General features: G+C 39.2%; 4 protein-coding genes and 4 non-coding genes across 9 annotated transcripts; 2 read left to right on the top strand and 6 right to left on the bottom strand.

Moving 5' to 3' along the window:
* The first annotated feature begins 7,280 nt into the window (after positions 1–7,280).
* On the top strand, positions 7,281–10,523 carry MRPS24 (mitochondrial ribosomal protein S24). Its single transcript, XM_049781898.1, has 2 exons — positions 7,281–7,512; positions 10,094–10,523. The coding sequence occupies exons 1-2, from the start codon at positions 7,287–7,289 to the stop codon at positions 10,375–10,377; spliced, it is 510 nt and encodes a 169-aa protein (XP_049637855.1). The 5' UTR covers positions 7,281–7,286; the 3' UTR covers positions 10,378–10,523.
* A 70,836-nt stretch (positions 10,524–81,359) lies between these two features.
* On the top strand, positions 81,360–83,476 carry LOC126020415 (set1/Ash2 histone methyltransferase complex subunit ASH2-like). Its single transcript, XM_049781886.1, is given in 5 exon segments — positions 81,360–81,457; positions 81,459–81,541; positions 81,544–81,701; positions 81,703–82,850; positions 82,852–83,476. Coding segments are annotated over 5 exon segments (1,557 nt in total). The 5' UTR covers positions 81,360–81,374; the 3' UTR covers positions 82,937–83,476.
* A 49,039-nt stretch (positions 83,477–132,515) lies between these two features.
* LOC126021103 (small nucleolar RNA SNORA51) lies at positions 132,516–132,648 on the bottom strand. Its single transcript, XR_007499715.1, has one exon. It is a non-coding gene; the product is annotated as a small nucleolar RNA SNORA51 (small nucleolar RNA).
* Positions 132,649–143,413: 10,765 nt separating this feature from the next.
* Positions 143,414–143,788, bottom strand: PRR15 (proline rich 15). The gene has a single exon (XM_049781900.1). The coding sequence runs from the start codon at positions 143,786–143,788 to the stop codon at positions 143,414–143,416; it is 375 nt and encodes a 124-aa protein (XP_049637857.1).
* Positions 143,789–166,308: 22,520 nt separating this feature from the next.
* CHN2 (chimerin 2) lies at positions 166,309–497,007 on the bottom strand. Of its 2 annotated transcripts, XM_049781874.1 has the most exons (13): positions 496,768–497,007; positions 314,173–314,211; positions 306,169–306,224; positions 278,068–278,099; positions 275,537–275,650; positions 273,692–273,977; positions 201,571–201,648; positions 181,168–181,252; positions 176,515–176,688; positions 174,387–174,464; positions 173,354–173,491; positions 171,053–171,158; positions 166,309–168,170 (listed from the first exon to the last, which is right to left on the bottom strand). In XM_049781874.1, exons 1-13 carry the CDS (start codon positions 496,814–496,816, stop codon positions 167,999–168,001), a joined length of 1,407 nt encoding a protein of 468 aa, XP_049637831.1. In that variant the 5' UTR covers positions 496,817–497,007; the 3' UTR covers positions 166,309–167,998. The 2 variants fall into 2 exon arrangements, with proteins under 2 accessions (XP_049637831.1, XP_049637832.1); XM_049781875.1 differs by lacking the exons at positions 176,515–176,688; positions 273,692–273,977; positions 275,537–275,650; ... (2 more) ...; positions 314,173–314,211; positions 496,768–497,007 and having other exon boundaries at positions 201,571–201,897.
* On the bottom strand, positions 177,535–177,641 carry LOC126021404 (U6 spliceosomal RNA). The gene has a single exon (XR_007499922.1). It is a non-coding gene; the product is annotated as a U6 spliceosomal RNA (small nuclear RNA).
* LOC126021001 (U7 small nuclear RNA) lies at positions 261,915–261,976 on the bottom strand. Its single transcript, XR_007499629.1, has one exon. It is a non-coding gene; the product is annotated as a U7 small nuclear RNA (small nuclear RNA).
* On the bottom strand, positions 288,390–288,553 carry LOC126021710 (U1 spliceosomal RNA). The gene has a single exon (XR_007500200.1). It is a non-coding gene; the product is annotated as a U1 spliceosomal RNA (small nuclear RNA).
* Positions 497,008–526,737: the final 29,730 nt, after the last annotated feature.

Here is a 526,737-nt window from a genome sequence, read left to right as displayed (position 1 = left end):
CCTTCCCTCCCTCTCCCACCCCCCCTCTCCCCTTCTCTCCCTCTCCTCTCTCCCTCCCCTCTTCTCTCTCCCACTTTCCCTCTCATTTTCTGCCTTTGGAACCAGGCTCCCTTGATGGCATCTAAGGTCTACCTGCTACAATTTGATCCAGAAGTTTGGCTCCTCATTTACTGTTTCTCTAACTGGAATCTTTATGTGTACCAGCATTTATCAAGAGACAGTTTCAAATTGAGCTGCATAACACAGCCTCAACCCTGCCACTTGTTCTGGGAATCTCTATATGGTTCTTTGAACCTTGCTTGTTTTTGCATGTGTGTGATCCTTATCATTCCTGGGAAACCTTCCTAAAGCAGTCTTCTTGGGGGGGGGGGGGGGTGTGGTTCAGGAATACACTGCTTGCTGCCATTTTTGTTCTTAAAATTGTCCCTCTGTTCAGAAAACCTGGCTCTTTACATATAAAAGTAGACAAAAAAAAAAAAGTACAAGAATTTTGAAAGCCTGATTTTAATGAATTTAGGGGAAATTTTCTCTTCTGAAACCAAAAAGATAACTGTAATCCTCCATATGTCTTTTTGACTCACTAAGTAGCACAAATATTAAGGTGGTATATCACAAATGAAAGTATCAAAACCATGAAGCAAATTACGTTCTCCTCTAGCACCCTAGTGTATAAAAATGTATCCATGATATTTCTGGGCCCCAAGGACATGCACTAGAAGAATTGATGAATATTATCTGAATTCTTTTAAAAATTGAGTCAAGCCATTCCAGAAATCTGAAATGGAAGCCAGTCAACCATGTTGTCCTAAGGTTCGTGATGATGGAGACTAGATGCAACTCAGTAGCAGAGTACCATGTATGAAATGCTGTGTTTGATCACAGTTAAAAAGTCAGGGGCCAAATCACAGTGGGTTGAGTGTTTGCCTTGCACTTGGCCAACCTGGTGTTTGATCCTTGGCATTCTGCATGGTCCCCCAGTGCCTGCCAGTAGTAATTTCTGACCTTGGAGCTCAGGAGCAACTCCTGAGTGCCTCTGTGGGGTGTGGCCCAAAGGCCAGGAAATAAGAAATTCAGCACTTTAGTTTAGATGTAACAGATTTGTAGGCAATTGTGCCTACAAAACTGCCCTGAAAGACCGAGCAACCTGGACTTTCTGGAACTACTTATGTAGTGGTCATCATCATTGCTCTTTGGTGCAGGAACAGGAAAAATTGCTGAATAGTTTTTCCAGAAAGAATCAGTATTGGTGCTTGCCTCAACCTCCTTTAGAAATTTGCCATCATGGGGCCGAAGCGATAGTGCAGCAGTAGGGAGTTTGCCTTGCATGTGACTGACCCAAGATGAACCTGGGTTCAATCCCTGGCATCCCATATGGTCCCCCGAGCCAGGAGCGATTTTTGAATGCATAGCAGGAGTAACCCCTGAGCATGTGTGCCCCCCCCAAAAGAAAGAAAGAAAGAAAGAAAGAAAAATTTGCCATCAGTTCCTAAAGTCAGCTGTTCTTGTGATTTAAATTTCCATAAAATCTTTGCCTTTCTTAGCACTTTCCTAACAGTCCTGAAGGTTGTGCTAAGTGTTTCTCTACCCAGTCTTGGATGACCACAGCCAGAGGATCCTTTTATGTCAGACCTAAAGTTTTTTTTAAAAGATGTCTTATAGTCTGAGAGACCCCAGCATTCATCATAGGGCTACTGGGCAACTGACTGGAGCCAGCTCAGTGACTGGAAATGTAAGGACACCCTGTTGCACACAGATGATTCAGTTACTCTGAAGAGTGAACCATGTCTACATTCTTGGTTCATAATTAAGCTTGAAAGCTTAATGCTTAATGTTTTCCTGGGTGGACTTGAAGTAACAGGCCTGAACATGCGGGAACCTCATCCTGTATCTGCTTTCGAATCCCAGAATTGCTTCTCTCTAGTTTTATAGCTGTTGAGAAAGGTCTCCCAATTTCTCTTATGCTCTGGTTCCCTCCCATGCTTGTTTGGTAAGTGCTTAAAGAATGGTTTGGTAGGAGTCTGCCTGTGCTTGGAACCAGCAATGCATAGAGGCATGTCTTCCAGTCTGCACACCAGTGAGGTAGGGTTAAAAAAAACTGCCTGCCTTCTACCCTGGTTTTGGACATTTTAACATGCCAAACAGGATTTATCTTGTAGTTTAGTATTCTTCATTAATGCCACAACCACTTATAGTAATAGTATCAAGTAACGCCATGTGGTTAGTGCTGCCTTAGAATTATGTGAACACATGGGGCCGCAGAGAGAGCATGGAGGTAGGATGTTTGCTTTGCATGCAGAAGGACAGTGGTTCAAATCCCGGCATCCCATATGGTCCCCTAAGCCTGCCTGCCAGGAGCGATTTCTGACTGTAGAACCAGGAGTAACCCCTGAGCACTCCCGGGTATGACCCAAAAGCCAAAAAACAAAAACAAAATAAAAATTACGTGAACACAATAACTAGCAAAGTCCGTATGGAGAAATATGCACTAAAGTAAACCTAATGTTGTAGTCTCCTCAGATGTAAATTCTTCTAGTAAATATCTCTATAAGACAAAAAAAAAAAGTTTTGGTCAATTTCTGACTTCCTGTAACTTCAAGAAAATGACATCCAAATGTGGCTTTATGTGGACTGCCAAGTACAGAGGAGAGAATCATGTAGTCTTCATACTGGATTTGGCATTTTGCCACTCCCATCACCCCTCGAAACTCATACCCGGGACTCCATGACTTCATCTGTGCTATTGTCTGCCTAGAGTTTCCTGTCCTTGATCCCGGCCAATTCTAGAAGGTACTTCTTCAAGCTTCTGATGGCAGCTTCACCTCATTCCACTTGAGGGAACCTCCAGCTTTAAATGCTCCAATCATGGTCCCGGCCTTACTTTGGTTTATTTACTATCCTTTACCCTGAGCTCACTGCAGAAGGCAGAGCACCTTTAGTCTTTATGTCCAGATCTAATGAAGTGTCTGAAAACTGAGTCTCATTGCTGCAGCATACACTAGGGTGTAAGGTAGGTTGTTTGTGTGTATTATTTGTCCCTGGATGTGGCTGCTAAGGATGTCTCTCTGGATCAGTCCTGAGCCATCTTTGTCCACCAAGAAGCAGGGCTTTCCCTTTCCTACTCAATTCTGAAAACATGCATCCCCAACCTGTGATACCATGCAGAGCCAGATAATGGAATGAGCACATGCTCTGAACAAGAAGGCTAATTCGGAACCCTAAAGTGAGTTTCTGAGATTTCTTCCTCAGATCTGTAAACCTGGGGGAGAAGTGTTTCCTGTCCAGGGAAAAGCCAAGTGTGTAGCTGACACACTGACAAATGAAAAATTACAGAGAAAATATTCCCATTCAGAATTTTCCACTATTAGTTGAGAAGTGAAACTACTTGTATTAATGTATTAAGATGCCACCTTGCCTTAATAAATATCAATGCACTTGTATGATTTCCCATGCACCCTCTTGACATCCTTCCCAAGTCAACCAACAAACCCATTTTGCAACAAGACATGATATAAATAAAAATGATAAAAGGTAGGTAACAGTATGTAAAATATGTAGGTTATTTTGGGATTTCTTGGGATATGGCATACAGAAGAGACTTGAAAAATTTTATTATTGCCCACCGTCCTGGCCCAGGACAGGTTATTTGCGGGTGTAGAGGGGTCCCAGCCTGAAAAGAGAATGGGGGGAAAGAAGAGGAGACCAAGTAAAGTGTCTTATCAAGGCCTCGGTTTATTGATCAGTACAGGGTCTTTTTAAGCACAGTTATACAGGGGGTGGAAAGAAGGCAGGATGGAACAGCCTGCGTTACAGTCTCTTCAGGGAGCATCCTGTGGGTGATCTTTACATGCCATCTTTACACAGGAACCATTTCACTCTAAGTGAAGCTTCAAAGATGTCTCAAGCTTCCTGGAATGTGCGACTGATAGAATGCTTCGGCATTTCCTTGAGCTCTTGGACTAGTTAATAGTGAATGCCTTAGGTTACGTATTCAGGCCACACAGACTAGCTTGTCCTGCTGAATTTCATATTAGGGTTTGGTCTCTGGCAGCCCACTTCCTGGATGGAGAAACTTGAATCTCAACTACAGTATATTCTGATTACTCTCCTCTGCCACTTTTGCTAAAAGTAAGCCTTTTGCTAAAAGACAACCCTTTCTTTATTGAAGACAATATTCTGTGAGTTTTTATGAACTCCTGGTGGCTGGTTCATCTCCCTAGTAAGATAAAGATATCAGAGATCTGATCTTTAAATAAACAAAGTAATTATTCTCTGTTGCTTTTACCAGGCAGTTTCCAAGGTAATGTTCACAATTAACATTGCCTGCATATGAGAAAACCAGCCCCAGGGTTGTCATCACTTGTCTAAGTTACATAGCCAAGGAGCAGAAATTTAGATACCATCTCATATTTCCACTATGGAACAGATTATACAATAGCAAATAATGGAAACAAATTTATCAGTGTAAAGTGATAAATTTTATTTCAAAAAGTAAAACAGTCCTTTAGTAAAAGTTGAGCGTTCTTAATATTGGGAAAGTATTGTGGATTGGAGATTTCATTCTGTGTCTTTTGGCTTTGGGGCCATACACAGTAGTGCCCAGAGGCTTTATTTCTTTTCCCCTTTTATGGGGGAAAAAGGTTCATTTCATATCTGTAGGTGGTCAGTTCATTCCTGGCTCTACACTCAGGATCACTCCTGGCAGGCTTGGGATCATATTGGTTGCTGGTGATCAGACCTGGGTCAGCTGTTTGGAAGGCAAGCTATCTACCCACTGTACTATCAGGTCTTAACCCTCACTCATTTTCTTTTTTTTTTTTTTTTTTTTTTTGTGGTTTTTGGGTCACACCCGGCAGTGCTCAGGGGTTACTCCTGGCTCCATGCTCAGAAATTGCTCCTGGCAGGCACAGGGGACCATATGGGACGCTGGGATTCGAACCGATGACCTCTTGCATGAAAGGCAAACACTTTACCTCCATGCTATCTCTCCAGCCCCATCATTTTCTTAACCAATATGCAGAATAGCTGGAAATCACAGTTCTAAAATTTGGAAAACAATAGAGTATGCAGGAAAGATGCAAACGGTTTACTAGGGTTTTCTTTCTTTTCTTTTTGAGAACTTCGTGTGGTTGGAGAGATTAAGGAAAGTAGACAAGCCAAGAGATTTGTATGTTTTATTCCTTTTTGTCCATCCCCATTATGATCTTGGGTAATTCATCCACCTCTGTATCCATTGACATCTTCCCATAGGAACTTATAGCAGTTTGCAAACAGAATTAGGATAAACAGTATGATTTTTTTTAAGGCTAACTTGTCATGTCACATGATTTAGCCTAGCAGGGCTAATTATAAAAGTTGTGTCATAAACAAATCACACTTTATAGAATTGAGGTTCATGTATATCCAGACTGTCACACCTGCAGCTATCCTGAGTCCATGTGGTTGGTGGATGTTGTATGTACTTCCTGGGTCAGGACTGTAGTCTGCATCATGTGGACAACTAAGTCCACATTAAGCCCCATACGGCAGGTGCCATACTCCTTATCACATCCCACTTGATCTGCATGGAGGTAAATTCCTGCTATGCAGGGTTTCCATGAGCTGTGGTTCTCAGACTGAGGTTCATCGTAAAATAAGTTCCAACTGCTGCCAGATCCTTTATTTTGTCACAGAAAATAATTTTAAAAGACAGGGAAGAATACAAATTTTTTAAAGGTAGGATAAAAGTTTAAGGACCAGTGTATGACCAGAGAGATATGAGAGCCCCTAAAATAAGAGATTAGAAAGGACCAGCGAGAACTGGATAAAGGACTGTTGTGCATACAGGAGCCCTGGATTTGAGCTCTGGCTCTGCTCGATTCCAGAGCACTGCAGGAGTGAGCCCTTAGTCATTCAAAAAATGACTTGAGTCAGGGAGTAGCTCTCAATCACTGCTGATGTGGCCTCAAAACAAAGACTAACCATAATAAAAGATTTTACGCACCTAAAGATACAACTCCAGTATGGAGTGCTCTGAGTTAGTTTGGGTAGCTGATTATTTGTAAGTCATTTTCAAGCTGCCTCTGCTTGGGTTATGGGCCATTGCTAAGGAGGCAAAGAAGAGGCCTTTTCTCTTCATTTTCAATCTTGTTCTCGCTTGTGAATTATTTCCAAATAGCTTCTCACTTCATTCTTTACCCTGCTCCTTTTCAGATTGAGCATTTTTTCTCCAAACATTCTCCACCTCTTTTTGATTTTCTGGCTCTTCCTGCTTAAGCTCTTTGTCTACCTGCCCCCAAATATTTTTCAATGGTGAGTTTTGAAAATAAAAGTTCCAGTTATTTTTCCCCTTCTCCGTTAATGATTTATGGGTAACAATTACAGTGACAACAGTGGTTAGAATGGTACAGGCCCTGTGATAACCAGATAGTTACATCTAGCCCTCTATGCTAGGGAAGTTACAAGTGATGCTTCCCTCGCCTAAACTCAGTAGTTGGATGCAAAATATTTTTCTTCTTCATTTGTGAATAAAGGGAAAAAGGATTTGGTTATGAAGACTGGGGTGGGGGTGGGCTATTAGTATGATTTCAAGTCGCGTGCCTTGCATAAGGCTTCCCTTAGTAGCATGCAGCACCTTGCTGTCCTGCAGTGTTGCCAAACAAGCAAAAGGCTCCTGAAGCCATATAATTCAGCCATTTCAGTTTTTAATAAAGAAATCTATTTATTTCATTTTTAATATGTAAACATATTTCAGTACCATGATTACAAGCATGTTTCATTTCTAAAACCTGGGAAAGCAACGAGATTTTGAAGTAGGCCAGGACCTGAGCAGGGTGGAGAGGCAGGGGTAAACGTCACGGCATGACGAGGAAGGCCCGTGCAAAGCCTGCAGCTGGGGCCGCGGTTGATGGGACAGCCCGGGCCCCACCCGCCACGTACGTCAACCCCGTGGCCCCGCCTTCGAGGAGAGGCCCCACCTCCGCACGGGACCGGACTTCCGCCCCAAAGCCCCGTCTCCTCCGAAGAGACCCCTCCCCCTCCCGCCTCCTGAGTCCCCGACTTCCGTCCAAGTCTCCCGCCTGCGCAGGAGAGGTCCCGCTTCCGCTTGAGACCGAACTTCCGACCCGAAGCCCCGCCCCTCCCTGAGGCCCCGCCCCTCCGGAGAGAGCTCCCCGACTTCCGCCCGAGAGGCCCCGCCCGACGCACGGCACGCTCGCCCCGCCCCGGCCCGTCGTCCGAACCGGCGCCGGTCGGAGCGGCGCGGCCCAGCGGCCTCCGAGGCTCCGTGTCGGCCGTTCGCGCGCGGCTCCATGGCGGGGGTCGCGGCGCTCGCGCTCCGCCGGGCGCTGGCGTCGCTGGCGCCGCGCGGGCGGAGCCTGCCGGGCGGCCCGCGCGCCTTGCACGCGTCGGCGGCCTGCGCCAAGAACCGGGCGGCGCGGGTGCGCGTGTCCAAGGGGGAGCGCGCCGTGTCGTACGAGGAGGCGCACGCGCCGCACCACGTGGCGCACCGCAAGGGCTGGCTGTCGGCGCACACAGGTGCGTGGGGGGGGAGACGGGGGCCCCGAGCCGCGGGCGGGCTCCCGGGAAGTTGAGCCTTCCCCGGGCGGCGCTTTGGCGGGTTTTCGTCCGCAGGGATCCGTCGTCGCTCAGTCCATCGCCACGAAGCAGGAACACGTCTGCCACAAAACTCTTTTTCTTACACATGTACGATACTAAATTCTATGTTGCACATGCATGATGCAAAATTCCACGTTACACATGCATGATGCAAAATTCCATATTACAAATGCTTATTACAAAATACTGTGCCTGAAAGCCCACTTCTGTGTTTCCTAGAGGAGTTTCCTTCAGCAATTTTTTCCCCTTTTGGTTTTTGGGTCCCACCTAGCGGCGCTCGGGGGTTTACTCCTGGTTCTGTGCGCAGAACTTAACTCCTGGCAGGCTCTGGGGACCATGTGGGATGCCAGAGATCTAACCAGGTCTGCAGTGTACAAGGAAAACGCCCTCCCTACTCGCTGTGCCCCTACCGCTTCGGGCTCCTAATTCAGTATTTTGGTGGCTTCTTGCCCCTGGACAACTTGACACCCATCGCAGAGGAGTGAGGTTCCTGGGTGGGTGCTGTCACCGAGGGAAGTGTCAGTGAGATTTGGGTCTGATGTAAGTCTGGTTGAAGCCTGTGTGCACAGACACTCATTTCACACCAGCCACACGAAGCAAGCAGTCTTTACACTGTGTCTGAAATCCACTGGCTCTGTTCCGTGGGTTTCACTGGTGCACCGTGGACTAGGGTTGGAGCAAAGAATTCCTATTTGCGGGGAAGGAAAGTCCATTCTAACCTTTCCCTCAAAGACAAAAATTTCAGAAGATAAACAGTGAAGTAAAACAAGACTTTGGGGGAATAAAGGGAAGGAAAGTCAGGGAGATTTAGATATGTATATGCTCAGAAGTATACCGGTTGGGCAGAGATAGTTAGGGCACTTATCTTACACTTGGCCAACCCCAGGCTCCATTCTCAGCATCCCATCTGGTCCCCTGAGCATCACCAGGTATGATTGCTGAGTAAGTACAATGCCAGGAGAGCCTGAGCAGTGCCTGAGTACCACCATGTGTGGCCCACAAACAAAAGAGAACTCTAGCTTATCCAGAATGGAAAGAGTAAGTACACTTTTTAATAGAAGAGCAGATTGGGACAGCATCTGCTGGTCCTAGATTGCGTGACACACACACCATTTGCCTGTCATGATATGAAAGTACACATCCTAGATTGCCTCTCACACACACACACAGCAATTGATGGTCTTTTGATATTCTTTGTATGACCTTTGTTCTGTGTTGGAGCCTTTCCTATCCTAGATTGCCTGACACACACACACACACACACACAAACACTTAGAGCACTTGATGGTCTTTTGATATTGTTTGTATGACACACACACACACACACACAGCAGTTGATGGTCTTTTGATATTCTTTGTATGACCTTTGTTCTGTGTTGGAGCCTTTCCTACCAGGGGATCTAGCCACTTCTCACAGGAATCCATCTCTGGTTAGTCCTGAAATTCTGCATTTCAGTTCTGTTCAATTCAGTTCTGGGATCCTGAAATCGGTCTTTTTTGTGTCAGAAACCTCCAAGCCTTTTTGGAGTAGTTTTGATTTCAGACACTGTTCTTCCCAGTGTACATTTCCAGGGCCCCTCCCTTACCTGCTTGCAACAGCTTTTATGGAAATTACTGCAAATTAATATTATGGGTCTGTTCACTATAAGTGCGCTTGGATGTTTAAGATCAGGGGTCTCAAACTCAATTTACCTAGGGGCCGCAGGAGGCAAAGTCGGGGTGATCCTTGAGTGCAAAGTCAGTAGTAAGCCTTGAACATTGGGGGCTGTGACCCAAACAACTAAAACAAAACAAAACAAAAAAAGATTCCTCTAGGGCAGGGCCACAAAATGTTGTACGGACCCGCGGGCCGTGAGTTTGAGACCCCTGTTTAAGATGATTATCAAGAATTTAAAATACAGTTTCTCTTTTTTTCAGAACCTTACTGAGGCCTTAGGGTGGGCAATAGAAACTCTTACCAAAAAAGGGCCCAGAGAGATAGCACAGCGGCGTTTGCCTTGCTGATCCAGGACCAAAGGTGGTCGGTTTGAATTCCGGTGTCCCATATGGTCCCTCGTGCCTGCCAGGAGCTATTTCTGAGCAGACAGCCAGGAGTAACCCCTGAGCATCGCCGGGTGTGGCCCAAAAACCAAAAAAAAAAGGCAAGGGGCTTGGGGGAGGGTCCCCAAGACTCACTTTGAGATAGTTCTGATTGGTGAGGCAGCTCTTAGTCTCAGAAGTAGTTGTGGCCTCGTTTTACTGGCTCAGAGGGTACCCAGCAGTTGAGATGGGAAAGGGGTAGAAATGGAGAATTTTGTGCCCTGGATAAGACTTATAAAACATGTATGTGGTACCTACACCACAAGTTTGGTTTGGGAAAAATACTTTCAACTTGAAAGTGTTGTTATTCCACTGATAGAAGAAGAGAGAAGATGTGGGTAGATGTGGTATTGACTGCATAGTGCTCTTAGAGGTTATTACTGGAATTTTTGACATCTTTCTGGTGCCCATTTGTCTGCAGGTAACCTAGATGGAGAGGACCATGCTGCTGAGCGGACTGTGGAAGATGTTTTCCTCCGAAAGTTCATGATGGGAACCTTCCCAGGCTGCTTGGCGGACCAGCTCGTTATAAAGCGCAGAGCCAACCAGCTGGAAATCTGTGCCCTGGTCCTTAGACAGTTGCCTGCACACAAGTTCTACTTCCTTGTGGGCTACAGTGAGACGTTGCTGTCCTACTTTTACAAGTGTCCTGTTCGCCTACACCTCCAGACTGTACCCTCAAAGGTTGTGTATAAGTATATATAAAAAGATCGACCTTATTTGTATCAGCTTTGGTCTCAAAGGATAGAAACATGGGTAACGAGTCAAGTGAAAATGAGGGAAGCTTGTCCATTTGGACTACTGAGGCTTTATTTTAAAAGCTGCTGCTTAATAAATAGATTCTATATGATCTCTTGCCTCTCCGTGCCGCTTGAGTCTTTGACTAGAATAGAGTTTCTTTTTAATTGCTTCCAAGGCTCCTACAAGACCCGTCAACTGCCTCAAGTTTAGGTAATAGGTATGCTGGTGGGGGCTCCTGGGTGACTTACATGAAATGTGAGGAGAGTCGGCAGCCTCTTGTCCTTTCTCTTGTCCTCTGCCACCTGGGAATGGCTGGGGAATCCTAGGATTGATGAGAGTTATCTGTGAGCTTGGGTTTTTGTAGGAAAAGAAAGTTCTGGGCTGGAGAGATAGCATGGAGGTAAGGCATTTGCCTCCCATGCAGAAGGACGGTGGTTCGAATCCTGGCGTCCCATATGGTCCCCCAATCCTGCCAGGGGCGATTTCTGAACATAGAGTCAGGAGTAGCCCCTGAGCGCTGCCGAATGTGACCCAAAAACCCAAAAAAAAAAAAAAAAAAAAAAAAAACACGACCTTCCCCAGACTATTTATAGGTCTATCACCTTTCACAGAGAGAATTTCAGGAGACAATTGTGACTTAAAAACAGATTTTATTTTCAAGTCCTGAGGAGTGGGAGGGAGAAAATGATGTGATCAAGAGAAGTTTTCCAGAGTAGGGAGCCCAGAACACATTGCAGTGTTAAAATGTAAGTACATATGTCAAGAAGGGAAATTGTGTGTGGACAACGTTTACCCAGGCAACATATGTGCTTAGGCAGCAAGCTTGGGTTTCCTTTATTCAGGTTGGCTTGTATAGGATTTCCCCCAACCTGCTCCATTTAGGTTTTCTATCCAGGTAAGTGTTCAATGCTAGGGTGGTTGCTAAGGGAAAAGAGTTGGGAACAGGCGATGGTCTTTGATATTGTATACCTGGCCATTGTTCCTGATGCAGCTTCTCTCTTAGAGGATCTCTGGGGGTGTCCAGCCTTCTCCAGAGAAGCTGTAGCACCAGGTGAAGGTTTCATCAGGCCTTCGTTCCTGTGTCCACAAGGTGGGTCCTGGTACCCTTAGGACTAGTGACAAAACCTCAGTCACTGAATCTTATCAAAACTTCTTCACATCCTATCTACCCACATACTGATTAAGGAATTCCACCTGACCCTGAAGCATAACTGTTCCTGACCATCAACCTGATGCTTAACCTTACCTTGATTCTGACCAGTAGAAATTCAGATCTTGATTTTTTTGATGAAAAAGTTTAATACGAAGCTTTGAACAAGTCTATAATGTGCTATTTGATACATTTACATTTGATGACCATTAATAATCAGCATCTCCAGCATAACAATTTTTTGTTTTTAGGAGTTGGAATTTCAGTTCTAATCTCACCAAGGTTGATGATTATACACTTAGCTGAATATTTTATCTCAAGGGCTTATTTGCTTCTTACTGTGTTTGTACCTTTAAACAACATGTTTCTTCGTACTTTGGTGCCATCACTGATTGTTTTTATAAGTTTGGTGTTTTAAATGACATATATTAGTGATACTATACAGTCATTGTCTTTGACTAATTTCACTTAACATAATGTACTATTCATTTGGTCACAACAGTCCTTTTCAAGGGTTAGTAATCTTTAAATGTTTGTAGAGATATACTTAACAAAATATATTTGAATTAAAACATAACATGTTAATTTATCTCGTTTCTATATATAATCACATTTTCCCTATCCATTCAAGATTACTCAGGTTGTTTGCATATCTTGACATTATAATACTGTGAGAAACACAGGAGTGCATATATCTCATCAACATTTCTATTCAGGGGCTAGAGAGACTGTACAATGGGTACAGTGTCTGACCTGGTTTTGATTTATCCTATAGTCCTCTGAACACAACCTTTGACAAAGGTTCCTTTGACTATTACTCAGAAGTATAATCACTGGATCATATAACAGACTTATATTTGATTTCTTTAATATTCTTTTCCATCAAGACTATCAACCTGTACTCTCACCTGTTGTGTCCTAGAGTACCCTTTTCTCCACATCTTCACCAATATTTACATTTGTGTGGTTTTGCTCTTACTGGTGAGGAGTTAATCCATCATAGTTTTAATGAGTATTTCCCTGCTGAACACTATTTCCATTGTTGGCCTTTTGAATATATTTTTTTTTTTAGAAAAATGTCACTTCTGGGGCTGGTGAGGTGGCGCTAGAGGTAAGGTGTCTGCCTTGCAAGGCTAGCCAAGGAAGGACTGACCTTGGTTATCCCCTTCCCTGCCCCCCCCTCGTCCCATATGGTCCCCCCAGGCCAGGGGCAATTTCTGAGCTCTTAGCCAGGAGTAACCCCTGAGCATCAAACGGGTGTGGCCCCAAAACCAAAAAAAAAAAAAACCTGAAAACAAATGCAAACGAATAAATGACTTATCAGACTTGTGGACATAGCAAAAGTAGTAGTAAGAGGGAAATTTAAGAGCAATACAGCCATATCTCAAGAAATAAGATAATTATTTTTTAAATCTAGCCTCATGGGCAACGGGAAAATAGCTCAAAGGGTTGCAGTGAATACTTTCTGTGGGGGAGACCCAGGCTCGTTCTCTGGGAAAATTTCTTCTGCACGACTGGGAACAATCCCAAAGCACTGAACATCTACAAATGTTTCTCAAAATCTAAAATTTTGAAAAATATATTTTAACTACACATATCAGTAAATAGCTAGAAAAAGAATAATAATAAAGCGAAAACTCAGTAAAATCAAAGCTTAAATAAATGAAGCTTTTTTATCCAAAAGATCAATGAGATCAAGAGCCTGTTCTTTTTCATTTTCATTTTGAGCAAAGTGGATTGCATGTCTTTTTCTTTTTTCCCTCACTTTGCCTTTAGTCCGAGCGTGCAAAGTGTCTCCCACCTGACGCCACTCGTGACCTTAGTTACTGGCGAAAGGCTCCGTTACTCCTGGCGCCGTGCTCAGGGCTCTGCAGACGTTCTGCGTTCTCGAGGCTGTGGCTCCACAGCGCTCTCTGGTGGTGCTGTGTGTCGTTGCACCATCCCATAGCCAGGGTCTAGTCTCTGCTCGAGAGCGGCCCCTGGTGGTCACGGGCCGTTCGTGCGCGTTCCGAAGGCGCTCTTTCCCAGAGTTCCACGCGGTCCCTCCTCACCGCCCACATTTTGCAGAGGCCCGCCCCTTCCACACTGCGTGGCCAATCACGACCGGCGACGCCTCGTTGGCCCGGCCTGCTCTCGGGACAGTCTCTGCGCTCCTCCGCACTGTTCGCGCTGGATAAGGCCCGCCCCTCCAAGCGGCTCAGCCAATCACAGCCGTCGGGGGCGGGGTCGATTTCTCTCCCGCCCCTTCGGCTTTCCCGCCACAGTCCGCGGTGCCCGGGCTCTTTTGTGGCTCTGTGCTCTGGCAGGCCTTCCATTGGTGTGCTAGGGACGGGTTGGGGCGCCTGTAGCGTGCGGGGTCGAGCTTGTCCTGCGCCATTGCAGGCTCCGGGCCATCTTTCCCGCGCGTGTGTCCGCACGGTGGACTTTCCCGCCCCTTCTGTTTGTGTGATGCGTGCTCCACATGCTCTCATGCATGATGTTGGTGTGTGCGTGCTCACCCAGCTCTGAGCCACGACTTTTATCCCCCCAATATTTTTTTTCTCTCTCTTTTTTTTTTTTTTTTTTGGTGGTTTTTGGGTCACACCCAGCAGTGCTCAGGGGTTATTTCTGGCTCCAGGCTCAGAAATTGCTCCTGGCAGGCACGGGGGACCCTATGGGACGCCGGGATTCGAACCGATGACCTCCTGCATGAAAGGCAAACACCTTACCTCCATGCTATCTCTCCGGCCCCTCCCCCCAATATTTTTAAAAAGAAAGTGTCTATATGTTTTATTACATCAATATATTAATGACGAATATATTGATGTTGATAATTATTTTAAAATCATCATGTATAATATATAATATTTGTATTTACTTGTACTATTAATAAGTAATATTAATTTTTATGATATATGTATTTTAAGTATATTATTAATAATTATATTAATTTTATATTGTTATATATGATACGTGCATTTTAATTAATAACTGATATGTTGATGTTGCTAATTATTTTATGATCGTTATAATATTTATGTGTTTTAATTAATAACTACTATATTGATGTTGATAATTATATTTTTATAATTATATATAATATTCATATGTATTTTAAATAAAGCCCGTCTTCTCCTGACTCTGCTCGAGAATCGCTGTTCTCCAGGTGTCATGGGGGGTGTATCTGGGATGGAGCAGCTTCTAGAACTGGCCATTGCATCGTCTCATACTAGGTGGCCGCCCCCCAGCATGCTCAATTGTGGCCGCTTGGCCCCACTTTTAAGAGGAGCTGAGTAGGGGCTGGAGCGCAACGGGTAGGGCATTTGCCTTGCACGCAGCCCATGGGGTGCGATCTCTGGCATCCCGTATGATCCCCTAGCTTGCCAGCTGCCCTCCTTCCCTCCATAAAAGAGCTGAGCGAGTTTTCACGGAATTGGGACTCTAACGAATTTTTTAAATGATAATTTAAGCACCATGACTACAGACATGTTCATTGTTGGGTTTTAGCCATAAAATGCACACGCACCCTTCACCAGTGCAACTTTCCTGCCACCAGTGCCCCAGGTGTCCCTCTCCCAAGCCCTGCCTGTCTTTGACACTGGCATTGTATCTCCCTATCATTGTTCTGACAGGTTTGTGATTTGAGGCCATGGTGTCTGGCGTGATGCTTTGCTATCAGCTGTCTAGCTTGCTCCTTTTCGTGCCTTTCTTTTTTCCTTTTGGTTTTTCGGTCGCACCCAGTGGCAGTGGCGCTCAGGGGTTACTCCTGGCTCTGCACTCAGAAATCGCTCCTGGTAGGCTGGGGAGGGGGGGAACCACATGGGATGCCTATTATTGAACCTGGGCTAGGCAAATGTCCTACCTTCTGTGCTATTGCTCCAGCTCCTAATTCGCCTTTTTCTTTCTTCTGGATCCCTGAGCACACTGTTGATTTTTTTATTTGCTTGCTTATTTGTTTGTTTTTGGACCACACCTGGTGGTGCTTGGGGTTACTCATGGCCCTGCACTCAGGCATCACTCTTGGGGGCCTTGGGATACCATATATAGGATGCCAGAGAATCCGACACGGATCAGCCACATGCAAAGCAAGTGCCCTACTCTTTGCTATAGCTCCATCCCCGAAATACTTTATTTGGACAATTATGATTGCCTCATGTTCTGTACTCTGTGAACCACTTACTTCTGCAGAATAATAGTGGAATCTATTTATTTAATTCTCAGTCTGTGCAGTCTGTTTCTTTCCTTTATCGTTATGAAGATGTCACAAGCAAACTCTAAACTGTTGCCCTCCAGACCTCAGTGATGCCACTTGTTTAGAGCTTGTAAAATAAATCCACATGCCATATCTCCAATCCCAGGTGAGCTGGTCCGAGCAGGGTCATATGTGAATTAATAAATCAAGCCAGTCAGGAGAGAACCATGGAGTCGGGTGGCTTCTTGCTTTGTGGTCTCTCTGGGCCTGCCAAACTGACCTTCCTTTATTCTACCAGTACAGATTCAACCAGGAGGAGGAGGGACAAGTGGATCCAGGTGGACTTTTACCAGAGCTTGGTGAAAAGAAAGAGGAAGTTAGGGAATGCCTTTGCCTTGGGTAAAAGCAGAGTCTATACTAACTCAGCAAATATATAATTTAGCTCAGCAAGTATATATTTTTCTGCCTCTATTTATACACATACGCAGTGGCTTCTTATCTTTATGTTTACTGACCTTTGACTTCGTTTCCTCTTTAGTTTCTTTTGAACAAAGGGAATGAACCTGCCCACATGCGGAAACTCTGCTTGATCATGGCCTGTGTCTCTGTGTAGGCATGTTTGTTCCCCACCTAATCTCTTATTCATGGATAACTATGTTTTAGATGATCATCCTAGAAAGTGGTCTATGATCTTTTATACACTTCTGTTTTATGTGATGGCTGCAGAGGTAGTTTAAGAGGTGATCACTTGCAAAGCAAGCAGTGGCTAGAATGATCCCCCAACAGTGATCATTGCCAGAATTACTTATTTCTTTGGTTTTACTGCTTGTATTTTGTGTGAACCTCAGGGACATGTCAGCTGCTGCGAGTGATGTTTGATGCTGTACATGTGCATGGATGGAAAGGGTGGTAGTTTGGTTAGGACAGTGACCTGAAAGCTACTCAGGGCTGTGGTGTTTGGAGATTGCTCAGTAGGGTGCATGCAGTTTTAGGGATAATACGAGTTTCTTTCTTTAAAACTTTTTAATTAAGAACCATGATTTATAATCCTGTAAGGATTACAGGCAGACCCTACCAGGAGAAGAGCCAGTCATGATTAAAGACACAAGATAAGGGTGGGATAAAAAAGATACAGGATGTTTGCCCAGACAGTAAGTCATAAGGGTTGATCACAGAGAGATCCCAACTGATCTGTTTGCTCAGTCAAACGAGAATTTACAACCTAACCTTGGACAAGCCAGCACATACCTTTATCAGCTCTATACTCTTTCCACTGGACGCAAGCTAGATAATCTCACTGCATGCTGCAGGTGGGCATGACTCTGGCAGCCTCTGCAGACGGTCAGATCTCACCTGGGAGCTCACCCTTTATTCCCCAGTAGAGACCCCAGTTGCTCAAATATGTCTCTGCCTCTTCTATTCTGCCACCTTTTAATAGTCATTAATAGTTGAGTTCTAGGCATATAATAATTTGATACCAATCCCACCACCAGTGTCAACTTCCCTCCACCAGTGTTCCCATTCTCCATCCCAAATTATCCCCCTACATCCTCATCACTTTCTGTTGCCTTAACAGGCCATTACAAAATTTGATGGTTGCAGCTTAGATCTCAGGTTTTCAGTGTGCTTTGGATGTATAGGTATACCACACTTTTACATCATCATATAACCAAAGCCCAGCCCCTATTTATTTATCATTTTTCTGTCTCATCTTCCTTTCTCCCTTAATTTCTTTCTCTACCCATTTCCTTTATAAAATCTGGAGTCAAGAAGATCTAGGCTTCTTCCTCTTTACTCCATCACATTTCCTCATCCAGTTATTCTTTATACCACAGCTAAGTGAAATCATTCTGTGTTCTCTTTTCTACTTCTGGCTTACTTCACTCAACAGGAAAATGATATATTCCAGTACGAAGTAGGTTGCAACAAACTGCTTGATTCCATTGTTTCTTGTAGCTGCACGCTGGTTACAGGTTTCTATGTGTGTGAGACATCTATTCCAGCCATGGTGCTGTGCAGTGACACCTAGTAATGTGCATGGTTGTGTGCAGTGCATCTGGTGCAGCCTAAGTGTCTTCAGGTGCCTTAGCTGACTCTTTTTTTTTCTTTTTTTTTTAAATTTTTTTTCTTTTTAATTATGAGAACAAAAGATGCAAAGAAAGAGGACAAGGTAAAGTTACAGTGGAAGGACAATCACCCATAACATAATTCTCAGAAGAAGCCCCCTTGTTGATATCTTAACTTTGAACTTTCAGCCAAAGAACGTTAAGATAAATAAAACAGAATCCATGTACAATTACTTTGTCCCTCAAGTCCCCAGATTGTAACACATTATAATATTTCTTAACAGCACACAAGGCAATCTAAAGCCATAAAACTTACATAACTCCTTAAACATTAGAGGCATAGTATTTTTTATGTTTCCATGTACATGCATATTAGCTTAAGTTAACCTCAAATTTTAAGTGGGTTTTTTTTTAAGGATTAGAGTCAAAGGAGCACAGTAAAAACGGTGTTAGAGTGGCAATTATTGTTTGCATAGGCCCACCGAAATATGAGAGGCATGGAAAGGAATAACCTTGGCCTAAATACAAAGAGATCCTACCCCTGAAGTTTCCTGGCATAAGACCAACTCTAGGCTCCAGGCAAGTTATCGTCCAATCCAAGACATTGTTCGTAATGCCAACACACTTTTCACACAGTCTCTGTTCTTGGTATCATATTTCTGTATTAAAGATCCTGGAATCTGCATATCCTACATTGAAGTCATGATGTGGAGCGTCTTCTCGTTTCACCTCACCATTAAAGGGCAATGCAGGGAGCCCTGTCTGTAAGCAGGTCATTGTTGTTGTTAACTCTTCTCAGTGTTAAAGGAAGTCTCTTTTGAGCAGGTTGATGTCTGAGCAGTGGTAGGGTCTTCCGTGGTAGAGGATTGCTTCCAGGTGATGTTATAGACAAACCTCACCATTAAGGGGCAATACAGCAAGCCCTGTCCAGTAAGCAGGTCATTGTTCTTGTTAGGTCTTCTCAGTGTTAAGGGAAGTCTCTTTTGAGTAGATCGATGTCAGAGCATTAGCTGACTCTTGATTCTTTTTCTGTCATTGTAGGTTCTTATTTTGGAGTTGTGAATTGATACCATGAAAAGAGATCAGAGCTCCTAAGTTTTGATGTGCGACCCTTGCTTGCCTGCTGTTCTAATGAGTGTGATCTCTTTTGGCTAATGTCACCAGACAAAGTTATTTCATTCCTTCCATTCCATGACATAGGTATATCAAGGGAGAAGTCCTAAAAGAGCATGTAGTATTTGAGGGGAGCAACTACTTCTAAGATTGTATTTATATTGAGAGCATGAGATAGCTAAGATTTCACAGTGGCCCATGTGCAATAAAAAGGCACTGCAATGAGAGGCAGTGGGTAGGTGATAAACTTGGTGAGGCCCCGTGTGACAGAAAGGCTGAGGGATTGTAGTTTTACAGGTCAGCTTTTCCTGGATTAGATAATGACGATGGTTAATTGTCAGATGGAGAGTGGCTTGTCCTCACATTCTGCTCTGCCTCCACAGAGTGACTGACTTCATTGTAGGAGCATAGTCCATTTTTATGGGCTTCTTTAGACCTTTCTTTGTGCAGTCGTCACCCAGGGCTCTTGGATATATGTCCTGGGCAGTGACCCCTTCAGACATTATTCTATCCTGCTCTTTCATTCATGCCTTGACCATGGCCACAGGTTTTCAGCAACACCATTAAGTGCCTGTTTTCTAGGTTTTACTGTCTAACTTCAGAATCTGGACATTTATTCATGGCTTCTGCACACCATTAACCTATGTAACTTCTCCTAGCTCTGCCACAATACCAGTCACTTCCAGTTCCCAGAGTGCCTGAGGCGGAGGTGCTATGCTGAGCTGAGTCCTTCATGCAGTACAGGCTTGTCATGTCACGTACATACTCTTCTCATCACCTAGAAAATTTTTCTTTGCCTTCAACTGTGTTTAATCTTTTCTAGTGGCTAACTCTTTGAATCATGAATTCAGTTTCTCTCTCTTTTATTTTATTTTTTTTTTTTGGCTTTTGAGCCACACCCGTTGACACTCAGAGGTTATTCTTGGCTCTGCACTCAGAAATTGCTCCTGGCTTGGGGGACCATACGGGACACCAGGGGATCAAACTGCAGTTCGTCCTAGGCCAGTGGTCAGCAACCTTTTTTTTTTTTTTCAACTGAGCCAAATCTCACCAAAACCACGATTGAAATTGATTTTGAGAGCCATTTCTTTCTCTCTCTCTCTTTCTCTCTCTCTCTCTCTTTTTTTTTTTTTTTTTTTTTTTTGGTTTTTGGGTCACACTCGGCAATGCTCAGGGGTTATTCCTGGCTCTATGCTCAGGAATCGCCCCCGGCAGGCTCGGTGGACCATATGGGATGCTGGGATTCGAACCAGCGACCTTCCGCATGCAAGGCAAACGCCTTACAGCTGTGCTATCTCTCCGGCCCCCCTGTTGTTGTTTTTTGTTTGTTTTGTTTTGTTTTTTTTTTGGTTTTTGGGTCATACCCAGCAGCGCTCAGGGGTTGCTCCTGGCTCTATGCTCAGAAATCGCTCCTGCCAGGCTCAGGGGACCATATGAGATGCCGGGATTGGAACCACTGACCTTCTGCATGAGAGGCAAACGCCTTATCTCCATGCTATCTCTCCCCCCCCCCCCCGCCACATTTTAAAAACCGAAAATACCTAGGACAGTACACACAGAAAGTCACGCTCCCTGATACCACATGACCCGACTGGAGCTGTGTGACCCACGGCCAGGGCTGCACACAGGGCGTGCACTGACAGAGGCTAGGAGCAGAGTCCTGAAAGAGCCACATGTGGGGGAGCCCGCAGGTTGCTATTTAGCTCAGGCAAAGCAGACGCCTTAACCCTTGCACCACCGGCCCCAGTTTCTCTCTCTTTTAAAAAATGTCCCGGTGTCCCATATGGTCCCCCGTGCCTGCCAGGAGCTATTTCTGAGCAGACAGCCAGGAGTAACCCCTGAGCACTGGCGGATGTGGCCCAGAAACCAAAAAAAATTTTATTGTTTGTTTGTTTGTTTTTTTGGGCCACACCTAGTGGCACTCAGGGATTACTCCTGGCTCTGTACTCAGAAATCACTCCTGGCTCAGGGGACCATATGGGATGCCTGAAACTGAGCCAGCCTTTGTCCTTTATCCATGTGAAAGGCAAACACCCTACCACTGTGCTACCACTCTGGCCAAGTTTTTAAAGATTTTTGTTTTGGGGCCATACCCAAAAACACTCAGGGGTTGTCCCTGACTCTGAGCTCAGAAATTAATCCAGGCAGGTTTAAGGGATAATATGGGATGCTACAGATTGGACCCGGGTTGGCCACATGTAAGGCAAACACTGTGTGTTTGCTGTGCCATATCTCCACCCCAAGTTTTTCAATTTTAATATGTATTTTATATACATGTGTAACATACTTATAACTTGATGCATACTTCTTAGCTGTTTCCTGATTGTTTATTTATATCACTGTAAAACAGGGGTCTCAAACTTGTGGACTGTGGGCCGTTTCCCTCTGTACAACATTTTGTGGCCCACAGCCGGCCTTCAAATATTGCAGTATTCGCGATTATTCGCTTACTGAATAATCGCAATAAAAATCTCACTAGTGACCTGTGCCTGTCTGCCTGTGTTTCTGAATCCCTGAAAATTTCCTCAGAGGCTTAGGCAGTGTACCCCCCAAAAACTGTCAACTAGAGACAGCAGAAGAGCGAAGCCGCTTCACTTTGCTTCACAGCCGCGTACTCTTTCTAACCAATAAACCCCACCACAACACGCAGGAAAAAACCACACTACAAGTGTGACAATGGGGAAAACTCGCATTCAAACACCATCCACAGAGAAAGAAGACAGAAACTCAGATGACCTAATAAATTCCAACCACCTAATTAACCTCTCAGATAAGGAGTTTAGAATAGAAATATGGAAGATGTTCGTAGAACTCAAAAAAAGCATAGATCGATCTGAACAGAACACAAAGACAGAAATCAGAAAACTCCAAACTGAAATAACAGATCTGAAAAACATGGTTGCTCAACTGAAAACCTCAATGGATAGCCACCCCAACAGGGTATCAGCAGCTGAGGAGAGAATTGGAGTACTGGAAGATGTGATGCAGAAAAACTCAACACACAGAAGAAATTAGAAAAGAACCTTAAGACAACAAACAAGCAATGGAAAAAGTACTCAAGGAATGCTAACAGATGAAAATAGAAGTCTTTGATAAACTCAACAGAAACAACATAAGAATCATTCCAGTCCCAGAAACCCAGGAAGAAGATCTCCAGGAAGAATCAACTGTCAAAGACATCATCAAAGAGATACTCCCAGAGTTAAAAACTACATGCAATCAAATTCTGCATGCCCGAAGAGTACCAGCTAAAAGAGACCCAAAGAATAACACCCCAAGACACATCCTCGTTACAATGACAAATCCCATAGATAGAGATAGAATACTGAAAGCAGCAAGATCAAAAAGGGAAATTACATTCAAAGGAGGATCCCCAAAACTTACCGCAGACATGTCAAAAGAAACTCTCAAGGCCAGAAGACAGTGGTGGGATATTGTGACAAGACTAAATGAAATGAATGCCTCACCGAGAATACTGCACCCAGCCCGACTCACGTTCAGGTTTGAAGGAAGAATACATAGCTTCATGGATAAACAACAGCTCAGAAACTTCACAGATAATAAACCAGCCTTAAAGGAGAAACTGACAGGTCTACTCTAAGACAAGAGAGATGAACAAACACAGCAAACTTATCTACGAAAATGACATTAAATCATATGACAATCATCTCCCTCAATGTCCATGGACTAAATTCACCAATTAAAAGACACAGAGTGGCAAAATGGGTCAAAAAGATGAATCCAACCTTCTGCTGCCTACAAAAAACACATCTGAATAGTCAGAACAAACATAGACTCAAAATCAAAGGCTGGAGGAAAATCATCTAAGCAAACAACACCCTCAAAAAAGCTGGGGTGGCCATATTAATATCTGATGACACCAACTTTATACTCAGAAAAGTGGTAAGGGACAAAGATGGACACTATGTACTAATCAAGGGATATGTGCAACAGGAAGAAATTAGACTATTAAACATATATGCACCCAATGAGAACCAGAAAATTATCTAATATAATTACTGACAAATCTGAAAGAAGAAATCAAAATAACACAATAATTGTGGGAGACCTCAACATGGCTCTATCAACACTTGATAGATCAACAGGACAGAAACCCAACAAAAACATACTAGCCTGAAAAGAGTAATGGAAGAAAGAGGACTAGTAGATATATACAGGACACTCCATCCCAAAAAACCTGGATACACATTCTTTTCCAATGTACATGGGTCATTCTCCAGAATAGACTACATGCTGACACATAAAACATACCTCCATAAAATCAAGAGGATAGAAATCTTGCAGGCTACCTTTGCTGACCACAAGGCTCTGAAATTAGTTGTGAACTACAAAGCCACACAGAAGAAAAACTTTGACAATTGGAAATTAAACACCCTCTACTGAACAACCAGTGGGTCCGAGATGAAATTAAAGAGGAAATAAAAACTTTCCTGGAAACAAATGATAATGAAGACACAAACTGCCAGAATCTTTGGGACACAGCAAAAGCGGTCCTGAGAGGAAAATTTATAGCTCTACAAGCACACATCAGGAAGGAAGAAGGGGCATACCTGAATAACTTAATGAAGCAGCTCAAAAAATTAAAAAATGACCAACAAAAGGAACCAAAAACAGGGAGACAGAAGGAAATAACAAAGCTTAAAGCAGAATTCAATGAAGTGGAAAACCAAAAAACAATCCGAAAGATCAACGAAAGCAGAAGTTGGTTCTTTGAAAAAAATAAGCAAATTGATAGACCATTGGCAAAACTCACAAAGAAGGAGAGAGAGAGAAATCTGATAACCCATATTAGAAATAAAAAGGGGGAGATCACGACAGATATTGCAGAGATCCAAAGGGTAATCAGAGACTACTTTGAGAAACTTTATGCTACTAAACATGAGAACCTAGAAGAAATGGAAAAATTCTTGGACACTTATTACCTTCCACATTGAAGTAAGGAAGATGCAGCATATCTAAAGACCCCCATCACTACAGAGGAAATTGAAACTGTAATCAAACATCTGCCCAAAAAGAAAAGCCCAGGCCCAAATGGATTTACTAATGAATTTTTTCAAATCTTTCAAGAGGAGCTACTCCCAATACTAGCCAAGCTCTTCCATGACATTGAAAAAACGGGAACACTCCCAAACAGCTTTTATGAAGCCAACATGACCTTAATACGAAAACCAGACAGAGACACTGCCAAAAAAGAAAATTACAGACCAATATCCCTGATGAATGCTGATGCAAAGATCTTCAACAAAATCCTGGCAAATAGGATCCAGTGCATCATCAAGAAGATCATACACTACAACCAAGTAGGTTTCATCCCAGGAATGCAAGAATGGTTTAACACCTGTAAATCTATCAACATCATACACAATATCAACAAGAAGAAAAATGAAAATCACATGACCATATCAATAGACGCAGAGAAGCATTTGATAAGTTCCAACACCCATTCTTGATCAAAACTCTCAGCAAGATGGGAATGGAAGGAACCTTTCTCAATCTAGTTGAAACCATCTACCACAAGACAATGGCAAATATTATCCTCAGTGGAGAAAAACTAAAAGCCTTTCCTCTAAATTCTGGTACGAGACAAGGCTGTCTGCTCTCACCACTCCTCTTCAACATAGTTGAACTGTAAGTTCTTGCTATAGCGATCAGGCAAGAAAAAGATATCAAGGGAATCCAGATAGGAAAGGAAGAAGTCAAGCTCTCATTGTTTGCAGACGACATGATACTCTACTTAGAAAACCCTAAAGACTCTACCAAAAAGCTTCTAGAAACAATAGATTCATATAGCAAGGTGGCAGGCTACAAAATCAACCTACAGAAATCAATGGCCTTTTTATACACCAATAATGAGAGGGAAGAGATGGAATTCAGGAAGGCAATCTCATTCACAATAGTGCCACACAAACTCAAATATCTTGGAGTCAACTTGACCAAAGACGTGAAGGACCTATACAAAGAAAACTATAAAGCCCTGCTCCAAGAAATAAGAGAGGACACATGGAAAAGGAAACACATACTGTGCTCATGGCTTGGCAGGATTAACATCATTAAAATGGCAATACTCCCCAAAGCATTATACAGATTTAATGCGATCTTCTTAAAAATACCCATGACATTCTTCAAAGAAGTGGATCAAACACTTATGAAGTTCATCTGGAACAATAAACACCCTCGAAATAGCTAAAGCACTCCTAGGAAAAGGAAAATGGAGGCATTACTTTCCCCAACTTTAAACTGTACTACAAAGCAATAGTTATCAAAACAGCATGGTATTGGAATAAAGACAGACCCTCAGATCAGTGGAATAGGCTTGAGTTCTCAGAGAATGTTCCCCAGACATACAATTACCTAAGTTTTGACAAAGGAGCAAGAAATCCTAGGGTTATATCCAAAATATACAGGGCACTGACAGAACTTTACAAGAAAAAAACATCTAATCCCATCAAAAAATGGGGAGAAGAAATGAACAGACACTTTGATAAAAAGGATATACAAATGGCCAAAAGGCACAAGAAAAAATGTTCCTCGTCACTAATCATCAGGGAGATGCTAATCAAAACAACGATGAGATACCACCTCACAGCATAGAGATTGGTGCACATCACAAAGAATGAGAACAATCAGTGCTGGCGGGGATGTGGAGAGAAAGGAATCTGGAAATTGAGCTCCCATTGAACCCAGCTATTCCATTCCTAGGGATATATCCTAAGAACACAGAATACGATACAAAAACACCTTCCTTACACCTATATTTATTGCAGCACTATTCACAATAGCCAGGCTCTGGAAACAACCAAGATGCTCTTCAACAGACGAATGGCTAAAGAAACTATGGTACATATACACAATGAAATATTATGCAGCTGTCAGAGAGATGAAGTCATGAAATTTTCCTATACATGGATGTACATGGAATCTATCATGCTGAGTGAAATAAGTCAGAGGGAGAGAGAGACACAGAATAGTCTCACTCATCTATGGGTTTTAAGAAAAATAAAAGTCATTTTTGTAACAATCCTCAGAGACAATGAGAGGAGGGCTGGAACTTCCAGCTCACTTCATGAAGCTCACCTCAAAGAGTGGTGAATATGTTATAAAAATAACTACACAGAGAACTACCATAATCATGTAAATGAATGATGGAATTGGAAAGCCTGTCTGGAGTACAGGTGGGTGTGGGGTGGGATGGAGGGAGATTTGGGACATTGGTGGTGGGAATGTTACACTGGTGAAGGAGGGGTTCTTTACATGACTGAAACCTAATCACAATCATTTATGTAATCAAGATGTTTAAATAAAGAAAAAAATGAAAAAACTACACTACTCAAAAAAAGATTAAGCAAAAAAAAATTAAAAAATAAATTAATTAAAAAATGCTGAAAATGGGCTGAGTCCTTCTAGTGGCTATCAGACTCAGTTTGAGAGAGGACATGAAAAAGGTAATCGAAACACCATAACAATACAAAAATAAATGTCAAATTAAATATCCAGTGAGCCCTACAGCAATAAAGAGAAGCACCACACAATAGTAAAAAAAAAATCGCACTAGTAATCAAAAAATGCATTAAATATTCACATACCCTGAGTAGTTTCGTTCGGGGTATGCAAATGTTTAATGTGATTTTTTTCTTACTAATGAGATTTTTTATTGTGAATATTCAGTAGGTGAATAATTGCAAATACTTTGCACCGAATGCAGACATCATTTCCGCTGCTCCTGCCTGCTAGCAGTCCCTTGCATTATCGGAGGCTTAAGGGAGAGAAGGGAGAGAAGTTTATTACAGAATTAGATTTTGTCATATTTTCATCATGACTTCATCGAAGCCTGCAGTGAAGAGAAAGATTGATGATGAGCACAGACAATTTCAGGAAAAGTGGGAGACACAGTATTTCTTTGTTGAGCACAGGGGCATCCCCACATGTCTTATTTTCTCAGAGAAAGTTTCAGTGCACAAGGAATACAACTTGAAATGCCATTATTCAACTAAATATGCTGAGGAATGAGCAAAATATCAAGGAAATGAGAGAACCAAGTGGGTTGCCAGTCTTAGAGCATGTCTAATGAGTCAACAAGATTTCTTCAAGAAAGCAACCAAAGAGAATGTTGCAGCAGTCAAAGTTAGTTATATGGTTAGTGAGATGATTGCTAAGGCAAGGAAACCATTCACAGAAGGAGAGTTTGTTAAAAAAAATGCATGTTACAGGCTGCAAGTATTATCTGTTCAGAAAAGAAAGGTCAGTTTAGCAAAACCAGCCTTTCTGCCAACACTGTAGCAGAGTACATTTCTGACATGTCAAGTGACATTTCTCATAAACTGTGTGAGAAAGCCAAATGTTTTGATGCATACTCAGTTGCTCTTGACGAGGGCACAGATATAACAGACACTGCGCAGCTCACAATTTATGTTCGTGGTGTTGATTGCAATTTTGAATTGACAGACGAGCTGCTCACGATAATTTCAATGCATGGCCAGACCACTGCTAATGAGATATTTTGGCATCTGTGTGATGCCATTGAGAATGTAGGTTTGCCATGGAAGAGGTTTGTTGGAATAATAACCGATGAAGTACCATCCATGACAAGGAGGAAAAATGGACTGGTGGCACTTGTTCAAAAAAAACTTGAAGAGGAGGGTGTAGAGAAGGCCATTGCTCTTCACTGCATTATCCATCAACAGGCCCTTTGCAGTAAATGCCTGCCGTGTGACAATGTGATGTCTGTTGTGAAATACATCAACCAGATCAGTTCCAGGGGCTTAAAGCACAGGAGGTTCCGTGCTTTTATAGAGGAAATGAAGTCAGAATACGGAGATGTGCTCTAGTTCACCAAGGTACATTGGCTCAGCAGGGGAAATGTCCTGAAAGGATTGTTTGAGTTGAGAGAAGAAGTGAAAGCCTTCATGGAGAAGGATGGGAATGCTGTTTCTGAATTGAGTGATCACAAATGTCTTATGGACTTAGCTTTTCTTGTTGATATCACACATAAACTGAATGTACTAAACAAGATGTTACAAGGCCCTGGGCAGCTTATCAGTGCTGTCTATGACAACGTGAGAGCATTCTCCACAAAACTTGTGTTATGGAAATCCCAGCTCTCTCAGACAAACCTTTGCCATTTCCCAGCATGCAAGGAACTTGTGGATGCAGGCATACCATTCAGTGGTGAGAAATATGTTGATGCTATTTTTAAGCTAGAGAAGGAATTTGATCACAGATTTGCAGACTTCAAAAAGCACAGAGCCACTTCCAAATTTTTGTGGACCCCTTTTCCTTTGATGTGCAAGATGCCCCTCCTGAGCTTCAAATGGAGCTCATTGACCTGCAATGCAATTCTGATCTCAAAGCCAAGTTCAGGGAGATTAGTGGAAAAGTAGACATGCATGGGCAATTTTTGAGAGAATTGCCCCCAGCTTCCCTGAGCTTTCCCGAATGCGCACCATGTGCCCTTTAGGGAGCATATATTTGTGTGAAAAGTTATTCTCCACGGTGAACTTCAATAAGTCAAAGTACAGGTCTAGACTTAATGATGATCATCTTCAAGCCATACTGAGGGTCTCAACTGCTTCCTCTCTAAAGCCAAATGTGGTTCAGATTTGTGAGAAGTGCTGTCAAGTTTCTGGCAGCAAGGAATAGACAAAAGATGTCATGTTCAGAAGAACTGTTCATGATCTTCACTCAATGTTCTATTCATGTTCAGAGGAAATAATTAAAACTGTTAATAATGACGTTTGAGGACTCTTATTTGTGAAATCCCTTATGTGGCCCTGCCTCATCCCAACTTTGCCTCCTACGGCCCCCAGGTAAATTGAGTTTGAGACCCCTGCTGTAAAACATGAGAAGGGGTTTAGATTCAATAAATCCACCACTTGCATCTTTAAGGAGTGTCTCATCTCCTTTAACCAGTTTCTGCAGCTACATCATTGATCTCTGGCCAATACCTAAGTAAGGCAAAGGTGTTGTTGAGGTGCCACAGACACTGGCTCCCAGTTGGTCTGCAAATGTTACTTTAGTTGGGGAAGGAGCATCATTAACTGAGGATCCTGGAAAACTTGAATACATTTTTTAATTTTAATCTTTTTTTTTTTTTTGCATGGGATGTGTTATCTGTGGCATTGGAGTTTGACATTGGGAACACTAGTCTGTGTGTTATGACATATCTTGGGTACAAAACATCTTTGTGTTTTATTCTAGTTTAACATTCCTCTTTCACACCTCTCACTTTTTACTGAGCACCTCTGATGACTCCAGGGATTGTGACAGATGAGGTCTCTTGAGGTTCAGGGTTTGGTTATGAAATACATCAAGTCTATAGGAGAAAGGGCTCTGTAGGGGAGCCTTCCTTCTGGTTCGATAATGTTGCATACCCAGCACAACACAGCGGGCTTCAATACCATGTGTCATGAAGGAGTTCATCATTTCAGAATACAGTCTCTTCTCTTTTTTTTTTTTTTTGGGTCACACACGGCAGTGCTCAGGGATTATTCCTGGCTCCAGGCTCAGAAATTGTTCCTGGCAGGCACAGGGGACCATATAGGATGCCGGGATTTGAACCGATGACCTCCTGCATGAAAGGCAAATGCCTTAACTCCATGCTATCTCTCCGGCCCTGAACACAGTCTCTTCTTAATGAGAACTGGGCCAAAGAATGGAAAGGAAAACAGTATAAGGTGAGTGGACAAGACAAGAGAAACCCACCTATGTGGCCTTTCAAGGGGTACACATGGCCAGGGTGTTCTTGAGAAGGTTAGGGGGGGTCCTAGTTAGTTGGAGGGGCTTTTTAGTGATGAAGCCAGTCTAAGCATACAGATATTAGTTCTACATGGACTCATGGCTCCTGTCTCCCTATGCCCAACACAATGTAGGTTCCCAAAGGGTCTATTTGGTTTAATTTTCTATTTCAAGAAGTGTTTTTCATCCAGTGAACTAAGTCTGATTATTCCTTTATGAGACATATATCTGCCAACCTTTGGTTTTATGTCCTCCTTGACAGTCATGGTGAAATGATTTTTCCTCCTTATTTTTCCTCTCTATTACCATAATTTTCATATTATAAGACATACTTTCCCCCCCCCAAAGTGCATCTTTTTGCTTTTTTGTTTTGGGCCACACCAGTGATGCTCAGGGTTACTCCTGGCTATGAGTTCAGAAATCACTCCTGGCTTGGCGGACCATATGAGACTCTGGGGGATTGAACCGCTGTCCATCCTACTTTAGCGCATGCAAGACAAACATCCTACTTTTTGTGCCACTGCTCCGGCCCCCCCCCAAAATGCATCTTACAGAGCGAATGCCACCTGGGGCTGAAGACTGAGTCCAGGGAAGGAGAGCATCTAAAAACTAGGTGCGTCTTATGGTCAGGTGTGTCTTATAGAGCAAAATATACAGTATTTCATGGTCTGAGTATTAACTGTGACACTAGAGATAAGCATTTGCTGTGATTTCTATTTTAAAGCATAGTATGATTAAACTTTGAAAGTCTCATTGCAGGAACCCCTGGAAAGAGAGCAAGGTGCTTGCAATGTTTATTTGTCAGCAGCTTCTCAAGAATTATCTCCGAGAACTCAATGCCAACAATGGGCATTATTTGTACCAGCCTTCAGGAAGTGTGGTTCCAGAAGAAGGTATCAGGATTATTCTGTAGAAGATTATTTTTATACTACCTGCATTTCATTCCATTCTTAGCATAGTCTCCTGTTTCCCATTCTATATTGCTACATGTGGTTGTTGTTGTATAGACTGCTGTCTGTTTTTTTTTGTTTTGTTTTGTTTTATTTTGTTTTGTTTTTTTTTTGTTTGCCACTCCTGTAGATGTTGAGGGGTATCTCCAGGCTCTGCATACAGAGTGCTTGGGGAACCTTATGGGATAGAGTGTGAGTTAGCCACATGCAAGGCAAGCATCCTTCCTGTTGTACCATCTCTCCAGCCCATTTTTGCCATTATTTAGGTGATTTGGGAACTACCTCCTAAAAACTCTATATTCAGTCACAAATCTGGTCAATAGAGTCTCATTGTCTTGCACTGTTGTAGCTGAGGTATAGGTGGGGAGTTACACACATGAATAATCTAAACTTACTGCATACACCCACCTGTACACATAGTACGTGTGTACTCATGCACACAGTTTTTGGATTTGTACCAGGTGGTTCTGAATCATTATGAGAGGCGGTAATTGGTAATTGACTTGCTATTGACATCTGCCCTTTCATTTTTCATTTCTCATGGATGGTAGATCAGAGCTATTCATATAGAAACATACCCCTGAAAAACCCACCTTGTACTATGCACTGTATCCATGATCTCATCCATGCAGCCATAAAGCTAGAATTTAGGAGTAGCAGAGAAGCATAGAATATTCTCTGTCGAGATTATGTACTGATGTGCTGCTGTTTCCTATGGAAGTTGTTCCATATATTCTGCTTATGGAGTTGGAGGAGAGGATGCATCATGCATTTGATCTTAATACTTTTTTTTTTTTAATTTTGGGGCCACTACTTCAGTGCTGCATCTCTGAATTATTTTATTTCCTGGCAAAGTCTGCATTCCTTCCAGCAGTGAATGAGAGTCCCTTGCTATCTAGATTTCCACCAGCATTGGTTGTTCTTGTTTTCTGCGTGTGTGGTGGTGCCTGTGTGAGGAGGAAGTCTCATGCCCCAATACCAGAACAGTGGAGAGATGCAAGTCTGAAAGCAAAGGCTGATGCAGAAAATAATCCACACTCAGTGAAGGGGATAAAAAGATTCAGGAATTCCAACACACAGGCCTTTCAATCCTAAGAAGTAGGTAGTTCAGTGAAGTAAAGCTGGAAATGCAAGAGTGTTTTCCCGAGACCCAGGGTCTTTATTAGGAAGTGCCAGACCACATCCTGGGGTGGAGAATAAGGAGAGACCTGGTTAATCCAACATTGTGGCGTGAGATTATATCTTATTGTTTTGATTTGCATGTCCTTGATGATTAATGACATGGAGCATTTTTATGTGCATTTTGGCCATTTGTATTTCTTCTTGGAGAAAGTTTCTGTTCATCTTTACTTCCCATTTTTTTTTGTTGTTGTTGTTGGGGAGAGGCAGGGGTATGGGCCACACCTGAAAATGTATGGGGTACTTCTGATTTTGCTTTCAGAAATTGCAGAAAATTTTATGGGTTTCTGGGGATTCTACCACATGCAAGGCAAATGCCCTACCCTCTGTGCTATCACTCTGGCCCCTTTACTTATTTTTTGATGAAATTGGATTTTTTTTAGTAGTTTTACCAGTGCCTTACATATCTTGAACCTTATCAGTTGGGTATTGGGTAAATAATTTATCCCCATTCTTTGTTGTTGTTGTTTTTAGCTAAACCCAGCAGTGATGAAGGGACTATTCCTGGCTTTGCACTTAGAAATTACTCCTGGCAGACTCAGGGACCATATGAGATGTCAGGAATTGAGCCTGGGTCAGTTGCATGCAAAACAAACATCCTTTTCACTACCAGTGATTGGCAAGCTGCGGCTTGAGAGCCACATGCAGCTCTTTACACTATTTATTTATTTATTTATTTATTTATTTATTTATTTATTTATTTATTTATTTATTTATTTATTTATTTATTTATTTATTGGTTTTGGGTCACACCCAACTCTTCTGTGTGCCAGGCGGCTGCTCCAGGAGTCAGGATTCTGCTCCTAGCCTCTGTCAGTGCACACCCTGTGTGGTTTTCAAAATAAATTTCAATCATGGTTTTGGCGAGATTTGGCTCAGTTGAAAAAAAAAGGTTGCCCACCACTGCACTATACTGTCACCCTGGCCCCAATTTCTCTCATTCTGTCCTTTGTCTTTGTATCTTGGTCTTTGTTTCCTTTGAGATGCAGAAACTTTTTAGTTTCACGTTGTTCCATCTGTTTATCTTTGTTGCCACTTGCTTGGTCAGTGGTGTTTCATCCTTGAAGATGCCTTTAGCTTCAATGTCATGGATGTCTTGGTCTTGCCTATGTTTTCCCTCTTTGTATCTTAATGGTTTCAAAGGTTTGATATCAAGGTCTTTAATCCATTTTGTTTTGACTTTTGTGTGCAGCATTAGAAAGAGGTCTGAGTTTTTTTGTTTTTGTTTTTATGTGTAGCTGACCATTTTCCCCAACACAGCCTGTTGAAGAGGTTTTCCTTGCTTTATATTTTTGACTCCTAAATTGAAGGTATATCTATTAATGGTGTGGCTCAGGATACTCAGTTCTATTCTAGCCCATTAATTTGAGGATGTCTTTATTTTAATACCATGTTTGAATTACTACTACTACTTTGTAGTACAGTTTGAAGTTGGGGAAAGTGATGTCTCCCATCTTCTATTTTTCAAGGATTGCTTTAGCTATTTGGGAGATGGAGTGGGGGTACTTGTTCCATATAAATTTTAGGAGTGTTTAATGTATTTCTATGAAAAACGTTATGGATATTCTTATAGGGACTGCATTGAACATGTACAGTGCTTCGGGAAGTATTATCATTTTAGTGATGTCAGTCTTCACAATCCATGAGCAGAGTATCTATTTGTATTTCCTCATCCTCTTTTATTTCTTGAAGTAGTGTTTTGTAGTTGTCTTTGGTCTTTTACCTCTTTTGTTAGGATGGTTACAAGGTACTTGTTTTTCTGAGTATGAATGAGAGTGAGATTGTTGTAAATGTACTTTATTTATCTTTTGTTTTGTTTTTGGGTCACACCTGGTGGTGCTCAGTGGTTACTTCCGGCAGACTCAGGGGATCATAGGAGATGATGTGGATTTCTGGAACCCCAATGATTATTATTTGTTTCTGTTGAATTTATCCTAAAGTTTTACTGTTGCTTGTTCATTTATTTTGAAAATTTTTCCAACTTCTGTTCATTTATTTTAAGACTCTTCCATTTTTTGCTGTTGTATGGAAGTGTTATGTAGCTGTCTCATCTTCAAGCATACTGATTTTGTCCTTAGAGTTGTTACTTTTCTGGTAAGGCCTTCCAGTGTTTTTCATTCCACCTACCAAGTTTTCCAGTTCTATAATTTATGTTTAAAATTTCCTCATTTATACTTTCATAATTTTTTTTTATTCCTATTAGCTATCTGTTCCATGGTTTGAGTTCTTGAACATTCTATAATACTAAAGTCTTTAATATACTTAACAAACTTAACATCCTTTCTATTAAAGTTCTTATCAGAGAAGCTTTTATATGTGGCTGATAACAGTTGGGGCTTCAGAACTACCATAATCATTCACTAAACATGGTTGGGCTCTGCATTGTTTTCTCATTTGCAGTATACAGTTGCAGTATAGTGATGCTTTTTATGTGTTGCAGTGTAGCTCATTGACTGGAAGAAATTCGAGGCCATGGAGCAAAGCAGAGAAGTTATGCTCTTCTTGGGCACACTGACTTGAGTGTAAGAAAGTCACAAAGAGAACTCTGACGCTAGTCTGTCTGCCTCAGTTTCTTGGGATTGTATCAATTAGAATTTTTTTTTTTTTTTTGGTTTTGGACCACATCCAGTGACACTAAAGGGTTGCTCCTGGCTCTGTTCTCAGAAGTCACTCCTGCAAGCTCAGGAGACCAGGTGGGATACTGAGGATTGAATCTGGGTCAGCTGTATGCAAGTCAAATATCATACCTGCTGTGCTATCACTCTGGTTTTCAGGCTTTCAAGATGGAACTGAGACAATGCTATTATTTTCCGTTGATGTGTGATGCAGAGCTTATTTTTCTCTCCATGCCTTTTGGCCATCTGCATACTTTCTTTGAAGAAGTTTCTGTTCACCTCTTCCTCCCATTTTTTTAAAAATTTTTTTCTTGTAAAGTTCTTCTAGGGATTTATATATCTTGGTTATAAGAGAGCATATCTCAGGTGGCTTAAGATATCAAGACATCACCAAGCATTTGGGGTGGTATATTCACGGTGCAAGGAATTCCCTCCCCCAAGTTTCTTTTCTGATTCTTTTTCCTTTTTTTGCCTCAAAAAGTGACAATTATTCAAATGTGGGAAAAAAGGGGAAAAAAAGGACAAGGTGTTCTTCTCTCCCCACTCCTCCTTTCAGGCCTCCAAGGACAGGTCAGGGCTAGTTAGGAGGGCAACCTTCCAGATAAGGTTGGTAACGTTGAGTAGCATCTCCTCAATGGATATATTGTAGAAGGTCTCACTATCTTGAAGAGTTCTCTTGTCTTCTGTCCTATGTTGATAGCTACATCTTTTATACCTAAAATGTCCACCATGACCAGTTCTATGAATATAGGTTTCCTTGATAGTGGAATGATCATAATTGATGACTAAAGAAACCTACCGCCTATTGATGACTATGGCTTATGATCAAAAAGAAGTAAGTCAGCTTCAATACATTAAGAGGCTTGTCTAGGCCTGGAGGCAGCCAAAAGCAGGCAGAGGAAATTAAACATCTTTTCTCATCCAAAGACCTGAGGTATGTAAGATTTTCTCCCATGCTGCTCTATAGAGAGTTTCTGACATCACCGGATGCAGCTTCTGGTTTACCTTCAGACACAGGAACTCAGGCTGACAGAGGAAGAGGACCTGCCTTCTTTTGGAAAGGAGTTTGCCTAGCTCACTGGATCTTTAAGCACACAAAGCACTCGAATTAAACAACCCTCCATCTCTGTGTACAGGTGTATTGTCCAAAGGGCCCACTTCTTCTAACTGTATCTCTTTTTTATATCTGCTTCTAGGAAAATTCTAAACTGCTACAGCCCACTCCTGGACTAGCTGTGGCTTCTCTTTTGCTATGGGGCCACATTCTAACGACTTCAAGGGCTATTCCTTTGGCTCAGCCTAACCTGCCAAGTCCTAGTTTTCATAACTTTAACTCTTCCTGCCATGCTGCTTTTTGGTTACAATGCTAACTCTTCTCAGTCTTGGCAGGCCTGAGATCATGTATAATGCAGAAATGCACAAAGCACATTGACTCTCCTATAAACATTTTCCTTAATGCATTTTCATTTAAATTCACTTTTTTAGAAAACTCAATTTGTTGATAACTACTATTAAAAGCAACATTTAAGTGTTTAAGTAGAAGAGTAACTTAAGAAATAATTCCAAACATGAGATTCAATTTATCTCTGCAAGAATATTTTTTTGACTAAGTTTCCAAGACAGGTAAAGGATTTATACCCTTTATTTTTCTATGTAAAAGAGATCAGTATATAGGGCTGGAGGGGTGGCGCAGCGGTAAGGCCTTGCCCGAGCTAGCCGAGGACGGATCACAGTTCCATCCCCCGGTGTCCCATATGGTTCCCCAAGCCAGGAGTGATTTCTGAGCACATAGCGAGGAGTAACCCTTGAGCATCACTGGGTGTGGCCCAAAATCCAAAGAAACAAAAATAGACAGCAGTGTTTGTAATCCCTCCCCAATCCCCCTTAATCTAGCTCTTCTCTATCCCTTATTATGTGTACTACATGTAAATGTTACATCAAATTTCTCATTATTTCCTTAAATAGGCTATGATGGATTTCTATTTTTGGTGTGTCTTGGGGCAATAGCTTGCAATGCTCAGAAAATCACTCCTGGCAGTACTTGGATGACTATTTGCGGTGTCAGGAAATGAATACAGGTCCACTAAATCCAAGAGAAATACCTTACTAGCTCTCTGGCCCCATGCTATTCTATTTTTCAGTGATTCAGCTCAAATTTCTGCCTTTACCTAAGATAGAACTGTTCAGCACTGGCTGCTCATTATCATCAACTGGAGAACATTTTTTAAGTGCTGCTTATTTATTTTAAATGCACTTTTTTTTTTTTTTTTGGCCACACCCGGCGGTGCTCAGGGGTTACTCCTGGCTGTCTGCTCAGAAATAGCTCCTGGCAGGCACAGGGGACCATATGGGACACCGGGATTCGAACCAGCCACCTTTGGTCCTGGATTGGCTGCTTGCAAGGCAAACGCTGCTGTGCTGTCTCTCCGGGCCCACACTTTTTATTTTTTTAAATTTTGGGCCACACCCGGTGAAGCTCAGTGGTTACTCCTCTCTTTGCACTCAAGAATCAATCTTGAGGGGCCGGGCGGTGGCGCTAAAGGTAAGGTGCCTGCCTTACCTGCACTAGCCTAGGACGGACCGCGGTTCGATCCCCCGGCGTCCCATATGGTCCCCCAAGCCAGGAGCGACTTCTGAGCGCATAGCCAGGAGTAACCCCTGAGCGTCACCGGGTGTGGCCCAAAAAAACCAAAAAAAAAAAAAAAAAAAAAAAAAAAAGAATCAATCTTGATAGTTTGAGGGGACCATATGGGTTGCTGGGGATCAAATCCATGTCAGTTACATGCAAGCAAGCACCCTACCTGCTGTGGTATCACTCTGGCTCCTAAATGTACAATTTTTTAGTGATTGTTGATTTACAGCAGTTATAGAGAATACATAAAGTTTCTGTATCCCGTCCACCAACTTCCTGTAATATTAGCATCTTATGTTAATAAGTATATTGATTTGCTTTGAAATTGACTTTGTCCCATTAGTAGTTAAGCCAGAGCCTTCATTTGGATTTAACCAGTTTTCCCATTAATATAATTTCTCTGTTCAAAGATCCAAACTAGACAGTCATATTGTATTTACTTGAGGTGCCTCTTTAGACTCTGCCAAGCAGTGAAAACCCAACCTTGCCTTGTTTTGTAACATCTTGACATTTTAATGGACACTAATCTGGTATTTTATAGAGTAGCTCACAGGTTAGTTTGATATTTTCTCATGATTAAAGTGTTATAATTGGAGTTGAGGGTTGGGGAAAAAACACAGGAGAAACAGCCTGAACACCTTGTTGCGTCATCTTAGGAGACATGTGACTGTAACGTGATACTTTTCTAGTCACATTCACCTTGATGATCTGGTTAAGGTGATGGCTGCCCATGTTTCCATATAAATTTACTGCTTTTTATACTTAGTAGTCAACAAGTCCCTAAGTCCAGCCTGTGCTGGACTTAGAGAGGGAATTAAGTTTCATAGAGAAAGCAGTGGATATTTTTAAATGAGGGGTTTGTTAAAACAATGATAGTAGCTTATAAATACTTAGAAGGGAATACATAAGACTGCAAATACTGTATTTTGTAAGGTTTTACTATATGATTTAAATATTCTTCTGTGGGTCTTGCTTAGAGTAATGTTTACTTTGCAACTGCAACTCAGAGGTGATTTTCTATTGTTTAATTTTTTTCTACATTTATTACCTGGAATTTTTTCTAAATAAAGATTTCTCTTCCTCTTTGTTCATTTAACTTACTTAATGACCCAATTATGTATTAATCAGTGTGAACTCCTGGGCATTTGCTCTAATTTTGGGTCAAAACCCATATTCTTCTTATTTATTTGTTACTCAAATTATTCTAGCTTTTGGGCTGGAGCAATAGCACAGCGTGTTCACTTTAAAAGCCAATCCATGTTTGATCCCCATATGGTCATATAGTCCCCCCGAGCACCACCAGGTAGTGAGCACAGAGAAAGGAGCACAGAACCAAGAGTAATTCCTGAGTGCTGCTGGGTTTGGCCCCAAAACAAACAAAACGAAACAAAAATTCCAGCTTTGACCTGTGGGGTCTCTGAGGGTTGGCTCTTAAAGCATTCTGTCATACAGTTCTTACCTCTCTTTCCTCATCCTTATCCAAATGTTTTTGTAAACAGCACTTGCCCATTTTCTGGTGTGATAAAAAAGTTTCAAGTCCATCTGTACTTGCCCTATTGTCCTCTGATGGAGACTGGTGCTTAAAAACTAGGCTACAATTTCAAGGTTGTTCATTGTTACCGTGTCTCTCTTGTAGGCCCACTCAGTAAACAGAAGCAGGAAATATTCACTCACCCAGAAGCACCTGAAGATTTGCATTTATGTATGTTTCACCCTGCTATGTGTAAAAACCAACATAAATTCATACTCACAACTTCCCTGTTACCAAGCACCAAAGACACTTTATTCTAACCTGCCTAGGAACATTTTGAATGTCCTTGTCTGAGCTCCAATCTAGGACAATTAAGGCAGAAAGTGTGGAGGTCCTGCAACCATTGCAAAACTCCTGAGGTGATTTTAATGTTCAACCAAGGGTGAGAACCACAAACCTAGTGGCCTTTCCCATTTGTCAGTTTACAAATAGTAAATAGGCCTATTTACTGACCTAACTGACTTTGTTCCATCTTCCCCAGGCTATTACCTCCATCTCCCCACAAGTCATGATGATGGTTTGTTCCAGTATGTGGACTCAGTCTGGTCACATTGGCACTGCTTTTACATGTTGTTTTTAATTCAATAGACAATGACTCCTTTAAGAACAGCTGACAGTAGCAGACAAGGTAGCTACTTAACATCAGAGCTGCCAGACAGGGAGAATGAATATTAAGTGGAATCCTAGAAAGGAGACTGACTGTTCCTGGTAACTCATGAACGAGTCAATCTTTCCCCTGAGTATTTCTCAGAGACTAATCACTGAGATATCTATTGATTTTGCAAGACAAAGGAGAAGCTCAAAATTAGGGTGTGATTGTTGCTCTTAATTGATTGTGAAATCTGGCTTATGTAAAAATTAATACATGTGTAAAATTCAGCCTGTGGAGAAATGCTAAGACTTGTTCCACAAAGGAGGAAGAGCTAGATGCCTACTTCTAGAGTTGCTAAGATTAAGATGTTAATGTCAGTTCTGAATGCCATCTGCTCAGTTCCAAGACAACAGAGATTAAAATAAAATTGTAAAGTTACATGCATTGATTTATGAGACATTCATAGACTGGTTACAGGCCTGGAGCATTGTAGGAACTCTAGCTCTAATAGAGCTTTCTAGTTGGTAGAAATTTTCCACTGAAACTAGATAGTTTCAACAAAACTTGGATATGTAATTAAGTCATTGTGATTACAAACTAGTATACAAGTGCAAAATGATTGGCATTAAAGGGATAGCAACAACAAAATAGACTTAGAGAAATTAAGTATCTATTCAAGAATCTTTTGTTTGAAACACTTTTCCCCCAACTTTTTTTTATTGTGGCCAAAGTGAATCACAAATCTTACACAATGATATTTAAGGTACACAGTGACAATAAATGAGGGCCTTTCCACCACCAGTGTTGTCCTCCCTTTATCCCTGTTCCCAAGTATATATCCCTTATCTCCCTCCTTTATCCCCCAGAATGCTAGTGTAACTAAAAGCATATATGTTAACACTATTGTAAACCATTTTTTTTTGCAGTTCCAGATATGTTTATTAGTGGTTTCTTACAGGTTTAGAGTCAAAGGAGCACTGTAAAAACAATATTAGCGTGGCATTTACCATTTGCATGGACCCACCAAAGTATGGGGGTCATGGAAAGAAAAAACTTTGGCCTAAGTACAAGGAGACCCTACCCCTGAAGTTTCCTGACATAAGACCATTTCTAGGCTCCAGGCAAACTAGTTTGTCCAATCCCGGTCATTGTCTGTAGTGTCCATACAGTTATATTTTTCACAGTCTCTGTTGTTGGTATCATGTTTCTGTATTGAAGATCCTGGAATCTGTATATCCTACATTGAAGTCAGGATGGTGCAGGGTGGTGTCTAATTTCAACTCACAGTTAAAGGGCAATGCAGAAAGCCCTGTCTAGTAAGCAGGTCATTGTTGTTGTTTAAATCTTCTCAGTGTTAAGGGAAGACTCTTTTGAGAAAATCGATGTCAGAGCAGCAGTAGGGTCTTCCCTGGTAGAGGATTGCTTCCAGGTGATGTCATAAACAAAGTTGGATGTTTCATAGATGACTTCCCTGGTTCAGGGGTGACTGGAATATGCCCAAACCTCTGAGGCTTGTGCCAGGTCATCATGTCAATGTTCAGGGTGTAAGGTTCCATTGCACCACAAGATTTGTGTGTTCCTATCTCTATTAGATAAGAACTTATTTATATGTATAGTATTTTCCATTTTTATGTGCCCATGCAAACAAAGAATAATGTCACCTAGCATTATCAGCACATAAGGGGGCCGCAAGAACAAGTCCAACAATCCCGTGACCTGGTTCAAACATAGGCATTAAACTGACAGACTCTTTCACCAAAATTTCTTATTGAACAGTTCACAAAGAGAAAAAGAGATAAAAAGTGGGGAAAATAAACAATTTAACTTAAGACAGTGGACACAATTGTCACCGTTTAAGAAAATTTGTGTGTTCCCATATCTATAAGATAAGAATGTGTTTGTATATAATTTCCCATTTTAATGTGCCTATGCAATAGAAGAACAATATCACATGGGGAGATTGGTGCCTATGGGGATACTAGAACAAGTCCAACAATCCAATTGACTTGGTTCTTATATAAATGTTAAATGGAGGGACACTTCTGCAAACTTTCTTATTTAGCAAATAACAAAGGAAAGGAAAAATAGAGAGGGACTCTTTCACCAAAATACCTTATTGAACAGTTCACAAAGAGGAGAAAAGGTAAAAAGTGGGGAAAATAAACCCCACCTTTAAGAGGAAAACTTAGAGTTGTGCAGGGGACACATCGACTCCCACTGCACAGGCCTGATTGATGGTTCAATGATGGTTCAAAGTTGGATTGAACTCAAGAACTTTTATGTGCTCTAGGCCCTTGCTTTTACACTGAGCTACTGTTCCAGCCTGATTCTGTGTACTTCTTTTGTTTTTGTTTTTGGGTCATACCCAGCAGCGCTCAGGGGTTCCTTCTGGCTCTATGCTCAGAAATCGCTCCTGGCAGGCTTGGGGGACTACATGGGATGCTGCCATTTGAACCACCATCCTTCTGCATGCAAGGCAAATGCCTTACTTCCATGTTATCTCTCTGGCCCCGATTCTGTGTACTTCTAATGATGAATATTCTTACCATAAAATTCAGCAGAGTGCTAATTTAGGGACTTCATGTTATTTATTTCAGTTTTCTATATTGACTATACAGCAAATGATGCGGTATTCATTTGGTGGGTGAATTTTGACCACTTTAACAACTATATGCATAATTTCTATTCCTGGTCATTAACTTGTAGAAAATAATTAGCTTTATTTTTCTTTCTGGTAGTGCCAAGGCATATTTAAGGCCAAATTTTCTTTTTAAAAATGTTCCCTAATTTTTATTATAACACAGTGATTTACCAAGTTGGTTATACTGCAGTTGTTCCAGGCATTAAATATACAAACACAGGGGCCGGGCGGTGGCGCTCAAGGTAAGGTGCCTGCCTTACCTGCGCTAGCCTAGGAGACGGACCGCGGTTCGATCCCCCGGCGTCCCATATGGTCCCCCAAGCCAGGAGCGACTTCTGAGCGCATAACCAGGAGTAACCCCTGAGCGTCACCGGGTGTGGCCCAAAAACCAAAAACCAAAAAAAAAAAAAAAATATACAAACACAAATCCCACCACTAGCATGACCTTCTCTTCACTAGTGTCACCAATATCCAACCTATTATTATAGCCTATCTTCATGCAGGCACAAACTAATATACTTTATATTGCTTGTTACAACACAGAGAAAAAATGGAATTATCAAAGCTTAGATAAACACAGATCAATTTGAAATTTCTGTATTACTATGTAGGTTCACTGAGGTTGATATATTACTATGTAACTTTCCCATCATATTTCCTGTGATGCTATTGGCTGACACTACTATAAGATATTGAAGTATCTGGAGCCAGAGGGATAACATAGCAGGTAGAGCATTTGTCTTGCATGTGCTGACCTTGGTTCGATCCCTGGCATCCCATATGGTCCCCTGAGCCAGCAAGGAGTGCTTTCTGAGTGCAGAGCCAGGAGTACCCCCTGAATGCTGCTGGGTGTGGCCCAAAAACAAAACAAAAAACAAGATATTGAAGTGTATAGGATATACACATCTGAAACAAATCCCACCTGGCTTGGGAGTTTGATAAGGTTAAGTCACAGAGCTGACCCGTTTCTGTCAGAGGATGGTGTTTGGCTGTTGTAATTCATACAGAAAAGGGAATCTGTTTCTATCCCACCCCAACCCCTTTCTGATAATGCTAGAGAGGTATCAGCCAGGAATGGAGTAACTGGGAAGTATCAGAGGCCATTATTTTCTTTTAGAGGCTGGAGGGATAACTGACCATGGTCAGATTTTCCATGAGGTATATTGCCTTAGGCTCATGACACTTTTAGGGACAAAGAAATTTTGGTTTCTTTTCAAAAGTGAAGAAATAAGTAATAAAAGTTGTCATAAAATATATTAAACATTAATTTTAGTGCTTTGAGAACACTTGCATTATACCACATCAGTAAGGAAACAGACCAGAATAACTCAAGATAACAAACACTCCACAGATGGAGGCAAGGGATAAAATTTTCAACAACACACCTTTCTGCAGCCATAGCTTCAAATCCCTCCCCAATTGCCTACTGTAAGAAAGACAGTGCGAGGGACCGGAGAGATAGCATGAAGGTAGTGTGTTTGCCTTGCATGCAGAAGGATGATCATTCGAATCCCAGTATCTCATATGGTCTCCCAAACCTGCCAGGGGCGATTTGAGTGTAGATCCAGGAGTATCTCTTGAGTGCAGCAGGATGTGACCCAAAAAACTAAAAACAAACAAACAAAGAAAGTGTGAGAGAGACTGTACAGTGGTTAGCCTGCTGGATCCCTGGAATGTGATCACCCACACCCTATCAGGAGTGATTCCTGCTAGCCAATAAATCCCACACAACAATACAACACCACACAACAAGCATGACAATAGGAAAACAACACAGGCCAACGCCATGCATATAGAAATAAGATGGCATCTATGATGACCCGAAAAGTGCCAACCACATATTTAGAAGTAATTCCTGAATCAGTAAGTCCTGGACATAGCTGGGTGTGCCCCTCCCTCACTAAATCATAAATAAGTCAGACAGTAAACATCTTTTAAACTAAAGTTCATGAGTTTTGAGAAATACACTTTATATTCATGAACAACCTGGTTTTGAACTGCATGGGTTTTCTTATAAATAAGGCAATCTTTCAATATGGATGAATAGAGTACAGTAAGGAAATGAATGTTCTCTTATGAGGTTTTCAACGTTTTCTTTTTTTCTAGGTCACTTATTTGTAGTGCCTAATATATATGACTCAAGAAATATGTGATAATGTACTATAATGTTACCCAGAGGGCTCAGCTTGACAGTATGATATTAGTACAGTTTGGGGGCAATCAAAGTTACACATCAAAATTGTTTGTCATGAGGTGGGTACCCTTACTCTGGTGATTTTCAAGGGGCGTAGAAACTTTTTACCATAATCAATATATAAGCTCCAAATCTTTGTCTTTCTTATGGAACCTCTCCCCCATTCCTCTAGCCTCTAGAAATAATTGATCTCCTCTCTGTCTCTAAAGTTTAGTATTATTCAGAATGTCATATATTGGCATCATACATCATATTTCATATATTGGCATCATATATGAGTTTTTGAATGTGGATCAAATATGTGTGCTTAGGTGCATTTTGTATTGTGCACAGCAATATCTTTTGTGTGCAGCAATACCTTATAGGATTGAGTAATATTACAGTATATAGACATAGTCTGTTAATTTATTTACTATTCAGGCATTTAGGTTGTTTCCAGTTTGAAACAATTACAAGTCAAAATTACAAAATCAGAAACATATAGCCTTTTATTTCACCTGCAAGAATACAGTGCTTGTACATAAATCTAAATATACCTAGGAGCAGGACTTTTAGTTGTGGTGTTACTAGTGGTTCTTCAAAGATGTCAACTTCCTAATCTCCAAAACATGTGGATATTTTATGTTATTTGGCAAAGAGGAAAAAGATTAAAGAAAGATAATCCACTGACCTTGAGATAAGATTTATTTTGGCCAAATTTAGTCTCAAACATCCTTACAAATGAATAATATTTTCTGAAGTGTTTAAAAACATGATAAGAAAGTAAGAGAAATGTGATGTTGCTGATGTGAGGAGACAGGAAATAGATCACAGACCAGAAATACAAGTAGCCTTTAGAGATTGGAGAAATCATGGGGAAAGATTCTCCTCTGGCCTCCATAAATGAAAATAGCTTGGCCAACACTTGATTTTTGTTTAATAAAACTCATATTAGACTTACACAGTTCCACAAAATTGTTAATGAATTTATATTATTTTCTTTTTTAAAATGTTTTTATTTTTTATTATGAGATCAAAGATGCAAAGAAAGAGGACAAGGTAAAGTTACAGTATGAAGACAATCACCCATAAACAGAATTCTCAGAAGAAATCCCCTTGCTGACACCTTAATTTTGAACTTTCAGTCAAAGAGCATTAAGAAAAGTAAAACAAACCCATGCACAATTACTTTGTCCCTCAAGTCCCCAGATTGTAGTACATTATAACATTTCTTAGCATTACACAAAGCAATCTAAAGCCACAATATTTATGTAACTCCTTTAACATTGAAGGCATAGTAACATTGAAGGCATATTTTTTCTACTATTATATTTATTAGTAGATTTGTTACTGAAACAATAGGAACTTAATGCAGCAGGTCATGTAATAAGTATATATTTAATTTAATGAGAAATTATCCAGTTGTTCTCTAAATTGGTTGTATCATTTTGTGACCTTGCCAGCAATGTGAGACTTCCTATTGATCCAATCGTACTTAGCACTTTATATTACCTTTTATTTGTTATTGTTGGATGACATTGGGTAGTGCTTACCTCTTCTGGCTTTATGCTCAGGTACAATTTTGGCAGTGCTCAGGGGACCATATGCCCTGCTGGGGATCCAACCAAAGTTAGCTGAGTAGAAGACAAGCATTCTACCTGCTGAACTATCACTCCAACTGCCCCAGTACCTTATTTAAAAAAAAAATTAGCCAGGGCTGGAGTGGTGGTGCAAGCAGTAAGACGTCTACCTTGTGCATACTAGCCTAGGAGGAACCACTGTTCGATCCCCTGGCATCCCATATGGTCCCCAAAGCCAGGAGCAATTTCTAAGCACATAGCCAGGAGTAACCCCTGAGCATCACCAGGTGTGGCAAAAAAAAAAAAAAAAAAAAAGAATTAGCCATTATAAGGGAAGTAAAAATAAAAATAAACAAGGATAATTCTGTTAAACTAGAAGATTTGTATACAGAGATGGAATTATTAAGACAAAATTATTATTAAGACAAAAAGACTTAGAAAAAATCCTGCTGATCATCAATGATTGTTTATCAGGGCAATCCAAATCGTAAAGACAATGAGCTGTTGCCCTCAACTTGTAAGAATGAAAACTGTGTGTTCCCTTTAGCTGATGATCTCAAAATATAAATCTAGAGATGATAGAAAACTATAGGTTCCATAGTAGATTTATACACATGTATTCATTAACTTATTTAAATTGATTTAAAATATTTTGTAACTTGAGGGACCAAAGTTAGAATAGTGGGTTGGGAGCTTGCTTTGCATGCGGCCCACTCAAGTTCATTTCTCTGAGCCCCCGAGGAGTGATCCCTGAGCTCAGATCCATGAGTAAGCTCTGAATACCATCAGGTGTGGCCATCAAGCCTAAATAAGTAAATAAATAAAATGTTTTGGAACTTGTGAGTTTAGCCTCACATCTCTATATCTATACATTTTACTACTCTAGTCATCAGATCCAGACCACCCCACAACCAGAAAGACTCCTCTCCCCTTCTACTTTTCCTGTCAAAATCTCAGTTCTTATTTTTGTTCTAAGTAGAGTGTCTTTTAATTTTAGCCTGTGTTACTTTTACCATGCAGAAACGTTTAAATTTGTAGTCTCATTTGTTAATTTTTTTTCTGTTGTTTTTGTCAATGGATGCATACTTTTGAAGACAACTTTGAGGTCTAAATCCAGGAGCATTCTGCCTTAAAAGTTCTTGAGAAGAAAAAAGAGAAGAGAAACGTCTCTCTGAAAATATTTTGATATGATGGAGAATCTCGAGTAATTACCAACTTTTAATGCCCTGTCTTTCTCAATGCAGCACTGGATGTGGCCCTCTATTCAACAAAATAGTTGAATTTCAGAGATACACAAATAGTGTTTCAGTCTATATTATGTCTCAAATGTTGCTTAGGTCACATTGAACACTAGAGCATTACACATTATTTATTTGAAACTAAGGTTGTACTGGGCATCTTTATTTTTATTTGCTACATTTGACAACTGTAGATGTAGGGCTGAGAGAAGGAATTGAGAATGGCTCTCCCAGTGTGAAGAGTTGCTCCTGTTAGATAGGGAGAGCATTTGGGGATGTGTCAATATAGACTGGGTCTTGGATTGAAACATGTTAAGTTTGAAATACATCATAGACTTCTAAGAGAATATGGTTGAATAAAAGCATGAGAACTTTAGGTAGGAGCTATACATTTAGCAATAACCAATGTGTAGGAGATATTTGAGGCTTTGAGACCCAGTGAGATATGCTAGGAAGTAAGTATGCTAGAAAGCAGGGAAGAGGTACAGAGACTGATCCATGTTTAGAAACCATCTGAGAGACAAAAATAATAGATTCTCAGGCATTGGACCCTTATTTCCTGTATCTTTTTTTATTTTTATTTATTTTTGGTTTTTGGGTCACACCCAGCAGCGCTCAGTGGTTACTCCTGGCTCTAAGCTCAGAAATTGCTCCTGGCAGGCTCGGGGGACCATACAGGATGCCGGAATTCGAACCACTGACCTTCTGCATGCAAGACAAAGGCCCTATCTCCATGCTATCTCTCCAGCCCCATCTTTTTTATTTTTAAGGCCTACCCTACTGTACTCAGGACTCTGCACTTATGTTTTTGTTTTTTGTTTTTGTTTTTTGGGTCACACCCGGCAGCACTCAGGGGTTACTCCTGGCTCTAAGCTCAGAAAATGCTCCTGGCAGGCTCAGGGGACCATATGGGATGCTGGAACTCAAACCACCATCCTTCTGTACATATATATATCTTAGGAATACACACTTTCACATAAGCTATTTTGGGGGGCCACACCTGTTGGGGCTAAAGGTTACTCCTGGCTCTGAGTTCAGAAATCACTCCTGGTGGCTCAGGGGACTATATGGGATTCTGGGGATCAAACTTGGGTTGGCCATGTGCAAGGCAAATGTCCTACTTCCAGCCCCCATATAAGCTATTTACAAACTAACACCTAGAAAGTGCTTAATACACATGAGTTTAATAAATAACTATTTAATAGCCCATTTCCTAAGTGATTGGAATTAGTGTGAGAAGTATACTTTTCATTAATTCAGCAAAGATAAATGCCTACTGTTTGCTTGACATGATTTGGGTAGTGGGGAAATGGCAGTGAGGTTGAAAGGGACAATCAGCAAACTAAAGAAAATGCATGCTGGGTCAATTAGAGTTCCACAGCTGAAACTATAGGGGAGAAATGCAGTGTTTCTGGAAGGTATCCCATAGAAGGTGACACTTGAGGGAATAAAAAATGACGAATTCCAGGAAAAGGGAAGAGCATTTACAAATGTCCTGGTGTGGCAGCTGACTTGTTATTGTCATTATTATTGTTAGTATTATTATTGGTGTATTACATTATTTTTTGGAAGGGGCCACACCCAATGAAGCTCAGGGGTTACTCCTGGATATGCGCTCAAAAATTACTCCTGGCTTGGGGGGACCATATGGGACGCTGGGGGATTGAACCACGGTCCATCCTAGGCTAGCATGAGCAAGGCAGACACCTTACTAGTGCCACCGCTCCAGCCTATTACATTATTTATGTTATGATTGGCATTATTTTTAGTTGCTATTGATAACCCTTGTTGTAGCTGATGGAGGCATAAGTTGCTGCTTTTCCATCTCTGCTTTAGCCTGAGTATAAGGAAAAGGGGCCTTATTTAAATTCCTAACAGCTTTACTTTCCCCCTTCCCACTTAGTGTGGTAAAGTAAACTGGGAGTTTGAAACCCCAGTGGTTCTTGCAACTGGAGGGACTGTACATTGGGCATGGTGCTTACCTTGCTCATAGTTAACCAGAATTTGATGCCCATCCCCCAATATAGTCCCTGGAGCTCCACCATAGGTGATAATATTGAGTACAGAGCCAGGAGTAAGCCTTGAGTACAGCCACGTGTGACACCCAAAACCAAAACCTAAAAGAAAATGAAAGAAAAAGTTTAATTGTTTCTGTTCTCTCCTAGGTCACTCATAGTCTAGTGACAAAGTCCCATATCACTGCAAAAGGTGACATAACATTGACACAAACTCGATTTCTGAGAATATCTGGGCTGCTTCAGAGCAAAAGATTCAGGTTTTTTCAGTTAGAACGGTTAATGTGCTCCTTGGCACAGAGACATAAAAAACAAATTCTAAAGGTCAGTTGGGTTGTGTCATTTTTTGGGGGGTTGTGTCATTTTTACATATAGAACAAGAGATGACTAACTGGAAATTTATTCCACTTACAGGTCTTATGCACCCAGGAACCCCTGAGCAGAAAGTGTAGAGAAGGGCAGCAAGTGATTTGGAGAGGAGTTGCAAAGCTGGGGTTGCTGCTTGTCCATTACCATGACTTTACTCCCAGAGACAGGAGTCTTTGGAGTGTGGGCTGACCTCTGTCCCCTACAGACTTCAAGATCTTTCTGTTTTGTTTTATTTTCCTATGAGGGAGGCAACACTGAAATCATAGGTACTTGATATAGCCAAGTCACTAAAAGTAACAGTAAAAGAAAGACATGACCTTGGGAATGTTTAAATCGCACGTTTCTTTGCTCCCCAAGTATTTATTAATGACAGAGAATTAAAACAGAGCTCACAACATGGATAACAGTGAACAGCATCAGGGTCTAGAGATAACTTCATTTAAAAGTAGTGAGTGCCAACCTCCTTATGGATCACACAGACTGACATTAACTTAAAGCTCTGCTCTGTGGAGCTCTGAGAGAGAGACCGTAAGTGGCTCAGTGGCTCATAATACCCAGGCCTGAAATAATGCCAACCTGTAGTAGAAATTCAATAGAAATTTCAGTAGGGTACCTTTTATCAATGAGGGAAACCAAGGCCAGAATATCATGCTGCACCAGCAAGGATGGATGATGAAGAAATATCTTAGTCTGTTCTTCATGACATGAGGTGTATAAGCCAGTCTGCGCCCTTTTGTTCTTACCTTAGCACTGAACCTGGGTAAAAGAAAATGAGTCAAGGAGAAAGGACAGATTCCCAAGCTTAGGTACTAGGACACATATGAAGGGAGAACCCTATTCTCCCCCTCCCCTGGCCCCCCCATCAGTGCAGACAGCGTTTTTTAGTAGAATTGCACTCTCATGGTCCCTGCCACATTACTGCTTGCATCTTCTTCTTGATGCCATCACTAAGAGTCCCACTAAAGGCTAACTTTAGGGGATACTATCCAGGGGTCTAATGTGTGGTCTCATTTTAAGTAATCTGAAAATGAAGAAAAGATTCGAATAGATGATTGCTGAGGTTTCTTTCAGTTCCTTTAGCTCTCAAAGGAGAGGTAAGTGGGAGGAAATGTACCCCTTCCTTCTATTGTCTACTTCTCTGTGGTAAAAGCCAGTACCAGCCATGCAAATTCACTGTGTCTGACCCTGTAAAGTTCTCTAGTTCATCTTACTTCTTTCTGTAACGTCTTTTGTTTTCTCTGGCCCACAATGAACTTGGAGTTTCTGCAAACTTTGAAAAGGCTTGAAACAACCTTATTTTGAAAATTGCTGTCAGGGAGGAAGCGTGGGAAGAAAGATGAGAAAGAAAAGGCCTTGTTCCCACACACCAAGCACATGAGGAGCAACCTCCACCTGGGACTGGGGCAACGTGAGTGAGAGGGCAAAAGAGGCCTTATTGATGGGAAGGAAACAGAGAGGGCAGTGCACTGAAGCCAGGCTCTGGCCAGACTTGCTACTTTGGATCCCCCCTTCCTCCCCATGGGCAGACACATGACACCCCGCCGAGGTTTTCATGACATTTGGGTTAGTGGGAACCCACATCCCTCTGGGGTTAGTGGGGGCGGTGAGGGCGCTTCTCTCTGCCTTCCCATGGAAACTATGCCTCCAGGATCCCTGAGGGTGGAAATGAAGGACACAGGACAGCAGGTGCTTGGGGATATGCCCCCCCCAGCACCCCCAGCCAGCCATGAAACCCAAAACCAACTCCTATCCACTCTCATTAATATGCAACTAGGGCACTGGGGCCTTGCTGCACAGGTTTCTGCACACAGAGCCTTGGAGCTTTCCCAGTGGTCCAGAAATGATGGCCAGCAGGTGTCTTCTGGTCTTAAATGTTTTCTCCTTTGTGTTCTGTCCCAGAAAGCTCTCACCTCCTCCTTTTCTTTTTTTCTCCTCTTTCCCACCCCTTTATTCCTCCAAAATAACCCCCTTTCCCTTTATCTACTCTTTATCATCTCTCTCTTTAATCTTTAATCTTCCTCTGCCATTCTGTTTAAGGAGGTGCAATGACTAGGGACCATGATGAGCGGTCACGATGATGGATCACCCATCATCTTAGACACTGGGGAATCTTTGAACAACTCTGACAGAATGGCCCCTTGAGCATCTTCAAGTATGGCCCAAAAACTGAGGGAAAAAGATCACATTTCCTTTGTGTTTATTCTGACTAATGGTTTTTTCTTCCCTGGAGATAGTATGGGTTGTTCTTTCTCTCGTTCTTTCTCTCTCTCTTTCTCTCAATCTTTCTCCTTTTCTCTCTATTTCACTCTCTCTTTATTCAGATATGTATATGAAGCAAGGCACTGTGGGATCATAATTAAATCTGGACTGATTTCATGGGACTTAGAGAGGAAGTTAGCTAGACACCTTTCAAAGATGCTACTCAGCACTTGGAAAGAAAGGAAGGGTCAGAAAACGGAGTGCCTCAACGGAATCAATAAAGTGCATATCTGTATAAAAGTAGCAAAAAACAGAAAACTTTTTTATAATGCCTTCACTTCTAGGTTTGTATTTATAATAATGCATTAGCAATTGCTATATTATATGTGTAACTTTAATTTATAAACTGCATATGTTTCATATTGTTTTTCCAATTATTAATTAAAATATTTTAGGGGGCTGGAGCAGTGGCTCAGTGGTAGAAGATAATGTAGAATCTTACCTAGATTAATTATATTAATTATATCTCAAACAAGTCAGTATTATTTATCATGTTTTATCTTAACATATAATGAAACATTTATTGAGCATTTTATATCTACCAGCCATTATGTTAATTAACAGCTTTATGTATTACTAAAATATTGAAATTGCCATATGGCAAGATCTTGGCAATTTCATTTGGTTCTGTACAAATTTTTGTTTCATTTAATATTAATAATAACCATGAATAAATAGAATTTTGTAAAGAAAAAAAAGTAGCAAAAATATAACAGAGAGAAATGAGAAAAGACCCCCGGCTAACATCATGTACGAAGGTAAAATCCAAATGAATTAAAGACCTTGATATCAGACCTGATACCATAAGGTATATAGAACAACACGTAGGTAAAACACTCTGTGACATTGAGACTAAAGGTATCTTTTTTTTTTTTTTTTTTTTTTTTGTCACACCCGGCAGTACTCAGGGGTTTCTCCTGGCTCCATGCTCAGAAGTCGCTCCTGGCAGGCACGGGGGACCATATGGGACGCCGGGATTCAACCTGATGACCTTCTGCATGAAACGCAAACGCCTTACCTCCATGCGATCTTTCCGGCCCCGAGACTAAAGGTATCTTTAAGAAGGAAACAGCACTCTCCAAACAAGTGGGAGCAGAGATAAGTAGATGGGAATATATTAAGCTGAGAAGCTTCTGCACCTCAAAGGAAATAGTGCCCAGGATACAAGAGCCACCCACTGAGTTGGAGAAACTATTTTTCCAATACCCATCAGATATCCAAATATACAAGGGATTGACAGAACTTTACAAGAAAAAAAAATCTAATCCCATCATAAAATGGGGAGAAGCTGGGACGGGAGAGATAGCATGGAGGTAAGGTGTTTGCCTTACATGCAGAAGGACGGTGGTTTGAATCCGGTATCCCATATGATCCTCCGAGCCTGCCAGGAGCGATTTCTTTTTTTTTTTTTAAATTTTTATTTTGATCATAGTGGTTTACATAGTGTTGACAATAATATTTTAGGTACATATTTACATAAAATCAGGGGGGATTCCCATCACCAAATTGTCGATTTCTGAGTGTGGAGCCAGGAGTAATCCCTGAGCACTGCCGGGTGTGATTCAAAAAAAAAATGGGGAGAAGAAATGAACAGACACTTTGCAAAGAAGAAATACAAATAGCCAAAATACACATGAAAAAATGCTCCACATCACTAATCATCAGGGAGATGCAAATCAAAACAACTATGAGGTACCATTTCACACCACAGAGATTGGTGCACATCACAAAGAATGAGAACAAGCAGTGCGGGAAAGAATGTGGAGAGAAAGGAACTCTTATTCACTGCAAATGGGAATGCCATCTAGTTCAACTTTTATGGAAAGCGATATGGAGATTCCTCCAAAACCGGGAAATTGAGTTCCCATACGATCCAGCTACACCACTCCTAGGGATATACCCTGGGAACACAAAAATCAGTACAAAAATCCCTTCTTCACACCTATATTTATTGCAGCAATATTTACAATAGCCAGACTCTGGAAACAACCAAGATGGTTGGTTATCAAGAATAGGTGTTGGACCTTATCAAATGCTTTCTCTGTGTCTATTGATATGATTATGTGATTTTTATATCTCTTGTTGTTGATGTTGTGTTTTATGTTGACACATTTACGGATATTAAACCATCTTTGTTTAACTGGGATGAAACCTACCTGATCATAGTGAATGATTTTGATGAGTCATTGGATCCTATTTGCCAGGATTTTATTGAGAATCTTTGCATCTGTGTTCATCAGGGATATTTTTTCTGTAATTTTCTTTTATGGCAGCATCTCTGTCTGGTTTTGGTATCAAGGTGATAATGTCTTCATAAAAGCTGTTTGGAAGTCTTCCTGATTTTTTAATTTCATGAAAGAGTCTTGCCAGGTTTGGTAGTCGTTCCTCTTGAAAGGTTTGAGAGAATTCATTAGTGAATCCATCTGAGCCTGTGCTTTTGTTTCTACACAGGCATTTGATTACCGCTTTAATATCCTCAATAGTGATGGGGGTGTTTAGATATGCTACATCCTCCTTATTCAACCATGGAAGATTATAAGAGTCTAAGAATTAATCCATTTTTTCCAGGTTCTCATGTTTAGTGGCATAGAATTTCTCAAAATAGTCTCTGATTATTCTTTGAATATCTGCAATATCTGCAGTTATCTCCCCCTTTTCATTTCTGATTCGAGTTATCAAGTTTCTCTCTTTTTGTGAGTTTTGCGAATGGTCTATCAATCTTGTTTATTTTTTCAATGAACTAATTTTTGCTTTTATTGATCTTTTGGATTGTTTTTTGGGTTTCCACTTCTTTGATTTCTGCTCTCAACTTCATTATTTTCTTCTGTCTTCCTATTTTTGACTCCTTTTGTTGATCATTTTCTAATTGTATAAGCTGTGTCATTATTCAGGTATGTCCCTTCTTCCTCCTTGATATGTGCCTGCAAAGCTATAAATTTTCCTCCCCATACCACTTTTGCTGTGTCCCATAGGTTCTGATAGTTTGTGTCTTCATTGTTATTTTTTCCAGGAAAGTTTTGATTTCCTCAAGAACCCACTGGTTATTCAGTATTAGCTGTTTAGTTTCCAGTTAAAGTTTTTTTTTCTGTGTTCCTTTGTAGTTTACATCTAAGTTCAGAGCCTTGTGGTCAGCGAAGGTAGCCTGCAAACTTTCTATCCTCTTGATTTTATGGAGGTATGTTTTATGTGCCAGCATGTGGTCTATCCTGAAGAATGAACCATGTATACTAAAGAAGAATGTGTATCCAGGTTTCTAAGGATAGAGTTATATATATATATATACATACATATATATATATATATGTATGTATATATATATATATCTACTAGGCCTCTTTCTTACATTTCTCTTTTCAGGGCCAGTATATTTTTGTTGGGTTTCAGTTTGGTTGACCTATCAAGTGTTGACAGAGCCATGTTGAGGTCTCCCACAATTATTGTATTATTATTTATGTCTTTTTTCTTTTTTTTCTTTTTTTTTGGGGGGGGTCACACCCAGCTGTGCTCAGGGGTTACTCCTGGCTCTATGCTCAGAAATTGCTCCTGGCAGGCTAGGGGGACCATAAAGAATGCCGAGATTGGAACCACCATTTGCCTTCTGTATGCAAGGCAAATGCCCTACCTCCATGCTATCTCTCCAGCCACTAATATCCTCTTTCAAATTTGTCAATAATTGTATTAGATATTGTGCTGGTCTCTCATTGGGTGCATATATGTTTAGTAGTGCGATTTTTTCCTGTTGCACATATCCCTTGATTAGTATGAAGTGTCCATCTTTACACATTTTCTGAGTCTAAAGTTTGTGTCATCTGATATTAATATGGCCATCCTGGATTTTTAAGGGTGGTGTTTGATTGGATGACCTCTGGGACTCCAATGATAATTATGTAGTTTCTTTTGAGTTTATCAAAGACTTCTATTTTCATATGTTCACATTCTTTGAGTACTTTTTCCATTGTATGATCATTTTTCTTTTTTTTTTTTTTTTTTTTTTTGGTTTTTTGGGCCACACCCTGTGACGCTCAGGGGTTACTCCTGGCTATGTGCTCAGAAGTTGCTCCTGGCTTCTTGGGGGACCATATGGGACGCCGGGGGATCGAACCGTGGTCCGTCCTAGGCTAGCGCAGGCAAGGCAGGCACCTTACCTCCAGTGCCACCGCCCGGCCCCATGATCATTTTTCTTAAGGTTCTTTTCCAATCTCTTCTGCTGTATGGAGTTGTTCTGCATTTCATCTTCCAGTTCACTGATTCTGTCCTTGGCTACTGTTACCCTGTTAGAGAGGTTTTCCATTGAGGTTTTCAGTTCAACTACCATGTTTTTCAGATCTGTTATTTCATTTTGGAGTTTTCTGATTTCTATCTTTGTGTTCTGTTTGACTAGAGCTATTTTTTCTTTGATCTCCGTGAGGATCCTCCATATTTCTATTCTAAACTCCTTATCTGAGGGATTAATCAGACGGTTGGTATTTTTTGTGTGTCATCAGAGCTATCATCTTCATTCTCTGTGCATGGTGTTTGCCTGCGAGGTTTCCCCATTGACAAGCTTGTAGTGTGATCTTTTTTCTGTGTGTTATGTTGTGGTTCATTAGTTAGAAAAAGTGCGTAGCTGTGAAGCAAAATGGAGCTGCCACGCTCTTCTGGAGCCTTTTGGAGACAGTTTTTTTCTGGGCCTTTCTTGGCCTTTTCAGGAGATTTTCAGGAGGCAGAAGAGTAGAAAACATGCAAAGGCAACAGGTCCCCCACAGTATCTCCCAGTTGCAAAGCTCACTGCAAGGGCAGACCCCTTCCACTTTCACAGGCAAAGAGCTACCTTTCCGCTTGGGCGCCTCTAGTAGCCAATTTTTATTCGATCTTTCTTGGCCTTTCTGCTTGGACGCCTCTTGGAGCTTTTTTGCTGGCGCTTCTGGCCCTCTCAGAAGAGTTTCAGGAGACAGAAGAGTAGAGAACCACGAAAAGGTGATACATCCCTCACAGTCTCTCCCAGTTGTCACAAATTTCTTTTTTAATATTATCTTTATTTAAGCACCTTGATTACAAACATGATTGTAGTTGGGTTTCAGTCATAATAAGGACACCCCCTTTACCATTGCAACAGTCCCATCACCCATGTCCCCAACTCCCTCCTCTGCTCCACTTGTATTTAAGACAGGCATTCTACTTCTCTCACTCATTGACATTGTCACCATATTTGTCAGTGTAGTTATTTCTCTAACTGCACTTACCACTCTTTGTGGTGAGCATAACATGAGCCAGTCCTTCAAACCTCATCTCTATTGTTTCTGGGAATTATTACAATGTCTTTTATTTTTCTTAAAACCCATAGATGAGTGAGACTATTCTGTGTATGTGTATCTCTCTCTCTGACTTTTTTCACTCAGCATGGTAGTTTTCATTTCTATCCATGTATTGGAAAATTTCATGACTTCATCTTTCCTGACAGCAGCATAATATTCCATTGTGTATATGTACCATAGTTTCTTTAGCCATTTATCTGTTGAAGGGATCTTCCTAAGATGAGAAGGAACTGGAAAGAGACTGCTGGCTAGTCTGATTTTTGAGGATGTTCACAGAGACCAGTCTATAAAGGCTTTACAAAGTCTGTGCACAAACTTGAATGACTTAACCAGAGATTTGGGTGTGTAAGCTGTCATTTTATTTATTTATTTATTTATTTTTCTTTATTTGGTTTTTGGGCCACACCTGTTGGCACTCAGAAGTTACTCCTGGCAGGCTCAGGGGATCTTATGGGATGCCTGGGATCAAATCCAGGTCGGCCTCATACAAGGCAATGCCCTACCCACAGTGTTATTGCTCTTATCCCTAAACTGTCATTTCTATGAGAGATAACATTGTGTATATTTGAGTAGCTGTTTGCTTTGTTGTATTTGAACAATAAATTTCCTTCCAAAAATGTCATGAGAATTTATATGGATTTTTTAAGCTTATCTCTATAACCAGTAAATAATTTTTAAAAATATTTTTGGGTCACACTTGCAGTGCCTAGGGTAGGCTCCTAGCTCTGCACTCAGGGAATGCTATTGGTGGTGCAAGAGGGACTATATGAGTGCCAGAGATCAAACCCCATCTTCCACATGCAAGGCAAGCACCCTACCAGCTGTACTATGACTCTGGCCAACATTTTTTGTAATTAAAAAAAAAATAACAAGAAAATTAACTTTCTAAACATTCTTCTTAACTTGCTTCTAGACATTTAAAAACTTATTTAAACTCAAAAGTAATTATTGATTTTACTAAGTTCTGGGATCCAAACCATTATAAACCACACACACACACACACACACACACACACACACACACACACACACACACACACACACACACTGAGTGTGGTTCTAATCCTACATGGTGTTTAACTCATGACTATCTTATTCTTAGAGGCTATAATATCTACAACATGGGTTGGGTTATTGAGAGCATTAAAACTAGCTCATGATAAACAGCATCTTGCTGGACACATGTCCACTGCACTTGAGCGAACAATGAAAAATGCTCTTCCTTTCCCTTTCCCTTTCTGCACTCGACCCTGAAAATGAACCCTGAAAATGAACCCGGGCTGCAGACTTTACTTGTGTAAAATGCCACTAGGTGGCACTAATTTGTAGATTCGCCATCTACCTCTATTTCTTAGTCCATCTCAAAGTTGACCTAAGTGCAAGCCATCTAGCCTGGATTCTGTTCTTTTGGCTAAAGTCCCATCATTGAACTATGAATTATTTGGTCTGGAATTATTTTGTTAACAAGGCATAAGATCCATCTAGTTTGGATAAATAGTATAGAATCTAGTTTATGAAAACAAAGAGGCAGAAAAAGAGTTCAGAGAGAAAAGGAAAAGTGAAAGAGAAGCGAAAAAGTAGTTATTGAAGAGGAGAATGATGAATAGAGGGCTAAATAAAAAATTCTGGGAAAAGGAAAGGGAATCATGTTAGTATTTGACTAACTAAAAGAGGGAATGCTCCCTTTTTGTTTCACATGCCTTGAAGTTCAAAGAGATACTTGCTTTTGTAAAAGTTGGCTTTGAGAGCTGAGTTGGCCTGCAGGACTGGCTATTGCGGCCAGCTGTCCAGTGTTTGTATATCAGATCTATGCTAACCCTGGCAAAATATGAGCCAAATCCAGTGACTGGTTAACTGTCAAAGATATTTTCTTCTTCTTTCATTGCAGAGGTAGGATTCAAATATGTGAGAACACAACACAGGATTACAGAAAATTTGGTTCAGTGAAAGAAGATATGCATCAATAATTCTTTTTGTTATTAAATGTGGAGCTGCACATGGGAGTGCATGGGCAGGTGGGGGAGAAGTAGTGACAGGGCTCAAAACTAGGTTACACACATGCAAGGTCGACACTACCATGTAAGCCATACCATTGGCCCTTGATAATTCTGATTCATAGAATATGAACGTTTTCAGGCTCAAGGTTAATTCTTTCAATGAGCTGCTTATGATTGTGGATAGGATATTGCAAAGCAAGATAAAATAAAGATGAAAAAAAAAACAATGATCTTCCAAATGACCCATGATGCTTGGTTTCTCAAAGCATAAAAAAACTGAGATAACAATTTCTGCTTCTGATGCCAATGTTGGCAGATTCCACCTCCTCAGTGCTGTGGATGGAAAAGAATAAGAAGGGTTGAACATTTATTGCATGGTCTAGTGAGGAGAAAAATTAGAAGTAACCCATATATGAATGCGCAACTTGGAGAATATAATGCCTTTACAATCCTATAGCCATATTTTTGCAATTGACTTCACCCTAGAGCATATATTATTATATTGTTTTCTGAGATAAGGGGGAAAGCCTATCTTATTGTACCACTACATGAATAGTCAACCTAATTTCAGGCAGCACCCAGGGCTTACTCTTGGCTCTCTGTTTAGTGGACAGTTCTGGTGATGCTTGAGGGATCATACACAGTACCAGGGATTTAAACAGGATTGGCAGCATACAAGGCAATAACTTTACCCCCTGCACTATCTCTCCATCCCTCTCTTTTGTCATTAATCTTTCTGTTATATTGATAGTACTGTTTGGGTATATAATGTATATTCATGGTCTCAAAAGACCTTTTAGTTGTCAGTTTGCATTTTCTATGCATTTATGACTGTTTGAGTTTGGTGGCAGAGTTTAGATTTAAGTCTGTACTTCGTGTTCCTGAATTGCTGACTTAATCTCTCCAGGCCTCAGTCCTTTCATGTGTTAGGTGGAGCCACATAAAATTCTTGCCTTGTCTATCATCTGTGAGTAGAGGAGATAACAGAAAGGACTTAGTCCAATGCCTGACACAGACAATTAGTGTTATGATTATTATAATAAAAAGTTATTTTACTTTAGCACAATATGTCAAAGGAGCCTTAGTGCATATATTGGATCATGAACATATAAATTAGTGTGCTTTCTCATAGAGCTTAGGTTAATATTGATTCTGAAGGGCAATCCGGAGAGTAGAGATGGGACACTGTTTGATAAAAATTGACGGGAGAACCACAAAACATTGTGCTAGTTGGAAGATAAACATGCCCAAGAAAAGAAGAAAGAAATGTTATCTCATAGCAGGAAAGATGAGCTAAACCCATGGCATGCAAATATGCTTTACAACTACTTCATGGTAAGTAGCCATGGTTTACATGAAAATACATGTTCTGCAGGGACTATAGTTACCTGAATATATTGGAACTCATAAAAGTAAAACTAACTTGAATAGTCAGTCTAAGAATTCTCAGAGGAAAGCAAACATATTTGAAATTCATTTAGAATGAGTTTCAACACTCTTACTAAGTGTAACCATAAAGCATTTTGACCAAATTTTATTGATTCCACATTCAAATATGTTTATTTATTTGTGTTCTAAAGAGAAAAATAGCTTATATTTGGTAAACATTATTGTTCAAGTGAATTTTGCTTTTTGATTTTTTCTTAAAATTGTGGACATCATTGTTTACAAACTGTTTTAGTAGGACAGAAGTCCTACATAAACCCTCCATCTACCTCTTCACCTCTGTAAGAACTTCTTATAAAGGCAATTTCTCAGTTGCTGTTGTCCTTGGGCATTTGTTATTCCCTAGTCTGGTCTTCATATCCAGCATATGAAAAAAATCATTCTGTGTCTGTTCTCACTTCACTTCGTATGATCCTCTTTAGCTCCATACATGTGGCATCAGATTTCATGATTTTATTTTTTTCTTACAATTGAGTAGCATTGCATTGATTTCTAAGTACCACTATTTCCTGATCTTGCCATCTGATCTTGGATATGGGTTATTTCCAGGTTTTGGCTATTGTGATTAGTGATACATGAACAAAGGAATTCAAATGTCTTTTCTAAATAGTCTTTTTTTATTTTAAAGTAGACTTCAAGCAATATTTTTTGAGTTAACTTGGAAATCGAGTATATGTGTTTTTTTCCTGTTTAATTGAAAATAACTCTAGAAAATACTTGCTAGTGGTCAAACCCCAAATGGTTATATGTCATTTTAACTTCTTTTCCAAATCCTTCTTTGTGCTATCTAGATAATCAGGATTCAATTCATTTTTAGTTTGCAGAAATTTTTACAGTCAAAATGTTTCATGGACTCCTCTATGTCATGTGTGGTTTTATTGCATTTCAATAACTTTATTTCCAGTTCAGAGCCATTTCTTCCCCCACTCTGTTCCATGTGCTCTTGAAGGATGAGAGGGGTGGGTGGTAAGGGCAGGACACATAAGACTAGACAAAATCAATCACAAATCTGATTTCTTTGGTCATAATTGACACTTAGACCAATAGTAAAACATCTATTCATAACTGTGACAATAGAAAGAGACCTTGGTTGGGAGTTTGAGCAGAGATTCCTACTGTTTTCTTCTAGATTAGGTGTTGAGAGATGAGAACCTGAATTTAGTTTCTGCTAAACCTCTCAGTGCCTTAGGAGACACTTTATTATTATTTTTAGTTTTTATTGAGACCAATGTGAATTACAAGACTTTCACAGTTGTGTTTTAGGTTCACAGTGAGAGTGAACTAGGGCAATTTCCACCATCAGTGATGACCTCCTGCTGCCACTGATCCCAGCATGCATCCATACCTCCACCCTTAGCCCACTGGACTGCCAATGTAACAGGTCCCTTTTGTGTATAGTTTGTTGCGGTTTGGGTCTTTTGATTCTATTGTCATTAGCCTTGAGTTGGGTATTTAAGCCTGATTATTTTTTATTTCAATTCAATGCTCATGAGACTACTTTCTCCCTTGTTCCATCCACTTTTTTTTCTCGATTTGTAGGAAGACATAGAAATATGAGGCAGAACAAGATAATTCATATTCTATGGTTCTGATTTAAAAAAAAAGAAAGGAAAGTGTACAGGAGCCCCTGTAGGAGACACTTTCGTTTTTGGGGCCACACCCTGTGGCACTCAGGGGTTACTCCTGGCTCTGCACTCAGAAATCCTTCCTGGCAGGCATGGGGGACCATACAGGATGCCAGAAATTGAACTAGTCTGTCCTGAGTTGGCCCATGGAAGGCAAATGCCCTTCTACTGTGATATTGCTCGGGACCCTTTTGAAGCTGATATCTGAAGAAAGAAAAGCACACTGGAGCAATATCTTTCTCTAGATGTTTTATTTAAGGATGTTGCTGTTCCTATCCCCAAATTCCTCCTTACAGAGGATTGTTTTGTAGATGAATGAGATAATCTTCAAGGAAGCATTTAGCACAGCACCTGGCATAGAGATGCTTAGTACATTGTATTTATCTCTATGATTCACTATTCAGAATTCTCTAATGTTCAAGAAGAGAATCACGAAGGGTTTGAAGGTTTGGTAAGAGCCAAGGAACCTGGAAAAGAGGAAAGATGTGGGGCCGGAGAGATAGCATGGAGATAAGGCATTTGCCTTTCATGCAGAAGGACGGTGGTTCGAATCCCGGCATCCCATATGGTCCCCTGTGCCTGCCAAGGGCGATTTCTGAGCATGGAGCCAGGAGTAACCCCTGAGCACTGCCGGGTGTGACCCAAAAAACGAAAAAAAAAAAAAAAAAAAAAGAAAGAGGAAAGATGTGAATTTGAGGCATGGGGGCATCAAGATAGGAATGTGTCATAAGTTCTCGGGGTACACTGAGATGATTTCATGGAGAGGAATAAAGCAATTCAGTCAACTAGACGTGGGACACTACTGGCTAAAGTGCTTGAACTTTGCTCTGGAAGACATTGAGCATCATAATTTCACCAAGGGATCAGGATTAATCTGATAAATCTTCACCTGAAGTCAAGGACCTGGGAAAGAGGTAATTTCTGAAATGACCTAAAGTGATGCAAGTGCAGGTAACTTCTGTCAGATACTTAATGGAAGGAAGAAGAGGGTATGAAGGTGACCGCATACTTGGTTCTTGTAGCCATGACCTGTTTCTTGCAGAGAATAAAATAGCAGCCTTGAAAAACGAAGCGCTCTGAATGATTTTTGGCTTTGCAAAGCGAGAATGGAGATTCCTAGGTATTGGTGTTGTTTGTCCTTACTGGGTGGTTATCAGTTTGCTCTTTCTGCTCTTACCACACCCCATGACTCATTCTGTATGCTGTAGGTGTGTGTTCCTTTTTGAAGCTTTGTAAGCCACTTTCTTGCCAACACAGATCTCCTTTCAAATTATGTATCTGGATTATATTGCTTTACAATGACTTTCAAATTATTTTTATTTATTTAGCATTAGGAGTGTGCCACACCTGGCAGTATGTTCAGGATTTTCTGCACTCAGGGGCTCATATGTGATTCTGGGTATCAATGTAGGTCAAGTTTGTGCAAAGCAAGTTTTTTTTTTACCGGCTGTTCTCCAGCCCTACATATAGTTTTTGTGAAATTGGGAAATTTGTGAAATTAGGGAAATTCTTTTCTCTAATGAAAATTAAAATTAAGCAATTATTTTTTAACTGACATGTGCATTTTATGAAAATGTCCAAGGTAGAACAAAGTTGTCTTTTCAAACTAGTGGCATGGTATTATAGTGAAAGCTCAAAAGGACTGAATTCTAGTTTTATTTCATTCACTGGCCATCTTGGGGCCTGGAAAATCACTCCTACTGTTTCTTCCCCTGAGTTTTCTTATCTATAAAATAAAGTGATTTTGAGTTGTTCTAAATTGGTCCCCAACTCTATATTTTTAAGTAATTATCTGAGTAAGTCATCAGTTGGGGACAATTTTCTAAGAGAATGAATGAAAGCAAAGAATTTTACTGTGTATCACTGAACACTGAGGTACAAAGTGGATTAGTTCAATACATTGAGGTTTACTTAGACCTATTTATTGCAAAGTAGCCTGAGCAGGACAAATTTACCTTTTACATAGAAACTCCACCTTTTATTCTACTGTTACTGGGCCCAGAGTTAAAATAGGGTGCACATTACATATTTTTCCCCATAAGTAAATAAGACAGTAGTTTATGGCACATCATTAATATATCAGGAGGGACCAATGAAGTATCCTGTTAGAAAAGTCCACTTTCACTCTCTGCTCCTTCCAGGTTTAGTACCTTAGAAAGATATTTCTCTCTATTAAATTTTGTTTCCTTAAGAGTAACTGGGAAACAGTAATACAAATCAGATGGAGGATTAAATGATTTAATGGACATGTTTAAATGATTTATGTGGTAATGTATTTACCACATAAAGGACACTTAGAAAAAATTTAATAAATGAGAACCATGAGAGATCTTGGGAGACAGCTCAAAGAGCATGCACGTACAAGGGTTGGAGTTGATACCCTCTACCACACTGTTGGAAGACAGCTATCATGATAGCTCTGAGGAGTGAAAATGTTTGTAGGGAATCCCCACAGTAAGAGGAATACCATGGGAAGACCAGGGCAAATGAACATACATTAATTTCTCCAAGTTAAGAGACAACAGCAAAGGAAGATTGCGAGGGCATCAATAGTTGGCTTCCCATGGTAACAGTTTTGCAAGTGATTTCTGGTCAGTCTGGGTCCATAATATGATGTGGATCTCAGTTTGGTATCTTTCAGGGAAGCTGAAGAGGATGGCAAAGCGGTCAGAACCTGGACACTTCTATCAGCTACCTTCATGGTGCCAAAGTAGAAACCGTTGCCCAGAGCACATGATCGCCGTTTCCTAGAGTCCTTACAGGTCCTCCCAATTATTCTCACATGTGCCAGCCGTCCCCAGGGAGATGAGCAACCCACCAGAGACTGCTCTATTCTGTCTCCAGTAGATGTATACACTAACAGAATTAGTGATAGTGTAGTAGTACTCTTTTTATCAGCAGACTTTTGCAGTGCTAGGTCTTAAATCATGGAACTGGATCTAAATATGTACATCTAGGACCTAGCGATAGTACAGCAGGTAAAATATTGGCCATGCATGCAATAGACTTGGGTTTCAACCCTGGTATCATTTTTGGTCCCCAAATGTGCCAAGAGTAAGCCCTGAGCATGACTGGATATGACCCCCAAAATAAATATTAGAAATATATATTCATATCTCCCAAAATTTCAACCTAAAAGAATTAATAAAGAACTTATCTGTCCTGTGCAGTCCAGATTTCTTGAATTTCTAAATGTCACATATAAAGATGCTCATTTACACTGCTTTTCTTTGTATAAATTATGTTTTCCTCACTTAAACTTAAATATAACATATCACAGGTTATTTCAAGTACTGTTACATTTTACTTTCTCACTTAATGAAAATTTTTCCCCTACAAAGTAATACAGTTTTTTTCAACAAAAAATGCTGGATATACAATAGTAAATAGCAAATAATTAAGTCACATGGGGATATAAGTGCTGGGCAGTTGTCTTGTTTACTCAGTAGCTGTATTAAGATGCTCTAAACTGTAGCCTGGCAGCAGACTGTTCAAAATCCCTTATAAAAATGGCAGCTTTCTAAAAGTTGTGTACTTGAGGTAATTGAAGAGAAACTAAAACTGCTATTATGTCATCTGTGCCTTCTCAACCTCTGATGGCAAGGCACTCATAGATAGTGTGAGAGAAGCAGGACAGACAATAAAGTCAGATAATAGTTATCTTCCAAAGCAAAGGAGAGTTGTTGGTTTAAAATGCTGCTAGTGCAGTCTGCTACATTATTTCTAACCTCTGGAAGACTACCTCAAATAAAAATAACTTCAAACTAAATCTGTTAGTCTCACCCTTGCCAGCACAGTCAAGTTATGCACTTACTATAAAACCCTGGGAGTTGGCATTATACAAAATAGCTAACCAGTCAACCTAAAATGATGATGGAAAGCATTTCAAATTGAATCCCTAATTAATGAGAAAATATAAAACCAATGAGACACAGACACAGCTGTCTCTCTGTGGGGTAAGTATTACTTTATGAGATAACAATGATTTAAGCGCCTTTAGAGATGAGCAGCAAACAAGTAGGGATGAGGCAAAGTCCTAGAGGTCTAGTAGAGCTACATAAGATTGCAATTTAAAAAGTGTGAGAAACTGGGCAGATGCTGAACATCAATCAGACTTCATACAGATGCTGAGCAGGGCCATGAGCTAGTCTATCTCCTGACTCTTGGTCAGGTTGTGACCTTGACTAGAACTCAAAGATGAATTCAAAGGATATAAAAGATGGAACCTGTGAAATGTGAGAACACACTGGCACATAAGAAAAAAGGGGAGTTTCTGAGAAATATATAAAATAGCTTGGTTTGGAAAATAATACACATTTTTGTATTATATATAAAATTATAAGATACGTTGACCAGAAATAGATAAGTATATGTATCTATATATAAAATATATATCAGAAAAAAAAACATTGGAAACAGGTATGGAGAGTCATGAATGAAAGGGGAAGTTAAAAAACAATAGGAAGGGGCCAGAGCAATAGCACAGCAGGTAGGGTGTTTGCCTTGCATGCAGGCCAACCCAGGTTCAAACTCTGGCATCCCTGATTATCTCTGAGCCTGCCAGGAGTAATTTCTGAGCACAGAGCCAGGAATAAAACCTGAGCACCACCAGGTGTGGCACGAAAACAAAATAAAACAAAAGTCAATATGAAAAGAAAAGATGGGAGGCTCAATGGGTTAGGATTTAAAAACGGAATTATATTTAGGGCTAGATATAGGCTGAACACCTGTTTTGCAGGCAGAGCGTCTGGGCTTGACCCCAACACCTGGTGATTCCCTTAAAGCACAGCTGGGAAAGAAACTTGAGTATAGAATCAGGATTATCCCCTGGGATGGCCCAGGTCTGACCCAACTCCAACACTCCTCCAAAAGATCATAAGTCAACACATTCTTCAATAAAAGAATGAAATTTCCTTTTCACACTGCTGGTAGGATTGATAGGAATATTTAGTGCCTGAAAAAACTGTGTTATGATCAAGTTGGTGTTATAATTAGAAAAATAAAACCTTTAAGTTAACAATGAAGAGAATTAAAAGATGGAAAAATCTAATCAATAATGGAAGAAATAAATTCTAGATGTTTTCTTTTTCTGGGGCAGAGGGCTCCACATCTCATGGTGCTCAGGGGTTACTCCTGGATCTGCATCAGGAATCATTCCTGCGGAGCACTGAAGACCAGGTAGAATGCCAGGGATCCAATATTGGTTGGCTATGTCAAGACAGGTGCCTTAATCACTGACCTATCTCTGACCCCAAACTTTAGGTGTTTTCTAAGAATAAAAAGGAAACATTTTAATATTAAAATAAAGATAATAAATATGAAGCTAAATGTAAAGAGATAATTCATGAGTTATAGGTATTTTTTAATTTAATTAAATTAAATTAGTTATTTAATTTTGGTTTTGGGGACACATCCAGGGACAGCTCAGGGATTACTCCTAGCTATGCACTTAGAAATCGCTCCTGGCAGGCTCAGGAGACTATATGGGACACTGGGAATCTAACACAGGTCCATCCTGTGTCAGCTGCATGCAAGGGAAGTGCCCTACCGCTGTGCTATCACTCTGGCCCCATAAGTATGTTTTTAATTATTTATTGGTTTTGGGGCTACATCTGGCAGTGCTCAGGGTTCCTCCTGGCTCTTCACTCAGAAATTGCTCCTGGAAGGCTCAGTGGACCATATGGGATTCCTGGAATCAAACCGAGACCCTCCCAGGTCAGCCGCTTGCAAGGCAAATGCTCTATCGCTGTACTATCTCGCCAGGAGTTATAGGTAATTTTTAGTGAGAAAGATAAAAGAGAATGAAAATTACAAAAGAGAATGAAAACACTCTTGTGATTAAAAAACATTTCACTTATATAGATAAAAACTTTTTGGACAAAAATTTATATTCATAATGGCAAGATGTTTTAAGTAAAAGAATCACCAATTTTGGGGGAATATAAGAGTTATCAAGGCTAATGATAATATAGAGGATCAAGAGAGATAGAAATAGTACAGAGGTACAAGCATTTGCTTCCCACACAGGGTTCAATCTCCAGCACTGCATATAGCCGAGTGGGCTTCATTCAAGAAGTTGAATGTTTTAAGAAAGGCTGCCTTTTCCTCTTCAGAACAACACTTAAATTTAGGTGTGAGAGAGAGAAGATATGAACATATATACTGAGTTTTCACTGTGTAAGTTTGTTATTAATTATTCTAGAAGTTCCTAATACAAGGATATAAAAGTATCCCTTAAAGCATCTTGTTTGGAAAGATAAATCACTAAAATGGCCTATCTCTCACCAACAAATGTGAATGAAATAATAGAATCCTCATTGTCATCCTTCAGTGCAATTTTACCTTCTCTTGGGCAGTTATTAAAAGTTAACAGATAATTTTTCAGTATCAAAATTAACTTTTCGGGCCCAGAGAGATAGCACAGTGGCGTTTGCCTTGCAAGCAGCCGATCTAGGATCAAAGGTGATTGATTCGAATCCCGGTATCCCATATGGTCCCCCATGCCTGCCAGGAGCTATTTCTGAGCAGACAGCCAGGAGTAACCCCTGAGCACCACCGGGTGTAGCCCAAAAACCAAAACAAAACAAAACAAAAAAAGAAATTAACTTTTCAAATTAAAATTTGTTGGATCATTTATTATTATCTAGCATGAAAGCATATGATCTGCATGCTTTATGTATTTTGGAAACTTAAGATTCTTTTTTGGACTCATTGTTGTCACAATAATTGTAAGATTTGTTATTGTCTAATAAATTATTGTGCTTTTGTAAGACTTTTTAGAGTAGAAAGTTTGTTGTGATTATTAGGTTGTTAACATTTTCTATGCCTTTTTTTTTTTGTGGTTTTTGGGTCACACCCGGCAGCACTCACACACCTGGCTCCATGCTCAGAAATTGTTCCTGGCAGGCACAGGGGACCATATGGGACGCCGGAATTCGAACCGATGACCTTCTGCATGAAAGGCAAATGCCTTACCTCCATGCTATCTTTCTGGCCCCTTAAATGACTTTTTTTTTTTTTTTGGTGGGAGCCCAAACCTAGCAGCACTCAGGGGCTACTCATAGCTCTGCACTCAGAAATCACTCCTGGCGGGATCAGGGGACCATATGGGATGCCAGGGAAAAAATCCGGCTTTGTTCCTGGTTGGCCACATGCAAGGCAAATGCCCTACTGCTGTGCTATCACCTCGGCCCCTCAATGACTGTTTTTATTTGCTGAGGTCAGTGTCAAAAGTAAAGAATAATGTGGTAAATAGTCATACTTCATTTTATCATATGCCTATGTAACTTTGACTTTATATATGTATATATACACAAAAATGAAATATGAAACTGTTATACAAAATATAATCATGTGGTTTGTAGCAAGTGGATGAAATTGGAGGGTATTATGCTAAATAAAATAAGTCAGAAAGAGAAAAATATATTAAATGATCTTACTCATCTCTGAAATATAGAAAGTCAGAACAAGAGAATAGACCATCTGGAACAATGGTGACAGTGGGATACAAACCCAATTACCAAATAGTGAGGGAAGATCAAAAAAAGAAGGCCACACTAAAAGGGTAGAAAGTTATGGTGATGGTAAGGTGTGGTAATTTTGCAAATTGATACCATAAATTTTGACAATATTGTAACTAACTATAATAAATAAAAATAATTAATTAAAAATAGGCTGTTTTAACTATTGTATTTCTACTGTTCAGAGGCCAATAAGATTCAGAAGTTCCTTCAGATAACCCATAGGTCTTGATAACAGCAGCAACCATCTTGTCTCCATCCTCAATCTATAAATAGCTATTTCTTTTGATGAACTTGGTTAACCTTTCACTCAGCACATTAGGGAACTCTATCAAGTTATTGGCGCCAGGTGGTCTGAAGAACAATCTTCTTTCTAGACTTTGTTCCCGGAATTGGGAGCTGGGAGCATTAGATATCTAGCTGTAAGCAAGTAAAGCAAGTAAACCAGGACCAGGCCATCAGATTGTTGTCAAATAAAATTTTGTGAGGAACCTAGACCTCTTTCTTAGACCAGCTTCGTGGCTCATAACACTTCTTTATGCCTTATACTTAAGAAATACGGAGTTTACTTTCTCTTCTTTCTTTTTCTTTCTTTCTTTCTTTCTTTCTTTCTTTCTTTTTCTTTCTTTCTTTCTTTCTCTTTTCTTTCTTTCTTTCTTTCTTTCTTTCTTCTTTCTTTCTTTCTTTCTTCTTCTTTCTTTCTTTCTTTCTTTCTTTCTTTCTTTCTTTCTTTCTTTCTTTCTTTCTTTTTCTCTTTCTTTCTTTCTTTCTTTCTTTCTTTCTTTCTTTCTTTCTTCTTCTTTCTTTCTTTCTCTCTTTCTTCTTCTCTTTCTTTCTTTCTTTCTTTCTTTCTTTTCTTTCTTTCTTTCTTTCTTTCTTTTCTTCTTTCTTTCTTTTTTCTTTCTCTTTCTTTCTCTTTTTTTTCTTTCTTTCTTCTTTCTTTCTTTCTTTCTTTCTTTCTTTCTTCTGTCTCTCTCTCTCTCTCTCTCTCTTTCTTTCTTTCTTTCTTTCTTTCTTTCTCTTTCTTTCTTTCTTTCTTTCTTTCTTTCTTTCTTTCTTTCTTTCTTTCTTTCTTCTTTTCTTTCTTTCTTTCTTTCTTTCTTTCTTTCTTTCTTCTTTCTTCTTTCTTTCTTTTTCTCTTTCTTTCTTTCTTTCTTTCTTTCTTTCTTTCTTTCTTCTTTCTTTCTTTCTTTCTTTCTTCTTTCTTTCTTTCTTCTTTCTTTTTTCTTTCTTTCTTTTCTTTCTCTATGAGTTCTCTCATTCTCCTGACATAAAGTTGGTGCCTTTTGAAATAAAGTTCAAAAGGTCCTCACGGTGGAAGCTTCTCATTGTCAGTGTTTTGCTTTCTGTGCAACTAGCAATAAACCCAGTTGGCCAGTAACACTAGGAGTCTATAAGGAGGAAATCATTCATAAATATTTATGTAAAACTGTCAACTGAAATGACTTAAGGAATCTTTTTTTTGTTTTTGTTTTTCAGGCCACACCCGTTTGATGCTCAGGGGTTACTCCCAGCTAAGCGCTCAGAAATTGCCCCTGGCTTGGGGGGACCATATGGGACACCGGGGGATCGAACCAGTCGCGATCTTTCCTAGTGCTAGTGCTTGCAAGGCAGACACCTTACCTCTAGCGCCACTTCGCTGGCCCCAAGAATCATTTTTTAAAGCAAATACACTCTGTATAAAACCTTCAAATAGTAAAAAGTGCATCACAGTCTTATATTTCTTATATTGATGCTGATTGTTTTCCTTTTCTCCAAATACCTTTCTTAGCATATATTTAAATTGTTAATATAATACATTTTTCTTTATTTTTTACAGAGATTATTATAGAAAAAGTTAATTTAGTCTAATTTAACAATGCTTTGAAAAAGTATTTGTCCCTTGAACATTTTCCAAATTCACTAAAATCTAGTATTTGATATCAATTTAGCTTCAGATATTATCTCTACTATATTACATGCCTAAGTAAAAAGAACTAGCAGATCAAATTTATTGGAACATTCTTTTTTGTTTGTTTGATTTGGGTCACATCCGGCAAACACCCTGGCATTTGTGCTTTAGCTCTGGCCCCATTATTTGGTAGTTTGTGGTTTGTTTTGGTCATACCCAGCAATAATCAGGGATTACTCCTGGCTCTGTGCTTAGGGATTACTATTCTGGTGGGCTCAGAGAACCATATAGAATACCGGAGATCTAATACCAGCTGTGTGCAAGGCAAGCACCTTACCTGCTGTACTAGCTCTCTGGCTGCAACTGGAACATTCTTGACTAATGAGAGTTTGCACTCCATACTGCTTCATGGATCTTAGCATATGAGAGCTCAAGGTTTTATCAAAATTGTTATGCAAGACATATCATGTGTTCCTTGGTGGTTTTCCTTCCTGCTCTTTATTTTGGATTGTGAAAGAAACTTTAATATACTGGTGCTTTAAGACTTAAAGAAAACACTTGAATATTCACTAGTATTTAATGGTCTTACATATGGTCCACAATAGCAGACAAAATCAGGGTAGAAGTTAAAATTAAAGTGTTGTGAAGTACTCTGATACGAGTACTTTGAAAACAATCAAATAAACAGAGGATAAAGATTAACAGGCAATTAGTGATTGTGGAAACTTTGATACTATGAAGGGCATAATTATTGCCATCATAGCCTAGAAGAATGAAGCTATAGTAAAATGAACTGTCACTGGGATCAGGCAATTACCTCAAAGAATTTAAAGACAGGGGAAGCAATTGCCAACATAAAATGTGAAAATGCAGCTTCCTTTGTGCAAGGATGTAATACCCTGCATAGCCAGCCAAGTCAGCTGAAGCTTTCATTTCTAGAAACCAGACCTTTCACAAATGAAAGTATGAGTATGACGTAGCATTACATTTAAAAAATGTTAACCTTCAAGTATATCAATATGTTCTGGACACTTTCATGTCAGCACCCATATAATATGTCATTCTAAAATAATGTATCCATAATACCATTTTGTATTAATTTATAATGTTTTCCTTATTAATGAACACCTGGGTTGTTTTCAATTTTCTGTTATGAAACATGGCATCATTGCTATTAGCAATGAGGAAGAGATGTTAATTACTTCTAATATTTGAGAATATTTATTTTTCTAAGTCCTTGCCAACATGATGAACTTTTAAGAATTTTAAATATTTTTTAATTTATATGTAAAAATAATGTCCAGTTACTATTAAGGAATAGTCATTTAATACATTTGGATGTATCTTATATTTGTTGGCCATTTGTACTTCAAATTTTATGGACTTATACATGTAATCTACCCATTTTCTTTGGCTATCTTTAGAACACTAACATTTTGGAAATAACCAAGATAGTTAATATTTAATAAATTGCATGCATACAATTAAAGGGCATTATAAAACATAAAGTCCTCAAATTATAGTTTTAATGATTAAAACCAGTCATTATATGTTAAGATAAAAAATCAGAATATAAAATTGTAAAATGTATTTTGCTAGTTTTGCTTTATTAAATATTGAGAAAAGTCTTGAAAGGTAGAGGAAAGTATTCAATCAGGAGGAGGAAAGAAAGCTGGAAGGTAGTAAAGCATTATACTAAAACTCTATAGTAAAAGTACTCTAAATCATAGTGCCAATGTTATTTTTTTTAAATAGTGACACTGATAGAGGTAAACTAATGGTAGACCTAAAACATTGTATTCCAGAAAGCCAGTCTTCTAATTCACAGTGAAATAAAATTTAAAAAACAAGAAAACATACAAGTCTTTATATGTGATTTGGGAACAAAAATAATTGTTGATGTTAATATTATCTTCATGAATTTTAATATTTTTCATAATTGCTAGAATGAGCATTTACTTACATGGCAATAATTATCAAAAAATTTTCTAGCTTTGTAAAGATAATGCTTTTTAACCCCCCCCCTTTTATTCTGGGCAATAGCCAGTGCTACTCAGGGATTACTCTTGGCTCTGCACTCAGAAATCACTCCTGGCAGTCTCAGAGTATCATAAAGGACACCAGGGATCAAACCCAGAACAGCTGTGTGCAAGGCAAATGTCCTACCCTGTGTGCTATCACTCTGGTCCATCTAATGCTTCTTTTTCAAAAATTGAATACTTAATAGGACCAGAGTCCTAGCATAGTGGTAGGGTGTTTGCCTTGCACATGGTCAATCCAGGACGGACCTGGGTTTGATCCCTGGTGTCCAATATGGTCTCCCAATCCAGGAGAAATTTCTGAGTGCATAAGGCAGAAGTAACCTCTGAGCATCACCTGGTGTGGCCCAAAACAAAGCAAAAAACAAAAAAAAATTATTACTTATTTAAAAACTGTAGTTTACATAGTTAGTTGCTCATAATATTTTGTTTATTAAATTCCATGTTTTCAATCCCATCACCAGGGACAAATTCTATCTGCCATTGTCCCCAGATTCCCATCCACTGCCAAGCTTGCCCCCTTGACAGGCATGGAATAGGTACTTTATTTGCCTGCTTACAATTAAGTGGTAATAAAATGATAAAAAAGAAAACCATAAATTTATTTTGCAAAAATTTATTATATCTTGCAATGAAGTCATTAAGTTATTGTCTGAAAATTTACTAAACTGTTATTGGTTTTGTTTGTTAACCTTAGGTAGCTACCTAAGATAGCTTAAGGTAGCTTTTATGCTACTTTGACATTTAATTTGGTGGTTTTCTACTGAGTTGCCAGTATTGAAAATTTTGGAGGTGTTACACAGTTACTTCCAAGAATTTCAAGTTCTGTGGCTGACAGAGTGATGGCTATAGGTTGTGACTATGGCTACCAGGGCTTCCAGATGTACAGAAAGGTGGGAGGAAGCCTAGCTGCATTCATTTCAAAAAAAGTCCTGGAGATCTTAGCCCAAATACTGGCATACATGGAGTTTTATTCAGGTAGATGCTTCAGCAGAGATCAGTGGAAAAGCAGAGAAGTTGCATCACTGGTGTGGCAGTGATTGTGGGCTGTGGGTACAAATGCCAAGGCTTTGGCAAGGCAGGGTCTTGGACCACCCCTCCTCTCAAGTTTTAGCAGTGAGGTCAGTGTACCCTTGTGTTTTTTTGAAGCTTGATTTTTATCTCTTTTAAGAATAAAACGAGTCTAAAGAGCCAGCTAATGAGTAGATGTGGCCACCTCCTAAGACTTCTGATGCCTTCTTTTCTTCAGTGATACTAGAAAGAGACTTAACTTGAGATGTTGATTCCAGTCAAAGTATGGAATGAACTGACTGTCAGATGGCTGTGTGAGTAGGGGACAGACAGCTAGACTTCATGCATCGGTCGTAGGAAGTCTCTCATAGCCTCGGGGAAATAAAGACAAATGCAAGCGTATTAATTTGGATGTTGGCCCTTGTGGTGACTGCCATGTATTTCTAAGAATTTGCATTTCCACTTTATTTATAGTGACTTTGGCTCTTGTCTGGTAGTCACTATTGAGTGGTTACCCATGGAGCTACTCCAGAGTCTGTGCTCAGGGATCACTCCTGCTGGTGATCAGGGCACCATATGTGGTGCAAGGGATCCCTCATGCAAGAGAAGTGCCTTATCCCTTGTACTAACCCTGACATTTAGATTTACATAAGAATTTAATTATATTCAAATAAATGCAATGCTCTGAATGAGAGTTGTCTTAGCTCCAGAATATAGTGAGAAGACGGAAAGAAACTGGGTGGAGGAGAACATTAATATGAAAGGAAGGGGGTTGGCATCAAGTGGTCTCAGGTGCATTAGTAGAGATAAAAAATAAGACAGTAGTAAATATCTAAAACAAAGTCAATAATACTGGAATCAAGAGACCATAATAATAACAACGACAACAACAATTATCTAAACTTTAAATGGGCCTGTTATATTAGAAGGCTGAGAGGGAAAGGGTGGTGGTTGGGATACACTCTGGGAACATGGTGAACGGAAGTTGACACTGGTGGTGGGATTGGCCCTGATTCATTGTATGTCTGAAATCCAACTATGAAATTACTTTTGTAAGTCACAGTGGTTTTTTAAGAAAACAAAAATAAAAATAATTTAGTTATATGCAGTAGGAGACCTCATTCATAGATAATTTATAGATGATTATTATACTTTGATATTTATAAAGAACAGTCAATTGTTTTTCTGGGAAACTCAAGGTTCCCAGGCTATTTCCAAATTTTCAAATCCTAGTTATCAATGCCGTCACTTCCAGATGTTCTTCCCTAAAGTTTCTGGTTTCCATATCCCTGTTTCTTTTCCGTTCAATGCTCCTGACTTTTTGTTGGGTACCATCTCTCTGGAGGCTAACCACTTCCTTACCAGCCCCTTCCACATTTCCCAGGAAAGAAAGATTATTGGCAAACAGACTTGAAGAACAGAAGTTTTCAGAAAAATCTGCTATGAAGAAATGAAATGCAGGCAGTCGATGGCCAGTATCAGCCTAGACCAGTATTTCTCCAGGAGATGCCAACGGCACCAGAAGCAACAGTTGCGTAATTGGCGAATCATAACATAAGACTAGGGGCCAGCGTATAGGTCATGGGTCACACTGGAAGGGAACAAGATTGGAAGGGGGCCACGTTCAGGAAAAGTTTGAGAAAAAGGATCTGGTCATCATAGTGTTATTCATGCAGCAGCTTTACTACTTGCCAGTGGTGGGTCGCTATCTGCTCCCTGCAAATCAGAGACTCTCCCCCCATCTTTGCTCCTTGCGAGTCTTCACAACTTGCTCTCCAGTTTTACCTCTTATCCATTCCCAGGGAATGCCAGACTACAGCACAGAAATGTGGTTCTCTGTCTGAGGAAGGTAGCTGGTTTAGTGAGGGCGATGGTGCTTTCATGCAGTGATCATTACTGGTGAGCATTCTGCCAGCTCTGCATGCCCACGGGGAACTGATTCAGTGCTTGCCGGGCCGTGCAGTGCTGTCCTGGCAAGATGGTGTTGGGGGCTACCATACGACCATCCCAACGTGATGACAGCTGCTGGTCAAATAGGCTTCCACATGCCAAGAATGTGTTCCAGCCTTTTGAACTATCTTCCTGCCCCAAAGGTAGCCTTTTATTTTTTAATAAAGAAATGTGAACTTTGTTCTAAAAGGTCCCACTCAGATTAAGCATTAGCAGAGTCCCATTAAAATTATAACTAGCAAAAAGGAAAATCTCTTCCTAAGAACTCTATCATGACCCCTTAAAACAAAGGAGAATTAATAGCAAGGACCTGAGAACAGCAGATGCTTCGAAGCCACCAGCTCGAGAGTTCAGAGTCACAGTCTGTGGGAAATGTTGCTCTCACGGAGATTGTCATGAGTGAAGAGCTTTCTACTGTGTAATGAGGGACATCAGACAATAACAGTTCCGGCCCTTTTAGGAAGAATTCTTTGTAAACACCATGCTGTCATAGGAAGCAAAACTTCAATGACTGTGTTTTTGTTTGTAAATTATAATTTATATAGTGTGCATTTTATTTGGGACCACACAGCAGTCCTCAGGGCTTATTCCTGGCTCTGTGCTCAGAGATCACATCTGGTGAGCTTGGACGACGCTCTGCAGTGCCAGGGATTGAACTTGAGTCAGCCACATTCAAGGCAAGGACCCCACTCACTGTACTATTTGTTGCTCTGGCCAAAGTTATATCTACATTTTATTATATGTAATTTAAAAATAGTTATGTAATGTAATTTAATTATGTTCCATTTAACCATCATTATTAGCTTAAGGTGTAGTTTGTTGTAGTTTGGAGTAGTAAGTGGAGTAGTGATAAATATCTTTAATCAATAATATTTGTGATCTGGGTATTTTCTAATGTCTTGACTTTTCAGATGCCTGGGGTATGTTTCATATGAAAATCATCTAATTCTCTCCTGATTAATATGCATATGATTGCATTCCTTTTGCCTCGCCCTTCCTTCATTAATTTCTCTCCACTTCTTTCATTAATTTCTTTTTTGAAAAGAAAATGGCCTAGATGTGCAAAAAGATGTTTTATAAAATATAGAAACTTTTCAAGACACTGATATAGGGATATATGCTTCTAAAACTCTCTAAAATGGCTAAAATATGGGTATCAATCAATTGGACAAACACTAGCTCTTCTAGGGTTAATGTTAGTTTAAAAACTTTTTTTTAAAAAACACCTTTTATCCACTCATTCATTTATTTTTCTCTCATCTCTTCTAACTGAATGTGGTGAGTAAGATTTATGCATGCCTTGATTCTGTCACTAGCACACTTTGCTGTGTACTCACCCACTCCTTATAATTGTGGTCCTTCGCACACATACTCACTGGGGATTGATGTTAGTTATGGAGTTCAGGCACATGATGATTGTAGTGCTTGTGCGTTACACATTAATTGTGTTGTTCACACATGTGTTGATCAAGTGGAGTGCTCATGGGGGGGGTTTTACCCTTTTATGCTGTGATGCTCGGACACACATACCTGGATGCATTGGGACCAGAAATTGATTATAGCACCAAGGATTGCAGATGGCAGAATTGTCAAGATTCCACTCACCTTCCAGCTTTTATTAATTTTTTAATTTTTTAATTATATGTATTTATTTGACTTTTAGGCTACACTCAGTGGTGCTTAGGGGTTACTCCTGGCTCTTTACTCTTGGCTCTTGACTCAGGAATCACTACTGGCAAGCTCAAAGGACCATATGGAATGCTGGGGATCGAACCCTGATTAGCCATGTTCAAGGCAAATACCATATCCACTGTGCTATCGCTTTAGCCCCCTCTTCCAGCTTTTAGATGTTAATTCTTATATTCTGGATCTTGGATGTTTCCAGTACATCCATCGATAGAGTCCAGAGTGATTCCCAACAAGTCATGAATTATTTAAAAACCATAATAACCAATAAATTCTATATTTTTTTCTTTTAGGGCCACATCCAGCAGCACTCAGGGGTTACTCCTGACTCTGCACTCAATAAAGTATTCCTAGCTGGCTCAGGGGACCATATAGGATACTGGGGATCAAACCCAGGTCTGCTGAGTGCAAGGCAAATGTTTTCCCTGCTGTTCTATCTCTTCGCCCCACCCCCCATTAACTATTAATGAGCCTGTGCCTACTAAGTGTCAGTTCTGAATGGAGAGAGCTAGGATTATGAATTCCATAGTTAGGACACACTGTAGTTTTGTTTGTTTGGCCACACCAAATGTGTTCAGAATTCACTTTGAGCTCTGCTTTTAGGAATCACTCCTGGAGAATTTGGGAACCATGTTGTGGGCTCCTTGTCCCTGCAGGGAAACCACAAACGAGGGTTAATTTCTTGGAGGGAATATGGGTTTAGAACATACAAACAAAGAACAGACACAGACAAAGAAAATGGGAAAATTAGTGGAATCAGCTAGCTTCCGTTTATTGTAAAGAGGGCAGATCATTCAAGGCTTGTGGTTACACAGATAACAGCATAAGTTTTTTTCCTTAAGATTCCTCAAGTCGTCTAGCTACATAATAAGCAAAGATTTCCTAACATAACTCTCCCTAGCACCTGGCTACATAGATAACAAATATTGCTTCTCCCACGGGAGAACCCACCGGATGTGTCTAGAATATGTTCTGGCTAAAATATGTTTTTCTCTCAAGGTTACTGGCCTTAGTGTTTGTCACAATGCCTCACGTAACCTTTTAGATTGACCTTAGTAAAGGCAGGCTGCATCCTTGTTCAGGTCTCTTGAGAGACTCCTAGAGACTGTTAGGCCTCAGGCATCTTCTAGAGACTTACTAGGCTTCAGCTCCTCATACCCTGTGGCGTGTCCAGGATGACCATATGTAAGCATCATCCATTGTAATTTAAAAAAAATTATTTTATGAATAACCTAATTATGCAACAACATGATGAGTTCCAAAGAAACAAATATCACAATGCTTCCCACAGTAACTACCACTTCCAGATGCCCAGATGCTCACTGATTCAGTAAGAAAATAAAATACATTTGATCCCACAAGTTTGAAGAGTGATCACCTAATCTGGTGAACTTAAGTGGTGAGAAATTCATTGAATTCTAGTCAAGATTGATGGTGAATTTATATGAATTTATAAATTCATTTAACCAAATTCCTACAAAATTTTGTAGGACATTCAGAGCGTCTGTATATTAATTTTTTGTAGTTTGCATAAGAAAATGTGACTTCAATGAGGCCGGTGAGGTGGCGCTAGAGGTAAGGTGTCTGCCTTGCAAGCGCTAGCCAAGGAAGGACCATGGTTCGATCCCCCAGCATCCCATATGGTCCCCCCAAGCCAGGGGCAATTTATGAGTGTGTAGCCAGGAGTAACCCCTGAGCATCAAAACGGGTGTGGCACCCCCCAAAAAAGCAAAAGCCCAAATCTCTATGTATTTCATGCAGATATTTATTTATAGCATTTAATATGGGTATAATAATATACAATATGTCTAATGTAATAAATAATAGTGCTCCTCTATAAGTATATGCCTCTTCAAGCAACCTTTTCTTTTTTCTTTTCTTAATTTTTATTTTGATCATATTGACTTACATATCTTTCACAGTAGTATTTAGGTAAATATTAACATTGAATCAGGGAAATACCCATCACCAAATTAGTCCTCCCCCCATTCCCAATCCCTTTCTGCAACCCATATCCCCCACCATCACCCCCTGGGCTGCTAGAGTAGGTGGACCCCTCTTTGTCTAGCTTACTATTAGTGATCATATATCTGTTTGGTCCTGGTACCCTCCCTTGTTTCCCCCTCTATTTGAGAGGCGGAGCTAGATAAATCGAGGTATGTGGTTTTGTTTGAAGGAAAGAAAAGCAATAGAATGGGGTAAAAAATAAGTAAATAAATAAAATTTTTAAAAAAATCAAATAAGCTGAAAATGGGCGGAGTCCTTCTAGAGGCTTTCAACCTCAATTTGAGAGAGGACATGAAAAAGGTAATTGAAACACCACAACAATACAGAAAGAAATATCAAATTAAATATCCAGTGAGCACTAGAGCAATAAAGACAAGCACCACACAATAGTCTCAGTCCTGAAATCAAACCATGCCGGGGTGCAAAAAGAAAGAGAAAGAGAAAATAAAATAAAATTGGAGACAGCGACTTCAATATCTATACCAAAATAAAGAAGTCAAAAAAATCACTCAATCCCCGGAGAGATAGCACAGCGGCGTTTGCCTTGCAAGCAGCCAATCCAGGACCAAAGGTGGTTGGTTCGAATCCCGGTGTCCCATATGGTCCCCTGTGCCTGCCAGGAGCTATTTCTGAGCAGACAGCCAGGAGTAACCTCTGAGCAACGCCGGGTGTGGCCCCCCCACAAAGAAAACAAAAAAAAATCAATCAATAAATATATATGTGGATAAAATGATTATTTTGTGATTTTTTTTCTTTTCCCCCGTGCATAGGCACAGTAACTATTGGGGATATTATAGAGGGAATTCCCTTGGTCTAGGAGATACAGGGTTTCTCCACCCCTGAAGTATACTGTCATGGGATTAACTATAGACTCCTTGCATGATCATTTACTCTCCCCCTCAGTCAAGCAACCTTTTTTTGTGACTCCAAATTAGTTGCAATATTTTCTTCCAGTAGAATAGAATTGAACACTCAGATAAATCCTCACTATATGCAGGCAGTTAAATGATAACCAAGAAATCAAGAGCATAAAAGGGAGGAAGAAAAATCTCTTTAATAATTGATATTAGGAAAATTGGTAAGTCACATGTAAAAGATTGGGGTGTACCACTGTCTCACATCATACACAAACGTTAATACATATAGATAAAAACCTTAGACGTGACTTCTGCTAAAGCCCAGCTCCTGGGAGGAAGTAGATCTGGGGCTAAATATTTGACCTGTAGATCTTTCTGGAAAACTTCACTCTTTATGGGATTCAGCAAACAATTATTCATGCAATAACACGTTGACTATAGTTGGAGCACTGCAGCAGATGAGGCTCTGCTCTAAGGATCCCTTCTGGAGGGCTCAGGACCATATTGGGCTTCTGAGGATCAAACCCCGGCTGGCTACATGCAAGGGATGCCAATGTGGCCGATGTGAGTGGTGGTTTGGAGACAGAATCTGCGAATGGAAAAGAGACCCTAATGCAGGAAGGTGCTGGGGATACGATAGAGGCAATGGATACTCAAGCAGGCTTTGTGGATGAGAACAATCGGCAGTTGGGAGAGATCCTGCCTGCCCTTCATGACCAACTACAGTTTTCGTTGCAATGTGTGCCGTCATAGTGGGAATACCTATTTCCTCCGCAAGCAAGCAACTTGAAGGAAATGTGCCGTAGTGCTTTGGCCAACCTGACATGGCAATCTCGAACACAAGATGAGCATCCAAAAACTATGTTTTCCAAGGATAAGGATATCATACCATTTATTGATAAATACTGGGAATGCATGACAACCAGACAGCGACCTGGAAAAAATGACTTGGCCAAATAAAATTGTTAAAATAATGAGTAAAGAAAGAGATGTTTTCTTGGTAAAGGAGCATCCTGATCCTGGGAGTAAGGACCCAGAAGAAGAATATCCAAAATTTGGACTTCTGGATCAGGATCTTAGTAACATTGGTCCTGCTTATGACAATCAAAAACAAAGCAGTGCCATGTCTACTGGTGGAAATCTAAATGGGGGAATTACAGCAGGAAGTAGTGGAAAAGGAAGAGTAGCAAAGCGCAAACAACAGGATGGAGGAACCACAGGGACGGCAAAGAAGGCCCGGAGTGATCCTTTGTTTTCTGCCCAGCGCCTTCCCCCTCATGGTTACCCCTTAGAACACCCATTTAACAAGGATGGCTACCGGTATATTCTAGCTGAGCCTGAACCCCACGCTCCTGATCCTGAGAAACTTGAACTTGGCTGTTGGGCAGGAAAACCTATTCCTGGAGATCTCTACAGAGCCTGCCTGTATGAACGGGTTTTGTTAGCCTTACATGATCGAGCTCCCCAGTTAAAGATCTCTGACAACAGGCTCACCGTGGTTGGAGAGAAAGGCTATTCTATGGTTCGAGCTTCTCACGGTGTTCGGAAAGGCACCTGGTACTTTGAAATCACAGTGGACGAGATGCCTCCTGACACTGCAGCCAGACTTGGTTGGTCCCAGCCGTTAGGTAATCTTCAGGCTCCTTTAGCTTATGATAAATTTAGCTATTCTTGGCGGAGCAAAAAAGGGACCAAGTTTCACCAGTCTATTGGCAAACACTACTCCTCTGGCTATGAGCAGGGAGATGTCCTGGGATTTTACATCAATCTCTCTGAAGACACAGAGACCGCCAAGTCACTGCCTGATACTTACAAAGATGAAGATCTGATAAAATTAAAGAGTTATCTGTATTTTGAGGAAAAAGACTTTGTGGATAAAGCAGAGAAGAGCCTCAAGCAGATGCCACATAGTGAGATAATATTTTATAAAAACGGCGTCAACCAAGGTGTGGCTTACAAAGACATCTTTGAGAGAGTGTACTTTCCCGCCATCTTGCTGTACAAGAGCTGCACAGTTTCCATTAACTTTGGACCATGTTTCAAGTTTCCTCCAAAGGATCTCACTTACCGCCCTATGAGTGACATGGGCCTTGGTGGAGCATACCCTGGCTGATGTCTTATATCACATGGAGACAGAAGTGGATAGGAGGCATAGTCCCCCCTGGGAGCCCTGACCATGACCCTCTTATTTCTGTCTTTGCTGACCTGAAATTTCTGGGAAAAATGAGCAGGACAGGGGGTGGAGGTGTTTTTGAAATATTGCAGATGTTTTATAAAGGATGCTGCACAACAGGGCTTTGAGCAAGTTCAAGGCTGGGCAGGCCTAGGAGAAACCTGTCCTCAACCCACTCCCTACTCTTGGTGGCTGCTCTTACCTTGGTGCCCACTGCCAACAACTGCTGACCCTCACCCCTCCTTCCTTAAGCTTCCTGTGAAACTGGTGCTGTGTGCCACATGTCCCACTAACTAGGACTTGTTATCTTATCGTATTTTCTAAGGTGTGAATCTTGTCTGTAACACATGTAAAACTGTTTCCATCTGTGGTTATTGACTTCATCCTCTCTAATCTCCAACGCTAAAATCAATGACTCCACATTCCAAACTACTCCAAAAACTTATGTGTGGGATTGTGTTAATAATTTGAACACTGGCATCTCTGAAACTATTAGTTCTCTAGAACAGTAATTATGAAAGGAGCATGCTTGTAGCTTTCAGGAAACTCTTTCCAATAAAACTGGTCTTCAAAAAAAAATCTTAGACGTTAGACCTGGTTCATAAAATATATAATATTATATAAAATATAATATAATATATACAATAAAATATAGACAAAACACTCTATTATATTGGCTTCAGGAATTTCTTCAGTATTCAATTCCAGTGGCAGGAAAATAAAGATTAAAACAAACAAGTTTGATATTCTACCAAACTACAAAGCTTCAGTGCTGTGAAAGAGAATATCTCTAAAACAGTGATATATTGCTGAGTGGGAGAAAATATTTACACACCAGACTCCTGTCAAAGAGTTACAATTTAAGATATGAATGGCACCCACAAAACTGGTTAAGAACAAAAATAGTTCAATCAAACACGGGGAGAAGAAATGAATAGACATTTCACTGAAGAAGATATATGGTTGAAAGGTCTAGGAATATATTCATCATCAACGATTATTAGATAAATGCAAATCAAAATGACATTGAGATATCACCTCACATCAGTGAGAATGTTTTATATACAAAAGTCCAGAAATAACAAATGCTGGGAGATGTGGAGAAAAGGAAGCCTCTGTCATTGTTGGTGTGAATGTAAATGAGCATTCCTCTATGAAAAACAGCACAAGCACAGCAAAATAATTAAAAATAGGGGCCAGTGAGGTGACGCTAGAGGTAAGGTGTCTGCCTTACAAGCGCTAGCCAAGGAAGGACCACAGTTCGATCCCGGGCGTCCCATATGGTCCCCCCAAGCCAGGGGCAATTTCTGAGCGCTTATCCAGGAGTAATCCCTGAGCATCAAACGGGTGTGGCCCCAAAAACCAAAAGAAGAAGAAGAAGAAGAAGAAGAAGAAGAAGAAGAAGAAGAAGAAGAAGAAGAAGAAGAAGAAGAAGAAGAAGAAGAAGAAGAAGAAGAAGAAGAAGAAGAAGAAGAAAAATAGAACTAATTACCATATGATCTAGGTACCATAAGATCAAGGTAGATCCACTTTTAGGTGTCTTTCCCAAGAACTCAGAAGCACTGACTCAAAAAGATAAATGCACGTTTCTGCTCATTGTGTCACTAGCCAAGTTCTGTAAGCAACCTATCTGCTCAATGACAGAGGAATAAAGAATTTCTATTTTAATATCACAATAAAATACAGCTCATTTGCAAGACTATATAAAGTCTACTTTTCTTTTAGTAAAATTAACCAGAGGAAGAGACAGACAGAATGATTTATTTCATATGCAGAATATAATAAAACACATTAGGGAAATAACAAAGTCCCCAAGCAACAGAAACAGTGTGAAAACTGGTCTTCAGTAGAAAGCTTGCTGCTGGAGGGCTTGGTGGGATAAGTCAAAGGTTAAGTAACAGAAGAAGAAAAATGGAGGAAGGAAGATGTCACCCTGGTGGAGGACGGGTGCTGAAAGAAGGTAAAAATTGCCTTCCCTAAAGGCATGGTGGGGTGGGAGGTCAAACTGGGGACATTGGTAAAAAGATTAGTATTGGAACATTGTATGCCTGAAACTCAATCATGAATAACTTTGTAACTCACAGTGATCCATTTTTTTTCCCTTCCTATGCTCTCTTTCTCACCATTTTTTTTAATTTTTATTTTGACCAAAGTGGATTACAAATCTTTCACAGTAAATTTTTAGGTACATAGTGACATCGAATCAGGGTCATTTCAACCACCAATGTTGTCCTCCCTCCACCCCTGTTCCCAGAATGCATCCCATATCCCCTTCCTTTACCACCTGGGATGCTAGTATAAGTGGTCCCCTCTGTGTCTAGCATGTTGTAGATTGGGTGTTGATTCTGTTGTCATTGGCTTTGGATTTGGTGTTTAAGTCTGATCATTTTTTTATTTCTACTCAATGTTCATACTACTGTCTGGTCTTGGTACCCTCCATTATTTCCCCCTCAATTTGTGAGGTGGAACAAGATGGTTCAAATTATGTGGCTCTGTTTGAAGGAAAGAAAAAAAATAAAATGGGGCAAAAATCAAACAAGCAAAAAATGGAAGGAGTCCTTCTAGAGGCTATAAATATCAATTTAAGAGAAGAAAGGGAAAAAAACATAACAACAATACTAAAAAAATAAATCAAACAAAAAATTAAAAAAGCACCACAACAATAAAGACACCAACCACACAATAACCACGACCCTGAAATAAAAAAACAAAACAAAGCACAAAAAAAGAAAACCCATGGGAATATAAAAAAGCAAGCAACAAACAACAACAATAGCAAAACCAAAAAAGAAAAAGAAAAAAAAAGTTAATTTGTGCTTCACTTTTTTTTCTTGCATAAGTACAGTAAATATTGGGGAAATTAGAAAGGGAATTCCCTTGGCCTAAGAGATATAGGGTTTCTCCACCCTTGAAGTATACTGTCATGGGAATAACTACAGGCTCCATACATGCTCTTTTACTCTCCCCCTGGTCCTTTGGTGGTGTCTGGAAACTTTCCGCTCCATCGTGGATGATAAAATCCTGCCTCTGTATCTAGAGATGCAATTTTTTAAAAAGCAATTCTATTCACAAGCACATCCAAGAATTATTTTGAAATACAAATAAATACTGTGAAATAAATTTAACAAAGGAGGTAAAGACCTGTATGAAAAATAATATGAGACATATTTAATGGGGGCTGGAAGAATAGCACAGGGTAGTAAGCCCTGAGCACCATCAGTTATGTCTAAAATCAACAAATAAATAAGTAAAACAGAAATCTCAAATAGCTATGGCAATCCTGAAGAAGAGAAAGAAAAGCAAAAGCATTGTGTTATCTGACTTCAAACTATACCACAAAGTGAAAGTAATTAAAACTATATTGAATTGGAACAAATATGGATACATAAATCAATAGGAAATAATTAAAATTCCAGAAATAAATACACATTTGCTGATAGTCTCTTCAACCAGTGTGAGAAAAACTAGCTTATTAGGCAGACACAGGCACAGAATAAAACTAGACTATTTTTCAATGCTAGGTACAAAAATGTTCAAAATGAATTGAAGACCTTGATGTAAAACCCCAAATCATAAAGCGTAAAAGATAGCAGATATGAACCGTTTTATAACATTAACAGTGCTTTTGTGAAATGAGGCTATAACAATGGCAATGAAAATAAAGATGGGCAATTGGAATTAATTGACATTGAATAGAGCATCTAAAAACATAAATAGAAGGAAAGGACAGACCACTGATGAGGTGAGTACATTTGTGTAGTAAACAACTGATAAAACATTAGTATCCAAAATATATAATCAACTCGGAACTTTATAATAACAACAAACTGAATGGCATAACTTAATAGGCAGAAAATTTGTGTAAACATTTCTCCTGAGAGAATATACAGAGAGATTGCTAATAGGCATATGAAAAATACTCATCACCAATAATTATGAAGGAAATTCAAAGTACAGGAATATAATACCTCATAACTGTGAGAGTAACTTTATCAAAGTCAATGATAAGTATTGGAGAGAATAAAGAGAAAATGGCACTCACCCTTGTGCATTGTAAATTTGGGAAGCCATTTTTATAAAATTGAATCACCATTAGACACATTTACAAAACTTTTCATGATTGAGTTTCATTCATGCAATGTCCCAATACCCATCTCTTAACCAGTGCACATTTCCTACCACCAATGTCTAAATTTCCCTCCCTCTCACAAAACCCATCACTACCTGCTTCTATTTTTATTCTATCTTTCTCTTCCTTATTTCCATTTAGGCACAGTGGTTTTCAATATTGCTACTGAAGAGATATCTTGTCATTCTACCTCCTTTCAGCATCTAGTTCTTCTCCAGAGTAATCATTTCTATCTATCATTGTCATAGAGGTTCCTTCTCTGCCCTAATTGCACTACCCCCTCTTTATAGCAAGTATCTTGTGATGGAATGGTCTGCTTGGCCCTTATTTCTATTTTAAATCCATTTTGAAAGGCTGTCTTGAGATTTTCAAAAAGCTAAAGATAGGAGCTACTATATGATTCAGCAACTCCATATTTTGGGTACCTATCTGACTACCCCAATATTTATTGCAATAATATTATAAATGATTTATAAATTACTTATTTGTAAATCATTGATAAATTGATAACTTCTTTTTTTTTGTTTGTTTTTGGGCCACACCCGGTGACGCTCAGGGGTTACTCCTGGCTATGCGCTCAGAAGTCGCTCCTGGCTTGGGGGACCATATGGGACACTGGGGGATCGAACCGCGGTCCGTCCTAGGCTAGCACTGGCAAGGCAGACACCTTACCTCTAGAGCCACCACCCGGCCCCAAATTGATAACTTCTAAAGGTGAAAGTGATTGAAACGTTTATAATAATACTGTGATACCCTTAACAATGGAATACCATTCAGTTTATTTAATAGATGAAACTTTTGCCACAAAATAAATGGAGTTCAGGGGATTATGTGAAAAGAAATAATTCAGAGTTAAAAAAAAAAGGTAAGAATTGGATAGTCTAGGCTGGAGCAATAGCAGCAAATGGGGCATTTTTGCCTTGCATGCAGCCAACTGGATTTGATCCTTGGCATCCCAATGATCGCCCAAGCCTGCCAGAGGTAATTTCTGAGTGCAGAGCCAGGAGTAGCCCCTGGGTGCCAATGGGTGTGGCCTAAAAAACAAAAAACAAGCAAACAAAAAATAGATATTTATTAAATATTTCTCCCAATGACATGAAATTGATGAACAGACAAAATGAAATTAAAAGAGAAATCAGTGAGGGGCCAGAGTGGTGACACAAGCAGTAAGGCCTTGCCCGCCTGCGCTAGCCTAGGATGGACAGTGGTTTGATCCCCTGATGTCCCATATGGTCCCCCAAGTCAGGAGCAATTTCTGAGCACATAGCCAGGAGTAACCCCTGAATATCACCGGGTGTGGCCCAAAACAAAACAGAACAAAACAAAAACAAAACAAAACGAAAAGAAAAGAAAAGAAAAAAAGAAAGAAAAATCAGTATACATTAACAACTTAACTCAAGTAACCTGAGAAGGAGGTGGAAGGGAGAAGACAAGATTGGGGCTACAAAATTGTAGTGACTACCAAATGAACTCTAGGGCCAGTGATAGTACAGTGGGTAAGGTAATTGTCTTGCATGTGACCTACTGGTTGTGATTCCTGGCTTCTCACATGGTTCCCTGAGCCCTGTTGGAGCCCAGCGGTCCCTGATTGCAGGGTCAGGAGTAAGCTTTGAGTACAGATGTATGTAGACCAAAAAAGCACAGGATAGAAACCATATACAGCATGATAAAAATTCTATTTCTGATATCTTGGAAGAGCAAATAATAATCACTATTTTGAAGGGGCAATGAAGAAAAGAGCAAAACCAAGAAGAGTGCAGAACAAGAACACCTCACTTACACTTGTTCTTCTTCCCAGGCCCTTAAGCTAAGATCAGTTGTTCTGTGTAGTCGTTTACTTGGACCTTGAACTTCAGTGCTCAGCAGAGGGTGGGGCAACAGTTATAACCTGGACAGCTCTATGGCTTTGGCAGCCCTGAGTGATTAAGGCACCAGTGTGTTAGAGAGTGTTCCTGTCATAGGCTCAAGGTTATCAGAAAAGGTTCTTTAGGGCCACAGCACAGTCACGTTGTCTTGCAAATCAGCAGATCCAGAACTAGTGTGACCATGGAAAGTGTTCATTTTGTTAAATTATCTTTAATTCCCATTTGGAGCTGAATTTATGTATTCTCTTTGTTTATTGCTTTTTGTTTATTTTGTTTTGGGCCACACCCCGTGACACTCGAGGTTGCTCCTGGCTATGTGCTCAGAAATTGCTCCTGGCTTGGGAGAAGAGGGGATGCCAGGGGATCAAACCCAGGTCTGTCCTGGGTCAGCTTTGTGCAAAGCAAACACCCTATAGCTGTGTTATTGTTTCGGCCCCACATAATTGCTCTTTCAATTAAGGACAATGAGTTCAAAACGCAAAGAATTTACCTTGCATCTTTCTTTTTTGCCTGATACGGACTTACTGCACAGATAAAAATCACACAGCAAAGAAGTAGAGTGAGGCACATAAACAGATCAAAGTTTTTACCCTTCCTCTTTCCATGGATTCATACTAGGAAACTTTAAAAACAAACAAATAAAAACAAATAACAACAAAACAGATAACTCCTGACCAGGAAAAGACAGCAAGTTTGTATCTTCCAGGCTTCAGAAAGACAGAAGAGGTCAGTACTCAGATTCTCAGATTTTCTTCTCGTTTCAACAGTAAGAAACTTCCATTTTCTCATTTTATGCATATCAAAGAAAAATGGTGGTTTTTGAGAGGTCCTAGAAAAAAATGCAGTTCTAGAATAGTGTAAGAATATGAAGAATGGAAAGTTTAATCACCTCAAACCAAACACCTACATTCATACTGAATTTGTAAGAACTTGAGGATTGTTAGTTTTTCAGAAATTATATGGTGGATGAAAACAGTGACAAATGCCAATAACCACTGGTCTAAACTACTTGGTTATCAGAAGATTATGAACATAAATCTAAAAGAACCTACTTATATGCATAAGGTGTTTTTATTCAATAGGTCCTCCTTATTCATGGAGTCCATATTTTTAAAATTCACTTACTTGCTAACATTGTTTTGTGACCACAAGAGTTATGAATAAATAACATAAGTAATTTATTTGAATGATACTTTAGTTATTCACAGAAAATCATAAAGCTGGAAGAAATCTTGAGTTGCTGGACATGTACTCTCTCAGTCGAGGTCAAACAAAGTGAAATGCTTTCTTGTTTTCACTTTCATGTAATAAACAAGTATTCTTTTTAATGACCTATTTAATGACCTATTGTGTGCCATATATATGTGTATATATATATATATTTGTGATATTTCTGGTTAATTAGCCCCTGAATTTCTAAAGTGTTACAGAGTGCAAGATAGCTGTGATGCGCCTTCCAGTGTAAATATAAGTGTTAGATAAGCTCTCTGCAGGCACCAAAAATTGAACCATGGATTTAGGTTAAAGAGTCTCTTTCAACAAAGACAGAGAAAAGGGGTAAGAATTGGTGAGTTGATCAAGATATTTTGACAAGAAACAACAAGAATTTCTTATTTCTGCTAAAACCAGTAGTAATGGTTCAAAATAGCTAATTAAGAAAGTTTGCAACAGTTTTATAGATTAAATTACTTTATTAACAAGAATCAACTTAATGGTTTTGGGTGCATTTTTGTTTGTTTTTTTTGTTTGGGCCATACTCTGTGATGCTCAGTGCTTACTCCTTACTATGCTCAGGAGTCACTCCTACAGGGACTTGGGGCCATGTGGAGTATTGGAGATCAAATACAGGCTGATTGCATACAAGGTGAGCACCCTAGCTTTGGTACAATCAATCTAGCACCAGCTTACTATGTATAAGTTTAGTGTGTAAGTTAGTGTGTTTGTGTATATGTGTGTGTATGAGAGAGAGCTTATCCTAATTCTCTTCAGGCCCTGTTAACCTAATATTTAATGATAAATGCTGTTTGGAGACAAATATTGTCACTAAACAAAGTATATTTTTCTTACTTAGGGTTTAAAAGTCTTATGTTTAGTCTTGTTTTGGTGCAGTAGTTTTGGTCCATCATTTCTTTGCACCAACTTGATAAAGTTGCTTAACTACTGCTTGGAAGAGTGGGAGTATATGGGCTATAATAGTTAGTGAATGTTACTGCCAAACACTTACTTGGAATATAAGTACATTCCGAGCAACATTTTTCACTCCAGAAATCTGTCCAAGAATTTGTTATCTACTTGATAAACCAACATTTGGACATTGAATCAGTCCACATTTCTTGGGCTCTGTCCATATAGCTCTTAACAACACAGACACACTGAGTCAACTTCTACAGACTACCCAGCTGTGATGGCAGAAAATGAACCCAAGCAAACTGGCTCCCCTTTGCCACCACATGAGGGTGGGTCAAGACTTTTGTCAGCTTCATTAATCTTTCTTTTCCTTTTTTTCTTTATTTAAACATCTTGATTACAAATATGATTGTGATTAGGTTTCAGTCATGTAAAGAACACCCCCCTTCACCAGTGCAACATTCCCACCACCAATGTCTCAAATCTCCCTTCATCCCACCTCACCCCCACCTGTACTCTAGACAGGTTTTCCAGTTCCCTCATTCATTCACATGATTATGGTAGTTCTCAGTATAGTTATTTCTATAACTGCTCTCACCACTCTTTTGTGGTGAGCTTCATGAAGTGAGCTGGAAGTTAAGAAAAATAAAAGTCATTTTTGCAACAATCCTCAGAGACCATGAGAGGAGGGCTGGAACTTCCAGCTTCATTAATCTTGCTGCAGCATTTGCTTTCCATGATATCTCAGCATCTTCCTGGTTATCACTTCTACCTTGAATCACAGTGTGACAGATCTTGAATTTGGGAAAGAAGTCATTAAAACACAAATTGACAAGCTCTCATAAAATTATCATTTCTTATTTGATCTGGCCCCAAATTGAATTATAGAAAGGAGTCGTTTGGTGGAAAAGGTATTATTCCTAGCTATAACATATCTAAGTCACCTAGGCAAGTGATTCCACTGAATTTCCTTATTTTCAAAGATTGAGGTTGGACAAAAGTTTTTGTGATTTCAGACTGAGCAAAAGCACAGTGGGTAGGGCATTTGCCTTGCATGAGGCTGACCTGGATTTGATTCTTGACATTTCATGGTATCCAAGCCTGCCAGGATTTCTGAGTGCAGAGCTAGGAGTAACCCAAGTGCCACCAGGTGTATTCCAAAAATAAACAAACAAACAAAATTTGAGATTTCTTTTAGGAAACTAGTTTCTAGCTTCTATGCTTATAGGAACAAAAGAGGTTTAAATTCTGGTCTCCCATATCATGATGTTAAAAAGATTTTGAAGATGTTTTATACCTTGAAAGATGCATAAGATAAGGCAACATTCATATTGCATCTGACAATAGTTACACAATAGTTCTGGTTGTTGCTAGTTTTTCTTCATGTTATCTTCAACTATTTCAATTGTCACAAATTTGTTACTGTATTTTTCATACCATAAGACGCACCTTCCCCCACTTTGGGGAAGTGCTTCTTATGGAGACAATGCCACCTGGAGCTGAAGCCTGAGAGCAGGGGAGGAGAGTATTTAAAAACTATGTGCGTATTATGGGTAGGTGTGTCTTATAGAGCAAAAAATATAGTAATTCATGAATCTAACAAGTGTTATGAGTCCTAATTTTGTCTTAGAAATTAAGGTATTATCCTCATCCATAGGTCATGTAAGGTATGCCATGTCCAGAGTTAAAAGTAACTTAATATTAAAATTATTTATCAAATTTATTAATTAAAATATTTATTACATTTTAGTCAATGAAGTAAATGAGGCAACAAAGATATTTTTCTAAAAATAAAAAGGTTTAAAAATAATTTATATTTAATCATTATTAGCTTATATGATAAAATTAAATAATTTTTACTTGTAAATTTTTCTTCAATTTGGAGTCTGTATTTTCCTTTTCACAAGTTATTTCTCCATCTTCTCTAGATACACTGTGGTAGTTCCAAGCACAAAAGAATTTTTGTAAAATTATTTTATAGAATATTTTGAGAATAAATATTTTTATCTACAAATAATTTATTTTGTAATTCAGATATATATTATAGTATATTAATTAGTACTTATTAAATTACTATTCTTAAATTTAAAAATATCAAAACACAGAGGTTAAGATTTCATCATAAAATTTTTAATTGCTTTGAAAGATAGATATGGATATCAAAATTATATATCTTATGTAACCTTCCTTCTTGTAATAAACTAATAAAAATGTATATAATATTCAATATCTTATTTTGCTTGCAAAATAAACTAAATGCATTTTGTATAAAAATTATGTTTTCTCGGGCCCGGAGAGATAGCACAGTGGCGTTTGCCTTGCAAGCAGCCGATCCAGGACCAAAGGTGGTTTGTTCAAATCCCGGTGTCCCATATGGTCCCCCGTGCCTGCCAGGAGCTATTTCTGAGCAGACAGCCAGGAGTAACCCCTGAGCACTGCCGGGTGTGGCCCAAAAACCAAAAAAAAAAAAATTATGTTTTCTCTGGTGGAGTGTTTCGCCTTCTTTTTCTCCTTCGTCTCTCAAACCGATGATGAGAGCCTCTAGAAGAATTCCACTTATTTTCGGCGTATTAGACTTTTACCCCAGTTTATTACTTTTCTCTTCTTCAAACAAACCACGTAACTTGAACTAGCTAGTCCTGCCCCCCAGTTAGAGGGGGAAATAAGCGAGGCACCAGGACCAAACAGGTGCAAGACTACTAAGTAGTAGGCTAGGTATAGATGGGACCACATATTCTGGCAACCCTGGGGGTGAGGGAAGAGCATATGGGAGGTAGGACAAAAACGGAGGTGTAGGGAGGACAAATTGGTGATGGGAATCCCCCTGATTTTATGTAAATATGTATCTAAAATATTATTGTCAACAATATGTAAGCCACTATGATCAAAATAAAAATTATATTAAAAAAAGGAATGTTCAATAAAAACTTTCTGTTGGTAAAAAAAAATTATGTTTTCTGATATATTTTTATTATGTAATTCTGTTAGGTAAATCCAAACATGAAATTGCCCTGGAATCTATCCAGGTGGAAAATTAATATGTTTTCAAGCTTTTATTCCCCCCCCCCCCCAGAAGGAAAATCATTAATCTCATTGTATTTTTAAATAATTGTAAGTAAGTTAACATTTTGCTAAACAATTTAGCTGATATCTTTCTGCTTCAGGAAGTCAAGATTTTAAATTAAATCTGTGAGTGGAATCTTGTATTGTGTTAAGACTCAATAATAATTGACTTGCCTCACCCAAGTATATAGAGCAGGGAGAAATTCTAACTTATAGATATTTCTCATTCAATATGTACAAAGTAAGTTTGAGAAATAGAAAAGATAAGGTTGTCTTTAACAAACTGTTCATCAACTAAGAATGCATCTGTTCTTGAGATTGTTAAGGTGTGGTTAAAGTTTGAATGATTTGTTCACAGAAAGAATTTTTAAACACATCGAGTAATCTTTGACCTTTGCTATATTGAGCCAACAGAGAGCAAGAGAACTTCTAGTACTTATTTTTTTCCTTCTCAAGAACATCAGTAAATTTGGGAGAAAAAAATGCTTTGAATTCTATTATAATAACATGAAATTAAACTATTAAATTAGTTGCTATATTGGGTCACATGCAGTAGTGCTCATTAGTACCCTCAGTACTTTGATGAGAGGGCTCATTCAGTGCCAAGGATCAAACCCAGATCTCCCACATGACCACTAGACTTTTAAGATATCTCTTCAGTTCTAACATATTGAATTTTGATGAAGAAAATTAGGAAGAATATTAAGTAATCAAACTTTATTTATGACTAGGTATCAGGCTACATTTTGGATAAACCATGAGTTTATTCATTGGCAATGATACTGATGACTATAGTACACTTTTGTTAAACTTTCATTACATGCCTAGGAACCCATGACACAACAGTGAACAGATGAAGTAGTCTCTAACATTATAGAGTTGGGTTTAGTGAAAGGTGTAAATGAACCAATAGTTTATGATATTATTTATGATTATAATAGTTTATGAGAAGCCTAGAAAAGACTTATTAAGGTAGGTAGAAAAAGAAGTGAATAGAAAGTAACAAGGAACAGGAGTCAAGGGACTTGAGTATGAGTACATGAGTGGTGTTAAGGAGTGGTATGGGTATATAAACAAACCAGTGTCAACAGCACTGAAAGCAGCAGATCTGAACTACAACAGCCAACTTCAAAAGGTGCCTATCAAGGAGGACAGGCTGTTTGTGTGCTTGGGAAGAGGAGTGAGCAATGGGTGAAGGGAACTTGACACTGGTGCTAGTAACTAGCTTAAAGTCAACTATAAAACTTTGCAAATATGGTGTCTTAATATTAAACTTTTTTAAATGAACGACATCTTGGAGGGATTTTTACATAGGCCCTGTTCCTGCCTTATCTTTCTGATATTACCCTAAGGGAAGAATTTCTCCCATGAAATTCAGAGTTTTACATTGTTCTATATTTTGCAGACATGGTCAGAGAGAAAAAGAATAAATTAGCTTTAGAATAGGTATTATATTATACCAATAATATGATATTAATATTATAAAATATAAATTATATATACACATTCTCTCAGATATTTCAAAAGCCTGCTATTGCAAATAAATTTCCTTTAACTATACAAAGGGACAGTAATTTTGTTTGCTTTCTTTCCTTCAACTCACATTCACTGAAACAGCATGCTCTTGATATGTGGGGTATAGCATGAATATAACAAGTCTTGTATTTAGGACACTCACATTCTGGTGGAGAGGGGCAGATAATAAAGTAAAGATTGGACAAAAATTTTAGGTAGTGATAAGAATTGTGCTTAGAACTTCAAGAAGATGAAGAGATCTAGATGGCCACTTCATCTATTTATGACTGAAACCCAACTACAATCATATTTGTAATCATGGTGCTTAAATAAAGATTTTATATTTACAAAAAGAAAAAACAATTGAATATGAGGATAAAACATTTCTGAAATTCATTTAGAACGACAAACACTCCAAAACAGCTAGTGAAATTCATGGGAAAAGGAATATGAGAGGCATCATTTTCCCTAAATATAAATTGTATTACAAAGCTATGGTCATTAAAACAGCATGGTATTGAAATAAAGATAGACCCTCAGATCAGTGGAATGGATTTGAGTATTCAGAGAATGTTTCCCAGACATCAAAATGTTGAAAATAATATTTTGATGTCTGCAAGAAACACAATTTAATAGTCAGAAAAATAATAGACTCAAAGTCAAAGTTGAAGAACATTCATTCAAGCAAACACCTGCCTTATAAAGCTTGGGTGGCCATACTAATATAAGACAACACAGACTTTTAACTTAAAAAGGTTCAAAGAGAGGCCAGAGTGATAACACAGCAGCAGAGCATTTGCCTTGCACACGGCACACTTGGGACAGACCTGAGTTCAGTTTCTAGCATCCCATATGGTCCCCTAAGCCTTCTGAGGGCAGAGCCAGGAGTAACCCCTGAGTGCCACTGGTGTGGTCCCAAAACAAAACATAAAGGTTAAAAGAGTCAAAGACGGACATTCTTAATAATCAAAGGATATGTACAACAGGAAGAAGTCACACTCCTAAAGATATATGCACCCAGAGAGGTACAAAATATTTAAAATAATTGCTGATGTATTTGAATAAAGACATCCATAACAATACAATAAGAGTGGGAAACTTCAACACTGCCCTGTCACCCCTGGATAAGTTACCCAAGCTGAAACTCAAGAAGCCTACACTGGCTCTGAAGGAAGAAACAGAAAAGAGTGGCTTGCTAGATATACAGGGATCTCCATCCCCAAAAGCTAAATACACATTCTTTTCCAATGCCCCTGAGACATTCTCTAAGATAGACCACATGCTGAGCCAAAAACCATACCTCTATAAAGTCAAAAGGATAGAAATGGTATCAACTACCTTTTTAGATGGTCACACATTAAAATTATAAGTTACTTACAAATAAACACATAAAAAGAAATTAAACATCTCGAAATTAAACAGCTCGCTACTGAACAACAGGTGGGTTAGAGATAAAATTAAAGAGGAAATCAAAAGATTCCTGGAAACAACTGAGAATGAAGACATGAATGACTAGAATTTGTAGGACACAGCAAAAACAGTATTAAGAGGAAAAACTTTAGCTTTGCAAAAATTCATCAGGAAGGAAAAAAGCCTAAATAAATGACTTACTGGCACAACTTAAAACATTGGAAAATGATCAACAAAATGAACCAAAAATAGGCAAATGAAAAAAAAAAACCAAAACCCAGAGCAGAAATTAATGAGATGGAAGCCCAGAAAGTAACCCAAAAGATCAATGAAAGCAAGAGTTTGTTCTTTAAAAAATAAACAAAAATTAGTCATTAGTAAAATGCACACAAAAAGAAAGAGAAACTTAATAAACTAAATTAGAAATAAAAATGGGTAAATTACTAGATAATACAAAAATTCAAAGGGTAACCAGAGATTACTTTGAGGAACTCTATGCCAGAAAAAGATTCTAGAAGAAATGCATTCATTTTTGGAATTCTATAATTCATAAATTCTTGGACTCCTACATTTCACCCGAGATCAAAGATTATCTGGCACATCTTAACAGACCTATCACTATTGAGAAAATAAAAACCATAATCAAAAGTCTTCCCCCGAAAATAAGCATGGACCCAAATGGATTCACTAGTATACTCTTTCAAACCTGTTAAGAGGACCTACTGCCAATTCTTTTCAGGATCTGCCAGAAATCAAAGAAACAGAAACACTCACAAAAAGTTTTTATAAAGCTAACATCACCCTGATATAAAAAGCAGAGATGCAAAAAAAAAAAAAAAAAAAAGAACTAAAGGCCCATATTACTTTATTTAAAATAATCTTTATTTAAACACTGATTACAAACATGATTGTAGTTGGGTTTCAGTCATAAAAAATACATTCCCCTTCACCAGTGCAACACTCTCACCACCATGTCCACCATTTCCCTCTACACCCATCCCCTGCCTGTATTTGAGACAGGCATTCTACTTCTCTCATTCATTAACATTGTCATGGTAGTTGTTAATGCAATTATTTTTCTAGCTGCACTCACCACTCTTTTGGTAAGATTCATACCATGGCAGGTCCTTCCACCCCTCATCTCTGGGCATTATTACAATAATGTCTTTTATTTTTCTTAAAATACATAGATGAGTGAGACTATTCTGTAATCTCTCTATCCCTCTGACTTATTTCACTCAACATAATAAATCCCAGGTACATCCATGTATAAATTTTTTGTATAAAATTTCATGACTTTATCTCTCCTGATGGCTGCATAATATTCCATTGTGTATATGTACCACAATTTATTTAGTCATTCATCTGTTGAAGGGCATCTTGTTTTTTCCAGATTCTGGCTATTGTAAATAGTGCTGTAATAAATATTGGCATGAGAAAGGCACTTTTGAGTTGTGTTTTTTTGTGTTCTTAGGGTAAATCCCTAGGAATGGTAGAGCTGGATCATATGGGAGCTCAATTTCCAGGTTTTTTTTGAGGAATCTTCATATTTTTCCCATAAAGGTTGGACCAGACAGCATTCCCACCAGCAGTGAATGAGAGTTCCTTACTCTCACATCCGCACCAGCACTGGTTGTTCTTGTTCTTTGTGATGTGTGACAATATCTGTGGCATGAGATAATACCTCATGGTTGTTTGAATTTGCATCTCCCTGATGATTAGTGATATGGAATAATTTTTATGTGCCTTTTGGCCATTTGTATTTATTTTTTGAGAAAGTGTCTGTTCATTTCTTCTCCTCATTTTTTTGACGGGGTTAGATATTTTTTCTTACTAATTTCTGTCAGTACCTTGTATATCTTAGATATTAGCTCTTATCTTATGGGTATTGAGTAAATAGTTTCTCCCATTCTGTAGGTGGCTTTTGCATCCTAGACACTATTTTCTTTGAGGTGCAGAAGCTTCTCCATTTAGTATAGTCCATCTGTTTAGCTCTACTTCCACTTGTTTGGACAGTGCTATTTCCTCCTTGAAGATAGTCTTTAGTCTCAATGTCATGGAGTGTTTTTCCTACATGTTGTTCTATACACATTATTATTATATACATTATATTTATGGTTTTGGGTCTGCTATCAAGGTTTTTAATCCATTTGGATTTGACTATTGTGCATGGTGTTAGATGGAGGTCTGAGTTTGCTTTTTTCAAGTGGCTGACCAGTTGTCCCAACATCACTTGTTGAAGAGGCTTTCCTTGCTTCATTTTGAATTTTTGTCCCTTTATCAAAAATTAATTTATTGTAAGTTTGGGGAACATTCTCTGAATCCTCAGGTTCATTTCACTTATCTGAGGGGTCTATCTTTATTCCAATACCATGCTGTTTTAATGATTATAGCTTTGTGATACAATTTAAAGGGTTGCTCTAGCTATTTGTGGGTGTTTATTATTCCAAATGAATTTCAAAAGTTTTTGATCCACCTTTTTGAAGAATGTGATGAGAGGAATTGCATTAAATCTATACAATGCTTTGGGGGTTATTGACATTGTAATGATGTTAATCCTTCCAATCCATGAGCAGGGTATGTGTCTCCATTTCCTTGTGCTCTCTATTATTTATTAATGCAGGGTTTTGTAGTTTTCTTTGTATAGGTCCTCCACATCTTTAGTTCAGTTGACTCCAAGATATTTGAGTTTGTGTGACACTAATGGGAATGGAATTGTTTTTTTAATGTCTATTTTGTCTCTATCATATTTGGTGTATAAAAAGGTCATTAATTTTTGAATGTTAATTTTATAGCCTGCTACTTTGCTATATGAATATATTGTTTCTGAAAGCTTTTTGATAGAGTTTTTAGGGTTTTCTAAATATAGTATGATGTCATCTGCAAACATTAAGAGCTTGACACCTTCCTTTCCAATCTTAATGCCCTTGATATATTTTTCTTACCTAATTGCTATGGAAAGAACTTCTAGGAGTGGTGAGAGAGGGCAGCCTTTTATTGTACCAGATTTTAGAGGAAAGGCTTTTAGTTTATCTCCATTGAGAATAATATTTGCTATTGGCTTGTGGTAGATCGTTTTGACTATATTGAGAAAAGTTCCTCCCATTCCAATCTTGATGAGATTTTTTTTATCAAGAATGGCTATTGGTCTTTATGGATTGCTTTCTTTGCATCAATATGGTTTTATTTTTCCTTTTATGATATGGTGTATTATGTTGATTGATTTATGTATGTTAAATTATCCTTGCATTCTGGAATGAAACCTACTTGGTCGTTGTGTATGACCTTCTTGACGAGCCGTTGGATTCTTTTTCAGGCCTATATACTTGATGAACACAGATCCAATTATCTTCAACAAAATTCTAGCAAATAGGATCCAATTATTCATTAAAAAAGTCATATGCTATGACCAAGTAGGGTTCATTCGAGAGATACAAGGATGGTTTAACATATGCAAGTCAATCATGTAATACATTATATCAAGAGAAGTAAAAATGAAAATTATATGATCATATCAATATATGAAGAAAAATCATTTGACAAAATCCAATACCCATTCATGATGAAACTCTCAACAAGCTGGGAATGGAAGTAACTTTTCTTAATATAGTCAAGGCTATCTACCACAGCCACATGTCAAATATTTTACTCAATGAGGCAAATTTCAAGGTTACTCCCTTCTCACCACTTCTATTCAACATATTACTGGAAGTATTTACCATAGCAATCAAATAAGAAAAGGATATTAAGGGCATCCAGATAGGAAAGGAAGAAGTCATGCTCTGTTTGCAGATGACATGATATTATACTTAAAAATACTAAAAAGCTACTAAAAGCAATAGACTAATAAAGCAAAATGGTAGTATAAAAAAACTAACACTAAAAACTCATGGCACTTTTATATACAAATAATAAAAGCGAAGAAACAGACATTAAAAAATTCTATTCAGAAGGGCACAGAAGCCATCTTGGGCCATGCAGTTGCCAGCTGCCTGAGACTGGATTTCATCAGCGTTCCTGCTGGTGATCCGGCCTGCTTCAGAGGTGGGTCTGGACGTACACACACTGATTCCTGCTGGTTTCTGCCGGAGGTCAGAGGGGTGCAGAGGCCATCTTGGGTCATGCTGTTTTTAGCTGCCTGAGACTGGATTTCATCAGCGTTGGTGCTAGTGATCCTGCCTGCTTCAGAGTGAGAGACAGAATTGAGGAACTCTGCTGGAACTCAGATGCCAGCACCCCTATCTGCCTGTCTTCTGTGCTATGCTCTATTTTCAGCCTGATTTCATCCTGTATGTGACTCATCTGTGAACGGCTTGCCATCCCTGGAGCCTTCCCTGGAGGTGAGTTTACAAGCCCAGAAAGGGTGGAGCCAGAGGAGCATAGCCACTCCTCTTCGCTTCCCGTCTGTGCACATCATTTAGCCAATGAATACAAACACAACACGTAAACAAAAAACCCACAATACAAGTGTGACAATGGGGAAACAACGCAGGCCAGCACCAGACATAGAGAATGCCGATAGCAACTCTGATGACTTGAACATGACCAACCAACTAGTCAGTCTCTCAGATAAGGAGTTCAGAGTCGCAATATGGAAGATATTCAAATAACTCAAAGAAAGTATAGAAGAGAACACTAATAAGAATCAAGAGCATATGAAGATAGAAATCAGAAAACTCCAAACTGAAATTTCAGGTCAAATAACAGGTCTGAAAAACTCAGTAGATGAATTGAAGAAAAACATGGTTGAGCTTTCCCAGGGGTTAACAGCAGCTGAGTATAGAATCAGTACACTGGAAGATGAGATGAATAACAACTCCATACAGCAGAAGAAATTGGAAAAAAGCCTTAAAGCAAATGATTAAACAATGAAAAAATTACTCAAAGAATGGGAACAGATGAAAATAGAAGTCTATGATAAGCTCAACAGAAACAATTTAAGAATCATTGGAGTCCCAGAGACCCAGGAAGAAAATCTCCAGGAAGAATCAACGGTCAAGAACATCATTAAAGAGAAACTACTAAAGCTAATGAATACATGTGATCAAATCCTGCATGCCCAAAGAGTAATAACTAAAAGAGACCCCAGAAAAAACACCCCAAGACACATCCTAGTCACAATGATGAGTCCCACAGATAGAGACAGAATTCTGAAAGCAGCAAGATCAAAAAGAGAAATTACATTCAAGGGAACATCCTTGAGATTTACTGCAGACCTGTCACCAAAACACTCAAGGCCAGAAGGTAGTGGTGGGACATAGTGACAAAACTCAACGAAATAAATGCTTCGCCTAGAATACATCCAGCAAAACTCACATTCAGGTTTGAAGGAACAATACATGGTTTCACAGACAAACAACAGAAACTTAACAGACTCAAAACCATTCTTAAAAGAAAAACTTAATGGCCTACTTTAAGACAAGACTGATCAACAGACACACCAAACTTTGATATAAAGATGGCACTAACTCCCAGGACAATTCTTTTTCTCAATGTCAATGGACTAAATGCACCAGTTAAGAGAAACAGAGTAACACTGTTTTTTACTAGTTCCCTTGACTCCAATCCTTAAGAAAACCAACCCACTAAAACTTTTGAGGTTAACTTAAACTAGTAAGCATGTGCATGGAACTAGATAAATGTACTTTGCCCTCAATGTTTAAGGAGTTACATAAGTCTAATGTCTTTAGATTATATTGTGTGCTGCTAAGAAATAGTATGTACTACAACTGGGGATTTGAGGGACAAAGTATTGTACATGGATTCATTTTTGTTTTTCTTAATGTTCTTTGGCAGAAAGTTCAAGGCTGGGATATCATCGATGGGACTACCGAGAATTCTGTTTATGGGTGATTGTGCTTCCACTGTAACTTTACCCTGTCCTCTTTCTTTGCATCTTTGTTGTCATAATTAAAATTAAAAAAAAAAAAGAGAGACACAGAGTGGCTAAATGGATCAAAAAACTCAATCCAACCTTCTGCTGCCTACAAAAAATGCACCTGAATAGTCAGAACAAACATAGATTCAAAACAAAAGGCAGGAGGAAAATCATCCAAGCAAACAACACCCATAAAAAAGCTGGAGTGGCCATACTAATATCAGATGATGTAAACTTTATACTAAGGAAAGTTGTAAGGGACAAAGATGGACATTTTGTATTAATCAAGGGATATGTACAGCAGGAAGAAATAACTCTCCTAAACATATATGCACCGAATCCTCATTCCAGCAAAATATTTAATAAAATTGTTGACAAATCTGAAAAATAATATCAATAACAACACAATAATTATGGGGGACCTCAACACGGCATTGTCAACATTTGACAGGTTAACCAGACTGAAACCCAACAAGAATATACTAGACCTAAAAAGAGAAATGGAAGAAAGGGGCCTAGTAGATATATATACAGGACACTCCACCCCCAGAAGCCTGGATACACATTCTTCTCTAATGTACATGGGACATTCTCCAGGATAGACTACATGCTAGCACACAAAACATACCTCCATAATATCAAGAGGATAGAAATTTTGTAGGCTGCCTTCGCTGACCACAAGACCCAGAAATTATATGTGAACTACAAAGGAACACAGAAGAAAAACTTTAATACCTGGAAGTTAAACAACCTCATACTGAATAACCAGTGGGTCTGAGATGAAATCAAAGAGGAAATCAAAACCTTCCTAGATACAAATGACAATGGAGACACAAACTATCAGAGCCTATGGGACACAGCAAAAGTGGTACTGAGAGGAAAATTTATAACTCTGCAAGCACACATCAGGAAAGAAGAAGGGGCATACCTGAATAGCTTAATGACACAGCTCATAGAATTAGAAATTACTCAACAAAAGGACCCAAAAATAAGGAGACAGAAGGAAATAACAAAGCTGAGAGCAGAAATCAATGAAGTGGAAACCAGAAAAACAATCCAAAAGATCAACGAAAGCAGAAGTTGGTTCTTTGAAAAAATAAAAAAGATTGATATACCAGTGGCAAAATTCACAAAGAAAAAGAGAGAAAATTGATAACTCGTATTAGGAATGAAAAAGAAGAGATCACTACTGATATGGTAGAGATCCAAAGGGTAATCAGAAACTACTTTGAGAAACTCTATACCACTAAAAATGAAAACCTGGAAGAAATGGATAAATTTTTTGACTCTTATAATCTTCCACGGTTGAATGAAGGGGATGTAGCATATCTAAACACACCCATCACTATTGAGGAAATTAAGACATTAATCAAATGTCTGCCCAAAAACAAAAGACCAGGCCCAGATGGATTTACTAATGAATTCTTTCAAACCTTTCAAGAGGAACTTCTACCAATCCTGGCAAGACTCTTTCATGAAATTGAAAAAACAGGAACACTTCCAAATAGCTTTTATGAAGCCAACATCACTTTGATACCTAAACCAGACAGAGATGCTACCAAAAAAGAAAATTACAGACCAATATCGTGGATGAATACAGATGCAAAGATCCTCAACAAAATCCTGGCAAATAGGATTCAATGCCTCATTAAGAAGATCATCCACTACAATCAAGTAGGTTTCATCCCAGGAATGCAAGGATGGTTTAACATCCGTAAATCTATCAACATAATACACAACATCAACAAGAAGAAAAATAGAAATCACATGATCATATCAATAGACACAGAGAAAGCATTTGATAAGGTCCAACACCCATTCTTGATCAAAACTCTCAGCAAGATGGGAATGGAAGGAACCTTTCTCAATATAGTTAAGGCCATCTACCACAAGCCAGAGGCAAAAATTGTCCTCAATGGAGAAAAACTAAAAGCCTTCCTCTAAATTCTGGCACAAGGCAAGGCTGTCCTCTCTCACCACTCCTATTCAACATAGCACTGGAAGTACTTGCTATAGCGATTAGGCAAGAAAAAGATATCAAGGGAATCCAGATAGGATAGGAAGAAGTCAAGCTCTCACTGTTTGCAGATGACATGATACTCTACCTAGAAAACCCTAAATTCTCTACAAAAAAGCTTCTAGAAACAATAGACTCATATAGCAAGGTGGCAGGCTACAAAAATAACACACAAAAATCAATGGCCTTTCTATACATCAATAGTAATAAGGAAGAAATGGACATTAATAAAACAACCCCATTCACATTAGTGCCACAAAAACTCAAATATCTTGGAATCAACTTGACTAATAATGTGAAGGACCTATACAAAGAAAACTATACAACTCTGCTCCAAGAAATAAGAGAGGACACACGGAAATGAAAGCACATAACCTGCACTCTCCAAGCAAGTGAAAGCAGAGATTAACAGATGGGAATATATTAAACTGAGAAGCTTCTGCACCTCAAAAGAAATAGCACCCAGGATACAAGAGCCCCCCACTGAGTGTGTTACACCCCACTCAGGAAGGGCACACACATGAAAAGTGTTGCACTCCTGAAAAAGAATTATTTGCCAAAAAGGCCCGCTTAGAGCAGTCAAAATCAGTTTTTTTGCGTGGAGTGTTTGGCCATAATTCTAAAGTGGCTGTAACTATCTCTCTCTTTATTTTTGACCATTATTAAAAATCAGGCCTTAGTAATTCTTTCTAACAAAGGAGGACAGTACAAATCCCGCCAAAAGTCTCCCACTGACCAGCTCTCTTGTGATCTTTGCTACTTTGGCACCAAGATCATGTTTTTTCCCAAAACTTAGCTTTTTCCCAAAACTTTCACCAAAACTCTAAAACATTTCTCTCTTCCCACTTCCCTGAAAATTACCTGTTTTCCCCTACTTACCCAAAACAAAGCAAACCCACAACAAAACTTCTTTTCAACTTCAGTATCGGTTCTTTAATATGCAAATTTTTGCCATGGTCTTTCATTCTGTTTCCCCAACCATCTCCCACTTTCTTTGATGTCAAAAATTACACCCCGCATTCCAAAGCTCAACCCTTAAAAGCTACCCAGCTCAAAAAATAAATTTGTCTTCGTCTTTCTAGACGCAAGTCCCCATGCATTCTGTGTGGTCTCATTCATTTCATATTTCATAATTCATATTTCATATTCACCTCTTCGTGCTCCCACTTGACTTCCAGTGGGAAAATGAACCCACTAAGGTTATGCATAGGGACTTTTTATCCCATTAGGATAAAACAGTCCGCATCAGAGTGGGAGAAACTATTCAATCCATACCCATCAGACAATTTAATTTAATCAGACAGGTTAATCTCCAAAGTATACAAGGCACTGACAGAAATTTACAAGGAAAAAACATCTAATCCCATCAAAAAATGGGGAGAAGAAATGAACAGACACTTTGACAAAGAAGAAATACAAATGGCCAAAAGACACATGAAAAAATGCTCCACATCACTAATCATCAGGGAGATGCAAATCAAAACAACTATGAGGTATCACCTCACACCCCAGAGATTGGCACACATCACAAAGAATGAGAACAAAAAAAAAAAAAAAGAATGAGAACAAGCAGTGTTGGCTGGGATATGGAGAGAAAGGAACTCTTATCCACTGCTGGTGGAAATGCCATCTAGTTCAATCTTTATGGAAAGTAATATGGAGATTCCTCCAAAAACTGGAAATCGAGCTCCCATATGACCCAGCTATCCCACTCCTAGGAATATACCCTAGGAACACAAAAATACAATATAAAAATCCCTTCCTTACACCTATATTCATTGCAGCACTATTTATTATAGCAAGACTCTGGAAACAACCAAGATGCCCTTCAACAGATGAATGGCTAAAGAAACTGTGGTACATATACACAATGGAATAGTATGCAACTGTCAGGATAGATGAAGTCATGAAATTTTCCTATACATTGATGTACATGGAATCTATTGTGCTGAGTGAAATATGTCAGATAGAGAGATAAAGACGCAGAATGGTCTCACTCATCTATGGGTTTTAAGAAAAATGAAAGACATTCTTGCAATAATAACTTTCAGACACAAAAGAGAAAAGAGCTGGAAGTTACAGCTCACCTCATGAAGCTCACCACAAACAGGGATGAGTTTAGTTAGAAAAGTAACAACGTGCCAGACGCCATTTTCAGGGAGGGACTTCAGAGCATAAAAACCGGCTATCCTTTGCAAAAGCTGGCTCCCTGTGTGTGACACCAGGCGGGGAAAATCCGCGAAAGTACACCGGCCCAGTGGGGCTCAGCTGTGAAAGACTGTGAGTGTGACCTGTCTATGTCTGTCTACTGTCCTCTTGCGTGAAACTCTTGCGAGTGGGGCAAAAAGAGCCTCCAGAAACCTCGCTCGCCCAGACGCCATTTTCAGGGAGGGACTTCAGAGCATAAAAACCGGCTATCCTTTGCAAAAGCTGGCTCCCTGTGTGTGACACCAGGCGGGGAAAATCCGCGAAAGTACACCGGCCCAGTGGGGCTCAGCTGTGAAAGACTGTGAGTGTGACCTGTCTATGTCTGTCTACTGTCCTCTTGCGTGAAACTCTTGCGAGTGGGGCAAAAAGAGGCTCAGAGGAGCACGGCTGCTCCGCTTCGCTACGCGGCCGTGCACTCTTTCTAAGGAAAGAACTCCATTGCAACAAGAAGGAAAAATCACACTAAGAACGGCGCTATATCACAGAAGCAAACATTTCTCTCTGGACTGTCTTCTCTGTTACATGCTCGGGCCTAAGATTTGACCCAGTGTGAGGCTTCATCCACGGAGGACTCCCCTCCCTTAGAGGCAAGTCAGCCCATCCAGAAAGGGAGGAGCCAGAGGAGTGTGCTGCCTACATCATATAGACAATGAATACCACTACAACACGTAGAAAAACCCACAATACAAATGTGACAATGGGGAAACAGCGCAGGCCAGCATCAGACATAGAGAATGAAGATGACAATTCTGAGGACCAGATAATGACTGAACAACTAATCAACCTCTCAGATAAGGACTTTAGACTAGCAATATGGAAGGTGCTAAACAGACTCCAAGAAACCATGGATCGAGTTGAACAGAACACTAATAAGAACCAAGAAAATATGAAGGCAGAAATGACAAAACTCCAAACTGAAATAACATGTCAACTAACAGGCCTGAAAAACTCAGTAAACGAAGTGAATGACAAAATGGATAAGCTCTGGGACAGGGTATCAGAAGCTGAGAATAGACTTGGTGCTGTGGAAGATGAGATACATAACAATTCCATACAGCAGGAGAGATTGGACAAAAAACTTAAAGCAAATGAGCAGACAATGGAAAAATTAGTCAAAGAATGGGAACAGACGAAAATAGAAGTCTATGATAAGATCAACAGAAACAACTTAAGAATCATTGGAGTCCCAGAGACCCAGGAAGAAAATTTCCAGGAAGAATCAATGGTCAAGAACATCATTAAAGAGAAACTTCCAGAGCTAAAGAATATATGTGATCAAATCCTGCATGCCCGAAGAGTACCAACCAAAAGAGACCCCAGAAAAACCACCCCAAGACACATCCTAGTCACAATGACAAATCCCACAGATAGAGACAGAATTCTGAAAACAGCAAGATCAAAAGGGGAAATCATGTTCAAGCAAGCTTCCCTGAGATTTACAGCAGACCTGTCACCAGAAACGCTCAATGCCAGAAAGCAGTGGTGGGATATTGTGACAAGACTGAATGAAATGAATGCTTCACCCAGAATACTATACCCAGCAAAACTCACTTTCCGGTTTGATGGAAGAATACATGGTTTCACAGACAAAAAGCAGCTCAGAAACTTCACAGACACAAAACCAGTCTTAAGAGAAAAACTGAAAGACCTAATCTAAGACAAGACTACCCAAAAGACACACCAAATTTTGAAATAAAGATGGCGTTAAATCCCAGGACAATTCTTTCTCTCAACGTCAATGGACTAAATGCACCAGTTAAGAGACACAGAGTGGCTAAATGGATCAAAAAACTCAATCCAACCTTCTGCTGCCTACAAGAAACGCACCTGAATAGTCAGAACAAACATAGACTCAAAATAAAAGGCTGGAGAAAAGTTATCCAAGCAAACAACACCCATAAAAAAGCTGGAGTGGCCATACTAATATCAGATAATGCAAACTTTATACTCAGGAAGGTTGTAAGGGACAAAGACGGACATTTTATATTAATCAAGGGGTACGTAGAGCAGGAAGAATTCACTCTCCTAAACATATATGCACCGAATGAGGGGCCAGCAAAATATTTAATACAACTGCTGACAAATCTGAAAAATAATATCAACAACAACACAATAATTGTGGGGGACCTAAACACGGCTTTGTCAACACTGGACAGGTCAACCAGACTGAAACCCAACAAGAATATACTAGACCTGAGGAGAGAAATGGAAGAAAGAGGCCTAGTGGATATATATAGGACACTCCATCCCCAGAAACCTGGATACACATTCTTCTCCAATGTACATGGTACATTCTCCAGAATAGACTACATGCTGGCACATAAAACATACCTCCATAAGATCAAGAGGATAGAAATTTTGCAGACTACCTTCGCTGACCACAAGGCTCTGAAATTATTTGTGAACTCCAAAGGGACTCAGAAGAAACACTTTAACACCTGGAAGTTAAACAGCCTCATGCTCAATAACCAGTGGGTCCGAGATGAAATCAAGGAGGAAATAAAAAGGTTCCTGGAAACAAATGACAATAAAGACACAAACTCTCAGAACTTATGGGACACAGCAAAAGCAGTACTGAGAGGAAAATTTATAGCTTTGCAAGCACACATCAGGAAGGAAGAAGGAGCTTACCTGAGTAGCTTAATGACACAGCTAATAGAACTAGAAAATGCTCAACAAAAGGACCCAAGAACAGGAAGACAGAAGGAAATAACAAAGCTGAGAGCAGAAATCAACGAAGTGGAAACTCAAAAAACAATCCGAAAGATCAACGAAAGCAGAAGTTGGTTCTTTGAAAAAATAAACAAGATTGATAGACCACTGGCAAACCTAACAAAGAAAGAGAGAGAGAGAAACTTGATAACTCGTATCAGGAATGAAAAAGGAGAGATCACTACTGATATGACAGAGATTCAAAGGGTAATCAGAAACTACTTTGAAAAACTCTACGCCACTAAAAATGAGAACCTGGAAGAAATGGATAAATTCTTGGACTCTTATAATCTTCCACGGTTGAAGGAAGAGGATGTAGCATATCTAAACACCCCCATCACCATTGATGAAATTAAAACAGTAATCAAATGTCTGCCGAAAAACAAAAGCCCAGGTCCAGATGGATTCACTAATGAATTCTATCAAACTTTCCAAGAGGAACTACTGCCAATCTTGGCAAGACTCTTTCATGAAATTGAACAAACAGAAACACTTCCAAATAGCTTTTATGAAGCCAACATCACCTTGATACCTAAACCAGACAGAGACGCTACCAAAAAAGAAAATTACAGACCAATATCACTGATGAATGCAGATGCAAAGATCCTCAACAAAATCCTGGCAAATAGGATTCAATGCCTCGTTAAGAAGATCATCCACTACGATCAAGTAGGTTTCATCCCAGGAATGCAAGGCTGGTTTAACATCCGTAAATCTATCAACATAATACACAACATCAATAACAAGAAAAATAAAAACCACATGATCATATCAATAGATGCAGAGAAAGCATTTGATAAGGTCCAACACCCATTCTTGATCAAAACTCTCAGCAAGATGGGAATGGAGGGAACCTTTCTCAATATAGTGAAGGCCATCTACCACAAGCCAGTGGCAAATATTATCCTCAATGGAGAAAAACTGAAAGCCTTCCCTCTAAATTCTGGCACAAGACAAGGCTGTCCTCTCTCACCACTCCTATTCAACATAGCACTGGAAGTACTTGCTATAGCGATTAGGCAAGAAAAGGATATCAAGGGAATCCAGATAGGAAAGGAAGAAGTCAAGCTCTCACTGTTTGCAGATGACATGATACTCTACTTAGAAAACCCTAAAGACTCTATCAAAAAGCTTCTAGAAACAATAGACTCATATAGCAAGGTGGCAGGCTACAAAATTAACACACAAAAATCAATGGCCTTTCTATACACCAACAGTAATAAAGAAGAAATGGACATTAAGAAAACAACCCCATTCACAATAGTACCACACAAACTCAAATATCTTGGAATCAACTTGACTAAATATGTGAAGGACCTATACAAAGAAAACTATAAAACTCTGCTCCAAGAAATAAGAGAGGACACACGGAAATGGAAACACATACCCTGCTCATGGATTGGCAGGATTAACATCATCAAAATGTCAATACTCCCCAAGGCATTATACAGATTTAATGCCATCCCTCTAAAGATACCCATGACATTCTTCAAAGAAGTGGATCAGACACTTTTGAAATTCATTTGGAACAATAAACACCCTCGAATAGCTAAAGCAATCATTGGGAAAAAGAATATGGGAGGAATTACTTTTCCCAACTTTAAACTGTACTACAAAGCAACAGTTATCAAAACAGCATGGTATTGGAATAAGGATAGGTCCTCAGATCAGTGGAATAGGCTTGAATACTCAGAAAATGTTCCCCAGAGATACAACCATCTAATTATTGATAAAGGAGCAGGAAATCCTAAATGGAGCAGGGAAAGCCTCTTCAACAAGTGGTGTTGGCACAATTGGATAGCCACTTGCAAAAAATTAAACTTAGACCCCCAGCTAACATCATGTACAAAGGTAAAATCCAAATGGATTAAAGACCTCGATATCAGCCCCAAAACCATAAGATATATAGAACAGCACATAGGCAAAACACTCCAGGACATTACAGGCATCTTCAAGGAGGAAACTGCACTCTCCAAGCAAGTGAAAGCAGAGATTAACAGATGGGAATATATTAAGCTGAGAAGCTTCTGCACCTCAAAGGAAATAGTGCCCAGGATACAAGAGCCACCCACTGAGTGGGAGAAACTATTCACCCAATACCCATCAGATAAGGGGCTAATCTCCAAAATATACAAGGCACTGACAGAACTTTACAAGAAAAAAACATCTAACCCCATCAAAAAATGGGGAGAAGAAATGAACAGACACTTTGACAAAGAAGAAATACGCATGGCCAAAAGACACATGAAAAAATGTTCCACATCACTAATCATCAGGGAGATGCAAATCAAAACAACGATGAGATACCACCTCACACCCCAGAGAATGGCACACATCACAAAGAATGAGAATAAACAGTGTTGGCGGGGATGTGGAGAGAAAGGAACTCTTATCCACTGCTGGTGGGAATGCTGTCTAGTTCAACCTTTATGGAAAGCGATATGGAGATTCCTCCAAAAACTGGAAATCGAGCTCCCATACGATCCAGCTATACCACTCCTAGGAATATACCCTAGGAACACAAAAATACAATACAAAAACCCCTTCCTTACACCTATATTCATTGCAGCTCTATTTACCATAGCAAGACTCTGGAAACAACCAAGATGCCCTTCAACAGATGAATGGCTAAAGAAACTGTGGTACATATACACAATGGAATATTATGCAGCTGTCAGGAGAGATGAAGTCATGAAATTTTCCTATACATGGATGTACATGGAATCTATTATGCTGAGTGAAATAAGTCAGAGAGAGAGAGAAAAACGCAGAATGGTCTCACTCATCTATGGGTTTTAAGAAAAATGAAAGACACCCTTGTAATAATAATTTTCAGACACAAAAGAGAAAAGAGCTGGAAGTTCCAGCTCACCTCAGGAAGCTCACCACAAAGAGTGATGAGTTTAGTTAGAGAAATAACTACATTTTGAACTGTCCTAATATTGAGAATGTATGAGGGAAATGTAGAGCCTGTTTAGGGTACAGGCGGGGGTTGGGTGGGGAGGAGGGTGATTTGGGACTTGGGTGATGGGAATGTTGCACTGGTGATGGGTGGTGTTCCTTTTATGACTGAAACCCAAACACAATCATGTATGTAATCAAGGTGTTTAAATAAAAAAAAAATTAAAAAAAAAAAAAAAAAAAAAAAAAAAATAAAAGTAACAACGTTTTGAACTATCCTAATAATGTGAATGTATGAGGGAAATAGAAAGCCTGTCTAGAGTACAGGTGGGGGTTGGGTGGGTAGGAGGGAGATTTGGGACATTGGTGATGGGAATGTTGCACTGGTGATGGGTGGTGTTCTTTACATGACTGAAACCCAAACACAACCATGTATATAATAAATTTGTTAAAAAATTCTAAATGAAGCACAAAAATATTCTATTTACAATTGTGCCACAGAAAATTAAGTACATTGGAGTCAACTTAACTGAAGAAGTAAAAGATGTATACAAAGAAAACAAATGTGTTTCAAGAAACAAAATAAGAAAATGGAAGCATATGTCCTTCTTATAGGTTTGTAAAATTAACATAATTAAAATGGCAATACTTCCCAAAGCATTGTACAGATTTAGTGCAATCCCTAAGGATACCAATGGAATTTTTCAAAGAAGTCGAGCAAACAGTCCTGAAATTAATTTGGATTAATAATTAACCATGAATAACTAAAGAAATTCTTGGCAGAAAGAATATACGAGGCATCTCTTTCTCTAACTTTAAATTGTACTATAAAGCAATAGTCATTAAAACAGCATGGTTGGAATAAAGCAGACTCTCAGGCAGACTTGAGTATTCTGAGACTGACTCACAGTTACACTTCCAATTAGTCTTTGATATAGGGGCAATAAATACATAATAGAGCAAGGAGAGCCTCTTCAATAAGTGTTGTTGGGGGAACGGGTCAATTACATGCAAAAAGGTGAACTCAAACCTCTTTTAATACCATGCACAAATGTCAAATCAAAATAGATCAAATACCTTGGTATCAGACCTAAAACAATACAGTAAGAGAAAATCATAGAGAAAACACTCCATGACATTGAAGTACATAGAAAAAAGCATAGGCAAAACACTCCATGACATTGGTAGTAAAGGCATCTTTAAAGAGAAAACACCAGTCCAAGCAAGTGGAAGCAGAGATAAACAAATGGGTCTACATTAAACTGAGAAGCTTTTATATTTCAAAGGAAAGACTAACTAGGACACAAAGGCTACCACAGTATGGGAGCAACTACTCACCCAATACCAATTTGATAAAGAAATAATATCTACGGGCTAATATGATATAATAAAAGGCTAATAAAATATCTAAGGGCTAACGTACTGTCAGAATTGAGCAAGAAAAAAGTCATCTAATCACATAAAAATGGGAAGAAGAAATGAATGGGTATGTCCTCAAAGAAGAAATACAGATGGCCAAAAGTAATATGAAAAATCCACCACATAACTAATCATTGGGGTGATGAAAATCAAAACAACAGTGAGGTACCATCTCATGCCACAGAAACTGGCACACATCACAAAGAATAAGATCAATTAGTATTGGTGATGAGGGGGAAAAAGGGACTCTCATTCTCTGCTAGTGGGGATGCCCTCTAGATTTAGCCTTCCTGGAAAACAATATGCATATTTATTAAAAAACATAAAATTGAGCTTCCTTATGATCAGTAATACCACTCCTAGGGATATACCCTAGGAACACAAAAACACAATACAAAAATGCTCTCTGCACTTTTATGATCATTGCAGAATGATATATAATGATATATAATAGAGAATCTGGAAGCAACCCAGGTGCCTGACAACAGATCAGTGGCTAAAGAAACTGTGGTACATTTACACAATTGAATACAATGCAGCTTGTAGAAAAAAATAAAGTCATGAAATTTGCTTATGTATGGATGGACATGGACATTATTATGCTGAGGGAAATGAGTCAGAGGAAGAGGGATAAACATCTAATAATCTAACTCATGTTTGGGAGATAATAAAAGTAAAAGACAGTGGGGGATGAGGTGGCGCTAGAGGTACGGTGTTTGCCTTGCAAGCACTAGCCAAGGAAGGACTTCTGTTCAATCCCCCCAAGCCAGGGGCAATTTCTGAGTGCTTAGCCAGGAGTAACCCCTGAGCATCAAACAGGCCCGTAAAACAAAAATACAAAACAAAACAAAAAAGACAGTGGGGGGATGATATCTAAAGACAACATCGATGAGTATTAAGAGGACAAGTCTATGGTAGGAAGCTTGCCACAAGGAGCAAAGAATGCAGTTAGAGTAGAGAAGGGCCTAATACAACAGGGACGTTCATGGCACCCCCTCATTTTTCAGTAGTACTAACCACATTGTCAACAAAGAAAAGAGAGAAAGGGAGGGAGAGGGTAAAGTGGGAGAGAGAGACAGAGTGTGTGAGAGAAAGTAGAGAGAGTGAGAGTGAGGTAAAATGCCTGCCCCAGAGGAAGGCGGTAGAGGATGGATGGGAGGAAAGAGGGCATTAGGGGAAAAAAGAAGGAAACTGTTGACATTGGTGGTAGGAACTGTGCAATGAAAAAGGTTGACTGTAACTTAATTATAAACAACTTTATGGAAAAAAAACTGTATTATAAACCTCCTTGTAATCATGATATTTAAATAAAAATGTATTTAAAGAAATAAAATAAAATAATATTTTTTAACTGAGACAGGATAGTACAGCAGGTAGGGCATTTGCCTTGCACATATCTGACCAAAGTTTGATTCCCCTGTACCACATATTGTTCCCAGAGCCTGCTAAGAGTGATTCCTGAGGACAGAGTCAGGAGTAAGCTCAAACCAGTGCCAATTGTTGCCCCTAAAGGGAAATAAATAAATAAACAGATAAATAAAAAATTTTAACTGAACTTTAAACATTAAATTTTAATGTGTCTACATGCTATACTTTTTCTTTATTTTACATGTTATTTTTTCAATGTACTTTTTTTTAATAAGCAGTAAATAATTGGGTTTTGACTTTCTATATTCTTGACAATCTGTGCTTCATCCAAGTGATAATTCTAGGAAATCCTATTTAGTTCTAAGACCCCTTTACAGGGAGAAGGCTTCCTTCTCCTTATTTTTTCCTTCTCTTAAAATTTTTTATGAACTTGGAAATAAATTCTAAAATTCTTGAGAAAATTCTTTGTGCAAAAATAATTCTTCGTAAAAATTCCTAAATATAAAAATAAATTTTCGCAAAAATGGGTTTTTTTTTTATGAGACCCTTTAGGGAAGGGAGGACTAAAAGTGACCAGTAGGTGCAGCATAGAGCTTTCTGACGTTTTTCAGTCAAATACAGAGGAAACACAGCAGGAATAATCCCAACCTCCTTCATGCCTTGGAATTCTTTCCAGAAGGCACACTCTGCAATTCTGGGTTACTGCCTTTGTTTCCTTCCCTTGTTTTGTGGGTGGCAAGGAGAGTGGGCTGTTGTGACCGCAGAAGCATTCCAAGTGGGTGCTTGTACCCTCAGAGTCTGGGAGTGTCCAGCCAGAGCAGGAGCCACTGATGCAGCATTGGCTTGGGCACTGGTCTCTCTCTCTCTCTCTCTCTCTCTCTCTCTCTCTCTCTCTCTCTGTCTCTCTCTCTTTCTCTCTCTGTCTCTCTCTTTCTCTCTCTCTGTCTCTCTCTCTCTCTCTCTGTCTCTCTCTCTGTCTCTGTCTCTCTCTCTCTCTCTCTCTCTCTCTCTCTCTCTCTCTCTCACTGTTGACTGACAGATGTGGAAGAGGAGCTCTCTGGTTGGGGATGTATCTTAGCCCAGGCTGGGGTCCCTCTCACAGGAAACTAAAAATCTCTGGCATCTGCCACCTTTCACTACCCCTTCTCTCGTTCTTTTTATTGCACACTGACCTCAGATTCACTCCTATCCTGCTTTTGTTTGTTTGGTTTGGGGTCTTGTCTGTTGGGGTTAGTGCCTGATTATATTTAGGGATCTCTTCTGGCATTACTCAGGGAACTGGAATTAAACCTAGGTCTACAGCATGTACAGCACGCCTTACCACCTACTACCTCTCCAGCTCACTTCAGGCTTTATATCTCCTTTATTCCCTTGTCTTCTCTCACATTCTGGGAGATGAGGATAATCTGATTTTAAAGTCAATAACTCTTGACTCTTCAAAGACCCATTATCCAACAAGGTCATATTAAAAGTTTTTGAGGAATGGGACATATCTTTTTGGAGGGTCAAAATTTGACCCATGACAGATAAAAACTCCAGCCCCCAGACAATTTCTCTTTTGAATAGCAAGAAAACCAGTTATTGCTGATATATAAATGCAATGCATGTCCCTCTATTTAGGGAATTGACAATTTTCTAAGACTAGAGAGTCACAACAATAAGTTCTAATTTTTTAAATTTTACTTTCAATTTTACTTTGTAATTTTGGGGGGAAGCCACAGACCTAGTGATGCTCAGGATTTTGAGCTCAAGGAACACAACTATTAGGGCTTGGAAGACCTATAGGATGCCAGAAATAGAACATGGTCAGCCTCTTGCAAGGCAAATGCTTTACCTCGTGTTCTATCTGTCTGGTCCCTAATAAAATAATTAAAAAAATAAGAGACAAAATCAGAATGACATACATGTCTCAAAGCTGCCACCATGTCAGCTCATCAGCTAGCTACATAGATTAATTTTATTATTGAAAGAGATGCAAGACAAACTGCAAAAATTCATTAAGTACTCAAGTCTCACAGCTGAAAATTGAGGTACCCTGGTGGCAGGGCAAGTCCCAGACCTACTGAAGCCTTGACTCCTCACTTTTACTGTCACACCAATAGCACAACTTCATCACTTTCTCACTTTCTTCTGCAGAAACACCTAACTGAAAAACACTCCAGCATTCCAGTTTGGGGGCTGAGAACTATGAGGTCTTCTCAGAATGAGGGCATTCTCCCTCTGTACTTCAGGAAGCCCTGGCAGCCACTGACATATCTCAGATTCCACGGCATAGGAGGCATCTTGACATCTCCAAATATTTCAATACTTATACCCCAGAAGGAACACACAAAATTAGATGTCAAAGTAGCATAGAAGCCACTTCAGATGACCAAACAAAACTGGTAACACTGAATATTCAACTAGCAGCAAATAGGTTAGTAAACTTTCAATGACTTAATGACCCCATCGTGAGATATAACTATTTCCACAAATTTTCTTTTACCGAAATTTTTTTCAATAATTCCATTATCATTTAGTTGTAATAAGAAATATAAAGTAGGGCCTGGAGAGATAGCACAGCGGCGTTTGCCTTGCAAGCAGCCGATCCAGGACCAAAGATGGTTGGTTAGAATCCCGGTGTCCCATATGGTCCCCCGTGCCTGCCAGGAGCTATTTCTGAGCAGACAGCCCGGAGTAACCCCTGAGCACCGCTGGGTGTGGCCCAAAAGAAACCAAAAAAAAAAAAAAAAAGGAAATATAAAGTAAATAATTTCATGGCTGCCTAGGGGGTAGGCTCAGGGATGGATGGAAAATTGGAGACAATGGTGGAAGGAAATTTACACTGGTGGTGGGATGGATGTTGGAACATGGAATGCCAGAAACACATATATTCTGAGAAACTTTGTGAACCACTGTGTTTAAATAAAGGAATAACATTTTAAAATTTGAATAAATTAAATTAAAGGGCATAGCCAAGGAAGTTAAATAATCCAATAGCTATTTATTATAAATACAATTAATAAAAATCTAGGTGGAGAAAAATATTTATGTCTTATGATTAAACCAATGATATGATAGAAAATAGACAAATGATGTGAAAGACCTTTTATATAAGAACTTTAAAAATCAAATATTTTAAAAGATGCTTAATCTTACTCACAAAAAAATGAAATAAAAACTAAAATTACTTGGAACTATATTACAGTTCTTACTATTAGGTAGCAAAAATCACAACTTTGCTAATGTCCCTTTGGTAAGGTCAAGAAGAAAGTTACTCTCCTACATTCCTGACAAACTACAAATTGGTTTAGCCCTTAAACTAGAAAAAATTTTAATTTTTTATTTTTAATTATGAGAACAAAGATGCAAAGAAAGAGGACAAGGTAAAGTTACAGTGGAAGGACAATCACCCATAAACAGAATTCTCAGAAGTCCCCTTGCTGATATCTTTTTTTTTTTTTTTTGGTTTTTGAGTCACACCCGGCAGTGCTCAGGGATTACTCCTGGCTGTCTGCTCAGAAATAGCTCCTGGCAGGCACGGGGGACCATATGGGACACCGGGATTCGAACCAACCACCTTTGGTCCTGGATCGGCTGCTTGCAAGGCAAAACCGCTGTGCTATCTCTCCGGGCCCCCTTGCTGATATCTTAACTTTGAACTTTCAGTCAAAGAACATTAAGTAAAAGAAAACAGAACCCATATACAATTACTTTGTCTCTCATGTCCCCAGATTGTGATACATAATATTTCTTAGCAGCACACAAAGCCCTCTAAAGCCATAAAACTTATGTAACTCCTTAAACATTGAAGGCATAGTACTTTTTTACATTTCCATGCACATGCATACTAGTTTAAGTTAACCTCAAAAGTTTAAGTGGGCTGTTTTTCTTAAAGATTAGAGTCAAAGGAGCACAATAAAAATGGTGTAAACTAGAAATTTTGATGCTATCTATAACTTATTTATTATAAAGTATATAATACTTTGACTCCATAGGTATACATCTGAATTTTATTTTGTAAAATTTTTTTACAAGTGAAAAACAGCCTGTATTCAAATTATCCTGAGTAGGTTGTCTACAGAGAAAACTATTGGAAATTTAGCAAATATTTCACAAGGGGAAGCAAAGAAATATAACTTAAAACGAGAAAAGAACTTACGAAGAATTTCTCATGGAGATCAAATAATTCAAGTCCCCCTTTCATGACCCTGTCCTCTTGTTTTCTCAAATGGTTAAGATCTCTGATCCCAGAGAATGAACAGCCTGCTCTTTCCCTGACTTTGGTTTTTATAATAGTTTTAAACATTTCATGGAAAAGATTGAGAAACACTGACCTATCCTGATCAGGCTGACACAAACATGCTGTGATTAAATCTATTATAACTTTAAAAAAGCCAATAGTTACTGTGCCTATGCAGGGGGATAAAGAAAAGGAGGGGGAAAAAAAAGCACATAACTTTAAAAAAGCATGTTCTCTTAGGTCTGAGCACCTTAGAAAAATATAGGTATATCTATATATAGCTATATATATTTCTCTCTCTCTCTCTCTCTCTCTCTCTCTCTCTATATATATATATATATATATATATATATATATATATATATATATATATATACCCAAACAAACAAGCATGCTCATATATGCTCTCCCTCTTTTTAAAGTATGGCTCTTTTTTTTTTTTTGCAGTAAAATCAGAGGATAATGGATAAAGCAAAGGACTGGAATTGATCCCACACCTTCGGAATTACCACTTTGAGTTACCATGAATTTCTTTGAGTTTCTCATGACCAAAAAGGGGACAACATTAATGTGTTCCAAATCAGTTTTGCTGCCTAACAAACTCCAAAACTTGGTGTCTTGAAACAACTAGTTTTGTACGCAATTCTGTAAGTCATTATTTTGTAGTGTGCTCTCTTAGGTTGTCCAGGTCTCTAAGGAAGCTCGCTCTTCTCTTCTCTTCTCTTCTCTTCTCTTCTCTTCTCTTCTCTTCTCTTCTCTTCTCTTCTCTTCTCTTCTCTTCTCTTCTCTTCTCTTCTCTTCTCTTCTCTTCTCTTCTCTTCTCTTCTCTTCTCTCTCCTCACTCTCTCTCACACACACACACACACATTCTCCTCTCTCCTTGCTCTCTCTTTTCTCTCTCCTCTCTCCTTTCTCCTCTCTGCTTTCTCTCACACTCTCTAATCTTTATCTCCTCTCTCACCCTCTTTGCTTAATCACTCCTCTCTCTCTCATCTATTGTCAGGGCAGGTTGGCTGATGACCTCAGGGTCATAGCTTCATTACTTCTGGTTTCTCTTTCCCTGCCCATTGGAGGATTTGTCTTAGTAGAAGGCAGGTTCCAAGTAGTCAAAGCTTACAAAGCTCCTTGTGACCTAGTCACAACTAAACAGTGTCCTCAACCAAGTTATACGTTGAAGTCCACTGTGACTATATTTGGATTTAGAAATATAAAGATAATAATAAAAAGAAAGAGATATTAGAAAAATTAATTTCATTCACAATTCATAAACTCAAGTACCTTGGAAGCAACTGAAGGGTGAAAGACCTGTAAAAAAAAGAACTACAAAAAAGAAAGAACTACAAAACACTACTTCAGAAAATGAGAGGACTAGGGAAAACTTCTGACTGTGCCTGTCTGCCTGTGTTTCTGAATGCCTGAAGGTCTCCTCAGAGGCCTAGGGAGCGCACCCCCAAAAAACTGCATTTTGAAGCTGCCCAGTGAGTACATTCTGGCTGTGGGGGTCGCCGTCCAATAAGCTGAACTCTCTGGCCTGCGGAGGCTCTGCCCTGCTGTGCCTTTGTTCTCTCTGAGGACTTTAAGGGAAACTTCTCCTGCCTGTGCCTATCTGCCTGTGTTTCTGAATCCCTGAAGCTCTCCTCAGAGGCCTTGGGAGCATACCCCCAAAAAACTGTCAACTAGAGGCAACAGAGGAGCGGCTTCACTCCACTTCATGGCCGCGCACTCTTTCTAACCAATGAACCCCACCACAACACACAGGAAAAATCACACTACAAGCGTGACAATGGGGAAACCTCACAGGCAAACACCATGCACAGAAAATGAAGACGAAAGCTCGGATGACCTAATAAATTTATAGCTCTACGAGCACACATCAGGAAGAAAGAAGGGGCATACCTGAATAACTTAATGACACAGCTCAAAAAATTAGAAAATGACCAACAAAAGGAACCAAAAATAGGGAGACAAAAGAAAATAACAAAGCTGAAAGCAGAACTCAATGAAGTGGAAAACCAAAAAACAATCCGAAAGATCAAAGAAAGCAGAAGTTGGTTCTTTGAAAAAATAAACAAGATTGATAGACCATGGCAAAACTCACAAAGAAAGAGAGAGAGAGAAATCTGATAACCTGTATTAGAAATGAAAGGGGGGGGCAGTGAGGTGGCACTAGAGGTAAGGTGTCTGCCTTGCAAGCGCTAGCCAAGGAAGAACCACAGTTCGATCCCCGGCATCCCATATGGTCCCCCCAAGCCAGGGGCAATTTCTGAGCGCTTAGCCAGGAGTAACCCCTGAGCATCAAATGGGTGTGGCCTGAAAAACAACAACAACAACAACAACAAAAGAAATGAAATGAAAAGGGGGAGATCACGACAGATATTGCAGAGATCCAAAGGGTAATCAGAGACTACTTTGAGAAACTTTATGCTACTAAACATGAGAACCTAGAAGAAATGGAAAAATTCTTGGACACTTATAACTTTCCACATTTAAGTAAGGAGGATGTAGCATATCTAAACACCCCCATCACTACTGAGGAAATTGAAACTGTAATCAAACATCTGCCCAAAAAGAAAAGCCCAGGCCCAGATGGATTTCCTAATGAATTTTTTCAAATTTTTCAAGAGGAGCTACTACCGATCCTAGCCAGGCTCTTCCACAAAATTGAAAAAACAGGAACACTCCCAAACAGCTTTAATGAAGCCAACATCACCTTGATACCAAAACCAGACAGAGATGCTGCCATAAAAGAAAATTACAAACCAATATCCCTGATGAATGCTGATGCAAAGATCTTCAACAAAATCCTGGCAAATAGGATCCCATGCATCATCAAGAAGATCATAAACTACGACCAAGTAGGTTTCATCCCAGGAATGCAAGAACGATTTAACATCCATAAATCTATCAACATCATACACAACATCAACAAGAAGAAAAATAAAAATCACATGATCATATCAATAGATGCAGAGAAAGCATTTGATAAGGTCCAACACCCATTCTTGATCAAAACTCTCAGCAAGATGGGAACGGAAGGAAGCCATCTACCACAAGTCAATGGCAAATATTATCCTCAGTAGAGAAAAACTAAAAGCCTTTTCTCTAAATTCTGATACAAGACAAGGCTTTCCTCTCTCACCACTCCTCTTCAACATAGTATTGGAAGTTCTTGCTATAGCAATCAGGCAAGAAAAAGATATCAAGGAAAGGAAGAAGTCAAGCTCTCATTGTTTGCAGACGACATGATACTCTACTTAAAAAACCCTAAAGACTCTACCAAAAAGCTTCTAGAAACAATAGACTCATATAGCCAGGTGGCAGGCTACAATATTAACACACAGAAATCAATGGCCTTTTTATACACCAATAATGATAAGGAAGAAAGGAAGTCAAGAAGGCAATCCCATTCACAATAGTGCCACACAAACTCAAATATCTTGGAGTCAACTTGACCAAAGACGTGAAGGACCTATACAAAGAAAACTATAAAGCCCTGCTCCAAGAAATAAGAGAAGACACATGGAAATGGAAACACATACCCTGCTCATGGATTGGCAGGATTAACATCATTAAAATGGCAATACTCCCCAAAGCATTATACAGATTTAATGCGATCCCCTTAAAAATACCCATGACATTCTTCAAAGAAGTGGATCAAACACTTATAAAGTTCATCTGGAACAATAAACACCCTAGAATAGCTAAAGCACTCCTAGGGAAAAGGAAAATGGAGGCTTTACTTTCCTCAACTTTAAACTGTACTACAAAGCAATAGTTATCAAAACAGCATGGTATTGGAATGAAGACAGACCCTCAGATCAGTGGAATAGGCTTGAGTTCTCAGACATTGTCTCCCAAACATACAATTACCTAATTTTTGACAAAGGAGCAAGAAATCCTAAGTGGAGCAGGGAAAACCTCTTCAACAAGTGGTGCTGGCAGAACTGGTTAGCCACTTGCAAAAAAGTGAACATAGACCCCCCAGTTAACATCAAGTACGAAGGTAAAATACAAATGGATTAAAGACCTTGATATCATACCTGATACCATAAGGTATATGGAATAACACGTTGGTAAAACACTGCATGACATTGAGACTAAAGGCATCTTCAAGGAGAAAACTGCACTTTCCAAACAAGTGAAAGAAGAGATCAACTGATGGGAATACATTAAACTGAGAAGCTTCTGCACCTCAAAAGAAATAGTGCCCAGGATACAAGAGTCACCCACCGAGTGGGAGAAACTATTCACCCAACACTCATCAGATAAGGGGCTAATATCCAAAATATAAAGGGCACTGACAGAATTTTACAAGAAAAAAACATCTAATCCCATCAAAAAATGGGGAGAAGAAATGAATAGACACAGATAAAAAAGAAATACAAATGGCCAAAAGGCACATGAAAAAATGCTCCTCATCACTAATCATCAGGGAGATGCAAATCAAAACAACGATGAGATACCACCTCACACCACAGAGAATGGCACACATCACAAAGAATGAGATTAAACAGTGCTGGCGGGGATGTGGAGAGAAAGGAACTCTTATCCACTGCTGGTGAAAATGCCATCTAGTCCAATCTCTATGGAAAGCTATATGGAGATTCCTCCAAAAACTGGAAATTGAGCTCCCATTCGACCCAGCTATTCCACTCCTAGGGATATACCCTAGGAACACAAGAATACAATACAAAAACCCCTTCCTCACACCTATATTTATTGCAGCACTATTCACAATAGCCAGGCTCTGGAAACAACCAAGATGTCCTTCAACAGACGAATGGCTAAAGAAACTGTGGTACATATACACAATGGAATATTATGCAGCCATCAGGAGAGATGAAGTCATGAAATTTTCCTATACATGGAATCTATCATGCTGAGTGAAATAAGTCAGAGGGAGAGAGAGAGAGAGACTCAGAATAGTCTCACTCATCTATGGGTTTAAAAATAATAAAAGTCATTTTTACAACAATCCTCAGGGACAATGAGAGGAGGGCTGGAACTTCCAGCTCACTTCATGAAGCTCACCACAAAGAGTAGTGAGTGCAGTTATAGAAATAACTACACAGTGAACTACCATAATCATGTGAATGAATGAGAGATCTGGAAAGCTTGTCTGGAGTACAGGTGGGGGTATGGTGGGATGGAGGGAGATTTGCGACATCGGTGGTGGGTGGTGGGAATGTTGCACTGGTGATGGGGGTGTTCTTTACATGACCAAAACCTAATCACAATCATATATGCAATCAAGATGTTTAAATAAAGGAAAAAAAGAAATAAAGAAAATAAGTCGACTAGAGGAAATCTCTGTGTATTGGGAGGATTAACATAATTAAAATGGCAATATGCCCCACAAAGCATAGTAAAGATCAAAGCAGTGTCTATAAGGACACCTACAACAGTTTTCAAAGACATAGATCAAATACAGTTTTCAAAAACATAGATTAAATACTCCAAAAATTTATGTACAGCAATAAACATCTGCTCCCAAATAGCGAAAACAATTTTGGGGCGGATAAGATGAAGGGGGTATTACCCTTTTCCAAAATCAAACTACAAAGTAGGAGTGATTAAAATGACATAAAGACAGACTCTCAAATCAGTGGAATAGAATTGAATATGCTTATACAGATCCCCAGTTATGTGATAAGTTAATTTTTGATAAAGGAGCAAAAGAGCAAGAAAAGCCTTTTCAAGAAGTGATTGAACAAGTTGGGAAAACTGGTCAGCTATGTGCAAGAAACAGAGTTCAGACTCTTTCTAATACATACAATAAGGTGAAATAAAAATGGATAAAAGACCTTGATATCAAACCCAATACCATAAGGCACATAGAGGAAATCATAGGCACTGGTAGAGCTTAACAGGGAAAAAGAATAAACCCTATCAAAAAATGGGGAGAAAGGATAAAGAGACATTTTCTCAAAAACAATATACAAACGACCAAAAGACACATGGGAAAATGCTTCACATCACTAAAAATCAGGGAGATGCAAATCAAAACAACAATGAGATATTATCTCATACCATAGAGACTGGCACAAATCACAAAGAACAAGAACAACCAGTGCTGGCATGTATGTGTGAGAAAGGGATTCTCATTCACTGGTGGTGGAAATGTATGCTGGTTCAACCATTTTGAAAAACAATATGAATTTTCCTCAAAAAACTAATAATTGAGTTTCCATTTGACCCTGAAATACCTCTCCTAGGAATATACTCTAGGGACACAAAACACAATGCAAAGAAGCCCTCTTGCACCTGCAGCACTTTTCACAATAGCTAGAATCTGGAAACAACTAAAGTGGCACAGATCAGTTAAGAGGGTAATGAAATTATGGCACATCTACACAATGAAATACTATGCAGCTGTTAGAAAAAATGAAGTCATGAAATTTGATTATACCTGGGTAGACATGAAAAGTATTATGCTAAGAGTAAAGAGTTAGAGGGAGAGGGACAGATAGAATGAACACTCATCTGTAGAAAGTGCAGTTAAGATATAGAAGGGACCACTATGACAATAATAGTTGGGAATGATCACTCTGGACAAGAATTTGAAATTGAAATGAAATAGATATTCTTAACACCACTTCAGTTACATATTGCAAACCCTGGTCTAAATTCATAAACAGAGAGAGAGAGAGAGAGAGACAGAGAGACAGAGAGAGACAGAGAGAAAGAGAGAGAGACAGAGAGACAGAAACAGAGAGAGAATAGTATCTGCCATAGGAGCAGCTTGGGAGTGAGACAATGGGAGGTGAACTGGGGAAACTGGTATTGGGAAATAAATACTGGTGAATACTGGAACATTGTATGATCAAAGTTGAACTAACAATTTTTAACTCTGCATCTCATGATGATTTAATAATAACATTTTTTAAAAGAAAATATAAAGATTAGGGGCTGGAGTGATGGCACAGTGGTAGGGCCTTTGCCTTGCATGCCGCTGACCCAGGATGAACCGTGGTTTGATCCCCCGGTGTCCCATATGGTCCCCCAAGCCAGGATAAATTTCTGAGTGCATAGCCAGAAGTAACCCCTGAGTGTCACTGGGTGTGCCCCCCCTGCAAAGTATAAAGATTAAATGAGGTCAGAAAAGTGAAACATTAATTCAATAGGGACTGTATCACTGTATCTACTTTAGAGGAAGAAAAGACACAATGATCTCTCTCTCTCTCTCTCTCTCTCTCTCTCTCTCTCTCTCTCTCTCTCTCTCTCTCCCACCCCTCTCAAGTATAGAGGAAAGAATATGAGAGACACACTGAAAAGGCAAGTGTCTGTAACTCAGGGAGAAAAGTGTCATAAGATAACATTTCTAAAGACTTTTGACCTTGAATTTGTAGCTTTCAGAATCTCAAGAGGATAAATTTCAGATGGTGAAGTCATACAGTCTGTGATACTTGGTTATGGAGATCCATAAGTGGGGTTTGTGTAACAATAATCTCTTACAAGTGTTATTTTCTTTTTGTTGGGGGGCATAACAATAATCTCTACCACATTTTATTGCCCAAAGACTAGCTTCAAGACAGAAGACAATGAATTTATTCAACATCTTGATGGGAAAGTGCTGCAAAGTTATACACCAGGGAGGCCTATATAGAGAAAAGTTACCTCAAAACTTTGACATACACAAGTTTTGCATGATTCACATGAAATACTGAATGTGAAAGTGCTTGCATAATGGCAAGCCCCTTTAGAAATAGTAATTTACAATTAGCATCCTCTGCTTCTTAACTGTGAGCATTTCTTCATAGTAAATTTAAATGGTCTTCAAGGTGTAGGAAACAGTCTAATAAATGAAGTGCTATAATTCTATAACTCTCTAGAGAGAAAAGCATTGTTTAAAAGAGCAAGACTGGATTTTCATAGTTAGACAAGCCTGAAAATAAATATTTGAATGAGTATCCCCCATCATGAGTTCAGGAACAGGAAGTTCCAGGTCTGGATGAATAGTAGAAAGGAAGGATGCAAATCAGGTTACCTCTTCTTTGAGAGATCAAAGGAGAAATGGAACACTGTTGAGTGAGAGAAGAAATAAATGTGGCAATAGCAGCAAATCTTTTTCCCACTGAAGGAACTGCCTGAAAATTATAAAGCCTGGATCTGGGCTTTTGAGTCTTCCTTGGGAAAGACTGATTGTCTGCTGATTTCAATACAGGACTCCAAACAAACAGTTGTAATAACTGTGATTCTTTGGGACAGTTGGTGCTTCCAATTCAGATGTTCTCAGGATCCATGAGACAGTAAAACACACTTCATCAACCTTTCATTGTAAATAGATGTGGGACATTGATTTGGGGTGGAGGCACAGTATTCTCATAAAATGGATCATGCCACTTAGCACTGCATTTATTGAAAAACAAGGTCCTAGTTTAGGCATGACTCTAAAATCCTGAGATATTCCCTCTCCCATCAAAAGGTGATTTAGATTCTATGATCATTCTGGAGCTTCACAAACTTGAAGAGTTAGAATCTTTACACTTTGCTTGTCTCCCATACTCCTCATCTCAGGTATGCAGCCATCTTGGTCTAGAGGCAAAAGGGCAAATTTTCTCAGGTTTGGGAGCATTTTTAACATTTTCAGGTCATTCACAGTATCCAAGATGTAATAAACTCATCAAAATCTAACACCGATTTCCAAACCTTTATTACTCTTATTACACTATGTTGTAATGTGCCACTATGTGATTATAAGTAATTCTAGATTGCCACCCTAAGTTCTCTATATCTCCAGTTTAGTTCTTTATTGTGTACCTAACAGCCACACTATTAACAAAAGAATGAATAAACTCAATACCTACCTTAAAGGAACAACCACAGCCAGGACTTGCATTTATGAAGTGTATGAGATATTTAGGACATCTGTGCCCTCAGCAAATTTTGTTCCAAGGCTCTTATAGAGGAGTATAGCCTGTACTCAACAAATAATTGTTGAGTTGCACTGAAGTTAGAGAGTTCACAGCTGACAATTGTATAGACAAATGAGACAGCTAGATGCCTCCACATTTAGAGGGCGTGATGGGTAATTCTCAACACGATATTCCAAGAGATCATGTCTTTATGTCCTTGTAGACTACAAAGTATTTCCTTCTTTGAAAATTCTTCCTGGGACAGGGACAGTCATTCATGGCAACTGGAGGGGTCAAAACTTCCTTTCAGAACTCTTGTGCCAGTTGGGATCTTTTTTGGGTGATGTCTTTTTTTGGTTGCTGCTTTGGTTCCCTCCCCCCTATAATCACTCCATTATATTTCTGATAATCTGTTTATGGAAACAAAAGTAAACAAAAGGTAATGAAATCATGGCCATGGGGAAAAATGCAAACTTCTGCGCCCTTCTGAAAATAACTGAAGGTATTTACTGCAAGGAACGGTTTGCCAAAGATCTAGAGGGGCTGGGAAAGCTGCCGGAAACTGCCAATGAGTTACCCGAGGCCCATCCTCAATAATCAGTTTGTCAATGGAAGATTCCCACTTGCATTCAAACAGCAGTAGAGAGCTTGAAAGAGAGTACATGGGGATTGAGTCTTTTTCTTTTTAATTAGTTTTTGTTTTCAGCCACATCCTGTGGTGCTCAGAGGTTATTATTATTATTATTATTATAAATTATTATATTGTAAATAATAACAATTATTTTTTGAGGTAGAAGATTGAGGTTACTCTGGGCTTTTTCTGGCTCAATGTTTAGGGATCACTTTGAGTTGTACTCAGGAACTATATGAGGTGCTGGCATTGAACTGTGGTTGGCCACATGCAAGACAAGTGTTCTAACATCAGTACTATCTCTCTGGTCTTGATCGTCATCTTTGATAATTTTTTGGAGAATATCAGAAATATGGGGCATATATGGTCACTTCCTCATTGTAAGGGAATAAAACCTCAGTTATTTTCTTAAATTGCAGAAACAATATTTCCCTCAGAGCCCTAAACTGTCTCAGGCATTGCTGAAATTTACCATTGTGGTTCTCCACCAAACTTGTTAGATTTTCATTTGTCCAACATTTCTTCAGGAGAGCAGACAACACTTGAAATACATCCTAAGACCAAACAATCTTAAGATGAGGAAAGATCCGGTACATAAATGATGACAATACAGAATCTTTTTTGTCTTTGTCACAAACCTTGGTCTGTGTGGTTCTTTCTTTTTCTTCGTCTTCATATCTATCTCTGTCCTTGAGTTTTCAAAAGCTTGACCACCACCATCTAAAATGCAGACTCCTTGGGATTCCCAAAGGAAATATCCTGTTCTTATAGATAGTTATTAAAGGAAACCACGTAAATAATTCCTTCAGGCCATTTCTCAGCCCATTCATTGGAAATAAGAAAACTACTGATATTACTGATAAACTCTGTGGGTTTTTCTCTAATGGTTTTTAGGTACAGTCAGTTCATGCTTTTCCCAAACTCCATAATGTGACATAACCTCAGATATTCACAAGGAAAACGGAGTCAGAAGAAGGGTTTAAAACTCTAGGAAAATTCCATTTGGAGTGGTGAGTCAAGTTGCAGCTGTGTTCTAAACAGCACTGCAAGTCTGCAGTTTATGCAGAGGTTCACTGAGTTCTTGGACCTTGGAAAACCTGTTCTTCAAAGGGTTTCCAGTCAGAGTGGGAGGATGTGTTCTAAGACTAAGGCAGAAAGACAATGTGCTCACTGATCTGAAACAGCCCTGTTGAGCAGGGAGGGAGGAAACTGGAGGAAAAATAGTGAGCTTTTTCCTTGGCATGACCCTTCAAGCTATTGTGATGATTTTGGATTTTTGTCCTTTTTTGTTTGTATTTGTTTTGGGGCCACATTCAGCACTGTTTGGAGCTTGCTCCTGCCTTTGTACTCAAGGATCACTTCTGGCAGGCTTGAGGAGGGACATATGGAGTTCAGGGGATCAAACCTAGATTGACTGTATGCAAGTCAAGTGCCCTACCTTCTGTTGTTTAGCTCTGTCCCTGAATTTTGTCATCAGAGAAAGGAGAGATTTAGGTCAGGTTTCAGTATAAGGAATGATCAAGATCTGAAACTGTAAGCTGTTTTTAATAAAGTTCAGTATAGCTTGGGAAAACATGGTACCTGAGTAGCGGTAAATGCAGAGAGAGAACCAGATAGAAACTCTTTCATTAACCTTGCAAAAGAAAATGATGACTTCAATTTCACCTGAAGAAAGAGAGGAGGTTATTCAAAAGAAAGTATTAAAATACATCCTGGAGAGATCACTTTCATGAAGTGTGAATATGAACTGCAAGACCAACTAGCAGTTTTATGCCTTGTGCAGCTGAACGCTGAAGGAAGAACATTAAGAAAGGAAGGGAATAAGTATCTGACTTGTTTGCAAGCAGGAGATATTTCTCAATAGAGTTTAGTGCTAGAGAGAAGCTTCTTAGGGATGGGTATAAAAAGACAATATACCCATCATGTCTCAGCTCTTTAGGTTTTGGCTAAGGGCTCCAAATCCCCCTGACCATCCTTAATTCCACTGTACTATTCTGACAAAGGACATAGATCAGTGACTGTGGGTGTTAATCAGAAAATACTAAATAGAGCATTATCTCAGGCCTAAAAATACAGACACTAAGTTACACACACAATGTTTAAAATTTACTGGAAGAAAATAACAGTCTACTCTGTTGATGAGATTAAATATAAAAACATTTTTAGCTAGCATCTTTCAAAAATTGGTGACAATTTGGTATTTGTATATAAAAATCTAGTGGGAAAATTTCAATGAAAAGAAAATATTTTTTAAGATAGAAAAATTAGACTGTCATTGAATATTAAGGGCAACTCTTCCTCTCAGAGAAGCCAAGAGCTTCACATGTGTGACACCTCCCTCAATGCATAAGCAGTTCCAAAATTGACGTACAGATTAGAATAGCTCTTCAAGAAAATTGACCTGCAATCTTAAATCTATAAAATAATAGAAAAAGCTTTATTTCTAAACGTCCTCTGGATTTTCTTTAAAGTTATAGAGATCATGTAACAAGCTACAGTTTATCTTCCCACTTCTTCTCACCACACACATATTATGTAAGTAGAATACACTTCTGGTGATATAACAGCTTTTTTAAGGACATGTTTATTAGTTTATGTATTTCTAATACAGCATTTACAACAAATCAATGAATTGAGCTTAATTATGTTTAAGGATGAAGACATGAGAGATTAAGTGAAATAAGTCAAAGATAAATACTGTATGATGATCTTATTTTACATGAAATCTTAAAAACAAACAAGCCAAACTCACAGAAAGAGAAAACAAATTGGTGGTTGGCAGCAACAGCCATGCAAGGGTGGACAATGAGGGAGGTGAATAAAGGTATATTTTTAGTTATAAGCTTAAAGTTCTGGGAATTCAATGTATGCCTGGTGTCTATAGTATACCACGGGGTTGGTATTTCAAAGTTGCTAAGAGAGTATGTTTGCTCATAGATCTTAATGATACTGATGGTGGTGATCATTGTGCAATCTATATAAATAAAATCTTTATATAATACACTTTAAACTAACATGGTGTTATATGCCATTTATTTCTCAATAAGATTGGGGGAAAACAAAAACCTAAAGTATAGCTAGATAGTTCAACTTACAGAGGATCAGAACTAGTAAATAGAAAAGGCAGTATTTAAAATCTAAGCCATTTGACTGTGAAACATGCTGTTTACCTATGATGCTATTATGCTTTCCTACAAGAAATGTTTTTTAAATCCTTTCTCTTAACAAATATTTAATGAGTTTTTATTTTATTTTATTTTATTTGTCCCCCCATTCACAATACAGACCAGGCAAAGGACCTGGTTTGAGGTGTATATGGGAAGCATTTACTGTACCTCCTCTTTCTATACAGTCAGTGTAAAGAACACAGCCTGTGGTAAGCATTGGGAGGCCTTGTCTTTTCTTTTTTACTTCATTTTTTCCTTTATTTAAACATCTTGATTACATAAATGATTGTGATTAGGTTTTAGTCATGTAAAGGTCCCCCCCCTTCACCAGTGCAACATTCCCACCACCAATGTCCCACCAATGTCCCAAATAAGGAATAGTGCTGGCCACAGCAGAAATCCCCCAAAATTAGAATCCTTTCTCTTAAAGAATTTACATTTTGGTGACGGAGACAGTGCAAATAGCTGCTAAGAGATAAGGAGTCTGTGTAGACCCTGAAGAACACAGACCAGAGAGGAATTAACTCTTGTTGAAAGGTTCGGCTAAAGTCAAGGGTAGGAATGATAGTATTTGTTATCAACATTTAGAAGATCTGTGTTTTTTGCAGGTAAGATTATATCTTGGAAAATATCCATAAAGAAGGAGACTAGGTTGTCTGAATTCTACCCAAGAATTTGTCATCTCTATCAAATATGTGGTCTAGTTTTTTTAAGTAAATATAGTGGCTTTGATCTTATAGACATTGCTGCCCAATAGAATTTTGGGATATAAAGTGGGGTTTTTACTGGCAAGAAAATGAAGACCCAAATGAGTTTAGTGATTTGCTTGAAATCATACAGCTATAAGTTAAGCGGGGCTAGTGACTGAACTTCCTGGGAAGCAAGTTTACATCTCTGGGGGAAAATTTTTTTTTACTGAATTTTATTAGTCTATGACAGTTTCATCTCCTCCATTTAGATGGCACAAGTAAGGCTGCTTAGGTGTTTTCCACACAGAGGTATCTGCTTGCTGTTAGGAAAAATGAAGTCATCAAATTTACTTTTACATGGACATGGATATATGGAGAGTTATTGTGCTGCACAAAATGAGTTAAAGAGAGAGGGATAGACATAGAAAGAGCACTCTCATTTATGGGATATAAAATATGGTATGATAATAATACCAAAGACAATAGTTGAGGACCAAGAGGTCCATGACAGAAAGCTTGCCACAGAGTGGGGGAATGTGGTTAGCAGAAAAGAGACTACTATGACAATAATTGTTGGAAATGGTCACTCTGGACAAGAAAAAATGGCAAAGTGTTGGCATATAACCATATTGCAAACCAGTGTTTAAAAGGGAAAAAAGTGTGAGGAGGGGGGGGGAGGGAGAGAGAGAGAGGGAGGGAGGGGGAGAGAGAAAGAGAGAGAGAGAGAGAGAGAGAGAGAGAGAGAGAGAGAGAGAGAGAGAGAGAGAGAGAGAGAGAGAGAGAGAGTCTACCATACAGTCAGGCAGAGGGGAGACCAGAGGCAAGAAACAAATTGTGGGCATTGGTGCTGGGAAATTTACACTGGTGAAGTGATGGATATTGGACATTGTATAGCTGAAACTCAATTGTAAACAACTTTGTAACTGTATCTAATGGTGATTTAAAACTTTTCTATTTTTATTTATTTTTATTTTTTAATACAAGTCTTTATTTTTTGTATACAAGTCTTTATTTAAGAACCATAATTACAATCATGTTTGTAGTTGGGTTTTAGTTATATAAATTTAAAAAAAATCCCCTTCACCAAGCACAACTTTCCCACTACCAATACCCTCCATCTCCCTCCTATCCCATCCCTTGCCTGCCTTCAAGACAGGTATACTATTTCTCTCATTCACTACCATTGTCATAGTAGTTGTCAGTGCAGTCATTTCTTCAACTGAACTCACCACTCTTTATGGCAAGCTTCATATTGTGGGCTGGACCTTACAGCCCTCATCTCTATTGTCTCTGTGTAGTATTACAATAATGTTTTTTACTTTTCTTAAAACCCATTAATGAGAGAGACTAGTTTGTGTCTATATCTATCCTTCTGACTTATTTCACAGAGCATAATAGATTCCATGTTCATCCATGTAAAGGAAATTTTCATGACCTTATCTCTTCTGATGGCTGCATTGTAGTCCATTGTGTATATGTACCACTGTTTCTTTAGCCACTCACTTGTTGTCTGGCACCAGATTCTGGGTATTGCAAATAGTGCTGCACTGAATATAGGTGTGAGGCAGGCATTTTTGAATTGTATTTTTGTGTTCCTAAGGTATATCCCTAGAAGTGGTATAGCTGGATCATATGGGAACTCAATTTCCATTTTTTTGATAAATCTCCACATTAAAACAATTTTTAAATGGTCATAAAGAAAGTGGTGGAAGGTCTTGGACACTTTGATACTTTGGTGGTGATGAGATAAAGTAATGTTGCACTCTCATTCATGAACATTAACACTATTGTAATCATATTTACCTAAATTACAAAATGTAATTAAGAGGGTACATATATTTGATATATGCATATATTAAATATATATTTAATATTTAAGTATATAAATACATGTAATACATGCATGTATATATTTAATATATATCAAGTCTATGTATACATTATATATGTATATTAAAGGTTTACATATTTTAATATATAAAAATACACATAACAAAACTAAATCAAAGCAAAGATATCTGCTCTGGTAGTATGTGAGGGCTGAAGTCCACTGAGAGCAGTAATCTATGCGTGTGGATTCGTGGACTTGTGTTGGTTCATAACTGTAGAAGGGTTGAAAACCACTGGTCTATTTACTGCCTTGGTTCTAATTGCCAGTCTGTACTTTGGCATCCAGGACAGGTGCCAATCTGCAGATATAAAATGGTTGAGGAATTCTGACTGAAAGGAAGCACCCCTTTTTTCTTGCTTATATTAAAGTTTCTTCTGAGCAAGAAAAAAACCCTCTTCACTTCAGTGCAGCTCAATCTGCAAAATTCACCCTTTGTTCATATTTGGTATTAATGTGGCAAAATTATTTGTATTTTAAACCACTTATTCAAAGACTTTAGTGATTAGTGATTTAGGGTCCATCCATGCACAGAGTTTACATCCACAAAGTACATTTCTAGTACGTTTTTCCACATGTGACCTTAGAACTTCTCTTCTAATCGTTGCTATGTCTTTTCCAATAAATTCTAGGGCATGGAAGAAGGGGAGTCCCTTTTCAACACTTACTCCAGTTTAGCTTTTTGATAGAGGCTACTCTTGTTGATTCTCCCTGAGCTCTTTTTATTTCTCTTTAGTTCTTACCTATCCCCTGTTTTTCTAATCGCATGTGTGGATTCTTTATAGAAATTAGTTAGTACATTCTGTTCAACTTTTCAGGTGTTTCTCTTTCCAGGTCAGACTGTCTGATTCATAGCTCCTAAAACTTATTTTTAGAGCATTTCTCCAGAGAAAATACTTTGATTTAGCAAGAGTTAAATGTTAATTGCACATGATAGCAGGGGTCTCTATCCCATGGACTAGCCAATAGCAAATGAAGGGGCATTAAGGATGGATGTTGTCCATTGTATGTTTCTGTTGTCCTGAATTTAAAAGGGCAAGGAGACATCACCCACACATATACTGACATTTGCACACATGTAGCTAATGATGATGGATTAAGTACTAGTACTCATAGTATATTGTTTTTCAGCTCTGGGGAAAGGTAGACCATAAATGTTCTATAGAATGAAAACGTTCTTGAACTTTTTGCAGGGGTGATGGTTTTGGACCACACCCAGTGAGCTGTGCTCAGGAATCACTCCAGGCAGGCTTCAGGATCAAACTCTGGTCTGGGTGGTGTGAGGTTAGAGCTTTACCTGCTGTACTTCCTTTCTGAACCCAATTCTTGCTTTACGAAGATTATTTGAGCCTTTGCCATGCAGGTAACATAGAAAGGAAATGCCAAGAAGAAGTTACTGTGCAAAGAAAAACCTCAGACATGGCAAGGCATTTATGAAATTGTCAATCATATGGATTGTATGTTTTAGGGTGGAAGTAGACCATATTCACTTAGACATTTTTATTAAAAAAATCATTGGTTTAGGAAATTTTATAGGTGCAACATCAATATAATTTGATAATTCTAGGTATCACATTTATCACCAGTGAAAGTCTAATTTTCCATTCATTCTCCACAATCGATCTCCTTTTTTCTGGTTTACTGGTCTATCCCAATATCCCTTCCTTTCAGTAACCATCATTTTGCTATTGTAGTCTACAATTAGTTTTTCTTTGTAGTTTCTTTACTTACTTTGTCTATGTTCCATATAGCAGTGAAAACATTTGGTAGCATAAGTTTAAAATGAGTTTGGAAAAAATTAAATGATAACCTATAGGCCCATGTACCTGGAAGAGATAAGTGCTTGACATCAATAGGAAAGGGGGATGGGGTTTGGGGAGACCCCATGTGGAAGGCCTTCTCCCTAACTTGGGTGTGCTGGGAGCCTTGATAGGTCCCAGCCTTCCCCTCTTCTGCCCCCGGCCTCCAGGCCTTCTGGGGTGGCGGCCCAGGCGGCCAGACAAGGTGGGTGTCGGGAGGTCCCTCCTGGATGGGGTCCCAAGCCTTTCCCCGCTTCCCCCAGCCCTAGGGAGGGAAGGGAACAGGGTGTAGGGCGGGGGCAGATCCCGGCTTCCCGCTCTCTCTCCATCCTCTCTTGAGCTAAAGGCTAGTTCTAGCTGGCATGGGGTTTGGGGAGACCCCATGTGGAAGGCCTTCTCCCTAACTTGGGTGCGCTGGGAGCCTTGATAGGCCCCAGCCTTCCCCTCTTCTACCCCCGGCCTCTAGGCCTTGTGGGGTGGCAGCCCAGGAGGCCAGAAATGGTGGGTCCTAACTTGGAGTGTGCTGAGTTTTGCTCGGTTGCACTAAATTTGTCACTGGCAATTTCTGACCAGTCTACTTATGGAAAACCGCGCGGGGGCTAGCGCCCCTGTGCGCACTGCATGTATTGAGTATTCCTTATCCTTATGTTAAGTTTTGCGTATCCAGAGTGCTCATTTTTTATTCTGACCTTTCCCACACCCCTACAAAGCTCATTTTTACTCCTTGACTCTCTCACCCCCACAAACATCACTAACCCACATTACTCTTTTTAACTTCAGTACTGCACAATCCTAATCACAGACCAAAGCCGTGCATTGTGTGCGACAACCCCAAACTGTTTCAAAAGACAGAAAATGGACACGTATTTCTTTCGAATATTTTGTGTTTTTCTCTCACAGCTATAAGTCTTACTAAATATTGCCTTGTACAGTGATGATTCTAACCACTTTTTATCTTCTCTTTATGAGCTGTTCAACAAGGAATTTTGGTGACAAAGTAATTGTATCTTAATGTTCTTTGGCTGAAAGTTCAAAGTTAAGATATCACCAAGGGGACTTCTGAGAATTATATTATGGGTGATTGTCCTTCCACTGTAACTTTACCTTGTCCTCTTTCTTTGCATCTTTGTTCTCATAATTAAAAATAAAAAAATAAAAAAACACCATGGCAATAGGAATGGGAAAAATATAAGTTGAAACAATATTACAGAATCAGGTGGGTTGACAGATTTTTGGAACTTCCAGGACAAGTTACAATGAAGAACAGATATAAAAATTGTGAAACACAACCTTTGCATGCTGATCTACTCTGAAAAGATATGCTTACTGCAACTTGATTCTAAACATGGATGAGACTAACTGCCCCAGTAGAGCAGAATCACCTAATAGTTGAACCAGATGGTACAATGGTGGCAATGGGTCCAGATGCTTACTATGTTTCGTTAGGCAGGGGCACACCTTGTGGCACTGTGCCCAGAAATCACGCCTAGAAGGCTCAGGGGACCATATGCGATGCCAGGGTCGAACCTTAGTTGACCATGTGCAAGGCAAATACCCTCCCCACTGTGCCAGCACTCCATACCCCTGCTTCTTATATTTCTGTCCCCTTTAAGCCCCTAAATGACCAGTGGTACAACTGGTGTCTTTATTGTAAACAGTGGCATCTATAAAAGAGTTAGCTTCCCCACCAATTGTTCAAATAACGGATCATTCAAAGTTTCAGCTGAAATATAGACATCATTAAATCATTTTATAGATGAGTAAACTAATTTACAGGTCATCTAACACACACACACATCCAAGAATAAGGAGAAAGAGAACTAGGGTCACATAGGGGGTAAAACAATGGCTGTATTAGTTGACTGGCATTGGAAGAAAAGAATAATTTAGGATGCTTATAACCCAGGAACACTTTTCATCGCAGGCACAGGGAAGTCCAGAATGGATCATGTGTTTCATACTCAGCTATTAACTCCATTCTTTTAGCTACTGTCATACTCTTCAAGATACATCTTTCTAGTTATATGACTAGAATTTTTTTTGCCTGTGAGTACAAGCTTGTGAGATATTTAAGATACATATCTGAGTATAAAAATAATGGGCCTTTTTGCCAGATGAGTTTTATAAACAACACTGACATGTGCCCATTATGGTCATCAGCAGCACAATCAATGCTGAATTAGAAGTATAAGTTGATACTAAATAGGAAAGTATAGCTGAAGCCATTGCTGTAACCACCTAGCAGGATAACTTATATTATACAACCTTCACTCATCTCAGTTCATAATTATTATCTCTCTATTTCTAAACAAAAGGCCTGTCACTAAGGTTTGGCATGGTCAGTTTTCATGAAAATGCTATTTCCTTAGTGATGATCTTATGAATATCATTTTTTGTTTGTTTGTTTGCTTTTGGGTCACACTTAGCAGTGCTCAGAAGTTACTCCTGGCTCTCCCCTCAGGAATTTTTCTTGGCAGACTCAGGAGAGCATATAGGATACAAGGCATAAAACCTGGGTCAGCTGGGTGCAAGGCAAGCACCATATCTACTGTACTATTGCTCCCATCCCTGAATGTTATTCTTCCAACATTGCTAATATGCATGACTCTCTTTTGATGAGGGGCTGTTTATGTGACTCACCTTTAGGAAGCTAGGGCCATTGTGCTCTGACAACCCCCAACTCCACGTTTCTGAATCTACAGGATGGGCCCCAATTTGGAGGGAAGATGAGAAAGGGGCCCAGGGCAGGAGGACAGAGTACAGACAAGTGTAACATAGTCACATAGTCAACTTCTTAACTAGGAATCACGTTGTGGGTTGCTCAGTTGTTTCTAGTTAAGGTATTTGCTTGTGCCTTTGATATCCAAAGGCATAATAAACTATTTCTGGTCTCATTTTTTTCCTTGGCATGAAGATTTAGCGTAGGTCAAGAAAGTAAAAGATCAAGTTCTCCTGATCTCACCTATCCGTTAACTTTTTGTATGTTTGTTTAGAGCAGTGCTTCTCAATTATTTTCTGTCATGCCCCCTTAGAAAGAAGAAAACATTTTTCACACCCCTCATGCAACTGTAAATAGTATCTTTATTAAAAAAACTTTAACCTGCAAAACAAAAATATATAAAATAATTTGAGCTGATTTTTTAATCAGAGGTGATGTCTGAATGAATGGCTACAATGAGCACGTTTTGCAATGCATAGCTTTTCGAGGCGGGGTTTGAAGCAGGACACAGCAACTCTCAGCTCCAGAGACATACAGAGACATCAACACGCAGCTTAGCTTGTTTATGACAGTGTTTGGCGAGGTAAAACGCGCCCCCCGGGGGGTGCACCCCTCTATTTGATAAGCACTGGTTTAGAGGCTGGGTAACACTTCCTTAACATACTTATTTCTTTGTGGACAGGAATTAATGCTTGCTTTGCATGGGGCTGCCCCTGGCTCAAACCCAGGCACTGTATTTACCCTTAAGACTTGGGAGTGATCCCCCAGCACAGAGACAGGACTAAGCCCTGATCACTGCTAGGTGTGACTCTCTAAATTTTATTTCCTTAATGAAAATATCATCATAGATAATAAGGAAAAATAGTATGTCCTCTCTTTTGTTCATTAAAGATCCCTCTGGTCACTAGATATTACTGTCATATTTCAAATTTGAAAATCAGCAGATAAGGACTTTTTCTTTCATAACATTAATTCATATCATTAAGTATTTTCAGTAGGTATATGGTTCTTCCTTCAGGACTTGGCAAGCCCAGAGTGGCCTCAGTTCACATTCTGTTGCTAAGTGGAAAAGATATTCCCAACATTATATCGAAGCAGGAAGAACTACTAACACATGCAAAATTAACTCTCTGATCTTGAAGTTTGAGTTAGAAGAGGACAAATAATAGAAATAGGACATAACAGGATGTGGATATGAGCTATATTTTGAATCATGCATACTAACTTTGTAAGGTAAGTCACCTAGACCAAAAACTATTGTGCATACAATTAATCAAATACAGTTTCTCAAGAGTATCGCAAACATGCTATGAGATTTTTGTTCCTTTCTTCTATATTGGTGCTAAAAATGCTCCAATCGCTTCCAAACTTGGTAGTAACAATGTTGTTTATAATGAAAGAAAAGCATGTCTCACCTAATCAACTTTAATTAATTCAACAATTTCCCTTTATTTACTATAAATTCTTTAGTTTTTTTCCCCTAAAGCTTAATCTCTGTACATGTTATGGGAATGTAATCAACCTAAAAGCTCCTACGCCCCCTGCAAGACACCATTAAATTATCTCATGTAGTCATGATCTTTTTATCCCACCAATTTCGCTTGGTTTCTGATTTCACCAAGTTGGGATTAAATCAGTGCATTCCTCCGCATAATTAGGGCTGTTTTAAAACGATGTAATTACAAACCTCCACTGTTGTGAATGGCACTCACTCTCACAACTGCCATTAGCAGTTTAAATTCTTTGAGAAACACCCTTAGACTTAATGTTAATAAGCGCCTTTGCTATATGTCTGTTATTGATAAGTTACAGCAATTATAGAGTTGACAGGGCTACAAAACTAAACAGTGAGTCTTGGGAAATGTCAAATGTGCAAGGCTATGAGAATTAAAAAAAAAGTTCACTGAAACAGTATAATTGGACAAGAATCAGGATACAATTTTGTAATTTTGTCTCTGCAGGTTACATTTTTATAAATCAGTACAATCCTAATCTGTTTTCTTAGAAGGAGAAAAACATTTTGGATTGCCATTTCATGCAAATATTGCTTATTTTCTAGAGTGTAATGGCAATACTTGATGACATTTTTCCTGAAGCTTATTTTTGACAGCATCTGCTAATCCACATCTCCTGGAGCTTTCTTTTGCCATTTCAAGAGTGGAGGCTCACTTAAAGCTGATGAGAAGACATCCTTCTTCCAGAAAGGATTCTGATGAAAATTTGGTCATGTTTTTCATGGTTCTAAACAGACAATAGAAGTCTTTCTGTGATAATATTCAACACCTTACATACTTTCTTCTAACATTAGGTGTTCATTGTCACCATATAAACAATTTTCCTTGCAATAAATTCTTTTTTTTTTTTAGACCACACCCGTTTGATGCTCAGGAGTTACTTCTGGCTAAGCGCTCAGAAATTGCCCCTGGCTTGGGGGACCATATGGGACACAGGGGGATCGAACCGAGGTCCTTTCTTGGCTAGCGCTTGCAAGGCAGACACCTTACCTCTAGCACCACCTCGCCCGTCATGCAGTAAGTTCTTTGGTGAGGAAACTCGTGTGTTAAAATGTAAACTACGATTTTGCTGCTACCTGTGCTTCTTTCTTAAGTGTCTTTAGACAATCAACATTTTGGTCTTGTATAAATTACTAATTCATCAAAACTGCCTCTTATTAACCGATTTAGAAACTCCAATCAGGTTCTTTTTTAAAATTATCTAACAATATACACTCATCACCCTAATTTCCTCCTCTGCATTTCTGATATTTGTAAATGAATGGAACTGGGCAGAGGAAATTCCAGGGGCCTCTTAACAGCTAAATCACTCTCTTGTAACTTGTTGAAAGCAAGTGGTATTCATTTACTCTTTTACCTGAAGTTCATAAGAATAGCAAACAGGTTGATTTTTGTTAACAATCTTCATGCTGGTAATAAAAAGAAAGGCTCTTTATTACAGGTAAATGCAGACTTCAGTTTAAAAAAATAAATGCTGGAAGCAAGGAGTGGGAGGGAAACCCGATTTTGCACATAATGAAAGGGGCTTGGTCTGGGTTAGTCTTTTTAGACAATAGTTCATTAGCTTAACAATGGAAATAGAAAAGAAGGGTTGTTAGCATTATGTCAGACTCTATCAAGATGCACTAATGTAAAACGAATCTAGGAATAAGATATTAGTCCCTTTTTGAATTGTTTTTTGGTAAAGATATTGGCCATCTGGTGTGGGTGGGTGTTGTTGGTATGTAGAAATGTTCTCTCTACAAGTATCTAATGGCAAATGATTAAGTATCTAATGGCAAATGATTAACAGTTAGCTACCTTAGATTTTTGCATGTCTGCTTTTAAGTATGACGATAGACAACGGAAGTGCAAATGTCATCTGGAGTTTAACAGTGCAACGACTTTAATAGGCCACAATAAAATGGGCTGGACATTACTAGCAACTTTGCTTTAGTTCAGTTGCACTTAAGAATGCTTCTGCCATCTCCCAGTCCTTGCCCTCAAATCTTTCCAAAGTGCATTTCTCAGAACTGTGCTCTCCAACTGCAGATCCCGAATGCGAGCCTGCCTCTCCCTTGAGGAGATTCCAGCTGAGCCGCCAACGCGCAGGTACCTTCCTGGTGGCCCCAGGGGACACAACCCTTGGAAGCCACAAAAACAAGTCTTTGACAAAACAACGTTGCCAAGTTCCTCTGGAGCCCCGTCCTCGTTTTCTCCAAACACAAATCGTCAGTGCTGGAGCCACGAAAGACTGGAAACTCCATTGACACTCGAGCACTAGAACCAGGGAGATAGATGGCCTCCACGGCGCATATTCTGAATTGGGTGGGATCGGGTGTAGATGAAGGAAGGAAAGGGACTGGGGGAGAAGGAGGCGACCCTGATGCTGCTGCGCGGGCGCTACTGCTTGTCCTCGTGGGGGTCTCCGGGGAAGCTCGTCTCCTCGGGGGACGCGACCCCCTCGGGCAGCAGCGTGGCCCGCACTTTCCTCTTCTCCTTAAAGCGGCCGGAGCGCGAGATCTTTAAATTGCGGCGGCTGTTGGCAGCTTTCTCGCCGGCCCACCTGTCCGGCTTCTGGGCTTCGCCGGCGCCGCCGCCGGGGAGGTTGGGGTGCTGGTTCTCCCGCGAGCTGCTAGTCCAGTCGGGGCTGGGGGACGCGGGGTCCCCGGGGGCGGGCTGGGCAGCGGGCTGCGGCCCCCCCGGGATTTCTTTGCTTTTCTTCCTGCTGTTCGTGAGCGATTTCCACCAGGGTCCCGAGCCGCCGCTGTCGGCCATGGCCAGCGGCCGAGGACTTCCTCTCTCGAGGTGGGGTCCGGCCCCCTCTGCGCCCCTCGCCGGCTTCTGGCCTGCGGGCTGCGGCGTCGGCGCTCCGGTGGTGCGCGGTGCTGCAGAGAGAGAAACAACCCCCAAACCTGATTACTGGGTGCAGCGAAGTCAGTTCCCCTCTCAGCCCCCTCCCGGCTCCGTCCCGAAGTGGAGTCGGGCGCCACACGGCCCCGGGGACGCGCAAGGCCGAGGGGGGTCTCCGGCGCGCCCCCTTCTGGCCTCCCGCCTGAGCCGGGGCCCACGCTCGCGCTCACGAACGTGAACTTGGCCTTGCCTCCGGGGTCCGCGCACCCCGCACCCCAGGGGTGTCCGCGGGCCTCCGCTCCGAGTGGCCTGCACGCGGGAGGAAGTTTGCTCAGCCCCGAATTTGCTCAGCCGACGACGTGCCGATTTTAGGCCCGTGGCCCAAGCGTCCCCCGACAACCGGATGCGCATCCGAAAGCAGGCGTCAGCTGCAGGTCAGCGGCGCGCGGGACCCCATCAAACCATCCAAAGTTTTCTCCTACCGTGTAGTTCCAGGAAGCAGCACCCTGCGCCCACTCCATGTCCCCGGGAAGCTTACCTGCCGCTCAGAGCGAGCGACACGTTCGTGACTTTTTAAAATTTATTTGTTTCCTTTAGCTCCTGCTCCCTCTCCCCTCCTTCTACTTGGCAACATTTTTTTTCTTTTTTTTTTGGTTTTTGGGTCACAACTGGCAGTGCTCAGGGGTTCCTCCTGGCTCTACTCTTCTGGCAGGCTCGGGGGACCCTATGGGATGCCGGGACTCGAACCACCGTCCTTCTGCAAGCAAGGCAAACGCCTTACCTCCATGCTATCTCTCCGGCCCCTACTTTGCAACTTTCAGAGAAACCTGTCAAAGCTGAAAACCGTCACCTGACCCTTTAGTCAGTCCCCAAAGGCCAATCCTGGCATCTCTTCCCAACCGCGAACCGACGGGCGTTGGGAAGTCGCCCGAGATCCACGCCCGAGATCTTCCCGGCCCGGGGTCTGAAAATGCACCCGCTCTTCTTCGCGCTAGGAAACTCAACTCGTAAGAGCAGTCTTGCAAAATCCAGGCTGAATTTCCCCTCGTGCAGCACCCTCCTCCAACTAAAAGAGCGCCCGCCACCCGCGTCTCTAAGTCGAGCCTGGCCAGCCGCCCTGGCTTCGGGCGACGGGGCCGCCGGTGACTACGACGGATGCTAAGTAAGACCAGAGGCCGGTGTCCGCGCCGCTCCGAGCCGGGCTGGGAATCCCGGCGCCAACTCCACCGACGCGCCAGATTTGCCTCGGCCACGACCACGGCTCATGTGTCTCCAAGTTTCCACCTCGCCCGCTCGTCTGCGCCTCCTAGGCGGAATTTCGGAGGTGTCTGGTGCTGGGGTGCTTTCTCTTCCAGAAATAGCGGGGACAGAGCACCGGAGCGTCTGTGGGAGGTGGAGCGCCAACCTCGGGAGGAGCCTGGAAACCGCAGCACCAGGACTGTCCTAGGACTCCCCCAGGGTTGCGATTTTAAAACAAAGGAAGAGCAAGACAAACTAACAAAAAAACAAAGGAGCAAAAAAACAAAACAAAAAAAAAAAAAACAAAGGAGCAAAATTCATCCCAATGATGCAAGAATCGTTTAACATACAAGTCACTCAGCATAATGCAACACATGAAATAAAAATAAAAATCATATGATTGTATCAGTAAATGCAGAGAACACATTGGACAATATCCAGCACATTCATGATTTAAAAAAATAACAACACGGGAATGGGAGATAATTTCTTCAATACAGTCCAAGCAAAAACAAATAGGCCAGAAGTCCTTAAAATAAGCACCTGCCATCGCCTGCAATTTGCGGCGGGGTTCGCAGAAACCCTAGTCTCCCCACCCCACTTCACTTTCTTATGGGGCAGCACCTAAAGTTATTTACTAATCAGGAGGTGGAGGCCTTAACCCAACACTACCCTCACGTTCTGCAACTTTTTCTGTGCCACTTTTTCAAGGAAGAATTTGGTAGGAACCGCGCAAGTAAAACAGGCATAGTATGTAAATATACACAACTCGCCTTAGTCTCGCAAATTCTCGGGTGCCTGGGGTCGGGGGCACTGCAGACTGACACCCCGGCGCCAGGTTTCCGTGCTGAAGGGCACAGAATTATCCTCCCCCCCCCCCCCGGCTCACCTGCTCCGGTTTCCCAGGTTCTCGATGCGCCGCGCGCGTCTCCACGAAGGGCGAGCGGGGAAGGTGATGGTGTGTGGGTACGTGTCCCTTTTGGAAAATCGGTGGCTCGATCTTGGTGGCAGAGCTCAGGCTTCTTTCGGATGCATCGATTTGCTAGTCGAAATCTCCCAGGCCACCTGTCATTTGTGAGCGAGGTTGGCTCGGAGTCAGCGCACGGCGGTAAGTGGGTACCCGGTTCACCGCCCCAGGTGAATGCCAGGCGGGTCCTGCAGTTTAGCAGTCGCCTTTCATTTGCAGGCGCGTCCCTTTCTCTGCCCGGCTACTGTCGCCCGGGGAGCGGCTGGAAGAAGGGACCTCTGCTGTCCACTCCTGTGCAATGACCCTTCCTGGAAGTCCTCCCTCCGAGAGGCAAAAGACATTGTCCACCTGCTGCTTACTTGCCAATGGATCGAAATCCGGGTACACCGGGGAAAAGGGGGTGGGGGCTATCCCAACCACCCAGAAGGCGGCACCGGCTGCCACAGGTGCAGTAGGAACTCCAAGTTCCCTCCCACCAGGGGACGAGATTGGATCAGGACACGACCCCGCGCCAGCCTTGGCGTGTCTGATTGGAGAAAGGTTGAGTGAGTGCGCCGCTCGCTGGCCGGATTCCCCAAGAAAACATGGAAGAGACGCAGGACCTGCACACCGAGGTTGGAAGCGCTCTTGGCGGACGCATGATGCTGGCTGGCAAGTGGAGGCTGTAAGAGGACTGGATGGAGAATCCCGCCGTCCACGCTCCCATTTCCTTTTTTCCCTTTCCATTCCGGGTCTCCAGTTACAGTCACTAAATTCCGGGATCGTAAGTTTTGTAACTCATCTGTTTCAGACCCAGGCAAAAATATTGCAGCGCTTCGCGGCGCCTCTGGTTAAGTGGCTGTGATATGAACGAACTCGCGGTGCCAACCTGGCGCTGTTGCCATGAGCTTTCTGGATTTTGGCTGTACTAGAAGGTAAGTTCTATGATTAGATTCACACGAGTGGAAGAGAAAAGCTTGGCGAGAAGGGTTAAAGGGTTGCTGGGCTAGTAGTGGAGGAACTGAATTTGGGGGAGCTAAGGAACGTGGGGATGCGCTAAATTCCTGGGTACTATGGTGTTCTTCTTGTCTCTGCTTAGAAGTGACCTCTGGCGGTGCTTGAGGGAACATATACAATGCCCCTTGGGCCGATGTGGGCCAGGTGCCAGGCAAGCTCCTAACTTCTTCAACCCCAGAACTGGATTTGGACCCGAGTGAGGAATCCAGATCTCCAAATGGCAATCCCGACATTGAAAACATATTTTATTTTATTGAAACTATTATGATTTACAAAGTCCTTCACAGTTGAGTTTCAGACATACAATGGATTAGGGCCAATTCTGCCGCCAGTGTCATTCTCCTACTAGTCATCCCAGAATGCCCCTATACCACCACCCTTTGCCCCCCACCAGCCTGCCAGTATAACAGTCCCAGTTCAGTTTAAGTTAAAATTGTTAAAGTTTGGGTCTCTTGATTACATTGTTGTTGACTTTGACTTGGATATTTAGTTCTCTCTCTCTCTCTCTCTCTCTCTCTCCTCTCTCTCTCTCCTCTCTCTCTCTTCTCTCTCTCTTCTCTCTCTCTCTCTTTCTCTCTCTCTCTCTCTCTCTCTCTCATCTCCACAATTCATCCAAGATCACTTGGCTCTTCGTCCCCATTCTTTTATATTTGTGTTTCTCCTCTGCCACTCAGTTTCATTCCCTCTCCTTGCTATTCTCTAGGGACAAGGGTGTTCGAGAGAACTTACCCTTACACCATTGCATTTCTTCATGCAGTTATTCCATATGTAAATGATATAAGTCTGTATTTATCCTTTTTCTAACTCACTTAATTTAACATAATATCTTCCAGTTCCATCCACGTTGCAGCAAATCGCATGATTGCATCATTCCTTGCAGATACATAGTATTCCATTGTGTATATATTACATATATACATATACATAAATATATATGTGTGTATATATATATATATATATAAAGCAAATCTTCACGATCCACTTATCTATTATTGAGCTTCTAGGTTGATTCCAAGTCTTAGCTATTATACTCACTGCGATGAATAATGGTGTGCATACATCCTTTTGGATGATGTTTTTCTGTCCTGGGAATAGGTACTCAAAAGTGGGATTATTGGATCATATGACAGCTCAATTTTGAGTTTACTAAGAACCCTCCATACTGTTTTCCATAGGGGTTGGACCAGGCAGCATTCCCACCAGCAGTGGATGAGAGTTCCTTTCTCACCACATCCCTGCCAACAGATTGTTCCCGTTATTTTTGATTTGAGCCATCTTCATTAGTATACGATATTATCTCATTGTTGTGTTGATTTGGATTTCCCTAATGGTAAATGATGATAAGCATTTTTTTATATTCCCATTGGCCATCTGTTAGTCTTCCTCAGAGAAGTATCTGTTCATTTCCTCTCTCCATTTTTTATTTTATTGTTTTTGGACCACATCCGGTGATGCTCCCAGGTTACTCCTGGCTATGCTCTCAAAAATCACTCCTGGCTTGGGGGACCATATGGGACACCGGGGGATTGAAACGCAGTCCATCCTAGACTAGTGCTGGCAGGCAAGGCAGATGCCTTACCACTCCTCACCACCACTCCAGCCCCATCTCTCCCCATTTTTTGATGGGGTTTTTAGGTTCTGAGGAGTTAACCTTTGTGAGTAATTTGTATATTCTTTGTGACATAATTTGTAAGTCAAACATTTATCTAATATGTTGAGTGCAAAGTTTTTTTGCCCATTCATTTAGCTGTCTTCTAATTTTAACCTGTGATTCTTTTACAATACAGAAACTTTTTAGATTGATGTATTCCCAGTGGCATCCTGTCATCAAAGACTTTTTGGAGGTCTAAATCTTAGAGTGTGTTCTGCCTATATTTTCCTCAATAAAATTTATGGATTTGTGTCTAATCTCAAGGTTTTTAATCCACTTTGAATTGACTTTTGTGTAAGATGTGAGATATGTATGGGTCTTTAAGTTCTTACAATGTTAGTCCAATTATTCCAACATTATTTATTGAAGAAATTGTCTATTCCATTTCAAGTTCTTGGCTCCTTTGTCAAAGACTAATTAATTGTTCATATACATGGAGGTATGCTACTTGATATTCTGTGTTGACCCATTGGTCTTTGTTCCAAAACCATGCTGTTTTGATCACTATGGCTTTGTAGTAGAACTTCAGGTTAGGTAATGAGATGCCTCCCAGTTTATTGTTTTTCAATATGGATTTGACTATTCTAAGTCTTTTATGATTCCACACAAACTTTATAATTAAATGTTCTAAGTCCTTGAAGAATGTTTAAATTTTGCTAGGGATTGCACTGAATCTATATAGTAGTTTAGGTAAGTTGGTCATTTTGATAACATTGATTCTTCCAATACCATGTAATGTTTTTTTCATTTTTTTACATCTTCTTCAATTTCTTTCTTAAATGTTTTGAAGTTTTATGGTTTAAGTCTCTCACCTCCCTGATTAGGTTGATTCCTAGGTACTTGATAGCTTTGGACACTATTTTAAATGAAATAGACTCTCTGAATTTTCTTCTTTTTTCTTTTTTTTGGGGGGGGCGGTCACACCCAGCAGTGCTCAGAGGTTACTCCTGGCTCTATGCTCAGAAATCGCTCCTGGTAGACTTGGGAGACCATATGAGATGCCAGGATTCAAACCTCTATTCTTCTGCATGCAAGGCAAACACCTTACCTCCATGCTATCTCTCTGGCCCCAGACTTTTTGATTTTGCTCCTGTGACTCATTATTTTTATAAAAGAAGGCAACTGTCTTTTGTATATTGACTTTGTAGCCAGCCACTTTGCTGTATTGGTTTATTGTTTCTAAGAGCTTTTTGGAGGACTATTTATGGTCTTCAACATATATAATCATGTTATCTGCAAATAGAGATAGTTTGACTTCCTCTTTTTTCAATTTGTATTCCTTTTGTTTCCTTCTCTTGCCTGATTGCTATTGCTAGGACTTCTAAAACTATGCTGAATAAAATGGGACACAGTGGACATCCTTGCCTTGTGCTTGACCTTAATAGAAATGGTTTCATTTTTTTTACCATTAAGAATAATGTTGGCTGGAAGGACCAGCTCACGATATGAAGCTCACCTTGAGGAGTGGGTGAGTGCAGTTAGAATGTTAACAACTATCATGACAATGTTAGTGAGTGAGAGAAGGAGTGAAGTAGAATGCATGTCTCAGATACAGGCAACTTTACTTTCTTACTTTCCTACAGATGAGTGAAACTATTCTATACTTATCCCTCTCCCATTGACTCATTTTACTTAGCATAGTAAACTCCATATCCATCCAAGTATAAGAAAAATTTATGATTTCTTTTTTTATAATGACTGCATATTATTCCACTGTATAGATGTACCATAGTTTCTTTAGCCACTCATCTATTGTTAGGCATCTGGGTTGCTTCTAGATTCTGGCTATTGTAAATAGTAGTATGATGAACATAAGAGTGCAGAGGGCATTTTTGTATTGTGTTTTTGTGTTCCTAGGGTATATTCCTTGGAGTGGAATTGCTAGATTTATATATATATATCCGTCAAGCCACTTTCTTCCATTTCTTCCTTCAGAGTCAGTGTATCCTTTTTGCCTTTTAGTCTGGTTGACCTATCAAGGGGTGACAGGGCAGTGTTGAAGTTTTCCACTATTATTGTGTTATTACTTATGTCTTTCTTCAAATATATCAGCAATTGTTTTAAACATTTTGCTGATCTATCTTTGGGTGCAAATATGTTTAGAAGTGTGATTTCCTGTTGTAATATACATTGATTATTAAGAAAAGTCCATCTCTGTCTCTTTTAATATTTTTAATCTTAAAGTCTGTGTTGTCTAAAATTAGTATGGCCTCCTCAGCCTTTTTGTCTTGTTTTCTTTTGTTTTGACCACACCCAGTGATGCTCAGGGGTTACTCCTGACTATGCATTCAGAAATCATTCCTGGCTTGCCACCCCAGCCTTTTTAAAGCAATTTTTTGCTTGAATAATTGCCCTTCAATCTTTGACTTTGAGTCTATGTTTGCTCTGAGTATTCAGATGAATTTTTTGCAGGCAACAAAATGTGAGATTCAATATTTTGATCCTTTTTGCCACTCTGTATATCTTAACTGGTGCAGTTAGTTTGTTGTCATTAAGAGTTATTATTTTTATGAGATTGTCATCTTTTTTAGGAGTTGGTGTGTTTATTAGGTCTGCCTTGCCTTAAAGTAGACCTTTCAGCTTTTCTTTTAAGTTTTTTATTGGGGGGGAGGGTCACACCTGGCAGTGCTCAGGGGTTACTCCTGGTTCTACACTCAGAAATCACTCCTGGCAGGCTCGGGGGACTATATGGGATGCCAGGATTCAAACTGCCAACCTTTTGCATGCAAGGCAAATGCCTTACCTCCATGCTATCTCTCTGGCCCCTTAAGTTTTGTTTTGAAGCTGTAAAATTTCTGAAATGTTATTTATCCATGAAACTTAGTATCCTTTTTTTCAAACCTGAATGAACGTCTAGCTGGGTGAAGTATCCTTGGCAAACCATTCATTGCAATGAGTTTTGTCATTATATTCCATTGACTTTGGGCTTGGGAGTTGCTTGTAAATCTGCTGTAAATTTTAAGGATTCTTATTTGTAATTTCTTTTTTAATCTTGCTGTTTTCTGTAGTCTATTCCTATCTGTGATTTTTTTTTATCACTGTGACTAATATGTACCTTAGGGCATTTTTCTTTGGATCTCTTTCAACTGGTACACTTTGGACAGCCAGGATGTGGTTGCATGCACTCATTATTTCTGAGAATTTCTCAGCAATAATTTCCTTGACTGTAGAATCTTCATGGGAGATTTCTTCATTGGTCTCTGGGACCCCCAGTGATTCTCATATTGTTTCTATTGAGTTTATTTCAGAGTTTTGTTTTCTGTTCACTTTCTTTGAGGATTTTTTCCAGCCTCTTCTGTTGTGTAGAGATGTTATGTGACTCATCTTCTAACTCACTGATTCTGTCCTCAGCGGCTGTTACTCTGCAAGTGAAGTTTTCCAGTGAGGTTTTCTTTTAACCTACCATGTTTTTCAGCTCTGATATTTCTGTTTGAAGTTTTTTCATTTCTACTCTCATATTAACTTGAGTCATATGGGCTGTCCATTTAATGGTTTCTTTAATTTCTTTGAAGATCCTTAACATTTTATCTCTAAAGTCTTGATCAGAGAGGCTATGTAGGTAGCTAGTGTTGGTTGGGTCTCCATAACTAGTATCTTCAATCAGAATCTGTCTTTGGTTTCTACGTAGCTTTCCATTTGTAGATTTTGATGTATGGTACTGTTATTATGTGTTGTGGTACAGCTCCTTGACTGAAAGAAATGTGTAGCTGTGTAGAGGCTACAAACTCTGCTCCACAACCAACAGGTTGCAGTATCTCAGCTAGATTCAAACTGGTGCTTTTTAAGTCTAAACTGGCCACTGCCTACAGCTGTTATTGCTAATCTCACACACTTCAGCTTCATCCAACCTCTATCTCCTAAGTAACTCTTATATCTGTCTACATCTTCTTTACCATGTCATCTCTATAATCTCTTGCCATCCCTCAGTTACACTCACCAGAACAAATAAACACAAAACCTTCTATGTATTCTTGCCTTATTTACACTATATACATGATGGATTCTAGAGTAATTGCTTAAAAATTGCCTCTCGGGGACAGAATAGCACAGTGGGTAGGGCAATTGCCTTTCATGCAGCTGACCTGGATTCAATTCCTGGGATCCCACATGATCCCTCAAGCCTGCCTAGAGCAATTTCTGAGTGCAGAACCAGGAGTAACCCCTGGGTTACTGGGTGTTGCCCTCAAATCAAAAAAATTTACCTCTCTCTACTTTTGTTTTTGATTTTGGGCCACAACATCAGTGCTCAGAGATACCTTCTGGCTCTGCAGCCAGAGATAACTCCTGGAGTACTCAGAGGATGGGATGCTGAGTATCAAGCTCAGGTCAGCCATATGCAAGGCAAACATGTTACCTGCCGTACTATCTCGCTGGCCCTTATCTCCCTGTATTTAGCCCCTGTTTGCTATCTTCTTGCATTTGGATACTAAATTGATACAGCCTACAAGGTCCTAGATGATATGATTAATGACCTAGTTCTTCAACCCATCTTCATCCTACTTACTAACACTTTCCATTTATGGTCATACTGGTTCTGTCACCCTTTAGGATTCATTCCCTGACAACCTCTCAACTCCCACTCAGCCATTGAAACATTCATCGCTTATTTGTTTAAGATTGTTGTTTCTTACTGGCAGTAGTTTATACTAATTATGTTTCTTCTCTTTCTACATTATATATGCTATAACTTATATCTGGTAATATTTCTCTTTAGACATCCTTTGGATGTTCATTTGGAGAGACCTACTTGTGGCAGATTATTTTATTTTTGCCTAATATTTGTCCTGGTTCTCAAATAATCATTGCGTTGGACACAGATTTTGAGGTTGGCAGTAATGTTAAGCCTTTTAGTTATATTTTATTTAACGGTCTTTTCTGTTCATAAAGTTGGCTTTCAATCTGCAACTATTTTGAAAGTAACTTACATTTATTACTTTCTTTCTGCTCTTAAGATTTTAGCCTGAATGGCCTTTTCTCCTCTGGCGATGCCTGTGCTGGAAAAATATATTACTATTTCTATTCCTTTATATTTATCTAGACTTCTTTAAATACAATTATTTAGAAGAAATTTTTTTACTTTACTATTTTCCTCAGAGTTCCTGGAATGTTTCAAAGCAGAAATTTAATTTTTTTTAATTTTATTTTTTATTCTGTTTAAAATGATCATGGCATCTTAAATCAGTTTTAGAAAATTCTGAGCCATTATTTCTTCATTGTGTCTGTCTAATATCTATATTTATATTCTTCTTTCTCTAATATTTGATTAATGTATCAAACACTTATGCTTATTAATATACCCTATTGTTTACATTTACTTTTTTTGGGGGGGTCACACGCGGCAGTGCTCAGGGGTTACTCCTAGTTCTATGCTCAGAAATCGCTCCTACAGGCTTGGGGACCATATGGGATGTTGGGATTCGAACCACCATCCTTCTGCATGCAAGGCAAATGTCCTACCTCCATGCTATCTTTCTGGCCCCTACATTTACTTTTTATAGTGACATTTTCTTTTGTGTTTAAGTAGCTATTAGATCTATTAACATACTTTTAAACTTTAATTTTTTTTTGTTTTTGTTTTGGGAGGGTCACACCCGGCAGTATTCAGGGGTTACTCCTGGCTCTACACTCAGAAATTGTTCCTGGCAGGCTCGGGGGACTCTATGGGATGCTGGGATTTGAACTGCCATCTATCTGCATGCAAGGCAAATGCCTTACCTCCATGCTATCTTTCTGGCCCTACTTTTAAATTTTAATTTTATTATTATTTAAGACATATGTTTGCAAAAGTGTTTAAATTTATTACTTCTCCTGAGCACTAACAACCTAAGACCCTCTACTAATGTTCCTTTTACTCTGTGCTGGGTCCTGAAGAAATTATGTTCATTGTTGACTTCCTGGCTGCCTCACACAGGAAAGATGAAAAGCAGGAAGGGAGTGAGGCAGCAACCTTTTATCATGGCTCTCTTGACACATAGCAGACATCAGCCTCCACCCTAATTGGGCAGAGACAGATTACCCGGTGCTGGGCCTTGAAGAGATTATGTTTGCTGTTTTCTTGGCTGCCTCGTGCAGAAAAACAGGAAAGCCAGTCTTTTTTTTTTTTTTTTTTTAATGAAACAAGCAATTGTGGTATCTAGTCATTAAAATTTGAAATCTTTGGGATGATTTTTTTCTTCCCTGGCAGCTTTGGTGTTTGTTGTTTGTTTGTTTGTTTGGTATTCTTTGATGTTACCTATCACATAAGTGAGATTATTACTAATTTTTTAAAAATTTATCAGTAGATAAATATTTTTTAAAATTTTTATTGAGACCTTGTGAATTACAAGTCTTTCACAGTTATATTTCAGGCAATTAGTGACAGTGAATTAGGGCCATTCCCACCATCAGTGTTGACCTCCCTCCACCATAGTTCAGCATGCATCCCATTCCTCCTCCTTTAGCCCCCTTGTCTACTAATGTAACTGGTCCATTTTGTGTTTAGTTTGTTATAGTTTGGGTCTTTTGATTCTATTGTTGTTGACTTTGCTTGAGTATTTAATTCTGACCATTTTTTTTTTCTCCACTCAATGCACCTGAGACCACTTGATCCCTGGCTGGGTCCCATTCCCTTTATTTTTTCCTTTCTCAATTTGTAAAAAGATATAGAAAGATGAGGCATAACAAAATGATTTATGTTCTAAGGTTCTATGAAAAAGGCCATAGCTCCTACTTACAAGCTATAAATAAAATTAAATTCAAGGCCTAAGACAAAACTAACTGAAGGCAGGATTTTTGAGCTATAGTAGAAACTTTATTCATGGCCACAAATTACCATTTTACATTATGTTTCCGGTCTTGAGGATTTTTGACCCTGATGCCAGGTCCCTTTTCTCTTTGCCTCCCAGTCCCCAAATCTTGACTATAATTTTATTGCCCATGAAGACCTGTGGATAAGTTTAGGCATAGTCGATTCTCTATCAAGGGCTGTCTAGTAATTCTTCCACTTTGGGTGATTCTCAGACTTCCATTCTTTTTTGTTTGCTTGTTTGTTTTTGGGCCATACTCTAGAGGTGTTCAAAATTTACTCTGGCTCTGTCATCAGAAATCACTTCTAGCAGACTCAGGGAACAACATCAGATGCCAGGGATTGGACCAGGTCGGCCGAATGCAAAGCAAACTCCCTACCACTGTTCAGGCCCCTCAGACTTTCATTCTGTCTCTTTAACTTTAGGAGGCTGGAGCTACTGGAATAATTATAATTATGTCTGATTCTTTTTCAGCAGGAGACTAGATTCAAATAACTCAGGCAGTCACAGGCAAGAATTTATCTGCTTTAATGATACTAGTAACTATTTAGAACTTTTTTCTTAAACCAGAAAAAAATTTAAATTTGTTTCTTGTTTGATGCCCTCACTAGAAAACAAATTTTATTTTATTTAATGATCAATTACATAAAGCTTCCTATGTACCAGGCAGGTACAGTTCTAATTGCTTTATAAATATTAATTCCTTTAATTCTCCTAAAAGCCCTATGAAATAGGCACAGCTTTTATTCTAGATGTTGTAATGAGACACTGAGTACTTGAGTTACTTGCTCAAGGTTACAGCTGCTTAGTTTTGAAGTCAGTACCTGACCCAAGGAAGATTGACCTCAGCCTCCAGGATCTAAGGAATCACTGTATCTTGCTACCATTAGCACTAGGACCTACCACTAATGAATTTGCTGCTTGGAAATAATAGTTCTCAATCCTGTTGAAGGAATTACTATCAATAATTGAACATAGATGCTTTGTTCTCATATGGCTAAGTTGTAAAAAGAAATGCAGTGCAAGTCATAGGGTCATAAAATGGAGACCCGTCATTCTGTTACAGATTTTCTCTAATCCTTATATGTAGGAGATTAGGTAAAGCAAATTATTTGGCAAATATCTTTTGCTATTGCCTAATTGGGGAAATATGGTCATACAGCAATACCTTGGACTGGAGATAGATTCAGTGGTATAGACTGCGGATAGGGTGAGAGAACGTAATCTAAGAGAACAGTGGCTGCTGAGATTGTAGCAAATATTGTACTTAAGGAATAAATGGATGATTTAGAGGACTGACATCTTGAGAATAGCACATCCTGACTCTTGGCAAACAGAGGTGGTTGAGTTTTATTGTTTGTTGGGAAAGCACTAAGGTCAACAGTCACGCGCTATCATCTGAGGCAATGTTCTCTGGCTGATGGTCAGGGACCAGAGCTGGGCTGGGATAAACTGGCTTCTTGGGAAGGTGACCTGCCACCTGCTGTTGTAAGCTTCTCCCTTTCAAATGGTTGGATTGATTATGCTCTGTTGCCCAGGTGGAATGTTCTCTTTTGTGGTTTGTTGATGACGATACAGGTTCACGGGGGAGAAGGAGGCTATCTGATGGGAGGGTAACAAGAGTCAGGAAGCACATTTTTTGGTCTCCTCACCTGCCTGGAGTCCAATATCAAACTTACATAATTGAAAATCTATAAGAAATAACTACTTTCTTAAGTCACTGCTCTTATGGAAGGTTAAGAGTTCCTTGGAGCCAGAGAGATAGCATGGAGGTAGGGTGTTTGTCTTGCATGCAGAAGGACGATGGTTCTAATCCTATATGGTCGTCTGAGCCTGGCAGGAGCAATTTCTGAGCGTAGAGTTAGGAGTAACCCCTGAGCACTGCCAGGTGTGACCCAAAAACAAAACAAAACAAAAGATTTCCTGGAACTGGGCTAACAAAATTAAATCTCTCTCTGGAAAGTTTTACTTGGTGATGCTAAGAATTACTCAGGTTTGATCTTCAGCATTCCATATGGCCCTTCCAAGCACTGACAGGGAATGATTCCTGAGCACAGAGCTTGGGGTAACCCCTGAGGGTTGCTGGATATGAAAACTCCCCCAAGAAAACTACCCATTTGCAGCAATTTTACTTAAGTAGTGAGAGGTTCTGCTTTAATTGTAGCTGTCATCCACAAAATAATGGTAAAGTAATTTTTTTTACTATGGGATTTTTATTTTATTTGCAAGTGGCATAAATTGGTAAGTCAGTTTTGCCAAGGGAACACGAATGAGTTCTTTATTGTTCCTTCCATTCTCTTTGTGGCATGTCCTGGAATCACTTACTTGGTTACTATGCTCACATAGTTGCGATGTTCAGGAAGATCACAATCTTCTTGTGTTTTTAGGAATCACAATGGCAATGCTGCAGGGTTCTTACTTGGTATCAGGGATCAAACTCACGGCCTCAGGCTTACAAAGTAGGTGCTCTTCCATTGAGCACCACATCCTGGGGTTGTACGCTTTTCAGTTTTTAACAACAGAGCAATATATACTTGACCAACAAGACCAACATTTTTATCACAGAAGGTTGATTGTTCAAGGTCATAGAACTATAGGAAATAGAGGGTTTTATTTTTTTGATTTGGGCAATTCTGGTTGTAAGTGTTTTTCTTAGTATTGTTACTTGAATTTCACAGTGCCTTTAAGTTCTCCTAGCTCAATAATATAACTATTGTTTTGAGTCAAGGCTATAATATCAAAAGTGATAGGCCTACTCACTCAATTTCAATTTAGGCCATTGTCTTCTAAGTTTCTAAGCTAGAACTAATCTAACCATGCAATATTGTGTGGTTTCCTTAATATGACAATTTTAGTGCTCACCAAGAACCCAAAGTGAAAATGAATACTGGGAGTTTTAAGTGTATACATTTCTTATGAAAAGACTTGACGGTTGATTTGAATTACCAGGTGTGTGTTTGGGGGAAATTACTTGATATCTTTAGAGTCTGGTTTCTTTACATATGAAGTGGGGATATAATACCTACTTTGGGGGTGGTTGCCAAGATTAAAGTAGACTACATTTATTTAATTCTCTAGCATAGTACCTGACACATGATAAGCACTTAGTAAATGTTAGTTTCTTCTTGATTAATTTCTCTCATTGACTGTGTGGGAAAATTATGTGAATAAACTCAGCAAATCAAATCAGTTCCAATACTTTCTGAAAGTAATTATAGGCATCCGTTATATAAAGGGAACTGTTGATTCCAGTACTGCTCTCCTCAGCTCTGCCCCAAACATAATGTTAACATTTTCCAGAGAATATTTAATATACAATTTGCTCTGAATCAGACACCCCCCAAAATATACCTTAGTGATTACATCAAATTAAGCAGAAGTTTTCTTTTTGAGATTCAAAAATGCTTTTCATCGTCCTAGGCCCAAATGATATTGCTTATAGTTGAAGAAGGAAGTATGTTCAGTTAAGCATGATGGCAGTGTTACCAGAAAAGGATTAACAAATCATAATACAAAATCCTTAGAAGTAAGGTCACTACAGACTGTGGCAGGGCACAAGCCAAGAAATACATTGCAGATGTGCTGCCTCATTAGTTCCTGGAATCTTTATAAGTAACCTGTGTCATAGACTCAGACTCCAGAATCAGTGTGTGTCTGCTGTGTTAGACCACATAGCAGCATGTTGTTTGCAAAATTATGTTTGAAAAAATTTTATTAAAGGAATATAAACACATAACTTAAAAGTCAAATATCATTAAAGGGCTTGTAGCAAATGATAAGGTTTGCTTCCTCAATCTTCTTCCCCAACCACTATTAACCATTTTAACTTTATGCTTGGCATGAACACTTCATCTTGTTTCTAAATAATCTGAATATCCTTTTCTCTTTTAGTTTTATTAATACCAAACTTCTTTATTTGTTCCTAGTATGACATTGACTATGTCATATGTTTCTTTTGTATGCCAACATGTATTTCAATTTGCTGTGTTCTCTTTGACTGGAGTCATTTTACCTCCTTCCTTTAATTGACTTCACATTTCTATTATTGTGTCTAAGTATATATTTTCAGTCTTGCATTGCAGTGTACAGATTATTCTGCTTGCATTCTTTTTGTGTTTTCCTAATGCTATTAATGGCCCCTTTCCAATCCTTTTATCTTCAGGCAGAGTTCCAGTTCTTTCTTAACCTTCCAGTGGCTTTTTGCAATATGTCTGTCTGTCTGTCTGTCTATCTATCTATCTATCTATCACATATTTATCTATTCGTTTATCCACCATTTAAACCCACTTTTTGAAAAATTCCTTTGGGTACCTGTAGGTCCTTGAAAATGGTCTCATCTTGAGCCTGCTACACAGCTTTCTCTGAGAAATGTGCTAAGTTGTATTTCTCCTCTCAATTTCCAGTCTTCTCATCTCCCTACAGACTCCTTGTCTTGGTGGACATATTTCCAGACATATTGTCAGCCTAAAGCATCCTTTACATATACTTATTCTGACAAACTCTCTTTATAACACAGAAACATTTTCTTTTAATTGTTTAATATGGAGGAGTATAATTTCAGTGATTTGGCAAATCTATGATTTTTCAGGTTTTCTGAAATGGTGACTCCTGGGATAAAGCCTTTGCCAATTGATTATAATTGAATCTATATTTCTGCTCATTTGTCTTCTTCACTTAGTAGATTTATTATCAATTTACAATGTTATAGCATTTCAGGGGCAGCACTTAATAACTGTCTCTATACAGATTTTCAGCACACCTACTACCAAAGTGCCAATGCCATCATATTATCAAAAATTAGTCTATTTTAGAGATGAGGGCTGAAGGACTGGCCCATGATATGAAGCTTACCACAAAGAATAGTGAGTGCAGTAAGAGAAATAACTACTCTAACTATCATGACAAAGGTAGTGAGTGAGATAAATAGAAGTTTGTCTCTAATACAGTCAGGGATTGGGTGATGGGGCATTGGTGGTGGGAAGATTGCATTGGTGAAGAGGGATATTCTTTTCTATAACTGAAACCCAACTACAAACATGTTTGTAATCATGGTCCTTAAATAAAGATATTATTTTTAAAAAGCTAGTCTATTTTGAGCTAGCTAAATGTATGTTTTCTACTTGAAAATGATTATCGTGGTAATATAGCATTTAAAATTATATATGGGAGTTATATTATTATATATATAATATATATATATAATTATATATTTGGAGTTTAGGGTCCATATCCACTGGTTCTTGGGAATTATTCCCAACTATGCTTGTGACTGTCATGGGTTTGATCCCTGATATTCATTATGGTCCCTTGAGTACCACCAGGAGTGATTCCTGAGTACAGAGTTAGGAATAAATCCTGACACCACTGGGTGTAGTCTCAAGATGCACCTCAAGGGAAAGACTTTGGATATCTCAAAAAAGTAAGAACTTCAACAAACCTAACATTTCTACTTCTTGGCTTCTCAGTGAGTCATTTTTCCCCTTCCAATACAAACTTTTTTATTTTGAGACCACTTCTGGCAGTGCTGAAGTTTTGTTTTTGACTATGTGCTCTTGAAGATTTCAGGAGACCATATACAGTGCCAGGAATTACACCCAGGTTAGTTGTGTGCAAGTCAGGCACACTAACAATTGTAGAATCACTCAGGTTTAAAAAAACAGTTTGAAGAGATATATGTACACCTATATTTATTACCGAATTTGGTAAACTACTAGGAAACAGAAGCTTTCTAAATGTCTAACAATAGATAAATGGATAAAAAATCTATAATAAAGATACAAAATGGAATATTGTGGAACTTAATAAAGGGGGGAAATCATGTAGTTTGTTCTAATAAGGCTAGAACTAAGGGTACCAAGTTGTTAATTTAAAAAGAATACCAATAAGTTTATAGACAGATTTAGATGGTAAAGGGATTATTAAATAGGTACAAAACAAAAAGAGATATACCACTCGAATGATAATCAAGAGAATTCAAATTAAAACACAAAGTTATGCTTTTACACTAGTAGATTAATATTTTTGGGGTAATAGTATTGGTAAATCTCCCATGGAGGAGAGTTCCCCACTGCTGAGCTTATAAATTGGTGGAGACATTTGGGGGAGCAGCTAGTAAAGTTAATAGCCACTATTATCTTTGGCAAGGCTCAGGAAAATGGGTAGTAGGCAGAGTACCTGCCTTAGCTATTCTAGCTTCTGTCCTCTATGATAGCCCTTCAATGTGGGTAGAATGTGTAGGCAGGCAAGCACTTATTTTCTCATTTCCAAGGAGAGTGGCCTAAGGGTTCGGTATCTTCAAGAGCTTGAACCTGTGAATAAGCCAGGTCTTGTGACCCTAAATACAGTGCTCTAGAGGCCAATGGCACTTTTCTCCACCACATCCCTCTGTACTGGGCTGCTGTGTTTTGGTTGAAAATTCTCTCTGTGCAGTAAATTGCTAAAACCCTCTGACCTTTCAGGCAGTAAAAAGTAATGGTGTCTAGTAGCTACAGGAACTACTGATGGTCTAAGAAAGCTTATAAAAATGGACACACCTGGGGCTGGAGCAGTGGTAGGACATTTTGGGGTAGGACATTTGCCTTGCACGCACTGATCCAGGACAGACCTCAGTTTGATCTCCGACATCCCAAATGGTCCCCCAAGCTAGGAGTAATTTCTGAGTGCATAGCCAGGAGTAACCCCTGAATGTCACCAGGTGTGGCCCCAAAACAAAACAAAAGAAAGAAAGAAAGAAACAAACAAAAACACTGACACACCGGTATCAATGTTTTAGACAAGTGTTGTCTAAGTGCAGGAGCTTATGACTTGTTCCCAAACAATGTGTTGGGAGCCTGGGGTCACTTCTGGAGATGTTGGGTCTGAGGATGTGAAACTCTTTGAACCTTGAAATATGAACCGGTTAACTCTGACCATTCTTGGAAGGTCATTCCCTCTGTTTGACTTGGGTTCCAGTGTCTGAAAGCACCCTTAATCTTTGGGGCCCTGGCAATTATGTAGATCATCTTAAACCTCACTTTAACTTCATGGAAGAAGAACTCGTGGTAGTAATTTTAATGAAAAATTAGTTGAAGTTCAGGATGAAATCAAGGGGAACATCAGGATCCCCTAATTTCTCCCTGCCCCTATTAAATGACTGCTTTCTGTACAAATTGCAATTGGGCCACAGACTTAGCTCTTCAGATTTCCCAAACAGTAAATATTAGGCTTAATTATTCCTACAAAACAGGAGGTAAAAAGATATACAAGATTAGATGAAAGAAAATTTCAATCACTACAAGGTTGGACATTGGACTGAACTCCAAATGAGTCAAAATGCAGTTTCTGTCTCTTTGGCTTAAATCACCCTTCTCCATTGCAACAAAACATTTAAGTATTTGGAGAAGAATTATGACATTCATTCAGAAAAGTTTGCATTCCTACCATGGTGTAGGTAGTGTCAGTCATTGGATGAAGTGAGAGGTTAGTGAGCAAAGTAGAGATTCCTACCCTCATAAAGCTAACACTTGAAGAAGCTTATGTGAGACTTGGCAATGTAGTTGTGTGGGTGACCTGGAAATGGATGAGAATGGATGGAGAGAGGTTCCATGCAGCATCTGGTCATTTGAAAAACCTTCCCATGGCAGCAAAGCTGTTGCTCCCTAAATCTGGATCACATCCTGGTATCCAGACACTAGATAGCCTGGTTTCATTCTCAGTTTGGGTGAGATCTGATTGCTCTAAACCAGCACTATTTAGAAGTATCCTGCATGGGAGTCACGGGAGGCCTTATCAAAATAAATTGCAAGCCCCCAGCTCTGGATTCAGGCCAGAAGAATTGAATATTTAACTAGCTCCAAGTCATGCTAGTGCTGGCTAAGGGACCACATGTGTGAAACACAAGCCAATCACAGTGATCTCATTCCCATTACTAGGACTGATTTAGCCACAGGTATGCTATGCCTTTGAGATTCTAGCCCAGGAGCTGAGAGTGGACACCTAATTGGGAGAAAGATTTCTGGCTTGTTAAATGAGACCTGAAGAAAAGACTTTGTCTTGCTTGCCTTTGAAGTCACCTTCTATGACAGGGTGAGTTCAAGCCCTAGGGAAATGCCAAAAAAGTCAACCTGGTGGGAATAGGAGAGTACCAACCTTGGAAATGCCTGTGTTTGAATAATGCCTGTGTTTGGTTAAGATGATTAATGGCCTTATGAGGAGGCTTGCAGTGAACTTTTGTGCACAACTTTTCTGCTTGTTGGATGTATTGCCCCCAACAGATGAATGGCATCTCATTACTAGACATAACTAACCCATCCTTTTAAAAAGCTATTCTTTTGGGTTAGTGGGATTATATTGACCTTCATGATTTTGTTCCTAGGAAGTAGTAGTGAACTCATGGGTTTTATAGCAGTGATCAGGAAAGAACTCACTAATTGTCTCTTGCATACACACATGCATTCATGTTATTTATTTTTAATGGCCCAGCTCTTCTCTGCTTTGATCTTGGAGTATGATGGGGTTTTTTTGGATGGATTCACATTTAGTCTGCACCTCTGATTCTTGTAGTCTGATGCTGCTTCAGCTATCACCTCCTGCTGCAGTCCTATGTCTCGGTCTTCCAAATCTTGCTGATTAGCCTTCTAAAGATGGTCTCATGCCCAATAGTGAACTTTTGTGCCTGACTATGCAATTACTCAGTTCACTTCAGTTCTGTATGACAATAGTGAATAACAAATTTGTCTCTTAAGGTTACACTTATAACCTCTCTTCATTCCATATTCTATAGTGGATCAAGTAAGAAAGCTTTGAAAGTGAAATTAGATCGCTTCGTGTATTCCTAAAGACCTATTAATGAAAAATGCACCATAGTATACTGGAACAGAAAAGGGATATTAGTAAAAACTCTTTTGAGACCCAAATAAAATCTGTAGTCTAGTTAATAATAATGCCCCAATATTGTTTCTCAGTATGATAACTTGGCCATGATTATATAAAATGCCACCCTTAAGGGGAAGTGGGTGAGAATACAGAGGACTCTGTGCTATCTTTGCAATTCCTCTATAAATGTAAAAGTATTCCTACATTTTGTTAAATGAAAATTATTTTTTAAGCATTAGGAGTAATGTTTCCCCTTATGTTGGTGATCCAAATCATGAATAGGAACAGTTTTTTCCTCCAACTGGACAAATTATTTTCAGTGAAATAAGTCTCTTAATTCAGTATCTAGTTGAAAATTCTGAATAAAATGATATGTATATAGATATTTGGATCTCCCAAGAAGTTCCAGGAGGCCCTATCACTGTGGGCACCTTGTTTCCTTTTTTTTTTTTTTTTTTGGTTTTTGGGCCACACCCAGTAACGCTCAGGGCTTACTCCTGGCTATGTGCTCAGAAGTTGCTCCTGGCTTGGGGGACCATATGGGACACAGGGGGATTGAACCGCGGTCCGTCCAAGGCTAGCGCAGGCAAGGCAGGCACCTTACCTTTAGCGCCACCGCCCGGCCCCTTGTTTTCTTGGTTAGCCAGGACAGTGGTCAATGCAAGGGCCCAAGGATGAGCTGTGCAGAAACCCATTGGATTTGGGGATTTTCCTGGGCCACTTGGGAGATGTTCCAAAGCCCATTCCTGACAGTGCTCAGAAACATGTGATAAAACTGGGGTCTATTTGCTACATGCAAATACCCAAATCAGTTTCCAGCTCTTGATACTTTTTGAACATTACATTTTTAAGAATCAATATGGCAACTACATCTTTGGATATTCACAGATCTCTGAATTTTGTCAGCTAATCAAGGTGAATTTTCACACTGACATAGACAAACTTCAACTCTGTAATAGATGCTAATGCCCTGAGCTCTCCTCATTGGAGCTTCCTTAGCCTGATATCACATACCTCTGCTTTTCCAGACAGCTCTTTAGGAAATTCTCTACCAGCTCTCCTCTGAGCTACACAGGACATATGCCCATTTATGTCCATAGCAAATGTCTCTTTGTATCTTACCTACCCCATCCCTGTCTTCAAAACTGAAATATAAAGAATTTAACCATGAGTTTCTGGAAATGATGCGACCTTCATTGAGATCTAACGAGTAAAGTGAGTTCAATGGCAGGAATTTCAAACCAGGTAAATGGATCATCCTTAGGCTACCAGATGGCAAGGGAGATAGGCATGCATGAGCAGACTGCAGACTACAGCTTGGCAGCAGGGATCAGGTGTTGTAATCACACTCAAGAAAAGGAGCCAAGAGTATCTCATTACACAATATAAGGACCCATTATTAGACTTAGATTTAACCGGGAAAATTCTTATGTTATTTTCCATCCCTCCTTTTTTGTGTATTTGTTTTTGGTTTTTGGGTCACACCCGGCAGTGCTCAGGGGTTACTCCTGGCTCTGTGTTCAGAAATCAACCCTGGCAGGCATGGGGGACCATATGGAATGCAGGATTCGAACCACCATCCTTCTGGATGTAAGGCAAATGCCCTACCTCCAGGATATCTCTCCAACCCCTTTGTGTTTGTTTTTGGACTACTCAAGGCAGTGCCCAGGGCTTCCTCTTGGCATTGCTTGGGGCTCATATGGGAAACTGAACCCTGATTGGTTTGCTTGTACTAGCTTTCCAACTCTCCATCATTTTTATTTTAATGTCAGCTTTCATCATTATTAAATATTCCTAATTACCACAGGTAACCATTTCATCTTAGATGTCACAATCAGAAAACTCTCCTAGTTTTCAGATGAGTAGAGTCATTCCTATATTTAGATGTAGCTAAGATGCAGACCTTGGTGGAGAAAGCTTTGGGTCCTTGGCAGAATGTTAGTCATATATAGGATGTTGGTGATGATAAAAACTTTTATTGCCTGAATCCACCTGGGACCAACATTCCTAACTCCCCATACCACTTACTTCCCATATTCCAAAATGGTAGACCAAAGAATTTAATACATTTAATGCTTTTCCTTCCATTTACACTATCATAAATTACAAAGTATTGTTCACTTCACAAAATAAAACCATTTCCAGATAATTTTTTTGACAGTATCAATAAACTACATAGGCTACAACAACAATCTGTACAGTTGGGAAGAACCAAAATGGCAGGGATCAGGCAGAAGCATACAAAGGCCTAGGTACCAATGGCCTCCATCCACATAGCCCTTGGGACTTTCTGGGATAATCGCACCACACTCCTTTTGCCATGCTCTTTCTTGTTACACAACGATTCTTTCCTGGCCACTCCAAAACAAGACTAGTGAAGAATTACATAAATCATCTCAGACAGAGGGAAAGATGGTCTTTTCAAATTTAAGAGAGAAATTTCTATATTTACAGTTTTTGATGTTTTATATGTTTTTCCTATTTTACAAAATATAGAAATCTTGGTGTGAAAAATCTCATGCGAAGATAAACAGTCAATAATATGGAATTATTATAATAAAATCATATTAAGTTATCTATACAATGTTGCTCTTAATCAAGGACAAACACGTATTTGTAAAAATCAAACTGATTCATTCTCATTTAAAAATAAGCTTGTTTATAAAACAAAAATGAAAAAAATCAACAATCATTCTGCAGATTAAATTTTTTAAATGTAGAAATGTGGCAAAAAAAATTCCTCCTTGCCATAAACACGTGAATTCAGAATGCTTACCCAAAAAGAAATGCAGAAAAGTGCTGACTTTTCATAGAGCCTCGAGATAATAAGTGTTCCAAAAACATTTTCTATAAAATGAGCATATTTTGCATGGTCTGGGATATACATCTATGGTGCAGAGAGACTATGGCCAATCCTGATGCATATGTTGGGATGCCACAAGATTTTAATGGAAAGAAAACCTTGGACATTTCCAACTATCTTACAGTTGCTATAGACACCATACCATAGCAAAATGCCAGTACTTATCAGCAACAAATATGGAAAGCAGAGACATAAGGTGGCTTGTGAAATTTCATTGCAAAGCACTGTGCAGGACATAGGTATGTCAAGATAATACTGCGTTTGTGGTAAACAGTCTCAGGGTATCATAGCAAGAATGCGGGGCAAGGTACAAAGGTAATAACCAATGCACTGCATTGAGTTCTATTTTGCTAAAATAAAGTAACATTCTTGCAGCTAACATAAAAATACATTTTACAATATATGTTTCATTTAACATACAGAATTGTCTTTTCGTAAGTGGAAAATGTATCAAGTACCTCTATGTATTAAGTTCCCTTTTTTATTTCTTACTAGACACATTTAAAGGTCTACATTGTATATTTTTTTTCCCCCTAATAAGTTAAACGTTGCTCCATCACACTTCCGGCAAAACTGACATATGAGGTGCGAAGACCCCATACCGGGCCTTTTTCTCTCCCCGCAGTTGCTGTCGACCAGTCGAGGAGGCCAGTGTCTATGAGACACAGTAGCCAATGGCCAAGGGAATTCCATCACTTGTTTGCAAAACCAATCAAGTGCACTTCCGTTAGCCTTATCACCTCAGTGGGGCTGGGGATATTCTGCTCATTTCCTTGATGGATTAAAACAGAACGTCTTCGTTTTCTATTAAAATCTGCACAATCAGCTTTTGGTACCGCATATCATGGAGCGTGGTAAGGGTGCTGTCCTCTGGGGGTCTCATCAGTGTGGGCCCAAATACGATCCCCAGGTTCTCGGCATTCATGAGATTGTCCTTTTCATTTAGAGTCACCCTGTGAAGTAAACATATGTATAGTGGTTTGGGTGAGTTCATTCAGGCGAGGTATTTCAGTTCCTACAATAATACCTCTGCTTTGAGAAACTGCAAAAGAAGACCAACAACCAGACAGAGAATTATATTTTGAAAGATTTTTTTTTTTTTACATTTGTCTTTTAGATTGTGGATATTGCCTGCAGCTAAGGAAGTGAATCTGTTAGATATAATCTTTAAACATGGAAAACAGGTCCTTCTTATTGAATACATGTGGAATGAACCAGGAATTCAGGATCATTGTTTTAAAGAGGCACCAGAGTATCCATCGGCATAAAGAAGTATTTTTGGGGGGGCCCAGCGATAGCACACAGTGGTAGGATGTTTGCTTTGCACGTGGCTGACCAGGACTGGCTTGGTTTGATCCTAAGCATCCCATATGGTCCCCAAGCCAGGAGCAATTCCTGAGCACATAGCCAGGTGTGGCCCCCAACCCAAAACCCCCAAAAATATAAAAATAAAAATAAAGAAGTGTTTTTCTCCTTTACTAGCCTCTATACAGGGAAACATGAAAACTGAAGAGATTTCTCTCTCCTCCAAAGGCTAGTTCTAGAGAAGATTCTGTGCAGGCTGCCAGGAATTTAGGAAAAGTCAGGCTGCCCTCATCAGACTGGAGGACAGCTGGCATGTGGCCAGATGAAAAAGCAGTTGCATATTATTCCTAGTTCCCCACAGGATGAGGCCTGGAGTAGTAATTGTTGTTGGACCTGAAAGTCATACTTTCAACCTCCAGATAAGAGCTGCAAAGCCTTTTGGAATGAAATTCAAAATCAAAGTTGACTAAATCTAAATCTAAGTAGACTAAATGACCGTAATGGAATACAAGAATAATCTTTTAGTTACCATGCTTTTAGAAATGTAGGAACATTAAAATAAATATAAAAGGAAGTAGATCTCATCATTAAGAATAAAATAGAATTAAACCAGGTTTGGCCCTGAGCTTATTGTGTTATATGTAGTCTCTCAGAGTACATGAGATACAAAAAAATACACTTTTTTTTTGAAGATCAGATTTTATGTTGCAAAGCTAATGGGAGAAAGAAATGGTAATTTTCTTTATTGTCAATTCAGTTACATCTACCTATTCATATATTACACTTGAATAAACAAGATAGCTAGCAAATCCACCCTAATAAAAATATACTAATAGTTTCAGCTGTAAAATACTAGATAATTGGGGCCAGACTGATAGCACAGCAGTAGGGCATTTGCCTTGCAAGCAGATGACCTGGGACGAACCTTGGTTTGATCCTTGGCATCCCAGATGGTCTCCCAAGCCTCTCAGGAGTGATTTCAGAGTACAGAGCCAGCAGTAACCCCTGAATGCCTCTGGGTGTGGCCTCTCCAACACCCCCCCCCAAAAAAAACCCCTAGATAATTGTACATTGCCTTTCAGATAACAATTGGAAGTTGACCACAATGAAAGAAATACATTAGTTAACTAAAAGCCAGGTCAGATTGTCACAATCTTTTATTTCCCTCCCCCCAAATCCTGTACATTCAAATTAAATCAAAATTAAAGTCTTTTCAGTCAAATCCTTGATCTTTAATCAACTTGAATATGAAAAGTATTCATAGGTTTCATAAGGTAAAAGTAAAAACTTCATGTCTAGTCTTTATACAATAGTCTCAGTGTGGCCATGTGCAGCTACTATTGGGCTTATTGTAAGAACAAAGCGATGTCATGTACCTTCCCCAAACACTGAGCAGGTGCTAAAACATGTTCTCTGGTCCCTCTAATGTCTCAAATTCCCAGTTGCTCACTCAAGCAGAGAGAAGGGAAACCATCCATTCATGGTTTACGGAGAAGCCTGAATCCAGCCCATGCTTCTTGGAGGTATTTGTAGGGAGGTCAACTCCCTCTGAGATGATGACAGTTGTGCCTGACGCTTGGAATTCACACTCTGCATAAGTCTTCTCCCTGCTTTTAACCTGGTGAATGACTGCTAATAATGAGAGTAGAACAAAGACATGAAGTGTCACTTCTGCAAGGAGAATACAGAAGGATATCTCATTTGTGGTGTGGCTGCTTCCTCACTCTGAGAGAAACAAGCTGTCACTTGCTGAACTGCTAATGGGACAGTTCCATGGTAGGAGACTCTATAAGAAACCTCAAAAGCAGGAAGGGAGAGCCTCAGTCCAACAGCCTCAGAGGCAGTGGATCCTGCTGAGAACATGTGAGAGCTTGGCAGGGGCTTGTTGCCTGCACTGAGTATTTAGATGATCTTAAAAACCTGCCTCACAGTTTGTGAGCTCATTTCATGCAGACCATGAAGCAGACATATCACACAGATAGATCTACACCTGAGTTCCTGACAACACCGGCTGAGAAACCATAAAGATTTGTTGCTTGGAACTATTTTGAAGAAATTGGCTTCTCAATGACAGGTACTTTAATTCACCAAGAAACACAAAATGAGAAATGAATGTGTCCAACAGGCAGGCTGGATAAGGAATTAGAGATTGAGAAGAGGAAAGACAGCACAGAGACAGAGCTGTGTGCAGGAAAAAGAAACATGGTGGCAGTGTAGAAAAATGGTTAGAGCAGGGTTAGGGTCTGAGCAGGCATTTATGCTTCGATCCCATCTTGACTGCTCATTCACAAAGGAGAGACTTCCCTATCTCTCAGGAATCTCAGGAACATGTAGCCTCTGGCAGGTCCTATCTCAGAGGGCTAATGCAGGACATTTGGAGCAGCTCTGGGCAGAATGAAAAACAAAGCTGGCTGGAGAGGGCAGCACTGTCCTATGTAAAGGACTATCTGGCCTTTTGGGGGTAAGGAAGAAGGCTGTGGAGGTGTCCCGGTGCAAACCTGGGTACTTTGTATCAGAGATGTCAACTTACTTCTTGAGGTGGATCATCAGGTATCGGAGGGTCTCATAATGGGCAGGAGGAAGCAACATCAGCACCTCGTGGACGGCTTCCAGCCTCTCATCTGCATTGGAGATTTCTAAGAAGATCACAGAGAGTGCATCTAAGTGCAATTACGGGCTTTCACATTTTCAAAGGAGCAAGAAGGTTGTTCTTGATATAGAGGGAAAGTCTAATAGAGTAACATTTTTTGCTGCAAGTAAACAATGTGTTCCTGCCCTGCCTCATTCCAGGAAAGCTGTGTGTGTGTGTGTGTGTGTGTGTGTGTGTGTGTGTGTGTGTGTGTATCTCATGAACATTTGAACATGTGCTAGAGACTGGACACCATCCTTTCATTCCAGAAATCAGCAAGGTCTTTGTAGTAACAGATAAACAAGCTTCCCGGGACATCTCCTGAATATACCCACAGCTTTTTAAACTGGACCACATTTGGAAGCATTTTCTCTTATATTGTCTCTAACATTTTCTGGCAGCCTTTCATATATATATGAAATATATATGTGTGTATACACATTTGTATACACACACAAACACTTCACAGCATATACTCTAGCATGTCTTCCTTGGTTTTTTAGGTCACTAATAGGAATTAACTAGTCACTCAAAGTCTCTGCATCATTGTCTCTGGTGCCATTGACTTTTCTAGAAACTTCTTCCAGGATCACCGTCAGAAGGAATGGTCTTTTTTTTTTTTAAATAATATCTTTATTTAAGCACCATGATTACAAACATGTTTGTAGTTGGGTTTCAGATATAAAAAAAGAACACCCCCCTTCACCAGAGTGACCTTCCCACTACCAATGTTCCCATCTCCTTCCTCCCCTACTCCCACCTGTATTCCAGTCAAGCATTCTACTTCTCTCCTCACTACTATTATCATAATAGTTTTTAGTGTAGTTATTTCTCTAACTGAACTCACCACTCTTTATGGTTAGCTTTATATTTATATTGTGGCCTGTCAGAAGGAGTGGTCTTAGTGGAACTTAGATCCACAGCTTCTCAGTTTCTGACAAGGAACCTTATACATCTTCCTATCTCAGTTACTTTAAAGAGACTATGTGATTTAATAGACACCTCATCAAAGTGGACTTGGTTTTTTTTCAGCGTGAGTTTTTTGTGACTAGCTTTGTTCCAGGACAGAAAGCAGATTTTGCTCCTTCTCTACAGTGGTCCCCTTTTCTGACCAAGTGTTAAACACTGAGCAACTTGCACCAATGAGAGACAGTGTCGGTGCCAGTGTCAGTGGGAGCTCAGCCCTCCAAAAGCAACTTTCCTCCTCTGTAGAATTGGGTCATAAGATATATTTTAAACAGTGCACTTTCCTCGCAAGTGGATGAATATATGATCCCTCATGCTCTCCAGGAATGATCTCAGGGTACACAGTCAGGAGTAAGGCTGTGTGTGACCCCCAATTTTGTTAAAATAAGGGCTATTCCTGATAATTCTTGAGTTCAGTTTGAGGGCTCATTGGTATTTTTACTGCTCACGTGCTCTAACTCTAGAGTGATACACCTGGCCCTGGGGTTATAATGTTTGCTATCTGAAATAAATGTTGCCTTGACCCACGTTTGGTTCCTGACACTTTAAGCCCCACCATGAGTGCTCCCTGAGCAGAGAGCAAGGAGAACCCCTTAACAGCAATGGGTATGGACCAGAAAACAACCCAAAAATCATGTGACCTTGACATGAATAAAGATATTTTTGGTGTATTATTAATCTTGAGGGACACTAATGGGTCATACTTAAGGTGTGACTTTGGCAGTGTGATTCTTCTTAGTGAATAAGAAAAACTCATCTAAAAACTGCACACTGAAGAATGTTTTTCTTTGTCTTGAACAGAGTAGGCTAGAGTGGGCTGATTCCCAATAGAGCAGGATCCATGAGAGTCAGTCATGGCCCCAGACTTAGAACTCAGTGGGTTTTCTTGTAACTGTTCCATTGTGCTCATGGGAAGGGAAGCAACTCTACAATAATTCAGACAGTTATGAGGATTACTTGTTCTTTCTTTTTTTATCTAGACATTATGATTTATAATAGTGTTAATATTAATGTTTCAAGCATGTGATTTGTTATTTACCCTTCCCTTGTGGAGTGCTGTCAGCATCTCCCCACCACTATCTGTAGGTCTTTTCTGTTCCTGCCACCTTAGGGATACTGTTTTCTAGAGAAACTCTCAGGGGCTATTGTTGTTCATCATGGGGTTTCATTTTTTTTCTCAAGGCTCAAAACACATAATTAATACTCTGGTACAGCTCTAAACTTCACAATACTTACTTGCTGCTTCTATAAATTTGGAATAAGTGTCGTAGGTGATGATAGGGATAGGCAAGTCCCTGAAATACAATTTAAGGGCTCCAGTGATGATGTTTATGTCTGGGTAGATACTGGCAGATATATCTGCCTTTTCACCATCTGAAAAACAATCAAAGATCCAAATCCTCATTAGGAGCTTATTTATCTAAGTTAAAGCATGCCAAGAAAGGGAAAAAATGATTCAGCAATAAATATTTCTTTCTGAGGACCAGCTCACTGATTTCTAATAATACAAAGATATAGGAGGTAACAAAACTAAGCTGATAAGAATGAAATATAGCCAAAATAGTAGTTAAATAGACCTAAAATAGTTCTCATGGCTTCTTGCCAATGTGCTAGCTATTTTGGAAGTTGGGTGGGCAGAGCCTAGGCATTGAACATGGTAGCTGGAAGTCACGGGGACAGTATGTCCAGAGGCAGTTCTGTCTGAATCCAAGCACCTTGCTTCCCTAGAAGAAGGAAATCACCAAGACTCTTCTGAGTCATAAAAATTATTGGTAAGTCACTTCCCAGAGTGGCTAAGAACCAAAGGTTAAGACAGCACCAGTTTTGTAAGGGAGAATGTTCTAGAGTCCTACCAGATGAGACTCTGGCTCATCAGACACTATCATTCAGCAATTTTTACTTTTTAATTTTTGGGCCATGCTTGGTGGTTTTCAGGCTTTACTTCTGAGAGTGCTCAGGGATCACTCCTGGCAAGCTTGGAAGCCCACATAGTATGGCAGGGATCTATTCTAGGTGGGCTATTTGCAAGGCAAGCTCCCTACTAGCTCTACTAGCTCTCTGATCTTCAATCAATATTTGTGACTTATGGGCACACTCTTAAGGAAAAAGTATAAGGACGTAGCAGAAAACTGTGGAATTTATACATAATTATTCATTAGCTGCTTGGAAAACAGCTCTCAGAGCTCTAAACTTCTTTACTACAAATCGTGTGTCCAGAGGGAAGAGTGATAAGAGTAAGTCCAAGGCATTCAAACAAGTGCAAGCTCACCTCTGTCAAATGCCATTTTGACATCTTCAATGTGTTCAGTGAATCCAGAGACTCTGTATAGGCCTTCCGACTTTAGTCCTGTTAAGAGAGAAACCAGGAGGTAGGCTTTAACTCTAGCTGTCTGAATTATCTAAAATCAACTCATTTCCTATTAAGGCTATGCATCTCAGGAAATGAGCATCTATGTAAACTGAAATATTACATATGGTGCCTTCAGAACGTGGATGTGCCTGCCCAGGTTCTATGCACATTTATCTTTATTGGCTTGTGTAGTGTAATAATCTTGGGATTATGACCCACTTTCTGCCTGGCTTTGAAAAATGAACCCCAGTTTAAGATTTTCATCAACCATGATTCCCAGCCACCTTTGTTTATCTGAGAGCTGATGTAATTTTATTGCTTCAGACAGCAATCTGCTTTGAAGCTGTCTATGTGCTAGGTCACATGTAACACTGTGATGGCTACACATGAGATTTTTGTTTGTTGTTTATTTAGGAGTCACACCTGGCTGTGGTTGGGACTGATTTTTAGCAATATGTTCAGGGAACATTCCTGGCAGTGCTTATGGGACCATATGTAGTTCTGGGGAATCAAACCTGGGCTCCATGCAAGGCAAAACCTTACCCATTGTGCTATCTTATTTCTAAAAGGTTTTATATAACAAGCTATTATATCTTCTTTTTTGTTTGTTTGTTTGTTTACAAAGAATTTGATCATTTGGCAGTATATAAATACTAGGGGAATATATTTAGCTGAAACATAGAAGAATATGTTTGTAGCAAAGTGGCTAAAGCCTTTGGACACTTTTACATGGACAGTGAATCCAAGTTACATTCAACAATCCAAACACTTCTGTCAACCTTTCCTACCAAATCACTGAATTACTTTTTGCTACCAATGAAGGGCTAAATAAAGTGCAAGTGAATGAGAGATGATTCAGTCATAATATCAGGAACCTCTCTCTTAAGTTTGTCTATCTGCCCTACTTCTGTGAAGTTTCAGTGCATGGATCTTTTTAATATTTCCACTCTCCTAGAATAAAGAGCTAATGTTAGCAGTAAGCTTACATGATAGGAAATGTTTGGTAGTCAATGATTTCTTCCGTTTTTGGTATGTGTATGGGGTTGGGCCACACTTGGAAGTGCTCAGATTACTCCTGGTTCTGTGCTTAGAGCTAGTTCCTGGCAGTGCTCAGGGAGCCATATGCAGTGTCAGGGTTTGAATCCTAGTTAGACACATGCTGACATGGATTAAGCTTAATCCCATCACTACAGCTCTGATCAATGATTTCTCTACTTATTTAATAGAAGCATGTTTTAAATTTATTGTTTTAAAACTTTATTATAGTTAAGATAATATGTTTACCATATGGTGTTTTAAGAGTAGATTTAAACCTTATCTCTGCTATAAAACCATTCTGAATTGTCTTCAAATATTATTAAAATGTATTGTTTTGACTTTAAAGTGCTTTGAGTACATACACTTCCAATATTTAATTATTTTTTATGGCATGTACATGTAGCCACTTAGCAGTATTGGATGGGAGTTTCCACACCTATACTGGAAGTGCTGGGGACTACTAGGGCTATTGCTATTGGTGGCTTGGAGCCATTCAGCAGCAGGGTAGCTCTCAGACTTTGTACATGTTAACATGTGCTCTACCTCTTGTGCAATCTTTAAAGCCCTACTTCTCTGATTCTTTGTTTGTTTGTTTGTTTGTTTTGGCACTACACCTGGTGATGCTCAGGGGTTATCCCTGGCTATGCACTCAGAAATCACTCCTGGCTTGGGGGACCATATGGGACACCGGGGGATCAAACTGCAGTTTGTCCTATGTTAGCCATGTACAAGGCAAATGCCCCACATTTGTGCCACTACTCTGGCCTCAACTTCTCTGATTCTTAAAGCCAAAAAAATGCTATAGCTCATAACAAAGACTTAGAAATTCTGCGTGAATATTTTATGCAGAAAAAGGGCATCAGTTAAGCAATTTTTGTATATGTGTTTCCAGTGATTGTGTCTATGTAGGCTATTTTCTCAACAGCAATCCACTTGAAAGAAAGTTTCCTTGACAATGGTACGAATAAGAGGTCAATAAAATCACTCTAATAAAAAAACTTTCCCAAACCTCTTGCTTCAATTTCCCGAATGCATATGTCCACAACCATGGGTCTCTGTGTGTTGTGAGCCTTCACGAGTGTTGTGAGATCACAACAGTACACTTTCTTGATTCTCTTGAGATCAGGTTGGCAGTCATTGGGAACATGCTTAGAACACTGCTTGTGTACATTCAATCCACAGTCTGTAACAAAGAAAGCCACATTAACTTTCACCAGTCCCTTTTGTCAAGCCCAACACAAATGACATATTACCAAATATAAAAAGGAAAACACTCAAGGTTTCCTATACCTTCCTGAAATAGCCATGCCATTTAGAGGAGATATTCTTCAAGACATGATGTGAAACCTATCTTTGCCCTCAGACTAAATTCATCAAGCTTTTGCAGTTGTTGAACCACAAGAATAGAATATCTCAGAGACTGTTTTCATAATGAGCCTGCTGTTTGCAAACTGTTCCCTTTTGGGGGTTGAGGGCTGAAACCCTCTGGGTTTTCATGTAAGATTTTGGGTTTGACAACACAGAACTACTCATGGCTTTTAAGAGAACTGAGACTTTGAACAATGATTTCTGTCAAGTCCTCAATAGTCTTTTTTGTGGAAGACTTTCCTTTTCTGTAGGAATTTCTGCTCCTTTGTTGGAGGTACTTGACCATTGGCATGTCTGTTCTTTCCTGAGAATTAATTTTCTTCCTTGTTGAAAACTTGGGCAGACTGTTTCCCTTCTATTTGCCTTATTTTGACATGTGTCAGTGGAAATAATGTCTAAGTGAACACCAGTGGAGGAAACATGAGTATTTGTAATTCATAACCATACTACGTAATGTGATTATTAGAGTATTTATAAAACTCACATTAAGGTCAAACTAAAAATGTACTCAAGTGCAGTGAACACATTAATTCACTGATAGAATATCAATAAAACAATAAGAAAGTGCTGTTTACATTCTGAAAAATAAAATTTAATGCAAAAATTGTTCAAATTTGATGGGCAATCTACTCAAAAGTGCCTTTCTTTTTTTTTTTTTTTTAAAAATATGGAGCGCTTCACGAATTTGCGTGTCATCCTTGCGCAGGGGCCATGCTAATCTTCTCTGTATCGTTCCAATTTTAGTATATGTGCTGCCGAAGCGAGCACTCAAAAGTGCCTTTCAATGTTAATTGTTTAGGTATAAAGAAAAAACACTGTATGTGTGACATGAATATTGATATGTGATTATGAATATTGTAAACATCTATTATTAGACCTAATTTTTACTTAGCTCCCAATTCTATTTCTTTTTTTCCCTACTCTATTTCATGTTAGTTTTATAATATGAAAAATTCAGTAGAAGTACAAGTCAACTGTATGAATACTTTGGTAGATCTGTTTGATTAATATAAATGTTGACAAATTAAGTTAAATAGGGTTGTCTTGTTTAGGTCTATTTATCATAAAACAAGATTAATTATAAAACAAGAATCTCTGATGATTATCATGAATATCAAATAAATTAATATAGATAAGGTCTAAAGCGTAGTGAAGAATACGTGAGTGTTGAATTAATTAAAAGAAAGCAATATAACTAGATATAGAAAAACAAAGATATCTGTCTACCTACTTTAACTTCCTTAGTATTTCACCATGTTCTTAATTTTTTTTCATTTGGCTCATATCTAGCAGTGCTCAGGGCTTACTCCAGGCTCTGCACGCAAAGATCACTGCTGTTATCTTAGGGGAGGAGGTGGCAGGATCAAACCTAGGTTAGCCACTTTGCCAGGTAAACACCCTACCCACTGTACTATCGTTGTCACCCTATATTCCTAATTTTTAATTTAAAACATTTTTTAATTGTAGTAAAATAGACACAACATTTGAGTTAGCATTTTCACTATTTTTAAGCACTCAGTTCAGTGACATTAAGTTCCTTCACCCTGGGTACAACCATCACCACCATCCTTGCCACAATTATTTTTGATGCTCTAAAGTGAAACTCTGTGTCCATTAATAATAGTTCCCCAGAGCCTCTTTCCAGTGGCCCCAGGTCAGCATCATTCTACTTTGCCTCATGATTAACTGCTACAGATGCTTCATATATGTGGATTCACAGTATTTGTTTTTATTTTTTGATTGGCTTCTATGATTTAACAAATACCCACCAGCTTCATTCATGTTGTCACATGTGTAAATATATCTTTTCTTTTAGAAACTATTGTATGAATATATGTTTTGCTTATTCATTTGTTCACTAAAAAAACAGTTGACTTGTTTTTACCTCTTCTTTCTTTTTGTTTTTGTTTTTGTTTTTGGGCCACACACAGTGATGCTCAGGGTTACTCCTGGCTATGCACTCAGAAATCACTTCTGGCTTGGTGGACCATATGGGACGCTGGAGATCAAACAGAGGTCTGTCCCGGGTCAGCCGCATGCAAAGCAAATGCCCTACTGCTGTGCTATTGTGCTGGCCCCTACCTCTTTAATCGTATAAATAATTAATAATAATAATAATAGTAATAATAAATTACTATGAACACGGGTGCACAAAATTCCAGGTGTCTGTATTTAGTAATTTGGGTATAAATGCAGAAGTGGAACTGCTGGATCATATGATAATTAGATTTTTAATTTTATCAGCTTATTTAAAAGATTTGGAGCCAATAATATAGTTAGAGTCAACAATGATTGAAACTTAAATAAACATAAATGTGTAAAAATTTAAGTTTTAAAAAAATCATAAAAGTATAAGATATAGTATGTTTTATTATTTGTTTTTTGGGCCACAATTATCAGGGGTTATTGCTGGACCTGGGTCGGCCATGTGCAAGGCAAATGCCATATCCACTGGGTTATCACTCTGGTTCCTAAAAATTTTAGTTTTTTAAACCAATTCCATATGATCTAAGTTTGTTCCATTTAAAATGAACAAACTGTGTAAATGAGAGAGCTCTTCTTAACCGAAAATGATCAGTTTTAATTTTCCTACTACTCAGTGAAAATATGACAATATAGAATTGGCCACTGGAGACTATTACCATTATTATCTTGAATGTTTTATTTAAAAAAGGAAAAGCTTTTTATTCCAGAGAATGATGATGTTCACAGCTAACATAAATCCCAGAACTTGTTCTTACAATATTGATTTTGGAATAATTTATTGTTCAATTTGAGATTAGCAACAGGGAATATTTTGAACATATCTGGACCCAAAATATTCTGGATGGGTAGAATGAATGTCCATTGGGTAATGAGAGTTTCTATCATTTTACTGAGCAATAGAACTGTGAGATGCTTTGTAGCTCTGTGTGTGTGTGTGTGTGTGTGTGTGTGTGTGTGTGTGTGTGTGTTTGCTAGTTGGAAATCTGGTACTCATAGATCTACATGAGTAGATCTTGTCTCAGAGCTCTGGGATAAAGGCTAGCTGAGCTGCTTGACATTCAGGAAAATCGATGGAGCTTCCAGATATTACCACCATTGATGGCTGTATATAAAAGAGAATCCTCTCTCAATTAGAAACAATTTGAGATTCCATATTGCTGTGAAGCAAAATGGCAGCCTGAAAGAAAATAGAGCATCATCATATAGTATCATTAACTTCTTTTGTTTTTGTTTTTGGGCCACACCTGTGATGCTCATGGGTTACTCCTGGCTAAGTGCTTAGAAATTGCTCCTGGCTTGGGAGGACCATATGGGATGCCAGGAAATCGAACCATGGTCTGTCCTAGGCTAGTACTTGCAAGACAGACATCTTACCTCTAGCACCACTGCTATGGCACCTATTAACCTCTTTCATTAGAAAAGCTCCCTAACGATTTATGTGAAGAAATGTATCTCTTAGCAAGGAATAAAGATATTATGGGCTTATTGGCAATCTGACCAATAACCAAATCACAAGGCTGCCCTTATACCTAGAAACAATTGTCTGCCAGAAAAAATGTAGAAGGTGAATTAGGAAGCCCAGTTATGCCTGAATTTGACAACTCTTTGCTGTATTGTTAGATGTATTTTAATTTGAGTCTTACTCTCGGTGGGAAAAACCTGGGGTTTCAAAGTGCTTTGATAGCAAACCACAGTATGTAGCTTTATAACTGATCTGAAGGAGAAAAAGACTGAGCAAGGGAATCAAATCAATGTTCCACCACTTACCATTTAACTGAGGGCAATTAACAATGATCTCTACACATCTGTTCCTCAGTTTTTTTTTAGAGAATTGAGAATGACCACATCTCTCAAGACTGGTATGATAGCAAATAAGGGTTTTTTGTTGTTTTTTTTTTTTACCAAATCTGTTAATTGGTAAATGTTCTTCAATTCTAGTTTCTTTATATCCTGTCTTTTAGAATTAAGTAGAGTTAGAAAGAAATATGACTTTTCAAATCTGCAGTTTTCCCTGAGATCAATTAATTATTTTTGGCCTATTTTATAGGTAGACAACTATGGAAATATACTTGCTTAGATGTATTTCTTTTCTTTTTATCCACAAGTAGGAAAATACTCATTTTATTTTATAAACATAAGAATATCATCATTAAGCCTAGCTATACCTTGAATCCCTCTGAGAGCTATATTTTTCTGTTTATTTGATCATCCTGTTCAGTTCTAGAGAACTCTGAGAGCCAAGAGTTCAAAAGGGTGGGTGGCACTTAATATATTTGAATAAGGATTAAAAACGAAGTTCTGTGTCTACCTGAGCAGCGGACTCCCTGGGCGATGAGTCCCCACATGAAGTTGGCACAGTATTCACACCAGTGTGGACCTCGAAACGTGTGGACCTTTGACCCAGAGAGAAGAAAAACATCAGAAAACTTAATCACTTGAGAGCCAATGATTTGGATAGGAAACCAAAAGAAGAAACAATGGCTTGAAGAGGCATGAGAGTCTCTCTTCTCTCCAGAGAGGGTCTCTTCTCTCCAGGGAGAGAGAGCTGTGAACAAACCTAGAGAAAACAGAGATGTGCTTTGATCCTGGCAAATTCTCTACTATGATCTACCATGCCCTAGGCCTATGTCAGAAAAGAATGCGGAGAAAGAATAAGATTACAGGGCCGTGAAATTATTCTCTCACCACCCAAAACAAGGCCTTTTGCCAATAAGCCCAAGATAGTTCAAGCCAGTGGCCACAACCTGCATTTAGCTCAGCAAGTTCTGGAAGACAGAGTTTAATTACTGTGCCCCTTTGACCAAAGTTGCCCCATCCATAGACTATCCAGGCAGGTAAAAATAAGACATGATTATAGGATAATTAAAAGGTTTCAAGAATTGGAACCACTTTCAAAAGAGGCGTTAGAAAAAGTGAAGAGTGGTTAAAAATGCAGGGTACCATTAGAGTCTATCATATTACCTTCCTCAGACAATACTCATATTCAGCAGACCAAGACAATGGATGTGTAAACTAAACTGTAAGACCACCAGATGCCCAAGGCATTTGTTAAATAGTTTGAATATCATGAAGTATAGTTAGTCTTTTTCTTTACTCAAATAAAGATATGACTATGTATTAAATCAAATTTAAAATAAAAATATCAAACAGAAATACATATTATTTAATTTGTATGAGCTTTTAAAGATATAGAGCTAAAGAATTCCTTGAAAGAAAACAGTCATGGGAAGCCAGAAACTACCATAGCTACTCTACTTGGGAGCCTTTAGAATCATCTGTACTATTACATAAGAACTTTTAAGGTTTTAAATGTCTATTAGCTGACAGAAGAGATGCAGATACTGTATTATATATAATACATATTATATATATTAGTAGACTGGGAAACTTGTATACTATTATTTAACAAAAATATCAGGAGGGCAATTATCTTGCCTAAACTGTACTTAAGAAAAATATAGTGGGACTGAAGAAATAGTATGGTTGACTTGAATCAAATCCTTAGCACCCTATATGGTCTCCTGAGACCACCACGAGTGAACCCTGAGTGCAGGCCCTGGAAGAGGCGGGGGTAGGGAGAGGTGGGAGAGGAAGAGGAAAACTATAGCATCTTTTTAAACATTTTTTCAAACATACTACTAACTGGAATACATAAATAAGCCAATAAAACAGATCTGCTTCCCTCCTCATAAAAGTCGTAACATTTTAAATAAAGAAAAAACAAGTGATAAGAAAAGTTCAATTTTGAATAAATGGAGTTCTTTTGCTCTTTTATCAGATGCAAATTTCCCATCATATTATTTCCACTTTGAAAATAGCAATAATTCACCCCCCCAATAAAACCTTTTAAAGTTATTTTTATTTATTTAAGAGTGTCTTCCTTCTAAGAAAGAAATAAAAAAAAAAGCACAAAATGCCAAGAATCTGTCCAGAAGAGCCTAAATGTCCTAATTTGTTTAGATCAGTGCTTCTCAAATAGTGGGGTGCGCCCCCCAAAGGGGACACGAGACTCCATAAAGAGGGGCGTGTTTGACCTCAGCAAACACTGTCATTTAAGCTAAGTCCCGTGTTTATGTCTCTGTATGTCTCTGGAGCTGAGAGTCGCTGTGTCCTGCTTCAAATCCCGCCTCGAAAAGCTATGTCTTGCAAAACATGCTCATTGTAGTCACTAATCCAGACATCACCTCTGATTAAAAAATCAGCTCAAATATTTTATATATTTTTGTTTTTAAGGTTAAAGATTTTTTTTAATAAAGATACTATTTAAAGTTGCTTGAGGGGGTGTGAAAAGTGTTTTCTTCGGGGCCGGGCGGTGGCGCTGGAGGTAAGGTGCCTGCCTTGCCTGCGCTAGCCTAGGACGGACTGCGGTTCGATCCCCCGGCGCCCCATATGGTCCCCCAAGAAGCCAGGAGCAACTTCTGAGCGCATAGCCAGGAGTAACCCCTGAGCGTCACAGGGTGTGGCCCAAAAACCAAAAAAAAAAAAAAAAAAAAAAAAAAAAGAAAAGTGTTTTCTTCTTCCTAGGGGGGCATGACAGAAAATAATTGAGAAGCACTGGTTTAGATGTCTACTCAGATTAAATTAGGTAAGAAAATAATTGCTCAATAAAGTGTCCTATTAAAAGTTGAATATTTTCTTTTTTTTTTTTTTTTTTTTTTTTTTTTTTTTTTTTGTGGTTTTTGGGTCACACCCGGCAGTGCTCAGGGGTTACTCCTGGCTCCATGCTCAGAAATTGCTCCTGGCAGGCACAGGGGACCATATGGGATGCTGGGATTCGAACCGATGACCTCTTGCATGAAAGGCAAACGCTTTACCTCCATGCTATCTCTCCAGCCCCAAAAGTTGAATATTTTCTAAATTCAGCACTCAACTGTTTCTTAATATTTTACTAGAAATTCTCTAAAGGAACTGCTTTGGTTAACTATGGCAACAAAGTTGATTATTAATATGCAGTTGAAATTCTAAGATCTATTTTAAGAACAACATAGACAAAAAAGACTATTTCCCTATCACTTCCTCCAAGAGATGTGAAAGGGGTTATAAAAGAAAAAGAAGGGCAGTAAAGAATCATGAGAGTTCCATTGCTTGAAGGATTATGTTGGGGGTAGAAGAAAGAAGCATTTCAGAAAGGAAAAAAAAGACACATTTTAAGGTTCCTTTAAGAAGGAAAAGAGCTGAGAAAACTAGAAGACTAGCATTTTCAGACATTCAAGAATGGGGTTGGAAGATGGCCAGAATTTGGTTGCTGAAAAGCACTTCAAAGACTATTAAAGAGGATGGTTGGGTTTAAATCTAAGCACAACTGAAAGTTCTTTACTTTAAGTAGTATAATAATGTGTATGTATTTGTGTGTGTGTGTGTGTGTGTATGAGAGAGAGAGAGAGAGAGAGAGAGAGAGAGAGAGAGAGAGAGAGAGAGAGAGAGAGAGAGAGAGAGAGAGAGAGAGAGAGAGAGAGGACAGACAGAGAATAGGCGGGGCCTTTGGCAATTGAAAGAGTTAAAAGATAGCAGTTTCTAATTGAAAAAATACCAGGTTGGTGGCAATCAAGATGGGCAAAGGATGGATTTGAGACATAGTTCGAAGATAGATCTTTTAGAACTGGATAATAGAACAAATGTGGGTCTCTGAGGGAGATAAGAATTAAGAATGAATCCTAGATTTATAGTATAGTGGGTAAGGTAATTGCCCTGTACCTGGTAGTTCAAGTTTGATTCTATTTTCCCAGATGGTACCTAGAGCACTGACAGGAATGATTCCTGAGTACACAGCACCAGAAGTAACCCCCGAGCATCTCCAGGTCTGGCATAAAAACAAAAACAAGTAAACAAATAAGAAAGAATGCTCCTACATGCCAGTTTTAGAAATAAGGCAGTTGATTCCATTGCTGACAAGGGGGAAGATACTCTTTTGGGGAGATTTTCAAAACTCCATTCCTCATTCTTGGACAAATATATTCATCTCTGACATACAAATGAGCATGCTCATGTTATTACTATGATACATACTTAATATATTTTAGTATTCCATGTCATTTTCTGAATGCTATGCTAGTAATTATTTTTTATTGTGTGACAAAACTGCCTATCTGAATCTGGGTTATCAACCAGGCAGAAAGCCAAATAAAATTTTTTTCTTTTGATCATTGGGTCATTCTTTGGATCATTGGGTGATTGTTTCACTCTTGGTACTCTGGAGTACCAAGGAGTGAACCTGAGTTGATAGTATCATTCAAGACAAGAGCCTTACCTACTGTACTATCACTCTGACCCCTGAAAAAGTTCTTTAAATCCTGGCTGCTTCTCTCCTCTCCTCTTTAAATCTACCCAGAGTGAGAAACTAAACAAAACTTACACATTTTAGTAGTTTATGTAATCTCCCCATACACATACCATATGACAAGACACTCAGCTGAACCCCACTGCTTGGACTAACTAAACCAGGAAAGGAAATAATGACTAGAATACAAAAGCCCCCCACAGAATGGGAGAAACTATTCACCCAATACCCATAAGGGGTTAATATCTAAGATATAAAAGGTACTGACAGAACTTATGAGAAAAAATATAACTCCATCAAAAAATAGGGAGAAGAAATGAACAGACAATTCTTTAAAGAAGAAATACAAATGGCCAAAGGCACAGGAAAAACTGCTCCACATCACTAATCATCAGGGAGATGCAAATGAGGTACCAGCTCACACCACAGAGATTGGCACACATCACAAAGAATAACAATCTTGTGGATCAATCAGAAAAAAATGAAATCATGAAATTTTCCTATACATGGACTGGCATGGAAACTATTATGCTTAGTGAAATAAGTCAGAAGGAGAGAGAAAGACAGAATAGACTCACTCATCTATGGGATTTAAGAAAAATAAAAGATATTATTGTAGTAATACACAGAAATAATAGAGATGAGGGCTGGAAAGACCAGCCCACAGTATGAAGCTTACCACAAAGAGTGGTAAGTTCACTTAGAGAAATAACTACATTGACAACTATCATGACAGTGATAGTGAATGAGAGAAATAGAATGCTTGTCTCCAATACAGCAGCAGGTGGAGGAGGAAGGAAATGGGGGGGGGGCATTGGTGGTGGGAATATTGCACTGATGAAGGGGATTGTACTTTTTTATACCTGAAACTCAATTATAAACATGTTTGTAATCATGGAGATAAATAAAAAATAAAAATGCCACTTTGATGGCATAACATTTTGAAATCTGCTGTGCAAATAGTAGACTGTTTCTTTCATTGGAACATAATTTTCATTTTAGCTCCTTATGTTTGGATAAATAAAACAAAATTTGAAAATCTAGCTTGCACAATTATTTTCATATTGTACAATATTTTGGGGAGTATTGCCATTTTAATGGTGTTAATTCTGCCAATCCATGAGCAGGGTATGTGTTTCTATTTCCGTGTGTCCTTTCTTATTTCTTGGAGCAGAGTTTCATAGTTTTCTTTGTATAGGTCCTTCATATCTTTAGTCAAGTTGACTCCCAGATATTTGAGTTTGTGTGGCACTAATGTGAATGGGGTTGTTTTATTAATGTCCATTTCTTCCCTATCAGTATTGGTGCATAAAAAGGCCATTAATTTCTGTGTATTAATTTTGTAGCCTGCCAAATTGCTATATGAATCTATTGTTTCTAGAAGCTTTTTGGTAGAGTCTTTAGGGTTTTCTAAGTAGAGTAACATGTCATCTGCAAACAGTGAGAGCTTGACTTCTTCCTTTCCTATCTGGATTCCCTTGATATCTTTCTCTTGCCTAATTGCTATGGCAAGTACTTCCAGTGCTATGTTGAATAGGAGTGGTAAGAGTGGACATCCTTGTCTTGTACCAGAATTTAGAGGGAAGGCTTTTAGTTTTTATCCACTGAGGATAATATTTGCTATTTGCTTGTGGTAGGTGGCCTTAACCATATTGAGAAAGGTTCCTTTCATTCCAATCTTGCTGAGAGTTTTGATCAAGAATGGGTGTTGGACCTTATCAAATGCTTTCTCTGCGTCTATTGTTATTATCATGTGATTTTTACTTTTCTTCTTGTTGATGTTGTGCATTATGTTGATAGATTTACGGATGTTAAACCATCCTTGCATTCTTGGGATGAAATCTACTTGATTGTTGTGGATGACCTTCTTGATGAGGCATTGGATCCTATTTGCCAGGATTTTGTTGAGGATCTTTGTATCTGTGTTCATCAGGGATATTGGTCTGTAATTTTCTTTTTTGGTAGCATCTCTGTCTGGTTTAGGTATCAAGGTGATGTTGGCTTCAAAAAAGCTATAAAATTTATTTTTAATTTAAGAATCATGGCTTACAAGGTTATAGTTGGGTTTTAGGTATACAATATTTCAACACCAAGTTCACTACAACCCCCAAGTGTCAACATCCTTTCACCAGTATTTCTATTCTCACATCCATCCCAACTTCCCCATCTGCCACTTTGACAAGCACATTCGAAAGTTGTGTGGTTGTAGTTTATTGTATTTTTGTTGTTGTTGTTGTTTTTGAACTACACCTGGTGCTCAGGGGTTACTCCTGGCTCTGAGCTCAGAAATCACTCCTGGCAGGCTCGGGCAACCAATGGTTGTAGTTTAGATCTTATGTTTTCAGTGTTGTTGAGTCTGTGCTTTGGGGAACATTTGGAGCAGAACTCATCAGTACTTAAGCTGGTGGTACTCAGGGGCCAGCAGGGCTATATCTAGTGATATATCAGAGGGCTAATGTTAGGCATCCAATTTAGGCCTTACACGTGCTAGGCAAGAGCTCTTCCATTGAGCCTGCCCCATTCCATATCTCCCTGCCCCTTTGAGTTTTGTTTTTAATGGGATACAGGCTTGTCATGGGATGTATATGTTAGAAAGACTGGAGATTCAGAAGAGAAAAGCAAAGAAGTAAGGCTTTCAAGCAGCTGACTAATAATGGGCCTATATGAAAGCAAAGATAAAGAAATCTTCAGAATGAGCAAAAGATTCAGATTTTTTTTTTGCTTAAGAAGAGTTAATGAGTCAAAAAACAGTACAAAATAATCTTTACATACTATATAGAGTACAATTGCCTGATAGAGTTAAACAGACTTCTCAACAGAAAGAGATTATGGAATTACTTCCTCAAATGGTTAGGAAAAAAATCCTAACAACTACCATAACCAGATAATAAATACTCATGAGCTAAGATTGAAATAAAGATATTTCAGAAAAATGCCCAGTTTCAACTTAAAGATCTTCACTCAAAGAAATACCAAAGGATAATACACTTTTTTAGTTGAACCTATTGGGAAAGAACAGGATTCAAGAAACAATGGTGAGAAAGTAAACTGCTAGAAAACAAGCAATCTAATCAAGTACTGTGTGTATATAACAAGATAACTAATTCAGGGGACATGAAAACAGGATAGCAAATGGCATGGAAAATTGGAGGGGTTTAAAGGAAACAAAGGTCATCAGTCTAAGGTTATTAGAACTTGGGGGGGTTTAAGGAGAACTATTAACTAACTGAGGAGGGTTTTTAGTGTATATATTTTAAAATTTTGAGTATATACAGAGTAGAATTAAATTCATAATTTTTTTAGGTTATATTGTATACAAAAGTTAGCTGAAAACATAAAAGTTCGGGGCCAGAGCAATAGCCCAGCAGTAGGGCGTTTGTCTTGCATATGGTTGACCCAGAACGGACCTGGATTTGATCCCCAGCATCCCATATGGTCCTCCAAGCCAGGAGCTATTTCTTTCTTTCTTTTTTATCAATGAGCATCTCAACTACTAAAAATAATATATTTTTATTAAATTAAAATAAATATAATTATTTACATTTTTATCTTTTTTTATTAAAGCAATAGATTTAATTTATTTTTTTTAACCCTTCACCAGTGCAACATTCCCATCACCAATATCCAAGTGTCCCTCCTCCCCACCTCACACCCGCTTGTACTCTAGACAGGCTTTCTACTTCTCTCATTCAGTCACATTTTGTTATGATAGTTCTCAGTGTAATTATTTCTATGACTGCACCCAACAATCTCTGTGGTGGGCTTCATGTTGGGAGCTGGATCCTCCAAGCCTCCTCTATTTTCTCTCTGAGAATCATTACACAAATGTTTTTCATTTTTCTCAAAACCCATAGATGAGTGAGACTATTTTGTGTTTATCTCTCTCCCTCTGACTTATTTCACTCAGCATAATATATTCCATATACATCCATGTATAGGAAAAATTTCATAATTTTTAGAGCATATGGGAAAAAGAAATGATTTATAAAAATCACTCAAAAGCAGAAGGGAGAAAAATGAATTAATATGCACATTTGTTAGGGAAAGAAAAGAAAAATATATAAAGTTTTAATCATAATAAATATAATGGGCTCTAGCTCATCTAATTCAAAACAATTAAAATTAGTGAATTAATTTAAATTGAAATTAAAATTATTTTAAGACCCTTGTAAGAAACACTCCAAGCATAATGTGATGAAAATATTAATAGTGATAGATCAAGATATCCCTAGCAAATACTAACCAACAAGAATGTAAATAAAGGATTATGAATGTGATCCTTTATTGGAAGAACATGTTCCTCACATGTTCAAGACTCACTACCACATGAATATCCAACGTGTGACTTGTTCATGGACAACTCTTATAGATTATACAAATTTTAAATAAATAGATTAAATAATAAAAGCTACTTATAAGCTAAATATACTGTATAAAAGGCTAGAAAGACAACAGCATTGAATAATTGAGATTATAGCAGATTATTGTAATATGGAAAATTTATATTTTTAATTTTATTTTTTTTACATTTTTATTTTATTCAGACCATTGTGATTTACAAAATTCTTCATAGTTGGATTTCAGATATGCAGTGAATCAGAGTCATTCCCACCACCAGTGTCATCCTCTCTCCACCAATGTTCCCAGGTATGTCTTATACCACCACCTTTTGCCCCCTGGCCTGCCAGTGTAACAGGACCATTTTATTTTATTTTATTTTTTGCTTTTTGGGCCACAACCAGTGACACTCAGGGGTTTCTCCTGGCTATGCACTCAGAAATAACTCCTGGCTTGGAGGACCCATATGGTATGCCGGGAAATCCAATTCCTAGGTTAGTGTGTGCAAAACACCTTACCGCTTGCACCACTGCTATGGCCCCCTATTTTAAATTTAGATTATTATAATTTGGGTCTCTTGATTCTATTGTTGACTTCAGCTTGGATATTTAGTTCTGTTCTTTTTAGAAATTTTAAAAATATCTAAACACAAAGTAAAAAAACCTAAAAGGGGATTTTACTCTTTGTTGTTGTTGTTCTTAGGCCACACCTGGCAGGGCTCAGGGACTACAACTAACTCCATTTTTAGACTTCATTTCTGTGGTGTTCTGAGAACTATGAAGTACCATTGCTGGGAATTGAACCTGGGCTTCCACATGCAAAGCATGTGCTTGGTCTGTGAGCTGTTTCTCTGAATTAATAAACAGGTGATTTTAAACTTTTTTTTTAATTGAGATTCTGTAATTTATAATAATGTTAATGATAGTTTCCCATCTACACAATTCCAATGCCACACCCATTACTAGTGTACCCAATTTCTTTTCCTAAGAACAGCCTCTTGTTCCTCCCCTACTTCATATACACACACAATCAGTTGTGTGGATCATTTCTCCCATTGTGTTGCCTTGGGCCCCTAAAATGTGACTTAAAAAATGTAATAAAAAGCAAACTGTGGACAGGATTGATTAAAAAAAGCAATAGATAATAATGGTAAGAAAGACATAAATGTATACTCAATAAAGATATACAATAGAAAACCTCGCAAATACTAACTTAATGCACATAATACTAAGTTTATGAAATAATTCACTTAAACATAAATCAGTAAAAATGACTCAATATAGAAAATCAAAGTTCAATGATAACAGTGAAATAATTTTGCAATTGGTAGTGAAACATCTACCCTAAGATTACAGTTCATGAACTACTGTTTCATCAAATCTTAAACTAACAAGTCATAGCTAGCCAATACAAGCTATTCCAGAGCAGACAGCAAAAAAGAAAAAACTTTACAATTTCCTTTATAAAGCAAATATAATCTTGAATTTTTTTTTGCTTTTTTTGGGGGGGTCACACCCAGCAATGATCAGGGGTTATTTCTGGCTCTATGCTCAGAAATCACCCCCGGCAGACTCGGGGGACCATATGGGATGCCAGGATTCAAAACAGTGACCTTCTACATGCAAGGCAAACGCCTTACCACTGTGCTATCTCTTCGGACCCTAATCTTGATATTTTTTAAAAAATACAAGTATAGCATATAAAAATAAATATATAGGTCAATTTCAATAATAAACATCCTAAAAATCAAATGAATGTAACTGTATATTTTTTAAAAAAATTTTTAAATTAAAAATAAAAAAAATTAACCAACAAAGGCTTATTTAAAATACCTGAGGTAAACAACAAATTACTGCAATATACCACAATAACAAAACAAGGGAGAGGAAACAAATAATCAAAAATTAGAAACCAACAATCAAAATTCAATATGCGTTCATAATAATACCACTGGGCACATTAGTGGTGCAGAAAAAAAAACTTTCTAAATTGGTTAATTAAAAGGTAACTATAAAACAGACATAATAAATGTCATAAGTAAGAATGAATAATTCTTACATTATTACAGAATAATTTCCTTTAAAGTAAATAAAAATGTAAGGCTGCCTGCTCTCAGTTCTTGTCTTCTCATTTTTTCTTTTCTTTCGTTTTGGGTTTTGGGGCCACATCCAGTAGTGATCAGGGCTTTCTCCAAGTAGGCTCAAGGGACCATAGAGGATGGGCTGTGGCAAAGCAATCACCTTACCTGCTGTACTATCACTCTGTCCCCCTAACTGTTTGTTTGTCTTGAGAGATGGAGAGTAGCTATGTATTTTTTATATGTTGATATAGCAGGATATTGAGTTTGTGCATCAGGAGATCCAGGACAAGGTAATCCTAGGTTCACAGATATTTCACATTTTGCAAAGAGAAAAGGATTTTTGCACCTATTGTTCACTAGGATTGGCCATATTTACAACCATCTTTTCTACCAGTGTTTGCTCACTGCCTTCCCTCTCAACTCACCAGCTCAACAAAAGCAGACAGGCCCTTCTGAGAACAAATAGTTGAATGTCCTCACAAACACCCATTCCCACAGCAATGAAACAAAATGGGTACAAAGGAGAGCTTAAGTTAAACATTATTTTAGGCTCAGTGCCTGATTTCCTCTTTGTGATGTGCCTGTTTATTTTCATGGCCAGTATATTGTTCTTTTTTTTTTCTGGGTCCATAAAGACACTCTCCAGTTATCCATACTCAAGGTGCAGTCTGAATCCATTTTATTTGGACTTGACTTGGCATATCTACACTCTCGGCGAAATACCTCCTAGAAGTCACTGACCAGAGTTTTCCAATCTCTGAAGTTTATTGATTTTCAAGAAAATCTTTTCAGAAAAAGGACATTTGACAACTTGAGGGCAATAACTAAAATACTCTAGACAGGAAGAAAATACCCCAGACAGGAAAAATGTCTGTCCAAGACTATTATACTGGGCTTGTTCTGCCTGGAATTCAAAAACCACACCAAACAGAAAAAAGATGATATTACAGAAGATAAGGTGTATTTGATAAATAGCCCAGGAATGGCTAAACAAAAGCGAGAAATGATGTCTAGAAAAATCACAGGCGTTCAGAGACTATCCCCTCTGACCTGGGTTCTTATAATGAGCAGGATGTTATTTGTCTCCGTGGGCTGAATCTGGAAGGCAGTATTCCCTGGTGGTTTTATAACAAATATGTTTTGATGGACAAATATGATTCCGTCCAAGTGCATCAGCAGTTGGCCTGGGCTTTAGACTGTAAAAAGGGAAATTACTGTTTATGAAGTGCAATTATTTGCTTTCTCTAACAGTTTGCATCATACTGGGTCCTCTTGACACTTTGGACTGGGTAACTCTTTGCACCTTTAGCTGCATTAGCTGCTTTCTAGGCAGCTAAGAAACCAGTAGCATCTTCCTCCCTATATTTGTTAGCCCCTAAGTTGCCACAAATGCAAACATTTTCTTTCATACATTGCTAAATATCCTTAGCTGGGGACCAGGGAAGGGCGGAAACAAAGTAATTTAGATTGAGGACCACTGGTAGGGTCAAACCATATTACCTCAACTTGACCTTATTCAGAAAGGGAACTTTGAAAGTGGATTTTTGAAAGTACTAGAGGTAGGATGCTTGCCTTGCATGAGGTCAACTGGGTTCAATCATTAGTACTCCATTTGCTTCCCCCATCTGAGCCCCACTTGGAGTGATCTCTGAGTACTCCTGGGTATGGTCCAAAAACAAGGTAAATTAATAAAAATAAAGCGGGGTGGGGGGAGGAGAATGATGACTTTATTCCTTTGACTAGAAAGGACTCTAAGTTAAAAACAGCTTTTTCTTTTGCTTTTCTGAAAATATTTTTTGTTATTTTATTGTATATTATGTGAGGAGAGCTCCCTACTAGTTCTCCCAGGAAACACAGGGGAGCAATTTGTGGCCAACCCAGTCATTAGTGCCTAAAGATGCAGTGCTGCTGTGGTCTTACAATGTTAAGGATTACCTAAACTAACCATCTGGTATTTGGGGGTGTCTAGTGACAGATATTGTAGTTGTCAGGGACTTCCAGGGTGTATGTGGTGATGCTGTGAGGACCATATGGTTCAAGGGATTAAACTGGGCTTGACTGCATGCAAGGCAAGCTCTTTAACTCTTGTATATGTCTCCAGTCCCTTAAAATAATTGTTTTGTTTTCGTTTTGGGGCCACACCTGAAAATGCTCAGGGTTTACTCCTGGCAGTGCTCAGGGAGCGTAAGTGATAGAAGGGATTGAACCTCGGTTGGCTGCATGCAAGGCAAATGACCTACCCACTGTACTATGGCTCTGATCTTGAAAATAACTTTTAATCAAAGCTCTATTATAACATTATAAACATTTTGGGGATGTGTATTATTATGAACCAATATCTACACATAGAACTTAAGTTCACCACTGAAAGTCCAATTCTATTTTTTTTTAAAAAAGCCTTAGTTACTTTTCATAGAAAAGTAGTTGGAGATGGTTAATATGACTTCCGGCTACAAGCAATTTGGGTTCAGGGTAGTCAGTCACCGAGTCTGACTTGCCTACAGATACCTGAGAATTTGGGATTAAGCAAGAGGTTTCAGTGTTAGCAAAGGGTTTTTCTTCTTATCTGCATTTCCCGTAGTCATATGCCGTTGAACTTGTGTGAGAAGTTAGGTTAAAGTTGGGACTTTTCCCTCTAGCAAGATCAGATGAAACACTGACCTTGAAGTGAACCTTTTCCAGTGGAAAGGAAATGAATTGTTGGTTGGGTGAGCTAGGCCAGAGACAGCAGAGTCAGGTCTGAAGGGCAGATGCTAGGCAGAAGAAGCTTTCTCAGCCATGCTTTCCTGATCAAGATCTGCCTAATCAGTAGCTGTTGCAGTACATTTGAACTGACATTTAACTTCTAAAGCAGAGATTACTACACAGCCTTTTGGGAACTCTATCTAAAGTGACATATTTTTGTCACTTCCCAGCTTCTAATTTGGACTTGTTCTAAAGTTCTCTTGGTTTCTTTGGAGTAAGGACCTAGCACCCATATTCCAACAACACCTTTTCACGTACTCCTCCAAGTGTACTCCAGGAATATTTGTCTAACTCTGATCATGTGGTGCATCATTATGGGCCTGGAGGCTTGTTCACTGAGGCATTGAGGGCTGTTTAAGAGTGTATTCTGCTAGATTCTTGTAGCAGAGGCCCACCACTCCAATGGGTGTTCCCAGACACCATAATATGTTCACTGGGGAACTACATCACTGGGCTCCCAGGCCAGGAGAAAGTTGGTGGTCTTACCTCACCTATCTTTTATGTACCCAGAAGTGCCTGGCACACAACTGGGGCTGAATTCATATCTGCTGGATAAGGGGATGAATGTCTAAGAATTTCCTTTTTCCAAGTACTTTTAAAAAATAAACCAACGGGGCCAGAGAGATAGCATGGAGGTAAGGCGTTTGCCTTTCATGCAGAAGGTCATCGGTTCGAATCCCGGTGTCCCATATGGTCCCCCGTGCCTGCCAGGAGCAATTTCTGAGCATGGAGCCAGGAATAACCTCTGAGCACTGCCGGGTGTGACCCAAAAACCACAAAAAAAAAAAAATAAATAAACCAACAAATATTTACAGTGTACACTGATGCTTTTACTTTTGTCTACCTCACAAAACACAAAAGGCATATTTCACTAAATGAAAATCCAGAATTGGCCAGAGAACAGTCTCTCTGAATTATGTGTTCATTGGAATAAAACAAACTGAATATAAATTAATAATAGCTAAGCAATTGATATGGGTCAGAGTCATTGGGAGATAATTTGCAGTTGTGAAATAGTTTGGACAAGCCACTTCTCTACTTTTATCTACTTGTGTGGCCTAAGCAGTGTATTTCTATTTAGTTTGTTGTGAAATACTATGCTCTCTCCACCAGGCTCTGCCTGGCTCTTAAAGGACCACAATTCACTTTTGTGAATATACAATTAATATTCACACAAAGACTGGAACTTGTAAAGTAACTTTGCAGTCAGAGAAAGCATCCATCTATAGGGAAACTTTGTTCAAAAATGTTCCTTTCCTAGCCTCAAATCCTCACCAGGAAAGACATTTCATTGGATAAAGGCTTCATGCTGTTGGCCTGACTGAAAACTTACTATCAGACTCATCTAGCTGCCCTTTCCATGAACTCACCCTTTTTAATATGAACACACACTGTGGAACAGCCAATACCTAAGACAGGACTTCCAAGCAACTTACTGAGGTTGGTTTGTCAGGAAACAGGTTTCAAATTAACCAGGATGTGCTACTAATCAGCAGCATGCAGGGTCTTAAGGAATAAAGTGAAATAGGAAAAAAAAAACAGCAGTGGAGATCTAGAAATTAAGGCTGGGAGGTCTGAGAGGGTTGTTTGGAAGAAGAATTTCAACAGTAAAAAGCAGTGTTAGAGTCAGGAGAGAAGCAATCCAGGATAGAGAGCAGAGTTTGCCAGAGATCAGACAGATCAGGCATCACTTCCAATTTTACACACACACACACACACACACACACACACACACACACACACACACACACACACACACACACACACAAAATATCAAAGGGCCCCCACCTCTGGGTACTACGTATAAAAGAGAACTCTCTTTCTCATACCTGTGCTGATGAATACCTAACCTTGCTGAGAATAATATCAATAGGAATATGTTGGCTCAGGAAAAAATCCTCATGATTTACAAAGAGAAAGAAAATATGCTAGCTGTGAAGTTTTCAGAGGAATTTTTTAAAACCAGAGAAAAACAATTTCACCAACAGGCTGTAGATCCAGGAGGATTCCTTTCTGACACTTAGCATCGCTCAGTGCCTCCTGGGCACTCTGGTGCTGGGGTTTCCACCATCAAAGTTGCCTGCACAGGGCAGGTCCCTAGCTCACATCAGGCTGTTGGGACTCTGGAAATTTGGAAAGGGGCTTTGGGAACTGGACTAAACATACCGAGGTGTTATCATCAGCCGTGTTCTGCAGCCCCTTTTCCAAGAACAATGAGGTTGATACTGGAGAGCACAGAGCAATGGAGGGAGGGATAGAATCAGGAAGATCGAAAGGAAAAGCTCTGGGTTTGGTGGACTAAGCATTTTTCTCTCCTGCTTGAGTTCTGCACAATTCCTGCAAATTCTAGGAGACCCCTGTGTTGAATATTCTGCTCTGTAACTAAAATGTCAGTTATTCTCTTATTCAAAAAGAAGGAATGTATTGTTTTTTCTCAAGTAGTTTTTTAGTTTATAAATAATTTAATTGAACCACCATCATGAGATACAATTCCAAAGTTATTCATGATTGAATTTCAGTCATATAATGTCCAACAATACCCACCCCTTTCCCAGTGCACATTTCCTACCACCAATGTCCTATCTTCTCCCTATCTGCCTCCATAAGTTATGGGAAACATTTTTCTTCTTTCTCTCTCTCTCCCTTATTTTCCTTTCAGACACTGTAATTTTCATTGTTACTGAAGGGGTACCATATCATATCACTGTCCCTCCTTTCAGCATCTCGTTCTTGTCCTTAGTGATCATTTCCAACTCTCATTATCATAGTGGTCCCTTCTCTGCCCTAACTGCACTCCTCCACTATTTGTGACAATCTCCCTACCATGGACTGGACCTCCTAGCCTTGTCTTTATTGTTTTTGAATATTATTACCATACTTAAAAGAAGACATTTATAACAATGATAATGATGAACTTAGGCTCTAGTAGGACTTATTCACTAAAGACTCTTTAGGACCTGAGGAGAGTTGAGCTGTGGTGTACCCGCCTTGCCAAGCCTGAGCTCAGTGAGGTTTGATCCCTATCACCCCTATAGGCCTACTATGATCACAGCAGTTTTGATATCTGGGGTTTGCTGCTCCCCATTATTACAGTAGCACATTATGTGAGAGCCCACAACCAGGGGGTCATTATGGGAGAAACAACCATTACAAAGAAAAGGGGAAAAAATTAATTAGAAACCAAAAGATCCTATGCTTTGGGAGCAGAAAATGGGTTTCCCATCCAAAGTTCAATCTCTACAAACTCACTTATTTTGGTTTTATTATTATATATTCAAGGCGGCAATGAATTTTATCTTTCCTTTAATTGTTCCTTCCAGGCTTGTTTTTGCCCAAAGAGTTTTTTTTCTGATGATTAACCAGAAGCAGCAGAATAAATTCTACAACCAGACTGGGAAGATAGAACAGGGGTTAAGATACATACCTAACAAGCAGATGGCCTGCATTTAGATCTCTAAAACTATAAAGTACCCAAAATATGGAGGGATACTGAGCACCACCAGGTATGGTCTTGCCTTCTCCTTCCTGAGTACTGCTGGGTGGGGGTTGCTGATAATAAATGCCCACTGCATCCTGGAGCCTTCATATTCAGCTGCTAGCCATGATCACTTAGAATTAATAGGAAGACACCTTGATCCTCCCAAGCACTGCTTTAAATAACAGTCATCCCTAAACACCAAATTAAAACCCAAAATCAATAAGCATTTATGAAGCTAATACCTCTCTGTAAAATTGAGAAGTCTCAATATCCCACCAGGGACAAAGATCTGGGATTAGAAGGTGAAACTGAATGACAGACCACAACAAGCCCAAGAGAACATAATTTAGATTTGTGCTTTGGATAAAAAAATCAGCACTTTTTATTATGATATTATTTTAAAAATTGGGCCACAACCAGTGGTTCTTAGGGCTTATTCTTGAATCCATGGTGTAGGTGGGTTGAAAAGGAACATGGCACTTGAGTTAACATAGTCAGAGGGTTTAGTTGGTGCAAGCTTCTATCTACTGAAAGGGAGGGAGGACACAAAGGCAGAAGCTGGTGGCCATTGTGTCCAGAATGGGTCATTTCTGAGAGTCCCTACATGGAAATCTGGGTTAAGTGGAGTGAATATGGGCCCATGTCTCTCCCTTTCTTTGCACAAGGCAGCATTCTTGCATAAGTTGGCAAGAGTGCTGGCCCAATATCCCTCTTCATGAACTCTTCTTTTGGGTCCACTTTGGTGACCCTGTAAGGGTTCATTGTCCAAAGATGCATTACAACCAAGATGCATTTAACAAGTCATGAACAAGGGAAACAGTGGCAATGGGGTATAAAAAGGGAGAGTGCAAAGTTAGTTGAAAAGACCGTGATATGCCCACCACACAGATTTGCAATCAGTGTTTACCATCTATTTCAGCCTGCTCAGCACCAGGCCCAGTCCAAGATATGAGTTTCTGCAGAAAGTGAAGGAGATGAAAGTTCCTGAATCTACCATATTAAGAATGCTCCAACTGGGAAGGTAAATACACATATAAATACATGGAGTACCAGCGGTGGTAATGCTATGGGTAAAGGTTAAGCTGGGGGACCGAAAGATAGCACGGAGGTAAGGCATTTGCCTTGTATGCAGAAGGTTGGTGGTTCAAATCCCGGCATCCCATATGGTCTCCTGAGCCTGCCAGGAGCAATTTCTGAGCTTAGAGCCAGGAGTAACCCCTGAGCGCTGCCAGGTGTGACCCAAAAACCAAAATCCAAAACAAATCAAACAAACAAAAGTTGGCATAAATAAAATAAAAAAATAGAAATATTCCATAAAGATGGGAGAGGCTCTTTTCTTTCAAAGAAGAGTTCTCCTCCTTTGGTTAGGTCATTGGTGTGTTACTTAAAGCCCTCTGCTGTATTTAGAAGACAGACCTGCTTTTATAATTTTCTTCCAAAATATCTGCTTCAAGTTGGCTGGGGAGAAGAAGAGGACTGGCTGTGAATTGAAAGGACCATGAATGACAGAGACACCCACCCCTCCTGCCCAGCCACTTGTTCTTAAGGACAGTGGCACCCCCAGTACCATTGAAAAGCTACTATCAGCTGAGAGAGCTACTTGAGGGTCTGGTATGTCTCAGAGCTGTCTATTTAAAACTCAGAATAAAAACACTGTCTGGCTTGTGTGTTCCTCTCTGACAATTTGTCTGTTCTCTGTCTTGCCTTCTTTCAACAGCTGTACATTTGGGGGGAACACACCAAATAGATTGTCTAAGTCAATATTTAAGGAGCTGTTGCTGTATCCCAGAGATACTAAAAAGAGCATACTACCACCAGTGCTAACTGAAGAAATAAGATTCAACTATCTTTTTGATTCTAATACCTTCACTTAGAGAGCTAAGATCAAAAGGGTTAAAATCAGTTTTGCAATTATCAATCAACTCAATAAATCTTGACCTGATTTCTTCACTCAAGCTCAATGCATTTTCATCTAGACAGAAATTGCCCAATACAATAACCTAGTTCTGTAAGGGTATCATTCTAATTGTACCCTTAATATTTACAAACTGGAATTATCAAGAGGGAAAAAAAGACTTTGTAATTTCAAGATGCAATTACAGGACTCAAGGAATAAGGAGTTTGGCCAAAAAAAGCACCTTCTTATGACAACATTATGAGGGCCAAGAAAACAAAAAGGGGAGAAGAGACCATAAGGCTTTGTTATGTCTCAAATCCAGCTTGCCACTACTCAACAGTAGGAAAAATAGGAAGAACTTTGACCTAGTAGATGGTCTAGCTAATGCTTTTCTTCACCCTATTGCTAAATATAGAGTACTGAATTGTTCCATTCCTGGGTTCAATTATAGCATGCAAATGTCAGGGTCTCTTGCTTTCTAAAATCAGAGCACACTTTAATAGACACATTTGTCCTTAAGTCTGTGCAAAGCAAGAGAGTAAATAAGTGTTTCTGGTTGCCTCTGAAAGGTACTTCTAGTTCCAACAGTCATTTAGATCACTGGTCCTGCAGAGAAAGTCCAGGAGATTTTCTTCAAGGCCAAAGACTTACAGGTGACTTATTCCCTTTACACTTGGGTTATTTTTAAGAATAGGGTTTATTGTTCTGGATTAGTATTGAGTGTCTCATGACTTTAATATTGGATGTAGGAGATGGCCAACATTTGATTCTTAACTTGTATCTGAGCCAATGTAGTAAAACAATAAAGTTCATATACAAAAATGAATTTTTCTTTCCTTGAATGATTCCTGCTTGACTAAAACAATGAAATAAAAATAACAATCATAGCCCAGGGTTTAATTTGTATGTGAATGAATGATGCAATCATACCCACTGGACATACTTTATGATGTGATATAGTTTTAACTGTCCTGTTTGTTTTGTGGACTTGTCTAAGATTATGGCATATGATTCTCTTCAAAGTATATCAAGTAATATGAATACTTTGGTGCAGATTGTCTCAAATTAAAACAAAAATAGTTAAAAAAATTCTAAAAACTGTAAATAAGAATGTTTTAATTGTTTCTGATTTCTCTCCAACTTCCAAATTGCCTTCCATTTACTCTCCCCTGTCCTCGATTCTTGCTCTCAACATTATCTCAAGCCTGGGAACCTTTCCTAGGCCCTTTCTAGGAAACACAAGAAGCAAAGAAAAGAAGTGTAAAGCTTGGTTTGCAGGATCGTCCTACCAGTGCTTGTCTGAAGTCGAGAGGCAGCATTTCCAGTCTCTAAACAAATACAAGAGAAAACCCACTTATGTTCTCACTGGCTTTTCGTATCTTTTTGTTTGGTCTGGTGAGCAAGATCAAGGCTGTCAGAGGTTGCGCCACTGCTCCCAGAGCACAAACAAAAGCTTTTGGATGGTAAGCCTAGTCATCCTTTGCTTTCACAGCTGTCTACACAGAAACCAAAGGAGTTAGCATCATTGAAAACAAAAGACCAAACACAAAATGAGAACTAGACAACTGCCTCCTCTACTCCTTCTCCTCCAAAAGCCCGGCTGGAGAATCACCAGTACATCTTCTACCACCTCAGATTGAGTTTTTTTGGGTTTTCCTTCACTGCACAGAAGCAACCGAGAGGACTCTGTCCAGAACTGAGTTAATATACCAGGGCATGAGAATCAAGCAAATGCCTTTCCGACTTTCCAGTCTGCTGTGCCATAAAGCAAGTAGCTGAATGTAGAAAGCAGAAGAACTTGCTGTATCACTACTTTGCCATCAAAGACCCTAAAGGAACTTTCAGCTCTTTCCTTCCTGCCCTCCTAACCCAAAAAACAAGGCAGAGGCTACTTACCTTAAAGTTGTGTGTCTTCTCATAGTTGAAGTGGTTGTCGTTGGACGTGAGAGCGGCCCTTCGAACCAGGGAGGAGATCTGTGGACAGGCAAAGAGTTTGAGAGGAGGCCAAAAAAAGGAACCTTTGACTCCCACCTTCACACCCAGGGCCATGGCCAGCAGCTCTTGGCGTTTTCTGCCTGGCTTCGATTTCCGAATCACAGCACACTTGTCATTTTCCAGCCACATTTCCTGGGCGAACATGGTGCCTGCACCCTTCGTCTTTCTCGGCTCCCTGAACAGTGCCTGGGAAGCTCAGGCGTGCGGTGCTGTCGGGTTTTTTCAAACTGCTGCTAAAGTTAGGCAACAGATTTGAGGCAGCTGCGTCCTGTCTGCAGAGGCCTGGGGCATGTGACCTGGAAGGGCCGGTTTGAGTGATGGAGGGGACTCTGCATCTGAATAAGGCCGGGCCAGTCTGGTGCTGTTTCTTAAGGCTGATGTGTGCCTGGAACAATAGCACACATTCATGTGCAAGGCAACCCCCAGAAGCTGCATCCAATCAATGGAGGAGGCAGGGGCTGGTGGCTCTATCCCTTCAGTCTAGAAACACTGCAAAAGAAGTCCTCTCCTACTTGCAGGCATTCTCTCTCTCTCTCTAGCTCTCGCTCTCTGGCAGTGCCCTCTCGCTCGCTCTCTCTCACATACATACACACATTCACCAATTAGCTTAATATACACACAAACTAATTATTGGATTCTCTCACCCACCCACACACATACCCACACACCCCAATTAGCTTGATTCTCAAAGCCTGAGGCGGCATCAATTATTCTGGGGCTTTGGCTCTATTCTGGGCTGGACTCCAGCAGATTAAACCTTTGAAAATCCTGACAATTGTTTAATCTTATATGGATAAAGCCCCAAGTTTCTCTTTAAAAAAATCCCCAGCTCTTAAACACACTTAATTTTTATTCTTATGCATGCATTAAATTATAACAGTTGAACACTGAATGGGGCCTGGGAGAGAGCAAAGTATTTTACCTCTGCATCCTAAAACCAGAGCAGGGGGTCATCCTCTCAGGTTCTCTTAAAGCTTCCATCTTTTCCAAAACTCCAATCACAACCTATACTGACAATACTCTGTAGTTAATATTAAAATGTCACTTGTTTTTATTTTCTTCCTTCTAACTTTATAGCTTTGTTTTTCTTTGCAATGAACACTCCCCTCCTCCCATTGTCACTGAGGCCCTGTAATTTATAATACTGTTAGTGAATAAGTTTCATGCATACAAAGTTGCTTCATCACTGTCCCCAAATCCACCCCTACTCCTCTCCTTTGTAAGCCCAGTTCTACAAACAAACCCTCAGGTTCCGTTGCCTCTGGCCATTTGCTATTTGCTTACTATGTTTCTGTATATATATATTTCACATATATGAGAGGCTATTCTGTATTTGTCCCTCTCCTAACTTCACTCAGCATGATGCCCTCCACCTCCAACAATAAAGCAGCAAATGCCATGATTTTTGTCTTTTCTTATATCGAGTAGTATTTCACTGTGTATATAGAACCCAGTCATCTATTCTTGGATACTTTGGTGATTTCCAAAGCTTGACTATTGTATATAGAGCTGTAATGAACATAAGAGTGCAGATGTCTTTCTAAAATATGGTTAATGTGACTGAATAGAACTTTTCCTGGGACCATAAAGAAAAACTTGGGGTTCGACAACAAACAGGCCCTAAATCTGTAGTCAATCTTGTGACAATAAGTTTCAAGGGTAGAGACACCCTGTATTTCTTAGGCCAAGGAAATTACCTCTCTAATTTCTCCAATGTTTACTGAGCCTATGCAAAAATTCAAAAAGGCCACATCTGTCCTCTCTTTTACTTAGTTTTTTCTTTTTGCTTCTTTTAATTTTTTTATAGCTTTTAGATAGAGGCTCCCAACCTCTTTTTTTTTTTTCTTTTCTTTTTTTTTTTTTTTTACAGATTCACAGAACTTGAATCATCTTGTTCTACCTTGTATTTCTATGTCCTCCTACAAATTGAGAAAAGAAATAAAAAGTGGATGTGTCCCAGGGGCCAAGCGGTCTCAGGAGCATTGAGTGGAAATTAAAAATGATCAGATCTAAATACCCAAACCAAAGTCAACAACAATAGAATCAAGAAACCCAAACTACAACAAGCTAAACACAAAATGAACCTTTTACACTAGCAATTCAAGGGACTAAGGGTGGAGGTATAGGATTCATGCTGGAAACTATGGAAGAAGGAGGTCAACAGTGGTGTGGGAATGACCCTAACTCACTGTCACTAAGTACCTGAAATACAACTGTGAAAGACTTGTAATTCACATTGGTTTCAATAAAAAAATGTATCTCAATCTGATATGTGTACTCTCAGCTTTCTGCCCTCTGAAGAAGTTCACATTCTCTTATAATTTTTATAATTCTCTTTCTATTCCTTCCCATCTATTTCTCTATTTATATTTTCTTAAATACAATTATTTGACTGACAAAAATAGTGTTTAAAGCTCTTGGATTAGATGCCAAGAAGTGACACTAGAGGGATATATGGAAGCTCAATTATATGTCATTTACAAAGTAAACAGAAGCAAATATAAACAAATAGACTACATTAAATTAAGCAACTGCCACACTCCAAAAAAGTGAATGCTAGAATAAAAAGGTCTCTTAGAGATTGGGAGAAAATATTTACCCACCAATCATCTACTAAAGCTAAGCTATATAAAACACTCTAAACCTAAATCTTAACAACTACAACCACAATAACAATCAACCAATCAAAAAATGGGGAGACTCTTCTGATGAACAGGTACTTACTCAAAGACATACAAATAAACAATAGGTATATGAAAAAATACTCCTCATCACCTATTATCAAAAAAATGCAAACAAAACACCTTTACTGTTCATTCTAATAGTGACTTAGACAAATATACTTTGTATTTTTATTATTTTATTTTGTTTTGTTTTTGAGCTACACCCCCCGTGATACTCAGAGGTTACTCCTAGCTATGTGCTCAGAAATTGCTCCTGGCTTGGGGGATCATATGGGACGCTGGGGATCAAACTGAGGTCTGTCCTGGATCAGCCATGTGCAAGGCAAATGCCCTACTTCTATGCTACCTGTCCAGCCTCATATTTTGTATTTTTAATTGAAAATATTTTTTATTTAGTCACCATGAAAGTACAAAGTTATTCATGATGGGGTTTCAGGTTTACAATGTTTCAATACCAACCCATTCACCAGTGTCCATTTCCCGCACCAATGCTTTCCACTTCCAGTTACCTCCTTCTACATAGTCTGCTTCTATGAAGCATGTATAAATACATGTATATGTGTATATATGCATATATGGAGAGAGACATACGCATATATATGTACTCACACAAATATATCAAAGTTTTTGCACATTGTGCTTTACAACTGTGACATGACACTTTGCCACCTTATAGCACCCTTTCTCCTCCTGATCGAAGGCTTCCCTCCCCTACAGACATTGTCCCCTCCCTGTTCTATCCCTCAGACCCCCCAAGTTAGTATTCTGCTCTTAAAGCATTGTGTGCAAAATAGGTTCCTTTCCACCAGGATTTATTTTTGTTCCAGGTCTCCATAGAAATGAAGAAATAATACCTGTAGTATACTTATATATTGGAAAACTTTCATATCATTATTCCCAGCTAAAAGCAATGCATTTGAAACTGAAAGCAAAAGAAAGTAAACAGCCAGGCCATTATGTACATGGATGGTCCAGGAGTCCCATCCTGCTCACCACTGAGATAGGGTTGCACCTTCCATCCTCCCAACAGTGTGATGGAGAGCAAAAAGAGTCTTTTCCTTTTGTTAGCTTATCCTTCAGCTTAAGTAATCAGTGTCTTCCAGGCTCAAAAGTACATTCTCCTATTTCATCCTCCTGTTACTTTCAATATTGATTGGAACTGCCAGTTGTGATATTAAACACTGTAACTTACGTTCTGTCAGATGCCTGAATGTGTTCAATGCACTTGCTCAGTTAAGATTCTGCTCACATGCGCAAGGAACAAAATTTTCATTCCAATGTTTTGATGAGGCGCTTAAAGTTTAAGTACTATACCCCAAGAAGCAACACCAGAAAAGGAATGCAAAGCAATCAGTGCCCAGCCCCTGTGCTCCTGAACCCTAAGTCCTGGTGCCAATTAAGTAGGAGTCATGCCACAAGTCTGTGGAATCTTTTCAGTGCCCTATTTGAAACATTGCCCCCTCTTCACTCAAACTCCCACAATAACCCTGCCATTAAGTCTCTCCAGACACCTTATATATTGCTGTACGTCAGTCCTGACCTAGTCAACATCTACCTCTGCTCAGAACATGTCAGTTCTCCACACCCAAATGAGAGGTCCTGATATTTCTGGGTTTCACAAGCTCATGTTATTTACCCAGCTGTTGTTGCCCTACATGAACCTGTACACATAGCCTCAAAATATCTTCCCAGACATACTCAGCTTTTCACCTTAGTGTCTGATTAGGGCCATTTGAACATTATGGTATCCTCACTAAGTCCACACTTTTATCAATTTCTAGTCTAACTCAGATGCTGTCCTCTACAAACATTTCTCCAGTCTCCCCAGTAGAGCAAATCCCTCCAAATGTCCATCATGTTTTCTCTTCACTTTTCTTATTGCATAGATTATTCTTTCTTTTTTCTTTTTCTTTTTTCATTAATATCTTTATTTAAACACCTTGATTACAAATACGATTGTAGTTGGGTTTCAGTCATGTAAAGAACACCCCCTTCACCAGTTAAACATTCCCATCACCAATGTCCCAAATCTCCCTCCTCCCCACAACACCCCTACTTGCACTTGAGACAGACTTTCTACTTTCCTCATTCATTCACATGGTTATGATAGTTCTCAATGTAGTTATTTCTCTAACTGCACTCTTCACTTTTTTTTGGTGAGCTTCATGTTGTGAACTGGAACTTCCAGCCTTCCTCTCTTTTGTCTCTGAGAATTATTGCAAAAATGTCTTTTATTTTTCTTAAAACCCATAGATGAGGGAGACTATTCTGCATCTAACTCTCCCTCTGACTTATTTCACTCAGCATAATAGATTCCATGTACATCCATGTATAGGAAAATTTCATGACTTCATCTCTCCTGATGGCTGCATAATATTCCATTGTGTATATGTACTACAGTTTCTTTAGCCATTCATCTGTTGAAAGGCATCTTGGTGTTTCCAGAGTCTGGCTATGGTAAATAGTGCTGCAATGTGAGGAAGGAATTTTTGTGTTGTATTTTTGTGTTCCTAGGGTATATCCCTAGGAGTAGTATAGCTGAATCGTCTGGGAGTTCAACTTCCAGCTTTTGAAGGAATCTCCATATCGCTTTCCATAAAGGTTGAACTAGGCGGCATTCTCACCAGCAGTGGATAAGAGTTCCTTTCTCTCCACATCCCCCCCAACACTGTTTGTTCTCATTCTTTGTGATGTGTGCCAATCTCTGTGGTGTGAGGTGGTACCTCATAGTTGTTTTGATTTGCATCTCCCTGATGATTAGTGATGTGGAGCATTTTTTCATGTGCCTTTCAGCCATTTGTATTTCGTTTTTTTTTGTTAAAGTGTCTGTTCATTTCTTCTCCCCATTTTTTGATGGGGTTAGATTTTTTTTCTTGTAAATTTCTGTCAGTGCCTTGTATATTTTGGATATTAGCCCCTTCCTTACACCTATATTCATTGCAGCACTGTTTATAATAGCCAGATTCTGGAACATCTTAGATGCCCCTCAATAGATGAAGGGCTAAAGAAACTGTGGTACCTATATACAATGGAATATTAAGCAGCTGTCAGAAGAGATGAAGTCATGAAATTTTCCTACACATGGATGTATATGGAAACTATTATGCTGAGTGAAATAAGTCAGAAGGAGAGAGATAGACACAGAATGATCTCACTCATCTATGGGTTTTGAGGGAAAAAAAGACATTTGTGCAATGATTCTCAGAGACAAAGGAGAGGAGGACTGGAAGGTCCAGCTCACGACATGAAGGTCATGACAGAGAGTGATGGGTGCAGTTAGAAAAATAATTACACTGAAAACCATCATAACAAAATATTACTGAATGTGGGAAGTAGAAAGCCTGTCTAGAGCACAGGCCAGTGTGGGGTGGGGAGAAGGAACACTTGGGACATTGGTGATGGGAATGTTGCACTGGTGAAGGTTTTTTTTTTCTAATAAAAAAATTAAAAAGATAATATAAGATGAATAATGCTCTAAGTATAAGATTCAATAACCATTATCCAGATGAATAAGTAACTTTTCTTTGGACCAAGCTATCATGCTTCTTGTCTCAGGAGAGGGCATTTTATTTTATTTTTTATTTTTTTTTATTTTTATTTTTTTTTGTGGTTTTTGGGTCACACCCGGCAGTGCTCAGGGGTTATTTCTGGCTCCACGCTCAGAAATTGCTCCTGGCAGGCACAGAGGACCATATGGGGCACCGGGATTTGAACTGATGACCTCCTGCATGAAAGGCAAACGCCTTACCTCCATGCTATCTCTCCGGCCCCGGGAGAGGGCATTTTAAATGCAGACCCTGACATGAGGGCCAGGCTCTAAGGGACACACCCAGTTTGGGGACTAGACTAATATTGAAAGTTAACAATATATTTGTGAATAATATTATCTCTTAGCTCCATGAGGGAGGTAGAGAGAGAGCCATTTTTTTCTCATTTTACAGGTAAGAAGGCCAGCTGGCAAGTCTGTCCTAGGAAAAGAGGTGGGTTTCCCATGACAATCCTGCAAGTCCCTAGACTCTAGTGCAATGAAATCACAGTGGCATTTAACTCAAAACACATCTATTCAAACTTGAAGACACTTCAGAGACTTTTAAAACAGATCCTCCTCAGAGTTAAATAATTTGACCTCCTTGGCTTTCTCGAGCACACCTGTACTTTACTTTCTTTGTTCTGGGGCCAAACCCACTGGTGCTCAGGGTTTACTCCAGACTCTGAAGCACATTTTCTATTTCATCTGTAGCTTTCTACTTTCTTAACTATTCACTAAATGACTTCTAACTTTAAAGAATCAGCTGCTCTTGCTTTTTTATTTTTAAATGCCTCTGTGGGGTCTCACTATACTTCCCACTAACTACATCTGAGGTGGCCATGAATGAGATACATGTTACTTTTCCAAAATTTCTTCAAAACATAAACTATTATTCAGATCAGGGATATTCAATAAACATTACAGGCATTTATTTAACCCAAAGCTAGTGTAACATGTTTTTCTCTTTTATTTTCACTCTCTAGAGATCACTCATAAACACTTTTAATGATTTGATATCAGGATACTGAATATGAGCTTCTGACTTTAGTGCCTATAATTTTCTCCCTCTCACTCACTACAGGGGATTGGTGATTCACAGGCAGAATGATTTTCATTATATGCTTTGTTGTGGCACCCAACACAGTTTTGTATTCCTATAGGTGAACAATAAAAGAAAAGAAAGAATTTTTTTTAAAAAATAGCCCAAATTTCTGAATGCTAATCAAAAGTATAATTTTCTTTTATCAGTGCTCTTAAGTGCAGGATGTACTCTGTATTGAGTATTTTCTTCCTTGCTGGCTTTTTATTTTTGTCTCCTAAGAACTGCCCACTGGTGTGTTGTTAGAATCTGTGCTTATAGTTGTGAATACTGAAAGAGGAAGAAGAAAAGAATGGGACCTGATGACCTGCACATTCATCCCCATAATAGTTAAAGAAATTAAAATGCCCACAGTAGGGTCCATTCTGGGGATCTAGCTGAAATTTTAGATGTCATGGCTGACCTGGCTGACTCCTGAAACTCCCAACGATCTCTAAACCTTTTCTGGTCCAAGGCCAGGGGCCCCTGCTCTCTGACACCTCAACAGACCCATCTGCCATTTCTATAATGATTCTAAGGCCAGATGGTCACTGCCCACAGGAGAGACAAAAGGGACAATGGATCTAATTTCCTTAATTGCTAGCCCTACTCCAGACTCATTTCTCTTTACCTACAAGCCTCAGCGCTGTATGGTCTCCAAAATACACCAATGACTTAAGTTGGAAGCAAAGAAATCACACCCAGCTTCCTGGGTTGGTTGATTATGCAATGCCAGAATTGCTGGTCAGATCCCTGTTTGTGGCCTCTGAACGTGATGGTTTGGGTTTGTTACTGATGCTTCTTAGAGCCAAAAGATTATCCATGGGAGAGAAAGAATGTTGAGTCTTAGGCATTTCACACATTTCAGCAGCAGTGCTGCTGGTATTTTGTTCTCTGTGTTTTTGAGAAGATTAAAATAAAAGTTTACATCAGAGAGTGTAATCCCTTTTTTTTTATATAGGATGCTGTAAAATCGGGATTATGTTTTTGTATTTCAATGATTTCAATGCTGTGTCTAAGAAGAATAGAGGGGTAATTTTGGGAGACTGGAGCATTTGTCAGAACAAGTTGAATAACATGGTTTATAATTATTTAGGTAAACAACTGTAAATAAGTAGTTTATCAGTATACAATGCAAATTTAACGAGGAGCAGCAATGACTAATTTCTCAGCTACTATTTTTCTCTTACCTCTTCTCTCTCATAGTCTGGGCTCACCCCCTTTCCTTTATACTCTCTAGACTGTGATATAGCTTTTTTACTTCTGGCCAAATGACCCAAATAATTACCTTAATTGTTTTATTACAAAAATGAAAACAGGGGGCATGCTCTGGCTTTGTTTCTATCGCTGCCTATCCTATCTCTCTGTCTGTCTGTTTGTCTGTCTGTCTGTCTGTCTCTCTCTTTCACTGAATCTGTCTTTGTCTCTCTTCCCTTCCTCTAGTCCCTGCCACTGTTGCTCACACAGCCTCTCCCAGAAGCTGTAAATTTGCTGAATTCCCAGTTCCTGTCACTTAGAGCAAGACAATTTGCAGAGCAGAATGTACCTAACAGAGAATGCACTTCTAATAGATTCTTTGGTAGGTAGTGGAGCAAGGTGCAAAAGGGCACTTTATTAAAAAATCTAATCAGCTAACTGTGTGTGTTTGTGTGTGTGTATGTGTCTGTGTGTCTGTGTGTGTATTTCTCTGGGTATGTTGTCCCTTTTGCAAATGACAGCTGTCTCTTAGTTTTTCAAATATCCACAAATAAAAGTATCTCTGATTCCAAACTAAGCTTCTTCTTTTTTTTTTAATTATGACAACAAAGATGCAAAGAAAGAGGACAGGGTAAAGTTACAGTGGAAGCCCAATCACCCATAAACAGAATTCTCGGTAGTCCCATCGATGATATCCCAGCCTTGAACTTTCAGCCAAAGAACATTAAGAAAAACAAAACTGAACCCATGTACAATATAATTACTTTGTCCCTCAAATCCCCAGTTGTAGTACATACTATTTCTTAGCAGCACACAATATAATCTAAAGACATTAGACTTATGTAACTCCTTAAACATTGAGGGCAAAGTACATTTCTCTAGTTCCATGCACATGCTCAAACTAAGCTTCTTATAGTGAACAAAACAGACAAGAAAGTCCTTGATATCATTCACAACTTGCAGCTGACACTGACTGGTCCAGAGCCTGGAGATATTCCAGAGCTCAGTTCTTTTGAAATGTGGATTTTTTTTGTTCCAAATGGAAATTTTAACTTGATTCAGCCCTCCATGTGAGGGGTCACAGAGTTTTCAAAGGATCAAGTTGGAATTGACTCTTGCATATTGAGGAGAAAATATGTATCCTGTAGCTGCTTCCCAGAGTTTGTGTGATGATCTCTCTAGCTGCTATCTCCTCAGAAGAAAGTATTTTGCTCATATGTAGTATAAAGATTCCAGAGAAACAGTATACCATAGTCACACACATCCAACTCAACTTTAGTTCTATTTTAATACAATAGAATTATTCTCCAACATGTTTTAAGCTTGCATCTTCCTTCCTCCTTTCCTTCCTTCCTCCCTTCCTTCCTCTTTCCCCCCTCTTTTCCTTCCTTCCTTGCTTCCTCCCTTCCTCCTTTCCTTCCCCCCTCCCTCCTTCCCCCCTCCTTCCTTCCTTCCTTCCTTCCTTCCTTCCTTCCTTCCTTCCTTCCTTCCTTCCTTCCTTCCTTCCTTCCTACCTTCATTCCTTCCTTGCACAAATATTTACTAATACCCAATTTTATAGCAGCCACTATATTAGGTCATTGGAATAGCACAGTGAACAATTGAAACTACATTCTTGGAGATCTGGTTTCCTAAAAAGCAGATATTAAACAAAACTTGAAAGCATAAACTGCTCTTTATAAAAGTGATAAAGCTATGAGGGAAATAAAGCAAGAACTAGGCTAGAGAGCAAAGGAAAAGGAGGATACAAAACAGGAAAGTCAAGAAAAGTCTCATGTAGATGCTGACATTTGGGCACTACCTGGCTGGAAGTGAAGGAATGAACAAGTACCTGGAGGAAGAACACACCAGGCAGAAGTCACAGTAAATGCAAAGTCTTGTGAAGGAGCAAAATTAAATGTGGCCAAGAAAATACCACAATCAAGAGTGATGAGAGTTTGGGTAGTAGGAGATGAGGTGAGGCAGTCAGGGCCTTACAGGAGAGAGCAGAGAACTTATTTCCACCATGAATGATGCAAAAAGCTATGCAGAGTTTTTGAAGGTTTGTGGTAATAAACCGAGCTTCTCTGTGGAGTTGAAAATCAATGGAGGGCAATGGGAAAACAGGAAAGCCAGGAAGAGTCTATGGAAGAAGATCTAGGAAAGAGTATATCAGGTGGGGCAAGACTAGGCAGTGGGCAAGGTCAGATCTGGGAGCTCAGACATTGACATTGACTAGGCAGCTCAACAGCGCCCCCTGACAGTCCAAGAAAAGATGATGGTGGGGACATTTGGGGGCTTTTGGGAATTATTTGTGTCCCTGGGTGTGGAGTGAAACACTAAGAAGGGGCAGAATAGTGCTCCAAGTTCTAGGACATTGAACAGGAAGTAGCCAAAGAAAGAAAAAAAATGATTTGAAGTCCTAGAAATGGAGTGAAATGACAGACAGGGAAAGCTATAGTAGAGACTGATGTATAAGCACAGCATCCAGTGCACAAAAGTCAGGGAATGCCCCTCACTCATTGTCACTATATACCTTAAATATTACTGTGAAAGATTTGTTATTCACTTTGGTCATAATAAAAATCTAAAAAAAAATTATTACCAAAAAAAAAAAAAAAAAGTCAGGGATTGCTTGAGCCACAGCAGTTTTCAGGGCAGATAGCATGAACCCCGCCCTGCACAGAAGGTTTAAAGGAGAAAGGGAGAGTCTGTGTAATAAAGTGCAAGTGTATACAGCAAAAAAAAAAAAAAAGTCAAGAAACAGGGCCCAACAGATTGTACTTATTTTTAAGGTAGAAAGCCAGTAGGATTCACAGCCCCCTATAATGCTAATGTTCAGTGGGCTCAAAGTGGGCTCCCAGCTTTCTGATCTGAGAGAGAGAGACATCTTCCAGGTCACTTAGAAGCCCACAGGCCTTAGCCTCAGATCAGCACAAAATTCAAACCTGGCAGCCCTGAGAATTCAGGCTCCCACCTCTCCTGTAGGATTTAAATCCTATGTCACTGTCCCTCCCAGCATTCTCAGATTATTTTTAGACGCTCAGGATATTGTTCTCTCCTGAAGTGAAGAATAAAATGTCTTCACCTTTCTCTCTCCCCCTCCTCTCTCTCTCTCTCTCTCTCTCTCTCTCTCTCTCTCTCTCTCCCCCTCCTCTCTCTCTCTCTCCCCCTCCTCTCTCTCTCTCTCTCTCCCCCTCCTCTCTCTCTCTCTCTCCCCCTCCTCTCTCTCTCTCTCTCTCTCTCTCCCCCTCCTCTCTCTCTCTCTCTCTCCCCCTCCTCTCTCTCTCTCTCTCTCTCTCTCCCCCTCCTCTCTCTCTCTCTCTCTCCCCCTCCTCTCTCTCTCTCTCTCTGCCCCTCCTCTCTCTCTCTCTCTCTCTCTCTCTCTCTCTCTCTCTCTCTCACCACATTGTAGAGAATGTGCAAGGCCCAGTTCTTCACACTTCATAGTCTGCTGAGCCCTCAAGGTGGAGCAACCATGAGTAATCCTCCTCAAAAATACTCTCTACAAGCCCAGCTCAGATTTTGTGGGGAGTTCATTCTGCCGCTGTGAAGTGACCATTGCAGCTGATTAGGACTGGATACTGGACCTCCAAGCTTGCACTGGTAATGTCTCATCATCTCCATATTTCTTCATTGAGCAGAACCCAAGGGCTCATTTATTTTGCAAAGCTAATCCTGTGCATACATATTCCCTATAAGTTAGGTTTATGAACTATATTCAGATTACACTGGCAGACCAGTAAAAAACATACCATTCCAGTGCACTCTGTAGATGATACGTATTGATCATGGTCTCACTTAATCTGACCATGTCTACTATCATTTCCTCCATTTGAGGAAACAAATGAATAAGACAGATATCATATTAGTCTTTAACTTGCACAACTGATCAGTAGGACTTGGACACGAGATTATTTGCCACCATAGTTTCTTTTTTTTTTTTTTTGGGGGGGAGGGTGTCACACCTGGCAGCACTCACAGGTTACTCCTGGCTCTTCACTCAGAAAATCGCTTCTGGCAGGCTCGGGGGACCATATAGGATGCCAGGAAGCTAACCACTGTCAGTCCTGGGTTGGCCATGTGCAAGGCAAAAGCCCTACCAATGTAGGGCTCTCTGGCTTCAACTACCATAGTTTAGATTCTGAAACTTGATGTAATTCTCTGGATAGAGATAGAGCCCAATGTAGGGCTCTCTGGCTTCAACTACCATAGTTTAGATTCTGAAACTTGATGTAATTCTCTGGATATTTGTTCCCCTTGTTGGGGTGCTCCAGCCCTAGAATAGTTCTTGAATCCATGTTTTATCACCTTATCTCACATTGATGAAGAACACATAAAAAAGGTTCACAGATAAATGAAGGTGACTGCTCTAACATGACCTCTATCCTCTATTTTTTTGGGGGGGATGAGTGGGTTGGGGCTACACCTAGAGATGTTTAGGGCTTACTCCTGGCTCTGCACTCAGAGCTCACTCCTAGTGGGCTCAGGGTACTATAACGGGGGGTGGGGTTGAACCTGGGTCAGCTGCACACAAAGCAGACACCTCTGTATTATCACTCTGGCTCTCATGAAAAGCAGGGCAGGGTGGCTTCTGCTCAGGTTCTCACAGCTAGTGATTAATGGAGGCAAGACAAAAATGTGAGAGCTGCTGGATGCAGGCCCACGTTTTTTATGCACTTATATGTAATAGCAAGTTTGTCAAAGAATATTCTCTCAGGATTAGAAATTCAGAAGTGTTGAATTAAATAATAAAGAAGACCCTTAGGATGGCTTTGGATGGTGATGGGATGAACGGCTATGTCTTTCTCTGCCTTAGGCCATGTGGCTCCAATCCCCTCCAACCGGCAGGTATCTAGGTTCAGGAAAGCAGTGGGTAGAGAACTCATCCACAGACAGGCTTCAGGAAATATCAGCTTTAGTTGCCCTGGCCAACATGTGTGGCCTATAATCTTAAACCTATTTAAGCATGGTCTTGTCAGCTTGCCCTGCATTTAGCTTCTTTCAGCCATCTCTCCTCCAGCCTCCATCCATGCAAATTCCCCTTATCTCCTGAGGCCAAACCTTTTTGTTACGTACCAAAGACCCCTCCCACAAATGGGAGGTCTTTCTTGTAGGTAATGTTACAAAGGAATAATGAGGGGTGGGGTTACACAGAAGCATGCACACACACATACATATAAAATACAGGAAAATGCCCAACAATATTCATTGTAAAATCATCTCAGAAAGTAATTTGGTCATGCTTAGCCAGAATTTTAAATTACTAATATTTATAAAGATTCTGTAATTTAATTTCTAAGACTTGGCTCTAAGGAAATGATCAAAATGACACATTCAATGCAGCATTATTTCTAACATTAAATATGGCACAGTGCTTACATGCAAAATTAAGTAAGAGTGTCACACAGCAGGGGCTGGATTGGTGGTGCAGTGGTAGGGTGTTTGCCTTGCACATGGCTGACCTAAGACAGACCAGGGTTTGATTCCCTGGGTCCCATATGGTCCCCCAAGCCTGGAGCGATTTCTGAGGGCATAGCCAGGAATAACCCCTGAGCATCACCAGGTGTGGCACAAAACCAAAAAAAAAAAAAAAGGATGCCACACAGTAAAGAAACATGAAGTTTTGAGTGGAGTGTAACATGTCATGAACATGAGGGGGAAAAAGTGGAACATACAGTTGAAGTATACACACTGTACTTGCAAATGCATAAAAGCCACCAGCTGCTGTGAAAATCACTACAAGGAGATAGACTGCCACTTCTTTCCCTTTTCAAAGTTTTTTCATTTTATTATCTTTACAATTTTGGAATGAGAAAAGGAAAGCAAATATTTGCCCCCAGAAAAGAACCATTTTCTCAGTCTGCCTCTTTTGTTTCATTCAGAAGGAGGACATTAACTTTGGAGAAAAAAGGGGTAAAATTTTAAAAATAACTAGACCAAGATAAATATAAAGCATCCTAATCTCTAAAGGTTCCTGTCTGGAGTAGTTAAAGCAGTTTTCAGACATGCACAACTAGTTAAAGACCATTTTTTGGAGTGAAAACTTTTCGTTTAGCAGATACTAAGGAAGTATTCATTCTCTGTAGTCTTAAATCAGTATTAAATAAATGATATTTCATGGCCTCTTTTAGTATAGAAAAAATTATTTTCAAAGTGCAAAAAAACCACCATTTTATGTAAAAAAAGGATAATCATTTAGATACAATACCTAAAGAGATTTTAAGTTTGAGCCAAGAGAAAGAAAGATAAAAAAGCAAAGACACTATAAAATAATTTACAAGGTAGTTAGGAGATGCAAAAATAAAAAAAAATAACATTACATTTGAGAGACAGTTCTTTTTCTTATAAATATATATTTCAATATAAACTTGTTCATATTTAGAAAATTACATTTTTTTTGTTTGTTTTTGGGCCACACCTGGCAGCGCTCAGGAGTTACTCCTGGCTCTGAACTCAGAAATTGTTCCTGGCAGGCTTGGGGTACCATATAGGATGCCTGGAACTGAACCTGGGTCCATCCCGGGCAGGCTGCTCCCAAGGCAAATGCCTTGCAGCTGTGCTATTGTTTCGGCCCAGAAAAGGACATCTTAATGTGTGATAGAGCTCTTTATCTTCAGGGATTTGAAATGCAGAAGTTTCAAGTCAAAGTAATTAAAAAGTTACAAGGAACAAAGGTGGACATTTCAGAATAAAAAAATTAAAAAGTGGTTTACTTTCATTTGCCCTTTGCAGTGTTGTAATAGTAAAAATAAAATGTTGTTCCTACTTGATCTAAGAGCAAGTTGTCCTTCCTCATCAGCTAACGATAAGACAAAATCAGAAAACATGTCACCCTTTGACCTGAGCAAAAGCCAAGATCGCTATATACAGATGACTGATTGTTACAACCAAGACTGGACAGTATGCATCCCGGGACCAACAACAATAACAGCAACGAAAAGCTCTAGCCTAGCTTTTGGTCTACGATCTGTTCAGCAAACAAGATCTCCAACTCCAGAGGTCTGACTGAGAAAACCGCAACTGAACAGGTCTTCCGGAAATATAATGAAAGACTTTATCCCAGGCTCCATCCTAGGAGCAACATAATGACCAAGACCACCAATTACAGAAGATGGATTAAAATGACACTGAAGAAGCAGAACCCTAGAACCACAAAGAAAGACTCCATCATAAGCTCCGTTCCTTGAGCTGCAGTCACCAAGATCTCTAGATACAGAGGTCTGATTTTACCATCCAAGATGAAGCAGAAGTCTTCCATATACCACAAAAGCACCGAGGGGGAGAGTAAATGATCATGCAAGGAGTCTATAGTTAATCCCATGACAGTATACTTCAGGAGTGAAGAAACCCTGTAACTCCTAAGCCAAGGGAATTCCCTCTATAATATCCCCAATACTTAATGTGCCTATGCAGGGGAAAAAAAAACAAAAACAAAATAATCATCTTTCCACACATTTATTGGTTGATTGATTGATTTTTTGACATCTTTATTTTGGTGTAGATATTGAAGTTGATATCTCCAATTTTATTTTATTTTATTTTATTTCATTTTATTTTATTTTATCTTATCTTTCTCTCTCTTTTTTTTTTTTTTTTTTTTGCACTCTGGCATGATTTGATTTCAGAACCGAGACTATTGTGTGGTGCTTGTCTTTATTGCTGTAGTGCTCACTGGATATTTAATTTGATATTTCTTTCTGTATTGTTGTGGTGTTTCAATTACCTTTTTCATGTCCTCTCTCAAACTGAGGTTGAAAGCCTCTAGAAGGTCTCTGCCCATTTTCAAAGTATTTGACTTGTTTATTTTTATTTTTTTATTTTTTCTTATTTTGTACCCCATTCTATTGCTTTTCTTTCCTTCAAACAAAACCACATAACTCAATTTATCTAGCTCCGCCTCTTAAATAGAAGGGGAAACAAGGGAGGGTACCAGGACCAAACAGATATATGACCACTAATAGTAAGCTAGACAAAGAGGGGTCCACCTACTCTAGCAGCCTGGGGGGTAATGGTGGGTATATGGGTTGCAGAAAGGGAACTGGGATGGGGGAAGGACAAATTTGGTGATGGGTATTCCCCTGATTCAATGTTAATACGTACCTAAAATACTACTGTGAAAGGTATGTAAATCATTATAATCACAATAAAAATTTAAAAAAAAGAGAGAGAACTTTGTATTTTTTTTTTTTTTTTTGGTTTTTGGGCTTCACCCAGCAGCTCTCAGGGGTTACTCCTGACTATCTGCTCAGAAATAGCTCCTGGCAGGCACGGGGGACCATATGGGACTCCAGGATTCGAACCAACCACCTTAGGTTCTGGGTCGGCTGCTTGCAAGGCAAACACTGTTGTGCTATCTCTCTGGCCCCTTAATTCTTTTTTTAAATTTACTTTTTTTTTTTAATTAAAAAGCTACAGGAAAAGAAAGATCTTCAAATCAATATAAGAACCGGCTCATGATATGAAGCTCACCTCAAAGAGGGGTGAGTGCAGTTAGAGAAATAATACACTAACAACTACCATTACAATGTTAATGAGTGAGAGAAGTAGAATGTCTGTCTTGAATACAGGCAGGGGTGTGGGAGGAGGGAGATGGGGGACTTTGGTGGTGGGAGTGTTGCATTGGTGAAGGGGGTTGTTCTTTTTGTGACTGAAACCCAACTGCAGTCAGAAAGTCTGTAAATCTGTTTGTAATCATGGTGGTTTCTTCAGATATCCTAGTATTTGGGCTGATATCATCAGGACGTTTTAAGAGTGAGTGCAGGCAACCTCTTCTCCCCATATCCATATTCTTGGGCTTCCTGGCAGCTGAAAACATGCTTCACAAAAGCCACAGTATCAGGAATGGGGCTTTGACTTCTTGAATTTGTTTAATACTACCATCCCCATAGGAACACACCAATTTGGATGCCAATATGTAACAGAAGTCATTTAATGTTCAGAAATAAATAAAAAGTAACAGAATGGTCAGCTAACAACAAGAGTTTACTAAACTTTCTGACAATGACTTAATGATCTCATTGGAGATACAATAATCTTAAAAAATTTGCTTGTCTTCAGCACTGTGCCCACAGTGGCCACTTTGGAACTCTCATGGGGAAGCAAAGTTTGTTTTGGGACCCCTTGAGGTTGGCTGGGAGGGTAGTTGAGTGCAGAACCCAGCCATAAAACCACTTCCTTGAAGCTACAGAGAGGGGCAAAAAAAAGTAAAATAAAAAAAAAATAAAATGTTGTTTCTTTTAAATTTTTTATCAGTGACTAAAGGTATATCTAATTATCTGACAGGATTTGCAAAAGCTGACCCTGATTGGCTGTGCACAATTTCACGCCATTTCATGTGCACATCTTAAAAACTGCCATATCGGACCAGAGAGATAGCACAGTGGTAGAGCGTTCGTCTCGCATGCAGCTGACCCAGGACTGATGGTGGTTAGATTCTTGGCATTCCATGTGGTCCCCTTAGCCTGCCAGGAGTGATTTCTGAGTTCAGAGCCAGGAGTAACCCCTGAGCACAGCTGGATGTGACCCAACACCCCCCCCCCCCAGTGACCATAAAAAAGGCAGTTAATCTCTAAATATGGTGAAAGAACCTTAATAGAATTTCTTGCTAAAAATAAAAACTCTGGGGAAGGGGATGTGGCTGAGTTGGAATATTATAAGCCTTGCAATTATGAAGCCCTGGGTTTGATTCTCAGCACTGTATTTTTAGCCCCTGCCCTCCTCCAATACTACTGGTGCAGTCTTGGGACCTTCTTCTACCCCACTGGTACAGAGTATGAGTAAGAACTATGGGGCTTACTGGTCTGGAAAATATCTCGACTCCAATTCTTTCAGCTGGGCCACGGTGCCCTGGGTTACTTGATTTGCCCCTTTGTGCCTCATTTCCTCCCAAGAGAATCATGGATAATCATAGTAAGTGCCTCAGAGATGATTAAAGTGTAATTGAAGTTGTAAGTTATAAATTATTCACACCTCTGCTTGGCATCATTTTATATGTATGTATGCACATATAATTTAATGAATAAATTAACTTTAATGACTATGCAGGTGATGCTTTCCAAGTAAGGTATTGTCAACTAATTTAACTAAGATTACTTTTACTCTCCTAGAGACAGGAAAAATTCTTATTTGCTGCTATATTTGTATATGTATATATACAAGGAAGTGTATATATACGTATATTTATGTATTATATATGTGGCAAAGGAAGTCATTTACTTCCAGTTGATGAGAATCAGCAGAGAGCAAAGCATTAGGGAAAGTATTTCAATCACAAAGGGCAGTTTTTCAGACACATGTGACAATATAGGTAGGAAGGAGGTACTACTAAGATGTATAAATGTGTCCCTTGAAAAATTAGATTATTAGAAAATTGAAAAGGATAGACAGTATTTTTGAGTGTGAATTTATAAAAAAAAAAAAGAAATAAAATAAAATAAAATAAAACAACAGCTTAAGGAAGGAAGAGACTAGAATGAATATTGGCCCTGAAGATGAAAGCTTGGCTACTATCTTGGTCCTGGGCTCCACAGGTGCTCAAAGCACCAGACCAACAAGGCATAGCTTCTTTCCAGCCTTCCCTCAGCCTCCTTCTGGGTTCCAGTGTCATCACTGTTCATCTGCTTTTGGGGCCAACCAAGTTTGTGTCTAAAAGGGAATAGGTAGCCTCACCTCTTAATCCCTTCCACCAAATGCTAATGGGGCTGTCTTTTTTGGTCTTTTCTCAGCCTCATTCCGGGTTCCAGCACCATTGCAGATCCTTTGTCTCTGGGGGACAGTCAGGTCTGTGTCTGGGGGTGGGGAACAGGGAAACTTCCATCCTAATCCCCTCCAACAAGTGCAAATGTGTTCTTCTTTTTCAGCCTTCCCTCAGCCATTTTCTGGGTTCCAGTGCCATTACTAGAACCCTTCTCCTTCCCATCAATCCTCCTTTTGCCAAACCATGTGAATGCTAGTGCTTCCATGCAAAGTAATTTAAATTTATATTATAAAGTTTCTGGCAGATTGGATCTAGCATTTTTTCTCTTAGAAAATATACAGTTTAAAACCCTGCTGAGCAAACCAATGAACTGGTATGCAATATTTTTATCATACTTGGACAACTTGTTAGTTTAGAAAAATAATTTCTAGAGAAAGATATATCTCAAGCCACATTTCATACAAACAGTTCAATATATAACTTTTTTAAACACCCTGATACTCCAGCATTCCAAACTACTAAATGCAAAGATCAATGGGGAAGCTAAGGAAGACACATACAGTGGGGGATATGCCAGGATAGAAATCCTGGCAGATCTACAAGTCCACCCAAATGCCTGAGCTTTATAGATGAGGACCTAAAATCTACACTTAATGGTTTAGCAATGAAAATCAAGGAGTCACTAGCATGTGAAATTAAGAAATCTATAGAGGAACAATTTAACCAACTCATAAATGAACTCCTTCAGAAGATGAGAGAATCCGTACAAACAGAACAGAAGGAAGAAACCCACAGAACATGCAGTAAGCAGCAGCAGAGTATAAATGGTATAAAAAATGCCCACTCTCACTTTAAACACATGGTGGTGAAGGGAGGTAGAAATGGGGGAGGTGGTGGCAGTAGATGGAGCTGCTGTGATAGGGCAGTTTTCTGGAAAGTTATATAGCAGATGGATCATGTTTATAAACAAGCCATCAGCTACTTTCAGAAGTTCTAACAAGCCTTGGTCCATCATACTATTTGCAAAGACAGTCACATTCAGCCCCCAACTATAATATTTAGACACATTTCTAAGTGGCTCTTGGATAACACACAGGCATGCTTTTTTCCCCTGTAGCTTAGACTTAGATTTCAAGTAGTTATTTCTGTATCAAATGGTTCCCTGCTGTATCCTGATGTATCATGCATGACATGATTGGTTCTGCTAATTGCTCCTGGGTGAGGTTGAGGGAGCAGTGCTGGTCATCATGTATTCTTTCTCTTTTGCACAGTGAGTGATTTGAAGCATGTGGAGGAAGTGATAGTAGGCAAATCAAGTGTAGGGTGGCCGGCGATGGTTGATGGTTGAGTGCTCACCTTGGACTTAAATTCTAGGCACATAGGGCAGGAAAACAGCTGCAGTGGGCACTTGGTCCCAGAAGAACCTGAGAATTGGTTCTGTGAGTCCCTTGTTGTACTATGATATATCACTGGACAGAGTCCAGAGTGTCATCTGAACCTCAGCATTTTTCATCTTAACTTCTCAGGCTCCTGGTGCCAGATAGTTAGTCTGAAGTCTTAAGACTTCAGAGTCTAACACAAGGGCCTGGCATCCACCCACCTTGTTTTCCAATACCCCAGTAGATAAGAAACAGTTTCTTTGCCACAAATTTCTTTGCTATAGTCTACAAAATGAACCCATAAGAAATTCTCCATATATCTGTTGCTCTCTTTCCAGAAACTGGCATACTTTAGCAAAAGCACAAAACCCAAATGCCAGGATCTTGAAGAGAAAGAAGGCTTGAGGAGTGGGTGGAAGTATGTGGGGTGGTGGTTGTCTTGCTCATTACTGGATTTACAACTGCTGTGCCTCAATTTCCTAATATGGGTTTAATGCTGCAAAGAAAGCCCTGCCTTGATCCCACCAGTAGCTTGGGTCAAATTTTCTTCTCTTTCAACTGGCAGAATTCAAGTAAGCTCAGCAAATGAGTGAAAAAATTTTTGGTTATCATATAGTCAGCACATTTCTATCATGAGAGACTGGAGAACCCATTCTTTCCTCTCAACATCAAATGTCAGTAACAGTAGGAATGTACAAAATTTGATGTGAAATTCTCACAGAAGCCACTGAAGCTCAATAAACAAAACCAACAGAATGCTCAAATTGCAACAAAACCTTCAGACAGACTTGTAAGGCCCCATTTCAAGATATATTTTTACAAATTTTCTTTTAATGAAGTGGTTTATTTTTGCTAATTCAATTACCATTTCATTGTAATAAACTTAGTAAATTATTCATACTTACCAAAGAGCAGGCTTGGGGGAGGTTGTACTACTGGGGACAATGGTGGAGGGAATGTTACACTGGTTGTGGGATTAATGCTGAAACATTAAATGCCAGAAATAACTGTATTGTGAGTAACCTTGTATGCCACAGTGTTTGAATAAATATATTTATAAAAAAAATTGGTTGTAAGGGCTGAAGCAATAGTACTGACTGGTATTAAGGTGTTAGCCTTGCATCTGATCAACCCTTATTCAACCCCCAGCATCATGTATGGTCCTCTAATCATTGACAGGAGTGATTCCCTCAGTATAGAATCAGGAGTGAGTTTGAAGTACCCTGGCACCCTGAATCTGACCCCAGAAGACCCCTCACCCCTACAGGTTGCAAAACTGTTTACACTTAACCCTTCAACTCCTGAAATGAAAAAGGTAATACTGTACTAATGACTAATGATCTGTTTAATTCATATTCAGGCCAAATCAACAAGTTTTTTTAAAGGACCAACTTTCAGCAATCTAAACTATGGTGATAGATTTCATGTTTCACACACCTGTATTTTAGTTTAACTATACACATAATATACATGTGAAACAACATATATGTTTTTTTCCGTAGTAAGAAAAACAATGTTCTAAGTAGAGTGTTAATTGGTTCTATGAGTGCATATTTATAGATGGATATTTTAGTGTACATGGAGTATTTTATGCCATCATAATAGAAACATATAATTACACTTTATCTGTGTATCAGACACTGCCCTATACACCTTACATTTCATTTATACCATACAATAACCCATCAATCAATTGATCTGGCTTTGAAACATGGCAAGCAGTCATTCTGGACTACCTTCTCTGCTCTCCTGTGTTCTGGACCTTGATCGTCTCCACCCATCATTCCCTGGGGGCACTTCTTTGCAGGTGAGCTGTCCCATCCACAAAGGGTGGAGCTAGAGGAGTGAGGCCCCTCCACTCCCACTTCATGGCCACAAGCAGCTTCTAGTCAATGAACCCCATCATAACACGTAGAAAAAAAAAACACTACAAGTGTGATAATGGAGAAACAATGCAGGCCATCACCATGCATAGAGAATAAATATGGGAACTCTGATGATCCAGAAAGTTTCAACCACCTAGTTAGTCTCTCAGATAAGGAGTTTAGAGAAGAAATATGGAGGATGGGGGAGTGTTGGAAGAAGAAGAAAAAAGAAATATGGAGTCTATTAGTAGAACTCAAAGAATGCATAGATTGAGCTGAACAGACCACAAAGATAGAAATCAGAAAACTCTCAACTGAAATAACAGGACTGAAAAACCCGGTAGATAAAATGAAAAATCTCACGGAAAGCCTTTCTAACAGAGTAACAGAGCTGAGGACAGAATAAGTGAGCTGGAAGATAAGATGCAGAACAACTCCAAACAGCAAAAGAGATTGAAAAAGAACCTTAAAGCAAATGATCAGACAATGGAAAAAATACTCAAAGAATTTGAACAGATGAAAAATAAAAGTCTTTGATAAACTCAACAGAAGCAATATAAGAATCATTGGAGTCCCAGAGACCAAGGAAGAAAATCCCCAGGAAGAATCAACAGTCCAGGACCTCATTACAGAGAAACTCCCAGAGCTAAAGACAGCATGCAACCAAATTCTGCATGCCCAAAGAGTACTAGCTAAAAGAGATCCAAAGTAAAGCATCCAAGATACATCCTAGTCACAATGATGAATCCTACAGATAGGGTTAGAATACTGAAAGCTGCAAGATCAAAAATGGAAATTACATTCAAAGGAGCATCCTTAAGATTTACAGCAGACATGTCTTGAGAAACCCTCAAGACCAGAAGGTGGGAAATAGTGACAAAACCCATCAATCAATTGATCTATTTACATATACATTCTGCTCTTCCTCTCTTTATTTTTCCTCTTTCATCCAGCTTACTATCCATCCTTCTTTTCTTCCTTTCTTCTATTTTCCCTTCTTTCCATCTATTCAAGGAACCAATAAGAAGATTATTCAATAAGAATATATCAACATTGGGGCTGGAGTGATAGCACAGTAGTAGGGCATTTGCCTTGCACTTGGCCAATCCAGGACTGACCTTGGTTCAATCCCTGGAGTCCCATATAGTACCCCTAGCCAGGAGCTATTTCTGAGTGCATAGCCAGGAGTAACAACTGAGCATCACAGGGTGTGGCCCAAAAAGCAAATATATATATACATATATGTTTACATATATATATATGTGTGTGTATATATATATATCAACATAAGTATCTTTTAAGAGTTAGATATTGTGATAGGTTCTTGGTATCCAAACATGTTTGTAATCATGGTGCTTAAATAAATATATTATTAAAAAAAGAATAAAGTCACATACTGTTGAGCCATTAAAAAAAAGAAAAGTGTTTATCACATAAGTTTGGCATCTTGCAGGATTTGCTGTGCCATAGTCAAACTTAAAAATCTTTCTTCTGGGACAGTTATTGTTCTTGACTTAGTTCCATATTTACATGTCCTGAGAATACAAATGTTCTTGCCTAAAAGCAAATTTCTCTACTTGTATATAACTTAAGATTTGAGTGTATACAATGGAATACTATACAGCCATTAGGAAAATTAAAGTCATGAAATTTGCTCATATATGGAAGTACATGGAGATTATCATGCTTAGTGAAATGAGTCATAGGAAGAGGGATAAACATACAATAATCTCACTAATCTGTGTGATAGAAGTGAAATAAAAGTGTGTGGAGATGATATCTAGAGATAATAGAGATGAGGGTTATGAGGATCAGTCCTATTGTAGGAAGCTTGCCACAAAGTGCAGTTAGAGTAGAGAAGGGTCTACTATGCAAAGGACATGCATGATGCCTTTTCATTAACAACAGTGCAAACTACAGTGTCAAAAGAGAACAGAGAGAAGAAAGGGAAAGAGAGAGTGTGGGAAGCAAAATGCCTGCCCCAGTGGTAGGTGGGAGAAGGTGGGTGGGAGGAAAGAGGGCATCAGAGAGAATTAGAGGGAAACTGTTGATACTGGTAGCAGGAATTGTGCACTGATGAAAGTTGTTGTATATTGTATGACTGTAACTCAATCATTTACAACTTATCTGTGTAAATATGCTGTTTAAAAAACTCAAAAAATATAAAGATTTGAATGTATATATGTATATGCATAAAATCTCAGCAAGCTGGGGTCACAACTGTGACCTGTAGAATATGTCCCATTCCACCCAACATCTGCTTCGTCTTTGTTTACAAGGCTAACTTCTATTTTCTCTCCTATATTGTCAGGGCCTCTTATTGCTTCCTGCAGAAAACTTTCTTTTCCTGTGCCTATCTATGATGATATTATTCTTTATGTATGAAATAATTCTTTATGCTTATATATTTTCTCATTTAGATCTCAAGTTTTTAAGTGGCTCTCTTAGTCTTGTTTTTTTTTTTTCTGTATCTTGGTTTTTAGGCTATTTTCTGTTTTACATTCACTCAATATTTCTGGTTAAATAGATAAGTGAATGCTTACAGACTGAAGGTAGGTCCTTGAGAAATACATACTTGGTATGTTGGTCAAAACAATGATTTTGAAAGTTTATGGCACGTTGGAAATGAACAGGTTTTAAATACTGAAATCTAGGAGCTGGAGAAATAGTACAGGAATTAAGGTGCATGACTTGCCTATGGCAAACAAGCACCCCAAGAGTCTTTAGGTGCAACTCTGTAGTTACCTGTGAAGCATAGGCTGATTGCCTAAGAATTGCCTAGAGTCTTTGCAGTTTGTTGAACATGAGTTAAAACCAAATGAAACAAGAATAAAATACCTATGCCTGGGGCCTTCTTTTAGAGATGATGCTGAGGTATAGTCATGACTGTGATCAGGCCTTCAGTCATATTCTTAGAAATATTAAAAGCATATTAGGATAATTGAGCTCTTCACATAATTCAAATAAGAAGGAAAAGTTGAGAACCTCTGGCTTATGAGATGATTTACCTGTAGTTTGGCTAGGAATAGAAGGTGGAGGGGGGGCTATAGTTTCAATTGTTCTACCAGAGAATCATGGTTTAACTTTCAGTACAGAGTATAAAAAAACACTCTTAGAAGACACAACAGTGCAGTAGGATGAGATCTTTTACTGTTTTTGATGAGCAGGTATCTACAATTATCCTATCTTACAGATGAAAAAATTGAGGCCCAGACAAAGGCAATAGTTGGCACAAGATCCTCAAACAAGTTTTGGTAGTAATATCAGGGAACAGGCTTCTGGAATTCCAGTTGCCCATTTCTTAATTTTATTTCCCTGCTACTTGTGCCTCTGTGACCTGGGGTGGGTCCTATGCAAGGAAGTCAAATACACCAAATATCAAACACTGGGAACTTGACAAACTACCAATGCTCTTATTTACTTATTATTTTGTTTGGTTTTGGTTTTGGGCCACACCTGGTGACACTCAGGGGTTACTCATGTCTATGCATTCAGAAATTGCTCCTGGCTTGGGGGACCATAGGAGATGCCAGGGGATTGAACTGCTGCCTATTCTATGTCAGCCATGTGCAAGGCAATTGCCCTACCATTGCGCCACCACTCGGACCCAATTTTGGATACAACATTACTCACCTTGACAATAATCAAATTGTGACTGAACAGTTAATTCCCTTGAGTCAGACTTGAAAATATTAAAGGGAAAATAATGTGTCCAATAATGTATCTAAAATATGTATCTAATATGACACTTTCGAGGAACTTTGGTCAAAGGCAAAAAAAAAAAAGAATGACTCAGAACAAATCCTCAGTGTGGGTGGACAGAGACACACACTAGAGCTGAGTGACTTTTTGCAATATTATAAAGAGAAGAATTACTGCTGCCAATTAGGCAGACACTTCCAGATGTAGGAGAGAAAATAGATAGACACAAATTCAAAGTCCAAGAAAGTTCTATTATCAGTATTTACTGAAGTTGTGTGTTATGATACAGATGATGGTTGGGCCAATGATCAAAGTTTCATTTATTAAACATAGTGCTTTTAATTTTGCATACCTTACAAGAATTGATTCTCAAAACAAAACTATGAAGTAAGTAGCAAGATGGAATCTAACTTTGCTCATTTATTATACTTCTAATAAAGGAAAGAGCTAATAAGGAAACACATTCTTTTCGGACCAAGACTGGCCAGCTCTGAGCCCAAATTATGTGATATTTGCAATTTTCATTAAAAAACACTTTAAAGCTTGTATATGTTTTACTTTAATGGGTGTGTAGGACAAGTGTCTTGGGCATTTGTTTCTATCTTTTTCATGACCTCATGGGAACATAGTGGTGTGAGGAGCACAGTGGAAGAAGGAAGCCCTAGATCCTAAAGTTTATATGGTTTACATTTAAAACACAGGTAGCTTTTGACTTTAGTAATACTACTTTTCTAAAACACCTTCATTGAGCTTATCATAGGGATTCATGAAACAATGGCTGGATCTAAACTGTTATGAAAAGGTGACAGACAGTCCTCCCTCCATTCCACCATGGGAATTGTAATCTAGTACAGAGGTTTACAGGATGCTCTATGGGAATAAACTGGCCAGTCTCACAGTGGTACCCCTTAAAATTTGGTTGCACATTGGAATTGCCTGAGGTGTATTAACAGTGCAAATGTCTACTCGTCAGCCCAACTCATTCAGCCTGTCATGGTTGATTTTTAAAGATAGACAATACTGATGCACATTGACTAAGGGGCAATTTATACAGAAACAAAACAACAACAACAACAAAAAACCCCACAGGCTCAGGATGAGACTGAGTAGCTGAAAGCTGACTCTGGGTCTATACTCAGAGATCACTCTTGGCGGTGCTGAGAGAGCCATAGAGGGTGCATCAAACTCCGGTTGGTCCTAAAAAAGGTAAGCACTCTACTTTCTCTTTGTACTCTGCTGTGTGATGAACATATAGGACTCTGCTCCTCCATGTCCACTTCCTTCCCTCTTGACTTCCTCTTACTGCTGTGTGATTCCTGTGGGCAGCAGTATCCTCCAAAATCCACAAGTTTCAGGAGGTTTCTCCTGCTAGTGGTTCCTTCTTGCCTTACTGAGATTGAGCCTGACCTGCTGGGAGGGCAGAAGAGGAGACTAGCACTGCTGTCCTGTACTGCAGGCTGCCATGTAACTCCCAAACCCCTATGACTCTAATTGATCTGCTCTGTATTTCTGTGCCAACTTCCATCTAGGAAGCATTTCATGGTTTCTCCTCCAAATGCAAAGTTGACCAGATGCTCCCAGTTGCTAGAGGCAACCGGGGTCTCAGGCAGATCCCAAGACAAACCCAAAGGAAAGGTAAGTTGGACAAAAGTGAACAGGGAAGGCAGTCTTGTCAGGATGATTTGCCCTGGTTTCTCTGGGGCTGCATTTCCCTTTCAATGGAAAAAGAAAGAAATTGCCAAATTGCCTAGGGAACCAAAGGAGGGGGAAGGAGAGAGTGAGAGAAAGAAACAGAAAAAAAAGTGAGTGAGCATAATACGGGAGGAGGGGGCTAGGACAATTCTTTCAAACCTACAAAACTCTGAAGAAAAAAAAACACTTGGGAGCCTATTTTACAAAATCACAATGTATGAGCCTTTCTGAGTCATCGGAAAGGAAACAAATCTGAGCCCTGGTCTGCCATGCTCCTGGCAAACAGTGTGCCAGGGGAGAGAAGGAAGGATTCCTGAGAAAATCTGAAGCTACATGAAAGGGAACAGGGATCTGGGTGCCCCTTGTTTGGTGTAACTTAATTCAAAGGCAAAGAAATTTTCAAGCAATGAATCTGTTTAGTTTCAGGTAACATAATCTCTGTTCAATTCAAGATGATAGAGTTGGGAACTGACTGAAATTCACAAATGTGTGAGTGTCTCCGCTCCAGGATTTTGTTATTTGGTCACAAAGATCATCACACAAAGAACTCTGCAGATGACACAAGCAAAGGGGAGAGCCATGCTGAGCTTGGGAGCACCTACAGTCTACCTATTGCAGACAGCCTTTTTTTATAGCCAGAGGAAGGCAGGAAAAGAAGGTTTTTGATAGGGGGCATGTGATAAATATTGATCGAATCGAACAGGCACGTGCCTGTATGTATTACAAACAACTACAGTTACTTTCCCTTAGTAAATCAATTATTTAGTTGTATAACTTGCCTCAGTTTACAGAATCATATATAAATATATATATATATATATATATATATACCCACACTCATATGTATCAAAGTATTCTACTACTTCTACAGTCTTCATCCTCTAAAAATAATGAAGACTTCTCCGTTATGCCACAGCCACCTTGACTGAATCATAGCCTGAGCAACAACTCCTTATATTATTTGCATCCATATAGCAAAAGTTTAAAATTGAGCATGAAATTAACAAGCAATTTATAAAAACAGCAAAAGCATAAATACCTTGATTGTTTAAACAGAATTTGGCAAGGAGGAGGCCCCCCAGGCAGCAGCATAATACTTCAGTGCCAGGGATTCTTGCTCCCCTCTTACTTCCCAGGTACCATGCTGAACCCCTGCAAAACCAGGTTAGGGGACCTTTGAACCTCCCAAAGCTGCCCATTCAACATGGCTTTCTTCTAATCCCTCCTTGTATTTTACTCCTGGTACTCATTGAGATGCTAAATAAAGGGAGAGTGAGTTCTCCAAGAGATTGCTGGTTGTAACCTGGAGCTACCTCAAAATAAAAATTAAAATCAATTAGACCCCCTGTGGGATGACTACATTCAGTTAATAAGTGGGCCAATAAATGGGGGTCTTCTGGGAAGGATACTCCTCATCAGCTGAGTGAGCAGACTGGGGCACTGCATGTCACGCGGCCTGGCATACGCTGAATTCTGTGAGCTCCTCAAGTGGGCACTTAGGTGCTCAGTGAAGCATCTGGGCACTGAGATGCAGGAGTGGTCTTTTCAAATGAGATGCCCACCCTGCCCTGTGGACAGGAATTATGGGCACAGGCAGCTTCAAGCACATCCCCCCTTTTTTTCTGCTCCAGGTGACCAGAAGACATGGCACCACTGTGATGAGCCAGGAGGCACATGGCCAGCTGGGAGCATATGGACAGTGGGCACTACCGTACTCACTGATGTGCTAGAGGACTATGTAACTCGCTACTTCTGATGCTCCTGAGCCGTGCCTTTGCTAGAACTGGGAACCAGTGTGTGTTTCCATAGCCTAGAGTCATCAAACAATGAACCAGACATGAAGAGGTTCAGATGTGTATCCATAACATGCCAGAAGTCTGCCCAGATGGCAGAACAAGAACTCTGCTGGTGTTGCTTGTGACTGTGGCCCTAATGAGACCAGGTGGGATATGTGTCATTCCTTTAGGTTCTTGTCATTCCTTGAGATATGGGAGATCCAGGGCAGGCTGAGGAGCATCTTCTAAAGACAGCAAAGTATATAGGACTTGAATCTACAGCCTCGTCCAGGCTTTTGTGTAGTCTTGTCTGCATTCTTGGAACGCAAATCTCCACAGTGCTTTGCAAAAGGGCCTGCAGGTCCCCGGAAGAGAATTTTATCTATAATCCTGACAAAAACATTGATCTCAATGTTGCCTGTTGCTGAGTCCTAAGAATCAGAATGGGGTTAGGAAGAAACACTCAGCAGTGCTCAGGGCTTACACTTGGCTCTGTGCTCGAGGGTCGCTCCTGGTGGGGCTCAGGGAACAATATGCAGTGCCCCGATTGAGACAGGGTTGACATACAAAGCAAGATATTGCCAATGCTATCTCTAGTCCAAGGGTTGAATCTGGGGTGGTGGCATGCAAAGCAAAACCCTAAGTCCTGCTCTATTTTTTCAGCATAATAAAAAGCATGTTAAAGTGTACAACTTGAATGAACCATATAAAATGAAGTGGATTGAGGATGGTTTTGACTGGATTCTCTCTTAAAAAGTTTTATTATTGTGATACTCAGTATTGTAAGAATTAGTAGTTTTGACTCAACCCTAAGGCTGGAAGAGTGAGCTACCCTAAAGTTTGGTTGAGATGGGGAAACACTTGGTGGTCTTATTCTGAGCAAAAGCTTTCCAGTTCTTATATTTAGTAGTAGGGTAGGCAGAGAACTGCTTGGGTTCCACATGGCCTGGCTAGTTCATGAAAATTGTCTCCCAGGGGGCATGAGTCACAGACCACAGAAAAGGTGTCATGTATCCTTCGCTTTTCCAGTGAAATTCATTGTTGTTGGATCCAAACGCTGTTAAATAACATCTGACACCCCTGTACGTCCCCTCACTTGTCCACAAGAGGCATAGTTTAGCTGAATGCTTTGACCTTTTAAAAATAATACTTGTAAGATGGATATCAAAAAGTGGGCCTGGAACAATGGTCTCTATTCAAAACAGACCCTGCATTGTGGGAGAAAACACATTCAGATATTCAGTAGGAGTTCAGGAAACTCCAGTCTGTCTGTAGCCAGATGGTTGGCCCAGAGCAAGCCATTTACCTTTCTGAGTGTCTTCCACTGTGTGAAGTTACTGGGCAATCTTTAAGACTCCCATTGAACTGCAAATTTATGATTCCTACCAGATTACTTTTCAAAACTGTTAGATCTGGTTGGCATTATTACTGGTGTTTTTGCTAATTTTGCATTGTGAAGGCAATCCTGGACCATCATCAAGATGGCCATTTTGGTTATTTTCTTGCTCTTGTTATGACAAATTACAGTATCTTTAAATACTTCTAGTTGTGTGCTGGGATTCACACACAATGTGTGTGTCCTTTTGGAGCTGGAAATTAGGCAAGAGTCTTCACCAAGGAAATGGGAAGCTATTGGAGTTTGTTCCTTGCCCCGAGGAAAGAACCGATGGTAAGCCATAAGAAGCACACAACAGATTATGTGCTAGAATCCTGAAGTATAGCAACTTCTAACACAGTAATGCCAACAGATTTGCAGAAACTGACTTTAAGTGAAACAATGTATAATAAAAGCAGACCCTTAAATCAGATTTGCTGTTGGCTGGGGTTGTTCTTATTTTTTGTTTATTTGCTTGGTTGTTTTTTGTTATTTTCCTTATTAACCTTAAATAAAAATGACACTGAACCGACATTACTTGTGGTCACAAAGTTTCAGGAACATATTTTCAGTGGTTCCTTGGATCAAGGTTTTAGTAACTTTGTAAAGTTGCCTGCTTTCTGAAGTCAAATTGTTGACATTTAATTCACAGTCATAAAAAAAAATCTCACTTTATTTTGTGCTTATCATCCTATGGGTTTCCACCAATGCTCAGTTGTAGCAGGTCTATCACATAAAGCTGCACTGTTCCTTTTTGTTTGAAGATAAATGTTACCATGTGTCTTGCCTTGGACAACAAAATTTAAGTTGTGATAGTTTTTACTTCTGCAGAGACAAGAAGCAATTGGTTTCCAGACAGAGAACAGTATCAAATAAATCCTGTGATGTGTATGTAACTTGGGTAAAGAATAATGATGCTTTCAGTCCCTGGTATTTGGTGAGTGTTGTTTAACATTAAACTATCCCCACTGAGACATCATTGACTGCCAGTAAATAACAAACCAGATGAATTTTCTGGTTCAAATGTGTGGCTAAAACAAACAACAACAAAATAACTCCCAGCATACTTTTCAAGTTTCTTTAAAAAGATAGATCTCAAATTACTTCTCCAGTTTCATATCTAGACATTGCCTTCTTGTTTTCTAGAATACTAGAGATTTGAAATTCATTGGGCATATAATGATTGTCATTTATACTTATAACATTTACTGAGCTGCTACCATGTGTTATATAGTGATTTCAAAATTGTATTGGTATCATCATTTTTGAATATATATATATATATATACATATAATATAGCCTTTCCCTATTATCTCTATAGAACATACCAATTTATTTACCTTTGTCTTAAGACATTCTTTTTTTTTTTTTTTTTGGTTTTTGGGCCACACCCGGTGACGCTCCGGGGTTACTCCTGGCTATGTGCTCAGAAGTCGCTCCTGGCTTGGGGGACCATATGGGACGCCGGGGGATCGAACCGCGGTCCTGTCCAAGGCTAGCACAGGTAAGGCAGGCACCTTACCTCTTGCGCCACCGCCCGGCCCCTGTCTTAAGACATTCTACTTATGATTTATGATATAGTTTTGAGTATCATCTTAATTTCGAGAGCTCTGACTCTCACTTATCAAATTAATTGATTTGACGGATTATTATTTGACAAATTATTATTTGATTATTATTTGACAATTTATCAAATTAAGTGACCCACAACTAAGTTCCCAGAGCATTTTGTGGAATATTTATACTTTGCTAATTTATCAGAACTTGCCTAAACTTCTGTTGATCTTCTCTTTCCCCACTCCTTACAACTTGATATATACCTACTGTGGCCCTTATATAATAGGGTAGGAAGAAAGGATGAATAAAAGTTGTATATTGGGTAGGTGGGTTCTATTATCAGCCATAAAGAGCATGAGTAAGGTTGCTTATATGAACTCAATTGTGATCATATGTTAGACTGAAAGCTCAAAATGAATCTTTTAGAATCAAATAGAAGTCTCATAAATCAGTTTATTGCAGTTTCAAACTAGGTAATCTTTGATCTTATGGCAAATCTAAATCAAGAAAACACAGACATAGTTACGTTTTTCAATAGCAGGGTAAGTATAATGTCCTGTTCTTCAAAGGTAGTGGTTCTCCTGTGATTAAATGTGCAGCGATATGTCAAAAGACCCCAAAGAGTTCAAAGATGTTCTTGTTGAAAAATCATGAGTGGGGAGTCTAACTCACTGTTGGCCCCAGGCCCAAATTCCCAGGGGACAAAGGATGTTTTTCTCTCTCTACTAGTAATGTTTCTTGGATCTCAAGGACCCCAGGTGCTGAGAGTTTCCTTTCCCAGATAATTCCTATAAAGAGCTGGCAGTCTAGTCTAGTCTAGTCTAAAACTAGACTGCTTGACTCCAAAGGAGCATTATTATCTTCAATATAACAAAATTGCTCTCACAGGTCCCATAAAAAAAGAGAATTCTACAGGAGGGGGTGGGTTTTTCCTGGAATGTAAACACATCCAGCAAAACTTGAATAGTAGCTCTTCAGCCTTTTCATCATTTCTTATCTGGCTGTCCTTGGCACTGGTTCTTCCTTCCCTCCTTTCCTTCCTTCCTTTCCTTCCTTCCTCCCTCCCTCTCTCCCTTCCTCCCTCCCTCCTTCCCTCCCTCCCTCCCTCCCTCCCTCCCTCCCTCCCTCCCTCCCTCCCTCCCTTCCTTCCTTCCTTCCTCCTTCCCTCTCTCCCTTCCTCATCTTGTCAGCTGAGGGGTACTGACTCTGACTCAAAATGAACTCATTTAGCAAAACAATTCCCCACTAAGGTGTGACAGACAGGTAGCATTTTGTACTTTGCAAAGTAAGTTGAAATACAGTAATTGATCTGCCCCTCACAATAATCTCAGAAGACATAAAACACTTGGCTATTCCTATTTGTGGATGAGAAAACTGAGGCTGATAGGGACAAAGTATTATCTCAGGTCACACAGCCAATAGGCATAGAGTGTCAAGATGATTCAAAGTTTCTAAGATCACCTTCCATTGTTCTTGTTTTTGATCAACACAATGCATGTGACCGCCAGTGCCATATATTTTCTCCTTCTTCCTGTAAAATGTTTTATAGTATTGACAATTCAGTTTTATATCAAATTACATTTGCACAGTAGAGCCTACACCAGTCAACCATGATCAGTCTTACAGAGAAAGAGGAAATATAACTCTCTTAGCAAAGACTGAAAGATAAAAAACATGTCTCAGCCCTAAGACAAAGTTTAAGAGGGCAGATTTCTGTGTGCCATCTGATTAGCTGAAGGAAGTTCTGTAGGACCCACACATTTCTTAAGACAAGGCAGCAGGACCTGTGAAGGTGTAGTGGTGAGAAATGTAGGGAAAAATACAACTGTATATAGGTTTAGGGCTGATATACAGGAGTAGATTGTGTACTGCTAGCATTAAGTAGGTTAATGTTGTATGAGTGCAGTGTGTATACTGCTAGTATAGACAGAGTAAACATTGGTACATGAGTGCAATTTGTGTGTATTACTAGTACACACAAGTAGACTCTAATAGACTGGTTAACATTGGTATGTGAGCACAGTATTGTGTATACTGCTAGTAAAGAGTGGGCTAATGTTGGTATATAAATGTAATGTGTGTATTGATAAACAGAGCAGGTTAATGTTGGCATATGACCATAGTGTGTATTCTGCTGGTGTTGAGCAGATTAATGTTGGTAGAGCAAAGTATAGTGAAGATACAGAGTATGTGAATATACTGTAATCATATTGAAGTAATAAGACAGATGAGGCATACAGCCTAAGGATTATCAGGGATGACCCTCTGTTTGCACAACCTTGAGAATCGGCACCCTTTCCATGTTGTGGCCTAGGCTCTTTCTTCGCTTCACTTATGCCAGCCTTGATGAACTAGGTCTCCCTAATAAGAAGGAAACCAGAAGTCAAATGTAGTTAGATTCAATTTGTCTTGCCCAGACAAGCCTGGAAACAAAAACAAAATGAAAATGTGCACCCTGAGGAAAATGTATGGAGAATCGCATGAAGGTGATGATATATCATCAAATCAAGTGAGGGTCTTCCAAGCAGGAGATCTGTCAGACTTCCCAGTTAACACACTCATGACAGAGACACTGTGCTTGAGCATGTCCTGATTGACCCGATGTTTGTCATTGGAAATGGAGCCCTTTCAATGAGAAGCACGCTTCAGCCAGCTTCAGGCCACCTGGCCGATGACCTCAGGGAATGTTAAAGAGACTCATCAGAGACCAGTGAACTAAAACAAACTGAGATCAGAGGGAAAGAAAGTCCTGGCTCTCCTTCCCTTTTAGATAGTGTTCAGGTTCTAAGATCCGGGCAGGATACAGAAAGCCTATACAACCAAGTTTTCTTGTTTGAGTTATCTTAAACTTTGAGATTTTGGGCTATGAAATCCTAGGAATTCATGATTTTGTTATGTGGTTGGAGATGGCTATAGATTTGGGATAGAGGAAACCCTTTCCAAATTATTTGTCTTGACTCTACATGCACACATGAAGGGCAGTATTGTGATTAATACAAATATAAGTTAATTGAGAAAATTCAACTGAATTTACAATCACAGACTTTAATCAAGGTTCTAAATTGTATCCAAATACAATATTATAATGAGTCTTCCTCTTACTTGACTAGAATGCATTCATATATTTGGCATCTATACACTGAGCACCTACCACATTCTAGGCACAGTACTCAGCATTAAATACACAGGGCTGGAGAGATAGTTCAGTGGACAAGACACTTGTCTTGCACACAGCTGACCCAGGTTCTATTCTGGCATCTCATAAGACCTCCTGAGTCCTGCCAGGAGTTTTCCCTGAGCACAGAGCCAGGAGTAAGCCCTGAGCATCATTGTGTGTGACTCCAAAACAAAATAAGCAGAAAAGAAACAATAAACCTGACAGACACGATACCCCTAAGGAGATTATGTCATCATGTCCTTATGTAAAGACACACATTTAACAAATAAGTGATTATTTTTAACAGATGTCATGAGTTGATGAAGTTGTGAAAGGAGAAGGCTGAGCCATACATGATGCCCAGTTCTCAAAAACAGCTGAGTGAGTTTTTCCTTCCTCATCTCCAACCACTTCATCAGGCTCCCCACCCCACTGATCAGTGATTTGTATTATTGTTTATCTGCTCTGCTGATACACATAAGAGGGTACCCTTGAATTCTCTCTCCAGGATGCATTATGGGACACACGTGAGGAAGTCACCCAACACACATATACATCCACAGCATTAGTATTTATTTTCTGTGACTGCTCTAACCAATGACTGCAAAGTTGATGGTTTATGCCAATGCAAATGTATTTCCTCATAGTTCTGCAATTAGTTTCTCTGGGATAAAATCAAAGGCTGGGTTTCCTCCAGAAAAATGGGACTCTTGTCTCTTAGCTCTGGTGACTTGACTGTGGCTAGATGGCTAAGGTTCTTTAACTATGTTTCATTTTAATTGTGAGGTCTCCTTGGCCTCTCATAAACACTAGTGGGGTCTTTAAGGACTATGTATATGATCTAGAAATCTCTTTTCACATTAACAGTATTAATCTGACCAACTACATGAAAATGTCTCCTTTTTATGAATTAGGCATATAAGGCAAGTTCCAGGCATTAGGATTTATTATTGGGACCATTATTCTGCCAACCAAGATATCCTCAATAACTTATTTACTCTCCATACTTTCCAGTCATTTTTTTCCTGTAATTTGATGCTTTGGGGAGATCCTGATGAGTCACATTCTCCTGCAAACAGACTGCAGCAGTATAATATATAGGAAGAACTTTCCCTTGGCCTGAGAATAGGTTACAAAACGGAAGGTACAAACAAAGTTTCTTAACTCTTTCTCCCATGTCCCCTGGGGACTCTTCTGGAAACCACTTCTTGCCACTCCAAGAGATACTCTGACTATAAACTAAGCACAATCCTTCATCCAGTTCTCTAGAGGCAGCACAAAGGAAGTGACATAAACTTTCCAAGAGTAATTTGCTTTAGAGTCAAATAAACACTGAATTACCAGTCACCTGAAGCATTTTTTTCTGTGTGATCTTTGTTCGAATTACTCCACATATCATGAGCATGAGTTCCTGCTTTTTGTAGAGGGGGGCCAGCTCTGCCTGCTGCCAAGGATTCAGTTATTTCTGCCTGACCACCTACTGACAGTCACAATCAATACAGTTAGACACCAGTCACTTCATTCTATAGATAATTTCTAAGAAATGTTCCATTCAGCAATTCAGTTGCATGAGTTGCATTCAGTTGCATTACACAGACTTGGATGGTCTAGTTTAGTGTTTCTTCTCCAGGAGCCATATGGCTCCTAGGAGATTCCAAGGGAGGCACAAGTAAATTTGCCTCAACGGTAGGGCTACATCATGAGACTATAGGGCTAGTGGATAGGAAGGGAGGGAAACCTGGATGGGAGGAAGCCATTGCTTGACCCAAAAATGCTGGTCTAGTCTACTCCATACTCAAGCAACATGAAGTATCCCAACACAATATAGATCTACATATGGTCTACATATGATCTAAAGTGAGTGGAATTAGTTTGATTTATTTCCAGATCTAGAGGCAACCACCAGGAAGTGACAACAGCCAATATTTTACAATTTGCATGTCTCTGGACTCTGTCCTATCAGAACTGGTCAATGCTAGCATTTTAGGTGGAAATAGCTATAGGCTACACTGAAATTATAATTTAAACTCGATTAAATGGACGTGGCTATGTTCTAAGTTGAACTGCATCCACAAATCGAAGTTTTCTTTCTCCTTTCTTAGGCCTAAAGGGCCAAACTAATATTATCCCCCAGTAGAACTTTAACAATTTTTATCAACTGAGGGCAGTTTCAGGTTTCCTCTCCAGTATGAACTTTTAGAACCAACTTTCCAGACATGTTAAAATTTTCTCTAATACTCTGGATTAGTATAATTCTAATAAAACTTAATTATAAGACTTATTTTCCTCATAATTCTCATGTTTCTGCTTCTCTTGTAAGAAGTGAAACAGAATCTCTATTTAATTCTTTTTGACTTCTGAGTTTATTCTGCTAAACTTAAATTACTATAAAAACCTTAACTCTGTAAAATCAAGTCTCTTAAAATATGAAGCCCCTACAGATAAATTTTAGTGATACCTTCCAAACCCCGATTTGGCAAAAAGCAAATTAGAAATTAGCTATAAAAATTGTGCTTCTCGGGGCTGGAGAGATAGCATGGAGGCAAAGCATTTGCCTTGCATGCAGAAGGACGGTGGTTCGAATCCTGGCATCCCATATGGTTCCCCGTGCCTGCCAGGGGTGATTTCTGAGTGTAGAACCAGGGTGTGCCGGGTGTGACCCAAAAGCCAAAAAAAAAAAAAATTGTGCCTTTATTAAACGTATTTTTTCTAATGTATAAACCAGGCCCTGTACTGGGAACTAGGATAGAATTATAACCTCAAGGAGTTTATAGTTCATTTGGTAATAATAAAGGTCAATAGGCAGTTATAGTTTAAGTTATATGATTATAAAAATCTATAGTTTATAACAAATATCTTGCCACATCTGCCCTCCTATTTATTTATTTTAATTTTATTTATTTTTATCTTCTTTCTTTTTCTTTTTTCTTCTTTTAAATTTATTTATATTTATAGCTTTAATTTTATTTATATAAATATAAATATTTATATTTATTTATATATTATAGACAGGGGCTCCTGCCTACTTTTTTTTTTAACACAACCATAGAAGAGGAATCATCTTGTTCTTCCTCATATTTCTGTCTTTGTACAAAGAGAGAAAAAGAAAAGTGGATGGGACCCAGGGCCAAGTGGTCTCAGAAGCATTGAGTGGAAATCAAAAATGATTAGATCTAAATACCCAAATCAAAGTCAATGACAATAGAATCAAGAAATCTAAACTACAACAGCTACACACAAAGGGGACCTGTTACACTAGCAGTCCAGCAGGCTAAGGGTAGGGGTATGAGAGGCCTGCTGGGAACTATGGCAGAGAGAGGTCAACCCTGGAGGTCGGAATGACCTTAATTCACTGTCACTATGTACCTGAAATACAACTGTGAAAGACTTGTAATTCACATTGGTCTCAATAAAAATCAAAAGAAAACATAGCTTATGTTGTCTACATAAATATGCTATAAAATTAAGATTCATATTATAGCTATATAGCTACACTGATTACATGATGTGATCATCAGGTATAATTGATAATTGTATTAGTGGGTATGGTGGAAGAAGTACAGAATATTTTGGTAGTACAAAGCTGCTTTTTTTTTTTAACTGTTCCTAATAACTGACAGCACACCTGCAGCCTGAAGGATGAACATATCAAAGCCAGGCAGTGAGAACAAGTATGGGGGAGCATTCCAGGAAAAAGGAAAGAAATTTGCAAGAACTTGAGAATGAGTTACAGGTCAGTGTGTGGCTGAGAATTAGGAGGTAAGGAAGGGAGTCAGTTTTGCACTGAACATTTAGAAATTTCACCTGAAAGTTTGGTGTGGAGTGGCTAATAGAAGGTGTCTACAGATAGGAAAGGAACACGGATTATTACATAAGTACTAATAAACAGACAAATGAATGAAGGAAAGGCTGTTATAGGGCTTTTTTTAAAAAAAGAAATTAAGACCTCAGATATCTTGCTTTGGACCACTCTGGTTTAAAAGATTGACAATATCTTTTTTTGTTTGTTTGTTTTTGGGCCACACCTGGTGACGCTCAGGGGTTATTCTTGGCTCTGCGCTCAGAAATCGCTTCTGGCTTGGGGGACCATATGAGATGCCAGGGGATCAAACCATGATCTGTTCTAGGCCAGCCACATGCAAGGCAAACGCCCTACCTCTGCGCCAATGCTCCGGCCCCAACAATCTCTTCTAAGAAGTTAATTCTCAGACTTCAAAATTCAAAGGACCTGACTTGGACGTAATATTGTTAAATTCTGGAAATACAGATTTCCTGATGCTCTGAGAAGGGAAAATGACAGAAAGTTTAGAACATAAGGAAGAAGCATCAGAATTCCATTCTTTACTTACATAAGTTTAGAAGGTTTATTAATAATAAAAAAAGACCAGATCTAGGAAACCCAAAGCTGCTATATGAACCTGTGGCTCTCATGGCTACTCTTCTGAAGTAAAGAGACTAATTCAGATTAAGTCTACTAGATATTGAATTAGGTTGATAGGAAAGGTTCTGAGATTCCGAGCATAGAGGGATTCTTAAAAAAACTTGCATGCCAAGATTTGATTTTCATATGATTAGGTCAATAAGAGTCTCTGAGGATCAGACCACTCATTCCCACAAAACTTCCCAGGTTGTTCTTAGTGGCATAAATATTCTTATTATTTGTTTGTTGCTATTTATTTATATTAATTTTTGTTTGGGGACCACACCTAGAGAGTACTTAAGACTCATTCTGAGCTCTGTGCTCAGGGAAAATTCTTATTCAAAGTCTAAGGGACCATATGTTCAGGGCTTTACACTGGGGCCAGCCACATGCAAGGTAAGTACCTTAATCTTGTACTAGCTCTGGGGCCAATTTTATTTCTCTGAGTAATTTTCATTATTTTTATAAAGACCATACCCAACAATATTCAGGAATGAGGGCCATATACATGAGATTAAACTTCAGAGCCATGAACATGCTAGGCATGTTCTCTACCATTGGAGATATCTCCATGACCTTCTTGGTTTGCTTTTTAAAAAATAGCTCTAGAAGACATAGAGCTACAGTGATTACCAATCCCTCTTATTTAATAGTCAATGTATTTAATTGGTTAACTAGAAGTAATAGAATTCTATCAAATTTACTCATTTCTGGTTAGATAAATATTTACTTTTGGGGAGAAAAACAATACCAAAAATCTATCAGAAATAAAGTAAACTTAGTTGTTTGATTAAAATATGGCAATTAAAGATGAATGAGTTAACTAGACATTAAAATATTCTTTCCAAATTGATTTTGATGCATTTCAATGTTCTAGTAATTTCGATAGTTCTTCATTGCTTAATTACGATAGTCCTTCATTGCTTAATTGGGTAGCAGTTAATTTAGTGTACTATTATGCTCAAATATCATGCTCATATATATGGTAATATATATGTTCGAATATTATGCTCATATAGTACACTATATGCTCTACACTATAGAGACATATATTGCATAATGTATTCAGATATCAGCATTCAGATATCAGTAATTAAAATGGGATTTAGATGGGATTATATTGTGTTTTTCTAGAATCTGACACTATAGACACTGAATTAGAACCCCTCTCCACTGTCACGTCTCTATTGGCAGGACACAAGAGCATGGGTTAGGATAGACTTGCTTAAGATCTATTTCCTTAACTTAGTTAGAAGCAGAGAGCTTAAAGTCCTCAATAGTAATTCAGCTGGATTCAGATTCGGTGGGTCTTGACTTACTTTCTCATCTATACTCATCTCAGTATGCAGGTAAAACTTAAATTAAGCTTCTGAGGTAGAAAGCAGGGAAGAAAAATGACCTAGCAATTTGTGGCCAACAGAATAGGGACAAGAGCAGATTCTGTGTAACCTCTATCCTATATGCTAATTCTGCTGAGTCCAAAACAAACATCTAGTCATAATTCACTTTTAATCATAATTCCTTCTCATCTTATAATTCTTTCAAAGTGTCTTTGATGTTGCTCCAGACCTGCTTTTGCTGGTTACATCTGTACTGTATCTAGACTCTTTAAGAAGTCCTTAAAATTTCATAGCAGTGCCAGCCTTAGAGTATCACAAGAAATCTGATGGGAAAATTACATAGAAATCTATTGACTGCTGGTGGGAATGCATCTAGTCCAACCTTTATGGAAAGCGGTATGGAGATTCCTCCCATAACTGGAAATTGAGGTCTCATATGATCCAGCTATACCACTCTTAGGGATATACCCTAGGAACACAAAAATACAACACAAAAATTCCTTCCTCACACCTATATTCATTGCAGTGCTATTTACAATAGCCAGACTCTGGAAACAACCAAGATGTCCTTCAATAGATGAATGGCTAAAGAAACTGTGGTACATAAACACAATGGAATATTATGCAGCCGTCAGGAGAGATGAAGTCATGAAATTTTCCTTGTACTTGGATGTACATGGAATCTATTATGCTGAGTGAAGTAAGTCAGAGTGAGAGAGATAGACACAGAATAGTCTCACTCATCTATGGGTTTTAAGAAAAACAAAAGGCATTTTTGCAATAATCCTCAGAGACAAAGAAAGGAGGGCTGGGCGTTCCAGCTCACTTCATGAAGCTCACCACAAAGAGTGATGAGTTTAGTTAGAGAAATAACTATACTGAGAACTATCATAACCATGTGAATGAATGAGGGAAGTAGAAAGCCTGTGAGAGTACTGGCGGGGGTGGAGTGGGATGGAGGGAGATTTGGGACATTGGTGGTGGGAATGTTGCACTGGTGAAGGGGGGTATTCTTTACATGACTGAAACCCAGCTACAATTATATTTGTAATCAAGGTGTTTAAATAAAAATATTAATAAAAAAGTGAAAATAAGTGACTGAAATAATGAAGATTTTATATATATAAAAAAGAAGCCCTTAAAAAAGCCAAGTGCAAGACACTGGAGTTCACTGAGCCTTTATAATAAAAGCCTGAGGTCAAATGTGCCTTTTTCTTTCTCTGTGTATGCATTGCTTTATACCAGGCCTACTTTAAAATAATCTACTCTCAGGTTTGAGAAATAGTACAGTGGCAGGGTTCTTGACTTGCATGTTGTAACCCAAGCTCAATCTCCAATATCCCATATGGTCTCCTAAGTCCAACAAGAATGGTCCTTGAATTCAGAGCCAGGAAAAAGCCCAGTACCGCTAATTGTGGCCACAAAACAACAACAACAAATAAAAAAATCACAAGCAAGCAAAAATATCCACCCTCATACAAATCAGCATGAGAGGCAGCTCATAAAAATGTGCTGACTTAAAACACCAAATAGAAGGAAGAGCATCAACTCAACTTCTGCCACGGGGTGGTTGTACCATGGAAGAATTCTATCTGAGCCAGAACTTCAATATTTTTGTAACTGTTTGTTGACACTCTTTTCACACACTCAAACTCAGAGCTGTCAGCAAGCAGAGGAGTGTTGTGACGCCACCTCCTGTTGTCAGCTCCTATTCTACACACACCTTTGTCTTCTAGCACCTGCAGTGCCAAATTATAGCTCCAGTGAAAGAACATAATTATATTCCAAAAGGCCAGGGACAGCTGCTGAAAATACCCTAACTGGGAACAAAACAACACAAAATGAGAAAACCAGGATTAACTCAGAATGCATAGGTAATTAAAAATATTCTAGGAACCATTACAAATGATATTGTTTTTATTTATTTTTAAATTTTCTTTCTTCAGTTAAAAAAGTAGCTAAGCTTGGTTGGCTTATTGGCAGGTATAATGAAATATCACATATTTTCATATGTACTTATAACTAATGTGGATTCCTCCAGCACATGACCTCCCATTTCCTCTGTGAGGCTCCCCTTTAAAGGGCAGAATGAACACATTCGTCAATTCACATTTGCATACATCAGGATCTTTATAAAATCTTTGCTGATCTAATTACATTTGCTTAGGACGTCATATTGTAATTATGCCTGGTAGTTACTTCTCTGGTGGTCAAAGTTCAAGCCATTTTCATCTATTTAGAGCCCAAAGAAAATTAGAAGTTGATATCTCTAAAAAATTTGAAACTGAGTTATTGAGTGGATAAATATAGATTCATAACATACAATGCACTTAAGATCTTTAACTTGGCTAGATTTAAAAAGTTTCACTTTATTCTGGGTTGAATATATTGTTGAATTTTATTTTCTATAAATGAAGAGAGGGCAGCGATGGTTGAATGTCAAGAAGGAGACAGGAAGAGAATAGCAAGCAACAATAGATAAGCAAATATTTTAGTTTGGGTTTTTTTTTGGTTTGGAAGTTTTTGTTTTTGTTTTGTGCCACGATCAGCAATGTTCGGGGGTTATTCCTGGCTCCGTGCTTAGGAATTACCCCTGGCGTTTTTGTGGGGATGCTGGGAATAGAACTCGAGCAGGTAAATGCAAAGCAATCACCCTATCCTCTGTACTACCTTTCTAGACCTTCTAGTGTTACTGAGAGAATGAAGAGTCCTAGAACACTTTTATCCTCATTTGGTCATTACTGCATTGTAAAAAAAACCGTATTATTCATACTTAAGTCTTAGGATATTATATTACTACTGAATATTTCTTCTTAGGAGGAGACATGAAAATACCTACAAATGTGCCTATGGAATTCTAAGTATTCACATCTAAAGGTAGATAGTCAAAGGTATCAGTGAAATCAGTGAAATTCTGAGATACCTCTCTCTCTCTCTCTCTCTCTCTCTCTCTCTCTCTCACACACACACACACACACACACACACACACACACACACACACTAAGTTAAGGCAATAGAAGGTTGTTGAATATTTGGAAAGAACTCCTAAGAAGATTCTTTTACTCAACTCTTTGGATCCCAAATTCCTGAATTCTAAAGAAAAGAGGGGCCGCACACTCCAAACAATTTCAGGATATGACCCAACAGCTGTAGACCTGCCAGATTAGATAAGGATGTGATTGGAAGACTGTCTTTAGGAAGAAATAGCATTTCTATCTGCCTCTGGGTCAGATCCACTAATAGATGTTCAAACTCAGAACATCAGGAGCATTAGGAAGATAAAGAAACTTGAAAAGAAAATCCTTTGTGAAAGAACAACAGCAAAGACAAGGACTGAGGAGGACATGGCTTCTGGAGACACCTGCACACTACAAAGGCAAACCCTTGACACTCTCCCTTATGGCCCCCATGAGTTGATATGCTCCACTGCCTTCTCCCCTGTCACTTGTTCATTTACCCTCTGGTTGGAAGGTAAGTGATATGCATTACCTATGTTGTAAGTACTACAGTCCTTGCTGTTGGAATCCAAGTGGAAAAATGCCCTAAGTATCTATAAATGTACTTACCAGGCACAAGTAGGACGAAACCTCCTTATGAGAATAGAGTCAAATCAGAGTTCTCTGGGGTCTCTAATCACATGGATAGTGAGCTGGGGAAGACTATTTTTTCCCAGGCAGCAGACATCCTCTTTGTCAGCTAACGCTTGACAAGAGAGCTATCTTTGCATCACATCTGGCTATTAGAGAATTCCAGGAATGGACATTCCAATGATTAAAATACACAATATTCTGAAATTTTAGAGTAGAATGTTATATCAACTACAAATGATTATAAGGGTCAGGGAGCATAGAAGTGTTTGTACCAATATGGTGAGGAAAAATGTTCTCAGATTTTTAACTGTACATTTGTACTTTGATGATCCAAGATACTTGTTGTCCATACCAACTCTTATTTTTTTGTCCTCTCAGGATTAGATCCTATTAATTCTCTCCTCCACAGAGACTTTCCCTTTCTTACCAATGACCAAATAGGACCATACTATAGTTTGGCCACCAATGTCCAAATGTAGAGACTCCTGGGACCAGCAATTGTTAATGAGAGGTGAAAGGAAGTCTGCCAAAGTAAGGCTGACGAGGGAGGAAAGGAAAAGTCCTGTCATTTTTCTTGTCTTCTGTTTTGGACAATTTTGGTTGATTCTGAGATGTAATGGTAATCTTATTATGCCAAATTGAGAGGGAAGGTCACAGGTAAGGTTAATAGTGAATACATGAAAAAACAAACAAACCCTGTTCTTATGATGCCATTGACTTAAATCCATTTTGAAATTCCTGCCTTGACTTTTCTTTCAAGGAAAAAATATTCTGAAGGTTTCAATCTGCTAGACTGCTTCTTACAGAAACTGCTACTTTTAAGTTTATGAAAAAATTAATCTACATATCCTAAGCAAAGATTTCTTCTCTTAAATACAATGAGGTGACTTTGTACAGAGGAGAAGAAACTAAAGTTGATTTACCTTCTCCTAGAAAAAGTATGATTATGTTCCATGTCGTGCCCTTATACATTCAACAAATTATAGCAAAGGCAACATGTAGAGCAAAAATATAGCTTTGAATCATTACATGACATGGTAATTATACAATGATCTCTTATATATCATAAAGTTCTATATACATATAGAACAAAGCATAAAAATAAATTTTGAAATTTATAGGCAATATGAATATTTGAAACTGACAAATTTTAAAATCAGATTTTCTCCTGATAATTTTGCTTTGTTTCTACTTAGCCCAAGTCTCAGTCTCAATGTTTTAGCTCTATAAAACTTAATCAAGTTCTCCAGGAAATTGATTCTGAAATAGGTATGTGTGTGTGTGTGTTTTGTTCTAAATGTATAGTGTCTAACCCATGATGAGATTGCTGAAGATCATTGAGTTCTCCACTTGTAAGGCAGATTTTATGTAAATGGATATGATATCACAAGGGAAAAAAAGGTAAACTAAACAAAAACAAACAAACAAACAAACAAAAAAACACCCACCCAATTTAGCTCCAGTTATTCCTCACTGTTGAATTCTGGAAGATCAAAAATGTTCATAGAACATTTAACTCTTCTTGTAAAAACACTAGACTAGATTTGATTCCAAAGAGACAGATATCTCTTCTACTTCTTTGGCTAAATGCATAACTATTTCAGATAAGGATCCATCAACTTCTAAACTATGCGGGCAAAAAGCAGACCACTGTTACTTATGTTTCTCAAAGTTTCCCAAGTAGTGTTTGGCAAATATTATTGCTTTTGGAAGATACTAAACACTATAATGGTTATACAAGTGTAGGGCAAGATTCTATAAACCTTTAATAGCAATTAAATATGGTAAAGTCAGAGATGGAACCCAAACACATTTATTCTTTCTCCTGAACAGAAAGGAGGTCAGCCTGTCCCTGCCTTCCTTCTTTGGTGTGCTGTGCCAGTGTTTAATGGACTAGGAGAGAAGATACTGCTACTTCCAGAACTGACTTACAGGAATCTCTCAATGTGTCTCTCTAGACTCCTCTGTCAGCTTGAAAGGTAAGTTCAGGAATACTCAATGTTTAATCTCAGAACCCCTATGCACTAAACATTGATTTAGGACCCCAAAAGCCTTTATTTCTATTGATTCTATCATTGATACTGACTTAAAATGTAGAAACTTCACTTGTTGAAAATGCAAATGCAAAATACATAAGCACTATTTATTAATATATTATTATGAGTCTTAGCTATTCAAACAAAAATATCTGAGAATAAAATGTGGCATTAATTCATAACTTTTAAAGTAGAATTTAATAGAAGACAGTTTATTCTTCCATTAAAATTTTTTTTGAGCCATACATAGAAGTGCTGAGAGCCATACTCGATTGTGGGCTGATAGTTTCTCACAGAGATACACAAGAAATCATGTAGTTTTGGGCATTGTACCTGGAATCTTGCATGCAAGGCATGATCTCTAGCTCTTTGAAGAAACTTATACATACTTCTGAGGTTCATCTGTTATTAGATTTTAGTTGATAGATATTTAAAAAAAACCTCCAGATTTTCCACAGACATACAACTGGAAAAAGGGGCTGAAGGCACTTGATATAAATGTCTGAAGTATTCTCAAGAATGGCAGGGGCTTCAGATCATATTATGAGACTTTTCCACATCACAACTATGTTGCAGGAGTTAAAGAAAGACTCTAAGCATGACTGAGAGAATCTCAGAGCCATGGAATTTAAAGAGTTTTGTTCTTGAGTTATTGTGGGGATGGCTGTCCAACCAGAAATTCCCCCACTTAACAAAGATGCATCCTCAATAATATTTATATGTGTTTGGGCCACACCTGGCTGTGTTTAGGCCTACTCCTGGCTTTTACTATAATTAGGCAGAATGGAAGCTTGAGATAGGAAAGAAAATTACTTAGAATGAATAACTCTCCATTTTGAGCCTGAAATTTCAAATTCCTTGTCAGAGTCCCTGAGATCAGAGACTAAGTAAAGTACAAGAAATTTATAGGATTCACAGTTGGGACCAGCATGAAAGGAGAGAGATTAGGACACTGTCTCTGTGCAGTGCTTCACCAGCTTTGGAGTTCAGAATTGGTACTGATGTTTCAAAGTTGTCCCAAATTAGACCTAAACATTTTCATCTTTACATTATTTGGGAATTGGAACTGGGTCTCCCAGAGAATGAAATATGGTGCCATGAGCTTTCTTTAGATGAACACTCACTCTCCTACCAGTTAAGAGACAGAACCTTGAGTTCTGATAGTGGGTACACCATCAGTTACCAAGTGAGATAACAGGACGGCCATTCATAGGCAAGGACATAATAACAGACATCTTTGTCATTCCTTCTTTTTGAGTTGGGTGCTCAAGTTCTGTGAATTTGGGTACATGAGGACATTCACGATGGCTTCTACTTGAGTAGAATAGTTGCCACAATATTTCACTAATTATTTTCTAATTATTTCCTATGCTCTGAAAACTGAGATCAGATATGCCAAACTTAGATGGCCAGAGCAAGCAAAAGAAGACATTGCAATGGGCAAGGCAAATATGTAAAAGGTTTTGCATTGTACTGTACAAAGAATATAGAAATCTTTTTTTTTTCACTGTTTGGTCCTCCTTCCCACAGTGTTCTTTGAGTATCAATATTAAGAGAGAACCAGCACTGAAAGGAATCTCTGAGCAAGTAAGTGTGGGAACTGTCACAATTAATCCCTCCTGATGGTTTGGATTATACCACACTATTGAGAAATCCTACACAATAGAAACCTATAGGCACTTGTAAAATACAAATCTGTTTGATGACAGGCAATAGTCTTAGCATCCCAGGGAGAATAGCACATTGTTTCCAAGAGCCTCTGTGTAAAACAAGCAGTTTACAAATTTAATTGATTCTTCAACATAAATTCTTTAACATTCCTTATTTCTTGAAAATGTCAGTAACTCAGGGGCATATTCCATGCTTCTCAGTACATATTTTTTAGTCTGTAGAGGAAAATCTTGGTTGATACTATTTTCTAATCATGAAGTTTCTCAATCACAGCCACAGCCAGACAGGGGCTGTCTCAGACATAGAAATGGGTCTAAAAATGACCTCAGACACATAGTAAATATCATTTAGTTTATATATGTGTTTGATAACTGAGTTAATTTTTCTAAGATTCTGGAACCACCTTTTATAGCAGTCAAGCTATGGTTGAATGTACGGCAAATATGCTAGGCGCCAACTGTAGGACCCAAAGTCATTCACTACAGCATGCTAGGTGAAACACTGCTCAGACTTGGGAGGTCAAACTATGTGTCCCAGGTCATACACCAGCAGACAGACAGCTGGGCAGTGTTCCTTGGCATATCCCCTGAACTGTACCTCTACAGCTTTCATACTGCACCATTCTCTTAAAACAGATAATAAATACAAGGGCTCAAAACCTGCATAAAATGAACCTGACATAGGACAAGATTAAGTAAAGCACTTGTATTACATGCAGCTGACCCTGGTTTAATTCCCAGTTATAGTCAATATATATAATAATATAGTCAACCTCAAGGAATAAACACAGAGACATGAATAAGCTCTGAGCATCACCAGGTAAGGCCCCAAACAAACAAACAAAAATTAAAATTGACAAAATTTACAACCAAAGAGAAAAATCACTTAAAAAAAACCCTTCATTTGGAGAGACTAAATATAACCAGCATATAAATTCTGACCTTTAATACTTGCTGATTCAAACAAAATTGGATAAAATATTTCCCAAGAATAAAAACATGACACATTTTTATAACAGTAATAAATTTTATGTTCATAAATTATATAAAAATGTGCATTTATCCAGACATCTTCATATTTAGAGCCAGAACTATGCTCTGTCTGTCTGATAGTGTTTTAGTCTTTTCTAAAGTCATTTAGGTTTTCCCTTTATAAGAAAAGATCAGAATACTGAGACTTTTTTTTGGTTTTTGGGCCACACCTGGCGTTGCTCAGGGGTTACTCCTGGCTATCTGCTCAGAAATAGCTCCTGGCAGGCACGGGGACTATATGGGACACCGGGATTCGAACCAACCACCTTTGGTCCTGGATCAGCTGCTTGCAAGGCAAACATCACTGTGCTATCTCTCTGGGCCCTGAGACATTTTTAATAAGATGTTTTCTATGAAATATGACTGTGGGAGAACTAGAGTACTCTCACTTAAACTATGGGCCAGAAGATAGGTTCACATATCTGAGTCTTTCCTAACAATGTAGTTATATACTAGGAACAAGCCTACCTTTGTGGACCTTTGCATAGCTTCCATCAAGTCTCTCAGCTATTTTGAATGCTCTGCTCACCCACTCTGAATGCCTAAACAAGCCAGTGTGTAACCCTCTAGTTAAACAAGGAGGGAATGAAGTGGAGAGAACACCATCACCCTTGATCTTTAGCTCTCCCAAGTCCCTTCTCTTTATTTGCTGTTGGAGTAGCTGGAGCACAATTACCTGAAAGTCAATGATTTTTAACAAAGGACCTCACCTTCCTCTCCACAAAACTCTTGACCAGCTCTGCTGAATCTCACTTCTAGAAGTTTTCTCGAATGCCATTTTTAAGAGCCCAAACAGGATAGCAGGGCAATGCATATCCTAACTTGATCTCCTTCAGAGTTTCAGAACAGTCCTACAGAGCTGTACTGTCAGGGGTCCTCAAATTGGTAGAATGTTAACCAAGTTGAACTTGGTTGAAAATATTGAAAAGGTGAGGTCTGGCTGCTTCTCTAAACTGGGTCAGAGCAATGTGTTGTGCATAGCAATGGGGACAAGCATTTCAAGCCATTTGATAACCAATGAATAAAAACTCAAGGTTTATGCAAGCTGAATTGATCTTGAGTATATAGGTTTTTCTCTCTGTCTCTCTTTGTCTCTCTCTGACTCTCTTTCTTTCTCAATCACATACACACAAGTCAATGAAAGTTGTCATGCCATCAGTTCTTAGAAAACTTACAAGGTTAGAACACATACTTTACATATGGGAGGCCAGGCTGCCACATACCATCAGGGTACTGTGATGCCCATAAACTGAGTTAGGAGTAGCCCCTCCCCAGGCCTGCCTGGTGTGGCCTGAAATCATTCCTGTCCCCCCACCCAACCTACCACACACACAAAGAAAATACAGAACTGCCACCTAGTGCCAACTGTATATTATCACTCTGATAAATCATCCAGATCAGCCCTTCAAAATCCAGGATTTCAGTGTTCTGTTGTAGACTTCTTAAATATTCACAAGGTGCTAAGTTCTGAGCAAGAGTCCACTGTTGTATTTGATCAGAGCTCCAAAAACACGTTAGTTTGAACCTCACGAAGTTGACATTTTTGTAGCTAAACCTGACATCAACTGTTTGCTCTGGTTGAATCTATGTAATTTCTAGATTTTTTCCTATCTCAAATTTCAAAAGTTAAAAATAAAAATATTATATTATATATTACATAATAAAATATTACATAGCTGCTTGGGAAATTGTTTCATTTAACCTTTCCTCTTTTTCTTCCTTTCATTCTTCAACAACTATTGATTAAGTGCCTTGTATGTACAAAAGTCCATTAGCTGCATTAAGCCTTGTGAGTGCACAGGAGTAAGTTCTGCCTTTGTCTCTAACAGTTTATAACTTAGCTGGGGAGATGGACCTGGGTTGCTCTTCACCAGGCAGTGTGGGCTCAGAGAGGGAGGAAGCTAGATGCCTATTGTGCAGAGCTGCAAGGGGAGTGCAGTGCAGGGAGGGGGGACAGTGCTTCTGGCTTGGAGGCCCAAACTGACCAGTGACTGGAAAGTGCTAGGGTGTTCAGGTGAAGACCACAGTAGACAGACTGATGCAGCACACATTCTGCCTTACTTGTGGCCTGCAGTCCCTCATCACAGACACAGCTTCCTCCGAAGCTTTCTGTGTGTTGTAGTACAGACACTGGTGTGCTGCTTTGCAGGGAAGTGAGCTGGACATTGCTATTTAACCTTCACAGGGGCCTCTCAGTTCAATTCCCTTTCATCCCAGTTGATTTCATCATAACTGGGAGAAAAGAGAGGCAGGCTGGTTATTGAAGATGGGCATTCATCCTCATTGGGGGATTTAGTGAAGGTCTATAGAGCTTTACAATATTGCCACATCTTTTCAAAATTCATAGAATTCTGTGTGAAGGATACACCTGGGGATTTTCTTTAAGAAATCTCTGAGGGAGATATATTTGTCAGTAATGAATCCTTCTCTTCTGAAGGAATTCCCTTAGCCATATTCAGTTACATCATTCAGTTAGTCAAGGTGAAAATTGATTCAAATCAGACCTAGAGACTGGAACCCTAATATCTGAAGAAGGAAAGAATGCTATTACAATGATTTGCTTAGATGAGAGACTTTAAAGTTAGGTAGTAAACAAATTTGTTTGTGTTGTCTCTCTGGTGATGAGGAAAGGACAGTGGAAGTTAAACAAGTCTAGTATCTAGCTAGTATCTGACCTGCAAGTTACCCATTCTATGGTCTAAGGTCAATTTTTGGGTAACACTAAGGATTGGTTTTCTTGTTTCTTTCTAGTAAAGAGTACAAACACTAATTTAAGGATTATTATAAAGTTGAATGAAATAATGTAGGTTAATAATGGATTAAAAATGACCCTATGCTTGATAAGTGAAACATTAGTTCATTTTTAATTATAGTTCTCCTAAGGTCATTACATATTAAAAATAATATGTGTATATTTTACAGTTGCTTTACATAGAGTTTCTCTGTGCTATGGTAAAATATGACTGCCCATACTTTGTTAAGGGCACATTAGGACATGCACAACTCATAATTTTGTGCCTTGTTTTTACTCCTAAGTTGTGTATTAAAGACGAAGCTACAACAGTAGCAAAACTATATTTTTTACTTGAGGCACTGGGAAAACAGTCTACACAAAAGACAACACACACACCCATACATGCAAATTCAAACTCCCATTGGCTCAGATTTCTAAACAAATCAGAATATATTTTTAGACAGTAGGAAAGTTAAGATATATATTTACAGAATCCAAATAATTAAAATATTTAAATGAAGACTCCTTGTTGATATGTCATTCATTTATACAAACATAGGGATATATTACACATTTAGGCATATGCAATAATCTCTATTTAATATATTTCTGTATCCTGTATCAAATTCTATAACTAAACATGTTTTGCATTCTGCTTCTTTCAAATTCTAGTTTAGCTATTTATAGAAATGTGTATTAAGGATTTTGAGGTTGTTTATTATGAAATTAAAATGTTTTGACATTTTTAATATCAATTATTTTTAATAGGGGCAATACTGGGCAGAGGTCAAAATTAATTAACTAATGTAACTAAAATGCCACTTACCAGTTGGTAAAAGGCATGGAATTCAGGCCCTGGTGGATGTAGAAAGTACCTTACTACTTGCTGTTACTAGATACAATCTCTCTCTCTCTCTCTCTCTCTCTCTCTCTCTCTCTCTCTCTCTCTCTCTCTCTCCACAAATAACATGTTTTCAGACTTGACATGACAAATAAAAGTTGTTATCATAACCATAGATTTTATTTTCATGATATAAGTATTTAGTTTACATATATACTTTTGTTTGTTTGTTTGATTTTGGGCCTCACCCGGTGACCTTCAGGGGTTACTTCTGACTATATGCTCAGAAATTGCTCCTGGCTTGGGAGACCATCTGGGATGCTGGGGGATCAAACAGTTAGCATGTGCAAGGCAAATGCCGTACTGTTTGGGCTACACTCTGGCCCCCACATTTATATTTCTTTATCCCTGTTATTCTTTGGGTCACATAGGAATTAACACAACGAATAATTGACAGTTGGGGGCCAAGTCACAAACAAAGCTCTGCTCTGGTGTTATTAAATACAAATAAAGGAGAAAATCTCAGTTGAACTTCTTGAACGATTGTCAAAGCCTCCAAGTCACATGCAAACAATGAAAACTGCATTTGGAAACTTTAACTTCATCAGTTTCATCAAGGAATTAGATACAAAGTGAAATATTAACTTTTTTCAAACTTCAAAGTGAGTATGCATAAGGAGAGACAAAACCAATGAACATGTTGTCCCCGTAAACCTCTGCTAGACTCTTCATTGTTGAGAAATGAGCCGTGCCAGTTCTGACCCAGAGCCAGAGCTAACGAAAACAAATCTCCTTCCCATTGATGTCAATGGGATCCAGTCAGGAAACACAATCCTTCCTTCTCCCCACATTCCATCTGCAACAAAACCCTTCACAGACACACAGACCAAGCTTTTGGTTCATAAAGACGATAGCTGGTAGTTAGACCATTATTTTTCTATGGGACTTGGAGAAGTGAGGCCCAGTCACGTTTTCCCCAGAAGAGGGAACTCGGGGGTGCTGTGAAGTTTTGCTCTCTGACGAAACCCCACAGGGCAATCAGTGCTGTGCTTCCCTCGTTTTGTCAACAAGAAGTTGAAAATATAGTACAGAGGTTGAGGTGCTTGCCTTGCATACAGCTGGCCCCAGTTTAATTCTCAGCACCAACAGGAGTGATCCTTGAGCAAGAGTCGAGAGTAAACTGAGATTTTTGTCAAGTTCTTCAGGACTTATGAGCACACAGCCTGGCTATTATCTCCTCACAGATATTCCCATTACCTGTGACACTGGTTAACTGACAGACACTTGGTCAGGCCCAGGGGCAGGGAATGAAGATGACTCGCCTGAAGGCCCACATCACTTGGTAATCATGCAGCATCTATTTCAGCACACACTAGATATCCTCCTTTTACATGTGAATGACACCTTTTTAAAAGATATTGTGGCTTATTCTGGTCAATGAGGATGAATGTAACTTTAATGCAGAAAAGTGACAGGGAAGGTGAGCAAGGGAGATAAGGGAGAAAGGAGGAACAGTGACAGCCAGGGCTCTACTGGCAGCCTCACATATATTCCCTTGCCCAGATTGATCCAAAGCAAAGTAGAAATTCACCGACTAGTAGAAGAGCCAGTACAGTCCAGGGGCAGCTCTGGAAGAGGCGTGGGCCAAAGTGGGGCCTCAGTTTCCCACCATCTCCAGGGTCTACTTTCACCATGGGAAGAGAAGGATCTCCTAGACATCCTCCATGTCTGGCTGAAGTCAGCCTAGGAGGAAGAGAGCCCGTAGGCCTTTTGTACTCTATGACAGGCTGCTGGTGAAACTGGATCCCACGGGATATGGGTCCACTCTTCAGCCAAGTACAGTGGTGGGGAAGGGGAGGACGTGACCTGCGGGGTCAACCTCCAATCGCAAATTCACCTCTGGATTAGGGAAAGGATTGGCCTTCCATGGGGAAGGGTGGTGGTTCTGGGGAAATTTCCAGAAAGGAGTGCAAAAATGGCAGCCATGCTCTATGGGGTTGAAATGGGCGAGAACCTAGGCACAGACTTGATAGACACAAAGGGATACAAGGAGAAGCGGTAGGAGTAAGGAAGAAGGTGGCATCCAAGCTAGGTCAAAGAAAGAGCACACAGAGGCCTATAAGTTGAGTCTGGTTTCACTAGTCTTAGCTGCCATCATGTCACCCTGAATTTTGGGTGGCTCTGTAATAATCAGCGCAGGGAAAAGGAATGGCCTGGCCAATGATTTCTTAATGGCTGTTTACCTCAGAATCACTTGAAGAGAAAATGAATGGCTCCTGGATCTCTCCTATGATCTACCCCACACAGAGCCACTAACTGGACATACTGAATCATCTACCCAGAAGTAAAGGTGAGAAAAGTGACACCAGGTTCTTCCAAATACAGGCACTTATCAACTTTCCATAGATCCTCTGCTCACCAATAGACCATCTGCATTGAGCAGGAGTTCCTCAAGCATGCTGTCTGGTGGGGCACCCTGGCTGGCATTCAATCAATGTCCAGAAAACTAAGCTGTTTCTGTTAACTGCAGTTGCTACTGTTGGACATCATGGCAACTCTTGAAGAAACTGCCATTTGTTAGGTGGATCGATCACCACTAAAGAAACCCACATTCATCTGAAAGGATACAACCAATTTTTTTTTCAGTGACTGTCTATGTAGTTAGGTCTCCCTCCTGGACTTCCAAGAATGATATATCACCCCAGACTGAACAGAAACAGACGTGAGAATACAGCTGTTTTTCATTAATCTACTAAAGAGATTTATAGAAGTGTAAAACAATGTCAATTTTCCCACCGATTTTAGTTTTCCTGTTGGGCAGGATTTTATTTTTATAATAATGGCATACACATAAAAATATAACAAATTTCTTCTTACTATTCTTAAAAATAAGTACTTAATTTTGTGTTGCTTTCAAATATAGTAGATTACAGGGGCTGGAGTAATAGCACAGCAGTAGCATTTGCCTTGTATACAGCTGACTTAGGACAGACCTGGGTTTGATCCCTGGCATCCTATATGGTCCTCCAAGCCTTCCAGGAACAATTTTGAGCACAGAGCCAGGAGTAACCCCTGAGCACTGCTGAGTGTGGCCTCAAAACAAAAACCAAAAACCAAAACCAAATATAGTAGATTACATATGTATCGATAAATATGAACTGAAAGCTCTTCGAGTTCTCAGTAAATATTAAGGAGCATCAGGTGATACCAAGGCCAGAAGGTTTGAGCACTTTCAGGCCAGAATTCTAATGAGACAGACCCCTGAGAATATTTATATTGAGCCTGGCCGCACTTCCCACCTGTTTATTCAGAGGAATAAACCCATATGAGCAAAACCCATAACACAGAAACCCACAAGTCACTTTATATTCTGGTATGTGCTATAAAATCTGGGGGCTGTGGATGATTCTATGGATTCATTGCTCATAATGTGTTCTTGCTCATTTACTCCCACATCTGCTAGGTTTGGTCCTTGGAGGTCATGAATGTGCACTTTTTATTATGAAAACTAGATGGCACCACACGTATGAAAAATACTCAAACTCCAGCCTGGCTGGGAATGAATAAGGAGAATTTGCCCTCCTATTTTGCCCATTTCATACTGACACACAATGAAGTAGTTATGGTATTTTTGTTTGGTTGGTTTTGGTTTTTGAGCTACACCCGGGGCGCTCAGGGGTTACTCCTGGGCTCTTTGTTCAGAAATTGCTCCCGGCAGGCACGAGGGACCATATGGGATGCTGGGGTTCGAACCACCTTTGGTCCTGGGTCAGCTGCTTGCAAGGCCTTACCGCTGTGCTATCTCTCCGGCCCCAGTATGTTTGTTTTGTTTTTATTATGCAGAGTTCTAACATTGAGTTCACTGAATTTATAAATTTTTAAAAAGAATTTATAAAAATAAATTTTCTCTTTTAATTTTACTTCTATGTAGCGTTTAATTTTAATCACAAATCCAAAATCCAGATGTCATGATTTAGCCCAAGTCATTGATTCTTATTTTCAGGGTGGATGCAACCCATATACCAGTAATTCTCAAATATCTCCAGAAGATTTTAGTGCATAGTAATTAAATGGTCTCAATAAGAATTAAGTTTATACTCCCCATTATTTAAATATTGGATAACAATAAAAAGCAGTGAGGGGGGAAGCCAGGAAAAAAGAAGCCAAGCAGAGGGCTGGAGCTAAAACTCTGTGGTAGAACACTTGCCTTGTATGTGTGAAGCCCTTGGTTTGATCCCCGGCACTGCAAAACACAGAAGCAAACCTTGGAATCAGCTCCAGTTAACCAGACTCTTCATGCCCTCCCCATCCCTCACTTACTATGTCAGAAGTGCTTGCATTAAGGACTTTTAATACATCAACAGAGACAGGGAATGGATGCCTGAGTTTCAATAGGACATTAAAAAGGCTCAGCAATAGGAGACATTAGAGTAGGTGAAACCATTTTCATTAAAAGAACATGCATCCCCATATCTCTGAGAGCCTCCCCCCACAAATTTTCTTTCACCTAGCACTTGAGAACTTGAGCCTTACCTACAGAACCTTAAAAGTAGACTCACCTAAACTTGGTTAGAGGGGCTCTAATTCTGTAAATCAATAGGGGTTGGCTGGGGTATTTTTCACAAAGTTCCTGGTGCTTCAAAATCTGCAGCCAGTTTGAGCATCACTGACTCAACCATATCAGCTATTTTTCTGACTGCATGATAAAGCTTGCACATTAGGTGACTCCCATGTCAAAGAATGTTCTGCAAAACCAGGCTTCAGGAACAAATGGAACCCAAATTCAAATCCATTCTTTTAGTGTGAGACCTCATTCTCTTTTATGGCGGCATATGCTGAAAGAAAAGATGGATGGCCACCGTCTTTATTGTAAGCTGTCACTTTTGCTAGCCGAGTTATGCTCATCTTCATTAATCCCTAATGCTGGGAGAAAAGGCTGCTTCTTCCCTCAGTTGCATATTATTTTGAGGGATCTCTTGCAGAGCCCAGCTACAAGTTTTCCAAACCCTGTCATAGTGGAAGATCTTTCTCCATTATTCTGTGCTTCTACAAGAACAATTCAGCCCTTATTTTTTTCACAAATACATCTAGTTTCTCTACCTGAGGAAGGGCATATCAACAGTCCCTTGATTCATCCAAGTCTCACCACCACCCAGATCAAGGTGGCATTGCTGTGGAGCATGTCCAGGAATCTTGTATGAAAGCTGTGAGCCCATGAGTTCTCTCTATGCTGATCAGTACAATTCATGCCAGTCCACCAGAAAGCAGCAAGATTTCTTTGTCCAGGTTTGGTCTATTCATTCCTTGCTCTGACTATTCTGGATCACATCCACTTCCTCCCAAATCCAATTCTGTGCTTCTCTCCCCCATATCAGGGTGGCTGACTTCAGGGTCTAGAACCTCACCCTTAGTTATGGACTGGGTTTGTAAGAGGAGGTATCAGTTGGAGAGCAGAGAGGCTGGAGGAGAAAGGAGTTTGAATAATTTCTCCCCTTTCGCTCTCTTTCTTGGGTGTCTGACTTCTCTGCTGTGGGAATTTCTAGCTAATGGGTGCTCCTATTTCTATGGATCTATATGAGAGGATCTATATATTTTGTTGTTGCTCCCCTTCTGTGTGAATTCTTTCTTCTGTGCGAACATCCTTCAGTCCCTGCAGAAGCTCCCACTTCAGCTCTGAATGTAGTAACTCCTACACTTTCTCCTTCTCTTCAGCTGTGTGTGTGTGTGTGTGTGTGTGTGTTGTGTGTGTGTGTGAAAGAGAGAGACAGAGAAAGATACAGAGAGAGAGAATGTGTGCACATCTTTTGGGAAAAAAATCCCTTGTTAATGACATTTTCTTCCAAATGCCAGTGAAATTGTCTCCTATTCCTGGATGGAATGCCTTGCCTCAGTCATTCACAGAGAAATTTTGATAGTGCCCTTTCCCCAAAGATTGGTAACTTTTAGGTAACTTCTAAGAGGCAGCTTACTGGATTACAGAATTTTGGTAGAAGTCAGGCTTGGGCCACATTCAGTGATGCTCAGGGCTTACTCCTGGTCCTGGGATTCTAGATCACTCCTGGAAGGGCGGGGACACTATGCAGTACTGGGAATTAAGCAGGGGTTGGACACATGCGAGGCAAGTGCCTTAATTCCTGTACCATCTCTCTGCTAGGGATTGAACCTGGACAACTGCAAGCAAAGTATGTGCTTCAGGCCTTTGAGTCTCCCTATTTTAATTCCCCCATTTTCTTTTCTTTTTCTTTCCTCCTTTTTTCCCTCCTTTCCCTTTCTTCCTCCTTCCTTCTTCCTTCCTTCTTCTCTCTCCATTCCCCTCCCTCTTTCCACCATTTTCTCCCTCCTCCCTACATTCCTTTCATCCTTCTTTCTGTTTTGCTTTTTATTCTTTCTCCTACTCATTGACTAGATCTTATTTTATTTAATTTTCTCAGTGACCATATGTGGTGTTTGGAACTGGGATGGATCAGCTGAATGCAAGACATGTGCCTTGATCTCTATATTATTTATCAAGACAATCTCTTCCACTTTTGTTCATTGGATTAGATTGGGTTTATTTATACCCTCATAGATAGAGCTTTAGAGTGGAGAAATCAAAGAATAACTGTGTTCTCCAGCTAGTCAACCTGTAGGGAAAATAAAAGTATTACAATGGTGGGGCCTCAAACTGGGGGTATGCATTGTGGACACCTAAAGATTGTTCACACTGGACAATGCCACATCAATCCTCCATACTGGTAATGAGCTAAGGCCATGTTAGTGGCTTTCAAATCAACCTCTCACGTCGTATTAACTACTGACTCACTAGAACAACAGTTTGAGAGCTAGCGATTTAATCCATGATCACAAATGAGATGGCACAGATTTTTTTTTACAAGGCTGAGGGCATTTATGAACGGGAATAGATTTTTTTTTAAGGGCCTTCCGGTGGAGACCAGAAGGCCTGCTGGACAAATTCTAAAAGAGCTGTAACACTCGGGAATAGATTTTTAAACATGGGTAAGTCTCAGATTTTTTTAGAGGGTATATGAGACTGTAAAGCATGACCGCAGGAGGAGAACACAGCAAGGAGGGGCCCTGGGCATAAAGACATCTTTGGGTTCAGAAAGGGATGCAAATGGAAAGACAGGCAGGGCTGGGCTGTAATGGACTTTTTTTTATTTGTAAGGGACACACCTGGTGATGCTCAGCAGTTACTCATATCTCTGAACTCAGGAATTACTCCTGGAGGTATTTGGGGGATCATATGGGACTTCAGAGTTTAAACTAGGTTGAACACATACAAGGAAAATGCCCTGCTCACTATCACTCTGGCTCCTTCTTCACTTGTTGAGTGTCTCTTGCTACCTCCTGGCATCCTTCCTACCAGGCTCTTCTGGAGAGCCAACTCATGCTGTCTCTTCTTATCTCTCATCATTTTCCTGGGACATCACCTTTCCCCACCCATGGGTCTCTGTGTACAAAACTGAGGAAGGGACTTTGTGCTTCTTAGCTGGCACAGGACTGGAAGTGGCAAGTAAAACATGGCATGCCCTCTGAGGAACAATCTACATAGCTCCTCAGAAGGTACCTAATTCCACCTGCATGTCCACAGAGTTCTGCTTCACCCTGAAATGTGCCTCTGTCCTGATCTAACCCCCTGATCTCTAGGGGTGCTTCTCAAATAATTAAGGCACATAGTACTGGCCCTGTGGATTCACTGAGGTGACAACATCTTACTGAGGGACTAAAACTACAGCTATCCTTCAGTGGAAGCAAATCCAAGAGGAAAATAACAGTACGATCAACATCCTAGCAAAGGATGCCCCCCCCCCCCCCCGGGCCTCTAACCATTGGGTACCATCAGGGGACTGGGAAAGAATTACTCAGCCATTCGGAGGGAGGTGAACAGTGCAGAGAGAACTGTGGGATGAGAAAGACCTGGAGACTCATTCCCAGGCCTGGCTGCTCTCTGCTTGTGGACAATGAGAGGAGGGAATGGCATTAATTCAAGAAGAGTCATAGGCCATGGTGGAAGTTATGATGAAAACCATGAAAACATCACCCTGGATTTAGAGAAAGTCATTTATAAATGGGAAAACAAAAGGGAAGACAGATATTGGGGTAGAAGGAATACTTTCATCTCAGTACCTCTATAAAGAGCTATCCTAAGGGGCCCCAATGTCCAGAAGAGGTTACTCCCCTCACTTTGCGGCAGTGAGGCAAACACACCCAAGCATGCCACAGGATAGCAAGAGAAACAGGGCAACAGAAATGGCAAAGGATTCTTCACAATTGAGCAACTTGTGGATTTTTCAAGGGATATTTTAGCCTTTTGCAAGATGAAAAAGAAAAGTTATTTTTTTCTGATTTACATAAAAGGAACCTATGCACAATATACATACTACATTGGAAGGTGTCCTTTTCACTTAGTAACTCTGGGTAAACTTTCTGTCTACCACACAACTTTCTGAACCCACACAAATATTCTTACCCTTCTCTATGGCTGCCTGATGTTATGCTCACTTTTAATGGAGTTATCATAATTCATCATAGCAGTTTTCAACGGATATTCAAGTTATTTTCTAACATTTCAGAATTACAAAAAACAGTGAAATGAGTGAACTAATAATAGATTTAAATTATATATTATATGTGTACAGATGCATTAATTTTTCTGAAGTGCCAAGGATTGGATGTAGGACGCACATGCATTCTGAATTCTACCACTAAGCCTTATATACCCTCTGCCCTTCAAATGTGCTTTTTATTATATTAAGGGCATTAGTGATTTTGTGCCACTAAAACATAATACAATTTAATTCAGCAAGCCAAAGTTATTTAATAACACATGCTCCTGAAAACACTGTTGTCACATACATTGGATTCATGGGTGTCCTTTATAAGAAAGCTGAGTTAGAGCTGGTAGTAACAATGTGTTTTTAAAGTCAGACCACGTAAATATTGAGTGATTCCTACAGCCAATTGACTCTGAATGGTCAGAAGCAAGGGAGCTTGTTTAGAGCAATCAGAACAATAAGGGGGGAATGAGGCCTGGCAGCTCCATGTATTTAAGATGCTCAGATTATGCATTCCGGAACTGTGGGCTGGATTCTTCATCCTGCCACTATGACTTAATAAAATGGGGATAATGACTTCTGTCTCATGCACCTGACCAAGTTGTTGTTTAGATGCTAGGGAAAATCATTGCACATCTCTGAGTGCTGTTTGTGAACTCTAAACATCTGAACCAATGCGAAGTGAGAATGGTATACAGCTGCCACTATTGGGGTTTGGCAGGTAATCCATCTATGAAATGAATTCTGCTATAAATTTCACAAAAGAAATTATACTGGGCGTAACTATTTTAATTAAGCATGCCAAATGGTGGCCCTAGGATAGGATGGCTTTAAAAGCAATTAAAAAACAAAATCAACAACCACTATAGCTCTTTTTCACACCCTCGCAGCTCCCTGCATCATCTACTGTGATTAGGGTCAAGTTTACTGCAACAAACATGACAGGAGATGAGCCTGATAGATGCTCCAATCCAATGGCGAGCTAGTATTTTTTTGCCAGTTAACACTGTTAATATTCCCAGGCTTGCTGGTAACATGTTCTCTCCGGATTGTGGCAATGATCAATGAATGCACAAAGATTGAGTATTGGGGAAAATGAAAGACCGGGTGGTCTGCCCTGGGAAACTATTATAGATCTCTCAATTGCATTCATTAAGCCTTCAAGATGTGTGTGTGTGTGTGTGTGTGTGTGTGTGTGTGTGTGTGTGTGTGTGGTATTGTGCACATGTGGGGACAGAAACAGACAGGTGCCCCAGGCGCTGCCCAGTCCAGACCTTCAAGTTCGGTGCCTCTTTTCTAGTCTTGCCTCCATGGCAACAGTCCACAGACCTGCCTTAAGGGAAATAGAATTTCTGGTCAGGCAGAGACTTTTAATAATTCTACTTGTCAATACAGGTCATGGAGAAATGGATGGATTCCTACCAAGTTACTTAACAAATCCACTAACAAAACGAACGACCTCTGCAAATGACCAGAGCCAGTGTTCAGAGTGGCCCTCTAAAATGCCCAGAGAGGCATCATTAGTCAGAAAACCTCTGCTTGCTGATGCCTGTCCCTCAAACACTTCAGTCAGCTTAGATTGGCTCTCCTGTCTCCTTTCTGAATCAGACCTTTTTCTAAAAAGAACCTCAGCATTGCAGTGTGAAAAACTTACCCTACTCAGTGTTTACTAATTTCCTCCAATGTTTAATTTAATTTTAATTTTTATTATTTTCAAACTTTATTTATTTATTTATTTATTGTTTTGGGGCCACACCCAGCGCATTCAGGGGTCTCTCCTGGCTCTGCACTCAGAAATCGCCCCTGGCAGGCTGAGGGCCCATATGGGATACCAGGAATACAACTGGGTCCCTCCCCAGTTGGCCACATGCCAAGCAAACACTCTACTGTGCTATCTCTCCATCCCTTAATTTTAATAAAAACAAACCAAAAAATGATTCCCAGAAAAAGGCATAGGTTTCCAGGCAAAATTCTTTATAGGAACATCACTCAGAAATTTTTTGTGATTGAGCAAAGTTTTCTCTCAAAGGAGGAACAAGATCTAAAAGTTTTATTTCTGGTATCCAATATCTCAGTGTCCATTTTTTGCATACAGAAAACTCTTCCTCTTTGTCCTTTCTCTGGAAATTTCTAGCATGTAGCCCTCAGCTGTAACAAATCACCTTTTTGGTGGCATGACTGTCTGATGCGGAAATATAATCATTGCTTCAGAGATTTATTTTACAATTTATCTTCTGATTTGTCATGGCCAGGAAGGTCTGCTCCCAGGGATTCTATTCTAGATAGCTTCGGAACAAACTTTGCAAACAGACTCAGGAATGTCTTCCGCCTGGACCGGAACAGACTGTAAAAGTTGGGATTCAAGTCCTCTCTTCCTTTTATTCAAGAGTAAACCACCAGCAATCTGCCCATTTCCCCAATTAATGACTTGTAAAATGACAAGCAGGTGTTTTGGAAACACTGGCATTATAACAAGAACATGGCAGATTATTTTTTCATGGGCCCAGCTGTTCAGCCGATGTGGTTCTGGAGAAGGTTCTTCTCAACTCCAAAGTGCAATTAGCAAATCCATTACAGACATTTCTCCTGTCTGCCAGCAAGACCACGCTGCTTCCCTCTGTGCATCTCCCCATTTCTGGGCTGTTGTGGTGTATTCTTGTCACCACTGTGGAGCAGTCAGACAACCTGAGGTTTCTTTATTTTCTGTTAACACTGGACCACAGGGCATGGGAGAGGCTGGTATGCTGCTTTAATCGAAGATTAGCAACCAGCAGAACAGTGAAGCTCACTGTTCTGCCCCACTTACTGATATTCATCCCATCCAAGCTTGCCTTGGGAGCTGGGCTCAGCACACTCAGTGGGGGCTGGCTATTGAGGTTGGCTGTCACTTTCTTTCAGTGGAAAACAGATAGGACCAGGCAAAGCAGATGGTTTCTAAAGGGGCTCATCCAAAAAACCTGCTAGCAAACTGGGGTGGTGTCTTTCAAATCACCAGCAAGCTACTGAAGAGGAAAATCAGATCTTCCTCGCTACCTCCTGCCACAAGTGAATCCAGCTTGAACACCTGCCTGCTTAGGCGTTTCTAATCCTCTGGAGGCACAAAACTCTTCTTTGGGGGGCAAAGGACAGCATGTGTTTCTAAGGCTCCCAGAGACAGTCATTATCTCCGCTAATGCCTTCATATCTGCCAGTAATGCTGTTAGCTAGGTAAGATCATCATTGAAAGAAGGTCTATCACAAATGGTCCCCAAGACCTGAGAGAACAGATACAACACAGATACACAACAGAAAAGTGGATTTGACCGGTTGGGAGCAACTTGAGACAGAGCCATCACACAATTAGAAAAACTGACCCATGAAGAAATGTACATTGGTGGAGCCATGTGGAAAACCATATGGAGATTCCGTTAAGAAATTCAAATGGACATTCCATCTGATTCAACAATACACTGTCAGGCTATCTAATGGATATGAACCCCTATGTTTATAGCAGTCTTATTTGTAATAGCCAAATCTGAGATCAACATAATTGTCCATCAACAGCTGACTAGATATGGCAGCTGGGGTGTCTATACACAGTGAAATACTATTCAGTCATTATAAATGATAGAATTTTGCCTTTTAGGAATAATGTAGAATTTGAGGTGATTATATGAAAGACAGTAAACAGATGGTGTCCATCTATGTGGAAGATAAATAATTAAGGTAAATTACTAGTCAGAGAACAATAAAAATAATTGTTAGAATTAGTAAAAGCTAATGTGGTTATCACAGGGAATGGGGATAAAGCAGGTCATTTTGGTAGTGAGATGGCTGTGAGACTGCTGGAAGGAGTAGTGACAATGACATATACAAGGAATCATGAAACTAACCCCTTGAAATTCCACAGGATTAAAGACTGACAATAAATCAATATTTTTTTTTAATTTTTTTTTATTTAAACACCTTGATTACATACATGATTGTGTTTGGGTTTCAGTCATAAAAGGAACACCACCCATCACCAGTGCAACATTCCCATCACCCAAGTCCCAAATCACCCTCCTCCCCACCCAACCCCCGCCTGTACCCTAAACAGGCTCTACATTTCCCTCATACATTCTCAATATTAGGACAGTTCAAAATGTAGTTATTTCTCTAACTAAACTCATCACTCTTTGTGGTGAGCTTCCTGAGGTGAGCTGGAACTTCCAGCTCTTTTCTCTTTTGTGTCTGAAAATTATTATTACAAGGGTGTCTTTCATTTTTCTTAAAACCCATAGATGAGTGAGACCATTCTGCGTTTTTCTCTCTCTCTCTGACTTATTTCACTCAGCATAATAGATTCCATGTACATCCATGTATAGGAAAATTTCATGACTTCATCTCTCCTGACAGCTGCATAATATTCCATTGTGTATATGTACCACAGTTTCTTTAGCCATTCATCTGTTGAAGGGCATCTTGGTTGTTTCCAGAGTCTTGCTATGGTAAATAGAGCTGCAATGAATATAGGTGTAAGGAAGGGGTTTTTGTATTGTATTTTTGTGTTCCTAGGGTATATTCCTAGGAGTGGTATAGCTGGATCGTATGGGAGCTCGATTTCCAGTTTTTGGAGGAATCTCCATATCGCTTTCCATAAAGGTTGAACTAGACAGCATTCCCACCAGCAGTGGATAAGAGTTCCTTTCTCTCCACATCCCCGCCAACACTGTTTATTCTCATTCTTTGTGATGTGTGCCATTCTCTGGGGTGTGAGGTGGTATCTCATCGTTGTTTTGATTTGCATCTCCCTGATGATTAGTGATGTGGAACATTTTTTCATGTGTCTTTTGGCCATGCGTATTTCTTCTTTGTCAAAGTGTCTGTTCATTTCTTCTCCCCATTTTTTGATGGGGTTAGATGTTTTTTTCTTGTAAAGTTCTGTCAGTGCCTTGTATATTTTGGAGATTAGCCCCTTATCTGATGGGTATTGGGTGAATAGTTTCTCCCACTCAGTGGGTGGCTCTTGTATCCTGGGCACTATTTCCTTTGAGGTGCAGAAGCTTCTCAGCTTAATATATTCCCATCTGTTAATCTCTGCTTTCACTTGCTTGGAGAGTGCAGTTTCCTCCTTGAAGATGCCTGTAATGTCCTGGAGTGTTTTGCCTATGTGCTGTTCTATATATCTTATGGTTTTGGGGCTGATATCGAGGTCTTTAATCCATTTGGATTTTACCTTTGTACATGATGTTAGCTGGGGGTCTAAGTTTAATTTTTTGCAAGTGGCTATCCAATTGTGCCAACACCACTTGTTGAAGAGGCTTTCCCTGCTCCATTTAGGATTTCCTGCTCCTTTATCAAAAATTAGATGGTTGTACGTCTGGGGAACATTTTCTGAGTATTCAAGCCTATTCCACTGATCTGAGGACCTATCCTTATTCCAATACCATGCTGTTTTGATAACTGTTGCTTTGTAGTACAGTTTAAAGTTGGGAAAAGTAATTCCTCCCATATTCTTTTTCCCAATGATTGCTTTAGCTATTCGAGGGTGTTTATTGTTCCAAATGAATTTCAAAAGTGTCTGATCCACTTCTTTGAAGAATGTCATGGGTATCTTTAGAGGGATGGCATTAAATCTGTATAATGCCTTGGGGAGTATTGACATTTTGATGATGTTAATCCTGCCAATCCATGAGCAGGGTATGTGTTTCCATTTCCGTGTGTCCTCTCTTATTTCTTGGAGCAGAGTTTTATAGTTTTCTTTGTATAGGTCCTTCACATATTTAGTCAAGTTGATTCCAAGATATTTGAGTTTGTGTGGTACTATTGTGAATGGGGTTGTTTTCTTAATGTCCATTTCTTCTTTATTACTGTTGGTGTATAGAAAGGCCATTGATTTTTGTGTGTTAATTTTGTAGCCTGCCACCTTGCTATATGAGTCTATTGTTTCTAGAAGCTTTTTGATAGAGTCTTTAGGGTTTTCTAAGTAGAGTATCATGTCATCTGCAAACAGTGAGAGCTTGACTTCTTCCTTTCCTATCTGGATTCCCTTGATATCCTTTTCTTGCCTAATCGCTATAGCAAGTACTTCCAGTGCTATGTTGAATAGGAGTGGTGAGAGAGGACAGCCTTGTCTTGTGCCAGAATTTAGAGGGAAGGCTTTCAGTTTTTCTCCATTGAGGATAATATTTGCCACTGGCTTGTGGTAGATGGCCTTCACTATATTGAGAAAGGTTCCCTCCATTCCCATCTTGCTGAGAGTTTTGATCAAGAATGGGTGTTGGACCTTATCAAATGCTTTCTCTGCATCTATTGATATGATCATGTGGTTTTTATTTTTCTTGTTATTGATGTTGTGTATTATGTTGATAGATTTACGGATGTTAAACCAGCCTTGCATTCCTGGGATGAAACCTACTTGATCGTAGTGGATGATCTTCTTAATGAGGCATTGAATCCTATTTGCCAGGATTTTGTTGAGGATCTTTGCATCTGCATTCATCAGTGATATTGGTCTGTAATTTTCTTTTTTGGTAGCGTCTCTGTCTGGTTTAGGTATCAAGGTGATGTTGGCTTCATAAAAGCTATTTGGAAGTGTTTCTGTTTGTTCAATTTCATGAAAGAGTCTTGCCAAGATTGGCAGTAGTTCCTCTTGGAAAGTTTGATAGAATTCATTAGTGAATCCATCTGGACCTGGGCTTTTGTTTTTCGGCAGACATTTGATTACTGTTTTAATTTCATCAATGGTGATGGGGGTGTTTAGATATGCTACATCCTCTTCCTTCAACCGTGGAAGATTATAAGAGTCCAAGAATTTATCCATTTCTTCCAGGTTCTCATTTTTAGTGGCGTAGAGTTTTTCAAAGTAGTTTCTGATTACCCTTTGAATCTCTGTCATATCAGTAGTGATCTCTCCTTTTTCATTCCTGATACGAGTTATCAAGTTTCTCTCTCTCTCTTTCTTTGTTAGGTTTGCCAGTGGTCTATCAATCTTGTTTATTTTTTCAAAGAACCAACTTCTGCTTTCGTTGATCTTTCGGATTGTTTTTTGAGTTTCCACTTCGTTGATTTCTGCTCTCAGCTTTGTTATTTCCTTCTGTCTTCCTATTCTTGGGTCCTTTTGTTGAGCATTTTCTAGTTCTATTAGCTGTGTCATTAAGCTACTCAGGTAAGCTCCTTCTTCCTTCCTGATGTGTGCTTGCAAAGCTATAAATTTTCCTCTCAGTACTGCTTTTGCTGTGTCCCATAAGTTCTGAGAGTTTGTGTCTTTATTGTCATTTGTTTCCAGGAACCTTTTTATTTCCTCCTTGATTTCATCTCGGACCCACTGGTTATTGAGCATGAGGCTGTTTAACTTCCAGGTGTTAAAGTGTTTCTTCTGAGTCCCTTTGGAGTTCACAAATAATTTCAGAGCCTTGTGGTCAGCGAAGGTAGTCTGCAAAATTTCTATCCTCTTGATCTTATGGAGGTATGTTTTATGTGCCAGCATGTAGTCTATCCTGGAGAATGTCCCATGTACATTGGAGAAGAATGTGTATCCAGGTTTCTGGGGATGGAGTGTCCTATATATATCCACTAGGCCTCTTTCTTCCATTTCTCTCCTCAGGTCTAGTATATTCTTGTTGGGTTTCAGTCTGGTTGACCTGTCCAGTGTTGACAAAGCCGTGTTTAGGTCCCCCACAATTATTGTGTTGTTGTTGATATTATTTTTCAGATTTGTCAGCAGTTGTATTAAATATTTTGCTGGCCCCTCATTCGGTGCATATATGTTTAGGAGAGTGAATTCTTCCTGCTCTACGTACCCCTTGATTAATATAAAATGTCCGTCTTTGTCCCTTACAACCTTCCTGAGTATAAAGTTTGCATTATCTGATATTAGTATGGCCACTCCAGCTTTTTTATGGGTGTTGTTTGCTTGGATAACTTTTCTCCAGCCTTTTATTTTGAGTCTATGTTTGTTCTGACTATTCAGGTGCGTTTCTTGTAGGCAGCAGAAGGTTGGATTGAGTTTTTTGATCCATTTAGCCACTCTGTGTCTCTTAACTGGTGCATTTAGTCCATTGACGTTGAGAGAAAGAATTGTCCTGGGATTTAACGCCATCTTTATTTCAAAATTTGGTGTGTCTTTTGGGTAGTCTTGTCTTAGATTAGGTCTTTCAGTTTTTCTCTTAAGACTGGTTTTGTGTCTGTGAAGTTTCTGAGCTGTTTTTTGTCTGTGAAACCATGTATTCTTCCATCAAACCGGAAAGTGAGTTTTGCTGGGTATAGTATTCTGGGTGAAGCATTCATTTCATTCAGTCTTGTCACAATATCCCACCACTGCTTTCTGGCATTGAGCGTTTCTGGTGACAGGTCTGCTGTAAATCTCAGGGAAGCTTGCTTGAACATGATTTCCCCTTTTGATCTTGCTGTTTTCAGAATTCTGTCTCTATCTGTGGGATTTGTCATTGTGACTAGGATGTGTCTTGGGGTGGTTTTTCTGGGGTCTCTTTTGGTTGGTACTCTTCGGGCATGCAGGATTTGATCACATATATTCTTTAGCTCTGGAAGTTTCTCTTTAATGATGTTCTTGACCATTGATTCTTCCTGGAAATTTTCTTCCTGGGTCTCTGGGACTCCAATGATTCTTAAGTTGTTTCTGTTGATCTTATCATAGACTTCTATTTTCGTCTGTTCCCATTCTTTGACTAATTTTTCCATTGTCTGCTCATTTGCTTTAAGTTTTTTGTCCAATCTCTCCTGCTGTATGGAATTGTTATGTATCTCATCTTCCACAGCACCAAGTCTATTCTCAGCTTCTGATACCCTGTCCCAGAGCTTATCCATTTTGTCATTCACTTCGTTTACTGAGTTTTTCAGGCCTGTTAGTTGACATGTTATTTCAGTTTGGAGTTTTGTCATTTCTGCCTTCATATTTTCTTGGTTCTTATTAGTGTTCTGTTCAACTCGATCCATGGTTTCTTGGAGTCTGTTGAGCACCTTCCATATTGCTAGTCTAAAGTCCTTATCTGAGAGGTTGATTAGTTGTTCAGTCATTATCTGGTCCTCAGAATTGTCATCTTCATTCTCTATGTCTGATGCTGGCCTGCGCTGTTTCCCCATTGTCACATTTGTATTGTGGGTTTTTCTACGTGTTGTAGTGGTATTCATTGTCTATATGATGTAGGCAGCACACTCCTCTGGCTCCTCCCTTTCTGGATGGGCTGACTTGCCTCTAAGGGAGGGGAGTCCTCCGTGGATGAAGCCTCACACTGGGTCAAATCTTAGGCCCGAGCATGTAACAGAGAAGACAGTCCAGAGAGAAATGTTTGCTTCTGTGATATAGCGCCGTTCTTAGTGTGATTTTTCCTTCTTGTTGCAATGGAGTTCTTTCCTTAGAAAGAGTGCACGGCCGCGTAGCGAAGCGGAGCGGCCGTGCTTCTCTGAGCCTCTTTTTGCCCCACTCGCAAGAGTTTCACGCAAGAGGACAGTAGACAGACATAGACAGGTCACACTCACAGTCTTTCACAGCTGAGCCCCACTGGGCCGGTGTACTTTCGCGGATTTTCCCCGCCTGGTGTCACACACAGGGAGCCAGCTTTTGCAAAGGATAGCCGGTTTTTATGCTCTCCAATATTTTTTAATGTAAGATAAAGGGCGGTAAGGTGGTTTAATGGGCTGGAGTACATGGGGAGGTCCATGTTTGATTCCTCATGATCCTCTGAGCAACTGCTTAGAGTGATCCTGCGTATAGCATAGTAACTCCCTCCCAATGCCCAACAACAAAAGAAAAATACTTTAGTCTTAAAAAATAAGAACTTTCAACTACAAACATGCTTGTAATCATGGTGCTTAAATAAAGATTTATATAAAAAAATAAGAACTTTCATAAAACATAATCAACTTTTTTCTTTAAACTTCCATATAATTTCAAATATTTGTTTGTGGAAATCTTGGGTTCTCATAGGAATGAAAGTAATCTACTTATCTACTTAATGGTTTTGAACCTTGGTTTCCTTTGCTGTAGAATGAAGGGACTACACTGGAAGATTTATAACATCCCTTTTTATTAAAATTCTAGAGATATTTGATTGGGTCTATTCCAACATATTGGCAGCGCAAATGTGTGATTAACCCCTCTAATATTCAGCACAGATTTAAATTTGAGACTGAATCCTTGGTTCCAGGGCTTACCTTTTCTACTGCTGAATGTTCTTCATTGGTGACACTTGCTTTTCTTGACTCATTTTTAGACCTGCTCAGCCTTCGAGATACTTTTTCTCTGAGTAAGGTGGCATATCCAATGTGCTCATAAATGGGATTTGTTGTCATTTTAGAAATGTATTCAGAAGCTTTTGTTTCTATGTACAGTGTTATCAAGCCATCAGTGACCAGATCGTGAATTGATTCAAACCTCTTCTCGCCCACAAAGTGTTTGCCATCGTAGAAAAGTCTGTAATTTAAAGTCTGGTTTCCAAACCTGTCCAGGAGAGAATGAAAAATTGCAGCAGAATTAGGAAAGAAAAGAGAAGAATAGAAGTTAATATCATACATGCTAGGCACTAGGCTAAATGCTTAATTTTGAGTTCCCGCTCCTGTTTCCTACCACAGAGACTCTGAAACAAGTACAGTTACTTGTGACATGGCCTTAAGAAATGCAGACTTGAAGAAATGGGGTACCTGCTCAGAGTCATCTCTTCAAAGCAATAGATAGAGAATTTAACCCCAACTAGTCATAAGGTGTATTTGATCCTAGAAATCAAAGGGTCACCGATGATTGCCTTTGGCTTTTGTAAGCATCAAAGGGTAGGTTCTGATTTAGAATTATCTCAGTTCCACTACCATTGGCCCTGAAGCCCCATTATTAATAAATCTTTGACCATTGCCAGTAACACCTCTTGCCCTCTGCCCTGTTAGAGATGCTGAAGGGAAGTGAAAAAAGATTGACCAAGGATCCTAGTTGCACATCCCTTTCCTTTCCAAGGGCTACTCCGTCTTGGTCTTTCCTCCCCATCTCACAGAAGTCTCCCTAGGACTCCTGCTGCTGGGGTGTCAGGAAGATAAGGGTGAACTTTGAAGACCCAGAGAACTTGCTAGCATTTAAGTACTCCCTCCTCATAATGTCATGTGAAATAGTCTGGCTAACCCCAGTAGCAACCTGGAAAGCACCTTTCCACAGTTATGATTACAAGCTGATGCATTAACACACCATTGTGGACTTTGGTAAGACTCATTCCTTTTGTAAAAATGTTCTTCTCCAGTCCAAAATGTTCACAAATGCGTTTTTGAAAGATAATCCAATTCTGAAACTGAACTGAGTCTCTCTCAGTTCAGATCTTATAGGATTTGCCAAGCTGTTCAAACGTAAGATATCTGATAGAGGTTCAGAAAGTACCAGAAATGCAATGACTTTCAGGCTTTCAATGCCACAGCGGGGCTTTGCATCAACAGGCTTGTGAGTGAGTAGTCAGCTAGTCTGCTCTGGCTGGCTGGGTAGCAGCTTCCCTACCACCCCATCACTGCTGGGGGTTCATTGGGCTTGGTCTTCAATAATACCAAGCGTAAGCACCTCTCTCTCCAGGAACACAATGCAGGGTAAAGACTTCTAACACAGGCTACTATGGACTAATTGAGAAGGTACTCATCTCCCTCAGCTCACCCAAAGTTTGCAACACAAGCAATTAAGTGAAACATTGACTTTTTTCCCCAGATATTTCTTCACTTTACCGTATGTACACAGAAAGAGCCTTAGTACCAGTTTTGTTGTGAACCAAGAAATGGATACACTTCTAATGAAGTACAAAAATAAAAAAAAAAAGTAGAGGTGAGTTGGAGGGCGCTGAGTTTCCTTTGGGCATGATGGAAAGTTCTAGGTAGAGATGTTTCCACAATATTGAGACTAGCACTACTGAGCTATGTACGTCAGTGATTGAAATTGTGACTTTTACATTGTACAGATTTTACTACAATAAAAAAATTGGGAAGAAATAAATGAAATCACTAATAAATAAATTACAACATTGGATGCAGTCCATTTACCTTAAAGCTAATGTGTAGCATCCTGGCTGGCGCTGGCTTTCTCTGAGGATGTAGGCACCCTCCACACCTCCCAGAAGCTCATCTGCCTGCTCCCGAGAGATGATCCCATGGAACCTGAGAAGAGATGAGATGAGACTATTATCTTTTCTGAATAGATTACAAATAATAGACCTTAAAGAATTTGCTAAGAAAGTTGTTCGGTGTGTGTGTGTGTGTGTGTGTGTGTGTGTGTGTGTGTTAGCCTTAAACCCCCTTTTGGATGAAGAAGGGATGATAGAGTGTATCTTAAAGGTGAACTTTCAAACACCTTTCAACATGTACCCAACAGATAGTGAGCACTCAAGGAAGCAAGACAAAATGGAGAAGAGCCATTCTACCTGGCTTTGTGCTATATTGTTTTTGTTCTCAAGTTGAAAATTAAAGTCAAAACAAAAAGCTCATTTATAGCTCCTTCTTAAACATGGGGAATAACAACAGAGCAATTTCCAATTTAGCTCTGTGTGCAAACATAGGGAACTATGTATTATCTCGATTGCAAATGAGCACTTATTGATTATCAACCTGTTTATTTCAGGTGCTGGGTGATGTTAATTTTAGAGGCTCATTCTCTGGAAAGAGTAGCCAGTTAGAATTAACCTTCTTCCCTTTAAAATTTTCAGGAGAAATGCTTAGAAATATACTTGGAAAATGAACCTATTTTTTATTTTTTAAGGATCAATTATTTTATTCCTGCAATTTCTAACATAATACCCATGCAGAGAGGCTTGGGCAGTATTCACTTTGCTCTGGAGGAGAAGCCTAGGGGCATAGAGAGTTGAGGGGCCCTCCGAGCAAGAGAGTGGGTGTGACTCAGGGCCCACTTTCCCTGATGTCTTTAAGCAGACAGCTGATCATTCTCATTATTAAAGAGCCAATCATTCTGGATTTCAGAGGAAGATTGGGGCTGAACTTTTGGGTGAGAGCCCAGGCTTTTGGGAAAAGAGGTTAGTTTTCTTCCCAGGATTACCCATCCTTAAAGAACTTTGGGGAATAAGTTAGACACTTTTATTTTTCACAGAGAATCCCTCTTTCAACTTCCTGGAAGGATCCAAAGGGAAATAAACATCGGCAAAATAACAAGTAGTATTATGCTAATAGACTGTTTCCCACCAGGAAAACAAAGGACAAGTAAATGAGGTTGATAACATTTTGGAGGAGAGAACACCCATCACAGTTCCTATGTCCTCATTTCCTTCTATAACACCTAGATCTTAATCATTGAGGAGGACAGAAAAAAAAAAGCTATGGATTTGCGTTTCAAATGATGTGCTAAGTCTACGGCAGTGAAAACTTGGGGAAAGGGAGTTTTCTGATTTCTCAAAGTTTGTTTTGACATCTCTAAGCCAATGAGTGGATGAAGGAACATTTATGTTCCACAACAAAGCCATATTGGAATTAATGTACAAAAGTGTTCCTTTCAAAAAATAATAAATAAATACATTTCTCCTTTCTGTCTTTTGAAATTGCTCTTTATAAGCACATTCAAATTAGTATATTGAAATTAAAAATGTCATACTACAAACAGGTTAGACATAAGGTTTTGGGATAGATGAATCAGGGGACCCACCACCAAGGCAGGCATGTCTGTGACACAACTTGATTCCCAAGGCCTGAAGGGAAGAATCAGAAAATCAGCAAGGTAATTAGGATGTGGTTTTTGAGCTGGGGCATTCACAGGAGGCACATTAATCATGAACACGAAGCTTTGAAAGGTAAGGGAATAGAAGAGCAAGGCTTTGGATTGGCTAAGAGAGCTGAGGAGGTGGGCTTGAAGTAGAATGTGCCTCCCAGTGCTTCTATGTGAAGTGGAAATGAGAGACCTGCTCATCTGTCCTGTTTCTGAAGTGTGGGTTGTTTAGCCTGTCTGGCACCCTCTCCATAATTTCTGTAAATTCTCTCTGCCTCAGTCATAGACTCTAAATAATTATGCAGATTTGCTTTGGAGTAGGTTTCTCAAAACAAGAACTGAAATCAAGAAGGAAATAGGAGCAAATAATAAATATGGTAGGCAGGCAATTTGGTTAATAGAGCCATGTCAAGACAAATCATGGTTTTGGTTTGTGAAATAGCAGGGAGATGGAGTAACTTGACTGAGTACTGGATTTACTGAGGGACATGAAAGGAAGACTTCTGTGATATTTTGCAGAGGCAGCAAGGAAGATTATGGAGTTTCCAGATAAAAAGGGGAAATTAAATACTAACAGAGCCTTGGTTTCCATTTTAAATCCTTGTCAGTACTCAGTGGCTGTTTCTGTGGAAAGAACTATAGTAGGAGATACATTCCCTCCCACACTAAAAGAGCAGCTGAGTAGTATATAAAAAATTTAATACAAAAGGCTCTGATTGCATTTATTCTTATTATTAAACTTTTTGCACACTGGATATTTGGTGGAGACCATACATATTAAGAAATTTTGTATAGCTAATATTTAAGTGACAAATAAAATTACTACTGATTACATTATTAAAACAAAGAACAGCATAATACATACTCTCTCCCATAATATTTTGGTCTGTTTTCAACCTAAATTAAAAAGAAAAAAATATCAATAATGCATTTGAATTTAAATCAGATAGATAAAATACTATTCAAATAAACAGAGTTAATGTCCAGGTAGTAATTTTATTAGTTTTTATTTCCACAAATCAGATACCCATAAAACTATGAGATCAACACATTCTTCTACCTTGCATAGAAATAATCTAGAATTTCCACATTTCTCTAATAATTAGGCTTATTTCTCACTTAAATGTAGTTACCCAATAAAGATAATATTTTTTTTAAATCTAAGTATTGTTTATTTTTAAGAAAGTTTATACAGATATCACAAAACTTCATCCTGAAAAATAAAATGAACATTTTAGCATAAATAAAACATAGTCATTTTTTCAATTCTTATATAATTGTTTTATTATGTATTTATAATAAATAATAAGCAGTGCACCTGGGTGAAAAAAATAGGTTAAACTTATTCTCATTAAAATAAACAGTGTAATGCTTTTTTTTCAACAATGGGCTAATGGGCTAGAATTTACTTGCCACAAGATGTATAAGACCTAAAGGAAAAGATTTATGACTTGACTAAATCACTAGCATTTCAGGAGAAAAATTTTAATCACAGTTTCAGCCTTGGGGTATTCACATCTTATTTTAAAAATCACACTTCTATGATAATCCAGTTTCATAAAAACTTGGTTTTCTCATATTTGTGGTGTTGGAGATAGTGAGAAATCAACATGATTTTTCACGTTCAGCTTTTGTTCTCCTGGGTCAAAGGTCTCTATATTTATTTGACCTACTACCCCTTTTTAGGGAAAAAAATTCCCACCCTAAATTTATCTTCTTTAAGCAAACAAACAGGAAGAACCCAGTTGAATGCAAGATTTCTATAGGTCCTGTGAATCAATTTGTGCCCCAGCCCCTGAACAGTTACTCAGCCCTAGTATTACCCTCGTTGAGAAACAGAATAGAGTAAGGATGCTGAAAATGAAGGAAAGGCACAGTAGGTCATAAGCTTTCATGGATGCTAAAACAATTATTTGCTACGTGGTGAATAAACTGGCAGCTCATTCATTTAAAGTCATTTCTATAGTCAAATGGTTAGTTTTCTTGGCAGGGCTCAGAGGTAGGCAAGGAGGAGGTATTCCATAGTACTGGATAATTTTTCTGTGGGAGGAGATCTGGGATGTTAGTGGAGGGCAGTGCACACTGGTGAAAGAATTGGTGTTGCAACATTATATGAATAAGATTTTATCATGAATAACTTTGTAATTCATGGTAATTCAATAATAATTTTGTGGGTTGTAACCACACCCACAAATGACCACAAATGCAGCCACAGTGTTCCAACCGGGCTAGTTTCATAGACTCACTCTTTCTTGAACAAGATGTAAACTGAGTCATGAAAGATTATGGCTACACCAGCGTGTTCAGCAGAAAGCTGGCCATCTTGGAAGGAGAGGGTGGGTCAAACCCCACTCAACCAAAGCTACACTTGCTGCCTCCATCTCCCAGAATCACCATTTGCCTCATCATTGAGCCTCTATGATTCCCTTTGGGGACACCAATTTGACCACACTTTAAGTATGCTTGCTTTTGGGACCAATATCACCGGGGCTTTTTGAAGTGAGTGCAGACATCCCCCTATCTTCCTTCTTCCTGGAAGCCTGACAGCTGAGTGTATGCTTTTAAAAGTTATAGTATCAGTAATAGTGCTTTGAGTTTTTGGACAAATACATTTGTTTGATGCTTTTATTCCCAAAAGAACACCCCAATAAACAGAATAGACAGCTAACAATGAGAGCTTACTAAACCTTCTGTCACTGTATAGTAGATAGAATATTTTTTGTTTTGTTTTGTGGATCACACCCAGTGACGCTCAGGGGTTACTCCTGGATCTGTGCTTCTAGCTCAGGGGGACCATATGGGATGCAGGGGAATCAAACTTGAATTCATCTGGGGTCAGCCACGTGCAAGGCAAATGCCCTACTGCTGTGCTACCACTCTGGCTTCTAATTTTAACAAATATACTTGTTACTGTACTTTTTCTTCTTTCTTCCTGTCTTTTTTTCCTCTCATCATTTTATTTTTTATTTACTTTCAATATCCAATAACAACTTTCACTTACCTGGAAACAAATGTATTGTAATCAACTATGTCAACTATAAATAGATAAAAAAAATATAGGGGATCTGAATGGAGTATAGGGAATGATACACTGGAGGAACTAAAGAGACCTGATGAACACATTCAGAAGCCTGCAAATGACAAGCCCAGCTGGAATGATACCAATCATCTAGACACTTCTAAATATGTGCTCACTCTTCTGTGCATCTTACACTTGAAAAGCACTGAACCACGAACAGGCATTCATAACTCTTAATCTTCAAGGTTTGAAGCCTGCTCAGTGTCATTTTTAAAAGATCTAAATAATATTAATGAAAGCATAAAGTACCTTGTATCCAATAGGTATCATTATTCTCCTTTCTGGTAAGTTTTGATTGTGAGTTGAACAAATGTATTATCATTTATATTATTCTATTGCCTTTTAAAGTTCTTTCTTATTTTGATAAGTCTGTTGGTATGTGGCCACAACACCAACATGTCAGAGAAGACATTTAGAACTAGAAAAACTGATGGATGGAAACAATATCTAATGGGAAAGATATCGATGTTCTTGGAGAGCCAATATCCCACATTTATAAATGATTCCCTATTATATAATAGGACAATTTAATTCTTATCCTTTTGGGTGAATCAAAGCACTTATGTGCCAACCTGAATATAGCTCCAACCTCCTTCCCTCCATTACCTACCTTTCCCTCCAAAGGAAAGTCATTTATCTATCTTTCTAGATGGTAGATAGCGGCTTCTAGTGACACTCAGCATGCAGGTAAGTAGTTAAAGAATGTTGGATTTAATTGACTATTAAGAAGACAACAAATTGCTTTCAGCTCATCAATCAATCATAAAAATCAATAGTATACTTATTAAATTCAGGCCTCCGTGCTCTACCCTGTCATTGCTCAGGAAGTAATGATCCTGAGGTGCAGGGAAAAAGTGTATTGAACCTCAGGGGTGCCATGCACTGGCTGCAGGAGGGAATATTTGAGGAATTTCCATAAAGCTCAAACAGAGAAGTCATGTATTTAAGGTTCCTTCAGGGATACCAACGAAGATTCTGTCTAGGGAATAGTCTGATTAAACTGAGGCATGAGAAAGTAAAAAAAAAAAAAAAGACCTCTGAATTGTGAGGGATAGTTTACCCCACACAGTACTTGAAACATACCATAAAATATGCCTCTTTGTTGATCTGAAATGCCAAGTTAGCTATGTTTTGATAGCCTCTCTTCTCTTTTTTTTTGTTTTTTTTGTTTTTTGTTTTTAAGTCACATCTAGCAGTGCTCAGGGGTTACTCCTGGTTCTACACTCAGAAATTGCTCCTGGCAGGCTCAGGGGACTATATGGGAATATGGGATGCCGGGATTCAAACCACCGTTCTTCTGCGTCTAAGGCAAATGCCCTACTTTTGTGCTATCTCTCCGGCCCCGATTGCCTCTCTTCTAAATCTCGTTACACTACAGAATGGGAGAGGAGAGAGGAAGTAAGAGAGTAAAGGCAGAGGCTGTGGTCAGTCATCTGATCTCTGTTTCCACAGAGCAAAGACGGGGCTGCTCTGAGAGCAATATGATTCCATCTTTTTCCTTCAATGTCCCAGTAGTTCTTCAAGAAAATATAGCTGTTCTTGTTCATGTAAAGAGTGATTGATGGCTGTTAAAAATACAAAAGGATAACTCTCCCACTTCTGTATTTTTGCTCACAGAAGCCCGAACACAATCTCAGTCTCCACACTTCACTAAGCTTATAACCAGCCAAGGGCTTAATGTAACAAATGACCCCAGAAAAGCCATAGAACATCCACTTATTTCCAGGTGGATTATGCTGGAGCCTCAGATCCAGAAATAACCAGAAATAAAGCAGTTTGGCTGGGCATTTTGGTTCTCAGGTACAAGGGATCTGACTCAAAATTCCAATAGCTTCTATCTATTCTGTGACCTAGCAAGGCCATCAGAATCCTGATTCAGACCCTAGGAGCCACCAAGAAATTCAGGTGTACCTTCTCAGGCCTGGCCTTTCCTGTGGAATGCAGTTTAGTAAAGAATTTATTCTATAAATGATTACACAGTTTTCAAATACATGATTTTTTTGGGTGAATGTGAAAACTAAGGACAGTTGATCAATCAAAAGGAGGATGACACAATTCTTACATTCTCATGGGAAATTGATTGTTAAAATACGGAAGTAGATTGTTAACAAATATAAGGTGCATGAATTCTCAAAGGGGTGTCCATATTCCCAACCCCCGTGAGAAAAAGACCACTAATCTAACCTGTGATTACTTTAAGATAGAACTTTCAGAGCAGGACCCCCAGTAAACCTGGTTGTTGAAGTTATCGCTAAAGAAATCAAATCTCATTGCCTGCTCTTAGGAAACACAAAAAGCAGGTTGCATTTATTTTTTTTAATGTTTCTTTAGTGTTATAACTCAAGAAATGAAAGAGGCTCACTCTTCTTTTTGAAAAAGAAAAAAAAAAAACCTGAGTCAGACATTGAAGCATAATTACTGGATCTTTCAGTACTAGAAATGTAGATACCTCACTTGTTCAGAAAGGTTTATTTTTGGACCAGAGCAGTAGCACTGTGAGTAGGGAGGGCATTTGCCTTGCATGTGGCCAACTCAGATTCAATCCCTGGAATTCCATATGGCCCTCAAGCCCACCAGAAGTAATTCTAAAATGTAGAACCAGGACTTACCCCTGTGTTACCCAGGTGCAACAAAAACAAACAAATAAAACAAACACCACTGAACTCCTAACAACAACAAAAAAGAAAGGTATATTTGTGGCAGAACACCAAATAGTGGCCTGGTCATCAAAGGTGGAAACTTCAAGATGATTATAAATCAACTGAAGATCAACTAAATTGGACTTCCCGGGAGTAGACTGTGATGTGTTATTTAATCAAGATGATGTTCATGATTTGACTGTCACTTCAAAATCATATACACAGACATATATATTTGGTTTTGAATTTTAAATCGAGAATGGATGGTTTTATGTCAAAAGTTATCCAGAGCCAAATTTAGTAAATGTGAGTGATCCAACCCCAAAACACACTTGAGACAAAATGAAGCATAATTTTAACATAATTAGATTAGCATTTCTACTTTATAAGAAGACATTTAGAACAGACATTTCATTCCTAACACTGAGCCATGGGACATTGTCAAAAATAAAGACAAAGTCCTAATAGATGACAAAATGGCAAGGGACAAGACTCATGTAACACTTGTGTTAAAGTCTATTTCATGACATCATGGTCACATCTCAGGTAAAATCAAATGACAGCACTTGTGACTGATACAGGCAGCTTTAGTATGAGGACTGCTGATTCTTGTCCATATCATCCATGCTCTAAATTCCTAGCAACACAGAATTAATACAAGTGCTATGATTCCTTGCCTGATGGACACATCACCTTATATTCTTACCATACTTCAGAGAACTGAAATTTTTCTTTCTGCAATTGTTTGTATGTTTTTTTGTTTTTGTTTTTTTGCTTTTTGGGCCACACCTTGTGACACTCAAGGGATACTCCTGGCTATACTCTCAGAAATAACTCCTAGCCTGGGGACCATATGGGATGCCAGGGGATAGAACTGCGATCTTTCCTAGGTTAGTGCGTGCAAGGCAAACTCCCTACCTCTTGCGCCACTGCACCGGCCTCTTTTTATATGTTCTTATCTTCTCTTGCTGACTTCTATTTTATTGAAATAGGGGTAGATCATAAAAGAGCTAAAAGGAAGACTGAAATCAGGCTGTCTGGCTTTGAGGCCAAAGTGGTGTGCAAGTTCTGAAATTCTCTTTTCATTCATTCCTTCGGATTTAGAATGCAGTATGATAATTTGAAAAAAAAATTACCTTATTGAATTGAATTGTCATAACTAAATGTGAATGAATGCATACAATATGCCCAGAGCACAGAGATGTTCAGGTAGTAGTCATAATTCCTGACCTCAGAGGTGGTTGTTTCCAAAGAAAAGGAAGTGATAGCTTATCAATTCTGGTCTCAGTGTGAGTCAGGTATGGTATAGCATGGTATTATCTTGAAGCGTGTTCTAAATGCAGAATCTGCTTTCACAAAGGGGTCTCATATATGCATTAAAGTTCAGAAGCTGCCACACTAATTGCTAGGTGACTCTGAAGATTATTGAGCATCTTTAATCTCATCTGCCTCTACTTTCAACAAAAATGCAATGATAAGATGATAAATGATAAAATGTCTTTCAGTAGGACTGTTCCAGAGATGAGATGATATAATGCATGTAAAAACTAGAGGGTTTGGAACATGGTGGCAATAGGAGCTCTCACGTGATCTCTGTAAATGTCTTTATGGTTTCACATGTTTTATCTCATTAAAGCCACCAAACACCTCTATGGAGTTAGTGCTGCTCTTTTACAGACAGCTACTAAGTTATTACCTTGAAATGACAATGGGCTAACCCAGCACATACATATTTAACTACAGTGCATCCTGGCTTTTCCAGTGGTTTCTGGAGATTTCTTCTTGATTATAGAAAGTCTATACATTTCTCAAATATTAAATAATCAAACTCTCCTTAATACTTTTATTTGCCAGTTCAAGTATCTGTACCTTTTCTTGGGAATGAAATTAATTCTATTGATAATATTGCAAATAAGAACTTGGCATACACTTGCCTAGATGTAATGATGTTTTGGATCTTCTATTTCTTTGTAATTTAGAACTGCATGTATTTCAATCTACCTGGTCCTATCTCTTCATCTACCCCACTGCAAATTTATTCTACTGATTTTAAGGAAGAGTTCTCAGCATTTTTCATTGCTTCAAAGAACAGTAGGATGACAGCTGCATAGTGAGAGACAGGAGACATAATCCTTAAATGAGTTTACTTTATAGTCAGATTATCATTGCTTAGATAAACACAAGTTCTTTTATATTCAACACAAAGGCATTTAAAGAATATTCTGAGCCTTCTGTAAACAGTTTCCAATTACTGGAAAAAAACACAAAGATTTTATAATCCCCCAGCAGCTGGTATATGTTAAGTTTTAACTTAATAGAAATAATTAAAAAACCTATTTAGCAACCTCTAACACAGAGAACCTATACTGCTGGATTATCTGAGATATAGATCAAATGAGGCAGAAAAGGCCTTTGATGGGAGAATTGTATTGGCAATATTGGGGCAATTTTATCCAGGAAAATTAAATAGGGATCATTCTTTTCTAACTAAAAATCAAAGATCTTTATTGAAGGAAGAGAAAAAAATGCAAGGACTAAAATGCACATTTTTCTTGTCACAGCATGTAGTGTAGAATTAAAATAAAGCAAACTGTGAAATCTTCTGCTTCTTTTCATCTAGAATATAAGGCTAATTTATTTTTTCTCATGGTTGATTGACATGAAGAAGGGAATTCCTTCCTGTCCTTCCTGTTGATCATATATTATAAAAAAAAAATAACATCCAATGACCAAAGTGTCTGTAATAAACTTCTTTATAAGGTTAACACAAGCTAAGTTCTATGAGTTTACTGAATAATAGCTTTTAGTAACTTTATAGAAATAATGCTAACTTATAAGGGCATACTAACTCTGAGGACCAAAGCTGTTCCTATGTACTTTATTTATTTCTTGTCCCCCCAATTTTCCCAATTTTCCAATTAAAAACGCTTAATTTTAGAACAAGTAAAATGACATCTTTGGAGAAAAGGCTTCCAAGCAATATTCAGATTGTTGTTGTTGTTGTTTTTTAGGGCCCACCCCCAGCCATACTCAGCCAACTTAGCTTGGCCTGATGACTGATGTTGCTTGGAACATGCCCAGAACATACAAACCAAGGACTCTAAAATTCTCTCTTTTCTTTTCTTTCTCTCTTTCTCTCTTTCTCTCTTTCTCTCTTTCTCTCTTTCTCTCTTTCTCTCTTTCTTTCTTTCTTCTTTCTTTCTTTCTGTCTTTCTTTCTTTCTTTCTTTCTTTCTTTCTTTCTTTCTTTCTTTCTTTCTTTCTTTCTTTCTTTCTTTCTTTCTTTCTTTCTTTCTTTCTTTCTTTCTTTCTTTCTTTCTCTCTCTCTCTCTCTCTCTCTCTCTCTCTCTCTCTCTCTTTCTTTCTTTCTTTCTTTCTTTCTTTCTTTCTTTCTTTCTTTCTTTCTTTCTTTCCTTCCTTTCTTTCTCTCTCTCTCTTTCGGGGGGGGGTTGGTTTTTGGGTCACACCCAGCAGTGCTCAGGGGTTACTCCTGGCTCTATGCTCAGAAATCGCCCCCTGGCAGGCACGGGGGACTATATGGGATGCTGGGATTCGAACCATGGTCCTTCTGCATGAAAGGCAAACGCCTTACCTCCATGCTATCTCTCCGGCCCATCTTCTCTCTCTCTCTCTCTCTCTCTCTCTCTCTCTCTCTCTCTCTCTCTCTCTCTCTCTCTCTCTCTCTCTCTCTCTCTCTCTCTCTCTCTCTCTCTCTCACTCCCTTTCCCCCCACCCTACCCTTTAAACATTGTAGTTTACAATATTGTTACTTGAGGGGGAATCATGCTTATCATTTTATCTCCTTTCAGCACTTAATCATTGTCCAAAGTGACCATTTCCAACCATTGTTATCATAATGATCCCTTCTCTACCCCATTCACACTCTCCTGCTAATTGTGGAAAACTTCCTATTGTTGTGTATGTAAACATTTCAATGGGATTATTATGTTACTGACCCTACCCTGATCGGTGATTGTGCCCTACTCTAAGGTGTGACCTGGCATTCTGCCCCCACCCTAGGGTGGTATCTGATTCTGCTACCACCATTGGGTGGTATCTGATCTCACCATTAGATGGTACCTGATTCTGGGGGGTAAAAGCAAGGGTCTGTGGAAGGCGAGGGGCTTTTTGGCTGGAACGGATGCTGAGGCTTGTGGCTTCGGTCTTGTCCTCCGAATAAAGCTAATATTTTCACAATCTGGACTGTCTGCGAGCTGTTTACCCGCTGCTTCATCTCAGAACCGTCGGCTGAAGAGGGTGGCAGATGAGTGCTCCCACTGGAGGGGAAAGACCTCATCCTCCATCCCTCCATCTGTCAACCTCTTCAGGGGCTGACTTGCAACATCTACCATGAAGTGATGGAATGGTCTTCCTAGTCTTCACCTTTATTATCTCTGGATATTATTATCATTTTGGGGGGGTTTTCGGCCACACCTGGTGATGCTCAGGGGTTACTCTTGGCTATGCGCTCAGAAATCGCTCCTGGCTTGGGGGACCATATGGCACACCTGGGGGATTGAACCTTGGTCCCTCCTATGCTAGCACATGCAAGGCAGATAGATTCTTGCAGGGGACTCAAACTCAATTTACCTGTGGGCCGCAGGAGGCAAAGTCGGGGTGATCTTTGAGTGCAAAGTCAGTAGTAAGCCTTGAACATTGGGGGGGGTGTGACCCAAACAACTAAAACAAAACAAAACAAAAAAAGATTCCTCTAGGGCAGGGCCACAAAATGTTGTACGGAGGGCCGAAAACAGCCCATGGGCTGAGAGTTTGAGACCCTTGCTAGTAATGCCACCGCTCTGGCCCCATTTGGATATTATTATCATACTATCTTATATCCCACAAATGAGTGAGATTATTCTATGTCTATCTCTCTCCATATTACTCCATTTCACTTAACATAATACTCTCCATATGCAATCATGTATAAGTGAATTTCATGACTTCATGTTTCCCAAAAGTTATGTAATATTACATTGCACAGACGTACCACAGTTTCTTTAGCCATTCATCTGTGCTTGAGCACTTGAGTTGTTTCCAGATTCTGGCTATTGTAACAGTGTTGCAATAAACATAGGGATGTAAAAGTCTTTTCTACATTTTGGGCATCTAGAGATATCCTTAAGAGTGGTATTTCGGGGTCATATGAGAGCTTAATTTTTAGTTTTTTGAGGAATATTTATATTGTTTTCCAGAAAGGTTGGACTAGTCAGCATTCTCATCAGCAATGAATGAGAGTCACTTTCTCCCTGCATCCATGCCAGCACTGGTTATTCTTGTCCCTTGTGATGTGTGCCAATTCTCTGTGGCATAAAATGATATTTCATTGTAGTTTGATTTTCTTCTTTCTGATGATTGGAGCTGGTTGGAATTATCTCCCTGATTACATGGAGTATTTTTTTCATGTGTGTTTTGGCCATATTTTTTCTTGGAGGAAATGAATATAAAGTGACTTCTTTTTTTTTTTTTCCAGGGGAGAGTGCGAACGCAGTCCCCCACTACCACAAATTATGCATTCGAGTTTCCCACATTTGGGGAAATCACTGGGGTCAGCACATCCCGAGTGCAATGGATAAGCCTCACGCTGGGAAAACCACCTTCATAATCATGGTATCTCCCCTGCCAGGTAAGTATAAAAGTGACTTCTTAAACCATTGTTTCCTCCTGCGGTAATTTGGCAATGTCTGGAGACAGTTTTGATTATTGTAACTAGACTGGAGAAAGCTATTGGCATCTGATAAATAGAGTTCAGGGAAGTTGCTAAACATCCTACAACACACAGGATAGTCACACCTTTTCCACTACCGACCCCTACCCCAATACAGAATTATCCCTCCCAAAATTTCAATAATGCTATAATGAACCGATGCAAGAGCTTTGGCTCTTGAGAGTATTTCAAGATTAGTTTAAAGAATTTTTTAAACCCAGTATTTAGATATTTAGCAGATACTTTAAGCAAATAACATTAAAAAACCTAAAGGGGCCAAATTAAAGGAAGGTAAGAAGAAATGTTTTGTTTTGTTAGTACTTATCTTTTATGGAGATAACTTTTACAAAAGGGTTTCTAATTACTCTGGGAAGTAGCTCAGGTAAAATATACAATTGAACAGACTGAAAATACCAATGGAACTAATAAGGGTATTTTTTCCTCTTCTGGGAATAGTTTAAGCAAACTCTAATATATTTTAGAGGAAAAAAGTTTATGTTATTACTTGTAAGTAAACAGCCATGCACATGATTTACTGTTAAAATCTCTCAGTGCACTGGAGATCATTTGAAAATTGCCTTGAACACTCAGATGGAAAAAAACTTTCACCATTTTTTCCCTAGAGTCACTGAGGTTACCTAGTGAGGTAAAATATGTCTGAAGGACTGTCATTTACCACAATGATGTCCTAAATTTGTAGGTGTTATAAAAGCAACTATCTGAAGGAAAGGGTTTCCCAAAGAAGAAGGCAAATTACTTATATTTAGATTAAAAAAGTAATAGAAGAACAATAATGGTAAAAAACAAATTAGCACCTATATCACATACATGCAGGTCTTGATTTCTCCAGATTCAGACCTAATGCTGGCCTAGAACCCCACAAAGATCAAGGCCCAGAAGGAGCAGAGTGTTAGCCAAAATTTGGGAGGTGTTCTCAGGGTTCAGACATTTGTTTTCTGAACAGGTAGGTTCTATAGACATTGACAGTCCCATTCCACAGTAGAGGAGAGGGAGGCCTGGGTTTTCTAGCACTGGTCTATCACATAGGCATGGGGAAATGAGATCCAAACCAATCTCTGATTGGTCATGTGGTCAAATCCCTGGGTAACACTTTTCTATTACAATTATCATCATCTGAGATGCCATACATTTTACTTGTATTTAAATTTTTCTTTTTTCGATTTTTGGGCTACACCCTGTGATGCTCAGGGATTACTCCTGGCTATGTGCTCAGAAATCGCTCCTGGCTCGGGGACAATATGGGACACTGGGGATCAAACCAAGGTTCATCTTAAGTTAGGGTGTGCAACTACTACTGTGCTATTGCTCTGGCCTCTAAATTTCACTTTTGGTTTTGCCAATCTCTATTCAGATGAAAACTACACAAGAGCCAGTTAACTTGTGTTATGCTTAGTTATCTGTATAAAGAGTCTAAAACAGGCAGCACATAGTAGGCATTTAATATTTATTGAATGGCATATGTAATATAAATAGCAGAGCTCTTTTGTGACCAGAATATGACTTTTCACATACACACAATCTCACCAGAAGTCATTGTAGTTTTAGGAACATCCATTTGTGCCATTATTTTATCAATACATGTTTTTCCTGCCTAGAAATTCATTACTTCCTTTCTTGCTCATTTATGCCTTTAAACCTCTGGTTTGCTTGAAAAATCTCACTGATCCCCAAAAGAAGATGTGGAAGCTGCCACCTCAAGAAAATCTTGCCTCTCTCTAATCAGCTTGGACATTGTTTTCTATCTTCCTTATGAGCTATGTAAAAGTCTGAGTTAGAGCCATAATATTAAGATTGAAATGATCATTAATATTTATGACCTTTAGTGTGAGCTTCTTGAAGAAAGGACTTCTGTCCTCTCATTTGCATTTTCCTTGCATCAAATAGCATATCCTGTATAGAGCTCAGTTTTAATGAATATAATCAATTAATTGTAAGACTGTCGATGACTCTATATCTTTTCTCTTTATGCACTGAGATTTCAAAAGAGTCTCATGGAAATATTAACTGTCCTGGTGCTTCATACTTTGACATTTCCTGTGTCCAAGACATAGGACAAACCTTGTTCCTCTGCTAGTTTTTGGAATATCCAAGACTCCAGTAGAGATTACAGAAAACTGGCAGTTACTTGATCTGGTTAATTGAAATTTTGCATAGCATAACGGGTGAACTGTAAATCAATGCAAGCTACTCAGATGTTCAGTATCTGAAATTTGCTAGTTGAAGAGGTAATAGTTAAGAGAAACTACTTAGAGTGATGGTATGTATAATTATGAAAGAATTAAAAAACAATAATAATCACTAATAGTTATTAAATCTTTTTATGTACCAAGCACTTTCCAGAGCACTTTCTTTACCCATATTAACCAACACAATCCTTATAGGTAAGCTTTATTAGCCATTTCTGTAGGATAAATTGGGTAGAGAGAGGCAACATAGACAGAAGCCTGTATTACCTTGGATATCAGACTCTAAACCACCACACTCTACTACTTAGCATTGATCCTGTTTTCTAGATTTCTAAGAAATCCTGGTGTGACTTCTTCACTCAATTTTCTTTCTCAAGAAGTTTAGTATGGGCTTTTGCTTCAATTTCCCTTTTCTATCCATGGTCTTCTAACAAGTCTCTGTCTTCTATCTTATTTTTTTCATTCTGAATTTAAAATAGATTTTTGTAGCTCACCACAGAATTCTAAATGATATTCCCATTAAACCCAAATTTCCAGATCTGGAGCAAATATAAGTCTGACCAAGCTCCTGGAGATATCTTAGATACATATCTGGAGATATCCTGAAGACGTACACCCAGGACAGAGGAACACCATGTGGGCTGCAGTTCTAAAATACTACTAGAATAAACTACTGTCTAGAAACTCAAGACTCCTTTCTAGGACTTCTCTCATTAGTTTTCCAGGAACTAAGAGCCCAGCCATGACTGATTCTCAGCTCAGCAGCTGGCTCAGATCATGCTGACAGGTGATCATTTGACTGAATCCTCCATCATCACTGGCACTGAGGTTCAATATTATGTAACACTCCTTTTAGGGTCTTTTTATTATACACCTAAATACATAAAATGCTCGAGATTTGACTTTGTATTCTCTTGACTTAGGGCTTCATACTTATCCTCTGGCACCCTGAAGCTACTGCTCCAGGTAAAACTCCCCTCTGCAAGTTACCAAGAAGTGAGCTAACTCTGAAGTATCCTGAAGGCATACAGGCATCACTCAGTGCAGAAACTGTGACATCAACCAATGGAGGGTGGATCCACTCAGAAAAGAAGTACCAAGAAGAACAAAAGGTCATGTTAAAACTACAGAAAAGACAAGTCTAAAACATCTTTCCTCCCACTAAGTCAAATTGTCGTCCATATTGGCCAGATTGACTAGTCATAATACTCCATGGAAGAATGAAAGAGAATAAATCCATCTGTCCATCCTATTGATAATTCCTCCAAACACTTATTTAAAAAAACTAATAAACTAATAAAGGATCGGGGGATATTGATCAGTGGTTAAGCACCTGAACTGCATGCGAGGTCATGAGTTTGACCTTTGGATTTGTGTAATAAAGACACAGAATGCAGAATTTAATCATAAAAATGTTTCATATTAACATACAATCTAATACCTCTGTAATCTCATATCTCTTTTTAAAAATGCACTTTGCTTCTTTGGCATTTGGTGCTTATAAGAACTAGGCATTTTTTTGTACAGAACAGGATTCCCATTGTTAAAAAGCGTTCCTACATTCCTGATTGCTTGCTTTTCCTCACATTAAATAGTGCTTATTATTTTAAACTTTTCTAATAGGTCCTAATTCATCTTCGTTATTCTCCTTGAAACTCTCTTTAAATTCTCCACATACCACTTGGGCTCAAAGAGCTTGAAGTACCCAATGGAATCAAATCAAATCAAGGGAAAACTATTGCTACTGTGAAATTTCTAGGGGAATAAAAGATTGGGTGAGTACACTCATTTAATTCCTCATTCTTGTTAGTAAATTTATTCCTTCAGAGCTTAATGGTATTTGGGTTAAGTGGCACAATATGTACTTTGGAAAAATAAAATGCCCATTCTTTTGCCTAGAAATTAAATTTTTTTCTTTTTCCTAGAAGTGTGAAGATATACAAATGTAATATTCTGTGTAACCATTTAGCAAATATTTGAAACCATTCAAATCTAAATCTTCAGTGTATGTGTTCAAATGTAAGTATTCAACTCTAAGTGTTGAACTGATGCAGAATATAAATCTAACTAAAGAAAAATAAAGGGAAACTGAACCTCAGAGATGGATAGATTAGAATTGCCTATGAAAAATTCTGAATCTTTTTGCATTATTTTCTCCCATGGAGCATTTATAGGCAAGTTTTCTGTCTCTCCATCACTTCTTTTCAACCAAGCGCACACTTGCTTATGTTCTACATATTTAACTATGCTTTGTACATTAAAAAGACTTTTTTGTAGGTCCCCTCAAGAACCAGCATTCCATCTGGAGAGATCTCCCACTGAGAATGTATCTGGTCAGACTTTCATGGGCCTGAAAAGACCTTCAGAATATTTTTACGTTTATTCTAAAAAATAGAATAAATTTTTTACCACCTTTTTTTGGAAGGTGGGATGTGCACTTTCCCCCTTCCCCCTCCTTCTTATAGTTAGCTCAGAGTGGTCAATCAATTTGCTGACATTTCTACCCAAACTTGGCAGTAGACAGAGAACTGCAAGTACCATTTGGAAATGGTTTCAGTTTCAAAGACCAGTACTCACTTTTTAATATAATGACAATACTAGGCGGTATGGTTCTTTTCTTTTCTTTTCTTTTCTTTTCTTTTCTTTTCTTTTCTTTTCTCTTTTTTTTTTGTTTGTTTTTGTTTTTTGGGCCACACCCGGTGATGCTAAGGGGTTACTTCTGGCTGTCTGCTCAGAAATAGCTCCTGGCAGGCACAGGGGACCATATGGGACACCAGGATTCGAACCAACCACCTTTCTTTGGTCCTGGATCGGCTGCTTGCAAGGCAAACGCCGCTGTGCTATCTCTCTGGGCCCATGGTTCTTTTCTTTATAATTTTAAAAAATGTCCTAATTTAGCACTTTTGAAATAGGTACTTTTATTTCCAAAATGATTCCCAACATGGTAATAAATAAATATGAAAGTGTCTACTCGTGGTTGTCTTTGCTTTCAACTATTCTTTTGCTGACAAATACCTTACATTGAAAGTTCTTGAGCTGACAGCTGTGATACTGAGAAACCCTCCTGCCATTCAGGGCTGTACTTTCAACGCATAATTTTTATTCCTTGGTCCAGAGCACAACCTGTCATTGCTTTTCTTCTATAAACAACCCTTGCTTTTTTTCCATGACATTTTATTATGAAAATTTATATACAGAAAGGTTAAAATTCTTTTATAGCAAGCACCCATATACCTACAATATAGGTTCTAGAACATTAACTGTACTTGCGTTAAACGTATTTATTTATCCCCTACTCATCCATTAATTCAACTTTTAGGGAGATGTATTTGATAGTAAGTTGAAGGCAAAATAATTTCCCCCAAAACGTTTCAGCATGGAAATCATTAATCACAATTCAATAAATAGGAGAGTAATAACACCGGCTTTTTTCTTTAATTTAAGGGAAGTAAATTTAGTTTATATGTTGATATGTTGCTCCCAAATGAATATATTCCATAACTTCTTTAATTTTCTGTTCATGAAAATTTGTGCCACCTGTTCTAAAAGACTGCTATTTCTTGGAGGAAAAGGTGGTCATAAAATATTAAAAATCCCTTCTTGCATAAATTCATTGTCCCTTTTCATCAGTTTCATAAGTTAAATATGAAGGTAAGCCTGCTTATTAAAATGGCTCTGGATCAGAATTATCCTATATAACAATTCCAGAATTTCTCTTTTGGCTAACACATGGATATCAGATACTAAATAAATATTAAGTATACATGCACATATACATATTGGATGACCAATGCATCTGACATATAAGTGCCATACACTATTTGAAGTGTAGTACATGTGTTAACTTACCTTTAAATGTTGTTTTTGATGCAAGACTAAAGTTTGACAATTTAAAGACTATATCATTAATTCTTTAAGTGTTAAGAATCATACAGTGTCTTGGCTCAAGTGGCAAAATTTCCATTGAGGCCTAGAATTAGTCTTAGACAATATGTACAGGAATTATTGCCGTATTATAATAAAACTTTGATTACAAAAATAATTGTCAGACTGTAGCTTTCTGATGCTTATGATAAACTTAAGTATTGTACTAGATGGCAACCATTATGGCTCTGTCAGATTGGGTCATATCTATTTAATTTTATTCCATTATGGATGGAGATATGACACTTGATGGGCAAGTAAATGTGAAAAAAGACAAAGATATCTCCACTAAAGAAAAATTTTCTATTCTATCCAAGAAGACAAGGAGATACAGTATACTAGACCAAATGTCAAGTGAGACCGTGATTTGTTTAAGAACACAGTCAAATATGATTGATTACTGTTACTGTTAGACTGAAGACAATGGTAAGTAGACTGAGGCAAACATATGGGATAAGGAAAGCAGGTGGGGTGGACTGGCTTTTACAAAGCAACTAGTCACCTCAGACCTGAATTAAGAAATGTTCAATCCACTGACTGAAGAGACCAGTGTGCTGGAAAATAGAAATTAAACTTAGAATAATCTGACATAATGATAATAAATGTGGTCTTTGTATTAATTCAAGGACCATTAAAAGCAAGAACAAACCATGCAAGGACTTGTGCACAATCACAAGATAAGGAAAATTTCAAAAAAGAGCCAGACTTCATAACTGAATATGAAATGCCCATGAGTATAAGTAGTCATTTGTGAATTAATAATGCAACCATAAAAGAATAGCATGGCAGGCTACAGGAAAATAAGACAAATAAAATACTGACCATATTCCTAACTAGAAATTATATTGGGCCTCTGTAGCCTGAGAGGGTCTGAGAAAGCCAAATGTAGCAATGAAGAGAGGCAAAATATTTTATAGAAGAAATTAATGTAGATAATTAATATGAATTAATATTAATAATGAAGTATACTAGAGGATAGGAGAGAGCAGTGGGGTAAGGCTTAGCCTCTGTTTTGAAGGAAAAATCTGGCACAGAGTTTCAAAAACAATGTGTTTTCTAAGACAAACCACTTAAATCCTTCTATCCGAGGGAAGGTAATAGATAATAGAAGCAGAGCTGACAAAACCAATGGTTCTCACACTTAAACAAAACTCAGGATCACTTTGAGGGCTTATAAAACCCAGATTTTTGGCCCTATCTCTGTGTGACTGACTCAACAAATCTAGGTTGAGACAGAGAATTTCTATTTTTGACTTCCTGGGTAAAGTCAGAACTGCTGGTTGTAACTGGATTAGAAGCTTAGTCAGAACCAGTGCTAGAGATTCACTGGGCTAGAAGGCCAGACTGCTTTACAGAAAGTAAAAGAAAATGAAAGAAAAAAAGATGTCTATCCAGTGAAATGGATCTGAAGAATGAACATTATTATAATTTTTTTAAATTATCACCATGAGATTCAGAGTGAAAAGGTTGTTGATAGTTGAGTTTCAGTCATACAATGTTCCGACTTCTGTCCCTTCAATAATGATCAGTATTAAAATGACCATCAGGGCTGAAGAGATAGGACAGTGATTAAGGACCTTGTCTTAAATGCAGCCAACTTGGTTCAATCCCGGACACCACAGGTAGTCTTAATAGCACTTCAGGAGTAGTAGTTCTGAGCACAGAACTAGAGAACTTCCTGAGCATTTCCAAGTATAGCCCCAAACTCCCTTTAAAATAAAGTAAATAAAGTAAAAATAACCATCTTACCTAAAAAATATTAAGATCTCTCAGAGTGTAAATCAGTTATAAAAGGAGAGAAAGAAGAGTCATAAATTCTGCTCTGAGGTTGACCCTGGTTCCACACCTCCTATGCTGCTTATCCCATTCCCTCTTTTTGTGTGAGAGGCATATAACTTATCATGGAACTGCTTACTGAAGAATAGCAGGAAAAAAATCTTAATGCAGAACTGAGATCACAGACTGGGCACATCCATGGATGCAGTTGCCCTCACTATTAGTGACCAACAAGCAAAGGATTAAGCAGTAGCCTGTAGGTCATCCTGTTAGCATTGGGATGAGCTGAACTTGCACCATCATATTTTTCTTCTAAAATGTGAACAAAAAGTTATAAATCTACTTTTAAACAGCTCACCAGGCCCCATATCCCAAGTAAACACACAAACCAAGGGCAAAGAAAAACCCACCTCTGTCTATCTGACTTCTCAGTTAATGTTTAACCAGATGTGTAAACTGTGAAGCACAGCTTTAAATCCTCCCAAGTTGAGACAGATCTATTGCTCGGATAGTTCTGACCACAATCAAACTTAAGTTAGACCTGAACTCTTGTCTCAGGATAGACATAATGTGGATTGCCTTCAAGAGCAATCATTATAAAAAAGCATTATTTTTCTGTTTGTCTGGCTCTCTGTAAGTGTCAGGATCTCCTCATTACCATTACATCTAGAGTTTGATCACACAAGGTTCCCCACTCCATTAAGGATTGATGGTCTGGCACTGACGATCTGGAGCTCTGGCACTGCAGATGAAGTACAGAAAACAGAGGGCTTGTTGGAACCCAGTATATTATTAGTGATGTATTTCCCCCAAATACCCAATGTAGTGTTTTTCCCTTAAAAATTAGGCAAGGCAATACATTTTTTCCCAGTTGAAATTGGCAAAATAAAAATCCCCTAGAGATATTAATGAGCCTTTTCAAAATTTTACTAATCACCAGTCACTATTTAGTCTGCCTTCATTTTGCCAGTTTTAAGAAGAAATGGGTCACTTTTTTCTGTACTTATGTTTTGAGGTATACACTGTATTTTGCTAGCCCTCCCTTCTTAGCCATCTGGCCCTTTGGCTCAGAGCCTCTGAGCTTCTGTTCCATAACAGTTTGTCCTCAAGAGTCCTTATTCACTGCTCATCAGATCACCTTGCAAATGACTAAATATTTTCTAGGTGCAAACCACATAGATTGTACTACATCAGAAGTTCAAGTATTTCAAATAGAGTGAAATCCTTTTTAAAAAAGTTTGATAAATTGCAGTACCTGTATATAGAAAGGGTTTTATTTTTCTCAACAAAGAGTTTATATTGAAATAAAGCACAAAGCATTTGGTTTTCTCATTAGAACAAAAAATTAAAAACTACTCTGGCAACTTTCCTCTCCTAACTAGATTTTGCCCAATTTTTCCTCATTCCAACATAAAGCCTATTACCAAAACAAGTATTGCTCATGATGATAGATAAAAAAAAAAGTAGTTTGACTTCAACAAGGAAGAGATGAAAGCCTGGTTCGAATAATGATAGAAACGTCCTGTATTCTCATTTGTATCAATATTATTATGAGAGAGTAGTGGAGAAAATCCAAGATGAAAAGAGAAATAATTTTTGCCAGAAAGAAATAGCCTTTTGATACTATACATAAATTTAGTTAAAAGATAATAGGATTTATTTCTACTCATGACTTGTGAACCAACCTCATTACTTTGTATATTTATTTGGTTTTTGGGCCACCCCAGGTCATACTAAGGACTTGTTTCTTTTTTTTTGGGGGGGGGTCACACCCAGCATTGCTCAGGGGTTACTCCTGGCTCTGTGCTCAGAAATCGCTCCTGGCAGGCTCAGGGGACCATATAGGATGCAGGGATTTGAACCACCATCCTTTTGCATGCAAGGCAAAACACCTTACTGCCATGCTATCTCTCTGGCCCCCAGGACTTGTTTCTGACTCAAGGAACACTCTTGGCAAAGTGTGGAGATGCATATGAGGTTCTGTGGATCAAACCCAGATCAGCGTGTGCAAGGCAGGCACCTTATTCATTGTATTATCTCTCTGTATCCATATAAAAACATTCCAATGCAATGCAAGTGTTCTGCCTGCTGTATTACCACTCTAGTTCTATCAGTCTCATTACTTTAGAAACATGTCTTGATGTTTTGAGAGATTACCTGCTCCTTTAATGTATGTTAAAGACATCTTTTACAATGTATAAGAGAAAAAAAGGAAGAACTATTAAATAGTAGAAAAACTGGAAGTAACTTTAAATTGTGATGCAAAATGGACTAAGTGAGTTAAGAATGGTGAGATCAATGGCTTCTTAAAATCATCCAAACAGGCCTAAAACAAAATCAATCCCTAAAAGCTACAAGACAATGAAATGCTAGAAACACTTAAAATTTGCTTGAACCCTATTTTAGCTCAAGAATAGACATACTCTTCAGTATGCTGCTCTACATAGTATTGCTGTACTATTTGCCTTTTTTATTTTACTCCTAAAGAAGAGCACAAGAAGTGAGGGTGGAGGTGGCACATAAGAGCTGCTCAGTCAACCAGCTTAGGTGGTTCAATGCTAGACTAGTAGAAAGCAATATTGCTTGGTTTTGTGGTGCTCAGTGCATACCAGAGCAACCCTTGAGTGCCTCCAGACCTAAACTTGGAGGTGCTTAGGGTCTGTGTGATGCTGGGGATCGAACTGGGATCCTGCACATTCAAACCATGTTCCTCTAATACCTGTGTTATTTCCCCAACCCCATAGTGAATGAGTTTATAAAGAATAATGATGAAAACTTTGCTTTTGTAGACAAAATAAAATTTTACAGAAAAAAAAAGAGTGGTGAAATGGAAGGCCATGGAGGAGCACCAAAACTACAATGAATACAGAAGAAATATGGATTTACAGTGCTGTTTCAAACTCCAAAACTATTCACTAGAAGGTAAATAAATAAGAAGTTCTAGCTGCTACTGAAGACTGTCCATTGTCTCTTGTACTTGGCTGAGTGTCTGACAGTCAAGAATAAAGCTGATTTTAATCATGAGTGTTAGAGCCTTCAACTCTACAATTCACTTTTGCATTAGAATTTTTTCCCCAAAATAGATTTTTCTATCACAAGAAAAAGACGAAATAAAGCTGTCTGTAATGGAGAACAATTTGAAATAATAGTGTGTAATTTTATTTTCCTTTTTTGAAATAGTTTTTTTCTAATCCATATTCACTGCAACGATTTCAAAATAGAAAGACAAATGACACCAAATCATCGCTAGTCACAAAAGAATTTATACTTATTGTGTATATTTTATTGCATATTCTTTAGATACTCTAGTGGAATTTAACTTTAAACTATTCACAGAGTAGATCTGGACATTTTTTACCTTTTGAGCCCTCAATGTAGTATAACAGCATTTAGTAAATTTGACATGCTATTAGTAATAGTTTGAGAATTCTAAGCTCCTTATGATCCCAGTCTCTGTCCTTATTTTTTTTTTTTATCATTTTAGCATACATTAATTTAATGCTGTTTTCTGTTTGGAGTTACTCTCAATGCTAGGGGAACTACTCTCAATGTAGCTAGATGTAGTCTCTTGATCTTGTATATTTTGGCTGGTAGATGTTCATGCAACCAGCAAACCAATAAATATTAAAAAGCATAAGGAAGTGTAGTGTATGACAAACAAGATGAATAAGACAAGGTAACTGAGATCAGATAGACTAGAACAAACATCTGGTTGGGAGTGTGCTAATTTTTATAGATTTCAGGAAGGCTTCTGGGACTAGGTGAAATTTTATCTGAAACCTAAATTTGCAAAGAACCTAGGAATGAAAATTCTAGGCAATAGGCAAGCATGAGGACCTGTGTTGGAATACTATGTTAGTTTGATCAATGGATTCAGAGGTTGAAAGTTTAAGAGTTGAAAGACAGTGAAATAGGGAAATGGAGAAATGCTCCCAGGTGGAGCAGTGAGGTGTGCAGGAGTCACATATTTGGAGAACAATGGGCAACTGCTAGAGCAATTCTTACATGTGTATTATATGTATGTCTGGTGTGTGTGTGTGGGTGTTAGTTGTATGTAAGGAGAAAGCAAGGATAATGCCTTGAATTAGGAAGCTCAGGAAGGAGGTTGTTATTCTAGAATAATGCAAGGCAAAAATGATGGTGATCTTGATGGTAGAGAAAGGGAATAAATGCAAGATGTCTTTGTAGATAAAGCTTGAGCTTGCAGAGAGAAAGAATGAAATAGGAAAGGTATCCCAGGCTGCAGCAGTCAGATTGCATGAAAGGAGTAGAGTTCATTTTTATTTTGAACATTAGGCTAGCAATGGTCCATAGAACAGAGGAATCAATGCCAGAGCTCCTAGTCATATACATGGTAAGTAATAAATGGCTATAAATAGCTGGTTGATAATTGCTAGAAAGGGCATTTTGCATTCTGGACAATGTTCTGCATATATTGGCAAAAGGCTCTCAGGAATTGCCAGTATGCATCAGGAATCATTGTGTTCCATAAATATTCACTTAGAGCAATAAATCTTCAGAAAGCAATGAAATTTCTTTTTAGAAATTAACCTTAACTACTTCAATTGGCACCAGAACCCTTATACAGCTGCATGTACGCTCAGACTGGGTGGTTTTCTGTTTTCATTAAGAATGTCTTTGGAGCTTGCAGGTGTGTTCCAGGACCAATGGTTTGACCCACAGCCAAGAGGAGATCATGCCATCTCTCGAAGGGCATCCTGGAGGGCCCTACTATTTGGGCAAAAATAATCTGCAGTTAATGTCACACAGGAAGACAAGGGGATCCAGAGCTACTCCCGCTGGCCACCATATAAGCAGCACCTGCTCTTCCAAAGCATTTGGCCTTTAAATCTGACACCTGCCTGGTTCCAAGGGCCTCCTGTTGCCTGCTGAGCACAGAACTGAACTGAGAACTCTCCATTTCACATCACAAACCGAATAGAGACAAGCTACCTAGGAATTTAGCACCAAATTAATAAAGTCAAATTGATTTTATACAAAAGGTTATTTATTTCCTATTTATTTTTGATTTGGGGGAATCACAACTGGTAGTGCTCAAGCCTTACTCCTGGCTCTGTACTTGGATCAGTCTTGGTGTGCTCAAATAGCTATCTTCAGTGCCAGGGGATTGAACCTCAGTCAGCTGCATACAAGGTAAGCACATTATCCCTGTACAATCTGTCTGGCTTCAGAAAAAATAATTTTAAAAGATAAATGGGGGACAGAGAGATAGCACAGCAATAGGGATTTGCCTTAGATGCAGAAGGATGGTGGTTTGAATTCCAGCATCCCATACGGTCCCCCAGGCTTGCCAGGAGCAATTTCTGAGTGTAGAGCCAGTAGTAACCCCTGAGCACTGCCAGATGTGTCCCAAAAACCAAAAAAAAAAAAAAAAAAAGACAAATGGTTGGGGAATTGTAATTAACATAGGAACCAGATTATTCTGTGGAAGAGTTGGTGGAGGCTCAGGCACTGCCTTGCTCAGGCTTCTATAGCATTTCCTAAGACACAAGGGCAACATCATGAAGATGTGTGGTAAATCTGCAACAGTACATGTCTGCAGGCTTCAGTAGCACCCAAGGGAGACTTTCATGAGACTCTGAGACCACCTATTCCCACCAGCAACATTCCACCTAGAGGACGAGGCTTATGGATTCTGAGAAACAGAAACTTCTTTCTTACGTTCATGATCTCTCTCATGCACGAAGGGTAAAATCTTAAATATATCTTGAAGTGTATCATTATTTTGTTTTCTTCTCATCTGATATCAATACTCTCATTATGTTTTTATACCTAAATCAAAGTCAAAGTAGGTGACACAGCACACGATCATATCTTTTTTTATTGTTAAACATGTTGTTTATCTTTTTTTAACATAATTTTTATTTTGATCATAGTGGCTTACATATTGTTGACAATAATATTTTAGGTACATATTTACATAAAATCAGGGAGGATTCCCATCACCTGTTTGTCTTCCCTACTCCTCCGTTTTTGTCCTACCTCCCCTATCCTCTTCCCTCGCTCCCAGGGCTGCTAGAATATGTGGTCCCCTCTGTACCTATCCTATTACTTCATAGTCTTGCACCTATTTGGTCCTGATGCCTCCCTTATTTCCCCCTCTAAATGGGAGGCAGGAGTAGGTAGTTCAAGTTATGTGGTTTTGTTTGAAGAGGAGAAAAGTAATAAACTGGGGTAAAAGTCTAATACGCCGGAAATAAGCAGAATTCTTCTAGAGGGTCTCGTCATCGGTTTGAGAGACGAAGGAGAAAAAGAAGGTGAAACACTCCACCACTACGAAAAGAAGTGTCAAATATCTATTAAGGATTCCAACAATAACGCTAAGCACCACAAAAACAAAACAAAACAAACAAACAAACAAACAAACAAAAACAACGCCGTGGTCTTGAGATAGGCACCATGGCAGAGCACATGAAGAGGGAAAAGAAGGGGCCAGAGAGATAACATGGAGGCAAGGCGTCTGCCTTTCATGCAGGAGGTCATCGGCTCGAATCTCAGCGCCCCACATGGTCCCTCGTGCCCGCCAGGAGCAATCTCTTTTAAATAATATATTGAGTTGAGTCCTACTGAAAATGAATATTTATTATTCCCTTGCATTTCAATTCTGGTGACACACCTTATTTTTTTTAATAATATTTTCATTTAAGCACCATGTTACAAACATGTTTGTAGTTGGGTTTCAGTCATAAAAAGTACACCCCCCTTCACCAGCACAACCTTCCGACACCAATGACTCCTATCTTCCTCCTCGCCCATTCCTTGCTGTATTCGAGATAGGCATTCCATTTCTCACACACTACCATTGGCATGAAGTTGTTAGTGTAATTATTTATCTAACTGCATTCACCAATTTTTGTGGTAAGCTTCATAACATGGGCTGGTCCTTTCAGCCCTCATCTCTATTGCCTCTGGGTAATATTACCATACTGTCTTTTATTTTTCTTAAATCCCACCAATGAGTGAGACTATTCTGTGCATAGCTCTCTTCCTCTGACTCATTTCACTCAGCATAAAGTTTCCATGTCCATCCATGCATAGGCAAATTTCATGACTTTATTTTTTTCTGACAATTGCATAGTATTCCATTGTGTTTATGTACCACAGTTTGTTTGCCACTCATCTGTTGTCAGGCATCTGGATTGTTTCCAACTTCTGGCTATTGTAAATAGCATTTCAATTAACATAGGCATGCAAAGGGCACTTTTGTATTGTGTTTTTGTGTTCCTAGGGTATACCCCTAGAAATGGTATTGCTGGATCATATGGAGCTCAATTTCCTTTATTTTTTTCTTTCTAGGAAAATCCATATTGTTTTCCAGAAAGGCTGGCATTTCAGGTGGCATTCCCACCAGAGTGAATAAGAGTTCCTTTCTACCCATATCCCCTACAGCACTGATTGTTTTTGTTCTTTGTGATATGTGCCAATCTCTGTGGTGTGAGATGTTACCTCATTATTGTTTTGATTTGCATCTCCCTGATGATTAGTGATGTGGAGCACTTACAGATGGCTAAAAGGCACATGAAAAAATGCTGGTGACTCATCTTGATTGGAATTTTTTAATTGACTAACTTAGGAAGAGTTCTTAGTTGTATTAAAACTTTACACATACTATTTTTATGGGAATATTTAAATGCTGGTTCCCTACATATGCTAAACATTGATCTTTTTCTTTCTTTTTCTTTCTTTTCTTTCTTTCTTTCTTTCTTTCTTTCTTTCTTTCTTTCTTTCTTTCTTTCTTTCTTTCTTTCTTTCTTTCTTTCTTTCTTTCTTTCTTTCTTTCTTTCTTTCTTTCTCTCTCTTTCCTCCCTCCCTCCCTCCCTCCCTCCCTCCCCTCCCCTCCCTCCCTCCCTCCCTCCCTCCCTCCCTCCCTCCCTTCCTTCCTTCCTTCCTTCCTTCCTTCCTTCCTTCCTTCCTTCCTTCCTTCCTTCCTTCCTTCCTTCCTTTTCTTTCTTTTCTTTTTCATTCTGGGCCACACCAGCAGCACTCAGGGATTACTTCTGGCTCCGCACTCAGAAGTCGCACCTAGCAGGCATGGGGGACATATGGGATGCCAGGAATTTAACCCGGGTTCATCCTGGGTCATCAGCATGCAAGGCAGAAACCCTACTGCTGTGCTATCTCTCTGGCCCCTACATTTATTTTCTAATAAAAATTAATACTATAAGTAGTCACAAGAGTTATTTTTAACAAGTCATTTTTTAATGATCACTGAAAAAATCAGTTATCAAAACATTTCATTAAAATTTAATTTAGTGGGTTGGTGTTATAGTACAAGAGGAAGGACATTTGCCTCTGATGTGGCTTATTTGGTTCAATTCTCATTACCCATGTGGTCTTCTGAGTCCAATCAGAAATCATCCCTAATCACTGAGTCAGGAGTAAGCCCTGAGCACTGCCAGTTGTGGCTCCCAATCCAAAACAAAAAAATTTTTATCCTATTCTGCCCTTAGTTGACTACAATTCAGATATATTTTATTATTCAAATAGATGCATTTCAGTAACAAAACTACAGCTAGGGTGGCGACAGAAAAGGATCAGACTTTCAAGTAAAGGTTTGACCTCATTCCATATTTTCCTTTAGGGATTACATATTTTCTCCTTTAAAGCCATATTTCTGCCATGAGAATGTCAACGCTATATTAAAACCCAGATTATTGCATCATGAATTCCAATGCATTTCAAGAGGAGTAAAATTTTACTGTAGAAACATTTATTAAGCAGTGTTGAAATGGCCCTGTATGTGGATATGCATACATCTCATTCTTTGGGGCGGCTTTGGGAGCTGATCTAGTCCTTCTGTTTCACAGTGCAGATTATGAATGAATCCAAGGGGTTAAGACTGAAGCCTTACCCCACCCCCAGAGGGTAGATATGACTGTAAGAGATACATGCTCCTCGATCTTTAATCAAAGTCACAATAACAACAGCAACAACAGAAAAAAAAAAAGCCAGAACCCAAGGGCTTTGTTCAAAAGATATTAGTTTGGCATTAAAGTAACTGGTTAGAATAAAAATAGAAAAGTGTCTTAGTCCTGCCTTTTAAATCTTGCTGGCAGCTCAGATGATAAAAGAACTGATTAGTCAAGGAGGGTTTGGGAGAAAGTTCTGTGAGCTGTTAAGCAATTTTATGAGTTGTAATATTTCAAAGCTTATCTCTAAAATTATAAAGCACAGACACTGTGCTTAAATGTTGTATAAATATAATGAACCATAAAGGTTTGCTAAACATGGCTACAGAGACCCCAGATATTTATTATTCTTCAAAATATTGAAAGTACTCCACAATCTAAAAAAAAATGACCAAATGAATCAAAACAACAGAACTTAGAAAATCTAGAAGAACACACATTTGGAGGAGCTTATAAAGAATGTTTGATTTGCTTCTACAAACGCTTACTTAGCAACATGAGCTTTTGGGTTCCAAGTCAGTTTGTTAGTATTTTTAAAAAGCACCCCATATCAAGTCACAAACTCATTACAGTGTAAATCTGGTGACACTCTAACAAATATTAATAGAGATCAACTCCAGGAAACCTGAAAATACTCCAATATTCACATAACAGTGACAATTTGTCATATTTAATAAGGTGTATTGGAAACTGCTAAGTACTGACCTCCCCAGGGCAAATGATCCTCTTGGGCCGAGGTGCCTCTTGCTGTAACTGATACACTGCCAAGAAAATACACCCAGTTACAAAGCGGCAACACATATCAACATGTCTTTAAGTAGTTGACCAAAGTACATCTCAAGAACAACACACTAAATAAAATAAAAAGAGAGAGAGTGGAATATTTTTAGAGTGAATTAAGTCAGATCATTAATTAATATGGAAATTAGGTACCATGAAATCATAAAATTAAATGGACAAAAATAGATATTTTTTATTAGTATAAGGTCATTTTAACCTTATAATTATCACTGGCCTTGTTCATTTTGTGGCTTTCTTAAAAGACTGAGAGTCGTATCATTCTTTTGAATCTTTTAAAGTTGAAGTTCAACTACCTAAGACCTAAGAACATATAGTAAGATCCTTGAATTGAAATGCTGATGTTTAGTGATACCTCAGGAGGACCTTGTGCTGGAGGGGTGTAAGTCAGTCTCTGAAATGCCACTTACCTACAAAACACTTGAAACCTGAGTGGGACTGAGATACCAATTCAGCTCACTTTTCTGGGTCTTTCATTCTTACACTGCCTATCACTAGAAATTCTCATCTATTTGACTATTTTCCACCCATTGTCATTCTTTTTTTCTTGAGCCTTTTCATATTTAAATAATAATCACTCTCTCAAAACCTATCTCAAAAATAGATTTTCAGCTTAGGCATGGGGAAAAGCAGGTAATTTTATACAAAAATACAATTTATCTGACTATTGTTTGTGACTGACTATTCAATCCAAAGCGATTTTTACCACCTTGATCACTGGTTATTTGTCTTTGAGAGAAAGCTACTCTGTACAGGCACCTTTGGAATCTACCTCTAAGAAAATAGAGCTAGACTGAAAACAAATCTCTTAGGAATTTTGAAGAGGAATGAATTAATTATAATGAAATCAATCTATGTAAAGTTTAAAACTTGCTCATATAAAGTCGTTCTAGAAAATTAAATGGCAGAATAAAAATGCCTGATTTATTCAAATTTTGAACATTTTAAAAAGAAGGGTAGATGGTCATGTGGAACCTGAGATAGAAATGATGGATGTATTTTATAATTATAACTCCTGATGCCGTCAGCCCCATGTGATCACTCTCTCTCTTTCCCTTCCTTCAGGATGTGTGGTGTTGTGAATCAAATCCCAATCAGCTGTGTGCTAGGCTGACTTGTGTAAGCGCACTACCCACTGCACTATCACTCTGTCGTGTTTTCTGAAGTATAGACTACCCAGCCTAGCACACAGAAGAAGCAATCCATCCTGTAACAGATGACATAATACATACATATGCTTGAACTGAGGTTGTCTGTACAAAAGATGAGGCCTATACTTACAAATAGTTTAAAAGGCTTTTTGTAAAAGGAAGACGATGAGAGTTGGTTAAAAATAAAGAATTGTGAATATTGTATGACTATTCCAATATTGCCTTAAATTCTTTCCTTAAATCATGAAAGAGGCTGCAAGGAATCCTTTATTCCTTTTAAATCTGCTCAACACTGACGAACTGCCTTTCAGCAGGGTGTTCTTTTAATGAATGTAATGGGAGCTATGGAGGCTGTCTTCTAGAATCAGAAAGTGGCAGATCTGAGAGTACAGTAGAATTCCCTAGCAGAAGATCCTGCCACCTCTCCTCTTCCTGTTGTCAATGCTTTTATAGCCAACAGAGACATATTGGGAGCATGCTGAAAGGGCATAATAAAGACCATTTTTAATGCTCTTCTCAGTCCTTTGGAGCTGGCAAAAGAAGTGCACTGAGCAGAAGAGAAAAGCAGTTTTAGCAAGCACATTTTTGCAATTCGTATCAACGAGCAGGTGAGCTTCTGCTCTAAGTCAGATCATTAGAATTATAAAGAGATGGGCCCGGAGAGATAGCACAGCGGCGTTTGCCTTGCAAGCAGCCGATCCAGGACCAAAGGTGGTTGGTTCAAATCCCGGTGTCCCATATGGTCCCCCGTGCCTGCCAGGAGCTATTTCTGAGCAGACAGCCAGGAGTGACCCCTGAGCACCGCTGGGTGTGGCCCAAAAACCAAAAAAAAAAAAAAAAAAAAAAGAATTATAAAGAGACACTGAGGATATCTGGAGTGGGGTTCCCAGAAGCAGAGAGGGCTGCTCAAGTGGGTGAAGATTTTCCAGGCTTTGTTGGAAATCACAGATTCATAGATTTTAGCATTCCAGTGCATGTGCACTCTGGCAGTGTGTCCCCAAATAAAGTCTCATTAAAACTCTTTGAGAGGGGTCAGCACAAGAAATAGTACAGCTGGTAAGGCATTTACTTTACATATGACCAACTGGGATTTGTAAAATCAAAATATTGCATAAGCAAAACCCACTAATGTGACTCCCAGTGATTCTCTTGGTTGAGAGATTGTGTCATTGATTTTTTATCTCTAGATCAGTGACTTAAATATGCTAGAGACATACCCCAGCCTTGGCCCTGAAGAGCAGTAGACAGAATTCTTTTCACTGTAATAACCTATCTACTAGCAGTTTAGTCCCTGAGAGAATGTAGAAGTGGAGAGAGAGATTGTTCTGCTTCCCAAGAAACCAGAAGCCAATACAAAGTCCAGAGTTTACTAAGTATAATTATTTTTTTTCTTGAATAAAAAAACTCAGCTCAGGAAAGAACAGAACCACTCTATCCGGAGGCCATGTGCAAAATCACTGCAGGCCCATCTGCACCTAAGAGGGTCTGAGTGAAAAAAAAAAAGAAGTATTTTCCCTGTCAGCATGGCTCCATTTGCCTCCACTTGGCTATGTGAAGAGTTTCTAGGATAAGTCTGCATAAGTACCAACTGGGGGACTGAAGAATTAACAATTCCCACGACCCCTCTACTAATTTTAAAATCTGAGGAAATGCTTCATATTTGTCTTGGAGATTCTAGTGCTGAGGTTCTGTCTCTCAGGCTTTATAGGTTCAAAATTTTTCTTTAGAAAGAAGAACAGGCTGTCAGGGGACCTTTAGGAGAGCATCTGCTCTGAAATGGCATTTGGCTTATTAAAAATAGAAAATCTTGCAGTTGGTACCCAGGGTGGGTTGACTTTCAAACTTGCCTGTGGTTCTGACTCAAGTTCCAAATGTGACTATATAATTTTTAAAAAATAATTTATATATTTATTTTATTGTTTGGGGGGCCACACCCAATAATGCTCAGCAATTACTTCAGGCTCTGAGCTCAAAAATTATCCCTGATGGTGCTTGGGGGACCATATAGGAAACTGTGGATCAAACCTGGGTCAGCTGCAAGGCAAGATTTGTACCTGCTGTACTATATCTCCAGCTCTTGTGATTTTATGTTTAAAATGGAAAACTAAAAAAAATAGCTTCTTGTACAGAGTTTAAACCAAACTTCCTTGGTGACTTTATAGATATTTGCAACTTAGTCCTGAGTTAAAAAAAATATTTACTCTACTTTTGGGGGGAGCTCCTAAGTGACACTTAGTGACACTCCAACCTGAGGCCTTTCTCAGTATTTCTCAGCTAACTTGCTGGAAGATGCAATGCTGCTTGGCCCTGAGGTGCCAGAGATTACCAGAGTTACCTCTTCGGTGTACAAGGGCACCCGGTCTACCTTAGGCCATGCTCAAGGGATCATATAGTATCAGGGCATGGAACTGGGACTGGCTACATGCATGTAGTAAGTCTCTGGGTTCCAGTCAAGTTTTAAACACTAGCTGCAAACAAATATTTTGGGTTCGAAGTTTTTATTTTGTTTGTTTTGATTTGGGGCTCAGCGATCACTCGTAGTGGTGCTTAGGGAACCAAAATGGGTGCTGAGGATTGTAATAGTATGCAAGGTAAGCACCCCACCTGCTCTGCTATTGCTCTGGATTGGGGATCTGTTATTCTTATGGAGGCAGCCTAGCAACAGCATTCAGGTCTAAGATAGGCAGGGAATCAGAACAGGGAGCTTAACATGTGGGCAAGATTGGATGCAAGATTTTATTTTGTTCATAGTTATCACCCCACAGCTTCAAACACACTGGCTTAAGGAGAAGACTTAATATGCACTTGTTGAATGAAAGAATGAATACTATATTTTGTAAAAATCTTTGGTTCATCATTTCTAATGTTCCTACTTTAAAAATTTCCAAGTGGTTGTCTTCCAAATAATCATCTTCCTTTTTACCAGAGGAATGACAATTGCTGCAAGGGACTAACACTTAAATCTTCCTGGAAATTTAACCTCTCCTATAAAATTTTCTCTTAAATTCCAGGAGGCTGAGAAATTTTCTATCACTAAAATTCATTTTGCTTTTTTATTCAATGCGTTTATATCTGTCTCCCTTACAATACAGCATAAATTGGAGGAAAGACTGGGACACATTTTATTCATTAAATTGTCTGAATACATATCCTCAGAGACTCAGAAGTGTTCATTGCATTTGCTGAAAGATAAAAGGAGTCAAATGAGTGATGCTAATTGTGTAAGTAGGGTGGAAGAACATGAACTTGGGAATAATATTGTTGGGCAAATCTGTAAGTGGCCTAATACCCAAACTCAAAAAATTTTACAGATTCAGGAAAACTGCCAGTGTTTCTTTAGTGTTTTGTTTTTTTTCTGTAAACCTTTCTTTAGCCAGTGTAAGTACAATGCTAGAGATGTACTGTTTATACCATACTTCCTCAGGTTAGGGGTTGTATAGCACTACAGGTCCCCAAATAGAGCCTGCACAACTATATACTCAGTATCGTATGTATAGTATAATGTCATTAGACACATATTAAATGGATTCAGTCATCTCTTTTGTACCTAAAGTTTGATGATCCCAGTTCTGGATAAAGCACATGCCTTATACGTATGAGACTCTGGGACCACAAACACAAATGGATGATAAAGTTGGATGATTCTAAAATAAGCTAAAATAAACAAATCCAACTTGGTTAGAGTCAAAACTAAACTTAAAGCCAATAGTTGGGTCAAACTGATATTGCAAAACAGGTAGTTAGCAATGTCTTTGAAAGCATCTTTAGGACAGAGTGTTTCTCTGAGATGCAGTAGGTGGTTCAAGGTCTCTCAGCAAATGGGGAAATGAATTCAATCTAATGCTCTTTTCGCTTCAGTAAAGCTCTCTGTGGTGGCAGTTACTCGACAAATATTTATTGGGTAGTTAATGTATGCAAGGCTATGCACAAGCCATGGTAAGGAACAGAGAACCCAACACCTCTCACTCCAGAGATTTTGTTGATTTCCTGTCAGAGCACTTCACACTCCATTAGGAAACAAACAAACAAAAACATCCAATTACTAAGTCATTAGCACTGCCTTTTCAAATAGAAGATCAGAATGCAGAACATTAGATTGGAATGGCCCTTAGAGGACCTGAACCCCTTTTATTTCATAGATGGAAGAACAGACTCATGTAATAAAATATGAGGGGCATTTTGTATGCTGACACAGAAAGATAAAAGCAAACCGTTGGAGAAGCCAAATAGTAAAATAAAGGGACACCAAAAAGCCTTTTTTCTTAAAAAAAATCTTAAGATTTTTTTTAGCCATACCAGTGATGATCCAGGGTTTTCCTGACTCTGCACTCAGGAGCTATTCCTGGGGGGCTTGGGGATACCATATGGGGTGCCAGTGATTGCAGGTTGGTTATATGCATGGTGAGCTCTCTACCCACTAGATCATTGCTCTGGACCCCTATTGTTTTCCGACAGGAGATCAAACTGGTAGCTTCCTGGCAGGACCATATGGAGTGCTGGGGATTGAATCTGGGTTGGCTGTGAGAACTTGCTGTACTATCACTTTAGTTCCTGAAAAGCCATTTTGACAAAAAGCAGCAGCAACAACAAAAACATTAGCACATGCATTTTATTTTATTTTTACTTTATTTTATTTTGAGGTTCAGTCATTTATTTATTTATTTTTATTTATTTTTTTATTTATTATCTTTGGGCCACACCTGGCAGCACTCAGGGGTTACTCCTGGCTTTGCACTCCTTTAGGCTCAGGTGACCATATGGTATACTGGGGATTGAGCCTGGTCTGTCCCAGGTCGGGTGCATGCAAGGCAAATGTCCTACTCCTGTGTTATTGCTCCAGCCCCTGCACATGCATTTTAATTTTTCTGGGTTTTTTTTTTTCTTGGAGGGTGAGGGTTGTTGGCTCAAGCTCAACTCTATCAGGGATCACTCCTGGAAGAGTTTAGGAAACCATATGAGGTACAGAGGTAGAAAATAGATCTGCTGCATATAAGGAAAGAGCCTATTCTACTGTCTCTCTGGCTTCAGTCATGCACTGGAAACTCTCAGAAAGTTATACCTTGCCAAGCTGACAGTACTTATTTGGGAAAGATCAATGGAAAACTGGGGGGAGGAGAGGAGGCTGGTTTGTGGGTTCCAGGAAACGCTTTTTCCCAATATTAAGTATTCTCTAATATTAGCTTTTATGTAGCTTTGCATTGTTATGTAAAATATGCCCTTATATCTATTCATCTTAATGTGTGATAAATAGATTTTATGTTGTACTTAGTCATGACATTTTATTATTTATTTTTTATATATTGGTTTGGGGCCATACCTGGCAGTACTCAGGAACACTCCTGGTGGTGTTCTGAGGATCCTGTGTAGTGCTGGGAATGAACCGCTTGGTGGGTCATATTTTTTATTTTTGTATTTGTTTTTGGGCCACACCCAGCAGTAGTACTCAGGGGTTACTCCTGATTCTGTGCTCAGAAATCTTTCCTGGCAAGCTCGGGGATCATGTGGGTTGCCGATGATCAAACTTGGGTCTGTCCTGGGTGGGCCGCATGCAAGGAAAACACTCTACCACTGTGCTATCTCTCCAGCCCCTTCGTGGGTCATATTTAAGGTAAGTGCCCTACCCATTGATTAGTCTCTTAAGCATAAAATTTTAACAACAACAACAAAACATCTTGAAGACATACCAGCTGTGGATCAAGCTTGCATCTGGGTTCCATGCTGAATATCACTCCACTCACTCGTTTACTTGTTTTGTGAAAGTTTCATCAAGTTATCAAACCTCCCTTCAAGCTAGTTTCCTTGATTTTAAAGGGGAAGATAGCAAAACCTATGTCTTCGGGTATTGGTGAGAACAGGGGAGTTTGTTGAGGATCAAGCAAGATGGCTGAAATGGGGCCGGTCTCAGTGGGTACTAAAAACTATCACCATATCAATGAAAGTGAAAATAAATATTTTTATTGTTGCTTTCTAGAAGTGTAGCGTGAAGAAGACTCTGTGTCCTTAGTTCTTAGCCCTCCTAATTGCCCCCCTTACTACACTCCGTCCATCTCACTGGAATTTAACTTAGAAGATTCTAAGAAGAAAGAAAAAAATACCAGCAGTCATGAAAATAGTCTATCCCCTGAGGGAGCTGAATTAATGTCTCATGCTCAGATATGATCTCTATTTCTAAGGGATTCTCTTCTATCTATTGATATTACTTCTGATGTTGTTTGTTTGTTTTGGGGGCACATCCAGTGGTGCACAGGGCTTACTCTTGGTTCTGTACTCAGAAATTACATCTGGTGGTGCGAGGGGGATCATATGGGGTTCAGGAAAATGAAATATGAGTTGGCTGTGTTCAAGGCAAGTTCCCTACCAGATAACTTATCTCCCCAGTTCCTTGATATTTCTTTTTTATGACAAATGTCATAAGTTATCAAATCTTGGGATGATTGGCCAGAAGATAACTGAAGGCATTGGTGGATGCTAAGTCCTCAACTTTGTGAAGAATCAAAAAGAGAAAATAAGCCCCAGGTGGTATGGAAGAGAGTGACAAGACACTGCTCTCTTTAAACCTGCCAGTTGGGCCCAGCTAGTGAGCATGGGTTCTCCAGGGCCAGAAGAAACACTCTAAGTGTTTCCCAACCAATCTCTCCCCTGTGTGGAAGAAGGCAGCTTTGGGAGGTCAGGGGAGTGGCATGCAATGATGGAGCATGCAAGAATTTTCAAAGGGCAAACCTGCAAAAGTGTAGAGGGAATTTTCATTGTAGATACTCACAGTAAGATTTCCATATTGGAGGCTGGTATTCCTCAGCATCTAGAATAAAAAAGAAAGGAACCAATCAATCAGTGTCCCATCTAACTGTCAACATGTATCTCCTTAGGAGGAGAGACAGCTGTCAACAGGACTTACATCCTGGTCAGAAGGGGCCTCTCTGCTCAGGAATGGGACATTTCAAGGCAATGGGAAAGAAATGCAAGTTCCAACCCCAGAGAGTCCAGCTCTTCCTATTTTAATCCACTCTTTAGGATAGAACCAATTGCTGAACCATTCTTGTGGAGCCCCATAAATCAAAAAAGACTTTTTAAAAGCAATTAACTTGATTGTACCCTCCAGTAATCCTTTCAAATGGTATTTACTTAACTTGGCATAATAAACCTATAATTTAGTGCCCAGTTTCCAATCAGACCTTTAGCCCATTTATTAAGAGGACAAGATGCAAAGTGACAAGTATGTAATATTGAATCTGGGTACTTGTGTAACTCAGCACACTGAGTTCTTACAATAGTAAGTCTGACAGCAGGGGCGCCAATATTTCCACTAAAGTCACCTTATCTCTTTGAACTTACTCCATTACACCACTTAGAAAATCTTCAGAAAACCTCCCAGTCCCAGAAGCATCAGTAAGAAAGAATTACAATAAAGTAGAGTGTGCAATTGTCAGCACAATTTTGCATAATTGTTTATATTCTGGAACACAGATAATGGGGAAAAAACTTCACCGAGCCACCTACTGCTGCTAAATTCTCATGCTGTGGTCATATAATACTTTCCTACAAGGACCTTTTCCAGTTGTATAGGATAGTTGGAGAACTTCCATACTACCCCAACACCAGAAAAAAAAAGGATTATAAATGAAACCTTAGTGAACTTCTGCAGATCCAATCCAGTTACAGTTGCATAGCTTAAAAGGTTTTCTTTCATAGTTAATTTGATCTCTGCAGATCACCCTATAGCAAAGGTGACCAAAGGGAGTTACACACACTGATCTCCATAGGCTTACATTGTTAGAAATCTACTCATGAATAATCAACACACAAATCACAAATACATGTACCCAAAGATTCAGTGTTTCTATATTGCCTCTATGGTTATTCAAATTTACCTAGCAGAATAAAAATTAAGTTTTGTCAAAGTAAGAAAACCATGTCTTATAACAGTGGGCTTTTTTTTTTTTTTTTTTTTTTTTTGGTTTTTGGGCCATACCCGGTAACGCTCAGGGATTACTCCTGGCTATGTGCTCAGAAGTTGCTCCTGGCTTGGGGGACCATATGGGACACCAGGGGATCGAACCGTGGTCCGTCCAAGGCTAGCGTCCAAGGCTAGCGCAGGCAAGGCAGGCACCTTACCTTTAGCGCCACCGCCTGGCCCCAACAGTGGGCTTTTTAACTTAAATGGAATTAAGTATGTGTCTGTCACAAACCAATTTTAATTGTTTACCTTGAGCATTTATAAAGTTTTTTTAAAATGAATAAAGTTGCCAAGTTTTCAATAAAATTCTAGAATATTTATATAATGAAAGTTCACCAGCACTCCTAGGGATATATCCTAGGAACACAAAAATACAATACAAAAATCTCTTCCTTATACCTATATTCATTGCAGCACTATTTACCATAGCAAGACTCTGGAAACAACCAAGATGCCCTTCAACAGATGAATGGCTAAAGAAACTGTGGTACATATACACAATGGAATATTATGCAGCTGTCAGGAGAGATGAAGTCATGAAATTTTCCTACACATGGATGTACATGGAATATATTATGTGAGTGAAATAAGTCAGAGGGAGAGAGAAAGATGCTGAATAGTCTTACTTACCTATGGGTTTTAAAAAAATGAAAAACATTCTTGCAATAATTTTCAGAGACAAAAGAGAGGAGGGTTGGAAGTTCCAGCTCACTTCATGAAGCTCACCACAAAGAGTGATGAGTGTAGTTAGAGAAATAACTACATTGAGAACTATCATAACAATGTGAATGACTAAGGGAAGTAGAAAGCCTGTCTAGAGTACAGGTGGGATGGGGTGGGGAGGAGGGAAATTTGGGACATTGGTAATGGGAATGTTGTACTGGTGAAGGGGGTATTCTTTACATGACTGAAACCCAACCACAATCATGCTTGTAATCAAGGTGTTTAAATAAAGATATTAATTAAAAAAAGAAAGTTAACCAGCAAAGTCAGGCCTTTCATATAAAAATGTTGATGACACATTCTAAAATATTTTCTAAATATAAAACTCAAAACACATATACCCACCCACACACACACACACATGTACACTGGATTGAGTGGTAATGTGAAATCTGACATGATGTCTTTTTATTTTGGATGAGATAATTGCTATGAGGCTAGTACAATCCCTAAACCAAATGTGATCAATATACTCAGTATTTAGAGTACAACTTTCTGAGGGAAACTCTAAAAATACAAGGCCCCTTTTAGTGTGTTTTAAATATACTGATTCAAGGTGATTAACTTATATCCCCTCAAGTTGTTTATGCATCAGAAATTTAGATCAGGTGGCTCTATCCGTTTTGGTTTTGAAATCTGTGAAAAATCTTGAATTTTAATTTATCTAAAACATTGCCTCCTGACTCTTAAGCTCCTGTTTAGATGACCCTGAATACTACATAAACAAGTGATCCATTTCAATATACAATAGGTATATTGACAGAAGAAAGCTACTTAGATATAGTGGAGATGACACTGCCTTTTACTCACAATCTCTCAGTTTCTTTTCTCTTCTGCCTTTGAAAAAAAATCCACATATTTCACCTATTAGGGCCAACAAGGACCCAAGACTCTGGTTATGACCACCACGGAGGGATTTTCCTCCTTTTCCCTTAACATTCAGCCACTCTTATTTTTATAGACCCTCTATAGAAAAGACCTCTGTGTGTCTAATTTTCTCCACCATAGAGGGTTCAGCTCACCTGCCAGATCCCTGATCCTTCCCTCCCAACCTGTGTAAAGTTATTTCACTCTTTGCCCATCCTAGTACTTACTACCATCTGAAATTATGTACTGATTAATTGGTGTGTTATTTCTGGGCTCTTCTCACTGTCAGCCAATCTCCAGAGGGGTAGAAGCTTTGCCTCTTTCCCTGGTACATTACAGCTCTTTAGAAGGATGTCTGGCACACAACAGACTTTCCAGACATGTGTTAAATTAGATAAATAAGTAAAGAAATGTGCAGTGTTGTCTCTGTGATTTCATTTATCCCTGACAACTACTGGCTGAATAACTGGAAGCATGGCACTTAACTTCTTCCAAGCTCCTTCTCATACATAACCCTCTTTGTAAAACAGAAAAAAAAAAAGCCCACAAGGTATCTGTAAAATCACCCCTGGCACTGCATCTCCAACCACGGGTGAATGAGTCTAAATCAGAATTGAGCATGAAACAATCCAAACCAGGCTAAGGGTGAAGTACAGTCTGACAGTCTTCTACCTTGTATCTCTAGCAAACTGCCTGTCAAAACTATTTTTTTGAGTACAGAGATCACTTTGAAGTGGGGGCAGTAAAGACATAAGGGCAGATAACTTAGGTTTCCTGAGTCTGTCCCTCCCAGGTTTACATAGAAGATAATCTTTGTTTTGGGAGAAAGCAACTTATAAACATGCATATACAAAGAAACCAGGGATGATCTTTGTTTTGGGTAAGATAAGGTGTAACCTAACAGTATACACCTCAGGAACCTATTTATTTGGGCTATTGATGAAATTAAATGGGCCCTGTAGAAAATGTTCCAGGGACAGCCCTGTCAAATAGAAAGTTCTTGACAAAGTTCCAGACATGTTGTCATGGTGTTGTGTGGCATTCAGATCTTGTCTTGGTTCTTCCCAGGTGACCTCACACTCCCATTGCTTCTTCTTTGACTGCAACCAATGCCTATCTCTAATCTTGCCCTCAGAGCTGGAGTCTGTAATTAAGTCCCTGTGCTATTGTCATGGAAGATTTTTCTTTCCCATATAAGAATTCAAAGTGAGAGGCTATTTGTCATGCTTCAGTGGAACAGCTATAATTACCTTGGTCTTCGAGAGAGACACGTTTCACAAGCCACTAAAGTGTACAGTTAGGAGGCCCTGGTTAAGTGAAGAGGCACAAAGTACTTTTAATCTATTGAGACAAATCTTTGGTTGCCTGCACCCCCACCCCCACCACTTCACTTTTGTCTATTTTCATGTCCTTTTCAAGACTGACTTCACTCAAGGTAGTTTGGCATTTCTTTGGGCTTTAGAATGTGAAGTAGGTTGTCAAGGTTATTTAGTTCACTTTTCTCATCTGGAAAATAAGGAAAACAAAAGCTAAATGCTTAAGTGGTTTCTGAAAGGTCATAAAGCAAGTGAGAGGCAGAGGTGGGCACAGAGCAGGGCCCACCTCCCAGGCATCCTGCATCACATCGTATCATCCTTCCTCTACAGATACTGAAACCATTGAAATTTGTTCTAACAGTCATTTGAGACGTGGAAGAGAAATTAAAATGTAGAAAAGAAGAACAATTAGTACTATAAAAAGTCCAACAGCGAAACAATGTTTTTTCCATGCATGATTTATCTGCTCAAGTCCAGAAATTCAATGCATTTGAAGCCCTTGAAAAATAAAACTTTAGGCAATTCCTTAATTTTTTGAGCATTTTAGAGAAATTGGCATAATTTCAAAGAAGTGAAAGTAAGCAGGACAGAAGCATGTGTTCCTACAGAAATACTATTATGGGGGCTGGAGTGATAACACAGCGGTAGGGCATTTGCCTTGCATGTGGCTGACACAGGATGGACTGTGGTTTGATCCCCAGTGTCCCATATGGTCCCTCAAGTCAGGAGCGATTTTTGAGTGCATAGCCAGGAATAACCCCTGAGCATCAGAAGGTGGCCCAAAAATAAAATCAAAGCATAAAACACTACTATAAGGGTCAAAGAGATAGAATAGATATAAAGCACTTGCATTGCATCAGGTCAACCCCAGTTCAATTCTTGGCATCACATATGCTATCCCATGTGGGTTCCTTCCTGATCACAAAGGACAAGAACAGCCCCTGAGTACCATTGGATGTCTCTCCAAAGCTCAAGAAACAAACAAAAAGTCTACCATTAAAACTATGCATTTTGATGGAGGGAGGACAACACTGGTGGTGGGAATGCCCCTCATTCATTGTCACTATGTGCCTTAAATATTACTGTGAAAGATTTGCATTTCACTTGACCACAATAAAAATTAAAAAAAAAAAGAAATCACTCTTGGTGGGCTTGGGGGACTATATGGGATGCTGGGATTCAAACCAATGTCTGTCCTTGGTTGGCTGCGTGCAAATCAAATGCCCTACCGCTGTGCTATCTCTCTGGCCCTATGTGTCTTAGGCCTTTTGTGGTCAATAGCATAAACTCTAGCTCTGGAATATCTAGTTCTATATCTAGCTCTGACACTTTCAAGCAGTGTGCCCTTAGGCAAATGATCTCATTTCTCTATACTTGTTTTTAATATATAAAATGATAGTAATAATATCACCTAATATAACACGTTGTGACAGGAGGATTGAATCATACAAATAAAAAGCTTAGCCCTATTCCTGGAATGCAGTAAATTTTAATTTTGTTTCCATTATTTTATCTTCAATAACATAGAAAGGTATCTATGTTATGTTAATAATATAGTTATAAGCAATCAGAAACAATAAAATGATATTATGCTATAATATAATCTTATTTAAAGAAAATATATATTAATTTACATTGTGTTACACTCAATTAGCAGAAGTTATCATATAAGACTATAAAAATATAGGTGACTTCAACTCTTCCCTTTTTTGTCTTAGCTGCAGTTTGTGATTTTTTGGTTCATATTTTTATGTAAAAATGTAAATGGAGAAAAAAATAAATTGAACTACACCTGACACCCTCCATCAGAAATAGCCCAGCTCTATGACTGATCTCAAATAATATGAACTGCTGAACCTTCTCAGGTAAAACCCAACTATAGCCTGAAAATTCTGGGGTATTCTCAGAATGAGGGCAGGCCAAGTCACCCTTCCTCTACTCCCTCTCCCTACCACCAGAAAACCCAGAAGCCTCTGAGAAAAGAAAAAATATAAACAAACTCATCTCTACAGCTAAGCTTCAAAAGAAAATTATGGCCACCAACTCTTCCCAGGTAGTCTTGGCAGGGCTGAAAACTCTGGAGCCATCTCAGAATGGGTGGGGACAGATTTTCTTTTTTGCCTGAAGCCACAGTAGCCACAGCCACACCTGGCAACCTCTGACAGAAACCTTCCAGCTCCATGACTTATCTTTATCAAACTGCCAAGCCACCAAAGCTTGTTCCAGATGTATAGATCTTGGATAGAGTGGCTGCAAGTGGCCTCACAACACCTCACAAGTTCATAGTAGTGTCTTCCCCATAGGATTACAACAAATCTTATGTGATGTTCCATAGAAGATCACTAAACCCAGTGATCCTAAACAGTAACACAGAAGGCTTGAACAGCATCAATCACAGACACAGTAAATCCTTAGATACATCATGTATCTTTAGTAATATGAAGAGAGATAATATTTATTTCAAATCGACCCTTATTGATCTAAGTTTTGATAATTCCATTTGCCTTTGTAACAAACAATATGAAGTACGTTTGTTTTTGCCTGTAAGTGGGGGCAGACTAGGTTGGTAGATGAGAGGTTAGAGACACTGGTGGAGGAAAGGTCACACTGGTAGTTAAGTTTATGTTTGGACATTAAAGCCCGAAACAACCGTACTTTGCACAACGTGGTAAATCACTGTTATCATAAAACATTTTAAATAATAAAATAAATTCACTCATGGGAATTCTGTTTTTTAAATGCCAACTAAGCTACCATCTTGAAAATAAAGTGAAAAATTAAAAAAAATACTATAATGGACGCACTATGCACAACATAATTTCAGAAAGAAGTAAGGATAAATATAAACATAAAAATGCAGGAGGTAGGTGCCAGAGCGATGGCACAGTGGTCAGGTGTTGCCTTGCATGCTGCTGATCCAGGACAGACCCAGGTTCTATCCCCATCATATGGTTCTATATTTGGTCCCTGAGCCTGCCAGGTGCGATTTCTGAGCACAGAGCCAGGAATAATCCCTGAGCACCGTCGCTGGGTGTGGCCCCCCAAAAAAACAAACCAAAATAATAAGCCAGAACAGTAACATGGATGGTGGGGTATTTGCGTTGTAAGCAGCTCACCCAAGTTGGAGACACAGTATCCCATATGGTCCCCTGTGCCTGCCAGGAGTAATTTCTGAATGCAGAACCAGGAATAGCCTTTAAGTGCTTCTGGTGTATCCCCAAAATAACAATAATAAAAGATAAAAATACAAGTAGCATATATCTATTTCCAATTCCTTAGGCTCTCTTTTTAAAAATTATATGAATTGAATATTAATGAGAAGCTCTAAATAGGCTAGAAAGCAGTTATCTCCTCTCATTAAAAATAGAAAAAAAGAGTATCCAAAGCTACTCTACCCTACACAGAGGACCCTTCCACACAGCTGACCCAGGTTCAATTCATGGTACTGTTATGGTCCCTCAACCCCACCAAGAGTGACTCTGAGCACAGAGTCAGAAGTAATCCCTGTCCACAAGTGGACAAACAAACAAAAACAGGAAAAATATATTGGTGATGAGCCAGAGTGGAGTGCATGCTTTGCATTAGATAGAAGCCTGGATTTGATGGTTTGATAATAAACATATCATGGGGCCCCCAAGTATTTCCAGTAGCAACCCCAAGCACATATCCAGAAGTAGTTCCCAAGCATTGCTGAGTAAGAGGCAAATAAACTATACATGGAACATATATATATATATGTATATATATATACATACATATGTATAAAGAGAGAACAACACTTAGGCAAAATCAAAACCTTATAAAATATATAATATAAAATGCACTATTGTATATAATAAACATATATAATATATAGTATATTATATATAACAATATATTAATTATTACATATAATATAGAGAGCTTAGAAAATATCAAAACCTTATAAATATAGGTAAACTACAACTCTGGTGAAATAATTCATGAACAGCCTGAGTAAACAAAATTAGGGTCAGAGAAAAGCTGTTGAAAGGAGCCTGAAGGTACATGTTAAAACTTGGAAGCATTATTGAGGAATTCTGCTGCACTCAAGTAACAACAGTTGCCACCTGAACTGTGGAGAAGAGGGAAAATTCTGGATCAGCACATAGAAAGTTCTTCAGGGTCTAGGGAGTTATAGGAATAAAAATTACAAAAGTAATTTTTCTCAATTGAGAGTATGATAAAACTTAATATCTCTGATGAGCTCAACAAACTTAAAATTTGCTCTCATTATTTCAAAACACAAAAATTTAAGAGAGATAATACAGGGAGTAATCACTTGCCTTGCATATGTCCATGCCACTTTGATGTTGGCCACTACATGGTCCCTGAGCAGCACCTGGAATGATTGCTGAACATAGACCCAGGAGTAAGCCCAGGGCACTTTCAGTTGTGACCTACCCATACCTAAAAAAAAATAACTCCCAAAATCTAGAATTCTAATAGTAATTAAAATAATGATAAAATATAAATAATTAAATATTTAGTTTCTTATATCATAGAAGAAGCACCTTTGATTCACTTAGATGAATTCTAGATCTTGTCTTATAAATGGCTCATTTAAAAACTTTTTAACCCAAAAACCAAAAAAAAAATTTTTTTTTACAAAAGTGGCTTCAAGTATACTATCTCTTAATTTGCATATGTGTTTAGTGATGTTTCAGGGCTTATTTGCAAGTTGTATACCTAAGTCAGAGTTATTATTTTTTTATAAAAATGACTTGATCTTCCATGATATCAGTATATCAATGAGCATCTAAGTTATTTATATAATGATTTCCATCTGATGGAAATTTAAATATGTTCAATGTTATACTACCTTGAATGATGCTACAATGATGGGTTCCGTGCATATTAATTTTAGGGAGTTGAACTCTTGGGTGAAGGATCTTTGAAGATCCTTCAAAGTAAGTTTTGGGGTCACACGGGTTGTGTTTAGAGCTTAGTCCTGACTGCACTCAAGAATAACTCCTGGAGATGTTCCAGGGGAATCTTATGTAGTGCCAAGGCTCAAACTGAGGCTTATAAGGCAAATACCTTAACCCCTTTAACTACCTCTCTAGCTCTTGTTTTCTTTTTAAAAGTAATTATTTCTCACAATAAAAAATAAATTTAATTAAGATCTATTTTAAAAGTGACTTCCTCCCCAACATTGTTATCAACACTCATTATCATTGTCAATGCCATCAAGAAACAATTAGAAAATATATGGATGAGACCAGATCTGAATTTGTAGGGAGGTAAACAGAAACTCAAAATACTTTGAGGGAGAAACCTGGGGAGTCAGATGACTGCAGAGGGAAGTGGAAATGTGCAGATACCACATGCTTCTTGCAGAAATTTTTACCTAGAGATTTGATGGAATCACCTGAGGAGCAAGTGGTAAGGAATTTGGAGACTGATTAATGCAACAAGATTAGAGAATGGCATGTGTTACACTTGGGTAACTGAGGACTAAAGAGGAAATACCTGTAAACATCAAGAAGAGCCAGATTCCTTCACTTGGGTCAGTGGAGGATGACCAGACTAACAGAAAAGCACACACAGCAGCTTTGGGAGAAGAGCACAGAGTGGAAAGATTCACCCATTTAGAGAATGATCAACCATGGAAGCTGGAGGGGATCAAACATTGACAATGTTGCAAACAAAGATGAGACCATTTGAGAAGCAGAGTGCATTACATTTCTGTTACCCCTTCCCTGAAGATACAGGTCTTTGGCATGACTTTTGATTGATTGATGCTCACATTTGCAAAGGGGGTGCACTGAGCGGACTTTTATTGGGTCCGTATCATGAGAAGATGGTGCCGAATCTGCTGGATCATTAGGACAATGGACCCAGAATAGGTCAGCATCCAAATGAAAGTGAACAATGATAGCACAGCAATGTGCTTTGTTTGTGCATATACTGAAATATGTCCCCAATGGACACATTTCTTCTAAGCTTTTTCTGCAGAATGAGAGACCAGAGCGGACAGGCTGGAGCCAGGGTGTTGTGAGGCCACTTTAGACGAAGGGTGATACATGGCGGTGCAAGAAGATATGAGGATCATCCTAACTGCCATACAATATTTAAGGCTATTCTGAAGCTTCCTTGCTGTCATGCGAGCTAAGGAATACAGAAATGTGTTTGAATACTTGTCACTTGACCTGGTGGCTCCCTGACTTCCTCTGAGAAATTGAACAGTTATATATTCTCTCTGGAAATCGCTCTTTGGGTTAGGCATAAAAGCTCTCTATGACTCTCTTAACAAAAATGTTTAGGGAGGTGCAAGGGACACACATGGTAGTGCTCAGGGATAATTCACGGTGGTGCCTATGGATCATATGTAGTACTTGGGATTGAACTAGGGTTGGCAACGTGCAAGACAATCACTTTAATCCCTGTACTATCTCTCCAGACACAATACCAAGGACTCTGGATCAAATTAGTTTAATATGCTGAAAACAATAAGACAAACTTTAAAAACTATTGCTGCACTCTTAAACTGAGTCCCCCAAACAAGACTGAGGTTGTCTCAATTTTCTGGAAAATGAAGTTATAGAAGGCCTTGGGTTGGAGTGTGTGGTCACTAGAGGGCACTAGGACCACATGGAGCATCTGCCCTGGGTCACTTTGTATCTGAAGACCTAAGATCGCCCCCCATCCCCCCCACCCTCCATTCAACAGGTATAAATGAATAAATAAATCAGTGAGCTGGGCCCGGATATACTATGAAGAACTTTGTGAAGGACTGCATGATTTGATTCCTCCCTGCTCTTCTCTTTGTTGTTTTCTCTTGCCTAATACACCTCAGTTACTCCAGCCTCTCTTTTGTCTTTGTAAACATTGGGATGATCCCAGTCCTTTCCAGGACTGACTTGTATATGAGGTGATTCTCAGTATAAATGTACATTCTGGGTTCTTGAAGTTGTCTTCCTGAGCCACATCTCTAAAGCTACCTTCCAGATAGAAGCCCTACTGCATTTTTTAGCATAGACTTTTCACTATGTGAATATTTATTTTACTAGGTATTTGTATTTGTTTTGTCTCCCTAGAAAGTCAGAGTATGAAGAATACAAAAGCCTTTTTTTGCCTTAATTGACCATCCTTATTCTACAGAGGACCCTGTGTGAATGAGGTAAAGGGGATCCTTTCATGGTTTGTGAAGGCCACAATACCTGGAGGGAAGCTCTTGAAGGAATCATCTGGAGCCAGCTGAACCTGGTGAGGGGAGTCAAAGGGGAGTCAGGCCTTACTAAAGCCCTTGGCTAGGCATATAGCATATGACTGAAAAGACCCTGGCCTTTAATTTCCGATATATGTTAGGCACTCAATAAAATATGAATAAGTAAAAGACAGGTTTTGTTTCCTTATGCAAAATTTGCCTTCCATTGAGGGGCATACACCAAAGCCTTTCTAAGGAGAGTATGTATGAGAACTGGCTATAGTTTGGGAGGCACCTAGGGTAGAGGGACATTTCCCCACACCTGAGCTGGTTTCCTCTGGTCTTTATTAGTATCTCAAGGACTTCTTCAGAGGTCATCCCGAGGTGTCATAGAAAGCGCTAAGGGTAATCTCTGTATCTAAATGTATTAAACTCAAAGAGGTATTCTAACACTCACTCATCAATGACAGCAATAAAGGGCACAGAGTGACTTTGTGTATAAAGGTCTTCATGCAGCAATTTTTACAAACAAAGGTTAGAAACAGAGGCAAAGTAGAGCATCACATTGAAAGCTTGACTCAGAAGCCATGGTATATGGGAGTTTCAAAGTGGCAATGAATTAAATGAGAGAAGCAAGTATAAATCAGATAATTACGGGTTTTAAAATCCACACTCAGGGTCTACGCTTATTCTAGAGAAAATAAAAAATGCAAGCAAGTTAAGCATTGCAAACAGGTTCTATTTAATTTAATTTAATTTAATTTAATTTGGACTTTGGGACCATAGAAGCAGTGCTCAGGTCTTATGCCTGGTTCTTTGTGCAAGGATCAGTCTTGGTTGTATTCAGGGGACCATATTCCATGCTAGATATTAAACTGGAGCTAGCAGCATGTATCGTTGTCTCTATCCTATCTGTATAGTTCAGACTGTTCTTTAAAATGATCACTTGAGATCAGTCTGAAACTGAATTGGGGAAGATAAAGTGGTAAAAAAGGAAGATAAGAGCAGGGTAGATAAATCAGGAAGCTGGGCAGTGACCCAGGCAGGTGCCACTATTGGTCTAAATGGTGAAGGTGGAAAGGGAGTAAATGGAGCGCTTAGAAGAAATTGATAAGATTAAATCCATAGATCTTAGTATGAATTTAGATATGAATAAGGAAGGAAAGGAAGAAAAATGACTTTTGCTTTGGACAGAAGATGGATGGTTTTTGGCATAAGCAACTGGACAGAGAGTGATGCTATTCATGGAAATAGAGCAGACCAGAGGAGAAGCAGGATTGGCAGATGGTAAAGCACTCGGCTTTCTCTTGTTGGAAAGAGAAGTCTGTGGGACAGCCAAGTGAGCATATCTAAGAGGCCTGTAGTTCAGAAGAACCATCTGGACTAGTGATCTAGAAATGGAAGCTCCAACATACACATGGCAACTATCACAAAAACGGATGATACTGAGCTGGACGGGTAATTGGTAGAATCACCAACACTTCCAGGAGGAGAGAAAGAGGGGAATAAAGAGAGGCTGGAGAGATAAGAGGGAAATCAAAAGAGAGGTGTTGATCTTCACTCTTTTCAGGATAATTCTTTTTTTTTTTTGCTGGTGGTTGCCATTACTGGATGGAACACCTTTGGTTTAAAGCCTTTTTTGGATTGGTTCCTTACTCTACCTCTATTCCACCCCAGGGTGTGGTCTTTGGGTCCCCAAGAAAGCCAGCGGGTCTCAGAGTGAAATGGCTTGTGGTTTCAGTTTGCCACTACTGAGCTATCTGCTTTCTGGCATTAGTACTAGGAGCGGAAGACTTGTGTGTGGAAGTTCCTGAACCTGTTTTTATCTCTTTAATCATGTGTGGATTATTTCCTGTGTCTGCATTTGCTTCAAGACCTTTGTTGTCGTTCCCCCCCCCCCCCAATTTCCTGGGATTGGGCCATGAGGCTTTTGCTTCAGATGGGTGACATAAAAAGCAAGAGACATTTAAAAAGGGAGAAGTAGTCAATAATATCGGAAGCAGTTGAATTATGATAAGTATGAAAAGACAACAAGGCTATTTTTTTCATGGTCTTACATGGAAGTGTGGATAGATGACAGAATTAAGTGAGAAGAAGGGTGAATGAAAGCTGAGGAAATAGAACAAGTACACCAGGAACAACCCTATTGGGAAGAATAGCAAGGGTTTGGCAAAAGAATGTAACCCAGTAAAGAAGAGGTAGAGAAGGCAGAAGACAGTAGAGAGGTAGAAGATATGGGAGCTGTAATCTGAATAGCATGATCATTCCCTCTTATCAAACTACTTCAACTGGGCCTCTCTTACTGGGGCCTTTTGTACTTTCTGTTCATAGATTTCAATAAAATGCAGGTTGCTCCCAGCATGGTGGAGTTGTTCTCCTGGTGGGTAATTTCCTCCTTTATCCTTTATTCACTTTCTCATCTTCAATTTATAAAGAGACAACCTCCCACCTACTACTTCCATTTTATCTAGATGGTGTCTCTTTGCCCCCTCCCCTTTTTCTACCCCAGTCCCCAATTTCATTTTTCAGCATGTGTCTAACTTTTTACAAATTCTTTTCATCAGAGGAATGTTTTCCTGGCTCTCCTCCAGAAGCCCCTTTGGGCATACATTTATTCATCCAACAAATATTTACCTAGAGCTTACAGGCTATTTGGCACAAAATATTGCACCAGATATTGATGTAGATATTAAAGCAAGATGCATAACCTAACCACAATCACAGGAGAAATAAAGATACCGACTTATTCATTCACATGCAGTAACTTCTGGCTCCTGAACACATGTGTACAGAACCAAAGCACAGTGTAGAAGGTGGTCTATTGTTATACAGCAAGATTACACAATGAATAGCTATCGACATGAAGATGAAGGAAAATTATTTCATCTATTTGTTCCTTGATTTATCTCTTTAAAAGAGATGATTTTCCTCACAGAACAAAACAATTTCAATGTACATCTAGATTTCAATGTACATCTAGATAGTTCTCTACTTCTGCCATTTAGAAGAGCAATCTTTTTTTGTTTTGTTTTGTTTTGTTTTGTTTTGTTTGTTTGTTTTTGGGTCACACCTGGCAGTACATAGAGGTCACTCCTGTCTCTACACTCAGAAATTGCCCCCGGCAGGTTTGGGGGACCATATGGGATGCCGGGATTTGAACCACTGTCCTTCTGCATGTAAAGCAAACACCTTATCTCTATGCTATCTCTCCGGCCCCTAGAAGAGCAATCTTACAGTATAATTATCTTTCTGTGTTCTTGGTTGTATGTGGTCATTGTGTTTCTTTATATAGACAGAGCTCTTTTGCAGTGATGGAGTAAATTCTCAACAAAATATTTCATAAGCTATGATCTAAGTAATCAGGATACTCACCATCAATAAAAATTTTGGGAGACCATGTTATATTCTAAGCCAATAGAGTGCAATATTTCAGAGATAGAAGAGAAAGAAAGGTTTTCTACCAAAATGGAAAGAATTTTTATGTTCCTGATGATTCTAGATTATGAGATCTATATAAAATTTTCCTAAATCTACATTTACATTTATTCATCTATCTATCCATCCATTCATCTCTTTATTTATCAATCTTCCTCTATCCTTCCATTTTTTTCCATCCATCCATCCATCCATCCATCCATCCATCCATCCATCCATCCATCCATCCATCCATCCATCTCTTCATTCATCTCTCCATAGACCAATTCACTATTTATCATTCATCCTTGCACAAATTCATTTGTTCATTTTCTCCTCATCCATGCTTCCATCTATTTATAAATCCTTATTTTATCCTATCTTCATCCAACCATCCATCCATCTATCCATCTCTTTTAATGGGTATGTGTGCCAGTCAATGTGCTGCATGCATATAGTCTGGATACATGACAATTTGGGAGACTTCTAGCCATTGATGTCCAAGCAAGGGCAGAAAACAGTTTATCCATGAGCTTGCCAGTTTCTTGCTCTATCTCCTATCTCTGTTTACTTGGTGATTATGTTGTAACTTCCCCAAATTTGACCCAGATGGATCTCAGTTTCTTCCCTGTAAAACTTAAGATTGGATTGGATGGTTTCTGAACAATCTTCTAGAAAATCCCCTTAAATGGTCATTTATAGGGCATCTGAAATTTGAACACTCTAATCAGAGCTGCTCAGCATCCATGTGTGCTGAGAATTAATCTAAAAGAATATATCTTTAGCCCAAATTTACTGGCAGTGAGAGAGACTTCATTACTCAACCTTTGAAGGAGAAGCAACAAGTTGCCTCCAGGTCTCTAGCTTCTTAGGGCTTCTGTTGTATTCCTGGGCAGAGAGTAATCATTGCTTCTTGGCTTTCTTATCACTGATTGTAGCAGCACCTTGAAGGAGGTAGAGTGTCTTTCTCCTCTTTGGATGTGCAGTGCCAGCAGGAGGACAGGATGCCTGCATAATTCTGGGCTTGTGTAGTGAGCAAATCCACCCTTGCTAACCAACCCTCTTGTCTAATCTAACTTTGTAATAAAGAGGTATGCATGCAGTTGCCTGCAGTATAACCACTGGCATCCAAATTTTTAAAATGGTCTTTAGAGTGACTATATAGAATGACCAGGGAGGCAGCTTAGAGAAGTGGATTGTATGACTCGCATAAGCAAGGCCCTGAGTTTGATTTAGAAGCTCCAAGGCATCACAAAGCCCATAGAAGCCTCTTCCCTGCTTGCAGAAAACCAGTTCCTGGATAAATACTGGGTGAGGGGCCTGAGTTGCCCAGTACCTTAAAAGTGGTTTCTGAATCCTTAAGTATTACTGGAGAGGGTCCACTCAAAGTCAAATAAAAGTAAACTTATATCCAAAGGAATTAGGGCTTGGGAGAAAGTTCTTAAAATACAAAATTTAAAAGTAAAATACGTTTTATGGGACCATGATTTTTCCTGCTACACCCATCACCCACAATCACCATTTCATCAATGGTCCTGCTTCACCACTCCTCTAAGAGTCTCTGCAGAAAAATCAATCTGACCAAAATTCCAGGTATGCCTATATTTGGGCTGACATAACCAGGACTTTATTTGGAATGAGAGTGGGCAATTTTTCTCTGCCTTCTTGTACTGCTGGAAGGCCTGGCAGTTGAAAACATGTCCCATAATAGCCATTGTATTAACAATAGTGCTTGGAATTCCTGGATAGTTACTTTTTTTTTTAATCATCATTTCTGTAGGAACACACCAATTTAGATATCAATGTGTATCTGAAGCCATCTAATGTTGAGAAATGGTCATTAGCAAGAAGAACTTATTAAATCTTATAAAAATGACTTAATGACCTAATTGGAGATACAATAATTTTCACACACACACAAAAGTGAAATACAGCCACCCAATGGGTTTACAGTGAATGAAATGGCTTACAGACATTAATGTGTTTTCATTTAAATAAGACAGTTGGGTATTGAGGGTCAGAAGACATAAGGAGAATTGGTTTATACTGTGCATTTTTATCATTTGCCTTTAAAAGAAAAAAATTGAAATGGGCTATTTTCCATTTATACCTGTTTGTGAGTTTAAGTCATATTTCTTAGCTATAATCTCTCTGATCCTGTATTTGATTCTTAAACTAAACTAGAAAAGCTCAGACTACCTCTAATGACCAATGAGTGCACTGAGTTGTTATCATTGAGACAGAAATGGTAGACAAGTTCAGGCCTCTGCTCTTAGGTTTCACATCTGTATAATGGGATAATACTGGCCTGGAAAAAAATGGAACAAGATTAAGGAGCCTTCTTTGCATATGCTTCCAGCACGTGGCTTGATTCCAGTACCACTGTAGCCTCTGAGTATCAACAGTGCAGCCCCAGCCCCTGATATGCAAGGCCCTAGCAACACCATGTCCTATGGCCCATGGAGTAAACCAATGGTTGGTTGATGTAGAATCACTGAAGGGCTTAAGTACCACTTAAGAAGACTCCTTTCCCCCCTCACAAAAAAGAGATTATACTGTGCACTTTGCAGTTCTGTTTAAAGAATCCGTGTTTGTGGAATTTTTATATGCTTGAAATTACCTTTTCAAAAGAAGGGTGTAAGTTGTATTTTTTTTTTACAAAATCCCTGAATTGATCCTTGACTTTGCAGAAAATGCCCCACACCTTTAAAAGTGATCCCTGAGCATAGATCCAGGAATAAGCCCTGAGCACTAACCAAACAAACAAGAAATAACAGGAAAAAAGAATCAAATGTGTTTTTTCCTCAATGCACAGCCTGCTTGTGCAAAGCTGCCTATAATGATAGTGATTCTGTTTTTCTCTAAAGCCTGGACCTCATTGATCACTAGTAGCCTGAGAACATCACTGGGGCCCAGGAAGGTGTCTGTGGTTGCAGGGACTCCAGGACTTGACCCGAGGCTTCCTGAGAACCTGAATCAGGTTTGCTGTCTTCTGGGGTTCAGTAGTCTGCAGTTTTTTACTATTTACTTTAAAAATAACTTCTGACAAAGAAAGCATTTCTAAAGATCACAGAGACATGCATCAGCAAGGCTGTGGACCTCTCATCACTCATACCACAAAGCAACAAAAACAGTACGGGAAGCTCAGCTCTGCTGTACAGGAAAGGAAAACAAGAATAAAAACTCCATAGTCAAACCATGCTTTGTCTAACCTCATGCATAGTCAAACCTCACCTGCTTGCTAGGTACTCAAGTAGAGCTTTATGAGCTACTCCACAGTCTCTGTACTTGTCACTTTCATGCCATGTTTCTCCGTAACTATAAGCAAGAAGCCAATTGTTTTTGCACCCCAGAGACTATGAAGAGGGGGAGCATCTGTAGTCTTGAAAAAGTTAAGAAGGAGACAAACAAGTAGACCCAGTAATCCTGAAACCCCTATTGACATGACATCAGAGCGTAAGAGACCCTGTCCTGCCCTGCACTGTTATTTTGGGTGGCCTGTCTGCAGAGCACTTGGGACAGTTGGGCTGCCTGTTGGTGAGAAACTCATATCCTCTTGCTGTTTGCACAGTGATCCCTGCCTTCCTCATCACAGTCTGGGGAAGTTCCTGCTTTCCTGAAAATAATCTGAAGGCAAATGCTGAAACAAAACCTTTCTTTATTATGATCAAAGGCTGTTTGTATATAGAACCTCTGTTTATCTCCTTTATTTTGGAGACTTTGTCATAAGAAGAAAGAGTGTATTGACATATCTTTATAAAGGCCTACTTGTCGATTTCCAAATTGACTCCTATGGTGGCCATGTACTATTTCTGATGCCCAATTAGGCACTAGACAAGTAGAGATGTGTGAGACAAAGGTTTTTCTCTTGAGTAGTCAACACTTTCAAAAAGAAAAGAATAGTGTCTGGGGAGGAAGTGTATAAGAGCTACGGGTATTTAAAAACAGGATCAGGGACCCCTGAGTCCAGGAAGATTCCACAGAGGAAACGGCATTGGAACTGGGTAAGAGTTTGCTTGTTCTGCTTTATGGGGGGATGAGGACCATGGAGGCCCTGGAGAAGTGGCACCAGTCTGGTTTTACTTTACACAGTTGGAGATAAAATGAGATTTCTAACAGAGAAGTGGTTTAACACAAAGGCTAGTTAACCATTGCCTCTGAGTACCCATCCCTTAACAGAGGCCACTTGTTCTTGCTGGTTACATATGGGCCCATGAAGAGAGACTGTCAGGCTTTGAATATTGGACTGTTTACAGTTTGCTGAGTGGTAAGGAGAAGGTTATGAGGAATTTTCCCTAAAGCCTTTAGAATTCCTTCTCTGATTTCCTATGGATAAAGGTGATATTGGGATCATTATAGAAAATCATCTTTGTGGCAGAACCCATGTTCTCTGTCAGCCTTCTCTCTTTAGATCCTCCCGAGCACACTCTGGCTCAAGAGATGCTTGCTAGGTTGACCATCTGAGTGTCCACAATTAGTCTACTTGAAGTCTATTCCAGCAACTAGTTCTAAACTGTCAGTTCAAGGGCCAGTATAGAAAAAAACCTACTCACCATGTTCACAGAGCCCAGTTGATTATGATGGAAAAGAACTTAATGGAAGTCAGCTTCCAAGCCAGTTTGCAAACTGCCTTACCTGACAGAAGCAAGCTCTGACACAACCCATTAACTTACGTGTGCTGTCAGAACTCAAAAGGTGCAAAAGGAAAAGACAACAAAGAAATAGCTGTATTTAAGGTCCTTAATTAATACAAGGGAAGGTCCTTTTCCTCTAGCATCAAAATCCAAGCACTTAGGACAAGCTGCTTTTCTCCACTCTGATTTCCTATTCTTTATTTATTCTTTTTAATTTAATTTAATTTTATTTATTCTTCCTATTCCTATTCTCACTATTCTTTCTTGAGTACAAACACACTTCTTTTTTTTTTTTTTTTGGTTTTTGGGTTACACCCGGCGGTGCTCAGGGGTTACTCCTGGCTGTCTGCTCAGAAATAGCTCCCGGCAGGCACGGGGGACCATATGGGACACCGGGACCTGAACCAACCACCTTTGGTCCTAGATCGGCTGCTTGCAAGGCAAACACAGCTGTGCTATCTCTCCGGGCCCACAAACACACTTCTACTTAACTAGTAACAATCTGCATGGTTTATTCTTGAGTTGAACATGCAGGTAAGCTTTTTACATGCAATCTTTCCTTTTTAAGAACTGGGTATATTTTCAGAGTTTATCTGTTAGATTATAATAACCTTTTCTCCTGGACCCAACTCGGTAACTGAAGATAAAGAAAGAAGTCACTACTCTGCCCTGGAGCACCATTGCTCTGAGTAGATGGCTCCAGAAAGAAGGCATTCTCCTGACCCCTGACCTCCACTGAAACTTTATTAGGGAATTTTAAGTGCTTTTTTAAGTGTCTTTTGATACATCAATATTTTCAAAACTGCTATACTGAATGCTTTCTAAAGGAACACATCAATTAAAATAACTTCTCCCACACACATAGTACTGATACAGGCATCAGTAATGATTTAGAAACAGAAACATGCCAACAGTGACTCAAGAAGAGTTTCCTGTGCACCTAAACATACTACACAGGAGAGATATTTTTGTATTTGATCTCTTCAGTCAAGTCCTTTAACATCAATTCTTACACATACACACACATATATACACACAGAGGCCAGAGTCATGAATCATATAAAATCTTATGGTCATTTTCTAAGGCCATTTCTTTTCAAACAAAATGATAAGAGGAATGTATCTAATTTGTTCCCAGTGTAGCTTGGTAATGTTAAATGGACATGACTCAGTCAAAATTCTCACATTTCTTCCTGTGTGGTGAAATAGTTAATAGATGTTATGTTTACTTAATGTTATAGCTTTTAAAAATGTGTCTTAATCTTTTCTTATAGCAGAGTTGTCAAAACTACTGACTGTCAGAAGGCCAGGTAATGGTCATATGTAGATGACCTATATCAGAGGAATATTTCTTTATGATCTAGTCTTTTTCTCTCACTTACTCATACTCATCTCTTATTTCTTCTGTTGAGAATCCAGAGGTTATTACTGCAAAAAACATAGCTTCTATTTAAAATGGCTAGATGGTCAGCTGGGGAGATTATGAAGGAAAGGAATTGGAAAGCCAGAAAGATGTCTAGGGCTGGAGAAGAATTCAGGCAGAAAAAAACACAAGTGGGAGAAGCAGATTTTATGATTTTAGAGCAGAATTCTGCCCTGAGTTTTCAAACTAACAATGTATCAACAAGTCCATCCAACTTGTCTTAGATTTTATTCTAAAGTAATATATATGTATTGGAAAGTCCATTAAGTAAGAGACTCAACCTCACTTTTAGCTTATTTTCTGCTTCTCTTTTCTCCTACTTACTATATTATCTCTTCTGCAAACAGTGGCTCATTTCTCAGAATAAGACTCTTTATAGGACCCTAGACATCTGTCAACATCATGAAGCTCTAGTGGCCTCCAGCACAGAAATGAGAGGTCAAGACCTCATGTGGGTGGTAAGGATGAATGTGAATACATAGCAGAGTCAACTATGTGTACTCTAGACTTCTCTGTGTGCCCTAGACTACTCTGTCTGACCTGGTCCTATGTGACCTGAGCTCTGTAGCACATCCCTCCTTATTCTGCTCTTTACTTCCAGGCCCCAGACTGACACCCCACACTCACCCTAAGAAAAGCGAGTGATGGAGTTCTCAGCTGATTATACTCCCTCTCATAAACAGACATACCTTCCTGCCCTTATCCTCACTCACATTCTGACTTCTGGGGTAAAGGAAGAGACAGCTTCCGGGACAGCACTCCAGGCCAAGACTGAGCTTTCCTCTAGGTCATTTGGATTAGCAGCTGCACTTTCATTTCCTGAGGGTGGACTATGTTCTGGGCCAAGAAATTCACAACTCTTGATTCATTTCAGTTTCCAAAATTCCATAGCTTAGGCATGGTTGTATCATCATCATCATCATCATCATCATCATCATCATCATCATCACCATCACCATCACTCCTACTTTGAAAATGCTCAAATGGGCCAGAGCAATAGCACAGCAGTAGGGCATTTGCTTTGCAAATGACCCAGGTTGGATATCTGGCATCCCTGAGCTTGCCAGGAGCAATTTCTGAGCGCAGATCCAGGAGTAACCCCGGAGCTCCTCAGGGTGTGGCCCAACACCCCCCCCAAATAAAAATAAATAAACTGTTCAAAAAGAGAGAAAATGAACAAATAGAAAAGGCCCAGAGCACTGGGCAGGCGAGTGTCAGTCTCACTTACTCTGCTATGTGAATAAAATTTTTTTCACATGAAACAGGACAACCTCAATCCCATTTCTGATTTCTGAGAAGAGACATTTTACTTCTTTTATATCACCCCTTATGCTCTCTGTCCTCCATCAGTTTAATGAGGAAACAACCCCCACTCTTAGTGACTCTCCTCCCCCAGCCATATTTCCAAGGGAAGAAGTCTCTCTGTGGTGATAGTGGAGGATAGGATCTCTGTGGTCTCAGACCTCAGTGACAGGAAGGCATGAGGGGGATGGTTTAACTCTAAGCCTTGCATCCTTTATATGACTTGACCTCTGGTTTCCAATTGGCTACAACAGTAATAGGGGAGAGGGAAGGATGGACAGAGGGTGGGCGTGAGAAAGAGAGAGAGTGTGTGTTGTGTATGTAAACATTTTATGGGATTATTATGTTACTGACCCTACCCTGATGGTGATTCTGCCCTACTCTAGGGTGTGACCTGGCATTCTGCCCCCACCCTAGGGTGGTACCTGATTCTGCTTCTACCATTGGGTGGTACCTGATCCCACCATTGGGTGGTACCTGATTCTGGGGGATAAAAACAAGGGTCTGTGGAAGGCGAGGGGCTTTTGGCTGGAACTGATGCTGAGGCTTTGGACTTCAGTCTTGTCCACCGAATAAAGCTAATATTTCCACAAGCCTGACTGTCTGCGAGCTGTTTACCGGCCGCCTCACCTCAGAACCGCCAGCTGAGCATGGTGGCAGACACGTGCTCCAAGCTGGAGGGGAAAGACCTCATTCTCCATCCCACCATCATCCAGCCCTATCAAGGGCTGACTTGCAACATAATGGCACCTTGAACATGGATCTGAACTCTGGACCCAAGAGAACAGCAATCATGGTGAGATTCCTGCTTTTGAGTTTGATTTTGGCTCTTTTCAGGTGTAGTCAGCCCAGGACTGAGACTTTGTTACAAGAAACAAAAACCTTGGCCTCCTCAGAGACTGATGGAAAGCCTAAATTGGAAATAGGCAAGAAAAAAGACTGTATTTAGAATGGACTGATTTACTGAATACGACTTACAGCTTGAATTTGGATTTCGACTTCGAAAATTTCGGACTGGACTTTTAGTTTAAACCACTTTGAACTCTTAACATCCTGGTGCGCCCTATGGAAAAAGCTGCGGACAAGTTGCGTTGCAGCAGCTGTGGCAGCAGAGCCGGCTTCCAAAGTGCTTTCTGGGAAAAAGGCGGCTGCGATCAGCACAGAACGACTGTCCTGCGGCAGATAAGCGGCAAAAAGCTGTGGATAGCCTGGTTCTGCTCAGCTTGGCTCTGCTCCGGTATAGCTACGTGGAAACAGCCGTGGAAGCGGCTTTTTGCAGCGAGCCTGGGACCCACCCTCCAGATCAGGAGAATGAAATGGCTCAAGTTAACCCAGTTGAAACCCCGTGGAAGAAAGCCATGTGGAGACATCAGCATGGAAAAAGACCAGCGTCTGAACTAATGGTTTTTAGGTGAAGGGATTAAGTAGGTAGCCACATATTTTACACATAGTTGGTGATAGGATAAGTTTTAGTTAGTTAGTGGTGTGAAAAATTAGTTAAAAAGGGGGAGAAATAACAGTAAAGCCCAAATGAACAATCTAATTTAAAAACTGCCTGCATTTAACTTTGCTTCAGGTGTATCTCTTGATTAAGTCGGGTTCTTGCAATTAAATGTGTTTTATTGTTTTCCATAGTTAATATTTTCAATTACAAAATGTTTTACTGTGTATTTTAATGTATTAGTCTGTTTTCAAAATGTATGCTCTGTATTTATGCTTTTGTGCTTGTGTGAGGGAAGGTTAATAGGAACAAAAAGTTCCCAAAATAACTTAAAGGTATAGGAACAAAAAGAAGTTCCAGAATAGTGCTTGGTAGAAAACATTGAAAAAATTTTAAGTTACAGGTGTATGGTATATTTTGCAGAAATATTATATTTTTGAAAAAGGCTAGTATGCTAATTTTCACTTTATTACATTGTTGATATGGAAATATTACCTGCCTTTGGCTAAAGGCAGAGTCAGGATTGCAAAAGCTTATTATCATTCATTTATATTAAGGGAGGGGCACCCTGTGTTTAGGTTAGAAGTTTTTCTTTACATTTTCCTGTGATGCGCTTATGCAAACAGCTCCTCTTTTATTATTGACTGATTTTCCTTTAATAATTGTAGACAATATTGTTTGTTTACTAAAAAACAAATGGGGGAATTGTTGTGTATGTAAACATTTTATGAGATTATTATGTTACTCACCCTACCCTGATCGGTGATTGTGCCCTACTCTAGGGTGTGACCTGCATTCTGCCCCCATCCTAAGGTGGTACTGATTCTGCTCCCACCATTGGGTGGTACCTGATTCTGGGGGATAAAAGCAAGGGTCTGTGGAAGGCGAGGGACCTTTGGCTGGAACTGATGCTGAGGCTTTGGGTTTCAGTCTTGTCCTTCCAATAAAGCTGAATTTTCACAAGCCTGACTGTCTGCTAGCCTTTTACCCGCCGCTTCACATCAGGACCGGCGACTGAACAGGGTGGCAGATGCATGCTCCGAGCTGGACGGGAAAGATCTCATCCTCCATCCTTCCATCAGTCAACCCCATCAAGGGCTGACTTGCAACGTGTGTGTGTGTGTGTGTGTGTGTGTGTGTGTGTGTGTGAGAGAGAGAGAGAGAGAGAGAGAGAAAGAGAGAGAGAACAGTTTTTCTTTACCTCAATAACTACTGCCACCTATGCCTTTTCTGCATTTCTTGCTGTCTCCAACCACCCATCACACCATTTCCTTCTTTGAGCTTTTGAATCGGAAGTAGTTATGGCTTCTGAAAATGAACAACTCCTGAGGGATTCAAAGTCTCTTGATCTTTTGCCTGGCTTTCAGCTCAATACGTTCCTACCTCATGAACTTCTCTTCAGAATCCCAGCAGTGTGACTTCTAACCTGGTCAGATCCCTGAGAGCTGACCTTTGTTACCCTCTTCCCAGAAAAGACTGAACCACACTGAAGCAATACCTGAACATCATTAAGTTTATTATTTTTCATAAGTAATAGATCATCTTTAACAAATTTTGGGGCCCCCTTATCCCCCAAAGTTCACACATACACCTTGCAAGAAATATGAGCTTGACTTCCTTCTTCAATTTCCAGATTTCTGTTTCTATCCCACTTGGCAATCTAGGGAGAATTTTAAGCCCATAAGTCAAAACTGCAAATTCATTTGCAACTGCAACATTTAAATGTTGGTGAGTTAAATTTAGAATATGAATAAACATTTACCCTTGACATGTACTGCATAATTTCATATCTATAAGAAGTTGCCGTGCTGTAGCATACACTGCTTCTGAATTGAGTCAATGTAAGGAGCCTTTCATCTGAGCTCTCAGTTTTTCTAAAAATAAAATGGATAACAACATCACCAGATCCCCTCCCCCACTCTGTTTTGTGATATATTTCGAGCATAGCAAGGCCACAAAGTTAGCAGGCTATGGTGGACTACATTTCTTCTCTTCATATAACATGCATTGCTATTTGGCCGCAAGGCTGCAATTATGGCGTTTTGCAGAATTTAAATGATACGCCCTAGCTGCTAAATTGATTTCTTTGTCATACACGCCCAAATGCACACACACAATGGGCACACAATATTCAAGAATCTGAGTTTGTCTCTCTCAGAAATCAGTCAGTGACCAAAATTAAACTAAGGACAAGACCAACTTTATTCATCCTGTATATAGTTGTAACAAATAATCAAATATTTATCAAAAATGGTAACACTTGTTTCAGTTCCACTTGTGCAAGCTTCTTTGTGTAGATTCTCTGCATAGTCACAACTCACAAAAATTCCCCATTCTGACCCTGGCTCCAGGGATGAAGCTCATTGAACCCACTAATACTGATTGCAGTCAGGCTGAACAGGTGAAATATTGGGCTATGTCTTAACCTTGCAGAGGCCAGAACTGAAGTTCTTAACTACACATCACTGAATGAGACCAGGGTTATCTCACAAACAATGTTTCCAAGTAGGTTTCTGAAACATAATCAGAACACAGTAAACTATCTTAATGAAGACGGAGATCTATTTGCTATTCCATGGGATGAAATACATAAAGATCTTGCTGCAAGCACCTGACAAACTAGTAATTTGGAGACTGAGAAATGCAAAAATAGAGAAAGATAATGCTTACCTTCACAGAGGGTATAATCTGGCTAAGTTAAGGCATCAAATGAAAATGAGCAGCATATTAAGGTAGGCACAGAAAAGTGAGAAGCGAGTGGTCTGTTCAGGAAGAGCTCCCAGTCAGGAAGAGCTCTAGGTGTTCAGAAAAGAACGAAGCCACATAAAGCCATCATCCAGATTTCTTAAGAAAAGATATTTGTTTTGTTTTGTTGTTTTGAAAAGCAGTATCTGTTTTAAAAATCACCAGATGAATTTTTAAAGTACCCAATTCAATAAAACCACATATTTTCTTTATTATAGACTTTTGTCAACAAGACACTTATATGTCAAAATGCTCTAGGATCATCCAGACAGTGAATAAACAATAAACATGCTTTTTATTTTGCTTAGTTTCTGCAGATAATACATATAATGTATATCAATTATTACTGAGGTGATAGGAAGTATGTACAGGTGAAAACAGGCTGCTTCCAGAGACACGAGGGTGGTGAAATGATAGTCTCCTTCCTCTCCACATCTCTATTAATCTCCTGTGAGCAATTTCAGAAAGGTTTTCAACAAATAATTTACACCTGATAAGAAAAGACAGCCTGGAGAAGAGAGGTGATCAGAAAAAAATGAGAAAATATCTCTGGCTAGACCAGCTTCCATTATGGGGGACAGGCTGTCCTGGTGGCTGGACATTTTTCTTCCCTTATCCGAAGGGTAATAATGCCCTGGTGGAAGATGAGAAGAAGTTAAGATCTTCCTTTCTGCTCGCTGTCAACCTTCACAATTTGCCAGCACACTGCTCTTTTATTCTACTGCAGATCTTAGCAAATTACCTTTAGGTGTGGTTAGAGATTGAAGCCTTCTGTGGTTCAGCCAATGCTCTTCTGGGAAGCGAGAGCACAATATCTATCATGCTTTTTTCATACTGGGACTCTATTGCCCAACTTCTTCAACTTACTTGGACTGGAAAAGGAAGCACTTCAGTTTACACTGAATAATCCCAGACACTTGTAAAGTTAGACCAACTTCTAAAAGGATTCCTCATGGCCCTTCTAAGAACAAACATTATTTCCTAAGTAATTCATAATTAGTTAATGTCTCCCTGAATAATTTCTGTGTTGTATCATGATTAGTCTGATGAAGAATTTAGAGATGCTTCTTCAGCAAGGATAGCAGCTGTGAGACTTACTGAAAAACTTTACTTTCATGAGCAGATGGCTGAATTTCTTTTCCTACTTTCAATTATGAAAACATGTCTAAACTTGTTATGTTCGGCTATTGTAAGAGTTTGACCTCCAGCAGAAGGCAGCAGGAGAAACAAGCTTGTTTGCTTTCAACTGGGTCTAGAAATGAGTGAGTAGATTCAGGATTCATCATCCCTATTCTGCTGTTCTTTTCATTGATGTTTCAAAGTTGAGAATATTATGAGACTTACAAAAATCAGAAAATTTTAATAATTGGAAGGAGTTTTCTTTGTCTTTTTTGCACTTATGCTTCAAAATTATTCACACGATATCAAATCTGCTGTTATTTAGTATTCTTAAATTATTTTTCTTAGTGAAGGAAAATGTCTCATAGACTCACCTTTACAGCATCCTCCAAATAAACTCAGACCAAGTTTAACTCTTAAAAACTGTATTTTTCTTCTTCTATCTGGCTCTTTTCTGGACATTCATCATGTAAGGAGGGTGGGAAGACTTTAGGGTCGGTTGAGCTCGGCTGCATTCTTATACATCTAATCTGCAGTGGGTGTATATAGTAGGACAAGCAGCCTTGCCTAAAAAGGAAGTATTTGCTTAAGCTGAATCTTTATTCAGTGACCCTGCAGAAAATACTATTCAGGCTTCTTGGTTCAGAATCATAAAGGAAGTAGCAGTGTTAAAGAATTGAGCAGAAATGACAATGTTGTGTTTAAATAGTTGCAGCTCAGAATTCAGAGAAACAGCAGTGCCAGACACATCAGCCCTATCTTCCTGTGATGTCTCATCATTCTGCTCAAAACTTGTGCAGAATTCATGCTGACAATTCACCAGCATTCAACTTCAAAAGGCTATTTTCTGGGCTTTTACATGCTCCCCACCTACATTCTTTCTTTGGAAGACTGAAGAATACACACACACACACACACACACACACACACACACACACACACACACAATGGGAGGGCTAATATTTGAATAAAAAAGTAAAGTGTGAATGCTAAAATGTTACATTAATTTTCAACTTTCTAATTCAGGTAAGAAATACTAAGTGTGTCAGCTGTCAACGGCATTTTAGGCTGTAAGCTGGTTATTATCCCACAGTATTTATATGGTGCCCTGAGCTCCAGGTGCCTATAAAACACTAATTACACATCTCTCCCTAGATTCCAATAAGGGAGCGAGGCATCATTAACTACATTTTACAGGCAAAAAATGAGGAGCTAAGTGATAGGCCTCAGGTTACAGATGAAACAGAAGGTGGAAAAGGAAGCTGTTTCTTAGGTGCTCTCAGTACAAGCAAACATCTGGTACAGTCTTAACTTAAGTATCTCAAAAAGGGAAATATAGGTGTTGATTCAGAAATTTTGGCCCAACGGTGAAAGGTCCATAAACCTCAATACCCATCCAAGCAATTACTGAAGTTGGCCCACTATAGGGGTTCTAAAATGTTAGTGTGTGCCAAATCATAAAGGGCATTTATGAAGATGCACATTCTCCACCTTCATATTCAGATCTGTGAAGGGACCTGGAAATTTGTATGGGGACACTTCTATGGCAATGACCTTGGATCTCACATCAAAGCCGTTTCTCAGACTTGAATCACAACCTTTTCTGTCTCCAGGTATCAACTTCAGATTAATACTCATGTTTCTATTGGCCTTGCTTTTCATTTCCTCATTTGGGTCTTACTCAGTCTGTCCCATAGACAGAAGGGAGACCTGGTAAGCAGGTCATCTAAGCCTCAGGTCTGACATCTATCTGGATGCCTCCAGCTACTGCTGCATCTACAAAATGGAGGCAAAAATAATTAGTCCATAGGTTTAATTTTAGGGTTAATGGAGGTAACTCACTACAAAAACTGGAATGCCAATCATGAAAGAAGAAAGATCTCATTAATGGGGATCATTAGTCTCATTACATCCCTATCCAATATGCATTTTGAGCACCGACTCTATATTTGGCTCCATGAAAGATGATGACAAAAGGATAACAACAAATATGAATCTCTACTCTTGCTCTGCTGCTCTCCATGAATTTAACATCTGATTCTAGGGTGATGAGCTAGTATAGGGACTAAGTGCAGATCCCTCGCATTGTATATTGTACTCTGAGCTCCATTGGGAATAAGCTCCGTCCACAGAGCCAGGAGTAAGTCATAAGAACAGCTAGATATAGCTCCAAAACCAAACCAACAAAACAAAAAAGACAAAAAAAAATTTTTTTAACTAGATGGGAGCTACATCTATATTGTAATGCTAATGAACCAAGACACAGTTCATTATAAAGTAAAAGTAAAACAAAGAAAGCAAGAACTGCACATCTTTCATTGAAGGAAAGCCTATGCAGAGGACTCATGAGTAAATATTAAGATGTTCCAGTTCAATAAGGAAGGGACAGAAAGTTCCTTCTCACACGCCTGTGATGTTTCTCTCTAGCCTTCAGTAAGCTCCTCTCATTTAGAAAGTCACAGAGGTGATTATTCCTTTAGGATGGAGAAAATGGAGGAAATTAAGACCCAGACAGATGATGTAACATTCATTTAAAATACAGAGTCTCTAGGATGGATAAAATGAGACTGGATTTGGACTAAGCAACACAGAATGACTTTACTGACCTACGTTTTCATTTCTTCATTTTCCTTCTTTTTTCTTTCTTTTGTTACTGTTTTGGTGGTGAAGAAACCTTGTTCACTTGGTTGGGATATGCAGGAGGTGGTGGGGAGGGATCCACACACTCCATGGTACAGAGGATCCCAAAGGTCATGCAGGATAACACCTGACCTATGGAGTGGTGCTGGAGATTACACCCTCATGTGTCCAAGTAAGTCACTCAGCCACGAAGTCACACCTAACACATCTTCCTCAATTTTCTGGCTTTTGTTGTTGTTGTTGCTGTTGTTTTTGGGCCACACCCAGTGACGCTTAGGGGTTACTCCTGCCTATGCGCTTGGAAATTGCCCCTGGGTTGGGGTACCATATGGGATGCCGAGGGATCAAACTACCGTCCTTCCTAGGCTAGTGCTGGCAAGGCAGACACCTTACCGCTTGCGCCACGACTCTGGCCCCTTCTTCCTCAATTTTCTAAACCCATGGATAAGAAAACCTTAAAGGATCTGAGTCTGTTTATAATTATACCCTGGTAATCTGACCCACATATCCTGATCCTCACATTAGTTCCTATAAACAACATTCCAGGAAGGGTCTTCCTCCACAAACAAAGCAGGCTGTGGTCTTTTCCATTCAGTGGTGCCACATTTAGGGTCCTAGGAAGTATCCAGGGCATAGAGTTGAATGTTTTAGTCTTGAGTATTCAGCCTTGAATATAGAAAGGTGTCTTCCTTTAAAAGCCACCTTCATCCTGAAACCACACAACTGAGAGGTATGCTTTGTAATTATTCTCAGAGATTTTTTGCATTTTAATAAAGGTGACTAAAAGACTGAAAGTAGAACTTTAAAAACTGGTGAGACTCCACACTAGAAGAACATCAAAGTGGTCAACTGCCTGGACTCGGTGGTATGTATAATGTTAAGTTATAAAGAAGAGATATAAAGAAGAGGCCAAATCAGACGAGAGAGGGAATACAGCCAGATAGCTCTGCCTGAAGATCCCTAAGCACCATAGGGCAACCAGCTCCAATTCCCAAGGCCGCAACAATGAAACCTCAGCCTGGTTGTCCTCCATATCCTATCTCACCAGCAGTCCTCCAAACTTTCCTAGTACTGCTCAAAAGCCCTCTACTCTCACATCTAAACAAATGACATGCTGGGCTCAGATAAATAGAAAGAGCTGGTTAGCTTGCTGATAGTGTGCTGAGAAAGAACCCTGGGAGTGGACCAAAAGCCAGGAGTTAAGCCAATCTCTCAATTGTTTTAGAAAGATGAAAAGAACATTCTCAAAGATCTGGATGGTTGAGCTAAAAATTGATCCCAGAAACTAGAAAGGGGAAAGTTTGTAATGAAGTCAATTGTGTGTGGGCTAACCAAGTTTCAATTTAAGTTGCACAAGTACCAGTCACTTCCTTTCAGAAAAAAAAGTCACAAGATATGCAGTCTAGAGAAAATAAAACAAGTAGAGGGCCTTATGCAAAGAATTTGGATAAAGTTATAAAACAATATAAGTAGGCAGGTTTTTAATGTGCTGATTGGTAATTATGAAGCGCACCAAGAAAGCTCATTGAAAAATAAGTTGGGGGACCAGAGAGATAGCATGGAGGTAGGGCATTTGCCTTGCATGCAAATGGTGGTTCGAATCCCAGCATACCAGATGGTGCCCCGAGCCTGCCAGGAGCGATTTCTGAGCAGAGAGCCAGGAGTAACCCCTGAGCACTGCTGGGTGTGACCCAAAAACAAAAACCAAAAAAAGAAATAAAGAAAAAGAAGTTGGTAGGAAAATTTTCTTGACCTTATGTTAGAAAATATTTTTATAACTGTTTTCACTGAAAACAATAACTTATCAAAATTGTTCATGTATAATAGAACAACTAAAATGCCACTATTTATTTTTCTAGAAGTATTTCTATTTCTGGAATACCAAAAGATTGTACTACCACCTGAGGGAGTTAGATAATAAAGACAGCAAAATATGGACTAAAAATATATAAATAGTACATAAGATCAAATTTAAGAGATAGTAATATAACATTTTTCAGTAATTATAAAAAACTCCACTAATGTTGGGGAGATACAAGATAGCAGGTATGTAGGAGATAAGGACACAGTAATTGATATAACTTCCATAGTTGTTGAAGTATGAGAATGAGATTCGAAAACTCCTTTCTTACGCTGTGCTAACACATATTGGCTAGATCACCAAGAGAGTTGGTTGTGGTTCTTAAAACCACATTGTATTAAAGAAGGACTATAATATATTTGGAAGAGTGGAACGAATTTATTCAAAATTTCACTATACTTTTGTTCCAATCTTCCTTCCAGAGTTAGAAAGCACAAAGTTAGAAATTTGGAGTGTCTTAGCTGTGTCTGGGGAAGAATCATGGGGTAAAAATACATGAAGGGTATGTATGTAGGTGCATATGTAAACAGCAAAACAACAACAATAACAACAAACTTTATTATGCAACACATGATTGAAGAAAAGTAGGTTATCAGTGTTTCCAAGCAAACATGCTGTGTGACTTGAAAGAAATGAAGAGTTAGAGATGAATGTGTTGCCCATACTTCTGAGAAAAAAAGTTTTTACTAATGCAGGTCTATTTTCTTTCATTTCTTTAATATCACACATGTCAATGCTCAGGGGCTACTCCTGGCTCTGAGTACTCAGGAATCACTCATGGTGGTGCTCAGGGTACCATATGGGTTGCCAAAATTTGAACCTGGGTCTGCTGCATGCAAGTCAAGTGCCCTACCCACTGTGCTGGCCCCTGCAAGGGCTGCTTTCTAAGAATCTCCATTGGCTAATTCAGAAGCTGGGGAGTTTCCCTTGCACCCAACACTCAGGAGGCTGTAGGCATGGCTGTAGGCATGTAGGCATAGCATGGCTCAAAGGGGCCCACCTATTCTCTAAGTAGTCTGTCCCTAACTTGGATAATGTTAATGACAATGAAAATATATACCAAGTATATCATTTTTATAAATGCTTTTTTACCCTCCTGAAATAAAGACAGACTTCTTTGAGCCACAGAACTATACTGAAATCCCAATAAAGCCAGTTTAATGATATGTTGGCAATATGAGAGCTTTCATCTGTGGAGCTTAGGGCATTTTCACACCAATTATTGCCTTTTATCTTCACAATACTCCCACTAGGGAAGATGGAGGAGGTGGTGGAGGAAGCAAGTCACATTTTTCCCATTTCTCAACTGGGAAGGCTCAAGGAGACTTGGCAATGGCTTGCCCATCTTGTCCAGTGGACAATGGCTTTTCCAATCGCTGTCATGGTTAAAGCCACACTCTTCCATTCTGCAAGATATGATCCCTGTTTAAAGCATTTGAAAGAAACAGCATTAAAGGCTGAGTTAAAACTTGTAGTTCCAGAAAAAAAGAAGAGATCCAAGAGTAGAACAAGCAAAGCTGTTAGGAAGCAGCATGAAAAAAAATCATTTGACCTCTGCTAGCTGCAAGTCATAGGAGAGGATGGTGTGGAGAGGACCCTTCCCTTCACTTCCCCTCATTTTCCTCAATTATATAAGGGGATGATAATTTCCTGGGAATGAAAGGCAGTTCCAAAAATGGCTTTCACATCCCATGAATAGATTTAGTGCTTAAAAGCATTCTATTCTATGCTTCTACTATAGTATTTAACTCAGTATGCTGTAAATTAGATTGGCAAGTGGCTGACTAAATCCATGGATCTGTAAAAATATGTTCAGTCTTCTTTTGTCCTTGTGCCAGGAGCTATAAAAGGGAAAGAAAGAGCACAGTCTCTGAGATGAGAGAGCCTAGGTTCAAAACCAATTCACATCACTTATGAGCTCTGTGGCTCTGGGTTGACTGTTCTGGGCTTGATTCCCCCATGTAATAATGGGATCCTAGAAAACCTTCTTCCTCACATGAGAGCTATGTGGACTCAAATGGTCCATCAATAAGTGCACAGTCCCTGGTTTGCCATTCCTAATTTAGCCTCCATTTCCCCTGTACTTTATAGACTAGCCAGCACTTTCTGCCTTTTGCCTGGTGACCAAAATCAATCTGCTCTGTATTTTTCTGCAGTAAGATAATGGTCTATCCTGAGCAGAGAACTATTGTAGGAAAGCAGGCAAACATGAAATGTACCAATATTCTAGAAATGTAATTTTTGCAACCAATGTGGCATGATTTTCTACTAGTGAAGCTCTGCACCAGAAGCACTAATGATCCATGAACATCTTCCCTAGCCTGTTTTGCAGAAAAGATAATGATATCCTCAAGAAATAGCATTCAAGAGCCAGTTTTCAAAGAAACTTCTCTAAATGGGGAGAAATTTACCTATCTGCTATAAGCACTGGGTCTAGTTTGAAGTGATTTAGTTATACTTGTTGGAGAACAAATAGGGATGGGACCAATGGAGTTACTTGGATGTGGCAAATCAACCATGAAAACTGGTCGGGAAGAAAATAAATAAAGGCACAGTCTAGAAGAAGGGAGGCAGAGGACCAGATGGAAACCACCAGAAAGAACAACGTGTTCTTTGGTCTGAGAGCTGAAAAAGATACTTTTTCAAAGAAAATTGAGGGAATAAGGACTCAAACTCCAGCAATTCAGCAGAGACCATCCAGAAGAAGCAATCAGGTAGGGGTGGCAGCCCCTAACCCCCCTCACCCCCCCCCACCGACTTTATATATCCCCAGTCCAACTACCCTCCAGAAGCATTTACAAGGGGTATTTGTTAACTGACAATTTCAACCTTAAAGGAACATAAACCACTATGGCTGACCAGGGGCCATAAGAGTATTTGTTTCATTATAGATTTAGGTATAGCAAGACAGGACTTTGTGACTCCCTCTCTCTGATGATGTTGATGTTGGGATGACCAGGGGCAAACATACATTAGGCTGTGATACTCAATTGTGTATAATGCTTACTGTGGGTAGGGGGTCCCATCTTTTAATTGCAGTGTTCAGATCCATTGGTGGCAATTCAGTCAGAATCTACCATAGTACAGGAGAATCATAAGAAGCAGAACTACCCAGATCATGTTTGGAACATGTGGTGGCCCCAGAGATGGAACCTGTGACCTCACATTTATAAGGTAGGTGTGTTAATTATAGAGTTATTTCCTGGATCTGTACAGATCATTTCAATAACTGGCAAAATCAGGGAGCATTTCATTAATATTAGTATTCCAAATAGGTCTGCAGGACTAGCTGACTGTGACCTATTTGTCAGTATGCTGATGTATCCTAGATGTTCCTCTGTATGGTGGTACATCTGCATAACTGTCACTTGATTTTTTGATCTTTCAATAAAAAATGTAACAATTTTTTGATGAACTTAAAAATGTATTGCCACAAACCAAAGTCATCTTGGCAAACTGTGAGGACAACCTGGTTATTTAGAAATGCGGGTTTTTGCACCTCCACTAAGCAATGTGTCTCTAAACCTCAGAAAATAGAAGTGGCAAATGCATTCTCTTCCAACCCCCTCGAGGGGCTGAAACTACCAAGCTTGGAAGCGACATGTTGTTTACTCTGCAATTCAAATATATAGCGTGTTCAGTTCCTGGGACCTTTGGCTGATGGTCCCGTTTGATGGTGTGACCACAAGCCTCAGGCAGAGAGCTCACCTGGGCACAGTGTGACCCTTTCAGCAATTTAGTTTCTCTAACCCTCCATGACTTCCTTGATTCCCATTGAAAAATCTACAGGACTTGCCTTGCTCTCAAGGAGCACAGGAAGGATTGAGTTCAGGTATGTCCAATGCTACCCAGTCCCTCACTTAAATTTTGATGATCTCATCCAACTCAGCCTTCTATTTTTCCCTCTAGTGGAGAGCACAAAATGCAGAAATATCAGTTGAGCAGCAGGTGGGGGTTGGGTGATGCACAAAGCACTCAGGCTTTACACCCAGAAAAGGCAAGAGATGACAAAGTCTTCATCAAGTGTCACTCAGTTCCAGAGTAAACAGAAGTCCAGATGAGCCAGGGCCCTGTGAGGAAGCCCCACAGTGTCATGTTGGAGGCATACGCTTCAGACAGGCCCAGAGAGAAATGCTGGAAATGAAGTCAATCTCTGCCTCTAAGTCAGCAGAGTGTTAGCAGCTGATTGACTGCTGTTGTCCTTTAATGTTTATTCAGAGAGCTACTGGAATTTTATAGCAACAGCACTTAAACTAAGTCCAAATCAACCTCTAGGGTGATAAACCAGAGGCTGTCTCAGAAGATGCCAATCTGGCATTGAGGATGCCAGGAACACGTCTGCTAGTTCAGAGCTAGGGTGGGGGCTGGAATTCTGCTCTTGGAGGAAAGGTTCTAAGGGGATTTGCACTTTACTTTTCCTTTTTTTCGTTGTGTATTATACCTTGCACAACTAGGTGCTGGGGAGTAGGTCCACGGGTGTCCGTGTGTGGGAGGGGGATGAAAAACAGGGCTCGACACAGGAAAGTATGTGTTGTGTCACTTGAACCATACTTTGCAGCCCCAACAGCAGTATTTTTATCCTCCTCACCTCCATATATAGAGACCACTCTAGTTCACCTCACAGCCAGTCCTTAATAATCTCCCTTACAATGTAGTAAGGATGGGCTCAAAAGAGAGGCCCCATTTTTTTTTTTTTTGGTTGGTGATTCCATTAAAATGCTTTGTACATAGACTCATACGTAGTATTTTTTAAACTGGTAATTTTAACACACATACACACACATCAGGAATACCCAGTTTCCTTCCTGCCACATACCTGGAGCTCCCCTTATGAAGGGTGTGACAGCCTCCCAAGTGTCTGTTGTCCAACCCCTGAGGTAAGGCAAGTAGTGGCCACCACTCTCTGGGAAGGACTTGGGTGGGACTTGCAGAACTGTAAGTACCAATGCAAGATCTGGCCAGACAAGCACTCTTATAAAAAAAATATCAAAGCGTTCCTTTCTCTGGCACAAAAAAGAAGTCTTTTCTTTTTTAGGTCCACACTTTGATGTCACTTGCCCTTTCCCTGAATAAAGGTCATATGTTTTTTTTTTTATAAAAGAGAATCTGCTAAATTATCAGAATTATAAATTGTCTACAGTACAGTTCACTGAACTAGCATGTTTCTTGGTTTAATGAAATTGCAAGTACCAATAATAAATAGATAAGTAAAGAAAGAAAGAAAGAAACATGAGAACACGTTCTGAATAGCTCAGATAGTTACTCCAGGCATAAGCTGTCCTTGGAGCAGGGTCACTTGCAGATTCTTCTCTCACCATTTCACTTCTCTGCATATCCTGCCAGGATGAGATGCTTCATCTGTCTACTGGTCCTCAATGAATCACACATGGCTGTTCCTAACCCAGACCTCTCTACAATGCTCTAGGGCAGGTGTCATCAGACTATGGCCCATGAGCCACATGCATGCAGCCCTCTGGCTCCATTTTCCTGCTCACTGGATGCTTCCTCCTTTCCTCTCTCCCTCCCTCCTTCCCTCCCTCCCTCTGTCCTTCCCTCCCTATGGCCCATGAGCCACATGCATGCAGCCCTCTGGCTGCATTTTCCAGCTCACTGGATGCTTCCTCCCTCCCTCCCTCCCTTCCTCCCTCCTTCCCTCCCTCCCTCCCTCCTTCCCTCCTTCCCTCCCTCTTTCCCTCTCCTCCTCCCTCCCTCCCTCCCTCCCTCCCTCCCTCCCTCCCTTCCTTCCTTCCTTCCTTCCTTCCTTCCTTCCTTCCTTCCTTCCTTCCTTCCTTCCTTCCTTCCTTCCTTCCTTCCTTCCTTCCTTCCTTCCATTCCTTCCATACCTGTAGTACTCCGAACTTTCCTGGTTATGTAAAATCACTTCTGCAAGCTCAGGGATCATATTAGAGGTTGAGGAATGAAAACCAGGTTGGCCATGTGCAAGGCAAACACCCTACCCACTGTACTATTGCTCCATCCCTTGTTCTTCATTTTAAATATTGTATTCCTGTTTTGTTTTATTACTTCAAAATAAGATATGTGCAGTGTGCATAGGAATTTGTTCATAGTTTCTTTTTTTTTTTTACATTATTGTCCAGACCTTCAATGGTCTAAAGAACAGTGAACTGGCCCCCTGTTTAAAAAATTTGAGGACTCCAGCTCTAGGGTAAGAGTCAGCATTTTCTTTCCCGAAAAAGACTGAAGAGGAAAATTTTACTGGGAAGGTGGCCTCTTTGTGGCACCTGTTCAATCTTGCCCTTACAGCATGAAAGCAGTTATAGACAATATCTGAGCTAATGAACATGAAGCCAGGCTGGTCATGCTTACTTATAAAATAAAAGAGGGGTAAGGCTTAACACAGTGGGGGTTTCAACACAACATCCTACTAAATTTCCCCCTCCATCCCAAATTACACATCATCCCCCAAAGCTCAGAGTTTTAAGGCTAGGCACATCCTCCTTTAACCTAGTCTAAGCATATCACCACCATCCATGTGTGAGGGTTAAGAGGGCAATTACCTACATTTTCCATTCTGACAGCCCATAGTAAATGAGAAATACATAGACTCAAACTTTGAATGCAACTCCTCTGTTTCAACTATGTTCCTTGAGTGTAGTGATTCTGTCTAACACGTTTATATCTCTCACTCCTAAGTTCTAACTTAATCCTTGATAAAGGAAGAGGCTCTAAAATTTGTTTATTGAATAAACTTATACACTTCTTACAAGCTAGGACAGTATTTCTAAACTCCAAATAACAACTCCTGGAGTTGTTGTTAGATTTTGATTTTGTTCAGTAGGTCAAAAAGGGTATTTGTTGGGAAACAAGTGTTGGAAGCCTCTGGGGCTGGAGCAATAGCATAGTGTAAAAGGCATTTGCCTTTCATGCAGTCGAGCATAGTTTGATCCCCAGCATTCCATATGGTCCCCTGAGCATTTTCAGGAATAACCTCTTGAGCACAGAGCCGGAAGTAACCCCTGAGCACTGCCGAGTGTGACCCAAAAACCAAAAATAAATGAATAAATAAATAAAAGGAAGTCTTATATATAGTTGGTGAAAATACTAAATGGTTCAGCATTAGGAAGAAGATAATGATCATTTTTAAAACATAAAATGGGGGACTGGAGAGAGAGAACAGTGAACAGGGGACTTACCCCATATTTGGTTAACTCTAGGTTGTCCTGAGAACCACATATGGTCCCCTTAGTCTTTCCAGGATGATCTCTGTGCACAGAGCTAAGAAGCCCTGAGTATGTCCATGTATGAACACCACCCCCATAAAATAAAACAAATAAAATTAAAAAAAATTTAAAATAGGACTGGAGAGATGGTATAGCAGTAAAAGCACTTGTCTTGCATGACACTAGCCCTGTTTGATATCCAGTACCACTTGATCCCCCTAAAAATTGCTAAATGTGACCCCAAAGTCCAAAAAAATTAAAATAAAAATAAATTTTCTATAAAATCCAGAAATTCCATGTAGGTGTCTAGCCAAAGAACACATAATGCTTACTCAAGAAGATATATGCACCTGTATATCCACTGCAGCATTATTTATAATCACCAAAATCTCAAAATAATACTCTCTAAACAACATATGAGTATCTAAAGAAGATGTGGAATATATACACAATGCAATATTACTCGATTATTAATAGTTGAAGTGTGCTTTTGCTACTATCTGGGTGAAATTGGAGGTATCACATTAAGCAAAATAAAGGGGAAAAGCAATGGATGAGCTCACCACATTGTATATAAAAAACTAAACAAGGAAAGAGACAATTCCAGTGTAAATACATCTATGCAAGTACACTTGGATCAGAGAAACAAGGTTACCTAAGAGGGGAGGGGAACTGAAGAACGGAAGGGTCCAATGAACAATGATAAAAAGTGGTGACCACAGAGTGATGGTGTGGTAGCATCGCATCCAAAAAACATTTACCTCCTTGTAAATGAATTCTTTGGTTTTGGACCACACCCAGATGTGCTCAGGATTTACTCTTGATTCTATGCCCAGAGATTATTCCTGACAGGACTCAGGAGACTCAGGGATAGAACCATGCATACAAACATCCTACCCACTCTACCCTTATAAATTAATTTTAACTTACTAAATGATGTTTGTTATAAAGATAATTGAGTCTGAATTTCTGCATCACTATCAATCTGTCAAGTTGTTGAAAGTGTTTTCCAGATTATACTTTAGAAAGTAAGAACTTGGGAAATTTACTTTGGTCTCTAAGTACCATCTGCAAAGAGATCTTTTCTTCAAATTTAATGAATATGTTTATTTCTTCCCATAGCCACTTCATTAAGTCAGTACTTGCACTTATTCAAAACTCCAGAGAAATTAATAAAATAGTTTATGGCACCAAATGACTTTTAAATTTGTAGAGCTTATACACTTGTTCATTTCAATGCCTCAAACTATTTACTGCTTCAATTACCTTCTTCCTCTCCATCTACTCCTCTTCCTTGGTGCCCACTTAATTTAATTTTAATGTTACTGTGCTCATGATTTGCAGAGTGGTCTTTCTACAACTGCTTTGCCAAAACAAGGCTTTCTTATCAAGATGTGCTACTTATCATGAATATACGAATGTCTTTAACAAATTATAATTGTCTAGAAAGTCAAAAGAACAGTGCTTTCCCAGACTCTAGTACAATGACCAAATAGAAACTTATTTTCAGGCTATGTACATCCTTTTTTATAGCAACAAAACCCCCACAAAACAACAACAACAACAACAAACCAAAAAAACAAAACAAAACAACAACACACTTTAAAAAAATCAGCAGGGTAACTAATCGTTTTCAGAGTACAAGAACCATATAATTCCTGTCTCAGTTTTCTCCTCCTCCAAAAGAAAACTATACCAAGGTTATTGAGAGAAACTTTGTACTCTATAAAAACAACTATTTGCTTTGGAAACTTAAAAAAACAACCTCAACTATGTGACAAAAATTACATTTCTTTGTATAAATTCAGCAAAAAATTATATTATATATTATAGCAGCTCTGGCTCTCTTCCACTTTGCCTGGAAGCCAGCTTTCATATGAAGAGGCCACGAACCCACGTCATATGGGCTAGCTTACCCCAAGTATACTCAGCACTTGGGGATAATTATATCTTCTTTGACAATTTCTAAGGATATTGAATTGTGTCAGAAAATGGGTGTCACAGTGAATATGTGATTCCAACTTGGGTTTTCCACGATTAAATTATAGTAAAATGCACTATAATCAACTAGTCATATATAAATTGTTCTCTTCCTATATTTATTTCCAATGAAGAGAATCAAATTGCTTTGCCTGAAATTATAGGAGAAAAAAAGATTACAATGGAATGGCAGTTTCATAGCTGATAATTTACAATACCTGTGTCTTAGTCCATTGGACTGGCCTAACAAAATGTTGCAGAGTGAGTGGTTTACACACGCCTAAAATTATTCCTCATGGCTCTGGAGGCTGCAAGTATCAGACTAGGGTTCATGCATCGTCAGAGATTCTCCTGTCAATCTGCAGACTTCTCATCTCCTCACAGGATGGAAAAAAAATCCTGTTGGGGTTTTCATAAGGGTACTAATCTCACTCACAATGACTCCACCCTTGTGACCTGATTGCTTGCAGAGACATGCCTCCTCATACTGTCATTTTGGTTGCTGGAATTTTGAATTTGGTGAAGACACAAATAATTAAATCAGAGCAACCTAATTTTTTTATGCAATACTTATACACACAAACATTACCATTTATCCAGAATCTAAATGACAAGAAGGAGCAAGTGAAATTTGTATAAGATTAAAACGTTTTCATATTGATAACCTGGAGGTAACTAAAGTGACTTCTAAGCCATAAAAGAAATAGTATGTTTAGAGTTGAAAGAGATGTGACATCATGTGATCATGGACAGTTGCATGGCAAGCCCAGAGGAGAAAAGAATTTATCCAGTGAAAATGTTGACAAAGGCATAGAACTTAGTGTTCTCCTGATTCTTACAAATATCCTGTAGGCTACATTATTTAAAACATCAAACACTGCAATCTTTTGTGCCCTCTATTTCTTAAAAATTTCATAGTTCACATACAAATTACCTTATCTAAGATTTTAATACCTACTATGATATTTCAGAGTCCCTTTGCAATTTTTTTCTCTTATCAGTATGCTTCAAAAATTTTTAAATCATGTTTTCCCTGTTAGAAGGTAGAATTTCTAAGAAAAAATTATTTCCTTTACTAGTCCCACTAAATCACCTAGAATAGGGCCCAGCACAGAGAAGCCAGCAAATACCTGCTATATAAAAAATCATATCTGATAGGTTTCACAGATGTCACTGCAGTATCAGAATATTCCACTATTCTGTCATCCTTCTGACATTTTTTTAACCTTTTTTATGACATGTATTTTTTGAGGCTGAGGTGAACCTTAGAGTAATAGGTTTATTCTACTCATTCAGAGAGCTAAATTTAAGATGATCCTATTATTGTAGCCCAATACAATCCCATAACTTATCAGCTTAATTCTGCAGACAATGCCTCTATATCACTCTCTGAAAGAATTATTTTCACCTTCCACCTGAAGTTAGGAATCTTAAGATACAGCAATCTGTTTCCAAGGATCATATAGGAGAGGAATTGCAATCTTTGTCCTAGCTTCACAAAGTTGAGAAAAATGGAGCAGATCGAAGTAAGCAGGTTTTTTTTTTTTTCAGGCAATTTTAAGATAGCCTCTCTTTCAAACATACCCATGATAATATAAAAAATTTTATAGGTTGGAGAAAAAAATCCTTGTAATAGAAGTGCACATAGGAGTAGAAAGTTCATTTACTATATTTACTATGTTTTCTGAGTCAATAAATGAATATATGACTTTGTTTTCTAAGAAACTTTGATTTTACACAATGAATTAATGACCTTAATATCAGACCTGAAACCAAAAGGTACATAGAGAAGGCAAAAAGCTTTCTGACATTGAGACAAAAGGCATATTCAAGGAGAAAACATCACTGTCCAAGCAAGTAGAAGCAAAGTTAAACAAATGAGACTACATTAAACTGAGAAGCTTCTGTGCTTCAAAGGAAACAGTGACTAGGACACAGAGGCTACTTATGTAATGGGAGAAACTATTCACCCAATATCCATTTGATAAGGGATTAATATCTACTTTATATAAAGTAGTGATAGGACTTAGTAAGAAGAACAAAACATCTAACCCCATCAAAAATTGGGGAGAAGAAAGAACAGATATTTTTTCAAAGAAGAAAAACAGATGGCCAAAAGGCACATGAGAAAGTGCTCCACATCACTAATCATCAAGGAGATGTGAATCAAAATAACAATTGAGGTACCAACTCAAACCACAAAGACTGGCACATATCACAAAGAACAAGAACAACCAGTGCTGGCGTGGATGAGGGGAGAAAGGGACTTTCATTCACTGTTGGGGGAATTCTGACTAGTCCAGCCTTTCTGGAAAACATTATGAATATTCCTTAATAAAAGGGAAGAAATCGAGGTCCTTTATGATCTAGCAATACCACTTCTTAAGATATACCCTAGGATTCCAAAAAGATCATGCAGAAATACAAGGAGACCCTACCCCTGAAGTTTCCTGACAAAAGACCAACTCTAGCTCCAGGCAAACTACTTTGTCCAATCCTGGCCATTGTCTGTAGTGCCAATACACTTTTATTTTTCACACAGTCTCTGTTGTTGGTATTATGTTTCTGTATTAAAGATCCTGGAATCTGCATATCCTATATTGCAGTTAGGCTGGTGTAGAGCGTCCTCTCGTTTCACCTCACCATTAAAGGGGAATGCAGAGAACCCTGTCCTATAAGCAGGTCGTTGTTGTCAAGTCTTCTTAGTGCTAAGGGAAGTCTCTTTTGAGCAGGTCAATGTAAGAGCTGTGGTAGGGTCTTCCCTGGTAGAGGATTGCTTCTAGGTGTTGTTATAAAAACCTTGGATGTTTCGTAGATAGCTTCCCTGGTTCAGGGTTGAATGGAGGATGCCCATTCTTCTGAGGCCTATGCCAGGTCATTATATCAATGTCCAGGGTATAAGGTCCCATTACACTATGAGATTTGTGTGTTCCAATCTCTATTATATAAGAACTTATTTGTACGTATAGTATTTTCCCATTTTAATGTGCCTATGCAAACAAGGAGCAATGCCATGTGGCGTTATCAGCGCATATGGGGGCCATAAGAACAACAATCCCCATGACATGGTTTAATCATCAGCATTAAACTAAGGGACTCTTCCACCAAAATTCCTTATTAAACAGCTCACAAAGAGAAGACAAGATAAAAAGTGGGTAGAATCATCACCGTAAAAGAATATTTAGAAAGAGTTATAGCTGTTAAAGAAAATACACCTAAAATACTCAAAAGACATATGTGTCCATTTTATGTCTTTTGAAACAGTTGGGGGTTGTTAAATCCAATGCACGACTTTGGTCTGTGATTTGAACTGTGTAGTACTGAAGTTAAAAAGGGTAAATGTGGGGTACTGATGGTTGGGGGTGAGAGAGTTAAGGAGTAATAATGAGCTTTGTAGGGGTGGCGAAAGGGAAGAATCTGTTGGGGCAAGAGGTCGGTCTTGGTGCCTAACAAATTAAAGAACTGAGGGTAAAGAGGGTTAATTAAGGGGAAGATAATGAATCTGGATTGGGAGATGAGGGAGTAGAAGGGGGTCTGGTGTGGAGGAGGGAAAATATATCAGAGGGGTTATTTACATTGTATAAGATGAATTGTTTATGGATTAGGCTTGGCAGTCAGAGAGGACCACTGTATAGGAAGTCACGTCTACATATACACTGATTTTAGAGACCTATTTGAATATTATCCTCCAAATCTAGGGAATTCCATTTTCCCCTAGAAATTGTCAAGAATTAAGAATATTTTTGGGTGTTATTAAAAAGTATATATGTTGCATGGGCGCAAGCACCCGAGCACTTTTGAAAATGAATACTAGGAAGAAAAGAACTCCTGAATGGGGTCCAGTATGCATAGGGGAAAATTTTCTCTCCCTCCCCCTTCCCCCAGGGCCCGATTTACCAGGCATGGCCCTGAAGACCCGCCTGGCGTGGGGGGATCTCAGTCCCCTGGACTAAGTGGTCAGCCCAGGGGGTCTATGGCTAGCTGTCCTGCCCAGAGCCCCCACATACCAGCTGAGGAAACACAGAAGTCCTGGCATGTGGAGTCTTCTGTTTGCAGCCCCTGCCTCTGTAGTTTGTGTATTCATAGGAGAGGAATTCTCTCCCCGACTCTCCCCCTGGGCCCAATTTACCAGGCATGGCCCTGAAGACCAGTCTGGCATGAGGGAGGGTCTCAGTCCCTTGGACTTAGTGGTCAGCACAGGGGGCCTATGACTAGCTCTCCTGCCCAGAGCTCCAAACATACCAGCTGAAGAGAATCAGAAGAACTGGCATGTGGAATCTTCTGGGTGCAGCCTGCCTCTGTAGTTTGTGGATGCATAGTGGAGGAATTTCTCCCCTCACACTCTGAGGGATGAATCTTTCTAAGAGCAAGTAGACACCTCCAGGATCTTATCCTGAACACTACCTGCCCCACTGGCCATGCAAGAACTTTCTTATTATTCCAAGGTCTCTATAATTCAGAGGAAACCTTTCAACTTGGATTCATATTAATTATCCTAGAGGCAAAGTCCATGTGTATTTCTTCTCCACCTTTTCTTCAAATGTGACCATTTGTTTCTGGGAGAACTTTAGTCCAGCTGCATCAATGAGGCTTGTCAAGAGGGACTGAAGCTGAGGGGAAAGACTTGGGTAGTGAGCAGTTCATGGTGACTATTGCAGAAGTACAACTGTAAAGTTTTAACAAACCAAATAGGGAAACAGTTGATTCTGTGTTTGAATCATTTTGATGAAAATAGTATCTGCAGAAGTAAATGTTCTGGAATTTGGGTCTGTCTGATTGCTTGAGATACAGAGAAACTATTGATAAAAGAAAAGGTCATACTATGACCGTAAAGACTTAATGTAAGATTTGAGGCCTGAGTAATTCTCCTTCCTTGACACTAGAATACAAGGAGGTAAAAATGAAGAAATGGCATATTCTAGTGATACATTTTTAAGCCAGTGTTTTGCAAGTATAATGGGTTATTTCCATTCCTGTGAGACTATTTGTTTGAAAGTGATATCATTATTTAGGAAAATGTGAGTTTCTTAATACCTCAATTTCATTTTAATAAATGAGATTCCAGAAGAATTCATTCTTCAAGCAAGAGAGTGAATCTTTTTCAGAGGTCCTCTCTATATGAGATGGCAAGAACCATGTTTCAGGAGGGCATGTTCTACATGTTCTTTGTTACATAGGAGACTGGCCAATTAATCATTTTGGAGCTCAGCTTTATTGCTCATGATATGGAAATGATCTATACCCTGCGTAGTTGTTTTGACCTCCAAGGTCAGTCCCTTCTTTATTCTGCCTCTGTGTAAAATCTATGTCCTCCTCTGTGTTACATATTTAGTGAGATGAATTTATTGCCATGATTAGCATATAGGCAGAAAGAGAAATCATACTTTCTTTATGAGAATGTTCAAAAAGACAAATTTGGCAAGACAGAGAGCAAAGGAAACCAAGAAGGAGGCTGGCAGGGAGGGAAGAGCAGCGGGAGCCATGGAAAGAGTTTCACAAAAGAACAGTGGGAGAAAGGCAGGAACAAAAGAGACAGAAAGAAGGAAGAACATAGACAAAAGGGAGAAAGGCTCTATTTTCAGATATGCATTGAAGTTCCAAAAATAGTTTTCAGATCATGGAGAAGCACCATGTGGCCATAATTTGGACACTGACAGATCAGCTAGCTGTGATCAGTTTCAGAGTTGAGAGATGACAAATGAAAGATTATTCTATTTCCCTTATTGCAGTTGCCTTAAATTATACCCTGATTTAAAATATAATCCAATGAAGCATGTAGGAATAGAGAAACATGTAAATAATGCTTGCCCAACTTTCCCTTGATCTTTTTAGAGGTTTCTAGTTCCCTCTTTGTCCCCTGCAACTATCTAGATTTGTTTGTTATTTATGTATCAGGCACTAATTGTAATTTTTGGTATTGAGTAGATGGTCACTAAACATGCTGCAAAATTCAATCATTATTTTTAAGAGATCGATACATGCCAAGGTAGCATGTAACATTAAAAATATAGACACATACTATCTTCTTGCAAAATCCAATCATTATTTTTAAGCAATCGATACATACCAAGGTAGGGTGTAACATTAAAAATACAGACACATACTATCTTCTCTTTTTATATCTCATAAATGAATGTTATTATGCTATGTCTATCTCTCTCCCTCTGACTCATTTGACTCAACATTCAGCACTGAATTCTTGTCCAGAGTGATAATTTATATCTATTATTGTCATGTTCCTTCTCTGTCCTAACTGTACTCCTCTGCTATTTGTGGCAAGCTTCCTACCAGGGACTGGTCCTCCTGGTCCTCATCTCTATTGTTTTTATATATTATTACCATAATAAGTATTTTTATATCACACAAATGAGTTAGATTATTCTATATCATTTTTTTTCCTGCTGACTCATCTTGCTCAGCATAATACTCTCCATATCCACCCATGTATAAGCAAATTTTATGACTTGATTTAGTATCCAGAGATAATCAAGATGATGGCTAGAAGGACAAATCCATCATAGGAAATTTGCCACAAGTATCAAGGAAGCAAAGTTAGGCCACTAAGACAATGATACTTGGAAATGATAATTCTAGACAAGAACTGGGTGCTAAAAGGAGATAAAGTATTAGGCATGATTATATCGGTAACAATATTGCAAACCACAGTGTCTAACTGGGGAAAATAAAGAGAGATAGAAAGAGAGAGTGAGAAGATAATTGCTTGTTCAGGGAGGGTAGGAGGGAAACTGGAGACATTGGAGGCAGGGAAAATTTAATGGTGAGTGTCGTTGTACATTGTGTGACTGAAAGAAGCCCACTCATGAATTCTGCAAAAAACTCAACTGTATTAAGAACAGCCTGTAACCATAGTGTTTAAATAAAGCTATTTTAAAATTATACTCAGATTTATGATGTGACCCCCTTGAGACTGGAGAGATAGTATATCAGGTAGGGAACTTACCTTGAATACACCTAACCTAGCTTCTCTATCTTGGACTCCCATGGTACAAGAGTCCCAACAGGAGCAATCTCTGAGCACAGCCAGCTATGGCCTAAAAACCAAACCAGATCAAAAAGATGTAATTTCTTTTCTGCAGTGTGTAGGAGAGAAACAAGTGAAAGTCTGAAGTACTGAAGCTGCAGTACATGAATATATTTCATCCTGAGAAAGGAGCCTCATCACCGTGCCTGTCTCCATCATCAACAATCTCAACTGGGATGCCTTATACAAGTCACTCTACCTCTGCGTGTCAATTTTCATAATTGTAGAGTAGGGATATTGCAAGGAATACATGTATTTGGGAGAGAGGTAAAATGTACAACACAAAATAATCGTGGTGAAGAGAACAGGAGGAAACTTCAGAGGTAATAGGTATGACTATGCTTTGGTGGTGATGGCTTCATGGGTATCATTTTTCTCTGCATTAATTGAGTTTTATACATGCATCCTATTTTAATAAAGGTTTATTAAGGTTTTTTTTTTAAGAAAAAGAAAGAAAATGTAGAGGAAGTGGAAAAGTGAGAGGAATGTCCTCTCAGAGATACTAGAGATAATTAATGAGGAATATAAAAGGACTGTTTCTGAAACCAGAGGCAGCAATAGTGCAAAAAGATCCAAGAGAACACGTGACTCTGAAGTGCAACTCCCAAGAGGGGACTCAATTGTCAGCTTGTTCGGAGGACAGCACAGCATGATCCAAGTTGAGCAGAGTCCAGGGACAGGACGTTATATTAGAATATGCAAAACAGAGGGCCAAGGGTGGGGTGGCACAAACTTTGTATGTAAGAGGCTGGAGCTTGATATCCAGCACAGATACCCCAACACCACTCTGCAGCATTGAGTTTTTCATCTGGGAGGCAAGAACGAAGTTGCGGAAGTTGCAGAAGGCTGAACTAAGAGAAAAATAGTGGGAAAGTGATGAAGACTAGAAATGCTGAATGGGCCAAAACTACTCTAGAGACTAAGGGGACTACGGTTACTCATGGCATGTGGACAGGAGGCAAAGTGAGGAAACAGGACGGACTAAGAGAAGGATGGTGTGAGAATAGAAAGAGAATAGCAGTCTTGCCCGCTGCTCTTTAGTGACTTGTTTCATTCCTTAAGTCTTTTACAGTTATTTTCATAAGCAAGTATTTATTTGGGGTTGAGTCAACTAATTTGTAAAATAATACTTTTAGTGTTTATGTCCCCTCCTATAAGGGACATAAAGAAATATACATTCATTAAGAACAATTTGAAAGATATGTGTTAAAATTCACCAATCATTATTGACCATAATAACCACCTTGTTTCAATATTTTCATTATTTACACATTTGTAACTGCAAAAATTTCATCACATAGTGTAGACATTTTTATGTCCTGGTTTTAAAAATTAAATGTGAATATGCTTACATGCCATTTACAATTCTTCTACATGATCACTTTTAATGGCTTTCAATAATTTCATTAAATGGATATACCATAATTTATTTTTATCTTCTGTCATATATGAATGTTTAAGGTTTTTCTGTTTTGTTTTTCCTGTTCATACACATTGCTATTTGTACACCTTTGCACACACCCTTGATTTTAGTATTCATTTTTTTTTGTTTGTTTTTTGTTTTTGGGTCACAAACCGACAGCACTCAGGGGTTACTCCTGGCTCTATGCTCAGAAATCATTCCTGGCAGGCTCGGGGAACCACATGGGATGCCGGGATTTGAACCACTGTCCTTCTGCAAGCAAGGCAAACACCCTGCCTCCATGCTATCTTTCGGGCCCCTTAGTGTTCATTTTTATATATTCCATCTGCACCATGAGAAATCAAGAAGGCAAAAATCTCTAACCACAAGTTCTTCATCCCTCCATTTAAGCTAAGCCATATTCCTGCAGACCCTGGTTCTATCCCTCTAAACACTTCTCTAGCAGTTCAGAAGTAATAGCCCTGAACACCACTCAATATTGCCCACTCCCTCCCCCTGCACTCCACCAAAATAAGGCAAGAAGCTACAAATACCCTCAATAGGTGATATGATTATGAAGTGAGAATTATAAAACTTTTCAAATCTTTATTTTTCCAAGTGGGGCTTCTCAAACTTCAAATTCTTTTTTTTTTTTTTTTTTTTTTTTGGTTTTTGGGCCACACCCGGCGGTGCTCAGGGGTTACTCCTGGCTGTCTGCTCAGAAATAACTCCTGGCAGGCACGGGGGACTATATGGGACACCGGGATTCGAACCAACCACCTTAGGTCCTGGATCGGCTGCTTGCAAGGCAAACACCGCTGTGTTATCTCTCCGGGCCCAAACTTCAAATTCTTAAGTCTGTTCCAAGGATTTAGCTGAAGAAGAAACAACAAATGTAAGCTATTTTTAATAAACATAAATTTAAGATATATATATATGAATACAATACAATTATATTCTTGAGACTATGGAGACTTAGAAATTATCAATCACACCTAAAATGAGAAACTAATAATTATACACTTTTCTCTATCCTAGAAGGAAATGTTCATTATTGTGTTGGAGGGCAAAAATCTGGCATCTGTGCAAAATGCAAATTACCCAAAGCAATTCCACTTGAGCTCACCAGATGACATTCCCATGTCCTCACTCAAGAATTGCTAACAAAGCTACTAAAACAGAAGGGAGTTTGTAGTAATACTTATATATTAATTACTAGATTGAATGGATGACCACACTTAAACAATAAGCGAAACACTTGAGAGGATACCATGGACACAAGATTCTGTAGGTGTTTGCTCTTGGTTGGTGAATTTGCCAGAAGTCAAGGTGTAGCATTTTATAGAGTACTTGTCCTATCACTTTGCTCTTCCTTTCAATACCCAGGACTTCCATTTTCTCTGCATCACTCAGATTGCACTCACATTCTGGACAATTCACCTTTTCTTTAATGAGACACACAGAAAGAAGTCTTTTTTCTTCCTATCATTTACAATATCTTTGCTTATAGAACTTTTACTCATAAAACATCCTTTTACATGATACAATAGCTTACATTTTCAAAAATATTATTAATAATATTTACAGGAAATGTTTACTTTGACTATTTTTTTAAAATTTTTATTGTGGCCAAAGTAATTTATAAATCTTTCACAGTAATATTTAAGGTAGATAGTGACAATGAATAAGGGGCATTCTCACCACCAGTTTTTATGTTCAAAATACCTTCCTGACAAGTAGTTTCTATGGAAAAGAATTATAGTACTAAAACATTCTTATATTGTTTCTGTTTTCCTCAACCTATAAGTGAACATTTCATATTCATATATATATGTATATGTATATATATACATGTAGATATATATGAAATGCAGAAATCTAATATCCAAATAAGATTTAGCTAAGAATGGTCTAAAAGGCTGGGGGAGGGGGAAAGAAAATGGGGAGAAAAAAAGAAAAGGAATGGAGAGGGAAGAGAAGAAGAGTAAAAGAATAAAAAGAAGGAGAAAGGGGAAGAAGGATAAAGCAAGAAGCTATCTTATGTGGATGTTCCTCATCTTTTTTAGGAGAATACAGTATAGGCCTGAGGAGCTACATTCTGAGCAGTCCATGTAAATTCCTACACAAGGCAATTTTATCATATTTTATTTTTCTTCAATAAGAAACAAATAGCTAACTGTACAACTTATTAGACTGTTGGGTCCCTAAATATTATCCAGCTTTAATTACAGTTCCAAGATTTAGTCATTGCTAACTTTTTGTTTGTTTTTTGGCCACCCCAAGTGACACTCAGGGGTTACTCTTGGCTATGTGCTCAGAAATCGCTCCTACCTTGGGGAACCATATGGGATGCCGGGGATCTAACCAAGGTCCGTCCTGGATCAGCTGCATGCAAGGCAAATGACCTACTGCTGAGCTATCACTTCAGCCCCAATGTAACCTTTTAATAAATAAGGGTATCAAGGGAAAATCATATATCTTTGTCATATAAAAAACTACTTGTGTTGAAATACTGGGTGGTAAACATGATTTATTATTTTAAGCATGTAGAAAGGAGCAGCAAATAGGAAAATATTTTTCCTATGCCACTTCTTTCCCTACTACCTCAAATAGAGGAAGCTAGTTCAAAAATATTCATTGAATACACATAGTTTTCTCTCTCTGAAATTTTAATATTTGTACTTATTTTTAATAAGCAAAATTCATAGACTTAAATTAAAAGTTTACTTTTGAGGGGTCTCCACCATTAATTTTTCTGTTATATTAACTATTCTGAGAGAAACTTAGGACAAATTCTTTTTTGTTGTTGTTTTTTTGGATCACACCCCACAGCGCTCAGGGGCTACTCCTGGCTCTACACTCAGAAATCGCCCCAGGCAGGCTCGGGAGACCATATGGGATGCTGGGATTCGAACTACCATCCTTCTGCATGCAAGGCAAACGCCTTACTGCTGTGCTATCTCTCCAGCCCCCAGGACAAATTTTTTGTCTTGGGTTACATTTAGATAAAAAGAAGTTTGTAAGCTCAACTATCAAAACACTAAGTTTAAGAGTCAATATGTTCATACTAGTGCAATATTATTTTTAACTTCATTGGAAATTAACAGCATTATCTATTCTCCTCCATTTCTGCTCTGCCTGCCAACTTCCTTTTTGAGATACAACTCTCTCACCTTCTTTCTTTATTCTTAGATTCATCTTCCTCCATCCTACAAACTGAAGTTTCAGGCTCCTCTTGATTAGTATGGTAGGAGAGAAGAGGTAGGGAGTACTTACTTACTTAATTCTACTACACTTTCTGACAGAAGCGCACATCAACAGCATTATTACATGCTTACTTCTACACTATTCCCCATAGCCAAGAGAAACAATCAAGTGCCCACTGATAAGTCTTGGATAGAGAAGTCATGGGACTTAGACACATGTAATGGAACTTAGTTATAAAAAAGAGGAACTCCTGCTATCACACATAGATGAGCCTAGAGGGAATTATGCTAATAAAATAGACAAAGATAAATTCCATATTTTTTCACCCATAGGTGGAAGGTCAAGACACAAAACAAGTAAAACAAAAATTCTTAGAAAATTAGAATACAAAATTGGTCACTGAAAAGAACACAAATCCACCATGTGGGGATAATTAGGCAGAAAGGATCAACTATGTAGTGCAGAATGAGAAACATAATTTTGGTGGTAAGTATACTGTGGTATATTCAGCAATGCAACTAGAATGCTATGTACCCAAAATCAATATAATGTTGGAAACTAATGTGACATTTTTAAAATTACTGATAGGAGTGTAGAGAATAGTAAAGGGTTAAAATTCAAGCCCAGTATATCCAATCATGGTTTGATCACTGGTACCACATTGTCTCCTGAGTATCATCCTGGCTGTCACTAACCACTGTTGGGTACTTGATGACTCTGAGCACTGCTGGGGTAGATCCAGGTATCCTTAGCTCCACAGGACCAGTAAAGTCTCAGGTTAAGAAAAAAATGAGAGTAGTCTCTAGATTTTGTGAGTACCTCTTAAGAGATCCCTTCAAGTGATGATGGTTATGATAATACAGTTTAATAATAATATAGCATATACTTCTACAGGAAGTTGTGATATCCTAATCACTGGGAATCTCTCACTTGTAGCATCTTTAATACTGGATTCCAGTATCCAGCAAATGCTGGAAATCTGGAGGCTCCAGATTTGTTGCCATCTCATACTCCAAATGACTCTACTGCACAGGATTTAAGCTTATCCCATGCCCACCCTCACTGGGTTCCTGTCTGCTTTGTGGGAAATAATCAGGCCTCCCCTCTAAGTCTAGATGCTTAAAGAGTCCCTCAAGGGTACCCTGAGTGGAGCATGACCCTTAGATCAGTTTCTCAAAGTGCAGAGGACATCTCTGAAATGTCCCTCTTGGTTTTGAAGTGAAGCAGGATTATTCTGCATGCACCTCCTTTTTAAAGAGGGTGAGAGTTCAAGCATACCCATGTAATTTGTCCCCAACCTCCAATTTGCCACCTCATTATGTCCTCAGCATGGTGAAAGTCATGAAGCAACCTTATATTTTTCACTTATGCATAATGGTCTTACCCAGACTTAGAACTGGCACATTTTCCACCTTGGGTGTTCAGCCAACACTGAGATGGAAATAGCACCATTTGCATACACTGTTGTATAAAAATATTTTTCTCTACCTTTCAATATAAATAACTAGCTTTTCAAAGTGAGTTTAATCAAGACAGGATTTGTTCATTTATTTACCTTATATATTCTTCCATGCTATTCAGTTATATTTATCTATTTCCTCTACCATTACAGCCTGGTTAAGCCTTCCTGAATATTTTTATTTACTCCCTTGGTCATTTTTGCCTCCTTAATGATTTGTTATGGCTAATGCCATATAGACATTTTTACCTCTCAGAATATCAAAGGATCAGGTTTTATTTATTTTCGTATTTGATTTGGCTCATTTACTTATGTCCTCCATGCTCTCCCTGAACTTCTATTAAACTTTAGAGTGAAAGGTTACAGTTAGAAGAGTCACTAGGCTTTATTTTTCTTTGTTTTAGTTTTTGTCCCTCTATTCAATGATCCCTATCTTTCAATTGGCTGGGACTACTGCTTTTATTACCTTAAAGAAAAGGCACAATAGCAGAAAACAAAGAAATGGATTCTTTAGCCTTAGTACATCTAAGACCCTAGTACATGCTAAGGCCTCAGGAGAGAATTAAGTAAACCAAGGCTTAGATAAAATTAGTTGGCTGGGGGAAGCCAGCAGTGTAGTGGAAGTGGTAGAAAGTTTTCGAGTCTGGGAAATCCTTGAGGCATAACTCCACAGTACTCCTACCCTGAAATGAGTAGGTAATGGAACTCTGAGTTCCAACTGGGATAGATGAAAACAAGGAATACCTTTGTGATATAGGAGAATGGAATAGGGGTAGGGAGATTCAGGGTGCTGATGACACAGAGAAATGCCTAGAGACAATCCCAAATGAGTTCTCTCTTCTCCACTACATCATGAAATAGTGAGTGATTCCCAGGCACCCGTAGGGGCATACCAATGATGATAAGTCTTATTTTATCTGATTTTCTGGTTTTCTTTATGGGAAAAAGAACAATTTCAATGAATTAGGTATATCCTTGGAGTAACCTTAAGTGGTCATAGAATGGGGAACTTGGGTCAACAATGGGATGACTGAAAATGAATGACTAGAGACCAGAAAGTGGAGTCAAGTAGTCAAGCCAGTGATCTACACACCCTGGCCCCAGAATGTTTTTATTTGATTTCTAGAGTGGATTAGATAAAGTTGCCTCAAATTCATATGTATCTGGAACCTGAGAATATGAATTTATTTGGGAAAAGTGCCTTGGCAGATGGAATTAGTTGAAATGAGGCCATATGGGATCAACAATTGGAGTCCTCATAAGAAGAGCAAACAGACATAAACACTCAAGGAAGAAAGTCTCATGAGAGGGGAGGCAGGCAATGAAGTGAGGAATCACCAAGGCAGGTCCACCAGGGTGGCTGACAGCTGCAGGCTAATAGGGGAAACAACACAGGCTTATTCACTAGGACCCTCAGGAGGAGAACTCCACTTACCACTTTATTATCAAATTTCTCAGTGTTATTTAGAATTGTTCTATGGTAGGCTGTTATGGCAACATGGAGATACTAACATAAGCCTTAAGCATACCTAAGCTACACATTTTACAGCACCAGGTAGAATGCTCAGTTCTGAAAAAAGTTCTCAGTTATATGTCACATAACCCACAATCTTTCCTGGACTCCCTTTCTTATTTTATTTGCAGGACAAGACATATTGAAAAGAGCTGCAAAAAACAATGGCACTAAAGTTCTTTATGGGAACCTTGGAGATGGGACCTTAGACAAGTCATAAGAACTTGCTATGTATCTCACCATCATGTCCAGTATATGAATGACACTTGTTCCACTCATTTTTGGAGAATGGCAGTAGAATGAGAATGCTTGAGTTTGCATGCACAGAAGAGAAGAAAGTGTCTATTATAGTCATGGCATTAGATTCTCCCCACAGTCCCTATTCCTTCTATCAAACTCTGTATTTGAGTTTCTCTCTCTCAAACACAAGGGAATAAAAAGTTAGGTGTAAAAAATATATTTCCAGTGATCTTATGGAAACCAATTGGCAATACAAACCAGATAGAGCAATTAACTTGAGGGTAGGAAGTGAGACCTGTTATATACACACATATCCCCGGAAGTTTAGGAGAGGCTTTGCTGTGAGAATGTCAGAGGCAGAGCCAGAGGATGCAATAATCTAAGCCAGTGGTCTAGGAACAGAGAGCTTTAGTATAAGGACACCAACTTCTTCCCCACTGCCCACTGGGCCTCCTGTTTTCTAAGAGTGATCTATAGAATTATTGTTCATCAGAGAGCAGTTTTTCAATTGTGTAGAGATATGCAAAACAGCTCCATTTTATCCATTTTAAATGTACATGGAATTAAGTACATTTATGATATTATATAATCATTTCTACCATCTATCTCCAGAATATTTTCCACATCTCAAATTAAACTTCATGCCTATTAAACTTGAATTCTCCAGTTCCCTCTTCCTCTAGCCCGTGGCAACATAAAACATTTGTTTTATCTCTACAAATATGACTACTCACAACACTTCAAATAAATTAATCATATAATCTGTTTCTTTGTGTTTAACTAAAGTTTACTTATAGGCTTCAGGGTTCTTTCATGTTGGAGATGTGTCAGAAATTCATTCATGTTTCAAGTGGAGTAAAATCCTATTGTGTGTATGTGACACAAATTGTTTATTCATTCATTGAGTCATGTTGCTTTTATTTTTTTTTAACCTCACAAATAACTTTACTATAAACAAAGCTTCACCAGTATCTCATTTTGGTTCTTTTGGGAAGCAAAGGGTAATTTAAAATTATTCTACAAAAAAAACCCAAAAAACTAGAGATTTTTAGATAAAGCTAAATATTTGAATTTAACATTTTTACAGATTAATAATAAAAAATATTGTTGACATTGTTAAGGTATCAGCATTGATGTTATGAGAGCTTTTCTTTTTTTCTTTTTATTTCTTTTTGGTTTTTGGGCCACACCCAGTGATGCTCAGTGGTTACTCCTGGCTATGCACTCAGAAATCGCTCCTGGCTTGGGGGACCATATGGGACGCCGGTGGATCCAACCGTGGTCCGTCCTAGGCATGGGCAAGCCCTTACCACTTGAGCAACCGCTCCAGCCCCAAGAGTGAGCTTTTCTTATTATCAGTGTGTGAATGTGGGGTAGAATAGGCCACATCTGGAAGCACTCAGGGCTTACTCCTAGCTTTTTGCTTACGATCACTCTTGGCAGTGCTTAGGGGTACACATGATCACGCTTAGCTGTATGTAAAATAACCACCTTAGCATCTGTACTTTATTCCTGTCTCCTATTATCACTATTTAAGAAATAAAATTACAATATATTTTTATATTCTATTTATTAGAGACTATACAAGTGAGAGTAATCAAAGTGACTGGCAAAGTTTACCCTTGCCATTCATCAAAATAGGATTTAATCCTCAAAATAAACAGAAAATGAAAATATTGTCATTCAATTTCTTATGATATTTATGATACACAATTTATATGTATATGAAAGAGCTTTTTTGTTTATTTTTGGATCACACCTACCTGTGTGTCTAAATCAATGCTCTGTGCTCAGGGGTCATTCTTAGTGGGACTAAGGGACCACATGTGGTGCTGGGGATCAAACCCAATATGGCCAGATGCATGGCAAGCACCTTATCTGCTCTACTATTTCTTTGGCCATCAATGAAAAAATATTGAAAAACTATATAGCTCATGGATAGTTGTAGCTCTAAGAGGTATTATCCCTTGAACAATCAGATTGCTCCCCTGTTGGTTCAATGCCTATAAATAAATTACATTTCAAATGGGTAAAGATGAAGCATGTAATATTTAAAAATACACGATAAGCTTCTAGGAAAGAACCCTTTTATTATTCAAATATTCACTTGCTAATTTCTCCATCTCATAGGCTTTTGTTTTTAAAGAGAATCTGTACACGTTTGAAAGATGAATCATTACTTTTCCCTTTTAACTTAACTAAATTATCTCATTTTATGGTCAACTCAAAGTATCTTGTGAATAATTTACTGTTTTGCATGTATGCAAAAGGAAATTATATCCCTCAAAACTGATAAAGAATACAAAAAGACATTTTTCCCAAACTGTCTACTTAGAAGCTAATATCAAGTTTGAGGAGGGCCCCCCTCAGCCCAAACAAACTGCCCCATAACAAACTACATGATACATCTCTCCACCTGTTCTCACCAATCTACTTTCATTCTTTTTTATTTTTGGTATTTTTGGACCACATCCAGTGATGTACAGGGCTTGCTCCTGGCTATGCATTCAGAAATCACACCAGGTGGTGCTCAGGGGGCCATATGGGATGCTGGGGATTGAACACAGGTTGACCATGTACAAGGGAAGTAACCTAACCACTGTATTATCTCTTCAGTCCCAGCTACTTTGTTTTTATTCTCCTGTTCTCGTCTCTCAGAAATGTCTGTATTCAGGATCATCACCTATTTCTTGTGGCATCACTCTCTCATCCTACTCTCATAACTGCTTATTAATGCCAATACTCTAAAGGTCACACACCTTATCATGATATCCAAGCCCTCACTCAATCTGACTTGTCTTTCTTCCTTTAACATGTGCTCCTTAGGCCAGAGTGATAGCACAGTGGGTAGGGCATTTGCCTTGCACAGGACTAACCCAGGTTCGATGCCTGGCATCCCATATGGTCCCTCGAGCCTGCCAGGAGTGATTTCTGGGTGCTTAGCCAGGAATAGACCCTGAATACTGCCAGTGTCTCCTCTCCCAAAATTAAAACAAAACAAAATAAAACATGTGCTCCTGTCCATCATGTGTCCTAGGCTCTAACAAAATCTAGTCTCACTGGTTTCCTCTGGGCTCCTGCCTCCAAGTCTTTACTTCAAGTTATTTTCTCTGTTTAAATTTCTCTTCCTATTTCGAGCTTCTCATCCCTAACACCCTGACCTCATACTTGACTTTTAAGATCACCCTCTCTTTTCATCTTAGAATTGACCCTCATCAGTACAATCATGAAAAAGTATTGATTATCTCTTAAAATGCTTCTAACTTTTTTGTTTCTGGGTCAACTGGCAGTGCTTAGGGCTCTCTTCTGACATTGTTCTCAGAGTTCACTCCTTGTAGGGTTTGAGGGACACATGTAGGGTTCTGGGGATCAAACCTGGTTGGCTACATGCAAGGCCCATCATACTATCTCTCCAGGCCCAAAAGGCTTTTCACTTTTGGCCACATGTGTCAGATATTTGTAATTATATCTCAGTCCTCTGTATTTCTCACCTAATAAATGATCAATCAGAACTATAATCAGATACCAAGTAATATCAGTAACTTCATTCATAGTCTTAGTATGAGCATTATTCTTATAAAAGCTAAAGTTTTTAGTTATTTACAATAATACTATATGTAACAAAGAACTGGCAAAAGACTAAACAGCATTTTTTGCTCTGAATATGCAGCATTTTCTGTAGGTGCTAGAAAAATAAAAATAATTTACAACAGTGATATTCATCTGGGCTGTGCACTATTTACTCTGGTCTCCAGACATCATTCCCTCTTGATTTAAATTGATGAAAATGGCAGGTCAGATAATAAAGTGAGCAGCTCTCATGCCAATGAAAACTGCCCTAGATCTCCAAGCCAGATTCCTGGCCAACAAGGCCTGCCTTGAACCTGCCGTGGCCCGAACTGCATAGTGCGGCTTCAGGCAGCATCCTGTGATAGCCATCAATCATTTTGTGTGTCTCATCGGACTCGGGGAAAAGTATCCCAAAATTTACCTGTTAAAAGTCACTGTCAAGGTGAAGAGATACTAGGGCATGTAAGGTGCTGCCTGGCATGTGGCCAACCTGGGTTTCATCCCCAGCATCCCATATGCCATCAACTACCACGGGAGTGGTTTCTGAGTGTAGAGTCAGGAATAACCCTTGAGTACCACAGCTGTGGCCTCACTCCAAAAGCAAACAAACAGGCACTCTGCATTCCTCTAGGTGGCTCACACAATTTTATTTTACATCTAGCTTCTGTTTTGTCTCTTTGAACAATAAATTCATAGATTTGCAGTGTATCTTTTTGTTCCTCGTTCCTTCCTTTCTCTTTTTCTTTCTTTCTTTCTTTCTTTCTTTCTTTCTTTCTTTCTTTCTTTCTTTCTTTCTTTCTTTCTTTCTTTCTTTCTTTCTTTCTTTCTTTCTTTCTTTCTTTCTTTCTTTCTTTCTTTCTTTCTTTCTTTCTTTCTCGCTCTCTCTTTTTCTTTCTTTCTTTCTCTTTCTTTCTTTCTTCTTTCTCTTCTTTCTTTCTTTCTCTTTCTTCTTTTTTCTTTCTTTCGTTCTTTCATTCTTTCTTTCTCTCTCTCTTTTCTTTCTTTCTCTCTTTCTCTTCCTCTTTCTTTCTTTCTTCTTTCTTTCTCTCTTTCTTCTTTCTTTTTCTTTCTTTCTTTCTTTCTCTCTCTTTCTTTCTTTCTTTCTTTCTTTCTTTCTTTCTTTCTTTCTTTCTTTCTTTCTTTCTTTCTTTCTTTCTTTCTTTCTTTCTTTCTTTCTTTCTTTCTTTCTTTCTTTCTTTCTTTCTTTCTTTCTTTCTTTCTTTCTTTCTTTCTTTCTTCTCTCTCTCTCTCCCTCCTTCCTTCCTTCTTTCTTCTTTCTTTCGTTTTTGTTTTTTTTGGGGGGGGGGCACCAGGTGACTCTCAGGGGTTACTCCTGGCTAGGTGCTCAGAAATGCTCCTGGCTTGGGGGACCATATGGGATGCTGGGGGATCAAACCGTGGTTCACCCTAGGCTAGCGTGGGCAAGGCAAATGTCTTACCGCTCTGAGCCAGCGCTCTGGCCCCTGTTCCTTACTTTCTTTTTATAAGACATTAGAAAGAAACACAAAATTTTGAAACACACAGTGGAGAGAAACCCTAATCTAGTAGCATGCCAATCCTAGCTTTCTTACAGGTTCCTTACATATCTCCATCTCTATTGCTTTACTCCATAGCATTCAGCAAAATAGAAATCATTTACCCAGCACCAGTGAGGGTCCTTGAAAATTAAGCATCTTAGCATAAGACATATTTTCTATAGCCTGATTTCAATTGTAAGGAGATTAAGTGTGTGTGGATCCTGTTTGGAGAGTAAGCCTCACAGTGGACTTCCCAGACCTGGCACGTGTGTCTTAAGCATGGCACATTTCTAACATTTGGTGCCCATGGGCAGCTCAGATCATGCCAACTTTTCCTCCTCTGGGACCAGGGCTCAATGTTTCAGACTTCAGTGTGGCCAACCACCAGACCCTGCTGGCAGGATGCCCTTTACTAATTCGCTGAGTCCTTGCTGCTGGAACAGACAGTCCAAAGGAAGAACCCAACGAACAACCTGGCTCTGTTTCTCAGGAACTCACTTCTGTCTATTCCTGCTAACAAATGCCATGAAAAAGTGAGCCTGTGGGCAGCACCAAGGACTGGGCATATTTCTCTGTATGCCACTGGCAGAAGAATCATCCTCCAAAACCTGAATGGCTAAAATATCCATTAGGTCTTTGTCTTGACACCTTGAGATTTACAGTCCAGTATTTACTGATATAGATCCTGCAAGGTCTCAGAGAACAATCTTTCCTAGAACCCCCAGGCAAAGATTTGGAAAACCCACACGCAGAATTCCAGCTCTGTGTGGGAGGCTAATGTTAGTGGTCTCAATTATTTCCTTCTCTGACAGAGGAAAAAGGAAGACCCCAAATCCACAGGCATGGATATAAGAGCACAAGACAACAGAACAGGGCAAAGATGTGTTGCTATGATCCTGAGGAAGGAATCAATTTAGGTGTGTTTTTGAGATGGTTTCTCTTGAAATATCTGAAGAAAGCCAAACAAGAGGGAAAGGAATCCAAGCACTTGAGGTGCAGTCAACAAGAATTGCTTTGAATAAAATGTTAATAAAATAAGATTCCATGTCTGTTCTATGATAATCCTAATTATTTTGGGGGGTTGTTTGTTTGTTTAGTTTTTTTTTTTTTGGTCAATCTGGCAGCATTTAGGGGTTACTCCTGGCTCTATGCTCAGAAATCGCTCCTGGCAGGCTTGGTGGACCATATGGAATGAATGGATTCAAACCAACATTAAATGTTTAAAGTTTATTTTTCCTGGTGTGAGGAAATTAAAACAAACTTTCTTCCCTCAGTGTGCTCCATTGATGTGTGTGATTATGTGTGTATGTGTTTATATGTGTTTGTCTAGGTCCTATGTGTCTCCTGTGTTAATTTATAATTGAACAGTGCTACATTGCTTGCTATTTGAGAAGCACAGTCCAGTTTGACTGGCAATGATCAGGGAAGATATCTAGGGAGGAAGGAAGAAAGGAAGAAAGTATAGAGAGAAAGAAAAGGAAAGAAAGGACTGAAGAAATACAGAAGGATGGTAGGAATGATAGTGATAGTTTCAAGATACAATTTAAGAGTCAATCTCAGGATTTTGAGGTCCAAGAAAATATTGCTCCTGTCTACACAGAGAGAATGACAAAAAAAAAAGAAAAGATATTCAATCTATCCAAACACTGATTATTCCCCAAACCATATAATTATATGAAAACTGTTCAGGAGAGAAAGGAACTCTCATTCACTGCTGATGGGAATGCCAACTAGTCCAGTCCTTATGGAAAACAATATGGAAATTCCTCAAAAAACTGGAAATTGAGCTCCCATATGAGCCAGTTATACCACTCTTAGGGATATAACCTAGGAACACAAAAACACAATAGAAACATATCTTCTGCACACCTATATTCATTGCAGTGCTATTTACAATAGTCAGAATCTGGAAACAACCAAGATGCCTGACAGCAGATGAGTGGCTAAAGAAACTGTGCTACATATACACAATGGAATACTATGCAACTGTCAGGGATAATAAAGTCATGGATTTTTCCTATATATGGATGGACATGAAAACTATTATGCTGATGCCAGCACCCCTATCTGCCTGTCTTCTGTGCTGTGCTCCATTTTCGGCCTGATTTCGTCCTGTGTGTGGCTCATCTGCAGATGGCTTGCCTTCCCTGGAGCCTTCCCTGGAGCTGAGCTAACACGCCCAGAAAGGGGAAGCCGCTGAACTCTGCTGGAACTCAGATGCCAGCACCCCTATCTGCCTGTCTTCTGTGCTGTGCTCCATTTTCGGCCTGATTTCATTCTGTGTGTGGCTCATCTGAGGGTGGCTCGCCTTCCCTGAAACCTTCCCTGGAGGTGAGTTTACAAGCCCAGAAAGGGTGGAATCAGAGGAGCACGGCCGCTCCGCTTCGCTTCCTGGCTGTGCACATCATTTAGCCAATGAATACAACCACAACACGTAGAAAAACCCACAATACAAGTGTGACAATGGGGAAACAACTCAGGCCAGCGCCAGACATAGAGAATGATGATGGCAACTCTGATGACTTGAACATGACCAACCAACTAGTCAGTCTCTCAGATAAGGAGTTTAGAGTCACAATATGGAAGATGTTCAAAGAACTCCAAGAAAGTATAGAAGAGAACACTAATAAGAATCAAGAGAATATGAAGATAGAAATCAGAAAACTCCAAACTGAAATTTCAGGTCAAATAACAGGTCTGAAAAACTCAGTAGATGAATTGAAGAAAAACATGGTTGAGTTTTCCCATGGATTAAGAGCAGCTGAGGATAGAATTAGTACACTGGCAGAAGAAATTAGAAAAAAGCCTTAAAGCAAATGATCAAACAATGGAAAAATTACTCAAAGAATAGGAACAGATGAAAATAGAAGTCTATGATAAGCTCAACAGAAACAACTTAAGAATCATTGGAGTCCCAGAGACCCAGGAAGAAAATCTCCAGGAAGAATCAACAGTCAAGAACATTATTAAAGAGAAACTACCAGAGCTAATGAATACATGCGATCAAATTCTGCATGCCAGAAGAGTACCAACTAAAAGAGACCCCAGAAAAAAACATCCCAAGACACATCTTAGTTACAATGATGAATCCCACAGATAGAGACAGAATTCTGAAAGCAGCAAGATCAAAAAGAGAAATTACATTCAAGGGAACATCCTTGAGATTTACTGCAGACCTGTCACCAGAAACACTCAAGGCCAGAAGGCAGTGGTGGGACATAGTGACAAAACTCAATGAAATAAATGCTTCTTCTAGAATACTGCACCCGGCAAAATTCACTTTCAGGTTTGAAGGAACAATACATGGTTTCACAGATAAACAACAGCTCAGAAACTTTATAGTCTCAAAACGATTCTTAAAGAAAAAACTGAACGGCCTACTTTAAGACAAGACTGACCAACAGACACTCCAAACTTCGATATAAAGATGGCACTAACTCCCAGGACAATTTTTTCTCTCAATGTCAATGGACTAAATGCACCAGTTAAGAGACACAAATGGCTAAATGGATCAAAAAACTCAATCCAACCTTCTGCTGCCTACAAGAAACGCACCTGAATAGTCAGAACAAACATAGATTCAAAATAAAAGGCTGGAGGAAAATCATCCAAGCAAACAACATCCATATAAAAGCTGGAGTGGCCATACTAATAACAGATGATGCACAGTTTATACTTAGGAAAGTTGTAAAAGACAAAGATGGACATTTTTTAGTAATCAAAAGATACATACAGCAGGAAGAAATCACTCTCCTAAACACACAAACAGGGATGAGTTTAGTTAGAGAAATAACTACACTTTGAACTATCCTAATAATGAGAATGTACGAGGGAAATAGAAAGCCTATCTCGAGTACAGGTGGGGGTTGGGTGGGGAGGAGGGAAATGTGGCACATTGGTGATGGGAATGTTACACTGGTGATGGGTGGTGTTCTTTACATGACTGAAACCCAAACACAATCATGTATGTAATAAAGTTGTTTAAATTAAAAAATTAAAAAAAGAAAACTATTATGCTGAGTGAAATAATTCAGAGGGAAATAGTTAAAAACAAAATAGTCTCACTTAGCTATAGGCTTTAAGAAAAATAAAAGACATGATTGTAATAATACATAGAGACAATAAAGATGAAGGCTGGGAGGACCAGCCCACGATATGAAGCTTACCACAAAAAGTGGTTAATGCAGTTAGAAAAATAACTATACTAACATGAAAATGGTAGTGAGTGAAATAAATAGAATGCTTGTCTCGAAGAGGAGGGACATGGGGCATTGGTGGTGGGAAGGTTGCACAGTTGAAAGAAGGTCTTGTTTTTTATTACTGAAACCCAACTACAAACATATTTGTAATCATGGTGCTTAAATAAAGAGATAATTGAATTTTCAAAAAAATCTGGTCATGTTTTGATCTCTTCTAAGGTACAAGCTTAAAAGCATTCTACTGAAATATTTCTTTAAGTAAAGAGCTCACAGTGTTGAGAACATACCTCATTTATACAGACTTTCATACACTCAGCAAATAATTTATGGAGTACTTATAAATTGCATCAGGATTGGTTATGGCTGCAACAGATAAGCTCCATTCTCTGGAGCTTAAGTCTGGAATATGACAATACATGAAACAAATAAGTCAAATATTAAACCAGACGATAAGAAATACCATGAAGGAAAGTAAGGAGCACAGGTAGAGCTGTTAACATTTAAACCGATATGGGAGAAAGAGTGTTCATGTAGGGGAAAACAAATTAGCAAAAGAAATAGCCAGTGGGAAGGCCCTGATAGGCAGCTGCTATGGTTGAGGAATAACAAGGAGGCCAGTGAACCAGGAGCTGAGTGAGGCATGGGGACAGTAGTAAGTGGTAAGGACAACAAACAAACAAACAAACAGAGGCCAGGAATCTGGAGCAAGACTGCTCACTTGCAGATTGTATAAGCAGGAAGAATATGTTTCACTGTGGAAGAAGCAAAGGGTACATTTTAGCACACATGGACATGAAGTCAAGGAGAATACTGATAATAAGTTGTAAAAAATAATACAGAGGTCATTGTTACCCTGAGTAGGAAAAGTTTGCCAGAGGGATAGAGGCAAAAATTACAATCTCTAGTAGGAGAAAATGAACAATAAAGCATTTTGTTTAAAATAAAGCTAAGAAACATCAATCATTAAAAAAGAAAAATATTCTTTCAAATATTGTTTTTAATTATTTTATTTAAAATTTAAAACATAGTGATCTATAAAGTTATTCATAGTTGAATTTTAGACACAATTTAGTACCAGTCCCACCACCAGTATCAACCTCCCTCCACCAATATTCCCAGGAGTCCATGCCACCCCATCCCAGAGTGCCATCAAAACAACCACCTTTTAAAGCTTAAGCCTCATGATTTCAGTCTTGTAGACTCTTTAATTTGATTATTTAGTTCAGACCTTCCTTAACACTGCCAATGTACCCGAATACCCATTGACCTCTCTATCCTATACCTTTTACTACTATTTTCTCCTACCCCATTCTATTTCTTTTATAATAAGGATGTTGTATAACCCAGTATTACAAAGGAAAATAATCTAATTTTGAAATGATCAAAAATGTATGATGGAAATTTTCCCAAAGAGGACATGTGAATGGCTAACAGGTATGTGAGGTATGTTCAATATGATGAATCACCAGGTAAGCTTAAAGCAAAACCACTATGAACTTTAACCTCACTCTTGTGTAAGTTACTATCACAGAGACAACAGATAAGAGATAACAAGTGTTGTAGAGGATGTAAAGAAAAGGGATCCATTGTGTATTGTTAGTGGGATTTCAAATTACAGTAGCAACTATGGAAAAAGTACAGAGGTTCCTCAAAAATAGTTAATTCTTGAATTATCCATCTGATCTAGCCATTTCACTTCTGACTATATGTCCAAAAGAGAAAAAAATAACAACCCAAAGAGATTTCCAAGCCTTCATGTTTATTGCCATCTTATCACATATGGCAATAACTGGTGATCCTGAATGAAAAATGATCAAGAAAAGGTGAATTTATATACATAATATCCCATATATAAAGGATTATAGTTGTGCAAATCTACAAATAAACCACATTTTTTTTTTTTTTTTTGGTTTTTGGGCCACACCCTGTGACGCTCAGGGGTTACTCCTGGCTATGCGCTCAGAAGTTGCTCCTGGCTTCTTGGGGGACCATATGGGACGCCGGGGGATCGAACCGCGGTCCGTCCTAGGCTAGCGCAGGCAAGGCAGGCACCTTACCTCCAGCGCCACCGCCCGGCCCCCAAATAAACCACATTTTTAATGTGACAAATGGCAGCCTATTAGGACACTATTATTTTATACCAGTATTAAACTGTTTATATAGAGCTAGTAAGGGAACAAACTGATACTACTGGAGAGAGAAGGGGAATTGTAAGAATTGGCAAGGGGATAGTGAGGAGAGGAGAGAATCTAGAGCATAAGTGAACAACATTCACTCTGGAAGTCACTGGGCCAGTTTAGGGTCAGAAAAAGCATAAAAGATAGGGTTTTTGAGCTCTGAGATTGGTAGATGTAGTCAAGTGCTGAAGGCTCATAGGAGGTTTTCTCTACAGTTCAGAAATTGAATGGAATTTTTGTGTAAATTGCATTTACCCTCTCTTCACCATCACTGATCTCTAGGTAGGACAGTCTGCAAGAAGAGTAAAAGAAAAGATCAAATTCCAAAGTATTTTAATACAAGTAAATATGGAACAGTGAATGAAGTACTGAATGATTGATTGTTTTCCCCCAAATGGATATATGGAAATGAAGATGTTCTTACAGCATTTAAGCCAAAAAAATCAATACCACTTCACTGCTTTTACTAACAATACCATTTTTAACTAGTAAACAAGATTCGAGAACAGTGACAATACCAATAAGCAATGACAGTGAATACATAAAAATACAATGGCATTGTAAAACATTCTAGAAAATGAAGACAAAATAAAAGCAAGTCATTTGTATCAATTCCAATGAGGGAATTAGCAAGGATGAATCAATAAATCACAAAATTAGTGTGGAAAATATTATATGCTTTCTAAGATCAAAGACTAGATAGTAAAATATTAACTTGATGTCCTTTTAACTTTTTCTCTCAATATTTATTAGTGTTTGACCTCACTTGAAATGAGAATTCCATTATGAACCCTTTTGATAAATGGATTGAAAGGTTGTTCAAAGCACTCCACTGTCACTAAGCATTTTCTATTCTCCAATGAAATACTGTTAGTCTGCAGTTTATAGTAACTCTTCTCAGCATATCACAAACAGGCAGCTCTATTGAACACATAGAAAAACTCAGGGACCATCATTTCTCTTCCTCCTGGACCACCTGCCCAGTTACAGATGGTCCTACAGATATGGAAAACTGGAAATATGTGGGGAAATTTGTATGTGCACAGACAAATAGCAATGCCCATGCTGGTCTTCAATGAAATCTATTTTTAACGTATTTAAGAGTTGGGAACCAACTAAATAGATTAGAGCCTAATTCTCCTTACAGTGATAACATATTGGTCCATTTTCCTATACAAAATTTATTAGATAACAGAGGGCAGAAATGCCGTTCACCTCTTCACTATCCCTGGCTTGGTCTGAGAAGTATTTGCTCCAAACCTTTTTTAAAAATACAATTGCTTTATTTAATTTAATACCTGTCTCTAGGCAGGTGTTTTGATTCTCTCTTTCCGATAGGACATGTGATTTGTACTATTGTTAATGAAAGGGTGCCATGGACATCACTTTATCACCTTTAAGCACTCAGGTTTTGTTCAGAGTGATTACTTCCAACTAGCATTGCCATAGAAGCCGCTTCACTACTCTAACTGCACTCATGGCCCTTGTGGCAAGCTTCCTAACATGGACTGGTCCTCTTGACTCTCATCTCTATTGTCTGATGATATTACTATACTGTCTTTTATTTTTATTATATCCCACAAATTAATGAGATTGTTGTATGTCTATCCTTCTCCCTCAGAATCATTTCATGCAACATAATAATTCCCATATCTATCTATGTATAAGCAAATTCTATAACTTATTTTTTTTACTAATGGTGCATAATATTCCATTGTGTAGATGTACCACAGTTTCTTTAGCCACTCATCTCTTCTTAGGCACCTGGATTGTTACCAGATTCTGCCGATTGTAAATAGTGCTTGCTTAACATAGGAGTAGAGAGGGCAATTTTTATTGTGGTTTTATGTTCCTAGGCTATATCCATAGGAGTGGAGATGCTGAATCAGAAGCAAGCTCAATTTCCAGATTTTTGAGTAACATCCATATTATTTACAGAAAAACTGGACTACACAGCATTTCTCCCAACAGTGAATGAGAATCCTTTTTTCCCCCATCCATGCCAGTTGTTATTGTTCTTTGTGATGTGTGCTAGTATCTGTGGCATGAGATGATACCTCATTGTTGTTTTGATTTGCATCTCACTGACAGTGATGTGGAACATTTTTTCATGTGCCTTTTATATTTTTATATTTTATATTTTCATGTGCCATCTACATTTTTTCTCTGAGGAAATGTATATTCATTTCTTCTGCCCATTTTTGGATGAAATTAGATGATTTTTTTTCTTGTAAAGTTTTGTAACTTGTATATCTTACATATTAGCCCCTTATCAGATGGTTATTGGATAAATAGTTTCTTCCATTCCGTGGGCAGCCTTATTCACTATTTCCTTTGAAGTGCAGAAGCTTCTGAGCTTAATGTTGTCTCATTTATCTCCACTTCTACTTGCTTGGACAATGGTGCTCTTTCTTGAAGATGCCTTTATTCTCAATTTCATGGAGTGTTTCGCATATGTTTTTCTCTGAATACCTTATAATTTCAGGTCTGATATCAATGTCTTTAATCCAATTAAATCTGACCTTCATGCATAGTTAAAGGTTAAAGAGAGTTCTGAGTTCACTTTTGTGCATTTAGTTGACCAGTTATTCAAACATTTTTTAATCAAAGTGGATTACATATCTTTCACAGTAATATTTTAGGTACATAGTGATATTTAATCAGGGGCATTCCCACCACCAATGTTGTCCTCCCTCCACCCCTGTTCCCAGCATGCACCCCCATATACCCCTCTTTTACCCCCTGCTATTATAAGTGTTCCTATCTGTGTCTAGTATGTTGTAAATTGGGTATTGATTCTGTTGTCATTGGCTTTGAATTTGGTGTTTAAGTTTGATCATTTTTTTATTTCTACTTAATAGTCATATGGCTGTTTGGTCTTGGTACCCTCCATTATTTCCCCCTCTATTTGTGGGGTGGAACCAAATGGTTCAAGTTGTGTGGTTCTGTTTGAAAGAGAAGAAAAATAAAATAAAATACAATGGGGCAAAAATCAAAGAAACAAAAATTGGGAGGAGTCTTTCTAGAGGCTATATCTATCAGTTTAAGAGCAGAATGGGAAAAGGAAGAAAAACATAATAACAATACAAATAATATAAAATAAAAGATAAAGAAAAAATCAAACAAAAACTCAAAAAGCACCAGAGCAATATAGACAGCAGCCACTCAATAACCAATTGTCCTGAAATAAAAACAAAACAAAACAAAACAAAGCATGCACACACACACACACACACTCACACACACACACAAAACAAAAAAACAACAATAACAAAACTAAAAAAAAATTTTGATTTGTGCTTCTTTTTTTTTCTTGCATAGGCACAGTAAATATTGGGGGATTAGAAAGGGAATTCCCTTGGCCTATATACAGGGTTTCTCCGCCCTTGAAGTATACTGTCCTGGGAATATCTACAGGCTCCGTACATGTTCTTTTACTCTCCCCTAGGTTCTTCTGTGGCATTTGGAAACTTTCTGATCTGTCGTGGGTGACAAAATAATGCCTCTGTAGCTAGAGATCTTGATATTTGTACAAGTCAAAGGATGGAGTCTAGGACTTCAGTCTTTCTTTACGGTTCTCGGAGTTGTGATCCATCACTGTTGTCAAACATTATTTTTGAAGAGGCTTTCTTGCTCCACTTTGTATTACTTACCAGTCTATCAAAGATTATTTAATCATATGACTGTGGGTTAGTCTCAGAACACTCAAATTTATTCTGTTTTTCTGAGGACCTGTCTTTATTACTATACGGTGATGTTTTGATGACTATTGCTATTCAGTACAATTTAGAGTTGGGAAAAGTGATGCCTCCATCTTAATTTTGCTGAGGATTTCTTTAGCTATTTGTGGGCATTTATTGTTCCAAATGAATTTCAGGAGTGTTCAATTTACTTCCTTGAAAAATGTCAGGGGTATCCTTAAACAAATTGTATTAAATCTGTAAATACTTTGGGAAATATTGTCATTTTAATGATGTTAATCCTTTTAATCCATGAGCTGGTTATATGTCTCCATTTCCTTGTTCCCATTTTATTTCTTGAAGCAGGTGTTTTGTAGATTTTTTTATTTTATATTTTTAAATAACTTTATTTAAGCACCTTGATTACAGACATGATTGTAGTTGGGTTTCAGTCATATAAAGAACACCCCCCTTTCACCGGTGCAACGTTCCTATTACCAATGTCCCCAATCCCGCCACCCCCATGCCTGTATTCGAGACAGGCATTCAACTTCTCTCACTCATTAATATTGTCACATAGTCGTCAGTGTAGTTATTTCTCTAATGCACTCACCATTCTTTGTGGTGAACTACATATCATAAATTAGTCCTTCCAGACCTCATCTCTATTGTCTCTGGGCATTATTACAATAATATCTGTTGTTTTCATCATTGTGAGTAGGAAGTGCCTTAGAGTGTTTTTATTTGGATTTCTATTAGCTGGTACTCTTCAGGTATCCAGAATGTGGTTGCATGCTCTCTTTAGCTCTAAGAACTACTCAGCAGTGATGTTCTTGACTGTTCATGGATTTATTTTTCCTAGGCCCCTGGGACTCCAATGATTCTTATGTTGTTTCTATTGAATTTTTCCAGAGTTATATTTTTAAAATTTTTTTATTTTTAATTATGTGAACAATGATACAAAGAAAGAGGACAAAGTAAAGTTACAGTGGAAGGACAATCACCCAAAAACAGAGTTCTCAGAAGAAATACCCCTGCTGACACCCCAATTTTAAACTTACAAAGAACGATAAAACAGAACCCATATACAATTACTTTGTCCCCCAAGACCCCAGATTGCAGTACATTATAAATTTTCCTAGAGGTACACAAAGCAATCTAAAGCTATAACATTTATGTAACTCCTTAAACTTGAAGGCATAGTAGTTTTCTACATTTTCATGCACTTGCATATTAGTTCAAGTCAATCTCAAAAGTTTAAGTGTTTTTTTTAAAGATTTAGAGTCAAAGGAGCACAGTAAAACGGTGTTAGAGTGGCAATTATCATTTGCATAGGCCCACCAAAGTATGGGGGACATGGAAAGGAAAAACCTTGGCCTAAATACAAGAAGACCCTACCCCTGAAGTTTCCTGACAAAAGACCAATTCTAGGCTCCAGTCAAACTAGTTTGTCCAATCCAGGTCATTGTCTGTAGTGCCATTACAGTTTTATTTTTCACACAGTCTCTGTTGTTGGTATCATGTTTCTGTATCGAAGATCCTGGAATCTTTAAATCCTACATTGAAGTAAGGATGGTGTGGAGCATCATCTAATTTCAACTCACAATTAAAGAACAATGCAGAAAGCCCTGTCCAATACGCAGGTCGTTGTTGTTGTTTAAATCTTCTCAGTGTTAAGGGAAGACTCTTTTGAGTAAATCTATGTTAGAGCAGCACAGAGTTCTATTTTTAATATGTTTTTGTTCTTTGAGGATTTTTACATCTTCTGATCATTTATTTTAAGGCTCTTTTCCAGTCTCTTCTATTGTATAGAGTCATTATAAGCTCATCTTCCATCTCATTGATTCTCTCCTCAGTAGTTGGTACTTTCTGCTTGTGAGGCCTTCCAGTGAGTTTTTCATTTAGCCTATCAAGTTTGTCAGTATTGTTATTTAAATTTGAAGTTTTTACATTTCTACTTTCATATCCTCTCGAATCTTAGCTGTGCTTTGTTTTGTTCATTCCATGCTTTCTTTAAGTTCTTTGAACATTCTCCACATTTCCTCTCCAAAATCCTTATTGGAGAGGCTAAATGGGGGTTTGTATTTGTCATATCTTCAGAGCTACTATCTTTATTCTATACACATTGTAGGGTTCTACATTGTTTTCCCATTGTCACCTTTACAGTGTGATATTTTTTAATGTGTTGTGCCAGGGTTCATTGACTAGCAGTGCCAGTCTCCATCTGCAACACTATTAAAAATATCCAGAATCTGGAAACAAACCAAGGGTCTAAGAAAAGTGGATCAAAAACTGTGGTATATCTGTTGGAATACTACACAGATGTTTGAATAAAAATAAGTCATGAAATGTTTATATTTCATATAGATAGATATGGAGAGTATTATGCTGAGCAAAGTAAGTCAGAAGGAGAGGGATATATATAGAATGATTGCACTCATTTTTTGTGCATTTAAGTTGTGGTATATATAACTAATTGCACTCAAATTGTGGGATATATAACAAAAGATAGTATGGTAATAATACCCAAAAACAATAGAGATGAAGATGAGGAGGACAAGTCCATGGTAAGAAGCTTTCCAGAAAAAGCAGGGGAGTGGACTTAGGTCAAAGAAGGGACTACTAAGACAATAATAGTTGGGAATGATCATGTGGGACAAGAACTGGATGAGAAAAGGAAGTAAATAATATGCATGATTCAGTAACTATTTCAAACCAGTGTTTAAAAGAAAAAAAGGAAAGAGAGAGAGAGAAAAAGAGAGAAAAGATATCTGTCATAGAGGCAGGCAAAGGGAGACTGGGTTAAAAACAGGAATCAAACTGGGGACATTGATGGCAGGAAATGTAGACTGATGAAGTGATGGGTGTTGGATATCGCATAACCGAAACTCAATCATGAATGACTTTGTAACTTTGTAAGACACATGACCACAGTCCTCCATGGCTCCATAATGAGCTAAATTTGTACGTGTGGGGTTCTATGAAAGTCTATACCTTAATGGAGTCCAGACCTGAACTTGCACTATGCTTGGAGACAATCAGTTCAGCAATGGGCTCATGAAAGTCTCCTAGCAGTCTCTACTATAGGGACATCGGAGCAGTAGCAGAGACTCGCGCTCAAAGAGAATCTGGAAATAGGCTTCAAGTGGGCTGTTCCATAATACACAACACTGTGCCAGACAAACGAACAAACAAACAAACAAAAACCCCACTGGAATTGTACAACAGCTAAATGCATCCAGAACATTAATGGGGGTCAGCAACTGAGGGCACAAAAATGGGAACAGTGCCCAGAACAATAAAACAGCTAGTAGGGTGCTTATCTTGCACATGGCCTACCTGGATTCAATCACCAGCATCCCATATGGGCCCCTGAGATCCACCATGTGTGATTCCTTTGTGCAGAGCCAGAAATAACTGCTGGCCACTGCTGAATGAGGACCAGAAACAAAACCCCCACCCCTCCCAAAAGCCAACAAGGGTGGGAACAGCAAAACCCCAGAAGGAAAACAGCAACACCCAGCACCTGTTTGGTTGCAATATGCCTTATACTGTAACACAGCATCATGCAGTGAGAGATATTCTAGGGACTTTCAGGAACAACACACAATACAAGGGCCCAAGCAATTCCCAAAGTGTCCTTAAATAAAGAATAAAGTCCTCCAGGAACAAATTCTAATATCCCGAACTTCAAACACATTACTTGAAAAGCAACACTAAAAAACCTCAAAAGGAAAGTAGATTAAGAGGTTGCTCTGTCGGTAAGAGCTTGCTTACCACAAATTCAATTACTTGCTCCAAAATGGGATACAGGTTTGCTTAGCTTTCCTGATAGGCATGTCCCAGTAAATGAGAATGACAGCTCTATGGGGAGAAAGCTTCAGGTCTTTCTTCAGTCACACTCCAAACCAAACATACCTCCAGGTGCAAAGCTTTGTGTGAAACAAAATAGGGCCAGATCTGCAGCAAGCCTAGCCCAGCACGGGCTTTTATTTAGTGTGCCCTCTATATGAATACAGAAAGCACAAGGGTCTATTTGTCTTTGGAAATTGTCTGATCCCCAGTCCCCCTCCGGATAATGTTTATTCCAATTAAGCACTGTCGGTCTGCCCTGGTCCTCTGCTCAGTTCTAGCATTTTCTCTTTTTTGAATTTGGCCTGTCTTTCCTTGCTGAGCGCAGGCCTCTGAATCATGTCCTCCTGTTAGCGCGCTCATGCTTCCCTCCGTCCTGCTGGCCTTTGTGAGACTGCCAGCAGGCCCCCTTTTGGAGACATCTGTTGCCTTGCTTCAACCAAGCAGCCCCCTGAGCACGTGACAAGGCCGTGTGGAATCCATGAGTGCCACCTCCAACAAGAAGCGTATGTCCACTTCGCTTCTCCCCTGTCATTTCCTCTTTGAGCCCGGGCTTCAACAAGTGGCCTAGCCTCACACAAGCTGTCAGGGACAGATGCTCTGTGAAAAGAGGAAATTGAACTCAAAGATGCTACAGCTTTTTTAATTAAGTCCAACCTAAAAGCTAAATAGTGAGGCATGAAACGAAGTCTCCCCTTAGCCATCTTTCAAAAATAAACGCACAAGTTCATGTTTGTAATTCATTTTCTCATTGTTCTTCCTTCATGCCTGAAAAAGAAATGACATTTCCCCCTCACCCACCCCCACCACCCAGTTTGATGTGCATTCTGTATAGGTATGTCCATCTCCTGATTTTCCTTTTTTAATTTCCTTCCCCTGCTGTCTTTGGGCCAGTGGAGTTGGCAGGATCAAGAGTCTCCTACAAGCAGCCAAATGCAGGCTTTCACCTTGCTCTTTAGACACCCACGGGTGTCCACTGCAAGGCAGACCTAACTTCATTTTCTAAGAAAAATAAAGAACACAAGCCTGGCCTCTCTCTTTCCAGTTCCTGAGCTAATTCTAGTCATTTGCCTTGTCTCCATTTTCCCGAGTTTACTATTTGTTTTCTATTCTGGTTCCTTATTTTTCCTCTCTGCATGCTGTCTGCTAATTAAAGCTGACTCCAGGCCTTGCTGAAAGTCTCAGTTTAAATGGCCTAGTTAAAAGTTAGCTTTAAAGTCCCTAGTTGATTTTTTTAAATATTTCTATTGTGACCAATGTGAATTACAAGTCTTTCACAGTTATATTTAAGGTACATAGTGACAGTGAACCAGGGCCATTCCCACCACCAATGTTGTCCTCCCTCTACCCCTGTTCCTAGCATGCATCCCATATCTCCCTCCCCCTTTGCACCCTGGGCTGCTAGTTGTAGTCAGTCCCTTTTGTATACAACTTGTTATAGATTGGGTATCTTAATTCTGTTGTTGATGACTTGGGTTTGGTGTTTAAGTCTGATCATTTTTTATTTCCACTCAATATTCATGTGACTGTTTATTCCTGGTACATACACTTCTCCTCACCCCCCGATTTATGAGGCAAAACAAGATGATTTAAGTGCTGTGGTTCTATTGGGAAAAAGGAAGAAAAAACAGGCAATGATAAGAAACACAACACCAACAATAAACAATAGCTAAAACAACTACAATGAGTGAAAGGAAAATAAAAGGTGGGGGAGGAGGGCTGGTGCAGCAAGGTTTTATTTATTTATTTATTTTGCATAGACACAGTACGTATTGGGAAAATTAGAAAGAATATTCCCTTGGCCTAAGAGATATTGGGTTTCAAGATACCCTTGAAGCATGCTGTCATGGAAATGGCTACAGGCTTTGGACATGCTCATTATCAAACCCCAAGGTCCTTTTATAGTGCCAGGAAACATTCTGCTCAGTTGTGATTGACAAAAATCAGTCCTCTGTAATTAGAGATCTTGGTATTTGCACAGGTCATAGAACCAAGTTTAGGATCCAGTCTTTCTTTATGATTCTGGAAGTTCTGCTCCATCATGGTTGTTGTAGTCAGTCTTCTGTAATTGGTGGTCTTGGTTTTGCACAGATCCTAAGACGAAGCTTAGGGTATAGTCTTTGCTTATGGTTCCAGAAGTTCTGCTCAGTCTCAGTTGTCAAAGTCAGATCTCTTGAATTAGAGATCTTGGTTTTTATACAAATGCCTAGGCTAGGATCTTTCTTATTGGTTCCAGTAAAAGCTCTGCTCAGTCTCAGTTGTCAAAGTCAGTCTTCTGTAATTAGTGATCTAGGTTTTTGCACAGATCAAAGAATGGGTGTCTTCTGATTTCATCTTACTGCTAGGTGATGCGGTAGGGCAACCTGCTCTTAGATCAAGTTGTTTCCTCATCGTCAGGGTGTCATGTTAACCCAGCACAAGTTGGTACCATAGCGGTATTAAAAACTCAGCTGGAGTTTGATTCCTGGTGCTGTTGCAGGGAACTGTGTTGGTTCTATGGTTGGGATCTGGGTTCAGGGTAGAATGGTCATTGTCCAATCACATGGAATCTAAGTTGAGTTCCCATGACAAATTGTTCAGAGTGGGAGGCTCCCTCATATTGTAAAATTTATGGGTTCTTATCTTTAGTAGATAAGAGCTTGTTTCTATACATAAGATTTATCCCATTTTTAGTATACAAATGCCCTACTGCTGAGCCATCGCTCCAGCACCATTAAAGGATGAAGGTTGATTTTTAAGGATGGTGAGGGAGAACACATGGGTTCTTAGAATTGGGGGAATAGGGAGAGAATCAAAACTAGAACACAATGAAAAGCAAGCAAGCAAAAAACCCACCTAGGTCCAAGAAGAAAAGAGGAAAGAGACAGGAAGAACTTTTCAGCATGCATGATAATTCTGAGCTAATCACAAAATACAGGTGGGTCTCATTAAGAAATGCTATTTTTCTAAGTTTCTTCGCATCATTTTAGCCATTGAGAAAATAAAGTGATCTATGTAAAATGGTTAAGAAGGCCTTCTTAAATTTTAAAATCAATAAAGAGGGAGCCTCAGCTATCCACTTACTTATTCACACAGCAGGAAACTAAGGGGATAACTAGTTCAAGGCCATACATGAATGCAGTTGCTAATTCAAGAGAGTCCCATAGGGTTTGAATTGCTCCCCAACTCAACTTCCCTTCCGGCCCATCTCTGCATATCCTTTTATATCAGCTTTTTACATTTTTGCATGAATTGAGGAGAAAGGAGGTAAAGCATACACCTCTTACAAAAATTTAATTGCCCTATGAGAATATTTCTTAGGAAATCAAGGATGATTAAAGAGCAACTCTAAAGCACATTACAAACACAGGCAACCAAAAGAGATGAGAAGGAGAAGGAATTAGCCTGCCCCAATACTAGAGTTACCTCTGAGTAACACTCAGGAGAGAAAACCTGAATTAAGGTTTTTTTTTTAATCTGGGTCTCATAAATGAAAATTTAATCTTGAACAAGAGTTTAATTTTGCTAAAAATATGAATTTAATTTTTAGGTTCAGTGACAAAAGAAGAAAATAACAACCCACAATTGAAGTTAGCTTTTGCAAAAAAAAAAAAAAAAAGAGTAAAACTATTTTTCAGTATGTCTTTGATTCTTTTTTTACAAATAGTAATATTTTTATTTAAGCACCTTGATTGCAAACATGATTGTAATTGGGTTTCAGTCATAAAAAGAACACCCCCCTTCACCAGTGCAACATTCCCATCACCAATGCCTCCCATAACCCCCCACCCCCACCCCTGGCCTGCATTTGAGACAGGCATTCTACTTCTCTTATTCTTTGTAGCAGGGTGTATGCATATTCAAATGCAGAGTTCAAAGGTTACTAACACTTGTACTATTCCTGCCAGATACTGGGAATTGTTTTCAGCCTTCACATCAGTTGCCTAATGCTTAGAACAACTCTATGGGTATATATTATAATTACTCCTATCTTGAAGATGAGGAAATGGAAGTATACACACTTGTCCTGAGTGACCCGATTAGGAAATGGCAGAGTAATTCTAATGAAGCAATCAGGCTCCAGAGTCTGTATTTTACAGGTTCTCACATGACTAGAATTTAGTTTTGCTCTGTCTTTCATCTCTACCTCCTCTGTGATTCCATTCTCTTTGAGATGCTTCTGGAAGCAAGACAGCTAAAAGAACTTGAGCCTCAACACCTGACAATTCCAAGTGCCATAAAAAAAAATTAAAAAAAAAACAAAACAAAACTAAGGATTTCTTTTCCAGAAGCTCTGCATCTTCTTGACTTAGGTGAAAGGGATTAATAGTGCTCCTCTACTCAAGGTTCCCACATAGAACAGAGTAGCAGAGTACTTAGTAACATAGGACAGAGTAACAAGCAACTTCCCAGAGTTGCCAAGGACCATGCCCCCCCAAATCCTTTACAACCAGTGAAGTTATATTTTAATAGAATATTCTGAAAAAATATTCTGGTCTGGACTGCTTTTCTGGAAGGTAGATATAGTGCAAAGACAAGAGAGAAAGCAATGGCAGCAGAGGATTCCTGATTCTCCACATGTGGGAACTGCAGAACCAAGTTCAGCCTTATCCTCTTATGACCTCCCACTCCACACCTACCCCTTATCCCAACTTATCCCAACCAGAGGCTCACCCTACTTAGTACACCCTGCTTCTTTGTCTTCCTTCAATCTTTTAGGCATCTCAAGATCCAAAAACCATTTCCTAGATTGTGTTTTCCCCTTGGAGTATGGATAGAAGCAAATAAAATATGATGGGGAATGGGGCTGTGGAAAGAAAAATCTATATATTTGAAGTATGGAGAGTATACATGATGGGTTTAGAGAATGATGTATAGTCTAAAAAATATTGCAAGGATTTGTAAGCAGTAGACTAAGGAACCAATGAAACAGACTCAACTCTTCTGTACCTGAGTTTCAGGGAGGATTTGAGTTAGATGATATGATGAGTTAAATTCTTGACTGTACAAAGGACCCAAACTCTAGTTAGGACATCAATGGAGGCCCAGAGGCCCCTTACCTCAGCTCTTCCCAGTTGCAGAGTTCTTCCAAGAACCCCACAAAAGAATTTTCTGGTACACTGATGAAACTGAGAATTGAGGTGATGCTGGGAAGAAGAACTATACTGTTGAATAAAGATCAGGATCAGGCACCAGATCCCCAATAAAGCAGAATAGTGATGAAAGTTAAGCTTGCCTCTGGGCTGAAGTAAACACACACAAATCCATGTTGGTGGAGATGCATTCGAGCAGCTACATACGTGAGAGGAACTTGGGTTGACTACGCTCTTTGTGTGAGTCAGCACTGTCTTTGGGCTGCCACAAAGCTGATGTGGTCTGATGTTGCCTTGCTGGAAACAGACTGTTTAGACTGTGGTTGTGTTCAACTTGTAGTTTGTGTGCAGCAGACCACGGCAAATCATGCTTAGTGTCTGACCTCACTCAATGAGAAGCATAGACAATCCCTGGGAGGAGGGTGACCATCATAATGAAAGGACTAGAATCTTTGTGTTTCTCTTCAGTTTGATTGACTTTTGGGGGCATCCCAGTGTGCTAGGGACTATTTCTAGCTCTGTGCTCAGGAGTAATTCAAGGGTAACTTGTGGAGCTGGGGATGGAACTCAGGCCATCCACAAATGGAGCACACACTCATCTTATTTATCTCTCTCTCCCTTTCTCTGTTTCTGTCTCTGTCTCTCTGTCTCTCTCTGTCTCTTTCTCTCTCATTCTCTGGTATGGGGCTTAGAAAAATTTAAAAATGCATGAGGATGAATATTTTACCTGGAAACTTAGTTTGATAGGAAACACAATAACTGACTTTAATTAGATGACAAACTATATTGCAAAAGCAGTGTTCTCTTTGTTCTGGGTACCACACTGTAGCTAGCCCTAGACAAAAATGGGAAATTAAAGGAAGAAGACTTAGGAAAGGAAATTCATTCTCAGGTGTGGCTTCTCTTAGAACACGACTGCAGCCTACAATACAGGGAAGCCTCGGGACCTCTGTAGCCAGAACTAGAGGTTCAAAGCCTAGAGCACTCATTTTCTCTGGCAGTAATTAATGCCAACTTTGTGGCTAACACAACATGCACTTACTAGCCCACAGTTTCTGTAGAGCTGAGTTTAGGCAGCTTACATGAGCCTGCTGCTCACAGTTTCACAGTCTGCCACTGAGGCAGTTGTGAAACAGCTGGAACACAGCTGGACTATGTTCCATGCTGGAATACAGAGACCTCTTTCACACTGGAGAAATTCATTTCCTTAAGGGTGATGATTGAGTTCCTCATTTTCTTATTAACTGTTGGCTGGCAACCTCTTGCATCTCCTAAGACTGCTCTCTGGTTCTTGCCATGTTTCAAAAGCTGTACCACCAAGGCTATCTGTTTTTCCATACTCAGCCACACAATCTCTGGTTTCCATTCTCTTCTTCTCCAGGGATAACCTAAATTTTCCAATAAAGGGTTTACCTGATTGAATCAGGCCCATCTGGGAGCACACTTCTTCTGATAAATTCAAAGTTCTCTGAAGAGAAACTTTCTCTTGTCCTTTGTCCCCAAACCCTTGTACCTTGACACAGAATGGTAGTAACATAGCAAGAACATAAAATCATCTTACAAGTCCTTTTAACATTGACAAGGAGATAATTTTTCCACTATATATACATCACTGGTGGGAACAGAGAGGGTGGAGGGGTGGGGAGTCCACAGTAAATTTTTCCCATCAAATCCAGCTTTTGTTGCTCTGAACCTTAGTCTCTCCATGTATCAGTCCTTTCATTTAGAAAGGAGACAATGAATCTTCCAGAAATACTAGAAGTAGATGAATGACTACAAGAACAATGGCATGCACATTGCAAGTACCCACCGAGTTACAGTTATTGTTGTGTGGGAATCCTTGGCTCATTGGAATGGTTGAATCCAGGAGGCTGTGGATGGCCAACAGGCTCCCTATGAGAGCTGCAAACTTCTCATTAGGAGCTTTTCTTTAACCTGATAGACTTTGTTTTGTTTTTATTTTTTGGGTCACACCTGGCAGCACTTAGGGGTTACTCCTGGCTCTACATTCAGAAATCGCTCCTGGCAGGCTGTAGGGGGGCACCATATGGGATGCCAGGATTCAAACCACCATCCTTCTGCATACAAGGCAAATGCCTTACCTCCATGCTATCTCTCTGGCCCTCTGATAGACTTCGTTATTGCAGAATTATTTTGTTCATTTGTAACCCCCTTTCACTGCACTTCACAGATGCTGAGTGAGTTCTTTTTCCAGGACCCTACTTCAGCAAAGCGATATACTTGGAAGAAGGCTATAACCATGTTTAGCATTTTTTAAGCAATAGGAATTTTTCTAAATTAAGGTGTATACATTGTTTTTAATAGACATACTTAGCAGGTGCATTTAATAGGCACAGTTCATAATCTATGGTATACCTGAAAAACTTTTATCTGCACTGAGAAACCAGAAAATCTATCTGGATCCAGATCCAGAAACTTTCCAAATACAACTGTATTAGCTCAGCAAATAAAACTGTCCTTCCTAGAGATCAAACATTTTGTCAGGCCCTTTTCCCAACACTGGTTCTTTTTGTTAATATTCACTGCTCATTAGCGCTTAACCGTATTTTTTCTGTTTTATATTGTTTCAGATTCCCAGAGTTATTAAATTTTGATTTATTTTCCCTCTGGGTTAAAATTTCTTCACCAAAAAGATAAATCAGAAAAGAATGTTCTACCTTTCAAAGTAATTTAGCATCAACGTTTCTTTTTAATAGAAAAATCTCCCCAGTACAGTTAAAACATTATTCATTTTATAACAATGTGTTTCAAAAACAATTCTCAGGAATCCTTATATCATGCAAACTCATTGGCAATCCAGTTTGCCAATGAAAATTATAATGAAAAACAAGCGAAGGGAAAAGGCAAAGCAATCTGAGTCTGCCGAAGTCCATTTAAGGGACTGGAGCATTATAATGGGTAGGGTTCTTGCCTTGCAAGTGACCGACCCAGGTTCAGCAATAATTCCCGAGTGCAGAGCCAGAAATAAACCTTAAGCAGCTAAACAAAGTCCACATCAGTCATCATGGCTGAAGATGTCTTCAAAATTTCAAAAAAAAAACCATACATTTAAACCCTGAGTGCTCTGCAATTATAGATACTCAGAAGAAATGTCGTGTGAGTCAAATTTAGATGGTTCAGTAACAATTCCTTGAACTGACCTGAGTTGTCTCAATAAATGTCAGTCAGAAATTCACTTAATGAGAGTTCTTTCTTCAACCTAATACTGAACTCCAATGTGAAATAGTTTTCAAAACAAACAGAAGAAGTGGTAGTAATGAACACAGTTCAGCTCAGATGGCTTGTTTGGACAAATGAGCTGACATGCATTATCAGTTCATCTACAATGCTTGCTGGAAACCAGGTGTAGTCATAGCTTCCATTCCAACCTGTCCTAGCTTGCTTGTGAAAGTCAGCACTGCCTGCTCCACATTGCTCATGTGGGAGGCAGAAATGGAGCCCAAAGTACATTAAGAATGTTGGCCAGGTTCCTCCAGACTTATTATGACCATGCAGACCATGCATGTGTTTCAGTACCTGACAGTCAGGAAGCAGCACTGGTCTCAAGAGTTGTGACCTGTACTCATTAAATAGCTCCAGTGTTAGAAAAAAACTTTATTTAAATGAAAAAGTGATGCTACCAAGTACCATTGGTAAATCGCTCTTATAGGCAATGGCTGGACAAGGCTTTAAAAGTTGACTTTCATATGCGTCTACCATTTCTTCCAGTGAGGATGGTAGGTTAAAGAACTCCTGAAAGAAAGGGTGAGGATCATCTGTGTGTGTAGGTCCCTTTAAAGCTTATGAAGATGTCTAAACACATTACTTTCTATGGCTCTCATAAGTGCAGAGGAGCTGACCTATGTGGATATATCTTGGTAAAAACAGCTATGGAGAGAAATTTACTTATCAACATCAATATCACAAACACACAGGCTATTCCATTCATCAATTCCATGCCCAGGGATTTATGATATAAATCCTATAAGTGCACATGCATGGCCAAAGGTATGTAATAGCAGAAAGAAACAACCAAAGTTCACAAACAAGGTGAAGGCAGACTTCACTTTTTTCCTCTACATGAAAATGTTATCATTTGACTGTCCTGGTTTATTAAAAATGTACAGTTTTGAAAATATCAAGGTTATCAGTTTGAGTTTAAAATATAAGGGTGTTTATAAACACTAAATTTTCTACATGCTTCTATCTTCCTCCCTCCCTCCTTCTTTCCCTCCCTTCCTTCCTTCTTTCCTCCCTTCCTCCCTTCCTCCCTCCCCTCCTCCCTTCCTTCCTCCCTTTCTCCCTCCCTCCTTCCTCCCTCCCTCCCTCCTCCCTCTTTCTTCCTTCCTTCCTCCCTTCCTTTCTCCCTTCCTTCCTTCTTTCCCTCCTTCCCTCCTTCCCTTCCTTCCTTCCTTCCTTCCTTCCTTCCTTCCTTCCTTCCTTCCTTCCTTCCTTCCTTCCTTCCTTCCTTCTTTCTTTCTTTCTTCTCTCTTAGGTGGCTGCAAGAAAGTCTGTTAATACATGTTCAGCTGATCAGAACAATGACTCTGGAGGCCACCAAGGCCATATCAGGAAGTTTTTTAACATATAACATATCTAATTTGGCATCAAGTATGGAACTCCATCTCTTTGAACCCCAGTCCCTATGGTTTTGGGGTCATTTCCAACAATGCTTAGGAGTTATTCCTGGCTATACAATCAGAAAGTATTCCTGACAGTGCTCAGGAGACCATATGGGATGCCAGGAATTGAATCTGGGTTGGCTGAGTGCAAAACAAGTACCCTATACATTGTACTATCGCTCTGGCCCCAATCTTTCTGTTTTAATGGAATACAGCAAGATTGAGGATGTGCTCCATTTAGTTAGAGCCTTGTTCAAAACAACTGATTTCAAATAGATGAACACATATATTTTCAAGTTTATATTCCAGTCATCTTCCCTGTTACTTGGAGAACTTTTTTACAATATAAACTGGAAGCATGCCTACATCTTGTAGAGTGCCTTATATACGATAGTATATTTGTGTGCTTAATCAAGGAACACATGAATAGATACGTCTCCTGAATTCTAGGAGTACTGGCAAGATCCCAGGTATTCCAAACACACTGAACTTTTATCGATATATCTGATTTTAGTCCCTGGTATAACATGATCCTGCTCTCTCATCATTGCTGCACCTTCCATATCTAGTGTACCTGAAAGTGTTTGACCTTTCTGATTCTTCCTGTACATTCTATTCCTTCCGTGCACAGGCTGGTCAAATGGTTTCATGGCAAAGCACAAGCTATATGTCTAGGTCTTAGAACTGACCCCCAACACTGAAAATACATAATTTAATTCATTCCTGTTCCTACAATATCCCACAATATCCTACAATATGCTTAGGACCAATACCTCTCTATTCTGCTCTATTTGAGTTAACTCATTCATTACCATGAACTGAATTACCACCTGCCTATTTGGATTTCCAATTCTCTCTCTTAAATCCATGCCCGCAGATTAACACTATAACCAATTGTTTGCTTCTTAGATTTCTTAGACTCATTCAAATGCAACATGCCCCTAAGCCCCATTCCTTAACCTCCTCATGCTTTAAAATTCATGCTTCACTTCTTCTGCATGTCAAATCCTAAAACAAATCTTTTTCACTCATTCTCACTAACTGTGTCCCCTAAATGTAAGCATTCCTTCCAGCTCTACACTAGCCCCCACATCTTTATATTTTCCTACATTTCCAAATAGGATTTCTTCTGTATATACCACAGCAATTCTGGCCTCCACTGTTGCCAGGCTATCCTTCTAAAATAGAATTAAAACCTCTATGAAAGGACTTCATTTGATCCTGCAATCATTAAAGTTGGAGTATCTAATACAAGGGGGAAATAAACCAAAACTAAAGTTGGAACACATAGAGCAGTTTCTACCTCAGTGAGTCACTTTTCAGATCCAACCATGCTCTCCTGGAAACTACACAACTCAGAACATGCATACCTCTGTCATGCCAGTCCTCTTACACAGTAAAGGATTTTCTCTTGTTTCCCAGGTGGGGAACTTCATGCCAATGACTTAGCTCATTACTCTCCTCCTGGATGGATCTTGGCCTGAACCCTCAGGCTCTTGTCCCACCTGTCACTGTTACAGAACTGTGGCCACAGCTCTGACAGCACTTCTGCTCTGGTTCTATAGATATTTATGAGATGATCTTTCTCAGTGAGGACAAGAATATTATCCTTGATCCCTGATACATGAAATAAATCAGGGTCTCCTTAAATGTTCCTGGAAGACAAGTTCTCCAAAGTCCAAATAACTCACATGCAAAGGCACTTTGTAGGCATGAAGTACTATTCTCTTAGGGGCCAACTACATAAATAGTTTTCCTTTAGTCTGGATGTTTTGTTTTTGTTTTTGTGTCACACCCACCAGCACTCATGAGTTACTCCTTGCTCTGCACTCAGAAATTGCTCCTGGAGGCTTGGTGGATCATGTGGGATGCTGAGATTCAAACCACTGTTCATTCTGGCATCTGCATGCAAGCCAAATGCCCTACCGCTGTGCTATCCCTCTGCCCCCGCAGCCTGGAATTTTAATGGTGTCTCTGTACCCCAATAATAAAGACCTATATCAAGAAAAAACCTTGATACTTTTAGGAGCACTCATCATGAACAACTTGATTTTTGAACTGCCCCTCTTGCCCTATTAACTTTCTCTATAGATGATCACAATTACAATTACAGAAATACTGCATGAGGGGCCAGCCAGAAAGATAGTACAGCAGGTAGGGTGCTTGACTTGCACACAACTGATCAGTTTAATCCCCAGAACCTCATATAGACTTCTGATCTCTTGCACAGAGGCAAGAGTATGCTCTGAGCACAGCTGGGTATAGTCCCCAAACAAACAAACAAACAAACAAACAAACAAAAAAGGGCAGGAATGCTGCACATGATGTTCCATAAGAGAAAATGAATTGACAAATAGAATTTCTCAGGTGAAAATCATAGTGATGTGAGCTGCAGGCACAAAAAGGCAGAGAAGTTCCATTGGGAAGAGCAGGACAGGAGGAATTTCCAAGAGAGAAGAGGTGGGGGAAATAATTCTTGGAAAATGGCTCATACACCCATCGGGGGTGCCCCAGCCAGGCAGGTATATGAATGTGCACAGCTCTCATCAGATAGGCGGTCACCTCATGCCTCGACTAATCCTCCTTGCCACGGACACCTGGCAAGTTGCCAAGCCAAGGAAGGATAATTGTAACTCCTCATGGGGAAGAGCCAGCCAGTCAGAAAGGACCCTCACCAGATTGGTGGTTCATGGCAGGATTTCTCTCTCTCTCTCTCTCTCTCTCTCTCTCTCTCTCTCTCTCTCTCTCAGCATTTTTCTTCTAAGGGGAAAACAGTGCCACTGATAAGAAAGGATTCACAGTCACAGTTTAATCATAGAAACTGTACAACACTAAGTACCCAGGAATCCGGTGGATTAAAGGGTAAGGGACTCTCAGGTGGCACTCACCCAAGAACCAAGACAAGAGAGAGAAGCCAGCTCTATGGAAGCACAAGAAATTCTCATCTCACTGTTGGTCTGTGGAATATACTAATAAATAGATTTGATCTGTCAATGGCAAACACTATGGCTCATGCGCCAAGTTGGCCAGCCCTACCTGTTGTGGGTTTAAGCCATTTTTATTTCCTCACTCCTTTCACCCACTTCTACTTGTGGCAGTTGTTGTGATGACTAGAGCTTGCGTGCATTAGTGTGCAAAGTTTGCATACTTGGCAGAGTGCTCACTGGGGGCTGTACACTTATTGTGGTGACTCTGGAGAACCCAAAAGCAGTGCCTCAGAGTCATATTGACTTTATTAAGTGATGAGAGGGATAAAACTTGAGGTTTCAGGCTTCCAAGGAAGAGGTTCTACCATTGAATAATCTGCAGGCTCTGCCACCAATTGTACTGAACTTTCACTGGAATATAGTCATGATCACTTATGTATGTTGCTTATGGTCACTTTCACTCCGAAGGCAGAGTGAGGGAGTTATTCACATAAAACAAAACTTCAAACAGTGACTCCTGACCCAATCCTTGTTCCAGAAAAAGCTCAGGCTGTACCTCAGACAAACTGAAATCAGAATCTTGATGGCAAGAGATGGGCACAAATACTCAGTGATTTTAATGTGCATCGAGGCAGCAAAATCTTGTGTACCCTGATACAGGTAGTGCTGACAAGCAGCTGAATCAAACCAAATTTGGTTTCCATTTCAGCTGATTCAATCACAAAAGGGTGATAAAATACTTGAGAGTTCAGGCAAGAAAGATCTAGATTGGTATGTTCCCTCCACCATCTATTTGCTATTTGATCAAAAGCTATCCCTGCCTCAGTTTCCTCATCTGATAAATGGGCAAAACAATACCAGCTACCTGGCAAGGTAGTAAGGAGGACCCAAAATAGAAGACTAGAGTCCCAAAGAGAGATGTTCGTGTTAGAAATGGCCACATCTGGAAGAGGCAGTTTATGTGTGACAAGCAGCTGGGCAGTCCTGTGAGCAGGTGCAACTCTGAATGCTCTGGAGATACCCCATTAGCCACATTCTAGCCATCTCCCTCCTTTTGATCTCTATAGTGTGAGCCACACTCTCATCCTGGATACCAGTGGTCTGTCTTCTTGTGAGGCTCTGACAGCTTCTGACTGAAGCTTATTAGAGACCTCAGGTGTGAAAATTGCATCTTGTCTTCTTGGAAGACACCTGGCGTTCCCAAGGTCTGTGGGTACCTAAGTCTTGCTCTGGCAGATGGCTGCATCCTTCCCACCTTTTCCCTATCTTGATGCCAGTCTAGGTTTGATAGTAGTGAGCACAGCACAAACTACTTGACTCAGGCCAAGTCACACAAAGAGGGCCTTGAGTAACCACACAGAGGAATTCTCAGGGTATAATTCTCCCTGCAGATGTGTCAACACCATTTCTGCTCCCATAACTTTATCCACACACAGGGCCTGCATGCTGCAAAATCCAGGGGGGTCCTGGTTCTCTTTATCCCCTATGAAAACAGAGACAATAATCTCTGCATTTCAAGGACAAGCCAGGGTCTTGTTCAGAGTGGAAAGCCTTTCCCATCTAGTATAAAGATGTGTGACTCCTCAAATATATCACTGGAGTTCCCAGGAACTCTGACTTGGTTTGGTTACCCACCAAATCAGAACACTAAAGCACAGACATTGTCTGATGTGTTGGAGCAAGAAACCCTCGACTTTCTCTGTACATTGACTTAAAATTGAGCTGGAGATGGGGAAGACTATATAGGTTAGCACAGTTACCTTGAACCAAACCAATTGCATGTGGCCATCCCAAGCATCACCAGGAAGGATCCCTGGAGTAAGGCTTGAGCATTCTTGAATATACCCAACACCCCTCTTCCACAAGTAAAAGGGGTTGGCTAGAACCAGTTTCAGAAAAGCTTGGTCCCTTCCATTTTGAACGTAAGCATGTGGGTATAAGAAAGGGAGGCTCAGCCCATAGCCTTTCTGCCCACAGAGCTGGTACCTAACATGGATGTTACTTAGGATAGTTAGAGCCTCTCAGCCCAACTGGAAAATCCAGGCGGCAGCCAGTGGGAAGTTCTAATTATAATGGAAGCAGTGATACTTGCAACTTCCATTTATTAGGGCCTTGCAAAGCTCCAAGGGATTTATTTACATACAATTTCTTATTTAATCTTTATAACCATGCTGTGAAGACTTGGAGAATTAAGAGTTTTTAAAGTCACACAACATTTAAGTGGCAGAACTGAGATGTAAATTCAGGTTTTCCTTAAGATAACAAGCTACCCTGAAAAAGAAAGTCCAATGCCTGTGTCCTGGCATGCTCCTGCTGCAGCAACTTGTGTTGGACAGAGACGAGAAAATGCTGTCCAGGTCCCATGGGGGAGCCTCAACTTGAAGAAACCAGCATCTCTCTGCCTGGGAAGTTCTCACTCATATCAGGGCTCACCGCTGGCCGGAACCCACCAAGATCCCTCTTAGCTGCTCCCAGAATCTTACTTCTGATCTCCCACATCTCTAGAGCTTGTACTGGGTTCACTTCCTGGTCAGTATCTGGTTTAGAAGCAGCTACTTTCTCTCCCAAACACCCCTGATCAGAGTTCATCTTTCATCTACAGAGAACAAAAACAGTTTTACATTTTTAGCATCAAGTGATGTTATCTCCAAGTACCTCTTTGGCCATCTCAGCCCCATCACCACTTTAATCCAGGATAGACAAGGGATCAGACTGCTGGCTCCCACTCAGTCTGACCCTCTGCTCCCAAAGTGACCCTAAATCAACAATTGGTATTACCTTCCTCAGCTGCAATTGAGGGTTCTTCAAAGCAATTTGTGATGAGAACTGAGATAATTAATATATTACAAGTGAAAGGCCTATTTTGTTGGCCTGGTGCAAGATACCTGCTCCAAATGTCAACTATTATTTATTGTGAAACACACACTCACACACAGGTTGCTAATCTAAAAATTCTACAAATCTAGACTGTTACCAAAAGTAACTATCCTACTTCCAAAATGGAGCAGATAATCATGTCCTAGTGTGTATGATCAGACATGGAAAAGCACTCGAGCTTAAACCCTAGAATTTTCTATCTTACTTGCCCCCCAAATATAGTGCACTTTTTAATAGAGGCCATAGCCAGTGGCTCTTAAGGGAGCTAATGTTCAGCCTGGTGGTGTGGGCCAGGAAATATGATTCTATTTTAATCCAACATCCTCAGACTCCATCAGAGCCACCAAAGCTGTGTTTGCAGGACTTGGCAGTCGTGGGAACTGGATTTAGAGAGCACTGCTTTACTGAGGTGGGGGGGCTTCCAAGTAGTAATAAGGCGATCCAGGGACCCTTCCTAGCGATTCTCAGGAGGGGAGAATATGTGAAAACACACACACACACACACACACACACACACACACACACACAGACACACACACACACACACACACACACACACACACACACACACACGCGCGCGCGCGCGCACATACTTCTAATTTTCCGAACAATGATATAATAGCTATTAAGGTTTCATTTTTCTGCCCCTTTATAAATAGGGAAACTGAGGTGCAGAGAACTTAAATAATTTCCATGGTGGCAGGGCTCATGAGATTATGGGAAGCAGATCATTTCAATTCCTTGTGTTGCAAATAGGTTTGAAAGGGCCCAAAAGACTTATGGGCCTTTGTCATGGTTGAGCTGTCCCTTGAGTATGTGTCCCTCTGTGCACAGACACGCAAACGCTCTCTGATCTCTAAGTCCATCTCTGGCTGTATCTACAGATTTCATCTTTCTACCAGTTCCAGAAGTCAGAGCTTTGATCTTTTCTTTAGGAAAAGAAAACAAAATTGTGCCTTTTCAGAGCCACATTGAAAATAGTCTCACTCATCTATGGTTTTTAAGAAATATAAAAGACATTTTTGCAATAATTCTCAGAGACAAAAGAGAGGAGGGCTGGAAGATCCAGCTTATGACCTGAAGCTCACCACAAAGAGTGATGAGTGCAGTTAGAGAAATAACTACATTGAGAACTATTATAACGAAGTGACTGAATGAGAGAAGTAAAAAGCCTGCCTAGAGTACAGGCAGGGGGTTAAGGGGTAGGGGGGGAGGGAGACTTGGGAATGTTGCACTGGTGAAGGGAGGTTTCTTCATATGACTGAGACCCAACTACAATCGTATTTGTAATCAAGGTGTTTAAATAAACGTATATAAAAAAAGAAAACGAGTCTCTTGCTCCTGGTTTGTTCAGCCTTTACACAATGTGTGCATAGCTGCAGACCCACTATACTCACTGAACTTCCCTACCAGAGCATGCTGATGCCCAAGAGAAGCCCTGCTTTCCAATCCTGCTAAGCTTGCTAGCGTCACAGCCTTTTCATCGTCTTGATTAGTAGGAAAAGCAGCATTTTATTAAGGGAGATGAATTTGTGCTGCTCAGGAAACGGCCTGAGAGGGGAGCCAGTAAACTCCTCAGTGAACCCTCACTTTGGAAAGCCCATTGAAGTTGCCCTGGAACCCTGCAAACTGGGAGCTCAGAGGCTAGGGGGTAACTTCCTAGGAAGTTTTTGGTAATCGGTAATCAAGGAGAGGGGAAATGTTTGTGCTCTCCAGGCTCAATGGAAGGTCAGCTAAGGTTCACATTTTGGAACGCATGGAAATGAGACTCCCATGTGCTGGATTATCTTGCTTGCCAGTCAGTGAGGAAGAACTTGGCAAGAGTGCCCAACAGGACATTCAACGTCAATCTTATTCTAGCTTGTCTCTGTGGAATGTTCCTTGACCCTGTCCAAATGGCAAATACTTTACAATTATCCTTTTAGCTTCTATGTAAATGTCCTCATACAAGATGCTCCCCGTCAGATGCACAGATGTGTTTCTGGGGAAACAGTTCTCTAAAGGTGCTCTGTAGGGACTGCTGAGACAGTATAATGGGGAAGGAGTTCACCTTGCATGTTGACAACCCAGGATTGATCGCTTGTATGACATATGTTCTCCCTAGCCCCACCATGAGTGATGGCTGAGCTCAGAGACAGGAGTAAGTCTTGAGCACTGTCAGGGATCAATAGCAAAGGGAAGAATCTGAGAGAACCAAGATTTTTATGATGAGAAGCCAGGGATCAAAACTATTGTCATAATAATACAAGACCTATTGACTCATTTATTTTATATTCTCTCAGTTATGTGGTTCAATTTTCCAGGAAAAAATGTCAAATGTGAATTGACAATGGATTGGACACACAATGGATTAGGCAGCTAAGAAAATTCAGCCACCTCCTATCAAGTCCGACATGAAAAAGATTTGCAGTGAATAAAAGCAGGGACACGATTCTATGAACTGTTTTCTTAAAAGACAGGTTCTTTAAAACATAAAAATAATCAGTAACAGACAACTGATCCATTTGAAGCAAGATGATGAGTGTTAAAAATTTCTCAGTTATAAGTTCTAATCTGGTTCATTGTCAAGCATTATAGTCGTGTTCAGACTGTGAACAATTTTAAAGGAATAAAAACGTTCTAAGTCCCCAAAGAGTGAGAACCACTAACCGAAAAGAATGCAGTAGTTTTATTTTTCCCCTAGCAGATGCCATCTTTCCTTCTCCAGCACAGTAGCTAAGCATCCAACTGCTTCTGTCTCACTCAGCCTTTCTCTGTGTCTCCTTCACAGCCCATTCCCTCACCTTGTCCAAACTCTCACCAAGGAACTGTCTTTGTGCTGCCCTGAACATAGGTGCTCATTGCCTCTGCTCTCCCCTTCTGTCAGGCAGTGTTGGGTTGTGTATGAGGACAACCACATTTAGCAACAAACACATCTCTGGCACAGTGGCAATATCTACACCTTGAAAGTCAGATGCCCTGTCCCTGAGCTACAAGGACTGGGAGGGGGTCCCCTATTTGGTGAGGGACAGGATGTTGCCTCCTGCACAGTGGGCACACCACCACATCAAGGATAACACATAATATTGCTGATATCAATGCCACCAGTAGAGCCACATTTTTCTTCTTTTTTTCATTGATTTGTCATTGGTCAGCAATGTCATTTTCCAGCAATACAAGTTGCATGCCTCAAGCTATGCATATACCAAATATGTCATACTCAGTCAAACCCAGAATCTCTAACACTGCTCACCGCTATCAGACTGAGCTTCTTTTCCTATTTCTCCTACTCTTTCCCCCTCCCTCTTGCTAATCATTTTGTTCTTCAAATATAAAAGAAATCTGGGTTGTGTTTTGTCAGCTCATTCACATGGTTTATTTATATTCCACCTGAGTGAAACTGTTCTGTGTTTGTCTTTCATGTTACAGCTCACACTGCTAATCAAAGCTCCTACAAGTTCCATCCAAAGCTAAGATTTCAGGGTTCAAGTAAGAGTACAGAGGTTCAAGCACATGCCTTATATGTAGCTGAACCTAATTCAAACTCCATCTCTGCATATAGCCCTGTGGGCACCACCAGGATCCTTCTGAGCATGGAGTCAAGAATATTTCTGTGCACCACTAGGTGTAGCCCCAAAGCAGCAAAACAAAGGCAAAATATTATCTTTGTTTTCCCCTTTTAAGATGGAGATGCAGTGCATTGATTAATCTCAACAACTTCTCTATTCAGTTGATATGATTTTGTGTTGTTTATACAGCATGGCTACTATGCATCGTGCTTCAATGTACATGGGCCTGGCATTAACTTTTGGAAACAGTGTTTTCCTATTTTTTGGATAAATACCTGGCTGTGAAACTGCTGGATCACATGGTATTTCTACTTTTAGTATCTTCACTGCAGATGCCCTTTTTTAGCACTTGTCTGGATCTTCACAAACAGCTGGAGTACATCTCCATCTCCACCAAATCATGGTAAAATATGCATTTCAGCTAATCCTTCCATAAACTATCACTGGGCTCCTCCCAAGCACCTGTGTAAAGCACTCGTGTGTGTATGTGGAGGTGAGGGGAATAGCCAAGCAAAGATTAATTTTTTTTTAAGAATCCTCCTTTGTTGCCCTCCAGTAGCAAGGAAAAAACTGTCAGTAGACCTGCTCATTAGCAGCCAAATGATCCTATTTCGGTTTTAACTTCTTTTTACTTACTTAGCCTATTTCTTGAGGGAATGAAAGTGCACATAGTAAAGTGGCTAAGCCTCCAAGGCTTAAATAATTCACAAGACTGAATAACCAACGTCTGAAAGACAAGAACTAATTCCGCAAAAGAAACCCCTGTCATTTCTTTTCTTTATGCATGTTATTTTTTTTTTTTTTTGGTTTTTGGGCCACACCCATTTGACGCTCAGGGGTTACTCCTGAGCTATGCGCTCAGAAATCGCCCCTGTTTTGGGGGGACCATATGGGACGCCGGGGGATCGAACCATGGTCTGGTCCGTCCTACTCTAGCACTTGCAAGGCAGACACCTTACCTCTAGCGCCACCTTCCCGGCCCCGCATGTTATTTCTTAACTTCAAATTCATTTGGCCTGGACACAACAAAAAGCTGATTTTTTTTCTTATCAAACTAAACCTCTGTCTGACCTTTATAGGTTCAGTTTTCCTTGGAGGAAATACCTAAGAGGGTTTCTGAGGCAGTCAGACAAGGGAAAACTCAGTCCAGAGAGTAACTGAGAATTGGAACTTTTTCAATTGTAAACTGAGGAAAGAAAGAAGAAAAGGAGAGAAAGAAAGGAAGAAAAGAAGAGAGAAAAGAAGGAGAGCAAAAGTGAAAGATAAAGAAAGGGGAAAAGAAATAAGGTTGAAAGGAAGAAAGGAGAAAATAATTGAACAAAAAAGAGGAAAAGAAAAAATATAAAAGAAAAATAAGAAGGAAAGGAAGAAGGAAGAAAGAAAGAAAGAAAGAAAGAAGAAAGCAAGAAGAAACACAGAAAGAAGAGGAAGAAGAAAAAAGAAAAACGAAGAAAGAAAGAAAAAGAAAGAAGGAAAGAAGAAAGAAGGAAGAAAGAAAGAAAGAGAAAGAAAGAAAGAAAGAAAGAAAGAAAGAAAGAAAGAAAGAAAGAAAGAAAGAAAGAAAGAAAGAAGAAAGAAAGAAAGAAAGAAAGAAAGAAAGAAAGAAAGAAAGAAAGAGAAAGAAAGAAAAGAGAAGAAAGAAAAGAATAAAGAAAGAAAGAAAGAAAGAAGAAGGAAGGAAGGAAGGAAGGAAGGAAGGAAGGAAGGAAGGAAAGAAAGAAAGGAAAGAAAGGAAAGAAAGAAAGAAAAGGAAAGAAGAAAGAAAGGAAGGAAGGAAGGAAGGAAGGAAGGAAGGAGGAAGGAAGGAAGGAAGGAAGGAAGGAAGGAAGGAAGGAAGGAAGGAAGGAAGGAAGGAAGGAAGGAAGGAAGAAAGGAAGCAAACAAACCTAGAATAGGCATTATTGCCCATCCAAAATGCCTGTCTGGAATACAGGCAGAGGAGTTGGGGAGGAGAGAGGTATTGGTGGTGGGAATGTTGCACTGGTGAAGAGAGGTATTCTGTTTATGACAGAAACTCAACTATAATCATGGTTGTAATTATGGTGCTTAAATAAAGATTCTATAAAAGAAAAAAGGAATTTGTATTCTAACATGGCAGGCCATGAGTTCAATTTCCACCACCACCACCACCACCACCACCACACCCACCACCACCACCACCACCACCACCACCACCACCACCACCACCATCACCACTATCCCTTCCACAAAGTTTGGAAGGCAGCTGACGGCCTAAATCTTATCTGCTTGTTTCACTGAGCCAGAAGCAAAAAAGCAGAGAGCTCCCACTAGCTGCAAGCCACAGCCCCTGGCTAGAAGTTGCCACAATCAAGTGAGACCTGCCACAAAGGAAGCTCAAAAGCACTTGAGCCTGAGTTTAGGAAGATTCGCAAAAGAATAAGTGTTCTTTCATCCATTTCTAATGCCTTCTGACCCCTTCCACACAAATTCAATTTTAATCACTCTGATCAGTGAAGGTTTGGGAACCTGGGAATTTTTTTGCTTTAAGGAACTTATAAACAAGATCATGTACTTGCAGTTCTGCACTGGAAGCATAAGAGGCCCATTAGCTAATTAACTGTGTCCTTTTAAGTAGTATCTGCACATAAAATATTAAGAAAATGACTGTTCCTATCAACAATAACTTTTTTCCTCAGATGTTTTATTTTCTTTTACTCGCTGATCTTCCCATCATATTCATTCTCTCTCTCTTCTAAGTAATCACATTTGCTCCTCATACCTCCTGGGTTTGTGGTTCGTGCAAACATTCTCAAACAATGCAACCTTTCATATAATTTAAAATTATTTTTTAAAATATTGCAATAGAAAATGGAGAATGTATTGCTTTCATTTAGTAACACAGAGTAAAGGGGAATAACACTGGATTTTCCAGATGCTTCTAAGCCCCAGGTTTTACTTGAGTGAACTGGAGCAATGAATACCAATCCAACAAGATTATCATGAGGATTATATAAAATAATGCCCAGGAAAGCATTGAACTCAGTGCTTGGTACAGCATACATAATGGGGCTCAGCATCTGGTAAGGTATTATACAATCAAGAAGTGAAGCCACAATTAATGTACAAAAGGAAAAAAATTAGAAGACAGAGTACTTGTACTGGAGACATAGGTTTGACAGTGGACAGAACAGTGACATTAATTTTTCTGACCCCCAGAACAATCCTGTAACAGAGTTAAGGCCAGGTGATATTATCCCACTTGATAAACCAGGACAGGAAAGAAAGCCAGAAAACTATTATGATAGTTTTAGTGTAGTATGAGGTTATATAACCACTCCGTGGTAACTCAAGTCCTGAAACTAGGACAGAATCCACATCATCTTTTATGCTTCTGAAAGAAAACTGTTATCTCTATGTGGCTGAAATTCTCAGTCCTCCTCATCTATAGTTCTGCTTTATCTGAAGAACTGTTCTCTGAAGAATTTAAGCTTAACACAATGAGATTTATGCAGTAACAACCTAACCCCTGATCCCCAACTATGGTCCAAGTGAATCAAGATCCTTCCTCTCGCCTACCCAGTATAAATTGTAGGCTTCCTCCCTTTTCTAGAGCAGGCTCCACCTTGCTTGGAGGGGGTGGTATTCCTGGCAGATGGCTGCAGGGATGAAAGTCATGCCAAATGCAGGGACTTGACACCCAGCAGTCCAGATGTTGTGTTGCCTTTGGGACCCAGATTCAGTATAACACAGCTTACATGCTGGCAGCTGTCAATTATCTAAGCCACATTGGCTCCCCATGGTATACCACATCTGGAAAACCCATCATAGGGAATTGGTGCAGAAACATCTGTGCAGTCTCACCTCTATTATTATTATCTTCAAAGCTACCTAGAGAGCATTATCTGCCAAGTGGAAAGATAAAGGGAAAATGAATATGCATGGGATACTTAGTGATGTTTAACAACAATTAAAAATGCCTTCTTGAGCCAATACTGGTACATAAGGAGACATTTTTTTAAATTGGCATGACATTTTATAAGCGTTGAAAAACATTAAAAGTGGTTGCTGATATATAGTCAAATAGTTTCTACTCCTCTGCATATTCTAAAAAGTAATATACTAAGTAAGAATAATTTTTCCCAACCATTAGTCCCAGCACATTAACTAGGCAATTAAAATCAGGAAGATACTCCAAAGACTTTTGTCTCAGAGCATGCAGAAGAGAAATAAACTAAATATAGGACTAAGGGCAATTTCAGCACAAAATATTCAGCTGTCTCAATGGAAAAAAATATCTTCTACAACACAAATCAACAATTTTGCGTGATTCCCTGTTTTTCTTGCTTAACTGAGAACTTTGCTATACGAGTTAATTCCTGTTATCAGCAAGAAGCCAATTTGGCTGTCCTGCTTCAAGGAATGTTATTCACATTACAAATCAGGCAAAAGCTGGGTTAGAGTGATCCTAGCATACAATACCATGCAACCTCTCTTGCCCTATGGTATGGAAAGGATTCTGTGACCTAGTATATCCCCATGCTATGCCTGCCAAGGAGAAATACAGAAGAGGTCACTTCTGGCAATAAGTCAAAAGAAAAGGTCAGAAGATGAAAAATGACACAGAAGTATACAAGTTCCAAGAACTACTGGAGCTGATGGAGTTTATGGCACTTGAGTTGTATCAGATAGCTAGATGGTAGAGAAAGGAGGAACTTGCTATTAATTTAGTCCGACTACTACGTGATTAGTGGAACTTTAACCAGGAAACAATATTAACTTTCTGTTTTAATCAGAGATCAGGACAATGCAGTCAATTTACCTTTCAAAAGATGAGCATCAAGAGCTACATTGGCCCAAGGGCTGTTGCTACTGGAAGAGGCAGAGGGTCCAGCTGGCTCTTGATGTTGGCCACTTAGAGGATGGGAGGACAGGAAAGCACAAGGAGGGAAGAAGTCAGCACCATCCTGGTGCTCAAGCTGAAGATGTGCTAACAGGGAAAGAATCCAGAAGGAGACCTGGGCTCAAAATCCTATTCCATGTCCATCCCTGGTGACAAGCCTGTGGCTAATTTATAGCCCTTCTCTTAATTAAATGACGATAAAATATGATAAAGTCTGCCATGGCAGAGGGTTCATTAAATAATTAAACAATGCATATCATTAAATAATGCTTTCAAAACTCAGAACATAATATCTTGATGGAAATTGTCCTTAAAATGCTAAATCATATCAGACTTTTTTCTTATAGCACACTGGAGCTCACATACCATGAATTTTCCAGAAAGTGGATGTCAAAACTACCTATCATCTAGAGTAGATATCAATTTAAAACCATATAGTCTATCAGATATGATGCTCTATGCTAAGCTACATCCCTAGGCTGAACTTCTCTGGGTTAACTTCCCTGGGTTACTCCTGGCTCAGGAATTACTCTTAGTGGTGTGAGACTGACTAATGGGATGCCAAGGATCTAACCCAGGTTGGCCATGTGCAAGGCAAAGACCCCACCTAATGACCTCTCTTTATCCTCATTTAAACCATTTTTTACCCCATTGAGAGTACTGTCAAGCATTATATTGAGCTTTAATGAAACTTAATCAAATATGAAAATTATTATTTCTTGTTTCAGAAATAAGCATTAATGAAGGGAAAGGGGAAGATAACAGTTGCACGGCCAATTGAATTGAGTGGGGAGAGGGGTATTTGGCTATGATACTGTCTGCATGCTAAGTTCTCCAGAAGAGCTACTTTTCACCCCTTGTGAAAATCATATGATCCCATCTGTCATGTGATTTGAGAGAAATAATTTTGATATTCCTTGTGAATGGACTGAACTTGTGCTAAGAAATAATAGATGTCTTCTTCAAAGGATGTTGAGACCAGAGAGAAATTGAAAGGTTAGTGATCTATTACATGTATATCTGACTGCTTTGTTGTTCCTAGCACAGGAACTAAGCTCAATGATGCTAAGTTCCATGAGTGGCTTTCACTGTTTGGTATGTGAGCCCAGGACTCATCACACTAGCATCTGATCATTAATTAATTAATCAATTGATTTAACTGTAGAGTTTTATATGCCTTGTAAATTTGTGTTAAAACACGCATACCACACATCTGAATTAAGTGCTCAACTCAAAGGCACTAAGAACATTCAGATAGTTGAATAATCCTCTCCAATATCCATCTATAGGAATTTTCATTATTCAAAATAAAAACTCCCAAGCCCAATGCAGTTTACTCTTATTTAAAATAAAAACTTCACATTTATTGACGAAAAAGGAAGGCAATTCAGCAAAGAATAAAGTAGCTGCATGAAGTTAATTCAAAGAAATTATTTTTAGTATATTCTCCATACTGATTTTGAAAGGATGCAGATGTTATCTTAATTGACATTCAAATATTGATTCTTTTCTCTCTGTTTTTGTTCGTCTGTCTCTACACCAGCAATACTCAGGGCTTATTTTAGCTCTCTGTTTATGGATTACTCTGGCAGTGCTCAGGTGACCGTATGGGATACTGCTGAATGAACCCAGGTCTGCCACATACAAGGCAGTGCTCTACCCCCTGTACTATTTCTCTCACTCCAAGTTAACTCTCTTTAACATGTAACTTACTTTAGACCAATAAAAATAGTTGTAAATATTAAGCATGTTATTTCTGTCTAGACAGAGCAGGGTTAACATTTTCTTTGAGTTACATTGCTAACAACTGCATATACTTGACATATAAAATATTCTACTTAAGACTAATTTCAAATACTTGACTCTTTTCCTCTTAAAACTCCTTTCAACATAATGCTGTGACATAAAGAAGACATCTTCCATGCTGTTAGATAGACAACTCAAGAAGTTTCAAAGTCTGATTTCACATTACCATTAGTTTAATACACAGTATGTTTAGATTCCACCCCAGAATTCTGATTCAACTGGTCTGTGGTTAAGCCCTGATCCTCATTATTTTCCTAAGCTTCCCTGAAGTATTGAATGTGTATCCAAAGAGAGATTCTAGAGATAATGGAATAATATGAGCAGAGTATCAACTGCAGCCATTGAATAAATATGCAGAAAGCAGAGCAACTTGGCCTTTCGTCTTTTCTTAATTCAGAGATCACTTTGAAGATCTAATGAAGATATTAATTATCTCTCATAAATATATGCCTACTCACATATGATCCTAGGGCTTACATCCCATTACAGAGGTCCTGACCAACTTTGCAGCCACATGCAAAATAAATGGGTACAATATTGGCTATTGTTTTGGAGGAAACTCAGGGCAACAATCAATGTATATAGTCTAGCCAAGAAAAAGGTTTCAGTACAGAAGACTGAGATGGTGTAGCCAGGGAGATGAGTTGAAGCCAAAAATGGGAGGGACACAGGAGAAGAGGCAGAACCTCTAATCTCTAATCCTGAGAGGGGTCAAACAATGGAATTGGAATGTTTAAGAGTAGAGCAACAAAGGACTAAAAGCAACGTCATGGAAGAACTGGTACACATAATTGATTGAGTTGGGTGAGGGGGCCTGAAATGGAGGGCATTGGGGCCCTAGGTGGTGGGAGGTGATGGGTGTGGGGTTGGAATTATGCGCTTGGAATTATGTACTGCTGGAGATCTGGGAAAAGAGGTTACAAACAAGCAGAAGGGCACAAAGGTTAATGGAAGAAACTATAAGAATTTACTCTAAAAGTCCCTGAGGTCAGAGACATCTCACAGCAGTGATGGGTACAAAGGCCAGATTGCTGAAGCCAATATCCCTTTGAACAGGAGGGTTTAGAGTTTAGACACTGTTCCTTGGCTATCATCCAGTTCCTGCACACACATATCTGTCAGTATCTGTTCCTCAGTTATTCCTCAAGGCCCACCTTCCTCTCTTATACCCAGACACCCAAACAGAAAATCGTTATCTCTTTTCCTAACTCCAAACTTTATTCCAGTTCTTGCTTTCATCACTTGGTTCTTAGCAAGCCTTTGTCCAATGTCCATATCCTACTCCTACTCCCTGTGTACACTTTACCCAGTAATGACTTCCTTAACTCCAGAGCCCAGCAGCTGTGTATTCTCTCTTCTCTGATGCCTTGGGCAGTGCTGAGTTCAGATTATTTTCCCAAATGAACAAACAAAGCAATATTTTTCCAATTCGTGTCATATTCAGTGTGACATTAAAACCCATCCCAGGAAAGATAGGGCCTGGATTCTCTCTCCTAAATCAGGACAGAATTTTGACAGACTCAGAATAAAGAAACATGGCAAAAGGCAACTATAAATAGTCATCACCGGAAAAAAGACCAGGTCAGAAGAAAGCAATGAAGTTTTCTAATCACTGAACTTTGGTGCTCGAAGCCCTGACTTAATGTCCAAGTGTAACTGCTGTTGGACATCCAGCCTGGGAGAAAAGTCAGTGAATGAAAATGCTACCAGAACATTTCAGCCAAGTATTCCAGTTCATCCAGCTGGGACTCTTATGTATCATTGAGGAGAACAAAGTTGTCCCTTCCAAAGTCCCTGATCCAGATCCATGAACCTGATGAAATAGTGTTTATTTTAGTCCACTACATGGGAAGGTCTGGTTGATGGCAAACATTCCTAAGCTGGGCCATTAGTGTTCCAAGGACAAAGGTTGTCGAAAGAATTGCTGTAATTTATACACATAGTGTTCATATAACAAGTGTTCCTAAATTAAAGCAATGCTTGTTTTCTCAATGATCATATATATTTTTAAAGTTATTTGGTTTTAATATCTATTAAACATTGGGAGGAATCCAGAGATCTGGGGCTTTCACTAGTGATTCCAGCCACCTGAGCCTTTAGTTCTACAGAAGGGCCAGAGGATGAGGTGCTGCTTGGGCCCTGCAGTGCTGGGGATACTCAGGTCATTTTGGTGGTGCTGATGGACTCTAGAGACACACCCAGCAGTACTCTGTTGCTTCCAGTACTGTAGCAGTAATGCTCCTGGGACTATGTCATGTTGGAACTTGAACCTGAGTTGGGCATACTACCATTTGGACTTTCTCCTTATCCCTTAATATATAACATTGTAAGAGTAAAAGTGAAATAGTTATCTTTCTTCTTATACTATTTAATTTATTCTTGTATACTTAGAGTCACATATTGTAGAATACATTTAGAACTACTGCTTTTTTATTCTGATGTTTCATTAAAGCAAATTTACAAAACTGTTGACACACATCTTTATAAACACACATTTGCTGTACAGTGTCTCAGTTATCTTAGAGTCACTTTTACAATAACAACATTTCTGGAGCTCATCATCTTCTCATTTGTGTAAACAGTCTGAGGTTCAAGTGCTTTGACTTGATTTCTATATGATGCTTCCACTGGAAATCTCATTTCTATTGCAACTGTGCTTTTATTTATATAACACAAGACTAGTTTTGAGTTGTCTGTAACTGTATATTCATGAGCAACCTGAAATAAGCAATCGTTTTTTGCTTGCTCAAAATGAGCTAACAAGCCTTGAGTATATGATATCCACCCAACTCTTCTAGGAGCTCTAAGCCTAGGATGAATGATCACTACAGCTGTGCAAATTTGCTCCTTTTTTATAGCCATCCCATCAGGAAGCCTCTGGCAGTGCTCACTGCTGGTATTTATTTTAGATATTTCAAGCAATTGTGTCCTGCCAATGTTTGTGGTTCAGATCATGCAACTAAACTCTAGTTCTAAGATGGTATAAGGACTCCAATTTAAAACAAAGTACTGTGATTTGTGGAATATTTTGAAGAAAAAAATCACCATATATTTAGGTAGATATACAGAAGTGTATCTACCCCATGAAGGGATGATACTTGTCCTTAGATAGACTGAACCTGGAATGCTAAGAAAGGTATTAAGGTGGAAGAAAGAAGAAGGAAGGCACAGTCCTGCAGGGAGAAATCACAGTTGTCTCGATGAGAGATAATGATAACTCCTAGCTGCTCTCAGTGATTTGGAAATGGCATGATGATACCCACAAAGGTAAAAGTGACAGAGAATAGAGCTTGGTCAAGTCAGATAGTCAATGAGTGGAACATAGGTCCACTCGTTCATGTTCAAATCCCAACCCGTTATCATGTAAGGCTGTGGCACCCCAAACACTGGTTCTAAACCTCTCTGAATCTGGCACCTGCTCTGAGACTTGTTGGGAGAATATATAACATAAGAAACATGTTATATTTAAACAATATATAACATAATGTTGTGTATGTGAACATTTTATGGAATTATTATGTTACTGACCCTACCCTGATCGGTGATTGTGCCCTACCCTAGGGTGTGACCTGGCATTCTGCCCCCACCCTAGGGTGGTACCTGATTCTGCTCCCACCATTGGGTGGTACCTGATTCTGGGGCATAAAAACAAGGGTCTGTGGAAGGCGAGGGGCTTATGGTTGGAACTGATGCTGAGGTTTTGGACTTCAGTCTTATCCACCGAATAAAGCTAATATTTCCACAAGGCTGACTGTCTGCGAGCTGTTTACCCGCCGCTTCACCTCAGAACCGCCGGCTGAGCAGGGTGGCAGACGCGTGCTCCGAGCTGAAGGGGAAAGACCTCATCCTCCATCCCTCCATCAGTCAACCTCTTTAGGGGCTTACTTGCAACAACATAACAGTATTGTATGTTAAATAGTAACAATAACAACAATAAAACAGGAAAGTTCCTAAAGATACTTTTTCAGGGCATCTATGATGATAACAATATATGGGAGTTGATAAGGATGAAGTAATCTCACATGTGGTTTTTCTTATAAGCCAAGGTCTGCATTTAGGGAAACTGGGGACATTGGAATAGGAAGCTGACACTGGTGATGGGTGTTGGAAAGTTGTACGCCTAAAACTCAACTATGAAATATAACTTTGTAAATCATCTTGCCTCAATATTTTGAAATTCTGTTCTAGACCTGGGAGTCTCTCTATTGGCTCACCATGTCTTCCATGAGCGCAATCTGATCCTCAGCATCACATGGACCTAGAGTACCATCATCTGTGCATTGTTGACCCTGGCCAGGATGAGTTTTGCAAAAGTAGACTCGTATTTTTTTAAAAATCATATTCTAACTCTTCTGCCCTCACAAGATTCAGAGTGTGTTAGAAAATAAGTAAAACACAATTAAAAAGTGGTTCATGGGGCCGGAGAGATAGCATGGAGGTAAGGCGTTTGCCTTACCTCCAGAAGGATGGTGATTCAAATCCCGGCATCTCATATGGTCCCCTGTGCCTACCAGGAGCAATTTCTGAGCATAGAGCCAGGAAAAACCCCTGAGCACTGTCAGGTGTGACCGAAAAAAAATTGGTTCATTAATTGGGGATTATTTCTAGATGACATTCTTAAATGAAATGTAAATGTAGATTACATTTGTCAGAATAAATGTGATGCTTACAATAAAGGATCAATCCCCCCCCCCCCCCCCGCCTGCTGGGAGAAATCACTAGGAACATCACGAAATAAAGCAAGCCTGATGTTCCAAATTACCAGACTAGGAAGTCCATGGTCGAAACAAAGGATACTTACAGAGCTCCATCTCTTCAAGGTAAAAGGCAGAAAGAGAGCACTGCTGTCAGGCACAGTCAGCAAGCAGCTGAGCTCCTTCTAAGGAAGGCTTGTGAGGAGCAGCTTCCAAGACTCAATGTCAGGTGCTTTGGGTGCAATTGGCCTTTGGCCCTTGCTTCTCCCACCACAGCCCCTGTCACCACACCTATTTGATGCAGCCACAGAAAGCTCCCCAAAGCAGTGATATGATGTTCCTGCCTAGATGGTTAGTCAATTCTACAAATTCAAGCAGAAAAAGACTGCCAATGCGGGAAAGCAAAACTAAAAACAATACAGCTGTCTTACAAGAGAAAAAAATGATGTAAGAAAGAGTACTGAAAGAGGGACTGGAGAGATAGCACAGTGGGTAAGATGTTTGCCTTGCACACAGCGGACTGAGTCCAATCACTCATATCCCATATGGTCCCTGAAGCACCACCAAAAATGAACCTTGAGAGCAGAACCAGAAGTAACCCCTGAAACCACTGGTGTGGCCCCCAAACAATAAACAGACAAAGAGTACTGAAAGATAGTAAAGGTGTCAAGGCACTTGCCTCCAACATGACTGACCTCAGGTTTATTCCTAACAGCACCTGGGGCGTGCGCAGGTGTAGGTAGCCCAGTGAGAACTGAACATTAGTGGGAGCCTCAAATAATCCTTGAACAGTTGACCTGGTGGATCACAACTTGAGAGGTCAGTAAATAGATAAATAGATAAGTATTTAAATAGTAAATTGAAAGTATTTACAGGCACAAAAGATTCCAGCACACAATATTCTCACTACTACATCTTGTTTAAACTAGGTGTTATATTCCTATCCAGAAACCTTCCCCCTTATGCACTTTATAGATTTACTAATATAAATATGCATGATAAATATATAAGAAATAAGCATCTGTGTTATATACTTATATTTATTTGATATAAATATTTTCATCCAGGGTCTTCCCCAGACATGCCCTGGGGCCGACAAGGACATGTGCCACAGAGATGGGGAAAGAGTTGTGAACATCAGGGGTTTCCAACTTGGCATTTGTATATGCAAGGCATGTGTTCCAGCCCTCTGAACATTCTGTCAGGTTCCTTCTTTTTACAGTCACCTGGTGATCTGCTCTGTGCCATACTGCAGTGCACACAATTGTTCCCTTCTGCTGGGCTTATAGTCCCTTCTAACTATAATGCCCCAAGCAATGTTTCTACCCACTATTGGGTGGGAGAGTGGAAAAACTGCATATGCATTTCTGCTAGATCTTGCTAGATTCCTCTGTACAGAGGTTGTAAAGTTTTCTACAGTTCTCTAGGGGGAAAATAAGTTCTGAGAACTATTAAAAGACTTTGCTCAGCTTAACATTTTCCTTCTGTGTTATTTGGTGAGCTCTGCCTTTTGTACCAGAAACTTCTATAGCGGGGCTGCTCCTGGCCTGTGATCTCATTACACCTCACATCACCACTCACAGTGTCAAATTAACAACACAAACAGAGCCAGTGCCTCATTTGAGAGGAGCTAGACAGCCTCAAACAACAAACTGATGTAGAACATTTTAACGAAGCCAAGAGGGCAGGGCTGGGTCCCTGAAGAAAACTGAAGCCCACAGATAAACACTTAGGATCCAAAGCAGAATGAGTACAAACATGGTTTGAAGAATGGGCGAGGCAGCAGAAGTAATCACATAGTAGTAATTAGGATTTTATGCTAGGTTTTGGTTTTGGAAGCACACCTGATGGAGCTCAGGGCTTAGTTGTGGCTTTGTACCCAGGGATCATTTCGGACTGGGCTTGAGGCAGCCATATGGGGTGCCAGAGATTGAACAAGGATGGCCAGGCATAAGGCAAGTGCCTTATCTGCTATACTCTGGTTCTGACTCCAAGGACAGAGCTTGGAACTGTAAGAGGGGCCTGATGATATGATGATAGAGAGCTGAGGAGGCTGGTATTTGTGTCCAGGCTCTATCAAGTGTGACTCTGTGTCTTGGTTTGCATCTGATGAGTGACATCTCTTATTTGCAAGAGCACTGCTCATTTGGAAAATAAATTATATAGAGGCCCTAGCTATAGGTATCACCAAAATAAAAATCTCTGGGTGAGAAAGAGAGAGAATGAAGAAGCTTATGAAAGAAGTAATCCAAAGCAAAGGGTATCTGAGCTTCTAAGCAGTGGAATGGATGATGAGAGAGAGAGAACAGGGCGGGGAGTGAAGACTGCGAGAACATAGATACTGCAGGAAGGATACTAGGTTTGAATCTGCTCCAGCTCATTTGAGAGTTTATGTAACCTCTCCAGAGCTGCCACTTCCTCACATGTAAACTAAAGATACTGGATTAGAGCTGACCCTTGAACAATGCAGGGGAGAGGGCCATGAACTCCTGTGCATTTGGGACTGCAGAACTTTGAGCTCTCCAAAATCTTAACTACTAAAGCCAGCTGTGGACAGGAAGCCTGACCAAAAGCCGTACTGATAACATAAACTGTCAATTAACACATATTTAGTATGTTCTATGTTTTACACAGTGTTTTTTTTTAAATAAACAAGAGAAAGAAACTGTAAAGAAAATCATAAAGAAAAAAAATCTCCCCAAATACTCTTCTGGATTTCTTGATAGTCAAAAGTTATGTGGTTCATTAATAGAAAATCCATGTATAAGTGCACCCACATGGTCCAGAGGGTCAAATGCATTGCAGTGACTTTTCCTTTTGGTTCTTATGTTCCAGGCTAGCAAAGGTGTCAGGGCAGAGATATCTAGAAGGCAGAAAGGAAAAAAATGCAAAGGAGAGAAAGAAAGGCACGCAACAGTGGAGCAACAGGGACAGGGACAGCAGAACTGATGAGATGGAAACACAGAAAAGAAGCAGGCTAAACGACAGGATTGTGATACAGTCCATGGGGGGGAGGGTTACAGTGAGGGTGGGTGGCACGTTGCCACTCACAGAGCTCAGATCATGATAGCAGATGAGGAAACAAAAGTTTGGGTCTGAGTTTCAGGCCAGGTAGCTTGGGGGAAGCAGAGACAGTGTGAAGGAAAAAGCCTGCTGACTATTACTGTCTTTATGCCCAACTAGCCTAAAGGAAATCTGCTGCTTTGATTTGAAAAGCTTTCAAGGTAAAGGCAGGGCTATCTGGATCTCTTGGCTAAAGGCCAAATGGGAAGATCACATCTATTCCTTTGAGCACATTTCTTTAATGACATAAAGCTTTGCAGTCAGGAACCCCTCACTTTTGGGGGGTCTTGGCTCACAGAGAGTCCACAAGAGAGTCAAAGTTGAATGCCAGCTCCTCCTTTGACACATTCCTGGGACAACCCTGGTTCCCTTCCCTGGTACTCTTGAGTCCTATCTCAAAAGATCATCAAAACACATCTCAGACAGATCAGCCCTATACAACTATAATTTTATGAACAGGAAAGAGACAGTATAATAATTCTATGAAAAAATTACCACCATTACCAGATTCTGATGGAGAGAGGAAAAACAAATATTTTTCCCCACCTTCCACCACCTCTTTGTGGTGAAAGCAGATGCAGATAATAAAATCACTTGACCCCAAAATGTAAGGTGACAGTTAAAATATGGTCATTGAGCTCAAACTGAAAGTATGAGAAATGGCTTTCTCCTTCCTGTCAATGTCCACAAGCAAATTCTTTCTTTAGAAAGAGTTTCAACTGAAACTCACAATTTCAACTAAAAGGGGAAACATGAAAGTCATGTAGGAATGAGTCATTCAAGTCAGGAGTGACTAGAGATAAAGTCTTCTCCCATGATCACAATATCTAAAAAAAAAAAATTGCATTGTGAGAGAAGCAAATCCCAATAGTCCTTGGCCCAACAGGGGAACATATGATGCTAGGTGGGGTGGGATGTAATGCTAGGGATTAAATCTAGGAACTTGCATTTAACAAGGCCTGTGCTCCACCTCAGAGCAACATATCAGGCCTGATGTGGTCAAAAGTTTTGATTTAGGCCATACTGGGAGATATTCAGGGTTTACTCCTGGTTCTGTGTTCAGGGATCACTTAGCAGGGTTCAATGCTACCAGGGACTGACTTTAGGTTGGGTTGGCTGCACACAAGTCAAAGGCCTTTCAGCAGTGTTCTCTCTCTCTGACCCCAGATTTGATTATTATTAAGTCAGATGAGATGCTACAGAGGACTTGATATTTCTGTGATGTCACACCAAGATGTTTTCGGTGAACAAGAGGAAGGAGAGAGAGAGAGAGAGAGAGAGAGAGAGAGAGAGAGAGAGAGAGAGAGAGAGAGAGAGAGTCTTTGAAAGGCACCTGTTACAAGGTCAACTTTTCTTTCTGAGAAATCTGCTCAAGTCTGTCAGGAACTTAAATTCCAAAGGAAAGGCAAATTAGATTAGGTTACATTTGGAAGAGAGTTCCAGTAAGAAGCTTAGTAACTTCTGATTGCAGTTAATGGCATTAAAATGCATCTGTTTCTAAAAAATGGTCTTTGCATACTGCAAGTTACTTTTATAGATTGATTCTCAGTGGAAGGTGTACCTGACTAAAGGATTGAAATGGAGAAAAGAAAAGAAAAGCAAAGAAAGAAATGATGCCAGTAAATCAGGCAAATTAAAAATTCTTCACAAAGAATAAATAAAACAACAAGGGCTGAAGAGAAATTATGGTTGGTTGTTTGGTTTTGGGATTTTTTTTCTAGAAAAGTTACTTTTGGAGGTCAGAAAGATAGCTCAAAAGACCAAGAGACTGCTATGCAGGCTTGATCTTGGTGCTACATACGCCACCGAGTACCACCAAAAGAGTACCATATTTGAGAGTAGTCTTTGAGCACCTCTAAATGTGGTCCCCAAACCAAAATATAAAGTATCTTTTTTAGGGGGCCCAAGAATGGCTGGAGGATTAAAATACCTGCCTTGAAAATATAAGACTGGGGCCGGGCGGTGGCGCTGGAGGTAAGGTGCCTGCCTTGCCTGCGCTAGCCTAGGACGGACCGAGGTTCGATCCCCCGGCGTCCCATATGGTCCCCCAAGAAGCCAGGAGCAACTTCTGAGTGCATAGCCAGGAGTAACCCCTGAGCGTCACAGGGTGTGGCCCAAAAACCAAAACCAAAAAAAAAAAAAAAAAAAAAAAAAAAAGAAAATATAAGACTATGACCCATATTCTCTACAGTGAGTTTCTCTCTCTCCCTACTCTCTCTTTTCTCTTTCATTTCTCTCTATCTTGTTTCTCTCTATCTATCTCTTCTCCCTGGATTTATAAATAAAAAACTCCTTTAACTTAAAAAAAGAAAACATAAGGCCATGAGTTTGATCCTCAATGCCATCTACGTGTGCCAAGTGTGGCCCCTGGAGCTCTGCTGTTTCTCCCTAGCACCATGACTAAGTGTGTGCCCATAGTTAAAATAACAACAATAAAGGAAGGAGAAAAGGGGGAAAAGGCATTCCTTCTGAACTTGAATGTCCAGCTTGTCACTTTGCCTGTCAATTTAAAAAAATTAATTTCAACTGCTTGTCTCATGGCCGATGTCACTTAGTCTCTAGAACACCACTTAACTGGAAAAGTAACATCACAGGCAAGTTTGTTAAGGCTTTAAAAGATAAATTCTTTACTAGTTCTCTCCTCCATCCTCAGATCTGGCAGGGACTAGGAATCAGTTTTTCCATATGTGGGTCTCCTTGGAGCTCTATGGGAGAACTGGCTGGAAGTCATGCCAAGCACCCTACTCATCTGACTGCCCTTCTAGACCATCTGATTTGTCAGGTTAGTTACCAGCACCTGATCCCCTGAGTCAAACCAGAAGTAATCCCTTTGCACAAAACCAAGACTAAGCCCTGGGTATTGCTGGCTTTAGCCATAAAACAGATAATAAAATAAAATAAAAATATATAAAAGAAATAAAAACAACTCTCTCTGTCTCTTGGGCATATGTGACCTGGACTCTGACAAGCAGAAACATTGGAATCAGGTTTTAAGCTGTAGTGGGATAGAAAAATCTGCTTCATTTTACCAACCTTGTGGATGGGGTTTGGGGTGGGGTGTAATTCTCTAGCTGACATTTTTGCGTCCAGTGTCCAGTAATACTATCACTAAGTGTGAGTGCCGAGGACAAGGAGTTACTGCCTAAACAGTAAAAATACTGGCAATAACTCATTCTCTTTCTTACATTGGTTTAGAGTAGTGCAACTAACACTAATAAAAACATTGTGTTATCTTTCTATCCTTATTCGTTTCTCTTAATGTAGTCTTTGAGGATAGGGAACTGACATCCCAAAATGCACTACTGATATTTTTCATGGGAGGCTATAAAAGCTATTTTTCCTTTCCCTAGGCTTAAATTTGTATTGAAAGAGGATAGCATTTGGGTGATTAGAAAGGATTATAATGGTTGGATGATGGCTCACAGGACTGAGCACATGCTCTGCATCCTGGAGGCCTGGATTCAATTCCCAGTAGTACATGGTCTATTGATTTCTGTTGGGACCAATCCTCAGCATCATTGAGAGTGGTCCCTGGGCTGGGTGAGGCCCAAAACAACAAAAAGGAATAGAAGACAATAGGATTTAGGGACTTCTCATAACAGTCCTTCTCACTAGAAGTAGCCTTTCTAGGTGCTATTTTGAGGAAGGAAAATAGGACAACCTGGCACTAGTAGATGTACATCTGATATATGACTTTATTACATTCCCTAATGCTATAACAATGCTTCACAAAGAAGAACACAACTTGATTCATTCTCAGTTCCAGAGGTCTGTGAACTAAAACCAAGGTATCCAAACCTACATATTGCATGCATAAAATTTTACATTTACGTGATATAAACATATTTATGATAATTTAGTCATCTTCAAAAAACTAACACAACCAACCACTGTTACTGGTTTGAAGTGCTTGACTTTAAGCTTAATACATGCACCAGGTCTAATATTGCTTGGAATTCTATATAATTAGGTTCTATTTCTATAATGAGAATCTTACTAGTTCCAAATTGGCTTCGTTTACTCAGCTGAAAATAAACATTCACAGTTTACACCTCAACATATTTTCCTTCATGTGAATATCCAAATATGCTGTGGAGAAAGAACAGAATCTCTGTTTATTCAAACATTACTAATATGTCTAGGCTTCTTTAACTCATTCTTTCCAAAATTCTACACATATAGTATACAAAGTTACTTCATATATCTCATCCCTAAGCCAGTCTTATCAGAGGCAAATGTTTTATTGTAAGCCAAGATTTCTTACAAAGAATCCTATACAGCATATACATAACAAATGGTTATTGATTAAGCTTAACATTTTCATTCAATTTTTTCATCTTTGCCTGTAATTAAATATGGAATAGAAAGACACATTGCTAAAATGGAAAAGTTTACTCAAGAAAATAAAGGAAAAATACCTTCATAGTTGGCAGTTTCTTGAGGTTAAAAAAAAAGAAAGTCAGAGCTCCCAGCATGAATACTTAATTATTTTTATAGACTTCTATATTCTTTCATGAATTATAATGTAATTCATACTGGTCTCAGATCTTCTAATATTCATAAATCAGAAAACTCTGTTTTCACTTCTTGGTTTTCTGAGTCATGTGCTCCTTATATCAGAGAAGTATAACTTAGTTAATCTATCTGTGCTATTTTAAAATAAAAAGGTATTTTATGTCTCTGACACAATTATCAAATAAGAAGATCTAGTCACTTATGAATTAGGAAGAAGTACTTCTAATCCAATAAATCTCCCAACTAATTTTGGTAATGGATAAATAATTACATTTTTTGCCATGTAGATAAATGGGTATTTTAAAATGGGGAATGTATCCATAAAGGTGTTGCTGTAAAAGCTATATCAGCTGATTCTGTGTTCTGATATCTTCCTTTCCACTCAGAAAAATGCCATAAAATGATGCTTGTTAACAAATTCCTCAGCTCAGTTCCTCAGTTTATGGAGGAACAAAATCAAACACAACAGAAAAGGGTTTGCAGATGAACAATACAATCATAAACTTTATGTATTACTAGTCAAGCAATTCCAGTATTTTTAGAAGTCTTACATCTCTACAAGGCAAGACAATGGAAAAAAATAGAATTCTTAGGATGTTTAACAGCTAAAATTACAAATTATTCAAATTCATATTTTGAACTTTTAAATATGAGATGATTGTAGGTACTTTGCTACTTATGAGATTTTTTTGTTACATAAAGTATCAGATATGTGAATCTAATCACTGATCTTTTTGTTTAATTGCATAACATGTTTTGAATGGGAGTAGCTATAAAATATGGTAGTGTCTGGAAGCTACAAGATATAGACATAGGAGATTATCTCCTTCTAGTTGAAGAACTTACAACAAATCAGGGGAAGGGTGGAAAGCAAAGAGCTATGATAGGACCAACCAATGGGGTGAAAGAAGAAATCACTTTTGATACTTGGGGACAAGAGCCTTTTAGGAGGGAAAAAGAGCTGGGCTGAATGCTAAAGAACAGGTAGTTTTTTCACACCATGACACAGGATGGTGTGACTAAGATATTACCTGCCTCATCCACAGAACTTCAGGACTAGAGTTTTAAGTTTTAAGATAAAGTTTTTAGATTCTGATTTCAAAATTTACTGATGGATGTTCCTCAAGGAACAGTCTAGGAAATTATGTTTAACTAACTGCTCAGGAGATTCACTGTGCAAAGGAATGAGAAGGAATTTACAGGACATAATATAGATAATGAAAAGGTATGTAGTTCTCCAGCAGAGAGTTAGACAAGAAATAGCCTGAGAGGAGAGGCAGAGTGGTCACCACCTTGGCCTAAAATACCAGGGGAAGAGTATGAAAACCCTTAAATATCCCTAGACTGGCGAATAATAAGATTACAACAGAGTTAAAGATCTAAAAGGCATATATGATGGACAAAGAAAGACTCCAGGCTAGGGACTAAGTTCACGACTAGCTGAACTATGTGATCAGAAGGAGAGGGGTTTCTGCTTTGGGCACAGCAGTACAGGGAAAGAGGAAGACATGGATGTGAGAGACAAGTGCAAGAGCTGTGGTGAAAGAGCTGGAGGCAGAAAATGATGCCAGCTGGCTCTGAGCCATTTGAAAACAGGTCCAAGAGCAAACCTTGTGATCCTGTAGCTAAAGGGCACTCAGGTCTCTAACAAGATCAATGAGGTTGGTTCTCACTGATAACACTCTTCCCATCACTCAGTGCAGCACTTTCCAGACTCTCTATGTCTCAGCCTCCAGCTGCCAAGCCAGCCATCTTTCCATCATGGCAGCCAACAGTCAATGGTCACAACTTCACCATAGACAGGGCTGCTTGCTGAGCCCCAGGCTCCCTGCAGTCCCCATCCAGTCCCTTGCCAGTTGGCAAATCTTTAAGTCCTGCTCTCACACACATGTTATTCCAGAGACCTGAACTAGGTTAAGCAAAAGCAGGCCCTCCCCATCCCTACATGCACATATGTACACAATTAGCTTATTCTAGCAAAATAACCATGAAACCCACGACAAATTGACCTCTTAAGGAGTTTAGAGTCAGAAAGACTTGGGCTTGATTCGAATTTTATTTTAATTTTCTTCCTCCCTTCCCCCCAGAAGGCCAAGCCTTGGTGAGGAAAAACTAGCAAACAATAGAATGGTGTTAACATTCCTACCCTCGTGGGTCAGGCTGTGATTGGCTGAAGGTCAAGACTGGTAAGACAAAGGTCAAGTCAGGGGCTGCAGATTCATGCCAGGCAGACTCTTGTTTGTTTGTTCTCATTTGTTTTCTGTAACCGGAGGTCTGACCTTGTGTGTAAGGGGACAAAGAAAACAAGTGCAGGCCCTTCTAGGGACACCAGGGTAGTTTGTGTGATGACTCCCCTAAGCAGCTGCACAGCGCCTGGGCCTGCATCCTCTGCCAGACTAAACTTAGGAAGCAGAGCAGACTGGCAATGGGCAGAAGGCTGGGGAAGCATGTGGTCACAGGACAAATGGGCATATGTTCACTAGACAGTGTTGGGTAGCTGCTCCCAGATGATGAAGAGGGAAGGAAGGGGGCATGGACAAGTCAGTAGGGCTGTGTGCCTGATTGTAGTTAGAGGAGAGGCCTGTTCTGGCATCTCTGAGTAATTGTGTCATTGGCATAAACAATAGCAACTTTTGCAACAGAAAAGCCATCAGTGGTGCCACTTACTGAACATCAAATCAGCACTCTCCAGGCTCCTAAGCTTCACATGAGCTCTGTCTCACCTGGACCCAGCCTGATGAAATGCTACTCATGCTTCAAGTCCAGGCAAAGGCAGCTTCCCATTCATGGCACCTTCTCTGATACTCCTTTCTATGGATCTAATAGCATGAGGGAATCCCTAATGACCTATCCCGAATAGTCCCTATAGTCGTGACTTGCATCCATAGCACCTGAAGGCTCACTGGTCCCAGTGGAAACACAGACATCCCCATGCCAACTGCACCACTCCATAGGAGGAAGGGCATGAAAAGAATCTTTGGCAAGAGTGGCCTGACTGTGACCCTTCCTGCCTAACATAGGGAAGAAGCTTTAAGTAATCTATCCTGATTATGCAATACTCAGCATGATGTTGTGATGTTGTTTGCTCTGCCCTGGTCCTTTTGTCTCCTCTTCCTTGGGCACCAGAAACAAGAGTATGGGAACTCTAGCAACCTCTCTGCTTCTGCCCATGGCAAGAAGACATTCTCGGCACTATACATCCCAGACAGTGATCTCATCATGGGCGTCACCACCATCTCTCTGCTATAAAGCAGGGAAGAATTGTTCCAGCCCAGGGAGTGGCTCCCTCTCCACATCACCCTGTCCACTGTCCATGCCAAACACTCCAGGGATGTTGGATAAAATAAAATTGACTTCGCATTCAATGTTTTCCCTTAAACCTAAAAGCTTCATAATGAAAATATAGGATGGTGCAAGCATGAATGCATTCATTTCACATATGCAAACAAAGTCCCACAGTTTAGAACAGCCAAGTAGGAAGGATTTTAAGATGGGTCTGAGACGTCACTAAAAATACTGAGAGCATTTCTACATGCTGAGTGGTGTGGGAGGAGAGGCAGTCCACATGGCTAGTGGAGCAAAGGTGAAAGTGTGCAGATGAGGATGTAGAGAGTAGCTCAGAGCACCACCCCTCCTTGTCATGTACTCCTCCTGGAGACAGTCAATTTTCTAAAATTGCTTATTTCTTTTACCAGATGTAGGGCCTAGGACAAAGCCTTACTTGTTGGGTCCCAGTTTCCTCATCAGTAAAATTAGATAATCATAACTAGCAAGGTTGTTCTAAGAATTTTGGATAGATATGTAGATAATATGCATTAAATTAATGAAAGAGATGGTGATGAGGATGATGATGATGATGATGATGATGATGGTACGATCAGCTTCTTCAAAACAGAAACTATTTGGAGGCTGGAATAAAATTACAGTGGATAGGGCCTTTGCCTTGCACATGGCTGACCACATTTGATCTCCAACATCTTTTATGGTCCTCAAAGAAACAACAGGAATGAATCCTGACCATAAAGCCTGAAGTAATCCTGAACATTGCTAAGTGTGGCCCCAAAACCAAACCAAAAGAAAACAAAAATAGAAAACAAAAATCAAAAAAGAAAAAACAGAAAGCAGAGTCTATGTTTTCCATTTATCCTCACTAAAGTACTCATCATATGCTTTACCTAAATTCCACAGGTACTCTGTCTGCTTATTTTTGTTAAATCTGCACCCCACACTAGTTAATGCTGTCCTCTTTCCTCTTTAAGGAAATATTTCCTCCATTGTGTTAACCTGATTAGACACTAGAGTCCATGAACTCTGAATGCTAAAATCACAGATCCTGACCACTAAAAAGTGAGCCAGAATCTGTAGGCAACTTGGTGAACGCAAGGTTATTGAAGTAGGTTGTCCTATAAAACAAGTTCCATAAGAGAGGTTTAGTCTCAAGAAGGGTCAGCATTTTGATAATCAGAGAAGTGGTGAAAGCAGAGACACTATATATCTGTAAAGATTACACAGGGTAAAAAAGGTAAGGAAGTGAAATGTGTCAGAAACCATAGGGATCTAGTCTGTAGCTAGTCTGAAAAAACAGAGCCAGGTTAGAACCCTAAAGTCAAGATGAAAAATCAATATTTATAACCATTTCGTAGCCAGAAGGAATGTGCCCAGAGTCCACAGAATCCATACCTGTAAGGTTCGAGTAACCCATTCACTGCTAGGAAAACTCACAAGGAAAGTAACTGCTGATTAAGCATTTTGCTCTTCAGGGGAAGAATTAGGATAAATAGGTTGACTTGCCAATGATGACTCAAGAGCTGAAGCCCCCCATCTGGGAGATAAGATTCGGTGGCATCTGCTCCATTTCTTTCTCCCTCACCCAAATAGACATTTCACTCCAGTTGGGACCTTGTTTTCCTACTGAGACCAGGCTAAGCATCACAACCTGACTATCTGATCCTGTGGAAAGACCATTGCCCCACACTGGCACTGTACCCTTGATTTGAAATTCTTACAGAGAATTGTGGAAGTGTCAGAAGAGAAGCCAACACTTCCAAGAAGTAGTTAATAGAGTGCTCTGTGTGCGAAGTAAACTATGCCCTTCCTGGTCTCTGACATTCTGTCCCAAGCCAAGTAGTTAAACACATGGCCACCTCTGCTGTTTTCTGATCTTCCTTTTCAACAATCTCTATTTGACATGAAAATTATAATGCAGAAAGGAAAAGGAGAAGAAGGGGGACATCCCTGGCTTGGAAATTAGAGCCCCAAAGCATAAATAAGTAAACACACCAATGAGGATATGGCAGGGAAAAAGGAAAGTGGGCGCGGGGAAAGAAAAATAATAAATTTACCCATTGGCTTAATATTAAGTAGCATTCAACACTTCCTTTCTAGCTTAGAAACCACAAAATAAAAATGAAGAAAAAAATCAGGAAGTTCCCTCCTTAGTGTTAACAATAGAACAATCCAGTACATGGTTACTTAGGGCAACTTCTTTCTACTGGAGGCACTAAATGTTCAGACCCTTCTGGACTCAGGCAAGGGCTTGGACTGGGGCACACTTTTGACGTCTGAAAATAGATCTGTGATAGCAATGAACTGTAATTAGCTGCAGGCTTATGTAAATGATGTAATCTTAGACTGAATGGCTGTTCTGGCAAGCACACTCACAACAAGTGTGGGAATCAAGATTGTCTTCCCTCGATAGCCTTGAGGCTTGGCAAAATTCTTCGTGCTACCCTGTTTGAATTTGTTCCTCCAGAACAAGTGGTAACATTTCCCTCCACATATTTTGCAAGCTAATTTCTGGAGTGCTCTAAGATTCTTCAAATTCAGATACAGTCTCGGGTACCTACATGGTAATATAGCATCACCTACAAATATAAATATGTGAAAACTCACATATTGAAGCTTGAATATTAAAGCTAGGGAAATGAGGATATTTTTTTTAAAGAAACATGTAGGACTTTTTCAAGGGTACAGTTTTAACATTTATACCATATTTACATTTCATATAAACATTTTAAGATGTGCCAAATATTTTATTCAGTTCCCAAAAGGATTCATGTTATGAGAGTACATTCTCAATTCTTTTATTTGGGAAATGCATGTGTCACTTTTAAGCTCACACTTGTGACCCACAGGCGCAATGTATCCATGTTACATGAACAACAGTGACAGAAACAGTGGTAGAAAATGCCAGAAGTGGGATTTGGCTTATGCAAACTGAAACGTCAGAGCAAAAAAAAAGTCAGAGATTTTGAGACTATGCTTCTCAGTTCTATTTGTACTGTTTATCCCTGCTGTTTGCTTTTGTTCTTTTGTTTATATGCACTGTAACATTATAAAATAGTCATTTACTGAATAGCAGTTTCCTTCCCTTAGTATATTTTTTACATGTGAGATTAGATTAAAAGTCTAAAGCAACTGAAACACCTCCCAGAAAATGCAAAATGTTTCTTTAAGCTGTTTACAAATGTCTTAGAATTTTGTGTTTGTTGGTTGTTTATGTAAATATTGATGGCATTAATAAAAATGGATTTATTAAAATGCATGCAGAAGCATTTTTAACATGTGGGGAAGGGTGAAATTTCACTTCTTAAAAAGAAGTGATCCCATAAAAAGGTAAACATTTTCTATGAGGGGTGCAACTACTGCTTTCTTCATAGAAATAGTAGAAACACCACCTTATTATCTCTTTTTCTTTCTTTTTTCCTCTTTGGGTTTTTGGGCCACACCCGGTGACACTCGGGGTTACTCCTGATATAATGTAACTACGTATCTAAAATATTACTGTGAAAGATTTGTAATCCACTTTGGTCAAAATAAAAATTATTATATAAAAAAGAAGTCAGTTTAAAAAAAAAAAAAGCTACTTCTGGCTGGTGGGACCATATGGAATGCCGGGGGATCGAACTGCGATCTGTCCTAGGTTAGCACTTATAAGGAAGACACCCTACCACTTGTGTCACTGAAAGTTCCTTCCTTCCTTCCTTCCTTCCTTCCTTCCTTCCTTCCTTCCTTCCTTCCTTCCTTCCTTCCTTCCTTCCTTCCTTCCTTCCTTCTTCCTTCCTTCCTTCCTTCCTTCCTTTCCTCCTTTTCTTCCTTTTCCTTTCCTTTTTCTTTTTCTTTTCATTTTCTTTTTTCTCTTTTCTTTCTTTCTTTCTTTTTTCTTTCTGTCTTTCTTTCTTTCTTTCTTTCTTTTTCTTTCTTTCTTTCTTTTTCTTTCTTTCTTTCTTTTTTCTTTCTTTCTTTCTTTCTTTTTTTTCTTTCTTTTTCTTTTTTCTTTCTTTTTTTCTTTCTCTTTTTCTTTCTTTCTTTCTCTCTTTTCTTTCTTTTCTTTCTTCTTTCTTCTCTTTTCTTTCTTTTCTTTCTCTTTTCTTTCTTTCTCTTTTCTTTCTTTCTTTCTTTTTCTTTCTTTCTTTCTTTCTTTTTCTTTCTTCTTTCTTTTCTTTCTTTTTTCTTTCTTTCTTTCTTTCTTTCTTTCTTCTTTTCTTTCTTTCTTTCTTTCTTTCTTCTTTTCTCTTTCTTTAGAAAAGCTAGTTCTGTAGATCTCTTCTGACAATAAAGAATTTCACCTCAGAGTTTGAACTTGAGATTTCTTTTAACCAAGGTAGCTCTTAACTAATGCGCAGGAGCACTGCAGAGAAATTGCAATGTTTTCCTAATATAATATTTCAATTATTTGACAGGTCTATGCACCTGAACCTAGTTCTGTAGAGTTCTAGGAAATTACTGGATTCATTGAGACCTATTCTATCTCTATTGAGATAAATCCATGGCTGTATAAAACAATTAAGCTTAGGGCCATACTGCTTCACATAAATATGGAGGTGTTATCAAATCTAGCAGTTTATAGCTGGAAAGAGTTTTAAGAGGATAAGCCAAAATTAGGTGGCTTTATCCTTTGTCCTTGGAATGAAGCCAGGGATCTGATCACTGGCATTTATAATTGGTAGCACGAAAAATGCCATGAATAGTTTTATACAAATAAAAAGCCCTATATTTGGTCACTGGATATCTGCATACAAAAGCATCATTGAAAAGACCATTACATAGGAGGCATAAACAGAGAAGATGGAAAGGCAGTCAATAGTAAGAACTCTAGAAGCCACCTTCCTCAGATCCACACCTACTGTAACACTTACAAAGTATAATACTATAAATAAGTAAAATACTATAATACATGAATACTATAAAACTATACAATACTATAATACATAAAATGCTATAAAACTATAAGATCCTATATAGTGGGATTACATTACATCATACGGTCGTTTCAAAAATTTCTATGAAAGTATCCATCTATACTGCACTGAGGGCATGCTTTACAGAGCAAACATCATAGCATTTATCTATCCCATGGGATATTATCAGTCCCATGTCCTCTAATAACAAAATGAGGATTTTTATGGCACAAATACAAATTACATACAATTTAGCATGGATGCAGTTTAGATTGATGATGACTATCCTTTAGGCATAAATTTTGGGAGAAACAAGATTTTTGTTTGTTTGCCTTTCAAGCAAGATTATGTTTATTTCCAGTGGTCTTTCTAGTGAAGATAGAAAAGCATAATTTCCCATTATGTATCTTTTACAGGTCCTGGTTCCCATAGTTCTCTTATTTCTCCTACTTTTGCCTTTTGCTTACACTTTAATTTCTTTTTAATTTCATGTTGTGGGGCTGGAGAGATAGCACACTGCTAGGGTGTTTGCCTTGCATGCAGCTGACCTGGGAGGGACACGGTTTTATTCCTGGCATCCCAGACGATCCTCCAGCCTGCCAAGGGTGATTTTTGAGTGCAGAGCCAGGAGTAACCACCAAAGGTCACTGGGTGTGACTCAAAAACCAACCAATCAATCTAGATCTATCAATAAATAAATTTTAAAAAATTTCATGTTGCTCACTACGTCTGAAACTTTCTTTTTCTGGTGATCTTTCAGGCAAAGTTTTCACCTCTGAAAACTCAATTTTGTGTTCTGCCTCTAAAGAGCATTTTTGATCTTCCCATGCACTCTTTATATCATCTCTGTCTTGTCTTTTCACATAGTAATGTAAGCATATGCATCTATGTCTTTGCATCTCTCAAGATGCAAGATCCTACACCAAAAAGATAAGTCATATTTTTGTTTACCCACATAGCATATTGTAAACAAACAAACAAACAAACTGGAATTTAGCAAATATTTAATGTGTACTTGTTGGAAAAATACAAATTTTATTTTACCTTTAAGACAAAAATAATACAAGATACAAATTTTATTTTGCCTATAAGACTAAAGTGTTCCCTCAGATTATCAATCAGTTACTATGTGTAACCATTTTCAGCATCAGGCATTTAAGACAGAGGTGCTGATTCAAGAGTGTCTACCTGTCTCACCTACAAGATAAAATCAATACTCATTTAGTGTTTTGGAGTGAAATACACTAGCAGGGTGAAACAAGTTGAAGGAGCACAAAAGGCTCTTTAGAGAGATCAACTAGACAAGTGTGGTACCCAATCTGCCTTTGTCTAGTTCTAGCTCTACCTACAAAATGTTGATAATATTCAACCTGTCTCACCAGACCCACTGCCATCACTCTGGTCCAAATGCATCATTTCTCTCTTGACTTAATGAAAAAGCCCACTGAATGCTGTTCCAAATTTTGTCCATGTGTCTGACACCTCAGTCCCAATACAGAGACCAGAGCAGCCTGTGAAAATAATTCTTTCAGAACAATGCTCTGACTTGCATCATCCATTGATTTCCTATTCAGAATGACAGAGCTTCTTTATGAATGCCACCTCCATCTCTATCTACATCTATCCCTACCCACCTTAATTACTCAGTGACTGAGCTAACATTTTTGCTGTTCTTTCTTAGATGGAATGCTTCAGACATATCCCCAAGTCAAGGAATTCCAACATTTGGAATGAACGTTCTTATTTCTGGCCCACTCATACCTCAAAAATCACTTTTCTTGGATATTGCATTAATATGTCTCTAGGTCAGAAAAGAAGCCCTAATTACCATATTTCAAACTTAACCTTCCTCAGACTTTGTATTTTTTTCTTGCCTTATCGTTCCAATTTTTGTTTGTTTGGTTTTCTTTACTTATTTTTGTTTTCTTTCACTCCCAACTATAATGTATGGTCCTCAAAGATAAGGTTTCAATGTACTTTGTTCAATGTACTATGTCCTTTTTTTTGTTAACTACTATATTATTTCCAATGATAAAATTATAACTAGAAGCATCTTTATAGCAATAAATTGAGGGATGGGATAGAATTTTTAAGGAGATATTTATCCAAGTGTGAGTGACTCATTCAAATAATGGAGTAAGAAAACTTAAAACACTATATACACAACAATGTATTTCATGTAGACAAGATTAGATCCTTATGACCTGGTTGACTGAAATCATTTATGAAAAACATTAGGTAGAATTTTCATGTGAAAAATGTGTCTACTCTACTACTTTAATTCAACCCCTTGTCTCATTGACCTCCTGTTTGCATTGTTGATTTCTCTGGCTTCAATACCTTTGCTTGTCTGGTCCTGAGACTTCTAAGTCCAGTCTGACCCCCTAGCCCAAAGTTAGTTCAAAAGATCAGTTCTCGGAACAGGAGCAGTGGTGCAAGCGGTAGGATTTTTGCCTTGCATGCGCTAACCTAGGACAGACAGTTCTATCCCCTGGCATCCCATATGGTCCCCTAAGCCAGGAACAATTTCTGAGCGCATAGCCAGGAGTAACCCTGAGCATCACCGGGTGTGGCTCCCCAAGAAACAAAACAAAAACAAACATGCAAACAAACAAAACCAAACAGGCATTTTCTCTGCTTTAGCATGGAGAGTGAATGGACAAAGTTACCAATCATTTTTTTTTTTTTTATTACACCCGGCAGCGCTCAGGGGCTACTCCTGGCTCTATGCTCAGAAATCGCCGCTGGCAGGCACGGGGAAATATATGGGATGTCGGGATTTGAACCACCGTCCTTCTGCATGAAAGGCCAACGCTTTACCTCCATGCTATCTCTCCAGCCTCCAACCGATAAAATTTTTGACAAAGTTTCTTGCACCACTGAGATATATCCCCTCCCAATCTCCACTCCCTGTAGCTTTCCTAATAGATTTTTGAGTTATCTGGCAAAAGACATGAAGCTTTGGGTTGGATCCTAACTAAAAACACAAGTTGAGGACCAAAGCAACAGCACAGTGGTAGGGTGTTTGCCATGCATGCGGCTGACCCAGGACAAACCTGAGTTTGATCCCCAGTGTCCCATATGGTCCCCAAGCTAGGAGGGATATAGGAGTAAGAGTAACCCTTGAGCATCACCGAGCGTGGCCCAAAAACCAGGGGGAAAAAATAAGAAAGAAAAAGGAAAGAACACCAAGTTGAACTCTCCAAAGCAGCTTTGGATAAACACATAGAAGAGGAATTTTATGATTGTCCAAAAATTGGAGAATGAAGCATGCTAGAAAAGGCAGTGGAAGAGGATTTACTGAAACAGTCAGGAATCTGATGAGGAATTTGCAGACCTGCAAAGGCAAGGCACAGAGCTTGGAAATCTGCCCTTTCCACCAAATATCCCCACTGAGCCAAAAGTGAGATAAGATGCTGCTAATTGTAATTCCATTAAAACATTTCAGATCACATGAACTATATGGGTAATCTTCGACTTTTTATGAAACTGGATAGAGTTGCAATTTGGACTTGAAGGCCTTCTGTAAAGCACTTTGATTTGAGACTATCATACTTTGTGATTGGATAACAGAATCATGACCCAGAGTTAACTTGTCCTAATCCCTAGAAACTGAATAACTCACAAGGTTAAAGGATTCTATGGTTATATTAAGTTGTCTTCAGACAAGATAACTATCCTATATTACTGGGGGCAAAGTTATAATTACAAGAATCCTCATAAAAGGGAGATGAGTGGGTGAGAAGGGAGATGTGAAGGTCAGTGATGCGGGGCTCTGAACCAAGAAGTATGTACAACATCTAGAAGTTGATAACGGCAAGAACATGGATTCTCCAATAGAGCTTTCAGAAGAAACACAAATATGGCCAAATATTGTATAATTCTAGCCCAGTGAAACTATAAGATTGTAAAACTTCTAGGGGAAAGGTTTGTGTATGTGTGTGTTCACATGTGTTGTTTTCCAATAGAAAAATACATCTCTCTTTTCTCATTTCGACACTCAGTCCATCAACAAATCCTGGGTGAACATGTCCTAAGGGTTTTAGAATTCAAGCTAAGGTAAACTTTATTGGAGTTGTTTTTAAAAGCATAGCTCACATTGTGGCAGTTCTTTATAGTCCAAGCACCTTACAAACAGCCTCGCTTATCTCCATGAGGAGGCCTCTAATAGATGACAGTTAACAAAAATGAACTTTAAACCAGGTCTGGTCAGGAAGAATAGAAGCAGAGTGGTGAGAATCAATTACATAGATTTCCTGGAGTCATCTCATATCCATTCTGTTACTTAGCTTCTCCATATTTACTGACAGTACTTAACAAGAAAAAATATCTCTCACCCCATCAAAAATGCGGAAAAAAAATGAACAGACTATTTCTCAAAGAAGAAATTCAAATGGCCAAAAGGCACATGAAAAAATGCTTGACATCACTAAACCAGGGAGATGCAAATCAAAACAACAATGAGGTACCATTTGATGTCATAGAGACTGGCACACATCACAAAGAACAAGAACAATCAGTGCTGGCATGCATGTGGGGAGAAATGAACTCTCATTCATTCTCACTTATCTATGAGTTTTAAGAAAAACAAAAGACATTCTTGCAATAATGCTCAGAGACAATACAGATAAGGGCTGAAAGGACCCGCTCATGATATGAAGCTCAACACAAAGAGTGCTTAGTAGAGTTAGAGAAATCACTACACTAACAACTACCATGACAATCTTAATGAGTGAGGGAAGATGAATGCCTGTCTTGAATACAGGCAGGGGGTGAGGGGGGAAGGAGTTGGGGGCCATTCGTGGTGGGAATGTTACACTGGTGAAGGAGGGTGTTCTTTTTATGACTGAAACCCAACTACAATCATGTTTGTAATCATGATCTATCTATACCTATCTACATCTATACCTATCTATATCTATAAATAAAGATCTTATTAAAATACATTTACATTAAAGAAACATAGAGTCCTCCAAGCACTGCCAGGGGTCACTCTTGAACACAGAGGCAGAAATAATCCTGAAGCATCACTGGGTGAGACACTAACCATCCCCTCCATGAAAAAGACAAATAAAGATGTTATTCACTGGTTATTCAAGATGTTCTTATATCCTTTTTTTTTTTTCCATACCAGATGATGCATAGGGGTTATTCGTGGTTCTGTGCTCAGAAATTGCTCCTGGCTTGGGGAGCCACATGGGACGCAGGGGGATCGAACCATGGTCCATTGTTCTACCTATGCGCCACCACTCTGACTCCCTTATATACTTTCTTCTCTTGTTTTTTTTCGCCCTAATCCTTTCTTCTTTTCTTATATACTCAAATGCTACTCTTCACCCTCAAATTCTAATCTACTTTCCCCTCCCATAAAAGGATTTATTTTCAAAACAAAATCTGATAAACTCTCCTATTGTAAGTGTACAATGGCTGACATTAGAGCCACACCTCTATGTGCTATTAGCATTTACACAAAGATCAAAATAAAATTGTAAGTTTCTGTAGAACTGGGGCTCCATCCAGCTTTTAGATTATTGGCAGTTCTCATCAAACTGGAATTCAGTCCACCTTATATAAATACCTCTGAGTGAATAAATGAAATCAACCCCACAGAAAGCATACTTGTCTCTCAAAATAATGTTGGCATTTCTTGGAATATTGTACATCTGAAATGAAGTTATTGATAACATTGTAATTTTGTAAATCTTGTGACTCAATTAAATTATTGAAAATAAAAGACCTAAAAATAAACATAATAAATTAAAAATTTTAAATGTTTAGACTTTATAGGATAGAAAAAATAGCCTGTTATCATGATTCTAAAATAAGCAAGATCTGAAAAAGACAAATATTAATTTTATCACTCTAAATGCTACCTCATATTTCAAGTAAATTCTCTTTTTTATGCAGAAGAAGATTTAATTATATCTAGTGGTGCTCAGGAGACCATCTGTGATGCTGAGGATTGAACATGGTAAACTATAGGTAAGGCGAATGGCTTAACCTATGTACTATCTCTTCATATTCTTTCTTTTTGTTTCTTTGTTCTTTAGTAAAGGGTTACATCTAGTGGTACTCAGGACTTACCCGTGGCTCTGTGCTCAAGAATCATTCCTATGGAGCTTGGTGAATCATTTGTGATGCTGGGGATTGAACCCAGGTCAGTCATAGGCAAGGCTCATAAATCCTCAAAATAGCTTTTAAGACACCAGTTTCATTATTTTTGTGAGGGTTAATATTCACTAAATATGAAAGGTAGGACCACTGAAGACTCATGTCATTTGAAGCATAACATTGCCATAGTAAATTGAGAAACTGAAAATGAGGCCTTAAACTTTCAACTTAAGTGAAAAGGAGACCAAATTCTCTAAGTTAATTTGTACTTCCATGCACACAGAACCTTATGCTAGTCAGAAGAAACTCAAGGAACCAGAACTCACTTATACCACAGTAAATAAACCTTAGCTTTTATTTATTTATTTATTTATTTTTGGTTTTATTTTTGAGCCACACCCAATTAGAGTTAGGGTTAGGGCTCAGTGGTTACTCCTGGCTATGCACTCAGAAATCGCTCCTGGTTTGGGGGACTATATGGGATGTTGGGAGATCGAACTGCCGTCTGTCCTAGGCTAGCGAGCACAAGGCAGACACCTTACCGCTTGCACCACTGCTCCGGCCCCAAAACTGAACTTTTAAAAACCTTGTTGACTAAATTTTTAAAAATCTCATGTATTAACTCATCCAATTATTCTCAATATTTTATGTAAGTGAAATCATCTTGTGTTTGTCCTTTTTTTAATTACTTCACTTAACATGCTAGCTTCTAATTTTATCCATGGTGCATCAAATCATATTATTTTATCACTCCTTACAGCTGTCTAGTATTGTGTATATATACTGTTGTGTATATATATACCACTTCATCATGACCCATTTATCTATCATTAAAACCTAGGTTGGTTCTATATTTAGCTACTGTACTGTGTTGCAATGAAAATGGTATGTTTATATCCTGTTGATTGAATACTATGTCTGTCAAGATGACAAACTGGGGAGCAGGGTAGGGTTCCCTTCCAGGAAGGGACCCTGGAAAGACTGGTAGAGAGAAGTTGACACTGGTTGTGGGTTTGTTGCTGGAACATTGTACACCTAAAACTCAGCTACAAATAACTTTATACATCATGGTGCTTTAATATAATTTTTTAAAACCCATGCAAACTTTGGGGTTGAATCTGTTTAATAGCATGGGTCTAAAGAGGGATTTGATGTAATATGTGAGCACTATTAGATTTTATGTAAAACTTAACTGAAACCCAACTATAAACATATTTGTAATCATGGTGCTTAACTAAAGAATTTTTTTAATTTTGTGTAAAATTTCTTTATATGAAATTTGTTGTAAGGAATAAATTTGACCACTACTTTAAAAATGACTCTGCAGGGGCTGAAAAGATAATACAAAGGAAGAGGCACTTGTCTTGCATATGGCTGACCTAGGTTTGATCCCCAGTATCCCATATGGCTTCCCAAGCACCACCAGGAGTGATTCCTGAGAACTGAGCCAGAGTAACCCCTGAGCATTGCTGGGTGTGGTCCAAAAATAAAAACAATTTTAAATTAAAAATGGCTCAAGTCATTCTTTCTTGTTAAACCGCAAGTTTTTACATTGCTGTCTCATTGATGTCATTATCAAATAGCCCTTCATCCAGTGGGTTGTAAGTATATTTCTGCTGCGCCAAATTACCTTCTTGCTTAAAAATACCCAATTTTATTAACGGGTGTTTCTGTGGATATGAAGTCTGAAAAAGGTTAAATCATCGAAAACCAAAGTACTGAAAGAGATATGTTTCTTCTGGAAGCTCTATGGGAAAGGAACTTAAAATCTTAGCCTTTGGAGCTTCTAAAATCAGGCTACAGCTTTGGGTAGTGGTCCTCTTCCACCTTCAAAGCTCTCAGAGATTCCTAGAGTCTTGCTCATTTTGAATCTCTGTGATAGCGATATATCAATCCTGCTGCCTCTCTCTTTGAAATTTTTGAGAAATCTTTTGTGATGGCACTGTCCCCATCTGAAAGATTCAGGATATTCTATCTCATCTCAAGGTCAGTTGGACAACAAACTGAACTTCACTTGCAACTTTTGTCTCCTCCCCAGAGAACATCATCCAATTACAGGCTTCAGAGATTAGAATGCAGATTAGCTCGTCAATTCTTTTCAGGTAGGAGAGTGAGCACAGCGCCCTGCTGCCACAAATTGAGTTGAGCTTCCTGCATTTGGGGAAATCACAGGAGCTGGCATGTTCTAAATGCAATAGAAAGCTTCACCCTGGGTAAAACACCTTAGTTATCATGTGCTTGCAATCCTTTACTGTATTTCTTGAGCATCCATTTCTACTACAATATTTTGTGAGGGATTTTGAAGATAAACTGCATTTGACCTAGTTCTTTATTTTCTTTCTGGTTTTTGGGCTATACCCAGTGGTGCTCAGAAGTTACTCCTGGCTCTGTGCTCAGAAATTATTCCTGGCAGGCTCGGAGGATTATATGGGATGCCAGAAATCAAACCCAGATTGGCTGCATGCATGGCAAATGCCCTACCTGCTGTGCTATTGCTCAGGCCCAGACCTAGTTCTTACCTTTCATGAGATGATGACAACATTGCCACTGGTAAGCATTTACATCAAGTTGTTGAGTAGCTTCCTCCTAAACATTATGTGATTTCAATCATTAATGTTGCAGCCACCCTAGATAATACTACCAAGAATATCATTGTGACTATTTAATATAAAAGGAAACCAAGTTCCAGAAAGACAATTAATTCAGATCATATCCCTAACTTGTGTGGCAAAGGAGTGGCTAAACACAGCCATTTGGACTCAGGAATTCTAAACTCCAACATGTATTTGCTTTTTAATAGAACACAGAGAAAATTTCAAGAAAGAAAGAGGGGCACTCAATGGCTATAAACAAGACAAAATGTAGAAAAAACTTAAAGATGCAACCAAAGCCAGAAATCTTAGGATAAATTAGTCATAACAAAAGATCCCAAAAACCCACCACACTGTTGTTGGGATATGAGGACACACTCAAGAAATATAATCAACAAATAGTTATTGTCACTACGTTTCCTTAAAAATAATGTCTGTCATCGAAATAGCTGAAGTTTTCATAGAAAGTGTAAATAACAGTTTAGAAAGAAGCCTGTGCAACTTAATGACATCCTGCATTCCACAGACACTGGACAGTCTAAAATATGAACACATCCACCAAGAAGCTCCAAGTCAGATGATAAGGAAAGAAAAGGCCTCCTATTCCCCCCCTCCAAGTCCAACACCACATGCGCCAAGCACCTCAGCTCTGACATAGAGATAAATATCAGCTTTGTCCTGTTATTTGCAGGTCTAACAGCTACCAGAATGAAATTAAGTCTGCCAAATGTAAGGGTGACTGCTTCTGAGACAGGGAAATTGTATCTGTTGAATGTACCTCTCTCAAGAAGCAGAGGGGAGGAGAGTGAGGCTATATTGTTTCTCGAAGGGAGAAAGCAGCTGTGAGCCTGTGCAAATGATTTAGGGAGCTTCCTGGCTGAGCACATAAAAGGAGGAGAAGCAATCTGACAAGATGAGAGGAAGAGCTGGCCTCGAAACTTCAGAAAAGGTTAGGATTATACAAAGGAATTTTTGAAAAGTAGCTCTGAAAAGCATGCCGAAAGAAAGGGTGAGCAAAAGAGAAATTCCTATTTTAAGCTTCATTCCATTCTATTTCTGGTTCTGATAATGACAGCCAGGTCCTGTCGCTATTCTTCCTCCGGCCACTGGACTCATAAAATACCCTTGGTTTACAAATCCACCATGACCCTCCTCACTGACTATCCAACAGCAGTCCAGGTAGGGGCTCAGCGATCAGTGTATGATTCAGAAACAAAGACAATGGTGGGGAAAGCTAGTGCTGTTTATATCTGAAAAGGTAGTTTAGGCATCAAATGATTGACTAATATTATTAGTAATAAAATAAATACTTAATACAAAATACTTACACTGAATACACACAGTGAGAAATTCAGCGAGTAAGATGATCTGTGCATATAGGAATCATGATTCTTGCCCAGATAAAGGGTTAACAAGCACCACGTAACCAAATAAGGAAATACTCTTAAATGTAACTAAAAATGCAGAATGTTCAAGTGCCGTCTACATCTCGCTTGTACAGTGCAGCCAATAATCTACAGTGCTAATGATAGTATAAGAGGTATAATTTGGTCCCCAAAGAAACATCTAAAAGGCTGAAGTAAATAAGTTGGAAAATATTTACTTGCAATGTGCAGCAATGATGGTTCTTTTTTTTTTTTATCTAATTTCCACCGCAGTATTTCTCTGATATCTCTGTGCTTTTCTGAGAAGGATTTTTAATTTTATGAAGGAAGAGCTATCTGTTGCTTAACATTTCCCCTAATTACTGTGAGAAAAAAAGTATATGATAATTCCAAATAGAGATGAGAAAAGATAATGGCAGAGAAAATATCTTCAAAGATAGATCTCGAATTCAAAGTAATTTTGGCAAGTGAGACTAAATTCAGTACATAAGAAGAAAAAAGTAGACACAATATGTATGGGAAGGTATAGGCATGGACTGGCTATGAGAAATACAGAAAATGTACCTGAATAGAACCACATTTTTTGCTCTGTAAGACTTACCTGACCATAAGATGCACACAGTTTTTAGATGCAGAAAACAAGAAAAATATTCCAAGGCAAATGAAATACTGTAATATTTAACAAACTATAATAGAATAGCCTGATTGCTCTATGTTGTATGTCTGCACAATAAAGGGGGCATAACACTGCGGATGTCAAGTGGTTAGTATGTGCTCTCCTCCCCTGCACTCAGGCTTCAGCCCCAGGTAGCATTCACTCCATAAGATGCACAGACATTTTCTCCCATCTTTTTTTTTGGGGTGGGGAGTGTGTCTTATGGTACAAAAAATACAGTACTTTGTATAGAGGGCCAGTACCATTAAACTCCTTCCCTCAAAAATAATTTCTCCACTAGAGATGAGTTTTGCTAACTTATTCACACTTCCAGCTCTGCTAATCCCTAACCTGTTTACTGTGGCCTGGGAATCTATGGACAATATTTGAATAGACTGAATATTTATTTCATATTGGTCCCATGTGCAAGCAGCTCTGAGCCAAAATTAAGCCTGCACACATACTATAAATGATAGAACACTTTTCCCTACCCAGGTATAATATAGGATGAGACACAAGCAATAAGATTCATTGTGAAACTGTTATGTGTTTTTCCATTGGCTCACCAAAGTAAAGGCAATGTGATATGTAAGAAGTAGATCAATTCCCAGCTGCATTGTCACAGGTTGGATATTTAACCTTGGCCTGTCATCTAACAAAAAAATTGGAAAGAGTGAAAATATTAGCTGGCCTCAGAAGGTGATCTGAGTTACAAACTAATCATAGGCCTGGAAGCAGTATAGATATCAGAAAACAACATCCAGTTCTAGGTATAAAAAGTAATACTGTGCTGGAGAAATAGCATAGAGCACTAACCTTGCATGCAACTGACCAAGATTCAATTTCTGGTATCCCATATGGTTCTTCCAAGGACTACCATGAGTGATACCTGAGTGCAGAGCCAGAGTAAGCCCTGACACCATCACGTATGACCTCAAAACAAAATCATTACATAAAATGGAAAATGTTTCATAGATAATTCACACAAATATTTTTAAATTTTTAAGAATCTGAAAAGAGATAGATTTTTATCCAGGAGGAAGTAAAACAATTTATAGTTCTAAAATATATGAAAAGCTTTTATTAAGTACTTTAATAAAACAAGTAATGGTGATTGAAGAAAAACTGGGTTTTAGGCAGGTCATCCTTATAAAGAATTTTTGATTGGTTAAGAACTAAAATACAGTAAGGCAAGACAATCTTCATCATCCCTATAAATCTTTACTAATTCTGCAAAAACTTTTCTGAGGCAACAAAAAAATACAATAATTTCCCAAATATATTACAAGTTAACTACTTATCTCAAGCCAGGTCAGTACATTTTCTCTGCAGAGAGCCAGATAAGCAAATATTCTAAGTTTTGCGGGCACTGTGGTTACTGTCACAAGCACTCAACTCTGCTGATGTGCACACAGCCACAGATGAAATGAGACAAACCCTATTGGCTAGCTTCAAAACCTGGGGTAAAGTGAGCTGGGGGTATATATCAGTGGTTAAATACATTACATATGTAAAGTCTTGAGCTCCATGCTGAACCCTCAACAGCAAAAAATAAAAACAACCACCCCCCAAACACTGTATGGCAATATGTAGCAAGTGGAATTTGGCCCATGGGCTGTGATTTGCCCATTTCTCAATTAATGTTTCTTTTTAGACCTGAAATTCTATTCTCTAAAACAAAGCTATAAGAAATAGTGATAGTTCAACTACATAAAATAGAAACAAAACACCATTTGTCCAACCACTGTGGTAATGTAGCATGATACTGGAGTAGGCACCATTCCTTTTCTGTCAAGATCACAGGAATATAATAGATTGATCTTTTAATCAGCTCAATACGCTATAGACATGTTTTCCTTTTTAGCACAACATAAAAATGTTTACATATGTTTATGACTGTAATAGCCAGATTTTGAAATCCAGTATTACAATCTGGTGCATGAGGAAGCATATGCCATATGCTGGCAGTTTCATCCTTACTGCCAAGAGGAAGTATTTTTAGATAAGGTGTGGGAAAGACACGCCTTTGTCCTTTTCCGATCTGCTGCTTTTCATCTCACCCTTCTGCCTTGCCTACCCTCCTTCTTCAGACAAGTCTTGGAACAGCACCCCTAGCCCAGAGAGGAACACAAGAGTGGACAGAAGCAGGGTTGGGAGGCCAGGGAGCTCTCAGGTTTAAAACTTAAAACTGGAAAAGGATTCTCTCCTTGAGTCTGAAAGAAGAGCATATCCCATGCTGGGAAATCAGGCCAACTGGAGCTGAGTGGGAGCTAAAGGAAGAGTGGGCGTGAGACGAGAGTTCAGGAAGGGGAACGGGGTCTGCTGCCAGAGACTCATTTTCCTGGCTCCCTGCCCTGCGGTATGTGGGTGGATTGGTCTCCTCAGAACCCAGGGTCACAGGAGACAACCAACTTTACTACTGTGCCTGCAGCCAACTCAGTTTGGACTTTGATCACATCAAATTTTCTACCTTAGTGGATTTATTTCCCAATATTACCCAATGGGAAGGTGGGGTGCATGGTTTTATTTTTCTAATCTCATGGTGAACAAATCCAACATTGTTGACTTGCTGATTCTAAAGCTCTAATACACACAGGTGTGTCTGCATATAAACTACATACATGTAAGTACTTGAGCATAAATATATGCACAAATATATAGATGTTTATGTAATATATATATATATAAAATTTTGGGGAAGTTAAGACTTATTTTTTATTTTATTTATTTTTATAAAAATATTTATTTAAGCACCATGATTACAAGTATGATTGCAGTTGGGTTTCAGTCATAAAGAGAACATCCCCCTTCACCAGGGCAACCTTCCCACCACCAATGCCCCCCTCCCTCTTTCCCAACCCCTACCTGTATTTAAGACAGGCATTCTACTTCTTTCACTCATTAAGATTGTCATCATGGTTATTATTGTAGTTATTTTTCTAACTGCACTCACCACTCTTTGTGGTGAGCTTCATATTGTGAGCTAGTCCTTCCAGTCCTCATATCTATAGTCTCATTACTACAATAATGTCCTTTATTTTTCTTAAAACCCATAAAGAGTAAGACTATTCTACATCTAACTCCTTCTGACTTATTTCCCTCAGCATAATAGATTCCATGTACATCCACTTACAGGAAAATTTTATGACTTCATCTCTGCTGACACCTGCATAATATTCCATTGTGTATATGTACCACAGTTTCTTTAATCATTCATCTGGTGAAAGACATCTTGGTTCTTTCCAGAGTCTGGCTATTGTAAATAGCACCGTAATGAATATAGATGTGAGGAAGGCATTTTTGTATTGCATTTTTGTGTTCCTAGGGTATATTCCTAGGTGTGGTATAGATGGATTATATGGGAGCTCAATTTCCAGTTTTTTGAGGGATCTCCATATTGTTTTGCATAAAGGCTGGTCTAGATAGCATTCCAACCAACAGTGAATGAGAGTTCCTTTCTCTCCACATTCCCACCAGCATTGATTTTTCTTGTTCTTTGTGATGTGTGTCAGACTATGTGGTGTGAAATGGTAACTCATTGATGTTTTTATTTGCATCTCCCTGATGATTAGTGATGTGGATCATTTTTCATGTGCCTTTTGGCCATTTGTATTTCTTCTTTGAAGAAGTGTCTTTTCATTTCTTCTCCCCATTTTTTCATGGGGTTAGATGTTTTTTCTTGTTAAGTTCTGTCAGTAACTTGTATATTTTTGATATTAGCCCTTATCTGATGAGTATTGGTTGAATAGTTTCTCCCTTTCTCTGGGTGGCTTTTTTATCCTAGGCACTGTTTCCTCTGAGGTGCAGAATCTTCTCAGCTTAATATATTCCCATCTGTTTATCTCTGCTTCCACTTGTTTGCAGAGTTTAGTTTCCTCATTTAAGATGCCTTTAGTCTCAATATCATGGGTTTACCTAGGTGTTGTTCTATATAATTTTTAAAGATAAAATTGTGAATTAGAATTAATGTCTTGCAGGTACCCTAATTTTAAGCAATTTGTTGTCATGTATAGCACTTAAAGTCTGTATACAGGACTAAGAACTTATTTTGTTTTACAATCTGAAGCAGGGTCTCAAACTTGCGGCCCACGGGCCTTAAACGGCCCTCCATACAACATTTTGTGGCCCTGGCCTAGAGGAATCTTTTTTTGTTTTGTTTTGTTTTAGTTGTTTGGGTCGCACACACCCCCAATGTTCAAGGCTTTACTACTGACTTTGCACTCAAGGATCACCCCAACTTTGCCTCCTGCGGCCCCCAGGTAAATTGAGTTTGAGACCTCTGATGGAAGCTTCAGATTCAATAGTGTCCTTGATGGACTTCTGTATTCATGAGCAAAAGTAAGGTTTTATAGCCCTGATCAGTTCAGAGGAAAAAGAAAGAGTGAAATTCTTTTGAACTTGGATCTATAGATACTTGACTAGTCATAATTAGGGTTATTCCCATAGCAAGTGACAGATTATAGAAGTTAGACTAAAGAAAGAAAAAAATCTGTGGTAGCCAAAAGGCCAATGTTGAACCTTAAGCACTTAAGTCAGACACAGTGAATCAAGATTTAGTTCACTCTGGAATTAATAGGATTGTGGGATTGATCTGAGTCTACCTCTCTCACTATATGCCTTATTAATCATTGATTGGAAACATCTTTGAGTGTAGCACCTTTGATTGGTGTTTAGTTCACTTGATCCCAACTCCAGGTGTGGTCTTTTTCCTCAGATTAAATACTCAGATTTTAAGGAAAACCTCTCTCTCTTGAGTTTCTGGACCTCCATGGAGCTCTCTGCTTCTTAGGAGCAAAGGGCAAACTTGTGGTAACTCCTGCAAATCCATTTCTCCCTCCATGCGTGTGCATGTAGATTCTTTTCCAGATCGCCATTTGCTTCCTGTGTTTTGGTTTTAGAACCTGAGGATTTAATTCTATAGTTCACAATCTCTCAGATACGAGCATATGTCTGTAAGGTGACTACAGCTAAAATACACCAAGTAAAAGTTCCCTGAAATTGGTTGATGGAGTTTCAATGGAGCTGTGTGCTCTTGTATGTCTAGCTCTTCTCTGTGAAACTAATCACAAGTCACCCTCAGAAATAGTTCTTGAGACAGTTAAGGACAAGTAAGTGGGAATAGAAAGGTCAACCAAGAGTTAAGGTGTTTGCTTTACATATGACCACCCTAGATTTAATCACAGGCATATATGACTCACATGCTCTTTCAGGAATGATTCCTGAAGAAAGAGTCAGAAGTAAATCCTAAACATAGCCAAATATGGCCCAAAGCCAAAAAAAAAGTGTATTTAAAAAAATTGTAAGAACAGTAAGAATGGGAGTAATTCTGGACAGTAATCAACTCTTACAAAAAACTCGATGTATTTGCTGTTGAGGAACAAAGAACAGTTTAATGTAGTGCAGGTAGTTAATGGTAAGAGATTAGGAAAAGGGACTGCAGGAAAGTATGAAAATGAAAAAAATAGATGGTAGGACATGGGTTTGATGCTTCAATGTGCAGCAGAGTATAGAGTTTGCTTAAGAATATTTATGCTTCTGGGCTGGAGAGATAGCACAGCGGTGTTTGCCTTGCAAGCAGCCGATGCAGGACCTAAGGTGGTTGGTTCGAATCCAGGCATCCCATATGGTCCCCCGTGCCTGCCAGGGGCTATTTCTGAGCAGATAGCCAGGAGGAACCCCTGAGCACCGCCGGGTGTGGCCCAAAAACAAATAAACAAACAACAACAACAAAAAACGAATATGCTTCTACTGGGAATGTACCACTGTTATAGTGAGAGACTATGAAGAAACAAGATTCTATCACCCCCATTGCTCACAAAACAGTACCATCATGTCCTATAGCAACACACTTTAAGATGAAGAGACAGATATTATCAGCACTAACTGAAGATAACTACATGTGTGCACACATTGCAAGTCTGTTCTGATCATGCAACTGCCCTCTCCATAATTCAAAGCTACTAACAGTCTTTCATGTCTTCTGTGTTGTACATATAAAGAGCAAAAATCCATTGAAGAAACTTCACTTACTATTTGTTCTCCAAACCATATTTTTATCAAGGTATATAAGGATTTATGATATAAAAATTTTAATTTTATTGTAATTTTTACTTATCCATCATTCTAATACATACCTATCACCAGAGACCCTGTTTTCCCACCAGTCCCCTACCAGTCTCAGCCCCCCCCCAGCCCCCTTCTCTTCCATAAAAGCTCCATTGTGCAGACAAAATTTATTTCTAGTTTCATTAACTTCTGCTGTTCATTGTAAGAAATTTATTTTAGAGGGAAACAAAACAACTGGTCATCAAAAATCTATTTTTTCTCATGATAAATTCATCTTTATGTTAGTAATTTGGGATGTACTCTGAGAAAGTAAAAAATAAATTATAGGCCACCAGGATTTAAGAAAAAATACTTGAAAAGTCACACTACCAATAAAGTGGTGTGATATTTATTCTTATTGGCAAATTAATTGTTAATGTTATAATAGGATTATTTTCCATCTCTCTACTCTTGTTTAAGTATAAGAAAATTGTAGCTAAGATTTAGGAATCTGTACTATAACCAGAGTAGTAAGTACAGTGGGTAGGGCATTTGCCTTGCACGTGGAAGACCCCAGTTTGATCACTAGCACTTCTTATGGTCCTCAGAGTCCACCAGGAGTGATCTGAGCTCAGAACCAGGAGTAAGCCCTAGCATAGCTGAATGTGGCTCCAAAATAAACAGATAAATAAAAAATCTGGGAATACACAACACAAGCCAATACTTAGAGTTATTGTGCCCTGAAAAATAAACCATGGACCTCTGTGAAGTTTTCAAGAACAAACTAAGGCAGCAACTCTTCAACTAAAAAAAGTCCTTTTCATTACATCAAATGTGCTACTTTTCTAAGTGACTATAAAATAAAATCAGTGACTCATGTTTGGATTTCATGTTACTATGCTCTGTGGGCTGGTCTATCCCAGACTTACCTCATGGAACTTTCCAAAAAGTTCAAATATTTTAAAACTTAGTTCACTTTTCCTTAACTTATAATAATAGATATTTGAAAGATCATTTTAAAATGTTAAATTTCCCTTCATTTTTCAAAGCATTTTGGAACACCAGAGACAATCAAATGAGAAACGACAGCTCATTGTTCTGTGTTTTTTCCCTATGGAGAATTTATGTCTCTAAAGATATTTTTAAAAAAGAAAGGTTATTTAAAATGTCTGCCTGGTCAACCCAGAAGCTGCCATAAATTCAAAATTCATTCTTGTACAATGTTCTCAATTATACAATATGTGCTCTTTCTGTGTTAGCTTAATTCTGTCCTATTTATCCTCTCAAGTGGAGTGACACATTGCAAGTATCATTTGGGGAGTTTTATTAATAAAGACCTAATCCCACAGCTTGTAGGACATATCTCAGAATAATGTTTTAACCATGGCAAAGCTCAGTGACTGCAACACCCTCTCAATAATTATAGCTGTCTCTCATGTGAGGAATGTTGTTTCCTTTTCTTTGTGTATAGTGGTGGCTCTTCAATCTGAGTCTCAAAGCAAACAACTTGCATGCAGAGAGGCTATCTTACCAGCCTTCTGTCCTCAGCATTCCATTTTCTATTTTATATAGAATCAGGTGAGAGGACCTAAAAGATGCTAAGGACACCACAAATGCCTTATGGAGTCAATTTTCCATTTACATAGAGGATCTTTGAAGACTTTTCCTCTAAATATATTTCTCTACAATGAGAAACAGAAGATACACACAGAGACACACATTAAAAAAACTATTTCTCATCTGGTAACTCAATCATTGTACATATGTTCTTTCTCAGATCTCATAGGTATATTAAAGTCCAACAACTACTTTATAATTTTATGCATTTGATAGTTAACGTATTTCTGGGTTAACTCACTATGTTTGAAGTAAGCATCTTTGTTATAACTAGATCATATTTGCCCTTTTATTGATTTAATTGAATAATAGGTTAACTTCAATACTTTGTGAAGCCCAGGATATAGATAGGAAAGACCATCTCATCCTTATTCTATCTGCTCTAAATCTGTATAGAGTTTGAAAATGACTCAGTTGCTGCATCTCAGAGCTCTGGCTTTAGCAATTCTCAGCAACTAAAAGCAATCTCGATGTGATTGAAAATGGAGGTGTCAACTCAGGCAGGCTACAAATTGCCCACAGAGGGAATAGCCGTTTTAAATTACTTCCAAAGCCCAAATAAATTCTCCCAAATGGAAATCTGCCTTTATCCTTATTTGCTATCTCCAGGAGATGATATGTGTTTTATTCATTATGAATCATCCTCTCCATTCCTTTCTTCTAAGGCAAAGGCGAAGGCACAAGATGTACTTAAGAATGGTATTACTTGTGCTCTGCTCGTGATACAAGATGAATGACAAAGAAAATTTTCCCCTGAAAAATACAGTTTATCATATAAAAAACCATGCTTCATATTCAAGTAGCATTTTCCAACTACAACACTATTTTACATATAAAAATGAAAAGATGTTAAAAGGTATGGCAAGATAGTACAGGGGTAAGTCACCTGCCTTGCATATAGCCAATTTTTCTTTAATCCCTTGTACAGATATGGTCTCTGGAACACCTGCAAGTGTGAGACCTGAGCACAGAAGAGTGATATCTTAGAATCAAATAGAGATATTATGGATATATTGATATATATGTGAGAAATAATTAAAGTACTTATTAGAGCTAATTTTACAGAGATTTAAAGTTAATAAAGCATTTCAACATTTCTATTTACATATGCACATATGAATGTTTAGTGAAAAATGCTTTATAACTTTAAAATCTCTGTAGTATTAGCTCTATAAGTATTTTAGTTATTTCTCACATGTATATCAACATATATATGCATAAATAATACTTTGACTCACGGAAGATACAATGTTCCAAGTTTTCGCAAATATTTAAAACAGAGACAATGCTGGTAAGTAGTTTGGTTCCTTAGTTATGGTCACAGACAGTAGTGGTGGCAGAAATGGACCTGGATTTTCTGTTATCCATCCTTAAGCAACATGTAACTTTAGAAATAAAGCCTCTCTGTGCATTTAACAAACATAAAAATGTTTGAGTTGAAATTTTTGTCTCTTTATAACTTAGTTATGAATGCAGCCTGATTAACACTTGGTAGTATCTGGCCATAGCCTTAAAATCGATTTTAGTTATATTACTGTGTCCACCTGAAGTGTGTCTTCAGTCAGAAAACATTCAGTAAATATTTATAATTAAAGCACCTCTTGGGGGCACACCAAACAGTGCTCAGTGCTACTGTTGGCTCTGAGCTCAGACAGTGCTCAGAGAGCCAATATGGGGTGCCAGGGATAGAACCCAGGCCAGCTGCATACATGGCAAGCTCTCTACCCACATTGCAATTTCTTTGGCCATAATTTGAGACTTTTTAAGGAAAAATTTAAGGGAGTGTTTAAGACTCAAGAGCATCCTAACTAGAACAGGGATCCCACCTAATGCCTGCTCTTTCCCTAAGTGTCTTTGGCTTCAGAACCTCTATTGGGACTGTCTCCCTGGGCAAATTTGTTTGCTATGTATCTCAGCATGGTTTGGTTAAATGTAATTATTTCCCCTAATGAGAAGTTTTCTGTGCTTGAAATAGAAAAACACTGGATTTTATTACCTAGAGTGTTCGGAAACCAAGTTCAAAGAGTTTTAAGTCAACAAGAGATGAGGCATGGGGCCCATGATTCAGAACCGCCGACATGTCTATCAGCCAGTGCTTTTGACTCAGCAAGCTCTCAAAAAGCCAAAAAATCTCACAGCTGACCACACAAGTACCCTCTGGAGAGGTGAGGGCAGGACCCACCCTGCTGAAGCCTTGAAGCTGCACATGTATCCTGAAACTGAAATCATGCAAATGATCCATCTTCAACACTTTTCCACTAATCTCTGCAGAGATACCTAACTGCCCCAAATTCCAGGTATGCTGGTTTTGTGACTGACATCGACCTGGACTCTTTGAAGCCAGGGCAGGCTGCCTCCCACTGCGCTTCTGTACTTCCAGATGTCCTGGAAGCTTGCCCATGATTCATCACTTCCACCATATGATCTCATTGGTGTAGCTCCATAGATCCTAGAAATCCAAGACCATAAATCCCCATATATTGCCACACAGCACCTCCATACTTGCTTTTTTTTTCAAACTGAATTAACTTTATTGAAATATTATACTTTGATTAGTGGGGTTTTAATAAACACATTTATAAATTGAATCACCATGAAATACACAGTTAAAAAGTTGTTCATTATTGAGTTTCAGTCATACAATGTCCAACATCCATCCCTTCATCAGTGCCCATTTCCCACCGCCAATGTTCCCAGTTTCCCTCTTGTCCTCCCTTCTGCCCTATACCCTGCTACCTCTATTGCAGGCATTTTTTCTCACTTTCTTTCTCTCATTTCTTTTCTATTTTTATTTTAGACAGTGTGGCTTGTAATATTGTTACTGAAGAGGTATTACTTTATCTCCTTTCAGCACCCAGTTCTTGTCTAGAGCGATCATTTTTTGGGGGGGCCACACCCGGCGGTGCTCAGGAGTTACTCCTGGCTGTCTGCTCAGAAATAGCTCCTGGCAGGCACGGGGGACCATACGGGACACCGGGATTCCAACCAACCACCTTTGGTCCTGGATCAGCTGCTTGCAAGGCAAACGCCGCTGTGCTATTTCTCCGGGCCCAGAGTGATCATTTTCAACAATCATTGTCATAGTGGTACATTCTCTGCATTAAACTATGAGGCGCCTCAAAAGAAAGAAAGATTACAAAAACTGTCCACAGAGTGGGAGAAACTATTCACCCAATACCTATCTGATAAGAGATTAATATCTAAGATGTATAAGGCACTGGTAGAGCTTAGCAAGGAAAAAACATATAACCCCATATAAAAACACAGAGAAGAGAATAGCAGACATTTCCTCAAAGTAGAAGTACAGATGGTCAAAAGGCACATGTAAAAATGTTCCACATCATTTATCATCAAAAATATTTAATTTTGCAAATCAAAACAATGAAATATCACTTCACATATCATACATTTAACACTGACATCCCAAAAGACATATGTGAAATTATCATAGAATCCACATAAACTCAACAAACAAAACCAACAACAGAATGGTCAGCTAGCAATAAACAGTAAATAGTTTAGTAAACCTTCAATAATAAAATGACCCCATGGCAAAATATGACAATTTTTACAAATTTTCTTTTAATCATTTTTAATAATTCCACTATTTAATTTAACTTAACTAATTTTATTACAATTAATTTAATTGTAACAAGAAATATTAGGTAAATTATTTGTACCTACCAAGGGCAGGTTTGAGGAAGGGTGGAAAGTGGTGACAATTTCTATATTGAATATTACACTGATGGTGGGATTAGTGTTAGACCATTGAATGTCAGAAGTAACTTTATTATGAGCAACTCTTTAAATCATGGTGTTTAAAATAAATTTATTTTTAATAAAAAATGGAGAATGGGAGTGTACAGAAATATTACAGTTGGAAGTTTTACAAATGTGAATAAAAATATAAATTGGTAAATTACTGAAGAAAGCAGGCAGTTTCATGATACCTTAATATATAGCTATGTATATAACAAATATTGTACATATGTACTCAGATAAGTTTCTTTATAGCTGCACTTTTCTTTTAGTAGTCTTTTTTTTTTTTTTTTGGATCACACCCAGCAGCGCTCAGGGGTTACTCCTGGCTCTACGATCAGAAATGGCTCCTGGCAGGCTCGGGGGACCATGTGGGATGCCGGAATTCGAACCACCGTCCTTCTGCATGCAAGGCAAATGCCTTACCTCCATGCATCTCTCTGGCCCCACTTTTAGTAGTCTTAACCTGGAAGCAACCAACTGCCATAAATAGTAAAATACATAAGACTGTAGAGACAAATTTTTCCAATTCAAAAGATACTATAGCCATGAAAAAGAATGAGCCGTGTGGAGAGAGAGTATGTGTATGAATCTTAAAACATTGTTCTGAAAGAGAATCTAGATACCAAAAATGTATGTAAATCGCAGCTGCTTAAAATCTACAATAAATTTTGCATTTGTCGTTTTCTCCTTTGAGTTCTGCCAGTGTTTACCTTATATAGTTTGAAGATCATTAAATGTCTTCAAATTTAGGGTTATTATAGATTCTTTTAAACATTAATGTCCTTCCTCATTTCTCAAAATAATTTTTGCTTATAAAACTACCTGATATCGGGCCAGAGCGATAGAGCAGCTGTAGGGTGTTTGCCTTGCATGTGGCTGACCCAGGATGGACCTGGGTTCGATCTCCAGTGTCCCAGTTGGTCCCCCAAGCCAGGAGCTATTTCTTTTTTTTTTTGGTTTTTGGGCCACACCCTGTGATGCTCAGGGGTTACTCCTGGCTATGCGCTCAGAAGTTGCTCCTGGCTTCTTGGGGGACCATATGGGACGCCGGGGGATCGAACCGAGGTCCGTCCTAGGCTAGCGCAGGCAAGGCAGGCACCTTACCTCCAGCGCCACCGCCCGGCCCCGCCAGGAGCTATTTCTAAGTGCACAGCCAGGACTAATCCCTGAGCATCACTGGGTGTGGCCTGAAATCCAAAATATATAAATAAAATAAAATAAATAAATAAAACAAACTGGTATTAAAATGTTGTCATAGTCTTTCATTTTGGCTAGTTTTTAAATTATTCTTTTATCTTTTATATACAAGGCAAAAAACTTAATTCCATTTATTCTTTTCATCTTTCAGCTGTTATAGTAAGCATCTTACCTTTATAAATGCTACAAATATCCTAATAATTAAATTTTTATGTTGTTTTAAACAATCAACCTTTATTTATACTTGTCCACATCACTACCATTTATGCTGCTCTTCATCACTTCTTGTAGTTATGATTTTTCCTCTTTGATATCATCTACTTCTGCATAAAGAAATTTCTTTAATCCAGAACCTTTCATTTTTTTCCCATAGCCCTCAATTATTTTGAGACCAATTTCTAGTAATTCCAGCATCTGGATCATCTCTAAGCCTATTTTAAATGCCCCTGTTATCTCTTGATTATTAGTCACTATTTCTGCTTCTTCATAGATAAAACCATTTTCATTTTATTATTATGTCTATAGGAGATAAGGTATTGTGCAGACTCTGTATTGTGCCATTTTGCTCTATGAGAATTGGCTTTTGTTTTACTCAGCTGTTAAATGGTGAATCACAAAGACTCAATGCATGGGAGAAACCCATGGGCCCTGAGGCCCCTCTCCAGCTCTCTACAGTCTCCCAAGAATTCTGTGAGCTGAGTCAGGTCTATTTACTCCCACTAGGTTCAAACTCCCATCTTACTACAGTACCACGTGGCCTGTAAAATTTCTATATTTCTTTCAAATCTTTTCTCTGCTAGGCCTTCCAGTCTCTTAACCACCACATGCACAGCTTCAAAGCCAACCAAAGAGCTTGAATGAATTCCTCGGAAAATATTTAAGGCTACTTCTTTAGAGCTATGATTCTCAGACTCTCAAACCCAGGATGCTTTTCAGTTCAATCTGTTTCCACTGCGTAGGAAGAATCAAATTATCTGGTTTGGTTCTATTTTCATGCACCTTGGTTTCAAAATAGCTTGGATGCAGAGTCTCTTAGAACTTCCCCATCTCTCTCTTGCTGGATGATTCCTTTTCTCTGTCTGAAGGTGAAGCAATGACTGGAAGAGTTGTTTATATATTATCTGACTTTCATAGCTTTCTCTTGCAGGCAGTTAAATCAAAGAGCAGTTACACCATAGTGTCAAGGATTTCTAAAGTGAAGCTTTTTTCTTAAATGTTCAAGTCCAGATCACATGTATTATTGATACAACTTTTTCTTTTATGTTTCTGTTGTGTACTCTAGTATAAACATTTCTTCTATAACCAATACACTTCCTCAAATCACTTGCAGAGATACACTGCATAGATAATGTTAATCATGTTCTTAATTTTCTGGGACATTTTTACCTTTATGCCTCTCATTTATTTATTTATTTGGCAAATGCTTATAATTTTGGGAATCATTTGGATAATCTGAGCTTGACATTCTATGGCACTAAAGTTTTCAGATGGAATATGTTATTAAAAACCATCCTAGGAGAATTCATCATTTGGAACATTGGAAAGAACCATTTTATCACAAACATTTTCTGCCCTAATCAAAATAACTTTTACAAGATGATAGAACATACTTTTCAATAATAGAACATACTCCTTCTATACTGATGCTGAGTAATCCCATGACTTCTCATGCCAATTCTAGTTAAGCAAGATTCCTACTGCCAGACTTCCAGAACCAGTGCAAAGGTCAGAAGCAATTGGTACTGGGAATAGAGGGGCTGCTCTGCTGATGGAGTAGGGAGCAGGGATGGAGAGTAGGACTAGAGGCAGGTGTCACAATCTCACAGAGGATTAAATGCCACTCAAGGACTTTGACATCTTGAAAATTAATTTCTGTTCATTGTTTCTTTTGAAGTTTTATTCATCTTAATTAAGACATAAAATAAAAAGGCCATAACTATAGGCTGTCTTTTTTATTAATATCTGTACTCCACCAGCCACTTCCATATTTAAACAAAGTTAAAGATCTAAGTGTAGAGATAGCTAAGAAGCAGCCAGGGTATACTCATTCAACATCTTTACTGTGCGTTTCTTAAAGATCAAGCAGAGACATATATCCTCCTGCATGTATACATTTATTCACATTCAGATTATGCCTTTACATTCCAGATAGCTGCCTCAGGACATAGCTGAGATTGCAAAGTATCAGGGATATATTTTTTATTTAGATAAAATTTGATTTGCCTAGAAGCATGCATGCATCTAGAGGAAGTCGTTCTTATTTGTTCCAAACTACTGAAACAAAACCCAGAATGAACATCAGTAAATCCAAAGGACTTTAGACCTTTCTGTGACCTATATCCCAACTAAATATTTATATTTAAATTAAAAGTATTGTGGGAGATCTTTCATTTTGAAGATTTATTTGCTAGGCTAAGTAGAAATATCTGATCCATCACAACTTTTAAAACATTTTCAGTGGGTAAAAGGGCAGAGGTTCTTATTTGCACAATGGCCTTAACAAACTATAAATGTTACCGCTGGTTCCCTTCAGACTAAGCATTTGATAAAACAGTCTTGAGCTGTCCCTAGATAGAGGGTTACTGAAGTTAAGGAATGTCCTGCATGCATCTACTTGGAAAAATCATGCTGAGTCTTACATAATCACTGTGTGTAGAGCAATAGGTCAGATAACTACTGTGGTTTGCTTTTTGTGAGGCACAGCCTAAAATAATATAAAAAATAATTATATGAGCAAACCAGATTTTTTAAGCCGCTTATTTAGTTTTCTAGGTCAGTATTTGCTGGCCAAATCCTTCAGTGAGTTTGAGTTTTCCAGCTGACCACAAATGGTTAGTTCACTTTCTGTAAAGTGCTGCCTGGATTTAGGAGTTCAAGGGAATCTATCTCCATTCTCTCGAGGGTTTCCCCTAATAAGTGCATTAGGAGATTAGCAGAAAGAACAAATGAAAAGCCATTCTACTGTAAAAGTTTAACACCACAGTTAGCACTATGTGATTAAAACTTCCAACACCAATAAGTTCCAAACACCTTAAAACTGAATCCACTTACTACATTGAACTGAGCATTTGTATAAAATGAATACATTTTCAGAAGTATTGCCAACTCAATGAGAACATGCTAATTTTCTCTTTGTTCCAATCTAGCCTGCCCTCAATAATTTGTACACAGAAAAATTGCACAAGTATTATTTAGTCTCCAGAGATGGAAGAGCTGACGCATTGATTGGCCCTTTCCTGAATATCTCAGTGGTCTCTGAAAAGTAAAGCATCTATTGTCTTAAGCCAATACTGCCTTAAGAAGAACCTCATGGAGTCACTGATGGTTAAAGATCCAGAGGAGATCCTCAACTGTGCAGGGAGAACAGAAAAGAACAAGGACCTAAACCTGAGCTAGAGGATGAGCAAAGATGTTAATAAAAAAAAAAGTTCATTAATTTGGTTACAGATTTTACATGAGGATTTTCTTAAAGAAACAATAGTTAGTTTTAGGAAACATAATCCATGGGTTTCCAAACAGGCAAAGTTATCCAATTCACAATAGAGAATGCTGGATACCACTTTTGGCAAGCTTCCCACTCTGTCAATTATTTCAGTCCTGCTGTAGTCTTCAATCCTGGTGGAATTTCCATGTACCCAAGTAGACTCTACCAATTTCCCCCATCCTAATTGGCTTTTCCTTCCTCTCAGATCTACTGCAGCAGCTCCATGTCTCTAGAAATTAATCACTATTTGAGAGATTAATTGGAATTTGAAGACTATTCATTGTAATCTCCTCTTTGTCTTGGTTTTTTAATTTTTAAGGTAGTCTACAAGGACACTTTAAGCTACTAAAATAACCATTTTTAAAATATTAATTTCCAGGGGTGCCTAGCCCCCACTAAAATAGCTGCTTCTTAAGCATTCCATCTCTATGGCTCATCAGATGGAAAATTACTTGGGCTTTTATACAAACTTCACCTGGAGATTAAAAATAATTAAAATAATGGTTACATATAACCATTAAATTGTTAAATGGTATCATTTCACTATCAAAAGATTGTTTCCAGATTCAGAGTAGTCATTTAAGGAAGTATCAATAATTTAAAAGTAAAAAGAATAGTAGCTAACAATTTCTCCTGTAAGTTATAGCCCTCTGAAAATTTTCTTTCCCCTAGGAATTGAATCAAAAGCACATGCTTATGCCCTCCCTCCTATAAAGACACACACACACACACACATATACATACACACACAGGTCCAGACATAGCACACAGGAACACACAGCAATTGAAGACACACCTTGATACATGCATAAACAAATGTTAACACACATGAGCACACATCCACACATGACCTTATAACATCAATTCCTTACCCTGAGATGACATTGCAACAGGCAATTATAATTCCTAATTAACCAGTAGGAAACATCTGTTGTCACAGAATAAAAAGAAAATTGCAACTTAGAAAAAAAGTTATAGGTAACAGACTGGAGTACAGGCTTAAAAACAAAGTTTTTCTTATTCTAAGGACTTACAACTCCAGACTTACCTCTAGGCAAAACCAGGCCCTTAATCAGGACATCCGGGAGGCCTCCCAGCTCTGTGACATTTGCAGAAGCAGAGAGAATCAGAAGCTGGCAGTATATCAACTAGCTAAAGTTACATGTACCAAGAAAAGTGGTCTGTGAAGAGCCCGCCTCCTTTCAGTAGGCTAGTAGCCATTCCAGCATTCGGGGACAAGGACCTTCAGGCAGAATTTCTGTAGAAAGTTTGAAGTGGATCTCAAGATTAGGAAGACAGTGGTCCATACATAGTAAGATAACAAAGTAAATGAAGAGTTCTGAATTATATATTCTTTCAACTGATAAAAAAAAGTTCACAAGTAGTGGGGGAAGGGAGAAGAGAATTTTAAAGTTATATCAAGACTTACCTATTTATTTGGTGCAATGAAGCATAGCAGAAATAAATTATCCTCTTCCATAAGACAGATGTTATAATTTTTTATATTTGGAATTGTTTAATTTTTCCAAACAGAATTTTGCTCTGAGATGATATTTGCATGTTAGTTTTAATGAATCTTCTTGAAATTGTTTAATAAAATGTTCTATAAAGTCCACATTTATACCCAAATATTAAACTGGAAAGTCCTTCACTGTTACTGTTTGTTTGAAGGCCACATCTGGCAATGCATGGATAGGGCTTTCTCCTGGTTCTGAGCTCAGGAATCACTCCTGGTGGGCCTGGGGTTCCATATCAGGGATTGAATCCAGATTGGCTGTATACAAGGAAGTATGCAAGGAATTGGTACTCCAAAACTGGAAATCCCTTTATAGAGAACTTTATAACTCCATTCACTCAGTTCAGTCATACATTTTATTAATTAAGAAGCCATGAGATGCAAACTGTCTTCTAGTATCTGGTTACTTGAAAATCCAAGTACTTAGGGAGTGACACTTCAGTGCTCAGAGACTAAACAGGTAAAAATAGACTGATGGATTACTTCCTACCTACATTCCTAGAGCCACAAAAGGTAACTGACAGCATTCTCAATTTTCTTTTATTACTTTTTAATAGGGGACACGTCCAGGAGAGCTGGGGCAATGAGGTCATTGACAGCAATGGTCCCCACAGCAGGGCTCAGGAGTCATCAAGACTACAATGTATTGCTTCCCTCCTTAGCAATGTAGATAGATAAAACATTTGGTTGATTAAACAAATAAGGAAAATCAAGACTGGATTTAAATATTTTCAAACAAGGACACAAAAAATGCTGCCTGAAATTAAAACCATTAAACATATTGAGAAGTGGTAATATTTTCAGTAAGTTAGCTCATATCATAGTATTCTCTGGCCAATAAGTTGTTGAGGGAGATTTGAGCAGACATGCCAAGAAGGCAAATCCTATGCCTTGAAACTGGAGAGTAACAAGTTCACAGACATAAAGAACAAAAGCTGCTCTGTAAGATTTAAGGTTAACAGGTTAACTTGAAGGCAGCTGTCAAAGAATCAAACTGACCTATAAAGCTTCATCCTCGTAGCAATGACCTAAGAAAGTTATATTTTAATGAGTTCACAACATATGGACAAAGATAATCAGCCAGATGACCTAGGAGAAGTGACTCCAACTGCACATTGGGGACTAGGGTGGTAAGGATAGATAGTATAGAGGGTAAGGAGCTTGCTTCTTTGCATGTGGCAGACTCAGATTCAATCAATAGCACTGCCAGGAGTGATCGCTGAGCATAGATACAGGAATAAGCCTGTTGCACTGCTAGGTGCAACCCCAGGACAAAAACAAATAAGTTGCACATTTAGGAAATCAAAAATGACAGTGTAACTAGGTGCAAATATTGGAGGTTACAAAGAAAATTAAGATCCAAGACTTTCCTCATGATGCTCACATTACTAATCAAGAGCTAAAGAAGGTCATATTTATGAAGAAAACAAAAGAATACACCTGAAGTGACTTTGAGAGCCAGAGTGATAGTATAGCAGATGGGCCATTTGCCTTGCACTCATCCAACCCAGATTCAATTCTGACATCCCATATAGTTCCCAAGGTAGTTAGGAATAATTTCTGAGTAATAGCCAGGAGTAATCCCTGAGCACTACTGGGTTTGACCTGACAACAAACAAAAAAATTATTTAATTAAAGTGACTTTTTGTGTGTGGGGGTGTGCGTATTCAGAGATAGGCAAAAATACCCTCCTCATTATTGATAGGAACTAAACATCTGCAAGGCATGCACTCCAGCCTTTTGAGCCATCTCGCTGGACCTAGTGATTCATCTTAGAGGTGGAAAAAATATTTCTTTGTTAGGAGGTGTGTGGGGAGTGTGGGGAAGAGGATGGTTTGCAGCTTCTAGTGAGCAAGAAAGAAATCAGGGTTACAGTTTCATGTCATTATGTCATTTCTATCTTCCTCCTCAGGCTAGTGAACAGAGAATGCTGATCAGACTTAAAGAAAAGACTATTGTTTGTCTATGAGTGACAGAGATAAGCAACATAATTTAAAATAAATAGTACCGCTATTTTAAGATATTAACTGAAATATTTAAAGATGAATTTATATCAGATCTGGGACTTGCTTCAAAATAATTCAAAGGATGATGTGGATGGTATGGATCATTGGCTGAATGCTCTGGAAGCTTTTTAATGTGGTGTTCACATTATTTTCCTTTTAAATATATTTGAAATGTTTTATATAGAAGGTATTTTAGCTATAAATTGGTAATAAAATTACCTTACAAGCTACTATTAAATATGAATATGAGCCCTTCACAGAGTTGTCTAGATCAAAATCCTGCCTTGATTAAAAAAATTGAGTTTGCTATAATTTGGAGTTTAAGCCAATTTAGAATCTATTGTCAGCCATAGTTGTCAGAGAGATAAGTCTGTAGGTCCTGACCACTTTTCAGATGAATTAATTAGAATGAAACATAAATATATATGTATATATATCACCGCACATAACAAATGAAGGGATCAGCAATGTTTGTGTAATTTGTGCTTTTATGTTTGTATGTGTGTCTTTGCATGCATAATGTTTACACTTAGTCCACTCAATAGAACAGTAGAATGGTTCTATTAAAACCAAAGTCACAGCCCAGAGAGATAGCATGGAGGTAAAGCGTTTGCTTTGCATGCAGAAGGACGGTGGTTTGAATCCCTCATTCCATATAGTCCCCTGAGCCTGCCAGGAGCAATTTCTGAGCATAGCGCCAGGAGTAACCCCTAAGCGCTGCTGGGTGTGACCCAAAAAACAAAAAATCAAAAAAAACAACCAAAGTCAGATCATGTACTATAGAAGAAAAAAGGAAAGAAGGACCAGAAAGAGAAAAGAGGGGCCAGAACACTGATGGAACCACTTATATACACTCTAGTTTGCATAAGTAATCAGATTGGTCACCTCTGAAAACTCTATTTGCATAAATATAAGACCATCTTACACCCCTTATAAGGACATAGATTATCTGATTGATCTCCTAAAAATCACCACATTTTTGCTTGCATGCGCAATCTGATACAACTAGATGTCTTTATAGGGTATAACCAACCAGATAGTAGAAACAGGGTAGATAATGTATATGAAGCAAAACCACTGTTGAGAAAGGGCTGACTGGAGCTGGGGTTGAAAGAAGAGAAGGAAGAGACCCATATGGTGAGAAAGAAGACAGATTAGTGAGTGGTCAATGTTGAACAGTGAGAAGAGCTTCAAAAGAAAAAAGAAAAGAAAAGAAAAGAAGCAGCAATCAGTTATTATTCAGGATGTGAAAATTCCTGTTTCTATGGCTGCTACAAACTGTAGCGATTTACCCAAATGAGCTTAAATGAAAAGCTGTCAAATAATAGAACTATAACATGAGACCAGTAGTGGTCACTGTGCTAATCTTACACCCATCCACAAGAATCTGTAATAGGTAGTAATATTACCCAGAATCTGCTGTAATAATAACATGCTTACACAAAGTCCAAGGAACTGCTTATGTTCCCCATGTGAAGGCCAAAGTCCTTATAGTGGCTTACAAGCTTCACCAGGGTTTTTGCCAGCCTGTTCTGCTCCATTCTCTTTACACTTTATTCAACTCTAGTTCTCTGACCTTATTTCTAGTCCCAGGAAACACCAAGCACACTCGTACTTATGAGCATCTGTAACCACTCTCCATTGCTCTTTCTGGAAAGTTCTTCCCTCAAATGACTCTGCATGCTTTTCCTTCACCATCAATTGTCTCCTCTATCTCCATCCCTGATCACAGGATTTAATATTGATGCTCTACCCCTTCTCCCAGCATATTTATTCTCCCTTCGTGCTTTGTTTTAATCAATGAACTATTACATTCTAATACTCTAGATAAATTCAGTATTTTATATTATGTCTAGCAATGCATGGTTTATATGATATGCCTATATATAAATGGTATACAGGTTATTTAATTATTTCTTTATATTTAGAAACATTATGTGGTCCAGAATTTTTTCAGCCTTATTCATTGCAGTCATATTAGAATACAATAAATGCTTAAAAATAAAGTATTGTGCACATGTACATGTGCATGTTGGTTTTGGTATTAAATATAATTTTTAGTGTAAATCATACCCCCTGCAGTTTTATAAAATACTGTCCAGGAATATCTCTGGGGTGACAGTCAAGGCTGGTGACTAAGTGCAGCACAAGTATTCTATAGATTTTGTTTTAGAGTCAGGGTATCGAGACCAAATAGTCCCAAAGGTAATTACTATGTGAAGCATGGGGCAGAGGTTGGATAAAGTAAAAAGCCTGTTCCTTGAGGGCTTACCAAGAAGGAAACATATAATAGGAAAGGGAAATAGGCAGAGTCAAAAAATCATAGAATTTTCAAAACCCTTGCTCTGTTTCAGATTTTACAGATGAACATCAAAGTTATAAAATGCTTACATAATTTTCCTTGGGCCATACAAAAAAGCAAGTGCCAAGGTAGAAATAGCATAGACTTGGACCATAGAAGTGAAAAAATAGAAACTGCCTGTTTTCTTTTCATTGGAAATAACCAGATATTTCTTTCTCCAATTATGTGTCAATCATATATTTCACCCAAGCCTTGACAATTTGCAGGGATCTCTTAAAAATAAAAAACAAAAACAAAGGACTGTGATGATCACTCTTACTCATAAATCAAAGCTTCAAAAATTTCTTGCTATAGCAACTAGGAATGGCTATATCACTTATTATTCACTAAATTTATATGACAATTCCAAGTGGCTCCAAACCTCAGAATTTAAAGTTAATCAAGAAGCAAATCCTTCATTCTCACAATCCTACTTTTTCAAGAAATCTAAAGGTTATATCCATTTTTATATAAAACTATATTTTTAATGAATGCTACTTTGTCTTCTATAACCTATAATAAAGTGCTTTGAACCATTAAGTCAGAAGTGGAAAAACAATGCAGCAGTAAAAGTTGTCACCTTTATTTGGTAAAAAACAGAAACATTTTTGCCAGGAAAGGAAAATTATTACAGAGAAACTATTGTAGATAAAATCAAATACATATTGAGTCTCTACTGGTCTATATATCTTATGACTTGGAAAGGCTAAGATTTTTAGACTCAGAACTTTTGAGACATTATAAACAAGCATACCCTTTAAACAAAATCGGTTCCACTCAGGTGTCCTTGAACTTCAGGAGAAGAGAAGCCCTACCCATTCCTCAAAGTTGTCATGAATGAACCACCTCCTGTTCTTGCCAGCAATTGGCTCCCTATGTGCCCATGACAAATCTGTGGCCAATGAGGAAAGAGAATGTATGCTGAAAGAAGTGCTAATTTTGATAAAGATTTACTAGCCCTCTCCTCTCTCCAACCAACCAGAAAGATATTAAATATTTTTCTTTTCTAATTCTATCTGGGACTATTGTTGTCATCTTTATACCTACAAGAAAGCTAATATGAAAACCAAATACATCCACTAAGAAAGAAGAACTTTTTCAATGAAGCAGACACAGGCAGCAACCACAGTGCATGGAACCACCTTGTCTTGCACTTCTCTTTTAGAATTTTATGTATTTATAATGGCAGCATCTTACCCTTTACAAGTATTGATATCACATCTTGGAGCACTTTGGCCAGGAAGTGAATTAGGCATGTTCATGTGAGCATGAGAAAAGTTACATCAACAGCAAATCTCTGAGACAGTGTGTCTTTTGTCTTTTGGCCTGTAACATTAGAAAGGAGGTGGACCAAGGCCTCAAATATACACCTAGAATGAAATGTTAGGGCAGCTGCAGAGGCCAGGACAAGCACAGTGCCTTGCCCATGTGTACTGTCATTGTTGGGCAGCCAGAACTCTCCTGAAGGAGAACACACCCATTGTAGCCCAAAGCCATTTCCTCCCCTGGGTGCCAGGAAAAGGGAAAAACTACAGAAGACTATGCAATGTTCATTTTATGATCACAGTGGCGAATATTTTGTACAGGTGCCAACTCAATGGTCCCATAGAAAGAAAGAAGGAAGGCAGGACATAAGAGGCAGCTGCCTACAAACTCAAACAGGCTCTAGAGAAGGGACACTCAAGGACTGTTCCCCAAAGGTCATGTTTATCTCCTGAAACCCCATGCCTCAGGCAGCATTTCATCTAACAGAAAAGTATTTACTTCTGAGGGGGGCTCTAAACTTTACAGTGAGAGGCCAGAGTTATAGTACAGTTGGTAAGGCACTTGTTCAATTTGTAGCATCCCTTATGGTCCCCTGAGACCTACCCAGAGTAATCTCTGAGCATAGTGCCAGGCATAAGCCCTAAGCTCAGCTGGTTGTGGCCCCAAACAAAGCATAATAAAGAAATTCACTTGGTTGAAAGGGAAACTCTGCCCTCAAATCCTTCAGGGAGTGTTCTTAAATGCATGTGGATTTGGTTCATGTCAGTGAGCTCTCCGTGGCTCGCGAAATACATTTGTGATCTCCATATTTTAGATCTAAGCAATCAAGTGCTTTTTTCTTGTTTAGAGTAAAAGTAACTGCTGTCAGAATATCTCAAACAGCTGTACCTGTGTAATATTTCAGTCTTGCTAGCAAAATATTTACAATACAAGCCTGTGATCTGAGGTAATGAAAGTGCACTGACTCTCTGATTAGAAACAACAAAGGAAGTGGAAGATTATACCCTAAGAAGGCTAGTGCATGCATCCATCTAGCAGGGCATATGGGAGAAGTGGCATTGGAGAAGCAGTTTGCTACAGAGCCAGGGACACAATGGAAAGCTGGGTTCCCAGATGACTGATGTCCCACATCGAGGACATTAGGGTGGTGTCCAGGACTTGAGCAGTCACATATAAAATGTAATTTATTAAGCTTATAAACATATTCATTGCTTTGTTCGGCATCAGAAGAGCAACCCCGCTGCTGCCCCTCCTTCAGCCAGAGAGGACAGAAGGTCTTTGACACATTTATCAGGGCAGCTAGGTTTGCCCCTGAACTTAGCTAGAACACCTTTCTGGCACCTTTTGGAGAGGTTGGGAGGTGACAGGGAAAGGTATGTGGGGCTGGGGGTGGGGGGCTGGGATGCTGGTAGTGAAACAAAGCTGCCGGTGCCTACTGAGTGTGAGTCTTATGTCTGCTAATAAGCATAATAAGCATAAGATGAGATCCAGATCTGTGGGTGCTTGGGACTGAAAATGGGAAGGGGGGGTTCTATCTATTCACATTTCAACTTATCAGTCCTAATGCCATCACCTTTCTTGGAGTCTATTTCTTATAATAACGTAATTTAAAAACAACTCATGTACCCCCAATTCCCTTGCTTCAAAGTATCAATTCAGAAACTTTCAGCATATTCATAAAGATGCACACCCATCACCACAATTTCTAGGTAATTTCATTGCCCCCCATACACAAAAGCCTATACCTATTTTATATTAAATACTCTATTTAAACACCATGGTTACAAAGTTGTTCTTGATTTTCATTCATACAATGTACAACATCCTTTACCAGTGCACATTTCCTGCCATCAATATCCCCCGCTTCTCTTTCTCTCTCTCAGCTCTCTCTCTCTCTTTACATTTTTATTCCTTTTAGATGCTGTGGTTTGCTATACCCATTTTTGAGCATCGGCCACTCTTATTTCCCTTCAATATTCTCAGTCCTAGAATACTAATAGACTTTCTAGTTTGGGCATTTATACAAGTGCATATTTTACAATGGATTTCATTAACTAATTTTCAAACTTTATTTCAGTTGGAACACATACACTATATCAACTTTAAAAAAACATCTCTTTAGTTTTCCATGTTGAGCTTCATTTAATTATCTATTTTCCTCAAATGTGTATTATTTCCTCTTGAGAGGTATTTGTGAAGTACAAATCAAATGTGCCTAGACCTAGTACAAAAAAGATAATGTGATTTTGATGGCAATCTCACATTACAACTAAGGACAAATAATCTATATAAAATGCATATTTTATTGTGGACCAGGCCCAATAGTGCTCAGGGCTTAATCCTGGTTTTGAGCTCAAAGATCCCTCCTAGTAGGGAACAAGGAACACCTGGGGACCAGGAATTGAACCCAGGCTGGCAATATCCAAGGCAAGTGATCTACCTGCTATACTATTCTTCTAAGCTCTGACAACGCAATTTAAAAAAGAACAAATTTCTAAAGATCACAAAAGACAGGTAGCTAATATGAACCAGTGTGGGATTCTTACAGAACCTACTTACTTCCAGGAGGTCACAGTACTCCACTGATAAAAGATTGGGGGTTTTGAATACTGTCATTCATTCATTCAACAAGTTATAAAGTATCTACTACTGGCCAGACATATTCTAGATGCATGAGAATGACAAAATGGAAAACAGACAAAAAATATCTAGCCTCAAGAAGCATCTATTTTAGTAATGAAATTGTTAAAGAAGGAAACCCAAGTAAATAAAAAAAAGAAATTCAAGAAACATTTATTTTGGGTGGGAGGATATAAAATAAGATGTGAGAGTTAAGAGAGAACTTTTAAGAAGATGATTAGGAAGGAAATTCCTTTATTTTGGGTGGTGGTTTTTCTTAGGAAAATTCCATGCCTGTTACATATATTCATTTGCACATATCGACTAGTATGTCACATTTAATTTATAAAAGAATCACTGCTATATATTAGAGAGTAGAAAAGCATAGTGATTCATTGGTTGAGAAATTTGTCCAGACTTATTTACAATGTTCATGCCCAGGTGGAATGTGACTGCTAAGTAAAGAGATTCCAAAATGGTGGGATTATATGTCAGTGTCTGAAAGACAGTTGAAGAAAAGCATGTTAAGTGAGATGTTTCCAGTTTATTTCGTAGTTCATGAACTCTAAGCAGTCACTAAGCACTTAGATAAAGAACTCAATGAACATTGTTGCACGTGGCCCAGGGTTTTGGGCTCAGTGCACCCGAAAAGAGCCAAAATGAAACTGAAAAGCAGAAATGTCACCATCATTGCTGTTTTCTTGGGTCCAGGATTCAGGTCAATGTTCGGAGCGCCATTTGTTGTATTAAATAATTAATGATGGGGCTGGATGCCGATGGATGGAGGTGGATTTCTCTGTCTGCCATCCTAGGCCACGTGGCTCAGCAACCCCCATGCAGCTGGCGAGTTCCAGGCCCAGGTAATCGGCGTAATCAAGACTCACTCACAGGCAGGCATTAGGAAGAATCATCTTTATTTAGGCCCTAGCCACCACATGTGTGTGGCCTACTCATAAACTTTCAAGCATACAGCCATTCTAGGCTTGCCCTGCGTCTTATCCTCTTTCAGCCATCTCCCTCAGAGAGCCCAGCAGGGCCAAAAGGCAAAAGCCCCTTAATCCCCTGGCTTCCGGGTTTATCTACCTATTCCAAGACCCCTCCCAGGAATGGGCCGGGTCTTGCAATTAAGGTCACACCTATTATCCAGTTCCCAAGACCCCTCCCAGAAATGGGTGGGTCTCAGGTCGCTACACGTAAATCCAGGGTGGAGTAACAGAAATCAAGTAGGGCCAGAGAGTTTTATAACTTGTTGCCCAAAATACCCTATTTTCTAGTTTCTTTCACAGAAATCATCCTGATTTTATTCTCTTGCAATTAAAAAATTGGGCCACACCCAGCTATGCTCAGGGATAACTCCTGGCATGGTTTGGGAGACTATCTCATATACCAGGAATTGAACCCAGGAAGACTGTGGACAAGGCAAGCAAGGGTACTTGCCACTGTACTACTTCTCTAGCACCTAACAGCCATTTATTTTTAATGGATGAGAAAATAAAAATTCAGAGAGAATTTGTTGGTAGCTCCTAGATAAGATCCCTAGCATCCCAGCATTTGTCATGTAAATCCTTCCTTTGAAGGTTTTGAATTCCAAAGTTCAAATAATGCATTATTATTTTATAAAACCCAAGAATGAGTGCTAGAAATGTTTCAGCAAGTTTACTTGATGGCAATAAAAAGAAATACCACAATCCATTTTAAGGGCAGAAAGTGGATGGAATGTATTACTATAAGGAGCACAAGCTGAAACTACATATGGATTCAGAAACATGTTCCATGAATTCCTGAGTGACAGTTTTATACTCAGCTATTTATGAAAAGTACGATGTCTGCAGGGCATCTCTTCTGGGTGTGAAAGGTTGTCTTGCTTTTCTCATAAATGTCCCCTTATTGCTGTTGCTGGAGTTAAAAACAAGAACTATGACAACTGCTGTGTTCTTTTGACAAATTACTTAATCTAATTCAAATCATGTCTTCCGTTCATAATTGCCTATGGTCAGCTGTGGCTATATTCCTATATTCCTGGATCTAGTGCCATTTCAAGAATGTTTACAAAACACCTGTCCATTGTTTTATCTTTGAAAAAGTATCCACTTTGGGGTGGAAAAGGCATGTGAATTTATCTGGCTTGTTTAAAACAAGTTAGTGATCAAAGTTCAACCCTTGGTTGAACATAGAAACTTGGTTGAACATAGAAGAACTGCCTGGTCACTAAAAGTACTGGACAGTGATCATGAAGGAGTAGCAGAACACATTTCACTCTGACCAGCCCTCAACTTAAAACTAACAATTCACAAGGCACTTCTGTTCCAAGTTCTGGAAAAGAACTTGGTAATTCACATTTCACATATAAAAGTCAGCAAAATAGTATTATTTACTTAATAAGCATGTTTTAACAGTCTCACTGCCCACAACAACAAACACGGAAAAAAAACAAATGCCTAATTTTTCTATAATAAAGTAAAAATGAATGAGCAACTTAAATCAATGTAGGCAGCCCAAATTACATGTATTAATATCTACAAAGCATTAGCATAATCCCAAGTGAAATCATTACTAAAAGTAATATAAGATTTGACTTTTCATTTCCCTTGATGTTAACTTATATATTACATATATTGGTTTGGAATTACCATTTGTTTGAAGCCTAACCAATTTCTTTATGTGCATACAGACACAAACATGTCCATATAGATTTGTAGCCTGAAGACATATATTATACTTCTGTCTGCATCAATATATATGCATATTTCTACCAAGAAGCCCCAGAACCTAGTTTTTGAACTCAGGAGAACATGTTCCCCTCGCAGCACATCACACTCAGAACCCCGCCATTTGAAGCCCAGTGGACAGTGCTGGTCTAGGACTTGATAACTGAGTCCTTAAAGTCAATATTGCAGTCCCCCACACTAGAAGATGCTACAGGAGATCTAGCCCTTACCATGCTCTTCATTTCCTGCTTACTTGTTGCCGCAAAGTTAGTCTACCAGGCAAATGTCTTTGAAGCAAATGAATTTTAGAAAATGAATTTTATAATCTTAAATTGTTAGTATGAAATTATGCAAAAAAGGAAGAACTAAGTTTCTTTTTCTTGAAAAAAGACAAAGCTCAACTACTCCTGAGGGTGCAGAGTTCAATAATGGGGTATGATGAAATCCAGTCACTAGGTCTGTGATGAGAAAATAATTGCATGAGGTTATCACCTAAGTAATCCTGTGATTCATACTACCCTAAGTTTATGGTTAATCTACTAATGAACAAGTCATGTGGTCCACAGTCTTCTGTCTATTGTGGTTTCACCATTCAGTTGCCTTAACATCCACTGCTTTCTTTAGAGATTTTTACACTGTAAAGACAATTTCCACCTTTCCACTTTTGTAAAAACTGCACATGAAGATGATAACAGAAGTGCAAATATATATTAGCTTCCTTTTCTTGGGAATTTTCACGTTCCTGCATCATATTTGCATGCATTTCCCTACAATTAAAAGTGCTGAAAATTTCAAAAATAACTTTATTTTTGAAAAATCAGTATATTGCCTTTGTCCATATGGAGTCCTTCTGCAAAATATGTTCCAACAAATGGTCTGCTAATATCCAGGTTGATAGAAAATTTCTTCTACATAGCAAGGCTAAGATAATTGCTATAAACACAGGCCAGGAATTGGGAATGAAACTAGGGACATTGATGGGCAGAAGTGGGCACTGATGAAGGAATTGGTATAAAATATATTTGGTATAAAACTCAGGAAACTCAATCACGAATAACTGTATAACTAAATTCATAGTGACTTGATAAAAAATTTAACTTCTGAGTAACATGGAGGTAAAGTGTTTGACTTGCATGCAGAAGGTTAGTGGTTCATATTCCGGCATCCCATATGGTCCCCTGAGCATGTCAGGAGTGATTTCTGAACATAGAGCCAGGAGTAACCACTGAGCAATTCCAGGTGTGACCCAAAAACTAAAAAAAAAAAAAAAAAAATTAACTTCTGAACAGTGACATTTTTCTCTTTGAAGCTAAAATTATAACTCACTCTGGATTTATTCCAAAATGAGAGGAGTTGTTCCTAATTGAAACAATTTTTTTGTTGTTTGCTTTTTAGTTGCATCCATTTGTACTTGGGTTCTACACTCAGAAATTACTTCTAGTGGGCTCAGGAGATTAAATGGGATGTCAGGGATCAAACCAGGTTGACCACATGCAAGGCAAGTATCCTAAATGAAGCCATTGTATTATTGGTCTGGCTCACCATTTTTTTGTTTGTTTTGGGGCTACACTAAGTAGTGGTCAGATTATTCCTGGCTCTATTCTCAGAAATTATACCTGGCAGACTTGGGAGACCATATGGGATGCTGGGGATCAAACCTGGGTTGGCCACTTGTAAGGCAAATGCCTACCTGCTCTGGTCCCAGATTGATCAGTTTTTGAAAACAAATCTTAGGTCTAAAGGTGCTTACAAATATTTTAATAACTCTGGCTAATATTATCCTTCAGCTGTCATCCCACAGTATCCCTCAATGTTCCTAAAAAAAATTACAGACATATGTTCATCACTACTATCAAGTAGAAGAAAAGAAGAAAAAAGGTGAGATACCACCTCAGAAAGGAAGAAAGATCTATCTCAAAGCCTGGAAACAAAAAGTGCTAGAGGGGATACAATGAAAAAGAACACTCATTCACAGCTACCTGATTCAGCTTCTAGGGAAAATGGTTTAGAGACTTCTGTAAAAAACACATATAGAGCTTTATATGACCCTGAGATTCCATTTTCAGGCATCAGCACCAAGAATGCAAAATCATTAATTCAAAAAGACATAGGCACACATATGTTTGATGCAGCATCATTTACAATAGATAAACTCTGGAAACAATCCAAGTGTCCAACACTAGAGAAGAGGATAAAGAAATTTATATATTTATATATATATATGCGTGTGTGTGTATGTGTGTGTATGTGTGTGTGTGTGTGTACACCCCAGACTATTAGATAAAAAAAAAGGATGAACTCTTATCATTTACTGCAACTTGAATGAAATTGGGAGGGTATCATATAAGTGAAATTAGTCAAAAAGAAAAAGATAAATACTAGGTAATCTCACTCATATGCAGAGTACAAAGAAACAAAGTAAGGGGTTATCCAATACTCAATTGAAACAAAGGCTGTCATGACAATAGAACTGGGAAGTGAGGAGGCAAAGGGGAGAGAAGGAAGGACCATGGGACAATGGTGAATGGATCTTGAAACACTGATAGAAGTGTAACATTTCTGCCACATAAAACTATGACCTCAATGCTATTAGAAACTATGACATCTTCTATTTAAAAATAGATTGTAAAATTAGTAAAATATATCCTAAGCAGCACAGAAAAAAGGAAGAGCAGTATTTAAATTTTCTATTCCTACTAATATATTTTTATGCTAGCAAAATCCCTTAAAACAACAGATCCAGAGGACTGGTCTATGTTAGAAAACTTGACACAATGGGACATGAGGTTGGTTAGGATAGAGTATAATTAGGACAGAGAAGGAACCACTATGACAATGAGAATGGAAATGATCACTCTATACAAAATCTCAGTGCTGAAAAAAAGTTGAGTGATATGCATGAAACCCTTTCAGTAACAGTGTTGTAAATCACAGTGTCTAAAGGAGACGGAAAGAAGAGAAAAATAGGGTCTGCAACAGATGGCAGACTAAGTTGGGGGTAAACTGAGAAAGTTGGTGACCAAAAGTGAACACTGGTCAAAGGATGAGTATTAGAACATTGTATAACCGAAACTCAGCCATTAACAACTTTGTGAATCTTATATGATTCAATTAAAAAATCCATTCATTTATTTTTTTAAGAAAACAACTACTTTTCCGATTTGTGGGGGGGGGGTGTCACACCCAGCTGCGGCGCTCAGGGGTTACTCCTGGCTCTGTGCTCAGAAATCACTCCTGGCAGGCTCAGGGGACCATATGGGATGCTGGGATTTGAACCACCATCCATCCTGGGATGGCTGTGTGCAAGGCAAATGCCTTACCATTATGCAATATCTCCGGTCCTACTTTTTCTATTTCTGCATGGAGCTCAGTAGAATCTTCTGCAGAATGACAGAAATGTTCTCTTCTGTATGGCTTAATGTAGTAACCACTGTGTCATATATATATGGCATATATATGTACATAGAAACATAATATATAATAATATAATAATAATATATAATGCCCTATATATAGAGAGGAAAGGACTATATTAACTTGAGAAGCTTATGCACCTCAAAGGAAACTGTGCCCAGAATACAAGAGCCACCAACTGACTGAGTGGGAGAAACTATTCACCCAATACCCATCAGATAAGGGGCTAATATCCAAAATATACAAGGCACTGACAAAATTTTACAAGAAAAAAAACATCTAACCCCATCAAAAAATGGGGAGAAGAAATGAACAGACACTTTGACAAAAAAGAAATATAAATGGCTAAAAGGCACATGAAAAAATGCTCCACGTCACTGGTCATGAGGGAGATGCAAATCAAAACAACCATGAGATACCATCTCACACCACAGAGATTGGCGCACATCACAAAGAATGAAAACAAGCAGAGCTGGCAGGGATGTGGAGAGAAAGGAACTCTTATTCACTGCTGGTGGGAATGCCATCTGGTCTAACCTTTATGGAAAGTGATATGGAGATTCCTCCAAAAATTGGAAATTGAGCTCCCATATGATCCAACTATACTACTCCTAGGGATATACCCTAGGAACACAAAAATACAATATGAAAATCCCTTCCTCACACCTATATTCATTGCAGTGCTGTTTACAAGAGCCAGACTCTGGAAACAACCTAGATGCACCTCAATAGATGAATGGCTAAAAAAAACTGTGGTACATTTATACAATGGAATATTATGCAGCCATCAGAAGAAATGAAGTCATAAAATTTTCCTGTACATGAATGTACATGGAATTTATTATGCTGAGTGAAATAAGTCAGAGATAGACACAGAATAGTCTCACTCATCTATGGGTTTTAAGAAAAATAAAAGGTATTTTTGCAATAATTCTCAGAGACAAAAGAGAGGAGGAAAGTCCAGCTTATGACATGAAGCTCACCACCAAAGAGTGATGAGTACAGTTAGAGACATAATTACACTGAGAACTATCATATCAATGTGAATGAGTGAGGGTAGTAGAAAGTCTGTCTAGAGGGGAGGAGGGACACTTGGGACATTTGTGATAGGAATTTTTTAATAAAAAAAGAGATGGGAGAGAAAGAAAAGAAAATGTTCAGTGTAAGTATATTTTTGAAAATTATTGAATCATCAATGAACTCATTAAAGCACTAGCAGAAAGTTTAGTAAGCTCTTATAAAAAATGTAGTAACGACTGGCTGTATTGCTATTGGAACTTGAAATGTACTTTGTGCAAGGAGAAGTCTTGTTTTCATTGACCTTTAAACAGTTGCATGTGGCTAGTGGTAATCATACTGGCCAAGCAGCACTGTCTACAGCTAGATGAGGCAGACCTAAGGCACTTAAGTCTTTTTGCCTCTATTAGCACAACAGTCTTGAGATCTAAAGCCCATTTAAAATACACAGCATTTTATGACTTCTTTTTTGAAAATATTAAATAATTAAGTAGAACAGCCTCTATAAAACCAGACAGAAGCAACACATCTGCAAGAAAGTCTCTAAGGATGAGACTTCTCTTCAGGAGAAGCCAAGAAGTGGGGGTGGAGAGTTAATGCTCTAGAATCATGGGTCCTAAGCAGCAGTACTAGCTATAGCATCATCACAAACTAGCTCTGGGATCTTACAAACTCCTTTTGTCTCATTTCCACAGTGTTAGACTATGTGAAACAACTTCCAAAGTTCCTCTTTACTGTGAAATTATGATCAAATTTAAAACCAACCAACCCTGAGATAAGAAAAATATTCTTGGAATTTGTGAGTCACCTAACTACACTCCTATATTTTAATTCCTCTATATAATCACTTAAAATGCAGGCCAAAAAAAAAAAAAAAACCAATCTTGCCACTTGAAGGCGGAGCATCTAGGCATTTCATCAGCGATAACTAGATGAACTGTCCCAAGAAGGAATATCTTTAAAGCTCCACCAATATAGTAAACTGAAAGGTTAGTTCTATTCTTTTTTTCTTCTTCTTCTTCTTCTTCTTCTTCTTCTTCTTCTTCTTCTTCTTCTTCTTCTTCTTCTTCTTCTTCTTCTTCTTCTTCTTTTTTTTTTTTTTTAGGTGTAATCTAAAGCTTAACTACACAAAAATCTAGCTCTGATTTCACAACTATGTGATCTTTTTTTTTTTCTTTTTTTTTTTTATTTAAACACCTTGATTACATACATGATTGTTTTGGGGTTTCAGTCATGTAAAGAACACCACCCATCACCAGTGCAACATTCCCATCACCAATGTCCAAGTCTCCCTCCTACCCACCCAACCCCCGCCTGTACTCTAAACAGGCTCTCCATTTCCCTCATACATTCTCATTATAAGGAAAGTTCAAAATATAGTTATTTCTCTAACTAAACTCATCACTCTTTGTGGTGAGCTTCCTATGGTGAGCTGGAACATCCAGCTCTTTTCACTTTTGTGTCTGGAAATTATTATTGCAAGAATGTCTTTCATTTCTCTTAAAACCCATAGATGAGTGAGACCATTCTGCGGTTTTCTCTCTCTCTCTGACTTATTTCACTCAGCATAATAGATTCCGTATACATCCATGTATAGGAAAATTTCATGACTTCATCTCTCCTGACAGCTGCATAATATTCCATTGTGTATATGTACCACAGTTTCTTTAGCCATTCATCTGTTGAAGGGCATCTTGGTTGTTTCCAGAGTCTTGCTATGGTAAATAGTGCTGCAATGAATATAGGTGTAAGGAAGGGGTTTTTGTACTGTATTTTTGTGTTCCTAGGGTATATTCCTAGGAGTGGTATAGCTGGATCATATGGGAGCTCGATTTCCAGTTTTTGAAGGAATCTCCATATCGCTTTCCATAAAGGTTGAACTAGACGGCATTCCCACCAGCAGTGGATAAGAGTTCCTTTCTCTCCACATCCCCGCCAACACTGTTTGTTCTCATTCTTTGTGATGTGTGCCATTCTCTGGGGTGTGAGGTGGTATCTCATCGTTGTTTTGATTTGCATCTCCCTGATGATTAGTGATGTGGAGCACTTTTTCATGTGTCTTTTGGCCATTTGTATTTCTTCTTTGTCAAAGTGTCTGTTCATTTCTTCTCCCCATTTTTTGATGGGATTAGATGTTTTTTTCTTGTAAAGTTCTGTCAGTGCCTTGTATATTTTGGAGATTAGCCCCTTATCTGATGGGTATTGGGTGAATAGTTTCTCCCACTCAGTGGGTGGCTCTTGTATCCTGGGCACTATTTCCTTTGAGGTGCAGAAACTTCTCAGCTTAATATATTCCCATCTGTTAATCTCTGCTTTCACTTGCTTGGAGAGTGCAGTTTACTCCTTGAAGATGCCTGTAATGTCCTGGAGTGTCTTGCCTATGTGCTGTTCTACATATCTTATGGTTTTGGGGCTGATATCGAGGTCTTTAATCCATTTGGATTTTACCTTCGTGCATGATGATAGCTGGGGGTCTACGTTCAGTTTTTTGCAAGCGGCTATCCAATTGTGCCAACACCACTTGTTGAAGAGGCTTTCCCTGCTCCATTTAGGGTTTCCTGCTCCTTTATCGAAAATTAGGTGGTTGTATGTCTGGGGAACATTTTCTGAGTATTCAAGTCTATTCCACTGGTCTGAGGGCCTGTCCTTATTCCAATACCATGCTGTTTTGATAACTATTGCTTTGTAGTACAGTTTAAAATTGGGGAAAGTAATTCCTCCCATATTCTTTTTCCTAATGATTGCTTTAGCTATTCGAGGGTGTTTATTGTTCCAAATGAATTTCAAAAGTGCCTGATCCACTTCTTTGAAGAATGTCATGGGTATCTTTAGAGGGATAGCATTAAATCTGTATAATGCCTTGGGGAGTATTGACATTTTGATGATGTTAATCCTGCCAATCCACGAGCAGGGTATGCGTTTCCATTTCCGCGTGTCCTCTCTTATTTCTTGGAGCAGAGTTTTATAGTTTTCTTTGTATAGGTCCTTCACATTTTTAGTCAAGTTGATTCCAAGATATTTGAGTTTGTGTGGCACTATTGTGAATGGGATTGTTTTCTTAATGTCCATTTCTTCCTTATTGCTATTGGTGTATAGAAAGGCCATTGATTTTTGTGTGTTAATTTTGTAGCCTGCCACCTTGCTATATGAGTCTATTGTTTCTAGAAGCTTTTTGGTGGAGTCTTTAGGGTTTTCTAAGTAGAGTATCATGTCATCTGCAAACAGTGAGAGCTTGACTTCTTCCTTTCCTATCTGAATTCACTTGATATCTTTTTCTTGCCTAATCGCTATAGCAAGTACTTCCAGTGCTATGTTGAAGAGGAGTGGTGAGAGAGGACAGCCTTGTCTTGTACCAGAATTTAGAGGGAAGGCTTTTAGTTTTTCTCCGTTGAGGATAATATTTGCCATTGGCTTGTGGTAGATGGCTTCAACTAGATTGAGAAAGGTTCCTTCCATTCCCATCTTGCTGAGAGTTTTGATCAAGAATGGGTGTTGGACCTTATCAAATGCTTTCTCTGCATCTATTGATATGATCATGTGGTTTTTATTTTTCTTGTTATTGATGTTGTGTATGATGTTGATGGATTTACGGATGTTAAACCAGCCTTGCATTCCTGGGATGAAACCTACTTGATCGTAGTGGATGATCTTCTTAATGAGGCATTGAATCCTATTTGCCAGGATTTTGTTGAAGATCTTTGCATCGGCATTCATCAGCGATATTGGTCTGTAATTTTCTTTTTTTGTAGCATCTCTGTCTGGTTTAGGTATCAAGGTGATGTTGGCTTCATAAAAGCTATTTGGAAGTGTTTCTGTTTGTTCAATTTCATGAAAGAGTCTTGCCAGGATTGGTAGTAGTTCCTCTTGGAAAGTTTGAAAGAATTCATTAGTGAATCCATCTGGGCCTGGGCTTTTGTTTTTCGGCAGGCCTTTGATTACCGTTTTGATTTCATCAATGGTGATGGGGGTGTTTAGATATGCTACATCCTCTTCCTTCAACCGTGGAAGATTATAAGAGTCCAAGAATTTATCCATTTCTTCCAGGTTCTCATTTTTAGTGGCGTAGAGTTTCTCAAAGTAGTTTCTGATTACCCTTTGAATCTCTGTCATATCAGTAGTGATCTCTCCTTTTTCATTCCTAATACGAGTTATCAAGTTTCTCTCTCTCTCTTTCTTTGTTAGGTTTGCCAGTGGTCTATCAATCTTGTTTATTTTTTCAAAGAACCAACTTCTGCTTTTGTTGATCTTTCGGATTGTTTTTTGGGTTTCCACTTCATTGATTTCTGCTCTCAGCTTTGTTATTTCCTTCTGTCTTCCTATTTTTGGGTCCTTTTGTTGAGCACTTTCTAGTTCTATTAGCTGTGTCATTAAGCTACTCAGGTAAGCTCCTTCTTCCTTCCTGGTGTGTGCTTGCAAAGCTATAAATTTTCCTCTCAGTACTGCTTTTGCTGTGTCCCATAAGTTCTGATAGTTTGTGTCTTTATTGTCGTTTGTTTCCAGGAACCTTTTGATTTCCTCCTTGATTTCATCTCGGACCCACTGGTTATTGAGTATGAGGCTGTTTAACTTCCAGGTGTTAATGTTTTTCTTCTGAGTCCCTTTGGAATTCACAAATAATTTCAGAGCCTTGTGGTCAGCAAAGGTAGTCTGCAAAATTTCTATCCTCTTGATATTATGGAGATATGTTTTATGTGCCAGCATGTAGTCTATCCTGGAGAATGTCCCATGTACATTGGAGAAGAATGTGTATCCAGGTTTCTGGGGGTGGAGTGTCCTATATATATCCACTAGGTCTCTTTCTTCCATTTCTCTCCTCAGGTCTAGTATATTCTTGTTGGGTTTCAGTCTGGTTGACCTATCCAGTGTTGACAAAGCCGTGTTAAGGTCCCCCACAATTATTGTGTTGTTATTGATATTATTTTTCAGATTTGTCAACAGTTGTATTAAATATTTTGCTGGCCCCTCATTTGGTGCATATATGTTTAGGAGAGTGAATTCTTCCTGCTCTATATACCCCTTGATTAATATAAAATGTCCATCTTTGTCCCTTACAACCTTCCTGAGTATAAAGTTTGCATTGTCTGATATTAGTATGGCCACTCCAGCTTTTTTATGGGTGTTGTTTGCTTGGATGATTTTTCTCCAGCCTTTTATTTTGAGTCTATGTTTGTTCTGACTATTCAGGTGTGTTTCTTGTAGGCAGCAGAAGGTTGGATTGAGTTTTTTGATCCATTTAGCCACTCTGTGTCTCTTGACTGGTGCATTTAGTCCATTGACGTTGAGAGAAAGAATTGTCCTGGGATTTAATGCCATCTTTATATCGAAATTTGGTGTCTTTTGGTTAGTCTTGTCTTAAATTAGGTCTTTCAGTTTTTCTCTTAAGACTGGTTTTGTGTCTGTAAAGTTTCTGAGCTGCTTTTTGTCAGTGAAACCATGTATTCTTCCGTCAAACCGGAAAGTGAGTTTTGCTGGGTATAGTATTCTGGGTGAAGCATTCATTTCATTCAGTCTTGTCACAATATCCCACCACTGCTTTCTGGCATTGAGTGTTTCTGGTGACAGGTCTGCTGTAAATCTCAAGGATGCTTGCTTGAATGTAATTTCTCCTTTTGATCTTGCCGTTTTCAGAATTCTGTCTCTATCTGTGGGATTTGTCATTGTGACTAGGATGTGTCTTGGGGTGGTTTTTCTGGGGTCTCTTTTGGTTGGTACTCTTCGAGCATGCAGGATTTGATCACCTATATTCTTTAGCTCTGGAAGTTTCTCTTTAATGATGTTCTTGACCATTGATTCTTCCTGGGAATTTTCTTCCTGGGTCTCTGGGACGCCAATGATTCTTAAGTTGTTTCTGTTGATCTTATCATAGACTTCTATTTTCATCTGTTCCCATTCTTTGACTAATTTTTCCGTTGTCTGCTCATTTGCTTTAAGTTTTTTGTCCAATCTCTCCTGCTGTATGGAATTGTTATGTATCTCATCTTCCACAGCACCAAGTCTATTCTCAGCTTCTGATACCCTGTCCCAGAGCTTATCCATTTTGTCATTCACTTCGTTTACTGACTTTTTCAGTCCTGTTAGTTGACATGTTATTTCAGTTTGGAGTTTTGTCATTTCTGCCTTCATATTTTCTTGGTTCTTATTAGTGTTCTGTTCAACTCGATCCATGGTTTCTTGGAGTCTGTTGAGCACCTTCCATATTGCTAGTCTAAAGTCCTTATCTGAGAGGTTGATTAGTTGTTCAGTCATTATCTGGTCCTCAGAATTGTCATCTTCATTCTCTATGTCTGATGCTGGCCTGCGTTGTTTCCCCATTGTCACACTTGTATTGTGGGTTTTTCTACGTGTTGTGGTGGTATTCATTGTCTATATGATGTAGGCAGCACACTCCTCTGGCTCCTCCCTTTCTGGATGGGCTGACTTGCCTCTAAGGGAGGGGAGTCCTCCGTGGATGAAGCCTCACACTGGGTCAAATCTTAGGCCCGAGCATGCAACAGAGAAGACAGTCCAGAGAGAAATGCTTGCTTCTCTGATATAGCACAGTTCTTATTGTGATTTTTTCTTATTGTTGCAATGGTGTTCTTTTCTTAGAAGGAGCGCACGGCCGCGTAGCGAGGCGGAGCGGCCGTGCTCTGATGGAGCCTCTTTTGCCCCACTCCCAAGAGTTTCACACAAGAGGACAGTAGACAGATATTTACAGTTCACACTCACAGTTGGGCCCCTCTGCGCAGGCTTAGATTCGTGTCTTTTCCCCGCCTGATGTCCCAAGCAGGGAATCCAGCTTCTGCAGCAGTCTGCCGGCCGGTTTTTATGTGCTGAAGTCCCGCCCGGGAGCTGCGACGTGGTCGCCCAGGACCCCGTGGAACAGCAGGTGAGTTTCTTCTTTCTTCTTCTTCTTCTTCTTCTTCTTCTTCTTCTTCTTCTTCTTCTTCTTCTTCTTCTTCTTCTTCTTCTTCTTCTTCTTCTTCTTCTTCTTCTTCTTCTTCTTCTTCTTCTTCTTCTTCTTCTTCTTCTTCTTCTTCTTCTTCTTTCTTCTTCTTCTTCTTCTTTCTTCTTTCTTCTCTTCTTCTTCTTCTTCTTCATCTCTTCTTCTTCTTCTTCTTCTTCTTCTCTTCTTCTTCTTTTTTTTTCTTCTTCTTCTTCTTCTTTTTCTTTTTCTTCTTCTTCTTCTTCTTTTTTCTTTTCTTCTTTCTTCTTCTTCTTCTTCTTCTTCTGTTTTCTTTCCCCTATCATTTGGACAATTTTCAGAAAAGTTGCAAAAAAATGTGCAATTAACAATTATGCAACCCTGATTTCGCAAGACAATTTTTATTTGGTTAGTTGGTTGAAGGTTTGGGGACCACAACCAACAATGCTCAGTACCTGTTCTTTGCTCTGTGCTCTGAGTCATACTTCGTAGTGCTAATGGAATCAGATCCAGTGTTACTGAAATTTGAATCAGGATTGCAGCAGGAAAACTATTCCTAAGTATGGACAGACACTGGCCAGTTTCATAGGCATTGTCTCTAGAGGGTAATGGTCATGAAATAAGTGAGAATAAGCTTTGATCAGACTGAATAAAAGTCCAAATAACCACAGAGGGCAACAAGATTATGTATACTGTGTTACTACATCTTGTATATTAATGATTACATGGTAGTTCATCCTTAAGCAGGGATGTCAGAAAATTTTCAAACCAAGATAGATACACACATACACACATGTACCTTTTTATTTCAAGTGGAGAAAAACATGATCTTTGAAATAGGAAGACACTGCTCCAAATTTAGCTCCTCAATTTCAAGCCCTGGTACCTTCTCTGAATCTATTTCTTCAGATGCAAAACGTGGAATATTATGTCTACTTCAGAGAAATGTCATGAGGATTACCCAAGATTATGTAAATAGGATGACATGTTGCAACCACTCTGCATTACTAGTTGTTCTTAGAGTTAAATAAGCATTTCCCCCAAATGGTGTTTCAGGAATAACCCAGTGGGATAAATTAAATATTGCTAATTTTTTGTTTGCAGCCAAGAGAGCAGAGATGCAGAGACATCAATAGAAAGATAGAGGGAAGAATGAAACTAAAACCTTATGAGCAGTCTAAGTGGTCAGGTCTATGGATGTGATAATGCTTTCACCTCTGCCAGTGTTTGCTCAACTCTGGGAAATGAGCTGTCATTTCCTCAGTCTGCAGTGAAGTATGTAAGGTACATAGAAACCAACATTACTGAAGCTCAAATGACTGCAGAGCTCAGATAAGTCTATGGTTTAACTACTGTATTAAAGGTTTAAGAGCCTTTGGTGAGGGCTAAAGGGAACAGACTGTTGGTTTAAGGGCTGAAGAACTTCCAGGATTTCAGAACCTCAATTAAGAGTTTAGATAATTTGGTTAAAACGTTAATTTTTAAGTTACTTTCTACCAAGCTCCAAGAGAAAATAATGACTACCTATACTTCCTTGGTAGTCTAGTCTGTGCCTATATTCTGCAGCATTCTCAAAATGGATGGGGATTCCCCTTTCTGCATGAACACCCTACACCTTCCAACAGAAGTAGTCCATCCATGTGACTTAACTTGATCAAAATGCCAAGACAAGTTTCTTTCAGATATTGAGCTGTACAGCTATTTTCAGCATCACAATTTGAAACCTCTAAATTTTATGTTAATGTCAACTCATTAGTATCACAGGAAATTTGTTATGAAAGTTACATAGTAAACTACCAAACTCAGTGAGCCTAACCAGTAACATAGGAGGCTCAACTAATACCAACCACAGTCCACTAAATTCTTAGGCACTGACTTTAGTAACACCACGGAGAGATGTAATAATTATTTCCAGTTGACCCTTGTTGATAAAAGTTTTGATCAGTCTATTTGCCTTGTGTTGTACTAAACAAAAAGAAGTAAATTTGTTTGTGCTTGCAAAGAGGCAAGGGAAGGTGGTGGGTGAGAAACTGAGTACTTTGGTGAAGGGAAGGTCACACTGGTAGTGGGATTCATGTTTGAATATTTAATGCCGGAAACTATTGTATTATGAAACTTGGTACAATATGGTATTATAATAAATTTTTTTTAAAAGATTAAGTTTCTACATCTTCTGCCTCTCAGTTTAGAGCACTTCCTTGTTCTATTCTTTGTGCAGAAATCATGACACTTTCTGAAAGTGAACAACTCTCAGAAGGAGACTCGCCCAGATCTAGTGGATTCTGCTAGGGAACTGGTTTTCAACAACTGTTGGAAGACTTGCTCAGCCCTGAAGGCTCACTGCATCCAGGATGGCTGGCAGTTTTCACAACAAATAAGTGTTATAGCTCAGCTCCAGAAATCTCATCAATGAAACTGGCTGGAGGTGATTAAAACATTTTAGATATGGCTATTAATTGAATTTATTTATGAGGGAATATCTATGAAAAGTTAGACACTAGATGGTTTAAAATAACACTTTAAACTGCTGGGGTTTACTGTGAACAGGTTGACTGGATGGCTTTGACAAGCAACACTGTCATAGGATGGCAATGCTGTAATTAGACTACTGTCAAGACATAGTGCAAAGATTAGCCCTTGCAAGAGTGTTCGATGAATGATAATAGGAAAAGGACAGGTGATTTGCACATGCAGTCAGTGGAAGACTCTCTTGAGTGCACAGCTGAGAATGTTGTATTGTCACTTGGCACTGCTAATACCAGGGCTGCAGCCTGAGGCCCCAGAGGACAGTCATTGTGTGAGGCTAGCAGTCTCCTGAGTTTTTGCTCTATACTTTTTACTTTTTGGTGTGTGTGTGTGTGTGTGTAAGGGGCATGGGGATTTGACCCTACCCAGCAGTATGTAGGGCCTTCCTCCTGGTTTTGTGCCCAGGGATCACTTCTGGACTTTCTTGGGGGAACATGTACAATGTTAGGGACGAAATCAGGATTGGCTGCCTGCAACAACAGTACCACAATTCCTTACAGTCCTTTCTTCTAGACTTCAAAATAACTTCTAAATAAAATACCAATGATATAATGACAGGTGAAAAAGCAAAAGGAAAGTCAAAAAAGCAAGGAAAGAGAAAGAAAATGGAAGAGATTAGAGGCAAGAGAATCATTCATTTTTCAGGAGCCACGATGTTTGAAGACATTTATAAAAGATACATGATAATTGGGTGATCGGTTGTGCTATTAATCATATGTCCATCATTAAGTCAATCTTTCTCTCTCCATATATAACCCTCTTTACAAAAACTTATTTCTCTGGCAGAAAATGCTTCAAAAACTCACCTATGTGACATTGTTCATGCATAGATTTTCCAAATCTAATATTCAGCCACGTCATCAATGTTCAAATCTAGGAAATCCTGCAGGGCTAGTCCTGCAGGACCACCCCCAGCAGGTTTGCCACTGGCTAGCCTTTGGTAGCAGCTCAGAGAACACTCTGCCTCATCACCCCTTGCATTAAATGGCCCCAGTAACTGCTCCAGCTTGCATCTCCTTAAAGATGAACAAATACCAGGATAATTTCAAACACTATGGGGTTACTGGAAGGAAAAATGTGGATAAGACATTTCAGTTAAAGATTGTGCCTTTTGGCCTCATTAAATTTTACTCAAGGAAAGTATTCACTATTCTCATATACTCTGTTACTAAAAATGAAGTGTGGAAAAATCCTCAGGTATACAGCAAGAAATATTACTCTTTGTCTAAATGAATGAATTTTCCACGGGGTTTCATTGCAACTTTGATATTAAAAATATTGTTGCATGTGTGTGATTTAAAACAACAAAGGTAATCAATACTTACTACTATTCTAGATGATTATGAAACAGAGTGACCAGCAGTTCTCACAGAAAAAAGAAAAATTGGATTCTAACATAACTGGATATTTCTGAAGAATCAAAATAGGTAAAGGACTGCTTATGTATAGATCTATTTTAGTAAAGATGCGCTGTTTTATTGAATTACAATCATGGGGCTTGTACTAACACCTATATAAGTTTATGCATCATTATTAAAGTATACTTTTGCCTTTTGCATCTGGCAAGATGAAAAATTGGAATGTCATTCTTGTGAGCTTTCATAACGAGTAATGAAAATTGCTATTTATCAGTTCTAGTATCAACTCCAGTGTGACAGGAGAAAATAGCATTATAGACCTGGCCCACACTCATTTGTAACAAGTTTGTAGAAATAAATCCCTCAATCTATCTCAGGAATGTTATTCTCCTAATTAAGGTTTAGATAATTCTACATATAACACCAATTTCTGCCTTTTTTTATTTCCATTTAAAAATAAAAATCTGGGTTGGAGAGATAGCGTGGAGGTAAGGCGTTTGCCTGGTGTGCAGAAGGACGGTGGTTTGAATCCCGGCATCCCATATGGTTCCCCATGCCTGCCAGGAGCGATTTCTGAGTGTAGAGCCAGGAGTAACCCCTGAGCACTGCCCAGTATGAACCCCCCCAAAAAAAACAAAAATAAAAAAAATAAAAATCTATGTCAATTTCATTCTATAAAACAGTGTGTGTAGTCCTTCAAATCTTCATAATTTCTCATCTGGAAGTCCCTTTAATATTCAATGTTTAACCTTATTCAATTATGGAAAAACATCCCATAACTTATTGATTACTTTAGGTGATTTGGTATTTTATTGTAAAATTATCTATTTTGTAATTACAATACTAATATAAAAAAGTTCTTACTTAAATTATAAAAACAAGTATAACCTATGATTATTAAGATGATTTTCAAAGCAACTATTGTTTGCTTCAGAATAAAATCAAGTACCACAAGCTAAATTAAAAGTTTAAGGATGAGGATTGTTTTGAATAATAAAGGTAATCAAACCTTCCTGCCAATCTAGGTGATTATGAAATTTAATTACCAGCACATATCATTAAAACAAAGGCAAACAATTTATTTAACACATAATTGAATATTGCAAAAGACAATTTCTGATGTGTTCTCAGAAAATGCATTAAAACTAATTTTAACCTGATTATTTCATTTGTTATATCTCCATTAGTAATGTAGAATAAATGACACGCTTGGGTGATAGAGTTCAACAATAGTGAGAGCATAATCTCAGAACATTTAAATAACTTTGATCTTAATCTTGAATTAAAATATTATGGCTTTATTCTCTGAGTAAAAACAACCAAACCTAAACTTCCTGAGGCCACTTCCCGAAGAAGGGCTTAGTGACATAGGTCATTTGAGTTTACCATAGTTTGCGGGGCACTAAAAACCCACTGCTTCTTTTTCAGGGCTCAAATATACTCTAAGTCTTTCCCAAGTGGTTTAATCAAACCCATTGATAACAGAACAGAATCAGAGACCTGGCAGCTGTGTGTTTGAGGCCAATAAACCTAATAGTTTAGAGAAGAGGAGACACCAACCTAAAATATCAATGACTCCAGCTAAGAAAAACAAAGATTGGTCCTTGAACTTCCATTTCTTTGGGCCTTTGCCACCACTCTTCCTCTGATTTACATGCCTTTTCTACTCACTTTCTGTTTTCTGGGGAAAAAAATCTACTTATTCTTCAAGACCAAACTCATAGGTCACTTCCACTAGCCCTTCTATACTAAGTCAACTGACATTCTTTCCTGCACTCTTTCCCACATAATTCATTTTATCAAATAGATGACTCTTTGCTTATCTATCTCCACTGTAGATGAATGGTGAGGTAAAGGACCTTGATTCATCTTTTTATTCCAAACACTTGGGACTAGGCCTGAAAACTAAAAACAGAAACAAAAACAAACCATCAAGGGGCCAGAGAGATAGTACAAAGGTTAAGATACATATATTGACTATTCCATCTCATCTTCAATTCATAGTTCAAAGAGCATCATGCAAGAATACCACTAGGTACGGCTCTCGGGGACCCAGATCACCCTGTGCAGTACTTCATCTTTGAGTCTTAGCATTGAACCTCAGGTCTGGTTAGCAAGACTCACAAAAAGCAGCCCTTGTGATCATCTGAGCACACTGGTGAGTCTCCAAAATAAAAATACTGTATTTTCCAGCATATAAGATGACCCCTTACTTTTCCTGTTAAAATATAGGGTTTGGGCTATAATCTCCGTATAAGACTACCTCTCTTTTAACACACACCAAATGGAAATTATAAAAATGTAAGATTTGATTTCAATATGGAAATTTTAATTCAAATGCTTATGTCATACATGTTTTTCGCTGAAAAACTGATGCTTAAAACATTAGGCTATTTGTCATCAAACATGTAAACATTGAGAGCAGGGAGAGGGAGCTCCTCCAAGAGCAGCTGGCTGGGGTAGGATGATTACTAGGACAGCTAGAAGGAGACAGAGAACCTCCTCTGTGTCCCATAAAAGCTGAACATAGGACTGAGCACCTGAAAGCCACATACTCGGGGCTGGGTGAGATGAGGCACTCGGTAACTCAGCTCCTCTGTGTGCCCTGAAAGATGAATCAGGACAAGCAGAGGACTGAGTGATGATGCCTGGCAGCTGGATGGGGTACAGAGGTAAGAGGGGATGGATCACTCGTCCCTGAAGCTGGAGTAAGTTTCAGCATGCCATATGCTAGCGTATAAGAGGACCCCCTGGCTTTGAAAAAGTTTTTGTGGGTTAAAAAGTCGTCTTATATGCCAGAAAATATGGTAATTCTAAAAAGGACATTTGACCCAACTAACATTTATTCAATAGACTTCAAATTTTAAGAACAACTGCAATACTTAATGCAGTGCTTCTCAATTATTTTCTGTCATGCCCCCTAAAAAGAAGAAAACATTTTTTGCGCCCTGTGCACAACTGTAAATAGTATCTTCATTAAAAAAAACTTTGACCTCAAAGAATGAGAATAAACAGTGTTGGCGGGGATGTGGAGAGAAAGGAACTCTTATCCACTGCTGGTGGGAATGCCGTCTAGTTCAACCTTTATGGAAAGCGATATGGAGATTCCTCCAAAAAACTTGAAATCGAGCTCCCATATGATCCAGCTATACCACTCCTAGGAATATACCCCAAGAACACAAAAATACAGTACAAAAAACCCTTCCTTACACCCATATTCATTGCAGCACTATTTACCATAGCAAGACTCTGGAAACAACCAAGATGCCCTTCAACAGATGAATGGCTAAAGAAACTGTGGTACATATACACAATGAAATATTATGCAGCTGTCAGGAGAGATGAAGTCATGAAATTTTCCTATACATGGATGTACAGGGAATCTATTATGCTGAGTGAAATAAGCCAGAGAGAGAGAGAAAAACACAGAATGGTCTCACTCATCTATGGGTTTTAAGAAAAATGAAAGACATTCTTGCAATAATAATTTTTAGACACAAAAGAGAAAAGAGCTGGAAGTTCCAGCTCACCACAGGAAGCTCACCACAAAGAGTGATGAGTTTAACTAGAGAAATAACTACATTCTGAACTTTCCTAATAATGAGAATGTATGAGGGAAATGGAGAGCCTGTTTAGAGTACAGGCAGGGGTTAGGTGGGGAGGAGGGAGACTTGGGACATTGGTGGTGGGAATGTTGCACTGGTGATGGGTGGCGTTCTTTACATGACTGAAACCCAAACACAATCATGTATGTAATCAAGGTGTTTAAATAAAAAAAAATAAGCTATTATAAAAAAATAATAACTGCACTAACAACTACTGTAACAATGATAGAGAGAAATAGAATGTCTTCCTGAATACAGGAAGGAAGAAAATTTGGAAGATTGGTGGTGGGAAAGTTACACTGGCAATCTGTGGTGTACATTTGACTCAACCCCAACTAATAATATTGTTGTAACTAGTGTGCTTATACAAAGAAAATCTTATCAAAAATGATGAAAATACAGATCTTATATTTCAAAAAAAAAACTTTGACCTGAAAAACAAAAATATATGAAATAATTTGAGCAGATTTTTTTAATCAGAAGTGATGTCTAGATTAATGGCTACAATGAGCACGTTTTGCAATGCATAGCTTTTCGAAGCAGGGTTTGAAGCAGGACACAGCAACTCTCAGCTCCAGAGATATACAGAGACATAAACACTATTTGAGAAGCACTGACAATGCAAGATGAAGATTGTGTTTGTGTTAGACTTCAGGCTAGACCTAAAGATTGAGTTACTGGAAAGATTGTCTTCTTTTTCATGCCTCAAAAGAGCAAACTTTACCTGCAACAAGCACTCATTAAGTGAATATTTTTGTTTAATGTCCTACCCACATTGTCTCAACACATTGTCTCAACCCACAACATGCACAGAAATGGGGTCTATGAATGATTATCTCTACAATCTCATTAACAAATGAAGAAATTTGAGGAATGAAAATGGTTAAATAGATTACTCTGAATTCCTCAGTGATGGAGTCAGTCCCAAGGACAATGATCTTGGTACTTAGAAACTAAAAGAACTCTTATTCTCTCTCTTTCTCTCATCTATCTATCTATCTATCTATCTATCTATCTATCTATCTATCTATCTATCTATCTATCTATCTATCTATCCATCCATCCATCCATCCATCCATCCATCCATCCATCCATCCATCCATCCATCCATCCATCCATCCATCCATCTATCTATCCATCTATCTATCTATCTATCTATCTATCTATCTATCTATCTATCTCAATTAACTTCCTTGCACTGAGTTTGAAATTTTTACTGTTTGCCCCATAGTAGGTACTAGAAAGTAGCGATGAATGAATTGAAGGAGTCTCTAGTTTCTCTAACCCAGGCCTGTTCTTAGGGGTGCCCAGCTGCCACCACAAATGGGCTCTATTCTCTCCTGCCCAACACTTCTCACAGGTGTGAATTGCTTGTGTCATTTGAATTATTCATGATCCCCATGATGGCAAATGTGCTTAAGGAGAGAATTAAGGGTTCTGGTATTTTCAAGACAAAGTGCCTGATTAGTTGGGCAGGTTGTAGCCATGTCCTTTTATAAAAACAATAAAATTCAGCTTTCATATAGTGAAATCCCAGATTCAATTAAGACTTCATGCTGGAGTAGTTAAGAAGGAAAGAGAACTATTATGTGCATCTTCCTCCCATCTGCAAAGCAATCACCATCATCTCAGGCCTATATCATGCTGTTTCAGACCCATGTACTCTTCCTAAAACTGAATTTGGTTTTTCATGCAGATTTCTTGAGCTGCATCAAGATCTAAACATTCAGAGGGCTCCAGCCTCTGTAACTTATGCATCTGTAAATTATGGAATTAATAGTGCCTTCTTGTTTGCTCCATTCTTCTTTAGCTTCACCTCTCCCCCATCAGCTCATGTTCTAATGGGCAGCTTTCTGGCAGAGATAACCATACGCTAATCATAACCCACCATCTCTGTATTTTAAATTCAACATTAGTCAACCAAAATGAATTGAAAAGAAGCAGCAGTGGTTTGAGAGGACTAAAAATAAGTGGTAGCATTTGCTGAGTTCTCAGAATTAAAACCACAGGCGGTCAACTTGTTGCTGCTCTTAATAAGACATGACTGTTCTGCCCCATTGGCAGCTACTACCAGAAACTTGAACTGTGTTAGATACCCGGATACCTAACAACACTGCTCTTTTCATTAGTGATCTAGACAGGAAGTGCCATTTCCCCGGAACTAAACCTGCCAAAAAAGATAATAGATGGTTTTCAAGAGATCACCCAGGCCACATCACAATCGCACCTTGCACTTTTGATGCAATTTGTCACATATCTGTAGGCACAGTTCCTTTTTGCCTGGCTTGCTGTCCAATGTCTCCATCTAGGTGTTCCTTTGCATTAAATAGTTGGATAATCAGTTCCCTTCCCCCGCCCCCCCCCCAAAAAAACCCAGACAGTTTAATGATTTAATGCAGTATCAATATGATGAGCTTTCTCCATTAGGACTTCCAGACCTTACTGACCCTGAATACTCTGGACTTCACTTAAATGTCTCACTAGTTCTCCCTTTTGGGTTTGTCATTCAAGTTTTCAGTGGTTAGAGAGGTAAAGGAATTCTGCCTGAATGCATTATTCTGATTAGCAACCTGTCATTTTCAGAAACCAATGTTTCTATGCCTATTGATTCCTACTCCTCAGATTCATTAGCAATTTTTTCTTCTCCACTGGACCCACTGAGAGTAGAATGTGTGTGTGTGTGTGTGTGTGTGTGTGTGTGTGTGTGTGTGTGTGTAAAGATACCCTCCCTTTGCTTTCAGCTGCACTTTTAAAAAAGGTATAGAAGGAAAGAAAAATTATAGAGCACATCTTTATGCTAAAAAAAAAAGAAGCTAAGGAAAACCACACACGTTAACAGACATATAGTTAACATCCTTGCGTCCTCTAACTTGCTTGATTCAGGACCAGACATAGAAATCCACCACCACCACCACCTTTTTTTTTTTTTTTTTTTTTTGGTTCTGTCTCAAACCCATGTCCCAAGCTTGTGTCTCCACGGAGCTAATTTCTGAAACAAACAAAGAAAATCAAGTCTGCAAGGAGCAAGAGTCTGCTCCCCTCTGCTTAGAATTTGGCCGTCCAGCCCCGCGGGCGCCACGCCACAGAGCCAGCAGGGCAGGATGCCCAGCGTCGGACCCTCACCTTGTGTGCCCCGACAGCCCGACAGGTCTAGGAGCTGCCCCCCGAAAAGTGCTTGTGCAGTTATCCCGAATCCCCCGCGCGTCCCGGTTCTCCCACCGCCGAGCTGTCAGACAGATGTCAAGGCGCGGAGATGAGATACCGGGAGGGCCCCCCGGAGCGCGCGCCCCCCGGAGCAAATGTCGCCGGGGATGCCGGCCCTCGCTGCGGGAGGGCAGGGGCGGGAGACCGCAGGTAGGCTCGGTGCCACCCCGACGGAGCCCGGGGCGCAGGGCTGGGGGCGAGAGCGAGCGACCCCGCCGGGCGGGCAAACTCACCGGAGGACACGGAGGAGCCGGACAGGCTGGAGTTGCTGGACGCTGCCATCTCGGGCGTGCGCCCCGCGCGTCGTGGCTCGCTCAGCCCCGAAGTGGGCGCTTCTGCCGCTGCCTCTGCCGCTGCTTCTGCCTGGGTCCGGCCGCTCGCAGCGCCCGCGGCCCCCAGCCCATGGCAAAGTCCTGGGGCCGCGCAGAGAGCAAGCCAGCAGCGCCGGCCTCCCTCCGGACTCTGCGTGCACTTCCTGCTCCGCCAGATGACGCGCTGCTGCCGCCGCCGCCGCCGCCGCCGCCGCTTGGATTTCTTTGCGCTCTCCGTCCGGCGCTCTCGGCGCCGCTGCCGGCTCGCCTGTCCGCGGGGATCGGGAGTGGGTGGGGGGGATCGGATCGGGTGCCGGGCTGGGGAAGACGGGGGTGGCGCGGGGCGGCACGCACCCAGGTGTCCGCAGAGCGCCGGAGCTGCGCTGCAAACGACCCCGGCACGCGCGCGCTGGGACCAGGTCGCCCGCTCGGTCGCGGGGCGCCCTGCCAGCCCCCCGCTGGGTGCTCGCCTTCCCCGGGGACACTTCGAGCAGCCTGGGCACCCCTTGTGAAGGGGGGGAGACACACAGCGCGCCCCCCTCGCGCTTCCCTCCTCCTCAACTCCGCTCGCGCGCGCACACAAAGGAAACAGACGCGGGAGCTGCTGCTGCTACCGCAGGCTTGACAGCTCCGGGGACCCCCGAGTGCTGGCTGGGGACTGACAGGGCGGGGTCCACCGGTCTGGGGGAGCGGGCCTGGATGGGGGCCTGCCAGGCCACCGGGGGGCGCCGAGCGAGCGGGAGAGGCTGCCGAGCACTGAGCAGCTCTAATGGGCTGCCAGGCGACGGGGTGGGGATCCGGGAAGGTCTCCAGTGGGGCCATTCGGCGGGGGCGCTCGGCTGTGGGGGCAGAATGCCAGCCCCTAGGTGGTGGAATCCAGAGGGCAAAGGTGGTCATCAGGACAAGGGGTTAGGCCACAGAGGAGGACGCGGAGTGCCAAAGAGGCTGCGGAGCTTTCCTTGCACTCCCTTCCAAACTGTCCTTTGTTACCCCGAAGCTCATCATGGTCCCTGCTTGGAGAGTAGGCGCGTTTCTCCAACCCCCCTCACCCCAAAACAACCCCAAAACACGCAGCAAAACCCACCCAATCCACCTGCAGCCAAGCTGCCCCAGCCACGACGAAGCGTAGCGGCTACATCGCGGCTTTTGAAGGTTGGCTTCAAAGAAACAAGAGATGTGCCCAACATGCCATCGGCCCACACAAAGCCCGATGGCAGAAAGCGGGTTCTCCGACTGCTCCTCGCCTCGCGAAGGAGCCTCACAAAAGGCCAAGACTTGGCAGCGAGTCTGCCTGAGCCCTGGCAGAGTGTGGGAGGAAAGAAAAAGGGGGGCTCTAGCAAAGGTGTGTTCCAGCTCTCCGCATTTAAACCTAAATTAATTTCACTGCGAGGAACCAACGGGCACATTTTTTAAATCTATTTCACGCTCCCAGTTAGGGTAATAGGTTCTTTCCATCCTGAAGCAACAGAAAACGGTGTTATGTGAACAGAAAATGTGAGATCAAAGAAGGCAAACCTTAAAAGGAATGAAAGTACTCTCATTATGTAGCAAAGTGGAAAGAGTTCACATCGGGGAAGTTCAATTGTTAAAATATGTGGTTAACAGGACAGAGTCAATTAAAAAATTATCAGGAGCAACAGAGGAACAGCAACTAGTCCTAGGGGGTCTCTCATCAGCCAAGCGCCTAGCCCCGAGAGGATGATAAATGTAGAAGGGACATAAATACGCACCCAGGCTGCATTTTCTAGTTGATTTAAACTATTTTCTAAAATTCCCTCCAGGGTGCCATCTCCGTGTGCCTTACCACAAGAGAAAAGTGCCACTGATAGAATAGTAGAGAGATGGGAGCACTCTGGCCTCCCTTTCTGTGGAAATAGAAGTACATCTGGGGTGTTTAAGCAGACCCAAATATTCCTCGCCTTCCTCCCTTTCCTTTCCTTCTTCTTTTGCTAGCACAATCTTAAATCAGAATTGATGGAGTTCACTGGGGACATGTCGTCCAACACAAGCTTCAACTCCCCACAAAAAAGGATTCCCCAGATTTCCACAAACTCTAGGCAACCTTGCCTTGTATCACTCCTAATCTGTGTATCTCTCCAGATCTGATTGGATGTTGAACTTGGCTAACGATGTCCCCTAGTGCTGAAATTGCTTCCTGGGTTTGAGAAAGAGCCACAGGATTCCAGCTTCGCAACATATTCTAATTAAAGAAGTGACCTTTCATAAACTACTCGGATTGATGATTCTGAGTTTCTGCACTTGCAACCCCAAATTCTCATACCCCAGGGAACAGTGGAGGTTAAATGAGATGATATGTTCATGCCACTGTCAAACTGGCTCAGAGATGTCACATAGTAGACACAATTCATGTTCTAGAAGTGATTGAGAATTTTTCCCTTGAGAGCTTGAATCTGTGCAGTGAACCCTACTTGAGCTCTCTGCAGCATCTAGAGATAATCAATAGTGATCTACTTTACTTGTGAAGTGTCAAATCTTTAGCTCTAGGCTTATAACTTCCTTACCCCGAATGTAGAAGTGATTGAGAATTGTTTACTTGAGAAATTGAACTTGTGCACTGAACCACACCTGAACTCTCTGTGGAATCTAGAGATCACTAATCATCAGTGATCTACTTTACCTGCCAAATCTTTTCTATCTTGTTCAATATTAAACAACATGCAACAGGTTTCAGTACAAAACAGGTTTCAGTATATATTCTGGAAGGATATATAAACTGAAAAAGGTTTCAGTATAAAACTGAAACAGAGAAGAATGTCAATATCTATTTCTGAAGTTCGAATGACACCTGTCTCTTAGAATCTTTTCAGTAATTAGTAGACAAAGTTAAGTTTGACCCTCTGAAGTGGAATGCCCCAAATGGATAGATTAAGAAACAGGGTTTTGAAACTAGAAGGATTTGGAGTGAAAACATTGAATGTTCCAAACTATATTAAAATATTTTGCAAGGTATGGTCCTAGGTCAATTTTGGGTGACAAATCTGACAGTGTTTAGAGCTTACTCTTAGCTCTGTGTACTCAGGGATTACTCCTGATGTGTTTCAAGGGGTTCAGGAAATGTAACCTAGGTTGGTCATGTGTAAGGAAAATTCTTGCCTTTATCTCTCTGACTCCTAAATAAATTTTTAAAGAGAGAGGACACTAGCTGTGAAAACATGACCTCAAGGACCTTGTTTTACACAGAGTAGAATAAGATGGTGATGAATTGTTTCATTCTTCTGACCTAGAAACATGAAGCCAGCTCACAGAGTTGAGTAAAAATGGCACAGGTAGGTGGTTTTGAAAAATAGTTCTATACCTTATGAAATAGAACAATAGTACAAAGGGTAGGGCAGGGTATTTGCCTTGCATATGACTGACCCTAGTTGGAACCCCAGAAGCCATTTGCCCCCACCCAAGTTTCTCAAGAGTAATTCCTCAGTATAGAACCAGGAGGTCCCTGATCATGAGATGGCAAAACCAAAAATAAAATAAAAATATTTCTATTATACCCCTTTCTTGTAACTATAAAATAAATAGGATTTGAAAGAGACCATTTTATTTTACCTTTAGCCTAAATGTCTCCCTATCTTACTTTCCCAAAGTTTCTCCTCTTTTTCCCAACTGTACTTTTCTTTTTTGCTGTGCCTACAGACTGAAAAAAATAGTAACTTCTGCTTTTTCCAAGTCCTTCCTGTTGGGCATCTCCCCTGGGCAAAGGTTCCAGTGAAATATACCTTCTTAGAGAAAGTTCCTTGACTTTCAAAACCAGGAAACAACTCTTTCCCCAAATCCCTGAATTCATGTAGTCCTTTCTCTTTACCTCCCAACTGTTTTCTTAAAGCAAGCAAAACAACAACCACAAAACCAAATAAACCAAAAACTGATTTCCTTTAGTATCAGGGGTTTAGCTTTACTATGTGTAATAGTCACTACCCCCACCATCAAACTTCTAACACCATCCAGCTATCAAAAATAATCATCTTCTCTTTCCCCTCTTATGCCTTCCCCTCCCACAACCACCACAGCCATTGCCTGTTTGCCAGTTCATCTGCTTTAATAACATATTCTGGAGAAAGAAGCTGTGATATATATTCTGTCTTGCCTAAATGGTAGGTTTAGGGTATTTTCTAGCCCTTGTCTAGGGAACATTTTAGGGGAGGGGCTGACCCCTTTCTGAAGAGCCTCTGTTCCCTCAGCTAAAGCCTCACACAGTGGTATTCAGTAGGTATTATCTGAATTAGTGAGTAATCTCAAGAATGAATGAAGTCCTCAACAGCTTTCACACATGTCAGCGACCTTTCATATGAATAAAAGTGGTCATGAAACAAGGAGACAATGAGGAAGATAGTTGAGCAGAAAAACAATATTGGAGCAGGTAACAATATGAGTTTACTGGCACCAAAAACACTTAAAATGCTGGAAAACATAAACGGGAACTCATGGAGCAAAACACCATACACACCCTGGGCTGCTACAGTGACTATAACTTAGTTTCCAAAGTGACTGTGTTACTGTAATTTGTTTATTTTTGTTCCACCATTCTTTTGAAGTATAAAAGCAGATATGGAGACAGGGCAAGTGTGGCTGCTAAGGCTGAAAGTGGACCCCCAGATTTCAGGCATTCTGGGGTATTTCTTTGTCAAGGTCTTTCCTCTTCTCTTCTAAGCACGGGAAGAAATATCCCATTCTCTCAAGATTAATCCAAGGGCCAAGCATTCACAGGAGAACAGTGGGGTTATTTGTCAACGCACCTTAAATATTTTATGGCACATAACTTACTGGGCCTGGAAAATTGGTCCTTTTGCCATCAATGTCTCAGCATCACATATCTGCTGTGTGTCATGAGGAATTATTTCCCTTTGTGCTTTACATTGTGCTTCCAATGCCTGGTCCTCCTGCAAATGAAAGAATGGTTTGTTGGTTATAGCAAGCCTCTGTCCAGGAAGCTGGGGGCCAGCTGTTTTCTGCAGAGGTGCAGACAGCCAAGGTGGGGTGGGCGGGCAGCCTGAGCACATCCCGCAAGTAGCAGCCATGCCTCTGAACAAAAGAAGTCCACACCTGGGGTGCAGACAAAGGCGGGCTGCCTCAGCTACCCAATTCCTAGTTTCCATCGCCGGCAATGGGGACCCCTAGTGGTGACAGAAGCCTTAAAGCTCAGGTGTCCCCGGATCTCCTTAGAGCTTGGGCGAGATCCCAAGCTCTTATTTGACAATGACATTCAGAAGCACAAGCACACACTTTGCCACGCCATCAGCCACATCCTCATTGCCTCCGTGAGAGAAACAGGACGACTTTTCTTTCGGAAGAGAAATCTCTAGTGTTCAGAAAGGTTCAGCGAGAGAGTTCAGCGAGAGAACTCAGACGCACATACTCTGCTTTCGCCTCCTCATGGTCTTTCCTAGCAGTTTACAAAACTTTTCTGTATGCAGTGTCCTGAGAGAAACTGGGGAATACAAGTAAAACAGTTCTCAGGCTGCTCTAGGCAGAAATGGGGAGTGGATTTGGTTTGTGTGTCTCTAGGACTTCCTGTTTCTTTACCTATAACATTTGTTTTCATAAAAGTATCCAGTGGTTTATTCTCTATGCTCCTGCAATTATGTGCTTTTTAAGTTTTACAGCCATATTTACTGAGCACTTAGTATGTGCTAAATGGGAAAGAGTGAAACCCACAGTCCAGCCCTGGGCTTCCTGTACCAAGGGACCTCCCACCGCCTCCAGGGACCTTTCTTTTCCCAAGGGACAAGATGTGAAGAATGAAATCATAGTAGGGTGCTTGCCTTGCGCACAGTCGATTGGAGTTGGATCCCCAATACCCCATCTGGTCTCCAGATTCCTGTGGGTGAATATCCCCAAGTGCAGAGTCAGGAATAAGCCCTGAGCCCTTCTGGAAGAGGGGAGGGGAAGGGGAAGGAAGGAAGGAAGGAAGGAAGGAAGGAAGGAAGGAAGGAAGGAAGGAAGGAAGGAAGGAAGGAAGGAAGGAAGGAAGGAAGGAAGGAAGGAAGGAAGGAAGGAAGGAAGGAAGGGAGGGAGGGAGGGAGGGAGGGAGAGAGGGGAGGAAGGAAGGAAAGATGGAAGGAGGAAGGAAGGAAGGAAGGAAGGAAGGAAGGAAGGAAGGAAGGGAGGGAGGGAGGGAGGGAGGGAGGGAGGGAGAGAGGGGAGGAAGGAAGGATGGAAGGATGGAAGGAAGGAAGGAAGGAAGGAAGGAAGGAAGGAAGGAAGGAAGGAAGGAAGGAAGGAAGGAAGGAAGGAAGGAAAAAGTGCTTGCTTTTTACCTCTGGAAGATGTTTTTGTTTTTGTTTTTGTTTTTTTAGAAAAAAAAAGACATGTCTTCACAATCAAGTTTCAGTAGCTATTGATACAACTGGACTGATTGTATAACTGGTATGTTGCTTGCAGTTGACTTGGGTTCAACCCCCAGCTTCCTAAGTCTGCCAGGAATGATCCTTAAGTGTGTAGCCAGGAGTAAGCCCTGAGCACCACCAGGTGTGGGTCCAACATCAGAAGAAAAAGAAAAAGCTATTGGTAGCTTACTGGCATTTTTATCATTTAAAATCTCACCTTATCGGCTCAGAAAACCAAGATGACTCAATGTTTACCCTCAGAAAAAGTCAATATTTTATTCTTTCCCTGAGACAGTAATCAGAGATGACCTTTTTTTCCCCCTCCCATTTTTAAGGATGAGGTTAATTGGGCATGAGAGGAAAGTAACACACTGTCTGGGCTAAACTTCTGGCACCAAGAACATGAAATGGCCTTTTCCAAATATACTGTTTATGAAACAAAACCTCAAGGAAGAAGAGATTTTGGAAAAGTCTAGCAGGTGTCTGTGAAGTCTGATAAAAGTCAGTCTTTTGAAGACAAATAAAATCAGTCAAACTTCATTTGTGTTTATTAACTTTCAATTTCTGGTCTTTCAAATGAAAGTAAGAAAACTTCACAGACTGTGATGACTGTGTAAAAATTAGAAATATTAGCTGTTATAACAGGTCTATTTTTTGGGGGGGCCACACCCGTTTGACGCTCAGGGGTTACTCCTGGCTATGCACTCAGAAATCGCCCCTGGCTTGGGGGCACCATATGGGACACCTAGGGATCGAACCTCGGTCCGTCCTATGCTAGCGCTTGCAAGGCAGACACCTTACCTATAGCGCCACCTTCCCGGCCCCTATAACAAGTCTTTTAATGTATAGAAATCCATGTGAAAGTTCTGGGAATCTGTTCTCAGAAGAAACACAATGTGTTTCTCATCTGCCTATTTTAGATTACTCCGGTTGATTAATGGTTTGATGCCAAGTCATCATTATCTCCACCATACCCCTGAATTCCAGCACCTACGTGAGAGCATGTTAAGATGGAAGAGAGGTCGTATGCTTTCCAGGGGTCTCAAGCTCAATTTAGCTGCAGCTAAAACTGGGTTGAATCCTCAGCACTACACAGGGCCCTCTTTAGCACCACCAGGGGTCACTTTAGAGCATGGAATGACCTTTGAGCACCTACTTGGGGTTTGATGCCCAAACAAAATAAAACAAAGAAACAAATGACATCGTTATATTGAACTCAATAATATGCACAGCCTTCAGATCAGTAAAATCGCAACAAAAGTGTTTCAAAATCTCTGAGGAGGGGCCAGTGTGGTGGTGCAAGTGGCAAGGCACCTGCCTGGCGTCCCATATGGGTCCCCTAAGCCAGGAGCAATTTCTGAGCACATAGTCAGGAGTAATCCCAGAGCATCACTGGGTGTGGCCCAAAAGCCAAAATAAAATAAAATAAAATAAAATATAAAGAATCTCTGAGGAGTAGCATGAAGCCTGAGTACATTCCAAGTTCTGTCTGTTTCTCTTTCACACACACACACACACACACACACACACACACACACACACACACACACACACACACACAATTGTAACTTCCATTGTTATTATTTCTAAAGAAGGAAATAGTTTCCCACTTACCTCTTAGATACGAATCCTGACAGAATTCAAAAGCAGGCTTCCAAAAAATTGAGAGTGAGCAAATTACGTGACTCTCCACCAAACTTGGCCCGATCATATAATGGGGAGTCAGTTAAGATTGGATGACAATTACATGCCTATGACTGCCTAAACATTCATACCTCTTCTTAGCATTTCTCCCACTGTCACAGAGAGAAAAATCACCTTCCACATCACAATCATACCTGCTCAGCACTCCGTGTCCTTTCGTCACCATCATCCAAATGGGGGAATCCTCACCCCCAATTTCCTGTTTAGGAAACTGAGACCAGTAAAGGTAAGTCATGTCTTAAAATGCATAACACATGGCAGTAGACATGATCTACCGTCCACTCTATGTGCAGGAGGAAACCAAGAATGAGTGAGGGTCAGTCACACCACTGCCATTGATTGTGCCTAGTGTTCTTAAGTGAATGCTCCAATCTTGACAGTGCTAGAGCAACAACATTCTGTTCTATCTCGTGGGGATCTTGGGAAGGGCCTAGACTCTGGCAGGCATGAAGCAGGGAGACAGAGAATTAGAATTAACACTTTTTATAATTTGTTACTCAGAGATTTGAGGTAGTAAAGCAAAGAATTCATTTCACCTTAGTGAGTTTCCCTGTTTCCCAAATAGACATCAATACCCAGGGGAAGGCCAATCTGTAGGCTCAGGGTAGGCTATGCTTAAAGTAGGTACAAGTTATCTGAAGGTCTTCTTAGAAGGCAGATTCAAGGTTGACAACCAGTCTGTATATTTTTCATGCAGAAACATCAGGTCACATCACCCTGTGTGGAGTAGACACCACCACCCACCCCAACACTGCTGGGTGTGGTCCCTCTGAGTGCAGAGCCCAGCGGGCCTCAAACCAAAACAAACCAAAAAGATATAATATATTCATATTGCTTTTGAATTGGCGTAGGGTACTCACAGAGCAGAGCAGAGGGTTTACACGTGGTTCTGTGCTCAGGAATATTTCTAGTGATAATCAAGGGACCATATGCAGTTACGAGAACTGGAACCAAGTCAGCTATGAGCTAGGTCAGCACCCTACCTCTTGCACCATTTTTCCAGCCTTTACTATCTAATTTAAATTCTATTTAGTTCTCCCTTCACTCCCCTTTGCTGTGATAACTATGAGGTACATACATGCTTGTTTGTGATGCTCATAGGTTCGATTTGAGTGCCAAGGACCACAAACAACAACAGAGCCACTGGGGTTCAAGTTGTCATGTGGGTAGTGCCAGGAGACATTAGGCTAGGTTTGCCTTGGTGCTCATCCCCAGACTTCCAATTCTTAAAAGAAGAATTCCAATTCTAGAAGATGGCGAGGCACATCTCCATGCTGAGTAACACAGTTGTAGGACAAAGAGCAGTAGTAGGCAATTCTGGCTATACACAAGAATCTCCCAGGGAGGCTTTTCAAAATATCAAGATCAGAATAGTAGTGTATGAATATCAGGGATATGAAAACAAAATATATAAGGTTTTGGGGATGAGGGGTAGAGGTTTGAGCCATACTGAACACTGGGCAGTGTTCAGAAGTTCATTCCAGCTTGCAGGATGCCTGAGGGACTATGTGGTCCTATGAAATGACTAGGGTGAGCTGCAAAAAAGGCAAGCACCTTAACGCCTGTACTAGGTCCCAGGCCTCTCGGTATTATTTTAATATCCAGATTAAAATGTCTCCATGTGCCAGTGCTATTGAGAACCACAGATGATAATGGTGGTATAAAAAAGCAACTCTAAGGAGCCATAGAAAATGGCCACTTATGACTGCACTGTGGTCTTGAAGAGGAAAGAATGGAATGATATGTAACCATAGCTATTGTGATGCGAAAGGCAGAACAGGCATTCACATGAGCATCATTGACAGATTGGAGGCAGTTTTTGACTCCAGAGTCTGCATCTCTGTTTCAGATGCACAAACCATGAATGCCCATCCATGTCTCAGGCTCAGCTCAGGGCCACACCCCCACCTGCCCCACCAGCAGCAGCTCTGTCAGGCAGATGATACCCTGCAAATCCACTCTATCATTTCTCAATCAGAAAGAAGATTAGAAATGGGATTTTCAGCTCAGATGGGGTTGAAGGGTGATGTTTATGCCGGAGAAATACTTCACGCCACAGCAAGAAAAATTGCTTTTGGGAAAAAAACCTTCGCTTCTGATGTGTTATGAATATATGAAAATGAAACCCTTGGTTTAGGAATAAAAATGTACCTGCCTTGTAGTTCCAATGATAACAGAAGAGGCCCCAAATAGTTAAGCTTATTCTTTATATCCAAGGGACTTATACTGCCCTACATACATCCCCATTTCTCAGGGTAGAAACAAACAAACAAAAGGAAACTACATAAACCAAAATACCTTTAGGGGTTAATTCAGTTTTATTTGATTTCATGTGCCAAGTTGGCTGGGTCATTGGGTGTCCAGTTGTATATTGTCAAGCCATGTTCTGAGTGCTTCTTGGGGGTGGAAGGTGCAATAGAATGATTTCAGCAGGCTAAGCACATTGCTTGCCCAAGTAGTCGAGTCCCTCTCTAAAAGACTGATTCACTTGAGTAAGGGGGGAATTCTCCCAGGCAATCTTCATACTAGAAAACTGGCTCCATTAGCTCTGTCTGGGTCTCAAGTTTATGGGCCTCTAGACTTGAAAAAAAAACATGCTTCTCTTATGTCTTCAACGTATTAACACTTGCATATATGTTACTTACTAGCTTCCATTAGTTTAAGTCTCTATAACTAAGGGAAATGATATATGTCCCACTAAATAAGAGTCTAGATGCAGAACCCTGGCAAATCATTTGTAAGGGTCATTTCTTCCCTTATACATATCTGTAGGTTTTCTAGTCTTTCAATAGGAGCAAGTAAAGTCATTAATTTTCAAATGTTTGTTATTAAAAGTTAAGCATGGACATGGGGGCTGGAGAGATAGCACAGCGGTAGGGATTTACTTTGCATACTCAGGTTTACTTTGCTGACCCAGGTTGGACCTGGGTGCAATCCCTGGCATCCCATATGGTGCTCCAAGCCAGGAGCTATTTCTGAGTGCATAGCTAGGAGTAACCACACACTGGGTGTGGCCCAAAAACCAAAAAAGAAAAAAAGAAAAGTTAAGCATGGACAGTGGGGAATATATCATCCACTTACTCAGCAAGTGTCTGTGTTCTGCTCCTCAAGTTTTACAGGCCCAGGAGGACCTACTCACTATCTTTCCCACACTCAGAGGGTCCCATTCAGGAGTTGGGAAGAGGGGTGTGTGTGTATGTGTGTGTGTGTGTGTGTGTTTATAATAAGGCTAGTCTATGCACAAGGCTAGTCTATGAACCATGCTTAGAGAACAATGTGTGTGTAAACACGGTTTTAGGCTTTAGGGACTATCCTTTAATCTCTTTTCCTTTTATCTAGTCCTTTAAAAATTTCCTCATATTTTAAAGTTGTCTTTATATCTGACAAACATGAAGGGAAGGTCTGGAGGCAGCTATGTTTTCTTCATTTTGGCTTGCCCTTCCCTAACCCAGAACTTTTCCTATAATAGAATTTTAAAACTATTTATTTGTAGGATCCAACTGAGTGTTTATCTTTGTTATGGATTCCTAAGCTATTTCAAGGCAGCATGCTGTCCTGATTTTCCACATGAAAGAGTAAAAACGAAATTAATTCAATAGGATTCTGTCTAATAACTGTTAGGATCCAGAGTCAAATGATGAGACCACACAATTAAAATAAATAAAGCAAATTTTTATTCTTCTACCTACAAGCTACAAACTGACCAGTCAGGGCCACCTTCTGTAAGAGGTGACCCCCATGGCGTCACAAACCAGATTATATAGGGTTAGAAATAGGAAGCCTTACAGCTTAAGAAAGAATCAAATATAGGCCAATTAGATGTGAAGGAAACATAATGTCAGTACTATAACACAAATATTAAAAATATTTTAAAGGAATAGTCCAGTAATCCACCAGCAGGCCTTCTGGTAAAATAGTCTTTGGGAGTGTTCGAAACAGCTACCCACACTAAGAATATGACATCCTAGTGGGCCTTCTGTACATCCTCCTCATAGAAATAGAGAAATTTCTATCAATGATGTGACAGAGGACAACAACATAGAATCTAAATTCAGTTGCATGGAGAGATGGGCTATGAGGGATATTGCCCTCCCTGCACTGGATCTGACAGAAATTACTCCCACAATTGATACTAATTTTTTTCATGATAGGCTGTAATTCCTGCTAGGTTTTTATTGGTTCCTGTGGTCCCTCTTACCCTACTCCCCTGGCAGCTTTCCTGCTAACCATTACATTTTCCCTAGAGATTTCACCACCTTATAAGTTATTAAAGGGGGGTATGTATGAAAGTTCATCTTTTGTAACTTCTTCAGGCTAGTAAAGAACTATGAAACCTACCTATAAGAAAGGGTGAACTCTCATGATACCTTAAATCTACTAAAATACATGTAATTCAGTCAGTTACAGAAGGTGAAGTTCTCTTCACCTTAAACTTTGGCAGATAGCTGAAAACACTTGGCTTGTTCATTTGCATAAACCCAGCAAGACTGGAGAAATCTCCATATGGAGCATACCATTATTTACAGAGAATTTCTGAGGATTGGTAAGTGGTTTATCAACAAAGACATTAATACTTTACCGGTCATATCATATTTACCCAGGCATGGCCAGTGTAAAGACGTGAAGGTCAGGTCAGCATGATGACCTGGATGTGGTCCCGGGCCTTTCATCCTCTGTAGGAATGTCCTAGTGAAAGGAGTTTATTCAGGGATGGGACAAAATGGATCTCCATAACTTTTCTCACTGCTGAGAGCAGGGCCCAGGCTGTGACTGGTCAGTGCAGATCTAGACATTCCTAGGTGATTTCCAATTTTCCTAGGCCAATTCACCTCTATGGTTTCCCTGAGGTTACAGGTTTCCTTGTTACAGTATCAATTATTACTGGATCTGCTCCTGTCATTTAACCTCAATCTCTTTAAACTCTATTTCCCTGGAAGTGGGCTCTGCAGTCCCATAGCTGATTTTTTTCACTATATAAGAGGTTATTCAAAAGGAGTTATAGATGGGGGCCGGAGAGATAGCATGGAGGTAAGGCGTTTGCCTTTCATGCAGGAGGTCATCGGTTCGAATCCCGGCGCCCCATATGGTCCCCTGTGCCTGCCAGGAGCAATTTCTGAGCCTGGAGCCAGAAATAACCCCTGAGCACTGCCGGGTGTGACCCAAAAACCACAAAAAAAAAAGGAGTTATAGATGTTAAGGGAATACATCTAAAATATACAAAGGAAATACACGTGTCCCTTTTATGTTTTAGAAATAGTCGGAGGGGGGTTGCGTTGTTTAGGGACACCATTTTATCTGTGATTTGGCCATCTAGAGTCTGTAAACAACTCCCAGCACTCCCGCTTTAGGAAATGTCTTTGAGTGGGAGCGTCTCGGAAACAGATCATGGTAGCAAGTACAGGTACCCAGTGAAGGGAGTTGGAGGATAGGAGTTCATTGATAATAGATTGATAGGAACAGAGTTTTGGTTTCTTCTCAGGCTGAGAGTCTATTTTTTTCATTTTGGGAGTTGACTGCCAGTTAGCTTGAGAGAGGATAATAATCTGCTTCATAAGGAGAGAAGAGCTGAGGGTAAAATGGTTACATGTGGGGGTAATAGAGAGTGAGGGTGAGAGTCAAGGACTAGAAATGAGCCTGGAGCCTGTAAGATAATGAGCCAATGGGAGAATGGAATAATACAACATAGACATTCTGTATATTGTAAACATAGACGAACATCTATGATATCCTATTTAACTATCTATACTGTATAACACAAAGTGGATTAAACTATATGATATCCTATAAATCCTATAAAGCAGATTATTATCCATAAAACCTTAATGTTTCATGCTTCTTGTTACAGCCTGACCTTTGGTCTAATGATTATAAAGAATGTTGAATTAACTCAAGTTGCATTCTTTGACTTGTAAATATATGTAACAGTGAAAGCAATAGCCAATAGCCCCCATGCGGTTTAAGAATGGGAATTAGAGGAAAGGAAAGTTCACCTCCCCAAATCCATCCATCTGGTGAAGGAGAGAAAAGGCTGTGGGGGGCAGCCAGAGGCCGTGTCTTCCCCTAAGCTTGGCCAAAAAGCCTACAGCATGGAGCCATGCTGTTCCCCGTGTTGCCTGCTGAAGCTTCCGACTAAAAGGGAGGAGTTTGGATCCTTAATTATGCTGGAAGTCAGAAGTTCACCAGTCCCCTTCCCCCATCCCACCCCCGTGCAGTTTGGGGAGGCCTCCATAGCTGACTTTTAAGATTTCCTGTCTGTGAAGAGTAGTCTCTACTATAGAGAAGAAAATCTTTTGCCTGTATTTATGCAAATAAACATAGTGTCATGAAGCATAAAAAATACTGAAGGTGGGGGCCGGAGCAGTGGCTCAAGTGGTAAGGCATCTGTCTTGCCCATGCTAGCCTAGGACCAACTGCAGTTTGATCCCCTGGCCACCCATATGGTACCCCAATTTAGGAGCATTTCTGAGCACATAGTCAGGAGTAACTCCTGAATGTCACCAGGTGTGGCCCCAAAACAAACAAAATACTGAAGGTGCTAAGAAAAGAGAAGAAAAAGAACAAATGATTTTCAAATTCACAGAACACACAGAACTGCAAGTATGCATATACTTTTGAATTCCATTTGGAAAACCTTAATTTTCTATCATTTCTAAAGATACAATTTTAAGAATGCTGTAGCGTGACTCATACAAGGGTCCTCAAACTTTTTAAACAGGGGCCAGTTCACTGTCCCTCAGACCATTGGAGGGTCTGACTATAGTAAAAACAAAACTTATGAACGAATTCTTATGCACACTGCATATATCTTATTTTGCAATGAAGAAACTAAACAGATACAAATACAATATGTGGCCTGAGGGGCCATAGTTTGAGAAGCACTGGATCTAAGCTCCTTTTTCATAGACTTCTCTATACAAAAAATTAGATCACTTATAATTTAAAGACATACTAATAACAATCAGTTTGACCATAGCATTTCTTTCGTTAGCACATGTTCCTCAAATCTTCTGTACATTCCTTTACATTCATTCTTTAACTTTTTTTTATTCCAGTTTGCAACCAATTGTTACACTTCCACAAAATTCCCATCCTTTTCTCCCAACATTAATTACTCCTTCCATTATCTTTCTTGCATAAAACACACATCTACACTCCTTTCTCTAACCTGTTTCTCTTCATCCTCCAGTGGTTGGGCCTATGGCCACCTGCATCCAGCGTGGAGCACTGGACAGGGTCTTGGCTCTGTGCTCTATCCTCTTTCTGTGCCTTTTTCTGTATCCTTCTCTTAAACCAGTGCTATGGCTAGACATGCTTCCACCTAACAGAACCAAAGTGTCCTTTATGATACTTATTAATGACCTTTAAATCAGTTTTCCATCTTTGGATAGTCATAATCAAGTACCTTTACATTTAAATGGCATTGTTAACATTGGTGTGACAAAATGGAGTCTTTTCTGCTCTGGACTTCACAGTAGCCTTTCCTGTCTTGTCTGAGATATTGAGTATTCAATAAGTCTAGCTCTAGTTCTGTTTAGGAAAGTTGTTTTGGGGGACCTTAATGTTTTATGCCTCTTGTAACAGCCTGACCTTCTTCTATACTAATGATTATAAAGAATGCTGAGTTAACTCAAGTTGCATTCTTTGACTTGTAAATGTATGTAACAGTGAAAGCAACGCATTTGAAGGCTAAACTGACTTTTCCAGCTTTGATCCAAATGTGTGATATTGTCTATAAATATTCTAAAGTTATGCAAAGGTAAGACCCACTAAACATGTCAAGAATTTGAAGATGATGATCTCGCAAAATGAAGTCTGAACAACTTTCCAACTTTATATACTTTCTTTTTTTTAACAATTGTTTATTTAAATTATTTTAATTCACAGAGTTATTAATAGTTGGGGTTTAGGCATACAATGTATCAGAAACAATTCCACCCACTACCAGTGTCAACCTGCCTCCACCAATGTTTGCAGAGTACATTCCATGCCAACACCTCCACCCTAGCCTGCCAGAATAACAGGTACATTTTTAATTTTGGTTGTTAAAGTTTGGATCTCATAATTTAATTCTTGTTTACTCTGGCTTGGATATTTATTTTTGTACTTTCTTAACACCACAAAGTGCATTTTCATTTTTATCTGAGTTCCCATACACTCATTTTATTACTTTCTCTGTGGCAGGAATGAATAAGTAGTTTGCATTTCTCAGTGCTGTTATGACACTATTTTATTATAGGGAGACAGAACACTATCAGGTAAGTACAATTCTATTAAGGCATTCAGACTAGGACTCTCCCTCTGCTCATGACCTCCCACTGGTATTCTATTTTTCAAACTCTATCACTGCCTTCTCTTTTGTAGGGCATCCCATCACAGCTCGTAATAGAAGTTCAGCTTGTTTGCATATACATTTGCATGTCTTCATTAAGAAGAAGATGGCAGAGTGATTAATGTGTACTGCTTCTCATTTTACAAAAGAAGTCTGTGTATCTTTCAAAATTCTTTAGTCAAAACCCTAAAAGAATGAGTCCTATGTTAGCTTAATATCAAATTATTTTCAGCATTCATGTTATTTAAAATATTTTCTTATAGACTGAATTACAGTTACCATATTGGTGGTTAAAAAAAATGAAAAAAATAAAGGAGAAAAGTCATCCATTTTCCCACCAACTGGAATAAATATTTTAATATTTTGTTAAATTTTTCTCCTGGTGGGAATTAGCAGTTTATGCTGTGTATAAATAAATACATGCATAGAGGAAAAAGCCTTTGTTAGGAGCTAGAGCAAAAGTGGCTATATTTGTGGGCTGAAATAAAATATTTCAATGTTTTGTCAGGCAATTTTTAAAGTTACATGTTACTTTTTAATGGGAGACAATACAATAATAATTTTTATTTTGGAATGAAGTTATATGGATATATTTCCCACATCACTGCATATTCCTAAAGTAACTTTTTAGAAAAATTCCGATCACCTAAAGCAATGCAAGGAGCTACTCTTAGCTTAGTGCTCAGGGTTCTCTTCTGGCAGTGCTTCAGGGACCATGCAGTGCTGCAGACCAAACCCAGCAAATAATGCAGTAACTCTGGCTCTTAAAGTCATCTTCTGGAATGCTTAATGTGATTTGGTTTTGATTTCAACATATGTATCTACACTAAAATCCCTCTATTTATTAAGATTAAAGTTATCCTACACATTCTACATGTTCAGCCATCTGTGGCTTATGTTGGCACAAAACTCCTTACCCAGCAATCTCTAGGCAACTTCTCTTATTGTCTTGAATCTAATTGCTCTAAGTTGAACATGTACGAGTGGAACTACACAGCTCTAGAAGACACCAGTCCAGAGTGTCCCGCAGCAATTGTGTTGTCAAGATCACAAGTTCAAAATACAGTTTTAGTGGTGGTGGTAGAGTACAGCCATGGCTGAGTGCAGGGATCCAGCTCTAAAAACTGCCCTCTGTGGACAGTTACAGCAATTTCAGGTGGGGGCGGTTATAAGTAATGTCATCATCCCTTAAATATATAACACAGTTATTATGGCTGAATTCCTACAGCTGAATATGTCCAAAGGTCATTTTTAGTGTCTCTACATTCCAAGTGAGAACTCACGTGGCAATAAGAATTACAGCAACGGCTGTAAGGTAATAAAGTTCAGATTTGAACCTACCTTGAACTCCGGAACCAGGCATTGGATTTATTGTCCCAATCTGCTTCTTATTAGTAATAATTTCTTAAATAAAAATTTAATTGAATCACTGAGATACAGTTACAAAGTTATTCATGGCTGAGTTTCAGTCATACAATATCCAACACCTGTCCCTTCACCAATGCACATTTCCCACCACCCATCTCCTCAGTTTCCTTCCTACCCTCTCCATTCCTCCTCCCAGCCTGCATTTATAGCAGACATTTTTCTTCTCTCTCATTCTCTCTCCCCATCCTCTTCTTTTTTAAAAAACTGTGGTTTGAAATATTGTTACTGCAAAATTATCATGCATATAACGTCATCTCCAGTGCTTGTCCAGAGTGATCATTTCCAACTATCATTGTCACAAGTGTTTCCTTCTCTGCCCTATCTGCACTCCCTCACTCTTTGTGACAAGCTTCCTACCATGAACCAGTCAGACCTCCTGGTTCTCATTTCTATTGTCTGAGTATATTGTTATCGTACTATTTTTATTTCTTTAATATCCTACAAAAGAGTGCAATCATCTGTCATCCCTCTCCTGACTCATTTCACCCAACATACTCCCCATATCCATCTACTTATAAACAAATTCCATGAATTTTATTTTTCTAACAGCTTTATATTATGCCATTGTATAGATGTACCACAGTTTCTTTATCCACTTATCTGTTAGTAATAACTTCTTACATTTAATTGCAATACCCTTTGATTGTGTCAATATTAATTTGCAGTAAGTGTATTTATTCTTGTTTCATTTCCTTCTACTATCTTTACTTTTTTTTTGTTTTGTTTTGTTTTTGGGCCACACCCGGTGATGCTCAGGGATTACTCCTTGCTGTCTGCTCAGAAATAGCTCCTGGCAGGCACGGGGGACCATATGGGACACCGGGATTCGAACCAACCACCTTTGGTCCTGGATCGGCTGCTTGCAAGGCAAACACCGCTGTGCTATCTCTCCGGGCCCTACTATCTTTACTTTTGCTGTTATTGTTTCTGTTCTTATACACACCATCGATAAACTTGATTGTGTTGCTGGGATCACATATGATAGGGCTGCATGATTCTCATTGGACATATGGGGCGGGGTGGGATGAGAATTAAATGGGAGTCTATGTGTTTGCAAAGAACACTATACAACTGAGGCAGTTTTCCTACCCTTTGGTTCATTATTTTAATTAGCTTACTTGACCTAATTAGAGTTAGTTCTTTCTTTGTATTAACTTAAATGACTTCACTTCGTTGTAAATGAATGATTGTAGCACTCTACCATATTTTAAATATTTAATATTTGATTCATTATGGCATTATTACTATATTTGATGTTAAATGATACTTTATTTTTAATTTTAAAACATTATTAGAGAAAAGATAGACTTTGAAATAGTATGATGAAATTCAAAGTTACTTCTGGTGGCCCGGCACTGCCAGGCATGAGAGCACCACTATATCAGCAGGCCTGAGCTTTGAAGAGTTAGGCTCACACACCAGGTTGAATGGCTTTGTGTCCCTGAGCACTGCCAAGAAGCCACCTTAATAACTACTGTCTGTGGATATTGAAAAATAATTCATGAGGTGCTAGAGAGATAATATAATAGGTAGAATCCCTGCTTTGCATGTGGCCAACTGGGATTTGATCACCACAAACCATATAATCCCCCAAGTACTACCTTGAATGCAGTCAGTAGTAACCCCTGAGCATTGCCCATTGTGCCTCAAAAACAAACATTCAGGGACCAGAGTGGTGGCACAGAGCGGTAAAGCATCTGCCATGTCCAAGCGAGCCTAAGACAGACTGCAGTTCAATCCCCTGGCATACCATATGGTCCCCCAAGCCAGGAGCAGTTTCTGGAGCAAGCCAGGAGCATAGATAGGAGTAATCCCTGAGCGTCCCGGGTATGGCCCAAACAAAACAAAACAAAACAATAAATATTCAAAAGTTAATTAGCTGGATAGGGTAGGGCACTTGCCTTTCATATGGCCAAACCAGGTTCAATTCCTAGCATCCTATAGATCCCCAACATCATTAGAATGACCCTGAGTATAGAGCCAGGAGTAAACCCTAAACATAGTTATTCATGGCCCCAAACCATATCATCCCCAAATAATCCACATGGTTAATAAAAGGATATCAATTCTCAATGGTGTTTTACTATCTGCAGCAAAAATGAATAGCTTCAGCATATGTGACAAATAGCAGAATAAAATATTTAGCAATATGTGACAAATAGCAGAATAAAATATTTAGCAATATATTATTTTAATCACTCCATGTGTATTTCCTAAGTTAATTTACAGAAGGTTATAAATCTTGTATACTCACTGAAGTTGTCAAAAAGTACATGACAAAAATACATACAAGTGCCAAGAAACTCCATATATCCAGTTTCTTAATATCCAGATCTTAATTGTGCTTTTTACGTATCTGATATAGTATAACCACCAAATAGCTTGTGTATTTATTCTTCGAGAAGTAAGTATATGATGATAATTTCTGGTCCTTCTGATTATATAAAAAGATAATTATTTATATATATCAGAATAATTCTATTTGGCAAAGAATATACATACATATATATTCTCTTCTTATATATGTATATTCTATTGCATCTGTCTCTATTTCTGTATAGGGGAAGAAATAGACAACTGATGTTGCTGAAGGTGACAGAACTGGGCTAAGTGTTTTTTTTCCTCCCACTCCATGAAGTCTGCGTTAAGTCTGGAATCCTGGTACCACCAGCACTCGGAGTGATAAAATAACCCTTTAGGAATATGGAGGCACTGTCGGAATTGGGCTATACTGGGCAGTCCTCAAATGCTACTTCTGATTCCTGCTTTCTTTTTCATTAATTCAATTCTTACTCCTTTGTTCCTCCCTATTAATTTATAAATGACTTCAATTTGTTTGAAAATTACTTTGGATGGAGTCAAAGAGATAGTACAGTAGGTAAGTTGTTTACTTTGTAAAACTGGTTTAATTCTCAATAACCCCTTACCCCAAGCTTCATTAGGAGAGATCCCCAAGCACAGTGCTGTGAGTAAGCCATAAGCATGGCCAGATGTGGCCCCAAAACAAAACAACTGCTGCAGAAACTTTAATATGGCATTTAAGTTGCCAATGTCTAAATGATCTATATCTAATTGTCCTGACAAATAAATATAGGGACTGAGTTTGTTTCAACTCAGTTGCCTGACTTCATGATCTTAGCTCTTTTTTCCTAGTATTCTAGCACAATATATATTTTTTTGTATTTGTGCCTCAACCAGTTGTGCTCTGAGTTTACTCCAAGCTCTGTGCTCAGGAACCATTCCTGAAGGTGCTCATGGGACCATGTATGGTGCAGGAATCAAACCCGTATGGGCCACATGCAAGCAAGTACCTGCTCTCTGTGCTAACTCTCTGATCCTGAATAATTGTTTTTAATTATCAGAAATTAGTCATTATTGTTGTTTTACACAGTCATAACTTAGATTTAAGGAGAAATTTTCACCTTTCTCTTACAAATTCTCTTATATTTCAAATTATTGTTCTTTCTTCTTTTTAAAAATATTCTTTTAATGTTTCTATATAGAGGATTACTAATACCTTACAATTTTTTCTATAAATGCTTTTATTTTGCTTCTCCTTTGCATAAAAAATTGGATTTCTAGAGAATGAAAGGTTAGTTTCTCCTTAACTTTGAGGATTTCTTTTTATTATACTGTTTTTCTGGCCGTTTTTTTTTTTTTTTTTTTTTTTTTTTTTGTCAACATAAAGTCTGCTATTAACTGAACTTTTCTTCTATTATTTGCAATACGTTCTTTATAATCACCTTTAAGAGGAGGATTTTTCTGTTTAGATGATTTAGATTTGAGTTGGGGGAGCTATGGATAGAACATCGCACTAGTGTTTTGTGCATTCTTCATGTTCCTATAGAACTTAGCTACACGAGTGATCTGTAAGGCTCAAGGTCATGGTGCTCCTTGAGTCAGATAGTGCTGAGGGCTACTTGACTGTACGAGGGGTCTGGGGATGGCCTTTGCATGTAGTGTCAGGAATAAACTTGGGGCCTCAAGTGTTCGAGAAACACTCTCCCATCCTTCGGACTATCTAGCAGTGCTAAGCATGTATTTTTCTTTTTACTTATTGGTTTTTTATTTCAGGGCCACACTGGCAGTGTTTAAGTCTCCTCCTGGCTCTGTGCTCCTGGGCCACTTGTGGAGGTGGTCAGAGGATCATATGTGGAGCCAGATACCAAACTGGGATGTACTGTATGCAAGACAAGCACTTTATCCACTGTACTAGTTCTGTAGCTCCAGAAGTGACTTTAAAATAGATATTTATCCTGCTTAGGATATATTGGCCTTCCTTTATCTGAATAGTCTGTCTCTTTCCCAATTGTGGAGAATATCTTTGTGAACATTTTCTAGAGCTCTTTTGTGTTCTCAGTTAAAGGTATACTTGCTAGCATTTCTTGTTTAATCCCATACTTCTTAGCCTTCCTTTTATGTTTTATATTCATTTGCTTCTTGGTGCTCTGTGATAGATCATCAACCCTTTGCTTCTCTAATAGTATCTTCTGCTTGTTATCTGTTAACTCTGTATTATCTTCACCTGTTTTTTTAACAACTGAAATAATCATATGACTTCAAGTTTTTAAGTCTTTCATTTTTAGAATTTTATTCCAAGACTTTCCATCAGTCTACAGTGTCATTTCCAGAATTTCTTGTTCCTTGATCGAATATTTCATGTCTCTGGTGATATAAATCATTGTCCTGGGTATTTTCTTTCTGTCTTTTCCAAATCTATTCTCCACACTTCTCCAGCTCAGCTTTTCACCCTTAGCAAGACCACACAATGGTCAAGACCATCCTTGACCCTAGAACATCAGGAAGCAGGCAGATCTTTGCTCTTCACTGTGTAGCCTGTGAGCTCCAAACAGCTAAAATTTCTCTCCAGGGGCAGATAGATTTGCTTCTCCTACTCCTGGGCAGTTTAGAGGAGAGATTGGTTGCTTCTTCTCCAGTAGCTAAAGGCTTTTGATTCCCATAAGATAAACCTTGGGCTGAGTATTCTTATCTCCTCCTACAGTCTGGGTCACCCAATGATGTTCTCTCTGTCCTTTTAACCTACCCCAGTCTTTCTCAGGGGCACCCACCAAGACCAGGGGGAGGAGTTAGGGAGAAACTTAGGGCTTCCCTTATACCTGGAGCCCCAAGCACTCTGACCTCATGTTTTAGTGGATATTAGCCTTCAAGAATTATTATCACTTCAAAACTTTGTTCCCTGAGTCAAAATAATTTAGTGAACAGGGCACCTGCCTTGCACATGGAAAACCTGTGTTCAATCCCCCTGGTACTCTAGATAGTCCCTCAGGCACCCAAGGAATGATCCCTGAGTGCAGAGCCAGTAGTAGGCACTGAGCATTGCTGGCTGGTTTTGCATCAAGTAATCAGAAATTAAAAATCTCTTTTTCATTCTGTGGTTCTTCATGTCAGGTGATCTGATCTGAGCTCTCTACTGAATTTATGAATAGTTAAGATTTTGTAATCTATTTAGATAACAGCAACATTCTCTCACAGACTTTTCCATCTCACACAAAAGTGGAATTTTGTATTATGAACATATCAATTTTAATTCACAAACACACTTCTTTGGAGGATAAATCACATGGCACCTGAAGGTTAGGGCCAAATTTAAGGCCACAGATACTTGGAAGAAGCCTTCAGGGAATGACCACAGTAGAGACTCACTTGCTCTTCTGGTGTTCACTGTCTACTTGGCAACTCTGCAAGGATTTCTCTTTCTTTCCAGGAAACTCAGGTCTACACTTTAAAAGGTTATTTTAAAAAAATCACATACGCTTAGTCAGTAATTTTAGGTGATAACTCTAAAGGAGCTCCTCCAGAGATCTAGCCAGTGAGTTAGCTAATGACAAAGTTGGTAATTTGTTTGATAATGCTAAAATTATAATGGTTTCCTTTTTATTCCTTGTTAACATTAATGATTCTGAAAAATGTTGATCAGATGGTAAGTCAAAAGGCAATGGTTAATGTGAAATTAATATTTTTATAATGGAATGTAAAAGATTGACTTTACTACGCTTTCCTTAAATGCTCAAAGTTCAATTTATCAGGAGAGTGTTAAAGTGAATAATTTACGATTCATTTTACAACTGCAAGAAAAAGGAAACTAATTTTGATGTTCTTCTTGAATCATAAAGTTCGGTTACTTTTGACAAAGTTTTTTTGACAAATGATCAGTGATGATAAAGAAGTTGGATGATCAATAGATAGGAAATAGAGAGGTAATAATTGGTCAGTTTCAAATTGTAAAAGTTAGTCTAAACAAAAGTGAGTCTTAATTTGAAGTTAGAGAATTTCTGAGCAATCACTGAATACATCAAGCAATGATTAGAAATCAGCTAAAATGACTAAAACATATTTAATACCTATCCAACTTGCACTACCAAGATGGAAGAGGACTGAATTCTGAAGAGGAGACAAGCCTTAATGATCTATAGCAACTGCTGCAAAAAAAAAAAAAAAACACTAAAAAAACCCTCAATAATTCCTGATAGTATATGGAATTTAATATGAAATATCTTCTAAAAAATAGAACTAAAAGTCTCAGGATCCAGCCATACCATTTCTATTATATACCCTCCCCCAACAAAGACACAACCCGTTGATTTGAAAGTCTGTATACTTTCAAAAGAAAGAAATACCTAGATAGATTTTACTAATTACCAAAAAGTTGGATAAATGGGGAAGAAAAAGATGAGACTGGAAGAGATGAAGGGACAGTGTTAAAGGATTGTGGGCACCTAGGTAAAGATGGGTATAGTGATTTTGTGTTTTAATACTTTAAATTTTAATACTATTACAACTTCCTAAACTATAAATACTTCCTAACCTCATAAATTCTATTTAAAAAGAAAATAAAACCCAATGCTTTAGGTGGTGGCATTATACTAGTATATTGACCTGACACATCTCATCCTACATGTGATCTGACAGACCTAGCTCCCTGGATCAATTGCCTCTTTCCTCATTTCTCTCCTCCTGTGCACCCCATTTAAGCCATATGGGAAGCACATAGCTGAAGAGACAGCCTTGTTCCATATAGTTGACTCTTCTTCAGTCATGGCTATAGAAACAAGTCAGCTTTTCAATTTCATTCTTAAGGGTTTGAATCACAAAAAGAAGTTTATTTGGGGACATTTCCTATCCCTCTCAAGTAGATCAAATAATGATTGCCTAAATTACACTCTCATCCTAATTTTTAGAACCTGTAAATGTGCTGCTGTACATGACACAAGGACTTTTTGGATGAACTACATGATATAAATCTTTAGAGGAGAATATTATGCTAGATTATAGAGTGTTTCAATCTTATTAAATAAGTACACCAATCTGAAGAACTTTCCCAGTTGTTAGAGAAATTCAGTGGCAGAAGAGTAAGGAGAGAGTCAGAACATGGTGAGGACTAGAAGCCCTGTTGCTAAAGTTTTGATTTCAGAGCTCCTGAGAACAAATGCAGGTGACCCCCAGTGTTGTGTATATAAATATTTTAGGGGATTACTATGTTACTCACCCTAACCTGATTGGTGATTGTGCCCTACCCTAGGGTGTTACCTGGCATTCTGCCCCCACCCTAGGGTAGTACCTGATTCTGCTTCCACCATTGGTTGGTATCTGATCCCACCATTGGGTGGTACCTGATTCTGGGGGAGAAAAACAAGGGTCTGTGGAAGGCGGGGGGGGGGGGGGGGGGGGTTTTTGCTGGAACTGAGGCTGAGGCTTTGGACTTCAGTCTTGTCCACCGAATAAAGCTAATATTTCCACAAGCCTGACTGTCTGCAAGCTGTTTACCCGCCGTTTCACCTCAGAACTGTCGGCTAGACAGGGTGGCAGACCCGTGCTCCGAGCTGGAAGAGAAAGACCTCATCCTCCATCCCTCCATCAGTCAACCTCTTCAGGGGCTGACTTGCAACACCCCAGTAGCTGAGAATGAGCAGGACTATTACAGCAGTTTATTTACATCATTTTACATTTTACATCTATTTACATCATTCCACAGTCCTACAATCTCATGGAACCAATCTCAATTCAACCAATGTCTGAATGAGTGAGGAAACAAACTTTTCATCAGAATCATGACGGAGGAATGTATCCAAGCAAACACTTTGATTTTTAGTTTAGTAGAATCCATATTGATTCATTATCTAAAGAACTAAGAATAATATGTTTGTGCTCCTTTAAGCCATTAAATAAATGGTATTTTGTTGCACCAGAACTAAGAAACTAACATCTTTTTGTTTTCATGTCTCTCATCACACATCTAACCAGTTCTAATTGAAGGTATTGATTGATGCCTTCATGGGGTAATGTAATGGTCTAGGAAGATTTATTACAGTGATGACTATGATGCTAAGTAGGCTCAACTTAAGTTCCTTATTAAGTATTGGAAGGGATGCTGGGAAAATGTTTCTCCTCTAGAAATGGCAAATCAAGACAGGAAAGCCTTGAGGCTTTCTCAATGTGGAGGAGAGAACCTGTCTGAGAAAGTAAGAGCTGTAAGTTTCTTATAAGCACCCAAATACAGCTGTATCCAAACTATGAAAACCCTGGACTAGTTATTTAGAACTTTTTAAGTTTAATTTTATGCTTTGACATGGTAAGAGGCTTGTCAACTCAAAGAGCTGTGTCACTGCTTCTTTGAATATTTGATGAACTCATCACTAGGGTTCCAGACTCAGCGTCTGGAACATAAAAAGATCTCAAAAGTTTTCTCTTAGTTTTTAGTCCTTCCCAGAGACTTTGGTTTAAATGTGTCCTTCTGACTTTTTCCCCCAATATCAAGTTACTAAGACCATGGAAGGGGAAGTATAGCTATGGGAAACATTACCCAAGATTTTTAATATTGATCAATGTGCTCAGAAATAACCTTTTCCTTGCATCTCTCTCGCAGAGGCCTCTCCAAGCACACTGCTTAGGGGTCAGAGCACACTGCCAAGGTACTAGATACTGCTGGGGATCAAATCTTGGCTTCCCATATGCAAAGCTTGTCTTTTTAGTTATATCCTCAGGCCAATAAATGATCACCTTTAAAGTAGCATATTATAATTGGTATTACAATTATCCCAGTCCTTTATAGCATACATTTGTTATGAACATTATAACATATTTGGAGAATATCTATATATATTTTTAGTTATGTCATATGTTTGTATTCAATTGTTTATCTCTTGGAAGATAGTTTTTAAGTGGTTAAATAGAGTCCCTTAAGGTTTTAGAACTTGTCTTTCCTGCCATCACCTGTGTAAAAGAAATATTAAGCCTCTGACCTTACACTTTATACAGAAAACCCTTGATCAAAACCTCCCGGCTGAACTGAGGAGAATTCTGGGTAATTCACCTCCCTCTGGAATTCCTACCCCATTAACTTATTCATGACACGTACTCTTCTTTTTTTTTTTTTCTGGCAAGCTCAGCCTGAGGGCCCTGAACTGGCTAATGCAGTATGTTATTGCATTACACATGTATGATATTGGATAAGATCCCTGCAGAATAGCCAAGCCCAATTAACAGGTTGTTCTTCCTTGAAGACTCATGAGTTCCCCTGAGTGTTCCTAAGGGCATTTTAGCTTCCAGGAATGTGACAGAAAGAATGCAGTGGGATGCTTGTAAAGTACTGTCAGGACTGGGGATCTCATGTGAAGGAGCAGACATGCGTAGCAACAGTTAAGTTATGCATCAAGAATCAGAACTAGAAACCAAATGGAAGTTCATATGCTCAGCACATTTTGTCCTGATTGACACAATTCCTTCCTAAACAGTCACTTTTAATAAGAGAGAAAAGGGTTTGTATCCATTAGATAAATGGATCTGCTGATTTACAAAGCAGTGTAAGACATTGAGCTTGAAATTAGATATTACAGTCACTCAAAAGCATTTCATAAACTTAAGCCATACGTGTCATATGGTGGTTGACATTTATTCAAAAGATTCACAAGATATGCAAAGGGGATTTGCATAACATAAAAAGCAAGAATCACTACAAATTACTTGAATGAGAGGCAGAGAAATAATGTTAAGGGCTAAAGGGAACATAATTAATTAAAGAGAAAAAAAATGTCTGGGACCAAAAGGAATGACTATGTTATTAGGGATCAAAGAAACTCTGGCTTGAAGGAGGGTATGACAATTAGTTTTATGTACAAATTGAGTGGCATTTGGTTTCCTAAATTTTTTTAAAGGAGGTGTGCCTGAGGCTATTTCTGAATGAGATAAGTATAAGTTTCCCTATGGGAAGTACATACCCATTGAGGACCTGAATAAGACCAAAAGCAGAGGAAGAAGGATTTTGTCCTTACCCCCTTGCCTTGCCGCTTGAACTGAATAATCGTTTTCTGCCTCTAAATGAAATTTACATCAAGGGCTCCCTTAGCTCTCAGCCTATTGAACTCAGATTGAATCACACCACTGGCTTTCCTAGGACTCCAATTTACAGCCTGCAGATCATGAGACTTCTCAGCTTCTCTAATTGCATGTGCTAATACCTCATAATAAATATTCTTATAAACATGTGTCTTATTGGTTCTATTTCTCTGGAGAACTCAGACTAATATAGAAAGCATATTAAAGTCTTATATTTGAAGATTTGTTGTTCTCTTGAGTTGTCCTGTTAATGAAGATGGGAACAAAATGTATCAGAAAATGAAACAAAAGAGGAGTTTCATAAGTAATCAGTAGCAATCAATTGTTATATAGAGAGTAAGTCCAAAGGTTGGCACAGTATATAATGGTTAGGGCACTTGTCCTGAATGTAGCCAACCTGGCTTTGATCTTAGATATCCTATGGTTTCCTGACTGTGCCAGGAGTAATATTTAACAGTATTACCAGGAGTAACCCATAAGCATTTCTGGGTGTGACTGCAAAACTAAATGAAATAACAACAAACAACAAACAACAATAAAAATGAGAGTAGGTCCTGAGGAAAAAATGCAGAGCTAAAAACAATGACAATTCTAAGATGGGCAGAAATTAGAGTGGAAAAGTGAAAAGAACAAAAGGTTAGTAGTCAAGGTCTGAGAGATAGTATAGAGATTAGAGTGCTTCTCTTGTATGTGCCAACCTAGGTTTGGTCCCTAGCACCTAAAGGTTTCAAAGCATGTAGTCTTTTAAGAACTTCCAGGAATGGTCTCTGAGGACCGTAGTAAGTATAACCACACATTGTGAAATCACCCCACCATGCAGATGGGTCTAAGAAGCTGGGTAGTGGTGAAAAATTCATAAAACCAAGCCAGTCAGGAAAAAATCAAGGAGTCAGTTGTTTTTCATGGTATCTCCATGCCCAAAGCCAGAACTGTCTTTTCTTTATTCAAACCAGTACAAAATACAACCCTGTGGGGCAGAGTGGAATAAGATCCAAGAGGGCTTTTACAACAGAAGAAGAGGTTTAAGGGAAAGAGGAAGATGGAGAACTCCTTTGTTTTGAGTTAATAACTGGGTGTCATCTTATAATCCCACCCTATTTGTTTAAAACAAAACAAAAAATTTGAAAAGGGCTACAAAAGTTTTATTCTATTTTTCTCAGCCAGTGATGGAAACCCCAGATCAGAACTTATAAAAGTAGTTGTTATTTTGCTTAAAAACTGTCTATCAGTGGCGCTATCAGTGAGGCATCTGCCTTGCCCGCACAAGCTTAGGACTAACTGTGGTTCGATACCCCAGCGTCTGATAACGTCCCCCAAGCCAGGAGCGATTTCTGAGTGTATAGCCAGGAGTAACCCCTGAGCATCACCGGGTGTGGCCAAAAAAACAAACAAACAAACAAACAAAAAACCTGTCTATAAATGCATCAAAGGTCAGGATGTGCACACACACTCTCAAAACAATCACCTTTTTCCATATCATTGTATTCTACATATCACAAAATATTTTCTTAGACTTCTTGAAAGTAAGCATTAGAATCTTTATGCAGATACTTAATTTGAAAATTCTTTTTTTTAATTTATTTAAACACCTTAATTACATACATGATTGTGTTTGGGTTTCAGTCATGTAAAAACACCACCCATCACCAGTGCAACATTCCCATCACCAATGTCCCAAGTCTCCCTTCTCCCCACCCGACCCCCGCCTGTACTCTAGACAGGCTCTCCATTTTCCTC

This window comes from Suncus etruscus, chromosome 10 (assembly GCF_024139225.1).
Source record: "Suncus etruscus isolate mSunEtr1 chromosome 10, mSunEtr1.pri.cur, whole genome shotgun sequence".
Classification (NCBI taxonomy): Eukaryota; Metazoa; Chordata; class Mammalia; order Eulipotyphla; family Soricidae; genus Suncus; species Suncus etruscus.
This window is presented reverse-complemented; position numbering and strand designations above follow the sequence as displayed.

Bases quoted from the DNA above. Each gene is read 5' to 3' on its own strand.
- MRPS24 (XM_049781898.1), top strand. From the start codon at position 7,287: ATGGCGGGGGTCGCGGCGCTCGCGCTCCGCCGGGCGCTGGCGTCGCTG. The intron at 7,513-10,093 runs GTGCGTGGGGGG...ATTTGTCTGCAG, and splicing joins CTGGCTGTCGGCGCACACAG to GTAACCTAGATGGAGAGGAC.
- PRR15 (XM_049781900.1), bottom strand. From the start codon at position 143,788: ATGGCCGACAGCGGCGGCTCGGGACCCTGGTGGAAATCGCTCACGAAC.
- CHN2 (XM_049781874.1), bottom strand. From the start codon at position 496,816: ATGGCAGCGTCCAGCAACTCCAGCCTGTCCGGCTCCTCCGTGTCCTCC. The intron at 176,689-181,167 runs GTAGACACAGAA...TCTTTGTTACAG, and splicing joins CCAGGGAGTCCGCTGCTCAG to ACTGTGGATTGAATGTACAC. The intron at 168,171-171,052 runs GTAAGTTGACAT...TTTACTTCACAG, and splicing joins CTGATGATCCACCTCAAGAA to GGTGACTCTAAATGAAAAGG.